At 44.1% G+C, this 563329-nt stretch overlaps 6 protein-coding genes and 1 long non-coding RNA gene across 16 annotated transcripts; 4 read left to right on the top strand and 3 right to left on the bottom strand.

The window, feature by feature from the left end:
• Window positions 1–5685: 5685 nt before the first annotated feature.
• LOC115402107 (uncharacterized) lies at window positions 5686–6680 on the bottom strand. The gene is made up of 3 exons (XR_003933083.1): window positions 6544–6680; window positions 6336–6437; window positions 5686–5969 (listed from the first exon to the last, which is right to left on the bottom strand). It is a non-coding gene; the product is annotated as an uncharacterized LOC115402107 (long non-coding RNA).
• A 77819-nt stretch (window positions 6681–84499) lies between these two features.
• On the top strand, window positions 84500–85774 carry LOC115401653 (5-hydroxytryptamine receptor 1B-like). The gene has a single exon (XM_030109930.1). It carries the CDS (start codon window positions 84591–84593, stop codon window positions 85752–85754), a length of 1164 nt encoding a protein of 387 aa, XP_029965790.1. The 5' UTR covers window positions 84500–84590; the 3' UTR covers window positions 85755–85774.
• Window positions 85775–206424: 120650 nt separating this feature from the next.
• Window positions 206425–315369, bottom strand: LOC115401391 (unconventional myosin-VI-like). 6 transcript variants are annotated; one of them, XM_030109535.1, is made up of 36 exons: window positions 315175–315369; window positions 297654–297788; window positions 293779–293848; window positions 293617–293690; window positions 291894–292023; window positions 291675–291780; window positions 291492–291547; window positions 290922–291019; window positions 289772–289936; window positions 284692–284772; window positions 279334–279514; window positions 272409–272553; window positions 252997–253154; window positions 252514–252605; window positions 251629–251701; window positions 248666–248793; window positions 247720–247815; window positions 246315–246485; window positions 241306–241344; window positions 240977–241070; window positions 236678–236808; window positions 236497–236574; window positions 234392–234521; window positions 230016–230106; window positions 227439–227589; window positions 226799–227007; window positions 223689–223767; window positions 223209–223369; window positions 222744–222782; window positions 221228–221263; window positions 220762–220800; window positions 219108–219211; window positions 215894–216025; window positions 214689–214715; window positions 208968–209186; window positions 206425–208248 (listed from the first exon to the last, which is right to left on the bottom strand). In XM_030109535.1, the coding sequence occupies exons 2-36, from the start codon at window positions 297768–297770 to the stop codon at window positions 208049–208051; spliced, it is 3900 nt and encodes a 1299-aa protein (XP_029965395.1). In that variant the 5' UTR covers window positions 297771–297788; window positions 315175–315369; the 3' UTR covers window positions 206425–208048. The 6 variants fall into 6 exon arrangements, with proteins under 6 accessions (XP_029965395.1, XP_029965396.1, XP_029965397.1 ...); XM_030109536.1 differs by lacking the exon at window positions 214689–214715; XM_030109537.1 differs by lacking the exon at window positions 220762–220800.
• A 2339-nt stretch (window positions 315370–317708) lies between these two features.
• On the bottom strand, window positions 317709–335857 carry senp6a (SUMO specific peptidase 6a). Of its 2 annotated transcripts, XM_030109542.1 has the most exons (23): window positions 335731–335857; window positions 330239–330332; window positions 328901–328964; window positions 328527–328633; window positions 326871–327023; window positions 326289–326359; window positions 324940–325031; window positions 324329–324704; window positions 323853–324157; window positions 323632–323772; window positions 323415–323448; window positions 323126–323314; window positions 322626–322819; window positions 322350–322516; window positions 321450–321566; window positions 321248–321370; window positions 321066–321158; window positions 320636–320970; window positions 320396–320484; window positions 320220–320302; window positions 320063–320131; window positions 319157–319307; window positions 317709–318269 (listed from the first exon to the last, which is right to left on the bottom strand). In XM_030109542.1, exons 1-23 carry the CDS (start codon window positions 335759–335761, stop codon window positions 318033–318035), a joined length of 3315 nt encoding a protein of 1104 aa, XP_029965402.1. In that variant the 5' UTR covers window positions 335762–335857; the 3' UTR covers window positions 317709–318032. The 2 variants fall into 2 exon arrangements, with proteins under 2 accessions (XP_029965402.1, XP_029965403.1); XM_030109543.1 differs by lacking the exon at window positions 330239–330332.
• Window positions 335858–341592: 5735 nt separating this feature from the next.
• Window positions 341593–374262, top strand: filip1b (filamin A interacting protein 1b). 2 transcript variants are annotated; one of them, XM_030110456.1, is made up of 7 exons: window positions 341593–341879; window positions 357226–357487; window positions 360235–360411; window positions 361780–361958; window positions 367206–369954; window positions 371436–371493; window positions 373398–374262. In XM_030110456.1, exons 2-7 carry the CDS (start codon window positions 357236–357238, stop codon window positions 373430–373432), a joined length of 3450 nt encoding a protein of 1149 aa, XP_029966316.1. In that variant the 5' UTR covers window positions 341593–341879; window positions 357226–357235; the 3' UTR covers window positions 373433–374262. The 2 variants fall into 2 exon arrangements, with proteins under 2 accessions (XP_029966316.1, XP_029966315.1); XM_030110455.1 differs by lacking the exon at window positions 373398–374262 and having other exon boundaries at window positions 371436–371931.
• Window positions 374263–375179: 917 nt separating this feature from the next.
• On the top strand, window positions 375180–379222 carry cox7a2b (cytochrome c oxidase subunit 7A2b). The gene is made up of 4 exons (XM_030110012.1): window positions 375180–375280; window positions 375580–375666; window positions 378787–378871; window positions 378959–379222. The coding sequence occupies exons 1-4, from the start codon at window positions 375263–375265 to the stop codon at window positions 379015–379017; spliced, it is 249 nt and encodes an 82-aa protein (XP_029965872.1). The 5' UTR covers window positions 375180–375262; the 3' UTR covers window positions 379018–379222.
• Window positions 379223–381838: 2616 nt separating this feature from the next.
• Window positions 381839–502574, top strand: col12a1b (collagen, type XII, alpha 1b). Of its 3 annotated transcripts, none has more exons than XM_030110009.1 (77): window positions 381839–382249; window positions 382967–383078; window positions 386741–386857; window positions 388792–388935; window positions 390065–390124; window positions 391384–391647; window positions 392375–392539; window positions 394522–394695; window positions 395348–395638; window positions 395834–396436; window positions 401221–401499; window positions 402136–402411; window positions 410410–410679; window positions 412498–412764; window positions 414158–414350; window positions 414612–414736; window positions 417503–417652; window positions 418095–418214; window positions 418736–418900; window positions 418983–419129; window positions 420934–421079; window positions 425380–425509; window positions 428143–428288; window positions 429968–430097; window positions 431287–431423; window positions 433388–433517; window positions 433979–434118; window positions 434202–434334; window positions 434462–434479; window positions 436251–436390; window positions 440299–440428; window positions 440532–440671; window positions 440994–441123; window positions 441906–442045; window positions 442134–442263; window positions 442343–442482; window positions 444710–444839; window positions 445122–445261; window positions 446622–446751; window positions 448035–448174; window positions 448270–448399; window positions 453071–453210; window positions 453695–453824; window positions 454145–454284; window positions 455702–455831; window positions 459049–459191; window positions 461667–461796; window positions 462289–462431; window positions 463679–463808; window positions 463981–464100; window positions 464380–464526; window positions 465759–465875; window positions 468511–468663; window positions 469539–469613; window positions 470773–470912; window positions 471627–471750; window positions 471836–471979; window positions 472433–472597; window positions 473406–473444; window positions 473644–473782; window positions 474798–474940; window positions 475135–475244; window positions 479321–479479; window positions 480414–480491; window positions 486320–486406; window positions 489988–490041; window positions 490160–490255; window positions 491533–491586; window positions 494369–494422; window positions 494499–494552; window positions 494643–494714; window positions 494801–494836; window positions 495982–496048; window positions 496170–496355; window positions 497574–497642; window positions 498512–498682; window positions 501630–502574. In XM_030110009.1, the coding sequence occupies exons 2-77, from the start codon at window positions 383003–383005 to the stop codon at window positions 501728–501730; spliced, it is 10656 nt and encodes a 3551-aa protein (XP_029965869.1). In that variant the 5' UTR covers window positions 381839–382249; window positions 382967–383002; the 3' UTR covers window positions 501731–502574. The 3 variants fall into 3 exon arrangements, with proteins under 3 accessions (XP_029965869.1, XP_029965871.1, XP_029965870.1); XM_030110011.1 differs by lacking the exon at window positions 501630–502574 and adding an exon at window positions 499485–499702; XM_030110010.1 differs by lacking the exon at window positions 434462–434479.
• The last annotated feature ends 60755 nt before the right edge of the window (window positions 502575–563329 follow it).

Below are 563329 nucleotides of genomic sequence, written 5' to 3'. Positions count from 1 at the left end.
GAGTCATGACACTCTGCCCTGTTTTCAGTTTTCATTGTGTTCCTCAGTTTATTTATCCATTTATTTTGTTAGTCATGTAAGTTACTGGAGGATGGAGGCGTTACTGAGTTAACCCTGTGCTCACCTTCTTTTTATTCTGTTTACAGACTTTTTGAGTTACTCAAGTTTGTATTGATTCTTCTATGACTGACTTTAAACAATATCCATGAACGTCTAAATCATTTCTTCAGTATACTGATAATTTAGATAATAGTAACATCTTTGTGCTCAGAGATTTGTTCATCTCGGTACCATTGCTCTTTCTGTGGCCTCTACTGTACACCGAGTTCATCTCTGACTGTCCTGACCTTCATCTGCTGCCATAGCGCTCCATCTCATTGACCTAATATGCTGATTTGGAGACCATGAATGCGCAGGACATGGAAATTAAATTTGTTGCTGTTCAGTATTTGCATGTTTCACACTTTGTGCTGCATTATATTTGGATAAGTGCTGCCAAAATGAAGACTGACTGATGTGTATTGTGCACGTTGATTATTGCAATAACGATAAATTAACAATGTATTTTGCAGGATTGCTTTCTGTCTTTCTGTCTAAGCTTTTTTTATTTGGAAATGCATATGAACAGAATACAACTTTGTGAACTTTTCCAGATAGCATCAGCAGAATGGATGAAAATTCTCAGGACCTCTTCGGTCCAGGAATCGCCGATCCCGAGCCAGACATGGACTCGGAGACCCCGGATCTGCAGCTGTCACAAGTCGCCGAGCCCGCTGCCACAACTTCACCGCCTCCGATCCCCGCCGATCACCCGGCGTCTGTTCGGGGCGACGCCCTGCTGCGCCACATGCACTTCCTGCAGTCGCTGGGCTCGCTGCAGTGGTTGAAGGGCTGCGGAGGTGTGGAGACCCTGTGGTTCGGCCCGTACGGGGACGGCGTGCCGGTGCTGGAGGACACCCTGAGCGAGCTCCTGGACTTCGTGGTGGAGGGCCGGGGCTCCGTCGTGCTGGGATCTCGCGACTTCGCCGTGGCGGCGTGCCAGGCCGCCGCCCGGGCCACCGACCTCCTCGGCTCGCAGCGGTCTGCGGAGTTCAGCGGCCGTGTGGAGGAGCGGCTGAAGGGTCTCACCGGGATGCTGCTGCACGGGGACCAGACCAGCGGGGTGAGTCTCGGCTCTGAATGGAGGCTTCAGCCGTTTCCTTTATCGCTTTGTAGACGCTGTGCGCAGCTGTAAAGGTCATAGAACAACCGGGAAACACAACCAGAGCTTTTCTTGTTTGAGTATATTTATATGAGGGTAGAAGAATAATTTACTACTCCCTTTCTTTCTTTTTTTTTTGTAAATAAGAAAACTAATCTAAACTAAACTTTTGGGGTCCTCAGTCAGGCCCCCTACTGGGAATCACATGTTTTTGCATTCACACTTCTTCATAGTTAAGTTGCTCACAATCTGCTCTGAGAGCCTTTCTGGTGCTCACACATGGACTTTTACTGTTTTAAGACATTAATTAAAGCCAGATCATTTTTACCAGCAGCTATTTGACAGTCTGATCACGGTCTGATTTTCCTCCACTGTCCATACCGACTGCTGCGCTGAGATTTCTCAATTATCCCACGCTCCAACCTTTTTCAGAGTGAAATCCGTCCTTAATGATGGACGCCGAATGTCCTCCGGCTCCCTCATTCATTATACGACAAATCTGTCCAGTTATCGAACGGGAATACTTGTACCAGCTCGCCTTTGTTACCGATTCACCGCTGGAACGGCGTACAGGCCAAACGGTTTTACTTCCTCTCAGAAGTAATCCATTAACCTTCTTTCAAAGCCAACTCCACGAAGGAAGTAGGGGGAAAAAGTGCCTCCAGAGCGGATTGTAAATGTCAGTCACCACCTCGCTTCATGCCACAGTCATGACAGAGCGCTGGCAGCTGGGGAGTGGAGATGAAAGTAAGCCCAAGCCGACGAGGATGAAGTTTTCCCATCTGGCTCCCACCGAACAGCTTTACCCGACGAAGATGGCTGCAGGCGATTTCCGCCGCGCATCCAGAGTCCCCGCCGTTTGCCAGCATTAATGCGGAGTCTTCCTCCGAGGTGGCGCAGAGACATTCGGAACACACCATTCAGTTCTGTTTAGTTTCATTCACATAGAGCCAAAAAAGACATCATTCATTTCATCTCAAGGAGAGTGAGTATCAGCGACAATGGAGAAGACTGGGAGGCGGAGACTTTAGATGATAGAAACAGAAAAGTAAAAGACGGAGACAGACGGCTACAAGCAGCAAGGAAAGATATACTCGGCGATTCAGAGTGCTCCACAGACTTACAGAGACATCACTGTGAAGCTCGGTGCAGTGAAACTCTTCCAATAGTCTAAACTTAAAGCAGCCCAACTAGAAAATGGTCCAGAGTGACTTAATCGAACCCACGATACTGGCGAGTGGAAGGAAAGCCTTTGTCATCGCTGAAATAAGAAGTTCTTCGTCTTAGAGGACAGTTTTAGTCAGATAACAGTTACAAAAACAGTGAATTAAAGTAGCAACAGAACAATCAGCTGGACTTGGTTTGTCGATGGAAGAAGATTATAGCATTTATGTCTATAAAGAGCAGGTATGCAGGCCCCTGTTTACACAGCGTTCTCCGTGGAAACGGGTAACAACTTGTTGAAAAGGCTCCAGATCCATCTCTGTGTAAACAGTGGAAAACGCAACTTTTCTGAAACACTTTCTGCACATTCTCACCACAGCTGTCCAACTTGCCATCTATATATATGAATGAAGATGTATTATTGTTCGTAGCATTTTGCTCTCTGTGCAAATGCGTGATTTCATTACAGAAACAAACAACGGCACCCTCAAGTGGTCCTACATGAGAACTACAGCCTTTTCAGCGTTTCGCTAATTCCGGACATCATTTTTAAAATGTTTATGTTATGTGAACCTGTAAATCTTTCTGAAAAAAACATGCCAAAAAATGTTTTACTTGAAAAATTGTATAACTGGGGCCTAAAATTAATGTCTGACTAGTTCCAAACCAAGAGAAACACACACACACACACACACACACACACGTGATCTGCTGTTAAGAATATCGTTTTGAGCAACCTTGCATGAAAGCCTTGCAGTTCTGCTCATCCCTTGTTGTTGTCGATGCATACGCTCGTTTGCAGAACGTTACTACATGCTTATGCAGGAGTACTAAGTGTTTCTGAAAGCTGTTCAGATGTGGATGGGACATGTTCCAGAAGCGTTGCCCTCTCGAAGTCCTTTCCAAATACGAGCTCAAAGGACCGTTGTTGTAATAACAAACAGCCGAAACCCAACCAAAGTTTACTGTGTGTACTTGGAAATGTGTGTGTAAACAGGGACATTCTCTCCGCCTGTGCGACTGTCTCTCTTTTACTCTCTCGGCATTTACAACACCCTCTTGAAGAATTGCCAAACGGGGGCGTGGGGAAAACATGTTCACCCGTTGAATTGCCGGTACAAAATCACATTGTCGTTCGGCACAAGCCTTCCGTCTGTAGTGGCTGCAATGTTACACTGAATTGCTTTTGGTTGTAATTTGTACGCACAATGCAAAATGTTTTGTGTTTACAACTTTTTTTTTTTTTTTTTCCCCCCAGACATCAATAGGGAAATAGAGTGTGTTACCTGAATGCTAACACACATCTTGGCTTGGGCCAGTTCTGCTTTTCTGAGTTTGACGAGGATCGGGAGTGTTTCCCCAGTAGAAAGTCAGAACTTTCTCATCTACTTAGGAACAAATATAAAAGTACAGCAGCTTATTGTCTGCAGAATACAATGGACAAGGCAGCATTTCAGATTCTCTGGAATGAACCTCCTTTTTTCTCAGTTTTCCTAGAATTGTAACCTTTTAGGCATGACTCTCAATCTGGATTCTTCTTGACTTGGTAGTTTTAGAGTTGACAGTCAGTATAACATGAGTCCAACTTGGTCGTCTGTCCATACGAATGCCCATTTTCTCCCATTGTTAAGGTTTTCTGGACACACATCCTTCATGCAAGCAATTATCCAAGCCAAATATTGAAGCTCCCGTCCCGTGTCAAGTGAGATCTGTTCATTTGTGCCGACAGATGAACTGCAGGTGGTTTTCATGGAGAGTTGAAAGGTATTGAGACGGCTGAGGTCCACCGACGATTCCCGTCTTTTATCGCGACATCAGTGATAAGAGCTTTTTGGGACGAGACTCTCCCGCGAGACGTGGCTCGGGATTCGTTCCTGTTGTTTCATCAGAACACCTCATAGCATCGGCTCTGTGTTTGCAGGGAGATAAAACTACCGTTTAGGCTTTGATATCTCCTCTGTTTGGTGACGCCGGATGCATGTGTAATTAGAGCTTTTGATGTCCTCGCTGGTATTTCGGGCTGCCTGTTGGTGTGTGTTTGTTTTTTTTTTGTGCTTTTTACAGGAAGTATTTTGACAGCAGCTCAGCGACAAACTCTGAACTTGTTTCTGTGTGGGCGTACGCGGGCAGAGGAATATCTTTTAAAATGTGATCACTCAGCTGCGGGTGATACAGGTCACTGATCTCAGCTGTGCCTGTTGCTTAAAATGCAACGCCCCGTGGCTGTGTTGCATTCGGGTCCATTGTTGCCGCCGTGCCTTGCAGAAATTGGTTTCCTTGCCTTTTCTATTATGGATGCCCTCCTCCGTGTAGGGTGAAATTCAGTCTAAAATAAGACAGCTTGGGGAGGAAGCTGTTCATTCGGAGGTCCTGGCACTCAAACCCAACGATTTGGCACTTTATTTATAGTTTACCACAGTTTGGCTCACTTTCTAACATCTATATGCTTTGACAGTCGCCCGATAAATTTGTACCTACCTGCAGGATCGAGGAACCAGATAGCCAATCCAACAAACTGTCACACCGCTGTGTGAAGGAATGTATCAGAAAGATAGAGCTCAGATTAAATACAGTAAAATAATGACAAAATGTACTGGATTATGTACTTATTCATGGATTATTCCATTAAAAATGACACCAACATATATGCCAAAATCATATATACACATGTTGGTGTTCCAGAAAGACTGAGGGGAAAGGTGCTGAATATTAAATACATATTCAGAACTGACAATACACTACTAATTTGAGTACTCTGGAATTTTACCAATATATTCACTAGTGAAGAGTCTTTGAGCAATTTAAAATAAATAAAAACACAAACCAATTATATATGTCATATTTATCTCTATATATATTTTACTCGATTAACACCACCATATTGGCTAATACATACTGGAAAAAAGTCTAAAATACTGAAACACATCAGGATTTGCCAAGTTGGACAGATTACATTTGTACATATGTACATACATACCACTACAAAATTCTGAATTACTTACTGATGCTTTAAGATGATAAAAATTTTTGTCTGTGCTTCGTTGAAGTGAACCTCAATAAACTTATTTTGAAGCGAAGTAGTCTTCTTAAGTTGTTACACACTGTTTTCAGTATGTGTTAAATCAACATTTTCCATGTTGGCATGAAATAACAGCATCCTTTTAAAACTTCTCAGGAAGGACGTTGCCGTCGACTTTGTGGATCCCCTCTGATGAACTCCTTTTATTTCTGCGAGCGCGCCGTCGCTCTGCCAGTCAAACTGATTGTTCGGGACAATCCAGACGGGGCGGGGGAGGTCAGAGATGAAGGGCAGGCGTAATTATCATAGTGAAAATGGCTCCTGACATGATCGGGGAAGGAGTGTCGGCGGAGGGAAAAAAAACCACCACCCGAGATACGACTCTAAAGCATCCTGACACCAGACTAATCTATTAAACACGCCGCTCAAACACAATTTCATATTTGCCCTGGGATAAGTTTGAGAGTTTGGAGCAGCTGTGTTTGGATGTGAAAACTCCACCTTCAGCTAAAACCGTGGAAATTACTCATCGTCGGTGTCCTCTGTGAGGCGGAAGCAAGGCGTTCTCGCCACGAATCAACTTTCCTGCAAACACAACAGCCACAATATGATGAAGTTAGATATTGTCAATGTGCTGTCATTCAGAATATCCATCCATCCATCCATCCATTCGTTCACTTACAGGGTTTAGACCAACCAACATATTGTACATATGTTTCTGTCTTAAATTTATATTTAATTTTCCTGTGTATTGTTAGACTTTTAAATTTAAACCTTCCTATTCTATTTGTTATTTCTTTTCTCTGTTTGTTATACTGCTGCTGGAACACTGTAGTTTCCCCCTGTGGGACAAATAAAGGACTTTCAGTTCAAATTCAGTTCAATCCATCCATCCATCCATCCATTTACAGGGTTTAGAGCATCCATCCATCCATCCATTTGTTCACTCACAAGATTAGATCATCCATCCATCTATCCATCCATCTATCCATCCATCCGTCCACGAAACACTTTTTTTTTTAGATGTAGACAAACACCATCATCCTGCATCACCTGGAAAGAAAATAAAAAGATGAAACTGAAAGCATTTACCTTGAAACACCTGCAACAGTATCATGACAAACAACCCAACTGTAAGAATGTTTTTTAATGGAAATACCTCAGCTATGGATATTCCTACTGATTGATCGGTGCCATCCAGAAGTGACTATCGTTTCTTCAGCCCTCGGCTATAAAAAAAAAATAAATAAATAAAAGAATTCTCCTCCTGAATTGGAGGAGTCCGTTGGAAGCGCCAGCTGAGTGCCTTCGCCCCGTCTCGAGGAGTAATGTCTGCAAAAAGCGCCTGCAATTTCCCCGCCGGTGGGTCCCCCAGCCCGTGATCCCTGAGAGCTCCCACTTCTGGCTCGCTTTCTTTTGGCGCACACCTGGAGCAGTTGTTACGCTCGCCGAGGGAGAGAGATCAGACAAGATGAAGAGCCCAAGCTGATGAAATCCCGAGTCCCGAGTGGCGTCATTCAAAATGTCACCCTCCCGCCCACATGTTTCATCTAATAACCTTTCAGACAGGAGCAGCGTTTAGCGGCGTGTCGGCCCCGTATAGCTTCATCTCAACCATGCCATTCTTCCACAGCTGAAAAACTCTTCATTACCTTCTTGGATATTGGATGGAGTTTTTTCCTTTTCGTGTTTCCACCCTAAACAAACCCCCCATATTGCTGTATTAATTTTTCAGCAGAGTGCAACCCGTCACTATTACGGCTGCAAAGCGTTCGTCTCTTAAGAGCAGAGGTTTATAAGTTATGGGGAAACAAAGCATTGTTTCTGTAAGCCGTTAGTTTGTGCTGCAGTGCTACAGAACTCAAACATGGCTGTATAATGAGTCACCACTTCCTTTGAAGAGATAAAAATACGCTATTTAAAGGGCAATGCAAAAAAAAAAAAAAAAGATAACACAAAGAGAGGAGATTTTGATGCACTACAGGAAAGAAAATGTCACAATAACCAAAACGGAAAGAGGCTGCCGCCCACTCACAGACATTGGTGAGCGGTGAAACCATTTCAAAGGGAGTGTGTTTGTAACGGATGGTGTCTGAATAGTCGGTAGAGCCCAGGCGGTGGGAAATGGGTGAAGATGCAAGGCCAAGTGGAGATTACTGAGGAGATTTCGGCTTCTGGCGGTGAAACGAGTCAACTGAGCGTTATGCTGACTCGCGTGGAAATTAAAAATGGTGGAAAGACGTTGTACACGTTGGGACGAAACCTCATCCTACATCTTTAGCAATAATTGGTCCTTGAAGGTTGTGATTGTTTTATGAAACTCAACCTGACTGACCTCTTCTTTTATTTTCACCAACATGCATCTGTCAGTTCAATCATTTGTTCCTCCGTCTGCTTGAATGTTGTGCAACTTACTTCAGAAAAAAAACTGTCAGAATTAAACACAGTTTTACATCGTTTGGTGGACATTTTTGCTTTTCTCATCGCTAAAACTATAGTATTTGTTCCATCATTATTCTTTTATATGCTGATAATTTGTGCTCCTTTTATTTTGGGCTCCTGTTGTGCGTCTTTGTTGTAGTTTTTCCTTTGTTGAAAATTGCTAAATTGTTTTTTTCATTCATTGAGTGTTCATGCTCTTCAAGTTCAAAACTTTGCAACTAATATAACTGTTGAATATGAGAAAACTGCACTCAGTCGTGATCATTCACTCTGCATTTGCTACCAAGTATTTAAAGATCATCCCTTTAAAAAGAGAGAGCATATCGTATCTCGTCTTTATTTTATATCATGCGTCCATCATTTCATGAGAAAGTTATTTTCTAATTGTTTAATGACCTTTCCATTAGGAATTATTCGTCAAACAGTCTTATAGATCTGTCAACCCTGATCAGTTAGATCGCCAATTTGAGTTTGAGATGTCACCTAACTGCGTCTCCTGGACTCGGCATCATAAAAACATGCTAATCTCTCCAGACTGATGAGGCTCAAGCCGGCTGAAGTGGAGGGAGAAAGGGTCCCCAATACCAATCTATTATCTTCAATTGTTCCCAATTAGAAATTAATCTCTTGATGAGATAATCATTTCAGACAATTTCACTGATGTCCTCGCCTCGCTCTGCACTCGGGGGTAATCTGCAGCACAGGCCGTGGAAGGCAAATTCAATTTGGGCTCCCATTTTTTATTCTGAGCGTCCCTCCTCTTTCAGCCGTCGTCAGTGTTTGAATCGCGGGGTCGCGCACGTCCGTCAGATCTGGCTTCAGACTCAGATGTTCACAGCTGTGCGAGGTTACGAGCCGAATTCCCCAGGTTGAACCGGGGGAAAAAAAGCAGCAGCGGTCACGCCGTCCAGCAGAGCCAAATATTGTCTGCCTCGCCGTCGCTGCTGCCTGCTGGCGCGGCTACTGAGGACGGTGTGGACGTGTCGGGCTGCTGCCGGTCAGATGCACCGGCAGCAGAGCGGACGTGAATCAGCAGCAGTTTACGGTGCGCCGCCTGCTCGAGGCGCACGGCTGTACGAGTCCGCCGGGGTGTGAGAAGCCGACCCAGCACTGCCCGTTGGTTCAGGCAAGAAAGTGCGGCATTAATGGGGTTTCCTACTTTATAGGGTTTGTTATTTCCCGAGTTCTTTGAATCAGGAATCATAAGTCTGACATCTTATTAACCTGGGCTCGTACGATGTTCAGGGCAGTGGACTCACCGAAATATGGCTGAATCACTGGAAACCTCGCATACTTTCTTTGTGTTTTTGAGGTCCGTTTACATGACAACGGTGTTCGGAACTTCTGGAAATGCAACTTTTCGAATATGTTCCAACTCCGTCTCCATGGAAACGGGGGGGAAAATGCAACTTTTCTGACACAAAAAAAACAAAACCATGCATTTTCACTTGAAATGTTGTGTAAACAACCTAAACGATCCGTTAAAAGAGCACCCCAGGCGACCAGCACCAGGGCTGAAACATGAAACATCACTTTCCGATACATTCGGCTTCCCAGAAGGAAGGCTCAACATATCTACAAACTATTTCGTGTGGACGCTTTGAGACGCGGCTCTTTTGCATGTGAACAATGTTGCAGGAGGCATTTCCATGCTGCAGCAGCTCCAGATCCAGATGTCGTAGTGTCTCGTTAAAGGATTTCTGGCTCTGACTGCTGCTGAATATTATTTCCCCGGAGCATCCCCTCATGAGTGTACCAGGGAGCCTCATCCCATGTCGGGCTGATCCCAGCTCTGGCACCTTGTATTACTGTGCCAATATATGCATTTATTCATTGGAGTTGGGTAATTGTTTGAGGAGGAATCCATCATACTGTCAGTTAGGAGAATATGTCCTTTCCCGGCCCATTTATTTCTAAATGCTGCTGCAGCAGCTGGTCGGTTATTTCATGTCAGAATTTTTGTGCAGTGCAATTTTTTTGAATAGACAAAAAAATTGTTTGCGCAGGAACTGGGTTTAATCGTACAGCACGCTCGGTTGCATCCATTTGTTTGTAAATAGGGTTTTTTTCTGGATTCAGGATGCTACATTAATCAATTAAGGTGGATTTTGTTGCCATAGCAAGTCAGTGTAACTTACAGCATAGGTTTGGTTTGTTTTACACTGAACCTGTCTGTACGTGTTGAGGCTAAAGAGTCAACGTATACAGAAAAAGAGAAAGTCTTGACATAAAAATAGTAGTATTTACAGAGCAGAGTTCAAGAGTGTGACGGTCACAGGAGGGAGAAGCTCTCCGGAGAGCAGTGTAGTAGTTCGACTCTCACCCACATTCAGCTGTGATCGGCTTCGGATACCCACAAACCCAAGGCCTCCTTTTAGATGGCGTTTCAACTGAAAAATTCATCCTTTCAGAAAAGTTTACCGGCAACGTTTTGAGATCCGTTTGTAATGAAGTGGGTAAAACGCTGAAAATGATGGAGGAAAGCATTAGCTGTGGTGACATGGACCAAAACTGATCTGATTAAATGCCAAACCAATTCAATTTTCACCGTATAAACACTTGAAAAAATAAGAATCACAAGCGGAATCATTAATAATTCCATTTAATTCCTCTTTTGATATTGCCGGGCTTCTGGATAAAGTGTGGTTGTGGGATTCTGTGCACATGTGCAAACCACAAACGTCACAGCGCAAAGCATTATGGGAATGATCCACTGAAATTCATCAGGTCACATCTTGGTTCATACAAACCGGCACAATATTCCTATGACTTTAATCGGTGTTCATGTGAACGGGACAATCCGATGTTCTAATCGGAAAGAATTCAGTCTGATTGACAGTAAAGTGCCGATTAGCTGCTGCTGCTGTTGTCCATCTACTGAGCATGTGTAGGCCGTGGTGCTCATGGCAATAGCAATATTTCAGGGGATAACGCCACATTATTCCTGCTCTGGATCAGCGAAACAGCAGCTGGCAGGAAAATCCTCCTGTACGTCTGTCTGTGCGCCGTTTCTGAAAGCCTCTGATCAACGCTCTGGCTGCCTGCTATCATTCACGATGGCATTGATTTCTTTTTTTTCTTTTTTTCCCGAGCCTTCGCTCTATTTGGAATCCGCAGTCTGTCGAATTGCACACAAACTCAGTGGAAATGTTTGCGATCGATGATAAACTGCTGCCTCAGATGTTTTCCGGACGACTCCTTCCATGTGGTGTTTATTTTTCCTTCTGAGGGATTCTGATTACATGTCATTAACAATGTCGGATTTTATTTGATTCGCAGGATTCTGGGTTGTGTCGGCTCCATGGGGGTGCGTTGGTTAAATTCGAATCGAGGCTTTGGGGGCCTTTCTGGCGTTTGTCTGTCCAAAAACATGTATCGAGGTTATCGCTCGCTGTAAAACTGCATCAGTATGAACGAATGAGTGATTGTTGGTCCTGTGATGGACAGCTAGGATCGATTCCCCACTACGATGGATAAAGTGGCAGATGAAACAGTTGTTAGGTTTATTTTTTGACCTGTACTTATAAAAACCTAGTTTTATTGCTTTTTTTTTTTTTTGGAGCTGAGAGGACAGGCGAGAGGAAAGTCACCAAATATCGAGACACACACGCTGTGGGTCTCTTGCCGTTGTTGTGGGATTTGTTCACAGTACAGATAATACAGAATGACTTTCTTGTAATCGATTTGGATTTACCCAAGCTGAAATCATTAATCTCAGTTTGTGTGGTATTGATTCTGGACGGGTCATGGGATTTACGGACCTGTGAAGAAGACGATAATGTCCTTGGTGGTCTTTTGGAGGTGGCCTGGTAGTCTGACAGCGCCGCTCTTTTGGTTCCTCTCCATTAACTCCTCCTGGATTTTAAGCCTTGCTGGCTGTTTTCTGTATGGCAAGCAGAGCTGTTTTTATTTATTTTTCTCAGACCAATTAGTGATGGTTGAAATTTTTGTTTGCTATCAATTCTCTGAAGAATGAAGACTTCTGTATTCATGGCGCATTGATAGAAACCGTCTTGTTTCTTTGTAGGTCTGTGGAGAGAGCAAAGTTATTTATAATGTTATGCAATCATAACACCACTCACCTGCTTAAAAAACACATACTGTTATTTTTTTTTAAGAGAGACCAGAGGCAGTTATTATCTCACACTGGTTTTAATGTCAGTGCCTTTAAATGTTTATCCTGAATACTCCCACTATATGTCTACAAATAAATATGCTCGTAAAGCTTTGATTGCAAAAGCTCCAGCAGAAAAAGGTTTGGTTCCGTCCCAAACTCAAGGACTGTGTCTACAGAGGTGTTTGAGTAAAAGACCGAAGGGTCAAATCCAACAGTAAAATATATATATAGAAGTCAACGTTTTGTAGAGAATTTAGAATTTTTTACAGCCTTTAGATTGGAGCGGCAGACAGTGTTGGGACTTAATGATCTGAAGAGAGGACACAGAAATATGGTGTCAGTCTTATGTGGGCCGTTGAGTGTGCTTGCAGTAATTCAGATTTTTGTAACAACTAATTGAGACTCTTGTTAATGGAACCAACCCAGTGTTTTGGTGTTAGATGAGATAAGATAAGAGGATAAAGAGGATAAAATCATCCTTTATTTGTCGCACAATGGGGGCATTTTCCTTGTTGCAGCAGCAAGTGTGCAGTAATAAGCATTTCAAAGAAAAGAAAATGATCTAGACAATAAGTATAAAAAACAACAGTGACAATAATGTGTAAACAATATAATTACTTCAATAAATAACCCAACTTTCAAACCCAACTAACCAAAGCCTCAGTTGTTACAACGAGCCTAAAGTGCTGTGACGACTAAAGTTTGAGTCCGTTTTGAGAACTAACTTGGTGCCCGGTTGTCTAAAATAACCCTGAATGCAGTTGTTAGAACTAATCCATTGTCATAACTAACAGAATTCACATAAACACAAATTTGAGCTGCTCGAACTAACCCAGATTCTAGTTACTTAACCAAGAATCTAACTGTGCGAACAAACCCATGAGATGTATTGACTCACCCAGACTCTACCTGCTGAAAGCAATCTCTTTTAGTTCTTACACTTACATAGATTATAGTTGTTCTAACTCTGATTCTTGCTGACAGGAAAAACCTCACCTTAGAGCTAACAGCATAATGATTAGCACCAATGGTAAACATAAAATCCATCTGAAGACATGCATTTGGATCTAATATCGAAAACACAACGAAATTTTGTGTTTTCACTTCAAAATGTTGTGTAAACGTGCGACAAAATGAGTCAACTTTTGTGCAAAGTCTTCACGATGGTGTTTCTGAGATACTGTGACAGAAGATACATGTTTACCCCTGAAATGGAAAAACAAAGTCATGTTTTTTTGATGTAGGACTAAAGATTTGTGGTAAATATGAGAAAATTAGGTTCCTTAAAGTGGCAACAAGACCGAGAATTAGGGAAATAAAAAGTGTGAGCCCTGACCTCTGAAATCCACATGCGCTTCAGCTTCAGTGATTCTTGTCAGATGTAAATGAAAATGACCCCGAGGCATTCAGACAAATAGGATCGCGGTGCGGTTTACCCGGAAAGTGAGCGTCTCTGGTCCCCGGCTGTAAAATGTCAAGATTGATCACCGAAGTATTAAAAAGTATCGATTGCATTCAGCAGACTTGCGGACCGGGCGACTCTTGAATCTCATATTTCTTCGACTGTCACTAAAAAGCTCCGGTTGGTGGACGAACACCGAGCCGGACGAGCACTGTCACTCACACTGGCGATCTGGTGAAGCTGTGGTTTTTGCACCTAAATTGTGAGGTCAGTCAGAAACAAGCCTGATTTCAACACTTCAAGTTGCATCTTGTGGTAGAATTGTGTAAATTTTTATGGTAAAAACGTTAATTTAAAGTTACTTCAAAAAGTTATCAATTTATTTGATGTTGTTTTAAATTAAAGGCTTTTTTTTTTCTTTCAACAATTTAGTTTCTGACTTAAAAACTCTGATTTAGGTTGATTTCTGCTCTGCGCTCTTTGTACTGACCAGTAGTTTTATCTGAAAAATAATAAAGTTCCGTGTGCTTGAGAGCGATTGTGCTCATGCAGGTTTTGTATCAATAACTTGTTTTAAGTTTCATACTTTAGAACATATCAGAATCTTTCAGAAACTTTCTTTTACTTGACAAAAGACTTTGAATCCGTACTTTAGTCAAGGTTTTTTTAATCAGATTGATTGTGCTTCCAGTGATGTTCAGAATCTGTTTTTTTTTTTTTTTTATCACCTCCAGATTGGGGGATGTTGATTTGAGCAGTTTGCTGCCTTCATTTATAACAGGACTAAAAGTTTTCTTGGATTTCTTGGAGATCCAGCAGTTAAGTGCGTTCACAGCTGGGTTTTTTTTTTTTTTTTTATCCCTCCTGTTTGTGATTTCCATTGACAAAAACTCAATTTTACGCCACGATTCACCACAGTTAGATTGTTCTTTGTGCCAGATTTTGACCTCGGGGCTATAAATCACGCTGTGACAGCCTCTAAAGGCGAAACGCATTCCGCCTCTCCTTTGTCATCGTCGGGACTGAATCCGAGGTTTTATTATTTTTTATTTATTTATTTTTTGCCCGTGTGCCTTTTTCCTTTTCTTCCAAATGAGCAGCAGAATGAATTTGCGGGTTCATTAATGACAACAATATGTGATGTTTCTTGTAAGTGCGAGGCGTCTGGAGGCTCAGGAGGAGCAGAGCGTCGGCGTGCGGAGGAGTTCCTTTGTGGCTGCCTTTAAAAACTAAGAGAAAACATGGCACACATAAGAGCTTTGGCCCTATCGCCCATAAATCCATTGATTAATGTTCCTCGGAACAGAGGAGGAATCGATTAAGGCTCCGATAAACTCCACTTATCGGGAAAGTAAAGGGAGGAATGCTTATCCTCGCCCCAGGCTTCAGCAACAGACTATCAGCATCATTGAATATTCATTTGGCAAATTATCTCCCATATAATGAGAGAACAAAAGACTGTTTGCTTTAGGTAACATGATCAACACGGCTTAAAGAATGAACTCTTCCCCCTGGCTTATCTGGACCCTTTTTCTTTTTTTTTTTGTTTTGTGAAGCAGTAAGATTTCTTTTAAAACAAATAAAAAAAAGAAAAAAAATCGTGTTTGTGTGTAAATGAAATATTCCTGCTGCAGTAAGATGCCTTCAGGGAAGGTTCACTGCAGCCAGAATTGGACTCATTGGTAATTGAATCAGCGGGAAACGATTCGGCCGTTGGTGTTCATGCATATAGAAACCGGGAGAGTGAAGATTCGAGAGCTCATCGGCTATACGTCTGTCCGAGGAAACCCGGAATATAGACGAAGAGCGGTGCTGACCGCCGTCTTGGAAGCACACTCAGGAAATCGAACATATAGTTCTGGCTTCATCAGGTGAACCCGGGACTGTATTGGTGAAATAGTGCCATAATGACCTTTAAATTGAGATATGTCTGTAAATATTTGGTGTTGCTCCACACAGAAGAGTAATTTGCAGTAAATAAATTAAAGATTCTATATATGTTAAAAGTAAACTGAATGTAAAACCTCCAGTTTTTAACAACAGAAGGTCTGTGCACGAAGTCAGCCGGTGAAGTGACAGTCGGCTGCGCCTGTAGGGGGGCTGATGGATGACAGATTTAATAACGCGGCCTAAACCTTCCACTAATTTAGATTTAGATTGCTCTATAAAATTAATCGCATCACAAGGGATTTTTTTTTTTTTTTTTTTTTTTGCTATTTAGTGCCGGGACGTACAGAAAAATCCGCCGTAATTGGCAAATCAGCGTCGCATCCCCGCTGGGTTTCCATCACACGTTCATACTGCAGGGTGTTAAATTGCATTTTAGTGGTATTAAGTAGGTGTTAAAAGCTGACACCCTTTAAATCTGTCATTAATCCCTGCAGCTCTGAGCTGTCAGAGGCTGTTTATACCAGAGAGGGTCTGATCAATACCTTTTTTAGCCATTGGATTTATTTAAACTATTCAGTACAGAGTGTGTTTTATTTTAGTTAATACAGTTCATAATGCGTCACACATGGTTGGCGTGATAGTTAAGAACAGTATATAAAGGTTTGATATAAATGAAGATGTGTTTAGTGTTTTTCAGTGTAAATTCTCATCGTTTCCTGTGTGTTTGTTGCACTTCAGCTGCAGACGACGAAGAACCTGAAGCGGTGCCTGGTGGTGCTGGGCGGCAGCGGCTTGCTGAAGACCCTCCTGGTCCGTCACGTCATGTCCGAGCTCAGCGCCCTGACCGACCGGCTGTGGCAGGTCATCCAGGTAAACACCGCCGCCGCTGCCGCTCTCCACGCCGATGTTGACCTTACCGTCCGTCCTCCTCTCCCTCCCTGTTTATTTCTCGCGCGCATTTTTAATTTCCCCTCGCCGCTCCCAGCCAGCTGGCCGGACGGCCTTTGTGCAGGAGGCTCAGGGTGCAAACGGTTTGCTCCATCGACTCGTTGCCACGCTCACCTGTGAACCGGCTGGATCGATGGCGCCTCCCCGCCGGCCTTCACGTCCGCGCCGCATTCAGACGTCTCCGTGGTCGAAGCCTGAGCCGCAGGCCGGGCCGGAGCGCGGCGTCCAGCCACCTGCGGTCCTCGGAAATGGAAATGCCTTTTAAAAGCCACGGGATCCAGATGGCCCCTCCCCTCCCCCCCCCGCCCCCGGTTCACCCCTCCTGCCGAGTTCCCCTCCCACTCAGCGGGGTCGGTCATGCTCACTTGCTCCCGGTTTTCTCCTTCTTTTCAAGAGCGAGCTGCTTGACTCAAGCTACGCCAGGAAAAGATTTTCTATCAACATTTGCTTTTTTTTTTTTTTCAAAATCCAACTTTCAGGACAAAAGCTGCAGGCTGAAGACAATGCAGAGCAGCCTTGAGCTGCAGTGGAGCCTTTTTCTCCAACACAGCAGCAATAAACAAGACGCTGAAGCAGTCAATACTTCGCTACACTGTAAAAACACTGTAGATTCAGCAACTAAAGCATCAGCAGCGCTTTCTTGTCCAGGAAGTGACAGGTCACTGTCATATATGCTTTTGTGCATATGAAGGTCCTGCAGTCGTTAATGCCACAAAAACAACTTGCTTCACTTGGTCTTTTCTTTTTACGGAGCAGTCTTGGTGCAGCTTTGGTGTCCGTGGATTCCGTGTTGCCGTTGCTGTAGGTCAGCTCCGCCTGACATACCCGACACTGAACTGTATTTCCACTGGAGGTTTTCTTGAAAAACTGCCACGCTGTGCTCCGCTTGCTCGCCGCCATCTCGTCCGCGAGTAAACAGGAAGTGACACGACACGAGCTGTGGCTACGTTTATAGCTAATGTTATTATCTGAAGCTTTCAGGCAACATGATCACCCCTAAAATACTGTACATATAGGTAAGACATGAACGAGGAGGAAGAAAAAATTGTGTACATGGTTATTGATTTTTCTAAACGCCTGTGATTTATTATGCGTGGACCCGCTTACACGTGTAGACATTGACTCGCCTACTTTCTTAAACATTTATTCACATCCTGCAAATTCCAGAGTTCCACTTGAGCAGATTTTGAATTTAGAGCATCTGCCGCATTTCTGCTTGTTTGTGTTGTCACAAATTGTCTGTTGTGAGTTCACAGCCACCCTGCACCCTGTTTGCTGTTGTATCGTCTCATTTTTCATTGGAAACACGGTAATCCTGCTGCACTCCCGCTCGTATCCCCTCGGTTCCCACCGCACATTTTTAATGGCCATTCCGGAATCCTACTATGCTTCGTTCCTGCACGGCGTCATTACAGATTCAGCGGCACATTTGTCAGGTGATTCATGATAACCCTGCCCCCGTGCCTCCAGTGTACTGTAAGGTGTACCATATATACCTCATCCCAGAGTTTGGCTGCTTCATTTTTTTTTTTTTTTTCATTGTGTGTCACAGTTTCAACTTGACCTTTGTTTCGGTGAATACGCGGCAATCCTGCTGCTTTCATGGCTTCCTGCAATATGAATTGCACATTTTTAAGTGGATATACGATAGTCTTGCAACACTTTTAGCAATAAAAGGTGCATCCACAGTTTCAATTGAGCATTTTTAGATGAAAATATACAAATATTTATTGTTACTCATGCACAGAATCCTACAAGTTTTACAGGTAGCGCAAACATTGAGGTTATGATACGAGACGGGGTTAGACTGAAGGAGGGGATAATTATCTTACCAGTGGATGGGGAGTGTATGAACCGGTAAGTGGAGGGAAATCCATGCAGATCTATATGAAATGTGTCGGTAGTTGCGATTTTGCTGACTTGTTGATCTATTGAAAGTGTGTGAGCGAGCAGGAAGCTGTACAAAGGTTTCGCTCTACTTTCAAGGTTCAGATAGAGACTGAAAATTCAAAAATCCATTACAAATGTTATTTATTTCATTGGGAAAATGCTGAAACGGCAAGGTGGCTGCTTCACTAACATGCTCCACAGTGTTGCAGGAAGAAAAGTCAGTTTAGTGCCGCAGTGTGCGCTTCACACAGCAGTGCTGCTCACTGCTTGAATAAAGAAGTGAAATCCTGAGAGGGAGGAACATTATTTCAGACATTTCTACCTTCAGACAACAATACATTTTAATCTGTGTTGCTCACTGCACTGCAAAATAACATATGAAAGTTTAATCAGCTCTTTTCAGGGAAAAAGGTGTTTCTTTGATTACTTTGGGCGAACGGCGGACTGTGAAAGTACCGTAGTGGAAAAGGTGTTATTGGACTGGCCTGTGTTTCATGTGGGCTGTGTAGTGCTTTTCTCTACATGGAAAGAAACACTTTGCATTTTTAAAATACGTTGTTTTTCTTCTGCGAGCTCCTCTAAGGCTGTTTGATTCACCCCCAGTAAGTTTGGGTCAAGGCAGAAAAACTCAGCAAGGAATAACTTTGAATTGTTAAAATGAAACTGAACGCTGGATGATCTGCACAACCTGATTTCACAAAGCCTTCGCCAAGAAAGTGTCGTTTCATCTGGGCTTGAGAACATGTAGAAAGTAAAACCTGAAGTCAGTGAGGCTGCAATAAAAAATACTGTAAAGAAAGATATTTGGTTCATTCAGATCAGTTGATTCAGTCTACCAACTCGAAACTTGTATTTCTACGTTTTCAAGCAGTTGAGGGTTAAAATGCTGGGGCTCAGGTTGGTGACCCATCAGCAGTGAGATTCCAAGCAAAAAAATGTGGAAATCAACTAAAAACAGCCTCAAGAATTGAAATTTCAAAAATGGGTGAAGTTAAAAAAAAAAAAAAAAAAAGCCAAAATGTCTCATATTTGCAAAAACCTCCTAAACTAAAATGTCTGAATTTTGTTGGGAAAAAAAAAATCAGACAGGAAAAAAGCTTAAAGATAAAATCATAAAAATGGGATGAAAAAATGAAAATGTCAAAAATTGATTAAAATGGTACAAAAGGAGAAAAAAAATAAAGATTTCCATGTGTAAAACTGGCTAAAGCAGCTAACTTTGCTAAAACAGTTAAATCAACTAGCAGAGCTAGTGTGGCTACAATTTCTAACAACAGCTTAATTAAAGTCAGTTTAAGCTCCAACAGCTGAGGCTGCAGCCCTGCATGCACAACACAGCTGATTGCAATGAGGCTCGTTATCGAGCTTTCTTCTGGACTTTGAATCTTCATGAGATTCAGGTGTGTTGAAGCAGGGAGACATGGGAAACATGCAGGACGTCCGCCCTTCAGTTGAAACATCTCGGATGACTGAAGTCATTTAATTAAAACTCATAAAAATGGTTGAAACAAGTCACGTACATCCAAATTTCATCTTAAGTGGGTAAAACAGTGTCTTCATATCATTTAAATTTAAATTAGGACTTTCTTTGTTGTGGTGCCGAGAATACGTGATGAAAATGTCAATATTTTCATCAAACCCTACAATTATTTCCCCAAATGGGCACAATCTTAGCATGAAGCCAATTCAAATGATGGCTGCCAGAGCAAAGCACAGAGAAATGGACTTTACTTTCAGGTTAGACCTGGTGCTTCGCTGGTTCCAGACTGACTGAAACCTAACTCGGGAGTGCAACGAGACGTCGAGTTTCTAGTTCAACTGGTTGTTTGCGAGCAGAAGACGTCCGGGGGAGTCTGGGTCTAATCAGACTGACACTGCTCATTAACAGTCGCTCCCCAGTGGCTGAAAATCCACAGAAGAGGCTTCAAGTGCTCCAGCGTTTGGACAAACATGCCTGCTGCTGCCTCGCAGCGCAGCTTCCCTTCCCCATTGTCGGGTCCCCAGATGAGTTCCTTTACATCCCATTCATCGGGCGACTTAAATGGAGCCGCTTGCGTCACAAGGTTGCCGTGCATTCCAGTCTCCTGCTGAGAAAAAGAGCGATTCCGGCCGGCAGCAGCGTGGAGCATTAGTCAGTGAGTTTTCACAGGAGTCCTTCGGGTGTTGGAGTGAAACCTTGTTTGGGCTGAGCGGCGCTCGCTCAGGGCTGTTAATTGTATCTGTTGGAATTAAAAAAATCTGGTATTCATTACAGCCCTTCCTCCACTCCTCTGGTTTTAACAGGCTGAGAGTTTCGGTTTGATCATTTTCGGCTCTGCTGTCATCCGGTTGAATATGAGACAGTGTTTGACTTCTTGACTTCTACTTCAATCTGAAGACGTGTCCTGATTGAATGATGCTGTTAAGCACAAGCTAATTGAACTTGACAGTTCTTGTAACTAATTTAGCAAACTATCATTGCAGGAATCCCAGTATTTGTAATATTGTGGTTAAAATGACCTTTTTTCCCATCACCTGTGACATCTGTGAGTTATTGACTTTTGGAACTTGGCTCACGGGCGGCGATGGATGGAGGTGCTTTTTATCGGTCGCGTCCTGCGAGCGGTCTCCTACCCAGGTCTGCTTTGGGCCGTAGGCTAATATCAGTATGGAACCCTGCTGGGTTTGGACTACCTTTAAATAGTGGTTACTCAGTCTTTGCAGGTTTTAGACTGATCTTGGTTTTGATTGGACACTGGCGCCCCTTTGAAATGTTTGTTCATTGCTTTTTTTTGGCCATTGACTTACAAACTGGTTTGGGTTGTGAATGAGTTTGGGGCGTCTCATGTTAGTTTTGTGCAAACTAATTTTGTTATCAACTCTGCTTCTTCATTTGAGGCTGTTTCCATCTCGTTTGAATGGTTTTGAAACAGATTCTAGATCAATGTCACACTTCATGTTGTTCTGGGGTCTAAAATTGTTTCAAAATGATTTCGGTCACTAGTTATTGGCAAGTACATTCCTTGTTATTGGACTTGTTTTGAACACATTGGAGATTGGCTTGGGTTTGTTTATGTTCTTTTTTTTTTTTTTTTTTGGTGTTGTATTATTTAATTCTTTGGTTGGATTGGTTTTTTTTTCATCTTGTTTATGGATTTTTATTACTTTTTTTATAGTACAGACTTCTATCGTCTTGGTTTTAGGGACTGTGCAGGTCTTTATTTTGTTTTAAAAGGGGGCATGCTGGTTTCGGACTCTGCTCTAGTTATAAACTGACTTTGGTTGAGGATGTGTCCCCATTGTTGGGTCTGAGTTCTGGTAGTTTCTGCTAGTTCTTTGGTTCTTTGCCAGTTTTCAGCTTATTCTGGACTTGATGTGAGTTGGTCCTCCTGTGTTCCTTCCTGTCAGGGAGTCTGAACAGTGCTGTATTTTTAGAGCGTGTCAGTGGGTGATAAATGTGGCCCTTCAGATTCGCCTCACTCCTCAGTCCTGCTGATAACAGAACTGTTGGGCTTGCTGCTCGGACTGTCCGTCCTCACTGCAGGGATTCCCCCCCTCAGGACAAACAATGACAGTGAATTTAAACATCTGCTGCTCAGCAGTCCTGCGACGCAAAGTACCGGCCCCCACATGACAAGAGGCGCAATTAATTGTTTTTCTTTCTTTTTTTTTTTCATGAATATTTCCAGAGAAACAGATTCCACTTGTTTCTGTTCCACTTTCAGTACAAACAATGCAGAGTTTTAGCCTTTGGTAGACATTTTTATATCGCACTACGATAAATGTCGTAATGTAGAACAGCTCTACTATAAGGTGTTGCTAAGCTATCATGAAGCAGTCTGGCACTAGTCAGGGCTGCAGTGCCGCTAGACAGTGATCCACTACGTGGGTAAACTGCAGTTTTAAAACGACAGGAAAAGATGGGATGGATTCTCACAAAGTCAGCGCAACTTTTCTGCACCTTTGTCAACAAAATGAAAACAAGCTGACGAGCAGGCTGCGTCAGAGAAACACTGGAATGTAATCTCTCCACTGGAACAACATGCTTACCTGGAGACACCGCGGTCCGTCCGCGTCTGAGGAAATAATGACTTTGACGAAAAGATTTGCTTCAATCTTTGCTGCAGGAAAAAGGTTCCGGAAGGTTAATGGGAATAGGCTGAGTCTGAGCCAAAATTTGACTTTCTTCTGGGAGTTTTCCTTTTCAGTTTAATCAATGAGTCCAAGAGTTTCTCTGCCAGGAACAACCGTAGAAGAACCGTTTCCACACAGGCCTTCGCTGTTCTCCCAGCCGGTTCTCCACACACACATAACAGATTGTTCCCATCTGTCTGGGGACGTTCTGCTGACTCAGGCCTTTTGTGTGGACAGGTGATGATCGCCGAAGGGCTGTGTGTCATGTTCGCACATCATCGACCTGATTTCCCTCGTTGACTTCCACATCGCGGTGTTAAAGAGCCGGATAGCTTGCTCGAGGGAAATTCCCTGGAAACTAGACAATGAGGCGATAAAGACATTACCAGCTCCCCAAAACTCAGGAGAACCGAATATGCTGAATATTCAGATTGCTGAGAAATAACTCCTGGTTATTTTCCAGTGACTGCAGTTATTTTGAATTATTTTAGTTGCAGCAGGTCCTCTTTTTTTCTTTCCTAATTACAGCAAGTTCTTCCTTGATATGTTCATCTGAATGCGTTGTGAAAACAGTATTTACTGTTCTTTTCAGAGACGAGTACTGAATGGTTTCTAAGTTTAGGCTCATTTTAAAAACTGGTTTCAGCAGTAGTTTCAGATTGTATCATTTCATTGATCTGTTCTGATGATCAGGTGATTTTGTGCAGAATGGTGGTGCCAGCTACTCATTCAGTGATTTTGTACGGATAAATCAATATTATCAGGAGGCTATACAGTCATGATCACCTTCGGCTGAGTGTATAATCAGCCGCAATTAACTACATTTCAGCCGTATGGAAGGCCTCGTCATATTCCTGTCGTTGAAAGTAAAGGGCAAAGCATGCAAAATATAGATTTTTTTAAATATCTTTCAGACCTCACCTGTCAAGAGAAAAATAATAATCAAACACTGATCAGTTTTGATCGTATTGTGTGTGGTTTGCGCCGATAATCTCAACTCACACAGTGATTCTGTCTCATCGCCCATCAAGAATCTGGTCCTTCAAACCAGAAATCTCACGTGATCAAACGTGATTTAACAAAAATAAAAAAAGAAGGGGCAAAAATAGCAACAACAGCGAAAGGAAACAAAGAGCGAGTCTCAGGCTTCCCCTCCATGGCTGAGGTCCACCTGACCTCTTTTTGTTTAGTAAAGAAAATTAAAGGTTAAACTTGGAGAACTGTTAGCTATCTGCCGAACTCCACTTCTTGAATAACCCCTTTAAACTAATACATCCGTTTTAAAAGCAGCACCGATACAGACATGCCAGCGCCGTGTTCATGAATTATCAAGATAAAGGGTGAGTCTTTGTGTCTTGGAGCTGAGGACAGAGCGAGTCTTGGGATTCACAGTTTCAAGGACAGGTTTTGGTGTGGAGCAGAGGTGTTGAAAGTCATGAGTAGCGGGGCGGCCGAGAGCGCCGCTCCTGCCTGACACACATCCTCCGAGACGGCGCAGCCCGCTGCCTCCGTCCTTGGAGCGGCGCCGCATACAGATCAGCCTCGCCATCTGGGTGCCGCTTCGCTCTGTCAGAGGGCGCGACACCAGGTGGCACACGGCAAACCCGACACCGCAGCCCCCCGGGACCCGCCATCATAAAGACCCCGCGCTCACAGCACAGGCCACTGCGGCGCTGCAGATGCCACTCCGACGCCATTGCTATGCACCCTCAGGTGTCACCGTTCTGCTGTTTGCATTTTTATGCCGACTGTAGGTGAGGCGTGGCGAGCAGCCTCATCCCGAGCACGGAGAGTCGGAGGCGGGTGGAAAGCAGAAGCGGGTACCAGCTCTCAGCTGGAGAGTGTTCAACAAGGAGGAAACAAGAAAATGTTGGTGTAATTAATTTACCTCTGAGCTGCACAGTGTGGCGAGAGCCTGAAAGTCGTTAAATTACAGCGAAACTAATGACTCCTGGTGTTACCGACTGTTGGTTTGACTGGCTGACAGTCCGCTGCTTGTTTCTACCTGTAACTCATTTATTACAGTGGAATAATTGTGTCAGTTGGCTCTTGTTATTCAGGAAGGTAGCGTTTTCCTCGCTTGTACTGCAGTGTTGCTGTTGCACATTGGCTGAACGGTTTATGCTGCGAAGGTCGGTCTAATCACGCTCATTTAGCTCAAACATCTGGATGGTTGTCCTTATTGAAATAAATGGATTCATGAACGAGTGATGACGAGAAGGAGTGGCGGCAAAAAAACAGCTGAATGAACTGCTACAAGCAGACAGTTCTGAAAGTTTAATTTGATACAGTGTTGAAAAAAAGATGAGGAAAATGCAGGATTAGATTTAACGAACAATAAAAAAGATTTCAGTCGCAATTTGTCTGGAAAACTGTTTTAATTGTAAAGTCGATTCGTGAGCTTAATGAGCTCATTTACTATTATAAAATGTAAAAAGTTTGAGATGCAGAGTTTTATACCTTCAAGTAAAAGCAGTAATTCACCAAAACACATGAAAAAAACCTGCAATTTGTTTCCCAAGAAGAGCCTGAGCTGATTTATTTCTTTGTTTCTAATAATTCACCAGAAAGGAAAGCAGGAAATCCTGACGTTTGAAGAGTTGGAACCAGACGAAGTGTCCCCAGACAGATTTCTGGCTCTGGCACTGAGATGTTCCACTTTCTTCTCCGTCTCACTGTGTCTGTCGGATGTTTGGTGCCGTGCAGGTGGCTCTGTCAGAGCTCGTTTCATCAGAACAGATCTCCTCACGCTCAGACCGAAGAAACTTTGCTTTGCAGAAGAACCAAAAGTTTTCACTGAAGCGTGCAATGGCCGACGGAAACGCCCCGACGTCCACGTCGGCACCTCATTTTGTCGTCTAAGGTTAATTGAAAACCCTCGGTTGTCCATTGGCGTCGAGTTGTGTCTGTGTCTCGCGTTGGCTTCTTTTCACCGGGAACACAAGCCGACGCCGGCGCCCTGCAGTGATCCTTGGGGCTGCTGTCACAGTGTGAAGCGAGAGCACAGCTGTAATGATCCAGAAAGCATGATGGAGGCTTTGACGAGGAGAGAAAGAGCCCCAGAGCAGGTTGAGTCTTCATCAAATCCCACGTCTGCCTCATTTGATTTATGCCTCATCCCCACAGTTATGCGTGTTTTTCCCCTTGAAGCCATCGCTGTCATTGTTATTCTTGTGATAACTTGCGATAACTTAATCATGCACACTTAAAATGCATTGAAATCCACCCCACACTTTCTGCCAGGGCTGCCATGCGCATATATCTTGCAGATGCTTCAAAATGCTTCAGTAACTGTATACATATATGTGTAGGGAGGCTTATACATAAAATATTTGACATTGTTGGACGTCTTGTTTTCTTGCGTTGTGGTGAATTATTTATTGCAATAATACTTCTTGCCAGTAAGTCTGAGGCTCCGTTCAGTTGAAACCAAAAACTTTCATTGCATTTTGGGTGTTCGGAGCAAAGGCAAACGCAACTTTTGATATCGGCTCTTAAGGTGGAACTTTTCGGAATTGCTTTGACTCTGTCGCTATGGAAACGGGGGAAAACGCAACTTTTTTCTATGCAAAAACAAACCTGACAGAGTGAAGCGCAGACTAACAGAAATGTAAATGATTTTCAAAATAAAACTTTTGTATTCTTTGGATATTCTAAATACACAATATAGCAATATCAATTCTAGTATCGAGATCAGAAATCAGAAAAAATGGGATTGTATCGTGGGTCAGAAAGTGTGATCACATCTGTAGTTTTCAGCGTTTCTGCTGTTTCCATGTAAACGGGACAGTTTTCTTGAATGAAAACCCAAGTTGGACATTATTTTATTTTCCTTCTGAAGGCTGTCAGACTTATAAGAAAGCTGCATTTCTGGGAAAAGGAGCAGCTTTAAGCGAGTCTGCCCGTGGCTGACTGGATGGAGGCCGTGTTGGCTCTTCAGCAGTTTTATTTGACGACCAAACAGGAGCAGTAATAACCGTCCACAGCCAGAACAGCCTGGTCCCTCCTCCTCAAGGTGTCCGCCGGCTTCCTCAAACACCAGAATGAGATGAAGATGCAGAAGCGGCATTTGGAGAGGAGATCCACGCCGCCGTGTGGCTCCACCGGCAGTATTAGTTCAGCATTATTTCTATTGACCTCAGCCAACGAATCCCTTTGCTCTGGAAATACATTTCTCGGAGTGTCGTCTTGTGTCCATTAGGTCAGCCATTTGTTAAAATGATCATTATTATTAATCGCTGGGCTTTCATTGGCAGTAATTGGACGTGTGTGGGTAGACTCTCGGCTCCCGTTTAACCTCCCTCGGCTGCTGCTTTTTGGACGAACGCGCGATAAAAGCTGTGTGTGTTCCGATCTCATCACACACTCCTGACGACTTTCCACAGCCAGCTCCAGCTGCTGTCTGGGATGATTGCCTCTAATGATATGAAGTTTGGCTTTTAGCTGGTGGTGCTGTTGGTGGTGGTGGTGGTGGGGGGGGGGGTGGGGGGGGGGGGGGTTTACATGTGGCTTTCAGGGCCACCGGGCGTCTGTGCTGGGGTGCAGGGTTCAGCCCGAGGAAATGAGCATGGCGGTGAGCCGCTGCCTCCAGAGGCCACAGCCAGCCCAATTTGCAGTGTTCGGCCGTGCACTCTCCCAGCCGTCGCTCTGGGAATATATAAACCGGTGCAGCACATCCCTACAGACCAGCCTAGCAGCAGGCCGGTCTCCGAGTTTCACATGCTCCTCTTCATCCTGCATCCTCCCTGAAGAGCGGAGCAGAGCCACCCAGTGTTTCCTGGTAATACCAATCTCAGATAAACGCGCTGTGAAAACTGTGAGCTTAAAGAGGGAGACAGTTGTTGTTGTTAAAATAATCTTCTTGAGGGGGAAAATCTTTGAGAGGGCTGATTGTCTGCTGGATGACTTTTCAAAATAAAGCTTCAGTTCGCAGGTGCAAAGATCACCGGGTGGCAAAACTGGGTGGACGGAAATCCTCGGAAATTGTGACCCTCTGGTGAAATGTGTTGTTAAAGACGGAGGTCTGGAGCAGTTTGGAGGCTGGAGGAAGGTGTGACGGACTGCAGTGTGGAGCTTTTTATAAGTAACGAGCGCCGCACAGCGCTCGCCCCCGCTGGGCGCGGTGCGGCGCGGCCACGCTGCGGTTTAACGGACCCCACGCTGAGAGCGTGATGAGCTCCGGTCCGCGCCGAGAGCTCGCAGGGCGAAAACCTGCTGAAGGAGCCTTTGATGCTGGAAAATGTTGCGTGGGTAAACACTGGAAGGTGCCATAACTCTCAACGTTACCGAGCCGACGCTGTAATCTGCCGCGTTCTTCCAGTCTGACAGATTAACGGTCGTTATGAGGGTTGATCAGCTCCAACGGAGAATCATCTCCAGGTGATTGGGATGATTTAAGTTTTATCAGGTCCTGTTTGCGTGTCGTCAGCAGAGAAGTTCACGGTTTACAAAATGGTACGAAAAGGCATGAAGGCTGAAAATGATGCCGTTAGCATGTTGGGGCACGCGACCATGTGTGTGTTTGAATCAGTGCTTGAAGGTATGATTCGCAGGGCTGTGAAATGCTCCTTTAATTCAGACGTTGTGTCGTCGTTAAAAACGCAGAGGGTTTAAATGCAAAGATGTTTTCGGCAAAGTGTGCCGGATGTGAGTCTGTTTTCCAGCGTTATTATGCCAGTCCGCTGAAAGATGTGACAGGATAACAGAATTAATCGAGCGCTGACTCTGGACCGTTGTGGCATTTCATTGTTGCGCCGCTCCCAAGATGGCATTTGTTATTTTAATGAATGAATTTGCTCTGCTCGTGTCCTGTTTTTTTTTTTTTTTTTTAATCTGTTCCAAAAGGATTAAAATACAGCATAGGAAATAGACACTCATTGCTACCCTTCTGATAATAGTACATTTTTTTTTCTGTAAAAGACACATTTGCATAATTGAAAGAATTAGCATAATTCACCAATACATTGTATTTTTTTACTAAAAGATACCGAAGATCACCAGATTATTAAAAACCAAAAACAGCTCTAATAGCTAATTTATTCAGAGGTTTCAGTCACCAGAATTCAGGTTTTTCTCCAGTGTGCAGCTCAGAGGAAACACACTCAGGCCCCGTTTACACAACGTCATAACATCGAAAATGGAAAACTTCTGTTGTGTTTCGGCTCTCCGTTTACACGACACAAACTTTTCAAAAACGCTCCAATTACATCTCTGTGTAGATGACGGAAACAATGTTTTCATTTGCTGGTGTGAACCTCTACTGGAAAGTAGGGCAGAGGTATCATCAGGCTGTTGGGCTGCTTTGCTTCCTCCGAACCTGGAGGCCTGAATTTAAGATTTAGATCCAGAGATTAGAAATGTATTGTAGGTAAAAGCAGTTTAGCCCAAATCATAAACATCTTACCGAACAGGTCAGGTTGAAGCTGATGTTAAATTACGGCGCAACATGCGATGATATCAAGCATCGCCATAACGATACGGTTTGAATCAAGGGCCTTGAATCCTCCAGCAAGCCGCCGTTCGTCCCTCTGCAGCTCCGGGCAGCAGCCTTTCAGAACCACTGTTCTTTCTTTCTTTCTTCCTTCATTTCTGTGTTCCTGACTTCTGCCCTGCGGCTACAAATCTTCCTTTACGTTCCTATTTAAAATTCAGTGTTTTCTTTTAAATCGCAGGCCCTTAGTCCACGGCTCATGGAAACCTAATTTATCGCTGTTCAGTTAGTCTTTTGCAATATTGATGCTGCACATGTTGATGTTGCAATCATAATAAATTTATGACACATCATGCAGCCCTGGTCTTGAACTCAATATCAACTGCAAACCTTTCGAGAGAACTGACATTTACAAGTAATTGAACACAGCTCATCGGAGAAATTAGCAGCGGACAGGTATGAGAAGCTTCCAGGCGAATACAAAGGATGTGTGAAGGCTGCCCCTGCAGACACAAGCTCGCTCACTCAGAAAAGCAAGGAAGTTCATAATTTATTACACACTGCTCTTTTGAAAGTAGTAAATTTATTGCTGGAAATAAAAAACTAATGTGCTGTTTGGGAAATAATCTGTGTTTAGCCTGCCTCCGTCTCAGTAATGTGCACAGTGTTGCTGTCAGCACAGTGTGGGTCAGTCTAATGGCCGCTTGACTCATTTCAGAGCTGCAGCGATTCAATTCAATTACAGAAAAAAAAAAGATTATTCTAAGTTTAAGTAATCACTAGCAGGTAAAAAAAAGGTGGAGAGAGAAATTTCTTTCATTCTCAGTACTATATTTTATTTTCATATCTAAAAATTTCAATAAATGAACATTTAACACCTTGTAAATTGTATTAAATACAGAATTTCTTGTATTTGTGTGATTTGACCATAGTGTGAAGCCAATAATTATATAAAGCTCTTTATATGACACTTAATTTTACTGCAATTTGCAGTTTAAAGCTGTTTCTTGATTATTTGGCGCTCCTCTAACCGCAGTACCCAGAGAGGCTTTCTGTCATCTTTCCTGTCACCTTCCTTTTTCTCTCGCTGTAGTTTCTTTCTTCTTTTTTTTTTTTTTTTTTCTCCTCACATCCTTTTGTGCTGGAGCTCGGGTGGCATCTGTGGGGACGGCTTAATTAATTAGCATTCTTTGGCTCTGTTGTCTTCATCTCTATCTGTCGTCGTCCTCCTCCCACAGCGCCCGCCTGCCTCAGCTGTCACCAAAATAATCCGCCGGTTCCCCCCCAACTCCGCTCCTCTGCCTCGTCGCCGCTATCGCCCGCATCTCGCCGAGAGCCACACAGAAGGGAGATCTGCGCCGATTTTTATTGAATTATGGTGTGAAACCTGGTCTCATGACGATGGCGCTTCCCCCTTCTCGTGATTATAGTCCCATCTCTACAGAGGAGGCTGAAAGCAGCGGGGATATCCATCTTCTTTATCCGGAATGTCACAACCAGTGTTATTTAGTGCCGCCGCCGTCTCTTTATCACGTAAATGCGGGCCATGCCTCTCTGCAGCGGCGTTCGCCATGCTTCACATTCGTTTTAGCTTTTTGGCATTTTAAGTTGAGCTACAATCTGACCGGCCTACAAATCTGCTGAGAGCCAGCTCATATCATCCCGGCCCCGTTCGGAGACTCGCTCGTCTGCAGAGCGGCTCCGCTTTGGCCGCCGTCGCCGGAGAAAATGTAAAATTAATTGAGCCAATATTTAGACCAGTGGCCACTGTTGCCAAGTACATTTAAAGAGCAGGAGTTTGGCCCAGAACAAAGTTAATTTCAATTTTTTTTTTTTTGCCAGAAACTCCTGCGCTCCAGTCCAAATTATATTTAAGAAAAGACAGAGCGAGTCTGTCTATCGGTTTCTTCCCCTCGTCCACTCATGGCTGTAAGCTTTGCAACCTTAGAAACCACAGCGTCGGAGCAAAAAGGAGAAAGCTCATCGACTAAGTGTCAGGGTTCAGGAGGGCTGCGGATCCTTCACACGGCTGCTAAAATGTCTTCAGGCAGCTTTGCGGAGAAATGCGTCTTTCAGAAATCAGGATGAAACGACTCCCTCCTCGCCTGCTTCAGTTCAGTCAATCGGATTCAATATTTATGTGAAAGAGAAAACAAAGCATTAAGATGTGAAAGAAGTGATTGAAAAGTTGCTATGTCGTGCTGTAATGGTTTTTAATGTCCCTTTGTTGAGTTATTTTGATTAATACAGGCGCAGCAGGAGCAGAACCAAAGACAGAATTTAGACTCCTGTCTTATCGTTTAGTTGATTTTACCGATACCGATATCATCGGCCGTGTATCGAGCATCCCTGTTTTTTTTTTGTTTTTTTTTTTTGCTGGTCATGTGAGAATTGTTTGCGCTTCCTCTACCTTCTCCTCTTCCTGTCACTTGTATACTCTACATGTACAGTCTGTGTCTAATTACCACCAAGTGTCCAACAAATCAACATAAATGAACTAAATAACCTGCCGGCGATGCGCATCGACGGCTGCTGTACGAACGCCTTCAGGTTTTGACTTTTCCAACATTAGTGCGATCTCCTGTCGTCACCATATTGTTCTTGTTTCTATAAAAAAAAAAAAAAAAAAACTTAACTCTTCTTCTTGATTTTGGCAATATCTGTCGTTTCAAGACAGCGCCCTCTGGTGGATTCAATTGGAAATGTTCATTTCAACACATTGCACACGTAGAAATGTAAAGGCAGTGACTTTTATCCTGTTTGAAGTCCACAGATCTGTTTTTGATCTTGGAGCAATCTCAGTTAGTGAAGGGATCTTCTCTCATAATTCATAGTTTGATGATTCCTATTTTCTGACATGTATTTGTCATCCTTCAGATTATTTCATTTCTTCTGGACCCGATTTTGCTTTCATAGAGAAAGTTATCATTTTTTTATCATAATAACTTTGTGATCAGCTTCTTCCTGGAAGTCTTCAACCCGTCATTAGGGAAACCAGCAGGTAGGATGGCCTGTTCTCTCTCTTTTCTGATGAACCGATAAGATCTAAAAACTATTGATTCCTTTTGAAGTATGTGGTAATTTCGAAAATGTGGCTTTTCTCATTAGAAAAATTAATTTCTACTCATTTTGATTAAAGCTGATGAGTGTTACACTCCCTCTCCATCACACTGCTGGAGTCGGCCGTCGTCTCACCGTGAAAAGCTCGTCGTTCCAGCGCTGCACGTGTGACAGGTTTGAAGAACGACCGGAATTAGGAAAAAAAAGAACACGAGAGAACGTGACGGACAATTAGCAGCGGATCAAAGCCGTCCTCCTTCCTCGGCGCTGGCTGCTCTCATTAGCGGACTGACCAAGCGGGCCGAGAGGAGCTGATCAAAGTTGCTCTTTTAAAAACCGAACCTGGGAGCCTCGGTGGAGCTCCTGTCAGACTCTCCGGCTCCCAGTCACACCTCCGCCGACAAGAACACAAAGTCAGCTCTTCATTCTCTGTCCGGTCACCTTCACCATCAGTAAACTAATGGGTGGAGCTAAACGGTTTCTAAGATCTGCTTAACAATGAATCGTTTCCTGCTCCAGTTCTGGTGATTGGCGAGTAGCCCATTGAGCCATCCCGTCGTGAGGCGTCGTTATAAGACTGTCTCCCTATTTCTGACACCGTCAGAAAGTTATACAAGGCTGAACTGTGACAATACCGCCGTGTCGAAGTCACGATGAAAGACACTGACTGGAGAATGGTTGGAGATGAGAAAGAGACCAGAGTAACTCAAGTAACCACTCTTGTCTATTCAGAGGATTCAGAATGTTCAGCCTTGAGAACCTCAGCGGACGTCACTGCCGCCAGATTAAAAACAAGACACTGAGGCTGCAGTTTACTCACCGACGCTGGACAATGGCAGATTGGAAAGATGTCAGCAGGGCTGATGAGTCTGGATTCCTGCTCCCACATCCAGATATCTGGGCTCAGGTTTTCCCGTCAGCGCCGTGACAGCCTGGACCCATCCTGCCCGGCGTCGGCGGTTTGCCCTGCTGCCTCTGTGTGGGGCGTGGAGCAGTTTTCTTCAGACACGCCGGACTCCTCTGTACCGGCTGAACACGGATTCAACACGGCCGGCCGACCCGAGCGATCACCGCTTATCACCCCCATCTCTTTATAACCGCAGTGTATCATCCCGCCGCTGTTCAGGCAGATAACACGCCGTGTCACCAACCATCTCAGATCGTGTTACTGAACAACAGGGAGTTCACCGGACTCCACAGTCAGCAGAGCCGGGTCCAGCAGACACACAGCATCAACCGCAGGGATCGACTGGCACGGCGTACTGACAGTTAGGTATTCAGCTTGTTCGACAGAGTTCTGCTCTGTTTTGCGATTTGATTTCGTTTTTTAAGTTCCACTAGAAAAAAAGGAGCCAATTGGATTGCATGGCATATTTTTGATCTGACTTTATGCAAAATGTTCCACTTGTTGGGGGGGGTTGGGAAACGGTTCGTGTAATTGATCTTAATACAAAATCAAGTCCACCCAGGTTCCACACCTTGACGGGGTTCTGGCTATTATTAGTTGGTAGTAGAGGTTGCGCTCCAAAAGGTCTGTCCTTTCTAATTATTCAGTCAAAATCACAGCACATAAGTGTTATTGAATGAGAAAGGTCAGTTTTTGCCTTTTTCATTTTGATATTTTGTTGCTTTTCTCTACAACTGGAAAAAGAATCAAAGCAAATATCATCATATCCAGAAAGATTCCATTAAAATGTAGTTTTAGAAAAGAGAACACATGAACCTGCAGTCATTTGGTCAAAGATAAAACCTCCTCCTCCTTCACCAGCATTATTGTTTAAATATTTCCAAATGGCTTCACAATCACTGCAGCTTTAATCCCGATCCCGGCTGTTATGAATATACGAATCTCTGATGCTACCACTTCAGACGAGGGTGTTCCCATGCATGACGGCCGTACACACAGCCTTTTTGAAAACGGGTATGTTTTCTTTTTCTCATTAACTTAATGGAGCCCGTCGTCATTCTGCGTTTGGTTGTTACAGGTGTGAAACTCTCTGTACCTCCTGAACCTCCCTGAACACCGGCTGTGGAAACACGTCACTCTGTTTAATTCAAAGAAAACTTTTCTTTTTTTTTTTTTTTACTTGCCATTTCGTCCAGAAACTAGAAACTGGATGAATTGACAACAAATTCCAAACAACGAACAATCGATTTTGGATCATGACTAAGCTCATGATTATTTAAACTCTTGGACTTAAAAACAAAAAAAATATTGTGAATTTATTGAATTCATTCATTAAACCAGTCGATCTCTTCGGTGGCTCTCTTGCTTTCACTCAGCATTTATGCAGCAACAAAAACATCCAACAATCCCGATTCCAGTATTGATCATAGGATCGTCACGACGTCTCTCTGGAGGATCGCGGCTGATCAGCCGCCTCCAGTCGTGGGATGCCACAGCGCTCTCGTCTTCCTGGGATCATTTCACAAAAGGGAGGATAATCACCTCACCCTGAGGAACTTGTTGGACTCCCAGAAGAAGAGATAAACTAAAAGAAAACAAGGTGATACGCTACTTTTTCCTTCCTCGGTATGTGTGTGTGAACCAGATGAACCTTCTGTTCTTTCCACCTCCCCGGACAGTCGAGATGTCAAGATATGAGCTCGGCGAACGCCGACTTGGATGAGATGGGATCGATTTTCTGTCAGTCGAATCAGCGGATTGTCAGCGGACCGCCATGAAAGAGACGGTCGGCTTGGAAAAAAAAAAAAAAAGAAAAAGAAAATACAACATTGTGTGAGGACGCTTCTACAAGACAGAGGCAGGAGTGAGGGGAGGAGGGGGAGGAGGGGGGAATCAATTCCTGGGAGTCGTGGTCGGCTGTGAGCTGAAAGGGTGGCGAAGGTTGTGTGTAGCTGTGTCGCTGTGTAAGGCCAAAGCTCGCCGTGGTGGCTTTCACTTCACTGCAGCTCCTCTGCCAATCAGCCACCACTGCTCGGTAAAGCAGTCCCATCACCGATACGAGTATGACTGTACGCCTTATTCCCGTCGACAGGAATCCAAAAGCAACCCAGCAGTTTGAAGGAATGTTTGTGTATAGAATTAGTTTTTCCTTAAAGGCCAAAGTTATCTATTTAATTGTTTGTTGTAAATAAGGGTTTGTTCGTTTTTTATTGCACAATGCTGTGAACAAATTACAGCTGCCCCACTAAATGCAATAGTGTGTAACTTTACTGTAGTTTTCAAATGGATGTGTCAATAGTAAATAGTGCTGTCTTGAGTATTTTCAGGTGGCACCAAGATCAGATTTTTTTGAACTGGAAAACAGAGTGACCAGTCATCATGAAAACGTGACGGTATGTTGGTTGATTTATGCCCACAGTGACCCAAACATCTGAATTGAGCTGTTCGACATCTTATTATTCCGGCCAGATGTGGACTCAGTCAAAGTGGCAAGTCAGAATATCGGTACCTTTTAATTACCACCGATGGGATCTGGAAAAGTGAAAGCCCTTCAGCACAGAGGTGGTCAAGGACCTGGACTGTGCCGAGGAGAAATCTTCTCCATCTGCCAGCAGAAAGAAAGCCTGGAGCGCCCGTGACCCAGATAGCATCGGCTGCCCTGAGATTAAAACGCTGCGCCTCGAGAGGGATTAAATCGTCCATTTGATTCAACCTAGAGCTCGTTACCTTTCTGCTGAGCCACGGGCAAACCCAGCGCCTGCAATCCAGGAAGAAACGGCCAGGCTGGGATGCTTCTGTAAGCTTTAAATAAAAAAAGAAGGTGGAATGTGGAAGAAGGAAGATAGCTTCAAGGGTAGGACAGAGAGTGTAAGAGATTAAAACAGACTGAGGTCACAGAAGACGATGATTTAATTATTAAAGATGCACTGATTTTTTTTTTTTTCTTTACTGATTGAGTACAGGTACTTCCTGTACTGGGTACTGATGTGACTACCATTCAAATTCTGAAAATACTCAGATGGTTTTATTTACCGACTGTAGGTCATCTGCATTGCCTCCAGTTTTTTTCAAGTGTAGCACATTTGATTAAATTATAACTACAGCGTCAAACTGCGCTTCTATGTTTCAGGTTTGATCAGCTTTCGGGACAATCCCCACTAAATATGGTGTGATTTTTCATGAACGAAATCCAACAGAACTCGCCTACGTGTGATATTTTATCATGACAAAATTATTTAGCATTTTTGTCCTGTAGCATTATTAACTCATTGGTATTTCATGAAGCCCCAGCCCTGGTCCCCACAACTCCGGTCCAGTTTCCACTGCCACCTACAGTTTCATAGCATCACTACACTAAATTCTCTGCTTACAACTCTGAAAACTATGGAAAAAAAAAGAAAAAAGAAATCTGTATTTGTTTCAAGCTGTCAGCTTTATTTATGTTACTGTTGTTTGACTCCAAAATAAAGGTTTCTGTACAGCTCGCATTACTCCTCCCTAGTGGTTGGCTGCTCTGTCAGCTGGTTAAGGTCAAGTTTTAGTATCAGGTCTGATGGATTTGAGACTCCTGGGGTCTGGCCTGATGCTTGTATCAGTTCAGCCCTTTGGCTTTTTGAATTTATACTTGCTGCCACTTTGGTGAGGTGTCCCTAAAATACAACTTCATCAGACTTCCTCGTAAAATATTTGTGTATTCAGATTTATTGTATTAAAAGAAGCAAATCTTTAATTATTTGAACGTAAATTGAATAAAGTGGCTGATGTAAATTGATGCACCTTGAAAAGTTTAAGCAAACCGATAAGACAAATTACTGACAACAGCACAGAGGCAGCTGGTTGGTAGATTTTCGTTGAATTTGCCTGAAGACACAAATAAATAACATGGAATAATTAGAGAATTCCAGGGTTTGCATCCTTCCTATTCATCAAACTTTCCCTCCCTGACACAAGAAAATACTTCAGAGGATGTTTAGGATTTTTCTGGCTTGACATCCTCGACTTGACCTCTTAAGCTCTTGTTGTTGGTCTGAAACCTCACCTATCAAAGTCCTAATTGCCAGAAGTCCTTAATGGCTGATAAATGCCGCTAATTAGCTTTCAAGCGCTCCGCGAGTCACCGCTCTGCCGCCGTTTGCAATACTGATGAAGCCGCCGAGCGCTGTTTTCCCCGCTTTGTGTTGTCACCTGCGCGTCTGCTAACAAGAGGGCAGGGACACTGGAGGCGGCAACGCAACAGCAGAGAAGAGGCGAGACGTCAAGGTAAACCGGAGGGAATAAAGACGACAGAGAGAAGGGCAGAGAAGAAAAGGGAGAGAAAAACATCAGGTGAGAGGAGGTGATGGATCAATAAAAGAAGAATAGGCATGAGAGGCAGAGTCACAAACACGGCAAGGCGGCGGAAGTGCAGGAGCTGACAAAGAAGTCTATAATGAAGCCGCGCCGGGCCGGCAGTGTGAAGGGCAGTAATTTACCCATCAAGGACGGGGAGTGATTTCTCTCCAGAGTGGAGCAGAGAGCCCACGGCGAGACTGAGAAGCTTCAGCCGCCTGACACAACAGGCGCTGACAGTTAGACGGCTACAGTGTGAGTGCACGGGGAGTTCAGCCTGCGCTGACCCCTTTTGGGAGGGAAGAGGACAAAATGTGGCAGCCGCACACTTTGAAGACACTTTTTATGCACAGTTCTCACTTTTGGACAGAGCAACTCGAGTGCTGTCGGGCGTGTCGGGCTGCAGTGAAGGCCTACTGTGGTCTTCCATACAAAGACAAGGCTTTAGGAGTTTCCATTACGTGTTGCTACCTGATAACAGATGCTTTTCTAGTACCTAGTTGGATGAAGAAAACTCAGCGTCTGCCACTGATCGACTAGATGAGTCAGGAGAGCTTCTGAACCAATAAGAATCTACCCCGCCGTTCTTAAAACCCAATCACAAGAGCGATCAGAAATCAGCCCCGTAGAGCAACGAGAGGATTCATCGAGAGCTCGATGGAGCAGGAGAACAAACGACGTTGCTCGGTATGACGACTCCACCCACGCACAGGTGATACTGTTATGACAGAAAATGACTGAAGCCGAGTCGAGGCGAGTGGAGTTGAGCCGTATCGTGCCAGAAAAGTGCCAAAACACACCTGGGAACCATTCAGAAGCTGATCTAGAACACACAAGAGTGGAGGCCAGGATATCCAGATTGTGATTTTACCCTCCATGTTCATCAGACGTGTGGCGGCAGTGGCTTGTCTCAAGGCTGCGGTGGACTCCCACAGCGGTTGATGTACAGGTAAAGCCTATTTTTTTTTAACCAAAGAACCCAGAGGAACATCTGGTCCAGCACAAAACCTTACCCATCCGAGAGCAGCTCCACTAGAAGAATGGGAAATAGGTATTTTAATCATCGCTTTATGCTTTGCTAGTGAGGTTCAGTTCATTAGTGTGAAAATTAAAGCTTGATCAGATTGATAAGTCATTTTTCTAAACTTTTTTCGTCCCCTGTTGTAATGGGAGCATATTTAAACTTCATGGATGTATTTATATGGGAGTAGAGGTAAAGCTGTCCGTCCACTCTCTGGGCTGTGATCTCCAGTGACAGAAGGGATAACTATATTTTCTTTCGGCTCCTTTCTTTCAGTGTTGCCGCGGCGGCTTGTGGGCCAGACGTTTGAGTGTTTTAACTTTTATGCTGGATGCTTTTTTCTGATGCAACCTTCGGCCATGATCTTGCTGCTGTAACCTCGCTGCCAGTGCTTCCCGGTCCTGATCTTCAAGGACCACTGTCCTGCATCTTTTACATGTTTCTCTGCTGCAGCACACTGCTCGAGGTAACCGCTGCTCAACAATCTTATTCTAGAAAAAAAGTTTCGGGGAACTTTCCAAAGTTTGTTGTTGTTTTCGAGGCAAAACAAAAACCAGAAGGTTTGTTTCTCCTTCCTAAGCTGGAAGCCGAGAACAGGCGCTGTGATCTGACTGTACGGCGTGAACGCCGACCACTGCGTTTACCTTTGATGCACTCGTTCTTGGGGTTTCTAATTATCACCTTTTTGAGGGCGCGGCGGCCTCGGCGTAGCGGCGGAAATCTCCTGCAGTCACTCAGACTCCCGCTGCTCCACTTCAAAGCCGAAGCTCAGGATCGAGCTCGCCCGGAAGGTCGATGATGGAGCGGCCCTCTCCTTCGCCTCAGGTCCGCGCCCGTCCAGGCTCGGGTCACTCGGCGGGCTGCGTGTCGATTTGCTCTGCGAGCGAAAACCTTTAGAGTTTATCAGGATTATTAAAAGGAAGCAGCAGATCCAGTCGGCGCTGGCCTGCAGCTGGACGGATCCCCGAGGAGCGCTAATGAGCTGCAGACGACTCGATCCGTCTGGCTCTCCCTCCGACCCGGCTTCGGGTTTACAGACACATTGAATATGTGACTTTAAATTCTGACACATCCACGGCGTCTTTACTCTCTCTATCCTGTTTGTTCTTCAGTTACCTTGATCAATATATTATACATGCAGCCAAGTGTTCACTCAGCTTCTTTATTCGATATTATTCCTCACAACTAAATTCATAAATAGCCCACGTGAAGAAAAACACATTTTTTAAAGTGGGTTTTCAACAGTTGCTGATTACCAGCACAAGCCAGCGGGTGCCGTCAATGATAAATGAATTTTAGTTATTTAGAGTATTTTCCTCCTGTAAGTTGCTCAGCATCCATTGGAAACAACTTCTGGCTTCAGTGTCTTGCTCACAGGCACTTCGACGTATCGACTTGGTGAGATGAGAAATTGAACCACCAACAAGGAAACAAAAATGCTTTGAGACAAAGATGAAGATGTGAAATATTTCAGGATGTGTTTTGAGGTCCGTTCACATGATAACGGTGCTCGGAATCACTGGAAATGCAACTTTTTTGAAAACAACTATCAAGTAGAACTTTAGTAATCCCTCCAGCTCCATCCCCATATAGACTGTACTTACATCTTAATAACTGTTAAATTAACTACATTTACCATGAAATATGTTTTCACATCTAACTCGCCGTCGTTGGTCGTCTCAGTTGTGCTGCATGAACACAAAAGTGGGTCAGAGATAAGTGGTTTTCTTCCGTTTTGCCTGGAGTGTTTTTTTTTTTTTTCTTATTCACCAGAAGAAGCACGTCATTTATTCCTGTGCGAGTGATTTATATAGATTTAGCTACATGGGAAGCAGGCCTCATTAAATTGCCTGGTGGATTACGAGGGAGAAACGTGACTCCCCGAGGGATTTTCATTGTCAGACCAACTGTGAGGAGCACGACCACCCACTGATCGCCTGGAAAATCCTCCGCCAACACCTCCTCTCTGAACAAGAAACCCAACCCAAAACCGACTGATATCTGTTTGCACTCTGGATTTCAAATGATACGGAGGAGGAAGTAAATAGACAGAAATAAAATCTTAAAGAGGCTTGTCTAAAACCTCCAATAAGCCTCGTATTTGGAGCAGAGCTGTAAAAGGTGAGAGTTTTTTGGACTGCAGCAGCTAGATACTTGAATAAAATTAGGTTATTTAAACAGTGCTTCTGCTCATGCTGATGTTTCAACAATATCATCCTCATGTTTTGCAAATTAACGTCTGATTCGTCTTGATTTCTGCTGCACGGAGTGACCTCTATCTAAACTCGTGATTTGTGTTTCAAAAGAACTCCGTGCTGTGATTTCAAAGGCAAAAGAAAGGAGCTTAAATGTTGAGAGGAGATTTGTAGAGACATTTTAATTAAGTGAGTCATTGTACTGAATTTAAAATGATACCGTCAAGCAACCAAAGACTTCAAATTAGAGCTGGACACATTAATCCTGCAGGCCAAATACCCTGGACCATATTATCCAGTAACAGACACACCAATCAGATTAACATTATAACTCCCGACGGGTGAAGAGAAAGTCACTGTACGTCTGTGTGTATTCTCATTTGTCCAGGTAGGAGGTTTCTCCAAACAATTGAATCAGGCCAACTGCACTTTATTGTGTACCCTGAGAAATGTTTCGGCCCTTTTTCCGGGTGGCTTCAAGTCAAGCTGTTCTTTCACTAGACTGGCTCATCTAACTAAATGTTCTGGTGGTTTAAAACCCCCATTTGTTTTAAACTGAGTGTAGGGCTTCAGCAGATCAGAGAATTATTGGGGAGCTTGACCATGTAAGGCTATAAAAAAACAATTTAAAAAAAAAATTTATTCTGAATTTACTCATACCCAATGAAATGAAGCCAAGACTGGAGAAAAGTGACGCACCTTCTTTTGATGCCTGTTAAATTTCTTTCCAACTCATTGTCTGTTCCAAGCAAGATTTGTTTAAACAAGTGAAAAATCATAGGAATAATCAAAGCGAGACGAGTGGATTAAACGAGTGGATTACTTTCATAATTAGCTGTTTGGAGTGATGCCCAAGTGACACCGAACTCTACAACAAATTTCTCAGACGAGATTTTTCTGAAGAGCTCAAAAAGCTGACGTGTTGTCTGATGTCTCGGATGGACTTGTCTGAAACTGTAATTACAGTTGCAGTTTTCTCATCTTGAAACCATTGATTGATTTCGATTGAGCAAATCTTTAAACAAGCCAAATTTGTTTAAAAAGTTAAAAACTTGAAAAAAACGTATACCTGGATGTCATCAACGTAATGATAAGAAAACGTACTGTGATCTTCAATAATTTGGCCAGGAAGGAATATGTACTACTGGAAGAGAACTGGACCCAGAACTGCTCCCTGGGGTATCCCACAGGGCAGCTTTACTGTATCAAACAATACCTTATTCAGGCAAACACTGCCAGACCTCTTAGATGAGATGTTGATCATTTTAAAACAGCAGTAATCCCAAACAAATCGTTAAGCCTTTCAACCACCATGCTGTGATCAGTCGTATCATGAGCAGAGAAGACCAGTAGAACCAGAACGGTATGCTCTCCAGAATCTTGATTGAGCGGTTTCTGTTGAGAGCAACCTGCAAAAACTGGAATAGAATCGTTAACTCTTTGATGTAAAAGGTAAATGATATCAGAGAAGAAAGAACAATGTTGATAATGGTCGCCTCACCCTCTTCTGTTTAGAGAAGGTTTTTTTCCACTTGGGTACAGACGGCTGTCTTCTTCAGAGAGCGGAGTGTGACTGCTTGTTAAGTTGTGAATGGACTGTCAAGTCTGGACATGAAGAGTGCTATGTTTTGTTGTTTCACCATGTGTTTGCTTGAGTTTCACCAATATGAAAGGACATTTCCCAGCCGGCTGCCTTGTATGGCAGATGCCAGGTTGAATGTGGTGTGTTGTAACAATATCGCAGTGTAGCACCAGTTGTCAATTGGGATTTTGGATCATTTGGTCCTTAACGGTGATGTTTGAAGATGAAAAACAGAAAAGAATGAGGGTTTGAGTGATTTTGACAATGACAATAGTAGGAATATCTACAAATTTACCGCTCTTATTGGGAGTTCCTGGCATGCGGCGGTCAGTATTGAGGATGGACCAATATTTGACAAGTACAGATATCGGATATTAATGATAGCCCATGTTCATTGATATCAAAACAAGTTTTTGTTGGTTTTATTTACTGAAAGCCTTGTAAATAAAGAATATGACCATTCTAACCCACATACGGTAACTGGATGGAAATAAATATTAGCTGTTGATATTGGGCCAGTTTTACTTGTTGGACTTATGCCAGTATGTAAAAAAAAAAATGACCAGTATCAACTTTGACATATTGTGCATCCCTAGTCAGTGTCATTGGAACGTTGTCTAACGGGAAAATGCGTTAAACTGCTGACCGGCTCCTGGAGAAAGTTGAAGGTAGAAAGCTGAGAGGATACACGGTGCAGCAGTTTGTGTCTGGAGCTGCATGCTGATGTCTGTCCCGTGGACGTCAGATCTGTATCACGGAGCAGTGGGTGGAGGCGTTCTGATGAATCCCGCTTCCTTTCACGTCACGGTGTGCGTGGTTACCCGGGCGACGCACGACGCCTCACGGGAAGAATGTTAACAGGTGGCGGCGGCGCTTTGGTCGGTGTTGTGCCGGGAACCCCGGAGTCCCGCCGTCAATGCGGACGTTTCCGTGGCTCGTTAAGCACGGTTACACACCACCCTCACCTTTCCATTGAGCGGCATTCTCTAATGGCCTCGATCAGCGGGACAAAGCATCCTGACACAAAGCGAAAATGCTTCAGGAAGGGTTCGAGTGGCTCTGCGATTCAAAGATCTGCATTCAGTAGGATAATGAGCGCCATATCTCTGCTCCAATTTTGAATGTATAGTTGTATTCTTCTTATACGTTTTAGTCTTTCCATTCTGTATCCGAGGGAAAACTGCATCGTTCTTGTCTTCCTGTCGTACAGTATTTCAGAGGAGAACAGCAGCTTCCTCTTGTCCTTCCCCAGATTTCCATCTCCAGTGTCCGGTCCAGCGCTCGCGCCGTCTTGCGTGCCATGCTCCATCACGGCTCCCGGTAGTTGTTGGTTCCAGTTATTGATTCCGTGCTGTCCGCTGAACCCTGCCTCATGGCTTCATAAATATGTGGGGCGTGCACTTCCTGACAGGTCTGAGATTGAAGTGGAATATGTTGGACTCGCTCTCGCCGACCTTTGCGGACATAAAGCGGCTCCGACGCCGATGCCGTTGCGCCGTTGTCAAGCGAAACTCATAGTGTTGCTGCTGTTCAGCGAGGTGAAGACGGGACGGCCCATAGATCTTCTGCCGGCAACATAACGCGATGGTTTGAACAACTCAGAGGAAAAGGGTTTGTTCTGGAGCCATGTTCCGCCTCCTGTGTGATTACGGTGTCGGGTTGATGGATCAGTGGCGAGACGATGGATGTGGGGACGTTTCTATAATGTATTATGTGGAAATGCAGGGCAGGTTGTTTTTTTTCGCAGCTGTTTACACAGAAATGACAGAAACCCTGAAAACTACGCCGTTAGCATGTCGGGCCACCAGTTGGTTACATTTTAAATGAAAGCGCTAACGCTGCTTTGCTAAGTTTTCATGTTGTTATACTTTGAGGCTTTTTTCTGGACACAATGGGGCGTTTAGGGACAGTTTAGTAAGCTGTGTGAAAGTACAACGTGCCATCAGAGGGAATCGGGCGGCCGTAAATCTTTCCAGCCTGGGAGTCTGGTGATGTGTAGAAAACCAAGGATCTTCAGAGAAATTAAATGCCAAAGTCTGTAAATAGGGTGTTGAGTAATTAATCAGTCAGACTGAGACCGTGTCTATAGATTATCTGTGGCGCTCTTGCTGTAAGTCGTCCGTAGAAAACGCTCAATGAGCTTTGATTCTTCCTGGTTTTATGTTTTTCTCAGTTTGTTGCGCCTCAGTCGGATCGTCTGGACATGTGGGAGATCCGCTCGAGTGGAAATAAAAGACCCCGCATCCTAATAATCTCGTGCATCCAGGACGGGCTGCGGATAATGGTTCCTTTAACAGTGATTTGTGGTCGCCGCGCAGCCTCCCGGCGCTCCGGTGGGAACTTGTCCTCTCCGTCTTGTTGACAGCTGCTGCGGCAGACACTGCGAGGATCTCCGTGACATGGCGGCGACTCGGTGCGCGCAATCACCGTGCTGTCAGTTCACACTCTAAACACACACCGCAACGCCGGCGCAACCTGTTTTCACACCCCCGGTGATTGACGTGCCTCTAAATACCCGGGCGGACACCAGGCAGTTGCATAAGACTCATCTCTTGGGTATTTTTACCTTGGAAAACCTGCAGGATTGTTCCTGGTCGCCACTTGTTGCAGAACTCCCAGAGGATTCCGGTGCTCCGTTATCTGTGGTTTGTGTTTGTGCAGATCAGCGACGGTTCGGGGCTCCGCCAGTTTCCCCTTCTCCAGTACCAGAACTCCCGCCACCTGTTCTGCGTCCTGGAGGAGCTCCTGCAGGAGCCGAACGCGGCGTGGCGGCTGGAGGCCGGGCCGGAGCTGAGGGACTTCCAGCGCTGCCTGGAGGAGCGAGTGTTCCCCCTGTCGGAGGAGTTTCACCTGTTCTCCCTCCGCATGTGGCGGCTGGGCGGGATCATCAAGGACCCGACGGCGCCGCTCAGCCTCCGCCACAAACACCGGAAGTGAGAGCGACACGAAAACGTTCCTTCTGTCAGCTACTTCCAGACTTCGTTGCAACCTTTTCTCCGATCTGGTCAAGGGATGCAGCTGAAAAGACCTGTTCTGGTTCATTAATACTAAATCTGAAATATGTGGAAGTTTCCCTGTTTAGGTTCAACTTTAATTAAAGATGAAAATAAAGGTTTCATTGGTGACAGGCGCCTTTGAATTTTTGGAGACGTGCCTGTAATTCACATATAGGAGCCTCCCTGTTCAACGTAACTGTTGTAATACACTGATGTATTGTTTTTAATAAAGCTAAAATGAAATCACAATTTCACTTTTTCATTTCAGTGTAATGTTGTTTTATTCTTAGTTTTTGTGATTTTCCATATATCTAAACTTTTTCCCCTTCATATAAACTCAATTGTTTTTTAATTTGTATGTTCTCCCCATTTTATCAAGATTTTTTGTTGAAAGTTTTACTTAAATCTTACTCTTTCATTTCTGTTGTAGCTGAATATTCAATTCCAGATCTTTCGAGCAATATTTTGAACATTTTCTTCATATTTCACTTAATTTTCATTCGGATGTCATTTCTCTCGTTTTATCGGTAAACTGTCTTGAAACATTTTTTTACTTTCTGAACAACCTCACACATACTCAACATCGAGTTGAGAATCGCTCTGGATTTACTCTTAAACAAGCCTAAAATAATGATCTGACTCCAGAGTGAAGTGTGACTGCTATTTTATTTTATTTTGTTTGAGCGCAGCGCAGGCTGCCGCTGGTGAGGCTTATTTCTCATTACACAGTCAACACGAGCGTTGACTCAGACGAGTGTGTCAACACGGCGATCCGCTGCCGCCTCTGTTCTGGATTAGCGCAGACTTAAGGAGGGAAAACGTTACAAAAATAGCAGTTTGTACTTTGAGAGCAGACAAACAGGAAACCACCAACTTTTATTCGAGCTAGGCTGGTTTTAAATGACGGGAAAAGTGAAGCAGCCGTTGACGTACGGCGGCCATCTTCCTGTCCCGAAGAGACCGAGCGACTCTGTCTCCGTCTTGTTTCCGCCGCTGCTCATCCGCCGTGTGCAATAACGATCCGGCCGTGAGCGCCGCTAAATAAGCTTCCTGGTACGTCACAAATTAGCGGCGGCGGCGGCCGGCGAGGCCCTGCAGCGCCGCGCCGATAGCCATCGCTCCCTTTGTGTTCCGCCTCGGGTTTCTGCCCCCGCCCGTCTGCCATCTCCTCATCTTTCATATCCTGTCGAGAGGCGAGCGGGGACGGGGGAAAATAAAAAAAACGGAGCGCTCAGACGTGCGCCGCCGGTTAATGTGAGCCTCGCTGCGAGGGAGGGGAGGCCGTGAGTCGTGGGATTGACTGGCGGACGGACGGGTGTCAGCAACCCCGGTGAACCCCCGCCGAGGGAGCCGGTGTGATGTACGGCAGCTCCATCCTCCGGCGTCTACCGCTTGATGAAAATCCAACCTCGCGGGTTTGTGTGAAGAAAACAAAGCTTAATCCAGGCTTCAGGGCTGCGCTCAACCTCCATGTGCCGTTTCTTCAAACAGCAGGAGGAAAAGGTTCAAACAAACAGCATATTGAACTGAGAACATCTTGAACTCATAACCAGAAAAAAAACATTGATTTCTCATATTTTCACTCAAACCAAAGAAAGCTGTTTAACTCTTTAGCAACCATTAATGTGATGATGACTTAAAAAATGCCAATAAATGGGATAATAACTGGACGTAATGATGATTAGCTGTTTCACTACATATATTTTTGATAAGAAAACATAATCAAACAAAATCGCTAAAAAACCTTTAATTTCCAAGAAATGAAAACCCATTTAAGTATAATCTCATCAATGGCAGATTATGGGTCAAATATCCTGTTACATTATCGGCAAGTTAAAATTTTACGGACTTCATTACATTGAAAAGTTCATAATCATGACGTTATTGCCCATCGTTATATTTTTTTGTGGTTACAACCCTTTCATTGAACTCATTGAATCATTTTTTTTTTACATTGACTGTTTTCAGCCTTGGTTGATTTTAGAAATAAACACCAAAGAATTGACTTTTGGAAAGTTCCCAAAATGATATATCTCACGACTTACAGTTAAAAAAAGAAGTTGGATTGTGTTAACTTTCTCAGTTAAATGTCTTTGAAATCGATGAACTACATGACTCAGGTCTCCTGCAGATAACGAATCATTTTAGTGAAACCTTCTGCTGTAAAATACAGTGAAATATCCAGAGCACTTCTGTCATGTTTTTAAAAACTCCCCCTGACAGCATGGCTTCGAGGCTAATGCTAGTGTGTTAGCTTTCATGACAGCATGGCTGACAGCTCAGCTCAGGTTTCGCTGTTGTGTTGTGTCTGCTACTCTTATTTGCAAAAAAAAATAGGAAAAGTGAATTCTTTGAAATGTTTACCATTGGAGGGCCGCATTGGAGCCTGTTGTGGGCCGCTTTTGGCCCACGTGATGTTATGTTTGACACCTTTGTGGTAGATGTTCACACCCTCTGCAGTTAGTGTCTCAGTCCGACTGTCAACTTGTTACAGCAAAATTAGCTTGACTGAGTTCGTAGAGTAATATTCTTGTCGTCCAGAATCGTCCACCGATCTGCTCCTCGGTCTGCCGGGAGTCACCGGGAAGCTTCTGTCACGGCTTGACAGGCAGGAGCATCGGGGGCTTTCCATGTCCGATACCCGTCAGGAAGCGTGTGATGCTCCTGCGGCAGGCCCAAACCTGCAGCCAGAGGCACAAAATAAACCCCTCAGCCTCAGAGGGGAAGCGCCTTCTTCCAACATGCTGAATAACCAACCTGCCAAATCACATGAAAAACTGTTTGCAGGTAGAGAGCCGCTTCCTCTCTCTTTCTCAGCACTTTTTTTTTTTTTTTTTTTTTGTTATGGAGAGAGTTATTACTTATATTTATACCTCCTCTGTCTCTGTGCGGTGGGGTCCAAAGTGTGCGGGCTCTCCAGGGAGCTCACATGATGAAGTGGGAGCTCGGTTTACCTGTGCCGTGAGTCTAGTATCGTAAAAGTCTCTCATTTTGAGAGATTATCCAGCGTATCGGGAGCTTATCTTGATAAATGTGCGAAAAGCAAAAGCAGGGTTCGCTTAAAGTACCATATTTTCACGATTTTTGTTCAATTACTTGACTGGTCATGTGACTTATGTATCAAAATAAAGCGGTACATCCCAACTGTGACCACAAGGTGTCACTGTGATGACAGGAAGCTGCTACGGTACCAGAGAAAAACCAGCATTATGACTGTATTTGACTGACAGAAAAAAGCTACACAGAAGAATTTAAAGTAAAAATCACCAAAAAATCAGGAGATACTTTAAGGTCTGAGTCATCATGTCCATTTACTAGCAAAGAGGAAAACATCTGGGCCACGAGGTGGTCAACCTCTGCATCCGTCTCCTATACAGCCAATATATATATAAACAGCTCTGTGTTTAACCTTCTGAACAAAGAAAAAGTTAAAAGAACAAAAACTCTGGAGACCTTTTGTAAAAAGTTGAATCAGTCAGAACGTCCGTTTCCCGGAGCTCCGCCGACGCCATCAGACCAGATAAGCATCGCAAACGGGGCACTTTTCATCACTCTGCGACCTTTATCCTCCACCTTCTCTCTCTAAAACAACAGCAGCAGTCGTCCCCCCTCCAAATGTTTCACCTCTCCTGGAATTACTCGGGACTTGAAACAGACTGAAAGTCTCTCCCCGTCACCGCCGATCCGTTCTCCAGGTCCCGCCGTGAAGTGACCCCGAACATCCCCTCATCCTGCGGATTACAGCTCAGCCTCAGCCTCGGCCTCAGCCGGGCGCCCGGTCCCACCTTTCGTCATCTCGATACTTTTCCACAGGTGTGAACTTCCTCTCTGATCCCATTATTTTGTCAGACTGAAACAATAATGGTGAAGAAAATGGGTGGATCTTCTCATCTACTGCAGCTTGACGGTCGATCAGAGCTGATTGAAGTCGATCAACAACAGATGGCCGTCTGGATTATTTCGGCCTGTTTCAGGTTGACTGACGTCGTCACAGTGGCTAATAGTGAGCTAGCGAGGTAGCAAACCCAGAAGCACAGCAGTGAACCACTAGATTTCCTTTCCGTTCTTCCATCACAGCATCTCGTTCCAGTCCGATTCCTCTGTTTACATGCTGAACTGGATCCACATCCAGTCCTATTATCTAGATTTTTTTAGTCCGACTTTCAAAACTTAAAAAAAAAAGATTTAATCTTTTCCTTCGCCAGAAGATCTTGACGTTTGCTTCTCTGAATCATTTTGCAGTGCATTTCCTTCTCACTTGTACGACTCTTTAAACTCCTCTCTGGTCGGAGCGACTTGAATTTATGAAGCATATTTCATGGAAAAAGGCTGAACTCCACCCATTTTAATCGCTTCGAGCTGACCTTTACGCTGCCGGACAGCCCTCAGAATCAGCCATAAAGAATCAAATCTTTGATCTACTGCACTGATTGAACATCTGGTAAACCATCTTTCTCTCCAATCAAGGGAGCGGCAGATTTACAGAGTCCGAGCGCCCATAAATCACCCGCTCCTGATGGGGTGGCGTGGATATGCCTTAGTGAGGCATTATTTACACAATCTGCTCCCAGTAACTGCAGCACTTTGCACACTGAGGCACTTTACGGCTGGCTGATTTATGCCTCCCTCCCTTAGTTTTGAGCTTTTCTTTCTTCCCCTTGTGGAGATGGGCATCGTGGTCTTCAGTGCTGTGGGAGGTTCGTATCTTTGTGGCTGAATTACTCAGAGAAAGAGCAATCAAAACACACAGTAACATGTCTTTTTCCTCTTTTATTTATTGACTGTAACAAACATTTACTGACCCCTGTGCTTAGGAGTGTTTGAAGTGAAAACGCAGTGATTTTGCAGTGGAAACAGCAGAAACGGTGAAAACTAAGGAGGCACGTTGTATCGGTATCGGCCATTTTTTAACATGTCGGCATCGGTACGATAAGTAAAACTGGTCTGACATTAACAGTTGATGTTTATTTCTGTCTAGTTACCATCATTTGTGTGGGTTTTGGGTTGATTTAAGTTAAGGAATGTGTAAAAACAAGTTGTAGGCCAGTCGTGGTTCTGGTATTTTTGATTTAGTAGTTTCATAGATATGAATTGACATGATATTAGCACTTAAAAAAAAAACAAAAAAACTAACTATTGTGCTTCCTCAAAACATGGTTTTCAGTTTACAAAGTCAAGATAGAAGCTTGCTTTTATATCAATGTCAGTAATCGGCAACAACTTTTGATATCGGTCCAATTTTTCATATCGCTGCATCTGAACTGAAAAATGTCGTTCGCACATCGGGCCACTAGAGGGTGCTCTTGTTTGTTGTTGTAATGAAGTCTCACACACACACACAGAGAACAGTGGTTTGTTCATCCATTGAAATCAGGATCAGCTGCGGAGTGAAATCAAACCCCATCAAAACGGTCAGTTGGCTCTTTTAAGGTCAATAATTGACTCGCAGTTTTGCCTTGAAAACATCTGAACTCCTGACGCGGCTGGCCAGTGCGGAAAGTGTTTCCTTATTTATATATTTCTTTACCCTGACCTCATTGACAACATGCATCCGTTGGCGTTTGTGCTCCTGATAAATGGAAGTCATTAAGGAGCGGCGGATAGCACCTGGTCCTGATGGCCGCAATCAGCCGCTGGAAGGCTGGAAGCGGAGCGGCGGCCAGCAGGAAGCCCCGGAGGACAGATGCCGCCTGTCAAATTAGTTTGAATTAAAGAGAAAATTGTCCGTTCAACAGGCGAGGATGGATTCATGTATGTAAATCTGACTCAGCAGCACAAATCCTTCCCTCACTCTGACGCTCGGGTTGAACCACTGCTGTCACAGTCAAGAAATTCTAGCTAATAGTCACGTAACTGTCCCGGAAATAATGATTTAATGATCCTCTTTTTCTTTTGTATTTTAGCGTTCATCTGCAAATCCGATAAATCTACTCCGAGCCTCTTTTCACTCACTTGGCTTTGAACCAAGACGACGTTCACACAGAACTGCTGCTTCTGCATCTGGTGTTCACGTTAAACAGATGCTCGCCGAAATGAGGCTGGTCGGATGTTAGAGGTGAAGCATTTGGAGATAAACGGCTGCGAGCGCCAAAAGGCCGCTCTTAAAACCACCGCAGAAGAAGAAAAGGTCTCAGTTATTACAGGAGTCAAGCCTCAGACGGAGGAATATGATGCTTCTTTTCATTTTTCCAGACTGAATACGTGAGAACGCATATTAAGTCGCATCTGCTCCACTCACAGCTGAGTCCTAATAAAAAAAAAAAAAAAGGAAGATTCGTTTTATTCCTGCTTTAACCAGCAGAAACACACCAGAAGTTTAGAATGAATACGTCACTGGTCAGAAGAAGGATTTTGTTCCGTTTTCTTTTAAGAAAAAGGAGAACCTGGTAGGAGGTGTTGGCTCTGTGCGGGGTGGAGTTTAGACAGACATTGAGACTGGAAACCAAAATAACCTGACCGACCTGCACTGCGTTAGTCTGGGTCGTCACTCTGCATCTTTACCGTCTGTCAGTCAGATGTTCAAATAACATCTTCAGTGGTGTGAAACAACAACCAGAAATCGCAGAGTTGGGGCAGTGGACTGCAGTTCAGTAAAAGCTGCTAACATTGCAAACTCAAGTGTTGATTGGTCAAACCTGCCGGTCGATGAGTGGAGCCTGCTTTTTTTACCAGTTGAACTTTACAGGATTCTTCCCTGAAGACATTGTGGGTTAACTAGAAACTCTAAACTAGATGGATGGAAGGAGTGGATGGACTTATGGATGGATTCACAGATGTCCAGTCGGACGGATGAATGGATGGACTGATGGACAGATAGATGGATGGGTGGAAAGATGGGTGGATGGAGTGTACAGATGGATGGATGGACGGAATTGAGTGGACGAATGGAAGTAGTGGACAGACTGATGGACAGATGGATGGTTTGGGCCAGGTTGGTTTACTATATAAGGACAAACCTAACTGAAAGTGGCCGTAAAACATGTGACTAACCAGATAAATATTTACCAGATAGGTTTTAAAAATTATTTACTTCTGTTTGAAGATGAAACTTTTGACTTGAATTCAGGTGAAGCTTATGAACAGCTTGACTTGATGAATAAATCAGCATCTTGATTGATTTGTGTGTGTGTGTGTGTGTGTGTGTGTGTGTGTGTGTGTTTTAAATGTGTTTACAACCTGTAAAGTATCCTCCTTTAAGTGCAAAACATCTTCACACTTCATAAAAAATAGAACATTTTGAGTTTTCAATTATTCATGAATTGTTAAAGTTTTTGTTTTAAAACTATTGCAGTATTTTTTTTTTCTTCATACAATTGATTCATTCTCTCAGTATTTACCCGTCTGTGCTTTTGAATATTTGATGATCATTTTGTTGATAAGCCCACATCCTTCAATAAGGCCCTGCTAATAAAAAAGTTGCTTTAAATGCACCCATAAAACCAAGTCGCTGTGTCTCCAGGGCTCCGATCTCGGTCCTTTTAAAACTGCTGATACACTCCACTGACAGCCGCATCAATAAAAGATTAAACCCTTTAAATGCATTTAAAAAGATGGAATAAAATGACAACGTTTGCGCTTTCAAAGCGATGTTTATTTTTCACCTGGTATTACAGTATAATATCTGACACCCTTGAGAAAATTCAGACTTTTCTTATGACTTGCAAGATTTATAAACTTGTCTTTCAGTTGATTGATTTTCTTAGCTTTTCATTTTCCCACCAGAACTCTTGAATGTTTGATGATTATTTCTTCTTCATTTTCACAGCATTTGTGATGAAAAGTTGCTTTTAATACACCTATAAACCGACTGGAGGCGTCCCTCAGGGTTCAGTCGTGCTTCTTTTAATTACTAATACGCTTTATTCAACGCTGCTTATACAAAACATTTGATTTTTGTCAGATCATAAAAGATAAAACGTTTGTTACATTTAACCTGATATTTCATGCCTTTGTGTTCATTCTTTGTTTGCAAAAACTTGTTCTTACAAAAAGAAAAGAAAAAAAAAGAATGTTGCATTGATTTCCTTTACCTAGATTTAAATGTGCTTTGGAGTTATTAAACATAAAGAGACATATTTAAAGGTTTTTTTGGATGTCGTTTTATTTTAACACTTAAAGGTGCTGTAGGCAGGATTTTGCGAGTCAATGCTAATTTTTCTGTGTTTCCTTTGGATTAAATGTTAGCGTATCCATTGATAATCCTTTAGGAGTGTAGCATAATTGCACTACCGCGAGGGCGCAGCATTTCCATCTGTCTCTGTTCTGAGCTGAAAAGGAATCTCGACAGCTCCAGGTATCTTTGACCAATCAGAAGAGCCCCTAGGGCTCAAACCATGATTGGTCGAGGGGCGTTCGTCGCACGTTCTTGTGGGAGGGGCTTAACTTGCGTGAGGGCGTGATGTCAGAGAAAACAGGACAGGATTGGCTGTGCTGGGTTTCAAATCGCCATCTTACATGGGTCAAATCGCCATCTTGCTTAGGTAACCCTAAGCAAGATGGCGGAGATGCTGAATCCTGCCTACAGCACCTTTAAAATACGAAAAGATCTCAAATTTAGATGTTTTTTTTAATTATTTATTTATTTTATCATAGGTTTTGAAAAATGAAGCATAATAAATCCTGGAAAAAGTTAAGTTATCCTGCTAGCCAACAGTAAAAACGTTTGCCTCTTGGCGGAGGTGATAAATGGGGCTTTGGGTTCAGGTCGGCAGCTCTATGTTCCATAGATCTATAATGCCAGATGACATCGTGCAGCTTCAGATCTGTTTATATGTAAATCACTTCAAACCCGAATGCAGGTTTATTTTCCAGCTGGCTGATCTTGTCCGTTGCGTTGCGCGTCGTCTCCGGTGGAGGTTCCTCGCCGAGCCAACGTGGAACGGCGAGGACCCTCGTTTCCTCGCGTTACGTTCGGGTTTGATCTGACTTCTGTCAGTTTCTCTTTAATTCTCCTCCCTCTCGCCGCGCAGCCCTCTGAAATATTCAGCAGATAGTAAAGCCGAGCTCCGGCGGCGGCGGAGGCCAGGTTCCCTCCCGCCGTCCGGACGCTGCTGAGCGTGCAGACGTCCGAACGGCCGCTCTCAGCCGGGCCTCTTTATGGTCTTTGTCGACTTCTGTTGATCCCCGCGGTTCTGGGTTTTGTCAGTGTTTATCGATCGGTTCCCACCTGAAGCGGAGGACGTGCAAACAGAGCAGAGCTGTGGAGGCAACTTATATAAGTAGGCAGTATAGAATATAGAGGTTATTCTATCTGCACTGGTATATTACTCTGGTTTTTTTGTTTGGTTTTTTTTGCTTTTCTAGGGTTGCCTCACGTCGATTCGCTGATGTTGTCTTCAGTCGTCTGGACTCAGATTCAGTTCATCCGTCCACACACGGCTCACAAATCCCGAGGAAAGGAGAGTTGAATTCAAATGTGACTCCGCTAGTGTCTGGCATTTCAGAAAGATCACGTGTCAAACTGTCGGAGAGCTTTGAGGAGACAGTGGCGGCACTTTTATTTCTGCCAAATGTCATTTAAACAGTTTTCGTCGTCATCGTGATCGAGCAGGATCGTCGAGCTTTTCTCATTCACGGCATCGAGCTGTTAAAAACCTTCATCAAGTTTCATTAGTCCTGTCAAAACATTGTGGCTTCTCAGGTTTCCCGAAGGCACTCTGAGGATATCTGAAATGCCAGCAGGCCGCGGGCCTCGGCCCCGGTGCGACTGGATGTCCAGCAGACCATCTCGCTTTACTGAGGCTGGACTTTACTTTCTCCCCTTTCACGTTTCTGGGAGTTGGACTCATCGAACCGCTGCCTTCAAAGCAGACGTGAGTGCAGAGATGAGAATCACTATCCGCAAGTTTCATGGTCCTGTAGAATCATGGGGATAGTAGATTATTCCTGTCGTGACAGGAAATGTCACTAAAGATCAGGTTTTCTTGATAGAAGAAGACTTTCGGCATGATCCTCCACAGTTAAGGTCAAAAACCAACTCCAAAGCTTGTTGAAAAAGCATCAATTTGAGTCAAAATAAAGGCTGAAGTGGCTCACCCAAAAAGTCTGAAAATCAGATTTGACTTTGTGAAAGTGCTTAAAATCCGGTGGTCTGACCCTCCGGCAAAGCTTGGTCCAACATCAAGTTTAAAGCTTGCTGAAAACCTCAACGGAATAAAGAGAAAACCCAAAGCACATCAGTATTTGTTCAAAATGAAACCTACAACCAGTGAAAAAAGTTTTAAACCAATTTTTTTTAAAAAATGTCATAACCACAGTGCTGAGACAAAAGCAGGAACACACCAACAGTCAAAAATGGCTTCAGATGTCAAAAATCCAACTTGGAAAACGTATTGATGCACTTTAAAGTTGAACTGTGACGATAAATCTCTCCCAGCATGATGTGTTGAGACCTTCTCTCACTAAGACAGACTTCATAACATTATACAGAAGCAGGAATTCAACTGGGACAGAAAGCCACAAAAATCTTTCCGCAGCTCAGGCAGAACTGTTTCCTTTCCTCCCAAACGGATGATTCCGTCGCTGTAACGTTCACGAATCCCAGCTGAAATCCACCGGGTGTGTTTTATTGACGGAATCCATCTTGGTTGAACTTTATCAAGATGCATGGATTCCGTTTGCTCTGCTTTGTGAAATTACCTCTAAATCTGCTCCATCGCCGCGCCGCCGTGCGTCACGCCGCGGCACCGCTGACAAAACAAACGAGCCGCTGAACACCGTCGACATCTGTCATACTTTACAGGTTTGTGTTTGCAATTATTGCCATATTGGATCCAGCGGAACTTGATTTGATAGTCGTCTGCACGCTGAGACGCTTCAGCTCTGGCGTTCCTCTGCGGCGTGAAGCCAGGACCTCGTGTGCGGCGCCGCTAATTGCTCCATTTTGGAGGGGGACTAATGGATGAGGAGGCTCCTGCCAGACCGAATCTGTGGAACGGGTTTGAATTAATTCGGCGCTTCACTGCAGTTCAGACACGACGAGCTTGTTTGCTGTTCCAGGTCAAGATGAGTTATTGTGTTTGTTTTTTTTACACCGGTTAACGTGACTATAGCCAAACCAAGCCAAAGTCCATCTACTATGAAGCGGGTTAAAAAAGACCGTTGCTCTGGTATTGAGCTGACTAGCTGTGCTGTGTATTGAATGCCAGGAGGGCTAATGCTAATGCTAAGCTAGCATTAGCGCACCTTCACACAGTTATCAGTAAACAATAAGACTGCTGGAGCCTTCAGTCATTCAGATCTTCTCCGTTTCTCCAACATCTAAAGGGCTGAGACAATAAAAGCCCCACAAAGGCTTTGCTCTTCCGCCTCTCGGGGGTAATCTCACTACTTCTAACGCCTGCTGCCGGACCCCTCGTCCAGAGGAATAAAACCCAACCCGACTGTTTGAAGTGTTTCACTGCACAGACGGCGACACAGCTGGAGGACTTCACCTCACCTGTCCTTTTTCCACATCAGCCTCAGACAGAAATGAAAGTTTCTGACAGGAAGTGAGAGTCTGGCTAAAAGTGCACAAATAGGAATTTGAACAACCTGTCCTCAACTCTGGAATAACAACAGAACTGTTCATCAGCTTCATTAGGAGAGAGGATTAGTGACACTAATCCCTTTTATTAAAGGAGGACCATGTAAACTCACTCTGGGAATCAAACAACCTCTTGTGGATATTCTACACCGCTGCCAAAAGGCCCGATGGAGTCTTTTTTATTTTGGAGAGAGAGAGAGAATGCTGAAAATAATCCGTCCTTTCTTATCTTGCCCTTCTCGGGAATAAAAGTTATTTCGATTCTTTCTGTTCCTATTTAATCTAGATGAAGGGAGTGTCTTCACGGAGTTAACAACTAGTTCAAACCCGAGTCCAAAAGGTGTTTGATTTATTTCCAAGACATGGTTCAAAGCCAGAGGCCCAGAAAATAGTCTAAAATCCAATCGAGTTTCAAAGAAACAGTTTCTTGATAACCAGTTCGACATTAATCCAAGAAATCAGTCGGCTAGAAAATACATTTCCAAATAATAACTGAGCAAAAACTGTGTGTGAAGCCAGTCCGGAGTCCAGAAGTAGCTTGAAACCAGCCCAAAATCAAGTGCTGCCAGTATTTAATGAGACTAAAATCAAACCAAACTTAAATCCTAAAGCAAACCCGATCTGCTACGAAAAGCCAACGACTGAATCTGAACCTCACGTGGAGTATAATCCAGGACTGGTCCACAACCGACAAACTCTTTCCAATGTCAACACTAACAAAGGGCGTCCAGTCAATTCTCTGTTGTTGTTGTTTTTTTTTTTTTACTTTACAGATCTGAATAATTCAAATCGTGTACATCACGCTGTGTCAGCTGCTGGTCAGTATTGATTTGAGAGTATCGACTAATTAATCTCATATAGTCAGGTATGAACCCTCTTCCGCTGCGTTGGCCAAGGTCAGCAGCCCCGCAGCCGGTCTGAGTCAGCACCGGGTGAACGCGCTGTCTCGTTTTAACCTTTAGCGTGACTGGAGTGGACGCCGCGGAGCCGGCACGCTGTTTTCCTCAGTCCCAGTCCTCCGCTGGACACTGAGGCGGCCGCCATCAGTCAGCCGCACGTTTCAAGAGATTTCACCGAGGGAGAAACCGCCCGCACAAGATCTCACTGCTTTGTTTCCTATTTAGAGGCGACTGAGCGTGTCTTTCAGGTTAACATACAAGAAGTGAAATCAGGATAGAAACAGAAAATCAAACAGTCTCATTGAAATAATTTTATTAAGGGCTAATTGTCCACATTGTCTACTTGAAATTTCCAAAGCCCATCCGTTCTCAAACATGGCCGCCATTTTGGACAAAGTTATTGTTAATTTGGACACAGAGTTTCATCTGTTGACGTGATTTTATAGATTCCACATCTCAATTGAGCTACATGTTGGGTTAAATGTTTTTAAAAAAATCAGAGTCTTCCTTACATTTTGAGATGTTTTCTTTCCATACTTCATAAGAGAGCCACCATTTTTGCCCAGACGATCGTTGGGTTTCACATATAAGGACCATTTTATTAATAAAGATCGATTTTATTAGGATAGGGACTCAAATTATTTTATTGAAAAGTATAAATGAAAGCCATTATTTAAAGTAAGAAAGAAAGCGCCTACTTGCCGCCAAAAATCACAAAATACTGTTGAGATTCCAAGATGGCTGCCACTTCAGTTCGATTCAATTCAGCTTTATTTATATCACGCCAGGTTCAACACAGTCATTTCTGTTACAATTAATGCCCAAATTATTGGAAATGTGATCACAGGGTTTCCTTCAATGGCAGAAGCAAAGTTCAATACCATTTTAACGAAACTCACTCTGGGTTATATATTTTTCGTTTTAAAGACTTTTCGACGCAAACGCTAATCAAATTAAACCACCACACTAAAAGTAATTAGAAATGATTAAGAATGATTGTTTCTATTAGAAATGTTCTGTCTTTGAGAATATCCTAATATTTCAAGTTACAGGCTGACTGTTTTCCCCGCCAGAGCTGCTTGAGCATCTTATTTCCGTTACATTATGAAAGATTTTTCTGTCACAGACGAGAAAGAACACGATGCGGAGACAAGCATTAGGTATTTTTATGCCTCATCGGCGAGCGCAGCTGAAGCCTCTCACTCTCCGTCACTCTCACATATCTCAGGAACACCTTGAGAGAATTAATTTCAATAAGGCTCATTTCTAAGGACTCAAGGACACACTGATTGGATGGCGTGAAGATCAATGTTCTCTCCACGTCGTCACTTTTGTGGCTATTAGGATGTCTTTACCCTCTGAGAACAAGTTACAGGATTAGGAGTCGGCTTTAAAGATCAAAACATAGTGATGCTACGTATCGAGCTGCGAGAATATATCAGATATTTTTACATGCTCCAAAGAAATCAACACCATTAAATGAAGTCCATGAACCATGGATCCGTGCGAGCAAACCGTCGTCAAGGCCATGCTGTCAGGGTGACTTTGTAAAAACACCCATAATGCAACAAGTCTACTGGAAACTTTCTGGACGTTTCATTATATTTTGCACCAGAAGGTTTCATTCAAGTTGGCTTCATGTTGAAATTGGAGTAATTATCAGTCATAATTGATTAGTTTCTATGAAAATATCAGGATTTTCCTCACGTATACTCTGCACCACAGCAAAAAGGAAAAAAAAAAAAACCCTTGTCAGGACTCATACTTTCAGCTCTGACCTCGTAAAAGGGATGATTTTGATCTGTGCTGATCATCCACAGTCGTTCACAACATCAGTCACCCGAAGACCTGTTTTCACGACTCTCAGAGCGTCGTGTGTCTTCTGTCTTCGAGCTCGCCTGTTCCCGTCGTCGTCTTCCTCGGTGGCCTCACGTGGGCTTTCACTGACGGAGGAGGCGGGGCTCCGCCCTCGAGCTACAGCCGGAGGGAGCAGGGAATAAACAATGTCTAATTAAAAGGATTTGCATGATGTTAGTATTCCACCACATAGCATGCAGTGACCCTGGAGGCTGACGGAGCTCCTACAGATCCATAAATTAGACGTGGAGAAGTCAGACAGCTGCCTGGGAGAGCAGCTCCAGGATAAATGTGTTCCTGATGGAGGGTCGCAGGCCACGTCGGTTTTGAAATGCAAAGACGTAGAAATGGTTTTCTGGTATTTTATCTCAACACGAGCCACAACAGGTGATTTGAACATAGTCTGAGCGGTCTTTTTATGCTCTGATTGCACAAAAATGTGCAAAACTGACAGCTCCTGCATGCAGAATGACAAAAAAAAAAGAAGCCTTTTCCAAAAAAGCTGGGATGACAAAATTGTGATGCGAACTGTTTAACTGGCTTAATGGAACATGAATATTTTAAAATTAATCTAAAATAAAAAATTGCACTTGATTTTATTGTTGAAAAAGCTCAAAATCATCCAAATGAAACTATTGATTTCAATAAGTGCAAAATGTAGAAATATGCAGCAATCTGTGGAAAAAAATCCTCCAAAATCTAGTTTCCATTTGTTATATAATGAACAACAGATTATTCCAATTAATTTGATGAATATTTATATTTTCTAAATGGATTAAATATCAAAAAAGTGTCAGATTTATGATTTCTTTCATTGCAGATTCGGCCCCTAATCAGGTGAGACACAACTTGTACCAATAAACAAGACAGTAAGGTCCGACTGTACACACAAAATATTCAAATATTTATTTCTTTTCAGTAGATGCTTTAAATCTAAATAATATGCAATGTCACAACAGGAAAACTGTATCGTTCGCCGTGTAAATGTAAAACTTCTCTGTCGCAAAAAACACAAAAGCGATGCGTTTTCACTTGAAACGTTGTCGCGTGAACGGGGCGTCTAACGGGAATCACTCGGCTGTGTTCTGTGTTCTGCGGCTGCAGGCGTGGACATTGTGAAGGCTGTAAAATGTTCATCAGCCTCTGAGTAAAGCTGGGCCGTGAATCACCCGACGGCGTCGAGGTGCTCCGTGGCCGTCGGCCCTCCGACATGTTTAGAGTGAGGAACATGAGCGGGTGATAATTCACGGAGCGAGCCGCCGTGGATCTCGCCAGGCGCTGCTTCCTGACTTTCATCAATCACGCGAGCACTAAAGCAGAAGAAAGGTTTGTTATGGGAGGAATTACCAGTGTTGGAGGATAACGCTCCATTAAAGTAACGCCGCTGTTACCACCACAGAGGAAGAATAAAAACAAGTCCAACGGCTGCTGCTAGTGAAATGACCAAACGAGGATCTGGACGTCTTGATCTCCTGGAAACTGTTTCCTTCTATTTCTCAACCAGGTAGCTCATAAATCAAATACAGTCGCCAAAAACAGGGCAGAACGAAAAAGAGCTGAAAGGGAAACGATGCAAAATACCAAAGATCACCGCCTGCCATGACCGAGAAGCGAGTCTGGAGGGGAGCAGCGGCTTCCTCGGTGTGCAGCCGTCGTGAGATGGAAGATAACTCAGCGGGTAGCGGGAGCATGTAACAACACTAATTTAGGCAAAAACACACCAGCAACTGATTACTATTGTCTTTAAAATGTCTTTTCAGCAAAACATCGTTTCCCTTGGCAAGAAGTGGCCCATCCGTCTTCAGCTATCTCGGTCCTCCCGACAGCGGCTTGAATGGATGGTATTCCCTTCTCTAACGGCTGTCTGTGGGTTGGTAGTTTATCTCAACGGCTTTGTTGCTGTTTCTTGATTGGATTGTGAGAGGACGAAGAAAACTTGACAAAGGGGATGCCTACCTCCCCACCGCAAAGCCCCGCCCTGCACCCTGCACCCATGACCGTCTCACAAGGAATCCCCCAACCCTCAGTATGTCTTAGACCCCGTTTACATGACGTTGCATGTGAAAAGACATGTTTGAAATTTATATCTGTTTCCATGGAAATGACACAAACATTGAAAATAGTGTAGTTTTCATCTATGGCCACTAGTGGGAGCTATTGTTTGTATTTGCAACAACACATCATCAGTAGGGTAAAACTAACCTGTCTCTGAACAATCCAACGCTTGGTGAATTCTGCTTCACAATGATAGGAAGAGCCGACATCGGAGGATCAAAAAGCGACGTCGCTATGAACCTTTGGCCGCCACAAGCCAGTTCTCCCTGTGGTAACTTTTCTCACGACTCCTGCTTAACGCCCAAAAAGTCAGAAGGATCGTGAGGCCCTGCTTTCACGGTCTGTATTCGAAATCGAGATCAAACGAGCTTTTGCCCTTCTGCTCTCTCAATATATAAAATATTGGTTTATATTGGTATAAAAACAAGTTGCTATGATGATTTTGTTTGCTGAAAACTGAATATGAATATATCGGCTGTTAGTGTCAGGCTGATTTTTCTTATCGGATTGATTCTGATATTAAAAAACCATGACCGATGTCGGTCAGTACCAATATCAGCGTGCATCCCCACCACCAAGTGCCAGGATGTGGACGGGGAGTCGTGACACTCTGGAGGCTGCCACTGGTGTTGTCTATCTACTGAGCATGTGCAGGACTATTTATATCTTTCGTGGTGTGCATGTAGCCTCGTAAACCAGCCCCGCCCACTCTTCATCCATGTTTGGATTTTGGAGTTGGGCTCAGTCTGGGTAGGAGCCCATAGAAGGGGATTCGACTTGGTTGTGAAACGGCCGAGCCAATCAGCGTTGTCGCTTGTTGTTATAAAATTTTTTTTGGCGAATTCCGGGGGCTAAACCAGAAGTGACGCCATCACTGCGCGTAGCGGAGATTATGGAGATAAACATTTTTTCATCGTCTGAAAGCTGCAATAAGTAAAGTTATAGCCAAAATACCAAGCATTACAACAATCAAGCAAGAGTCTGCGCTTGGTGAGTTTCTAACAGGAAAAGACGTTCTCGCGTGTCTTTGCGTGTAGCTAACCCCTAGAGAAGCGAACACATTTTGATGATGTATTTGTTTTGAAGCGCTGATTGGCTGAAGTGCGCTGTCAATCAAAGGAGTAACCGACGCCCCCTGCACGAAGTTTGTGTGGACTCTTGCCCAGATTGAGCCAGACTCCAAAATCCAAATGTGGATGAGGAGTGGGCGGGGCTGGTTTACGAGGCTAGTGTGCATGCGCATTTGCAGCAGTTCCAAAAAGTTACATTTCACCCGTTTCCGTGGAGACGGAGTTAAAGCGTTTTGGAAAAGTTCCACCTTGTCAGCCGTTTTAAAAAAGTTGTGGTTTCATCACTGTTGTCATGTAAACAGAACACTTCACTTAAAAGGATGTTCTGGAAATGGAGTCTTGAGCAGCTGATAAAGAAATCCTGAAGGAGCTCGAACCAGAGTTCTGGTGACGTGTCTGAGCATCAGGGATATGGCCGGGGTTATTTTCAGCATCCAGGCGGTGACGGCGGTGGGCCGCAGCGTTCCTGCTGGTGTCACATCAGCAGCAGCACCAGCAGGAGGACGGACCAAAAAAATGTCACCACACAAAATAATTGCAGTTTAGATATTTTTGAGTCTGGCGGAGGTTCCTGTGTCTTTGCTGTATTGATTTACACATCAATCAAAGTCAGGAAGTCGCCCACCACCTCCAGACTTCACCTCAAAGTGCTGCTGCTTCACACACTCCGACTCCGGCTCGAACTCCTCGGGTTCGGCCCCTCGGCTGTTGCGAGGAGCTGGAGGAGCTCGTCACGCCGTTCTCCTGCGCCCGGGGAAGATTGCATTGATTTTAGTATCTGCAGTGAGAGAAAGAAGCTGAGTCTGAAATGATGATCGCTTCAAATCTGGATTTTTATGGTCTGTTTTTTTTTTTTTTTTTTTTTTTATAGAGAAAAGTGTAAGCTAATCTCTTTTTTTGAGAACACTAAAGTAGCTGCAATCAAAAAAAACATGTGGCGCACTGCTTTTTGTGCAGAGTTCTGTATTACAAGATGACAGGATCCTCAGAGACGCGAGCTGGAGAGGTGATGTGCTGAAACCCTGAAACCCTGAAACCCTTTGAGACCACAGGTTGACCTGAATCCTTTATTTCACCTGAGGCTAAAAAATGAACAGAGAAATACACTCTGAAACAATTTTCACCAAAAGATAAAGACTCATCTCTCAACTTTTCATGCATGAGGCTCTGCTTCGCCTCAAACGGCAGCACGACTCTTCTGTTTTGTTTTTTTTTTTTGGTGTTGTTTTCATGAATCCAGGCTCGATTACAGAAAACCATGGCAACATGGGAGTTATTTCGGAGCAGTCAGCAGCAGACCGTCAGGGTCAAGCTGCGCGGGCCGGCCTCACTAATTGATCACACGCACCAGTGGTATTAAAAAGTGTTTATCCAGAAGTTAACTGCACCGGCAGCACGCTCCGACCTCGTGAGCCTCTTTTAACAAAGAGAAACGCTTTCTCCGCAGCGACCTCCTGACCTCCCTTAATTTGTCTTGGCTTTTGGTAAATCTCTGAATTATCAGAAGTGTTTTACTCCTACTCAAGTCCTCCACTGCTGAGCAGATGAAAATCTGGGCTGGCGGGCAGAATCGGTATTTAATTTTTTGTCTTTCTCTCCTCACACTTTGAGTGGTGGTATCACAAACTGCCGCAGTGAGAAAAAATAGAAAAGCTCGTCCGAAATCAATTCTCAATGAGTTCGGAGTTCTAAGAAAAATACAGTCCAGAAAACTTAATTAATTCACACCTTCTCCAAAATATGTCTGAAACTGTTGTAAATATGCTCAAATCCATTCAGATTAGATAAAAACCAGTCTTTTTTTAAACTTAATTTTTATCAGATTTTTCATCCAAACGATACAGTATATGCTGCATTTCAACATTACAATACAATTCAGTAAATCTCTTTTCCTTATTCTCAGTTGTATAAACTTACAATCCTACAAAAACAACATAAGATATATATAAAAAAAAAAACAGTAACCAGTCATATAAAATGAAGGATGCCCACTCCACACCACAGACAGATCCCAGTCAGATGAAAGATGGCAGTATTTTGATGTAAAGCAGGTGGGTCCCTGCGTCAGAAGTAAATTTAAATTAAGTCTTCGTGAGAATGCGATCTGCTCCATTTGGTAAATTTCCCAGACTTTTTGAATCCATATACTGTCTGAGGGAGGTTCTGGTTTCAGCCATCTCATGGTCGTACACTCCAAGGCAGCAGTAGTTAGAATATTTAGGAGCTTTTTATCTGCCCTCTTATCCAAACCTTCAAGTATTACTCCCAGTATTGCCGTTGCACAGTATTTAAAAAAAACCTCTTTCAGGACATCGAAGACCTCCCTCTAAATCATGGTTAACTTTGGACGCAGCCAGAATATGTGGATGTGATTGGCTACACGGGCCTCGCAGTTCCTCCAGCATGACCTGGGGTGTTGTTGGCCTATCTTTGATGTTATTATCGGTGTTCTGAAGTATCTAATGATTATCTTCCATTTGAATTCCCCTTCCAGTTTTACAACAAGTAGCCAGGTGTGTCTCGGTAATTGCATTCTGCCAATCCTCCTGAGAAACGTCCATATTTGCCTCTGCCTCTCATCTCCCCCTGATTTCTGATGAGTCATGCTGAATCATAGATAAGAGTAGATTATATAGTTTGAAGATCATTTTCTTTCCTTCATCTCCAGCCACTCAAACGTTTTAAGTATACCACAATCAACACTAAACTGTTAACAATCTATTCATAGCCGGACGAGAAGCTTTTCAGTTCTGTTCTGAAATGAGTTTCTTATCATCCAGCTCGGTGAAATGTTGGCGCTGATCCCAGGTAAAGTCTGAGTGAAGTCAGGTCACACCTGGTCAGGTCACGTGACGGACATCAGATGCGTGAGGAAACCTGGAAATCCCTCTGCAAACACCACTCGAGAGTAAAAGTCCTGAAACATTTATTCCACAAACTGAATAATTCAGTATGAACATGGGCTAATGGCAATAAAGTGCCTCCAGATGAGCATAAATGAACTCGCATGTCTTTCAACAAACTCATGTTCCCTCCGTCACTTCATCCTCCTCACTGGATGCGATCAGAGATCCTCAGTTCCCTGATGTGCTGAAGTCTGCTTGTGGTGCAAGGTCAGATCGAGCCGCAGCCCCCAATGAAAAACCAACTTCGACACCAAACAGGTAGAAAAATGCAGGATTTAAGTACAGGTATCATCCCTAAAGCTGGAGATATTCTCACTCTGTGGCTCATCTACTAACTGTTGCGTCCATTTGTAGCGCACTTAAAAACAAATTCTTGGCTCCACTTACGGCGTCGTCCTCAGATTTCACCTCGTTTTGTCTGCTCAGAAAACATTTTAAACCTTCAGCTTCCTGCCACGCCTGACAAGATAAAAGCTTTAAACTTTAAGGAGCTGAAACCATCAATTATCACAGTTTTCTTTCGGGAAAAAAAAAAAAAAAAAAATCAACTCCGATCATATTGACTGACCCCTGAGCTCCAGCGGACGTGAATAATGAAGCCAAGGTGGTTTTCAGGAGGCCCGGGTTTCACTCAGCTCCATTAAACGTCTCCCGCAGAGCGCAGAACGAAGCACCGCGGCGCTCGCTCTCCAGGAGGCTTTAAACACTAAACCATGTGAGGGCGGGCTGCCGTTTCCCCCCGCCCTGACGGCCGCAGACATCTGAACGCCGAGGTGACCATGTGCGGCGTTCGAACCCCGCCGAGGGCTCTCCCGGCTGCGAGCCGGCGGTCCTCAGGCACGCAGCTCGCCTCATTACAGCGCAGCGGCTTCGTGTGTGTGACAGGACTAATGAGGGACGGGAGGGGAAGACACCCGGCTCTCCACCTCCCGGGGGGGTGGAGGGGGAGGGCAACGCAAGAAAGCTGCAGAGCAACAGGAGATAAAAAGCAGGAGGAGGCAAGGAGCGCATGCGCTGCAAACGCTGGAAGTGATGGAGACGGTTTCCTACGTGATGGGAGGGTTTTCTTGGCTTCTGGCAAAAATTTAAGCAACCGCTTTCAATCAACACTCCGTTTACATGGTCACCATTTTCGACTGAAAACCAGTTTTGGTGACCAAAAATCACAAAGGGATCCAAATCCCAGTTTTAGCTGCAAATAACTGTGGTGAGCCGTGAATCATGAAGTCTTCATGTCTTCAGGACTCCGTGTTCACTCTGGTCCTGGACCAATAAAATGCTGTGATCAAGTCCGACTGGTCAAGTTGATCGTGCTGCAGACACTACTGATGCTATTTGGTTTAATCAGGCCAGATCCTTTCTGTTGTGCTGGTTTACGACTGTGCACGCTCCGTGTCTTCTTCTCTGGTGTTGGTGCCACCTAAAGGCCTGGCATACGCACTACATGTCCTTCTTATGTAGGTGGAAAACTTTTTAACAACAGGTGTGGCTAGGTTTGACCTTTTAGGACATTTAGTTTTAGGTTATAATGTTAATTCCAAATAGCTTCATTAAAGCTACAGGGGGCTCCAGAGGGAGAGAAGAGTGACATGTAGATCCAGAGCTGCGGGTTATTGAACCCTGATCTAAACCCAGGACCGTCTGACTTTGACTGTTGATGAGAAATGGGAGGCTGAACGTGCATGCGTAATGAGCATGCATGTTCATTAGCATTGCTCTGGAGTCATCGGTGAGTTACGATCGACGAAACCTGGTTTCGTCATTCAGTTTCGTCAGTGTGAACAGCTGAACGAGCGACTTCCTTTTTCCATTCAAACTGCAGAGGCGAGAGGAGGGTCTATTTATCTCCGAGGCAACCGGCAGCTCCCGTGTGTGTGCGTGTGTGCGTGCGTGTGAGTGTGTGTGTGTGTGTGTATGAGATCTGCACAAAAACGAAGCTGCTGCAGACTTTCCCTTTGTAAAAATCGGGCGTGCATGTGTGTGTGTGCGTGCGTGCGCGTGCGTGCGCTTTCAAATCAAACTCATTAATTTTGCTGGTAATTGGAACAAATTATCCCAATTGAGATTTCCTCTGTTTTTCTCAAAGAGCAGAGGGAAAACGCAATAAATTCAACACAAAAGTTGGAATTAAAGTAATTTTCTGTCTGTGCTTTTTTCTATTTAATTTGCCGCCACTGAAACAAAAAGGGAACTGATGGAAACTCGGCGTCTTCCTCAAGGACCCTTCTGCAGGGAGGAAACTTGATTAAAATTTCAACTCAGGAGATTTTCTATCCAATCAGAACGTATTCTTCTGGCTTATTGTCTATTCATTGTTTCGCTCTTTCACAGTGCTTTTGTATTAAGTGTCACTTTATTAGGAGAAAAGGCCAAAAAAAAAACAAAAAAAAACCCCACCTCTGATTAAAGCCTACCAACAGGAAAGTAAGCCACACTTCAAGCTCCGAACTACATGATATGCACACATATCACAGCGTGCACAATGGAGAAATGATGGCCGAGAAGACGTGACGGAATAAAAGTATCTGCAGCGGCAGGCTGGGACATTTTCAGAGCACTGAAATCTTGCAATTATTATTTTCTGTTTACTTATTGGAAAAAGGCTGAGCGTTTGGCTCAGCCTGTTTGTGAGCACACTTTACTCCTAACAACTGTTAAAAACTGAATCTGAAACAAAGATTTGGAAGTACAATCAAAGAAATAGAAGTTTTTTTTTAGGCTACATGACTGAATATGAATATCTTTTTAAACTAAAAATGGTTTTATGGGGCTATTTTTAAGACACTTGTATCAATGTGGATTCATAGAGGATGTTTCGTGTGACATAAAGTGCTTCACACTTCACCACCCCTCCATCAAAGCATCCTCCACAGATCTCATAAACTCGGAGCATTATGGTGGAAAGACTGTCTCTCATCAGGTTTTGCTTTTTGTTTTTTGTTTTTTTGTTTTTTTGTCCCCACCCATCTGGGAAAATACATGATTCCAATCAGGAAATAATTTTTGTTCATTTTAAACCATATTTTATGTGAAATGACTTGACAAAAATGTTTTAAAAATACTAACAAGAAAAGTCCTCATAAATATTAGAGAATTATTATTAGAGACTAATGGGTGGATGTATGGATTGATAAATGCTCTGATAGATGGATGTGTGGATAGATAGATAAATAGTTGGCTGCACTGATGGGTAGGTGGTTGGGTGCATTAGGTAGGTGAATGGATGGAGAGATGATAGATCGATGCATGACTGGATGGATGGATTATGGATGGATAGATGATGAATGGATAGATCCAGGACGGATCGATCTATGATGGAAGGATGAATGATGGATGCGTGCAGGATGCATGGATGGAAGGCTCTGGCGGATGGATGAATGATGATGGATGGATCTATGATAGATGGCTGCAAGATGGATGGGTGGATGTATTAACGGATAGATGGATGGATGATGGATAGAATCATGCAAGATGGATGGATAAATGATAGATGGATGGACGGATGGACAGATGGATGGACAATGAACAGATGGATGGATGATGGATAGATGGATGGATGAATAGAGGATGGATGAATGTATGGATAAAGGATGAATGAATGGATGATTGGTGGGCGGATGGATGGATGGATGATGAATGGATGGATGGATGATTAATGGAGGATAGACGGATGGAGGATGGATGAATGAATGGATGGATGAATGGATGGATGGATGGATGATGAATGGAGGATAGATGGACGGAGGATGGATGAATGGATGGATGGATGAATGGATGATTAATGGAGGTTAGATGGATGAATGGATGGATGGATGGATGGATGATTAATGGAGGATAGATGGACAGAGGATGGATGAATGGATGGATGGATGGATGAATGAATGGATAGATGGATGAATGGATGGATGATTAATGGAGTATAGATGGACGGAGGATGGATGAATGGATGGATGGATGAATGGATGCATGGATGATTAATGGAGGATAGATGGACGGAGGATGGATGAATGGATGGATGGATGAATGAATGGATAGATGGATGAATGGATGGATGACAGACGTGCCGTCCTCTCCCTCCTCTGACGCTCTGTTCCCTCCAGTCCCTCTCAGTCCTTGCAGGCCTTGGTTGTGGGTGCAGCGCTGCGGCAGCGTTGCTCATCAGCTCCCCGTCAGACGCTGACAGCCTCTTGTTTACCTGCGCCGCGTCCATCTGGACCCTCCTCCAGCCCCGTTCCGGCCCGCCGCTCCCGATGAGCCCATCATCGTCGGGGCGGCGCCCGTCTCTCCGGCTGCTGATTGACACAAATACCCGCCGAGCCCGGGCGCAGAGAGACGGGGCCGGCGCAGCCGGCAAGCCGGGAAATTGCCGTCAATCGGAGCGTGGCTGCGGCGCTGATCCTAATGAGCGCAGGACTGTCACTTCAGCGCCGAGGAGCCGGCTTCCCCTGACTTATCCTGCTGTCAGCAGCCGAGGAGACAGACAGGAAGCCGGTCTCGGAGGTGGAGGGAGGAGGTAACGGCAGCTCGCGTCTGACGCTCCGGCTCTTTTATTCCCCAGCCGTTTGTGATTATAGTGTTCAATAAGTGTTCAAGCCCGATTAATCCAAAACATGAAAGCCTGCCGGCATAACAAACTGACATCTTGTTTGATTTGTCTCAACAAAAACATCCATTTGTGGGTTATTTTCTGGAGGGCAGAAGCATTTCTCTATTGTTATAATTAGTTAAAAAGATATTCCGCATTACTTTTTTGCTTGCTCCTGTCAACAGTGACGCTCGGTTCCTGACAATAGAACAATAATGCAGCAGTTCTCAAAGTGTGGCGCAGGGCGTGCGTGAAAAATCTGAAAGTCATCATCAAAATTTATAAGTGGAGAGTAAATGTATTGTTTTAGAACCTTTTTCCCATAAATTTGGTTATGTATTAAGCTTGAATACTGGAGTGTATAAGTGCTCATAAGATTTCAAAACCATGTTGTCTACGGATCCCAACAGTTCTTAGATATAACATATTATAAAGTCTTTGCTGACGTTACATTTTCAAGTGAAAACGGAAGCTTTTGGTGCATTTTGTGTGTCTGTTTACGCGACAAAGGTGCTCGGAGCCGCTAAAAAAGGTAACTTTTTGAAAATGATGGAACTTTTTGAAGATATTACGCCTTGGTCTCCATGGAAACGGTGAAAAACGTGACTTACTTTGTGTGTAAATGTGAGGAAATGCACCACAGCCACAGTGAATAATTCTTCTGCAGTCATACAGTTTTGTACATAATTAGCACGGGCCTCACTGACTTAGACTCAATTGTTCACAACTTTTAGTGTAAACATTCAGATGAAACCTTCTGACAACCACATTAACACCTCTTGTCTTTATGATGTTTTTTTTAAGTATCTACGATAGATTTTCTGCCTGAAATATCCTCCAATATTGCTCTCATTATCAGCATAATAAGGTTGTGTCGTGTTATTTTATAATTCTTTTCTTAAATCCTGCAACTTTAAACTGTATTTTAAACTTATTTACAAGTACAAATGAGTGATTACACAACTTTATGCTTAAAAAAGTGAAAGTTGTACACAGAAGTCTCTTTTCCTCTTCCTTCTGTATCCATGTTTGAGTCTTTTTTTTTAATGGGAAGCATTTTGACTACAGTGTACCTGTGTCTGCTACACAGATATTTGAAGTTTTGAGTTCTTGCATTATGAGCTTGTTTCCCGCCTTTTTTCCTGCCTTGTTTCATGCTAATTTTAGCTGCTTCAGCTACATATTGAAATAGGAAATTAAATGAGTGGTATTATTTTTTCATGATGTTGAATTCATATTTACAAGTATTGGAAATACTAACAATTTCTCTGAGCCTGAAGGTCCTCAAAAAAGCACCTCAAAACACCTTCCGTTGTGTTTATGTTCCATTTATTGCGTTTTTCTTTATTGAATTCTTTCTCCCGGTTTGACCATTCTGACCTTCTACTGATTTATTTGCTAGTTTATTAAACTAAACAATAAACGACATTTTACGTGCCTCGGTAGATATTGGCCATATTTTCTTATCTAGAGGAAATAATTTAACTTAATGTCATCTAATTGATTCCCATCACGCTGCCACCTGGAGGCAATAATAAATACGATTATTATGTTGGCGAATTAATTATGAAAACCAACTCGAATCCACTCCGGCGAGCTCATCGCTGATTGAAGCTCAATGACTTCTGGATTGTTTTCTGTTCAGTTTGAAGATGTCCGCGGCTCGTGTTAAGAAACTCTCAGCTCGGTGAATCAGCCTCTTGGTATTCCGCCGGCGTCGCCCCGGCTGAAGAGGCGGCCGATCAGCAGGGCAGCGCCGGCTCTGTGATGAACGTCTAAATGGTGAAATGTGGGCTAAGCCCGCGGCCTCGTGGGCGAGTCGTCCCCCCGGCCGGCAGCAGAGGGGAGCGCAGCTGCCCGCCGGAGGAAGGAGGAGACTTTTGAAGTTGACGTCGGGCCTTTTGAGAAGCGCTGAAAGAGGTGTAGGAGGAGGAGCGGCGTGGAGGGAAGGAGCTTCTGGCTTTGTGTCCTCGTCAGACTCCATCTCAACCCAGCGACCCGCGGCTTTATGGGAGTTCACGGTCGTCCTCGGGGACCTCGCAGGCAGCGGGCGCAGGGCTTCTGAATCACTCTGCGCCGAAAGAGTCTGGGTTTCACCCACAGACTGCATTTATCCCGGTGTCCTCACCTGTGAAGCCTGTTTGAAGTGTTTATGAAATGTCACTGGGTTTGTTTTGAACCCAAAATTGAAGGTTTTTCACTTCTTAGTCAGAGGTAGAAAAAGTGAAAAGTGAACACTTCAAAAGCTCTGAATGCGATCAGCCCAACTGAAGGACGTGTGCTTATCCGTCCCTTCGCTCTGGAGTAGTAAGACACACCTTCACTTTATTTTGTTCCTCGTTTCATTTCAAAAATAAACCTCCGGAGATCAGAATCATTACTTCTTGATCAGTCTGCTGGATGCTGCCAGCTCTGAATCTTTTCAGTACAATAGACTGACTGTTGGATTTGTTGTCAAGGACATGTCTGCCTCCAGAGCCTCTTTGAGTTGGTACGTGCACTCCTCTGACATATTCTCACTAAACAGCTTTACAGCTTGTCTCACTATTATATTAACGACTCAAACCGTCCTGTTACCCGCTTGCAGCGGCCAAACGCTGTGAACTACTTGTTCTTGTTAACTCAACAAGGTTCATCAGAATAATAGTCACAAATGGTAGAATTGCAGAAACATGAATTGATGGAGCACAGCACTCCTCATGCTGTCACAGTGAGGAATTAATATTCCAACCCAAACTGTGCTCACACTCGGAGCTGAGCCTCAAAGAACTGAATAGAAAATCTAAACTAAAGGAAGAACAGTGAGGAGGCTCTGCTCCAAACGTCTGTGCTGGAATAAAGTGAAACTGAGTTATCCCAGTGCCGTCCGTTTATTTTGCACAATGGTTTAACTTTGTAAAATCTCATAAAGTTCCTTTTTGGCTGTTGCTGAGGCGGCAGTGTTGCTTTTACACAACATTTCCAAGTAAAAAAACGAAAAACTTTCATGGAGTTTTGGGTTTCCATTTACACGACGACGGCGCTCGGAGACACTTGAAAGGCAACTTTTTGACGACAGCCTGCAAGGGAGCCTGTGGAAACGGGAAAGCACAACTTCTTGAAAGCACCCAGACCCTGTCTCCATGGAAACGCTGCTACTGTACATGTGCACCACGACCTAAGTAAATAGCTCTTCGTCATGAGGTTCGCTTTACCTAAATATGTTATTTGGCATTCTGAAATAGTTTCCTTGAGTCAGACTGAATCTCATCCGTCAGTCTTTGTCGCTCTACCGGTCCACTCCGGGCCTTGGCCCTCACCGGTGGTCTCCGACTCCCTCAGAGAAGGTTCTGGACTCCAGGTAAGAAATCACTCCTGCAGAAGATTTATGGATGGTTTATTTTACCGGCCTTAGTTTTTCTGTGGAAAAGGTGAAGAGACTAATTATCAGAAGGAGCTGAAAGTGATGAAGAGGAAGAGAGTCCTGGTTTGTCAGCAGTGAGCACGCTCCAGTCTTAACTGAATAGCTGATATTACACCGATGTTTTTTTTTTTCATGTGACAGTCGGTGACTCCACAGGTATCTGAACGTTACCGGTTCCTAATTATTACTCCTGGAATCCAGCAGTCGACTCTCGGAGCCTTTACAGTACGCTGATGCTCATGAATCACGGCTCTGCCAGCAGAGAGTAGCCAGGGTGCTAATTAGCCTTCTCTCATACTTAATTTTGATTTATTTCAATTTTTTTTTTTTTTTTTTTGGTCTCTTCCAAGAAAAGTTTTCTCTGAAAATTTGAGTATGATGATTCTGAGACGGAGGCTGTGATTTTCAGTAAAATGAGTTGGTGCTGATTTCGCGCTTCAGGTGAAAAGTTTCACATCAGTGTTTCCAGAAGTCTCGAATAGCAGGAGTAAAGTAGCTGGAGTTACAAAATGATTTTCATAGAAATCTTAAAATATAATGTTACATATGTTTTAGTAATATATATATATATACCATGATATAGTTATACTCGTATCAGTGAAATAGAAAGTTTGGTCATATATTAAGAAACTTGACAGGACTATTATTAATACTACAATATATAATGTTTACAATTATACTGTATCTCATATAACAATATTATGTATTGAACAGGATTATGCTGCCTATGATTATATATTTTATAATGCCATTCTATATTTCACTGAACCATTACATATTTTAAAGGACTTCACTATCTACTATTATATTTTTCACAATATCATTATGGTTTGCATATATTTCATAATATATCTTTTTTTACATTACCATTCTATATTTCACTCTACCATGATGACTGTACCATTAAATATTTGATAGATCTGTATTGTCCATCATGATATATTTGACTCTTTCATACAGTTTATCATGATATATGTCATAAATACTCGACAATACCAGTATTCTATACTGTGGTATGTTTAACAACATCATACTTAGTAGCACTAAACTGTCTACCTGTCAGTACAATGATATATTTCACAGTTCTACACTGTAATAACTGACAGATTTGATGGTAGATGCTTTAAATATTGGCGGCTGTCATGAATTTCTTCATGCAATATTTGACTCTTAGTACAATGTAAAAAAAAAAAAAACTTGCTAAAGCTTATAATTCTGTTGGTTCTTTGTCTTTTTAGAAGCATGAGAACATTTTTTTTAACAGATTAAAACCCTGATACTGAAAACTATGAATTACAGGAGGTTAAAACAAGCATGGAAAGGAAAAGTCAGCCATGGTGTTATAAGACTTCTGCTGCCTGCAGAGTGAAATAAACATCTTTTTAACAGTCTCACACTGAATAGAGATTCTTCTTTAAAATAGATTTTTTTTTTTTTTAAAGTTGTCTTTTTTTTTTGTTATCTTTAAGGCCTTTTGTTGTGGCCTCCCCCGCAGCCGCGTTGCCAGGCAACCGGGCAAACACGTCGCCTGTTCGGAGCGGCGCTGAAGCTCCCAACTCGGCGGCATCAAACGAGACAAATCTCCTCGGCCGTCCGGATTCAAGCAGAGAAGAGAGGAAAACACAGACGCTTCCTCGGGTTTGATCTGACCTCAGAAGCCGCCACTTTACTTCTGGATGTATGAATTATATTTTGGGATGTGTTCACAACATTGGGAGCTGCGAGCGTGTGCAGGAGTGCGTTTGGCACATTACTGTAGGCAGAGCAAGCGTCAATACGATACAGCAAAACAGAAAATATAACAGACGAGACGATAACTTTGTTGATCCTTCACAGGGAATTCAGTACGATTGATAACTGATTCAATTTGATCAAATCTATAAAAGTCATAGAATGTTGTTTAATTAATGAAAACTGCTTGTTTGGTAGGAACACACAAGTAAGTGATTACTGCTACAGATTAGCTACCACATTAGTCTGATCGGTTACTATTTCACTGAACTTCTAATGACTGGTAAAAGACTGAAATCTGGGTATTTGATCATCCAGACTATAGAACGTCTTCCTCCCATTAACATCCAAGTAATAGAGCATCTTCCTCCACTAACATCCAGATTATAGAGCATCTTCCTTCCTCTAACATCCAGATTATATAGCATCTTCCTCCCATTAACATCCAGATTATAGAGCATCTTCCTTCCACTAACATCCAGATTATAGAGCATCTTCCTTCCACTAACATCCAGATTATAGAGCATCTTCCTCCACTAACATCCAGATTATATAGCATCTTCCTCCCATTAACATCCAGATTATAGAGCATCTTCCTCCCTCTAGCATCCAGATTATAGAGCATCTTATTTCTGCCATCTGATTTAACTTTTTCATATTTATCACTATCACTATTGAAACCCAATGAACTTCTTGACATGTTTATGAACTGGGGTTTTTTTTTCCGTTGTAATAATGAGGCTGTTTTTGTGTTGCAAATGACTTCATTCATATTTTCTACCTCCTCCATATGTTGATCGTTCAGTCTGAAACATTTGAGCATTATCTTCCAGCATTTTAAGGACGGAGCAATTGGCGGATTAGTGCAGAAAACAGACGGCAGTAATCAGATCTCAGCTCTCTGATCAGACCTTTTATGTCTGCGCCGCTTTTCATTAGCGCCGAACAATGTTCATGTTAATTTCCGTTCATTAATCGTGCGCTGACCTTCGCTGCGGCCAGTTTTAAAAGGACAAACATCACCTGCGGCAGATTACATTAGAGCGTATTAGCCTGTAATTAGCGGGAGCTCTGTGACGGAGAGCATGAAAAGGTAACGAGAGGGAGAAGAGTGGCTAGCAGGAGCATGTCGGCTAAACGTCTGTGACGAAACATTTTCAAAGCACCGTAGGATAAAATCTCAGCAGATCAAGACTTTTAGATGGTGCAGCAGTAAATGGTTGTCCTTATCCCTAAAGTAAAAACACAGAAATTCGGTTAATAATTGTCTAACATGAACTTTACAAACTGTGAAACGTTTGCTTCGGGACTTGGTTTACACTCCAACGAACACTGAAAACGCAGCTTTTTGAAAAAAAAAGCTCTGAATCCATCTCCATGGAAACTAGGAGATGGATTCACTGGTTCCACTCCTACCTCACTGGCCGCATTCAGTTCATCCAGCTCAAGTCCGTCACCTCTCAGCCCTCCCCTGTCACTTCTGGCGTGCCCCAGGGCTCCGTCCTGGGGCCCCTCCTCTTCATCATATACCTCCTTCCCCTCGGCAACATTTTCCGGGAACACGGCATTAATTTTCACTGCTACGCGGACGACACCCAACTCTCTCTCTCCAGTAAACCAAACTCCACTCTCCCACCCTCCTCCCTCACCCTCTGTGTCTCTGAAATCAAATCCTGGTTTGCCTCAAATTTCCTGAAATTGAACAGTGATAAAACAGAACTTCTTCTTGTTGGCACCAAGTCCTCACTGTCCAAATCTAACTGGTTTTCCCTCACTTTTGACAGCTCCACAGTGTCCCCCTCCCCTCAAGTTAAGAGTCTGGGTGTCGTCCTCGACAGCTCACTTTCTTTCCACTCCCACATTAATAACATCACTCAGTCTGCTTACTTCCGCCGAAGTAATATAAACCGTCTCCGCCCCTCTCTCACCCCTCAGACCACTGCCATCCTGGTCCACAGTCTCGTCACCTCTCGCCTCGACTACTGCAGCTCACTCCTCTCTGGTGTCCCCCACAAATCCCTCCATCAGCTCCAACTGGTCCAGAACTCAGCAGCTCGCATCATCACCAAAACCCCTTCCTCTCACCACTTCACCCCCGTCCTCCAGCAGCTCCATTGGCTCCCTGTAAAAGTCTGGATCATTTTCAAAATACTTCTGTTTACATTTAAAGCCATCCACAACCTCGCGCCCCCCCACGCCCCCCTCCCTACCTATCTAATCTCATACATGTTGCCACCCCCAGTGGTGGGGCAAGGTTCCTTGGGGGCTCCAAGCAAGGAATTCATCGGGCCTCCACCCCATCCGTGCACACCAAAAAAAAAAATAGCTTTTTTGCACACAATTTGCACCTAGCGGGGGGGCCCCTAAAAGCCGGGGCCCCAGGGAAATGCCTGGTTTGCCTGTTGGCATGCCCTGCCTCTGGCCACCCCCTCTCGTTCCCTCAGGTCTTCCTCCTCTCTCCACCTCCGCCTGCCTCAGCACCATGGGCACCAGAGCTTCCAGCCACTCTGCCCCCCAACTCTGGAACTCTCTCCCACCTGACATCCACAACATTGACTCTCTACCTCCATTCAAATCCAGACTCAAAACTCATCTGTTTCAATCGGCTTACCATCTGTAACCTCACTCGTTCTTTTTAGTTTGCTATGTTATGTTGTCTGTTGTTGTATTTATTTGTAATGTGTTTTCAATCTTTATTGTAAAGCGTCATTGAGTGCCCAGAAAGGTGCTGTGAAATTAAATGTATTATTATTATTAGGATAAAAGACAACTTCTCTGAAGTGCTGCTGCTGTGCCTGCACACCGCGGCTCTACTAAACTGTTATTCTGCCCATGTTCAGCTGATAGACAATCAGAACAAAGCTTTCCTCCAGACTCTCCTGGTCCTGGTTGTCGTGTCAACATGAAACATTTCTGAACCAAAAACGTAAAACCGGTGCCTCAATATGAAGCCGTTCGTTCCTCTGCTCATCTTGCATCATTTAATTATCAATCATAATTAACTGTAGCATAGCTTCATTATGCTAATGAGCCGAAAAACAAATGAAACGTCACTGAAGCCAAACAGAGAGATCACTCATATTCGCATCAACAGGAAGTTCAGAATCACCGGTTGACATCTGCATTCAGAAAGTCCCCCAAACCCTGAACCGATGGGGCCAGGGTCTGTGAGGGTTTCCCTCCAGCGTCACTCCCGGAAAGTCATTTTTTTGACAGTTTGAGTTTCTTTCTCAGATCTCGACTTCCGGCAGCTCTTTGATTGTTGCTCTGGATCCGAGCGCGGCGAACCTCCCTCCCACTCGGTCCCCTGTAATTAAACCACTTCGCTGCTCCCCCCCCCCCATCCGTCCCCCGTGATTATTTTTGAAGCCTGCTTTTAACCGCAGGGTTATTAATCACGTCGTGGTTGAAGGACCGCCGGGTCTGGGAGCATGCTGGGAGGTCTGTTCTCCGGAAGGAAAAAAATCCACTTCTCAGTCTAAAACCTGGAGCTTTTGTTGGAAGATCAAGTCTGCATTGTGGAGGCCAGTGACGTTACATGTCAGATTACACAGAGAACAGGATTATAGACGTCAGTCTGAGACTCTCGAAGTTCACGTCCAAAACGCCATCGCGTCATTTCCCCTCTCCTCCCTTCTTACAATCACAAGATTTTTTTTTTTTTTTTTTTTTTTTAATTTTTGGGAGCAGACTGAAACAAGTTCTCCTGCTCCTGCTGTAAGCGTCTGCTGTCGTTCGCAGCGAAGCCTCCAGGTTAGAAAAGTGGGCGAGCCGGGTGGCAAATGGCTGGCTCTCACTTCCAGACCATCTGGGAGAGAATATGGGTGAAGGGAATGAATGAATAATGTTCCTCTTCTCCTTCCTCCCACCTCCCACCTCCTCCTCCTCTCTCGCAAACGAAATGTTGTTCCAGGTCAATGTTCTGATGTCTGCATGTCTCTGAAAACAGACTCAAAGATTTTCTGATGTATTAACATCTCACATTTAGGGAAGGTTGGTGAAAGCTCTGGCCACAAACAGACGAATAAATTAGCTTTTCTAAGTTGTTTAGTCGAGAAAGAGAGAGATTCAACCTGAGGACTGTGGGCAAAATTCTCAAACACACAGAGGGAACATGCAAACTTCACACAGAACAGTCCCAAGCTTTGAAAACTCGTCACTAAATCCAGGTCGAAAGAGTTATGGATACTTTTTTCGATAAGTCTGAAAAATTGCCTGAAACCAGTTCAAAAGCACATGAAAGTAGTCAAATTGGGATTAATAGCATAATTTCCACAGTTAATTGCTATTAAATTCAGTTGATTTGCATTTCAAGGCCGTTTTAAGCCTTTATAGTGAAGCATTCATCAGTCCCTCCAGGAAGATTTTCACCTTCAACCAATGAATCCTGCGCCGCCTTGCAGTTTTATTTGATCACCGCAACTTGACAAAATTGCAAAGTCGTGCAGAATTCACAGATTGGTTTGTTATGAATCAATCACTGAAACTGCAGCGTCGAAACTTCCTGTTTGGACTGATTTATCACCAGAGTCTCAGGAATCAAATAAACACAAAGAATTTTCTTTTTTTTTTTTCCATGTCGAATACATTTTTCCAATTGGAAAAAAAAAATACTTAACCTAATTGTGTGAATAATTGCAATTTAGAAATTAATCTTTTGACAATCGAATTAGTATTTATAATTCATGATAATTAATAGTTATTATAATATAATATTATAGTGAATATTGTAATCAAGATTAATGCGATTAACTCAAACAACCGAAGTCAAACAAAACAAGTTTCAAAACTGATCTGAATTAAGTCCAAAATATTAATTGAAGTCTGAAAGCGGTCCGACATAAAGATGATTCCAGAGGCCTCAAAGGAGTTTTAATCTGAAGCAACAATTCATTCAAACCTGGTTGAAAAATCTCCCAAACCTACAATGTAAACAAAAGTGATGATGAATCTGCCTGAGAACTCAGGAAAACAGACGTAAAACTAAAACCAAACTAAAATTCAAAAAGCAGCTCGTGAAATTGGTTTCTAAGGAACCGTTTCTAAGAGTTCCTGTCCACTTCCTGTCTTCAATCAGTCTTAGATTAGAAACATCCTGTTGGACTCTATAGAACCTGGAAGCTCCACACCAAAAAGTGAGAATCCTGAAATGAGAGCGGGGCGTGAGCGCCTCTCCTCTGCTCTGGCCTCCGCTCCAGACACTGCAGTGTGTCGGAGTTCTGCTGCGATGTGATGGAAAAGTGGGCAGTTTGTCCTCCACGGATCCCCATCCTGCTTTAATACCTGTTTGATGGCTGCTATAACCGTGAGGCGGTCATTAAGCAATCTGTCGAGCCGTGCAGAAACTCTGCTCTCAGAACTGGGCCCGTCTTCTCCCATCGTGGACATGACTCCAAATTAAAAACGCTAATTTCGCCCTCGCACGACGTGGCTGTTTCCGCCAGAGTAATGATCGTCTCTGATAAGATAATAACTTCGGCTGCGGCTCCAGTTCCACGAGGCTCCGGCAGCGGAAAGCGAAAACATCAAGGCTCCGGAGTTTAATGAAGCCGGCTGAAGAACGAAAAGGAAGTCGAGCAAACGTGACGGGGCGCCTGGTCCAGAGTACAGGCTGTTTAACGTCTCCCGTCCAACGTCCAACGTCCAACGTCCAACGTCCCCTCAGATCTCACATTTAATCCGTCTGATTTATGCAGCAGATGCTTCTATTGTTTGTCTTTTTTTAATTGTCCTCCCTGATCTGGCAAATGAGAGAAGTGTTGATGAAAATATGAAGCTAAAATGGAAAAAGGGAGGGTGTGTGTGTGTGTGTGTGTGTGTGTGTGTGTGTGCGTGCGTGCGTGCGTGCGTGCGTGCGTGCGTGCGTGCGTGCACACTGCCACACAGTCAGGAGCTGTTCTGGGTGCCTTGACCCTCCAGAGGTAATAAAAAACCTGGTTAGCGCCATACCACACTAAAATACTGCTTAGGCTCCGCCCCTTTCCTCTAACTGCCAATCACAGCACAGCACAGCTGGCACCGTTTTGGTATTGGAGTTATGGCCGATAGCCGAGATTTACAGATATCAATATTGGTATAAAAACAAGTTTCTATTATTATTTTGTTTACTGAAAACTAAATAATTACAGAATATGAAAAAGTAATTTAATCAACAAAAATATATTGACGACGTTTGTGTGTAAACACGCATTGTTTTCAAAACGTTTTCTGAAGCGAAGACACAAAACGACGCATTTTCCCTTGAAACGTCGTGTAAACGGGTATTCACACGCAGATTTCCTCACGAACACACACATTCCCTCTCAGTGTGTGTGTCGGTGAAGCCCCCCCCCCCCCCCCCCCCCCCCCCCCCCCGATCCCTCCAGGGTTCTGACGCACCCCGCAGTCCTCGGCCGGCTTTGAGACGGATCGCGCCTCATCATTGGGCCTCTTCCTCGCCGTGGGAGGCGCCGGCGCCGGCCAAAGCGACGCTGACGCAGACGGCGGCGCGGCGGTGTGGCGGCTGCGTGGGCGGGGTGGAGACACGGATCCAGACCTGAACTCCGGGTTTTCTCAGGTCATGATGATGTTTCAGCTCACAGAGGAAGAATTCATCTCCGACCAGGTTTTCATGTGACAACAGGAAGTGAAACTGGTCAAACTAACCAGTGACAAACCTCAGGTTCCTGTTAACGACCATTAGCATCATCTGCTCACTTTAATTATACAAGTAAACACATGAGTTTAGTTTTTATTTGTTTCTGACTTCATTTTCTATTTGAGATATTTTGTCTCAAACTTGTTTACGGTTTTATTTTATTGTAAAATAAAAAAATTATTGTAAAATAAAATAAAACCAATCAATTTCTAATTCATGTTTTTTTTTTTACATCGGTTTTTGACCTTTTTTTTTTCCAATATTGTGGAGCCGATACCAAACACTGATGGAGGTACTTAGGTACTTACTAAACGTCATTTTCCCCGATCCATACTCTGTACACAAATGATCTCAAAGGAGTCCTATTACGAAAAATGGACTTTTACGAGCTTTTAACATTGTTAGTTTGTGATTACCTCATAAAGACTACATTTAAATCGCTATTCCTCTTCATTCATGCATATTAGATTAATCTATATAATTCTTCAGTCCAAGCTCCCTTCAAACCACTTAACTGACTGCTGATCTCCATCGATCAGTGGCACCGATCATAAAGAACCAAATTTGTGTTTGTAGCATCGTAGCACAGACCGTAGATCCACAGTCAACATGTGGTCTATGTGCTGTATATCTTAAGTGGTCACTGAGTCCACTGAGTACATTACATGTTTTAACTGTATTAGTTAATGCTATTGTCTCTTCAGTCATATTTACATTTATTTAATTTCAGTTCAGTTTCTGACACGAGTTGCATTTGTTGTGTTAATATTACTTCTTAGTTTTGCTCTTTAAAGAAGTTATGAATGGTTTTTTTCTTTCCATTTGAAACTTAATTCCCTTCTTTATGAACTGTATTTACTTTACTTGACTCACAGCTCATTTCAGTTCAGTTTGCTGTTTTATTATTATCGTAGTTCTCTGAACTAATTTATTTCGCTTTAATTAACTTCATAGATAATTCCTCCGTTGTTTCAGCCGTCCGTCTGTTTTTCTGGTTTTTTGAGAGGAGAAACCTGTTAAAGTCCCTGGAGGACCGGCGGCGTCCGGCCGGCTGACGCGTCCTTCAGGACGACTTTCAATTCCCAGCTGCTCCCGGGAGCCGAGCTGGGCGACGCTGACCCCTGACCTCCCCGCTCGGGGATCGGCGGAGTCGTGCCGAGCCGCCGCCGGCCGATCGGCTCATTGTCGCCAGGATCATTAGAAGGTCGGCGTGCCGAAGAGGAACGATCATTGATTGGGGAAAATGTTGGTCCGGTGTGTGTCGGAGGACAGTCCTCACAGGGTTCACCTCCAGAGGACCTCTGAGCAAGGCATTAAACTGCTCTCCCCTGTTTATTTAACTTTTAAATACTTCAGTACCTCAGTTTGTGTGGCTGTGATTTAAAAGTCTGCGCTCAGAGTTAAAGCAAAGTCCAGACAATCCTTTAATTATCTCACAGCTGTGATTTTTTAAAGTTGTTGAGTTGCTCCAACTTATTTTTTGTTGCAGTCAAAAACGATGCTAGGCTAAGCTAAACCGAGGGTTTCATATTCAGTTCACTAGAGTGTGTCAGACCGGTCTAATATTGTCATAATAACCTTTCAATTTAAACCTTAAGTTGTTGTTTTTTTTCATCTCTTTGTTGTGTTGCAGAATAAGCATGGTGAAAATGTCGATATTTTCAAAAAAGCAAATACTTAAAAATATATATATTTTTTTTAAAAAAAAGGCTATAATTTCAACATAAAGCAAATTTTAAAGAAACTTTCTGATTCAAAATATCGTGAAACATCACCAAAGCTGCTGAATTCTGCACATTTTTTACAAACTCTCCTGACAGCCTGACTTCGAGACTAATGCTAATTAGCTAGCTATAACGGCAGCATTGCCGATTTCTCAGCTGGAGTCTCAGGGTTGTGTTGTTTCTGCTTCTCATAAGAAATGTGTTAAAATAAAAACAAGAAAATCAACATTTTCTTTGAAATTTTTACAGTATGCTCTGTGGTTTAGTGGACCGGATTGGAACCTGTTGTGGACCGGTTTTATCCCACAGGCCTTATGTTTGACACCACTAATGTACACCATATTAATAAGAAAAAATAATTTAAATGATTGTAATAAAACAAAGAAAAATAAAAACATTATAGTGTCAATAATTCAAATTAATTACATTAAGATTATTTTGAAAATAATGGGTAGAAATTTTTAAATCTAGACGAGAAAAAAATTAAATGTACCCTCTGGAAAGACCTTTTTAAATAGTCTTTATCTGATCTTTTGTGCTGCAGATATACAACCTTTTAACAGACAATTCAGTGATACAGAAATAATTGATTAAAAACAGAAAAGATCCAAATTGATTAAAAAAAAACAAGCATCCAAAACAATATGAAAATGGCAAAGCTGCTTAAAAATACCAAATACCAATTAAACTCAAGTACATTTTTTTTTTTTAAACAGATGCACAGGGAGAACGTGTAAACTCAGCACAGGAAGCTCCAGAAGTTTGGTCCTGAGTGTTAAAATCACTATAAACCAGTGAGTTCTCCCATTTTCTCTCCTGAAGGATTAAATCTATCCACAGGGAGAACATGCAGACTGAAAGACAGGCTGGAATCGAACATTCTGTGAAGAGGGAGAGCTTTCCACTGCACCAACCTGCATGCGCGTTTGGGTTTTATACGTGCGTAAAAACGCGTCGGGGTCCTTTAACGAAAACAGAGAGAGAGAGACTGTGTGTGTGTGAGAGAGAGAGAGAGAGAGAGAGAGAGAGAGAGAGTGAGACTGTGTGTGAGAGAGAGGGGGAGTTGTCGGTATAAAACCAGGAGTCCGACTCCAGCAGCTCTGAACTTGTGGAGACGCTCATAGCGGATTAAAACCAGAAGAAGGACATTTAAAGAAGAACCTTTTTTTTTTCCTGTAAAATTCTTCTTTTCTCCGGAGCGCGTGCGTCCGGGACGATGCGGGTGCGCTCCCCTCTCCTCCCCGGGATGTTTGCCCCACAGCGCTGAAGGAGTTCGGGGGGGTTGGGATGATGGTGAGAGTGATGGTGATGATGCCGGTGCTGCGGGCGCAGTGAGGATGAAGAAGAGGAGGCAGAAATGCGTCTTGGTCTGATGATGCAGCGCCGCACGTGGAGACGCCAGCGGCGGACGCGCGCAGCGGCGGTCCGGGGCTGATCAGCAGGCTGTCCTTCGAGCTCCATGACCGCGGGGTCCGACCGGGGAAGGCGGAGGGATGGAGAGCGTCAGCCGGCTCAAGCCGACGCCGGCCATCTACGGGGAGCTGCTCAACATCTCCGCCAACGACACGCGCGCCAACCTGAGCTCCGCCGGGGCGGAGGAGCGCGAGCAGCACGCTAACCTGGCTTTCCAGGCGGGTCTCGCGGTGACCTTAGCCCTCATCACCCTGGCCACCACGCTGTCCAACGCCTTCGTCATCGTCACCATTTACCAGTCGCGCAAGCTGCACACGCCCGCCAACTTTCTGATCGCGTCGCTCGCGCTCACGGACCTGCTGGTGTCCATCCTCGTGATGCCCATCAGCGCGCTCTACACCGTCAGCCAGACGTGGACGCTCGGCCAGGTGGTGTGCGACATCTGGCTGTCCTCGGACATCACCTGTTGCACCGCGTCCATCCTCCACCTGTGCGTCATCGCGCTGGACCGCTACTGGGCCATCACGGACGCGGTGGAGTACTCCAAGAAGCGCACGCCGGCGCGCGCGGCGGGCATGATCGCCACCGCCTGGGTGATCGCCATCTCCATCTCCCTGCCGCCCTTCTTCTGGCGCCAGGTGAAGGCGGAGGAGGTGACGAGCTGCAACGTGAACACGGACCACATCTTCTACACCATCTACTCCACCTTCGGCGCGTTCTACATCCCCACGCTGCTGCTCATCGCGCTCTACGGGAGGATCTACGTGGAGGCGCGCAAGCGCATCCTCAAGCAGGCGCACAACAAGCCGGGGAAGAGGCTCACCTCGGCGCACCTGATCACCAACTCCCCCGGCTCGGTGGCGTCCACCACCTCCCTCAACTACGGGACGAACGACGCCTCCTCCACCTGCGACACTACCTCGTGCGCCAACGTGAGCCAAGTGAAAGTCACTGTGTCCGACGCGCTGCTGGAGAAGAAGCGCATCTCCGCCGCGCGGGAGAGGAAAGCCACCAAAACTTTGGGAATAATCCTCGGAGCCTACATCATATGCTGGCTGCCGTTTTTCATCTACACCCTTCTAGTGCCTGTCTGCGAGTCCTGCTTCCACCCGGAGCTGTTCGACATCTTCACCTGGCTCGGTTACCTCAACTCCCTCATCAACCCCATCATCTACACCATGTCCAACGAGGACTTCAAGCAGGCGTTCCACAAACTGATACGGTTCCGATGCTGCAGGGCGTGAACGGTGATTACCAGCCATAATTACACACACACACACACATACACACATACACACACACACCACTTTCCCCCTTTCCCTCCTTTAACAGGAAAAAAAACAAACAAAAACAAAACAAAAAAAACTAATCATGTGCGTGTCGAGGCCATTTCAGCCCCCCCTGAGGGCGCAGTCTGCACTACATCCAACATTGTTCCTGCTGGTGAGGCTGCAGAGGACCGTGGAAATGCTTCGACGTGCCATCATCTGACGGCGCTGCGTAAATTCAAGCCTCGCAGCCACGAGACCAGAGAGGAGATGCAGATTGACGCGTGGAGCAAGGAGTGGAAACCACAGTAGTTGAAATGACTGGGAGAACCCCCCCCGCCCCCCCACCCCGCCCCCCTGCAGGAGCTGCACTGGACTGCAGCCTTGCAGACTCAGTTTTTTTGCCATAAAGAGTTTGACAGCCGACGTCAGGTCGGCCTGTAAGCACAAACAAGCTTAGGACTTAAGCTACCGTGAGCCCCAAGGGCAAAAAATAAAGATTTGTGTTTTCATTTTCCTGACTCAATAAGGGGAAAATATACTGGTGCCTACTACAAGTTTCGTTTCGTTCCTCAGACGTGCCTGGCCCAGACGGAGAGAAAAGCATGTTTAATTTTCATTTGATTTTTCTGAATCTGGTTTGTTTCCCCTGGCCAGTGTATGTGCTTGTTCTCTTTTTGTTTTTACATTTTTCTTGCTGTGGCTGATGTTTGTTTTATAACCAGGCTGTAAATGTGGTTTTCACCTTGTTTGTTTTGGGTTTTTTTCTGGGTTTTTTTTTTTGTGAATGGGATCCATACTGTAAAATAGAGCTCAACAGCATCACATCCCGTCAGGTTAATATTCAGCTTTCGATGTACCATTTCTTATCAGGCGTCACACTTATTCCAGTCCAGAGGCTGATATTCAGTGCAGGGCTCCCTCGGGCTTCTCTTGGCATTTGTGTTCCTCCACCAACCTAAAAAAAAAAAAAAAGTTGTGGAAGATCTGCAAAATATAGATATATTTTTTAAAAAAGCGGATGGGAAATGTCACGGGACTGTGATCAGAATCATCCCCCCTTTTTTTCACACGGTAAATGTCAGACTGGAGCCGTCGCCGCCGTTGATCTCTTGAAAGAACGTTTCTGATACGTTGAATAAACCGAAAAAGGAGTCAAAAAGATTTGAAAGTGATAGAAAACATGCAGCGACGTGTCCGGGGCAGTAGAGACCCTCAGAATCACCAAGGGCTCGTCTGTGGGGACGTGTTTTCAGACATCAGTTTTTGAAGGAAATCTGATACGAATCTCCCAAAAGTTGTAAAGAAATATCTGGAAATGCTGAATTTCCTAACTTTTACCCCAAATGATAGCACTGGCCTTTCCAGGCCGAGCTTTCCTTTAGAAAAGTCGTCTGGAATCAGTTCAAGGTGCAGTTTGATCCACTCTCATGTCTGCTGGGCGCCACATTACCCACAATGCACCTGCCTGTCTGCTTTGTCATGAAAGGAGGCGCAGCCGCAGGCGCCTGGTGAGGTTCCTTCTCTCCGGGTTTTGGTTTTTATCGGCTCAGAGGATGATTTCAGGTGGAAACTGCAGCCCGGTTTAACTGGAAGACGCTGGTTGCGTTTTGTGCTGAAGCAGCTTTCTTGAGGCGTCTTGAGTTCAGAAACACCTGAGAGGCTTTAGAGCTCAGCAGGCAGAGTCTGAGCACACAGTGGAATGCAAAACTGCTCAAGTTTCTTGTTTTTACACGAGTTTGTGCAGATTTTTTATTTTAATTTTTTTTTTTTTTTTTTTTTTTTTTTTGCGTTTTGGATTTGATTTGAGGAAACTGGCCATTTGGGGTTTTTGTGCAAAGGGCTGCTGGGAAACTGGGATAAATCTGGCTTTTTTTCTGCAATAATGTACTAAAATGTATCAGGGCATTTCTTTTTATTTATTTATTTTTTTTTTTGAAGTGTGGGACCAGTGAGCTTCAGGGAGGCAGCGGCAGAGAACAGTGGAGGGTCAGGGGGACGCCTTGTCCCAAAAACACCATTAAAATAAAACAAATAAGTCATAAGACAAATTATTATTATTTTTAATTAGACAAGATATTTTATTGTGAATGGAAATTTAGAAACAAACAGGAAGAGCTTGCACATAGAAAGACTTACATAATTAGATTTTTTTTTTTTTTTTTACCAGCCTCAAATGATATCTTTTATTGTGGAGAACAGTCTGACTTGTTGGCATTCAAAGAAAATGACTGCACACAGTTTAAGATAATTATGGGATTTGTTGAACAGCGTGCAGCGAGGTTTAAACTCCCACAGCGGTCAGCTCATCAGCATCGAACCGAGAATCATTAAATGTCAGTAAATTACGCCAGAAAAACAGAGTTTTTCTGTCATATCCAGCAGCAAAAACAATTTGAAGCGTGGCATGTGTTCATGTTTATGTGGCCTTTCGGAGTTACCATGCCGACGGGGTACCGTGCATGAAGCCGCCGTGTGGTGGACGTTGGTATTGCAGACTGAACTCACTCAGGATGCAAAAACTTCACATTTTTATCACGTATTTAGTCCTACCATTGAAACTCAGAATGTTTTTAATAATGGTGTGGAGAAACAGTGAGAGGTCAACAATTAAGTTAGAAAAAAATAACAATTGGGATGTTTGATATTTGTTTTGCTCTAATATGAAGCTGATTTTTAGACTTTCTTTGAGCTTTTCTAGGTTTTTTTGTGTGTACTTAGAACAATAGCACACCGAGCCAAAAACACAGATTAAGTACATTTATGCCTCCTTGTGCAAAAATATAAATTATCTTCAAGTAAAACCAAAGCTGGTCTTTCTGATCCTTCATATAGATACTTTAGGGATTTGGATTATGGCACTAAAACGTTCTTAATTTTCAAAATCTACCTTTCAATGGCCACTAATGACTCTTGATTTTCACATATTATCATTGTTTTCATTCTCAGACCCCAAAAAAGTTTGACATTCATCAACGAACAAGATAAATAGACCCTGAAACAGACATATTGGTTCTTTTTTAGTCTTTTATGAAGCCATTTACCACCGACAAATGTATCACCGTAAACATAAAGAAAAATGTGCAGTAAAATATGGAGCACACCAATAACACCAATTCACCAATGTTATTGGATTTCTGTAAATCTACTGAAAAATGTGCATTTATGTTTTTTTCCATCATAGACTTGTACATAACTAATGTAAAAGTTAAACACTTAAAGGGCTGTTACATTACTATCAACCTCATCAAAACATGGATAGCTGAAATTGCTACTTATCCTGCTTCACCAGCAAGACTGTTGGATTACCATAAACTATATAAAAAATGCACAGTTAAATTCGTATCACATTTTATTCTAACAATATTGGGGAAAAAAAAGTCTAAATTATGGAGGTCAAACCACAGGACACTGGTCACAGCTAGCATTGCTAAAGAATTTCCGTAAACATCATTAAAAACTGTTCTGTCCTCTACTAATTCTGCAGGATTACAGTCAGTCTGCTACTGAGTCTGCACCTGTTGTTGACCAGTTTGTATTAGATTAGATTTAATATTAGATTATCACAAACGCAGTTTTAAAAATGCGGGTGAACGTGTAATACCAAATACCACCATCAGTGTTATTGTGGATTACAGTTAATCCACTAAAAGAAGACTGTTTCCGCAGTCAATATGTTAAAAGAGCCTCGGTCCTGACTGTCAGCCATTTCTGCTTCGTTCTGTGTCTGGACCTTCGAATGCTCATCAACTGAACCTTTCCACTCTTCCTCCGCCACATGTTGCCAGGTTTGGCAGGTTTCCTCGGAGCTTGGTTTTGTATTTAGTGCAGTTATGTATTTATCAAGTGTTCCTTTTATACGATGATAACATTTGAAGCTGAGTTTAAACTTTGTTTCTGCAGAGGTCGATATTTGGCGGGTTTTACGTTGTGTTTGGTTTGGAAACATTTGGCAACCCACGTTATGGCTGTGGCTCGTTGAAAAGGTGCTGTTCAACCAGTCTGAACCAGAATCTTTAGTCTAAAATATTGTGTGTCTGAATGTACTAGACTGTCTTCCCTTCTGGGGGCTCGTAACACACTATAGGGAAAGTGAATTTTGTGTAATGTGGGGCCTTTAAATAAACCAATAAAAGCACACTATTGATAAAACGGTTAAAAAAAACAACCTAGACTTCTAAAAAGTGTTACTCCATTATTGTAAACCTTGTTAAGCTGTTGAGCGGCTGCAGCAGAAACAAGCTGTAACTAAAACTAGATGATGCTGCAGAAATGGTTCAGTGTTACCATATAGTGTTTAGTAAATGGGAAAATAAAACTGTGGAGCTTAACGAATGCTGTAGAAATACCAGTAAATTACCATAAATCTTATAAAAAAATGCGCAGGTTGGTTAGGACATTCACGGCTCAGAATATTAAATCACAGTAAAAGAAACAGAAACACTAAAAGACGATCATAAAAGCTTTAACAGGTAATGATGCTGTAGCACAGCTGTAGAAGTTCAGGTGAAACTGTAAGACGCTCTGCACCACTGACGTTCATGTGAGATTATCATAAACTCCATAAAAACGTGAATCGTAAACTGCTGGATGTCCTGTAACTGTGAGGATATTTACAGGAGACACAGGAAAGTTGAACTCTGTCGGCTCGGAACGAATTAAAAACAGATTCTGCTGTTAAGATACAGTGAAAAACCATGAAAAAACATAAAGGAGCAATGATAAATGAAAACTGTTATCATTTCTGGTAGAATAAATACTTTAAACATGCAATTCAGCTCACACGCGCTATTAAAATGTTTTAAAATTGAGCAGAAATGAAGATTTTCATCATATCTTTGGTTTTTTATGTTGCCTTTTCCACGTTTGATGTGTTGTTTCTTGCTTCACGCTCACATTGCAGACATGAGAGTGGGATCAATCCTTTGTGTAGGAGTTTTTAAAAAAAATCCAGATTCTGCACTTGTTTATCAGTTCAGAGAGGAAATTCTGACTACATTTTCATTTCCTGCAGCAGTTGAAGAGGGGAGAATTAAAAAAAGTGGGGTTTGATTTTTTTTGATTTCCTTCACAGCATCAAAGATGGCCGCCAGAGGCTCACACTTTGTCCTGTAAAAAAAAAAAAAAAAAAAAAAGATTAAAAAAGCAGGGGCGGCCTTTTCTTTTGTGTGTGTTTGAGCGAGATTGGACACGCTGTAGCCGTCCCCGCTCCGCTCCGTCTCGTCTCCGTGACGATGAATAGCCTCTTTGTGTACAGTATTGATCAGCTCCGTGTGAAACTCATGTGGTGGCTCCGTCCGTCCAATGGAAGTCGCATTCCATCCAGGTCCGCTTCCCGCTGTACAACGCTTCCGCACACATAACGGCGACGCACTGTAACCGAAGTCCGACCTTCACCTGGAGCGCGTTCAAAAAAAAAAGAAAAAAAAGAAAAAAAAAACACTGCTGCTGTTGTGAAAACTGGAAAAAAAAAAGAGAGAGAAACTACAATAAAGAAATAAAAAGGTCTCTGGAGTCATGAGGTTACACGTTCCGCTGCCATGTGTTCATTGTGTCTGATCAAACATGTTTTAATGTGATTGTGAGGTTGGAGAGCGCTGACCTTTCCTCCATCGCCGCCGGGATCCGCCGCCGTATTTCAGGACGATAACGCCGATGTGAGGAAGGACGGATGGCGCCGACGGCAGCGGCGGCGGCGGCTTTAACTAATCGTCGGGGAAAAAGCCGTCGCTGCCAGGAAAATGTCAGAGCTGCTCTCTGCTTTAAGAGCTTCACCCAGAACCGGAGCCGGATCCTCCAGAACAGCCCGGGAAGCCGTCCTGAGCCGGGAGGAGTGTGGCGCTGGGCGAGTCGGCCGGAGTTTGGCTTCACAGGAACCAACTATCGACAGCATCAGAGCGGTGGAAGCCGTATCAGGGAAGGAGAACCGGAGGCTCCGTTTACAGGAGACTTGGGGGGGAAGATGGAAAAGTTTTGGGTCTCTGTTCACAAAGCGATGGGCCCTGAAAACGCAACTTTTGGAAAATGGCTGAAAATGCTCTGTCTCCATGGAAACACGGGAAAACACGACCGTTCTGGAACGCTGCCACTGTGTGTGCTCAGCGGACGGACTGTAAAGGCCCGTCCGTGCTTCACTTGTCCGCTGCACCGCCACGCGCTCGCTCCCGTGCTACACTTCTGATCTAATGACGATACACGTTCCATGCATGCGCCCTGATACCCGCGCCCTCTCAGAGAAAACAAGCTACACGCATGTGCACTTACGCCCACGCCCAGTTGAAAACAAGCTGACCGTGCCGACAGTGTCTGCGATTTCCGCTCACGACTTCTTGGCCATTTTAATGCCCTTATTTTCTCTCAGTGCCGGGTTGTATAAATGCGGGTTTACCCGGATGGCTTCACGCAGTCGCTCTTCGAAGTTTGCCTCCATCTTCTTCCTGGACCGGTGTGGTGGTACTGGAGAACACTCTGGCTGGCGCATGCGCGACAGATAAAGCCACCCGGCGCATGCAACTACTACCGCATGTATGCGCAGCACGGTCCCAAAAAGTGGGTGCAGCGCGGACGTCCTCGAATCGGTCTTGGCGGACCCTAGCGGGCAGGAATCCATGAGGATTTTTACGTCACTACATGTGAAGCATGGACGGGCCTTGAGAACAATGTTTTCCTCCAGAGAGTCAGGACTCCCAGTCCAGACTCTCCTGGTCCTGGTCCCAGTCCAGATCTCCTGGTTCTGGTCTTGGTCCCAGTTGAGATTTTCCTGGTCCTCGTCCAGATCTCCTGGGTCTAGTCATGGTCCCAGTCCATATTGTCCTGGCCTTGGTCTCAGTCCATATTCTCCAGGTCCTAGTCCTGGTGCTGAGTCAGGTCTCCCAGTACTGGTCCTGGTCTCAGTCCTGGTCCTGGTCCTAATCAAGATTTTCCCGGTACTAGTCCTGGTCCTGGTCCAGATTCTCTTGATCCATGTCCAGGTCCTGGTCCCAGTCCATTTTGTCCTGGTCCTAGTCCCAGTCGAGATTTTCCCGGTACTAGTACTGGTCCCAGATCCCCTGGTCTTAGTGCGGGTCCTGGTCCTAGTCCTTGTCCTAGTTCTGGTCCCGGTCCAGATTCTCCTGGTCCTGGTAGTTTTAGAGTTGACAGTCTCTGTAATAACAGTCCCTCTTGTTGGTCTGTCCATCCTAATATCCCTCCTCTCCCATTCTTCCCCTTGTTAATGTTTATAGCTTGTTGTGTACGTCTGTATCGATCGATTCTTTATGAAGTTGAATATCGCCGGAATACTTCAGTGATTAATGGATTAATCAGAGAACACACACATTGCGCCACATTCTGCTTTGTGATCCCAAAAGAGACATATTTCTTGCCTCTCTCCGCTATCGGCCACAGCGCCAACTTTTTAACTCAGAGTCTTGCGCGTCACTGTTTACAGTCAGTATTTTAATCAAATCGGTGATTTCTGGAAAACTTCTTGGTAAAGTTCCTGGAACAGATCATTCGTTTTCAGTAGTTTGGTCAGAACTCCAGCTTCTCTCAGACCTGATTAAAGACCTTCTGCTGAATTCATCTGGTTCGTTTTGACCTTTTAACTGAAGCGGTCTTATCTCCCGACCGTCCCCAGAGTCAATAAAAACAACATCTCAGCGCATTTTAATTAGTCTTATCAGTGGATCTTGTGGACGGCGGCGTGGAGTTCGAGTCTTCTGGGTTGTAAAATCCGGCAGACGAGAGAAGAACCGAGACGGGATCAATTCATCCGAGCTGGAACTCTGCAGACGGTACAGGGGTGTCAAACATGAGGCAAGTGGACCAAAACCGGCCTGCTCAAGAGACTCCAGTCCGGCCTGATAAAACACAAAGCTCGTTGTAAAAAATTCCAATGAAAGTTTGATTAAAAAAAAAAACTAAACTAAACATTTTAAGGCATGCACTCTGCACCAGAACAAAGAAAAACTGGTAAAGTTTAAATTTAAAGGTCATTCTGGCTCTTTTTTCCCAGTGCAGCCCACTCAAGATGAAATTGTTCTGAACTAAAATGTTTTGACACCACTGGGTTAAAATGAAGCAGCTAAATTGAATTTGTGCTGAATTCAACTCAGAGGTCCAAAGGAAGAAGTACGAAAGGCCAAGTATGAGAAATTATTAAGACCGAGTGAAATAAAACTGAATAAAACCTGATTTTAAAATGAGACATAAGCTGAAATGACAAAGAGATGTCATGTTTAGTGGAAATCATCTGAAAAATGAAGCTTCCAAGAAGGCTGCGACAATGAAATAGTGAATAAATCAATGCATCAATGCTGGAGGTTTGACAGTAAAACTGTATATTAATCAAGAGAGTTGTAAGTAATTTATAAAGAAAAAGAATAAAAAAAAAAATGATCCTGAGAGGAAATAAAAAATGACAAATCTTATAAATTAACATAGAATATATAAATGCAAATAAATAATATATAAAATAGTGACTAAAAGAGGTATGGGGCATTCAAATGTTTAATAAAAATGTCTATGCGATGTAAACACTATTTTCTTATTTACTCCAACAAACAAAAAACATTGGGACTGAGCTTTAACCACTTCAGATTTGATTTTACACATTTGAAAGAATAATTTTATTTAAATAAATGTTTTTTTTGCAGAATCTTCCCATTTTATGTGAAACAGATAAAGTAGCCCATCAATATGAAGCTGTTAGGACGAAATAACAGATATCTCTCATAAAGAGTCTCATCTTGGTGTGAGTGTGGGTGAAAATGCTCCTTCTTTCTGTTTCTGGGGTTTCTGGCCGTTCGGTGAATGAATGAATGAATGAATCGCTGCTCGGCTCACAAACGACGTGTTCAGGTTCTCTGGAAATGGGACAGATGTGCATGAGCAGGATACTGTACGTCTGCCCTAAATAATTCATGGCGACACTTCATCGCAGAACAAAACTCATGCAAAATTCAAGGCAGAGGGCGCACACATACACTCACACACTCACACACACACTCACACACACTGATTTCTTCCTCCTTGTCATGTTTTCCTCGTGCTCTGCGTTGAGCGGTCGAATCCTGTGGAGGTTTTTTGTTCTTCTTCTTGTTTTGTTTGTTTGGCAGTGGGTTGCTTCACTGAGCTTTACCTCGCCTACACACACACACACACACACCATCACACACACACCATCACACACACACCATCACACACCATCACTTCGCTCTTCTCTTCACTTCCTCCTGCATTTTGGTCATTTAGCTTCTCTGTAATATAAGTCAGTGTCTGCATTCATGTTAATGAAGCTCTCAGAAAGTCCCCTGGTTCGATTCCATAGACAGGTACAATGTGGATGAACTTCCTGTCTGTAGCTTTTTTTTTTTTTCCCCTCTTGGTATTAATGCTCTGGAGGCTTTAAGAGTAACCAGTCCAGCTTGAGTAGAATTACTGGACCAGAATATGAAGATTAAACAACAGGAAGAACATGCAAACCTCTAGTCAAGGATTTGAACAGTTTTCGCCGTGAAGTCAGGATGCTAATCAATGCATGTTTGAGCCATTCCCCTGACCAAACACCTTCATTTAGTCAGGAAAGCTTTGCACCTTGAGAGCAGTCAGGCCCAAGTGAAAACACACCGTTTTTATGTTTTCATTTTCGAAAAGTTTTGCATTTGCACAGCGATGTTTTGAAAACGATACAGACAGAAACTCTGAATATTATGTAGTTGGCATGTTGGACCTCAGTGTTATCCTCCAGAGTGACATGATTCCCAGTCTCCGCTTTTAGTGAGGTAAGGGATTACATTGACAAATATATCAGTTCAATCAGTTACTTTCCTGGAAGCAGACTCTGATTTTGATTCGTGAGGCTGTCTTGTGCCGATGACGTTCGAGTGGCGTGATGTCTGTGGTAGAGAACGGACGCCGTGGGACAGGAAGTACTGACGTTCCTCTGAATTTGAGTCAGAAAAGAAAGCATTAGTGCCTGCCGTTCGCTCTGTGTGAGAAGAAAGATTTTATATACGGCGGAAAAGTGTACCTCAGACCTGAGGCGGCACACCGGGCGAACCTCCGAGGACCCTTCTCTTGAGAAACAGGCGAAATTAGACTGAAGAGCAGCAGGATTGAACTGAAGATCATCACCGCCGATACTGTTGAGGACGAGTTTCCCATTTCCACTGGAGAATCCGAAACTTCCCCTTATTTTATTTCTATATTTCAGTGTGTGGATACTGAAAGGATAAAAACCATTATTTATTTTATTTTGTTCGGATTAAAGAGTATATACACAAAAATTTGCATTTTATATGTTGAAATATGCAGAAATATAAGTTACTGAATAACATATCTATTTTATTAGAATGTGGTGGATGCAATATGCATTAAGTTAAACGATTAACACTAGTAAAAAGCTTAATAAGGACACTTTCTTTTAATTTACGTATTGTGTATTCAGGTTGTGCATCATGTTTTTGAAAAGTAATAAAGTAACTTTTGAAAATAATCAGTAAAGTAACTGGAACACTGTCTTGGAGAAGTAATCAGTAACTAATTGTTAAATTCCATGTGACTTGATGAACACTGGTCCCAGTCCAGATCCTCCTGGTCCTGGTCCTGGTCCTGGTCCCAGTCCAGACCCTCCGGTATTTGGCAGTTTTACAGTTGCCAGTCGGTGCTCTATCAGTCCCGCCGGCTGGTCATACGTCAGGCACTCGTCAGGCTTTCCGGAGCGAAGGCTCTGTTCTTGCGTAACCGTTCATTATGATGCTCTCCGGTGTTGAGCCGCTGCTCAGGACCTTTTATCATTTGGTTTTGTGGAGGTGCAGCAGCAGTTTCTCATGTCGTGCTTATTTTGGAAAAAAAAAAAAAGAAAAAAAAATGTCAGGGACTATCAGGCCTTCAGTAGAAGATGATTCAGAGACAAACAAGCTCCAAACCTGTTTGCATAACGGTCTCTGGAGCGAGGAGGAGGAGGAGGAGGACGAAGAGGAGGAGGAGGAGGAGGAGGCAGTGTGTGAGACAGACCACTGGCCTGGCGGGGCGGTAACTGGATCTCTCCTCAGGATCCTCGCTCTCCAGAAGCGCCTGTTGGCGGCGAGGCTGCTGCGAGTGGGTGTAATGATACCCACATCGCAGGAAAACATGTCGGTCCTGACGGCAAACAGCAGCTCGCAGCGAGCCGAGCGCCTGCCAGACCGCGCTCTGGGGCGGGAAATAGACCGGGGTGAGCCCAGGACACCTCCATGGTGAAGATCCTCCTCAGCACAGACAAGCCACATTACTCATGTTTATGTTTCTCTGATTAGCTTCGTCTAATTGCTCCCACAAGGCAAAATTATCCATATTAGCAAACAAGCCGCAAAATGCTCATTTGTTCCTACGCAGACAGGACCAGGCTCCTTTTCCCCACCGCTTCCATTCACAGAATATCAATTTCATTATTTATTAGACCTCTGACAGATTTTTTTTGCTCCTGCCTGATAACTGCTACACATTTACCCTACTTGCAGATGAACACATGACCACATGGGGGCAGTGTAACCTGCTCTCAACCAAACCAAGAGTACCGATATGAGTTCTTCCACGCTGGGTCGTCTTGTATTGTACGTTTGCGTGTACGAGTTCTCCATCGGTCCGGACGCCCGATAACTGCTATCTATGTATTTCTTCCAGAAATGGCTCATTATGCCTCAAAGGTACGTCGTATTGTTATTTAGCCTTATTGAAGTTTTTCTTGCTGCTAATGCTCATGAACAGCACCAGTGCGGGAAGGGGGGTGCTGCCGGGGCTGCAGCCCCCCCGGTGGCGGCTTCAAGCTGTAGAACCGTGTATGTGTGGAATGGATTTATACAGAGCTGTGGGGATGTGTGGAAAAATCTATTTTAAAATAAATTAAATGTAAATTGTTTGTAGAGGAGACTCCTCTCTTCACCCGGAAGCAGCTTCTTCGCAATCAAACAACAACGATGGCAGACAGCAAGCAGAAGAGAATATCAGATTTTTTCACAGGCAATACTTCCTAAAAATCAAAATCGAATGTTCCTGAGGATGACAAAGGTAAAAACAACAACATTGTGGCAGCTAGTGAGTTTTGGAGTATAGACCCTCCTGACTGCTTTTTTTTGCATCTTCAGCACCAAGGACAGCGCTTGAAATGGCAGTGATTTACTGCAGTGAACGTGTTTCTGTTCTCGTCTGTTCGTGTCATGTGGTGAATTGCTGCCGACCTCCTTATGAAGAAAAAAATGTAATAAAATGTGAATTTTGTTAGAACTTCCTAATGTTTATTTGTGTGTATCATTTGGCTTCCAGCTGTACAGCAGGGAAAAAAATGCAACGACGTCACTCCTTCATTCATTCAGTTGCCAGCAGCCCCCTCTACTGAAAACACCTTCCTGTGTGCCTGATGAACAGAGTACTGAAGCTGCATGATATTAGTTCAGCATTCGATAATATGTTAACACAATAATTAACATTAAAGGTGCATTAAGGATTTTTACAACCTTAAAAATACTTATTTTCCACCATAAATATGTTACACATTTTTAATGATGTGTACAATGTGCCCTGACATATTCATTGCAAGAACCTCTAACAGCGCTAAATTGTCACTTAAAAGTTGCAGTGCCGGTCCGGCACCAGCATTTTTTTGGGGAGAATTTGAAAGGAATGATGTAATGCACGCTCCGGCTGGTTAGGTTTCGTTATGTCCGCCATTACTCCGCCAGATGCTTAGTGAGCAACAACTGAGCAGGATCTTCCAGAAAGTAAGAAAAGACTGGCTTCTAGCACTGCCACAGCTCCAGCACAGACTCCACCAGGTAAAAGAAACTTACATTTTACTTGAGTGCTTCTAAACGAACGAAGACGGAGTCCCCCTCTTCCGTGCACGCGAGCCGCAGGGACGAGTTTTTCACTAAGCTGCATTACGCCCAAGGCCTGCAGGGGGCGCTGTTTCGCATAAAACGTGCAAACTCCTTAAGGCACCTTTAAATACCAGTACTTATGTCAATTAGGTCAAAGTCTTCGTTCTTTCATGTCACTGTGCTTTCTCTGTTGTCCCTTATTTACTCCACCTGTTCCGGGGATGTCTTGACTTTGTCCTTCACTTGTGCATCTGCAGTTCTGCATCTGATTGCTGTGATATGACAGGGCTAACCTCTTCTCCACTGTGCCACGTCTCAGCACACATATGAATGTTGGAAACTTTAACTGAACTGTTCTGTGATTTTTAGGCCATCCAAACATCAGATCATTGCTCTCCTGGTGTCAGATGGTAAAAACACTGAAGAATCAGCTTCTTTGGGCAGATTTCAAAGTAAAGCTTCAGGTTTTTGCCAGACCTCTGTTTAAGACTTAGTTCTCAGAGTGCTGCTTACTGTAGGTTTCTTCCTGAGAAAAAGGACTTTTTTCTTTCCTCCTTTATCCTTTGTGTTACTAATAATGCTCGCTCATGAATAGTTGGTGCAGAAAAAAAAAAGGATTTCATTGATATTTGCTAGAATAATCATTCTTGGTTTGTACACACTTTCTCCAGACTCGAGTCATGAGATGTTGGAGGTCTTTGGGATGTAGATCTTTGCAATGTTGGAAATCTTTGAAATGTTGGATGTCTTTGGAGTACTTGATGCATTTGGGGTGTTGGAGGTCTTTGGGTGGAAGCTCTTTGGGCTGGAGGTATTTGGGGTGGAGTCTTTGGGGTGGAGGTCTATCAGGTGGAGTCTTTGGTATTTTCAGTAGTCCCACCAGCCGAAATGGGACTAAAGACTAATTTTGAATCTCATTTTCACTGATGAAAACAGACATTTTACAAATCTGCTGAGTCAGAATGAAGCTGCACAAAAACCTTCACCAAAGAAATGAACGCTAATGGGAAATGTCTATTTTTTTATTTTCCGTAATTATTTTCAATTTGAACTGTGTCTATCTGCCAAGGCTTGAAATCAACACAGGATTTGGGGTTGTTTTGATTGAACGTTTCTAAATATCGAACCGCATCCGGAGGATTATGTGTGTTCTCTCTTCTTTGTTTGGATTTCTGTGTTTCTGAGGCAGAAAGCATTGAGGAGACCGCCGGGTCGGCTTTCGCTGCCTCACACCAGTAACCTCTCTGGCTTTCAACACCTCGACTCCGCGGTCGCTGTATCGATCGCAGCTCGAGGGGCAAAACAAGGCTGGAAATCCAAAAATCCCCTCCAAGGATTCAGCAGCACACAAACCAGGATCAAAGCTCAGTACTTCATTTTACAGGAGATCAGTTTTGGGAATGATTTGTTGTCTGTTTTTCAAAACTCAAATCAAAGCCGTTTCAGGGTTGTGGAGGGATGAGAAACAGAAAAATGTCTGAAAAACTGTTCTTCATGGGTCATCCAAGGTGAGGTGGAACGTATGAATGGAAGGAACCCTTTGAGAGAAAGTTTGGTGATGATAATTTGGAATGTTAGCAGTTAGGAAATTCCCACTAATGAATCAGGAACATAAATAAATGGCATCCAAGGAGGAAAAATCCCACTTTTAAATTGAATCATTTTAAGTGGAAGATTAAAATTTTAGATGTGTCTCAGTGTCTGTTTAAACGGTAACGGCGTTCAGAGCAACAGGAAGCTTTTTGAAAATGGCTCCCAAGGTGGAACTTTTTGAGAAAACTAGACAAAAACACAAATTTTTGAAAATGCTGCTGCTGCACTTACACCAACAGAATCTGCCACTGGCCCAACATGTAAACTACAGCTTTTTAAAAAATAGTTTCTGCCATTTCCACATCATTTCCAAAGTGTTGCTGTGTGAATGTGAAACTTTTCTGAAACTAAAATGCAACAACGATGCGTTTTCACTTCACATTGTTCATGTACACGGGACCAAAGCCTGAGGACTCCTCTGTGATCGGTTCCTGAAGGGGCCTCAGACCTCAGATCAGGAACAGCTGACTTGAAAAGTTGTTTTGTTTGGTGTAGAAAATCTTGGCTTTTAGCTGCTATCAACATTTTATCAACCCTCGTAGTTTTAGGAATAAAGTCCACTAAATTTCAGTGCTTATTATGGATGTTGATCTCAAGATGTCTGCTCATCGAGCTCCTTTTTCATTTGGATTGAGCAACGTCTGAATGTTTTCAGGATGATTGGTGATATCAGATCGATTGTAATTAAACGATGGATCGGTAGAGTGTGTTTTGTTGGTAGACGCCTGTAACTTGCGAAGAAACTATCTGGAAAATACTGCCAGAGTGATCGGTCTGGTAAATGAGCAGCTAAAGAACTTGAAGTGCCCGTCGTTTTGTTTTCTCCCTCTTTTGTCAATGCTGCAGACAGACACACTTGATTAAGCGTTCACACTCGGGGAAACTGTGTTCAGTGGCTCAGCGGCGGCCGTTTGAGTCGATACCGAGTTTTGAAGGAGCCGGGTAATGGCGGGGGGGACGGGGAGCGTTTGGGACGGGAGCTAATCCGTGAGATCGAAGTCTGGGAGTCTGTCGTCACCGAGGACGTCAGCAGGCATTTTCACAATAATCCCGGTCAATACAACAAAGCCATGCATTGATAATCTTTCCCAGTTTCTTGGGAGCGCTCGTTTAAAGTAACAGGCCGTAACAGGCGGGTGGAGACAACATTTATGCAACATTTCAAGTGAAAATGAAAAACCTTAATTTATGCTTAGGGTGTCCGTTTCCACGACAACGGTGCAAACTGCAACTCGAACTTTTTGGAAATGCCCCAACTTTGTCTTCATGGAAACGGGTTCAACCGAACTTCTCTGATTGACTGCTGAAGCACATGTCCATAGATCTTCTGCACATGCTCAGAAGATGGGCAATAACAACAATGGCAGCTTCCAATATGTTTGGCAATAACATACTTTAGAATATATGTTTCTGGGACTGCGTTTTCCTTCAGTATATTAGATTTTTGCCTTCTATTTTTTGTTGTTGTTTTTTCATTGTCTTCCTCTTATTTTCTTTTTATTTTACTGAAAAAAATATTTATCATGGTTTCCAGTACAGTAACAGTCATGTCAAATATATTACATACTGCAATTTATGCTGCCATTTACAGTTTGTCACTATCAAATATATCAAAACACAGTAGAGTATACTGTAGTTCACTATATGGTTCTGTGAAAATATGCAGCGGACTGTCATTTTACTACCATTGGTGCTGTGGAATATATTGTGATAATGCCAAATACATGTATGTTTACAGTATGGTCATATAGAAAAGATATGGTATTTGGAAATATCCAGTAGTTTTCAGTATATTAATGTGAAATTTACTGCATTAACATCAAATACAGCAAGGCACCTTCAATCAACTGTATGGCACAGTTCAAAAACAACGCCAAATATTCCCCTGCCCATATCCTCCAACACAGTTTGAACTGTAACAACCCACAGTTGTTTATAGTTGACAGTGTTATTATTACATTTCCAAATGTAGCATGGTTTTACAGGACGGTTCCCTCAATTGTACCAATGTACTGTCAAATGTAGAATGGTCTTATTTATGCCACAGTGTCGGGAATGGTACTGTCAAATATGAAGCAAAAACAGTGAAAAAAGGCGTCTGCTGCTCCACTTGACTGACAAATAAAATATACAATAAATATATATATCCCCAACAGGAGCGCTCTGGGAATGTGAGGTTGGTTGACTGGATTCGATGTCAGACTGCAGGTTAATGATTTGCTGAAACCGAGCGTCAAACTTCTGCCGTCTGCCTCTTCCCTCTCACGGTTCCACAAAACTTTGAAACATTTAAAGAAATTTGATTCAGCGGATATGCCAGCGATCCCTCTCCACAACACCTCATCTTGGAATATTTATCCACAATTAATTTAAAGTGGAAAGAAGGTATGCATGGTCAAGGAATTATTTAATTTGGCTTTAAAATCAGAATAAACGAGCCAGTTACTCTGGATTCAAGTTTAATTTGGAAGAATCATTTTCATATGGAATTAGATGTTAACAAAGTCATTTTTAATGTTTTTTATGGAGGATTTGTCAGCCAATCAGAATCCTGGGAAAAGAACACACTTTGAAATATTAAGGTTTTTTGCCTTTAAAAACGAAATCGTGCAAGTGCCTTTTGATCGTTGGGCTGCAGGCCGAAGCCTGAAGCCTCTGATCATCAGAACCTGGAAACAGAGGGAGGAACTGCAACCCAGTCAGGTACAGTGAAAATGTATATTGGTTTAAGGAAAAGTTTTGTCACATATAGGCAGGAACTGTTAATTTCTGTCAAATATATCTTGTTAAAGGGAATACATGAGGCGCTGTAGTAAAGCTGCCATCGCTCTGCGGTGCCATGAAACCACTTTGTCATACGGCATCCTATATTTAATTATGACCTTGTTACAGTTCATGGTGGAAAAGCGAGTTCTTAACAAGTGAACCTTGAATGTAACCTAGTCATGAGGAGGGGGTGTGAGTTCACAGTCGGCCGGGTTTATCGGCTTCCTGTCCGCTCTCATCATTTTCCGGTCAGTGTTTCGCTATTGATGTTATTATGTGGCGCTTTAGGAGGACTCAGCTTAAACTTCAAACTTTTTTTTTCCGTCACTAAATGACTCCTCAGTGTTACGTGTTTTTTTTTTGTTTTTTTTTAAATGTTGAACGGAGCGAGATGAGGACTGAAGGGGAGAAAAACGCTGCTGCGGCAGGAAACTTCCCATCGTGCCGAAGATGAAAATCGCCAAATTGGTTTTGACAGTTCGCATCATGGAGCCCTCGCCGAGCTCGCTGAGTGAGAATGAAAGGTCACGTCCCGCCGCTTGTTTTACCTCCGCTCCTGCCAGGCTGATTATTCCACCCTATGTGTATCACTGCCGTCTTAATGCCGCTCGTTCAACATTTGCGGAGGGAAGTCGGATACAGTCGGCGGAGTCTCTCTCATGCATACAGATTCCTCATTTCCATCCCCAGTCAGTCCCGCTGTGCTAAATAATTCTGCACCTGGAGAGGGAAACTACCAACCTCCACTCATGTTTGTGTCCGCTGGATGGAGTTTTGCATATTTTTGCAATTATTGTGCAGCTATTTGTTTTTGGTAAAGTCACTATTTTTCATTTCAGAGCTGCTCAAAGTTTTGATTGGAGTCATTTTGCACCTCTCAAAGGTCATTTTGCATCAAATAAACCGAAGGAGGGAAGCATACATTTAAATGTGGGTTTGAACCTTGACCCTGAGGTCGGTTAAGTGATCCCCCCGCGCCTCGACGTGGCGAAACGCTCCAACACAGCTTGATCACTCAATCTGCATCCGAGGTGGGATCCACAGCGCGCCCCGCCTCGGATCCCGGCATCTGATTGGCGCTCTGCCAGCACGCTGAGTGCATCTCGCTGAAACATTCAGCGGCAGTGTTTACTCAGCGCTGCTCCTCAGATGAGGAAACATTTGCCGAGGATTGGCGGCGGCGCGTTGCGTGTCAGATGGGCCCTCGGCGGCGCCGCGCGTCCCCGATCCTACGTGATCATTCCAGCCGCCACACATTTCACATTTCACCCTGAAACTCCATTTCAGTCATTGCACGGAGGAGGGAGGGGACGAGAAGAAGAAGAAGAAGAAAAAAAAATCAATTGCATATTGGCTTTTTCCAACCATCACTCTTCAAATCGAGCATTTTTTCTCTCTCTCTCTCTCTCCCTTTGCAGCTTCAGAGAGCAATTTCCTCAGCTGTTTGAGCTACAGATATCTCCTGGGTGATTCAGCAAGGCTCCACAATGGCAGCGGCCCAGTCCTTCACAGCTCTTGGCCGGGGATAAAGACCCGCTCAGCCGCCGCGTCTCCGCCGGCTTATCAGCCCGGCTCCACTCAGGAGCGGGCCCGTCGTGTGATTGCGCCGCCTCCGAGATGCCGGACAGTAAATGTCAAGATATTGCGGCGGCGAGCCTCCGTCTGAGAACACGCCTTGATGGAGACACTTTTATCTGGGAGCCGTGTTATTTGATGTGCTAAACGGCTGCCTGAGTCGAGGTGTGGCTGAGCAGAGACAGATAGAGAAGCCGAGGGAGCAGGAAAAACATACGAGCGGGGTAAACACTCCACACTCTCATTAGCACCCATCAAAACCCTACTCTTTTTTCAACTTAATGATGTACATGCTCTCTACATCCATGTGCTTTTACCTTGACCAAGATCCAGAATCAAAGCAAATCTGCATCCAGACAGTTGAAAGCATTTCTGCAGATCCTGGCACAGTGTTGGAACGTCTCACCTTAAAGCTATAGCGCATAACTTTAAAATGTCTATGAATGTCTGTTTTAGCCAAGCCACCACTAGCGGAGATGACAAAATGCAGATTAAGCCGATCGGCTCCTCTATCATCTCGCTGGATTTTTCAACATATATAATTCTTGCTTTGACCGGAGACATTCCCGCGCTGGTGCGCAGGAAATTACGCATTTTACGTCACAACAAGAAGGGAGGGGGAGGACGCACGGAGGGTCTCATAGCAGCAGGCCTAGCTCAGGCAGACCGAGGAAGCGACATGGCAGAGAACACAAAGAAATGGCCGAGAAAGACTCCTGAAGTGGATCCTACCACCAAAAAAAAAGGCCTGGACGGTCGGCAGAAGGATTGCTGGCGAATAAGGAATGTGACCGACGGAGAAGGCAAACGAGGATTTGTATTGGCGTGGCTTTTCCTCGGTGGAGAGCGTTGAAAGCAGAAAAAAGAAAACAATAATTACCTCTTCGGAAGAGGCCATCTTTTTTTTCACCAGCTGTCCTTATTCACACAGAATAAAAACCGTTTCCAACGGTGATTCGCGCTGTGGAAACGCGTACGTCATGTGGAAGCGCCGGCTTTATTGTTGTAAGAATGCAGAATTCCGCTAGAGGGCGACCGAAGTTACGCACTATAGCTTTGAAGATCTAAAACCGTCATTAGATAGTTACAAAAACATTTCAACCTTTTCAAACGATCCAGAAAAACATCCAAAACCACTCAAACAACCATCAACAGCCAAGCCAAAGCACAAAGCCAGTGTGTCAAGTGATCATAAACGTGTTGAACTCCTTCTAACAACAATCTGAATCCAAACAACATGAAGTATCCGCTTAAAGGTGCTGCAGGCAGGATTCTGCATCTCCGCCATCTTGCTTAGGGTTACCTAAGCAAGATGGCGATTTGACTCATCTAAGATGGCGATTTGAAACCCAGCACAGCCAATCCTGTCCTGTTTTCTCTGACATCACGCCCTTACGCAAGTTAAGCCCCTCCCACAAGAACGTGAGACGAATGCCCCTCGACCAATCACGGTTAAAGCCTCAGGGGCTCTTCTGATTGGTCAAAGATACCTGGAGCTGTCGAGATTCCTTTTCAGCTCAGAACAAAGTCAGATGGAAACGCTGCGCCCTCGCAGTAGTGCAATTATGCTACACTCCTAAAGGATTATCAATGGATACTCTAACATTTAATCCAAAGAAAACACAGAAAAATTAGCATTGACTAGCAAAATCCTGCCTACAGCACCTTTAATGTTATTAAAAAAAATCAAGAAAAAAAATCCCCGCCCAAAAAAACAAAAAACAAAAAGAAAAGTGGAAACAGAAGGAAATTTGTCCAAAAGCACTTACAAGTCCGAACACCATAGGTCTCCACATCAAGACCTTTACTAACAAAATGAGTCCAATACACGACTCCAGATTCTAAAATGAGTTCAATAATGTGCCCAGATTCCAAAACGAGTCCAAAAAAATCAGCCTAGGTTCCAAAAGCAAGTTCTGATTCCAAAATGAGTGCAAAAATTAGTCCAGATTCCAACAATGAGTCCAGGTTTCAAAAGCAAGTCCAGATTCTAAAAGCGAATCCTGATTCCAACAATGAGTCAGATTCCTAAAGCAAGTACTGATTCCAGAATGAGTCCAGATTCCAAAAGCAAGCCTGGATTCCAAAGTGGGTCCAGATTCCAAAACGAGTCCAAAGATGAGTCGAGATTCCAAGTTAGGTCCAGATTCCAAAGCCCAGTGTAAAAATATGTTTAAACACAGTTCACAAAACAAACTCAAACCAGGTTCAAATCCAGACCTAAACCAGTTCCTTCCCAGTTAATCAAAAACAACCTGCTAACTGCATGGTTTTCAGTGTTCCTGCTGTTTCCATGGAAACAGACGTCACTTCCAAAGCGTCGTGTGTTAACCTGAAACTGAAAGGTGTCTTCAGCTGAAACGTTGTGGTGTAAACACGGCGAGCGGTCGAGAGTTCAACACGAACTGTGAACCACAGTTGGATTTTATTGTAGTTTAGAATTCCTGCAGCGAGCAGATCTTCCTGCCGCCGCCTGGACCGTTTCTCCACTGAGAGACAGGAAGCTGAGGACGGAGGCGTGTCGAGGCATTAATGCGGTCCGAAGGCCTCCAGCCGTCAGCCGGCCGCCGGCCGGGCGTCTCCTGGTCGAGTGGAACCTTGAGAGCCCTCGACATAAAAGAAAGAGAAATGTTTTGTGTGATTAGAGGAGCGTCGAGAAGAATGGCGCCGTCTCTTTGAAGAAAGTCGAGTTGCGGGAAAACGTCAGCGCTCGTGTTGCTCAAGTTTTGCAGCTTTCAGATCTGATCCCCTTCACAGCGACGCTCTCTGCTGCGATTCATCCAGTTCTCTTCAGCTGAGAGTAAACAGGAGGCAGAAAAAAGGACAAATAAATGTCTTTCCTAATAAACATGTCACTCCAATACGAGCACTTAATTGCCAAATATCCTGAAAAACCCATTTCTCTAATCTGCGTATCATAAAAGCTGAATATTACGAGACCTTTGAGGTGAACAAATTTCTGCGCCGGTGCGTTTGTTTCTCATCAAAGACAACAAAATCAGAGCCGGAGGACGAGTTAAAAACGAGGCCGCCGCTCTGGCTGGCAGAATACAGAGGAAGATGTGACGGCTGCTGCGGGAAGGAGGCAGAAAATGTAATTTTCCTTTTTTTATTTTGGTATTATTAGACGTTGGTGTCTGCGTTTGTTTAGGATTAAATGCAATCTGCCCGAGCGGAGGGATATGCTGGCTAACCGAATCACACCGAGGCTGTTTGTGTCACACTGATTCGACTGAACGTGGAAACTCACAGCTCAGATTTGATATTTCAGACGCATTCCTTCTTATTTGATCCGAGTCGTTTGCATTCTGTGCAGGAGAGGCTGAATCAGATCTGTTATTCTCCTCATCTTTAATAACGCTGGGCCTGCGGGATATTCGCTAAATAAATATGCTAAATTGAGAATTATTGCGATAACCATGTAAGTAGTGATGAATCCAAACAGCATTTGTTTTTTTTTCTTTTCTTTTTGTTTGGTGCGCTTCTTGTTTTGTCAAAGGAAGGTCAGGCCCTTGAAAGATCTTGAACAATCTTTTCATCCAACTTTTGCAATTTATTTGCACTTATTTGCTTTTTTTTTTCTTTCAAATTTAAAACAAATTATGCACAGACAAAGCCAGAGTGCATCTAAAGTTGTTTTTTTTTTCACTCCAGACATGTCAAAGGCATACAAAACCAGAACCGCAAAGCAACACTGCGTTCGAAAATGGATGGATTAAGATTTGAGATTCTTTTTATGCCAATTATTCTTGTTGATTGAACACATCCTGGTAGTCCTTCACATCAAAACAGAGAAAATAAGTGCCTATTTAGCTGAAGGCAAACGAACCACCCAACAGCTACTGAGAACATGTTTTCTATTAATGAAGAAATATCAGGTGAAATGGAAGAAATTTCTAAAGGTCGTTCCTATTTCCCTCCCTGATTACATTCTCTGAAGAATTGTCTTGAAAAGTGATATTTTCACGACCTCTGAGCTGAAGGATCGGTGTGGGCTGAATGGCTCTTTGAGGACTGCGTTAAGTTTCATTTCTAAAGGTAAATTCAAGACGTACCGTTAAAGCCTGGCTTTGAATTAACCTGATGTTATTTGGCCTTTTTGTTTTTCATTCATCTGTATGTATTTGTATTCTATAGTTCTATTTACCTATAAACCCAATCGACTCCTTCAGCACACGTGATTCTATTAATGTATTTATTGATGGCTTTAAAACTATTTTCTATTCTTTATTTTTTCTGACGTCTTCTTTTTTGTCGGCCTCACACTAATGTGTGTTTTTCGTGCGTTTATGTGTCACTTCTACTCGAATTCTGTTGTGTGTTGTGTTGCCTTTTAAATAAAATCTGACAGGTTGGTATCGACTTGAATGGGAAACGTTTGTCTGTCGTTGCATTAAATCCTTAAAATGGCCGGGATTTAACTCTCAGGGATAATTAAAGGTATAACAATTTGCTAAATAATTAAAAAATAAAATTAAAAAAATAGTGTTTTTTGGGGTTTTATCTCAAAAATAAGCTTTTTTTTTTTAAGAGAGGACAGATGGTTTGGATAAATTCAGATGTTATGAGTATTGGGAAACAAGATATTATAAAAACATATTGAGTTTCAACACCAAACAGTTAATGATTTATTCAGTAAGTGAGAGAAAGGTTGATGGAAAATGTCAGAAATCCACAGACATCGATTAAGGTCTTTTAGGCTGCGTATGATGTCTGATCGCCACGTCTGCCGAGCCAAGTGCTTCTTTTTGTGATTTCATCCACGTCAACAGCAGCGTGGAGAGCGGAGGAACTTCAATTATTCCATCTTGAGCGTCCTGCGGCACTAATTTGGCGGGCGAGCGTGGGGACTTGCCAGGATTGGGCTCGGACCGAAGCACCAGAGGCTCTCACGACTTTGCAATTTGCAGGCATAATTTGTGTCATTATCCTCTGACCCCCCCCCCTCTTCTCCTCCCCTCCCCTCTCTACTTTTCAGGATTACAAATAACCTGTTATGAATCTGTTGAGTGTATTTTAATAGGGGAGCAATACAGTGTTCCCAAGGGCAACAGAAGAAAAAAAAAATCAATGTTATTGTTGAGGGAAAAGCAGTTCTCAGCTGAAGAGTCCAACAATTGATCACAGATTTGATATATTATTGTTTTAAAGCTTCAGCAGAAATAAATTGTTTTTACAGTTGACGGTAATTTTATTTTATATAGTCCTTTAGGATGAGATTTCTAAATGTAAATGTATGAAGGATCCTGCTGGGCGGCCGGTACACTGGATTGTCCTCCCATTGCACGGTTGGTGGTTTTATCCCTGATCGTTCACACGTCAGAGTGTCCTTGGGAAAGGCGCTGAACCCAAGTTGCTCCTAATGGAGGTCAGGCGCCTTTCATACAGCTGCCGTCGATATCGATGTGTCAGCTCGACTTCAATGAGACTGCTGAAGCGGTGAAAAGACGCCATAGACAAGTGAAGAGCATTTACCGCCATGGACGCTGCCATAGCGGCTGTAAAGGAGACCACAGGGTGATCATCAGCTCATGTTTCTATGTTGTGAGCAATTTTGGTGCACAGCCATGCTAGTGTGAATTTGAAAGTTGAGTCTTTCTCTTTGGAGTTTGCATGTTCTTCATAGTTTCCCTTGGTGTTTTCCTCCCACAATCCACAAATATGTGAAGTTGATCGGTAAATTGAGACATTTCCATTTTCCCTGAAATTCAGTCCATCATAAAATGCACTGACATTTCCTTTTCTTCCATTAGCTTATTTTAAACACTGTGCGTTATAGATAATGATATACTGACTGTACCTTTTAAAGAGAGAATGTGAAGTGGACAGAAAACACTCTGACATGCTAAGAACGTCTGTAAATTACACACATTTTGGTCTGGATCCTCCCTCTGCATGCAGACCTAACGTGCTCCACGCTGCAGGACGACTCTCTTATTAGAGATGCTGATGAACGAGGTGGAAGATCTCTGCTTCGATTGCAGTCAAAAGGCACAATAAGCACATTAACTCTGACCTTTTCTAAAGCTCAGAGACTCATTTATCTGCAACGAGATAGAGTCCAACCACAGTAAGGAGGTTTCAAGTAAGTAGTGTGAGGGGGAAAAAAAAGCAAGTCATGTGGTTTGAAGATAAAGAAATAAAGACACAGATGGCACACATTTAAAAGGTCAGTGAGATTAGTAATATCTCTCATTTTTTGTTGTTTGATTATGTTTAAATTAGAACATTAAGGTTCACTGTACAGTGTTCTTCATTTTATATCAAAGCAATTTTAACATTTTAAATAAAAATTGTGCTGAAGTTTTGAAAAGTGTTTTAATATGAAAAGCTATGACTACACTCAGTGGTGTGCAGTCAGGGGCAGGAGGGTTAAAATGATGTTTTATTTTTACTTCATAATTAAAATGTCATTCTGAAATGTGCCTGGAGTTAGTTACTTGTTCAGTTTGCAACTTTATCCAGAAAGCCATTGGTTATGTTTTGTCGAGCTCAAATGTCCTATGTCCGGCAAACGCATCGCAGCTCCCTCTGCTGGGGCAGCCGTAGTTTCGTCGCTGGATCCGAGCTGAACCTAGCTATGTTGAGTGAGCCAATCAGACTTCGACATGTTCTTGAATCAGCTTCACTGATTGGTTCTTGGGCAGCTGCGTGATGACGTAGCCGCAGCGTCTGTTTTTCTGAAAGATGGCGGCTGATTTGACAGAAGGACTGTCCGGCAGATGCGACTGCGGACCCGTTTACAGAAAAAAATGGAAATTATAAGTAGATGGATATCCTAAAATGGATGTACTGACTAAAAACAGCAAGGATTTGTGCGGAATTTTACAAGGACGTAAAAAGATTGACCAGGAAGGATCATATTTCATCTACAAGTGATGGGTGAGTGCTACGTTGTGTTGTTTTAACTCATGGTCAGATTGGTGCTGCTGTTGGGCTGGTGCATGCTTTTGGTGTTGCTCTTGGTCAAAACTCTCTTTCTACAGTTGTTATTGTCACATGTTTTTTTTGTACATTGTAAAGTGGGAAGTGACCTGAGGGAAGATGATCTTGGCCTGTTGCACAAAACCAAGCTAAGCGATTAATCCAGGATATCTTGGTTATCCTGGATGAACTAATCCATAATCCGGCTGCACTAAAGTAGGATAGGGTAATGTGAGATATATTAGGACATAAGTTACCATGGAGATTTATTCTGTGGAGCCAGCCTGCTCCAGACCAGGATAAGTTCCAGGATTTATTCAGTCTCACCCCCTTTATAGTGTTTAGTCCCACAATTCATTGGTAACCAGTATTGATTCTCCTGCTCACTGTACATTGTTTGCACAATGTTGTGCACATTGCACATTCAACCAGACCCACTGCCAGGGTTTAAACATTTGTGATCAGTAATTCAATTTTCGACATATTATGATCTTAGATCAGTTAGGCTGCATGGTGGTGCAGTGACAGGCTCTCTTGCCTCACAGCAAGAAGATCCTGGGTTGAAATAGTGGCTGGGGTGGTGTGTGGAGTTTGCATGTTCTCCCCGTGTGTGCACGGTAAGAGTTATCCATAGACCATGGAGTGGGGGCCGGGGGGGACTGGACAGCTCCGGGCTCCTCATCTGCCTCCATGAGAACCTCTGTTCCACTGGTGAGAAGGACGCCCCTAGTTGTTACGCTGAATCTGTGATTCTGTGACTGATCGCCGGAGTCTGTTTAGGAAATCGCGTGTGCATGCTGATCCTGGATTGGTTTCACCTGGATTCAATCAATGAATCTTCACTGAAGAATGAACCTGGCTTGATGAATAGGATTGATTGATGGATGGATGGATGGATGGATGAGGTGACTGATTGTTGAATAATGGATGGATGGATGGATGCATGGAGGCACTGTGCTTTCAGGTTGTGGAAATTCAAAATGCCAGAACTTTAAATAGAAAGGAAAGGGATAATTAATTCACTGAATTTGCATGAATTAATACATTTTAATTGACTGACAGCCCAGTCAGAAGCAAAACCAAAAATATAACAAAGTCGACAAATTGTTCTGCTTCTAATGAAAACTACAGACAGACGTGGATGTAATGTAAATCATGCCGTTATCGCCGTTCACAAAGACATTACTGCATGTTTAACTAATATTGCGAATCCCAAATTATTATTTTCATTTAGTTCCATTGTAATTAGACATGTCCCTGGGTGAAACATATGTTTTTGACAAATAATATAGTATACAAAGGTTAATTCTTAGTAAACAAATGTAGCTACACAGCAGATATTTTCTCTGTTATATGAATACACTTATTAAGTTACATGGTGTAAATTATGCTTGAATACACTCACTTCAAAATATCGATCAGTTAAGAAAATGCCAATATTTGGATTTCATTACTGAAAACTATTTGTATATGTATACTTTTTTAATGTGGTAATATGTTTAAAGTGTTTAATTAGCCTTTTACACAATGGCTTTAAATGTAAAGTTCTCAATAAATCTAATAGGAATAATAATAATACTGTTGGGACGATTGTTCCTACTCATAAGTAAGAAAAGCCCTCTATATGTTTGCAGCTGTAGTTTTTGCAGGGCGATGAAGGTTCCTGGATTCCTCAGTCTGTTTTTCTGTGTCCTCGTCCTCATTGTTCGATAACAACGGCCTCGCAGTGACAGAAGCAAAAGCTCTCAGAGGCTCCTGATAGACAGCGAAATGGAAAATCTCTCAGTGTCATCAGTGTTTTGTGTTTCTCGTTGCCTCTGTCCATCTGGACTCGTGTTTTTCTCTGAGTCATCCTTGACTCACTTGACTGTGTTTTGGAGTTGTGCTATCTAAGCTGGCTGCTGTGCAGGTACGTGGGATCGAAGCGCGTCAGGTTACAGCTCCGAGTCTTAACAGAGGTGGGAAACCTATTTACCACATGTGAAGCTGCGTTAAGTAACTCAGCTCTGGGGAATGGGGCCTGTTTCTGTGGCGTTCGGCATCAAGTCAGGTTGTTTTTTAAACATGGGCTTCCGAACACTCTGCCACTGAAGCCCTCCCAGACTGAAGGAACCTTTCCTTCACTTAAAAGTAGGAAACATTTCTTCAAGCCCCGTTTAACGGGTTTATCAGTCCATTAAATATAATGTAGTGATGCCCGGCTGTTCTAGTCTGTGCAGGTGGTAGACTGGGTTCTTTTCCGGCCCTGGTATTGGAAGTTCTGCCCGTTGACTCACCTGGTCCCTGCGTCCAAGTGTCTTTGGGTTGAGATAGTGAACTACAGTGAGTGTGACTGATCATGTGAAATACAGTAAGACTGCTGGAGGAGAAAGTAGAGTGCTGTAGAATTAAAGCCCATTTGACAAAGATATGGCGTAATAAGACCTGGATAAACCAGTCTTAAAACCTCAACATCATTTCAAGTGAAAATGCATGGTTTTCCAAAAGTTTTGCATGAGCAGAACTTAGATCTGGTGCACATGTGCAGTGGCAGCATTTCAGAAAAGGTGCGTTTCCTTCCGTTCATGTGGGGATCGGGTTGTGGCGTTTTTGAAAAGTTCCACATTTGGAGCCGTTTTCAAAAAATTCTGTTTTCAGAATTTTGTCATATAAAATGACAAAGCCCACTGACGATGCACCATTGTTGTATAAATGGACACTCAAAATGTTATGAAAGTTCCCTATTTTCACTTAAAAATGTTTTTGCGTACTCAGGCACTCGGTGTTCTTAGACTCTTTGCAAGCCGAGTTTTGACAAAGAGCGTAAAGAAAATAGCTGGATGGAGAAGTGACTGAACCAAAACGAGTTCAGCATCTCTGTCAGATAAAGTAACGGGAAAAAGAAACAGTCAAGTGAAATCCAAACACTTCAGAGTGGTATAATACTTGAGTAACGTAGCTTCCAGGACGTTCGTCCTTCCATTTCCCTCAGATTTACTTTTCCCCGTTGTGAGCTCAAATCCACACAGTTTGACGGCTCCTCTTTCCAAATTGGTTCTCCCAGCGAGCCTCCTCCTGTCCTGCGAATGAAAGATGGCCACGCTCACAAATCTATTTCCCACGCTTGTCACCGGCGGATCAACACCTAATTATCCCTTTTACCTCCCGGATAAGAAACTGTTTCCTTGTTCTTATGACTTCATTAACCAATTTTCTCAATAACAGCAGCTCGTGACTTATTTCATTATCCCCGCTGTTCCGGCGCCGTGATGAAATCGATTTCGATGAGGCGTGTCGGACACAAACCTCCGGACGAGACTCAAAGATGGAGCGGGGGGAGAAAAGTTTCAGCAACACCGGGAATAAGTAACTGGAAGTTTTATATGCTGGAGCAGCAACTGGGTTGTAAAGCACGTTCGGTGAATGGTGTGACACCAGGCGCTCTCGACGGGGTTTAGTTTATCAGCGTGTTAATTTCTCTTCTTCCCAGAATACCTTCTTGTTTTACAAACTGCCCTGTGGATGATTTGGTAATTTTACCCCATTGGGAACAGAATTGGTTTGTCTGTTTCACGTCGGCCTGATGGGGCTTCTCTGTGTCTGACTGTTCAGAAAGGGCTTAAGAAAAGGAGAGATGAGGCCAAAACTGTTTGCGTGTGAGATCAGGGAAACATTTATTTGTCCTAATAGTCTGCTGAAACGGGGATTTATTTCCTCTGCTGTTCTGGAGGATCGCATTTTTGCATAGATATTTAAAATAATACCGAAATCCATCAGCCGAATTCAAGCAGTCAGATAATTTACTCAACATGCAAATTTTGTGTACACAACCCTGCGAGAAGCATAAATCCACTTTCACAGAGTGCCTGTAAAATAAAGCAAAAAAAACAAACAAAAAACATGTTTATTCATTTATTTATTTTTAATATATCAAAGCTTGAGGCGAGGTTACTGGGGGGCAGCTGTTAGTGCGAAGCAGAAAATGTTGGTTTTCATGTGCTGTGATCAATACAGCCTCAGATCCCAAACCGCAGAGATTCACTTAGAGGTTAGAAAACCAATAACACGACATGAGGCTGATTTAGTTCTCTCTCTCTCTCTTTTTTGTTTTGCTGCTGTTTTACCAGCTTGGGGAAACGATGGTGGCTGCCACACGACCTCCACTGTCACCTGAAAGTGACGCTTCATGATGAAATACACTTTGGGTATCAGGAAGTTTAAAAAAAAAAACAAAAACTGCCAGAATGTGTTGTAACTAACACTGTAATATGACTGGACTCACGTCCTGCTGCATTGTGGGTAAATGCTCGTAGCTGGTAGCAGCAGTCACAGTGTGAGACGGAGCGTGTGGGACGTCCCTAAACCGTTTTAAACTGTGAGATTATTTCAGGCTGTCTTGGAGTGATAAGCGTCTGCTCCCCGGTTCTCTGTGCTCGGTTTGTGTTTTCAGCGCTCTGGGGGTGTGGGGCAGTGACCGGCCGGCCTGTGTCTGTTTCCAACCTGTGAAGGTTGATTGATCGCGTGATTGACTGATCTGCGGTCAGAAGGCTGCGACACCTGTGAGTCCCACTCCGTGAAGTCTGTGGTCAAAATGCAAGGAAAGCGTTTTGTTCTCGCCAAAACGTGCTGTGTGACCGGAGCCTGAGCAGCGGGAGTGATTGATGGGTGTGGATGTTGTTTTTCGTGTCGAGGTACTCCAGATCTATGAGCTACAATTAGCCGTCAAGGAAACACGACTCGGTAGCAAAGCTCATACCGAGAACATCGAGCCCGAAGGCGCAGTGTGTGTAGCCTTCCTTTAGAATTCACCAACAGCATATGAGATGGATCGAGGTGTCAGGGCGGAGCAGGAATTCCTCTATTGTGCACATCAGTTATGATCTGCTGTAAAAAGAAAAAAAAAAGAAAAGCTTCTGAAGTGTTTCACTCCCGTCAGAGCTCTTCGCTCTGAGCTGCAGCCAGACTTCAATGGAGCTCCAGTCAGACGGCAGCAGAGTGTGTTTGGAAGCAGACGGCAGAGTCCCGCGTCTCAAACACACTCGCTTGATCCTCATCAGGTGTGTTCAGCCCAAACCGTCGAGGGACGGCAGCGCCAGAAACACGTCGGCTCGGCAGGAGGTGCAACTGTGATTGATTTGCATGAAAAAGAGGGAAAAAAAAATGTTACCAAGACAAGAAGGCAGCTAAAGAACGGCTGGAAGGTAAAACAAAACGCTGAACTCTCCACCTGAATCTCAGAGCGTAAGCTCTCAGCAGAAACACCCGAGCTCACCGCTCTGTGGAATTATAACGCTTAACTATGTGGATTTATCAGTTTAAGTTGGAATTTTGATTATTGACCGAACCAATCCTGACCTGAGTGCCTGGAATCTGAAATGAAGCTACAGAGTCTTTTACTGGATGATCAGATCTGGAAAATGTCACATTTCTTCCCATACTTTTAAAACTCCTGATGCCCGGTTCGTGCTGGACGTTGAAATACGTATCGCATAGCTGGATCGAAATGATGAAATTATATGAAGCTTCTGCTCTGAAGTTTCTCTCTTCGATGTAATATTATGCACTTAAAACAAGACCAACCAACAGGACCGCCTCACTTTTTCTGGTTGTTAGGCTGCTAATTAGATTTATGTTAAATAGCGACACATACAGAAATACATTGGTATGTAATGTCTGGGAATACCGTGTGATAAGAGAACACTGCTACAGCACCTCCTGAAACACCTCCATTACCTTAGTATTGCCTTGTTAATTTCTTTTGAATTTACGCCGTCTTCTTTTCGGAAGCAGAGCAGTTTGTAACCTTATCGTTTTCAGTCATTTATAGTTTCTTTGTGCTTCTTGTGTTTCTGACTTCTGGCCTGTTGTCGCCTCTATGACGTAAAGTTGAAATAGTGTAGTGAAACAGGTCGCTACAGTTATCGCGGTTCAGTCAGTCTTTGTGAGCTGTCTGTCATGATACATCATCATTTTTCTGAAGTTTTCACCTTCAACACAGGATCAACTTCCTTAGGAAGAAAACATTTTCTCAGTTGTGCGTCTTAAGATCGTAAGATTCTGAATTGTAAATTTCTCCGTGGCGAGACAAATAAAGTCCATTCTAATCGCTTCATTTCAGTGTTTCCTACATGCTACATTTGTTTTCTCTTTTTCACTGAAAGTCCTGATGAAGTCCGTCTCTCCTGCGTCCCACTGCGGCCTGAAACTGCAGCAACGCCACCGGGAGTCTACTGTCTGCCGTCTGATGGCTCTGCCGCTCCGAACGGACGCCCGGCGGTTAATACACTGTTTGGTTTTAGCCGACCAATATTTCAGGTGCAGACGAGCGACTATTTGCCCACATTCCTGCCGTCCGGGGAATGCTGGGAAGTGGTGGGTTTTATTGCCTGGCTGTAGCAGCCGTGCTTCAGTCTGTTGAAGTTCTGAAAAGTCTGTATTTCCCTGCAGAACTGAGCGCTGAGAACATTTGACAGGAGACGGATGCCGGGGAGCCGTCCTAACACTCACAGAAATGCTCTGCAGTGACACAGCAATCATCACACGGCTGCGGGATTTCTACAGAATGAGATCGTATTATTGTCGAAATGGTAACAGGAAGCGGAATTCGCTTTAAAGGCGCCGCGGGCAAAGGTTTAATTATTACCTAGTTATCTTTCTGTTCAGTTTCAAAGAGTTTCTGTAAGAATTTACCAATAGCTCCCCCTCTTTGCTGCTTCCTACTAGATGCTAGCATGAGGCCTGGAGACGATGGAGCTAGCTTTGTTAGCTTGCTAAATAAATTCCTCACCATGACGTCTGGACTCTGAACATTTTTCGACTCTGTTTTTGTGAGTCAGAACCTACAGGCCGTACTTTAGAATACTAAAGGAAAGATAGAATCACCCCCAGTTACATAAGCATCATAGGAAACAAACCACGGTGGGATTGGATGGAATATGACTCAGCAAAAAAAAAAGTTTCATCCAATTATCTTTTCATTTATTGTAACTTTGGATTACTTTTTAATCTTCATCTGTTTATAATTACTCTCCAAACATGTTGCAGCCAAAGGAAGATTGTTCGATCAGTGGGAGGAATGCTGAGCTGTTGGAGGCCCCGCTAATTCTATCTCCCACTTATTAATTAATAATCATTTTAATTTGGTGTTTCTGTCTATAAGATTTGAAAGAGTCAGAGGAGTTATCCGCCGCCTCTCTCCTGGCGCTGTGCTGTAATAATACAGCTGCTGTCACCAGTACGCAGGCAGCTATTTGTCTCCAGCCTGATGGTGTTTACAAGCCCCCAATGCACACTTAAACCCTTTTTTTAAATCATTTTTTAATTGGCCCGTTCTCAGTCTTTAGCCGTTTGGTACCTTATTATGTTTTCCCCCGTCTCTCTGTTTAGCAGCGCTCCGGAGGGATCGCCGCACCGAGCAATTTCTTCCAAATAACACAGGGGAGCTTTGCTATTATTAAAGCGCCTATCTGTGTGTCCACCACCACCTCCTCCTCCTCCACCACCTCCTCTCCGTCCGTCCGTCTGAGCTCGTATCGGCCTCAGATCCTCCTCATATATTTAAGGTCGCGCGTCTGTCAGTCACCCCTGAGCAAATTGACTTCCTGTAAGTGGCGTCTCCATCGCCTGTCCTCAGCAGACCTTCCTCTCCACGAGTAGACGAGGCCGGAGTCTCTCCACCCATCCCGCCATGAGCAGGTCCAGCGTCGTCCTCGCTACATGCGTCTAGAAGTACCGTCATTGGTGAGATGGTGTCAGTTATGCAGACGCCTGAGGCATCCGAGGCGCGATCGGGTCGCCAGTTGATACAAACTCGTCTCGTGTGATTGAAAACACTCCTGAATTAACCCCTCGGGACTTGTTGAAATAATCGATAGAACTCTTTAGTGGGAGAGGAACGGTGACAGAGCGGCCGCGAGTTACTGATGCTCCCCGTGACAGGTGGTTGGACTGTGTGGCAGTTTGCAGCTGCATAGAAATATATTTTTTAATCTTATTTGTTGTTTCTTTCTGTTTGTCGTTGCATCGGCACGTTTGCCAGGAAAAAAAAAAAAAAAAAAGACACAGATGTTCTCATTAGCTACACATTTGTTTCTCCACATTCTTAATTCATGGCCTTCCACTGCGTGTGTCTGATGTATAATTATGATTAACATAAACATTTTATTCTGTTGGCAAACAGCTACTTATTGTGTGACACAGTGAAACTTTGTAGAACTGTCTCTTTCAGTGGAAGAGTTGAGACTAAAGTAGAGTCAGAAACAGAGCTGAAATCCTGATGAAGACAGCATGGCATATTCTATTTCATTTTCCTGTGCAAATGGACATCATTTTTGAAAAACTGCCGGATGAAATGAAAATGCAGTGGTGGGGACGTGCAAAAAAAAAAAAAAAAAAAAAACATTACAGAATGTGAAACACTTTTGCAAAGTGTGAGACAAATTCATATTTTGGAAAACATTTTTACGTATAAAACAAAATCACATTTCCAGAACACTTTACAAAAACACATTTCAGAAAACAAATCAACAAGTTTCAAAACGCTAAGCGTCGATACAAATCTACAGAAACAATCCACCGGATAGGGAGCTCCCTGAACCCCGGCTGACCTGGAAGGGATAACAGGAGTGGGGAAACCTGGAGCATAATGGACAGCCATCAAGTCGCGTTCTGCCCATTTTGTGCACGACATATGAGCCGATTAGCACGGTCTTGTTTGTTTTTCATGTGATCAGTTCCTATAATGTCTTAGCAGCATGGACCAGACTGGTGAAACAGATATATTACTGCATTACCTACATTACTTTAATGGTGATTTAGTGATCCTGGACATCGTGTCAGGTTTGTACGACGTACACATCAGCGTGAGGTCACTGAGAGGTAAACGGAGTGAGGCCGGGCTGCATCGCACACAGGATTACTCCTCTACATACGTGATTATCCGGGCCATCTGACTGGAACTCGCCGGGCCTGGACAGCTGCTTGGCTCCTGCTTGATGTGGCAGGTACTCAAACAAAAGTGCAATCTGAGAGTTAAGAGGGATCGTGCGATGAATTTGCCACGGGAGCTTAATCCTGGAGGGTGTGAGAGGAGAGCAGGCACAAGGTTTATCAGAACGTCCCACTCCAGGAGACCCAGCTACATGTTGAAGACGGGTGGCTCTGATAAACTCAGACCATTCGGTTTGGCCCTTTCAGGCTACGTTGTTGGATTTTCACACAAAGCTTGCCAGCAAATACTGATACGTCAGTGATTGCTCGCTGTTTCCCGTCATGCATGTGACACCATCCCCATCAGGCTGAGGACCGATCGTGGCCGCCGCCACATTGACTCTGGAGCATCCAGCCACATGTTTGGCTCCTCCAACCAGAGGATCGAGTCCTGATGGTCCATATTCAGAAAAGGGTCTTTTCACTTTATTAACCTTTGATTTCATTCTTCAAACTTCTGTACCGGTATATGTTTAGAAATTATAGTTCTGTGAACTTCTTTACGTCTCAGTTATCTAATGAGTAATGTTTATTGCTTTACTTTTTTTGCATAATAGAAAGCAGGATCTCTTGAAATAGTTTGACAGGATGAAATGTCTTCGCATTATAAAACTTCTTGTTCTAAATTTACCCAAGAATTTAAAACTGACCAAAGGAAAACTGAATAGATATGCTATTCCAGAGTGCAATCACAAAGTGCAACTAACTCAACAACTGACAATTGAACAGCTTACACAGAAAAGGCAAAAGCATGAGGCTGTTAGATTAACAGGTTTTTGGCCAGAAACACCAATATTTTCAGGCTTGAGAGACGAGTGAAGGCAGGTCGCTTTTCCCCCAGTGCCGGTGGGCAGAGTCTCTGATGCTCCTTCCACCAGTCCAGAAGGTTCTCTTCACCGTCAAGGCCTCTGTATTTTCTTCTCTCGACATGACTCGCTCTCATCCGTCCTCGAGTTTCATGAGGCTGCCGCTGCAGGGTGCGCTTGTTATTTAGGCAGCTTAATGAAGCCTTAACCGTGCGTTCGCCCCCTGGTGGTTGGCTGACTACTGGTTGAGAAAATGCTTGATAAGATAGGCTTTGAAGCCGGCATTTTAAATATCGCAAAATCGTGATCATGATTAAAATTTGATTAATTGTGCAGCCCTACAAACACACTGTACTGTAAATTCCCACCAAAATAGTTTGACACGTGTTTGCCGTCGGGAATGGAGAGTCATCGAGAAGCTTATCCGTGGCGATGGTTCCACGTGAGAAGGGGGAAGTGATCTCAGCCCAGTCGCAAACATCAGAACATCCTCCGCAGACACAGCAGCTTGGAAGAAATGCTGAGATACAAAATGACTCGAAGGCTGTTAAGATGTTTCCTGTCCTTCCGTCTGGACGGAGACATTTCCGAAAAACGAAACCGCTTTAATTGGCTCGAGTTCATTTGCAGCAAAACGGGCAAAACATGACTCAGTGGGTTTCCATCTCGGTCCGTTAAACCGGGCTGTGACTCACAGGGCTGCAGGGAGTCGGGGATAGCATGAAGAGACCAGCGATCAGCACCGTGACAGAAATCCTCCATATCTTTCTATTAGCATGAGTTTGTCCACGTGGCCTGATCCCCGGCTGGGCGGTGTTGTACCTTGTGGACCAGGCCGTGTGATCGCAGTAGATTTGGATGTCATGTGTCGGCATCAAACCCTTTGAGTGTAGGAGTCCTGGAACAAAGTGAAATTTAAACCACGCAAGGTTATCTTAAAGCTTCTCTGATCCACCTGAGGCTCATTTTGAATTCCAGCGATTCGTATCTATTAAAAGGAGGGAGGAAAAAAAAGAGAAGAGAAACGGGTCTGGATTTCATTAGTTGTCAGTTTGATTAAATTCTCCTGCCGCAGCAGCTGTGGGATTTTCTCAGGCGATGCAGACTGACAGAGAAATGAAGGGATTAATTTAAGGCTCTGCTGTTGTGTCTGAAATTATAACTCGGCTTCATTTGCATGATATTTTAATCGTTAATCACAATTATTAACATCGGTGTTTCAGTCTCAGAGAGACATCAACCACTTTTTATACTTTTTTTGGGGCGGATAATGTGTCGTTGTTTTGATAAAGGAAGATGACGAGTTGGAAAAATATGTTTTTCCAGTCTTTTGTGGCGTTGATTGTAATCACATGTGGTTACGGCGTTTTTAGTTGTTTTGTTTTCATTAAAATAAGTTGGTGTACCACTGAAATGAAGAAATAAGAAAGAAATGGTTTATTCATGCTGCAGTTTACCGCTGATCGTGGTTAGAGAGTATTCAGACAGAAGTTTAATGATGACTCATGTGGAGCTGGAGAAGTGTCGTCTGACAAAACCACGGCCGAACTTTAATTCAAAACATAACAATTTCATCTTGAAGGGAAAAAAGCCCTGAAGCCCTGAAGTCCAAATGTCAGATTTTCGTATTGAAATTAATAATGGAGTATCCAGGCCAACTAGTCTGTTTTGTTACCAGTTGAGATTTGAGAGAATGATTTTTCTGCAAAAATGTATATGAATGAACTTCTGAAATGTTCATTTTATCATTTCATTCAAATTACAAAATTGACAAAATATTAATAATGATGATGATGATATTGCATTGGTTTTATATTAGCGCTTCTTTCAGTGAAGTCAAATTAGCTTACAACTGCATTGTTCAATCACTTCTTACTCAATGGATTAATGTGTAAATTTTCTGCTGTAATAAGAGTAAATACCCTTTAAATAATGTAACTGGGTAAAATGCTAGTCAGTCCACTCGATTGGGCTTATTGGGAAAAGTCCTCTCTTGTTCCTTGTTGAAGTGCCTGATTTATTTATTTTTGAAAACATGACACGTGTACATATTTTCTGTGTATAAATATAAACAAATAATTCGCAATAAGGACAAGTCTGACATTTTGTGACTTTGAAAAGTATTGAGTAAACTCTGACTATTGAAATATCTTTCAACAGTTTTAGAGAGTGATCTTTAAACACTTATGAGGGTTTAAATCCTAGTTGTGTCTTAAAGGTTAGGAAAGATCGAATGATTTGTAACTTCTGTAAACAGGAGTTAATTTCATTAAGAAACTTAGTAACTAGTTATTTTACCACATTTTCAGTCATGTAGGCTTGGCTACCATGTTGGGTGAAGTATTTGTTTCCAGTTGGTTACTTAGGGTTTTTTTCTTTTTCCTTTTTTTTTTTTTTTATTTTGAAATATGGGTTTAATCAGGGTGGATTTAAATAAATGATTAGTGCTTTCTGTTTTTTTTTTGGTTTTTTTTGCTGTCTTACCTTTGTTACAATGAATAGCGATTTTAGAGTTTTGTTCAGTTAAGCAAGGAATGATGTTTAAATGATTTTTCTTCTAAAGTTCTTGTGGTTCACGTTTAGTTTTAGGAAAAAAAAACATCCCTTCGCTTAGTTTAGTTCCTCTGACGGCTCCTTCTGACTCAAACACGCCTGTGTTGGTTTTTCTTTTCTTTGTGGTTGGATTGAACTCCCTGCCACCTCCACTTTCCTGCAGGATAACGCTGCTCGTGTGAATGAACCCTTCTCGGCCGGCAACTGTAAGAATAGAAGCCTAAAACTCCCGCAGCAAGTATTTATCCCGCCGTCGGCCTGTTTTGGATGTTCGCCGCAGCTTGAAGGTTTCTCAGAGACAAGAGGAAGTTTGTAGCCAGAGGCGAAAGACTTTGAACGCGAAGCTGCGCCTCAACTGTTTTCCACTGCAGGGAACAGGCGGCCGGATACAGCGGGGAAGTTTTTACAGTGTACGTCAACCTTTGTTTGTGGTTGCTGGAAGATGAAATCACAGAAAGAGTCTGATTCATCCTGCTGTAGAAAATACCAGCATCACGAAACAAGGAGCAGAAGAAGTGATTTAACTGATAACTGATTACTTTTCTGAAATCAGCTGAGTCGTATCTGAAGTCTCTGAGCTGATTCTTGGAGACGGTTTACGCGACATTTCGAGTGGAAAGTATCGGTCGTGAATGGAAACGGGCGGAGCGGCCACAAAGCTGTCTGTTAGCAGTAGCTACATTAGCAGTTACTGTTTTCTTCAACACCCATTTTCTGTCTCTTTAGGCTTTTTGGCTCAGTTCTCTGTAAACCTGAAAGACGTCCAACTGTAATAATTAGCATTAACCTGTATCTACAGTGCTGATTAGCATTATCTGATGGTCATTAGCTTAATTTAGCCAGAGAGCCTCAGTTCATCTCAGCTGTTTTCCCGCTGTTTTTGTTTTGTTTGTTTTTTTGTTTTTTTTTGGTCTTACATTCAGAAAATCTTTGAAGAGGATCCAGATTATAGAGCATCTTCCTCCCACTGACAGATGTAACTTCAAGAATAACAGCCTTGTGAACATTATTGCAGAAATGTGACAGAATTACTTCCTCAAGTAACTATATGCTTTTAATTTCCAGTATCTAGTAACTAAAAGTTTTATTTAAAAACATTTTTTTAGGTTGCTCAGCAATTCAAATAACCCCCCCCCCCCCCACACACACACACACACACACACACACACACACACACACACACACACACACTGGATGTTTCTAAATGTGGCATGTCAGAAGGTGAATCATCTTCCTCTGGGCTCTGTTTTTTTCATACTCGTAGCAAAAACAAAAGGAAGAAACGCCACTTGAGCTTCAAGAAAAAACTCCTATTCTCCCTGAGGAAAAAAAAGGAAATAGCTTGTCTCCGTCTAACAAAAGGAAATCACAGTCCTTGAAAAGCCATTATACGGGCCATGGTGTGATTACGCGGCGGGTCCATGGCGGGCGGCGTGGCGCATTCAGATGGGAGGTAAAGCCGGGGCTTCTCGGCCATCAGTTGTCAGTCTGAGTCGTCCGTGCCGCGGCGCCGCGTCTGTCTGTCACCGCGCTGATCGAGGTCAACGCCGCGATCAAAAGAGAAATGACAAAGTGACAAACGCCTGGCGTCACCTCCTGTTGATCCGCGACGTCGGTGAATAAACAAGCCGACCCCGCCGCTGCTTCACGGCCTGAAACCACTTCTCCACTCTCTGATGATATTCATCATTTCAACCTAAACAAGCCAAAGCAAAATCTATTACTCGGCGAGCGGCATGAATAATAACCGAGCTCGCGCCTCTGTCACAAATGTGCAGGATTGCCGTCGATTGTGACGTCCGTCCCTCTTCTGCACCACTTCATCCAGCTCGGTCTCACTGAAGCTGATTCCAGCTAATCATGGATGATGTCTTTGGCCTTTTAATGGTCTGCAGACATGTTTCGGGTGGCATCTCACCTCATGCGTACTGTCAATCACATTGATTTATGGAAATGTAAGTTGAGAAACATTCAGCTGAAGTCAAAAATGTCTGGATGTGAGACGATTGCACGTATTGATTATGCCAGGGTTGCGCAATATGTTGCAAGTTGAGCTCAAATGAACTCTGATGAATTTTTCGATGCACTTTGCTTTCATGCTCTGCATGTCAACGCATTGGCCGGACATTCTGCCCAAAATACAGTTCACTAAAGTGTGTTTAACCAGTGGCAATAGAAATAGCACTGTTGTCTGGAAGAGCGACTCTCAACGGCCAAAGACATTAATGTCATCTACGTAAGTGTTTAGCGTTGTTTACCTTTAAATGAGAAAGAGGATAAAAGCCTTCGGTTCGCATGTGAATTCAAATAAACACCAACGCTACGCTGCTGTTCAAAAAGTGCAGCACTAATGGCGTCGTTCATCTCTCCCGCTGCATCACCTCCGTCGGTGCAGGCGCCGCTGCTGGGCCATCTGTTTACGTCAGTGTTTTACTGACTGCTGCACTCCGGACGGAAGTCTTTTGGGTTCCAGACACTGTAAGTTCCAGACAAAGTTGAAATGTTTTCTTACTCATAATTTACAATGCTTGGATGGGAATGCTGATTAACAAGAAAAAGAAAAAAAAAAATCTTCCGAGCCACAGGATATGTCATGCAAAATCGTGTCCCCTCAGAAGAGAATGTCAGAGGTAGAGAGCGTTCTCTGTGCTGATGGAGTCAGCTGAAGTTCAAGAAATGGATTACTGAAAAATTCAGATGAAATAGGAGCAGGAAGTTGATGCAGCGCGCTCTGAACGATGGAGCGAGTGATTAGACTTCTCCTGACTGAAACCACAGCTGCTCTCTGTTTATTGTCTGAGCCACAATAAAGCAAGTGGTAAAAAAAAAAAAGTCAATATACAACTCTTGAAAAGAACAACCGTACGTCACATTCTCATCTGTCGTCAGTTTTAAAGCTTTCCTACCCTAGTTGTGACCTTATTAGAAGTATCATTCCAATTTTGAGACAGGATGAGTTTAAAACCCGTGATGTTTGAGGACAAGGAGGCTGCAGAGAAGGCAGGAGGAGCCACTGTGGAGGACGTTGCTTCAGGAAGACATACAGACTGGGCAGGAGGGAGGCAGAAGCCCCCCTGGGGGTGGGACAGGTGTCCTGCCATGAAGGTGAAGACCCTGAGGAGGGCGAGCAGGTGGCTGCAGACGACAACAAAGTCCTTCAGGAGGACAGGCCAGCTGACAGGATGTCCGCTAAAGCCTCTTTAAAGGTGCCTTAAGGAGTTTGCACGTTTTATGCGAAACAGCGCCCCCTGCAGGCCTTGGGCGTAATGCAACTTAGTGAAAAACACGTCCCTGCGGCTCGCGTGCACGGAAGAGGGGGACTCCGTCTTCGCTCGTTTAGAAGTACTCAAGTAAGATTTAAGTTTCTTTTACCTGGTGGAGTCTGTGCTGGAGCTGTGGCAGTGCTAGAAGCCAGTCTTTTCTTACTTTCTGGAAGATCCTGCTCAGTTGTGGCTCACTAAGCATCTGGCGGAGTAATGGCGGACATAACGAAACCTAACCAGCCGGAGCGTGCATTACGTCATTCCTTTCAAATTCTCCCCCAAAAAATTGTGGTGCCGGACCGGCACTGCACCTTTCAAGTGACAATTTAGCGCTGTTAGAGGTACTTGTAATGAATATGTCAGGGCACATTGTACACAGCATTAAAAATGTGTAACATATTTATGGTGGAAAATAAGTATTTTTAAGTTTGTAAAACTCCTTAATGCACCTTTAAGGGCTTTATTTTCATACAATGCTAACATTTATCTGACACCACTGTACCAGGCGTGTTGCAAGATCAAGACTGACACTCAGCAGAGAGCTGAAATATCTAAACCATACTTCACCATTTTACCAGTCGCCGGTTTATTTCACGTCTCTCTGCAACACATTTTTTAGTTCTTGAGCGACTCATCGCCATTCCTTACACTTCAACATTCAACTGCGTGTTTCTCAGTCAAACCGCGCATTCTGGATTCAGCACGGCCAGCAATATAGATCATCGCAGTGTCAACACGACACTGGCAGAACAACTGGCTCGACCGTCCGCCCGCCGCTGCACCGCCGACAGCCTTCTGCACCCAGAGCATCTGGAAAGCAGCAGACCGGAGCCCGGCCATCATGGCTTTAATCATGTTTTATCACGTCGTTATCCCCGAGCGCAACATGATCGGAGGTCTGAGGAATTCCCCAGGTCTTAATCCGTCTCATGAAGCACACCTGTGAAACTGTTTAGCATGTAGCACGGCCCGCTGTAAAATCCTCCCGGATCCACTGAGCGCTTAAACCGGTGAGTTGACGTCTCTGGTGAAGCTTACGGCCGGAGTACCCCCTGCAGCAGACTACAGATGTGCCCTTTCACCCACGCTGTGAAGGTCGTGATTAGTGGTAAACACCAACAAAATGAGCTATATGTGGGATTCATCACATGGACGGATTGATTCTCAGTCCGCGGCCGTCCACTTTCTGAGGCTTTGTTTTCAGTCTCCACTCACTCCCGAGGGAAATATCAGGCAGCTTCATGCGATTTGAAACGTATTTGTGTTTGCTTCTGGTTTATCGTGGATGGATGGATGGATGGATTGAACACAAGCCTCATGGTCTTATTCCCATCATGCATCTGAGCCATCTCTTTTCTCTTCGGACTACTTCTCCTACCTCCTCTTCAATATTTGACCCATCATTTCAAGCCGAATGTTATGATTATCCTGATGAAGTTGTTTGTGTTTATTCTTAAACACTATTAATGTGACATTTCCAGTGAAAATGTATCTAAATGTGTGTGTTTACACAGAAATGGCAGGAAGGCTGCAAACTATGTAGTCCTCATGGACGGCCACTAGTGGGTGCTCTTTATTTTTACATTTATTTCACAGAAAACAATACACTATAAGAGAACAATACACTACAAACTAACGATAGAGTGTACACGGACATTCGTATGGACAGACGGTGAAGTTGGATTGCTGTTTGTAATCTCAGGAGTAGTGAACTGGGAGTCATGACACTCTGGAGAAACATTGTTATTATTGATTTTGTTGACAGTGACAAAAAATAACCCGTCATAACATTTTCGTGTCGGTTATATGTCGCCACAGCGTCTGTCTTCTGACTTCTTATTTCGTTTTTATTAAGTTTTTGTCCATGAAAAGTTTTGCTGACAAATATTCATCGTCGTCTTCACTAATGAAGTTTACGCTGGTCGTTATTGTCCAATCAACTGAGCGTGTGCAGAAGAAATATTTACATGGAGATGAAGTGTTTACCAAAAGTTGCATTTTCCCTTTCTACACAGAGACAGAATCAGAGTGTTCTCAAAAGTTGCGTTTTCAGTGACTCCAAGCAGCACTGTCATTTAAACAAGACTCCTACAACCCAACAGGCGCTTTGCGTTTTCACTCGCGAACGTTGTGCAGACGGCGCCTCAGCGTGCAAAGCATTTTCTCGATCCTATCAGCGTGTGTGGTTTAAACAGCTTCTCCAGACATGCGCCACACAGCATAAAAACACCCACACCTCATTTTCGGCTGTGTCTTTAATCCTTTAAAATATCAAATTGAAGGAGTTGCTGTGCCCACAGTTCTAATTCTCTAATCATAAAACCCCGACGTAAAGAAAGAAAAGAAAAAGCGAGAGAGGAAAATTAGAGAACCAGCTTGTTCCCAAAGTGGAATAAAAATGACTTTGCCTCCCTGAAGCTTTGTTTTAGTTTTGCAATTTGAAGCGAACAGTAACAACAAAAACAAGCCCCGGGGATAATTGTTTTCTGTGGATTATTTCAATGGCGTGACACGCATGTAAATCCTCTCACACGTGGTGAAAGGAGTCCGCTGCAGGCCTATAAATAAACCCACTTGACACGCCGCATTACAGTATTTAACTGTATTTTTCTGACTTCATTAGCAGTCAGTTTGGTAATTGCACATCAGCCAGAGCTTAATGTTCTGTCTGTCGGAGGATCGACTGTGAAGGAGGCAGTGGGAATAATTAATGTGTCAGTCGATAATGCGTGTGCGCTAATTGTCGGGCCGCTCCTCTGCAGGGAGAAGGACACTCCGCGTCCGCTGCGTGGCGTGGGCGGCCGGTCCCGGCCGGTCGGGCGGCCAGCCGGGCGGGAGGGAGGGAGGGAGGTCACTCTGTCCCACACAGCGGTGAATCATGCGCCGTCTGTCACGCAGAAGAAACGAACACGTGGACGCGTTGTCGGGGTTGTGCCCACGTTTTACTACTCCGTCAACAGACGGCTCAATATTGCATCATTCAACAAGACTGAAGTCCGTCAGATCCTCACGAAAATGAGAGCCTAAATCTTAATTGACTGCCTACGGCAACTTATACGTTTTCGGCTCAATTAATTGTCTGCAGTCAGAATTTATCGGCGCCGTGAGTCTGGTCCTTCTGCACCTTCTGTCGCCAGGAGGGAAGATTTATAGTGTCTTAGAGATGCTGCGGTTGCTTTGTTGAAGGGTCAGAGCGAGGTTACATAAACACAACTATTTGTGTAAATAACATTTTTATGAATTTTTTATGAGCTTGTCGAACATGTGGCCTTATCGGGCTCACAGGACTCGACGTCCAGGCTGCGTGAGATGTGAACATACGATAACCTCATCAGCCTGGCATTCTAGCAGCTGAACTAAGACAATGGTTTTGGATGACCTGAGTCAACCCAACCTAATAAATATTGCCAAGCAGTGGATTATGTGAACAATATGTTCGATTTGACGCAAAACCTGGGACCAAACAGGCTTCAGACCTGAGCTGAAAGTTGTGAGGAGCCCAACAGCTGAGGTCTTTGTTTCTCATTCGACTTTTAAGAAGCAGAGGAACGTCTTGAGAACAAAGTGTTCCGCAAACACAGTCCTCTGTAAGATGTGAGGCAGCCTGGTCGTTTAGAGATTCACGTATAAAGAGATTTTACATTTCATCCTGGATTGTGTTCTTTGTGAAAGGAAATTTAAATCACTGCTGATTTGCATGCGTTTTTGTGAACCACGGGTGGCTCCCAAGCCTCTTGTCGCAGAGCCCTGGATGAACACCAAAAGATGGCGGGTGGTCTTCTAAAGAGGTGGAGATGTGACCCACAAAGCCACAGCAGTCGGCTGAATGGGAGATCCAGCAGACTGTGAGTCCCAGATCTCATTTTCCAGATTTCAGAGGTTTTTCAAAGCCTTTTAAACGTCTGGCGAACCGGCCGTCTGTTCCCCCTTCCTGTTAGCCTGTCGCCGCGTTAGTCACGCTAACTTTTACATAATTGCCTGTCGCCTTTTGTCATCCGACTGTAAAATGGTGTCGATTGATAACTTTGAAATGGAAACGGGCGTGAAGGGAGACTGAGAGCAACAGTGCGACGGCCGCTGCATGAGTAATGCCAGAGACTCCACATCAAAGTAAAGCCATTTCCCCCCCCGCCCCGTTTCCACACTCCCACATTTCATCACACAAACACTCGGCGGTTCCCTCTCGTCCGTGCCCGAGTGCATAATTTGAGTCATCGACGGAAATATCAACGTTTTCCCGGCATCCAGAGCCGCCGAGGAAAATCTAAATAGAAATTCCAAGCAACTGTCCGCCTGATGAAATCTGTCAGAGTCACAGTCAGAACGGACATTTCCCTCTCTCTCTCTCTCTCTCTCTCTCTCTCTCTCTGGTGCGGCTCTTAATCAGCTTATTAGATATTTGGCGTTATCTGACCCGGTGCTGACCGGGGAAGATTAAAAGCAGATGCACGCACAAAGCAGGAGTACGCCTTGTTGAATTTCCAGAGCATCATTGTCATGCACCACATTGCTCTTCAGACCACCCGTTGCCTAGGGGATGTACTGCATACATAAATGAGAGAAAGGACTATTCCTCCACATCTGCCGCCTTCCTTTCATCTCTACTTTTACAATCTGTGGGAATCAGAATCTCCTCATTTCATCTTTCCTCACGAGCGTAACGCACCTCGCGCGTTTACTCCAGACGGCCGTAATCTGCTCGACGACACGCCGCCGAGATATTCCCGGTGACGCACGAGCCTTTTCACCCAGACCTCTTCCGGCGATGCATTATTCACCCGCGCACGAAACGGCCTCCGCCTTTCCTGCACGCCGCGCGGCTGAGCGGCGCCGTCAAGCCGAGTCGCTGAGGGTGCAGCAGCTCCGCCCTGGACACCGGGGTCACGTCTGTGGAGGCGTGAGGACTCGCTGCTCCTCCTAACCTGGTTCTCATGATCGTTTGGTGAAGAACACAAACAAGTTACTGGAAATTAATACTTGATTTGAGTTTTTTTTTTTTTTTTTTCTCTCTCTTAGATTTGCCTCAACTGAGCCTAACAGCTGAAACCTGAAGGTCAGATTCATGATGAGGGGGCATTAAACACATTTTAGTTCAGGGCTCAATTTCATTTTAAGTGGGCTGGACCTGTAAAACGGTGCCAGAATAAACTATAAATCTATACTGTAATGTTTTTGTTTGTTCTGGTCCAGAGTATACGTGATGGAAATGTCTATTTTACTACAGAAAACGACCCCAGTGTCAACATAAAGCCAGTTTTAATGAAACCTTCTGGTGCAAAATACAGTGAAATGTCACAAAAACACCTCCTACAGCTGCTGCATTCTGCACTTTTTTTTTTTTACAAACCGAGGCTATCGCTAGTTAACTAGCTCTCATAGCAGCATCACTGATATCTCAGCTCGAGTCGCAGTGTTGTGTTGTGCCCGCTATTCTGAAGAAAAACTGTTATTGTCTTGGTGCTTTGGCAGGATTGGAGCCTCTTGGGGGCCATTTTTAGCCCATTGGGCCTTTTGTTTGCCACTCCTGATGGAGTGGTCGTTGTAATCATGGCTCTAATTGTGAAAAGCAGTGTGAATTTCTCTGGTTTTCTGAATGGTTTTGGTGCTAATCAGTGAGTGGGGGGGGGGGGGGAGATGCTCTGTAATCTGGATCTTATTGCTCGTGAGAAGATTGAAATAATGAAATATTGAAATAATGGTGATGAGAACAAGTAACAGAGAAACAGCAGTAATATTCAATCCTGGTAATGCTCCTGTGGATAGAGGCTAATGCTAATGCGGCTGACGGCGGGACATGTTTCATGTAGCGAGGACTGAGTTAGCGCACGAGTAATGAAGCGCGATCAATAACCTTTTCCCCCCACGACGAACAAAAGCATACATCATTGATCCCCTTGGGGAAATGATTTCTCTGCATTTCATCCTCCCCATTCTCAGTTAATCATAACCGCACATCCTGGAGGCAGTGGTGTCGCTCGGGGGCGCTTCGTATCTCCACCCTCCAGACCACCTCGTCTTTGTTTCATGTCACAATTTAATTAACCACAAGTTTAGATGCCAGAGAGAATTACTACAGTGCATCGATCCATCCCATTTGACTCGCTTACAAAATTCAAGATTTCATGAAGAAATGGCGGAACACAATTCACAACGTTCATTAAAAGAAGTGGTCACGAATTAAACACTGAAAGCAGTTTGGTTGAATTTTGGGTTTGGACCAGGATGATTTTTTTTAATTGTCACCTTTATTTTGAATGTATATATGTTGTAAATAAAAAAAAAACAAAACAAAAAAAAAACCAAAAAGCCAGGTTGACCAAAACTGGCTAGCAAGAGGCTCTAATCAATCCTGCTAAACCACTGAGCAAACTATAAAACAAATTCAAAGAACACGTTGATTTTTTACAAATATTTCTCAAGAGTAGTAAAACTGACTCTTGAGCTGAGATATCAGTGACGCTGCCATGAAGGCGAGCAAACTAGCATTAGCCTGAAAGCCTTGCTGTCAGGGGGAGTTTTCAAAATCACCCATAATGCAACAGCGAGAGTAGATGTTTTTGTAGACATTTCACTGTGTTTTCCACCAGGTTTCATGAAATTTGGCTTTGTTTTGAGATTTAATTCATTTTCCATAGTAGCAATGCATTTTTCAAAATAACATTTTCAACATGTCTACTCTGCACCATAACAAACAAAAACTTCTAAAATTTAAGGCTTATTCTAGCAGCATTTTACCGGTTCAGTCCTCTAAAACTGAAATTGGCCTGTATGTGTCGACTGCGGAAAAATAGGTCTGACATCCCAGATGTAAAGAAAACTCCAAAATTCCAAAATTAATTAAAAAAAAAAAAATCCTATCATTTTATATCACTTGAAAAATATCAGTCATTGTGATCTCAATGAACCATTTCCTTAATGGGACATGAGGGTTGAGCCGGTTAAAGAAGTGACGGAAAGCAGAGAAGCTTCACTGTGAGCGATGTCCTCATTCTTGGCTGTGATCCTGATAAACACACTCTCGCACACACACACACACACACACAGGGAGTCAGTGGCAGCAGGTTGCAGCTGTGTGTGCGTGTGTGTGTGTGTGTGTGTGGGTGCATAAGTGACTGTGGAGTAGAGCTGTTAACGGCCACTACAGCTCCTGCTTACCAACCAGGCTACAGAGGCTCCTCAGTCATCTCATAATAGGATTTATTCAAATTGCCACTGATTGCTGTGGGAAGTTTTCTTTTTTTAGGGGTGGGGGGTGGGGGGGTTTAAATGGTACTCAGTTTAATAATTCAATTACAAAAACATACTGGGGAGAGTTTACTCCAGCCCCAGGCGTATTGCTGAAATCTATTTTTATTGCTTCATTGCAGTTTTATTAGATAGCAGGGTGGGCGGCGGAGAGGGAGAAGCAGGAAATTACTGCAGAAGACACAAAAAGGTCAGTGACAAGATTTCAAGGTGTGGCATCAAGAATAGCCGCGGGGCAAAGCGCACATTTATGTTTCTCCGGATCAACTCCATGTTTGTCTTGCATACGCACTCCTTTTTATACAGTCATGTTCATGTATTAAGGTGACAAGAGGATTATTTTCTTTCCCTAAATCCGAAATGCGATCATGGATTTAAACCCACATTTCTCACTCCCAACATTTCTTCCTGTGATACAGCAAACAAAAGATAAACTAGTATAATTTGTTTAGAGCTGGAAATCCAGGTAAAGATGTCATCCTGGGAAAAGGCACATACTGATATGTTCGGTATTAATTATAGAAATAAATTGAAAAGTAGTCAGAGTTTGATGTGGGTTCATTTGCTGAACTAAAGTGCAAGGACAGATACTGACTTATTATATCTTCAGCCTATGGTATCATAAAATTCTACCATGGGAGGGATAACTGGCTTGTGGCGGCCAAGCGTTCATGGCGACGTCGCTTTTTGATCCTTCGATGTCGGCTCTTGCTGTCATTGTGAAGCAGAATTCACCAAGCGTTGGATTGTTCACCCACTAATAGGGAACGTGAGCTGGGATTAGACCGTCGTGAGACAAGTTAGTTTTACCCTACTGATGATGTGTTGTGGCAATAGTAATCCAAAGAAATGGAAGGATTTTTAGTCTCACTCTACCTCTTAAAGCCTGATCTGAGATTTGAGGCTGGATCGTTTGTACTTTCAGATGTTGTGGAGACAGTTGAAGGCACCGCTGGCTTTCTTAAGAAGGGCCCTGATCATCTTCGTAGGCGCCAATGTCACTCCTTAAAAGGCTTCTGACGTATAGGGCTTGTCCCGAATATCTGAATATTCGGTCGCTATGACGACATTCGGTGAATAATTTTGAGATCAAATATTGCCCCCCCCCCACGGTGCGGGTTTCATGCATGCACGGAATCACGCGTACTCAAGGAGTAATTCCGTTGCTCCAGATAGTTTATCTGCCCCTTCATTACAAATTATTTACAGCAAATGTGGCACACACATTGTTAGTCTGTTACCATTTAGTATCATTTTTATTTAGCCTTTTTTTTTTCTGTTTCTGAATCGCGGGGATGGCGCCCGAGCGATTAGTTACTTTCACTTTCACTTCTGTCGGCAGACCTTCTCATTCCTCCAGACAGAGTCTGCTCCCTCCTCCATCCACCAGTTTTTCACTCTCTGGAAGTCTTGTAGATGGAGTTTCGGCCTGATAGCTTCACACAGTCACTGTTCAGAGTAGCGTCCGATGTGTTTTGTTTGCTGCGGCACTCTGGCGCATGCGTATACCGGTGGCGCCCCTCGGTTGCACGCCGAATATTTGGATTAGGGATCGACCAATTATTGGCCTGGGCGATAATATCGGCCGATATTGGGTATTTTTCTAACAATCGGCATTGGCCTTTTTTTCCACCAATGGCCGATAAAATAAATTTATTTAAAAACGCGCTCTTTGGATCATATATACAGCCATCTCTCTCTCTCTGCCTGAAGTCACTACTCTGGGCTGTGTAACAATGTCCCACCCACAGCTAAATTTTGACGCCAAAATGTTCATTTTTACTGCAAATGAATATCGGTTCAACATATCAGTTATCAGTTTCCATAAGAACCAATAATTGGCATCACGATCGGCCCTAAAAAAAGCCATATTGGTCGATCCTTAATTCAGATATTCCTCATTACTTGGGCCCGAATATTCGGAGGGCAAAAACAGCTATTCGGACCAGCCCCGCTGACGTATGTGAAATTGCAGTTCCTCTACATCGATGGTGATTGACGGTGCTGTTGGGGCATCGACAATCATTACTTTACATGAATTTTCAAAAGAAATTTTAACTTAACTTAATTGTTTCTTGTTCAAACATCAGTGTGGGGTGAGACTTTCACATGCTAACAATTTTTATGCATTTAATTGCAGTTTTATTTCCGAGCAAGGCAGAACGTTTCCTGAGACACTGATTACATGGATGCACATATCACAGCTTGGCTAACAATTAGAACTTAGAGGTGCTGTAGGCAGGATTCTGCATCTCCGCCATCTTGCTTAGGTTTACCTAAGCAAGATGGCGATTTGACCCAGCTAAGATGGCGATTTGAAACCCAGCACAGCCAATCCTGTCCTGTTTTCTCTGACATCATGCCCTTACGCAAGTTAAGCCCCTCCCACAAGAACGTGCGACGAACGCCCCTCGACCAATCACCGTTAGAGCCTCATGGGCTCTTCTGATTGGTCAAAGATACCTGGAGCTATAGAGATTCCTTTTCAGCTCAGAACAGAGACAGATGGAAACGCTGCGCCTTCGCGGTAGTGCAATTATGCTACACTCCTAAAGGATTATCAATGGATACTCTAACATTTAATCCAAAGAAAACACAGAAAAATTAGTATTGACTAGCAAAATCCTGCCTACAGCACCTTTAAGCAAAAGTAAATTTAATTAAAAAAAAGATACCTGATTGAGACCTTGATAAAACACTGGTTTTGTGCAAATAGTGCGAAACTTTTTTTTTTATTTCAGTTTACTTTTGTTCTATTTTCTATTTCTGTTTTATTTTCACAATATGTATAAATTTATATTTCTGACGGCAACAGAACTGAGAAGGTCCATGTTCGTCGAGCAGATGGGGCTAAGAGCAGGGCTTTGTTGAAATGCCATGTCAAATCAAGCGGAAATACGAGGAGCCATATTGTCATAGTAAACAGGCTTTGTTTACCTTCGGCATGCATAATGCTCATATTTGACTGTTTTCTGAATAATCCTGCTTTAATTGCTGCAGTTAAGCAGAGTAATTAGAAGCATTACGGTAAGATATACAGCGACCTTGTGTTTTATGTTCATTACAGTTATGACATCAAAGTAGGGAGAAAGGATCGGGAACATGAAGAGGATGAATGTCTGTTTTAGGGTTATGTGGTTGCAAGGACACTGTTTGGATCCCATGTTGAACTAATATAAGGCCCTGTTTATGCGAGAATGTAAGTGAGAACTCTTCATTTTTGCTTTTTAGTTTCATAAAACATTCAAGTTTACAAGATGATATTTAAAGAAAGTGACGCCTGCTTACATGAAAATGACACTGAAAATGATGTAGTTGTCATATGGGTCCACCAGTGGGTGCTGTTGGTTGTTTTTGTAATGAAACTACACTCACATGTGCACAGAGAACAATACCCTGTAAACATTATTATTGATATTAGGTTGACTGTTAACTCTAAACCGACCAAGTCAGACGGAATATGTTTTGCTTTGTCGCCGTGAGGAAAATCAGCGGTTCTTTACAAAACAGTGAGAGATGTTGCCAAACTGTTGCCATGGCAAAGAAAAGACAGGACTTCCTGAAGTAGTAGCTACTAACAGCGCGTTTATGCACCAAGACACATGTTTGAGCTTCGAATGATGCAAATGTTACTGACTTTACGGCTCCATGTATCCAATCTGCTGGAATCAGTGTTTGGCCATCAGTCCAGTTTAAGGCGCTGCTCAAAACTGGCTTCCAAACCAATTTCCAAGAAGAAGTTCAGTGTTAGGTTTGGGCAGAAGGTAGAACTGTTGTTGGTGATGAATAGAATAAACAGTGAGAGATCCTGTTGCAGGTATCGGTGCTTTATGAGAAACATGTCGAGGCTTCACTCGACTCCTCTTCAAACACTTTGAATATTCATTGATGTTGTCAGATTGAGGATTATTCTCCTAGTTTTTCCACCCATGCCTAGCAGGTCAGAGGGTGGAGACCAGACGATGGGTGATCCCTGGTCCTCCAGGTTGGGGGTTGGGCGGAGGGCTAATAATCCACTCCCGTAAAGCCCGTGTATTACAGACACCGGATCTAGCGATGCCACTGCGTCCCACTGTGGGGAACCAGAGGTAAAGATGCTCACTGCCTCGTTGAACTTCCAGGAGATGGACAGAAATACGGACGAAATGAACATCTTGTATGGATGCATGATTGAGCGTAAATAAGACTTTACTGCACTCAGACACACTTCCACTGATCCACATGTCCGCGGAAACTGGACGAAACCATACGAGGCGGACGTGATACAGGACATACTGCTTTTCAAGTTACAACCAAATCTTTCTGTGTCTTAGATGTTTTCAGTGTGTATTTTTATATAGTTACCTTCATGTAGTTTCCTCAAAGCATGTATTTGTTTGACCAATTCACAGTTTTTTTTCCCAAGGAAAGACTGATTTGCGTCTCTTGGTTTAAGTAGTAAAGTGGCTGTTAGTGTTTGTTTGGCAGAGCTGTTTAAATGTAAGTGCCAGCGTGGCGTCTCTGAAACGAGTGGAGAACATCGGTAATAAATCCCACCACATTACATGACCATTTATGAAGTTCCCTGAAAAGCTGTTAGGCTTAATTTGCTGATGGAAAAGAAATCTTTATCAAACTGTGCGTGGCTGCTTGGGGACTGAAACCCGTCTTTTCTGCTCAGAAGTAGCACACTGGGCGCCTCCCGGGCCTCGACATGCGAGCGTTCATCAGTAATGCGTTGGTTTTACTTCCTCCATGAATCCCCTCCTCAGGTGATCGAGCCGAAGACCTTTATTCACGGAGCGCCGCAGAGTTGAGAAACCGCAGTAAAAGTTGAGGAGATGTTCCAGGCGATGGGGGAAAGTGGGCTGAAACGCGGCCGGAGGTCATGTCTACATTTACCTCTTGTATCTCACCCCGAGGAGCCGCCATTCGTCTCTTGGACAGGTTCAGAGTGTGAGAAATGAATCATAGAGCGCTCGACGAATTCCCAAGAGGGGAAGACTCATTAACAGCTAGAAGAAACTGCTCGTCGGCTGCCGACGGAGCCGAGAATATTTCCTGTGGATCTCAACCAGAACAGACGTCATCAGGGTAATAATGTGATCTGAGAAATGGATGTTGGGGGGGAAATGGATGAGCTGAAGTGGCTCCTACTGCTAATGCCGTGATTAGTGATCATTTTGTGCTCCTGCATATGTAGACCTATTCTTACACCATTTGCAAGTTATTATGGTATGGCACTAAAAGACTCTCATCATTCATGAGTAAAGGATGAATGGTCCAAGGTGAATTGGCTACAAATTATGTTTGCAGCCTTTACTAAACGCGATTCTTTTTATAGTGAACATATTAAATCAGGCCTTTGACATTATTATACTTAAAGTTTTGCCTTATGTTGCAAGAACCACATAGTGTCTTTTTTTATCAGCATACCGGGGAGGTTAAGGGTCTTGAGGAGGTCGGATGTTCACGTGTGCAACACGTCCCACGTCCTGTAAAGGCACACTGCCCCGGCGCCATCGGTTAACCCAGTTTGCAGGGAGGGAATCAGTCATTAGTGGACAGAGAAGGTGCTTCCAGCCGCACAGAGGAGAAAACCCGGAGCCGGAGCGGCCAATGACGGCGTGACCCAGTTCAAAACTCCCCTCGCTTAAAAAACACACTTCCCTTCAGAGAGACGCCGCTTCTCAGCCGCCTTTCATCCGTTTGGATGGAAGCAGCGGCTTGAAGAAGGGGAGGAAGACGGCGCGGCTCCCAGAGCAGAGTCTGGCTCTCCCCTGGGGGTCTTTGATAGGGTCCCACAGCAGCGGAGTCCCGGCGCACAACGTGGAGCGGTTTCATGTCAGCGTTTTCTCATTTACTGCCAAACTATCTTTGCGCTAATCTAACGGGACCTGTGTGTGGATGGAGGAGCCCGTGGAGAGTGAGGCATAACGATCGGCTCCCGGCTGCCGGCGCGACTCGCTGGGCCCCGTCGAGCTCGGGCTGCCTGTAAACACCTGAACGCAGCGAAGGAGTCGAGCTGAGCAATGACCTACAAATCCACAGCTCCAGACAGTGTCCTCAATGAGGATGGATGTGGCAGGAAGGAGGAAATTAATGACTATCTCTGCTCCGTGCAGTAGAAACGGTGTGTACAGTTTTTTACTTGAGGAATTTTCCATGTAAGTGGTGAAAGAGCAGCTTTCCTGTACGGCGCAGTGCTGCCCATGTTCAGTCAGTAGCTTCTCTACACCAGCGAGAGTGAAGGATTCCAGAGTGCTTGTCTAATAACGCTTCTGGAACAAACTGTGCATTTCAGGGATGTTACAAATTATGATAGGATTAGTTTCCTACATTTTAAATCAAATCACAAAATAATTTTCCAGACAAATTGTGACTGAAATCTTTTTATTGTCGCTATTAAACCCAGTACTGTTTGTTCTCTCCTTCTTTTCAAGACCGAATCAAAATTAAACTTCTTTTTATTTCCGAGGTAGGTCCAGTAACTGACTGTAAAGCTCCAACCAAGGCACGTTTACTTTTCTCTGCAAAAGAATAACTTGAAATAGATTTTGTCCGAACACAGATAAAAAATAAAGTAACGGAATTTTGTAACAAATCTCACATAAGATAAACTGAAGATATTCTCTTCATGAGACAATCAAAGGCCAATTGCAATTTTTGCAGATTGATTTGTTATTTTCTCACGATTTTCTTTTTCAGACCTTGGAAAACCAAAATAAAATATCAGCATTCATCAAGGAAGGAGCGCTTATAGACGAGATTGCGCCCTCTTGCTACCTCCCAGTCGGTCTTCCACCAGTTAAAACACTTCATACACATAAGTGTTTAATACTAAGTTCACTAAAAGAGAAAAGCTGCGTCTAACGGAGAGATCAAACACACTAATCTGAGGTTCAGTGAGCACTTTGCTTCCACATTTCATTTTTAGACAGAACTATAATGAAAGCCCAAATCTTCAAGATCTTTGATACTGTTTTTTTTTCTACATGACTTCTTAGTGAAATAATGTTGGAGATGAAACAGTCACAGTAATGAAATCCATGAAGAATCCATTCCGCTTCAGAAATGAATAGTTTTGAAAGTGTGATGACTGGCTGTAATCTAACATGGGGACTCCCGCTGTGCCAGCATCAGCCTCTGAATGCAAACAACCTGCGGATTTGAATAAAAATCACAGTGATTGTGAAGTATAATTTCAGCGTGACTGTTCAGAGAGGCGGCGAGAGATCATGAGAAGTGTTCTCATATCGGATCAGGCCCCGGCGATCTTTCAGGGCGCCGATTGGACGATGTGACAAACGGCAGGATTTCCAGAAGAGCCGTTCCTCAGCTAGAAACCAGCGCTGGAAGTGAGCCGAACATCACTGCAGCGGCCCTTTAGATATGGACAACGCAACCTTTTAATAGATCAGAGCCGATATACTCAGATTCAAAGGAAACGGGTTCGGCCTTCAGACCTCAACAGCCGCTGTCAGTTACATTTTATGATGAGCAGATGAGTGGATCTGACGAGGAAACATAAATCACCGCTTTTGAGACTCGTAATTCAAGCTCTGCCATCCAAGTTCTCAAACTTGGATCGATTTAGAACAATCAGAGAAAAGTATCAGCCTCTGTATTTGAGTATTGATGAATTGGATTTACTGAGTTTAAATGTATTTATCCTAAAGTATTTTATTCCCGCTCCCATATATGAGAGCTGCTCAGTCGTTTTACTGAAATAAATCTCCGACTAATCTGAACCTCAGTGTTTTTTCAGAAAGTAACAGAGGTGTTTCTGATTTTCAGAGGTTATTTATTTATTTATTTTTTGTGCCCTTCAGTTTCTCCTGGCTTCACACCTCTCCACAGCCTGGTTTCGATCTGTCGTCTTTCGACCGCAGCAGCCACTGAGTTTTGGGAGGACTCGCAGTGTAACGGTAGCGCCTATCGTTATCCCCCCACGCACACACCCACTGTCAAAAAAGTCATTATTATTCAGCGATGCGATGCCCAAAAAAATCCATACTGACGTTTTCTTTTTTTTTTTTTTATTCCCTCCACAGCCCGATGCATATTTACACCCGAATCGCAGTTATGCAGGAATAATTAAGAATAAGAGGCAATTTAACCCAGCGAGGAGCTCAAAACTGAGAAATGTAATATGTCCACGGCTCACTGCGTTTAATCCAAATTTGACACGCCAGGTGAATGGAAGAGGGAAGTGGAAACTGGAATAGTGCCGCTCTCAGCTTTCACCCGCTCTTAAGTTACAGGACAAAGTAGGATTAAAGCAACACTTTATATATCCACTCTGCTGCATATCGCAGGACATCACACATTTTGAATATGGTTGTTTAGTAAACTCCGACAAAAGTCCACGGAACTTTAGCCAATAAAAGATAAAGTTTAGTTGTTTGATTGGCCATAAGACTCAAATCAAAAAGTGACTTTTGACTCAAGATAGGATGCTATGAAAGCTGCTGCTGTACCACAGAAAAGACTCCATGTCTGGCCATGGAAAAGCACACAGGACTCTTCTGTTTCATGATTCCTGTCTGATTACACCGTTTTTTGATTTTCCCATCCCCTTTGATTATCAGCATCTCCGTTTTTTGGTTCGTCACCAGTGAAGGTTTCTGCTTTAATTTTGCGTCCTGAAACCTTTTTTGTACCCCGTAAACATTGTATTTACCTTCTGTCCATATTGAATTCATCTGTTGTTTTAGATCGCCAAATAATAAAAGACTTTTATGCGATTGTTTCACCCATCGCCTCTGATTGATAAGAGCTCAGTGAACGTTTATTGCCCGACAAAACGGAAAATCTGGAGATGGCTGCCCCTTTAAAGCTACAGGGAGCTGCGGGTTTTTAAAAATAAATCAGTATCGTGGTTGTACTTGAGTATTGAAAGAGCATAAAAGATTGTAAAAAAAAAAAAAAACGTGAAATATTGATGAAAAAGTGTGAATCATCCATATTCATGTCATAGTAACCATCCTGACGTCCTCTCCAGCATGTCAGCGCTGCCGTGTGATCAGCTAATCGGTGTGATTAATAGGTGGAGGAGGGTTGTACCAGCTCATATTCATGGCAGAAAGTGGATTTTCTGACGGCGTGGATGCATTCAGAGACGGAATCTGTATGATAACTACTGATGAAAACTGGTCGATTTGAATTTCTTTGGACTAATTTCCTGAAAATTGACGTGAGTGCGTGCCGCCGGGCTGCGTGAATGCGAGCCGACTTTCTCTTTGACATCCCGTCTTTATTCCCGCAGTTTCACTTGAATCCATCAGAAGTAAACATTTATTGTGCGGATGAATGCCGGCGGATAACAGCCTTCACCTGCTGTTCCAGGTGTGAATGAGCTCCGATTAGCCGCCTGCATTGAAACCCGGCGCTGCGGCGCCGGCTCTTTCACGGCCTCCCCTCCGGGCCTTATATAAGCCGTGGTGTGTTATATAACGGCTCCGCCGCACCTGCATGAGAATGACCGTGTGGTCCCCCGGTTCCCCCCCCGACTCCTCCACCCCCGCCTGAAGATTTAGAGTCTTTATATCGGATCAGTCTGGTGTCACATACCAGTCTTATTGTTCTCCTGAAACTTTAAACAGCTGTTTGTGGCTGCTGGAGGCACTCGAGGAAAAATCCAATAAGAGGCCGGCCGTGGAGCAGAGCCTGTAACCCCGCCGGAGCAGCACCCAAAACATCCCAGGGAACCTTTAATGTCCACTCACTGGCCACATGGTGTTTTAATTTGGAATTAATTATTCAGGATTACATGATTTGGAATCATTCTTCGTGTTGCTCCCATCCATCCACTCTTTCTATCCATTTCTTTTAAGGCTCCTGCCAAATAAATAATCTCAGATCAAACCCAGTGGTCGCTTTGGGCGGCCATCTTGGAATGTGTCAGTCGTCAGTGTCAGAACATGTGAGCGACTGGAATTAGCTCAAAGCCGTGGCTCAGTTGGCAGAGCGGTCGTCTCACCATGGGAAGGGGAAGGTTGTTGGTTCGATTCTCCAGTCCCACTGTTCATGTGCCAAAGTGTCCATGAGCAAGACACTGCTCCCAGTGGACGGGTTGAGCTCCTGTTTAAGTGCAGCCAATTACCATGATCATGGAATTATTCAGTTGGGCTTTAACACCAGAACAAAGCAGCCACTTTAAGTTTAATGAGGTAATTTCAGTCTGTTCAGAGAGGATTTCGTTTTCATTCTGGATTAAAGAGGAATTTAAACTCTCATGTAAACGTAGCTATTGAGCCCACGAGAGGCGCTGTGTTCACCCCCCCCCATCCTCACATCAAGCAAACAGCTCCAGCCGTGAAGCGGCGCTACATGTTCTCCAACGCGGGAAAATCTGTAGCTGAAGATACATATGAAGCTTAATGAAAGTCACCTTCATGCAATGTTTTCAAATGAAAACAGAATACCTTCAGTATGTCTTGGGTGTCCGTTTCCATGACAACAGCATTCAGAAAGGCAGCTTTCTGAAAAACGGATCTCAAAAGTGGAACTTTTGGAAGAGGTTCTGATTATGTGGAAACAGGAAAAGTGCATCTTTCCTGAAATGCTGCCACTGTTCATGTGCACATAGTTAATGGCTCGACTGGACAGCTACATGGTTTTTACTGTTTCTTCCAAACTTCTCTGAAACATAAAACAGAAATGTGTAAAACACTCTTCTCAGTTTGGATTGGATGCAGTGCTTTGGATTTTTTGTTTTTTTACGGTGTATTGCTTTTCTTAAAAAAAAAAAAAATATATATATATATATCTATATATATATATATCAATATATACATATGTACATATATATATAACACATTTTAATTTCTGGATGAGCAATGTTAATGTTTACCTCATTTAGTTTGAACAATATTCTGTTCTTTGGTTATTTAAAATAAATTCAGGCAGTCTTCATTAGTTCATCTTCTCTATTAACATGCAACTCACTGACAGTGTTTTTCTTTCAGTAGCCTTTCCATTATTCCTTTATTTTGGAAGATTATTTATTTCTGCCTTTTGTTGCTGTGAAGCACCGAGTTGGGCTTATATTTTTTTTCAACATGGTCTTAAAATCTTTATTAAGTCTGGAGTTTATGTTCAGGTGATTCATTTGATAGTTTCATGCTAAGGCTTTATTTTTTCCATATTTAAATTCATTGATATTTATATTTATCCATTTAAAGTCCCACTCTCAGGTTGATTACCGTTAAAAAAAAAAAAAAAAGTAATATTTTAGTGATTAAGCTGTGCTCACAGTAAACATTTTCTTTGAATGCTAATAGAAAATAAATAAAATCAACATCTCTCTAGGTGGTGAAGAAAAGTGCAAAAAGGGGACAAGGTGAGGAGGACAGCTCTGCTGCTCGCCTCCTAAAGATAGTTTGCTCCTGATCTATTTTCTATCTCACATGTGGGTTGGCAGGAGTACAAACTCACCGCCAGCGCAAAAAAAAAAAAAAAAAAAAATCTGCTTCGCGTTTCTGGAAAAGTGTCACAACTGAAGGAAGATGCTGGAAAGCCACAGTTTCTGTGACCTCGACCATCAGAACCAAAATACGGAGAGACGACGTTACTCTGAATAAATCCAACAGAAACTTTTTTCTTTTTCTTTTTTTTTTTTTCTCACAAATACAAGCTGCTTTTTATTCCCACCTGAAGCTGCTCTGCATAAATTAAAGTAATGGTGATGATTTGTTTCACAATGAATATTAATGTTCTAACACACTTCAACAGAGACACTTCAGCCAAACAGTGACTCACTGAAGCCTCCATAACATGGCGCAAATGTAATCTGATTACACACCCAGTTCCATTAGAAACACTTCAGTCTGATGAGCTCGCTAAAGAGACACATGTTCTCTATTAATCCCAGCTTGGAGGGAAAGCAGCAGTGTTTACTGTTCAGTGTAGGACTCCATATCGCTGTAAATAAATAATCCTGTTCAGTGTGCGTGTGGCTCATGCGAGTGTTAGTTCAGATTCCATTTAAATCACAATCAAGAGTGGTGGTGGTGAGTTGAGGTGGTTTACGATCAGATCAGTCCATTCCAGCAGCAGCACTGGATTTGTTCACTCTGTCCGTCCATCCATCCATCCATCCATCCATCCATCCACTGGTTGTTCTTTACTGACATCGAATCACTCCATTAAAATTTCACAACATCGCGGATTACAGTATAACTGAATTATGTATAAAGCTCATAAACAGACTTTGCCGGTCAATATTCAGAACAACCTTGCAAAAAGAGAAAACATCTATAATTGAAAAGGAACAGAGATCAATTGATGGAACGATGACTCTAAACAAGCAAATTCACACAATATTTAGATAAATAATTAAAACCAGCATGTTGTACAAATGTAAAGAAATAAAGTCATAGCAGTATAGTGTGGTCACAGTAGGAATACCCTTATAAAAGTGACAGTTCGGACTCTACAATCAGTGTTTATCTGACGAATGTTGTGTGATTGTGGGAACTAAAAGGGGCGATCATGAGTTTCATTCTGCTTCTTTTCATTCATAACTTTACAAAGTTCTGCTTTGTTTTGTTCATAATATATTACTGTGTTTCTATTGGATTTAATTATTTTTTTCTTTTGTCAATGAACTAAATAAATAAGAACAACCTTCATCCATTGTTTATGTTAACAGAACAATCAGATTTCGTATTCAGAAGGAATTTAATCCAACTGCAACGATTGACCACACAAACAGAGCCAATGATAGAGTGAGCCCTGATTGTCTTCTTTTTAAATCTCTGTTCTCTCTTAATAGTAGTGCTTTGCCAGTTTGATCATAATCCCCATAATTATGCTCCGTTCCACCATTATAAAGAGACCAAACCTTCATTCTTTCAAATGATTGCCGCGCTGGTCTCCGACTCTCCCTCATGCGGCTCTACCTCTGCGAGTCCCGCTCCTCGATAATGTCTTATTACATTTCCTTCCCACAGCTTGGCTTTATAATTACTGTGGGCAAACATTGACCCAAATTGGCGGCCCCCCCCCTCCTGGGCGGGACAGAGTCTAACTGGAACATTGATCTCCTCCCGCTCCGTAATTCTTCGGCCCTTTGAATTCCGACGACCCCGGTGGCTGCGAAAAGGCTGATTAGCTGTATTTCGTGTGTGTGTGTGTGTGTGTGTGCGGACAGGAATCTGCTCTACGAGAGTGACACAGCTTCAGAAACGGAGTAGTTTTTGCATTCGAGGGAAAGTAATGCGCTGCGGTAATGTAAAAATCCGGCCTTTTGCATGCATTAATCTTTTCAGACTGGGTTTTTTTTTCTAACAGCTGGAGGTGCTTCAGTTGTAAAGTTGGTTCAGATTTTCTCATTTGAAAATGTTTCATGCTCTCGGGAGCGAGCGTGTAATACGTGTGAAGCACATTCGGCCTGGCGGGTGGCGTTTTTTTGGGAACTTCAAATCGCACAAAAAAAAAGAACCGATCTGGACCCGACTGCATCCACTGGAACCAGGAGTCGAGCTTTATGGTTTCATTCCATTCTTTAATATTGTTGAATCAAATAGCTGTAAACAACTTTTCAGTTTCCTCGTGCAGCAGTAGCAGGGCACAACTCTGCCTAATTATTTATTAATGAAGAAAAAATTCAGGCTGGATTCAGTCCTCCAGGAATGTTTCCATCCTGGAAGGGTAAAATAATTCTAGAGAGAAGTTCGGTCCGGTCCAGGCTGCAGGTATAAAGCTTTTTATTGAAGGCTTAAAATCAAGTATTTCTTACTGAAGTACAGAGAGAAGAGAGGAGAAGGATCTGTGTTTTTAACCAGGTCTCCCTGCAGTCTAAACCTAAAGCAGCGGAACTCAGAAAATGCTTGATTGTGGCCTGAAGCGATCTCAACTTAAACCATGATGAACCTGGTTATTTCTGTCTCCCCGACATAATTTAGCTTGCACACTTACACTACAGCGCTTCAAGTGAATACATGTTGTTTCTGCATTTATAGTCACTGCATCCAGCTTTGTGAATGGACTTCGGTTTAAAAACTCTGCCGTGAAAATTCCAAACTTTTCTGAAACTATAACCCAAAATTGCTGTTTTCACTGGAAACGCCATGTAAACCGGTCCTGAGAAGAGACAAGGAAAATCAAGTGGAAGAATAGAGAAACTGAAGCAGTCAACCAATGTCCATTTTTTTAACGATTCTACAGCCATAAAATCCAAATAAATCCAGTAGATACAGTCAAGAAATGCTTAAAAACCGAAATGTCTTAGAAGTGGAGAACGTCTTTGTCTTTTTAAACTGTTTGGATCAGAGAAGATAACCCAAGAATCTGGAATAAAACTCATGCAAGCGTAAAGCCTTCTATCTAAACCCCGTGTGCTATCTCACTCCTCCCACCCATGGAAAGGGTGAGATCAGGCTGGGATCCATACTTAGACCAACAGTTGAAAGTAAACTCATCCATCCAAGGTTAATTTTTGGAGGAAACACACTTTTTCTAATTTACAAAACTTCATCAGAGGTCAAACTTCCACCACTTAAACCAGAAAGGAAAATCAAATTTAGCCCCTGTGTTTTTCCAGCGTTAATGTTTCACACCCAGGCTTCACCTCCGTGCCCTCTGCTCTGCCTTCATTAAATTTCCCAGACACCATCATTTGTATTCCGCTGTATTACTTTTAAATTAGTAATGTCACCTCTTTGCAATTACCGGCGATGAGGCGGCGCCCGCAGAGAAGCTGGAGATTTGTGTGAAGCTGGAATGGAGGGCTGGCTGTTAACCATGTTTCATCCGCGACATATAAATAAGCTTTCATTAATGACTTATTTTTTTTCTTGTGCGCAGAGAAATTAAACGCCAACTCCTCTCTCTCTCTCTCTTTTTTTTTTTTAAAGCGGCTGTTGCTCTTCTTTCATTGGCGCTTGTAAAAAGAAATGTCACCTGAAAGACACAGCTGGTGAAAATGTGTTGCTGCTGGAATCTCTTCACTTTGGGCCTGAATGCAGCAAATCCCATGTGTTTTTTTTTTTTTTTTAAGAAATAACCAGTCCAGTCTCTTCAGACTGATTCAGCAGGGCGTTCTGAGCAGCGGCCGGTGAAGTGAAGAACTCTCATCATCTGTTTTGTCGTCCTTTATTAATCCAGGCGTGAGATTCACACAGCAGGAATTTACAAAGTGTTAGAATAAAACATTCAATAAGTATACGTGAAATGTTCTTGACAGTAAATTAATAGAATGCAGATGGAGAAAAGAAACGGAGTGAAATAAGAAGTTTAAAGTTTGAAGGTTCGAGCATTTCCAAAGTGACTCCTGTCAGATCAGCACTGAACTTCAAATAATGAAAGGGTTATTAAAGAGTGTGTCCAAGGTAAAGAGATCCTGACGGGTCATCCAGAAGGTGAGTCCAACACACACAAGCAGTCTCCAGAAACCAGAGAGATCCACAAACACGGGTCGGATCAATACGATGACGATGTGGCTACAGACACGAGAGATCAGAGGGATTTTACACACTACAGAGGGCGAGATGCAGCCGACACACACGGAGGGAGGGAGGACGGGAAGGATGGGTGCATGGAGACGAGACAGCCGAGTGTCGCAGTCTTTCAAAACCTAATTCGTATCACCTCAGGACCAATGGTGATTTGTAATATTTATAGAGGATGTGACCTTAATCCCGTGTCTAATTTGTGAAGTAAAAATTCCACCGTGAGTTTCTCCAAACACCGATGCCCTGTCTTGATACTCGTCCCGTTCGACTCTGCTCCTCAGTGATTGGGGGATATTTTAGTCGTTTGTTTGTCATGAAAATTACTGACTGCATTTTAGACCGATGCACAACAGATCGATGAGCCTCTCTCAGAAACAGTGAAACGAGACCAAGAAGGAGAGCTATTTCTGAGGTTATTGGTAAGGATTGTATACGTCTCCCCGGCGGTCTGTTATCCTCACAGTGCTGCTCTCAGACCACGTTGCTGCTTTGACACGTTGACACCACATGATGGTCATTTTACAGCCCGAGAACGAGGCCTGAAACGACACTTCCTGCTTCGGAAACACACCTTTTTAGACTTTCTAACGACTCGGTCTGTCGAGCTACGACATGTTTCTGACTGTAGAAACCGGAGGTCTTCCAAAGCCTCTCGTCTCTCTTCCACCTCTCCCCGTCCTCATTATTACCCAACAGAAGGCAGGAAGTCGAGGCGAGCACACCTGTCACTTCATAACAGCCGTATTCTCTGACGGTTACATGGCCGTATCTCCGGAAGACCTCTGATTGGGTGGTAATGTACGCCGACTCATTAGCAGGTCGTGGGGTCGCTCGCTGCCGTAATCACCCTCATTGATGAACGTGAAAGGGACGCAAGACTTCCCCATTAAAGACTTCATCATTTTGTAGCCGCTTTGCATGATAATAGAGGGGCTCTGGTCCTATTTTTGGGTATTTTTTTGCTCAAACCAGATTTGATATATAACATTGTTTTTCTCGTCTCAGCTTAAGGACACCATTGCACTTTTATTTTGTCGGCTTGAATGAGTTCCATCTGAAGATAGACGGCCTCGTGTGGGTAGAAGTTACTCAGAATTCAGCAGATTTCATGACAAAAGTCCAACTCATTTTCGTCATGTTGATTGTCGGTTGATGTAATTTCGCCAGACATAACCAACAACAGGCATCGAGCCTATTTGTTCTCGTTTCTTTTTAAGATATGGAAGCCGCTTGAAACGCCGGCCCTGTTTTTCCAGTGAAAGAAATCTCCAGTGTGTCCGTCCTTTTCCTGTGCTTTTGTAATGCAAAGCTCAAAATCAGGAGCTGAAATCTGATCCCATGACCCCATATTTTTCACACTTTTCACCAGGAAAAAAAATAGAGGTAAGGTAAAACAGTGCTGAGATTGAGCCATTATCCAGAAACTGGCAGATGTTCACACACAAGGCAATTCAAAGTGCTTCACAAAGGCAGAGAAATACGTAAAATTACATTCAATTCATAGACATACAGCAAGATTTTCAAAGAAAAGCGTTTAAAAGACAAAAGGCATCTAAAACAGTAGAATGGATGGTTAAGAAATTTAGAATGAAGCTACTATTAAGTATTTAGAAAAAGTTGACTTTTCCCATGTGTAGTATTTAGCATCTCAAAGATTACAGACTCGCTCTAAAGATCCGACGCAGAAACAGCAGGAACTTAAGCTCATCAAAACCGCTCATACAAATGTGGATCTTAACGCATAACTCCACTCTGCACGTGCAAACATTCGGACTCGTCTTGGTCCGAGGGCCGATCGGCCGGGTTATAGCACAGCACGCACATCCGAACAGCTCCCAGCGTGCTGTTAAGGCCCCCAGGGCAATTTATAGTCAAGTTAATCACTTTAAAGTGTAAATACGCGGTGTATAAATGCCACATTATGTGCTAATGACGGAGCGCTCCGTCTCAATTACATCTTAATTGGGTTGATGTGACAACACTTTGCAGTTTCACAGTGTTTATCGCCAACTTAGTGCGAGCAGGATTTACCGAGCTTCGCTCTGTTTACATCCACTGTGTCAAGAGCCAAGTTTACAGGCTGCTCAGATGAATGGATTCTGATTGGTGAATAGATTCTTGATTACATTTCAGAGCTGAAACCAACCAATATTTCGTTCCCCGATGTGCAGAATGTGCAGACTGACTCTCTCAAATCATTCAGAAAAATATATGAACGACCTCCACTGTCGCTAACGATTCACAGAGTTTCGCAGATTCATTGCGATGTCAACATGCAGTATATATATTGAATGCACAAGCATTCAATATTCAAGCTACAGCAACTCATTTTATTAGATTTTGGGTTTTGCAGTGTACTACAGTCTGTATCTAAGGTCCTTTTTAAGCAACAGCATTTTCAAGTGAGAATGGAAAACTTTGGTTGGGTTTTGAGTGTTTAACGGTGCTCGGAGCGACTGAAAACATTTTGAGAAGGGTGTAACATTTTCAAAACACTCCGGCTCTGTGTGAACGGTGGAAAATGCAACTTTTCTGGAACGCCACTTCTGCTTCTGCGTCCAGAGAAAGTAGTTCTTCTGCACATGCTCAGTCGATGGGAGGGATCATTTGCCAGATCATTCCCTGACATGTGAGCTACATAATTTTCAGCAAAAACAATGCATTTTTTTCTTGAAACATTATATAAACAAAACTGATCAGATTAACAAACTTGATCATTTTCTGGGTCACAAACATTTTCTACTCACTGTTAACGGGCAAAACCATGACTGAGTACCTTTGCCACGAGAACATATCAGAAGCGTGGTGGCAACATTCAGACACATTTTAATGTGGTTTATAATTTAATGCTTTTCTTTTGAATTATTTACCCATCAGTGTCTCATCCAAAGCCCGATTTGGTGAAAAACCTCCCCTGAAACTGAACGGTTGTGTGTCATATGGAGTGGACTGGTTTCTCTTGTGATTTCCGCGCACACTGATGGACCTCCCGTCATTAATATGGAACAGCTTCACTCCACTCCTGACATCTTCTTCCGAGTCGAACTGGAACGGTTTGTTGTTCTGCTGTCAGCCGCTCTGACATACATGACACATGCTTGTGTTGCGTCATGGGAGGAAGAGTGGTTGACGTCTTCAAAGTGGAGCTGAACGTTGGCTTCACTCCTGTAAAGACCTTGAGAGAGCGCGAGACCACATGAGGGATGAAGCTGCTTCTGATCGTCGTCCTCCTGAAGGTCCCTCGGCTCCAGGAGGAAACGGCGTTCTAAAATCTGATGGTGGAACGTCACTCGGCGGGCCGTGCAGAGCCAACGAGTCAATGGATAAAGGCAGAGCGGGGCCTTAGAAAGGGTGAGGCAGCGAGAAGGGGGCGCGCTTCTCCCAGCATGCTTTTCCCTTGCATGTTGTGAAATAAAAGTCAGAAAAAGAGAATAAAGTGGAGTTTAAAAGAAACAACTTCATAGAAATTCTATTGAATTTATTTCACTAGGTCCAAATCCAACGCAGTCATTTATAACTGCCTTTTAACAGGAAGAGACCTGCAGATCCAGACTCAGAGGAAGAGATTTTCAGAACCAGATTCATCAGTTCAGACTTACAGAAGTGGGCTGGAGGTTCAGACCACGAACGCACAGGCAGCAGCAGCGTTTCCACCTCCTCCGTGGAGACGTTTCCGTGGTGTTGTTCAAGAATTTTTGTCTTTTCACTCGAAGTGCTGTCCTCTAAACAGAACCTTTGACAATAGGCTCTGTGCTCCAGCCCGGTGACGTACCTCCGGCAAAATAGTTTCCGGTCCCCTTCCTGCTCCATTCTTTACGGGCGGCGATATGAATCAGCATCCACACATGAACGCTTTCACTATGAAATATAATGTCAAGGATGCTTTTAAGTTTCAGAAAACGATGGGCGGTGTTACTGAGCCCATGTGGAATTTTATGCTGTTTCAAGTCGGTATAAACGTGGAAGTACGTCACCGGGCGTGTGCACAGACTCTATTTAACTGAATGCTTAAGGTTATTTTCACTTTCGATAGCATGTAACTAGCCTATAGCTAGTAATTGTAATGAAGTATGAATTTACTTGTAGTTCAGCTTTACTGTAAGTTATCGGGGATGAACTTGGACGTCTGCGTAAGGCTTAAAGGCAGCTTTTTTTTCCAGAATCTGTCTAGTAGGATGATTGTTCTGCTGGATCCCCTGGTGCTGATGTTGTTGTTGTTGTTGTCGTCGTCGGCTGCAGGGGTGTCGGCAGGGTTATTTTTAGCGTGGAAAGGTCATAAGAGGGCGTGTCGGCGGACTAAATTAACAGGATTATCCTGCGTTCGCGTCTGGTTTTCGCCATTGCGGGATTGACCAGGAGAAACAGCCGCCGGAGACCAGCTGACACCAGATCCTCCCACTCCGGGTCCTCCACTCGTCTGACTGCGCTGCCCTCCGGCAACGCATTAAAGACACAAATCAGACAGAAGCGCGTCTCTTTCCAGCAGTTATCGTAGAAGAGCTCCATTTGAATGCTGTATTGCTTTCACCCGTTTTCTTCATTTGCCTGTAACCTCAAACAGATTCCCCGCTTATCGCTTCCTATTAATACAAGAGCTGAATATCAGAGTTGTGAATTTATTTCATCGAATGTCAAAGTGTTGCGCTCAAAATCACAGAGTGGATTTTTAAAAAAAAAAAAGAACTAAAAATTTAATGTGATAAGCAGAGCTGCATTTTTTTAAATGTTTGAAGTGAAAGTTTTATTAGCAGCTCCCCGAGAGGTCTACAGCTCTATTAGATGAAGCTGCCGAAGGGCAAAGAGGACAGATTAGCACACAGAGTTGCATGTAAAAGTATTATCAGGAAGAACAAAGACTTCCATCCACTTACTAAAGTAAAAACATAACTCTGAAAAAGTCTCAGAAAGTCCTTCACAAAAGGCCCGCAGTATAAAAACTATAGTAAAAAAGTTGCCTCTTTATTTAAGTGACACGTTTTTTTTATGAGCAAAAGTTTTCTTTGAGTCTTGTTTGTAACAAATTGTAATATTCTGTCAGATAACGCGGAAGACCACAAGGTTGTAAGAAGACCTTTAAAATTGAAAGAAAGTAACACAAAGCTCTTTACAGAGGCAGAAGAAAGTATTACAAAGAAAAAAAAAAAGATTAAAAAAAAAAACCTCTATGAAGGCTAAAAATGAGAAAATGGTGTAGAAACTAAACAAAGTGCCACAGAGGTCTTTAAGAAGAGTCCCAGAGAATACCATAAATACCTTTTTAAAAAGTTTTTTACTGAGTGCCACAACTGCAAACACTCGTCTGAGTACATTTCGTACTGTTATTACTATTATCACTACTATGCACTCCTCAGACGATTACTGATACTGTTACTGATTATTTCTAGTGCATTTTAAATCCCAGCAATCTCAAGGTGCTACAGAGCAGGAGATGGAAAAAGTATAAAAAAATTATCCAGACAAAAGAATGATTGAAGGAGATTGGTTCGAGTTGAAGGTGTTGTTTAGATCTGAGATATTATCCATGCAAAGAATTTTCACACCTTCATTTGGTTCGGCTTGCTTTCACACTGAAAGCAGACCAAACACATGGACAACGTCATGCAATTACAACAGCTGCTCGTTTGGAGGCGCTGTCCAGAGAGACAGTAAAGCCTGACGAAAGAGAAACCCGGCTCAGTGATTGGTCCAGACCGAAAGCAGAAGTCCCGCCTCAGTAGCCAGCTAGTGGCTAGCCACAAGCAACCGCGATATACAGTCTTCTGAGCATCTGTCAATGAGCGCCTCCACTTCCTCACCCCTCCACGTCTGCCAGAGTTCACTTGTTTGATCTGAATCTGGGGAATCATGGGAACTTTCACACATGACAGGGTCCATTTTAACACCCCATACTATGACTATTATTAGACCCTCCAGAAAAACGCGATTATGCGATCGCATGAATTCACGCATAAATCACCCTTTTGCCGCTGATTATGCAGGGGCCACATATTTTCCAAAACGGCGCATAATTCCTGCAATAATCTCACATTTACCGCGAAAAAAAGAGAAATGGTCTCGCTTGAAGTGCTGTGACGTTCAATGAACGAGACGTTTGTTTGAACGGCTCTTTTAAGTGAATGAGGAGAGCCGTTCCTTTGTGCAAATTGTCCACGTTTACTTTACGTGTCTCCTGAGTGTCTCCTGAGTCCAGCTGTCACCGCTGCCTTCATGTGAACGACCGAGTTTCAGTTTTCCGCAGCTCGCTCCAGGCACCTGAACGCAGCAGCTAACTAGCGGAGGAGAAGTGTCCAGAAACCGGAGAGGAGCCGGTGTTTTGGAAGAACTGGTTTCCCTATTAACTGGCGACTGGGTTTCTTTCACGTCGCTTGTTGCTGATAGATGTTAAAAACCAGACAAAAAGCCGTTCAGACCTTTAATGAGTCTGATTTCAACATCCGCTGCTACTAGCAGCAGCAGCAGGAAGCGCTAAAGGAAGTCAGTCACCAGTTAACAAGGAAACCAGTTCATTTGAAACACCGTATTGACCGCTTTCTCACAGGTTTTAGCAATTGCACACACACAATTGCTAAAACCTGTGATTGTGTGTGTGTGTGTGTGTGTGTGTGTGTGTGTGTGTGTGTGTGTGTGTGTATTTCTATCCTTGTTGGGGCCAAATGTCCCCACAAGGATAGCAAAACGTGGAACGACGTGCCTTGTGGGACCTTTTTCCGGTCCTAAGTAGGAGAAACAGTGTTTTCTTGACCATGTTGTTGTTACTGAAAAAAGTAAAAGTGCAAAAACATTTCTTTAGGGTTAGGCTTTGTTGTGGTGTGGGTTAGGGTTAGGGTAAGGGTCAGGGTTAGGGGCTAGACATGAGTGGGAGTCAATGGACGGTCCCCACGAGGATAGAAATACGAGACTGTGCGTGTGTGTGTGTGTGTGTGTGTGTGTGTGTGTGTGTGTGTGTGTGTGTGTGTGTGTGTTCCATTGATGAGCATTGGTGAGTAACAATTTAAGATAAATAACGAACTAATATAAAATGAATGTGATTTAGTGGTGTGTGTGTGCGTGCGCGTGGGTAACCTACATATCTGGCATCCTTTCGCATATTTCACAGCATACTTCCCAACTGTCTGCAATTTTACCACATAAAATGGCATAAAAACCCTGCATATTCATTTGCATAATCAAGCATTTTAGCTCGCATAATCTGGGATTTAAGTACGCATAATCAAGAATTTTTGCTCGCGTTTTTCTGGAGGGTCTATATTATTACTGTTACTGCTACTTTTATTACGACTCCAACTTGTACTTTTGCTGCTGCTGCTACATGCACCATCACGGGTAGGTCTGCTGCTGATCTGAAGCGTAGCACTGCCAGTATTCCAGCTGCTGCTATCGTTCCCGTCTTCCGGAGCGGCTGCTGCTTCCTGGCGTCCGTCCAGCCAACGGGACGAAGCTGGACAGTCAAACAGCCACCGGATTACAGATTAAAACCAATTTCTAATCTCCTTTTGCCCTGCTCCTCAGATGTGGTATGACTCGATGATGTCTGAGCTTCAGCTGACCCACAATGAGTTTCCCCCCGTGGTTAACTTTCCCCCACTTCTGCACGCCAACCAGGTCACCTGGAAAACTGCAGGGAGCGATGCAATTTTTCTGTTCCGAGATCGTAGAGTGCAAAAAGGGGGAGGAGCCTAATGATTAAATCCACTCCTTTTATTTGTTTGACTTTAAATCCTCAATAAGATACGATCACCCCTCCCCCCCTCCCTCCCTGCTACTTTAACCCAGCAGCCTCCTTCTATGATTGACTCTCATCATCATCCTCGGGGAATCAGGTCAGGTCAGTAAAAAGGGGCACGATAAGGATGTTGATGGTGACCCATTTTTTTTTCCCAGTCAGCTCAAGAGAATTTACTTCCTGCAGTCGACTCGTCTAAGGCCTTGTTTACGTGACACTGTAAAGCTTCCGTTGTGTTTTTGGTGTTCATTTACACGACAACGGTGCTCGGGGTCACTAAAAATGCAACTTTTTAAGAATGGCTTCCAAGGTTTAACTTTTAGGAAAAGCTCCGACTTCGTCTCAATGCAAATGTGGGAAAACGCTGCTGCCTCTCGTGCGCACCGTGTCCGTAGTGAATAGTTAAAGAAATCATTTTGTAGTCACAGATGTTACCTTACCAACAGCTGGAAGACTTCTCGCCTAAATGGAGACTGTCACGTTTTTAACATATCAAACAGAGATGGAGATTGTAAACAAAGTTTGTTTTTTATTTGTGGAGCAAGCATCACTTTTATAAATGGGAGGACTTAAAGCCTGAGATGGCATAAGCTTGTGGACTTATGGGATTTGTAACAAAAGCATCAAAACATGCTGGCCGAACAGAGGATTTAAGTATTCGTTTATCCCTCAGAGGCAGACTGCAGCGTCACGGTTTGAGTTGCAATCTTTGTTCAGCCCGTAGAAAGGGAAACACTGAAGGCCACGGACTCAAATGAAGTGCAACAAGAAAATAACCAGCCTGAACGGAGAGAAAAGAGCATAAGCGGGTGTTTCAGTGCCGCGTTCACCTTCAGTCTGACACGTTTCTGCTTCACGATGACCTGTAGATAAAGATCACTCACAATACTGATGTGAAGGTATTATTTCACATGAGAAGAGTCGTCGTGCAAGTTCCCAGAAATTTGCAATGGATTTAAAAGGTTGGGGAGTTACGCCCTGAGTTACAGCTAATAAAACATCACAGGTCTCTAGAGAGCATAACTCTTCTGTACCTTCTGATTGAGTGGGAGGAAGATGCTCTATAATATGGAAGACAGTGGTTTTTGGGACGGAATTGATTCATAAGCTCATGAAAAAGAGAAGAAAGTTGAAAAAAAAAAAGCAACATCTACTCAACCCTTAGAAAGGAAAGCTAAGTGCTATATGGATGCTAATAGCAGCAACTGTGGATACATTCTAAAGATAATGTCACTGACTGAGACATGTTTTATGTACTTATCAGGATTTGGCTCTAATAAGGTGTTCTTACTCTGGTCAACAGGAGTTTTCTGAAATAGTAACAGGTAGGAAAACAGCCAAAGCTAGCAGTTAGCATGGTGAGAACCATCCAATCGAGGGACAGCCCTCTGTGTAGACTGAGCCATAGCTGATCCGACTATGGGCCATCCTTTGCGTGGGTACTCAAACTTTAATAAAATATATATAAAACTGCTCTGATGCATCACTTCCAATGTCCAAAGTTCCTTAAGAAGTTTTTTACTCAATTTGTAAATGGCGTTTAGATATTTACAGAGGGTAAAGGGGAATAGAACCTGCAACCTTGCAATCGAAAGGCGATCCAGAAGAATACGATAGAGATCGAGGGGTTACGCGTTACCAGTCAGCTGACTTTGGTCTTTTTGAGCTGAACCTGAACATTTTCCACACGAGTTGTTGGACATATTAAAACGTTTTGTATAAAATCTGAAGGGAGGGGGCATCGGGTTGGGTCTGGACCGTGAGTGTGGGGGATCAGAGTTTTAATCCCTGCTGTGTGAACGCAATCTGCTGAATAAACACAACGACGAAAATCTTTGAAATTTGGTGGCGTGATTGTCCTGAAACCTTGTGATCTGACCCCCCCGGAGGAGGGGGGGCACGTGGGTGACGGGGTAAACCAGGAGGGGGTGTGCTGCACAAACTGGTAGCTGTGGTTGACAGATGCCCCCAGAAAGCCACTAACAGGATGACGCCTGCGCTGCGAGGGCCACGGGGTAAAGACGGCTTATGTCTGAGCAGTAGATAAACAGATTATTCCCGAAACGGTGCCTGCTTTTTTAACCTTGTCACTCTTGCCACACTTCCAGCTCCCGCTGTCCCACAGCTCGGTCCTGCCGGGGGGGCGGGGTGGAGTGGACTTTTACGCATCCCTCACATGCACACCGCGGAGATCACCGGGAGCATCGCAGCAGCAGCACCGGCAGCTTGTGGAGCCCCTGAATAATCTTCTGCAGCCATGGCCTCCACCTGAGCCTCGGGGACCCTTCCTCCTCCTCCTCCTCCTCCTCCTCCTCCCACCTCCCCCTCACCCCGCCGGATTTACTTTTTTGCTGTTTTTTTGCGGACCTTCCACGATGCTCTGGCTGCTCGGACTCCCGCTCCTGCTTGCCGTCACTCCGCAAGCCGCAGGAATTAAAGGTAAGCTTCAATTTACTCTCAAAGCTTCAATCTCCCTGAGCCTCTGACACGCCCGAGACCTTCGCAACTTAGGTGAGAAAGTCACACGCAAATGAAAAATGACAGCAGCCTTTGGAAGTTGGTTGATGAGAGCCGTTTGATATGAGTATTTAAAGAGAAAGACTATCTATACACATACTAAACTTGGTCACATTGTGCAGCAAAGCCTATTACAGTTGCGTAAGTACTTGGCTGTGAAATCGTCAAGGTGTTGGACTGTCACACTCTCACCTGGAGATGCGGAGAGTCCCTGCAAACGTACACGCAACAGCCAAAAAAAGTGACAGAGATTCTTGTTTCTAGCCTCAAGCCCATGCCCAAAGTGTCACGAGCATCAGCAGTCAGGCTACATGTGTACGTGAAAACACGTCCGAGGTGCAAATAAATCGTTCGGTTGAGTGGATTCATCAACGCCTCCCTGACAGCTTGACAGTTTGAATTACAGCTCTGTCCACACTGGTTTCAGGAGGAAGGACCAAACAGACAGACGTTGGGTCTGCGATTCCTCAGTCGTCTTGGCTCGCGTGTTACGAGTAATTCAAGCATCTTAGCGGTGCCGGGAAATCACCCCAGCCTCACCCGCCCCTCCTAAACTGCTGCTGTTCATTAGAGAGTGCAGCCTGGTGCATTACAAGCGTCCATCCGTCCGTCTGTCCGTCCATCCATCCATCCATCCATCCATCCAAGTCAGGGTTGAGGTGCTGGAGCAAGAAGGGCATTAGTGAAGGCAGGCTGCATACAGGACAGATCACCAGTCCATCACAGAACAAACACACACTCACATTCAAACCTCCAGTCAGTTCAGACCCCAATTAGAACAACCCCATTTCTAGTTAAACGCTTCGTTTTTGCATTTTCGTTCCCGAAACATTTTGCGCTTACATGGCAGCGATGGAAACGATGCTTGTTTAAACAGAAATGACAGAAACACTGAAATCGATGTTTGAGCCACTAGTGACTGCTGTTGATCGTTTTTGTAATGAAACCACACACAGAAATACACTATAAACAACATTGTTGTTACTGTCCGTCCACTGAACCTGTGCAGAAGTATTCACTACAGCCATGGTGCACAGCAGATGATGCCTAAACTCTTAATAAAATTAGATTTCCTCCATTTGCATGGATTTGGAGCATTTTTGAAAAAGTTCCACCTTGGGAGACGTTTTCAGTGTCTCTGTCACCATTTTTGTGTAAACAGACAAGGTTTTGAGTTTTCACTCACAGATTTTGTTGCGTAAACCGGGCTTTAGTGTCACCAGTAGGCCTGCAGTGCATGGAAACCCAAACAGAACTGGTCCGGACTCAAACACACTGACTTGTTCCTCTGAGGTCAGAGTGCTAACCACCTCCCCCAGAGGACCATGGCAGAAAATATATTGACCAATTCAGTTTCAAGCAGTCCAGGAGACTCCTTTCTGTTCTGAATGTAGTTTTTGTTGTGGTTATATTTTAATTCATGACACAGAATGATGCTAAAGTTTATGTAAAATCTACAAACACAAAACTGCTGTTGGATTTTGGGTGTCATTTTACACGACAGTGGTGACTTTGTGAAAATGTGCTCAGATGGGGCACCTGGAATCAAGCAGTTGTTCTGCACATGCTCAGTAGACAGACATTCACGTTTCCCTCCAGGGTGTCAGGATTCTCTATCCAACGTGATCGTCCGTCCATACGATTGTCCGTGTTCTGCCGTTGTTCATGTTTATCTGTGTACTCATGTGTGTGTAGTTTCATTACGGAAACAGCAGCACCAACTAGTGGTCCAACAAGCTAAGTTTTTTCAGTGATTTACTATCATTTTCAATAAGATGCTCTATAATCTGGATCTTACTTTGGATGGCAGTTTAGGTGAAATGGAAGTTTTTACATCATATTTTTTAACTTGATAAAGTATGGAAGAAATTGCTTTCCAAGATGCAGATGAAACTTACTGGCCTCATGTTGTTCCACCGCAGGACCGAGGAATCATTAGAAATGTGAGAAAGTCCCCTTCACGATGCAGACGGGCTCATTTGGTTCATATTAATAGTGTTTAATTTCTGGTGTTTCACACTCGTGTGTTCCCCCCCCCCCCACTGAGGATGCAAATGAATTGTGATTGAACACGTGTACGTACGTGTTGTTTAGCAGCTGCTTTTGATCTCAAGCACCCTTCAAGAGCAGCGAGAGCTTTTATTTTTAGTGCGAGTGGGCACGAGGAGGGAGGGAGGGCCCCCCCCTCCTCCCCTCCTCCCCCCGAAGCCCGGCCAGGCACAGAGATAACACCACAGTCCACCCAGTCAGCAGCAGAAAACACGAACATGGCCTCATTTCCATTCAGCTAATTAATGTTTTTGATGTTTTTCACCCCGTGGGTGGGAAACTCCATATACGTCTCCATACGTTTACAGGAAGAGAACTCGGAACGAGCTTCTACTAATGAGAAAGTCTGGTGGCATGAATCAGAAGTAAAGGTCAGAAACAGTTAAGGACTGAACGAGGCCGTGAGAACAGAGTCTCTCTTTAGACCTGAGATTTGGCTGGAGTTTGAAGATCACGTATAATCGCCACTGCCAGTAAAAGACAGCAAAAAATAAAACATTCCCTGGTGTTGTGGAGGACTCGGCGTTAAGTAGAAATAAAAATCATATCATAATAAATACAGAATAAATTTATTCAGAAACGGAAAAAAAAAACAATTATAGGCTACATATGGAACTCCTTAATTAAGATACATAATACATTTAATAATTTATGTTATTATTTGTAATTTATCTCAATTAATTCAGTTTAATGGTATCTCACTAGTAGACGCATGTAGCAACATTTTTCAATTCAAACTCATTTGGAAGATGAATGAATCAATACATCCTCACACAACAAAATCTCATTCATTTCTTGACTTTTTTATTGTTTCACGTCTGTTTTGAATGTATGAATAGCCAGTCTGACATGAATAAATGAATAATAACCTGTACAGAGACCTGAGACGCTACGCCGTGTTACTGAATTGATGCACTGATTGTCTGTGTGTCGGATGAATGAAAGACCGAGTCCGACCTTACAATTAAGCACCTCGCGCTTTTGTCAACATTCAGAACCGACAGAGTCCGCTCGTCTTTTCAATACATTCGTATGTGTACCTGCCAATTACCCTGAACGCAGCGTGTAACAGAGATGAATAAATGTACATTCAGCTCCCGCTTAACCCTTAGTGAAATGTTGAAAGAGCAGAGAGGTTGTGTTTTTTTCTTTAGGCTTCACACCTCTTGTTTCTGTAAAGAAAAACCTCTGTTTTCACAGAATAGCATACAGGTTAAATCAGAATTCTTTGGTAGGTGTACTTTACCGTACATGGCTTATAAACCAGAATCTACCGCTACAGTAATCCCTCTGCATCCTCAGTTTATGTAACTGAGTATTTTCATTCAGGGACGTTATCATCATAAATAATGAATATAAGCGCTGTTTTAACTGGGCGGCCTTGAAATGCGCCTATAAATAAAACGCACCTTCATAGATAATGAATAAAGAAAAAAAAAATCAAGAAAAAGTCCGTAAAGAGTGAAGTGATTTAAACGAAAAGCACTGAACGGGAGAGTTTTATTTCCCAAAAGAGAGGCGCTTTAACGTGTCTGTGAGTAAAATATCAGACTGTCAGATAACTTCATCACGACATTTAAAGGATTCTATTATGCAGATAAATGTTCGGCCTCAAAATGCAGTTTGTAGAGAAAAATAAATGAGGAGGAGTCGTCCTGCTTGGCTGCACACTCAGAGTAGTAGAATTTGTAATTTGTTATTTTCCAGTTTGTTTTAAAATACTGTTTGTACCAGACGGGCGGAGTTTCACCGCACACAGCGTCATTTTCTGTGACGCGAGTCTGACCTCCATCTTTGCTGCAGATGTTGTGCTTGCCTGTGTTCTCAGCGTGCGTCTCCCTGTGTCTTCCAGAGAGCGGCGTGCGGCCGGCGGCCGGCGGCCCGCTGCGTCTGATGGACCTGCTGAGGATGTCCGCGCAGGACAAAGGTTCAGGGTTTGAGCTGGTCCCACGTCGGTCCAGGAGGTCGGTGTTCTTACACACTGGAGTGAGGATCTGTCCTCAGGAGACCGTCAGTGAAGTGCTGGCCAGCCACCAGGCCTACTACCAGCTCAGAGGTACTCTTCTGTCCGAGTGTAATCTGCTGGATGTGAGGGGATCCGTCTGGACAGGAAGATGTGGGAGGAAGATGCTCTATAATCTGGATGTTGCCAAATTTACAATAATGTTGCTAATTTAACCAAAAAAGTTCCTCTGTTCAGTCATTTTTGCAGCATCTCCTTTAACTGAGGAAAACGCTAATATTAAATGAAAACCCTGGGATTTCTGACTCCTTTCTGTCGATCACATCGTGAGAAAGTCGCTCTGTCGTCTCTTCCTGCCGCTTCCGTTCTGGCCTGATGCTACTTGTTAAACTTTGACGGATTAAATCATAAAACTTTCCCTTATTAAAAAGTTAATGAAACACCTTCGTGTGCGAGACTCCTGCTGCGGCTCATCCTCGCCGCGCCAACAACGTATTTACGAACCGATGAAAGTTAGTTCTGTGCTGTAAATGTCAGACATCTGCTGGATGATAACACAGACGTGAACTCGATTTGACAGATTAATCCCCCCCCCCCTACTTCTTATCTATTCTGATTCCTGTTTTATGCAAATACGTCCCTTTAATCTTTCTCATCTCCTCGTCTATTATCTTCCGTCCTGTTTAATCGTTTTTGATCTGTTTTACTTGTCCAACACAAACTTTACTGTCTGATCGACCGAGAGTAAACAGCTTGGAAGAAAACACTGTTATTTTTCAGCTTCGTTTTTAGCACCACACTTAATAAACGAATCAATAAATGAAATAAAGTGATTTAAAATGAAGTTTTTATAACCGGATTTACCGAGATTCTATGAAATAAGCATGATACGTTTCACACTCATGCTAATAGGTGGAGCTTCCAGTTCGGATGTGTTTTGCAGGTGATTGACATGAGAGGTTTACAAGCTTTAGACGCTGTTCTCATAAAAACAACATGCTGGAAACCGAGGTCTCATTTATACAACAACATTTTCAAGTGAAAACTCACCCGACGATGGCACTTGGATCAGTCGAAACCGCAGTTTTTTGAAAATGGCTTCTAAGGTGGAACTTTTCGAAAAAAGAATCCGACTCTGTCTCCGTGGAAACGGAGAAAACACAACTTTTCCTTGGCACGACTGCCTTCCATTCAAATGCACCTTAACCAGCATCTGACTGCGTCCTGTTATTATTTTCAACCCACTTCACTTTAACTGTGTTGTACATGCATGTACACACAGGTTTTCTACTCATTTTATTGCACCTTTTCCTCCTCATTGATTTGCACACTCGTGTGTATTCTATGTTCTTACTTGTATTACTGCTCTGTGTACCTCGAATTCAACTTAGAGGATACATTTTATGTTGTTGCTGTCCATCTACTGATCATGTGTTAAAAAAAAAAAAACAAAACTACTCACTCTAGCTCAGGTATAAATGGGCATTAGCTATGTTTCAGAAAAGTGGAAGCATTTTCAGAAAGTCCCATCATATTGTTTCCGGTGGCTCTGAGCACCGTCGTCGTATAAACAATTAGTTCACCGTTCCTCTGTGAATAAATGAAGAAAATACTGGAAGGCTGAAATGTTCCACTGACTGCTAATGATTGGAGTTTTATATTTTAAGATAACGAAGCTAGAAGGAAGTGATCTCAGGTTTTCTAGAGATATGAAGAGGAGAAACAAAGAGCACAGAGAGAATAAAACCTCAGACGTTCGGTCCTTCCACCCGGCAGGCTGTCGGTGTGTCGGTGAGGACCTCCTGGTGAATCCGTCTTCCTTCCCCGTTTGTCCGTTTCTCAGTTTGTCAGGAGGCCGTGTGGGAGGCGTTCAGGATCTTCTTCGACAGGATCCCCGGCACGGTGGAGTACCAGCACTGGGTCCGCACCTGTCAGCAGGAGTCGCTCTGCATCTCCGACCTGGCCAAGAACTTCAGCGCCTCCGAGGAGCACCTGAGCCTGGTCCACAGGGTGAGAGGACAGGTTTTCACCAGGGAGCTGAGACTCAGACTGGCTGGGGAAAGGTTGACACTGCCTGGCCTCCTGCCAGGAGGTCGAGGGTTCAGGTCCGTCCTCTGTGGCTATCTGTTGTGGACTGGTGACCACATTGTTAGCGAGGATTGACTGGCAGAGGAAAATGGACGGCGAGTGTAGCGAAGACATAAATACTGAAAATATGGCAGAAAATAAGCAGAGAAGATAACATCAGGACATCTCAATGGCTTAGGTCTCCTGGCAGCTTTATAAAATATATTAAAGCTCCTAAAAATGCATTTCTTATTGATTCTTAATTCTACATTTCATTTTTTGGGGGGTAAAAATGCCTCAAACTGAACAGTCTGTCTGTCTGGTTCCCTCGATTCTCATCTTAAGGATTAGTTGACTTCATAAGCATCACTCTCAAATGAAGACAGGAGAGGACTGCCACAAGCTACCTCAAAACGCAAGAATATTAAGGTTATCCTGGATCTCATCGGTGGTGACCAGTGAGGACCGACGGCTCACACGTCACTGGGAACAGTTTGGGATTCAGTGTGTTTTCCAGAGACATTTGGCTCATGGACAGTGAGGGTAAGATCAAACCTCCTCCCTTGGTGAGCTGGAAGAATCCAGTGCATTGAAGTAAAGGTATGTCTTGGAGAATTCAGAGAGAGGAGAACTACACCGAGGGCTCGCTATCCCTGTCCTGAGGAGCCAGCCTTCAGGGAGATTTCTGAAGAGGATGAAAACAGGAGGAATTGAGAAGAAGATGTTCCTGTCTGTCCCACTGAAGGAGCTGAAGAAGTTATTCTGAGGGACGGGGGTTGTTTGAAGGGACTGTCTCCCCCCCCCATGGAGCAATCTGTCTGTTTTCTGTTGGACTGACTGCATCTGGTTCAAAGGTTTTGGAGACGAGACTGAGGGCAGAAGAGCTGAGACGTGGTTTTTTTATGGTTCTCACTTGATTTTGAAAGAGATCCTCCAGATACCTACCGACCCATCTGATTCGATGCCTTCAGCTGCTCTTTTACCAACATTTAGCTTCTGCTCTTTGTGCCAGTGAGGCTAATCCAGTGGCTAGCTTGCTAGCTAAAGGCTACGGCAGCTTTGGAGAGCCGGTGATCTGACGGAAGCAGACAGCGTTCAATAAAAAGAAGAATAAAAAGCATCGATTCCACCTGCTGTGTGCACTTAGCTGGAAATATTACCACTTTCACAAATGGACCGTGCCGGTGTGGCCGACGTAGCGGAGCAGATGTAACCGTGCAAACACAGCGGCGTGTGAGCTGCAGAGTAAATGTTTCTGCTGTAAATCCTACAGAATCCCCTGTTTCGCTTCAGACTCGACTCGTCCTGTAACAGCCACATTGGATAGCTCTTCTAGATTAATAATGATAAATTGAATTTAAATACAGGGGGAAATGTGGTGTTACTTATTCTGAAAGGATGCGCCTCACAGTGTTTGGCCTCTGATTGATTACTGAGACGGTATTCCAAGCATTCACCCAATAAGTGGAGTAAATCATGTTTAGTGTTATTTTCTTTGGAGATAACGCATTGTATTGTAGGAGAGTGATGATAAATCACGGAGTGGGCTGCTTCATGAGGATTTAAGCACATTTACAGATGTGATTTCAGTCTGTTGTTAAAGGGCTTGCACTGCGTAGTTTTCATGTTCTAAATGAGGGAAAACAAATATGACTGAAAAGTCTTTTGTGTAGCTGAAAGTATAAAAATGTATTTCATGTGTAAACTGTAAAATATAATGTATATTTGTGAATAATATATAGTATCATGTTCATTAATGATTACTAATTATATGATGTATTAGTTAATAACTTTGGATTAACATATAAATCAAAATATACAATTTTTTTTTTTTTTTTTTCAAAAAAGTCTTTTTGGGACATGAAAAGTTTTGTGCTTTGGACTCGAAAATATTTTTTATCTATAAATTCATTTTTTAGTAAAGAATCTTCCAATTATTTTACCAGCTGAAAATGCTACAATTAAATAAATACATACAAGTGTGTGTCTCCGTACTGACTTCAAAGCCTTTGAGTTTTGAAAACCGAAAAAAACCCTTCGATGACTTCAGGGCTAAAACTCTGTTTCTTCTAAAGAGTGAAAGCTCTTCCCGCCAGCCGCCAGGCCGTGTCCAGTGAAGCGCTCTGAAGATGTGGGAGTGACCGTTGTCTTCAGCAGCAGCAGCCGGTTAGAGGAGATTTCAGTGACCTTCCAGTCACGAATCCTCTCCTCCGAACTGCAGCAGCATCCAGCTGCCGCTCGCCCGGCGTTATTTCACTCTGCGGGCCGACAGTCGCGCCGTAAATCCGTCAGTAAACATTCATCAGCGCGGCATCTGTCCTGTCGCTGAAGTCGCCACATGGGCTCCTTCTATAGAGAAATATTGTCAATCTCATCTAAAGATTTACATCAGACCAGCCCGTCCGAGAGCAGAGGAGGAACAAGCTGCTTTAACGCCGCATCTAAATTCTGGAGCTGTCAGATAGAAAACAATAAAACCACCACGCCTGTAGATAAACCTCTTTTATGAACTGTCACGACTGTTTTTTTCAAGTGTTTATCTCCTAATTTTCAGAAAAGGAATTATACATTCGCTTCGCCTTCACAGTTTCTGTGCGGCTTCACTCCCAACTGTCTGCAGCAGAGTCTCAATTCATGATGCACAGATTCACTCTGCTAAAGAAGTGAAGCTCGTGCGTTTCGTTTGATTAATGGAAACAAAGTAAACTCCCAAAAAGCAATCAGTGACGTTGATGGACTGATGTTCTCCCTCAGTATGCAGACGTGAGTGAGAATTACTGGGAGAAATGGATCCGGACCTCCAGTACGTCAACTCTGATCCGTCAGCACTGGGCTGTCACGACCACCATCAATCTGTCACAGCATGAATATATCACATGTCCAGAAAGGAATGAAATATCAACAGAGCCATCAAAGACAGCTGAGTTGGAATGAAAGTCAAGAAAGAAACAAGAATGTACAGAAACATGAAGAACTAGCGGAAGGGAAACAAATGAGTCGGTGAACGGGAAAGAAATGACTGAACTAATGGGAATGGAAGGACTGACCTCAGGGAAATGAAGCAAATGAACGAGAAACGGAGGTTACGAGCAGAACCACAACACAATTAGAACAAAATAGAACCTGACAAACTGGCATGAACTCAAGAAGATGAACAAACAGGAAAATAATTAACAGGAATTAACAGGAAACATGAGGAATTGGAATGGAAACCATGGGCAGAGAAACAGGAACGAAACGGATGAACAAGCAGGAACCGTTGAAACAAACAGGAACGTTAGGACTGAACAGAAACTGAACGAGCCGGAACCGTCAAACAAACAGAAATGAATCAAGCAATCAGGACTGAGATGATCACCAACGCAAAGAAGTAAATGGAATCTAACCTGAACTGGAGCAGTGAGGATCAGTCATGGTCCAGAGGTTAGAGGCATGACCCTGTGCTCAGAGATTCACAAGTTCAGCTGACTGAAGACCACTGAGCAAAACCTTTGACCCCAAACTGTTTCCTGCCTGTTGCTTCCTCTGAATGGAGGAAATGACATTTTCCTGTGTATTTGTGATAATATATCTGACTAATATAGCATTTAGCTTCTTAAATGAACCAGAAGGAACCTTTAGAAACTGAATCAACGGGGGAAAAAAGTGAACTTTCAATCTGCGTTATGTCCTTTAGTTAGCTAGTTCAACCCTGTAGTACCACGTTTTGCCAGTAGATGGTACAGTGAACACTGTGGTTGTCTTTAGTAAGGAGCCTCGTGGCCACTTCAGACTTCATGCTAAATATCCTCACTACTCTCATGGTAATAAGTGTTAAAACAGTTTCAACAGTCGCCACAGGCTGTGTCACCTTCATATTTTCAGTGTATTTTGTTGTCTGTAATAAAGCCTGAAAGCTACATTAAACCTTTATTTCGAGCTATTTCCACATATTTCCCTTCACACAATCTCCTGCATTGTGAATAAAAACCCCTTGAAAGATTGAAACCAACAGTCAGTGCCAGTAAAAACCAAAGTTCCTGCGCCGACGGCGGCATCGGCGGCTGACACGCGACATCATTATCACAAACAAAATCACTCCGCCGCCAATTACAGCACAAGTGTTAAAATGATGTGGACCGACAGTGTGTGCAACTCGGTGATTGTTCCGCTGTGTGTTATTCTTTTTTTTTTTTCCCCAGAGGATGAGCCGGCTGAGAGACAGGAGGCCTCCTCCGACGAGGTAAGAGGTGGCGGATAATCGCGCTCGCGCCGCGTCTCTATGGCTACGTGCGTGCAGATAACAAACAGCATGTAAACAAGGCGAAGCAGGCAGAGGCCGTGCGACGCCCGCTGTTATTGTTGCCGGAGTCACCGCGAGTTCACGGATGTTACCGATTTAGAAAAACACCCGGCGACTGTGCTGCAGCTCAGCGAGGGGAAAATATCATGGTATAGAATCAAAGTACGAACAACTCTGGCTGCAAGTGATTACTATAATGAGATTAATTATCCAAAAAGTGACTGAAGTTGCTGCCCTCACAGTTGCTATTCGCCTTAACTCCTGTTTACCGGGAGCAAAGTGGGAAAAGCTGTCTGAGGATTATGTGAAAACAGTGAGATTACCCAGCAAACTACACAGAAGTTAAAAGATCCCATGTTCATATCAAACTCCAACAAATGAATACAAAAACTCATTTCAGACACGATGTAGCAGGGGTGTCAAACATGAGGCATGTGGCCCCAAACCGGCCCAGTAAACATAAAAAAAAAAAAAAAAAGTTGTAAAAATTTCAAAGAAATCATAATTTATAACAAATTTCCTAATATTAGCAGACACAGCACAGAGAATGTTGTAAGTAAACTAGCTTCAGCCTCAAAGCTATGTGGACACGGTGAGTTTGTAGAAACACCCAGAATGCATCAGCTGTAAATTAAGTTTTTTTGTAACGGTTATTGTATCACGATTTCACCAGTCCAGTCCACTAGAGATGTAAAAAAACATCCTGAACATCCTGAACCGATTGTTTTCGACACCCCTGCCCTATAGAACACCAGGATTGATGGTTTCTGACCTGGAAAACATCTCGGTTTCAGAGGATAATAATTGGTAATCAGGATTACAGACACATCTGGGAAGAAAGTTCAGTTTTAGAGTCAGAAAAGTCCTGATCTCAGATCATTTTACCCTTCTTCTGCTTCTTCTGCTGAACCTACAACACATGTGAGATTATTGCTCAAGGGCTGGGATCAGGGCCCGAGGGGGGTGGAGGGGTTATTGAAGGGTGAGTCTATAATGAAGTCATCAATATGTAGAGTGGCTCATCTTTCAATCCAAAGGTTGACAGTTCGATTCTCCCATCTTGACCTTTTCTTAAGTGTCAAGGCATTGAACCCCGAGTGGCCTCTCATAGTGTGACAGTGTGTGAGCATGAATTCAATGATTTAATGAATCATGTCATATATGGTAGTTCATTATTTATCTAAATTAGTGGTTTCGAACACATAGGATTCAGATGTCCTTTTTTTCTTTACTTTTTTCACAGTCAACTGAAGCAATGAGTTATGAAGCATTTATAACATTTCAAGTGGTTAATTGTAAAATTTGCCATGATTTAAGCATGAAAGCTAGCCATTTTCTTATTTAAAAATTCTGCAACGCATAAATATAGATTGCAATTTAACAATTTATCACAGCTTGTGCATTTTGTTTGTTTGCAACTTGTTTATTGCACTTTTTTATCATGATAAACTTGTAAATATTACTTCTCGATGTAATTTGGGTAAATGTTTCCTCTAAGAAACACAAATTTATGGTTTGGAAAATGTCATTCCTGAACTGACACTAGCTGTTTATTATCTTAGAATCTAATTAGACTTTTATTTGCCATATTTTCCAGAGTATAAGTCCCATCTGCCCAAAAAATATGTAATGAAGAGGATAAAAAAACACTTATAAGTTGAGCTAGTGCATAAGATACTTTTATAGTTTGATTTCTGATGTGTTGATTTTTCTTTTTATGACATTTTTCTTGCACTGTTGGTCAAATCCAGTAATTCTGCCGGTTTCTCTGTGGTTCTGTAGCAGCGTTCTGCTGTCGTACAGTGACATCTAGTGGTCACAGTCAGTACATTTTGATATTCACCGATATCTTCTTATGATAAGTGGCATAAAAAAGAAAATAGGACAATTAGCATATTGTTCTGTTTGAACAGCTTCTCTGTGGTTTTCACAGTCAGTCGTATTGACAGTTTATCATGCAGCAGTGGTTTCTGCTGACGTGCAACATGCTCGAATGTCATCGGAGGGAAATATCAGAGTCAGAGAAAGATGGAGAACTGAAGCAGTAACCTTGGAACTGGAAGGTGATCTACCTACTTGAGTCAAAGGAGATGAAGTGACTCCATCTCACGATCTTCAAAGACTCCTATTGATTATTAATCCTTCAGTGAATCTTCCTGTATGGATATTGTCACCTGTCACGGCTCCTTTTCATCCAGTCTTCCTCCTCTCCTCCCCTGCAGGGCGCCGACTCCTGCGCCGACGCAGACGCTCCCCGAGACGCCAGGTAGAGCACCGAGCGTGTTAATGGAGATGTGCTGCGACGCTAACGGTGTCATTGTGCCTCCACGTTGTTGGTATTGGATTCCGGTTGTCTGCGGCTCGAGGATGTAGCTCGGGTCGTCTGATCGGGTGAAGAAAGCGAGACTGCGTATTGATCCCCGTGTATGTAGAGAGTCATTACGGCTTCGGGTCTTGGTGTGTCCACCTGATTGATTACCGTAGCGGTTTTCTGTCCGCGGGCGTCTCTTGTGTCGTAACAGACTCCTTAAATCTCCCCGGCGTCCGCGATTGAAGTCGATCCGTTTGGTTCCAGGTCAGGACGCTCGGACGGCGGCCTCGCCGGTGACCCAGCCGCTCGAAGACGTGACCCCGCCCACGAGCGCCCCTCCAGGCCCCGTCGTCGACCGGACCCAGACGCCCGGAGAAGAGGAGGAGGACGCTGAAGAGGTGCCCGCTCGCTCGTATTTACATTTTTAGGAGCTGCAGCTCTTATCTGCAGGAGCTCAAGGAGGCGGCAAATGTCACACTCGAGCACTCGTCCTTCTGAAATTAGTTCTCAGTTTACCCAAGTGAAAGAGAGCAAATCATGCATCCTGTCTCGCCGCTTTATCTGATAAACGCCAGTGTGTGAATCCCATTATTGCTTTTTAACCCATCAAGCAGGCTGCACCATATTATGGCCGTCCGGGCCTCGGCGGGGGGGATTTCTGTGGATGTGCTGCTCTCACATCCTCATAACAGAGGCGGCGTCTGGCGAATATGATCCTCCTGCTTCACCGAATCAATAGCTTTAATGTTGTTTGTCCACCATTTAGTCTTCTGCGTATTTTACAGCAGCTGCTGAAAGATCGGAGGAGGAATTTTGGCATTTTTCAGTGCAGCTGTTTGAGGCTTCCAGCCATGTTTTTTTTTTTTTTTTTTTTTTTTTTTTCCCGTCTTTACCTGCTTCATCCACATCAGCAAGCCGGGAGGTTTTACCGATCGAAGAACCGCCAGCGCATAGCAAATCAGAGAGGCGCTCACGTTCACACCTGCAGGCAAATTACAGTCACCGATTAGCCATAAAAAGCATGTCTTCGGATTGTGGGAGTAGAAGGACTCTGTCTTGAGCTTTACAGCCTTCATACCAATAAATAATTCCAGGCAGCATTCGAGCAACCAGCCACCTGACTGAGGCGCCTTTAACACCACATTGCAAGTGCAAATGCATCGTGTGTGTTTCAAAACAAGGTTTTGAAAGCGATTTTGTATTCTCAGTGGCGCTGAGCACAGCTGTCGTGTGAAAGATGCTTTAGTGAGGAATTTTACACGTGTACCAATTTTATTATATGTCCATTTATAAAGATACACAAATACTACAATACATGTACACATTATGGATACTCTGCCAACTGCTAGTGACCAGTGAAATAAAGAAAAACACTCAGAAAAACAGTCAAATTCATTGAATTGATCAGATTTTAACACATTCTGATCAGTTCTTGAAGCTTTTACCTTCAGATGAGTCGACTGGAAGCAGATCTTGAGAGGTTATTGTTCCGTTATCTTCTCGAATCCTTCAGGAATCTCTGGTGATTGGTGTTAAACTGGCCCCAGTGTGTTTAGCACCGCTGTCATTCTGTGAAGGTTAATATAAAATACTTGATTTGAATGTGGTTGTACAGTGTTCCTGTAAACATTTGCGTGTCTTTTTCTTTCTGACGCTGCTGCCAGTTTTAGATTTTTCTCATGGAAAGAACTGATGCCACACCTTTTAACTCTTTATAGGCCACTCAAATTAAAAACCTGGAAACTGAGCATTTACATCCTGGCTTCTTGTTTCAAGATTTATCAAGACACAAGTTAGTCATCTCTTATTCCACAACTAGAATAAATAACTAGAATCCACACACATTCTATAATCCTGGCATTTAAGGGAATGATCTGCTGCAGTCACACATTCTGGAATTCTGACAGAACACACACACATTATGGATCTACTCTGGAACTTTCAGCGCTCAGAATTGAGCACACCTTTTCCCACTCATTCAGTTAGTTAATGGTAGAACTGGGAAGAAAGGAGGGACTTACTAGATATGGTCAATAACCTCATGAAGCATTAAAACCAGAGTTTACTGGAGCTGTTTTCCACAGGAGGACTAATGTCCTGGCAGCTGGCCACGTCCTGTTTAAGCAGCCTTGTACAGTGAAACGTTAATTGGTTTAAAGTGACTAATATTGCGGTGAGGGGGCAGCAGACCTTTGATCATTCAGTTGACTAATTGTTCCCTGACACGAGGAGATATCTGGAAACACCTGCTGTAATAACCTCACCGTGGAGGCGCTCAGATTTAGTGGGTCGGTGTTAATCATCCCTTCATCGTCGTGCTTCATCCACCTCACTGTGTCTGAACGCTTCTTTTTCAGTCCAATCCCCCATGATGCACCATTCGGGAGTATTTACAAGCCGGATTGCTTTTCTTTTTTTTTTTTTTTTTATGTCTCATGGATGATGAAGCCGTGACCGGCTCTGCTCTGCCTCTGATTGGCCAGCACTCGCTGCGTTCGCTGATTTGATCGGTTAAAAGGAGGCAGATGAAAGTACGGGGAAAAAATAAAAAATCAAACTCCACAAATGAAGGCTCCTGAAAACAAACCGGATTCAAACTGGGTGTATTGAGCCTGGAGTTCTGTCCACTGTTCAGCTGTTCAGCTTATTTCATTAAACTCATGTGGAGACTCCTTCCTATACTTTACTTTACTTCTCTGCAGGTGGAACTTTATGTAAATCTGCAGCGTCAGAGAGCTGCTGTGTTCTTCATCAAGCGGTGAAGAACGAACTCAGCGAAACGGACGAGGGGCTGCTGCTCTGTGAGCGTGGCGGCGAGGACGGCGTCGTACCCGCTGCACTCGGCCGGCTCCCCTGCCTTCCGGCTGCGTGCGGCTCAGGCCGGGCCGCCTCGTCCTGTTTGTTCTGTTCCTGCAGCAGCAGCAGCGGCGCCAGCCGCGTCCGCCTGCAGATAATTGCTGCTTTCCGCCGTTTGCAGCGCCGAGAGTCGGACGTGTGCTGCAGAGATGCGGTTCAGCCTGGGTGAGCAGCCTCACCTGACAGCTTCACGGCGGATTCCTCCAGAGATGAAAGACCGATGCACATTCTGAGGCACAACCAGAGTCTGAGAGGGTTTTTTTTGTACATCATCTTTTGCATCTTGGATTTATGTTTTTTGAAGGAAACAGTAAAGTAACAGTTGCTACCGGTCTGTTTGTGGCTTCCACTGCTGTAAACAGGAGCAGCTTCAGTGTTTCTTGACTCGTCCTCCTCTCAGCAGCGTGGCCTGCTCCGCCCTGCACCGCCTGTGTGGGTGGATGTGCTGACGGCGAGCCGTTCCCCCGGCCACCGGAGGCACTGCGGCGGACATAAATCACACCCCGATACTAATTTTATAACAAAAAACTAGCTAGTTAGTTGGTGAAGTTCCCTGCGACGTTCTCCCTCGACGTGTCCTCTCTTAATAATGTGCGGAGAACTTTCTTCGTCCTGAGCCGTCAGCACTGCGGGTCAGTCTGACCGCCGCTTCGCTAATGAAGTTCAGCTGAAGTTACGAGGAAAGGTCAAGCGGTGGTGCACCTCTTTTTTCTGAGAGCTTACGAAAGCCATGTAGACCTTTTTTTTGGTAACATTTTGACTTAGCAATATATATAAACTCAGTCATACCTCACACCAAAGGAAGAAGCTCATCTTCGTCTGAATCCCTCCTTTCTATTTAATATGTTCCTGAATCCTCAAAGCTTTTTGCAGGACCGTTTCTGAGGCAGTAATCTGCTCACAGTCTGTTTATCCAGACTGATTGTCTGTGTCGTTGATATTTTCTCCAGCCGTCGGGTCGGTCTTCTCACCGCCGTGGTCTTGGACAGAGGAGTGAGGGCTCAGTGACTCACCTGGTTTCAGCAGGGAAATAAAACTTCAAGAGATCATTTCGGGTTGGATCTCAGGCTTCGGGCGACTCTTTGCTCTCTGGATAGATGGATTATTGTTTGGATGGATTCATGAATGATTGATAAAGGAGATGATTGAAGGTCTTTGGACCGATCGTCAGTTTATTCTCAAATTTTTTTGAAATCTTTTTTTTTTTTTTTAATTAAAACATCAAGAGATCTTGTGTGAGTTTTCACCACATCATGTCGGTAGGACAGTGGTTAGTGCTGATGTCCCACAGTGTGAGGGGTCTGGGTTTGAATCCTGACTGGGCTTTTATTTTTGGGTGTGTTTCCTTGATTCTTTTCCCCAGTGACGGTAACGGATGGCCCTGAGGTGTGAGTTTGTGTGTGTTTGTCTTTCTCTGTGTTGGACTGCTGATCTGGATGGATGGATGGATGGATGGATGAGAATCGTCATTTACAACATGAATGACTTGATAAGTGATCCTCTAACCACCGGTCTGGATCCGGATGTGGACGCTTGATGAACTGAAGCATGAACCGTACGATGGAAGGATACATTCAAACATGAATGATGGATAAATGTATGGATGGACGGGCGATTGGATGTTTGGGTAAATTGCTAATTACACGCATGGACGGCTGGTTGATTAAATGAGTGGCTGAACGGATGGATGCCGACGTGCACGGGTGGATGAGCGGGTCGTTGATTTGATGGATGACTGAATGAACTGATGGATGAATTCGGAGATGAGATGATGGATGAATCGTCAGGCGAGTTGAGCTGGTGGATATTCTAATGAGGAACAGCTGGTCTTCGTTTCAGTGCGGCTCTTTCTGAAAAGTCAACAGCGCCTCTGTTTGCTCTCCACGTTAACACGATGAAGCCGTCCCAGAGGACTGGAAACGTCCTCCTCATTCTATTAAACAAGGTGACTTTGGAGGACGCAGAAATCCTCCGTGCTCGCCGTGACTCGAGCATTATCGCCGCGGCAGCTGTAATTAGACGACACTGAGCCGCGACGGTTAACAGATGCCTCCAGTCTCCAGTCTTAACGCCGATTGTTCTCCTGAAGGACTCGGAGCTCCCCAACGTGGTCCCAGAGAGTCCGGTGGAGCAGGTGGTGGAGTTCAGCATAGACCTGGTGGATCCGGGTTACCGAGAGCTGCTGGACGCCCCCGAGTCCCCTCAGTACGTGGACCTGGCTCACCACCTGCAGGACCAGGTGAGTCCTCCTCTCTGGATCTTCTCTGTCGTTAGTTTCCCAGCTAACTGACTGGCAGCGCCGCCGACTGGTCTGGAACTGTAAAGAAATGTTAGGTCAGATCCCTAAACAGTAGATTTTTTTTTTTTTCTTTTTTCTTTTTTTGTACTCCCCATAACAGTTATGTAAACTCTGGTCAGAATAGAGGAAACGAGTCCTGGAGCCACGTGTTTATTGAGGATTAACGACTCACGTTCGCCGCCACCAGTAGCAGTTTGGTGAGTCGGCGCCGCCCAGGAAGTAATTAGGGGGTGAATACGAGGCTGATCATGAAGACACGTCCCGCGCCACAGGAACATCGGACATGGCGTCGTTTATACAGATTCGACAATCAGGCCTTTGCTGTCTAGAGGGGGAGATCGGATCAAACTTCAGCCCGGTTTTCCTGTAGTGTGTACCGGTCTTAAAACCAACCAGAAAACCAGCCATAGCGCAGGAGGATCCTAGAAACAAAACTGGACCGAAATGGGCGTAAGAAAAGACACGATTCAAGACCAGCTTGACGACAAAACCTCTGTATCCACGTAGAGTCTGACTGTAGAGGTGAAAGTAGTCAAACTAAGGAGGGTTTAGGAGCCTGAACCAGGACGTGGCTCTGTAATCTACAGGACCTCTGACCGCTCTGCTGAAAGCCTGGAGACCCCGGGCAGGTGAGCGTGTGAAGGCGCTGGCGGTAAAGAAGCTTACGGCACGGAGCAGGAGGTCAGGGCCGCAGAAACGGAGACGATCACCCTCAGTCCTCCCTCTGCACTCTTAAAGTCACAGAGAAACCAGGCCCGCCCGCGTCGGTTCCTCCACGAAAGCGTCTTCTAAATCATCCGGAGCCGCGCGCCGCGACTCGCAGCGGGACGTTACATGTTGCGGCGCGTAAAGGCGATTATGCCAGAAGAGCGTAGAGGTGCTTAGCTCTCCCAAAGATAGATATCAATGGGGGTTTCCCATTCACGCGCTCCGCTTTTATAGCTGATTAGCACGCTGCCGCCTGACGGCTCAGGGTTAATTCCGCCGGCCTCTGAGCGGGAAACGCGCCGCCACCGGGACGTCCCGCACTCTAAAAGGTGGCCTCTCTTCTGCAGATGCAGCATGCTTTTGACAAACTTCCCGGGTTCAAAGCCATCGACGTGCTGGGAATCAGGTAAGTCCTCACTGTGAAATCTAAATGTGAATGGAGAGAAAGGATTGGAGCGGGGCAGGCGGGGGTAATCAAATCTGCGGCGCGGCGGCGGTGAGAGCGGGGAGACGTTCCACTCAGCCGCCGTGATTTTATTAGATTTTAAATGAGCAGGTCGCCCGGCGCGGACGGCAGTTTGAATAGATAAGAGGGTTTGGGATCGTGTCAGATACGGCTGCAGGCAAATGTTTGGTAACCAAGACTGACTCCGGCGCAGACAGGTTCACTCCGCTCCGCTGTTCAGCCTGGATGCAGTCATTGTTTGTATTTATTGATATTGATTCAGGGCTGCAGCAGCCAAAACAATGCGGTAATGGACTATGATGCATTAGCTACTAATACCAATAACTGTGTGCCAATAATTAATGAGACGCATTAAGAAAATGCTTCACTTGACATAAACGTGTTTAGCGGACGGCGGAGTCGTATTCATTCATCAGGGTTACATTCATATGGCGCATTCAATATCAATTATGGTCGCAGTTTTCAAATCCATTAAGACTTTAATGAAGTTGTTCTGTGTAAAATGGGCAGTATAATACTACCGAAATGTCAGGTTTTACAGTTTAGGCTGGAAAAAAGTTACATCTTAATACAATTTACATAATGACCTGACTTATTACAGAAAAGTTAAAAAAGATAAACTATTTATCTGGAACTGTTGCACTAATGGTGCAGTAATGAGCACATAGAATAATGAGTGTTTAGCATTAGGCTAGCTGTTAGCACTGTGGGGGTCACTCTAACGTCTCACATGTCAAGTTCGACGCTCTGTAATCTGAAGTTACATTTTCACTTGAAAACTTTGTGTCAACGGATCTGACGTGTTGGAGCTTAGTCAGATCACACCGAGGCCAGACTATCATATTTTCAGTCGCACTGTTTTGCTGATTTATTTTTAAAAAATGACCTTTTTAACAAACTGGAACCACTAGATGTTGCTGCATGAAAACAGGATGCTGCGGCGAACGGCGAACACTTTCATCAGAAACAGCAGCATTTCACTAAATGTACGAGCAGTACAAGAATATTTTACAGTTTCAAAGTAAACGTGACCAAAAGTGCAGTGTGGGCTGGTAGCATCAAGAGATTGTCTTTAGAGATTGTTATTTTTGTTTTATTGCAGAAAATCATTGAAAAACAGTTAAAATCATCAGTTGGTCAAATAGAGCTTCTGTGACTCTCAGTTCTAAATCATGTAAAGTACATTTGACTCATAATAACTGACGGAGTGTCGTCGTTCAGCTGCTTCTATTCAGTCGTTGACTTAACGAGGCCTCGGCGGCGGCGGCGGCGGCGGCGGCGGCGGCAGCACGCTACTCCAAACGAAGTATGAAATAATTCCTCCGTCACAAGCGGAGCGCAGATGGCAGTCGGATTTTTAAAGAGTTTACAGCGAGTGAACGAAGGATCACCGGGACTCAGGAGGTTATTGTTTCCTGAGGGGAAGTAACATAAATCACAAAAACAAACGAGGCGAGTCACAAACGGATATAAAGTTTCAGTTATACAGAGAATCATTTCCACTGATGACACTGCACCGTCCTGGTGGCCTGGAGGACTTTCTGAAGATTACACCAGGAGAGAACAGTTATGTTTAGTTTGACATTTCCAGTGTGTTCTGGGAATAATCGGGTATTTCTCTTAAAAGGCAAAGTAGCACATTGTGAAATAGTTACACCACAACTGTCAGGAAAGATAAGCATTATGGGAAGAACGTTAAGGCTACGACAGTAGAAAGCTGCTCTACCTCAGTGACTACACCACTCCGCTGTGTATACCAAAGGAATCTGGGGATATTTAGGAACTACTGCAGCAGGGAACAGCTTTTCTGTAGTACAGTATGAAAACGATGACTGGAAAATTTTGGGCGACAACAGTGAAAAACTGCTTTACTGTAATGTATGAAAAATATCCTGATTGATACAGAGTGTCGAACACGTTTTAGTTCAGGGGCCACAAACAGCCCGACTTGATCTTGAGTGGCCCAGAGAGGTAAAACAGTGTAGGGCTAAACTTAAAATTTAAACTTTAAAGATTTTCTTTGTTGCGGCGCACAGTTTACGTGACGACAAAGTCTGCAGTTTCACGAATACCAAACTATTACGACCAACAATGACCCCAATCCCAACACGAAGGAAATGTTCATGAAGCCTTCTGGTGTGAAATACGGTGAACTGTTCAACAAACGTCTGCATGACGTTGAGGCTAATGCTGATTAGCTATCGCTTTCACAGCAGCATCTATCAGCTCAGGTCCCAGTGTTATGTTGTGTCCGTTACACTGAAGCAGTTTGTGAAAAAAAAAAAATCAATTTTGTCTCGCAGCTTGTTTGGCCAAATTTGAGCCTTTTACGTCCCAGTTTTGGCCCATTGGCCTCATGTTTGACACCCTTGCTATAGGCACAGTATTGCTCTGGATAGATAAGGATGGTGGGGTAAAGCAGTGCACTGCTGCTGCTGTGAAAAGCTTTTATGTCTTAATGTTGCAGCTCATCACTGTAAACAGCAGATGTTAGTAGATGAGCGGCTCGGCCGCGCTGCAGCAGGCATGAGAGGGAAGAACCGACACACTGTAGCTGCTCTTTCTACAGTCGGCACAGTGAATTAAATATGTTGTGTGGAGAAACCTAATTATTGATTTAGATGCTAACAGAATGAGCACGTTCACTAGATTTAAAGTGATGCCTTCGGTTTTCGTTTTGTTTTATTTTTTTCCTCACCTCCATTTTTCTTCCTGAGTCCTCTGTTCCTTTCATTTCAGCTCTAATACTTTGTTTTCTCTCCAACACAAGCGAGACGCAGGACCCGGACGGGTAAGTGAGACATCCTGTTCTGTGTGTGTGTGTGTGTGCCGCCTGAAGCTCAGCACTTATCTGTGTCCCAGTCAGAAGCACCGAGGAGATTATTACACCAGAAACTGTCCACGCAGTTCGATCCCAGCGTCTGAGAACGGACCGAATAAGTGCTGAGATATTTCCCCTCTGAGTCACGACCCTGTTTACGGCGCTTTATAGCAGCACTTCACAGAAATAACCAGCTTCTTTGGTTTGTTTTGTCAGATTCCAACAAAGAAAACAAGAAAAACAAAATGTCCAGGATGAGATTTATTTTCAGAAATACAACTTTATTGTCAAGTTACTTCGAATTTCAATTTCATTTTGAAAATTTTGATGCTTTTCTCTAAGTTTCATCCTTATTCTCAAATGATTTAAGCTTCAGACCACATTTGCACGACAACTTCTTTTGCATTTCTGGGAGTCTGTTCATGCGACGCCGATGCTTGGAGACATTTGGAATGCAAATTTTTGAGATCGTCCTGTCTCCGTGGAAACCGGGAAAAACGCAACTTTTCTGAAACGCTCCAACCGAAGCAATTAGCTGTTGTGCACGCGCTCAGTAGATGGACGGCAATGATGTTTGCCTCCAGAGCGTCATGAGTCCCAGTTCATATTCTTAGAAAACAGAAGGAAACACACACACGCACATACACACACACACACACACACACACACACACACACACACACACACACACACACAAAAAGAATCCATTTTATCCCTGGATAATAAAACAAACGGCTCTGATCCACATCAGGACATGAGCGTACAGTAAAACTGTCTCCGGCTGAACGGTGAGATGTGGAGTGTTTGCAGGTGAGCAGTGAATCAGGGAACACTTGTGTGTACAGTAATTGCCCCCCTCTCCCTTCATCACACACTTTGATTCTCCCCCCGTGGAGTTTGGCCGCCGTCACGGCCAATAAGACGGAGACGAGGACGCAGCAGGAGCTCGGTCTCTAATCTGAAGAAAAGACCCGCAGCTAGTCCTGCTTTTTATCTGCTGCACTCGACTCTCACACTCATTTTACCTTCTACTGTCCTCTAATGCCTTTATGTTATGACAGAAGTTAACAAGATTTGCATTTTGACACAAGCCTTTAATTTGAAATATTTTCTAGACTATAAACATTTTTGTAGTTGTTTACCTGATCATAGTAGTTACATATTAAAATATATTGCTATATTCCATCTGTAACCACTAGACGTCACTGTTTGGCAACAGAAAGCTGCTGCAGAACCACAGATAACTCCATGGCTTACGAGTTTGACCGAAATAAAAGAAAAAAGTGAAACTCAGTTAATAGTAACGGAGCTCCAGAAAGAGTTCAGAATGTGTGAGAAGCTTGTGACACACTGAAGAAAAGCAGAGAAACTGTTGTGATGAAACAAAGAAGGCTGTAGAGAACCATGGCGGCATTTCAGCTACGCTACGTTTTCCGTTTTCCAAAATTTATTCTTTCTGACTGCGAACACTGTCGTCGTGTGATCAGACATCAAAACCACAAAGAAAGTTTTTTTACATGAGAATGTCTGCCTTCCCTCTTGGCGCATTTTTCATCAGATGCGAGCCATAATTCATGAAATTCCCGTGTATTTTTTTTCTTTCTCCTGTTCGAGAGACAATTTTAAGACGTTAAATGTGTAATTTATCAAATATAAATGGCATTTGAACCTGTTTGTTTTTTCCTGACCTTATATTCATTCAAGTATATAGGCTTTAAATGTATGACAATAAGAGGATAAATTCCCTGTGAAGTCAGCAAAATAAATGACAGTTTCCAGAATCTGAAGCAGAATCGCTGGTTGCTCCCGTTTGTCCGCCAGTGTTTGTCTTCACTGTAATATTTTGTCGAATTGAAGCCTGGAAAAGATTCTTTCAGCTTTTTCAATAAAACAAACTTACCCAGAGTAAAAAGTTTGGATCTCAGCCAGATGAGTTCAGGCTGACGCTGAAATGTGCTGTAAAAGCGGAACGGTGACCTACGAGAAGTTCCAAACTCTTGTCTTCACGACGAGCGGCCGCCCTCTCCTTTGATAGATTCTCTGTGTATCTTAGTTAAGCTTTAATCCGACACCGTGTCGGGAAGGGAGGACAAAACCTCACGTAGAAGCAGAAGTTGATAAAGCTGCACGCCAGATAAAGACGGAGAGAGAAGCCTTTGAGGCGGAGGTGTGCGGCGGGAAGAAGAAAGCCGATTGTCTGGTGTTCGTGAAGCAGAAAAGTTCAAGGCTGGAGAAGTGGGAACAAAAGGCTTTAATGTGTGGGCCGCGCCCGCATCGACTACATCACAGCAAATCACGGGAAGAAAGCAGGATTGTGGGATTAGGTGACGACACCGGCGGTAACAGGTGTGGCGTGCTGAGCCGCGGGGAGAAGGCGCTCACTTCAGACGTGCCTCTGCTCCGCGCTGTCGTCGCCTGTTCTGTCCGTTTACCCCAGTTTTTAAAAGTCAGAAACGTCAAAATTTCCGCAGCACTTTCCTGGCTTTTAATGGGATCCGGTGGCCGCAGATAAACTGCCGCCGTGGATGTTTTTGAGAAGCGTCTCCGCCTCCGCGGCTTTAATGGGAGCGTGCTTCCACTCCGCCCACGTCCGGGGAAATTCGCAGTAACGCGATTCTAATCAGACGCATCCAGCAAATCAGCTTATTCTCACTCCACGACAACAGCTGTGCAGAATATTGATGAAGTTGTGATGCTGCCTCCTCAAGTGTATCGATGCATATTCACGCCTGGCATTTTAAAAGCGCTGCTCCTCATCGAAGCGCCGCGCCACGCCGCCTCTGATTGGCCCCGTCGGTCGGCTGCAGCCTCTTAATTTAAGCTGAGGGTTAGACTTCTTTTACTCTTTTTTCAGAATGTTTCCAAGCACCTTAGTTTATAAACAAACCCAATGTAATGAAAGTTTTTCATTGTGTGAATGGACCTCAGTGTTAGCCAACTCTCAGCTAATGCTATCTGAAGCTATCGTCAAGTTCATAGTTCAGATTATTTTATTCAACTCCTGTTGACTGATGGGAATTTGCCTCATTAAGCTGGCGCTAAGTCCTCAAGCAGCACAGAAGGTGGTCCACTGTCAATCACGTTAGCATTAGCCTGTATCCACATTAGCAGTGATTAGCAGTAGCTCTATTTTTTACAAGAGCATCTTCTTCTGACTGAATTCAGCTGCATCAATCAAATTTTATTGTGAAGGAAATGAGAAAAAGTAACCAAATGAATGACTTTCAACTTTTTTGAAAGTTAGCCATCTAGTCGCTAACTAGCTACCATTAGCATCAAAGCCGTGAAGGTAATTGTTTTGCATGAAGGCCGCAGGATTAGCATCAAATTGAACAAAAGGTGTAGTTCGAACAGCCTTGAGTTGAAATTGCTCTTTTGATTCCTACAAATGTTCAGGTTTTTTTTTTCACCAAGATGAAAAGGCTGCAGAATGTGATCATATTTCTGTACGAGGCTTCATATCTGGACTGAAGTGAACCTGCTGCTGCAGCGCGTCCCTGCATCACCCTGACGTGACTCACAGAAAGCAGACACATGTACTTCTTGCTGCAGCGTATGGATTTCAGCCTGAACAATCAGACATGCTGTCCTTACCTGCAGACCCGGAGGAATCACAGTGCATTACTCTCTGGTCTTCGAGATCAATTCGCCTCAGATGAACTCGGAGAGCTCGGAGACGGCGAGCGGGGCGCCCGAGGCCTCGCCTGACTCCGGGCTCAGGGAGATGGTGACCAAGGCTTTGCGAGAAGACGCCTCGCTGCCCATCGACCTGAACTCACTGAGCTTTGAACCAGGTATGATCGATTAGCGGAGAGCGAGCGTCAACCTGAAAATCCATGATTTGTTTATATTCATAACAACCGTTGATTCACCAGTGTTAGTTTCCTAGCTTTCAACTTAAAAAAATAAAGACAAACACAGGAGAAAATGGGTAGACTTTTCCCTGTAGAGCAGGATGAAGACTCAACATCACTGTTTCTCTCGGATTCACAAAAAAGGAATAGCATTTTTTTTTTCTGTACATGTCTTATTTGATATTTGATCCGTCTCACGGTATCCGAATTGTCTTGACAGAAGCCGAGCCCCTGCCTGCGCCGACGTCCACCTCTTCAGTGGAAATCGTGGACGAGGTAGGACAGCTTCATTTATCTTTCATGTATTTGTTTATTCGACAGGGACAGAACTGATCAGTGAATAGAATGGCGGGAAAAACTGAAAAAGAGTCAGATTTTGGCAAAACTGGTGACATGAAAAGTGAACCGAAATGAATTTATAAGACAAAGGCAACATTTCCACATTTTCAAGAGAACATTTAAAACTTTAAAACTTTCATTACCTTGTCTATTTGTTTGTTGTTGACATTGTCTTTAGAAGGGTCCTGGACCTCAGGTTGAGAACCAGTACAAAATGAAAGTGTCGTGTCGTTTTGGCGGTCGCTCCATACTGTCACACTCTGTCTTCCCACAGTCCAGCGAGCCCGATTCACACAACGAGTTTGAAGTTTTTACGGCCGAGCCGGAGATGGATAAGCCCCGGGTGGTGATTCCCCTCACACCCTTGGAGAAGGAAAACGCCCTTGTGACGCTGCTCGACCCCACCGCCGTCCCGGACGGTGACGGAGCGACGGCGGTCGTGTTGACGGGTCCGGTGGCGGAAAGCGGCGATCAGCCCCCGGCCTCGGAGGAGATTACCAAAGACTCCGAGGCGGTTGATGTGAGCGAGCCCGAGCAGACAGATGAAGGAGGCGAGGAAGAGGAAGTGCCGATCATTACACACGAGATTGAAACCATACATCACGAGGAAACTGGGGAACTTGTGCGAGACTTCTTTCCTACGGACGCCTCAATCACCAGTCTGTCTCCGAACGTGATACCAGAGGACGAGACGAGTCCGCCGGGGCCAGATGTTCAGTTCAGCCCCACCGCTCAGCCTCTGTTCACTGCGGCTCCAGCTGAGGGGGACTTGCTGGACGTGGGACTGCCCGTCACGACTCTCTCAGCCATCACGGGCCAGCCCCCCACGGAGGCGGCGGCAGACCTTCACGAGGACGAGGAGGTCAACGCCATTCCAGATGAAACGGAGACAGAGCTGGATGCCCCAGAACCTCATGACGCTTCGGATGTTTTAGAACCGGAGGATGTTTCAGAGGCGGAAACTGAAGTGGAACTGCTGGAACCAGACAGCGAGTTAGTTGTTGAACCTGGTGGAGAGGAGCTGGAGGCTCTGCAGCCGGCACCAGAGGAAATTGAAATCATTGAACCAGAAAAGGAAGTGGAAGTAGCTGAAACGTCGGAGCAAGACGAAGACGTAGCTGAAGTTTCAGAGACTTCTGACGTAGAAACGGTTGAAACGTCAGAAACGTTTACTGAAGACGTAGTTGAAGATTTTGTGCCCGAGGAGGAAGTAGCTGAGATTTCAGATCCAGAAACGGGTGGAGCAGAAGTTTCAGAAGCAGGAGAAGAAACCGCTGACGTTTCAGATCTCGATGAGGAGGTCGCTGTTGTGTCCGTTCCCGAGGTGGAAACGGCTGAAATGCTGGAGCCAGAGGAAGCGGAACGGTCACAAGCAGACGACGAGTCAGCCGCAGTTCCTGAACCAGAGGATGAGTTGCAGATAGAAACAGATGAAGAGGTGGTCGTTCTGGACGAGGAAGAGATCATAGTTAACCTTCCAGAATACGAAGACAAAGAGGAGGAGGCCGTAGAAGACGAAGAACAAGGTGTGAAAGATCCAACTCCAGAGCTTGACGAAGACGTAGTGAAGTTTTTAACTCCAGAGGAAGAGGCAGAACTCGGTGGAGGGATTGTAGATGGAGGCATTTCAGCACAAGAGGAAGAGAAGATTGAAGCTGCAGCAGCAGACGAATTAGTGCCAGAAGCTCCTGAGCCTGAAATCATTGAAGAGGCAGAGTCTCTGATTCCATCAGCCGAAGACACAGTCGTGGGGGTTTCAGAAGTAGGAGGAGATGAGGAGTTAGAGACGGCAGAGGAAGGTGTTGCTGATTCGGCTGGACTGGAAGAGGAGAGCCACGTCATTGAAGTGATGGGAACAAGCACCGAGGAGACGGAGCAGGAAGTGGCTGCGGGACCAGGGGAAGAGGTGGTGGAGGACGTCGCGGTCGCTCCAGAGCCAGAAGTTACTGAAACGTCACAGCCAGGTGAGGAAGAACCCATCTCAGAGTCGGTACCAATCGAGGAGCCGGAGGACCAGAGTCCGGGACCAGAGGAGGAACCCGTCGATGCTTCAGTACCACTTGTGGTTCCAGAGACCGAATTACACGAAGAGGTTCTCACTGAGGTCATGGAACCAGTAGAGGAAACCGTTGATACTCTAGAGCCAGAACCAGAGGACGGGATCCCGGAACCAGAACCAAAGGGAGACGTCACAGAACCGCCAGCCGAATCCATAAAGATCTTGCGACCTTTGGACGGGAGGGTGCACCTTCACTTAGAAGAGGACGACATTCAGGTTGTCGACGAGTATCTCCATCCCGACACTCATCACCCACTTGAGGAGGATAATTTACCCATCATCCCCGTCGGCGTTCAACCTTCAGAGGAAGGCGAACCTGAAGCTGAGCTCCCCGCCATTGATGACTTCTTCCCCGAGGAGGACTCCGACAGTCCCGACGCTGAGATGGAAAGTGACATCGGCGCCGAGGAGGCGGCAGAAACGACAGCGGGCGATGCCGACACAGACACCGACACAGAAACGACTGAAAGCGACACCGGTCCATCTGAGACCGACGCCAGTCCCCCAGCGGTGACAGAAACCTCCATCAGCGATGCCGCTGTCCCGGGTGAGAGTGACGGCGGCCCCGACACAGAATCCCAAACAGCCAAAAGTGACGCCGGACTGGAAGTGGTGACCGAAACGCCCCAGATCGATGGAGACGTCGGCGTAGCAGTGGAAATCCCAGGTGAGCTGTCTCCAGTAGTGTCCAGAGCTTGAAATGTCTTTTACTAGAGACAGGCAGTCGTGGTAGGAGAGAGGAGTTTAGGACTGCATGTCTGTTTGAATGCGATTCCCCTCATTTGTTTTTGAAAAAAGAAAAAAAAAAACATCTACAAAGCAACAAACACCAATAAACAATCCACTTTCATCTGTTTGAAGGAGCCGACGCTTAAAATCCAAAAACTATGACGAAATCAGTCAAATCAAAAAATCTGAGAATTGTGAAAAAAGATATGTGAACTTTACAATCATATCACATCTCATAGCAGCGCACACTGGTTTAAAAAAAACAAAACAAAAAAACCCCAAATATCAGCTAATAAAGTAATAATAATTTGCTGAGACGCGTCTTCATTACTGGAAAAAGATTCTCAAGAGAAAAATGTTTCATTTACAAAGAGAAAACGTGCTTTCATTGATTTCTGATGAACAAAGAAAATGTAAAAATAAACAAAAAAAACAAGATTTGATCTTTGTTTTGTTCAGGATTTAAAACATCGACCTTTGGCTGTGAATGTTTTCTCTGTAATCAAGTGTTTTGAATCAGAATTAATTTTCACTACAGAGCGGCATCAAAACCTCCAAAACATGTTAAAGAAGAAGAAAACGTCTTTCAAGTGTCGTTCAGAGAGTTTCAGCTGGTGTTTTTAACAAACTGTTGATGAGTACGTTTGTTGGAGAAGTTACGAAAACTTCTGCTACCACGGCGTAGCTTAATATCCGAGGGCAGAAATGAGGATTCAGATCTGATATTTTGGAACTGATCTGTGCGTTTATCATCTGTTATCATGAGCATTGATTCTGTTTAGTAGAAATGATTCAGCTTGCGCTCTTTTGTTCCTTCTGCCTGAATTGCTGACAGCTCCGGGTGATGAAGACACATTAGAAGGAGTCGTAGCGGCGCCGCCAGAGGAGACGGGAGGGAGCGATCTATCGGCAGAGAGAGACGTCAGTGGGACGGAGACGGTCCCCGTCCCCGACTCTGTCCCGACGCCTCCGGCGGCCCCGGCGGCCGATCCCGGCCCCACGATAGACTCTGGGCTCTTTCAGGTGGCCGAAGAGTCCGACATCCCCCCTGCCGCTGAGCCGCCGGGGGCGGAGTCTGAGCCGAGCGAACCCGCCGTCGTCGTCATCGACGAGGATTTGGAGGTGCTGCAGGACGGAGCCGAGGGCCGGACCGGCGTGGCGCCCGCGGCTCCGGAGGAGGTGGAGGCGGTGCAGGACCTCACGGTGGAGCTGGACCACACCGACGTGCCGGCCGGAGACCAAACCCCGCCCCCGGAGGAGGAGGAGGAGGAGGAGGAGGGGAGCGCCTTCCCGCCCGTCTGGGAGGAGCCCCACACGGTCACGGCCCCGCCCCCGCTCCGGTACCTGACCACGCCCACCGCCACCACGGCCAGCCACGGCCGGGAGCTGGTGGTCTTCTTCAGCCTACGCGTCACCAACATGGACTTCTCGGAAGACCTCTTCAACAAGACCTCGTCCGAGTACCGATCCCTGGAGAACACCTTCATGGACCTGGTGAGTGCTCGGCTCCTTCAGCCAATCAGCATCCAGACGTGTCGTTTCCACTGACGGTGTGGTGAATAGTATCTGTCTCTGTCGTGAATGAGTGAATGAACCAGTCCGAGCTGGGATCTGGATGTGTAGATCTGTTTGATTATCACTGAAGACTCGTTTCTGGCACACAGAACACGAAGTGAAGCTTAACCTTGACAAGAAAAGAAATGATGCAAATGCACTGATTGCGTTTGCTCCTCTGGAGAGTCGAATCCCACCGTGCCTCGGCTTTACATCCCTCCTAATGAGGATTGTTACATTCCTGACCTCCTTATCGAGCTTTCTGACATTGAGGAGAAGTGTGACGAGCACCTGACAGCCGCCCGACCCCCCCCCCCCCCCCCCTCCACCTCCCGCTCTGACGGGTTTCATCAGCAGCTGACGGCTGAAGCAGAAAGCTGATTAACGAACACGAGCGGCTTGTTTTCCCCGCGAGCGAAGCCCTCAGAGTCACACCTGCAGGCTGTTGTGCTGCCTGAATGGAAATGTTTGGATGTTTCAGGCCAGCAGAGGAGGCGGGAGGCTCATCCGGAGCTCAGGCAGGTACGGTGACGCAGCGTTTATTCACTGCGAACAATGACTCGGCTGAATTGGCGAGGCAGGGGGAAGGTTGGCAGGGAAACGCCGGGCGGAGAACAGACGACGAGCTGTGAATCATTTTGAGAGCTGCGGACGGCCTCCTCGATGGGCCGTGTCTTCTTTAGCATCGGCAGCGTGGCCGGCGACATGGAACTCATGCAGTTAGAGGGATTTCACATCAGGACAGTCCAGGATCGACCGGGGGAGTCGGGGGACTCGGTTCGATTGGAGGGGTCGTCACAGAAAAACCTCCACACCTTCATTTGTTGTGGCTCCGATCCAGACTGTCAGCCTCATTCAGCGCCGCGGCGTCCTCTCTGCATGACTGTAAACCGCTGGTTGCTGGTTACAGGAACGCAGTGTCTCTGTATTATCAGTAATGTTTCATAGCTTATTTTTCCTAAATTGATTCATTTTGACTTAAACACTCAACTCAACTTTACTGATTTGGCACTTTAAAAAAACAGCTGCAGCTGAACCCGAGCGCTACACTGAAACATTAAAACCATGAACCATGAAGATACAATTCCATAAGAACAATAAAAAATAAATAAATAAATAAATACAGTCATTAAAAACAATAAAGACTGTAGCAGAGTCTCAAAAGCCAGGCGATAAAGATGGGTTTTAATATTTTTTTAGTATTTTTTAGTATTTTAGTATTAGCTGTGCAGAAGTGGAGCGTCGGGGCCTTTCTGATGAGCAGTTATCGCTCGCTCCGTAGCTGTGGCTCCGCCCCCTCCGAGCCTCCGTCTGGACCTCGGTACCTCCACCAAACACATTTCATTAGTAAATTCCAAACTCTCTGTTTGGAGTTTGCATGTTTTCTCATGGCGTGTGTGATCGTGATGGTGTGTGTCTGTTTGTGTGACGGACGGCTGATCCGACCAGGTTTCTAACCTGACTTCATCTCCAGTCAATCTGAGATTGAGCCATCGAGAAAATCAATGGTTTTAACCTCATGTTTCATCAGTTCTTCTCAATAAACACAAGGAGGAGCGGCATGCTGGGAAAATGCATCCCATCCTCCTTGAATAATGGCAGTTTGCTCTGGCTTCATTAGCAGCCCCCAGCGGTCTGTTAAACGGAGGCCGGCCCGTATTTCTGTCACTGCTATCAGAGGCGTTCATCAACCTGAGTCCTCGGCGGGACGCTCGCCTCGCCGCGCTCTCACCGCCGGCTGTTCTCCGGAGGGTTCAGCTCTGATTAGTAATTCTGCCTTAACAAGTCAGGAAATCCCTTCATTTAGCAGCCAGGCTGCACCTCAGCTCACATTCCCCCTTTTGGCTGCCCGCGTTAAACTTTCTCTGTTTTAAAGAAATAAAAAAACAAAACAAAACAAAAAAAATTTTGTGATGAAAATACGCAAGAAAATAATAATGGATCTTTTTTCTAATGCATTAAAAAAATCACTTATAAGTATTGTTTTAATTGAGCAGAAAACATAAAAGATGAAAAATACGTGAATTAAATGCTACAGAACTCTGCACCAAGGGAAATATACCATCAACACCCCTGACTGTAATAACACCTCTATATAGTGTCCGTTCTGATCACACTGACACATTAATAATGAAAATATATGGAAAAATAAACTGTAATGGAAAATAGAATTGTTTTACAAAATATAAGAGGAAACAGGAAAAAATAAGAAATAAAAAACTGAAGTAGGTTGGTAAATAAATTAAATGTATTGAAGTGAAATGAAACAACATTACAGAAGTCAAGATTAAGCCGTTTTTGTATCGACGATGGCAGCTTATAAAATGTCTTTAAGTTATGAAATGACAGTTTTATGTGTATAACTGTTTCATGTGCTTTTTAAGACGGAACGGATTATCAAAATGTCGCTATTATTCATCTCTCCTTTTACAACACAAGACAAACCTGAAACTTGAATTAAAAACAAAAAAAGAAAACTGCAATTTCAACAATATTCTTCCTCAGTTCAGCGTTCCAGATCACATTTTATTACAGTTTACCATCGACGCCATCGATATCCGTCATTCTGGCAACACAGCGGTGTCGCTCCGATTAGTCAAACCAGGCTGATATTAACAGCCGGTGTTTATTTCCATCTAGTTACCGTTAAACGTGCGATGTTCAGTCGTGGTTCTGATGTTTGTGATTCAGCAGCTTCATCGATGTGACTTGATTCATCCTGTTTCACTGATTTGAGCTGAAACTGATTCAAGTTATTAAAACCTTGTCAAATTATTTTAATTTAGGATTAAAAACTTTTCAATTTGAACTGAACATGGAGGAACTTGACTCAAGTTTTAAAGTTGGTCTAAAACTAGTTATTTAATTAAATGTGTTTTGTGTTTTGTATTGAAGTTTGGGAAACAAATCACTTTTTCATATTCAGTGTTTACATGGCTTCAGTTGCTATTGAGAGCCGGATTTAAAAGGATCACACTGTATTTTATCTTATTTTAAATCTGTTCATGAAGTGAAAGCTTGGTTTGATTCCGCCGCACACCTCCAGGACGCTCAAATTAGTTTTCTCCGACAGCCGAGGATCCGTTTCTGTGGACTGAGCATGTTTCTCCGAATGGCTCTGGTTCATCAGTCGCCCCGGAGCCGCTCCCAGCGGCCGCCATTAGAGGGCCGCGCCGCGGCGAGGAGGCTCCCCGGGGCCCGGCGGTGCGGCGTCCCCACCTCCAGTATAAATCGGAGGCAGTAAGAATCAATCGGCGCCTTCGGCTTGATGAAGCCGGCCGCATGCAGGCGAAGGTCAGACCTGCAGGGACGGGACGGAGGTACGGGCCGCTGGCCTCCGAGCCGCCGCCGCCGCAGAAAACACTCGAGTCCTGCTGGTTGGAAAAACGCTCCGCTGAAGGACGCTTCTGTCCGTATTCAAACCGCACAGCAGGCGAACTCCTGTGACATATAAAGATCGTCCTCGTTGGAATAAACAGCTGGTGGCGAGTGACGGTCATTTTCTGAGAATCCAGCCTTGTGTTTCACTCCAGCGGCTCCCGGCAGGTTCCTCCTCCAGCCTCCAGCTCATTTCCTCTGATGGGAAGGTTGAGGGGAAACGAGGTGAAAGGTGAGACCCTGCCAGGGGAAGCGTCGACTCTATTGACGACCTTTGACCCCAGACCGTCACGTCTCCAGTCCCTCGTTTCCACAACGAAAGACAGCAGTGGTGGAAACAACACCGAGACCTGAGATCATCGCTATCGCACTGGCATCAGTTTGTAAAAAAAACACCCAGAATGCAACAGTTCTTTGGACATTTCACTGTATTTTGCACCAGGGTTTCATTAAAATTGACCTTATGTTGCAATTTTAGTTTCATTCTCAAAGCAATCGTTTGGTTTTGTGAAAATATCAACGTTTTCATCACATGTCCTGAGCATCACAACACAGAAAATCTGTAAACTTTAAATTTAACTGTGATTCCGACTCTGTTTCACGCAAACTGAGGTTTTGATCGTAATTTTATTTTCGATCATCATTTATTCTATACTGTAATAGCCAGTGCGTTAACAAGTTTTTTTTTTTTTTTTAACTTATTTATTTAAATGTGGGTCATGGAGGGGCGGCGGCGGGACGAGGCGGACGGAGACGCGAGACACTCCTGAAGAGTTCCCTCTAGTAGATGTTTGGTTTGATCCTCATGTGGTCAGAAAACTAACTGGGACCCTCTGAAAGCAACCGGATTACGGATTACATTTAGGTGTGTGTGTGTGTGCGTGTGCGTGCGTGTGTGTGTGTGTCAGAATGACTAAGTGGAGGAAACTGATGACTGAAACGAAGCTCGGCTGCTTTGCTGCGTCCGCTCAGTAAACAACGTAATCACATCAGAGGCGGCCGCTGCCAGGATCACTTAGAGACGTATTTATCATTTCAACACACACACACACACACACACACACCCTCTCTCAGCCACGTGGAAGCTGAAAACGAATAAATGCCCTGTCTGTGTTTTTATGCCAGATCGACTGTAAATGTGAAAACCAGACGGTGTTTGATCAGTTTGACTTTCCTGAGATTTAACTGAATATTTAAGGGATTTTTTTTTTTCTGTTCTAAAAGTTTCATTTCACTTTGCGCTGGACAGACGGAGGACTGTGCTGATCGTCCTGTCGTCAGGCTCTCGGCCGACCCGTCGGTCAGATTTGGGAGCGTCTGGACTCGGTTTCCCTCCCGGACCGCCTGACGCTCCCTCCTCGCCCCGAGACGGAGCTCAGCCTGGAATTATGGCTTCAATCTCCCGTCAGACGCCCCTCTCCGCTCGAGACGTTTCTGTGGTTCAGCAGACCGGACGTCGGCTCCAGTGGGTCTTCAGAGCGTGAATGGGAGGCGATGTGAATGGGGAGGTTTTCTGTACGCATTGAGGAGCAGAAAGGCTGCGTTTTACCGGCGGTCTGCAGCTCGGCTCTTTAGATGGCTCCAGAAGTGAAAAGTTGACCGTGGTGTAATTTCCCGGGAATGTATTCCTCGCGCGAGCGTCTTCTGCAGCCTCTCATGTGTAACGGATGAGGCCGTTTGATGAATGAGTCAAAACGTTTGGCCGTTAATATCAGACTAACTGTCGAGCGTTGGGAGAGCCTCCTGCCTCTGAGGAGCAGCCCCAGGAGGAGCGGGGGCTTTTCCAGACAGACGGCGATCTGACCCCCCCCTCCCTCTCCCCTCCCCTCCCCCGTCTCTCTGCAGCTCATGCCGTACCTGCAGGCCAACCTGACGGGCTTCAAGAAGCTGGAGATCCTGAACTTCAGGAAGGGCAGCGTGGTGGTCAACAGCAAGATGAAGTTCTCCCGGTCGGTGCCGTACAACATCACCGAGGCCGTCCAGTGCGTCCTGGAGGAGTTCTGCTCCGACACCGCCAAGAACCTGCACATCCACATCGACACGCGCTCGCTGGACGTGGAGCCAGGTGAGCCACGCTGAATGTTTATGGTTAATTACAGTTAAATCGAGCGTGTCTTTGGTTCCTGGCAGTGAGAGAGTCCGGCTGAGTTTGGCTTCACTGGAATGTTTGATGAAACCAGAGCGAGCAGGTCGGCTTCCCCCGGGACTTTTCAGTCCGTTAACTTGTTCTGTGGAACATTGAGGCCTCGTTTACGCGGCGGCGTTTGCAAATGAAATCGGTAAACTTCCACTGTGTTTCGGATGTTCTTTGACACGACAAGGGAACCACTTTTTGAAAACAGTTTGACTCCATTTCCATGGCAACAGGGGGGAAAACACTACTGCTACTTTGCTCCACGGTCATAATAATTATTTGTTCTGCACACGCTCAGTAGATGAACAGTAAGAACGGAGTGGCATGACTCCCAGTCCAGGTCCTGATCCTGGTCCTGGTCCTGGTCCTGGTCCTGGTCCTGGTCCACATTCTCCTGGACTTGGTGGCTTTAGAGTTGACAGTCACCATAACAACAGTCTGAAGCCGCGTTCACACCGGACGCGATTTCACGTCAAAAATCGCGTCAACGCGAGAAGCTGAACGCGCGTCAATTCTGAGGTCCGACGCTGAACAACGCGGGGCCAAAAGCCGCGTTCACACCCGACGCGTCAAACGCGTCGCGTCTGGTGGGAAGGCGGGGCTTCCGGCCGTATTTCCTGTGTTAGCTTAGCATCATGACCTGTTGAGCGGGTGGCTTGGCTTTATTTGCTTAATAAAGCCAGACAACAACGCGGTCAGCGGACAGTACGCCGTGCCTGGGTGCACGATATGATCCACAGACGGTCAGAGTTTGGCGAGTTTCACTATTCGCTCCAGGAGCTGCGCCAGGACGAGTGTCGCTTTCACCGGTCCCCGGTCCCTGACCTACGTCACCATGGAGACGCTCTCTGATTGGTTTGTCGCAAAATCGCGACGCGTCAAAGTTCAGATTTAACAACTTAAGGGTCGGACGCAAAATTGTGACATGTCGCAAAATCGCGCCGCAAAAACGCGTCTCGTCGCGGCTGGAACGCGCGTTCCCATTTGTTTTCAATTGTATTTTGACGCAAAATCGCGGAAAGCATTTGGCGGTGTGAACGCAGCTTAACTCGGTTGTCTGTCCATAGGAAGGTCTGTGTTCTCCTCATGTTTAAAGTTTATTGTTCTCTGCCCGCATGTTTCGTTACAAAACAGCCAACAGCGCCATCTAGTGGTCCAACATGAATACTGCATCGTTTTCAGCGTTTCCGATGTTTCAGTGCAAACAGACATCGTTTTCAAAACCATGCAAAGTTTTTATGGAACGAAAATGGAAAAAAAAAAAGTTTTCACTTTAAACACACATTTCCTCGGAAGCGGCATGAACTCTGAAAGCGACGTAGTTTTCATGTTGGGCCACTAGTTGCTGCTATTTTTTGATTCTTGTAATGAAACCATACATTCTGCAGACAACAATACGATGTAAAGAGACTCCAGGAGGATTTGAACAGAGTCGAGACACTCGGGAGGGAAACGGCGTCATTGTTCATCAACTCACACGTGCAGAACTATTTACTATGACCATAGAGCCAATGAACCGCTGTTTCTATGGAGTCACAGAGTTTGTTTTTTTTCCTGTAAACCGGCCTGAGTCGCTCTCAGTTGCGTCGTTGGAGGAAGTAGAAACAGAAACTCCGCGTCCCGTTTGGTTTCCTCTGATTCATTGAAGTCCCAGCCGTAGATGGAGGACTGGAACCAGGCCTGGAACGAGTCTCGTTTCGCCTCGGCGCAGGTCTGTTTCCCGATGCCTTTTTATTCATGAGCTGAAGCACAAAGCGGCGCCCGGGCTCGGCGGCGGCCCGGCTCCTTTGTATGCGTCTCAGACGGGACGGGCTTTGTGCCGTAATGTTCTCCACAGATGAGTTTGAGGCGGGGAGCAGAGATCACAAACACATTCCCAGAGACTCGGTAATTAGGTCTATATGTCAGCCACGCCAATACACGCCGGGATTGTTCCCAGCATTACAGGGCCGGAGAGATATTGATGAAGATGAAGAGCGAGCTGCAGGGAGGAGGAGGAGGAGGAGGGAACAGAGTGCTGCCGCAACATCTTTAGTCTCTGAGGCCCGACTCCTGACTCGGGGAGACGGTTTGTGCTGAAACAGTCATGTTGAACAAGAGGCCATTTGTCCTCAAATATGCAGAATGCTCAATATTATGTTGTGCGCCCCGGCGTTTGTGCATCGACCTCGAAGAGGAAGAAGTGTTTCCATTAGTGGGATGAAGGCTGCAGCGCCATTGTTTCAAAAGCTTTTCTGCAGCAGTCAGAGCAGTTTTAATGAACATAATTGCTCTGTTTCTACAAACCGTATGTGTGCCTTTTGGGGCATTTCATCACCGTTCGGCCTGTTTTTCACACTCGGGATGTGAGGACTGTGAAACCATGTGACTTTCAGTTGGAACGAAATCTGTTCAGACCACAAAAAAATCCTGAACTCACAACACAAACTGCATTGATGGAACAACCGGTTATACATTTTGGATGTCGAGCAAATCTGATCAATGTCTCATCAACAGAAGTGACACAGAAGAGGACGGTGAGGGGAAGGAAGATGCTCTGTAATCTGAAATAATGAAATTAGTGAACTGATGACAGACGTACAGCTCATATTACAATGCTAACGGTACATTTGCTAATGCTAAGATGTTTTTAAATATTTAACTCAATAAATCTTCCATGTCCTACTTTTAAAGTCAAATATTTATAAACGTACTAATATTAAAAATATAGATCATATTTGGCGCTGGATAGCGGTTTAGAACGACGTGTCGGGATGAAATGGAGCCGCTCGGAGGAATGAATTAAAACTCTGGCTTCCTCTTTAACTTAAACAAGTCAGATCCACCTGGGAAATATCGATCCGATGGCGTGAGTGATGAGAGGAATGAGGAACGTGAGTCCCCAGCTGCAGCGAGTGTCTCTGCGTCCAGCAGACATCAGGGTGTGTCGGTGGAAACGGTGCTAATACCGACCTCTCCTGTCCCCGCAGCCGACCAGGCCGACCCCTGTAAGTTCCTGGCGTGCGACGCGTCGTCGCGCTGCGTGCTGGACGGCTGGACCCGGGAGGCTCGCTGCCTGTGCCAGCCGGGCTTCGCCTCGACGGACGGGCTGCCCTGCCAGAGCGTCTGCGTCCTGCAGCCGGACTTCTGCCCGGCCGGGGAGTGCCACGTCGTCCCGGGACTCGGCGCCGTCTGCAGGTAAACCGCTACACTGGAAACCCAACAGGAACGCACCTGTCTTCTTCTGTCTGACAGCTGTCCGCAGTGCCGTTGAGCTTTTAGCTTAGCCTGTTAGCACGACTAGAAAGAAACAGATCGATTAGCTTAAGATAATAAATGAAAGTAGCAACAGTGATAAACCACGCGCACACTGAGAGAAAATTTAAGTGAAAATGCATCATCTTGTGTTTTTGTTTGAGAAGAGGTTTACACGGCGATGGCAGAAAAACTGAAAAGCGCTGCAGTTAGCATGCTGGGCTGTTGGCTGTTCTTGGAATAAAACCAAGAGCTACTTCCTGATTAATGAGGAATGATTCCAATTTTAGCTAATGCTAACTGTTAGCTTGGTGAGCAGGACAGAGTGAGATAATTAAAGTACAAAAAATAAATTAATCCTCATAAATGTCAGTAGTTGTCACTGTGTTGCTAAGTCCGTAGATTACTGTCAAATCAGTGTGTTACTGTGTAATCTGGAGTTTAGTGAAATAATCACGTGTTTCTGCATCAAAGACAACAGCCAGAGGTCATGCTAATGCTAAAAGTTAGCATAATGAGCAAGAAGAAAACTGAACATTTCAACATTTCCACTGTCCTCTAAATCAGCCATATTTTTTATTTTCAAATTTAGCTTCAAATAATGCGAATGCTAACGCTAACGTGAATTCTGGGCTCAGGAAGCAGGAAGGAAAAGCAGCAGGTATCTGAATAATTTCTTCTTCATGAAAATTATTTAGGCTTCAGTAACTGTAACTGTGTGCCTAATTAAATGGATTAATGATAAAGTCAGTGAATTACTTGCTAACATTAACATGATGAAACAGGAGTTTTAGCTACTGCTACTGCTAATGCTAATCGTTAGCTCAGTGATAAGAACGAGAGATAAAGATTGAAATTGATGTTGCTGTTTCCACCTCCAGTTAAAGTAACGAGCGATAAAACTCCCCGATACTGATTTGATATTGATTTCTGCATTTTCAAAGCGATGCTAAAGCTAAATTCCAACTGTTTTCAATGCCAACAGAAAATATTGAATAACTGAAGCTGCTACTGTCAAAATAACGATCTGTTCACAACGCCGCTGACTCCTCATGATTAAAAAGCAGCATTTGAATAATTTCATGCTAATTAAAGCAGGTGTGTCGCTGGGACTTCCTTCTCTATAGATTCACCGCGTTGGAATGGAAATAGAAAATAATGACAATATGTTCCACTTCCTTCACTGTCGCCCGCACAGGTTTGGTTTCTGCCTAATTGCAAAGAGAAATCAAGTGAAATTCAAGTTTTATGATAATCAGCAGGTCTTTTAGTGACGCGGTGGTGGAAGCAGAAGGCACTCAGGAACTATTTCCTCCGGTTTTATTCAGAAATTCACTCAACACTTTCACGCAAACTCAATCTTCACTCCTGTTTAATGACGACAGGACTGTTCATGTCATCCAGATGGTGATATTTTAATTCAGATGTGTTACTGGTTGATTTTTAGTGCCAAGAATTAAAGAGTGCCAAAAATATTTTTAGATTGTAATGTTGAAATATCTCTTTTTAGCTTTCAGTGTAAGAGTTAATTGGATGTTAAAAAGTTATCTAGACTAAAGTTTATTCAGGAAAGTGACATTAAATAAACAGTTGAATGAAATCTTTACAGGTTTTGGATTCAAACTTCATCTTATTCATTTTAAGAATTACCTCATGTTGCTTTAAACACTTTATAAAACTTCATTAGCGGCAGAGATTTGATTATAAAACAAGGTTTTAGCTGAATTAAAGCCTTTCTGGAGCTGCTGCTGAGGCGCGGTGCTCGTAAGCGGACGACGGCGCCGTATCCATCAACCCGACAGAGTCGTTTCCTCGGCTGATGATCCGACGCTCTCCACTGGGCTCCTCTCCGTTTCCTGACGAGTCCGCGTTATCCGCCGCTCCTGCGAGGATCTGGGTTCAGCGGGACGCGGCGCGTGGGCGCGAACGGCGCTCGTGAAGGAACACGTCAGCCGGCGCAGCAGCGTGAAACCTTCATGAGTTTTCTCCGAGTTTCTGGAAACAACCGTGGAGCTTTGACTCACCGGGACAAAGTGCTTCCAGCAGCTCTTCTCCGTGTTTTTATCAGGTTTCGGTTCAATAGGAGGAAAGTTTCTGTTTATGTGGCTTAAAATTCTGTTGGAAATCTGGATTTGTTCCCCTGAAAGCCTTCAGAAAGCTTAAACAATCCAGATGTTTCATCTGAATCACCGCATGGTAAAAAACTTGTTGTTGTTTGAAAGGTTAAAAAACTGTATAAAGCTTCTCTAGTGCTTGACTTTGTTTGCAGCGGCTCAGCGTTGAGGTTTGGTTTGATTCTGCAGTCTGATCCGTCTCTCTCTCTCTCTCTCTCTCTCTCTCTCTCTCCAGTCACGCTCACCGCTGTGAATCGATGCTAAAGTTGATTTTTAACGGGGAAAAGAGCCGTTCTCTCTTTTATTAACCGCCTCTCAACGGGCAGAAAAATGTAATTTCAACCCTGTTAAGGCTGGCGCGCCTCGGCTCCTGACACGGCGCGCCGCCCAGGTTTTTCTATCGAAACCTTAATTTCCCATCAGCTGCTCCGTTCGCCACTCTGTTCTGGGGTTAAGTTCTCTTTCATCTGCGCCGGAGAGCCGCCGAGTCCGAGAGGCTGCGGAGGAAACAAACACGGACGAAGGTCCGGTCAGAACCGGCCGAAATATTCACGCTGTGAGAGATCGGGACATTAACTGTAATGTAATTATCTGACCACTAGGGGCGCACTTCAGCCTGTTTTAGGTAGTAGATCAGTTCAGACGATCAGGATCGCGACACAGATGTAGAAATGTGTCGACATTCAAGATAATTTTCATAATTTGCCCAGTTATTCCGGTCATAATATGAACTAACAGGCTGTATTTTTTAGTTCCGGCTTTTTGTTGACAAATTGTTTTCAGCTTTTGGAGGCTTAAATAGTGAAATAAAAATCTGTGAGTTGGTGAACTGAATCAGTATATCGTCGAAGTTTGTTCTTTTACTAAAATCTCCGACTTACCAAGTGAAGTGAAAGGATAATTCAGTAATTATGAACTCAGTTGCACTAAAACAGACAGAGATTGAGAGCTCCAGTCATTATGTTGTTATTATTTACTGCGCCGATCCACTTCAGATCAAATGGTTGTGTCTGTGAGGTGAAATGAGTTTGAGCATTCGGATGTGCAATATGATGTTTGTTCACTAAAAATTTAAACGTCCATCAGTCCTGATTGACATTTTCATGTAACTGATGTTAATTGTTTCTGGTGTTCTTGGAAGATAAACAAGCAGAAAAGCGGACTTCAAAAAGCCCGCCAGGACTCGGCTTCAGACGCTTCTGGACGTTTTGAATCAGCGGTTCAGACACAGGTCGACTCTGGACGAACTGAACCCGACGCTCCTCATCTGGAACATTCCAGAGCTGCTTTCTACACCAGAGGCTCATCAAACATTCATGAGGAACGAAAAAAAAAAAAAAAAAATTCCTGGAGCGAGTCCTTGGCTTCTCGTGCGAATCGGCAGGATGTCGGGGAAATGAGTTTCCTTTAGCCTCGGGTCGGTGGAAATCATGACTCGTGGCCGTTCGTGAAAACCTGCTGAGTTCCAGCTGCATTTCCTGATTTACCTGGCTCTGAACACTAGTTCCTGTTCTGTGGGAGGAAACTGGATCCAAACCAACACACACCCAGAGAGAACATGCAAACTCAAAACAGATCTCCAACCAGGGTTATTTTTTATTTTATTAAGCAGCTGGCGGTTCTGTATTGTGTCGTACCCGACACAGTAGAGAACTCGGTAAGATCAGGTTCTGCAGCTCCACTGACTGTTTTGTTTATACTTTTCAAACTCCGCTCGCTTGACGTTCCAGTTTCGTCCCGCCGGCCTTATGTTTAAGTTCGTCTGACTTTCTGCAGGAGGTTTGGATTTCTGTTAACTGGGCAAAGTGCAGCTGCAGGATTCCTGCGTTTGGTTTGGCGCTCAGAGAGTTTGTGGCGCTGCAGACGGAGCGTTTAGCTGCCTGTAACCTGCAGCCCCGTATTAAAAACAAACACACTGCCGAGCATAAATCCGTAAACAAGACGGCGACAGCTTTCTGCTCCTCGCTGCCTTTTATCGCACCTGAAGGGAATCTGAGAGTGTAAATAAGAAATTAGGAAACTCATTAAGTCTTAAACGTCAAATGAAGGGTCGGAATGAACGAAGCAATTAAAGATTAAAGAGCCGGAAGGGATGAGGAAAGTCAGAGTTAAAGGATGGAGATGGACGGACGGACGGACGGACGGTTGATGGTTGGATGGATGGAAGGATAATGGATGATTGTTAGATGGAGGGACGGACGACGGGTGTTGGATGGATAAATGTTGGATGATGGATGAATGGATGCTTTCAGACGGGCGACTTCATTCCCACATTAGCACACGGCTGCTTCTGTTCTCCGCTGTTCCCAGATGAAAACAGCTGCAGAGTTTCTGAGCTGTTGGCCGAGTCTGTTCTCTTAACAGTTACTATTTCCACAAACTGCTGTTTACTGTTTGCTAACAGTTACTGTTCCACCTGAACTGAGTGCAGACAGACTGCTTCACTGACTCCACCCTACATTAGCATTAGCATTAGCCGCTGGGACTAGCACCAGCAGCTTTCAGGCCCCGTTTCCACGGCAACGGCGCTGAAAATGCAACTTTTAGAAAACGCCTCGACTCGCGACCTGGCCAGCTTGACAGAAATTTTCATCATTTCTGTCAATTAAGCGTAGTAAACACTCGACTTCAGAGTAAAATCCTGACATAACCCTGGAAGACCTCCAGCCTTTTCGTGACCTTTGATCCCGTGCAGATAAATTCAGATCAACAGCTTTTCCCCGGCCGGGTCGAGCTCTCAGCCCCCGAAGACGCCGGTGGAATCTGCTGACGGCGGTTTTTAATGCTCCTCCAGGCTTCTTTGTGTTTGCTCACATTTGCAGTATTTGCAGATCCTCTCCCGATACCCGCGACTCTCCGACACAAAGACGATTCCAGCCGTCGTTCCCCGCGATGACTCACTTCTCTCTCCTCTTCCAGGCAGCCAGGCGGCTCCTTCCTGCCGGGCCTGGTCAGCTAGGAGGACCGCCCCCCCGCCCCCCTGCAGAAGGTACCGGAGGCTCACATCCCGCCGAAAACACACACTCTGGGCTGATCAGCTGATTTGGACAAAATGTAATCCGTCCTGCCAGTCTGAGCCCAGGCTGGACCAGTGTGTGTGTGTGTGTGTGTGTGTGTGTGTGTGTGTGTGTGTGTGTGTGTGTGTGTGTTTAAGTAATTAAACCTCCCGGAGGACGGAGGAGGACCGGCTAACTGCCCGGCCCACGTCCAACTTCAGGGGGCGATAAGTCGGCTCCTCTGCTGCGCTCTGATTGGCCGGCGGGGCTGCGAGGGAGGTTCAGCTGCTTCTTGGTTAAAATCCACAGGAATTAAAAACACACACACACAGCTCCTCCACACCAAAACACTCTGTGGACGTCCAGTGAAGGAAAACTGCTCACACCGACTCTCATCAACCATTCAGTAAAAAGTGTCTCATTTTGTTCTCAGCTTTATGTTACTGCTGTGAGCACTTGTTCGTCAGTATAAAGTACACTGCAGATTAAATGCATTTTAAAAAAGCAAAGACATTAAAGACATGACAGAAAAATCTGATTTGCAGACAGAAATGCTGTAAAAGACTAGTCTCAAAGTTCCACCTTAATAAAAGTCACACAGCATCTTGAATTGGAAAAAAATAACATTTTTTTTAAATGTAATATTTCACTATTTGTAGCTTAAAATTCCCAAAATTTAAATCCATTTCCATAAAAGATAATTGAACAAGGTTCAACTAATTATAAATTCCAGATTAAAAGTCACATCTTTCAAAAAATATTTAAGTATTTTGAGCATCAAAAGTCTGTAAATTGGATAAATTTGAATTAGAAAATGACAAAAGTCTCAACATAATGCTAATTTTAATTACATTTTCTGGTGCAAGATCCAGTGAAATGTCCAGATAGCGTCTCCTGCCACCGTTGCATTCTGGGTGTTTTTATGAACTCCCCCTGACAGCACGGCTTTGACAGCACTGACCTCAGGTCTGTGTCGCGTTGTCGGCTGCTGTCAAATTATTTTTTGTACTTAATGATTTCTTTGAAATTTTACCCGGTTTGGAGCCTCTTGCGGCCCAGTTTTGTCCCTCGTGCCTTATGTTTGACACCTGACGTAATTAGCGGGCTACTTGAATCTAATTTCTGACATCGGGCTTCACCTCTCAGACTGGGTTTTCATCGTCTTTCATGTTTTTGGCCTCTTTTCTTCTCGTCACTGTTCCTCCCTGTGAGAGCGTTTCTCCCAGGAGTGTTGCATCATGGGAAATGCGGTCTATTCTCAGTTCCAGCAGTAACACGTCCTCGTCTCTCCGCAGACTCTCTGAATCTGGACGCAGCAGCAGGAACCCGGGACTCCTCCAGGCCTCAAGTAATCAGATTACAGCATAAACAACAACAACAACAAACCTCTTCAGAGCTTAAACACCCACCTGTGGAGGAGAAACGACACATTTAGCCACACGAGGGGCTGCGGGAGCGTCTGCAGCCGGCGAGGAGCCGCCGGGGTCAGAGGTCAGGAGGAAGGGATCGGATCAGCTGTTCTTTATTTGTTCTTGTTAGATGAATCTAGAGGCTCCTGTGACTTGTCGTGCACCTGAACCTTACACCTCCACGCAGAGTGAAGATGCAGTAGAGACGCTGAGCAGGAAACGCACTCCTCCAGTGACAGCCACCACATTCACACACACACACACTCTCACACACACACTCATCTCACTTCAATAATTCCTTTAAAGTGTGTTTGACGATCTGGAGTCGGGCTGAGGAGCTGTGACGGACAGAAAACGTGACGGAGTCCAGAAGGAAAACATGGCTGCTACTTTACGTTTTCATCTAATCTCATCATTACGGTGTTGATTTTTCAAATGATGTTTGATTGTAGTGAAAGTGTTTTTGTTTTTCCTTCTGATAACCTGTTATGTTTTTTTTTGTTTTTTTTTTTGCTGAAATACCCATCGACTTTTCTTACGTGTTCAAGATTATTTTGTGTCCAGTTTCACAAACAGTAGCTGAAATACAAACTGTGGTCTGAAAGAAGGACGTGTGTTTTCATCCTTTCTTTAACGAACCAGCCGGCCAGTCCTTTCTGTCAAACTCAGAATTATTCAAATGAATCAATGAGTTGTGGAGTTTGTTCAGGTTCTGGATCAGAGATCTACGCAGTTACTGAGCTCCAGAACGTCTGTTCTGTTACGGGTGAGCGTTCTACACGACGTTCTGAAAGGTGGAATAAGGACAGCAGCAGGTGAGTGAAACATGGAACGCATTTATTCATCAGTTAGATCATCAGCGTTAGAAAAAAGTGAGCGTGGAGAAAGGCAGTGCTTCCCGAGGAATGATTGTGACGAGTGGAGGAGAACCGGATCAACGCCGCACCTCTTCTTCTTCTTCTTCTGGACTCACAACTCTTTCATTCCTCCAGTCAGGCGGGGCTGACGTCAATTATCATTTCATTTTCAACCAGATTCAAACACGCAGGTCAGGAGGCGGCGACTCTGAGCCGCCTGGGAGCTTCGGACGACGTGATTCTTCGTCATGCGGAACAACGGAGGGAACGAAAAGCTCAGGAGCGCAGCGGGACGCCTCAACAGATTGTCCTTCGTTGTTGGATTTTATTTACACGACAAAACAGGCCTGTTGCTTTTGTTGGTCTTTAACTTATTGCTTCTCGTTGCGCGGCCTCCGTCGCCAGAGCAGAAACTGTCCTTTCAAAATAAGATACGACTTTTACACTCCAGTGGGAACACGAGCGACGTACCGAAAGTCTTCAGTGTGTTTTGAAGGTTCCAGTTAAAGGTTGAGGATCAGCGTTTCAAGAAGGATCAGACTGGAATCAGGCGACTCCTTCAACCAGACAGACCTTTTTTTTTTTTTTTATATATATATCTGGTGAAAAATGCGTGAAACGACTTTAAGACTCAGTTGGCAAAGTTAGGAAAAAGCTCGGAGACGTCATGGCTGAAGGTTTTTCTGTTTTTTTTTTTTTTTTGCAGCGCTGATCTGATCCTAAACAGCAGCAACGTGTGGACTCACATCCCAGCAGTTGCATAATTATTTCACATTTTCTGCCTCAGAAAAGTAAATCACCAAGCTTTAAAAAAAACAAAACAAAACAAAAACAAAACAGGAAAGGAAAGTAGAAACCCGAGCGGGGCTTGGAGCGACGTTTGGTCTCAGACTCATTAGCTTCAGCAGAAATCACACACGAGGAATCAGGAGGTGGAGTTACATTCGACTGGAAGAACAAAAGAACCTGGAATGACGGACGGTGCAGCAGCGCCGCCGCCGCCTGCTGAAAACTCCCCGCTTCTCCCCGAGAGAATCGGACGCAGACGGAAACAGCAGGTCGGAGGTCGGAGCGGGATCGCCGGCGAAGCTAGCTGTCACCATGGAAGCTACACAGAATCATCAGGAATGCATAATATCTGAGGAATTGGAGATTTTCTGGTTTGGAGGAGGCAGCTTCCAACAAAAAAGAAGAAAAAAAAAAGAGCTAAAGAAAAGAGAAGTCCTACTTTTTGGCGATTAAACCCTGTTAAAGTAGCGTTAAGGCCTCGGAGTTAGACTCGTACAAGTGTTACGGAGAGCTGAGACGACCGGACGCCGCGGTTTAGTTTGGATTTTCCTGCATAGGGGTTCAACACGAAGCTCCGCCCCCTCGCACCGCGGAGGAGCCGACAGCCGGCGCCAAACGGAAACTCAGCGACCGAAAGACAGAAATCAAAAGGAAAGTGGAGAGAAACCAAACGGCCCGCGGTCACACCCTGGAGCGGCGCCGCAGCGCCACGCCGAGGCGCCGCCGGCGGCAGGTAGCTGGTGCTGGTCCCTTTGTTTGCAGCGCTGGGCCCCGCCCCCTCCTCCTCCTCCTCCTCACTTGAACATGCTCTGCAGCATGGCGGTGGCGTAGGTGGGCCGCGCCTGCCGGCTCTCGATGGCGCTGCGGAGGTACGTGACGCCGCCGCAGCGCTCCCAGATCTCCTCGAACTGCCGCGGGAGGATCTCGGCGCCGCGCTTCCTGGACAGACCCGTCTCCTCCAGGCTCAGCTCGCACATCTCCATGTCGTCTTTCCCTGAGCGGAGAAAACAGCACAACAGCTGCCGGTGGGCAAGGGCTCGTTGACACAACGGTTCAGCTGGAAACGCGGCGTTTTGGTGTTTTTGTTACACGACGATGTTCCTGCCGTCTTACTGAGCGTGTGCAGAACTACTGCTTGGTGCACATGTGCAGCAGCAGCAATTCGGAAATATTACATTTCGCCCGTTCCCATAGAGACAGAGTGTTTGGAATAAAAAAAGTGACTTGGAACACCGTCGTCATGGAAACGGATGCGTAAACGCAACAAAATTTTAAAGACCTCGAGGCTTTAGAAGCTTGACTGTATCTAAATTCATGGATTGGGTCATTTATCAGAGTGGTGATGTCATCACGTTGGTGACACTGTCACCATGGCAACAGGCCACAGGTGAGTGAAGACAGATACTGATGGGTTTGGTTTTGACTGTCAAAATGTGACAATATATTAGATAGAATATTAGAATGTACTATAGATTATAATGTAGCACAGAAATATATTTTAAAACACTTTTTATAATAAAGTAAATCAAATCAAAGCTTCACTGAAATTTACTTATTTTGAATGGAGATAAATTTAGAAATTTCAAAAGTAAAGCGACCAACATTGTTTTTAAACCGTGGAATGAATGTAAACAGGGCCTAAACCTCCTCCCCCCCAGGTGCCCTTCACAGCCCCCCCCCCCCCCCCCCCCCCCTCCTGTGTGAAGGGCCCACCTGCCACCAGCAGGATGGGCTGCTTGTCCGGGTGCAGCTCCATCTGCCGGGCGATCCAGGGCCCGTCGAAGTGGGCGTACCACCAGCCCTTCTTCTTGCCCTGGGGGTCTTTGTACTGGTCGCCCGGCCGGATGAACGGGATGCGGAAGTAGCGCTGCTGCCGGTTCATGGCCACGTCGTACTGCCGGGCCGGGATGGGCGGCGCCGTGTGCTGCTGGGCTGTTGATTGGACACAGACAGACGTCAGAGGCCTTCCGGTGGGTGGCGGCGGCGGCCGGTCGGGAGCCGGGCTGACGTGCGGCGTGGAGGGAGAGGTGGTTGATGGGAAACGTGCTGGACTGCAGACCCGCTCCTGTCGGCAAACCTGTGAAGCAACTTCTAGAAGCACTGCTGTGAGGCATTCCAGGACGGGGCGGGACCGTCGGAGAGCCCAGTTTTCTCTGTCTGAGTTCCTTTATTGAAGAAACATGAAAATTTATAGAAATAAACTAATTTCCAAACAGCTTCAGAGAGGAATCAACGGATGGCTCGATCTGAGAAGGTTAGAACTTTACCATGAAAACTAAAATATTAGTTTCTCAGTTTATAGTTGTGAATTCTGTTTGTGCTTCAAATTTAGGGAATATCACATTCATAAATACCATTTGTCATTTGTTAAATTAAAAGTCAAAGTAACATTTTTTTGGGAGTCTTAAATATTTAAATGTTTTTCTGTGTATTTTTTCTTGTCTGTACACGAACGTCACAGTATGTCAGTCTGAAGGTCTTTTGATGGAAAAAAATAACACTTATAATTTATATTTAATGAGGGTTTTTATCTTAAAAATGAAAAATGTTGATTAGATACACTGATAAACAGTATCAGAAGGCTTAATTTTATACATATATATATATACATATATATATATATATATATACATATATATACATATACACATATACATATATACATATATACATATAAACACATATATACATATATACATATATATATACACATATATATATATATACACATATATATATACATACATATATACATATATATACATATACATACATATATACATATATACATATATACACACATATACATATATACACACATATATACATATATATACACACATATATACATATATACACACATATATATATATATATATATATATATATACACATATATATATAAATATATATAAAATTAATATTTAGTTTATATGTGACAATCTGGGAAATTATTTATTTTTTTCAGTATTTATCAGAATATTGTTGTTTTACCTTTATAAGAATACTCATATTTTTTTTAAATAATGTACAACGTTTTCAATGTTTTTTATTTATTTAAAGTTGAAAATATTTGAGAAATTGTTTTTGTAACTTTTTTCAGCAACTTTGAACTTTTTTTTAACTTTTTTTTTATAATTTTGTTTATTGTAATTCTCACCACATTGCAAATTATTAAAAATTTCATTTTTCTGATCTTCATTTTGTATCAGTGATATATCGCCTGGTTCGAATTTTGTAGCTTTTTTTGTGTTTTTTTTTTTTAAGGTAAAAAAACACATTCTAAACATTCTCTTAAAAAAGGAAGACCTCACATTCTTCTTATAGAAATATTTAAAACATAAAAGTGGAACGAAAATGGATTTAAATCTAGTAAAAAATTGGTTTTGTTTCATTTCTGCAATTATAAAAGCTATTTTTTTTAACATATTCTCTCATCTAAACAACAAAAAAGTGCATAACTGATCTCATCCTGTACGTCAATAAACTCAGGTTTACTGTTTAAACTCCCCAGACTGAAGCTGAACTCTGGAGTTTTAGTGAGAGCACGACGCCGCCGCCGCCGCCGCCTCACGGTGAAGTGAAGTAAAATGTGGGGAATGTGGGAGAAACATCGGGCTGGGAGGAACGTTGGACCAGCAGAACCTCGGAGCTTCTGCTTCCTGAGGACGGAGCTGCTTTCTCCTGCGCGAATCCAATGAGTGACGCTGAAGGGAAAATCACAAAACCTCCAAATCCAATTCATCAGCTTCCTTCAGGAAACCTTTTACTCACGTGATTCAAATGAGGAATGTTTTAAAGTTTGCACCAAATTATGATCGAGAGCAAGAAGTCAATACATGTTTGATTAACCCTGAATAAATCTGTGGAAGAGCCCACAGTCGGTTTTTCTTTTTTAGGTTTTATGAGGCTTTTTTTGGATTGAAACTAAACAACATTACACGTGGGACTCTGGATGCAGCGATACTTTAACCTACAGCACAGCTGTAAAATCCCCCCAGAGTCACTTTAAAGGGTTTAGATGTGAAGAGATCTGCAGAAGCTTCCGGAGCAGGAAGCTCAAAAATTCTAGTTTTATGGCGGCTGACAGGTTTCTCCGTTGGAGGGTTGAGATTTCAGATATCTGTTTTTATCACTCCATACATCAGAAAACTCTGCCGAGCCAGCTGAAAAAGTCCATTTGTCATCGTGTTTTCAGGATGAAAACGTCGTCTCCGCTCCAGCTGCTCTCATAAACGTCACTCTTTTCATCCCGGGAGGTTTTTACAGGAAGCTTTACTGAGACAAATACAACATTTAAATCAGTGTTTCAGGATTAATACGGCTCCACAGGGTGGAAGGAGGGATCTGTGAAGTTACCGGCTGGGAATTACCACGTTTGATTTATGAGGAAAAAGAATCATCTGATATTAAACTGGTTGTTGAGTTGTTATTGATTACAAGTGATTAATTCAAACACAGCAAATTTTAGTAGCTACCAAACGATGCACGCTAGGCCAACAGCAACACAGCAGCAGGATTAATAAGGCAGGTTCTCCACTTCGGCAAGTTTTTGAAATCGACATTATGAAGAATAACAAACACGTCGATTCTTTAGCTGGGAGCAGATTTTGTTACAATGAATGAAAAGTCAACAGGAAGTCTTTTGAAATTATGGCGGGAAATAAAATAACAGAAGTTTGTATTTCAGATTTAATTCTAAATTAAACAGTGGAAGAATGTGGTTTATATACATAAATTGTAATTAAATTTTATCATTGATTAAAATATTTGCCTTAATGAAGATTGTCAAAGTTAAAATATTGTTGTTAAGTTGTTAAAATATTTTCTACTGACACAATTTAGTTCATGAGAGAGTCAAGAGTTAAAGACTCTCACAAAAATTCTACATTAATAAACCGTAACATGTTATTTAAATTCGATTTACACATCAGAGTCAAAAGACTCTTCTCTCTTGGCTAAAAAGTGCTTTTCAAAAAAGGCCCAGCTAAAATGGGCAAAATTAAAAAAAAAAGCTTAAAAAAGACAAAATGATGAGAATCTATAAAACAAAAACAATTCATAAAGAGCAAAAATACAATAAAATGAAAACCTGCTTACAGAGGAGCCAAAATGGTTAAAACTATTAAAATGTTGAAATCTTAAAAATGCTGACTAATGAGGGATGAAACCGCTGGAAATGAAATATTCCATGCTGAAAAAATCTTTAGAAGCTCCGTTAGCCTCATTTTAAACTTTTTTTTTCTGCTTCTCCAGGTGAATTTGATTTCATTTTCAAGGGTTCTCTGCTGCCCCCGGGGGGAAAACCCCGGTACTGCAGTCAAACTGCCACTGATCTGTTCCAGTGGAAGCAGCTGAGGATCTCTGCTGCCTGCAGGTTTTAGCCTCTGAATGATGATTTCAGCCACATTAACACTGATCTACAGTCAAAACCGTCTCCTGCGTCTCGTTATGTTACATTCAGGTGGGTTTCCAGGAAGGGTAGGTGGAGCCACCGACGGGCGGCGCCGAGAACACCCATCAACCCGCTGCTGAGCGTGAGCGCCGGCTCCGCTCCGCCGGGCCGAAGCGGACCGGAACCCCGGACTTTCCGGAGCTGCAGGAGGGTCGGAGCAGACCGGCGGGGGCGAGCCGGCGAGGCGTGAGGCACGGCAGATGTTCATGGAGGGCTCCCGGTGACACGTCAAACATTTGCTTCGTTCTGCCAGAAGTGGCGACATAAGGAGCGACAGACTCTACAAATACCAGCACCAGGGTGAATCAGCACGCTGCGGAAAAAAGAAATAAATCACTCCGGCCAGACGGCGCGTCGTGTTTTCAAGTTTTAAATTGAGGAAATGTGTGAGAAGAAGCTTGAATTCTCCTTCTGAGGGACTCGTGTGTCAGAATCCAGTTTGAAAAGCCAGTCCAGAACCAAACGCCGTGTTAAAAAGAGCTTTTTTCCGCAGCGTCTTGTGACCATCTGCTTGGAGAAGCGACGCGTCGCTCTGCCGTCACCCGCCAAACGGCACCTCCGACCACCGAGAGAGAGGCGAGAAACCGAGGAAGAGCCACGCCAGGAAACTCAACCTCCGACAAGCAGCAGCTACCAGAAGGAAACCCGGAGGACAGCCAAGAGAAAGTCCAAAAACTAAACCAGCACTGCCTGTTCAGAGCAGGAGGCAGAAACTTAGAGACGTTCCTTGGAAATGAGTGACTGGCAGGATACGCCGATAGCCGCTGGTCGTGTTTAGAGGCGAGCTGGGGTGTTTAGGGGTCGAGAGCGGAGTGAGGACTGGTGGAGCCGCCATCTTGATCAATCAGTTTAGAAAACAAAACCAGCAATTGAAGCCGACGCCCCGAGGGGATCGATCTGAAGGAGCTTCATGACACCGACGGCACGAGTTTCCTTCAGACGGACGGGAAAAGCTTTGGACTTATGGATCCAGAACAATTCATAAAAAACTGTTCTCGATCCTGGATCCTCAGCTTCTCGTCTCTCAAAGGAACTTTGTTCCGTTCTCAAAGAAGTAACGCCGATAAAGTGTAATTTTTCCATGACCATTTTTCCATCAGCGTTAATATTTTTGTTGTCTTCATCAATTAACCTTTTTTCCTGGAAGAAAACTTAATAAAAACTAAATAAATAGAAATGGAGACGAAGACTGTGATGAAAAATTGCTGAAAATTAAGTAAACGATTTAAAACGAGACCTCAGCGCGAATCTCGTTTTTTACATTTGTAACGACAAAAATCAGGAAAATGTGCAGGACGACTAGAGGAGAATCTCAACATCTCCCCCTCGTTTTAATCTCATCCCAGTCCTAAAGTTTATCCGTCGTCGTCTCGGCCGACGGTGGTTTCGACAGCTGTGATCCCGCCGGTGGTCATAATGTTGTGGCTGGCGGCGGCTGCTCTGTTTGCCGACGGCCGCTCATCAGTCAGACTCCAGTGAGAATTTAATATGTGTGCAGCGGAGCCTGACGCTGCTGTGTATCTAAAATCTTCATTAAACCGGGACTGAACAGAGCGCCGCTCCACCAGCAAACACCTTTTTTTATCCCCCTTTCTTCCTTTTTCAACCCCCGTCTGCCAATCGGCGAGCGCGGCGGCCCCCCTCCCCCCGTCACGCTCCTATGAACGTGACGCCGTCGTCCAAAACGGCCCCGGCAAATTGCCCTGAACCCCCCCCCCCTGCCCCCGCCCTGCATGAGAACCCCTCAGTAGCAGACTGTTGGAATGACCTCCAGGTGGAGGGTCGGTGTCGAGCGCAGCAGCTGAAAGCAGCAGCGACCCCAGAGAGCAGCGGACGGCGGCCATGTTGGAAGGGCTGGCTGGGTGGTGGGTGGCGGTGGTGGTGGTGGGTGAGGGGGGGGGGGAGTTAATACAGGAAAAAAAAGGGGGGTGTTGCGGCTCTGCTGGTTAGTAGCGTTACACACTGAAAAGAGCACTTACATGCTTTTCTCACGGGAGGCGCATGATCTGAAAGTAAACATGCCAGGTTACACAGACTGCAGACAGTGATGCAACACAGCAGCAACACGCAACACAGTGAGGCGACGCCGCGGCAGCGCGGCTGTTCTCGTTCTGGACAGACGTGAAAACACGATGGAGACGCCATAAACGCTGCTGACACACAGAGATATGATCCGCCGTTTAGTCTGGGTGAGGAGAGACGAGCTCACACACACACACACACACACACATGAGGACGACACACACACAAAACACGGTGAAATGACTTGATTCTTTAGAAACTTCTCGGGCGATGTGAGGCTCGGCGCCGGAGAGGACGGAACCGGACCGACGCTTTGCCCACAAAAAACAGACTTGGTGAAAAGGTTCAGGCTGAGCTGGTCCAGAACTCTCTGGTCTTTCAGACTCTGCTCCGGGTTTCTGTCTCCGGGCGTCTCGGCTGGAGCTGAATGTCTAGAAAACACACTCAGACCTGAGAGTCTCGGTCCATCGCAGCGCTGGACGCACAATCATCCCCCCCCCCCCCGATGGGCTCCGTGGAGGTCGCGGTTCACCTGAACGACCTCTGACGAGACGAGCTCCACGCCGAGTTCCCATCGGGACAAAGAGCCGACTCACGTGGAAGATGAAAGCCTGTGTGTGTGTGTGTGAGTGTGTGTGTCCACGGTCCAATCAGTAGTCTGAGCAGAGCGCACAATAGGCCGCTCTGAATGAGGGCTCTTTGTCGCCATGACAACCCGACGTGCGGCAGAAGGAGACGATGAGGCGGCGGCGTGGAGAGGTGAGAGACGGAGCAAGGTTTGCCCGTCGTCCCGTTGTCGACGTACGCCTTGGTTTTTTTGTTTTCACACACAGAATGAGGTGCGAGACGGTGCCAGCCGCCTCAACCTTCAACCGGTGACGCTGCAGTAACTAGTTACTCCGATGTAGTCAGTAACTCGGTAACGTTCAGAGACGGCCCGGCGGGCTGGTCACTCCAAACGGCTGCAGAGCTGCTGTCTCTCCGCCCGCCGTGAGCTTCACTGAAGTCCAGGAGACTCGAGGAAGATCAACCCAATTTCAGCCGACATCCAGATCATTGAGACCCCCCACCCGCCCCCCCCTCAGTCCTCCCCCCCACCAGAACCAGCTGCAGCTGCACGTTACACCTCGGACACACAGACGGACAGACCGGTGGGCCGTACCGTAGTCGGTGATGGACTTGGGCGCCCGCTGATCGGCGTCGGTGTTCCTCTTCTTGTTCTTTGACTTCCAGGCGTGGTAGACCTTGAGGCGGCGGTGGAACTCCTCCCGACAGGCGGCCAGCAGCTCGATGTCTGCGGGGGGGGGGGGGGGGGGGGGGGGGGGGGGGGGGAATTCAGAGAACCAGAGAGGCGCCGTCAGGTCGTTCGTCTTTATGGACCGGCCGGCTTTAAAGAGGAACTTTCAGTCTCGCTTCAAGGTGTTTTTATCATTCCGGAGCTCCACTAAAATCGCCAGTTTTCATGCACTTGCAGTTTAAAAAGCCGGTTTCCAGATGAAACATTAATTCTTTATTGATCTTCTAGGGTCGCGTAACATTGTGTAATCTTCCTTTGTTCTTCTGAAACCAGAACAAACCGACATAAACACTTTACTGAGAGTCACAGCTTTGTTATCTTTGATCCTAGCGTGAGCCGCACATGCGGCCGCATGCTAACGCTCAGGAGGCGTTCAGGTACAGGCAGAGCGCACACCATGTCGGATCACAACCTGAGCAACTGCCGAAGTGGAGAGAAAAATTGCAATTTGTTGGCTTTATAATCCAGTGGGAAAGTTTCACGTTATCTCCAGCCGCACAAATTACTCATTTCCACAAAATGTGACAGCTGAGGTTCATGTGTAAACTATACGTCTTTTCTCGACATAGATTTGTGTTTCAGTTCTTTCAGAGGAAGTTTTTGGAACTAAATGTTCCGTTTTCAAGCAAAATTTGCCAAAAAAGTTAAGTTTGTGCAACACAAGTTTGATCTCTCTGAAGTTTTTAAAGCAATCAGCCCCAGACAGGGATCCTCCCACCGGTCGGGGCTCAGCTGCTTCGCCCCGTCCCACACAGATATTAGCTTTTGTTCATTTTCGGGTCGCGGAGCAGATGTTCAATGATATCTCGACACAATTAACATGGCCGACAAAAAAAAAAAACGACCGGAAGACGAGGATTCCTGCGTGATGATAACATCAGAATCTTTGTCAGGAGGATTCAGATAAATGTCTTCTGCTGGGGGGGGGGGGGGGGGGGGGACACTTTCAATTTGGCTTTCAAAAGAGCGGCGGGCTAACGGCGAGCCGCTGAACGCAGCGCCGAGCGCTCAGGTAACCCGGACCGGACAGACAGCCGGTGAGGCAGGACGACGTGACGGGCGTCACCGTTCATCCCGCCGCTCAGCCGGGAGCGTGATCGCATCGGTATTCCACACCGCTGCTCCGCCTGCCAGCCGTTAACAGCTAACCGCCTCATTTCTGCACGTGTGTGTGTGTGTGTGTGTGTGTGTGTGTGTGTGTGTGTGTGTGTGTGTGTGTGAGACACTCTTCACACGTCTTATTTACAAGTGGTCTGCGGGTGGTCCGCAGGTGCCCCCCCCTCCTCCCCCTCCTGTCCTCTGAGCTCCCGCGGCGTGCGCGAGGACAGGTTAAACTCTGCATTATGAGGGAAGTGGAGGAGGAGCTTCTGTTTTTCTTCCTCCTTCCCTCCTCGAGGCCGTTTTTCTCACGTTTAACCTTCCTGAATCTGACGAAAGGACGAATGTTTGCTCCACACGCTGCTGTTCGGATGATACGTGTGTGATTATTGTGTTTGTTTCATTAGAGGAGGAAGAGAAACAGACTGAAGACGACAAAAAGTCACATGACGGTTATTGATCTGCGGCGGAATGTGGACGGTTGTGCATGAGCGTCACAATACGTGCACACGCACAATGATTTGTGTGTGCACTGATCTGTGTGTGTGTGTTGGCATTTTGTATGGAAGTTTACTTGATTCGTATTTCTGCCCTGCAGCTGTGTATACAGACGTGTGTGTGCGCTTTGATTTGTGCACGCATCAATTGTGTGTGTGTGTGTGTGTGTAATTGAATTTATGAGCTCATGCAGCTATATACGTGCTAATCGCACACATAAAATGTTCCTGCGCTTATTGAGGTGTGTGTGTGTCTGACGCTGTGTGTGTGCTCTCAAACAGATTTGCATGTGTGTGTACACTAGTCGGTCTGTGCGTTCGCATCTTAGCGAGTAAGTGATGACATTTGGGTGTGGAGTGTGACGCCACTAGTGTGTGTCGTAAAATATGTAGCGCAATAATCAATTTCTGAGCCTGTAATCGTCATTTGTGACGGTTTCAATCTTGTATGTTGGTTTAGACATTAAATATAAAGTGTATTGATACAAACACTCTGCTTTGAGCATAAACCTGTGTGTGTGTGTGTGTGTGTGTGTGTGAGTGTGTGTGTGCGCTGACATCTACTTCAAACTCATACTAGCAGACGAACATTTCGGGGAGAAATTTGAGAAAAAGGAAAAACGAATCACCTCGCTTCGGCTTTCGATACACAAACATCACTTTAGTTTTCGGGTGTGTCTTTAATTCGAGGCGTCCGATCGGATCGCCGGCCGCGTTCTGAACGTCGGGGCGAAAGGCTAAGTGGATTTCAGCACGGCGATAAAGACCGCTGTTGTGATTTAACAGCGGTCCGCGGTATCAACGCGCCGGGCTTTGTTTGGAACGGCCGCCGCGCTCGACCGGCGGTTCACTCCCACATGAGACAAGTGGTCATCCAGCGAGGCGAAGCGGCGCTCGCTGAAATAAAAGGGAAGCGGTGCGGCGAGCGAGTGGAAACCAGACGAGTGAAAAAACACACGCACACACACACCGCTGTTTCTATTTATGGTCTGAAGCTGTGAGGCTGAGGACAACACAGCTTTTCTCTAATATCTGTTTAAAAATCCTCCTGAGTTTGACACAAAACACTTTAATAAATGTAAAAGTAAACATATCTAACTTAAGTTTGGGGCTCAAAAATATAATTTTAATTTTACTGTTGATATCCATAAAAAGACTTGCTGTTTTAATGTTAGCATTCGCTAAAAAAATTAATTAAACCTGAGCAAACCTCACGGTAGCATTAGCATTAGCCTGTACTGAGCGGCTGCTGCTAGCATTAGCATTAGAGTTTGGTGGTTTATCTTTCAGCAGAAATGATATTGAGACAATTCTTCAGTCAGCCCATAAAATATCAACCATGTTGTTCCTCACATTTGTACGTCCTGACCAAACATCTCATATTTTGGGAGTTTTTTCTGGGTTAAATTGAAATATGCTAGCTTGTTGTCATGGTAACAGATCCAGAGTAACCACAGGGTGTTGGGTGGGAATCGGAAACTCACCACACGAGGTATTGATGGCGTCCCGCAGCTCGGCGTACTTCCACTTGCTCAGCTCGTACTTCTTGGCGCCGACGGCAGCCTTGGTGGCCTGAACCTGCGGACCTCTGATTACAAGAAGAAGAAGGAGGAGAAGAAGAAGAAGAAGAAGAAGGAGAAGAAGAAGGAGGAGGAGGAGGAGGAGGAGGTGGTGAGTGACTCTAATAAAGAGCGGGGAGCTGAGGGGAACGCCCTCTCACTGATCTGGAAGCAGCTGATCACCACGGTGGAGTTTACCGACCAAGATTTAGTATTTATGGAAATTAGTGGAAAGCATCTGAAATGTGCTCCATAACCAGGAAAAGTCTGATCCACTTCGGCTGCACCGTTTTTCACTGATGTTCTGTCAATATTTTATCTCTGTATGTTGAATGAGGATTTGGAGTTCATAATTTATGGAAATGTATTGATATTTGACAGAAACTTTGTAGTATGGAGTCGTCCAAAAAGCCGTCCGAGGGCTGAAAGGCCACATTGTCACTTGTTGGATCAGACTGAAGTCTGGTTCCAGACTTCATGGACCCTGCGGTGAGGCGCAGGTGACGGGGGCAGAAGGGGCTTCCGGTAAACTCCACCCAGGTGACGCCGTCAGGCGGGACGGAGTTGGAGACGTGGAGGTGGGAGCTGGGGAGGCTCGCCGGGGGGTCGGCAGCGTCGTCGTGACGAGGGAGGAGAGAGAGCCTGCGGAGGGCTGGAGAGGCGTTAGGACGCATGCTGCTGCAGTCTGCAGGAGAACGAGGAGGCGCCGTCCACTCCCCATGTAATCCCTGACCGGGAGTTGAACTTTTTAAGTGCACTTACGGGACCTGCCGCTCCGCTAATCCCAGCGGGCGGCGGACCCGGGAACGCCGCACGCCGCCTCGGCCACAATGCTCATTCACGCCAGCGCCAAAAGGAAAACCAGGGGAAAGAAAGTTCAGAGCGGCCGCAGCAGGTTTTACTGGCATCAGGGTGACTTTCGCCCGCTGAGCTCGGTTCTAATCTCACAGAGAGGAGCACAATTAGATCAGAGCGGGAAAAAATTAGCTTCGACCGCTAACAGCGCAAGAGCTTTGACCAGAAGTTTCCAAATAAAAGGCAGCTTCAACCAAACGTGTGGAGTTTAAAACAGAGATGGAGCCGGGAGCTAACAGCTGGAGTGACATTTAACAAGCTGCACTTCGCCGGGAAAGGTCAGCGAGGGGTCGTCGTTCGGCCAAACCGACACTTCAGAGATGAAACACGTTCGACACCACGGTGAAAAGGTGAAACCAGCAGCAGACGGCGACACCAAAACCTCAACGGACTCCGAACGGGGATAAAGCCCCACCAGACAGTGGAGAAGAATCGGGGTGGATCATCGACGAACGGTTTGATTTGATTAATGAAAAGATTTTAGATGTCAATTAATTTTTTTATTGTTTCATTGGCAAATAACTAAAAAAAATTGGAATTTTTTTTTTTTTAAATGATCAAATTAAAACAATGATCAAAAGACAAAATCATCAAATTTTTAAAATACATGAAATTTCAGAGAATTGATCGATTTCAAATGATTATTTGAATGATCATTTTCCTCCATTCATGGAATTCAGTCGATTGTGTTGATTTTTCATCTGTCCGGACGGTTTCCACCCACCTAGCCAGAAGCTCGGTCATTTCCTTCGCCATTTCCTCCCTAAAAAGCACCACGAGCCCCATAAACACAAGTTAGCACACGGCAACTGGTGATACTTTATGTAAAAACACAAACTTGTGTGGTTTTTAAACTCAAAGCACTTGAAATGTTCACCTGAACGTTCTCCTAATAATAAACCTGCGGTTTGGTTTCCTCTCGAGAACCGGTTTGACAAGTTAATAACAAATGTGTGTGGAAAAACTAAGAAATTAATCTATCTACATTATTAATCCATCCACTGACATCACACATCCATCTATGTACATCCATTAATCCATCCGTTCTTAGGATATAAGAACGAGCCGTGGTCTGGAACCGTGGTCAAAGTGCTGAGAAGCGTCCTGACGGCGCAGAGCTTCCGTCTACTGGTCTGAACTGAGGTCGGCGTTAAGCATGTGTGTTTGTGGTGCGACAGAAGGAAACCTACATGGTCATGCTCTTGAGCCTAGGGGTAGCAGCAGTGCTGTAAAACAGAGGATTAGAGGATTAGGAGACGGAGCAGCGCAGCACAATGGAGGCAACCAATCGTCTTCCACTGGACCCAGATCGCAGGACGGACTTCAATCCACCAAACTGCTGGGGCTTGATTCAGCTCATCCCACCTGAGTCCAGACTTTACACATGCACTTGATTCTTTTCAGAGTTCACTTAGATTCTAACTGAAAAGTGAGCTGAAGCTACGATTATCATTATGTTTATTATGTTTATTATGTTTTTCTTATTGTTAACAGTTTGATTTGTGAAGAAAGCAGGAAGGGTCTGAGTGTGTTTATATATATATATAAAAAAAAACTTTAAAGAAATGTAAGGCGAAAATGATTTACTTTCTGAATTAAAGTTACATAAAGCTATAGCAGGTCTGGTGGTTACAGGATACCAATAAAAAAACAAAATGACTGAAAAAAAACTCTGTAAACTGCTAAAACATAAAATTATTTTAAAATTTTACTTTGAATGTGACTTTTGCTAAACAGTGACCCCTGTGGCCACATGTGGTAACTGCAGGGGAAACCCAAACGCACCTTAATGATTGATCGAAAATGATCTTTTTCTGAAGAATTTTAATCTGGAAATTATCAGAAATAATCCGACTATTTGATTGAAGAGATAATGTAAAAGATCCTTCAAAACTGGAACCACTGATATATATATTAAAAAAAAAAACATTTCTAAAATGTGTTGCTTTTAAAGTTCTTGTGAATAACTTCAGTAAATGTATTTACTTTCCTTCATTTATAAATCCTCAGTAAAGCACTGGACTGTATGTGTTGATTACTGTTCATAGACTTGAAACTTTTAACAAATAGGCAATTTTTAAAAAAATGAAATTCTTCAAACTTTTTCAGGTTTTCACTTCAGAATATTTGGATTTATCTAAGGAAGAGTCTCCACCAGCAGGTTAAAGCTGTGGCCTGTGAGAACTAAACGGAGCTTTCTATTGCAATAATAACTCACTTTTTTCCCCCCTTTATTTATCTGTGAGAGGAAGATTTTAATTCAAAGGAGGGACGGAGGATAAATCCCTCTGCCTATAAATTCAGCTAAAAGTGGCAGAGTTCATTTTCAGAGACCCGAGCTGTGAGTTAGAGGTGGTTTTTTGATAAATGTAGGGGGGGGGGGACGGGGGTTGCTACGGTGTTTAACAAAAATTTACGCCTCCATTCTGAGAGGTTTGATAAATCCGAGCCCGGCTCAGGTGTTAGCAGTCAGAGCGATCGATGAAATCTGGACGGCGTCGGTAAATACGGCAGTAAAAGTGTCCATTTGGAAAAGTGGTGGCAGTTAGTTGGAATCAGAGGAGGTCGGAGGGAGGAGGGGGGGGTGTTAGGCTGGCAGATTGTAACAGCATGCAGGGGAGGCTGTTGTTCGGAGGGTCAGGTGTCAAGTGGGATTGAGGATTAGGGGATTAAATCAGAGGGGTGAGAATGGTGCAGGAGTCTTACGCTGCTCTCTCTGGGGACGACGGAACGGAGGAGCCGTTACTGGAAAGTCAAAGAAAAACAAGAAGACATGAAGGACAAACTGGAAGGATCCAACACTGGATCAAACGGCGAGACCGTGAGCGTTTGGCTCCGAGGCACGTCGGCGGCAGCGGAGGGTCTGGAGGTCGACGGCTGCGGGAGCGAAGAGTCAGCGCTTCCGGAGAAAAACTTCAAGGACATCGTTTCACTCCACATGGCAACATCCACATTCCACTGGACCGTTAGCGTTAGCATTAGCATGAATCCACAGCAGCTCAACATATGGAGGTTTTTGGTTTTCGTTCATTAAAACAGAGTTTTAGCTAGCTGTTAGCTTCCTCCAACAAAAAATATATAACTTCAGCTAATGTCCACAATTTAGAGCATCTTCCTCCTCTAACATCCAGATCATAGAGCATCTTCCTCCCGCACGCGAGCGCCGGTTACCTGCGCAGGCCTGCGTCGTTGGGCGCCTCCTCGGGGATGAGCTCGGCCTCGCTCTGGGCGATCCTCAGCGCCAGCTCGCGGTCCCTCCTCTCCTGCTCCAGGACGGCCTGTCGCGCCGCCTCCTCCTCCCGCTCCGCCTGCATCTGCACCTCCATCTCCATCTGCACAGCGGCCGTGGAGAACGGTTCACCGCGGCGCCACGCGGCAAATAAAGGAACACCCACGAAACTTAACTGTAGCTCATCACAACCAGTAGCGGGATAATTGTCGCCAATCCAGATGTAATGAAGATTACATGTCAAACAACGCAGCATCATAATCAGAATAATGAGGGCTGCACTGTGTTTCCTTAATGAATCAATACGGTGATCAGATCACTCATGACACTTGCTGTTGATGAGCAACGGCACATAATAAATGATCTCTTCGAAATGCGGCTGCAGTTATGTAGTTTTAAACAAACGTCCGCGGGACACTCACCTGAATGCGCCTCTCTTCCTCCTCCCTCTTCTTCCTCTCTTCCTCTTCATGCTTCCTCTTCAGCTCCATCTCGGCTTTCCTGGACGACGGAAAACAAACCGGAGTCAGACGCACAGAGAAACATGTCGAATAACGAGACGAGTGAGAAATGAAAAAGAAAACACACAGTAAATCTAAAATTCGTTTTCACTCATCCCTACTGATTCCTCTGGACGTTCGGATTCAGTTTTCAATCAGTTCACTTGCACTCTTCTGAGTTATCTGCTACAAAACCACTGAACAAACCTTTATAATTTCAATTTCAATAAACAATTTCCTGATCAGAACACGGATTTTTCAGGATACAAGGTGATTTAAGACGTAAAACATAAAGTCATCTTCCAACAGATTTTCATTCCATATAAATAAGAAGAGTTTTTCCGTCATGACTTAAATAAAGACAGAAATACGAAAGAGTAGCTTCTGTAATGTTCTTTAACAACACTGAAGGGTTAATCGCAGTTTTCCATCATATTTGAAATTCTGTCATTTTGAATTTGCAGAGTAGAAAAAGCACCGTGGAGCCGCTAAACTGCAAACAGATGGTGCCTGGAGAGAAGCACAAACCGCAGGATAATTCAATATTTTTTGGTGAATAGAAGCAGAAAATCACATTTTCTGTCCAGGATTCAGAAATGCATGAAGGTCATGATCCATTTAAACAACTTAACCAATTTTAAAATCTGTTCTGAAACTGACAAACAGCCAAAACAACAATTAGAGGAAAAAAAAAAAAAAAAAATAGAGCTTCAGATTTTTGCAGCAGTTGTCGGCTGTGAAATGAAGTTTTGGATACTCTGGTGAATAAATCATTAAAATGGTCTGAATCACATTCATGAATATTAAAACATGTTGTCTCATCCAGGCAGTCACACAGCATTAAATTAAGAAAAAAGATTATAAAAAAAAGAAAGAAAAAAACGGATCCATCTGATCAGCTGCTTTAAGGGACATCTCAGTTTTCACATTAAAGGGATCAAACAGCCACACTGTCCCGCCTCATTTCATACACTGACCTGCTCGGTCTTTAGATCAGATTTAGACCAGTTTTCAGAAAGAATGAAAGAACATCTTGCTACTATGATTTGGTCCCCATCGTTCCTGCTGAAGAGTCGATCCGGAGATTCGGCTCGTTCTCTAAAAACACCAAATATACTCTGAGGCGTCATAGATCGAATTCGAGATGGAAAGGTAAATTATTTCAACTTAAATACTGTCTTCTAGAATATTGTGCAAGGCTTCTTTTGCCTCCGATGTGTCCATTTACTGCAGCTTCTGTTCTCCCAGAAGAAAAGAGAAAAAAAAATCCAGCAAATCCTTTCAAGAGCTGAAAACGGAAGCTCCTCCGGGTTTGTTTCAGCGGCTCTTTGCTTCCTATTTCTGCTGTGCGCTCGCAGAGAGCCGGCGGGAGCGCTGACCTCTGACCCCCGCCGGCTCCTCTGGGCCGGGACTCTCTGCCCGGGGAGGATTCTGCGCTCTCTCTGAATAGAAACGTCGAGGAGCGATCCGCGGCGGAACCGGGGACGGAAACGTCCCCGACCTTCAGCCTGCGACCTTCAGGTGCATCGTGGGAAACTTTCCCCCCCCGAGGAGGAGAAAGAAGCGGGAGAGGAGAGCGAGCCGTAAAATGTAGCCCGTCGCCTCTAATGTCTGACATTAGCAGGTAGTGGCTCGTGACGGACGCCATGGCCCCCATCAGGTTTCTCCCCCGCAGCCAGAAGAGCAGCGTCGTCCTGATGGCTTCAAAACTCAACCGTCCAGCGCCTCATTCAGGAGAGAGAAGGACTCCGGTTTACACGAAGCGACGAGGCGGGAGAAGGAAATGGGCGCTGGAATGACGCTGTTTTCAAATGAATTATTCCGGACTATAAATCACATTTTTTAAAAATTGTAAATTAATGTAAATGCTAAAGGCTAAAGTTCTGCAGTGTGACCCCGGCAAGGCTGAACGGTGTTGATTTATTCACGTTGAGGGCCAAAAAAAGCCAGATGTTCGGCCACATGTGGCCCACGAACCACCAGTTTCCCACATCTGATCGAGCTGATATCAAACATCCAGATAAACATATTGAAGTTAATGAGTCAGCGACCAAACTGGTACGAAAACTACACAAGACAACGCAAGAAATTTACCAGAGTTAGGAAACGAGCCGAAAGTAGAGCGAGATAAGAGACCGAAAGGACCAAAACCAACAAGTCCACAAAGGAAAAACCGCTTAATGCAAGAAATCTGACAGAGGAGTCAGAAAACCTCTAAAAGTAGAGCAAGACGACAGGACGAAACCCCAACGGGACCAAAAATGGGTCCAAAGCTAACAAGCACATTAATATTCCTCCCGAGAGTCGAAGACGTGGAATAAAACCGGAGCTTCAAGACAAAAGAGGAGCCGCTAAATACTGAAGAGGAGCAGGCGTCTGGGATGGAAACAAGACGCAGAAAACTCCGGCGGGACCAGAGAGGATCCAACAGCAACCTTTAAACACAGCAAATTAAAAGCTCTTTGAAGACTTTCAGACGTTACTGTAAATTAAAAAGTCTTCATGTTTTAATGTATCTTTCTGCTCTCAGGTGAAAACAGCAGGAAGCGTTTCATCTGTTCGAAAGGGAGGAAAATACCAACGCTTCCCAGGTTGAGGTTCCTGTGGTGGAATTCCATCCCTCACAGTTGTGACCTGATTTCTTTCTGGAGGTTTCCTTTTTGCTAACCGTGACCTCTGACCTCCCCGGGCCATTGTTCCCCACTAATGGTGGCCTCTGGGGGAACGGGGCCCGGTTCTGCTGCCGCTGCACCTTCTGTAAATCAGCCCGGACAAGAGGAGCGTCAGCTACATTAAACAAAAAAAAAAAATAATAAGAAACCCACTGCGGAGCATCAGTTAGGAGCAAATCCTTTGTGGAGCAGCGTCTCATTATGTAAATCCCTGCCGCTCCTCCTTCAAACTGACTGGATTCCACCACCGCAGCACCTTTCTCTGGAAACACTGGTCCCAACTTCCTCCTGGTGTGTGTGTATGTGTGTGTGTGTGTGTGTGTGTGTGTGTGTGTGTGTGTGTGTGAGAGAGCCACTCACAGGCGGCGGTCCTCCTCGTCCTGCTTGCGGCGCTGCTCCTCCTCCTGCCTCCTCTTCTTCTCGCGCTCCATGTCCTCCTGGATGCGGCGCAGGCGCTCGCGCTCCTCCTCCTCCTTCTTCTTGTTCTGCATGGCGGTCAGCAGCTTCTCCGACCGCTTCACCAGCGCCTGGTACTCGTGGTCGATGTCGATGCGGGTCATCATGGTGCTCTGCGGAATGATGGGAAATCGGGAACGAGTGTTGGAGAAGTTGGAATTTACAAAGAACGGAAGGTTTACTGATCACTGATCCAGCTGCACTTAATGAATGAATGACCCCACTGGCTTAAAGGGGAGAAACCTCAGTGTCAAACTGCCTCCAAATGTTTCTTTACGGAGTGAAAGGCGACAGTTAAAAAGCAGCACATTGCAGACTTCACTGTTCCAATATTTAAAAAAAAAAAAAAAAAAAACCCATCCTGATCCAATCTGTTCCCGTTTCAGCAGGCAGGCAGAGGCTTACTGCACCACCTGTCAGTCAGGCCGGCTGCAGGTTGCTTCAACCTGCCAGGTGTGTGTGTGTGTGTGTGTGTGTGTGTGTGTGTGTGTGTGTGTGTGTGTGTGTGTGTGTGAGAGACAGACGGAGCGGCGGCGCGGCCCACCTTGATTTTGACCACCAGGGCGTTGATGGCGGCGTCCAGCTCCTGCACCTGCTTGCTCATCTCCTTCTTGCCCTCCTTCAGGCCGCCCACCACCTCGTTGAAGCGGTCCATCCTCTTCTTCAGGGTGCGCACTTTGACCAGCCCGTCGATGCTGAGACACGCAAAACACTTCTTCAGTATGTGTGTGTTTTTTTTCTCCAGGTCAGCTAACAAAGGGCAAAGGTCAGGATCCATCGTGAAAGGATCGCCAGGCCATCACAGAGACACGAACCAGCTGACCTCTGAAGGCAGGAAGCAAGTTAGGAAGCTCAGAAAACTGAAACTGGCACCAGAGAACGCTTCCAAAACCAAAACCCATCTGTCTATAAAGGTGCAGTATCAGGCATGAACTCTGAACTCTGTCACCTGCTCTGAGAAATCCACATTTTCATAATACACTCGCCAACCAGGGGAAAATACACACTTATTCTGATGAGACAGTGCAACAATAAAAAGAAAAAAGAAAAAGATGAGGCTTATTTAAAGCGAACGTTTCTGACAGCGGCGCCTCCATAAAGCAGAATAGCAGTAAAGGAGCGTGAGGTTTGAGTCCAAATCAAACCGTCTCTGCATCATTACCGGGACGGCGGGCTGCGGCGGGCTGCGGCGGGCGGCTGCTGATCGTGTCTGCTGCCGTAATAAGTGCAGCCACCAGTCATTCTGGCAGCTAATAACGCTTCATCTCCTCCGACGGCTCCGCCGCGGCGCCGACTAATTACTCGCACAATAATCTCAATCACCGTTTGGGCTGCGACACTTGATTCGCCGTAATTAGTTGTGATGATGACACTGTGTTTAAAGCTCCGAACGGAGCGTCGACGACGCGCCCGAAATAACCGCTGACGGATCTCAGCGGGGCGCGGCGCCGCATTTCCAAATGAAATTTTTTTCAGGTTTCTCAGAAATGTGCCGCTTGTGGATTAAAAAGTCAAATTAAATGTTAGACTGTGGGCGGCTCCACTTTGAGGGTCTCGGGGACGGAGGAGCGGATCAGTCCATCATGAAGGCTGAAGCCCCGGAAACATGATTCACTTCAGAGCTCAGCTGATCACCAACTCTAAACCACGGCAGGAGTCACTACTGGACTGCTCCCTCTCTCTCCCTCTCTCTCTCTCTCTCTCGTCTGTGTTCTCACTTTCCATCTAATCTGTTCTCTCCCTCCATCTCTCTCAAGTCTGTTCTCTCTCTCTCACTCCTCTGCACTCTCGCTCTTTTGCTCTCGTTAATCTGTGCTCTCTCGCTCTCTCTCTAGTCTGTGCCGTCACTCCGTCTCTCCCTCTCCTGAGTCTGTTCTCTCGCTCTTTCATCTTTTCTCTCACTCGCTCTCCTTCTCTCTAGTCAGTTTTCTTGCTCTCTCCCTCTTTTGTCTGTGCTCTCTCTCTAATCTGTTCTCTTGCTCTCTCGCCTTCTCGAGTCTGTTCTCTCGCTTTCTCTAATCTTTTCTCTCGCTCTCTTGCACTCTCTCGCTCTCATTGGTTCTCGTTCTCTCGTCTGTCCTCTCGCTCCTTGCTCTCTCTCCTCTCTAGTCAGTTCTCTCACTCTCTCACATCTGTGCTTTCTCTCTAATCTGTTCTCTCGCTCTCTCTCCTCTCTTGTCTGTCCTGTCACTCCTTGCTCGCTCTCTCTCTCCTGTCTCTAATCTGTGCTGTCACTCCCTCTCGCCTGTGCTCTCTCTCTCTCTCTCTGGCTCTCTGTAATCTGTGCTCTCTCTCTCTCTCACTGTTTAGCTTGAGCTCTGATGTCAACATGTCTGTTCACTTGTTGCTCTTTCTGCCCTCTCCTTTTCGCTTTTCATATCCAGAAGTTTGAACAGGACACAAAACAATTTCCAGGAACAAACGACATCTTGATAAAAAAAACAGTTCTGACTGTATTTGAGGAATCTAACCGGCCTCCGCCGCCGTGGCCTCTGCTCTTGTCATGTGCCACTCTCCTGCTCGCTCCATGCTCGTCGTGTCGCGCCGCTCAATCTCGATTTTGGATCGGGCGCTCCGCCCGGCTCATTACCGCTGCACCACAGCCGCAGGGCACACCTTAACACGATCACGCAGCCTGTTAGCAGGAGGAGGTCTGCCAAATCCTCCTGCTGCTGCTGCTGCTGCCCTCCCCACCCCTCCTCTCTGCCCCCGCGGGGTCTCAGATGTTTATCGTGAAAATATGGGAGGGTAATAAGCAGAGCGGTGTGTTTGTGCGAGTGTGTGAGCCAGGCGGAGTGACACCGCCGAGCTGTGAAAGTGGCAGATAATGAAGAAGCAGAGGAAGAGGAGGAGGAAGAGGAGATGAATGTAATGAGGAAGCTGAGAGGAGAGGGAGGAGGCGGGATGGAAATAGGTAGAGAGAAGGAAGTGAGGGGCGAGGGAGGATGGAGGGGGGGAAACTGAACGTGATAAAAGAAAAAAAAAGGTGGGGAGGAAAATCGATGGATGAAAACAAAGACGGTAAAAAAAAGGAGCAGAGTGAGGATGAAGCGATAAAAGGACGGATGGAAGGAAGCGGGGAAATAAATCAAGGGAGACAGAGAGGACGGACGATGCCCACCGAGGCTTGTGCTTCTTCTTGCAGAGCCACATGCGAACCGTCTTCTGCATCTTGATGCAGGCGCCGGTCCGGTACAGGATCTTGTTCTTCACTGCGGGAGACGGAGGGAGAGACGGTTAATTCCCATCTGGAGGCGAACCGTTAAACGAGCGAGAGGCCGAGGTCTGTGAAGCGGAGGGAACCGGCGGCCCGAGATTGTTTCCTTCTACCAATCAGCACCTCATGATGGGGTCTGCCGGCACAGGAAGAGCCGCTCGACACCTTTTAATCCCAGGTCACCAAGAGAGACGACAACGAGCCGACGCGAATTCAAGAAGCACAGGTCAACGAGCGAGAGCAACACTGATCCCTGACCTGCAAGTCGTTCCTCATATGCAGACTTTATTGGTGCATTAGGTCCAGTCTTGGCTTTGGCTATGGAGAACCTGGCTTTGAATCCCAGTTCCATCAACTGACACCAAACAGCATTGTGAAAACACACAAAGACTTTAGGAAATCGTCACGTTTTTAGAGATTTGTGCCAAGTCTGAAGTAAATTCACGAAGCTATTCCACACGAGTGGAACGACACAGTCTGCAACTATAAAAATTACACATTTTTACATTTAACTGAACCAAATATCCAAATAAAGACGCTTCTCAGATCATGGGAGGAAGATCGTTTTAGAAAAGCGGCACTTGGTATAAATAGTGCTGAAGTTTTCCATTTCTGAGTTGTTGACTCATCTCGCCGCGGGGTGAAAAGCCCCTGACGAGATGGCGGCCCTTGACTGCCGGCTCGTCTTCCAGGACTTCCCATGTTCTGCCCGTTCTGCGGGAAGCTCTTCAATCACCCCTCTGCCTCTTCATCTGCAGCGACTTCCACTCGTCCGTTTTACACGTGGCAGAGTATTTCTGATTTCTCTATTAGCTCTTTTCCATTTGACTCTTTTCTATCTCGTCCTGTCGGTGAAGCAAAGCTGGAATTGAATCGAAGTGAGAAAATTAGAGCCGGGGAGAGGGGGGAGAAGGAAAAAAAAAAAAAAAAAAGGAATGAAAAAGAGATGAACTGTGAAAGATAAATAGAGACAGAGATCGATAACGTCGCCGCTCGCTGCCAATTTCATTTCATCTTGTTATGACATCAGAATATGTAACTCGCACTCCGTCGATAACGGGATGATGAATTAATGTAATGACTCGTGCGTTTACGGAGCGGAGGCTGCAAAGTGCGCTTCTGAAAATCAAAGCATCATCTCGAGCAGCTGCACCGCTGCACGCGGCGTCGGCTGGACATGCGTATTTATTTTTCATGAGATATGATGATATGCTTTAGCAACGCTTGCTCCAGTCCTCCTTTCCCCCATTACATTTCACCCTTTTCAGACCTCGTTAGATTATAAATGAGGTCTGGTGGAGCCGTTCTGCTCATGCATCTCATTTGTGGACGAGCGAAGGCTGGCAGGTTCCTCTGAGTTATTTGCAATCTTGCTCCTGGTATTTTTACCCGTCTTGGCCGCCGGAGGTTCTCCGGCATTACGAGTTTCCCCTGAAGTCGGAATTCTGAGTTGTTCAGAACTGGTTTGAGTTTGGTCCTCTTCCACCACAACGCTTTAAGATAAAAACATATCTTTTCCAGAAAAGTCCTGCGTTTACACAGCAACGTTTCGAAAACAACGTCCGTTTACATGGAAACAGCAGAGAAGCTGAAAACAATACAGTTACACTACAAAAACTGCAAAATCTTTTCAAGTTCATTAGTCTTGTTTTCAGCCAAAACGTCTCATCCCTCTCGATTTAAGATAAATTTAAGATAAAGAGCCTCATTTCTTGATTTAAAATTCTTACATCAAGATCTCTTTTAAGTAAAATTTACTTGCTGCATGGACAGGTGATTTCACGAGTTTTAAGAGTAGTTTTCTTTGATTTAGTGTTGATACCTTGTATTTGGGCTACACTCTTTTGCAGCGTATCATGTTGGGCCACGAAGTCCCCCAGTTAATGGACATTCTTTTGGACAGACGAGTGTTACATTGCGTCTTCAGTGACTCCAAGCACCGTTGTCGTGTTAACAGACACTCAAAATGCGATTAATATTTCCATGTTCACTTAAAAACGTCCTTAAAATGCATTCCAATAGTCCTAAAATAAAAAAAAAATAAAAAATAAAAATGCTGCCATCTCCCCTGTGAATTGAGATGCAGACCTTGTGTAACGCCTGCTTTTTTTTTTCTTCTGAGTTTTGTTTTGGCTCTCTCAGGCACTTTAATGCGTTCCAGCCGTCCTCGGAATTCAAAACTCTTGTTTTGAATGGCGGAGTTGTTTTCAGAGGTCGTCCACCCTCCTGAGACCCGGCCAGTCATTTCTGAGTCTCTGTGGGGGAAACGAGTGCGAGCTCTCCGAGTCAAGCACCATCGACGCTCTCCACTCGAGTCCCACCGTACGGTCAACAGGACGCCGCGCGGCTCCAAACGTCCGTGGATTTCCTTTCAGAAACGGCAGGAGTCACAGCTGCCGCGTCCGACAGCACCAGAGGGGAGAAGCCATCATGTTTAGCAGATATTCTGTTTCTGTTGATAATAATCGAAATGTTTCTTTAGCGTGACACTTCCAACCTCAACTTAGTCAGGCTTTTAGAGCCGTATGGCGAATTTAACCCTTTAAAAACTGTCTGTAGCGGAACGGGGGACTGACTGAGGCATATTCAGTTATTTTTCTATACAGCAGGAAGCAGAGGGCAACGCGAGGCGGGAAGACATTTGCTGAGAATTGTGGAAGGAGGTTCAGAGTCAGAACCGTCCATAGATGACGTAGAGGGAGGTCAAACGGCGGAGAAACGTGGAGGTCAGCGTCAGGATGGGGGGGAATCGGCAGGGACAAAAGAGGGCCACCGTCACGTCTGAGCTGGGAAAGATTGGAGTTTTACAAGAAAATAGACCGTGGAGAAATGAGGAGAGGTGACCAAACCGCCGTTTCATGATGTGATGCCCACTTCAAAGGACAGACGATTTAAAAAAAAAAAAAAAAAAAATCCACCCCATTCTTCGCCGTTTCCATGGAGACGGAGTCAGAGCGTTTTCTTCGGGGCTTTGAGCACCGCCGCCGTGCTAACACTCAAAACACAACGAGCTTTTCTGTTTTCGCTGGAAACGTGGTGCAAACTGGGCCTCAGTGGAAAACAGAACAGCTTTTTTTTCTCCTGAGCCTCAGGAGTCGTGAACGCTTTGAAAACAAAACATATTTTCACGCCCACCAGGTTCTCTCCGTGGAATTCTGCACTGTTTTCCAATTAGGGGGAAAGCTTGTATCAAAATTTCAAGGTTGAACTGAAAACAAAATGTCTGAGAGATGGTGGCGCCGCAGCTTCTCTCCGCTGTCCTCCAGACTCAAACTCTGAGCTGTTTGATGGTTTAGGGAACAAAAGTCGTATAGAACCAGCGTCATTACGTGGGTAATTCTGAGTTTAAACTTTGAAATTGTTCTTTTCCAGCGAGTTTTGTGGCCGCCATAGGTTCTCTCACTTTAATGGTGCATTCAAGGTACAATTGAAATTCAAAGGGTTTTTTTTCCCTCTCCAATGCGATTTATTGCAGTCTGCAATGTTCCAGATTAAACCCCCCCAAAAAAGTTATTTTTTGGCAATTACAAAGCTAAACTGAAAACGGCGAATGTTTCTAATTTAAGAGACACATATTTTGTTGTACTTTATTCTCTATTTATTTAAATGACCATATTTTCTTCACTGTAAGTCTTACTTTTTCTCTTATTTTTTTGCCTGATCAATTATATGACGAGATTTATAAATGAAAACAGACTGGCACTGTCTGGGTGGTACTATATGATGATTTAAACAAAAAACAAAAAAATATATATATATATAAATATAAAATATATATATATATATATATATACACACACATGTTTAAAAACTTAAAACAGAGTATCAGAAATTAGTTCAGAGTCCATGAGAAAAGGACTAACGTGAAGCAGAGACACTTTCACAGATATGAAGGAAACTAATGGAGGGATTAAATGTTTTGTTTCCTCATGATGAATTTTTTGGACAGGTGTGATTCTACTCCAGAAAATACGGCAGCTGGGAACAATGACTAGACTGAAAACGAAACAAAGGCCGCAGTGTGGTGCACACAAAAATCAAAGTATTGCCTGTAACAGCTGTGAAATTAGGCATTGTGTCGGGGAGACAAAGCGTCTTCATTTTTAATGGGACGTGATGATATGCTTTGGCAACACTTGCATCTTTTCAATTTCTGCCACTGAGGCTCATTTCTGAATCGATCGACGCGGAAAACCAGACGGCGAGGACGGACAACACGCGGGGAGGGAAACACAGGATGAGAGAGGACAGGTGGAGGCCGGCCGGCCGGACGTGCTTACGTTTGATGACGGACAGAGCGCACCACTGCACTTTCTTCCAGCGGCTGTGGATGAGCCACCTGTTGACCTTCTTCACCAGCTCCGCCAGGTGCTCCGGGTCCGACTTCATGATCTGGTCGAACTCTGCAAACTGGACCACAGCCAGAGAAACGCCGTCAGAGACGCCAAACCCGCGTTTCCCGGAGTCCGAGCTCTGAATCTGCATGACTGAACTCAGGGACGAGTGCGGTGGAAATCCACGGCACGTGTCTGTCGCGCTAACGTTCAGAATCGTGCCGTGCCTTCTGTATTCCTCCCTTGTTGCAGCTTTTGTATTCACGTCGTTGCTTTTTGTATTCATGGTGAATCTTCCCTGCCACCAGAAAAAAACCCAAAACTGAAGGCTTTTTCTTTTTTAGGCTACTGCCTCTCTGGATCAAACTAATCAATAACAGCCTTCCTCATTGCCAGTAAGCAGCCGCTCTCCAGCAACAATCCCTGCATTACAACTGGATAAATCCACTGGAGGTAAACTCTGCGACACACTTTTATTTCCCCATCATATATCTCAGCGCTGCACCAAATCCCCGTCGTCATAAAAAAGTGAATAGCCTCGTTTAAAATTTAGCTTCTGATATTCAGCCGCTGTCAGAGATTAATATCCTTCATATTTCACTGGAGCACGGCCAGAAGCTGGGAAGTGTATATTTATTTAAGCGACGGCGAATTGAGTTTTCCCCTCTCTTCATTCATGCATGTTTTATAAGTGAGTCGAGGATCTCGGCAGTGCCGCCGAATGCTTTCCAACACTTAGCGTGCTCCATCTGAAAGTCAGCCGAGAGCTGCTCCGTGAGCGCGCAGCCGATCCTCCGACTTCCACAACCCGGAGAGTCGCGAGCGAAGCCGCCGCTGCTTTATTTTCTGGAACGTCTGTGTCTCTTTATTGTAAAGTTCTCCAGACGAAGCGATCAGAGTCTCATAGTTCAATGATCCAGATGAAGAGAGACGAACTAGACGCTTCTTTAATACCGAAAACCCCAAATTTAACATCTGAAGTGACTGATTTCCAGCTACCATGTGATGATGCTGGTGCTACATTAGAGCGAAGTGCAGCTATAAAATCCAGTTCAGCCAACAGAGGAATTAAGTATTTATTTATTCCTGGGAGCTAAATCTACAGAGTCAGAGTTACAGTTCGTCCTGCACGCTGTGTACCGACATTCTCTGCAAACCGGGGCATGCATTTTAACCGAGTCCCCCTCAGACGCCGCGTGTCGAACCCAAATATGATGAATTATTCATCCAGCGGGGGAATAAAACCCCCATCTGTTGGCTTTGGAAAGCTCACCTCATCTCGGCTGAAAAACTGACGTACAGTACGAGCTTCCTCCCCGAGCGCCGTCACTTTCACCCTTCAGTGAACTCAGGCGCTAACGCCCACATTTTCAGTCGCTTCGTTAAAAGACAAACCGATGGGTTGATCACAGAGAGTTAATTATTCCGAACTGGAACAGGCATGTGAAGGCGGGCCGTGAGAGGAAAACTGCAAGAAGTTCATGAAGGCTTTTCAATTTGGCTTTTTGGAACCGAGTTTGGAAATACTAAGAATTCTGTAAAGTTACTTGAACTGAGCCATTAAACTTGAAGTCGGTTTCCTGTTGATAGATGTGACATTCAAATGATGTCAAGCTGCACTTTGTGACTGAGAAACACACTTCAGTGACACACTTGAAAATTATGGGACTTTATGAGGACTCAAAACAACATTTTAGCTAAACTATAACAACAACAACAACATCATGATCATGTTGAAAAGACAAGCATGTTCATTTAACTTTTGTGCATCTACTTCAATAATATTCCAGGGAAATTCATCTCGGTTCCTGTTTGCGAAACATTTTCAAGTAAAAACTCAAAACTTCTGTTGCATTCTGGGATGTGGCTGTTTTGGAACCACTGAAAACGCAACTTTTTCAAAGCAGTCCCAAAAAAATGCAGCGACTCCATGGAAAATGAAAGTTATCAACAAAACCTCTGAATTGAAATATTAAATCCCCCGGTATTCAAACACTGAGCAGTTCCTGCATTTCCTGCGTCAAGTGATTCAGATTTTCAAGAATTTTTACCTTCCCGGGCCGGAAAAACACTTTGGTCAGACCGAACTTGTAGTCCTTCTCATCCAGTCCCAGGGCCATAAACAAAGCCTGCGGAACACACAGGAGCATGAATACGAGAGTGCATGAACAAAAAAAAAACAAAAGATGAAGGAGGTAGGAGTGAGAGCGGAGAGCGGAGACGAGGCTGGACCTTGCAGAAGAGGCGCGGGTCGAGCCGGGTGAGTTTGGGAGGCATGTACTGCTGGTACATGTTGTAGAGCTCGTGGAAGGGCGCTCTGGACGGGAAGCCGCCCTGCATCAGGTCCAGCACAGACACCATGCCTGCAGAGACAGAGGGAAACACGGGGCGGGTTCAGCTGCTTCAGCGGACTCCTCCACCCAGATTCATTCAGTTCGGATTTTCACCACAGAATTTGATTTCATTTGCCGCCGGTTTTGGTTTGAATGAGTCATTTTGTGTTGAAGAGACTTTCAACCGATAAGGAGACACTCTGCTAGCCGCGGGCTATTTTTCAAATTAAAATGATTCATTAAACAAGCCGTGTCTCAAAAATGACACACACTGCCATCGGAGGGTTGCAATGTGAATTAGCGGTTAGCACTTTCCTCACAGTGACAGTATTTCTTCCCTTTCTCTGCACGTTCTCCCTAAAATAAAGCATCCGAGGTTAATTGGCGATTGGAAATTGCCAGTGATCTGTGCATTTAGGAGGAAACCTTGTAAAAAAAAGGACAGAGTTCAGACGAAAGAAATCCCGGCGTCTCATCTGAGCTGGGTGCCGCCTTGTGTTTATGTTGTGGTGACTTTCCGCGCTCTTCAGCCAGCCACGTCGCATTAAGTTGCTTATCAAGACGCCCTTTTAAACGCGGATGATCGCCCAGCTTTGAAGCGCCGTTAGTCACCTCGCTTTGCCTCGAAAGCTCATATCAAAGGGCGCAATTTCAAACCTGCTTCGCAGCAGCCAGATGCCGCTAATTAGCATTCAGTGCAGATGAGGCGGCGGCGCTTCAACCCGAGCGCCGGGTTGATTCAGAGCTCTCTCAGCCTGACGTCAGTTCGTCCTACATTCTCGGTGTTTTCGCCAAAACTCAAGAATTCTTCTGGAGGATGAAAAGAAATGTTTGCAAGAATGAGGTCGGAAACACAATGCTTCCTCGCTTCAATGTCAGCGGCGAATGAAACCCAAATGTGAGAGTGTGTGAGCCTGCAAACACCAAGAGAATGAGATTCCACTCCTTTGTGTGACGTTTTTTTTCTTTCTTCTGTCACTGAGTTTCTTGTGTATTGTGATAAGGCTAAAACTCATATGAACTCCTGTAATTGATGTACGGTCTCCCAAAGGGAAGTGTGACAGAGAAAGAAATCTTGATAAATTAAATTAACACCCCAGCCTTCACTCGCCATGTCGAAACACTCTGATAAAAATATTCTTATTGAAGTCATTTTCACGAGTCAAAACGCAAATGAAGTAGGAAAATGTGTGTATTTCCTTGTAGTAGGGAATCATTTCTCTTTTTAATCGTGAAACATGATAAAAAAAAAATAATTGTATTTTCATTTCAGAAAAGTTTCGCGCCGATGCAGCATTTTAAAAACACTGCAGTTATCAGGCTGAGCCACTAGTGGGAGCTGTCGGCTGCCTGCAGACGAGGACAGGCTCGGCAGCGACACCACCAACAATCTGATGAACAGTAAGTCGAAGATAAAACGTCTTTAAAAAAAAAAAATTATAACTCCACCACAGAGCGTCGTCCGTGGCAACAGGCGTCCGTTCGTCTGCATCGTCACAAAGAAGATCTAATCCAGCAAACGCATATTTAAGACATGTTTTTGTCTGACTCTCATTAAAAGCCGACGACACCTGCTCTGGGTTTTAAACGGTCACACGAGCTCCTGAACATTTCCTCCCGGTGTTAGTCTCCCTCCGCTGGCTCCTTGTAAAGTCACTCATGGTTATTAAATCCTGCCTCCACCTCACAAGGTATTACTCACTTTCAATATGTGGCTGATTTACTTAAGCTGTCTGAGCCTTTCTGTACTTTCTGCTCACGGGTCTGAGAACAAGGCTCCGTCAGATCAGAAGGATTACATCCACATCTTGTTTTTTTTCTTCCTTTCGTTTTAAAGTGTGATTCAAGCCACAACAGGCGTCTTGGACGCAGCTGAAGGTTCTGACTGTGTCCTGGAGGGACACCCAGGACTCCCGTGTCTACTCCAAACCATCATCGCCTCCTTTCCCGGTCCAATAACAGTGATAAAGAGCTGAGGCCTGGCGCCGTATCTGAACATCGGGTCTGTGTGAAAGAAAGCTAAATCCAAATCTCAGAGGATATTAAAAGTCACACTTGTATTTTTTTTTTTTTTTCCCTCTCTTCGTGACCTGAAGGAAGGGATGGAGGGGAGGATCTGTCAGAGTTCTGGGTTTTGGGGGCGCAGCAGAAATCAGGAAGTTGAAGATAAATGGCATCCGAGACTCAAAGTACAAGAAAATCTGAATGTATGCAGGAATTTTATGAAATCTCTTGCTCTGTGTCGTCCAAATCAAACGGACGTTCGATCCCCTTCCTGTCATGTTCGTGCACGGAAGTTTCTCAGGCCCCGTTCACACAACAACGTTTTCAGTGAAAACGGACTGTTTCGCTGCATTCCGGGTGTCCGTTTACATGAGAACAGTGCTTGGAAATCCAACTCTTGGAAAATGGCTCCAAGGGTGGGACTTCTCAAAAACGCTCCCATTGTCTCCATGGAAACGAGGGAAAACAACAATCACACCAAAGCAGACAGCGATTTGCTCTAACACAAAGTTAAAAACACACAGGTGTTTAATGGCCACACCCAGACTGGAGCCGTCCCTCGGCCCCTCAGGCCTTTCGTTGTCCCTGCTCCAGCGTGGCTCTGCTGTCGGTGCGACTCTGGCTTTTCTTTTGGACACAGTCTGTGCACCGACATGCCAGCTGCACATTTGCATTTGTGTGAACCGTGAAGCTTGGATGTTATAAACTGACAAGTCAAGAAGAGAAAAGCTTGTTCCCAAAGTTTTTTTTGTTTTTTTTTTGCCCCTAAAGGCAGCCCGTCTCCTCAGCTTTTCTCTGCAAGATGTCCGCTGATTTGCATCCAGGGCTATTTTAAGGTCGGTGGATGTGAACGTGAGCGCCTTCGTCCTTGGGTGAAGTGGTGCAGAGATTCATCGCGTGAAGGACGCAGACGACTCCTCTGTTCTCTCGGACATGGAAGCCACAATCGCAGGGCTTTTCACTGTCAGCCGTCCCTCATGGAGGGTCAGGCCCGGCTTTCCTCCAGCCTCACCGGAGACGGGAAGACTGAGTTCATCCTGCGGTGGACTGGAGGTCTGTCTGCGTGAACTACACTGTGAAAAGTCAGACAGCTGTAGAGATATGCTTCACTTCGATTGAGTGTCTTGACTGAACAGTTTTCAGTCGCCATGACAAAAAAAAAAATGTAGAGACGCTTGATTTAGGATTGAATTAACAGCTGCTTCACTGAATTTTGGCACATGCTGAAGTCTATGATAGAACAGGGAGACGGCGCTAATGAATTTCAAGCCGTGCATCACTTTCACAGTGAAATCCATCCTGAAACGAAATATCATTCATCACTCACTACAAAGGCTTTCAGATATCTGGATGCGAGTTTTCGACCCCCTTCTGTCAGCATCACTGTGTTGGACCGTTACTTCCACGCAGGTGCATTTTCCAAACGTGCCACCGGTTCGGTGTGAACGGTTCGGCCAGTCACGGCTCTGCAGCTTCCTGCTCAGGTTTCCTCACACTGTGCACCAGTTCGCTGCTTTGTTTTGGTGTCTGTGTGGCAGATTTATTTATTTTTGGGCTGTTTTCTCATACTTTAAGTGGGATAAACAGGATCTGCTGACAGCAGATTCACCAAGGAACGACAGAAACAGAGAGAAGGTATATATGAGCGCAGAAGCAGGAGGGCTTGTTTGGTATCAACAAGTCAGCCTGGATAAATCATACGGACGGGAATCTTTTAGGAAAGCTGGAAGCCAAAAAGAAAAATACAAAGCATTTTGTACACATGATGGTATTTTAAAGTTTGACCAGTAAATACATACAAAAAAAAGTGGACTGATCAGCTCCTGAACACCCAGATTAATGATTCCAATCTTTCCAATCTGACTTCTGTTAAAGGACTCATGATGAGTACTATAGACTTGGATGATTCGGCTGAAACAGTCCAGTGACTCGATTTACTAAAGTCTCACTCAAAACACGGATTCAGTTCACTGACTGAACTCCAGTGAACAAATCTGAGCGCCTGGTTAAATGAAGCCATAAACCAGTCAAACTCACTGGTGTTTACTGCGAAGCTGCTGCAGTTTATGAGAGCGCCGTTATGTTAACAACTCACTGTCACTGGCAATACTTAAACTACTTACTTCTAATTGTGTATCACTGTAGGAACAATTTCACAGATGGAAAAATGATTAAAGTGCGGGGAGTGACTGACCGGAGCACTGCAGCTGGGAGAGGATCTGAGCGCCTTCGAACTGGTGGCTGACCATCTTCAGGTTGGGCTTAATGCAGCGGATGAAGCTGGAGCCCTGGAGTGACGCACAGAGACGGAAAAAAATAGAATGAAATAAAAGAAAACAGCGGGGACGGCATCAGGAATTCATGACATTCATCGCATCGGAGTGAGAACACGAGATACGTGCAGCCCGGGGAGGCAGAGCGTGAACCTGTTCACCTCTCGGGAGGCACGCAGCCGGAAAACGGCGCGGCTGCTGCGTTACATGAAATCATCACGAGGCTACATGAGCAGGACGAAACACTGACCGTGCTGCGGAGCTTTTCCAGGAGGATGTTCAGCTGGGTCTGCACGAGGAAGAGAACAGAGGGGGAAATCAACGATTCAGCAGCGATAATCTGCCTGAATGAAAACAACATGGCTAAGGTTAAAAATAAACACACTGCATACATAATATACACACATAAACACCATATATAAATATTATAGAGCATCTTTCTCCTGTAACATCAGATTGTAGAGCATCTTCCTCCCGCTAACTGATGGTTAAGCTGACTAACTGAACCAAAGTCTCACAGCTTTGTGCACATTATTAAGAAAACCCTTAATGAACGATAGTTTAATATGACACAACTGACTCTTGCAAGCAACTCATTGCTTTTAATTTGCAGTAAGAAACTGCTGCTTTTTAAACCAGAGTCCACTTTAATCACTTATTTACTTCCTGTAAAGGGCGCATAATTGGTAACAAAGAGGAAAACCTTTTAATCTGATGAGAAAATATTAGCTGACAGAGACTAACAAAAGTAACACAAACACAGAGCGGATTCCTCTGTGGCAGCCAGCAGCAGCGAGAAAAGTCAGCTTGTTTTCAACACCTTGTAAACTTTAAATGTCCTTTTAAGTGCTTTGAAACTACCTGGTGTAGAAATGGAAATGTGCATCTTTGAAAAATGTGGTAAAAAGCTGCAGTCTGGCTGCATAACGCTGGAGGTGCTGAATTATCAGCGGTGTCTTTGGATGAGGACACCCTTGTTATGATGTATTCGCTGTGTGAGCAGAGACAAAGCCGTGCTGTCTGGATGTAATAAAAAGCTGCGTTCCCTCCGCAGATTCCTGTCGTCTCCCTCACATCCGTCCCCGCTCGCTTCCGTGCGACTGTCCTCCTCCACCTCTACACCTATTCAGCCTCAATCAGAGCCGGGACGGAGAGGAGGAGGAGGAGAGGTGGCGGGGTGAGGAAAACACTGCAGGTAATCAGACGTCAGTCGGGCTCCGATTCAGCGCCGACGTCCCCTTGAATAACTTCAAAGAGTTGTCTGAGTTCACTCCAGAGAAAACAGCATTCAGACACACCGATATTATCAGCGTTTCATGGAAATGTGTGGAGCTGTTCAGCTGTATTCATCCCAGCATCGACTCTTTCTAACCTTAAAGCAAATATTTCTATTTGTGGGTTGAATTCTAAATGCTAGTGTAGATTTTTTGGACACTTTTCCCATCAAAAAAGTAACAATTAAATATTTAATCCGTGTCAATAATAGTTCAGTTGGCTTCATGATGCCTTGTAATAATTGTCACAGTAGCAAAAAAAGAGAAAAAACACATTTATATGATTATTCAGTAAAGCTACATTAAATGCAAAACGCTTGTGAAGCTAGGCGTTTAAGTTAAATACGCAATTAACGTATGTTACAGAAGCAAAAACACGGTGTTCCATACATTTAAAAAAAGGTGTCAAAACCATGAAAAAGTAACCTTAACCAATCATTAAGTTTAATTGTAAAATTAACCAAGAAAAATCAATAAAACTCACAATTGTTTTAAATATTGACAGTCTAAAGAACTATAGCTCACACTGAATTAATGAAATGGATAATTTTCTGTGATCTAAAATATCGAAATATGTGCATTTCCATTGTTTACATCACTTTAAACTAACATCTGATGCAGCTTTATATATATATATATATATATATATATATATATATATATATATATATATATATATATATATATATATATGTAACCTTGCAAAACAGTGTTAAACTGTAAATTCTCTCAGGAAACAAACTGCTTTCACAGCACAACCAGTCATGTAATTCCAATTGAGACCACAAGGTGGAACAGTGAGTCATCACTCATTTCTTCAGTTGCAGACAACAAAAAAAAGTCACTCCAACTAAATGAGGCCTTTGAAAATTTTGAGACGAGAGAAAATACTGCCATCCAGTGTGCAAAAACAGCATCACTCAAACAAAAAAAAGTGTTCAATTATTCACTTCTTCTACAAAAATAGCACAAAAATTGTGCTTCCCTGGTTTCAGATGTCAATATCTTCCTGCTTCTCAGTTTTCTCCACTGTTAAAATACAACGCACACCTCGGCAATGTCTGAGCAGTCCTGTATTACCGGTCTGTGCCACTAGGTGGAACAGTGAGTCCCTCACACTCTGTCTATAAGAAGCAGCAGATCTAAGAAAGGAGAATCTTGGTGTTGGAAACAGCGCCACGTGCTCCAGGCTGTTTGAATTCCACATGTTAGCCACACTGTACCTGCAGCACGAGCGCGGAGATAAAAAGATGTTCTCATGAAAGCCGAGCGGACGCGCTCCGGGATCTGACACGCCGGAGACGGGCGGCGATCGGACGTTCTCAGAGAGCATCCGTGATGTATCGCGCATATGACTCAAGGTGATGAAATGTTTGTACATCAAAGCCTGCGACGTTCTGCTCTCTCCTTGTGCCGTCCGCTCGGCCGCTCTCCGGCTCGGACACCACTCCCTCAGGAAATGTGCTTCTTTTCTTTTTTTTATAAAACAAACCTAATGATTTTTAGTGATTGAGTGGATCCGCGCGCTGCGGTTTTTGGCTAACCTTGGTCCTGGTTGGATGACGCATCTGTGGGTGTGTAAAGGTGAGTTGGGTAATAAGGATAAAACAGAGGACCCCAAACAAAAGCAGCAGTGAAACTATATGAATGCCGACAGCTCTGATTCAGATGTGCTGTGACTTCCACCCGACGTGTTTCCAGCCTCATGCATCACTGAGATGAAGCGGTGCTTCCAGGCTTCAGACGCCGACTCTGCATTCTGGATAAGTTGGTGTCTCCCGCGGGTTTGGCACCGGTACGCCCTGACTCTCTGTCCCGAGCTCTGGTTTGCTGATCCAGCAGTTTTTTTCGTTTTTTTTTTTTTTTATATCCAGCTTGACCGCACACATTGTTTATGGAGCCAAACTCTGCATTTTAGTCCCCTCTGAATCTGATAACCAGATTTTTACTGCTGCACACGATGTTATTTATGAGAACTACGATAAAAACTATTTTAAAAAACTGAGCATTCTTACTTTCACAGTCAAAAATACCAAGTCATTGTCAAAAAGTTGAGTTTTCAGTAGCTCTGAGTACCGTTGTCGTGTAAACAGACGCCCAAAGCACAATCAAATCCTGCATTTAACTTTAAAGAGGACATACTTTTGTTTCTCAGACTTTTAACAGTTTCATACGGTCATTAACTGTCATGTACTTGTTTCCCTGATCCCATCCCGTCTTTTCTTCAGCACTAAGCGATCAATTTAGTGATTTATAGACAAAGTACTGTTTCAGGTGTGTGTATACACACACACACACACACACACACACACACACACACACACACACACACACACACACACACACACACACACACACACACACACACACAAAGTTTGTTGCACTCTTTCATCAAACCGTTCCATCGGTTCTACGTGTTTGATTTTTCGATCTTTCATCGGCGTTCTAAAATGTATGAAGGCAGAACCTCACAGCCAATTACCGATTGCCAATTATCGACCGGCCCTGCCCCGTTATTGACGAGCCGCCCGCATGGCAAGCTATAACCAATATCGACTGGCTCAGGAAGGAAGCCAATAGCTTTACAGTAGTAGTCCGATGATTAAAAAGAGGGAGAGGGTGCAAATCCACATCATTTCAGAGGCGAGGACAATAGAAAACGCAATATTGAGCCCAACAATGCAGGTTCTCAGTTTGGTTAGAAATACTTTGAGCGTGGACAAAAGCTGATTGATCCTTCCTTGGCTGGATCTGAAGGTCCCATTTAAACCAGGATTAAAACCCCGTCTTCGTCCTGGACTTGCTTGGTTCTCTCAAACGTTTCTCCACTGAGGAGCAAAACTCCTCAGAACTGAGAAGTTTCTCCAGACTCTGCCAATTAGGAGCTGGCGTTGGCCTCGGGGTGTTCAGTGAATACGGCTCCAGGACTGGAGCAGTGCACTCTGGGAGAGCCGAGGCTGAAGGAGCAGCGGCGTTTCCTTAGGAGACCGGCGCGAACCGGCTGACCCGAGGTTTTAGCCGCCGCCGGAACGACGAGCCGGCGGAGTCACGCCGACTCCGAGCGCGAAGCAACATCTCGTCTAATAAGGCGAGGCGGCGAGTGTTTTGACAGACGGCACGTCTTCATCAGTCAGACGAGGCGGCGGCGGCAGCGGGGGCTCTTAATTAGCCGGCGCTCGGCTAATAGCCGCACAGTTTGCAGAGCGCCATTTACCCCAGAGGCAGCTGGATGGCGGTGAGCAGCAGCGATCCTCACATCACAATACTGAAACTGGATTCAGAGGCACCTCAAAATTCACTGCTTACACATCGGCAGAACGCGTTTCAGAAACCTCTCATGGATTTACAGGAAGTTCCCAACAAGTCTGCTCCAGGAAGGAGAACGTCTGCGAGGAGGAGGAGCCGACAGCCCAGCTCCACGAGGGTCTGTTTACAGAGCTCACTGCCAGGCCATTCAGCTCAAATTTTAGCAAGAAAGAGACAAAACGGCATTTCAAGAGGGACATGTACCAGCACTTTATAGAAGAGTGCTGAGAAAACCTTGAAACTGTCAAAACCATGAGGTTCATTTTAGATTCTTGTGTCAGAATTTCAAAACAAAGATGGATTTATGTGAAAAATCTTGAGAAGGTGAGAAAAAAGTTAAGCTGTTCATTAAAAATGAAAGGTGCCGGTTAATATCCAGATATTTCGAATGGATGAGGTCGTTCACTGTTCCAGTAGGGTGATATCACAGTGTCTTTGTTTCCACCTTTAGATAAAATCTGTCGATCATCCGTCAAATTTTTGTCTGAAGGCTCTGCAGCTCCGACTAGTGGTGGACGGCTGCATGACAGCTAAGCTAACGGTAATCAGCTAAAACATCTAGTCAAGTCCAGTGAGGCGGCAGGCGTTCATCATTTACCCAACGAGTCCCAGCATTCAAACAAAACCTCTGACGTGAGGAAAAAGAAACGGTGACAGACTAAACGTAGAAGTTTCCGACCTTGAACTTGTTCCCGACGCTGATGAAGCTGAGCTTCCCGGCCTTCTGCTTGACGTCTCTGCTGTTGTTGGAGTTTTCGAAGAGCTCGCGGATGAAGCGGTCCTTGGACTCGCTGATCAGAGACTGCAGGGACATGTGCAGAGCGTCGTTGTTCTTCTCCACGAACTGGGTCTGAGGGGAAAACGAGCCGTCGACACACAGTTCACATGCCACGTCTCTAAATGGTAACAAGCTAACGTCAACATCTCCAAAATAAAGTTTAAACAAGAGTAAAGCTTGAATGGGAAGCTGAAACAGACTGTGTAAAAAAGAGAAAATAAAAGGAGTCAACAGTGGAGTCAAAAAGTGAAGAAAGATGTTCTTGAAGGATGACGTGATTTCTTTTAGATTAATGCCCAGACAAAGTTGCAACACAGCGAACTGAGCTGAAAAATGAGACACTTCAGCTCCGCCTATATGACAACAAACAGAAGATTGTTGTTTTCTGTTTTCTAAGGGTGGCAAAAGATTAATTTTCTTGATTGTGATTAATCACAGGATTTCCAGACTTCATCGCAATTAATCACATTTTAAATTGTGTGTTTAAAATTCTGATGTTTTGCATTTGAATGCAGTTTTAAGATGACAACGTAAAGGATTCATCAGTCCAAACAGGAAGCTGCGATTCTGCAATTTTAGATACAGTCGACCTCCATTGAAACTGCAGCATCGCCTCTTAGTTAGGGAACAAATGAACATAAAGAATTTCCTTTTTGACCTTTTTGGACATTCTTTCAAAATGAAGTGGCATGTAGACCAGTTGAATACAATATCTATGCCGAATACAGCTTTCAATTAAAAAAAAAAAAAAAAGCCCAAACCCTACTTTACTTCTGTGATTAATAAATCAATTAATTAAACTAAATTAATCAAAAAATTAGCTTAAAATTAGCAACCTTGCATTAATTAATTGCGATTAAAGCGATAAACTCTGACAGCTTTACTGATTACACAGCGGTGATGTAAAAAGACATTTTCAAAATGCTGCCGGTTAAATGTAAAGTTTTTTTTCTGAACCTAAAAGCAGAAACGGCTTTTAAAGAAACACGGTAAAGAGGATGATTGATGTTCCAGCTCAGCCTCTGCGCTCTGGTCCGTTCGGGCAGCTTGTTTACTGTACAAACATGAGTACACAGGAAGCGTCGCCATCATTTAGAATCTCCTCACGGCTCCCTTGTTTGTTTGTTTGTTTTTTTCAGGATCCAACAGGACCCGAATGGTCACTCCCTTTCATGTTAAAAACGCTCTGATCGCCGGTGTTTTCCGCAGCCCGGCGATCAAAGAGAAGAAGTGGGGAAGAAATTATTTTTGGAAGGAAAAAAAAAAAAAAAAAAAAAAAAACCAAAGTGGAAGCTGAGAAACGCACCGTCTCGTAGCACACGGCTCCTGCAAAGTGTCTGATAATGAATCCTTCATCGTCCCTCACGTTCCTGTGGATGGCCAGCTTAGACTTCCTGGGCACCTGAGGGACACACACACACACGTAGGTGAACACACACACACACACACACACACACACACACACTCTCTCCAGCTGTCAGACTCAGCAGAGTTCCTGCATGTTTTCCATTTACAGCAGCGAGTTAATTCCCGCTGCCGTCAATCATCCTCTGCAGGAAATGAAGATTAAAGATTCGGTGTCAGCAGTTAGAAGCGACGTCCTTCACCCAAAACCCACTGAACTGGCATCGGTCGCCACGGCAACGCCGACACTTTAAAGCCAATCCGACAGAGCGCTTCACCACCGAGGGTTTTAAATCAGCTGTTTGCAGAGATTTTTTTTTTTTTTTTTTTTTAACATTTTCACAGTAATCTCGACACATTCTCACGACGTACAGGAAGTTATGAAGCAGATCTGGTTTTTCTGTTTCAGAAATCTTCCAGAAGTAGTCCTCACGCGGTTAACTGGCTAGTTTAATCAATACTGCAATAATTTTTAAAGAAGGAGCTGAAACAAGGGAGAAATATGTGGAATTCTATGTGTCCGTCGAAGATATATATATATATATATATAATTAAATACGTTGATTTCAATGACTCCTTTTATTGTTTTGGTGCTTTAAATTATTTAGCTGGTGCAGCACAACTTCATCATTTGAAGAAATCAAGAGATTGGAGCAGGTTTAATGATGAATTAAACATATTGTCAGAATTCTATATCATAGAATAGTTCAATTCTGTTTTATTTAAACCGGATTAAATGTGTGTCCGACATGTCAGTTTGGTATCATCCAAACTGATTTTCTCTGCCTAAACTGAGCCCCTCTTGCTGGATTTCGCTTCCCGGGCCGCTCGGTCGCTCCTGGACTCACGGTGAGGCGGAAGTGGTTCTTGTGCTTGTTGTGCACGGTGTCGGTGAAGTGCTGGTCGCTGGGCTGAGGTAGCCGGTTCTCTTCGTCCAGGATGTCCAGGATGCCCACCAGCTTGGCCTCCACCAGGTCTGCATGGGAAGGGGGAGGAGGGGGGGAGACGGGAGGGGGAGGGGTGAGCAGTGAGTGAGGGATCAATTAGAGCCGATCGGATCAGAGGAGGCCGATATGGAGACGGTTCAAAACTCAAATAAAGTCTGAGTGGAAGAAAAGACGAGATCTTCCCACAATCTTCACGACCTGACTAGAAACATGACAGCTAGTTCAGTTTTACTAAATTACTACCATCACTTATACTAATACTAATAATCCATCTGTTCCAGTATTAGTACTAGTATGAGTAATAGCAAAAACATTAGTAACTACTACCAGTATTAGTAATAATAGTAGTAACAGTCATACTACGAGTAGTCTTAGCATTAGTAGTAGTTGTTGTCATTGTCGTACTAGTAGTACCAAGAGTAGATCATAGAAGTAACAGTACTAATAGTAATATCACTACTAGTATTAGTATAATAAGTAATAGTCGTAATAGTAGTACTAGCAGTAGTAATGGTGGTATCACTACTAGCATTAGTAGAATGAGTAGCAGTGATAATGATATTGGTAGTAGTAGGAGTAACAGTTGTATACTAGTGTAGTAAGAGCAGTAACAGTAGTAATATTACTAGTAATAGTGCCGTAATACTACAAATGTCATTGGCATTACTAGTAGTAGTCATAATAGTAGTATTACTACTAGTGTTACTATGAGTAGTTGTCATAATAGTAGCAACAGTAATGGTAGTGATACTAGCAGTAGTAGTTTCCATGTGTGCAGCTGTCATTTTTAATATGCTGCTGTTATCGAATGCAAAAGTTTGCTGAAACAAAAACTAAGTCTTCAGTCGACCGTTATGTTAACAAATTTTTATAGTGCAGGAAAATAAGCTAAACTGTTACCCGCAGACGCTGAGTACTTGTTGAACATGAGCCACTTTTTGAAATGTCTGAGTTAAGCAGTAAAAGCGTAAAAAAGAACAACAGGATGTGATGGAGGACGACCCAGTATCCCCACGCCGTACGGAGGTCTCTGTCATGCTTCCTGACCTGAATCAACTAGTGGAGGCTGCTTTACTAGTCCTTACGGAGGCCAGAGGAGGCCCGAGCGCCGAGCGGCAGCCACGTTTCACTCCAGGAAAACAGAAACTAAACCTGTGCAGACTCTCCGCCATGCAGCTCCTCTGCTCAACAATCAGAAGTTTCCACTCTGGCGAGCTGCCGCGGATCCTCTGTTTATACAGAATTCATTTTCTGCCACATTAAGTGTGATTTTTATGCTCTCTGATGCCGCGCAAACAAAGACGAGCTTCCGGCTTTCGCCGCGCCCGCCGAGAAGCCAAACAGATCAAAGTGTTTGAGCGATCGGGGAGCGAGCGGCGCCGTGCGCGAGCTGCCCGACTCCCTCCGTCAGCAGAAAGCCGCCATTAACCTCCGTCACCGCCGATCACCTCACATCCATCCCCCGCGGTAATGAAGACACGTTTGGAGGACAGGAGGGGGATTCACGTGCTCCGGGGGGCGCCGTCACTCACACGCCGCGAGGAGGTCGAACTGCGGAGGCGGGGCGGGTGTGAGGAGATGATGGCGGGCAGACGGCGGCGGTGATGAGCAGCACGAGGCTGTGGAAACACCTGCCTCCCTGACCTCGCAGAGCCATAACCAGATCGACTGATGCCTCATTCACGCCACAATATTCCCATTTACATGGCTATAAAAATCCTTCTCATAATCGGATTGTGAGGTCAAACGGATTGTAAATGTCTCAAATAAAGTCAAAATCAATTTTTTTGTGCAGGGGGGATTACATATCACTTATTTCCCAGTGTTCTATTGATTTAGCAGCCCCCAGATGTGCTTTACATTCTCACACGCCAGTGCAGGAACTCAATGGGAGCGATTCTGTGGTCCAACACGTGGACAGACGGGCGATCGAATCGGAAATTCCAATTGAGGGACGACCCGGTCTGTTAACTTGACTGTCGGAGGCTCTGACTCCCGTGAGAGGGGGGGGGGGGGAGGGGAGAGGGGGGGGGGGGGGGGGGGGGGGGGGGGGGGGTTCGTCCTGAAGCGTCAGCATGTTCCTGTTAGCAGCGGATTAACCCGCTCACTCAGTGGAACAGAACAACCCGACGGAGCTTCTCGGAACACAGACAAAATGTCTTCAAAGGCCAAATGACCAAGTTCAGGCCATCTGATCCAACTCCAACCTGGACCACGGAGAACGGGAAGGTACCTGCTGCTGCTGCTGGGATCCAGGGAGTTCAGGACAACGGGGCCTGAAAACACCCTGCCAGTGTGAAAACCTGCTGCCGTACGTCTGTTTACACGACAACGGTGCTCGGAGACACTGAAAACTTTTCCGTCTCTATAGGAACGGAGAAAAAAACTCTTTTGAAACTATGCAACTGCATTACACAGTCCTAGTAAATATTCCTTCATTGCATGCTCAGTAGATGGTGTATAGAGAGTAGTTTTCTATACACACAGGTGCGTGTGGGGTTTCATTACAAAAACTAACAACAGCACCAACTAGTGGCCCAACATGCTAAATACACCCTTTTTAGTGTTTCTGCCATTTCTTAAAATCATTTTCAACACGTTGAAAAATGGAAAAAAAAAAGGAACATTTTCACTCAGAAACGCTCTTGTCTGAGCTGAAGTCTGATTGCAGGGGCTGTAAATCTCTGGTAGCCGTCAGCGTGAGTGCATTTGTCCGCTGACTGACGTGCACGGCGACGACGTGCTGCCAGTTCAAACCCAAAGTCGTGTCTTTCCATTCCGAGCGTGTAACCCGCCGCTCGGCCTCCGGAGGAACTCGCTGAACTCGAGCGAGGAGCCGCTGAACGCGGGGCGGCGAGACGCACCTATGCAGTCCTGATTGTCCACGTAGTGCACCTCGTTGACTCCCAGCCCCTCCCGCTGGTACAGCTCTTGCTCCTGGAAAACAGAGGCCAGGCGGTTCTAATGAGAACCTGCAGGAGCGTTCGCGCCGCACTCGTCTAATGAGGACGGGCGCGAGCGGCGATGGCAGGATGAAGGTGTTAGCACTGAAACCCTGCTCATACATGCAGTACTGACACTTTGAATGAAAATTTGTGCTTATTTTTTTTGGTAGACTGACTCATTAAACATATATACAATGAAACTGAATGAATTAAAATGTGTTTCATAACCCTAAGCTAGAAGTAAGCACTTAACTCAAAACTAACTTATTTAAGTTTTCAGCACAATGATAACAGATCTCAGGGTCAACACCTTTCTTTTGATCATTTCTTTTGCCAGAAATAACTCTAAATGACAGTAACACATTAGGCATCATTATTTATACATCCGTACTCAGAATCAACTTTCACAGAGGGTTATTTACGTATCTCCAGAGTTGCATCTGGAAACTGCACGATCAAAGGAAGACCCAAACAGAAAACTTCACCTACGTGTTGCAAAATTGCAAATAAAGTGAATATCGGGAAACTTCTTGACATAAACAGCACTCAACCCAAAAGCAGGCTCAGAGGGGTTTGATCTTCAGAAAAAATATCACTTTCATTTGAAAAATACGAAACCCACAATTTAAAAAAGCGACGTCTACTCATGGAAAATAACCGTCTGCAGGGATTAAAGCACTTAAATCTATAAATCCTGAGTCGTCTGTACGCCCTTGTCCCCGTTTGTGTTTCCTGATGCGTCCCTCTCTGTCCCCGAATGGAACAAAATGACAATGATTAGAAAACGGCGGGTTGGGCTCTCACCTCCTTCAGGATGCGCTCGTTGAAGAACTGCTGCAGCTTCTCGTTACAGTAGTTGATGCAGAACTGCTCGAAGCTGTTGTGCTCAAAGTACTCTGCCAAGTGGAAGTGAGAGGAAGAGGGTCAGTCTGACGCGGCGGCGGCGGCGAATTAAGAAATCATGCAAATGCCTGCTGTGATTGCAACGCGACATACGTTGAGAATAAACTGTGAAGAGCTGAGTGTGTTTGTGGCTTCCAGAGAAGCAGCTGCAGCTTCAGCGGTTTTACAATAGAACACAGGACTGCATGTTTTCAATAGCTACAGTTACAGCAGACTTGCAGTAATCTGATCGTAAATCTTCCAGCATGTAAACACTTGGATCTGATTGGATTGGTCCAAAATGAAAGGAACCAATCTGATCACTTAATATAGTTTTCATGTAAATTATAGATTATAAAAAGTGTTTTTCTCCTCTGTTTTCAAGAACTGTGGTTCGAGACAAACCGAAGCCAGCGATGTCCAGCACGCCGATGAAGTTGGCGGAGGAGTCGAAGGGGAAGCACTGGTTGACCCGGGTGACCACGTGGTCGAAGAGGCGGCTGTAGACGGCCTTCGCCAGGGCGTCCCGGGCATTGTTGGCCTGCTCCACTTTGAGCGGCACCCTGACGACGACACAAAGGAGGAGAAAACGGCGGGTCAGAACCAGACGAAACAGACGGAAGCTAGAAGGGTCAAGAAAACAAATTCAGGACGCTCCATCAATGTTTTCTTCATCTTTTTCAAAAGCACAAAAAAATCACAGAAGACTTCCACAAACTGCTGGTGTAGAACGAAGCCACAGCTGGAGAAAATACAGACTAAACACAACAAGAAACAACAAAACAACAAGAAAAACTGAAGAATTGCACAGTTGTTCAGCAGATCTGCAGTGGAAGCTCCGTCTGAAGCGTTAGACTTCTTTGGAATCCACTCTCTTTAAAATGTTGCTGCGTGAGCGCAAAACTTTCCTCAAACTCGAAACATTTGGGTCTTATTCTGTCAGTAACTAAGTAAACACGCAGCTAAGTCAGTAACTTGGTACATCGATCGATATGTAATTGTGGAACTAAATAAGTAAACTTTATCAGCGGCAGGAGAGAAAGATGCCGTCCCCTCCTGGTAAATTCCCCCCTGGGGGGGGAGACCCGGAGTTTATCTGCTGCCGAGCACTTTGGAGCTAATTGCTTAAAAAGTGAGGTTATAAATCTGCCGGCGGAGGATGAACCGAGTCTTCCTGCTCACCTGAGCACTAACCTCTGAGTGAACTGCTCTCACCTGCCTCTCCAAGCGGATAATTATGTTAGTGACAGCTGGAGAAAGCGAGCTGGAGCGCGAGGCGGCGGCGGCGGCCATAAAGCCGGCGCGGCGGCAGGGAGCTCTGAGGAGGTGTTGTAATTGCTTGCGACCGTGAGCCGTGCCCAGCCGCCGCAGACAAAAAGAAAATGACCTGATGGCAGAGATAAAAATTTACCGCGTTAATCTGCCGCGGGGCTGAGAGTTCCCGAGCTGGATCTGCCTTCAGACTCTCCCCCGGCTCGACTCGCAGGGCACTCCAGGACACGGCGGGAAGTAAGTCCACACTTTCCAAATCCATCTCCATCCTCCTCCTACTCCTACTCCTGTCCTGGAGGCAAATTATCTCCTCTGCACACACCTTGTTAAGCTCTGGGCCATATCGGGGGGAAGGGGTGGCGTCGGGTGCCTCTCTGGGGTTTCTCCCAACACATTACGCTGTGTTAGCATGACCCGCTCGCCAAGGGAAAGCCACACGACGCCGCAGTCGTTAATTCACTCCGGTGCCTGCACTCGCTCGGCATTTTCCCAGCAGAACTCGCCGCCGTGCAAAACTTCACACATTTCGATTCTTATCTGTCACACACATAAATCAGGGAGGTGTCAGGTTTATTCTGCGGGGCTGAGCAGAAGGAGGAACAGGGAGACCTCCGAAAAGACGGCAGCGGCTCCAGCAGAGTCACGATCTCAGCCTCTCAAAGACTCTTCCAACGCCGAGCACGAAGGAGACTGGGAGAAAAATATAAAACTTTAAAACTTTTGCAAACAACTAATTATGCTATTCTCAGAGCGAGCTGACTCCAACCAACCCAGCATTGCTGCCATTTGCCAACCAGTAAAAAGCAACATGTCCACACGAATGAATCCATACATCCATTCACATATACACGTTATTCAAGCTGGAGTTAATCCCATTGCTGCAGCAAGGATACTTCTTTTGACACATGTAAAGGGTGAAATGGGGGATAATTTGCTTTTCCAATAAAGGGAGCTTCTCATGGTGTTTTCCCGAGCTCCCATAATAATAAATTCTTCAGTCTCCTGTTGGAAGGCCGGAGGCCTGAACTGAGCAGATTGATATTTGTGCTCCATTGTCCCCGACCTTTCACTCAATGCAGATCCAACATCTGTACAATAGTGCAACACATGAAAAATTCAAAAACACAAGTATTTGGCTTCTGCGCCAGATGTCTCAGATGCCTTGTTGGATATTCCCACATCCCCTTACTGTTGTTCAGGGGTCATCGGTTTTCTCCACCACAGAGGTCACGACCCCCCCCCGGTTCCCCCTCCGTGATTTCAGCTCCTGGCCGTAGCTCCACCAACGCCAAACAGCAAAATAAAAACAGGAGGCGTTTGGTCGTTTCCACAAAGTTACGAGCGCCAAGTGGGCCTTAAAATTGAACCCGTCACCTGTGAACACTCCCGGCGCTCCTCACCTTCACTCCTGCCCTTGTCCCCGCTACCCGCCATGTTTAATTCATGCGGCGGGCCGGAGCGCCTCGGCCAGAGGTTTTTACCGCTGCGGTGAGGCGCTCTCATTTATAAACCAAGAGGTCTAAATGCCAGGGCAGCATAATGTCAGAACACTAATCATACAAGAGGTCTAATACCAATTCCCCCCGAGCCTCGGCGCTGTTTTCTGCAGCTTTCTTCCTCTCTGTGTGTAATTACTGTTGTCACCTCGTGTAGAAACTGAACTCGGCGCCGCGCTGCAGCTGCTGCTCGGCTCCGTCCTCAAAAGATGCAACATGAGGGGGAAATGGACTTCAAATGGGACTTTTTTTCTCCTTTTTTTTTTACCATTAAAGGAAGCGTTCTGATGTTCCAGCCTGGACTCACATCTCTTCTGACTCCACAGCGTTAGACTACATTTAGAAGCAGCTCATTTAAAGACATTTACAGCTCATCCACAGGTTCCGGCTGAACGCACGCTGAGCCAGTTAAGCAAAGATAACATCTCTCTTTCTCTGTGCTTTGGCCATTTGGACACAGTTTCAACGGTCACCGGGACACACAAAAACACTTTTAAATATATTCAGAGTGGATTATTCACATTTCAGCACATTAAAGGAAAAAAAACAAGTTGTTAGATGTGATTTCCTTTACTTCATCTGCAGCTGCATGTGACTCCAGCAGAGATGTTAAACCCAAATCATCCACAGCAACTTTTTAAATGCATGTATCAAATCTTAAGACAAGAAAAACCCATGTTTTCACTGAAACTTTAAAATTCAAAAAGCAGGAATAAATAACTACATATAAACAAAGTTCCACCTAAAGCTTGTTGACATACGAATTCAGTGGAGTTTGTTTCACAGACTGTACTTGAGTTGCAGATTTCATACTTTGTAGCGTTTGTGTTTGTGTTGTGACATCTGTATTTGTGTTGTAGGCCTTGTTCTCCATGTGTGAAATGTATTTGTATTTGTGTTGTGATATTAATTGCCTTGTTTTGTGATATTTACGTTTTGTTTTGTAGCTGTTGTCCTTGTGTTGTGATAATCGTTTGTGCTGCAGTGTTTGCATTTGTGTTGTTTTTTGTGTTGTGGCTTTTTTATTCATGTTGTGGCTTTTGTTTGGTTTCTGACATTTGTGTTGAAATATCTGTTTTTGTGTTGTGGCATTCGTGTTTGATTTGTGACATTTATTTTGTTATTTTGTTGTCGCTTTTGTCGTGATATTTGATATTTGTGTTTGTGTTGAGATATTTATTTGTTTGTGTTATAGCTTTTGTTTTTGTCTTGTAACTTCTGCATTTGTCTTGTGATATTTCGTATTATGACATTTGCTATTTGTCATGACTTGTTTCTTTTGTTATTTTGTTGTTGTGACTTTTCTTGTGTTGTGGCTCATGTACTTGGGTCTTTGCTTTTGTACTTATGTTTATCTTTGTGTTATGCTTTCCTGTTTGCAATGTGTGTCTTGTATTTGTGTTGTAGCTTTTATATTTGCTTTTGTGTGCTGTAGCTTCTGTATCTGTGTAGCAACTTTAGTCTTTGTGCTGTACACTGTGTTTACTGGCATTGAGCCTTACCTATTTGTACTGTAGCTTTTGTATTTGTGTCGCAACTTTTGCATTTGCACTGTAGCTTTTGTACTTAAGTTGCACCTTTTGTATTTGTGCTGTGGATTGTGCGTTGCTCTGGCATTTCGTGCCTACCATACAGGTTTTGCTATGGATCACCATCTTCATGCAACATTTTTGCATATTCATATGACTTTTTTTTTTTTGTACACCAGAAAAATTTGTCCTGCGACACTTTCGACTCATCCCACAACTGCTCTGAGGGCTCCCAGATGGGCAGCTTCAACTTTCTGTGAAAACAAACCACTTCAGAGGAAATATGTTGCTAATTTTGCTCTGCAATAACCAGCAAGGCTACATCTGGTGCGAAGCTCAGGCTGTTTTCCACTTTAAAACAGTCCCAACTTCATTGTGCTATAAAGCGAGTGAAAAGGCACCACTCAAAGCTTTAAGGTAGAAAACCCTCCAGCTCCTCAGTGTTGAACTGAGAAATGTGGATGGATGTGCCAGAGTCGTAAACGTTTCGACGGGTTTGTTTAAGGCTGAAAACACTCGTGCTCCTCCACTTCCACACGCTGTATCCTGTCGACCTCATCTGGCAGGGTCACTGTGATTGGCATCTCTCATTATCCCTTTGCATCCTGTGAAATTACGCCTCCGTTAGATGTTCTCCGTGCAGAGTCGGGTGCCGCCCTGCCCGTCTGCTACTCGAATCTCTCTCGCCACCTTTTCCTTCTTTATCTCACCGACCGTCCGCCGTCAGTCTCTCGCTCGACTCGTCTAAACTCGATTATCTCCTCAGTGTCTCGCTCCAACTTTCTGTCCGACCCCAGAATCACTTTACCTCACTTTCAGCCTCTCACCTGCTTTCACGCTCATTATTTTAACCTTCTCGGTCGAGCCGGCTAAAGACATAAAATATAGTTCTAGTGAGTGCAGAGGCCCAGAAAGACCCATCCAAGGATAATCTGATCAAGGCTGACGATTAGCTTTTGGTTCAACGCTCGGTCCAATTTCAAGACAGACGAGTTAGGGCTCTTGTACTCCACACTTGTTCAAGTCCAGATGGAGCTCTTTCTGCATGTTCTACCTGAGAGTGCATCGGTGTTCCTCACACAGTCAAAGCGTGCATTTGAGGTCAGGATATCCTGACTGGGGCATTAGCTCCCAAACGAAGCAATATACACCCACACTCGGTGTATTCACCTGTAGTTACGCTGTTCAGCGCTGGTCCGGTGGTGTTTTACTGAAAAATGCCACGACAGGAGCAATGAGACTGAGAGAAGGAGCTTACAGAGGAAACTCTGCAGAGCTGGGGGCAGACGAGGAGACAGTGGGATTTACTCAGAGCAACAAATTTCAAATTAAATAGAGTTGTTGATCCATCCACCACCCTGACCGCCTCCCTGGAGGGGGGCTGTGTTGCTCTTCAACACTATCAGCACCACATGGTGCTCTCAATAATTCCTGGCACAGCTAGAAATCATTGTGTTGTGACTGTGTTTCATGACATTCAGCTTTAGCAGCGAACACTCTCGTGTCCTTACAGAGTTTTACTATTGCCTCAATTTCTCCTGTTAAAAAAAAAAAAGTCAGACAAGACTTGAAGTCACTTGGACATGACATGTAAATAAGGTCTTACATGAAAAATACAACCACGACTCAAATTTTAATTTCAAATCTTGACTTTGAGTATTTATCAGTCTGACCGGCTGCCTTTAAAATGATGTTCAGAAAAAAAAAACACAGACAGTCCTAAGTGTTCGCGTCTGCACAGCCTCCACCAACAGCAGCTGTCACGGTTCTCTTGAGGGTGGTTGCCACGAAACAACAGCACAAGCACCAGCCGAGTGCGCCGCTAATGACCGTTTGACTGCGAACGGTGTAACCTTGTATGTTCTCGACTGCCACGGAGGGAAATGAATTATCTTGTTAACACGGGGAGAAAATGTCTTCTGACTTCTTTACAGCAGCTTTAAAAGCATCAAAAGGTCGCTGACAGCGCTGGTGGCACAATGAGTCACTTTGTTGACTTGTAATTAGTCGACTCAGGTCAGAGCGCTGCTACAAGTTCATTACGCAGTTAGTGTGCTGTTTGTTTCAATTATCCTGTCATCATGCGCTTATGTTCCTCCAGACCTGACATTTCTCTCTGACCAGAGACTGAGACACTTTGTATTTATTTAAAAACCCTCTGAATAATGAGCACAAATGTCCCTGAGTTGTCAGATTAGCAGCAGGTGAAAGTGAGTTAGTTTTGCAGACTTTAAAAGAAACTTTCCTCCGGCTGAGATGAGCTGTGACCTTTTTCTGTAACGACTCTGAACGGACTGTCAGGAGATTAGAACAGTTGTTTTTTATGGTGTCAATCCAACCATTTGAAGCACTGTTGTTGACATGTGTTGGTCCCCCTGATAAAGTTAGAAATGCCCTCTTACATCTTTACATTCACCCAGTAGAATGTTATCAAGCACAAGTGTTCGATTCAATTAAAGCAGTTTTAGGCCTGGTTTTAGTTTTATCTCTACTTTGAACTGTTTTGGGGGGGTTTTCCCAGTCTGTGTTTGGTCTGATTTCTTCGGGGGAATGGGTTTTTGACCACAGTTTAGCCTGGTTTGGTCCAGGTTTTAATTAGTTTTCAACATTGGTCTATTGCTTTCAAACGGTTTCCAAAGGTCTTTTGACCTGTTAGTGGTCTAGTTGTTATTTAGCTACAGTCTGGTTTCCATTGAATTATTGAACAGTGTTTGTTCAGGTTTCTATATAGCTTCAGGCTAGTTTTTAACAGGTTTTGACCTGGGTTTCAACCAGTTTTATTATTGATTAAGGCTAGAATCTGAATTCTGGACTGGGTTTACTGTTTATATATTGCTGTTATTAAAACAGTTGTTGACCTGAGTTTGGAGTGGTTTCTAAACAATTTTAGGTTTGTTCCTAACAGATTGTTGAACTGGATTCAGCTTGGTTTCTGCATAGTTTACAGTAGTTTCCTAAAGATTTTCAGTCTAAATTTCGAGTTGACCTTAACTAGTCTTTGGTCGTGGTTTAGCCTGGTTAACAAACTGCACCTCAGACCAAATCAGGACCTTCTGAGAAAATCCTCATCACTTCTGCACGTGTGAAAGCTCCACTGATCTCAGATCCAGATCTTCCAGGCGATCTCTCCCCTCCCTAAATCCTGAGTGTCAACTTGGACTTTCCAGGACTATCCAACAGCTGCGGTGAGAGGACGTTATGTGGAGCACAATGCATCTGGACAGCAGAATAAGGAAAGCGAGTCAGAAGAAGCACAGAGAAAGAGTTGGAAACTGTCTCTTGGGCAGACGTGGGGAAACACAGGCGCTCATCGATAGATGGTCAGAAGACTGTAAATCGCGGTTGCTTGTGGTTAGTTGTCAGCCGCTGGCCGGCTACTGGGGCGGGACTTCTAGTTTCGATCCACACCAATCAAGTGAGCCGGATTTCTTCCTCTGCCAGTCTGGTCAGTGTCTGTTTCGGCCGACAGCGCCCCCAAAAGAGCAGCTGTTGTAATTACATGACCTTGCCCATGTGTTTGGTCTGCTCTCGAGTGTAGTGTGCAGCAAGCCAAACCAAGAGGGGTTGTGAAAATTCTGGCCTTCCTGAGAGAACCGAGTCCTGAACTTTCCTGGTGTCAAAGCAGCCTAAGAGTTTTCAACCTAATATTAGATGGGGTTATAACCAGTTTCTACCATTTCTCTGACTTGAGGTTGGCTTGGTATCCAGTCAGCTTGTGGTCACTGCTACCAAATTGGCCTTACATTTAGTGCCTTGATGTTTTAAGATAATATAGTGCTTTATGATAAAACAAATTAAATATCTCGAGACTCTGAAGGTATCCACATGGACTGACTCCATATTGGCCGCATGTACAGACATGTAGGACTTATGTTTCGGCTTCAGAATGTCCACTTGTCAACTATTATTTCATATATTTGAAACACAGCCGAACTACTGCATTGCATCTCAATCCCAGCCTTCTCCTCATCCTCTCCTCTCTGCTTTGACAAACACATCTCCAACAACACACTACCTTCCCTGTACACATGCTCATTTATTTAGTTTGCTTCACTGTCACGGCAAAAAAATAATTAGATTCCTGTTGCTAAAGCGAACAGAGCAGAAAATAATACAAAGAGAGCGAGAGAGAGAGAGAGAGAAAAACACAAATGTGTGGTTTAATTTTGACGCTCTTTAAATCTCATCCCCCTCCCACACTTGCTCTTCCTCTTGTCTTTCGTTCTCCCCCTCTCCCTGGCTGTCTCTCCCACTCTCTCAGCCGTCTGCACTCCTTCCTTACGTAACCTAAATAAATAACCAGCTTAGGGGTGAAGCAGCCGGCTGGCGGGCGTCCAGCCCGCTGCCTCACAGGGATTCACCCACTGTTTGTCATTTTATCCACTTTCGCCAACTGTGAAATTACAGCAATAATCCTGTGAAATTTTCATATAAATCAGCAACAGTATGGATTCAACACGGGCAGAGTATAACGCAAGAGCGAGCCAACCTTTAAATAGTCCGGCAACGCTTCGGCGCCCTGAATACTCCCGAGCGCAACTTTCAGTACCTTGGTTTGACGTACATTTCAGAGGTTAGTGAAGTCCGTGTATATAGCGAATTTCAGGACATTTATCTTACAGGTTTCTCTACTTTTTAGAAAAACCCATTCAATAAAACAAATGTGAGAATCCCAACACCACTGGAAACACACACGTCAGTGGTGAAGGTTCCTATGCAAGGTGCTTGCAAACCAGAGAAAGACACTTGGGTTTCAGTGTCTTGCCCAGAGAGACTCGGGAAAGCTGAGATGGGGATTAATTGGCCAACGCTGGCACTGAAAAATGATCCACTCCACCACCTGAGCCACAGCTCTGCCCTAAAGACACGGGCAGATCGAGCTGCCACGTCTCTGGACAGCTCCACCCGCAGTCGTGCCAAGGATATTCAAGAATCAGACAATGACGGAATATAATCCACAGGTTTTGAAGAATTTGTTCATCTATATTTTATCACTGCTTTTTTCAAAACGGGATGAAAAGATATGGCAACCGCTACTCGAGATAACTGCTCATTATTTGAAGCGACTTGGGTTCATTGTCTGAGATGGGGATTGAACTGCTGACTCTTCCAATGAAAGATGACCCACTGCACCACAGCGACGGAAAACTTTGTCTGAAATCAAGGCAAAGCTAATCAAGCGTCTGGCACAGGCACGGAATAAAATTCTCCAGTTTTAAGTGTTTGTTTACAGGCCAACTTCATCGTTATGGTTGCTGAATGCAGAGTGAGCCAGCCCGGTGGACCTCTGCATACCAACAAGACAGAAAGAATGAGGCTTTTAATTGGCCTGATAGCATTTAGAGTCGCTGGTTGCAGCCCGGGCGGAGGCTCAGTGGCGTCGCGGTTAGCATTGAGATCAGTGTGGCGAGGTGAGTAGATGATCCTGGTGGTGGCCTCCCCATTTCTCCTTGTCCATCTGGTTAAGTGCTCCTGGGCAAGACACTGAGCCCCAAGGTGCTCCCAGTGGTGGACGAATTGAGTGTTGTGGGAAATGATTTGAAGTCAAAAAGTACGACTTAAGCGAAATTCCAACAAGTATTTACTGCAACTGGGTTCCAGTTTTGAGTTTTCTGGGGAAAATGGGCATTTCAGATGATTGGTGAACTGGCAACTCCAGATTGCCTCTATATGTCTGCGTGGTGATTGGGGAAGTGCTTTGCCCAATGTGAAGAGGGGATACGGTGTTTTATATGTTAACCGTTCTGAAATTCTGAGCACTTGCAAAGCCAGACCATGCTGAGCATGATTAATGATGAAGAGCGCATTTCTTACAATATTAATTGTTTCCTGTGTAGCTGCCCAGTGGTCTCACTCATCCCTGAGGGGGACAAAGATGCTAGAAACTAGTCTTTTTGTCTCCAACCCCCTCAAACCATCTGCCACCACCAGAAAGTCTGTCGCCTCCTTGTGCTCAGAGGATCCTTTGCTTTCTTCTCAGTCAAAAGGTTTTTTTCTTTTTTTTTTTTTTCTTCAGGGGCTTTAATGGAGAGAATAAAACATGTTGGAAGTGATTTTTTTCCCCATCAGCTTTTCATTCTTCCCACCATCTGCCGCCAGCACAGACTCCAGGAGCTCAATGCTCATCCACTCCGTTCTCCACGAGGCAATCCAGCAGATTTTATAGGTATAAACTGGTGGTGTAACAGGATCTCGAGGGGCACTTCTCAGCTCGGCTTTCTGTTTGTACTTACACCAAAAAGGTCAATCCATCAATGATACCCGCAGGAGACAAGCTGCACTCTGAATTTATTTCCTTCTGTTTACATTGTAGAGGTTGGGAGAGGCAGACGGGCCTCGCCGTGTTTGTTTACGCTCGACTTTAGCGGCGATATCAAAGCCCCGACCGTGACGCGCAGACGCAGAACATTTGATCCACTTTAAAAGTCCAATCCGTCCGTTCGCCGGGGACGGGACGTAAATGACATGCAGACGTGGCGTCGAACGGCACCTCGAGAGACGCACGGCGACGGGAAGCAGCTTTTAATTCTTCGGGGCCGGCTCTTCTCTCGCCGCGGATGAAAGAGTAGAAACAAACGTTAGCGTGGGAGGTTAGAAATCGAGGCGAGTGTCTTGGCATTGGGCGGGCGAGCGCTGGGGTCGAGCTGCCAGCACAACAATCGCTGGACTTTCGAGTGACTGAGCTCAGGCTGAATGCAAACAGGGGCTTGGCTGCAGCAGGCTGCCTCCATGTCTGTGTTTCTATATCGAACCGCTGCTCTCTGACAGAACACGCCGACAATGAATCTGTCAACTTTCGGGATAATGCAGCAATCAAGCGAGAAACAGGACGATTCAAGGACAATGGAAATGCTTTGAGCTGCGACCGAGGAGGCAAAGTATTTCTTGATGACTTCTAAGTATTTGTTCAGTATTGAAAATGTCAGTAATTTACCAGAGATAAAAGGTGGGAAAGACAGTGTCGATGAGAAAGTGCTGCTTTTCCAAAGGAGATCCCATAGGGGGCGCCAAAGGACCTCAGCATCAGTAGAAATATTTTACCAATTCAAATGGAAAATTGAGCAATGGGTAAAAATGTATTCTTTTCAAAAGTACTTCTATTAAACCGAGTTTCTTTACATGTTGTAGAAAGATGTTTCAGTTGTTAAATCGAGGGTGGCGCAGTATATTGCAAATTTATAATTTATAAAGATTAAGATGAGCGATAGCCATGGCTTCGTCATTGTAGGGATAAAAATAGGAAGTGTGACTGGCAGCAGGGTGTTGCATCGTGGGTGATTTGGAAGAGAATGTTGATAATTCTGACTAAAAAATAAGCAGATATATGGACTAGTGCTTAACAGTAGCTGCTGAGAAAGAGCACTTCATCACAACTAAGAAAAAGGAAAAAAAAACTTAAAATCTCGTCAAACAGAGCAAAAAAATGAAATAGAAACAAATCAATTGAATATAATAACTAATCGCAAACAAAATATGTAATATATGAAATCATAATAGCGAGTCACGTCAAGACTTAACAGAAAAATAAGGACAAAGTAGCAAACCTTTCATGTTTACATCGATACACTCCCTTGTGTATTTCTATCTCATCTCTGTTCCTCTCTGTATTTTCACTGCTGTGCATCTGAACCTCTTCCAGCCGCAGGTGTCCCGGTTTGAACCCCTCGTCTGGGTTAAAAGGAGCTGGGAGAACCGGCGTGCTGCGCGGCGAGGACGCGAGCGGCGTGCTGTTTTCTGCAGCCTGTCTGGTGGCAGATGGGAGCGTCTCTGCCCGCCGGTCTCATCGTCTCCATCGCTCCCAGGATTCAGTCATTAAACGCTTTTCGAAGCCTCGGCGAAAGAGCAGCGCGGCCTGCTGGGAGGGACGAGGGCTGCTCGGCTGTCTGCAGAGCTCCGGGCAGGCCCGAGGTCGGCTGGAATCCTGGGAGCTCTCGCTCGGCGCTGAGCGGCGAGCCGGAAAAACGGCATAATGCTGGAGCTGCCTCGCCGCTTATCTGGCTACGCTGGAGCCGATTCTCCGAGCCGTCAGCGGTCCGGGCCGGCGCGTCTGCTCCGAGACGCTCCGCTTCCCGCCTCGGAGTCTGTTCGGGGCCTTATCTGTCGCGCCGAGTCACGCCGGTGTCCAAACGGACCTTCGCAGGGAATCACCTCACGCCTGCCGCAGCCGCCCGACCGAAGCACAGCGAACGCTTCAGAAGGCACAACAACAACTCTCCGATACAGCAGATCACACCATTTTTAGTGAAGGAAAATACACCACGAGACAGAAAAAACACAGACAAGACGTCAACAGGAAGCAGCAATAGTCGTCTAAATCGGAGCTTTTAATTTCTGAATAGGTAACTTTGATTCATTCATGTTTCAACTTGATTATCACCCAGGAAAAGGCTCCAGATCAAGAGTGTCAGATGTATTTCAGTTCAAGGGCCGCACGCAGCACAGCTTCATCTTGAGTGCGTAAAATCCAGCCATGATAACCTTGAAATATCAACTTTAGAGTTTTCCTTTGCTGTGGCGCAGTGTGTGGGTGGTAAAACAGTCTTTCATGCATTTTCACAAAAAAAAAAACAATTACTATAGAAAGTGAATACAATTCCAACAAAAACTCAATTAATGAAACCTTGTGGTTCAAAATACAGTGAAATGTTAAAAAAACTGCAGCTCTGCTGTAGTATATGTGCACTTCCATATGTGCATGTTGCTTAATGTACACTTGCAATTATTATTAGTTGTACAAGTGTAAATCTTACACAATGTATATGCATACTTACAGTGTTATATGTGTACTTACTATATAGTATGCATTATTGTATTTGTATAGTTTAGCTATAACTTGTGATTTAAATGTGCCAACTGTGAAGCGGTGCTTTCCTGCTGCTGTGTAGATGCAGCACTGCACTGCTGGTAAGAAGGGAGAATATATACCTTAAACACAGTACATGAGTCCTCCACACCCATGTGGGTTTTTCCAATTTGTGTTTAATCATTTCAATAAATGTGGTGAATTCCATCGTTTAATGTAGTATAATGTATGCAGCACCTGAAACATCAGATATTACTCTGAGGGATTCGATAAAGGAGTTTGATTAGAAGCGTTTTTTTTTTTGTTTTTTTTTAATTTAGCTGAATGTTATATGTTGCGGCACGCATGACTGATACTTCTGAAATTCTCACCTCCAGGAGGAATTCTCCACTGTAAGTCTACGATTCGATCCACACTGAGAAAAGGCTGTTAAGAAATGTTTTTCAGCAAAGTCAGAGTCTGGAAAATCAAATTATCGTACATAGGAGAACATGGAGATCTCGGTGTGTTTGCTGATTGTTCCATATGTGCCGTTCCATCCACAGGAGGCGTCTCGCACTTCGCCGTGTGATGATATGAGCCAGAGGAGATCATTTCAATGCGGTTCCGGTTTATCAATATCACTTCATGTAAAGTGGAGTAAATAGAGAGCGAGCTGGACCCAATCGATTGGTCAGCCGGCGGCCGCGGCACTTCAATGATCCTCCCGGGTGAAGTGTGTGAAGCGTAGCTCCGAGCTGTTTGCAGGACCGCTCGGCGCCCGGGGCGGTGTGACGGCGGCCGGCCACCGAGTGAATCTGAGGCCGTTCGGAAGGGTCATTCGAGGCGCCGCGTGACGGATGAGAGTCCTAACAGCGGCACTGGTGCACAGTGATGAAGGAACAAGCCCGTTCATGTTTGTAAGACTGTGAGCTTTCTCCAATTCTAATTCCGCTCATGTTGAGTTGCACAGGCTGCAAAGCAACAACTGGAATTTTCCTCTATAAGACCTGAATTATCTAAATAATACAACCAACCAGCCTTGAGACTTGAAGACTTTCCTTCCGTTTTGGGCGTCAGTCTAAGGGCCAATCCCAATTCTACCCCTTCCCCCTACCCCTATGATATGCGCGTACACGAGGCTTAAGGGCTATCCCAATTCTACTTTTTGAATAGGGGTAGGGGTAAGGGGAAGGGCTATTTCACCCCTTTCGGCGAAGTCTGCATCGATCCTCCCTATTCTCAATAGGGGTAGGCGGAGTTTCACATTGGCCAGAAAAAAACAACATGGCGCCCACCACGGAGTCGCACAAATGTTCGCTTGCTTTCTGTATACTATTTAAAAAGCTATAAAAAGTGTATTTGCTTCACTGAATTTATAGATATACTAGTGTGACAGTGTCCCAGTCATGGATTAACATTTTAGCGCCGCGTAGCTCCGTTTCCAATCGTAAATTTGTAACTTCGGAAGAGCACTAATCGCTGTATTAACATCATCTTTTATCACGTTTTTAACGTAATATGTTTGACACAGGGACCTCCGATGAAACCCGACTTCTGATTCAGTTTAGAGGTGACAATGAAGAAAAGTTTTTGAAATCAAAATACAGCGCCAAAACACAATGGGAGTAAATTATATTATTCGTCTAAGCTATAATATGTTAGTAATAAAACGTGTTTATATAAACATATATGTATTACTTTAGGAAATTCATAAAAGAAAATGGCTTGGAAGGGGAAGTTACAGCCCAGCAAGCTTCAAAAAAGTGGGAGAACCTCAAAAATAAATATAAGGTAAATAATAATACCATTATTAAAAAATAAAAGTAATTTCTAAAGTAATTTCTATCATTTCTAATATCCATAATTTTTTGTTGTTATAGGAGCGCGGCGGGGCTTAAAGGGCCAAGGGGTATCCCAATTCATAGTGCTGCAAAGATAGCCCTAGCCCTCAGCCCTATTCTAAAAGGGGGAGGAGAGTGATAGGGATAGGGCCAAGGGCTGAGGGGTAGGGGAAAGGGGTAGAATTGGGATTGGCCCTAAATAACGATAGCGGTTGGAAGCACTCAAAACGCAACGGTTTGAAAATGGCTTCGAAGGTGAAACTTTTGGTCAATTCCATCTCCGTGGAAATGGGGGAGAACACGAGTTTTTGGAAACGGTTCGACACCGTCTCCACCAAACCAAGAAAGCAACTGTTTAAAAATGCTCCGACTGTCTCCGGGCAGACGGCGGAAATGCTGCTCAAGTGGGGCTGAATCGTGACCCATTTGTAGGATACATGCATTTGTAGGATGAGCAGCAGAGCTGATCTCAATGTGGAATCCATTCAAACTGCGGTACTGAGGTCAGTCACTGGCTTGTTCGGTTGATAAGTTGTAACAACACACATTGGCTTTATGTGCTCTACTTCTTTTTTGTTTTTCTTAAAGATGACAAGTGTGAATATAAGATGCATTTGTGGGATGAGCAACGGACCTGAAAATGTGGGCTGGATCTGTCATGTTTAAATATCTATGTGAGAATACTGTTGTGAAGATTTACTCTAGCAGGCTGTTTTTGTTGGTTGTTTTTTTTTTAGATTTCTCATTTAGTTCTCGATGCTTGATAGGAAAGCTATAAAATACTAACTTATACCAATAATCCTATTATTTGTGCCATTTTAGGAAAAAGTTGGGAATGTGTTGAATGGAAATGAATCAATCTGGAACTTAATAAGTTCATTTACAAATCTCAAAACGTGCAGCACAAATTTACTGCTATCGTAACATCTATACGTTGATGACTCATGATTACTACATCAGACACAAAAACAATCAGGTCAGCTACAGAAGCGCTGAACACTATTTTCCATTTCAGGAAGACAGCTTCTGTCAAACATCAGGACTGTAACTCAAACAAGCCACGGCGGTGAGCATCTCCATGATTACAGCCCTGAACGTCCTCTGTTCGCTGGGAAAAAGCAGCTTTAACTCACCTCGCCGGGACAATGGGGGCCATTAATAACATTAGACGAGCATGTTTTGGCTCAGCAGAATTTGTGGTCCCATTCAAGCTGTGGCAAACCGGAAAGGTCACCTTCATTTGGCGCGCCTCCCAGCAGGAATCCCCGCTAGGAGAGGCTCCGAGGAGAGCGCTACAGGAAAAAATAAAAAAGTGCCTCGAAGTCTAAAAATTAAAGATGTAGTGAATATGTACTGGGCTGCACTGCAAAAACATTTCCAAACAGTGATAAATGCTGTATTTTAGAGTCATTCTTCAGTGTTTGTTTTGGCTTACAACCCAAACGGAGAGGTCAAAGTCATACAAAAAGGTTAACAGCAAATTTCACATTTCAAGAAAAAAAAATTAGGCAACTGGGAGCTGAAAAGCAAATCTCTTCAAATCTGATGTTTGCAAAGCTGCTGCTGATATCTGGGAGTACAGTAGAAACTCCTCATCAGGCAGACAAATAACTCAACCATGAAGAAACTTCTCACAGGTAATCCTCACAATAAACGAAGCTGACGTCTGCCTGCCGCTAGCATCAACATTTCCCTGAGCAGCTTTCTCTTTCACAGTGCTAAACTGGGCGGAACTTGTAAATCGACACTGTTTTCAGAAATTTGCTGTGTAAATGCAAAAGTTCTCTGAAACAAAAAAGACAAAAACAAAGCACTTTAACCTGAGCATCCTTTCTCCTGAGAGCAAAGTGAAAGACGTCTCTCTGGAAGCAGCGTCAGCATTAGCCTGTTCACTCGCTTCATGCTACTTTTATTAGCAATACATTTGTTGAGCGTCTCAGCTACATTATAATAACACGTCTACTAGGAGGGTAACGGTATTTGCATTCGTCGGTACGGGGGTCACGGGTCGGTACACACAATCACACGAAGAATACAAGAGTGAGTAAAAAAAAAAAAAAAAAGAAGAAAGCGAGTTCTGATTCCAACATTAGGTGGCGGTAATGAGCCTAAAAGCTGCCGGCAACCACCATTACCACAGAAGAAGAATAAGAAGAAGAAGGAGCAGGTCCAAACATGAACAAACGAAGAAGAAAGTACAAGCGGAATGAGAGATGTAGCGTGTGGCGGAGCGGATTAAACGGGGGAGTATTTGTTCCGCGCATGCGTTCCCTCATACGTAGTGACGTGTGACGTGCCAGTAAACGGGAAGCAGCACAGTCAAAAAACCAGCAGAAGAACACCACTGTGGTTGAAAAACACTTTTTTTTTTTTTATAAAAAACCCCGACAGAAAAAACATTGGAGAGGCGAGATGGAACCAAATCGCGCAATAGCGAATTGTATAAAGAGCTCTATAGCAGAATACGAGCGATCGCCGGCTGGTGTTATGGATTAACTGGTTCCCGTGTTAACGAATGACGGCGGAGGTCTGTGTAAACACATGCCGATTATAGCAGTGGTAAAGTAAGACTCACAAAAGACTTTAAACGTATACACTCACTGTAACTGTCGATAGCCGACGTTCGCCAGAACGACTACATGTTTCAGTCGTGTACTGGTCACAAGTTAACACGGGCACCAGTTAATTCGAAACATCGGCATGCGACCACAGCTCACACCGAGACGTGCTGCTCGGCGCGGCGGTGCTCCAGCCAGGGGAGCAGCCGCTCCTTCAGCAGCGTATCATGGAGATTTTGGGACATTATTTGAGCAGATATCAGCAGACAAAAACACTCTGCTCGGCGCTGAGGACTGCTGCTGCGGAGCTAAAGACCTGCAAGTTCCTCGTGAGACTTTGTGCGCATGTCACAGGACGCTGTATAATCCGCTTCACCCAGGGTCCTTGTAAACGAGGATTCATCGTGGATGCTTTGTATGCTGTACATGAATACACTCGCGTTTAATACGATTGTTTACAATCGGATTGAAAAAAACACCCATGTTAACTGGGCCAATAATGTGTCGCGTGGGAAAGCTTGGGAAAAATGTTCTGGTACATTTGTGAGCTTTTGTTACTTTTTCCCTACTGTACCGAAAAACGTACCGAACCGTGACCCTTACACCGAGGTACGTACCGTACCGTGGCTTTTGTGTACCGTTACACCCCTAACGTCTTCTAGTATTTAAACAAACCTTGAAGACAAAGCAACCCCAAGACTTTTAAGGAATATGTGATACCTGTTACTTCTCTATGTATCAGCCTGAATGCATATGAGCTGTGATTAGCATTGGCAGCCTAACACTGTGAAAAGCTGTTTATTTCAGCCATTTTGTTGTCATAAATTTCTAAATTCTTTCCCTTGAAGAAGGTCTAACTTCTACATTATTGAGCTTCCTCCCAGCAACTCATCAAGACTTTTAAAAGTAACGTAAGGTTTGGTTTCCCAGGGAACTAGTACAACTTGTAAAAATGACTATCGCTTCTAAATTAATGACTAGTAAGTGGCTTTAGAGAAGAATCTTCATAACTTCAAAGTAATTTTTTTTTTTTTTTTTGGATGTGATAGTTAAAAGATCAAAACACATTTAGATCCGTTACGCAAGCAAAAATAACTTGCTGAATAAGAGGGTTGTGAAAACTTTCATTCAAAACATTCGCCCGAAAGTCACAGATTGAAGCGGGAGTCGCTCGCGCCAAAAAACTGTCCGATCCAAACGTGGGCAGCGACCTTCCAGCCACCTCTCCGACCTCTCCTAATCAGAATCTGCATCGGGACGCGGCCCCAACAACGCCCAGATGGCGCCCCAGTATACCCCTAACAAGTGCTGGCAAAAGGCAGCGGCATCAGATTCGGCGTGGATCGGCCCAGTTCGGGACGACGGGGCGGCCAGCTGCTCGTGGCTCCTCTCCGAACCTCGTTTCAGTTTGCCCTACGCTCGAGCGACGGGAGCTCGCCCATCTCTCCGGACGCCAACGACAAGACGTCAACCATCTGCCGTGTGAGTCGGCTCAGTCGTTCACACCTGGCGCCAACGTGTCTCCGGTGATGGGATCACGCGTGGCGAAGCCCAGAAGACACGTGTGGACAGGTAAGAGCACTGTCACTAAAAACCACTTCCAGAGCTGGTCTGGGTTACGCCTGAACACAGCGGCTCTTAGTGTGAACAGTCAGGCCTTGGCTGAAATGGCTGTTCGAACCTCAGAGAGCTCAAATCATTACCATGCTAACGCATTAAAAACTAGCTTAATGCTACACAACAAAATCCTCAACTTGGATAGCCTTTCTTATCATGACAAAACTTTACACAGTACTGTGTTTTAACGTGAGCCACTCTGTGGTTTTTATCTATGAAAAGTGCCATATAAATAAATTGGTGCCATATAAATAAATGAGTGCAATAGAAATAATGGCCGTTATGTAAATCAAAGTGATTTGCCTCATTTAAATTGATCTGTGAGGGGAAGCAGGTCCACCAGCTTCCGCCGTATCGACACAGATAGCTGGTTTCCTTTGTAGTCCCCGATGTAAAACCAGGTACGTGCAGGTTTTGATTCCAGAATTAAAAGCTTAACGGTTTTCATTGATTGAATCCGAGTTAAAAGCTGGAAAATTGAGCTCTGATCACCTCTCTCCTCTGAAGACACGGCTGTTAATCTTCACGAGCTTGTTTCGATCACACGCGCCGCCTCCTGATAGACTCCGTCACGGTGAGCCTGGTCCTGGGCTACATTAATGTAAATCCTCCAATATGAAGTCTTGCTTTAACGTTCTCCTTTAAGCGACGGCTTACGGTTGTGTGAAGTCCGCAGAAAATGAAAGGGAGTCATTGGACTGTCCTCTGACATGTCTTACTTGATGACTGTTCCTTTGGCGCCCCCTGCTGTGGTGAGCATGACCCTGGAGGTGAGGCTGCTCCTCAGGTCCTCCTGAACCAGGCCCAGCAGCTCGGCGCAGTGCTCCAGCGTCTTGCTCGACTGGTTCCGGATGTTGCAGCCGCCTGCCGGGGACAGAGCAGAGAGACGGGCAGAGGGTGAACGCGGAGCGGCGGTGAATGAAGCCAAAACAAGACGGTCATCCGAAATCTGTATTCAACTCCACGTTTATTTCTTTAATATTCACACAGATATCCTGTTTTCTCTGCTTTCTGTCTCTCTCGAATGCACAGGATTTTAAATTTTTTATTAGAATAGCAGTTTCTGTTTTTGTCCTTGAGCCTCTGACTTAATGTGAAGTGACCCACAACAAGAATAGTCAAATTCTCATCCCGAGGCTAAACGGGGGTCGAAGGAAGAAGCAAACAGGCGGAGCTTTTGACCACTGGGGTCACCTGTTTTTTTAAAGTTGATGTAATGATGGCCTCGGGAGATCTCTCCTCTGCGTTTGACCCGTCTGATTCATCGTTCAACACATACACGTGGAGCGCCGGGCCGCTGTAGCCGAGGCTGCTTCACTCCCTCAAACAGGAGCCACAGAGCTGCTTCCTCTTCTTTATACGATAACTGACTTCTATTAGGAAACATTTACACATTCACAGTGCTCAGAGACACTGAAAACGAAACTTTTTGAGAACAACCCGACTCTGTGGGAAAGTGAAACTTCTGCACTCTCCGTTGTTTTTGATTTTAACCGAAAATCAATCAATCGAATCTCATTGCTTTGCCTTTCGACTCAGCCGTTTTACTGTGACTGGACATTTAAACGGCATCCGAGCCCATAACTCCATCTCACTCTGGCTCTTTCTGAGAGAAGCCACCGCCACGTCTCTGTGGAGAAGGTGAGCTGATTTGTATTCACATTTGGCCGCGGGCTCTGCGTTGTGGTTGTCTGCCTGCAGCTCAAAGGTTTTAACAGGTCGGTGAAGGCTACATGTTTTCTCAGAGTGATGGTGGGTTGGTGGGTTTTTTTTCCTTCTCTCCCCACAAGTATTTCAGTTAAAAGAAAAACAAAAAAAGCAGCCTCTGAATAGATATTTGGGACACATGGCGGGGTCCTGCGGGTAAAACCGCTCTCACAGGGGCGGTTGTAGACATCACAGACGTGACAACTTACTTTGTGTTTCACAAATAAACTATTTCCAAACAAGCCGCGCGAGGCAAACCGGGGGAATACTCTATTATTGATGGAAAAAAATAAGCCTGAACTGTTCTTTCCAGACAGCACTTTTATGAACCACTGTTATGAAAAGCTTGATGTGTTGAAATCAGCAGATTTTAGCTCGTTACCATTGCAACGCCACTAATTTAGGTGGGAACTGGTCACTTTTACCAAGTTGGAACAACAGTGGAGCTCACTGAAGCTGTATTGTGGAAGGTAAACATTGTCTTGCACGGAAACCATTGTAAAGGTGCGGCCTTTCACCCTCCTGCTAGCTTTAGGTCACGTTCACGTGGCGAGGTTTCTAAAGCAAATCTGGAAAACCTTTTTGAAAAATGCTATAAATTCCATGTGAAAAGAGGAAGACACTGTTTGTCTTCATTTATACACAGCCGTGGTATGTAGCTCATGTGTAAAGAGATTCTCAAACATCGCGTGAACGAGGCAACGAGGTCTGCTGTTTTAATGGTTACTATTTCACTAAATCCCTGTTTGTACTGGAGAGGGAGCAGCTCGATCATTTTAAACTAACTCATTCCCTGAGATCAACATGAAGGACGTTACACTGTAAATGAGGTTTAAGGTTTAGCCCGTTTCCATACTAGATGTGATTAGCATTAGCATGCTAGGATAAAGGTTAGCCTCCATTTCAAAGAGCTTCAGTTTTCATATCAGTCGATTGTCTCAGCTGTTTTAAAGCAGCTGTTTCTGGTGGCTATTACTTCACGAACCCATCAAGAGGCGCCAACGTCCAGATTATAGAGCATCTTCCTCCCACTAGCCGATTTAACTGCTGCTGAAACTAATGAGTCAGGCAGGAAACTTTTTCAAGTAGCTTTTCTGAACATTTTTTTTTCAGCCTGACTATATAAGTGCGAGCTCCACTTCAGGACCTTTGTTCCATTCTGAGTCTGAAGCCTTTTCATCGGGAGCTTGCATGTTCTACCTGGGCCCGCATGTGCGCTTCCTCCTCCATCGACCGATGACGGAGATTTAAAATGACCTGTGTGTGACTCTGCTGTTCGTATCTGAACCCACTGCTCGCTCCAAACCCGATCGGTTAAAGTGTGACAGACGGACGGCTTCCTCTCCTCCGATCGACCTTTTCGGAAGCGTTTTCCGTTTGCAAAGTGCTGTTAGCAGTATGCTAAAATCAGCCTTTAACAGGTGTGATGCATCTGCGACGGAGCAGCCGCTCGACCCCGCCGTCCCCGGAGAATCCGGCCTCTGTCTAAAAAAAGCACGGAGTGGGCGTCACGTATGAATGAAGCAATGCGCCGAATCCCCCCGCACTCCTGCGGCGACGGCGGCGATGGCGGCAGCGTTCCGGCCCACGCACGACCCCGGCTTAAAGCCCCGGACGCGCTCCGGCTGAGCCGCGGGGCCTCGACTCCGGACGACTCGAGGTGAGTCAGTCCGCGGGGGAACGGAGGAAGCGGTGGGCGAGCTGCGGGAGCGAGGAGCGGAGCTGTCGGAGAGGAGGAGCGGCCATCGCGTCCCGAAGGTGGGTCGCGGTGATGAAAGGCGACATTGACGACTGGATCAGCGTTCGTGCCTCTACGCCCACGGTGCTGGTGGAAGACGAGCCTTCAAGCATCATGAGAAGGGCCTTTTCCGATCAATGCCGGGAATCAATAGTGCCTGAAAACTGAGCTGGGCTAATATTAAATCGATAAGTGGCTGCTGAGCGGGGAGCCCTGCAGAAGGAAGTGCTTTTACAATAGAGCCAAGGACTCACACATAATTCCCAGTTAATTAAAATTCATTATTTTCAGCCGCCCCTTGACAGACTTCTCAGTTTACTCTGACATACACTGAGTCCTGGGAAGGATCGAGTTTCGACTGTCGTGAAAACGCACCAAAGCACCACATAATCAAGGAAAATAGTCGAGCAACCTGCCAGTAAATGAAGATGAGAGCGACAGGAGTCAATCGGGACAGGGTGTCCTGAGCTGTTGCCTCGGTGTGTTTATCGTATTTTATGGACTTTAAGTCACGCTACTTTTAGTTGTTTAGCTGATCAAATTAGAGCCACAGATACCAGTTCGGACCAACATTACAACTGTCTTTGACTGGAAGTGCAAGAAATCCAAGTGTGCCAGAAACCGACTGGATATATACTTTCTGGAACGCAGATGAGACTTACAGTCCAGAAAATACGGTACCTAAAGAATCTTGTGGTGAATGGCTGGACCTTCATCCCAGGAGTACCCACAACGAAACAATCATTGACGCAACTGAACAAGGTTTGGACTGTTTGGACGAACTTTAAGCAAACTCAGACCAATCTGCAAATGTGACGAAGAAAAGACGAAGAACTGGAAACAAACCCAGGTCTTCTTAGTGTGAGGTGAGAGTGCAAACCACTGCACAGGTAGTGTGCACAGCGCTGCACACTTTGGGTCACTGATGAGCCACACAGTCTTGTTTTCAGACTCAGGAAACCCCGTTACAAACCACGAACTGCATTTAAAATAAAAAAAATAAAAGTAAATATTTGAAGTTCTGAATCCATTTTTGGAAGTCTTGACATTAAAAAAAAGAAAAAAAAATCAAAACAGTTGCTCGAGTTCTTTTACAATTATTCTCTCATGAGCTTTTTAAAAACCAGCGGAAGCCGTTCGGTCTTCTGAAAGCATAAATAAACAGTGAGCTTCCCAAAGCCGTCCCTCCGGGGTCCTCTGCTCAAACCGAGAGCTGAGCTGCTCTCAAACCTGGATGATCCCCCCCCCCGCTCCTTCCCTCACCCCCCCCCCCCCCCCCCACCCCCACCCCAGCTCAGCGCTCACCCTGCTCACTGTTAAACATGTGGCATGATAGCCTCCCGCTGCGAGAACCAGCCTCTTTAATAGGCGTCCCGTCGCGCTTCTTCTCCTTCTCCTTCCTCCCGGCAGAGTGGGGAGGGTGGGGGGTGGGGGGGTGGCGGAACTTCACTGCCCGAGTTCAAAGGACACGTTGATTTTCACGGAAACTGAGCGTCTCTGGAGGGGGACCACTTGAACGGGTGTGAAATATGAGGCGTGAGGCAGAGCGCCGCCCCCCCATCCCCTCCTGTTCCCCCCCACCCAAAAAAACCCCCACTGCCGCAACGTGCCTCTTGTAATGCAGAGAGCGAGGCACTCCGAGTGTTGGCTCGGATAATTACGGCACGGCTTTCTGGACCCGTGTAATTAACGAATTCCCCCCTCAGCGCCGCAGAAGAACTCCACACATCAGAAGTTGCCCGTCATGATTCCTTTGGGTCTTAATTACATGAGAGAAACGGGTGGCGGTGGTGGGGTGGCGGGGCGTCCGCTCGCCACGTTTTCACGAAAGCATTTATCACCGATCACCATGACGCCTGAGCCGAGGCGGAGCCGGAATATTGCAGCCATCAATCACAGCGCGGGGCGTCTGGAGGGACGGCGTCGCAAAATAAAAAATAAATAAATAAATAAAAATAAATAAGGGTCCTGCCTCTCAGGAGCCGAGCGAGCGCTGGTGAAGGAGTGCAGACGCTCCAGAGATGGATGGTTTCTGATAGCGGGCCAAACGCGATCGGGGAGCGGCGCCTCGGGGGGGGCGAACGCCGCGGACTCCTCCTGCGCCGTCAGTCAGAGCCGCCCGGGAATCAAACTCTTTGCCTCCATCTGGAGCATCCATCTCCTGTCAGCTTTCAATTACTCTTCATGCAACGGATGCATCGTCACCTCCAGACAAGTCAATCGCTTCAAATAATTGAAATCATTGGAGCACTGAAACTCTAAGTGTCAGAGGTCAAAGGTCAGGGCAAACTCAGATATACCAAAGAGAACTTCTTACAGAACGAAGAAATGACAGACAAACGAAAAAGCAAATAAATCAAACTTCAAAAGAGGAAACAAAGGGATAGATGGGAGAACGGAGGGACCGACGAGCTAACAGGTAAACCAGCGACCAAATAAATCAACAGGCGACCGATCAACCAAACAAAAACAAGAAAAACAGACAAGTCAACAACCAATAAACAAACAAATAACCAAACAAAGTGCCAAAGCAAACAAGAATGAAACGGAAAAAACTTTCTCCAACTTATTTTCAGGAGGGTGTGTTGCAGTGTTAATGAAGGACACAGACATTAAACGTGGAGGCCGACACACCTGAAGCCGAGTGACTCGGCTCGTTAAACTGCAACCCGTTAAATGAAATATTTTGGAGATGTTCCCGGTCGCCGGTTTACAGGAATCCGGAGGCAGAACCCGACTCTGTGGAGTCGTTAAAGCGGCTGCAGAACATTAGGACCTCTTTAATATTCCGCAAACAAAACGGCCTCGGAGGACCGTCGTCCTTGGAAGAACGTGGACTCGTCAGTCACTGCGTCTGAAACGACGCTTTCATGTCTGATTACACTGACAATGCTGTTTTTGACCCGCTCGGCTTCTAGCGCTCCTTGCAAAAAAAACCCTCAAAACTTCATATCAACCCTCGCGACTGAATTAAAGGCCTTCGTCAACACATCAGACTGCGACACAGCGAGGTCGTCTCTGTCACTTCATCCAGCTTGGGGTTGCGTGGAGCTGAAGCTGAACTAAATTTATGGACCGTAGAGGGAAACTGGAGAAAAACCCTCATATATGCACAAGGAAGAACATGCAAACTCCACACTGTGGCTGCATTTACATTGAAACATCAGGTTTTTGCATTATTGGGAAAGGTTTTGTGTTTACACAGTGACGTTTTGTTACATTTTCACATTTGACAGCTAAACAACTACAAAATGTGGGACTCATCTTTTCTGGAAAATACTTCAATGTCCTCTGACTGACAGTGCAATGTAAACTCAAGCCTCTTTCTTCACTTTGATAACGGCCATCTACTTCCACCTCAATGTCCAATTTAGAGCACAAATCAATCATCACCTCCACCACCAAACTTCAGGCAAAAAAAATATGTATACATTTTAGATAAGAGCTGCAGAAGCTGAACTTCGTCTTGGTTTTCCTTCAGTGAGAGCTCAGGCTGGACGCCCGTCTCTTATTTTTTTTAATACCTGCTCACATTAATCAGGTCTGAAATATTAATTGCGGCTCCTTCTATTGGGGAAGCGATTGTGAGGAAAACAAACACCTCAGACAGACGTGTCTGCCCTCACACTTTTTATTAGTTCATCTCAGAGTGAAATTTGACATTTGGATGAAAAATGGAGGGAGTCGAAAACAAACCGAGACGGAGCCGAAAAATAGGAATCAATCAGAAGAATCCACAAAAACTGGACCTGCGCCTGGAACATCTTTGAGTTCAGGTCTTCGGAGCCATTTCCAAAAAGCGGACATCCAAAACACCAGGAAAGTTTTTCGTTTTCACTCGAAAACGACGTCTTAAATAAGGCAGACGGTTCCCGCGCACTCGGCAAACAGAGGGTAGCTGCAGTGGATCTTTCTCCATGCTGCGGTCTCGTACAGTCGCTCAGGTTTGTCGAGGGTGTTTTCGAGCGATTCTGCTGCATAATTTAACCCCACCCTCCAGTCTGTTGGTATTTTCAAGGCTGAGAGAAGCACAGCAGCAGAAACAAGAGCAAACCTCAGGAGGGAGTTAATAAAACAGCAATAAAACATTTTCAGGAAAGTTTGGCCGGTGATAAATTCTTTTTTTTTTCCCCCCCTGCATTCTAACAACACGTTCTGGATACTCTCTCCTTCCCGCGATCCGCCGCGCGGCGTCTCACCTGAGGTGCTCCCGGCCTCCTCGAAGTCGATGTTCCCGAGGTGCAGCACGCCGGCCACCACCCTGAACAGGTCCAGCTTCTCCGTGTCGTCCAGGCCGATCTTCTTCATGGCCACGCTCATCCTCTTGAAGTCGCCGTGGTCGTCCAGCAGCGGGTCCTTCAGCGGGCCCGACTTGCCGTGCTGGGGGGAGCCGGACAGAGCGCACGGGTCAGCGGCGCCGCGGTTCCACGAGCGCTAACTCCAACGCTTCTCAGGAAGCGGAGCTGCACTTCCTGCAGCCGCTATTCACTGAAGGTGTACAGATATTTAGTTCAGGGGTGTCGAACACAGTTCAGCGGCCAAATTTCATCTTCTGGTAAAAGAAAAATGTCGCAGTAACTTTTACAGGTTCTCTTTGTTGTGAAGCATATGTGATGAAAATGTCTGTATTTTAACAAAAACCAATTACCACTGAAAATGACCACAACTGCAGCATAAGGTCAGTTTTAATGAAACCTTGTGGTGCAAAATACAGTGGAATGTACAAATTTTATGAAAGAGGCTGGACTGGAGCCTCTTGCGGGCCAGTTTTGGCCCACGGGCCTTATGTTTGACACCCCTGATTTAGTTCATCAGCATAAACGTGAAAGAGTTCTTTCTCACAATACGTAAAAGGTTAGACGGGAAAACTTGACTGCATCTCAAAACCAAACCAGTCGAAGACAGTTGTACCACCAAGAGTATTTCTTTTCAAATTTTAAGTGATAAGTACGATCACTTGCACAGAAAAAGATCAGATCTTACCAAAAAAATGCAATTAATTTAAGATTGAGTATTTTCTTTTTTAAAGATTTCTTAAACCAGAATTTTGAGAAATTCTAGAAATTTTAACCTTACATATATTTACAGATATTTGAAAGCCAATTTTCTCAGTGCGTTCTCATTTTTTGAGACACACCATATGAAATTTTCTTTACTGCAGATATGAGAGATCTAAAAAGGAAGTGTGCACATTTCTTGTTACAAACTTAAACCTTTGTCACTGGTGTTTACATTACTGTTACTGTAATCTATTTGAAGTGTTGTGTGTGGTGTTTGCTCAAAGCTCCTGCAACAAGAATCACCAAACGAAAAAGTAGAAAGTTGAAAAGATGAAAAATCACCATCATCAGCAAAGAAACACAGCAACGATAGAGAAGGTGGAAAAACAGAGAAACCAACTCCAGAATGTCACAGTCTGGCCAGAAACTCATTCGCCTCTCGTGCTCCGCTGGTTCCAGTATTCAATCAGCCTCTTACTGGATTTCAGAGGTGTTACTTTCTTTTTAATTGAAGTCAATTTTAAGGATCTGTGGATCGAACTGTGTTTAATGACTCATTGAGAGACGTCTTTAATGGGCAAACAAAGTGAAGTGGGAAGCCTCAGTCAGTAAAACTAAAGTCAGCTGACAGTGACGACAGTCCTTCTGCTTCGATATCGCAGGATAAGATATGATTAAGAGAATTTGGACTTTCTTTTTGCAAATTAGATTTCGGTTTGACTGTATTTGATCACATACGGCAGCATTTTAAAATTGAAACATTAAATGACAGAAATAAAACTATTTTAGGAAGAAATCTGATTAAAGACGGGCTTAAAAACACTGGTATGCTACGGGTCATTTCATTATTATGAAAAAAAAACAGAAAAAGATTTGTGGTCTGGTGCTTTCATTTTCAAAATAGCACAATTTTATCATCATATAATATGAAAACTAAAGTCACATTTTCACATTCAATTATTTGTTAAAACTTAAATCACATTAGAAGAAATAAGCCACTCATGTAAAAACTTGTTCCAAAGTGAAATCTGGAGCTTCTGCATTTACGTCGCAGCTTTCACATTCGATCTGACGTTTTCCCTTTGTGATGCAGCTTATACGTTCATTAAACTTTCAGTTTTCACTTGCAGCTTTTGCCTTCGTATTAAAGCTTTTGCGTGGATGTTGCTGCTGCTGCTCCATTTGTATTGTGGTTTATACATTTGGGCTGAAGCCTTGCATCAACAGTGCAGCTTCTGCATTTGTGTTGAAGACTTGCATGAATGATGCAACTTTTATATGTGTTGCGGCTTCTGCTTTTCTATTTAAGATTTTGAATTCATGCTGCAGGATTTGAATTTATGTGGAAGACTTGCATTTACAATGCAGCTTTCGCATTTACACTACAGTATTTACCTCTTGCCTTTATGTTGTGGCTTTTGTTTTCATATTGCAGCTTTTACATCCATGTTGAAGCTTTGAATTTCACATTGTAACTTCGATATTTGTGTGTCTCTGTTTGCGGTAACAGTGTGTTTGCTGGTGAGAGACTGAGTCTCTCTGGCAGTGGGGATGTGGAGCTCGGACTGGTCTAAAAGAGGCTCCTGTGCTCCTGACTGGGACAAAGCAGTTATAAAAGATGGATGAAGGGATGGACTTGTGGGCCTCACGGCCTCCGGGAGTTTGAAAACGGCAAAGGTAATTTAAATTCTGGAAAATTAAAACAAAATCTTCCTCTTGCATATTTCATTGCTTCTATTCCGCCAGTGCAATCTGAGCAATCCTGCAGACTTCGGGCAGTGATGGGACCCGCTCGCTTGAACCGAGAAGAAATTGAAAATGTGGACCTGGAGGTGGACAAAAAACAAGTCCGCTGTGACATTCTGAGGCACAGAAGCAGCTCCGAGTCGCCCCTCGTTCCCTATGCAGCAGAGGAGAAGTCCAGAAACTGCAAGAAGCAATCGGAAAGATAAAAGGAATCTGCATGCGTTGACCCCCGCCGAGCCCGAGAGGCCGTGACCCCCACACAGCGAGACAGAGGGAAGGCAGCGAGTCACCTTGTGGTCCTGTGCGACAGGAGGCGGAGCAGTGAGGAGACATACAGTACATCATTCATCAGAGATCACAGCGCGGCTTCTCTGGACTTTCCCCACATCGAAAATACATCGTGACAGAACAAGATCTCCGGCTCAGGCCATTTGTGGGTTTTTTTTTTTTTTTTTTTTTTTAATATACACAGCAGAAAAGACAACAAAAGCCAGGCAGTGGGACTCTGCTGCTGAGGTCCTGTTTGGAGGTTGTTTCTTTGTCTGTTTTCTGAAGGTTTCCACGCTCTGACACGTCTTCGATTTCACCTTCACGCTGAAAGAGTTAAGAAAGTGTCCAAACTTTTTAACTTCTCATGTAAATCTTGGTGTCCGAAAACCTGGCTTTTATGCCGGTGACAAAGGACTCGGAGCATCTGCAAGTGTTGGGCTTCGGAGGACGTTTCTTTCAACGTTTCTTTCAGGTTTAGAAAGCTCAGATGGCAGTAATGACGGTTTGCTGTAGCGTCCAGTCTGTCCAACACCGTCTCTCCATTCAGAAAGTTTCAACTTTTATAGAAGAGATAACTGTCTTAGCTTAGCTGATTTCACAAACAAAACGTTTCAAGTGAAAACGGCTTTAAATAAATGACCAATATCAGCTGAAATATCGTGCATCCCTCATGGAAACGTCTGATTTTTGCAGTTTTGTTTCAAAAACATTTACCTTGGATACATGAAAATCATAATGCATAATCTTGAATCCTTTCTGAGCTTTACAGGGAGATGAGAAGACCAAGTTTACTCGGTGTTGCAGAGATTTAAATGATCTTATGTGGAGTTTGACCGGGTAGCATGAAAAAGCATGAGTAGCTGCACGACTTCACTGGTTCCACATTACTTTGTCCAACTTTCTTTTTTTTTTTTCTTAATCTCGTGTCTTTCAACTCGATTCAAGTTCAATACTCACGGCCTGAGTTTTGCATTATGCATCTTAAAATGATAATTAAAAGAATTGGGGGGAACCCGCGGGTGCGGATCATGAATTCCTGCTGTGAATCATTAATTTACAGGAGAAACGAGAAGATATGAAGTGCAGTTTTTGGATGGAAAAAAAAAAAATAAAAATCCACCCCTGATATTTTATTTATGCTCGAACTAAATGCAAAGAATGGAGAAGCCTCCAATTGAATTGCGGATTGAGGGGATTTGTGCGCTCTGCTGATGCAGAGTCGGCAGCGCTGCAGCCTATTGTCCACGTCCCTCCTTAATGCTCCTAATAACCAACGACGCCGCGGCGCTGAGCGGAGGGGAGGGGAGGCAGGGAGCGCCACATGCAGCCGCAGCAGTAATGGAGGACTTGTGCATAATTAATCAAAGGCCGAAGGCAGAAAAGGGAAGGAGTTCATTTCACATGATGAGGTTTTTTTTTTTTTTTTTTTTTTTAATTTTAGGAGAAGTCTTTGTGAGGCTCGGAGTGAGGACGCTAATTAAAATGTTTGCTCTGTGAAAACTCTCAAAGCGAAGAACGCCGGGCGAACGAAATATCTGTGTTGCCGGGAAACACACAGCAGGTGAGGAGATTCACTCTCAAATCTTCTAAATCAGGAGTGATCGACACATTTCAGTTCGGGGGGGGGGGGCGTACAATCCAGTTCCATCCTGTGTGGGCCGGAGGGGTAAAACAGCGCCAGAGTAACCTTTAAATTTAAACTTGGCGCAGACTTTACAGGAAGAAAATGTCTGTATTTTCCAAAAAGTTAATAATTACTAGACGAAATGACAACAATCTCAACAAAAATCTCATTTTAATAAAACTGTCTCATGCAAAATACAGTGAAATGTCTAAAAATGCTGTTGCATTATGGGTGTTTTACATGCCAGTGAGGCTAATGCTAGCTTGCTAGCTTACGTGCCAGCATTATAGATATCCCGGCGTGGGTCTCAGTGTTGCGTTGTGTCTGTGATTCTGAAGAAATCATTTTTTTCTTCGAAATGTTTCGTAATTTCCCTGATTGGAGCCTCTTTGGGCCGGTTTTGGCCCACGGGACTTATGTTTGACAACCTTGGTTTAAATCAAATAAACAGTATTATTAAATGTCAAATACTTCAGTAATTTATTAGTATTTTGATAGTATATTGACTACATTTACATTCAACTTTCTGCTTCTTTATTTTCTTCACCAACATCATTACTTCTCCATTAACTGGAATATCTGATCAATAATCTGTATTTTATGTTGACGGTGCAGGTTCTGTGTTCTTTCATTACTTTCCTCCTGGCAGTGTTTCCAGCAGTGGACAAAGAGTGAAAGAGATGTGGGGCGATAACGCCGGGGGTCTGGATCCGTCTGCTGACTCAGCGTTAATCAGGAGCCGCCGTTTCCTTTGTTCGGCCCGGCGGCGCCACGAGACGCTCCCTTTAACTCTCCGTTCGCTATCCACGGCCAAACGCCGCGACCGAAGCCGGCGTGTTTGACATCCGAACCCCGAAATGGAAGCGAGCGACAGTGAAATGAGGCGAGGCGGCGGGACCGGGCGTTGTGTACCGTACCTCCTTGCTCTTTCGGTTCTGCATGATCTGTTTGTCTGTGTCTTTGGAGGCGAAGAAGCGTGTGCATCCTCGGTTCAGGTACTGCGAAAGACAAAGAGAGCGAGAGAGCGTCAGCAACAGCTTCAGGGAGCACAGAGACACCACATGATTCTCACTGCATTAAAAACTGCTGGAAACTACAGGTTTTCCTTCATTTGTCACTCAAACCGACGTAAACCGGAACTTTTTAATGCACAATTTTGCACTTTCGTTGATTTCAGTTCAATCTGAACGCCACAAGGCGGGAACATCCGACATTCTCAGCTTTTCTCCTGGTATGAGGAGTAAAAATGTGGAGACCATCCACAGCTCATCCCACATTAAAGTGTGTCTCAAGAGGCGGAAAGTGGCAGAAACGGCTGGAGTACAAACGCACGCAAACGTACACACGCAACAGTGGCTTAACACAGCAGCTAGCATCATTGGTGGTGAAGAAACAGAGAGCATGACATTTTCTGGATGAACAAATGAGTTTTTTGCCAAACTTAGGACCAAAAAAATAACGAAAGAGCAACTACGCTTATGTAAGCATGTTTTCCTGCTGAGACGCAACGAGCCAGGAATCCCAAAGAACCACGGATATCGCTAAACGTGGGTAGGCGGCCATACAGGGACTCCAGATTTTAAAAAGGAGAGTAAAATGTACATAAACTTTAGTCTACAGGTGTAAAAGAGCTTTTTATGTGGAGAGTGAACATCTTGAGCTGTCTGGTTTATTGAGGAGACTCTTGTTTTTCGGTGCTTCTATTCACGCCGCCGCCGTTCGCGTCTCTCTCGTCTGGATGATTACATTAGCATTAGCAGAAAGCGCCTGTGCGGCCCTCGAGTGGCAGGTTCAGTGGCGGTTTTAATGGCCGTGCACCAGCTGGCCCGGCCCGTCGAACGCCGAGGAACCGGGTAACGAGGACGTGAATCTCCCCGGCGTCTCCGGCGCAGACTGGATCCGGCGCTCGTCCCGTTGGCAGGGCAGCGGTTCTTTATCTTATCGCCGTGTTGGACGAACAGATGGGCGTAAACAGAAAGCTTCATTATGGGAAATCTGCACAGTCGTTCAGCGCCGGCGGAGTACAGACGGGCCGCGCCCGGCAGCTCTGGACCTCTGGTTTACCTCCTCAAGGTCTCCCACGGCTCCTGAACGCAGCACGGAGGGAGAAGCCACTTCACATAATTACTGCACTACATTCATCACTGAGGGGTTTTATGCAACGTCAGCAAAGAAACGCCTTTGTTTCAATATTTCCATAAAAACAGCTCAGTTGGAAGCAACTCCACCTGTAAAGCCTTCATGAAAGCCTGTATTTCAGAATGCGTGCTGAACTGGAAACAAACGATTTGTAGAACTGTGATTTCTAAATGACTACAGAGGCGATTTTACGCCTATTTAAACGATGATACGTTCGAGTGACTTCGGAAAACTTTCAACGCGTTTTGGTTGTCTGTTTACATGTCAGCAGTGCTTTTATTAAAATGGCTTCTAAGGTGGAACTTTTTGAAAACACTATGACTCCGTCTAAATAGAAAAGAAAACAAAACTTTTGACGTTTTGACTCCATCTTCATGGAAATGGAGAAAAGCACAACTTTTTGAAAATGCTCTGACTCCATCTTTGTTGAAACAGGAAAACAACTTTATGAAAACAGTCTTACTCCACGTAGATGGGGAAAATGTTACTTTTTGAAAATCTTTTCAGCATTTCTGGCATTTCCACTGAAACGGATATCATTTTCAAAATGTTGCCGTGTGAACGCAAAACTGTTCAGATTTTCATCTGAAACGTGCAAACGGGGCCCCGTGTTACGTTTCTATTGAGGCGAAGACGAAGTTTCTCACATGAAGGCTGGAGGAACGAACCCCTCTGAGTTTTTCAGACTCTGTGATTCGTTCCTTGAGCATTTCCATTCTTCTGATTAAAAAAAAAAACATAGAAAAAGTCTCTGCTGGACGAAACAAATTCGCTTCAAGCTGCAGACTTGTTCTTGCACCGCGCTGTATTGGATTTAAACTTGTAAAAAGATCGAAGCGCTCCGACAGCTGAATAAAACTCAACTCTGAGAAACTCAGCCTTTGGGGTTGTTTTAATACGCATATATTTTTCTTAAAAAGCCCATTGAGATCGCGGCTCACTTCCTGCCACTGCTGTTTATGCTCCCATTACGCCACTGGATCTTCTCTCTCTTATGCAGGGAACACTGTGGATCTATGAAGCCATTAGCAGCAGCTGGAGTCGGGGCAGGAGGGGGGGCGGGGGCACTCTGAGTCCGGGAATGACGCAGGTGAGGGAAGACTATTGAATTGAGAAGATGAAGCGACGCTGTTACAAAACTCAAGAGGTTTTTTTTTTTGTTCTTTCTCCAATAACAGCGGAAACGAGGGAGTCATTTCTACTCTGAGAGAAAAGAAAAGTCAGGTCAGGGCAGCCGATGGCTGAATGAGTGAAGTGCGTGGGAGCAGACGGCGAGTCACACACTCTGTGACCTTCGACGCTCACGCCGACAGAGTCTCTGTTACAGCACGGCCACGTCTGATCGGATGATTGGACGAATACGTACGAAGCGTGAAGACAACTCTTTGACTTATCACAGTATTCCGTGATGGGTATGACGCGAAAACTAAATCGATAAATTAGCGATGTATCGTCAGCTTGACTAAAGCGTTGATTTCGCTGACGAAGACTAAGAGGAAAAATATTCATCAAAAAACCTTTTTATTACAGACGAAAACTTAATGAAAATTAAATAAAATGTCAGAAATGAAGAGGGAGACTGTGACGAAATACAATGACACCTCGACGAAACAAAACACGATGAAAATGTTAGGGCGAGATTCTCTTTCTCCACCCGTCCCAACAAAAAGTGCATGAAACAAGTTTGTCGACGGATATTTTTCATCTTCGTCAGCTAAATTAACACTGCTCTACTGACATCTTCTGGTCAAAACTGGTACTGCTAGCCTAAAAGAAGTCAATTAGCTTGCTATCGCTTGTAGCTCCAACAAAACTAAAGCAATATTTCTCAAAAGACAACTATTTTTCATTTCACTTGCTCTGAATATCACACGCCGTACTTTAGGAGTGTTCCAGAATAACTTAAAAGTCATTGAAGACATGTGGTAAATTAATTAGCAGTGGTGAGGTCTTGCCATGTAGTATGAAAGGACAGACAATGCTAAAAAAGTTAGCTAGCTTTCTATCTTTACCCAGTATACTAACACCAAAGGTTCCTGAGGATTATTTTTGTTCCATTTAGGCTGACAGTGAACTGACATTTACCACACATCCTATCTTTGGCAATCAAAAACAGCCTAAACTTCACATAATGTCAACAACTTTCCTACTAGCTTTGCTCTTGGCTGCTTTTAAAAAGTAAATTACATATTGTACCTGTCAAATGGGTAGGAAACTCCGGGCCTCGGGTACCAACGCCCTGCATGGTTTTACCCCTGCTTCAGCACAACTGCCACCTGATACTGAAGTCTCTTATCAAGCCCATAAAGAAGCCCAGTAACGAGGCCCTAATTGTAATCAGGTGTGCTTCAGCTGGGAGACACCTAAACCATGCAGGACAGTAGCGCTGGAGGACCAGGGCTGCCAACGCATAATGTCTTGAACATGTAATTTCAGGCTTTACCACCAGATGGTGTCTTGAGCTACTTCAGCATTGACTGTATTCTATATGCACAACAGTAACTTTAGCCGAATAAGTTGCTCTCCAGCTGTAATTTAAATGTGACGTCTGTTACAACGTATTTCCTAAGTACAACGTAAATAATTGTGTGTACCATCAATGCTTTCAGGAAGTAAAGAAATAAAGCTAACGGTGAAATCGAACCGTTGTTTCAGTTACAACTCTCTCTATCAAAGAGAAAAGTAACAAAACCTAATGGAGATTCTCTCACTCCTCAAATTTCAAACCATTACCAAAGATACTGTCCTGATAGCTGATCTTCTGTTAGCTTCCAGAGCTAGCAAACTAGCGGTAATATTCTGGAGTGTTGTGACAGAATGTAATTTCTCTCTCCTACCATCCTAACATCTTTTTATTGCTTGATTTGCTTTGCTCCCTTCTTTTCTTCACCCTGTATCGTCTTTTCTGTGCTATATTTTCATCCATTTTTCCGCTGGAGCTTTCTCTACATGTGAAATCTTTTTCCCACATCAGTTATATCTGAGCTTTTGTCCATTCAAAGCCTGCAAGGACGTGCTGGACGGGGCTATAAATGATGAAGAAAAACATTTTTCAGGTCTTATTATCATGTGAAGGCCATTGCAGGCTGGGTATGTGGTGATTCTGGTGCACGTCTGACTTCACCACATGTTGGTTTGTAAAGGGAATAATGCTTGAGGGTGGAGTTCTACAAAATTCGAGGATCCCTGAACTTCTCTGGCCAACGATCGATACTCAAATCCTCACTTTTTATTGAGCGACAGCAGCTGCTGCATTGTGCCGGTCATTATGGAAGCATTAGTCTCCTGGACTGCAGCTGTGACTGTAGATTTGTGCGGAAGCCACGGACTGATTGGAAGGTAAACCCTCCGCCTTGAATTGTTGTCTGCTGCCCTCTGGTGTCGATGCAGAGGGACTGCATCGGAACGGTTCGGTGTTTCCTCTCACAGGATGAGGAGGGCTTCCGAGTGTGTGTGGAGATGACGGCTACCTCCTACAGTGAAACTGATGGCAGGTGTGAATGTGAGTGATTAGCAGTGTGTTTGTTCTGTGACGGAGGTTTGACCTTCGGCGGCAGCAGCTGGTATCAGAACCGGAGCTGCAGAACAGCAACACACCCGTCAGTCTGGGGTTTCTCAAAACGCCGCTGACATTCATGTTCTAGAACTTCTACAGCGATTCAGATGTTTTTGTCTGTGGACGCCCCTCCCTCAGCACTGTGATCGATACTCCAGCCAGCTCAGACCATCTGTCACCCTCACCCCCATGCATCCGTCTCTGTCTGTTTGACTCACACACTCCCGTCAGCCTGCACAGCTCCTTCATACATCAGATCAAATAAAAGCGAAGGCGGCGATGAAGCCGTGAGCCTCGCTCACCCTGAATGTGTCCGGAGAGCTGAGGTGGAACTTCTGTCGGATGTCTTCGGGCGCCCCGGCGCACAGGCGGTAGAAGATGTGGTAGTTCCGCTCCTCGGGGCTCTGCCGGCAGATCCTGGACTTCTCCAGCAGGTAGTGGGACACGAAGCCGCCCACCACGGCGTTCTGAGCGGGGATGAGACAACGCGTCAGCTGCTGTCCACAAACAACTGCCAGTTAAAGCTAAACGTCATTAAAACAACCAGAAGTTCAGCTTTAATGAGCTCTAAAGAGGGAAAGTTCACAGAGGACAAAACGAGGTAACTGATAATAAGTAGAGGAGAAAAAAGTGGGGTTTTTTGCCGTTTCAGCACTGTTACTGTATTAATGAACAAGATCAACACACAGATTATAATGCTGAGTCAATGTTACTCTGGCATCATTTTTCTTCTGCGATGGTTCGTACAAACTCTGCAGGAAAGCAGCTTAGTGCTTTAAATACTGAATTATTCAATGCTGGGATGTCGTTTATGGATGTTTAGAAACTAACTTTTATAGTTGGTTTTATATAAAAAAAAAACTGCAACACAATAAAGATCTGCTGAAGAACACAAAAACTGACCTAACACCCTATTTATCAGATTTTTCTTGAGATTCTCATTAAAACTGTGGTAGCAACCAAATACTGTTTATTTTTTATCCTCATGCAGTCTTTTAATCGAGTATCATGATAATACAGCTGAATGTTATCATCAGTTAAAATCTGTGTAAAGTTTGTTCATAAAATGTGTAAAACAGGTATGATGCGTTTAAAATGAAACTTAAGTGGCCCAAGGAAGACGCCTTGAGGAACTCCACAAAGAAACACAGATGTTTTGAATTTTTTTTCTTTTTTTGTTTTTGCCAAAATGTTCAAGGTAATTATCTCAAGCTACAGCACAACCGTGTTTGCCTGATAATTTTTCCAATTTCTAGAAATCCTCTAACTCAGTATTAAGCAGCACAACTATTAAATCACTCTCCAGCCTTCTTTGAACTCCCGTTCGGGTTGGTTTGAATCTCATCCGGGGAAATTTACAAATAAACAGAAATGGACACTTTCTGGGTAAGACACCTAACGTTTTTTTTTTTTTTTTTTTAAAAAAAGAAAGAAACAAAGATATTTTAGCACCTTCTCGTTGAAGTGGATCTCCACAAACTTCCCGAAGCGACTGCTGTTGTTGTTGCGGACAGTTTTGGCATTTCCAAAAGCTTCCAGCAGGGGGTTCGCTGCAGGAGGGAAAAACAAAATACAAACACGTCAGTTTGGTCTGATAATACATCTGTAGATGTGCTACAGGTGTAGAGGTGAGTGAGGCTGACAGATAACATCAACATTACAGTCATTTCTTCATGGTGTTGGTTTATATAAGCGATTTTCAGACTTTGATTTTGTAGTTGACTTTCTAGACATTTCCTTGCAAATATTAACCAACAACTGCAAGCATACCGAATCCTCATTTACATGACGTTTCTGTGGAAACAAGAATTTCTGCCGTTTCCGTGTGAACAAATATCATTTTCAAAACATTGCAGTGTAGCCGTGAAACTTTCACAACAATGTGTTTTTACTGGAAACGTGGTTGAAAAGGGGCTTCAACCCAGACAGGCTTTAATAACGATCATCTTTAAATCTGAAGAAGCCAAAATCCTGTTTAAGATCCGTTTTGTGTTAAATTCACTGAGAAGTGCCGTTAGTTACCCTCCACGATCCGCTCGTCGATGTCCTGACCCGTGCCGTACGAGGTCGTCAGGTATCTGTGGAGCAGCAGAAACAGAGAAGCTACATTTACATACAACAAAAAGAGACAACGTCTTAACACGCTAAATTAAGATTCAGTCGACAATAAGCCTCGGCAGACTTCACCTACTCGGATTTGCTCACCTGAGTACAAACTTGGTGTTTTCCGTCTTTCCGGCTCCGGATTCTCCCGAGACGATGATGGACTGGCTCATCTTCAGCACCTTCATGTCCCTGTACGCCTTATCAGCTACACACACACACACAGAAAAACACACAAAAATTGCATGATGTTCCATGAAACTTTAAAAAAAAAAGCTCCAGATTGACTTTATTGTGGGCGAATGCCTCTGCCAAGCTCACCGATGGCGTAGACGTGCGGCGGCAGCGTGCCCAGAGACCGGCCCCGGTATTTCTTGATGGTGTCTGGCGAGTAGAGCTTTGGGATGTCATAGTATGGGTTGACGGCGATCAGGATGTTCGCTACAAAGGTCTGGAAAAGAAAGAAAATAAGGCAAGAAATGACTTAACGGAGAATAAAACCACTGTTTAAAACTTAATCTGCAGATTCCCTCAGGTTCAGATTTTATTGAGACTCATTATATTGTGAATCAAGATCTTCTGTAGTTCTCTGCTCAGCCACTAGATGGCAGCGTGCACCAGGCGGGCTCATCCGCAGGAGTTCAGAAGGAGTTCAGCAGAGTGTTCTTAGCTGATGGAGCAGACTATTCAAACCCTCTGTAACACGTGCTTCTGTTTGACAGTGGCAGAAATAAGCAGGAGACGTCGTTTTGACCTCCTGATGTTCCTCCAAGAGCTCCAACCACAAGTCTGTCTATTCTGGAGTCGTGCATGGTTTCAGATCTGAGCGGAGAATCACAAAATCTATTTATGTTCCCAAACAAGTCCAGAGTGAGTGGAGTCATCTGATCATGTTTGGTAACTTATTACATCTTTTTCATGCCTTCTTCCATAAATAAAACAACAATAATAATAATGCAATAATAATAAGAAACTTGATTATAAGCTAAAAATAGTCATATTTTTGGAGAACTGTTATTTTTGTAGTTTATCTTTTGAGAAAAGGAACGAGGCAAGTTTATTTACATTGCACCATTCATGCAACAGGCAAGTGAAAGTGCTTCACAAAGGCAAATAAATACATAAAATTGCAATTAAACTCATGGAAGGAAAACATATCCAAAAAACAAAAGCATATTTAAAAGTCAAAAGGCAATTACAACAGGTGAATATATAGTTAAGAATTTAAAATGAAGACTAGGGAAAAATTAGAATGATTGAAAGGAGTGAATGATATAAAATCAAGGGAACGCCACAGTGAACAAAGTTTTCAGCTCTCTTTTAAATAAGCCGACAGTTGGAATAAGTACTCGAGATGCACCGATACAGACACCAGTATCGAGGCTTACAAATGTGGCAAACTACCTCAAGTAAGAGTATTTCTATTTTAAAAACACACCTAAATCAGCATAATAAGTCATAGTCATGGCATAAAAATGTTTTGTAATGTAAAATCAATCTTTCAAGGCTGCAAAATTACATTTATACCTGTTTTTTTTTTGTTTGTTTTTTTTAATCAGGAAATGTGTTTTAAGCCAGTCTTTAACAGATTCGATTGAATAGTTGTCATGTGATGATAAATATAGAAAAGAAAGGAGTGAATCATGTCTATTGGGTCCTGAAAAATCATCAAAATATGCATTCCTGCAATTTTCTGTGGATTGAAGTAAAGAATCAAAGACGGCAGGGTGGAGCAGTGGTTCGCACTGTCCCTCAACAGTAAGTAAACAAAGGTTTCGATTTCAGTCCAGAACCCTGCTGGAGTTTGCGTGTTCTTTCTAAGTTCAAGTGGATTTTCTTCACGTTCTTCCTCCCACAGGCTAAAACATGCTCATTATAGCGCCTACAGCAGAGAAGTGGTTAGGACTGTCGCATCACAGCAGCAAAACCCAGGTTTGATTCTGGACCAGGGATATTTTCTATACTCAAATCTGTAAAGCTGAATGTCCTCGTTGACATTTTGGAAGTGTGTGTAACTTGTGTCAGATCTCATTTGGATACTCACATAAATTTTGTCTTTGCTGTATCTCACTCGGACGTTGTTGAGCAGAGTGGCCTCGTTCAAGTACATCAATGAACCTGAGAGACAAAAAGAACAGACAGGAAGTTAAAGACAGTACACCGACTCCTGAAAAATGAGGACTCAGGATGAGACACAACAGCTCACAGTTGTCCTCCACATGTTTGTTGACGTCGTCCTCTGCGGGGAAGACTTGGTTGATGGGAGCCAGAAAGGTCTGGAAGAGAATCATTGGAGACGTCATTAGATTTCACCATGTGGAAAAGTGAGGATAAAGACATTCACTCAGGAATTAGTCAGTATGTAACCTGTTTATCATGAACGAAAGAAAATGTTGTGATGCACTACGCAACATGTGACCATATCAAAGTCTCACCCACCAGGCAGATATGATTGGCTAAGTGTAAAGAAAAAAAAAAAACTTGAAATACATAGACAGTAACATCATCTGCGTAGAGTTTGTATTTATCACAAAACCTGACAGCATCCGGCTCAAAAAGAAATCCTACTTGTGGAGACATGTAGTGTTTTCCTCACGTAAGGAAGAAAGAAAAAACTGGGTAAAAAGAGGGGATAGAAAAAGAAAAAAGGAAAAATATAAAGGACAAAACGGGGGAAGGGAAAAAAAGACATACAGTGATTTCTTGGCAAAATGAGAAAAGAAAGGGGGAAAATTGTGCTCGAATACTATGATTTTCCTCCAACTCTGACTAAAATACGATGCTATAAACACAAACACGTGTCATACATGGCTTTCACTGTGAGCATTAGAGAACCGGTGTGTGCCTGATTAAAAAGTCATAGCGCTGTTCTTCAGTCTCAGCTAAGTTTAGTGGCGTATGATAAATAATAAAGCCGCTCCAGTGAGAAATGTGCTGCGCTTCGCAACTGCTGGGCGAGGTAAAGTCAGTGAGTCCTAAAACCAGCATCAGAGGAACATGAAGTCTCCCCATCCAAGATCAGACAGAGAAAAAAGTGATGCAATGAGGCTAAATTCAAAATTAAACTGATGTTTAACGGTCAGTAACTGCAGCTGAAACAGTCACTTTCACATGTCTGCCGGCACACTTCAGTCTGAGCTGTCCAACTCAAGTTCTCCACACACTGAGCAGCTTTACACCACCTTGAAGCCTTTCCTACATCTAATCATTTCACAGTGTTGCTGGTAAAGTCCTCCTGAATGTTGCTATAAACGCTGAACAGCTGCTGCTGCGGCGCCCGATGAATTATTTGGAGGCAGCAGGTAACATTACCGGAGCGAAGGGAGGCTGGATGATGACTGAGGGCCACAGCAGGCAGCTGCTCACCTGCATTATTCAACATCCATCACCCGACCGGCCACTAATCCGACCAGCGCTTTAGATCGACTGACACGCAGCAGAACCGAACACATCAACCATCAATGAGGCAACCGCTAAGCTAATCTGCAGGATCCATTAATATGACGTTTTTCAAGTGAAAACGGAAAATTTCATTGAATTGTAAGTGTCCATTGCCACTGAAAACACAACTTTTCAGAGGTGGAACTTTACAAAAATATTCATCATCTATCTATGTGTAGATGGAGGAAAACACAACTCTTCTGTTTCTGTGCATGTACACTATGGCCGCAGTCAGTAGTCACAAAATCAAACAACAGCACCCATTAGTGGCCGCACATGCTAACTACAGCATTTCAGCATTTTCAAATTGTTGCCATGTAAAATCCAAAGTTGTCTGAAACAAAAAACGATGCATTTTACGAGAAACTTTGTAATGTAAACGGGCCACCGGCCAGAAGAAAAGAGAGTGATGGGTTTAGATTTTTACAGCTTTTCTCGAGATATATGGAGCAGAAAAAGTATGATGTGCCTTTTAAAGAGAAAAAAAGAGGCCTGAAGTAGCAGCAAATACAGGGAAAATAAGTGATGCAGTGCCTCAACTCAAACAGAGTCTGAAGTTTTTCACAATCTGAAATCTAATGTGATGAATTCAAAAATTTAGTTCACTGAAACTATAACATTACACTTTTACACTTGGATAAGGGGCAAAATATATATATATATATATAAATATGAACAAGCCTGGCTGAACCGATATAATTTCTTTGACATGCAGCAGTAACTCTAAAAAGCTGTGAACAAAAGTGACTCGGTGCTGCCCCCTGATGGGCAAGACTGAAATTATTTAGATTTCGCACACTTGCACCTTTAAAGTTCATCATAAAACAAAAAGCTTGTCTTGAGGAGAAGTCATGATGAACGAGAGCTCAGTGTAAAAGGTCGAAAAGTTATTTTACTACAAGTTTTAGCCGTAGCGTCGTGAAGCAGAGCCACATTCTTTTAGCTAAACTTCCAGCATGCAGAACTAATGCAGACGGGTTTATGGGGACACATGTGACCCGTGTGTCCTGCAGAGTGTGTGTTGTGTTTCTGTGATCGCTGCCGGCTCCTGCAGGCTCCAGTCGTTCTGCTGCTAATCCGCCTCTTAAAAGGAGGCGGCGCCGCGGCCTCCGGCAGCACCCAGGCCGCAGCGCCCGCCGGCCGTACAGTCGGCTCATTCTTTCCAGCGGTGGCTTCTTCCACATTCTCCGTCCGAATTGGATGGATTCCAGAATGCGGCGCCGCGTGAGGAGAACAGAGGAGGTGGTGACAGGGGCGATAATCTGTTCACCCTTTCATCACCGCTGAGGTGCTGACCGGTCAAAAACTGTAGAAACGAAGGGGTGATTTTTGTCTTTGTTTTCCTACAGTGACATCTAGTGGTCCCAGATGGTATGTACCAGTATATTATCATATATAATGCAACTTACTGTAGGTCCAGAAGCGTAGGACCAACAAAAACAACCATAACTGATCAAAAAAGTTGGCGCACCTCATCTCCTTCAAACCAAATCTTCTCCGCCTCCTCTGTGATCACACTGCAGGCTTCAGCAGGACAAAGGGTCAGTGAGCCTTTGTGGCTGAGAGGATGACAGGGTATCACGCTGCCCGTCTCTCTCCTGACGTCCATCTCAGGACGTCTGCCAGCCAGTGAACGCATCGTCAGACACTGGCACAAGCCAGCCGCAGGAGGACAGGCGCCGCATTGTTCTGGTGCCGACTGTTACGGGCCTCCTCTGAGGCCCGGAAACTCCCTCCGGCTGGCTCACCTACTGTAAAGCCGCGGTGCTTTTTACGAGCTGCCAGAACCAAAACGAGGGATTTTTGTGCCTTGAACCCGGCGTCCGAGGGAACCCTCTCCGACTAACTCCACCTATGGAATGATTTAGGCCGCAGACTCTCGGAGTCTGGGGTCAAAAGTCGGCGCATCCTTGGAGACAAAAGTCAGGGTAACAGAATCCCATCCAGCAGCTAACAAATGGCTGCAAGTAATTAGATCTTTAAACATTTAAAGGGCCGCGGAGGACGACTTCTGACAGCTTTTTAATGGAAGTTTCAGTTAACGGTGCTGATGAGGTTTGTGAATCCACAATGCTTTAGAGATCAAACTCTCACAGTAATTCTCATATTTTTACATCCTGACGTTAAAAACACTTTCAGCAAGGAAGCTCTTTGACAAGGGAACACTCAGTCATCCAGGTCTTTCCGCCAACCATCAGGGGTTGCCGCGGCGACGGGCTCTCGGTGACATTAAAAGCTTCGCCCGGGGTTGACGAGGAGCATCATCCCGCGGAAAAGTGAATTAGCATGAAAGGAGGCTTGTTTGTGGTGCGGTGGAGAGCCACTTCACTTCAGACCGGCGCTGATTAATCTGCTACTTGAGGGCATTAACGCCCGAATCAAACAGCGGCGTCCGGAAACGAATCGATCACAGAGCGGCGTTTTACGGCCACCAGACACGAGAGCTCGTCCGCGGGAGATAAAGCAGCTCGTTAAATCATTAACACAAGGAGCAGGTGGAGGCACGTCGGAGGGAGGTGGACCAGGTGGGAAACAAGGACCGCAACACGAGGAAATGGGAATCAGGAACGTTCCGATTGCCCGGAACCGCAGTTCCCATGAGTCCTTGCAGCAGTAAGACAGAGAAAGAGTGCAGCTCACCTTTCCCTTCTGCTTGAGGGGTTCGATGGTCAAGCTGTCGGCGCCGATGTCCACGATGGTTCCCAGCTGGAACCCGTCCACTGGGTGGGGCGCCCACACCGGCTTCCCATCCTCCATCGCGGCGCTCTGAAGGCTCTGGAAAACATGAGGGCGACAGTCAGACGGACGCCAACACCACGGAGTGTTTCACAGCAAGGCTTGAGAAATAGCAGTTTAACTCTTTAATATTTTTGCTCTTTTTTCCATGACCCAACATGAAAACTTCATCATTTCCAGTATTTCGGCCATTTCCGTGTAAATGAACATCATTTTCAGAACATTATTGTGATTCTGATTGATTTTTTTTTCAAAAATATTTTAAGTCTGTACGTTTTCTGTCTGTATGTCTGCTTTAAAACATGAAGGCGAGCCATAAACAACTGAGAATAAACACACTCTTAAAGGATATTGAAACTTTTTAGAAACTTTTAAATGTCTTTGATAGCTCGTTTATTAGCACGTGTTAAAAATTACGTTGATTCAGTTGTCCTGCAGGCGTGTGAAAGTTCAAAGGCGGATCAAATGCAGCGGTTTCATTAGAAATGTATGGAAGCTAACGGGAACACGAAGCGCACCATGTGACCCGAGCTCTCCGCAGCTTTGCGGTCACCAACAAGCCAATTAAGAGTTTATTGAGTCGAAGCGACGGCTGATCATGTTACTGCAACAAAAAGACGGTTGTTCCCCGTGAGACCGGCCTCCTCCGCTCGGCCAAAGAACAACAAAACCAACGAAAACGCCATCAGGTTCCAACTACTGTCAAACGACAAGCGCATGGACGGCGTCAACGACAGCTGCGTCAATACGAGGATAAGATGGATTACATGTCTGATACTGAATATGTGATTATATAAACCAGATATATGGAGTTACAGATAAGATAGACTGTATTTATCAGACAGTGGGCAAAAAACTGTTGCAACAAGGTACCTGTTTAGACATGAATGTATCACAGTGAAAACAGAAAGCTTTCATTGCGTTTTTGGTGTGGAGTAATCGGAAAATACACACACTGGACAATTAGTTTTATTTTTTTAAGTTATAGGAGATCCCAAACTCTTGGAATTTTTTTTTGTCTTTTTGTTCGTAACTCTGACTCATGTGCGTCACTGTTTACAGTCCGTGTAGAACATGATCCACAGGGCGCAACACAAGTGATTACCTCTACAAACACTGGAGGGGAAAGGAAACTGCCGGGAGTATTTGAATTGTTTTGAATGGAATTACTCAACTTCCCTGAGGAATTGCCACAGTTCTACGATGTCTGTTTACACGCAAACAAAAAACACTGAAAATGACGTAGTTTTGACGTAGTTTTCCTGGAGGGCCACCAGAGGGTGCTGCTCCTTGTTTTTCTCAGCCATAGAGAACAACATGACAAAAGCTGCGTTTCCCTGACTTTACAAGGAGACAGAGTTCAAACATTTTCAAAAAAGCTCCACCTTGAGAGCATTTTCAGTAGTTCTGCAAATACCCAAAATGAAACAAACATTCTTTTTTCCCATTGCTGCATAAACTGAAATGCATTTATCTTTTGACATTTTGTTTCACCGCCTGGAAGCTGGTCAATGGAGGCAGCGCTGACTGTAAACCGAGTCTCTGCTGCAGCAGTTCTAATTCAATGACTCAATACTCCCACACCAATAAAACCGAGGCGGAACAAAGTCCTAATGTCGCACGATGCAAAAGGTGCTCATAAAAGTCGGAGGAGCTGCAGTTTTATGGCGTCCCTCCTCCGTTGTTTCTCTGAACGCAGGCAGCCGAAGGCAGCAGCCAGCCGCACTCCAGCACTGGTGTGTGAGCGAACTGGGAAAACAAGAGGACCGCGGTGTGTTGACGTGCACACAGGCCTCACAGCAGGGGGGCTTCTTGTTCAGTTTGGGGTTAAAAGCCTGACATTAGTGTGTCAAGTATTGATCCAGACACCATCTCTGCTTTAATGCATTAAAGGGAAATCAGGTCTAAAGGCAAAAGCTGCCCCACAAAGCAAGATGACTACACACTAAATACCACAAGACATTAACAATACATGTCCCCAGTGTTTCTTATTCGGAATGTTTCCATGGAATATTTTAGTTTTCTTACAACCTAAACGTAATCTTCATGATGTGGATCTACTCAAGTTACCAGCATAACCCAGCTAACTAGGATTAAAATCAGGAATCCCTTATATAGTCACATTTTCAGAACAATCTAAACTCTCCTCTTGTATGAGGTTAATGGTTCTGGCTCTTTCAGGTCCAAATGAAACATTTACTTAGTTCTGCTGCTGTAAGTTTCGATTATGCAGATGATCTTTAATCTTATTTTTTTCCCCTCTTTCTTTATCTTTAAATCTTTTTCTTGTATCTTTACAATCTTTTCCAATCTTTCTTTTTAAGACTGGGCCTAAAACTCTCTTATTTTATCAGGCTTCACTCTAACCCTGTATTCAGGAACCATTTCTTAGTTCTGCTGCTACAGGTTTGGCTCGGTCGGGGGTTGTTTGAGGTTTCTAGCTTGTGAGACAAGCCTTTCAGCCGCTGCTTCTTCACTTCGCTCTCAGTTTTAGTTCATGAAGCTTGTCTTTAGGATGAAGCTAAAAAAAAGTTGGGGCTCATATAATGATAATCATTAGTCATTTTCTTAGTTCCAATGCTGTGATGGGATCTTATTACCCTACAGATCTTTTAAGGACTGACGCTACTACTGATATCATTACAAAAGTGTTTATTCCGTTAGTTACGATGAAAAACCAAATAAACCAGAAGAATCACAATTTCTGAAGAAAACAAAAAGCATAAACTACTACTTAAGCTGTTGTTTACACATCCACTAATTAATTACAGTTGCAGAATACTGGAAAAAGAATGTACATGTACAGTTTTTCCTTTTAGAAATTACTTATTATGGCTCATTAAGATCAGTGAACTGTGACTCGGCCTCCTGCCAAACTGTAAACTCGACAGCGGCTTTCCAATGTGGGAACGTGAAATTATTACCCTCAGTAATTCGGCACTGAGAGGCCATCAAAGTCAATTAGGTAAATTAAACCCTCATCATGTGAACACAATGGCTCATTGTTGAGAGAGCAGCCCGACGACCCCTGGAACTGGAGGAAGCAGCGTTCTAAGCCTACATGGCCGTGTGAGCACAAAATGTGAAAAAGGACTACATATATGTGAAATATCGACATAATATGCATAGAATACAGTGACGGCAAATTTTAAGTATTAAAAACAATAAGGAATATGTGAATTTTTAGTCTGGGATCACACTACATAAGATTTTTTTTGTATACAAAATGATAAAAAGGTAAAACACTGTCCTGAAACACAAGTATGAAAGTATAAAGTATATATAAAGTATGTATATATAATATAAAGTATATACGTATAAAGGACAATTAAAAAATAAAAAAATCTAAAATTAAATAATCCTTCAAAAAAAATTCAAAAAATATAATTATCAAATTATGGTGGAGGAGAACAAATAAACAAGAAAAATTATTCTAAAATACATTGTGGTTTATGAATAATTAAAATTAAAGTAAGAATATAAAGAGGTTTATTGATAAAAACAAATATGTTTCCAGTCAACACAAATAATAAAAAACAATATAGCATCCTGTTTGCAAACGTTTAACATATTGTAAATTAAATGAAGATTTACAATTATTAAAAAAATGTCACATTTAAGTCTAGTTTGCTTTATATTCACAATGAATATAATAAAAAATAAATAAATTGGAAAACAACCCTCAAAATTATGTTTATACACACAATAAAATATAAAGAAATAAAAAAAAAAGATGTTACAAAAAGTCATATTTGTAATTGTATTGTTAACATGATGAATATAATGAAAACATTAATACTTTAGAACTTCTACAAACAAACTTGTGAAGCTAATTTTAGATATTTAAATCATCAAAATCAATGAGAAAAACGTCATGCTAATGTTTTCTTTCTAAAGAAAGTCAGTTTGTTTTAAAAGAAAGCAGAACCTACTGAAAATGAAAGATGACTACTGAGTTGTAAAACAGCTCACACTATAGTGTTCTGCTGAATGAAACAATTTCTCTCTTTGAATTGTGTTGAAGAAATACTGTGAAGCAGCAAATGCTGGAAATACTTCGAGCTTGAGTAAATATCTTCTCTGGCTTCTCCTAGAGTTACACAGCAGGTTAAAAGCATTAAATAATTCAGTATATCATGTAAAAACATAGTGATGTTATTTATGTTACATGCTCCAAAACACAAATCCAACACCAACTAAATCAATGTCCAAACATCAAAAATCCATGTAGCATCATTTTTCAACTCCACTTCAATGCACACACACAACCCATACAAACAAAGCTCAGTTTGAAAAGGTTCAAGGCTTTATTGACATTCTGCGTCTGCAGACCACGCTCCTCCTCGACCTCCGCCTGATCGATACGATAATCTCCAAACCTGAACACGACTGCTGCACAGCGGTTACGCAAACTGGGAGTTCGGCTCAGTCTGAACGCAGCCAGATATGAAAGAACGAGATGAGACCTGCTGCCGCGGCCTGACTTCGCCTCCGGAGACGATCAGCAGCGCTGAGTCAGCGAGCCAGACCACTGAAACGGCAGCATAATAACCCTAAAATACAAAATCCTGCAACGTCAAGATAAACTAATGCTACTTCACCGCTATTCAGTGTCCTACTGTAATTCTTACTCAAACACTGTCATTCGCAGTAAATAAATCTAAATCTTAACATTTTAATTTAATGAACTGAGGAAATGTTGGTTTTTGATTTTCTCTAGCTGGTTGTTTTCAGGGTGGAAACAACATTTGTGTGTCTTCATTTCAGAATTTGTGTCCATTTTGCCTGTTTGCGCACACCGTCTTTTGGTAATTATGTATCATTTTAACTGGTTTTAAAACTTTCTGTTATACCTATCTTCAAAAATGTTGCCTTTTTTGTTAGTTTTCAATTTTTCCAGCTTATATTTTTTTTCCTTCTATGCATAATGAATATTTTTATGTGCGTGATGAAGGTAATAAAAGGAAATGTCAGGGACTCAAGTGAAGCACAGATACCTGAAACATCTACTCAAGTGTTATTTACCACCTCTGCAGCCAAATTTAGGCCGTGATCGTCTCACCCAATAATTTTGGGAATCACCGACAATCCTCAGCTCACAAACAACTAAACCACACGTTTAAACCCGATGATCAACAGACCACAGGGTTAAAGAAGCAAGACTCAACAGCAGTGCCTGCTGGCATATTAATGCCTTTTTCCCCCCTAAAAAAAAAAAAAAAAAAAAAAGAAGCAAAAACAGAGTGCCATCTATTTCTGGCCTCTGCCCTACATATTAAAAATCCAGCTTGCAGTTTGGAGCTTCACGGCTAAAAAGCTGGAGCATCGGTTCCATTAACGTCCTCAGTGAAGGGAGAAATTAAAGATGTAAACTGAGCTGCTGGTGTTTCCCCGAGTGGGAATCGGCGCCGGACATCGGCGTCATGCAGGAGGGATTTTAGAGAGGGGAGAGAGAGAGGGACAGAGACACCAGGAAAAAGAGAGAGAGAGAGAAATCATAATGAATGTCAACGTATCTCATCAAGAAAGAAAAAAGCTGGAAAGAGAAAAGGACAATTAAACGTAGGTTGTTGTTTTTTTCAGTCACTAATTTACAAAAAACAAACAAACTGCCTCTGTGGCCCATTAGAGTGAAGAAACTGTAAGTAGCTGTTGTGCGACACTCCAGCTTCTCCATCCGCTCAGACTCTCAGGCTATGAACCGATCGCCTCTCACACTTTATTCAACCGGGGAGCCGCTGAAACAGCCAGCGACTCTTCGTTCTGCCGTGACACTGGAGCTGTCTCTGACTGAAAGCAGATGAAGGCGCCGTTCCTCTGCAGGTAAACAGGCTGGCGGAGGGAAACACGGCGAGCTTCAGTTACTCATGCATCAAGATACGTTGTCAAAACTCAACTGTCCAGTCTGCGGCTGCCTGAAGCCAAACAGACCGGTCCTGGGGATCTCCATGTGCAGCTCATCCAACAGCATCTTCCATTTCTGCTCCACTGCTTCCTGTTTCATTGAGTGCACTCTGCTCAGTCTCACAGAGCGACTGGGAGGCATTTACTGAATGCAGCAAATACGCCACTAGGTTAGTAGCCGTTTGTAAAGTTACTAGAGCAAACATCTGCTGCTGTTCTTTTCTTCTTTCACCATGTTTGATCAACCTATCCGAGCCTTTTCAGCTCAAACTTGCAGAGACAGGATGGCTGTCGGTGCTCGGCGTGGTCACGTGGCGCACACTCACAGTTGACACATGTCATTAAGGGCTGTTCCAGAAACACATATGATCAAACATGGCGGATCAAACTTTGGCCAATTAACGTCTTATGGGCTATGCACAGCTCCATTACTTCCTGAAGTTCAGACAGCACCTGTATATCCTGTCTTTCATGACAGGATGAACCGATTAATCCAGGTGTGTCTTTTCCATTCACTGAGGTCAGACACACCTGGATTAATCAGTTCATCCTATCACGAAACGCAGGAAATAAAGGTGCTGTCTGAACTTCAGGAAGTAATGGAGCTGTGCATATAGCCCGTTAACATTTGGTCCCATAACTTGTACGCCTGTTGGAGGATATGTAAATGTCATGTTCAGTTGTCATGGCAACATGAAGTTTCTACACATCATCAGGTTCCATGATCATGGAAGCAGAATGCTCTTCATGTTGTCAGGGAATATGATGATCTCATGTCATCATGCTTAGTCGTCATGGAAACACGAAACTTCTTCACATCGTCATGCTCAGTTGTCATGGAAACGTGAAGCTTGTTCATATCATATTCAGTAGTCATGGAGGCGTGACGCTCTTCACATTGTCATGAAAACATGATTTTCTATATGATCAGTTGTCATGGAAACATGATGCTCTTCATGTCGTCATGCCCAGTCGTCATGGAAACACGAGAAACTGACTCAACTAACTACACGGTATCAAAGTCAGATTTCGGCCTGCGCTGAAAGCGCTCTCATAAGTGAAACACTTACAGTGACACCAGCGGACAGAGCAGCTTTGAACCAGGATCCCTCTCAGTGACAGCAGTTCAAACCACTGCACCACACATATGGTTGATATGAGTGTCTGCAGAGCGCTGACGCCAGGACAGACCGCTCAGCTGGAGCCGCAGCAGCTGCTACTTTGTGTGCTGTGAGAGGACAGGACGGCAGCAGAGGAAGCTCAGCCTGAAACGGCCTGCAGTTATCTTCCTCCTCCTCGTCCTCCTCCTGCGGCTGACAAACAGCTGATTGTTTGCTGGATGTGTGCCGCCGCGGTCGAGTTGCGAGCGCTCGGTCAGGTCACGTGGTGAACACAGAGGCTGCGATGTGTGCAGAGACAAAGGGAAAACCTCCCCGGGGGAATAACAGAGCAGCAGGGCCGAAACACAAACCGCAGCGGCTCGCGCTTCTCTCTGCTGAGTCGGAAAACTTCCTCAGAAACTCCTGGAAGTAAATGTTACATCCTGGACCGCAGGAAAAAAAACATGTCACCTTTCACACCTCAACGAAACCATGATGACTCAGATAAACAGCGAGATTTGATGTGAACAAGAAAAAAAAAAAATAACAGCTTTATCCAAGCAGCAGAAGCCATCATAGGAGTTTGGTTCATTTAGATCACTGGAAACAGGTTCTCAGGTTCAGTTGTTTTTTAATTACATAGACCTGTGCATGATTTTGCCATTTGCGACTAAAAACCAAGTTTTGCCAAACCAAAAATGAAAAAAGAAATTGCCAAACATTCTGTTTAGGGTTCATGGTATGGCGACAATACAGTGTCAAAATTCATAAACACAAAAATCCTAATCATGCACAGCTCGGTCTCTCTATGTGCTCACTGCCTCACTTTTTCTTTTGCACACTCTACATCTGGCACACACTGACTTTATACACAGAATTTATATTTTTGGCTACTAAAAAATGTCTAAATTACTGTTGGTGGCACGAAGAAAAAAAAAAAAAACAATTTGGGACACCGGAACATCAATCTCCACACATCATTCTTCTTGCGATGTGAAACTGGGTAACAGTAGTTTAGTTATTACCCGGATCACTGAGAGTTAATTGCCTTCACCTAACAGACTGAGGCTGATTGGTCGGATCATTTCTCCTCTAACCGTGCAGAAAATGGCACTTTGCTTCAGCCTCTCGCAGCGCTGATGAACTTTGCGCGCGGTCCAGTTATCTTTACATGACAATCGTCGCGACCCACTTTCACGTTAACGTGCCGCACGTCGCCGCGTGGGAGTTTGAACGGGATGGAGAGGGACGTGGAGGCAGAGCACGAATAAAAACCGAGCAGATGATCATGACTGGAAGCTCGGGATCATCGGACTGTTGGAGGGAATTCAAACTGTTGAACAAACTGACCCAATACAATAGTTAATGTTTTCAATTCCAGACTCTTTTGTGCTTCATTTCAAACAGGGTTTGTTTCCCGGAGAGAAAAGAAAAAAGGGCTGCCCCATTGCGTAATAACTCAAGCAGACGGCTTTGAAGAGCTTCAGCGAGTTGAGCCGCACCCACAAGACAGACCGGCCCGGACAGGGCGTGGTCGCCGGCCGCAGGTATGGCTCCTTTCACTGAGGCAGACATCGACCTGACCCTCCCTACACACACACACACACACACACACACACACACGCACCGCTCTTCCCTGGGATCGAACATAAAGCGATCCTCGATCCCAGACTGCCCGTTCTCGGGGGAAACCAGATGAACCTGCTTTTCAACTGGTCATCGCAGAAAATAAACCCTAAAGTAGCCCTGAAGCAGACACAATCCTTCATCTTGAATGAATTAGAATCCTATCTCGGTCATATTTATGTCTCGTGTATGAATCGTCACCTAATGACCCCATATAACGACGCTCCGTCAGTAAACCTCAGCTTAAACGTTTCCCACGCATCACATTGGAACGAGATTCTTTCAGGTCAAAAGCATTGCCGTGAGCTTCGGAGACGATATCCGTCCTCTCCATGACGGGCCTGGAGCTTCGACTGCACGGCTCCAGCCGACGTCAGGACTCTCCCAGGAAGTGCTGATCTTTCACAAACTCCCTGTGATCGTGTTTAAAGATTGACAGGAGTCATCTTCCTCCAGTCGAAGTCTAACCACAGTAAAAAAAAAAAACGTCACAAGCAGCTGAAAGGTCGTTCATTCCACTGAGAGTCAGGGGGCTGCAGGCCAATGGATCCCAGTCCTCACTCCTTGCTTCTTCCTCTCAGATAATCCCTGATAATCTGCAAGCGGACGAGCAGCAGGAAGGTCAAGGTGTGTCACCAAGGTCACCTGCTAAACTCTAGTAAATCATCCCGGCACCGCTCTGAAACTCCTCAGAAGTACCAAGTATCCCCCCCTGTGCTCGCGTCTGGTCATTAAATCCCGGCGGAATCCAATGCAGAAATTAAGATCTTCTTCAAATCGTGTAAAGCTCTAAAGGCTCAAGCTTCACGGTGGCTTACAGAATATTAATCCAACAGAACGTCGTTCTCAAAGTGCAGCTTACTGGACGTTCCTACAGTCAACGCATGAAGATCAATCACAGCAGATATTCACATCAGAAACCTTCATCCTCAGACTACCGCTTTATTACTGATTCCAGGAGTTTCCAAACGCAGAACGTGAGGCAGAGCCTTCAACCATCAGGCTCTCCTCACGTGGAAACAGCTTCAGGAGGCTCTGCACTCTCAGAGTTTCATATTTTAATAAACCGTGTGGCCCGGGGTGGTTCGGGTCTCTCTGAGCTCCAGCAGTCTCTAGCAAGCTGGGGGGTCACTGTGGGAACTGTTATTAGCTCTACAAATGCACTTTTACTTCTAAAAATGTCTTCTACTAGTTGAAATTGTATATAATAACATTAAAGTGCTGATCGCTTTCTTCAACCTAAACTGTCTTTTTACATCTTTTGGCCAGACACGTGCTAGCAGTGACGCTTTGGCGTCTTTTTTTATGTATATTCAGCTTCTATCATAATGTTCAGATAATTACATGACAAATGATTACTTTATTCAAGGAGTGAGAAAAATCAAATAAAGCAAACCAATTCTAAAAAGTCTCAAATTCATTATTGTGAATAAACTTGTGATTCTATATATACATGGAAAAAGACTGATTGATATTCACCAAACACTGGAAATTCTAAAGGAAAGTGAGAAAAGTGTGATTAATACATAAAAGTTGTGCAAATAACTAAAAATTACTGGCAACAAAAGTTTTAGAAAAAGTCAAACCACAAAAACAGTTCCTAAACAACGCATTGGGGTTGGATTGGGGCTTTTTTCGAGTTCAGTTGTTGTCATGCAAACGGACACCCAAAACGCCACACAGCTGTCATGTAAACAGTGACTCCTGCTGGAAACCATTTTCCGGGTTGAGCTGCTTTACGTTTACAGAGTTGAAGAACCTCTATTTTCTCTCTCCGTCGCCACTACAGGTCACAAAGTTCGCTTCGATCCTGCGTCTCGTCATTCCACTTGAGAGACCCTTCAAGATAAAACTTTGTTTCCTGACACTGTGCAGTGACTTTCCCATGATCCTGGCAATCTGTCCTCTGTTGGGTCACTTCCTTGGACTGAGAGGAAGCGTCAGGCCTGGCGTCTGCGCCACAGAAACAGATCAAAAGAGGCGAGCGATGCCTCCTTTATCGGCCCCAGAGCATCCTGGCTAATGAACACTCGTCTTTCTGCGGTAGTTTCTCCCCTGTCCATGTCCAGTGCCGTTGCATAACCGATCTCATAGCAACTGAGCATGTGGAGACCCTGCAGAGAGCTGGATGTGCACCAGTAACGGCTAAATATAACAATCAGAAGCTGAGGAGTCGGTGCCGCCGCTGTGTGAGGAAGTGACGCCTCAGGAAGCTCCACATGAATCATCCGCAGCGACGCCGATGTGATCAGACTGATAATCTATAGGTGGGAATCCGCTCTCACCCTGCTGAACACTGAAAAATCCTCCATCCTCACTGCTGTCCTTTGTAGCCTCAGAAACTCGCTACATTTTGAAAACCATGCTGATTTACAAGGAAACGGTGGAAGGGATGTATCTAGCATTCCTGAGGTAGGTCCAGTTACTGACTACGAGGCAAAATATAAAGCACAATGTACTTTTCTGTGCCAAAGAATAACTCAAAATATCTACTGTTCCCCAAAAACTTTATTAGAACAGGTCACAAGTGCCGCTCGCCACTCTGCGTTTCACGCAATACATCAGTACAACTTTATTTGGGAAGAGAAGCGTTCATAAACTGGATTGCGCCCTCTGCTGTTTCCTTTGTGATGCATTGTTTCTAATTTAATTTGCCACATTTGTATCGATTTTTTACTAAAGAAGCTTAATTGTCCCCAGAGGTGAAGACAGAAACCAGTCATTCAGTGCTGCTAAAGAGGAAATCACCACTGCAAAATGTCTTACTCATTGCAGGAATTTGAAGCAACACAGTTAATCATTAAAAAGAAGCAGTTCCACATATAAAGGCGGATTCAAATCTCTTAAAATCAGCAATATTACAGGAGAGCTGTGGGCAGCAGTACAAGGTTCAGAGCTGTAAACGCCTGGCAGCGGCTGAAACAAGTATTCCTTATGTCATCTGAATATTTAAGAGAAGCACTAAAGCGAGCCGGATTAACAGGGGTCAAAGTCCTGCTGGAGCGCGGCCACGGAAAAGCACAGTGTGACGGCAGAGAGCCGGCACGCCGCGCTCGTGAGGAGGAAACTGCAAACGCCATGGCGTCCCAAGGCCTCGGTCAACACGGACAGATCCCTGGATTTCTTTTCTAGCCCGCACATTTTCTCTCGTGTCAAAACTGGCCGCCACCCGGAAACGACAGCCCACAACTCAAACACGTGACGGCGTCTTTTTTTACCCATCAGCCTTTGGGTTTCAAAGGTCATCAGAGGCACCCTGATGCCCACACCACCTTAACGACATAATGATGGCTTGCATGTTGACTCAATGTGATTCGTGTCGGGAATAACTCCTGTATGTTTGGTAGTAAAAGATTACTGATTTAAAATCAATAATCCAGCTCCTGTTGAGGAAGACCTCATTTAAAAGAGTTGCACAGCTGCTGTCTCGCTTTCCTTTTTTTTTTTTTTTTTTTTTTTGTACTGGAAGCAACAAGAAAGACATCCTACTGCAGACAGTATTAGCATGAAGCTGTGATTAGCATTAGCATTAGCAGCCTTAAGCATAAGTTTCATGCAAACAATCTACTAGTTACAGTTACTAGTACTGCAGCAACAGTGCATGTTAGTAGGTGTAGCAACATCCAGATTGTAGAGCATCTTCCTTCACTGAAGGTGACTCGCTTTGTCAAGTAACTCGTTACTTTTCTGAGTAACTCCATGATTCTTCAAGGTAACTAGTAATTGCAACTTGCACAACCAAGATCAGAGCGTCTGCATGTTTGGAAAATGGCAATCGGTATTCATATTGGCGTTAATTCTGGAAAAAGTAGCACAGTAGCTATGTTCGTAGTAACTAAAGAGGCATTGTTAATATTCCTGGAGAGACAAAGGAAAATGTGGAGGAAGGAGGTGAAAATCGGTGATTAAAGTGGACGAGCTGACAATAACTGGCACACTTGCGGCTAAAAATAAACAAAGCGAAGGCTAAAATTAGCTGGGCTCAAACACAAAGGCACCTGAACACGCCGAGCGTGCACCGTCAGACACTCCCGATCTGATGGTTTTGAAGCAGATTCACTGTGTTTTTCCTGTCCCCGGAACAGCTTCAGCCGCGATGAGCTCAGTTCATTCAGAGGTGAGAACTGGGTCCAGACTACAGGCGTAAAGATTAGGTGTCACCGAGCGGGACATCGATACCCTGCGGGGCTTCACCTGCCGCCAGCTGCTGAGAGGACAGACCACGGACTCCATTAGGAGCTCGGATCACTCCCGCTGAGCAGAAGGTCTCGTGAACGCCGCCACACATCAAAAGCATCGTGCGGCCCTTTAAAGAATGCACTTAGAGGTGCGACGCGGCTAACAATAGTGTGTTCGACCCACATTAGGTGAACGCAGACAGCTGAGCGATGTTATTTCCGTCCACAGCTCAGGATGTTTTAATCCAGCTGTGCATCATTTTAAACGGCGGGAAAATCCTACGACCGGAACGTAGCAGCACCCAACTGCAGTCAGAGGGTGGGAATTATGTCAGCCGGACCTCAGCAACAGAAGGAGGGAGAATAGTAAGAGGAAGACGACCAAAGGAAAGTCTGAGGCCTCGTTTCCATGACAACACTTTTAAAACTTACAACTTTGGACAAGCCAGTGAAAATGCAACTTTTTGGAAAAAGCTCAGGACACGTTTTTGCGTGTGAAAGCAGTCTCGTCATGGCGTTCGGTGAACTGACATGCTCACAAACTTCCGTATGAAAACCCAGAGCTCACCACTCCCTCTGATCCAATCAAAAATTCAATCAGACGGTACAAACACGATCGGATTGAAGTGTTTATATGGTGCAAATTTAATGGGATTAATTTTGGTCCAGGTTACCACAGCTGATGTTTTCCTCCATAGTGTAATGACTCCCAGTCTATATTTTCCTCGGCTTGTTTGTTTTGCAGATGAAAATCATTGCTACTCAATAGAAATTTCTGTGAACTTTCCATTTTTTATACAACAACAATGAAAACTCCTGGTTTCTGCATTTTTGTTTCATTTTGCACGACGTTTTGAAAGCTACGTAGTTCTCAATACAGCATGAACAGTAACAATGGAGCCATAAACGTATCCTAAGATATTTATTAGTATGATACTTTGTTACATCTTACAGTGGAAATACTGTTAAACTTGAGAAAAACAGCTACAGGGCACATCAAACAGTGCTGACTGATGGTAAATATGCAGATTGTGATTTGGAACGAGCCGGAGGGACTCCCTCTTGAGCTGTACAGGTTTATGGGATGTCTAGAGACAGGTGTTGACATCCAATAGTCAACGGTTTGAACTCAAGCTGCAAAAAGTGTCACAATGACAAGAAACATCTTTTTTTTTTCCCCCAATTTCACCAGGGTTGAAAAACCTACAACGGCGTGCGGAGTTCCCTCTTTAAAACATCTGCTTGTGACTCCACGAGACTTTTGTTTACTAGCTCGGTTGTGGCCACATGTTTTGGCTGCTCTGCTGCAGAGAGGGAGGGAGGAGCGGATGAGGAGGCCGGCCGGCGTGTAAGTCGACACTCTTCATCGCCGTCACCGACGACGTGAGGAGAGGCGGCGGCCCGCTCAGCGAGGCGCGACTAATACGGCTCACATTCCCCTGATTACAAAGGCTGATGAAGGCGGAGGAGGAGGGAGGAGGAGGAGGAGGAGGAACTGCCACCTCCATCGGATACGCGATACGTCTCAACTCGGCCGCTCCGCCAGCGGCAGCCAGGAGAGAGTTGATGCTGCTGCTGCTGTCGGGGCTTCATCCTGGTTCAGGACCTCTACAGCAGCGAGCCAACACCAATTTGAGGCGCCGTTCACACATTCTCAAGTGAAAATGCAAAGCTTTCTTTGCATTTTGGGTGTCGGTTTACACGATGACAACGCTTGGAGACAAAAAAAAAGGAAACTTTGTCAAAACGGTCGTGGTCAATGTTACTTATTGCGCCGTTCATATTTTAGCATATTGTTCTTGCACCAATCTTTGTGTGGCGTTAATACGAAAACATAATTCAGCACCCACTAGTGGCACAAAATGAAAACTACATGGTTGTCAGTGTTTCTGTCGTCGTTTTAACACAAAACTTTTCTGGAAGGAAAACGCAAAAACAAAGTGCAACGGGGACAAAGGTAAACAATGAGCTCTTCCACTAAAAATACCTTTTCATGGCACCATAAACCAGAAGAGCTGAATTTATTTTAGTTCCCATACAACCTAAGTTATCCTCCGAACCAGCAAAATAATACCAAAATATCCCTCAAACAGCAAAAATTTACAGTTTTCTGTTTGTTTTAAAGCAAATAGATGCGAAATGTTGCAAATTATATCCATAAAATTATGAGGCAAATGTACCTGAACCCTTTAACAACTGCAATTATTCCTAAGTACTGCAAAGATAAATGCTTTTCGAGGTTGGAATTATCAAATGCAGGCATTTTAATTCCACCTTACAGAAGGATCACTAGAGGCCGGGAATGACCGATGGTGGACCGCATCCTGAATAGGTCAGCAGTACAAATGTAGGGACCTTAAGGGAATTTTAAGGCCACCAATTCACTAGAAACACCAAAGTATTTAGAAAACCTCATGTATGGGCAGGAAGAACATGCAAACTGGACGCAGAGAAGCTCCAATTAGACTCCAACCAGGGATATTCTTGCAGAAACTTGCCTCATACATTGTGAGATAATCCATTACAAATCAGCCCTTCAGTAAAGATTACGTTTTTGAGGACCCCTCATAAAAACCTAATTTATGACAGATGGTTCTTTTGTGACAAGTAAATTGTACATACAGCCGTAACAACTGACCAGTCTACACACTGGATAGGTTAAAACTTCCATCATAAGTCCATCAAACACACACATATACATACAGCCAAGTTACAATCTCAAATTACCCAGACAGGCATATCTTAGGAAAGTAAAAGCTCACATGTCCACAGGAAGAAGATGCAAATTTTACAGAATTTTACAGAAAGCACAGAATTTAAGAAACCTTTCGGCTCCATCACTAACCGGGACAGCCCCCCCCCCCCCCCCCGTCCCATATCTCCACTCTAACTCTGCACTTCCAGGATATTCCAGGAATTGGCCGAGCTGAGACTTCCCCTCTCCCATCTCCATCTGCTTCCTCCAGGAAAGCACCACACACACATGCCACTTCACTCCCGGCTGTGCAGCGCCCACAAGCTTCTCTAAAGCCCCGTCGGATATTTTAACTGGATAAAGAAGGTTATAAACTGCTTATCCAGTATAAGACACTTGGAGAGGGGCCTTTACCGGGGATTCTTTCACTGATCACATCTCTGTGGCCTTCTCCCCTACAACCTGTTAAGTTTTACAACCCATTAAAATAAAATAAAATAAAACCTTGAAGGTGCATGGTCATGCATTTCCTGAAAGAAGGTAAATGCAGCCATAAATCTGGGATGAAGTGAGGAAGGAGCAAAAGTCAAAGTCCCAGCAGACAGAGGCCTCCACCCAAGAGAAAGACTGTACGCCCATGCCACAAATGCACAGGAATATCTCCAAAAAGGGTTATGTATGGTGCAACGAAACACACTGTAATGCAGGATTTGCACAGTTTGTGCAGGCTTGAGGGGAGTGAAAGTACCAGAGTGGTCACTGAAGCTCAAGAACAAGCTCAGAACAAACACAATAAGCACTGAGAGCTCTTATATAATCATGCAACACAGACAAACCCACAGCAAGCAGCATTTGTGGAGCTGCCTCTCTGCATCCACACTTCCTTCTGAAGATGCACCATTGTCTTGCTTTTTTTTTTAATCAAGGCAATAATATCACAAAACCGCCAATAATATCACAAAACCACCACCCACTGAAGCCTTTTCTTTTTTCTCATGCAAAGCATGTCTGTCCATTGATTGTGCTTCCCAGGCTGTGTGCTGGGCTGGGTGTGCAGGCCGCAGCCGTCGCTCCCGTTGTGAGCTTTGACATATTGGTGCTGCTGCTGTACAACCACGCAGCCTCCCGTGTCATGTACGCACCACTGAACCCTCATCGCTCCTGCCAAGCCATGTCCCCTTTCCTTGCGTCCTCTAATGCAATCATGCTCCTGCTATAAACGCTCATCCCGGAGGGGCTCCAGCTCACACGCCGATCCGGACTCCATTCAGAAGCCGTGGGATTTTCTAGGCTCGCCTCGCTTGTCATAAACTAACGCAAGCGACGAAGCATGATTCATCGTTTTTTTCAATGTAATTGACTCTTCTTCTATTCGGCTTGAGTGAAACATTGAAACACATAGTCCTTATTTTAAAAAATCGTACATTATATCACGGTTTGCCGGCTGTTTCCCCGACGTTCTCCCATTTAAATCCTCCCTTGGGTAGCAATAGCGTTGTTCAAAAGTTATGGCTGTAATTTACGAAAACGAAAGATAATATGCAAGCCGACATTTAGAAGAATTGCCAGTACTTCTACGTATGTATTGTAACACAAAATTCCCTTGTGTAAATGAATAGTATGGCCAGAAAAGCATAAATTCCCTGTTTGTTGAAGGGAGGTCTGGCGTCAAGTCTTCTAACAAAGCTAGTCAAATCCAAGTGCGATATTATTGCTAAAAAAAACACTAAAAAGTTAAAAAATTAAGGTGAGTAATATCAATGTGTAACAGACTGTCGTGTCAGTGACTGTTCCCTGATTTTCCAGGTTTCCCTGCGCTGCTAGCACCGGGATGCCGCCGTGCGCCGTAGCCCGTCAGCTAGCTCCACATCCCGGCTGTTGTTGCGGTAAATTGTCGGCGGTGCACGCCGGTAAACACCCACCTGCTTTCAGTGGAAAGTCCGCCGGCTGCTTGGTGCGAAATAATGACGCTGGTAGTGGAAAAAGAAAAATATCCCAGAAACAAAGCGCGACGTCCTGTCCGAGCCTGCGCCGTTGCCGGTCGGTCGGTCTCCTCCAGAAGGTGGGTGTTCGCTCCGGCAGCCTGGGCCACACTCTCCCCGCCCTGAAGGCTCCGACTCCCGCAGCAATCCTGGGAATCTGCCCCCGTGACGTCACGGCCCGGCTGGACAGCGTCCTGCAGGGAGCGGGGAGGCCTGCAGGGGACGCTGTGCGCTGCTTCTCATATCCGGACGCAAACTAACCTGCGTTTTCTCCTGAATAAAAATCAATCACATCTCCATGTTTGGCATGAAAAAACATTATTTGTTGTTCAGATTACAAAATTGTCTTACATATTTCCACAAAATATGTTTACTTCTTTATTCATTTTTCTTTTTCTGATTTCTTTTAATAAATAAATAAATCCATCATTCCAAATGCATTTTTATTAGCTTCGTTTTATTTTTATTTTATTTTTTTGTTTTGTTTTGTCTGGCCTCCTGTGTTTTTTTTCCTATGATTGTGAAGTTATTTTATTTTTCTTTCTCTTTCTGAGGCAAATTGTGTACAAATGGTGCCATACAAATAAACTGCCTTTGCTGTTCTCTCAATATAAAACGAGGAGAGTAGTGTTCAAGAAAAAAAAGTGGGATATTTTGAACTAAACTTGTTGGGTACTTCGATCGTGGAGATATCACTTAAGTAAGCATCCAGATATTTACATAATAAAGATTTTTATTCTGTTCACAATGTTAACGGTTTCAAGAATTTCCCCTCTGGCATTAATGTTGGTGTTAGTTTGGAAGAAATATGAAGAAATTGGGACTTCACCAAACATTTCCCCTGAAAAAATGCTAAACTAGTATCTATGTAAATATTGAGGTTTTTGCACCATTGTTTAATGCATGCAGATATTTTATAGATAAACATATTTTTATATAGAGACAGGATGAAACGTGGAAAAAATAAATAAATACATCATTAAATAAATAAATGCAACAAAAACCGATTGCTTAATATATCATTACATATACTCTCACACACGTTATATAACCTGTGGCCTCTTTTATTGAAGTTGGTCTCCCACTCATGCACAAAGTGTGGTTTAAGGCCATTGGGTAACAGATCTTTACTGGAAATCCAACTTCAAGGGAAAAAAAAAACTGTTTTTGTAACTTTTTAATGGAAATATCTATCAGTACATTATTTTCAGGAATCCCAAAGCTGAACATTAAAAACCTTTTATTAAAGAAACTGAGTAGGATGAGCCCGTCACAGCCCAACTTCAACCTGCAGGACGCCCCCAGTGAGAATCATTGCTGTATTGAATGATCGTTTCAGGGACAAATGTTTGATAGAGCTCCGTCTTCGTCCCACAATGAGACTGTGGATGTTGACTGGGCTGCAGAGGACGCTCTGAGGAGTTTATGGTTGTGTACTCTTGGCTGGTTTAAAGTGCTCAGACACAGCTTCTTCTTGTCCCCCCTCCTCTGCTGAGCGTCGCTGAGCTCCAGGAAGGTCGCAGATTAGCGGGGATAATGTCAAAGACGACAATAGTGGTGCTAATCTGTCTGCCACCGCCTCACAAGGAGCCCTCAAACCTCCACAATCATTCACCAGGAAGTGCGACCTGTATACGGTCCAGTTTCATCTGGACCCGACCCAGCCGGACTGGTCAAACAGCAGAGTAACAATGTTCAGGTCCAAATTCAGGCCCCGTTAACACACTGCACATGACAATCCAACTTTTTCTCAAGGAAAGTTGCGCATTTACATGCCAGTGTTTTAAAAATGACATCCGTTTCCATGAAAACAGCAGAAATGCTAAAAACGATGATTCGTCGGAGAGTTTTGAAAAAGCTGTGTTTTCCCACGTTTCCCCTGCGGCGGAGTTTTTCACACTGGTATCCACAGAGGAGTCAGCATTTTTGAAAAGATGAACACTACCCCCCACATTTTCAGAAAGACACAGCTGGATCATTTTCAAAAAGTTGCGTTTTCAGTGGTTCCGAGCACCGTTGTCATGGAAACGGATCCTGGAAAACACAAATAGTTTCCAATTTAAAACATTGAAATCTAGTCTCCATCACCTGAAGCCTCCACAGCTTTTCTGGAGATATGAGGAGAAGAACATCGTGCACCCCCAGAGTAAATGTCTCCTGTCAGCAAATGAGGGAAGGAGAAAGCATCAGGAGCCGAACGAAAAGTGCCTTAATTATGCAAGGAGCATGAATGAGAATATGAAAGAGGAGCGGAGGCTGAGGAGGTGCTCTTGCATTTCACGTTGCTTTTATTGTTGAAAGTTGATCCACTCCACATCGAAGAGACACAACAAGCACTGAACTACGTATGTGACTCATGATCCGACCGTTTTTCCTCCGGATCTGTAGAGCATTACCTTTAAAAAAAAAAAAAAAAAAAAAAGAAAAGAAAAGAAAGAAAGATAACTGCTCTCTCGTCTGTTTTTCTTCTTGTCTTATTATTATTATCATCGTTAAACTTTGTTTTTTTTTTTGTCTTCCTCTACATGAGTGGAAAGCTTGAAAAATAATGAAGCAAGAGCGAGACAGTATCTTCTGCACGGTTCTCCCCGGAGAGAACATCTATGAAAACATAAGTTAACGGGCCACTCCATGGATGAGTCAGAAAACGGTAAATTACAAAGGCAGCGGGAAAACTCCGGCATCTATTTACAGTGAATCCATAGAAATTTTAAAGGTCTGATGTCCGAGAGGGAGGCCGGCGGCAAGCGGTGCGGCCCGGAGTGAAGTGGGGGGGGGGAGGACCGGAGGACGGGGTCTCAGGTGCCCACGGGGAACCCCGGCGGTCCGCCCGTGGACCCGGACGTCTCCTCGATCTCGGGCTCCTCCGGGGAGCCCGGCGGCGCCTCCTCCTCCTCCGGCTCCTTCTTGTCCAGCTGCTGCTGCTCCTGCAGCTTCAGGATCAGCTCCCGGATCTCCTCGCGCTTCGTCTTCATCCTCTGCTGGGGAAACCACTCCGACAGGTTGAGGGGCAGCTGGAAGCTCCTGATGGGGCTCTGCGGGAGCAGCGGGGCGATTCAGCCAGCTTCACTTCTCGATCCTCCACCCATTCACCGCTCACTCCTTCAATTCTGCCTGATCTACCACACAGTACTTTCCCCTCTCACTCCTCTATTCACTCCCATCTCACTCCCCCCTCATTCCTCTAATTCACCCATCTCACTCCCTTAGCTACTCCTCTAATTCACTCCATTCTTACTCAAGTCACTCCCCTCTCTTTCCCCCCCACTCCTCGTGTCACTCGCCCTCACTCATCTAGTCACTCTCCATCTCACTCCTTGCATCACTCCCCTAGTTGTCCCCCCTCATTCCCCGGGTCACTCTCCATCTCACTCCTCGCGTCACTCCCATCACGTCCCCCAATTACTCCTCTATTCACTTCTTTCCCACCACTCCTCGTGTCACTCTCCATCTCGTCACTCCCTCTCACTCCTCTATTCACTCCATCTCACTCCTCTATTCACCCCCATCTCACTACCCCTCTCAGTCCTCTAATTCCCTCCATCTCACTTCCTGAGCTACTCCCAATTCACTCCACTAACTCAAGTCACTCCCCTCTTTCCCCCCCACTCCTCGTGTCACTCGCCCTCACTCATCTAGTCACTCTCCATCTCACTCCTTGCATCACTCCCCTAGTTGTCCCCCCTCATTCCCCTGGTCACTCTCCATCTCACTCCTTGCGTCACTCCCCATCTCACTCCTCGCATCACATCCCCCAATTACTCCTCTAATTCACTCCCCTCTTTCCCACCACTCCTCGTGTCACTCTCCATCTCGTCACGCCCCCTCAGTCCTCTAGTCACTTTCCATCTCACTCCTCGCCACACTCCCACTCGCTCCCCTAGTCACTCCCTCATCTCACTCCCCTGGGATGTTTCCTCACCTCGAAGAAGCTCTCCACGTACTGCAGGATGTAAACTCCACAGTCGCTGAAGTTGTCCTGCTGAGGGACTCGAGGGCTGGAGCCCCTCATCACGTCCTTCCCGAAGCTGCGCTGGATTCCTTTGCGGACCTCCCACTCCACCTCCAGGTACCTGAGGCAAACGCACACATGAGGGCAGGAAGCCGCCCGCCGCTCGTCTCCACTGACAACGGGAGCTGAAACGAGTCGCTCCGGAACCATCAGGGCTGATAAACACAACTGACACAGCCTGAAAGCAGGACCTGCCTGCTGAGGTTCATCGAGGACGTACAGAAACTGAAGCCTCGTCTCCATGACAACACTTCAGGTGAAACGCATCATTTCTGCGTTTCCGTTTTAGAAAAGTTTTGCCGTTAACACAGCAACATTTTGGAAACCATGCAAGTTTACACGGAAAGGGCAGAAACACTGAAAACAATGCAGTTTTCCTGTGGGACCACTAGTGGGTGCTGTCATTTTATTTTTTGGTAACAGAGTCATAGCATTTGCAAATAGCTGCATTTTTTCCCCGTTTCCACGGAGACAGAGCCGGAAAGATGTTCAACACACTGAAAAGTTGCTGTGTGAACGGGACCTGAGCGATTCGGGAAACCTGGTAGAGACTGAAGCAGGACCGGTGTTCAGGTTAAAGCCTGGAAACACTCCTGAGTTACATCACAGCGTTATGAATAATAAGTCCCCTTTGGCCTCAACGGCTATCGGCAGTTTATTGCTGGAGGGTCCAAAGGTGGCCGGCTGCTCTTCTTTGTGGCCGACACTCGCTTTGCAGACGAGCTGCCTTTGGTCAAATGGATGCATTCACCTTGGTTGAGTCAGTTCGTGTGTGTGTGTGTGTGTGTGTGTGTGTGTTACAGGTGCAGCACTCACTCTCTCAGAGTTTTCACCACGGTGGATCGCGCCGGACCCCGCAGGGAGTCCATGATGAGAATACAAGGCCTGAAACAGACAGACAGGTCAGACAGTGTGTCTCCAGCGGGGCTGCAGCTCCCCCTGCAGGCACACACACGGCACTGCATCCACTCACTGTCTGCAGAGGGTCGGTTTGGACGCCAGGGCCGAGGGGTCGGAGCTGAGGGCGTCTTCAGCACCGTCGTCACTGCACTCGTCCTGCAGGCACGCACACAAACACACGAAAAGAAGCGTGAAGCCCTGGCGCAGCCGTGACTCCTCAGAACGACGCCCTGGGACGAGAGTGAATACCTGACAGGAGCTTTGGTCGTCTGAGAAGGTGTACGTGTCGTCGTCTTCTTTATTTGAGCCGTAACACAGGCTGATTCTCTGCAGCTCGCCTAAACAACACACGAGTCTTTGTTTACCACCAGGGATTACTCTGAATTACTCTGACCTATAAGCCACGTTTTGTTTTTCAGTTACATCAGTTAGGAATCTCAATGTCGATCCGAGTAAAGACCGGACTACTCTACTGGAGCGTCCACTCACTAGTGTACTGCTGCTCGCTGTCTGGCTGGGCGTTCCCAGACGTGGTCGACCGCTCTGCCCCCGCGTCCTTGAAGGCCGGTGGTTCAGCCGGAGGGTCTCCGCTGGCGTTAGTGTCTGAGGAGCCCTCAGGGGCTTCGGGGGACGGGGGCCCCGTGGGGCTGTCCAGGCCGTCTCTGTCCGGGGACAGGGGGCGGCAGTGCTCCGGGATGGCCTCGTCCGACTGGAGTTCGGCGGACGGAGCGGGCGTGGGAATCGCACCGTGGTACAGCGGGTTCTGCTCGAACACCGGACCCTCCAGGCCCGGGAAGCAGATCACTGCCAAGTACCAGTGAGCCCTGAGGAGAGAAGAGAGACGAGGAGTCAAACCAAAATCAGAGGAAAGACTCTGGAAATGTGAGGAGGAGATGTGGAGAAGGGATCCATCACTCACGACTCGTTGATGGGAACAAAGATGAAGTCCTTCTGGAAGAGATCGACGTGCCGGGTCCACGTCTTTACCCTGTTGTGCTTCCTCTTCTGGATCCTGCCGAGCACAAACACACACACGGGGTGAGGCCGAGGCCGCGAAGCCGCCGGCGGTCCGAGCCGGGCGCCTCGCCGCTGGACACTCACGGAAGGTTGGTGGTGTCCGGGACGGTCCGGCGCTCGCGCTGGTTCAGCCTCTTGTAGAAGAAGGAGCTGAAGATGTGGATTCTTTGTGCGTCTTCTTTTTTTAATTTTTCTAAAACTAAATATCTGAAACACGAGAAGAGGAAACATTTTGGAGATCGGAGCCGCGGGTTTCTGTGGATGCAATGCATTGTGGGACACTCACTTTAAATAAAAGTCTATGATAACGTCGTTGAGGAATTCCCCATCGTTAAGGCAGTGGAGGTCTTCGTTGGTGACTGATATACCACCTTTGGCGGGGGGAGGAGGGTACACCATCAACCTGAGGCACACGGGAGCGGGTTAGCGGTTAGCGTGATTACTGTGACGACGGCGACTGAGGCGCCGCCAACACGGCAAAGTTTCCAGCGTCAACGCAACATCTCTGCTTTTTGTTTTCAGGAAAGGTTTACATTTTACACGGCAACATTTTAAAAACGGATGCTTGGTTAGCCGTTTGTTACTGCACTGAAAGCACAGAGATGGAGCTGGAGCACTTTTAAAAAAAAGTTGCGTTTCCCCTTGTTGCCATGGAGACACAGTATTTATAAAAATAATGCTTTCCCCTCTTTTCATAAAGGAGTACTTTCAAAAATGTCCACCCCCAATTTCCACGGACTTGGAGCATTAACCAACAACTTCCACCTTGGGAACCATTTTGAAAACGTTGCCTTTTCAGTGGCTCCAAGCACCGTTGTCATGTAAACGGATATTGGAAATTCAACGCAAAGTTTGTTTTCACTTGAAAACATTGCCGAGAACAGGAGAGTTGTGCTGATTGAACTTTCTGAAACAGGAAATTCTGCGGCCGTGATCAATATACTCTGTCGTCTGAACATCAAACTGTTCTGAAACAAAACCACGACACCGTTTCCAGTCAATTGTTGTCGTGTGAAGATGTCATAAAAGTTTATCACCGGTTGCACTTGGAAACACGCCATCATAACTTCACACAGCCTCTCAATTTAAAAGAAATTCAAAGCCCCAAAGTTCCTCTCTTTCCTGATTTCTTGGCAGAGGAGCGCCGACGGCCTCCTGAGCGGACCGGTGAACAGACGCCACTCACTTCACGATTGGTCCCGAGAAAGTGGGCTGGAGGTCGGTCATGTCCTCGTCCTCGTCTTCAAAGTAGTTGACGGCCTGTTGGCGGGTGGCCATCCGCGTGCGTACCGGCATGGTGACGGGCGTGACCTTCACCGGGGTCAGTCTGGGAGGAGTCTGCGCCGCTTTCACCTGCAGGGAGAAGAAATCGACGGTCATGGAGCCATGAAACGGCAAACCTACAGCCCAATCGGGCTCCAGCTCTCAGGATGAGGCTGCTGACCGAGACAAAGTCTCTCACCTTCTCCTCCTTCTGCGCCGTGGCCTTGTTGTAGTTGACCAGCCGGATGTTGGCCTCGTCAAACTGCAGCTTGGCGGGGAAGCTGCTGAGGTTGTTGGTCCTGCCGATCTCGGTCAGGATGTCCTCCAGGATCATCTGCTCCTTCATGGCCAGGCCGTTCTCGAAGATCAGGACGATGTACTTCTCATCCGACTCTGCGGGAAGGAGCCGCAGTGTCCGATTTAAATCGCTAGCCTTGACTGAATTGATAGCTTAGCTAAACGGCAAAGATAGACAGTAACCAGATAGCCTAATTGGATGGCTCAATATATGTGTAACGAAATGTCCTTAAACATCAACATTTTAAAATAAAGACGACTAAATAAGAGCATTAGTGGTGGATGTGGGCAGCAGTTATTATGCATCTCGTGTAACTTCAAAAATCTCTTGACGAAATAACCACTAACGAAAGACACTGTTCATCGTGAAGTGAAACCACGGCAGCAGTGATCTGTACTCACGGTCTCCGACGCAGTCGTACCACTGGCCTCCCTTCTCTTTGGACATGTTGAGCTGCGTGCGCAGGCGGAGGCACTCGGCCGGCGTCGTCTGGAAGAACAAGACGGGAAGCTTCCGGACGCTGCACCACTCGCAGCTGATGAGCTCCGACGCCTGAAGACAGACCTTCTCCACACTGTCCTTGTCTGGACCTGAGGGGGGAAAAAAACACAGCGTTCAGCTTCAACACCACTTTACACCGACTTTCCTCGTGAATTCAGTCATATCGAGTGTTAGATGGTCCATTCATACCTTCAGTCTCTAGCTGGATGTTGTCGATGGAAAACTGACAAAACAAAAGAAAAAAGTTAAATTTGCATTTTTAGAAATGTCCAGTTTTGCGGGATTGTAATCATTTTCTGATTCAATTCGTTGAAATACAGACTCAATCTGAACACTTTGTGTCGTTTCCATGACAACATTAAAGAAAAACTGCAGAGGTCGAATGAAGGGAGTTTGACAGACTGACCACGACGGGCTTGGTCACCATCCGGCGCAGCGTGCCCACCCGGACGCTCCGGCACTCCAGGATGATGCTGTCACATTTGCTGGACATGTATTTGGGTTTCTTCAGCTTCGGGGAGAACTGCTCCGGAGGCTGGTTCCCAAACTTCACCAAAGAACAAGAGTCAGCGGTTAGCGGACTGTTCTCTGCCGAGTGAAGGCGGGCGCGAGGCGCCGGCGTCCCACCTGATCCTTCATGCGGGCCCTTCGAGGTATGCTGATCTTCATGTTGATGTCTTCAAAGAATTCGGAGACGGCCTCCGGCTCCTCCTGCTGCTGCTGCGGCGGCGGCGGCGGCTGCAGCTGCTGATGCTGCTGCTGCTGCTCGCCCCCGGCGCTCTTCACCGCCGCCTCCACCCGGCCCCCGGAGGGCGCCGGGGACGAGTGGGCGGAGTCGGCGGGCCGGGGGGAGACGCTGTCCAGCCGGTTGACGCTTCCCGTGCTGGCGTTGTCGGCGTCCTCGTCCTCCTCGTCGTCGCTGGACAGGACGACTGAGGGGAGACGTGGGAGGAGACGTCGATTTCAACAGTTCTACCAGAATATTTACAGAATTACTGATCTTTAGCTACAAAGCACCATCCTGAATAAAGAGTGTAATAAAAATGAGTCTCTTTCGACAAACAGGAAGCAGTGAGAGCCATAAGGACTGTGTGGCGACTCACTGGGGTCGTTGAGCTCGCACTGCTGCGCCGCCGTCTTCCTCCCCTTGGCGCCGCAGCAGCTGGACGTCCCGGCGGGCGGCAGGCTGTTGAGCGGCGGCAGGGCGCCCCTGATGTTGGTGATGCGTATGGGGAAGGCCACGCCGCGGGGGGGCGGCCTGGCCGGCGTGGCGGGCTTGAAGAAGCTCTGCTGCGGGGCGTTCGGTCCCGGCGGGGGCTGCGCCCGGATGGGGGGCCGCGGCGTCGGCGACGACAGCGAGTCCTGCTGCTGGCGCGGCAGCACCACCGCCGTGCCCACGCAGCTCCGGCACTTCCCGGCCTCGTCCGTCGGCTTGTTGCACTTCACGCACAGCGCCTGGCAGACGTTGGCACGGACGGGCTGCCGGGGGAGAGCGCAGGAAAACCGCCATGTGACTTCTACACCAAGATAAACATACATACCATCTGGAACCTCTAGGTGTCACTATGTGACAACAGAAAACCTCCGAAAAAAATCTAAAGAATCTCCATGAGTACTGCATTTCACCGACAGCTTTGACCTTGAGAAGTGCTGGAAATGGGCAACAACTTGTAACCAGAGGATTCCCGAGTCCAAACCTCCGGACTTCACTCACCTCGACTGCTTTGACCTGTGCTGGCAAACTGCAGCAGCCCTCCAGTGGCTTCTTCTTCTGCTGGTAGCGGCGCTTTATGTTCAGGGAGTCTTCTGTGTGGACGACATCAGAAAAAAACGGGAAAGAATTCAGTCGAAGTGGCTCGTTTACTCGGTAAATAATTCACTTGAAGGGATTCCTTGAAAAGACAAGATCCTTCTGAAGAGAAGTGAAAGAAAAAAGACAAACAACTGAACAGGTTGGCGAAGCACAGCAGAGGGACCATCATGCTAACAGGCTGCAGTTCTGCCACCAAGTTTGAATTGAATCTTGTGGGAATTTTCCAATAAACTGGCTATTGACTGAAACCTAACAAGAAAACCTCATTAGAAAACCAAAGAAAACTTTGAAGTTTTCTCATTTCACTTCAGCGCCAAGTTGAATCACGATCTGTAACAGTGCTAATGATTAAAATGTGGACATAACATTTATTACAACATGTGCACACATGTATGACTATATGTACTTGAGAACCTGAAGTTTAATACGTTCACTTAAAAAGTTAAATCAGTACTTAAAAACAGAAATCTTTTCTTCCTGTATTTAAAAACATGCAAGCTCTTAATAGCTAACGGTCCACTCAGAGATCATGAAACCGTCCCATGAGAGAACAAGCTGTTCCAGCCATGCTCTGTGTTTTCAAGCTTGCTCAGCCCTTTTCTTTTTTGCTTTGCAAATACTCCCTGCTCGCCCTCATAACCTTTGAGTTGTTTGGGTTTGTGAGCCTGCATGCCTCCTGCTGCACCTCCAGCAGCAGCAGATCTGCATCCCTACATGAACACAGTGTGCCCATCGACATGTGTTCACCCTGTAATCAGCCGCTCCGCTCCACACCACCGCTGCCGCCACTGTCTCTGCCTTTAAACCGCTTCAGACCGAAGACACAGGCAAACTGCTGCTAGGGCATTTATATTCAGAGCTTCATGAGGTAAAATGAAATGATAACACTGAAATGGAATTCAAACAAAACGTTACGTCAAATTAATTAAAACTACTCAATTTTTTTTAAAAAAGGTTATTAGAATATATCAGACTTTTTTTAGTAAAATCAATTAATCCTAATAATGAAGATAAAAATTCAATAAATTTTTTTTTTTTACATCTTTGAACGTTGAAAAATTAACAGGAAAACTGCTAAATAAAATCTGTGTTGAGAAAAAAAATCTGAATTAAAAAAATTAAAATAAAATCACACTTAAAAAACATTTAATAAAAAAATTCAAATTCGTTACTTGAATTTAAATAGAACGTATGAGCTAAATCAAAAGAACATTTAACTGTAAGTAAGATTAGAAGTGGAGTGGTGGTACCTGGGATCTCTGGACAGGTGAGGACGATGCTGTCCACTTCTACCGCTTGTTGAGTGGGCGAGAATTCACTTCTGTGGGGAAAAAACAAAGAAGCACTCAAGTTTCTTCAAACCGACTGGTGTGTGTGTGTGTGTGTGTGTGTGTGTGTGTGTGTGTGTGTGTGTGTGTGTGTGTGTGTGTGTGTGTGTGTGTGTGTGTGTGTGTTCGTCTGTCTCCGTTTGTCCTGTAATGGACAAACACTGGTCACAGGATGGATCCTGCCTGGGATTGGCTCCGACACCCTGCAGCCCTCAACAAGACAGATCTTCCCATCTGTTCATCCTCAGTTTAAAGTGAAAAGCAGCAGTAATCAGCATCTTTATTCATTTCGCCCTCCAGCTTGAACGCGCCTGACTTCAGCATCCTTCAGGAAGCTCCGCCCTGACTGGGCTGATGGGCCAGTTGGTACAGGTAACGGCTGGGAATCAGCGGTCCACGTAGACCGCCCCGTGTGTTGAGGAAAAAGGAGTGGAATGCGGCCGCAGCCGTCCCGCGGTCACATGAGGAACCCCCTCTTCACTGAAGATAAAGCCCGTTTCTTACCTTTGGACTGGCTTCTTTACTGCCGACGGCACGTGCGCGTGCTGGAAGTGGCGTCCCTGTAACACCAGTCCTTGCGAAGGCGCGGGACTGATGATGAAATAGTTGGTTCTGTTGGGCATGGGGGACGACGTGGCTACAGTGAGGGAGCCCTCGCTGCACGGGGAAACAGAGGAGACGGCAGGATGAGCTGGCGGAGCAGCAGATCGCTGGGGTGACAGAAAACTACTGAAACATTATGAGCGGACTCGTCACACTCAATTACAAGTTTAACTGTCTCATGAAAACAAGAGACTGAGAAATGTCAGAGATATAGAAATCGGGAATAAACTTCATCTAAGTCAGCAGGCTACAAATGGCTTGAATTTTCACTGAAGGCTGTGAAACTCCTCAACCTGACAACCTGCGAGAACCAGGATTCACACCACTACGTTCACATGCAGTCAATATTCGGGTTAAGGTCAATATTCTGAAACATTTGGAATAACACGTTTAAATGCTTAGACAGACAGAGTTACTCCTGTTTACATGATCAGGGAGATCCTCATTCAAACCACGGCGCACAGATGACGCCATGACTGCATTTGCACTTCATGCTTTGCACCTTTTTCCCAGTAAAAGAGAAGAACTGAACGATCGTTGTGCGCAGCCGGGTTATTGCGAATATTCCGGTTAAAAAAGGGTGACTGCCTGCATGCAAACGTACTGGCTGTGGGGCCACATCTAAGACCACAGCACCAGTGATGAACCCTGACAGTGAGCCTGACCCCCATCCCACCCAGAATGCACCTGGACAGTTTGTGAAGAATCTGGGAGTTTTTTGTAGCACAAAACTGAAGACTGCCAAACTACACAAGAAATATTTACTATTTTTTTTTCAATATATGTATTTTATTGCCACAGAACTTTATTCATCACAATTTCTCTTCAGCTTTAAGAGTATCTAAATCAAATGCCAGGTTTACGTCCATGATATAAAGAAACGTCTGTGATGATCACAGTTTATCATATTAATCAAGCTTTTAAGTTTATCAAACTGTAAGTGGACTTCATTTAGTTACTGGACAGAAATCAAACCACGACTGAGATCAGCTGAAAAGAAAGTGTTAATATTTAAATACTATAATAATATTATAAGTATGCTGATCTTTGTAAATTGTGAATTAGTGCACGGTGCGCAGATGTACCCTTCTGCAGAGAAGCATCCAGTGACCTTTCAGAAATGCACAAATTGTACATAAAAAGGGTTTCACTGAAATGTTGAATACAATAGTTTGTTTCTTTTTTATGTCATAAAATCAAACATCCATTTAAAATGAAATATCTGAATTAGTTCTTTTCCTCTTTTTGGTGGGGAGATTTTCATCTACATGAACAATAATAAGATATGTGGAAAATATATTGAAATACTTGAGCAAATCTGATGTTTCTCCTTTTAAAATTGTTGAGATAGGCGTTTAGACAACTGCAAAAAACTGAATTCAACTTGAACATCGCTCTAGATCTAATCGGATTATTGTGTCTATAACGAACAACATATTTGAAATAATTTGTAAACAAAGCAGGACGTTCAATCCTGCGCCATGTGAAAACAACCGTTTTCTCCTTTTCTGAATCATATTTCTGTTTCGGATAAATCTGTAAATAAAGAACGCGTACCTGAGCCGTTTGGGCGCCAGCTTGTTGAGAGGCCTCATGTGATTATTGGACCGGTTTTCGTACGTTCTCAGGGGATCGGAGGAGGTGAAGTGCCTCAGCGAAGGGGACTGGAGACGAGAAAAACAAAGCAGAGGGATAATCTGAAGCAGCAGCAACACGCTGCGCAAACCTCAGGGCCAGTCTGTGGGATTCAGTGGCCTCTGGTGGTCAAAACCGTGAACTACAGAGTCTGAAAAACCAACAAATCTTAGCAAAGGCAGTTTGACGGATTTATGATATTTTTGATTTAACACTTTTCCGAGACGTGAGTTGGCCTGACTCGTTTTATCATCATGCAGCCATGCTGGGAGGTGAACGAAGAGAAACGTATCTACCTTTTTCTCCTCGGTGGAGGCGGACGGCTGCCGGTCCATCTCGTCCACGCTCAACACGCCTGAACTGAGACAGGGAGAGAAAACTCCGCTCAGTTTTTACTGCGTTTCACTCGGGTTGTTTTTCAGCGAGCCGGTGCAGAAGGTAACATGCAGGAAGCATCACGTGACGTGATGCATCAGACGGCTGAAGGTGTCAATTTTTCAGTAATTTAAGGTGAGGGCAAAACATTAAACAGTTTAGAACATGTGCAAATGAATGCAAGCGCCTAGTGCTGTTTATTAAGTATTTTTCTGTAACGTGCTAAAAAACAAAACAAAAAAAAACACAAAAAAAGAGTACTAAATAAAGTAAATAAAATCTGAAATTGGTTAAATAACCAATTGGGGGAAAAAAACTGTAAAACAAAAGTAAAAAAGCAAAAAATGCATTGAAATTAATGGAATACAAGGAAAAAGAGAAAAGTAAAGGTGACTGAAGACAGAAAAAAACAGTAAAAGCAAAAACACAGTTCAAAAAATGTGAATGGAAAAAAAAAGTTGAAAAAGAATTCCAGGATCTGCTGAGCAGGTGAACTGATGACAGACATCGAGCAAACTCTGCTGCTCTAAATATCTATCACACGGTACCAGTACCGCTATCAATTAAACTGATTTAAAACATTCATTTCCTGATGTAAGACACAAAACATAATGCAAGAAATACATTATTATTTCAATGTTTTCATCTCTTTTCTGTGCAAAAAATTCCTTCAAATTGTGGCTAATGAAATATTTGTAGTCTTATTTTTAATTCATGACAGTAATATTGGTGCAGCTTATTAAAATAAGTGCACAGAATGATAGAAATACATTTACATAAAGGAAAAAAAACACAAAAATAGGTCAATACATAAATGTGGAAATAATTTTAAAGCTAAATAGAATCAATTTAAGAATCCAAAACAGCTGTTTGTTATTTGTCTTCTGTAAATGGTGCTGGACCATGATTTACAACCACTAATGAACGTTATCTGTTCAACTTCATCTCCTTAAATGTGCTGCTTTTTCCACCTGAACTCATTATTTGTCATTTAGTTGTTAACGTTGGTCTGAATTCATTTCACTAATTCATCGCTACATAAACTACAAGCACTGAATGTAAGAAGGCATATAAAATATTTTGGTCTGCATTGTGGTTTGTATTTGCACACAGCACTAGTTTGATGTGCGGAAGTGTTTACGGAGATCTGTGTGCTGTGTGTGTGGTCAGAGAGAGAGAGAGAGAGAGAGAGAGAGAGAGAGAGAGAGAGGGAGGGAGAGAGAGGCAGTGCTCAGAAGGAGGGCTGGAGAAGTGCTTACTCATGTCTCCTCTCCTCTTCACTGTCATCAGAGAGAGAGAAGCTCCAGTTGTTCTTGTACCCTCCATCTGGCCTGGTCTCTGATCTATCCAGGGCTTGAATTGGATAATAAACCAGACTGGTGTCAGTGCACATAAACACAAACACACACAGGGCTGAAATGACCCGTTAAACATTTCAGCTGCAGGATATGAGCAGAGAAAACACCACCACAGGAACACTCAATGCAACAAGCCGACTTCACGGCCAGTGGCAAAGTGAGGTGGTGTCTGGTTAACGCCAATATCCGGCTGGAAATTAACGTAATCCGACCAATGATTTGTGACGTGAGAGTAGGCGAGCAAAACGTTTCAGCACATTGCTTCAGATCGTCAGAGAAAATAAAAAGTTCTGGGAGAGAATCAGGTTTCAATGTTTTGAAATTGTTTCTAATCTGTGGTTGAAAAACTCATCTTTCTGTAGCTGGCTCTCACTCCGTCTCCATAGAAACGGGGGGAAAGTGCCACTATTTGAAAACACTCTGACTCCACCTCCATGTGGAAAACACAACTCTTCTGAAATGCTCCGACTCCGTTTGCATGTAGCTGGAGGAAAACAGCTTTTCTGAAACGCCAACATGGACAACTGAAGCGGCGGCCTGTTTCAGGAGCAGAGCTGCTTCTGATGCTGCATCCAGAACTTCTTTTTTATTCTTTTGTTTTTTTTTTTTTAATTTGGATTTGTTAGACTTCTGGCATCTTTCCTTGTGTTTGGCCCTCTCAGGAGTCTGCGTTCAGCTCCATGTGTGGATTGATTAAAGCCTGCCGATGCATTCATGTGCATAACGACGCCCCCTGAAGCGTCGGATGATAAAATACCTATTATCTCCAAACTTTGTTTTGTTTTGTTTTTTTTTCCTTTCCCCAGCCTCCCCTCACTACGGAAATATAATGGCCTCAATCATTCTGTCTGGCAGAATTACCCTGCGCTGCGCCAGCGGTGACCAAACAGCACAGGAGAAAAAGCCAATCAGAGTCACATAATGAAGTCGGCTCCTTTCCGCCAGCTGATAGCTGGTCTTTACGGAGGATCAGTCCATTTCCTTGCAGAGTAAACAAAACCAGCGTTAAGACCGGGGATAAAATGGCTAATTTAAAGTAAAACCATGATACTACTGAAGGACAATTATCTTTAAGGTAGACTAATGTTGGTTATTTCACAGTCAAAGCAGCACAGTCCTATCATTTCAGAAAAGTTGCATTTTACTCCATATTTGTACAGAATCTAAACATTACCGCTCAAAAACACAACAAAAGTTCTCCTTTTTCACTTTCAAAAGTGTAAATGGAGCGACGCCTCAGATGTCTGCTCTGTAGCCATCATGTAAAGGGGGAAAAAAAAAAATCAGGGCTGTAAATAGATTTGAAAATCCCACAAATTTAGAAAAATAATCACTATTAAATGCGTTCTTAAAACTCTGTCGTTGAGTTTTAAGAGCACAGAAACACTTATTTCAATCGGTTTCTTGCATCTGAACATCACAATGAAGATACATTTGCTCAACATTGTGCCTGATTTAAAGTATCTACACCTCAGACATAAAGTAACACAGTCTATAGAGGCCTGTTGTCGCCATGAGGGAAAAGATTGTTTTTGATACACGGCTTTTTCCTGAGGAAGTAACGTTTATCCAGGTTTTGATTTATAGGTTCTAAAACAACTGAAAGGCAGCAGCAGAGTTGCTTTTGGAGTTCAGGATGTTCTTCATAACCTGTTTACTTAAGGTCAGAATCCTGAGTTCTGAACGCAGACTTCTAAGATAAAACAATCATTTTAATCAATATTTCATGACTCTACATGCTCCTCTTCCGCATTTCTCTTCCAGTTTTTTTTTTTTTTTTAAACAATCTTCCGTCCATTTGAAAGCAACCTTGTGCCACTCTGTTGCCTTTTCCTCTTCGTGGGCTTAAAAGAAAATGGCCCCAAACACTCGTCTCACATGCAACGCCGAGTCACAAAACCACAAATGACGAACACAAATCCACCTGCAGCCGGTTGCTCCTCTGTTTCTGCTTCGCTTCCAAAAATCTACTGAATCTCTTTCAAACCAACAGTCGGCGGCAGAGAAATCAGACGTGGGAACGAAAGATGGGGGGGGAAAACAGTTCTGATAGCGAATAAAAACAGTATATTTCTGGCCGGGCTGAGGCCGGCGGCGTCGCGAAGCTCCCAGTCATGATCACACAGGCTGAGCGCCTGGCTGCAGGCCCAGCAGGTAAACAGTCCTTCAACCAGCATCCTGCAAGAGGCAGCTCCCTTCGGTTCACGCATGTGGTGAAAAACCTCTCCGTTCAGCCACGGGAAAGTAGGTCTAGGTCTGTTTTCCTCCCGTCCTGCCTCATGACGCTCGTGCCCAGCGTGTGCAGCTGCAGCAGTGGATTAACAGGCAATGAAAACACGCTGTGGACGCTGAGGGGAGCTGGCCGTTCCAAACCCAATCCTCTGGTTTCTCTCTTTCAAAAAGACATGACAAATCATCTTCTAAATTTTAGGAACACGTATTGGATCACACTCCCGGAGCTGTTCTGCCCTGGCTCGTTTTCAGTTCTAATCCAATGGAGGCGGTTTCCGTCTCGTCCGGGCTGGTCGCCGCAGTCGGCCCCACGCTCTGCAAAACCTCACATTTCGCTCCAGTTTCCCACCTTCACCAATCACAACAGACGCTTCGAATTACACCGAGGGCGACATTCAGATTCCAGCTGAGCTGAGGCACACTCATTAACTCGGGCATAACGACGCATTTCCTGCTCTGCACATTAGCGTCGATCTCTGTCGCACGCCATGCCAACAGTTCAGCTGCTGATGGAGAGCCTCCACTGCAATCCCGAAAACTAACGGCACCCAGCCACTCGTGTGTGCAGTGGACTTCCTGTGGAGCTCACGCGAAAGGATGTAAAGATATGCATCGTGAGGCAGTTAAAAGTCAACTAACGTTTGAGTTTATATTTTTGGAATAAACAAATACGTCGCGAAAGGCACCCCTTGGCAGTTTCTTAAATCATCTCATGATGTAGTAGAGAGGACCAATCACAGCCTTCATGGTCTGCACACTTCCCCTTCGGTTCCCTTATCTTCAAGTTGCACCTGAATGAGCAAATTTAACAAAAAAAAAAAAAAGCATCATTAAGAGGAAAAAAATACTTCAGTCACACTGGCATGTAGACACAGGGAGATTTCATGACAACGCGGCTCATCGCGACATCTAAATGATTTGAATGTAGCAGCTTCAGGATCATTAAGTAAATTTGGCCGAAATACACCGACGAATTTCTGCATCGAATGGCAAATGGAACACTCCCACAATGAACAACTGGGCTCAGCCCGGCTGCAATCATTCACGCATTCAAAAAGCATCCGCCCACCAAACGATCCCCGCTCGGTCTGAGGGTTGAATTATCTCCCAGTGAACAGAGGGCAAACAGCAAAGTGCAGCCTGACTGCAGGCTGCCAGTCCATTACGGAGCTAGCACGGAGACACAAAACAACACATTTTGGAATCAACAATGAAGCTAATGAGGAGAAAATCAATGCACTCATGCACTGGGAGAACATGCAGACTTCACATGGTAGGTCCTCCATTGACCAGGAGGGGCAGGTTCTGCTTTGTGACTGAGGGTTGTTGATCAACGACACCTCCTCAGACTGATCATGATCATTCATTACACGTGAGAAAAACTGCTGCAGAACCACAATGACATGACACTTTTTACTGAAGCCATTCAGATAATAAACATGAACCTACATCAAATTCTGGGGTGTCAAACACATTTTAGAACAGGGGCCACATCCAGTGAAGATTCACCATAGAGTGGGCCCAAACTCACTCTAACAGCAGGGCTTCGAGGCTAAAGCTAGTACCAGCTTTCATGGCAACATTAGCTCAGTTCTGAAAGTTGTGTTCGCAATGGTTAAGGAATCTCTCTTTAAAAAAAAAATTGTTTTCCAGGAAATTATTAGAATTTACTCAAGGGTTAAGCCAAATTAGAGCCTCTTGCGGGCTAGTTTTAGCCAACGAGCCTCATGTTTGACACCCCTACTCCAAACAGAAGAAAAGGTGGTTGAGACTCACTATGCTATGCATTTTTGAGCCAAAATGACCCCAAAAAAAAAAAAGTCAAAACAGGTATTTGTTTGGGACTGCTTTCAGGAGCGGATGTATCTGTGTGTGTGGCAGCTGAGCTGAGATGGATTTCAGATTTTCATGTTTTGGCTTGAAATGGCATGCGATGTGATGTGGCGCTCTTTGCCGTGTTTGGGATCTGATTAGGAGAGGTGAAATATCAGTAAAGTTTGGAAGTGAAAGGTGCTGGTGGTGGTACTCAGCTGTCGAGGGTTACTGATCAGCAACAGCAGTCTTGGATCAATCATCATGAAGACCACAAACTGCTTTAAGAGATGGTTATAAAGCAGCTTTCATTGTCTTCATTGAAGATAATCTGAGGAATTGCAGGATGTGTCACAGTTGACATGTTTACTGATGACATGGGAATTGTTGTTATGAAGAAAGATAATACAAAATATATTTCTCCATATATTCATTGACATTTATCTCAGGAGCAGATTGCTTCAGATTAGATTGGTATGCATTAAGTATTTAAGATTTGTCTGAGAGGTAAGACTGTTACAATCCTTCAACTGTAGAGGGTTTTGAGGGATCACTGACATTTCTATTTTAGAGTTTTAATGTCTTTATGAAGGTCATTGATCAGCAACATCTAAAAATAACTATTGATAGCCTTCATCGTGCAGCTGTGCTTCACATTGTCTCCAGGAAAGGCAGGATTAAACCGATTTCACGAGTTAGATTGAATGAAATCAGCCTTTTCACAACGTGCTGACAAGAAAGGAGGCTGAATGGGTTTTATTAAACAAGCAACAACAATAATACAAAGCTATGTTTACTATCCCTGCTAGCCAGCTAACATTGTGGATGTTGGCGTTCTGGATTTGGAGGCTGTGTGTGTTTCATTTAAACGCGTCTTTTTTCGATTGCAGCTACACTGTGTGTTTTTTGTGCGTTGTATAAACGTGTTGTGGAAGCTAACAGATCCTGCAAACACAGGAAGGCCTGTCTCCAGATCCACACAGCCAAAAAAAAAAAAAAGAAAAAGCAGCAGCTAGCGCCACTGCTAAAGGCTAACTTCTGGCTTCAAGGAACAAAAAGCCACAAAAACGAGCCAAACGGAGGCGAACCGAACTCAACCGGATCAGGCCGAGCTAAACCGAGGCGGGGGAGGCTTTAACTCCAGGCCCGATGGATGCAGCTTCACCCCTGGCACCACAGTTCACCCCAGCCTGGGGATGTAGCAGCTACGTGAGGCTAGCTACCGTTAGCCAGTCAACACGTAATTAAGGAGCGGAAAATCCGCCGCTGCTGGCCGGGCTCGGGACGCTGCGGGCGGGCACGGGGGCCGTCGGCCCGCCGGAGCAGCGGAGCGCAGTGTCACGGCTTACCTTCAAAGAAAAAGCTCCTATTGTGGGCCATGTTTATTCCATGATCCTCCTCAGATGACAGAGGCGCTCCTCGGGTTGTCTACAGCAGCTTAGCGGCTGTAATGTGGCCGTTGCTGATCCTCCAGCAGTGAAGCGCCCGACACAAACCGGAAGTACCGCCATTTCTCTGTCCGCCTTCACAATAAGAGCGCATTGACGCTGAATCAACACATTGGACGTTTACTTTCTGTCAAAAAAAAAAAAAACAAAAAAAAAAAGAAATTAAACTGCGGTGTTGTTGTTAAGACCACCTAACCTGAGACCGAGAACATCCCAAGACTTTAAAGAGCAGAGACTGAGTCAAGACCAAGTCAGACCAACGCATCCCAAAATCAAACCAAGACCAAGACCAGAGTGTCCCAAGACCAACACCAGAGCATCCCAAGATCCAAACCCAGACCAAGACTAGCACATTCCAACACAAAAGCAAGATCAAGACCAGAGCATGGCAAGACCATGGCTTTAAGGGGCCGAGGCAGGGTCAAGACCAAGAGCAGAGGATCCCAAGATGAAGACTTCGATGACCCGAGACATGAAAACCATAGCATCCCAGGAGCAAGACAACATCAAGACTTTAAGGGACTGAGGCTAAGTCAAGATCAAGACCAAAACATCCCAACACCAAGAAAAGAAATAGACTTCAAGTGACCAAATCCTAGTCAAGATCAAGACCAGGACATCCCAAGAACAAGGCAACAAAGAAAAACAAAGACCGTATGGGTCAAGTAAGCCCAAGATGAGAGCATCCTAAGATCTTGAATTTTGATACTGTAGTTTTTCAGTTTTTCCTGATATTCTGAAGCTTAAACTTATCTTATTGAAACATAATGAAATCTTGTGGTTTTTCAAATACACAAACGCCTCTTAAGTCATAATTTGTTTTTTTCATTTGGAACTAAAGTTAAAGACTGCGGGAACCTTCTGTGGAACAGTTTCAGTAAGTTTTATCCTGAAAATTATTTAAGGAAGTTGTAAAGTTACATTTGGTGGTTTTGATAACCCTGAAAAGCTGCACAGATCTTCACAAGAGCTGGAGTTTTGGAGCTTAATTTAACCCTTCACCCCAGTTCTGTATATATTTTTATACATATGACCTATTTCTTGTCAGAGAATTACTAAAATGAAAAACAGCATAGATGAGGACTGAAATATTAAAGATATTGTAAAAATGTCTCTCAATGTAAAAATAAATAAATAAAACACACTCTCCTTATCTCTATAAATACATTCTAACATCCCAAAGGATGCTATTACTTATACATATTTTAAAAAAAATGCAAGCGGTGCTCTGTGTGTTCCTCCTTTACATTTTCCACTGTCCTGATAAGAGCTAGATGGCGATGTTTCTCCCTAAACTGAAAAGAAATACACTGTCATGATCTCGATTCTGGGTGTACTGACACTGAAACTGACATACTGACAATTTACCAGAAATAAATGATTGTAGTAACCAACCTGCCCCCTGCAGGGACATTACCAATAGAAAATCACTGTGTGACAGCTTCAAATAAAACTATTATTAATAGCATTATTTTTGATTGTCTTAGGTGTGCCTGTGAGTGACAAAGCAGATATGTCAGTGTCAGTTTGCTTCAGAAGCTTTTCACTTGCGATAGTTGCCACATGTCTGTGGTAGTGGGGCTCCTCTCCAGCTCTTAGTCGGTTCAGAAGGACGTTTTGTATCAAATGTGTCTGTATGGTTCTCAGTGTGAGAGCAGCACCCACTACTCAACTGTGCAGACTGTGATTATTAATATTACTGTTACTGCTATTACTACTATTGTTACTGATGTGTACGGTGAAGGACTGGGAGTGGATATTAAAAGGCTTCATAATGGCCATAATGGCTTTCATCTGTAGGATATTTATCAAAGTACGATGACACATCTGAAAGGAGAAAAATTGGAGTTTATGAACTCTCAGAGGTGCCAGTGTTGGGAACCATCGACACAGCAAAATAGTTTATCCTCGTAAATGAAATAACAAGAGGGTAATTTAGAGCAAAAAAAAAAAAAAAAAAAAAAAACCCCTGTGTTGTGTGTCTGCGCCAAAGAAAATGGACTTGTGAGAACCACATGTGTGTGAATGGTCCAGAAAGTCTTTGACTTCTTGGATGGATTGGAGTGATGTGTGTGTGTGTGTGTGTGTGTGTGTGTGTGCGTGTGTGTGTGTGTGCGTGTGTGTGCGTGTGTGCGTGCGTGCGTGCGTGCGTGTGTGTGTGTGTGTGTGTGTGTTTTGACCCTCACAAAACACGTTTTGCAAGACATCTTGGCTTCAATATTGTTTCGTGACATGATTTGCTTATTTTTCAAGCACTGACATGATTTCAAGTGTAGAAGCTTGAATCACTGTGTTGAATCACGAAATATATTTGCAAAAGCCTCTAATGACAGAAAATGAATTGGGGATCAGGGTCAAGAGAAAGACTTGAGCAACAGGAAATGATGAGGCCAAGTTGATCAAAAGTGCGAGTGACTGAAGTCAATCTACTGCTTCTAACGCTGAAGCATTACTTGCCTACATGTGGCATTTGGAAACATAATTCAGGAGTTTGATTTCATGACTAAATCAGAGGCCCGTAATATTGCTCTGCTTTCTGGGTTGATTTACCCAGACATTCCCAATCACGATGAATGGTACTTCCAAAGCAGGTAATTCAGCCCAGGCTTTTCTAATGAGGATCAGTTCACATAAAAGGGGGGGGGGGAGTTTGCAGCGTCTGACCAATCGCAAGCCCTCAGAGCAGCTTACGTCACGATGGATTAGAAAACAGATTCTTCAAGTATATGAGGAATCATCATCCAGTTTAAAAGCAACACGGTCAGAGAAAAAGCCAGGAAGAAATGCTGGGAGAAAACTGGCAACTCTGTTCATCTGATTTTGAGAGATTATACAATAATAATTTATCAGACAATATGAACTGAGGTAGAGCTTTTATACAAGTCAATCTCTTATTCAGACCATCAAGTGCTTCAAAGAAGTTTAGCTATTCAGTGTAAATTGCCATTGTGATTTTCTCTGTTAAGAAGTGAACCAGTGTCGCAGTACAGAAAACCCACAGATAATCCAGGACACATCTGCATCCAGTGGCTCCATCAGGTAGACGAGGGATCTGGTGAGCAGATGGAGGATCTATCGTGATGAAATATTTCCATACGAATGTGGCAAGTTATCATTGTACTAGTTGGGTCAAGATGGTGACACTTCTTCCTTTACTGGCCGCTGAAACCTCCTGTCTGATCTGAGCTGAAACATGAAGCCGCTGTGGAAGAAGGCAGTGGACAGTTTTTCCAGGTCTGCTCTAGAGTTGAAATCTCATTGGGTGCGTCTGCACAGGACTTTTAATTCCTCTTTAAATCCCAATAAAAGTTAATTCTGCTCTAAAATGACCATGTAAACACCTGGAATCTTGATTCAGCATTAAATTTAATTACATTAAAAAAAAAAAAAAAAAGAAAACCCACAGATAACCTTAACGTTATCTTGATGATGGAAAAAACAGATCCAAGGTAGAGGACTGTACAAGGTTATCCACAAGCTTGGATTTCCACCAACTCTTCATGTCCTTCTATTTAGTATGAAAGCTACAGTTTAATTCAATAGTTTCCTGTCAGACAGCTCTGAGATCGGTCGCGAAGATAAACAAGGTTGTGTCCAGGCATCTGCCATCTGCTGAATTCCTTATCGGTTTTATACACCTCAAAACCAAAACTGAGCTCAAACCAACCCAGGAAAGGCGCTGATGTTTATTCTAACAACCAACAGGACAGCAACAGCCAGTGGCCTTGGGTAATGATAATGGTGTGATCAGTGGTCATGCTAATGCTTGTACTCAAAATTTGATTATTGAGCAAATCCAAAATGTACAAGTTGAGATAATGCAAATGTAAAACATTAGCTTCAGGTGTTAAATACTGCACATGCACCAGTGTAGAGAATGGCGGTCCTGCCATCGTTTAACAACACACCGCGATTAAACGAGGCTTCGAACTCGGCTGTGTTGTGTCTGCTGAAGCTGGCTGTCACACTTTGTTTCGGGTGCGCAGCTGAGATTTCTCCCCCCCGCCCCCCCAATCGGGAACAAATGTTCCTGTATTTACAGACGTGAATAAATCACAACGTGTTTGAAAAGACTCCCCCGGTCCAGCCTCGGGAAAAACTGCTGAGACAGTTCGGGGAGCGCGTCCAAACTCACAGCAATGAATAAAGAAGAAATAAGTGAGCGGCTCGTTTCTACTAATCTGAGCCAAACCCACACTGACACTAAAAAACAAACATTTACAAGCCGGTTAATGACTAGAATAAACCTCAACATGATTAATGATATCACTTAACTGCTGCATGTGCAACACTGTTCTCCTGCATTTGTTTGAATGAAGAAATAATGTGAAGACTTAATCACGAACAGCTGCTCAGTATTTATGTTAAAGCAATTTTACATTTGTCGGTTCAATTATAAAGATTTGTTGTGCTCTTATAACTTCAAATGTTTTGTGTTGAAGTAAGTCTTTTTTTTAAAATCCAACAATATCATGAAAATGCTTGAAAACATTGAACTATCAATGTCCATATGTTGTAATAGTGTTTATAATATAATCAGTGCTACAAAAAATAAGTATTTGATTACATTTAAAGCCCTGGGATTGACTGGTGACCTTCACATACACTCAGCTGGGAATTTCTCCTTCCCAGCACAGCTGGTAGAACATATGGATGTGAGGATGTGCAACTTTTCTCTTTATAATTTTGCATTCTGTTTAAATGTTGCGTGTCAGCAGTGTGACCACAGGGCCGTGGCATCAACATCCCCCGTTATGCAGATGATACGCTGCTGTATATGAACATTCCTTCCAATGACACGGGTCAGTTTCTGATCTTTTCAACTGAATCTTACACATCAGTCTGCATGACAGAGAACTTTGTGCAGCTTGATCAGGATAACACTGAGGATTTATCTCTGTAGGAGATGAAACGAGTTCTTTTGTTAAACATGTAGAGCACTTCATGCTGTTTTTTTTTGTTGTATGAAAAGTGTATTAAAGTTTGTTAAATCAATGGATTGATTGATAATGTGCACACAGCTGTGGCACGTTAGCACTGTGTGGCTAATTTGTCTCATGACTGATTCTCAGCACTGTCTCCGCACGCTAATTAATGCTAATGCTATCATGTTCCATGTTTACAGCGGTCGGTCTTATTTTGTTCTGGATGTCCGTTTACACCACAACGGTGCTCGGGGCCACTGCAAACACAGCTTTTTGAAAACAACTGTCCAGGTAGGACCTATTGGGAAACACTGAGGATCCTCGTCTCTTTGTTAACGGCAGAAATGCTTTTACTGCGCGTGCGCACTGCTGTCGTGGTAAATAGTTATTGCATGTCAACTACATCGTTTTCAGTGTCTTTGCCGTTGCCGTGTCAACTGATATCATGTTCAGACAACAGCCTGGGATGACGCTAACAACACAACAGCAGAAAGAGACAACGGTGTTGGGCGATGCCAGTGCTAATGCTAACAGCTCAGGAAGCAGGACAGAAGGTGAGCGTCGCTGTGAAGCTCTTCAACTCAACGGAAGTTCTTTAAGTCTCAAGTTGAAGCTAAAAAAAAATCTGAAGCGTTATAAATGACAGGAAGTGGCCTGCTAAACTGAGCGAAACCAAATCTTATCTGAAGAATCTGAAGTTACTGTATAGAGGAAGAGAAGGAGGAGGAAGAGAGAGAGGAGGAGGAGGAGGAGGAGGAGGAGGAGGAGGAGTGGTCAGCCTGCTGATACTTCAGCTGTTGGGGGGTTTGGAAAAGCCTCAGTCAGTCAGCCAGGCAGTTAGTTGAGCCGCTGCACTCAGACTGAGAACACGGGTTAAATATAGAGCAGAGTCTCACTCCCGATGAGCGAACAGGCCGAAGAGGAGCCGCACCGACAGAAAGGGGGAAGAGTCTGTTTATCCTCGCCGCTCCGAGAGGAGGAAGAAGCCTCGACACGCCGCGCAGCTCAGGCGGAACAGCCTCAGCGGGGAAGGTTGGATTTAGGAGGAGAGGACTCTGTGATGCTGTGAGTGAGGTCAACTCATCAATAAGGACATCAACAAGTGACTGAAGGGCCTGACACAAGGTGAGTCGGCTCAATACTGCCTCAAAGAGGCCAGAAACTTAAACCAGACTGAGAAATATCAGTGACAACACACTTTTTACAGCAACATGTGGGATGATCCAACCATTAAAAACTAGTGTGGAAATACTACAGCTATGTTAAGCATCTAAAAGTAAAATGTTTCTAGTTTTAATGAAATCTTCTTTAGTTCTTTGGTTTCATGAACACACAAATAAATCAACTTTGAGTGGCAGTGTCGCATTATAATTATATTCAATAAAATGAGGACAAAACTTTGCATACATTTTACAAAAAGTTTTATATAAATAAAATTACATGAATATAGGATACCAAAGGTCAATAAAGTAAACATAAGCAGCCTTGCTTTGAGGATCAGTTTTTGCACAAATAAGATTTCCGTATAGAAAAAGAGCATAGGCCTACATCTTTTTCTTACATACAGAAGTATTCAGTCTTAAACAAAACAGATTAACTTTAAATCAATATTTACATTGTTCCTTGTTTTCTCTACATCTGTGTGTGGTTTCTTTATAAAAACTTGAACGTTTTCTTCACCCACTAGTGTCTGAACATGAAAACTACATCATTTTCAGCATGTCTGCCATGATAGCGTTAACAGACATCTTTTACAAAAACAAAATATTTTCAATTCAAATGTTTTTGTGTAAGCTGGGCCTCAGGAAAGTGGAAAATAAGAATGATAATTCAACACTGGATGTTACAAACGTCTCATATATTCGATGTTCAAAGGAGACATTTGAGTTATACCTTTTTACTTTCTTCTCCACTGATTTCTTTTTTACTTGCTGGCCAATTTATTCCCACTTAATTGGACTAAAACTTAAACTTTTTGCAAGTTTCTCCTCTTGGTTTAGAAGTTAACATCAATTGATTGGTTGTAATGTGGAACTCCACCACTAGATGGCATTAAATCCCTCAAACATCTCTGCTCTTTCTTATCTGTTTTCTTTCTCAGCATTTATATTCTTATTCTATCTCAAATTCAATTGTAAGATTTTCTGGGGGGTGGGGGGGGCAAATTTCGTGGCCACCGTAGGTTCTCATCCTTGCTTTGAAAGCGGTAGATACGATTTGTTAAATTGATTTAACTTGATCTAGTCTTGTTTCGCTAGCTTATGGATGGTTTAAATATATTTTATGTCAAAGATCTTTCAAGATTTTATCAATTTATACCATCGAAACATTATTATGATGAGAAGTGCATATTTAGGACCTTAAAAAAAAGGAATTTTTTTTAATTATATCTGGAGAAGTTTCTAAATCTTCTTTTTCAGGCAACATGTGTTAGTGACCACAAATTTTCATATTAAAAAATATTGCAAACTTATAATATTATGAAGTAAGAAAATTAAGGAGGCATAATTTGGCATTAAAAACACTCTTTTCTGAGGTTTTTCTGTTAAGATTCCACCTCAAAATGTCACAAAATGTATCAGTTACTTGATATTTACACCTGAATCTACATCAAGTGGTCGTTGCTTACAGATTTTAATGGTATAAGTTTATTCCCTGATGCCTCCGATGCCCGGGTGAGTTTTTAAAAGCATCAAATAGAAAGACACGAGGTGGAGTGAATGTAAAGGGTCCATCCTGACTCATGAGAGGAGCGTCTGTGAGTCAGTGAGTTACGGCCGCCTTCATTCACAGCCCAGTAAATGCTTGTTTCAGGAAGCAGTACATTAGAAGGCATTAATTTAATAGATCTTTTACCAGAGTACTAAAGCTCAGCCCTCGGGGGGGGGGAAACGACGAACCGCTCTCAGATGCAGTGAGGAGATGATGCAGCAGAAAAAAAGCACATTTCAGTCATCTGCGTCCGTGTGTGTGTGGCTTTATGGCACAAATTAACCAAGTACACACACTAGTGCCACATCCATACTTTTCAAAACCTAAATTTCAGCTAGTCGAGGGGTCGTTGCGGGGTTCTGGAGCTTTTTTCCAACAACACAGTGTGTGAGGCAGGAAACACCCTGGAAAGATCAGCTGTGGATGACAGACAGGCAGAGATCAGTCCAACACACACTCACACACACGAAATGAAAAAATAAGCTGTCTTAAATAAGTGGATTTAGTGCTTGAACCTTTTCATTGACAAGATTCCGGTCGGGAACGTGAGTTCACGACTCAGAAACAGTGGTGGATGAGGCAGTTCCGGAGTTCAGCTACAGGTGACCAGTTCGACCAGGCCGAGTTACCGGCAGGGAGATCCAAAAGGAGGGTTCGGGACCAGGTGAGGTCAGGAAACACTAGAAGAAAGACGCGAGACAAGAAGACGCAAAACCGCAATGATCAAACCATAAAGCAGAACATGGGAAGGTAACAATAAACAAAAAACCAGGAACCAGAAACACAAGGACCGAGGTTAAAGGTCAAAGAAAAGCAGAATTTCTAGAATCCTGAACTTTTTGAGGAGAGAACCAGACTCAGAGGAGACTTGGAAAAGGTTGTTTTCAAGGCTTTATACATGCAGTTTCAGGGGCATCCAAGAGAAAGCGTGTTGTTTGTGAAGAAACCAAAGTACCGTCAAACACGTTGGTCCCTTCAGAGACACACTCCTTTCTTCACAATGGCAGATTTCATCCAATCACAGTTCTAATTTAGATGAAAACTGTGCTGGAGAAGATCTATAAACCTTGGAGAAAAATGCATGAACCACTTCAATGGGACGTCGGAGAGGGGGGTCCGGCCCGCTACCCCTCTCTGAGACGTTCTGGGGGATTTCCTGCCGGGAATCGTGGGTAGGGAATGACTGCATGTGGCATAAAAATCACCACAATGCTTTTAATGACATATCCTACTTATTTGCGGGGATGAATGAACGGGATGCTTTCATGTGTCGGCCCTGCAGTGTGTCAGCGTTTTGGCAGGGTGTGTGTTGTCTGCTGCGGGGATCAGACGGCTCCCCTTTCCAGTTGGAAAATGTGCCCCATTTGATCCATGCAAAAAGCCAAAACATGAAACAGAGGCGCTGTTTGGCTGGCCCTCCTCCGTGTTATCGTACCCAGCAGGCTTCGCCCTGCGCCGATCCCCCGGGAGCTCGATCTGCATTAATAGATTTTCTTTCCGCTGTTTTCATTGCGACTTATTTTTAAAACTTTTGTCAGCAGAGTCTGGACGATAAATGGAAGGAATGGGAATACAGTAAAAAAACAAAAAACAAAACCTGTTTATCACAAAGATCTTTACATTCATTTAAAGTCAAAATGGGAAAATCTGCTTGATTATTTTGACTTGGCCTGACTTCCTGTGTATCGCCGAGATAATTTTTTTTTTATCATAAATCATCTGTAAAATTAGCCGGATGGACGGTTTCCTCAACTGGAAGCAGCGACTGATTGGGTTCTGGTGACGATCCAGATGTTGGATTTTTTTTTTTTTTTTTTCATCAGTCCTTCCAAATTCGAGCCAGCACGCCACTTTCACTCAACATGTGAGGCTGACAGAAAGCGACGTGTGTTTAGAGGGACGAGGGACATGGATTCACACACTCATCGGCACGAATGAGATGTTACTTTAACTCTGAACTCTGAGCACCGCTGTCGTGTAAACAAAGTAACAAATGTGACGAAAGTTTTCTGAATTCACTCAGAAACATGGTGCAAACGGGGACTTTTTGTTTGCTTTTAGTCCAGATTACATATCTTCAGTTATACTTCCTCTGCTTACAATACGATTTCAATCAAATCTGAGGGGAGGTTTATAAGCTGGAGCTGATCTGCTCATCGCTCGTCCCCAGACGTGATTAAGTCTTTCATATTTCTATTTTATTTCAAGAATTAAAAAGACAAGAGAGCCGACAGCACCGACATTCATCAGTTAGACTCACAAATGAACTACTTATCATGAAATTACCAATAAACTACAACAAAGAGTGAAAGAACAGTCATGCGGACACAGACTTACTGAAAAATGATTTTAACTTAGCACAAAGCCACCGTTTTGATCAAAAAAGGACAACAAATGACCACAAAGTAAAAAAGTGGAAAAGATGGGGAAAAAAAACCCTACTCTAAGATCATTTAGATGAACGACATCCATGAAGATTAAAACACACACACACACACACACATAATTCAAATAGATATTGAAACAAAAAAGGGCCTATAGCTTTTTCCAGAAGTGTTTATCAGTGTCAAAAATAAGGTTCATGGACCAAAACTGGCCTGCACAAGGCTCCAATCCGGTCCCAAAAAAAAAAAAAAAAAAACAAATTGTAAAAGTTTCAAAGAAAGCATCAATTTTTTTTTCAAGATTTCATATCAGTGACGCTGCTGCAGATGCCAGCTAACTAGCATTAGCCTCAAAGTCATGCTGTCAAAAGAAAACAGAAAAACAATGCACCATAAATGAGACCCGGGTATCGTTAAAGCTAGGGTCGGCAATCTTGGAAAACTAGCATGTAGCACGAATGTAGCATCTCCCAAGGCTCCGCCCAGCTCCCACCCGATTGGAGGAGCTCCCGCTGGGAGCGAACGCACTGGACGCGGAAGCGCCGCGGGAGCGCCACTCGCACGGAGTTTGTGATCGCCTCCAATGTTATTAACCTTTCTGACTGCCTGCACACAACGCGCATAGGAGCGCAGCGCGCCCGCTCCGCTTCGTTCTATTTTTCCCGCGAGCCGCGAGCGCCGAGAGCGCCTTGGCAACGCGCACGCGCAGTGAACCAGGGCCAGTGCACGCCATTGAAATGTACGAGCAGGGGGCTGGCGAAGGGATTGATTGGTTCCTGAAGAGCGGTCCGCGCCTTACGATTGGTCGGAGTTTTTACTGTCCTTTGGCCACTGCAGTTGTCAGATTTTTTCCGCACCTTTTTCCGTACACATAATGAATTGACTTCTCCCAGAGGGCAAGGAGCATTTCACTCAGTATGACTAAAAGTGCTTTTGGACAACATCGTCTACCCTAGCTTTGAGTGTAGTCCCAGCATGCATCTTTGACACGGAGTCAAAGAAAACACCTTTAGATAAAATCCACAAATTAAAATTGAGGTGATCGGGTTGAGGAAATGAGTTCCATCGCAATAATTCATCCAGAGAAATATCAACAGACTGGTCCTGAGTCTCTAAAATACAACATAAAGCAGGACAAATTGCACAATGACAAATAAAATTCAAATATAAATTTAGACGCAGATAGAAGTCAAGGTGAGTCAGCTGAGAAAATGTCTCTTTCGAGCAGGTTTGCCTTCATAAATTCATTCAAAACAGACGCAAACAATGCAAATGTTATCAGATTTACACCAATACACCTAATTAAATCCTCTAAATGTCATGTGCAATCCAGAAAAACCCCAGATATGCCATGTTGATGAAGAAAAACATGCTAAATGGAGAGTGTGTTTTGTTTTGTGAAGGATTTTAGACAGAAACAGAGCTCATTCATTTGTTTATATCAGGTTTAACAGACGTGCCTCTGTGGAGACGCTGTTCTCTGTCAGTTCGGACTCAAACAGTTCGCGTCGCCGTATCTGGCGCTGTTGGTTCGAGGCCGCTGATAAGCTCGGGAGCATGAGATCAGCCCGCTAATTCGGCCGCCTCGTGTCTCGGCGCGTCCCGTTTGGTTTCATAACAGCAGCTGCCGTTCCCATGACAGCAAAACAGGCGGCGGACGGGAGCGACGCTTTGTTTGGGTACGCTGCTCACAGTCGGGGGAGGCCGACGTCAATCGGCCGATAACCGCCGCACGCCGCGCGCTGGGAAAGAAGGTGATGGAGGAGATAAAGCCACTGAAGGTCAGACTCAGAACAGCTGGGTGAGAGTCGGAGGCACAAAACCGGTGTGAAGAGACACGAGACGAACACAAAGGGTCACAAAACTGATGGGAAACTATGTAAAAAAAGATAGGACGGAGTCAAAGTGCCTTAAAATTACCAAAATAAGAGGCTGGTTAGCTACAAGAAAGTGTAAAATAAGACTCAAGAGTACTTGGAGTGACAGAAAATACAACTTTTCAAAAACACTCCGTCTCCATAACCTGGCAAAAGCCATATTTACCTGTGCAGCAACGAACTGCTTCACATGTCAATCTGGGATTTCACTCGGCAAATCCGTTCGGGGAAGGAGGGACTTGCTGTAGAACTCTTTGCGTTCACTGGACAGAAGGACACAGCGCGCCCGCCTAACCGTGTTTGGTTTCAGCCATTGAGCCCGAGCGGTGCAAGATGGATTCTCGAGGTGTGTGTGAACAAATACCGCGAGAATTCAGCTTGCCGGCAAGGTTACCGTCTCCATGGAAACCAAAGCTCAACTTCAGTAAATTGTTCTTCTGGACAAACTTTCAAAAATGAAAAGTGTCACTTTATAAACCGTTTAAAGTTGCGTAAAGAGAGTTTTTAGAATCCTTTTAAAGATTCTCTAATCTGCTTTTACACCTGGTATTGCCCCGCCCTTCCTGCCCCGCCCATTCCCTGAGGATGGGTGATCAACCAGGATGAAGCTCAGAGGGAATCGAACTTTTTTACGGTCATAGGAGCGATCAACCACTGTACATCAGACAGACTCTTCGTTCATCTCTGTTTAAATCTTCCTCTCATTGTCAGCCTTTAACGCCATGAGAGAGGCTGATATTAACACTTTTTATTACTTTACGTCACCGCTCAAAAAATCCATCATGAAAAGGAAAAAAAAAAAAAACATGTGGCAAATTTAGTTCACAAAATCCAAGAGAGGACATTGAATTTGGAAAGGGAAGTTTTCCACTATATAATAACAGACAGAACAATGATCTGAATAGGTGTCTGGTGTGTACCATGACAACAGCGATACAGCATTAAAAACACACCTGTGAGGCTCAACAGGCAGGAGCGGACTAACGCTCAGCCTGGATTAATTAACCTCGTCCCTCATAAGTTTCTCACAAACTTGATTTCTGCTGCTCGATTCTGTTGTTACCTGCGGTTTGTAACGTGCAGAGTCACGTTTTTCTTTTTGGGCACACTTTGTTTGTGTTCAGCCTTTAAAGCCTGTAGCGCCCTCTGGTGGCTGGAGAAGTGTTTGTCCGTCAATCAGTACGAATTACACGTTAATTTCTATATAATTTGATGTATAACTCACAGGACTTTGAGAAAAAGTGCAATTTGAAGTCTTATTTTAGGTCTTATTTCCCCTTACAGCACATTAGGATGGTTGTTTTAAAGTTTTTTTTAATCAATAGAGATGGATTTGATTGGAGAAAACAAGAAAACAAACAGGAAAATTAGAAACAAAAGTTATGAAATGAATCCGGAGCATTTTGTTGGTGCCAGAAGCTTCATTCATACTTGATGAAGTGGTCTTTACCCCCGCTTGCTCGCCCCCCCCCACTCTAATACCTCTTTCCTCAGGAGGATGACATTGTGTTGACCACCACCGGCTTGTAAAAGTGACGTTAAAACAACCCAGCAGCCCCCCTCCCCCACCCGGTTCCTGTCCTGGCAGGGTTTATGGGGGGAAGTGAGCTCATGCTCCGTCCATCTCGGCTGCGTGTCGGCGGCTACGTCAGCTCTCCGGACCGATCGCAGCTGGTAGCTGGAAATCCGCCCCGTCCCCGGGAGGGAGCTTCACATCAGAAGACCTGACAGCATGGAAGGTGTCGCTCCGCCCCGTCGCAGCTTGGCTGACAAAAACTGAAAAGCATAACAAAGACGTGTGTGTCTGCTTCCAGATCAAACCCAGATCTCTGGATGTGAAACGAAAACTTCCTGAACCGGAAAAGGCTTCATGAGTTTATCTGTAGCGGTTTGTCTCAACTGCTTCCTACTCTGGTTTTGTGAATGTTTTATTTTTAATTTTACCTTCCTGGAAGAACCACTAACATTCATTTAACACTGTGAAGGTTTTCACAAATCAGTAAAACTCAGAGAGAAACACAATACTAACAAAAATCAGACCTGGAAAAGTGATTGCGTGATGAAGGCCGTGGCCCTGGGACTGTTGTTATGCTTCAAAATACATTAAATACACAAAGAGACAATAAACCAACCTTACAGGGTGCAAAGTGATCAGGGAAAACGTTATAAAATTGATAAAAACACTAAAGAAAATGACCCTAAATCATTGCAAATGAGCAGAATGTTCATAAAAAAAAGACACAAATATTGACATTCTGCTAAAAAAAAAAAAAAACTTCAAAACTTCCAAAGGACACAAATGGCTAAAACCAAAGAGTTTTAAAAAGAACATGTTTCAAAATGTTCACTAAAACACACAAACTGACCATAAAGTGACATGAAATAGCCACAAAAATATACGTAACTAATGTGAAATGAAAAGAATGTACTATAATGCAAAACGATCTCATTTACTTCAAAAAATTACTTTCTTAAATTACTTAAAAAAACACTTAAAAAAAACTCTCAAAACATCAGTAAAAACAATAAAATGACCACAGAGATGGAAAACTGCTCCCAAAAGGATTATAAAGAGATACAAAATTACTGTGAAAAGATGCAAAATGATCAGAAACAAAGAACAAAACATCACAAAAAGAAACCAAACCTCTTTAAAAAGACACAATATTTCCATAAAAAGACCTAAAACAACCTGAAACAAAACACAGAAGTGTAAATAAATTCAAATATCATTAAAAAAAAGAAAAAATGCTGAAAAAGCTGCAAAATGCTTTGAAGAGACATAAAACAACCACAAATACTGTGAAAAAGTGCTCAGAATTTTACAAAATAACCTGATATACATTGATAAGACCATAAATACATAAAAATACTGGATTTTAGTCAAAAGCAGCAAAATAATCACTAAAAGACTCATTAAACAACAAAAAAGTGATCACAAAATAACCTGTAAACCACAGAGAAGAGACACAAAACTACTGCGGAAAGATGCAAAATGATCCATAAAGTCCAGGAATAAAGAGAGGATCAGGATCTCGCTCTTAAACCTCAGAATAGACGCCGTTCTGGAGGCCGCGGTCGCAGCACGTGTTCCATCGCCGCACGTTCTGATTGTTCTATTTGTGAAATTGGCGGAACGTGAGCCCGGCTCCAAGTGTCACTATTTCAAGAAGCACAAGTGCTCGACGGTGCAAAGCTCTGTGTGTGTGTGTGTTTTGACATCAGCCTGCAGCAACAAGTGCTTTTCCATCGATTGATACGGGCTGATTTATTCAAGGCATCCTGTGATTTTTAGATGAGAGCAGATGTGGGTTTCAGAATGTTGCTGTGTAAACGTACGATCATAATTCAACTTGTAATCCATGTATTTTGAATGGTAACAAGTCCGAAAGTTAAATAAAATCAAAATTTTGCCACTGAGGAACTGAAAGGGCTCAATAAACGACAGTTTGCAGTATTTTCCATCCCTCTGAGCTCCAGGTATCTCCAAGCCGTCTCTTCTCTCCTGTTATGGAGCTTCACAGCCTCTATAACCTCTTTTTTCAACCCGCTCCAGAAGCCGCCGGTGTCCTTATATAGTCAAGGCCCAGTCTACATGCTTAAATCCTGCAGCATGTGAAAAATCCAGCCTGAAGGAGCCGAGGGGACGGAGGAGCTGCACCACTGCCAACATACAAAACAGCCGCTGTGCACCGTCTTATTCATGTCATCTTACCAAACATCACATGCACAAATATTATGTACGGTTATAAAACACCAGGAACATTATAAAGCCATCAAATAGAGGAACATTTGATAAATATGTGACAAAATCTGATATTTTTTGATTTTCTTGAATACAATGACTTCTTTCTGAAGCTTCTAATAACATGTATTTCAATGAATATTGACTTTTGGCATCTATTGCACCCTCTGGTGGTCATTGTAAGTATGAAAGAAGCTATGAGAACACATCCAGCAAAGAAAATAATGTTCATATTAGGCAAACTCGCTGTTTTGAAGAAAAAAGTATTTTAATATCACAGAGGACTAGAAAAACAAAAATTACTAACACCAAATTACAGCATCTTAACTCAGTCAAACAGGAGTTGAAGTTGAATGTTGATATTATTATAAAGTAACAAGAGGGGCCAGTTTGCATTAAAAAGTGAAATTCCCTCAAAGCAAACCAGTAAAAATATGGAATTAAGAATGACTCACACAGTATCTGTTTCAAGCACCAAAACAATCAATGAGTGATGTAAAAAAAAAGGTTTTTATTTTTAAAGTGGGCTGGGAAGTGAATTCCAGTAATGGATTTCTTTCATCAGTGACGTACGGAGGCTGTGATGTTTATACGATGAGGAGAGATGTTTTGCTCTTCAAGTTGTTGGAGGTGGGGGAGTCAAACTGGAGAAAATGGACACAGAGGTTGTTGAAAGCAGAAGAAAGTGGGAAGTCCTGACCACAGACGGTTGCAGTGGTTTAGGGGAAATGACCCGATCTGGGAGCTTTTCAAGCTAATGGCCTTTAGTGGCAGAAAGTTCTGGTTCGTCAATACATGTATGTCCTGAGTGTGGAGAGTGTTGGTGGGGACGAGGCGGACGGAGAAGCACTGAATGAATGACTTTTAGTTTTTCCATAGAATTGTGTATCATCAGCGTAGAGGTGGGCCAAACACTGAACCTAGAGGGACTCCACTGGTGACATTGTGAATGGAATTTAGAGCAAAACTACCACTTTTCTTGAAAAATTTGAGAATGATGAATTAAAAGTCAGTAGATTTAAGTTTTTATGCAAAAACGCAAAACTTCTGGTGTGTTTGGGAAAGGCTAGAACATGCAAACTCCATACAACAGGGCTGGGATTTGAACCTGAAGCATTTGCTGTGGTTCAACAGACAATATTGATTCATTCTGCTGTGAAGCACAAACCACTTTGACATATTTTAACTGTAAACGAAACCCAGAATTCACAGCACACGCTGCTGTTTTCACAGTATTTTCATCTCTTATGTAAAGGGCTTAGCCGTCGCTGGACCGTCTTTAATCATCCTCCAGCAGCAACACGTGCAACACGCTCCTATTACGGCCCAATCTAATCCAGATAATGAGGCAGGCGCTCTGCTCTGCAATTCGGCTTCAGTTCAGAATGAGGAAACAATCGCTGTCCGCTGGAGAAGACACGCTGCATCCATCTATATTTAAACGGGGGTGCATCTCCTATAAACTGATCCAGTGTTCGAGTCCGAGCGCGCTGACCGTGTGTGACCTGACTTTACTTCATCCACAACAAGGTTTGTTGTGGAGCTGCAGCTGTGAAGGAGTGAAAAGAAGGTTCAGGCATCCGTGGGATTGCTGATGGTTTATAAAGTGATAGCCCCGGAGTCCCCACCACCCCCAGCTCCCCATCCAGATCCTGGGCACCAGCGGGGGGACCCTAAAATTACCCCGTTAAGTCCCCCCAAAACAAACAGCTGCAAGAAGCCACAAGTTGTATTTACAGTGCAGAGCGAATCCGTTTTATTCAGAGGTGATTATTCCCAGTGCTCGTCTCAAGTCACTTCACATTTATTCTGGTGTGAATTTAGATCCCCAGATCTAAATTCACACCAGAAATGTGCACAAGTGGCCCCCTGCAGAGATGTACAGGAGAGGGGGTATTTAAAAGATGGACCAACGGGAATAAAATCACTTAAACAGAATCAAATAATGCAATTATAAAAAATTAATAGCCCAAAAAGAATAGAAAATAAAACTGCATTCCGAAAAAAACAAACGAAAATCAATTAAAAGGAAAAAAAATGATGAAATTAAAAAGAAAGGATTGTATCAGATATAAAAATGAAAGAGACTAAAACAGACATGAAAGAATCAAGGAAACTAATCTGAATAGAACAATTAATGGAAAAGAAATGAAATTATCATAAAATGAATGAAATCAAGAATTTATTACCATTTGGTCAAAACACTTGACCTATTTTAACAACTGGCTACGCATAACTTTTTTCTTTTACAAGCTTGGCAAATGAAAAAAAATGTTTTTTTTGTTTGTTTTTTTAAAATATAAGCAACATAAAACATCCAAGATAATCAACTTATAAAACTGGAAAAGAAAAAAAAAATTACCTTAAATTACTTGAAAAAAACTATTTGTACACAAATCAAATTAAAAAAAGACACGCATGAAATGAAACATTCAAAGAAAAAAATAATTAAAAGCAGAAAAATACACATTCATGAACACAGAAAAAGACTGGAACACCCAAGATGGTTTAAGTAAGCTAGTAAGTAAGTAAGTCAGCAATAAACAAATAAATAAATAAATAAGAGCTCTGTGGTTCCCAGGAGTCGAACTGGTGAACTTCTCCCCTGCTGCAGGTCTTGTGTGTCCCAGCTGTCCCAGTTCTTATCCACACTGTGAAGTGTAAATCAGCGGGATGCACACTCCATAAATATCTCCCCCGCGGAGAGTAGCAATGCCATGTTCCTCAGTTCACTCTCCAGCTTGTAGGTTTGATTTATTCACAGATAAAAAGACGCTCTGAGGCGACTTCAGCTTGAACTTTACACAGTGGTCAACATTCCTACAATGAAAAGACCACAGTGTAACAAGACTGTATTTTCATCATGCGAGGAAGTGGACCAAGCCCCAGGACTAAAGTGGGTCAAAAGATCAACTCAGATCAGTCCAGAGGTCAAAGGTCAATTGTCAATGCATGCAGGTCAAGTGCATCCAGACTGGGAAAGTCAAGTTTTAATCGACCTGTTTTTACAAAAAAGTCAATGTCATGATGAAGTGGAAAATGAAATTTTCACCTCAGAAGACTGTCTGTTTTTAGAAAGGAAGATGCTCTATAATCTGGATGTTAATGGATGTTAATGGAGGAAGATGTGGATCTTCGTGGAGGAAATTGCTTTAGAACATCTTCTATAAATCCATAACTGCAACTGTATTAGATGTGTAGTCTTTATTTTAAAGAAAAAAACTTACTTTGTGGCTCCAGGTGAGTTTTATTTAATGGAAAAAGTTCAAATCTTCTCTCTGATTCTTGAATGTATCTGTCCCTGGTTCAACTCTCAGGTCCAATTCGAAGGATAGATGTGTTGGTTGAGATTTCTGTGACACAGAGAAGGTCACAGTGTGAAATGAAATCTGGCCTCCCGCTGTGACGGCGAACGCTTTCCACAGATGAGTTTACTCAACGTCGGTGCATCTCGTTTGGCTTTGATGCAACACTTGGCAACCGGAACGAGAAGTGTCCGACCTGTAAACATCCGCTCTCTATTTACAGGCTTCACGCTCACTGTTTACTCTGTGATTCAAGCTTTAGGAATCATCTTTTATCAACAAGTCAACCGGCACGACGCTGCAGGAGCTTATTTTAAATGAAGTAATGTATGACTCTCCAGGATTAGACACATGTTGTGGTTAATGCTGCAAAAGCAAAATGAAACAATGAAAATATGAACATTGAGCGTTTCCCCAGTATTTAAACACACATGTTTATAATCTCCAAAGTTCACTATATGGGTTATAAACTGTGAAATATTTATTTTTAACACAAGGAATTTTGAGAAATACTCTTCATTTCTGGAATTAAATTGTGAATTTGGGTATTTTTCTGATTATTGTTGGTGTCACTTCACTTCTGCATTGTTTGGATTAAGGACAATTTACACCTTGTAATCTAAATTTTAGTACAAACTACTGTGGAGGACAACCACAAATTAGAATATTTAGTCTTTAATATCTACAGTTTTGCAACCAGTAAGTTTATTTTTTTAGCAGAGAAAATCCCTGATTTACATTTGAATCATTATAAAAAACATTTTTAATTTCCTGACTGTGGTTTATTTATTTGAGAAATGTGCTTGTGAATTTTGATGTTCGCCTGTTTGCTGATGACTATGTGATATTCAGGAGTAAGTGATACTCGTAGAACTTTGTAGCAGAAGCTTGTTTATTTGTATCTGAGTACTTTAGCTAGAGGATCTCATTGTTTTGTTTTGTTTTTTGACTCCAGAAAAAACTATTTGTCTTTTGCTTATGTGGCAATTTTTGTGATTGCATCATCTGTGTTTTCTGTAATTTGACAATGAAAACCACTTGAAGACAACTTCAAAACAAAGAGCAGTCGTTGTCATCAGACAGCAAAACATAACGGAATTTAAAATGTGTTCCCCTCCGTTTCCATGGAGACAATTTTTTTCAGAAAATTTTCAATTTCCAGAACAGCGTTGTCTTGTGAACAAACGGCCAAAGCGCGGCGAAGGCTTCCCAAAGAAGTGTAACTCTATCCACAACAACACTGACTGACGTCAGCGCAGTCGCCACAGAAGGTGAGGACGAGCACAGCTGCTGGGGGACCACTGGGCTAAACAACAGGTCAGAGGTCGCTGGATGAGAACGAGGCCAGAGGTCGCCGAGGCTGCTGGTCTGGGTTTAAAAATCCAGCCGTGACTCAGCCGCGGAGAATCCTGGCAGGCGGGCGGTAGCAACCCACGTTAGCACCGCAGGGTATTAATAGTCGTTTCGGGGTGGGGGGGTGACGAGGCGGGGGGGCAATGCCAACAACTCCCACGAGTTCCAACCTCAGAGCGGTGACAGAGGAGGGGAGGAGGATGGAGCCCGGAGCCAAGAAGAAGCTCCACGCCATTATTACACCTACTGCACACGTTCAGCAGCTATTTCCATCTGAAGAACGCCCCTCACATTATCTTCGGTTAGTTTTATGTACTTTTCCATGACCTCCCCGGCGTTACGGCTGCTTTTATTTTGGTAGATGTCGAACTGCCCAAGAAGGAGGGAACCATGAGGCAATAAACGGCGTTATCTCAGGGGCCTGCTCTGACGGAGAGGTCGGGTCTGATACACCGGCCAGCCAGTCGATCGAAAAGAAATTAAACACTCAAGTACCTTTAGCATGAGCCATTTACGATCAAATGTAGTTGTAATCTTGAGTCTAATTACATATTCTTCTTAATTTGTGCTTTTTAAAATGAAATATTACATTTAATCATCGTTTACACAATGTTTTCAAGTGAAAACAGGAAACTTTTGTTGCGTCTTGACAAAATGAAACAAAAAAGGCTGTAAAAATCCAAAAATCCGAAAATATAAACTAAACACACACAAGTCAGCATCTAAAAGAATTTCAGATTTCCAGGCAGCTGCTGTGTTATTGCTAAAAAGTTGCTTTGTTCTACCAGAAACTGAAAAATAAGTTGGGTAATCCATCATGGTGAACATTTTTTCAGTCTTAATGTTCTCGTTCTGCTGTCATCGCGTTCTAATGTTCCCTCTGTGGTGTGTCGAGAACCGCCAAGAATCAGGGATTAACAACAACTGTGTATTTCTGTTGGACTGATCTTCAAAATCAGACCTTCGGTGGCCCAAAACGGAGAAAAAAAAAGGTCTAAAACTCACAGTATGGAGAAAATGTTCTGCATAAGAAACACCTGTGTTTCTGGGTTGAGGGTTTTCGGTCAGTCGTGTCCATGTTCTTTTTCTTCGCAGCTCCGAAGAAATGCGATCCAGGAGCTGCACCGTGGAGAGTCCCGACGAGGGGCACATCCAGCCCGCCAAAGCTTTCATCAAACAGGAGGCCGTCGAGAACGCGCCCGAGCTGACGAAGAAGAAGATGAAGGACGCGAGGACGGCGTCGTCCGGGACGACCAAGAGACCTCAGAAACAGACGGAGGTCCGGAAAACCGCCACTCCGGACCTGTCCAAGAAGGACCTGCTCCACCTGCTGGGCATCATGGAGGGAGAAGTCCAGGTACCACACACACACACACACACACACACACACACACACACACACACACACACCCACACACACACACACACACACCAATGGAGGCAGCTGCAGTGCTCAGTCCATCTACTGGGACCAGTATGAGGTTCAGCGTCTTGCTGAATTACACTTTGACTTGCGGACTTATTGGGTCCAATATCTGGGGTGTCAAACATAAGGCCTGTGGGCCAAAACCAGCCCGCAAGAGGCTCGACGAACCACCAAGCAAACTGTAAAAATTTCAAAGAAGATTATGATTTTTTTGACAACACTGAGACCTGGTTGCAAATTAGCATTAGCCTCAAAGTCTTGAGTTTAAAAAATGTAAAAAAAAAAAAAAAAGTTATGAAGTCATGAGTCTGCAAAAACAAACCAACACCCATAATGCAACAGCTTTAGGACAAGTTTTTTGTTTTTTGTTTTGTTTTTTTTTTTACAAAAATGAAATTAAACCAACCAGCACTGTTTAATGGCTGCGGTTTTGGGTAAATTTAAGGTTGCCCATCGCTATCTGGTTTACACACTGAAACTAAAGAATGATGAAGCTAGAAGTTTACCACCAGCCGTGACTGTAGGTACTTAAATATTCTGAAAGAAGCTTTACATAGTAAAGATACTGTAATATTCATTTGGACTCCATCAGGCTCAGACTGGACCTTGGTTTTATTCAGTGACTTTGAAGATATTCGTCTTGTGGACAAGCGTCCCTGCAGCTGTGGAGACGATTAATGTCGATGTATTTGACCTTCGTTTTGAAGGAAGGGGTTGGGTTCAAGATGACGCCAAGAGTTCGGATGTGAGCAGAGGTGGAGAAAAGGTGGAGGCGTTGATGTTGATGAATTTACTGTCAGCTACTGACCAACATGGAAAACAGCATGAAACAAAGAAGAAGAGGCCCAGAAGTGAACCCTGGGGGACACCTCTAGAGAGAGAACCAGTTCTATTCTATTATTTAAAGCAGTGCAGAAAGACAGATGAGAGGATCTAAGTTTAGAGGAAGGCCTTCCTCAGAAGAGGGTCACAATCTTACATCTTTCCCCGACCGAGGACGCCATCGAGATGCTTTGGAAGACACACTGATGTCTCCCAGCGTGCGACGGCTCAGATTTTGAAAACAGGCTTGGCCTGTGGGGAAGAGGCTCGGCAGCTGCTGCCGGGCTCCGGGCTGATAATGATTTTCTAATGGAGCCACATTCATAAATTCATCTCCAGAGGGGCAGGATGCTGCTGCCTCTCCCTCGGTTTCCATCCTGCGTTTGGGGGCGTGTTGCATATTTTCCATTACAGAGTGACATTTTGCTCAGGAGGAGCCGCTTTTGTTCTGATCGGGCTTGAAAAAAAAAGGAAAACAGATGCTGCAGAGCAGGATTTCTAGCACAAAGATGATTTGATTTTTTTTTTTTCCTTTATGACATTAATCTTTTGAACAGAACAAGACGAAATTGAACATTTAAACAAAATGACAGAAATGGATGTCTTGCAGGACTCCTGAGTTGTGTCTGTCCCTCTGTTTGCTCTGAGAGGAATCCAGCGCCATCTGCTGGTTCACCTCCAGTGAATCCAGGCTCCACATTGTTTATGTTGAGATGTAATCTGCGTTATCATTGTGAGAGGACTCTCTGAGCTCATTTCCACCGGCCGGGTGGAGCTTCACATTCAGCTTCACATTCAGCTCATGTACGAAGACGTCATGGTGCAAATATTCAAGGACGTAAACCGCAAATAGAAAAAAGACTGACTGGAAACGACAAATCAGATTAAATAAAGTAGTATTGAAGTCTGCTGAACTTAATTCCTTCAGTGAATCGATATAAACACAAAAAGGCTTTTTACAGCTTCGGATCTGTAGTTTCTGATAATCAGAAATGAGTCATTTCAACAGTTTGAAAGAACAAATTAAACCTTTTTTGAACAGGTTTTCGAGAAACATCGCTGTATTATTTGTTCTGTGAAAACGTTTGTGTGCATTATGTTGAGTCAAAAGGGTGACACATAATTTTAGAAATATTTTAAACTGTATAAAAAAATAAATCATCCACAGTAACTTTATGCTAATATTTTTTGGTCTCATGTGATAATCTGTAAGTGATTTTCTTGCAATTGATATATATATATATAAAACTGATGAATTTTGTCATACAAAAAAAAACATTGTATGATATATTTTCCGGTTTTGTACTGAGTCTATGTCAATGATAATAGTTAAAATGACTATTTTAATTGATTTCTAATAATTTTTTCCCCGTTCAGGTGTAAATATGTTCTCGTTCTTGGTCGTTTAAAGTGAACAATATTTGGTGTTTGTAATTTTTTTCAAATACTGAAATATGAACCAACATTAAACATTAATTCATTCATTCAATTTAATAACAAATAATAGGATTTTTTTTTACCATTTATCATCACTGAAATTGGAGTCTTTTAGTTTTTATATTGTGTCCTTTTTTTTCTTTTTTTAAAGACACTTCAAAATGACATCAGAGCATTCTGACCTTATCACTTTTCTGTCAGTCTAAGAAAACATGATAACAATAGATTGAATTCAGCCATATTCCAGCCACTAAAACACTCACATTACAGCGGTTTCACATTTTATTGCCACCTGCAGAAACTATATGAAACCCAGAAACTCCTGCAGTGAGGAACCGTGAGGAGGGATCGCATCTCATCACATCCCCCCGTCTGGAGTCAGATGTGTTTTTAATGTGTTCCCGCTGTGCGTCCTTCAGGCCAGAGAGGACATCATCGGCCTGATGAAGACGCAGAGAACCCGACCGGAGACCCTGGAGGCCCACTACGGCTCGGCCGCGCCCGCCAAGCCCCTGCAGGCCCTGCAGAGAGACGGGATGCTCGTGCACGGCGGCGGCAGCGTCACAGAAGACGTCTACGAGAGGCCCATGGCCGAGGTGAGAGATGTGCAAACGTTTCCCACTTTATCTCATATAGTTTTTAAATTCACAGCAACCTTGACTCCATTTAGTGAAAATCCACTGACAGCGTTTACTCATTGTCACAAAATATCTGCTGCATGATCTCAGGGATGAATGAATGATCACATTAATGAAGCAATGCTTTCCCGTCGTCGTCTCCGTAGTCTGAGACAACGATGCATTGTGAGTGAATTATTCCTTCTTCCTGAGTCCATTCACAATATGGATGGACTCAGGAAGAAGGAATGACGGCTATCCTCTCACGGGTCCGCTCAATAGCTTCTTCTGTAAGCTCTCTTTAAACAGCTGATTTACAGCAGATCACATGGACCACATAGTTTTATTATAGAGTTAACATGAGTTGGAGCAGTTTGTAGGTATTACTGCTCACATGGGGCAGGCTGTGTGAAAATATATTCAATATGAGGTTAACGTGGTGTTTCAGGAATCTTTTGAATGTTGAGTTAAATGAAATACCTAAAATCTGAATCTGGCAGTATGTTCCTGTTCGTGTTTCACCGTAGATATAAAACTACGGAGGCCCAGAGAGGTCAATGTGACTACAGAAGCCACAAGGCAACAGTAAAACTCAAAACAACACTGCCACAGCAAAAGCCAAACCAACAGAGGAAGCCACAACGCAGCTGCAAAAGTCACAAAACACCAGCAAAAGTCACAACACAACAGCAAACGTCACGAAACAGCAGCAAAAGTCACAACACAGCTACAAACCATCAAAACACAGATGCAAAAATCACAACTGAATTGCGTAGCCGTCGGAAGAACAACCTTTGTTTCCAGAATATCATGTTTCCTGACTGACTATTTTGATCACGTCAACGTTTAATCAAACATTATGAAAATTTTTAACACAATGATCAACATTGTTGATTTGTGAAAAAAACACATTAACGGCATTAATCACAATCATCCTAGAGCCGCGTTTTACTTGCATTTCATGTGTTTATTGTCACAAATTCTACACCTGCCTCAGTATCCGGCCCTGCTATGCGATTTAGTCGTGCTGTAGGTTGTTTTTAAGTGAGTAACAGTCATGTGATTCAAACATTATTGACCAGTTCTAGATGAAAGCTGTACTTTCTGAGCGTGTGGAGAGTTTGGAATCCTGCTTGAGAACATAATTTTCATCAGGCACGCTGAACTGTGGTTTGCTGAAAAGGCCCAACAAGTGAGCACAGAGCGTGAAAACGTTTGGGACGGTGCAGAGAGCGCGTCTCCCACCAGAACAATATCAGCATGACCGAGGTTATTGTGTCCGAGGGGCAGATGTTGCAGTCTTAACACCCCCCCCTTCCTCCTCCTCCTCGTCCTCGTCTCCCCTAGTTGGACCGTCTGGAGGACAAACAGAAGGAGACGTACAGACGGATGCTGGAGCAGCTGCTGCTGGCCGAGAAGTGTCACCGGCGCACCGTGGTGGAGCTGGACAGCGAGAAGAGGAAGCACGCCGACTTCATGAACAAGAGCGACGACTTCACCAACCTGCTGGAGCAGGAGAGGGAGAGGTGAGACACCGGGGGAGGAGGGGGGGTCCACTGATGAACGCTGCTGGAGAATAACACAGAAACACCTTCAAGAGCTGAGTCTGTTCAAGTTATTCAACATCACATCATCACTTGCGAATGTATGAAGAAGCATAATTGAGAATTTCCAGCATCGATGAAACACTTCCGAAGTCCAGACTTGTGGAAAAGTATTCATCTAAATCAAGAGGGTCTTCAAAAGATCCTTTCTTTTGAAGTCCTTTCATTTTTGTCAGTTTCTTTGGACAGAATTGGAGTTCCAGCAGCTCCAGACACTCCTGTTCTGCAGTGGCGTGTTTGTTTTTTGCAGCAGCAGGCGCCAGATAAAGCCCGCAGCAGGGTTCTGGATGGTGGTCCCGATAGGGAAGGTGATGAATGGCGTCTTATCCAGCCATCAGAGACACATGACGTCATGGACAGCCCCCTGCGATACCAACGCTTTGAGGCTGTGACTTACAGGAAGAGTTTTATCCACCGCATGATGTTAGTCTGATACCCTCAGATTTCACTCAGTTTTCATCCTAATTCAGTCAAATCTGTACAGTGTTATTGTTTCTGTGGCACATCAGTTATTACTGTGAGAGTCTGTTTAATGCAGTGTTGTGGTATTTCTTAACAGTCTTGATCTAGAGACCACATTTTCAAAGTCTTGGTCTTGACTCGGTCTTGGCTATGTTAAAGTCTTGGTGTTGTCTTGGTCCTGGGGTGCCCTGGTCTGCGTCTTTATTTGAACACAGCCTCATTCAAGTCTTGATGTTGTCTTGGCTCTGTCTTGTCAGACGGTAGTCTTGGTCTTGATTCAGTCTCGGCTCCTTAAATTCTTGGTCTTGTCTTGGTCTTGTGATGCTCTGGTCTTGGTCTGGACTCCGTCTCACAACTTTAAAGTCTTAGTTTTGTGTTGGGCTTTGGACGCTCTAGTTTTGGTCTTGGCCCAGTTTCAGTCTTGACCATTAAAGTCTTCTTCTTGTCTTGGTCTCGTGATGCTCTATTCTTAGTCTTGTCTCTGTCTCACATCCTTAAAGTCTTGGTCTTGTCTTGGTCTTGTGATGCTCTAGTCTTGATCTTGGTCTTGGTTAGGTCTCGGGTTCGGTGGTGTTTACTCCATCACCAGCCTAATGACTGATTTACATGTTAAACTTAAAAGTTAAGTCTAAATCCGATAACAACAAGAACAAAACAGATGAGCTAAACTTCCAACATGCAGAATGCTCAGAGTTGTAGAGTTTACAGGAATCTTAGATTCACTTTCTAACACTTAGAAAACTGGGACTGCATTACCGATTTCATAAACGTGACCAGTCAATAGCTCATTAAAGCAAAGACATGCTGCAAGTTTTATTCCCGACGTTTCAGAGGACAAGTAAAATCTCTCATATCTGCTCCTCAAACACCATGAAACCTCAGATAAAGGCGCTGATGTGGAGCGACGCTTCACCGCACCTCATTTATTTCAGCCACGTCCGTCAAACCGTCTCCGAGTGTTTGAAGAGCACTCATCGAACCTGTGAGCAAATTACATCGTACACAACCCCGAATGCAGCGAGGTGAAAATACGCAACGATGTGTCGTATTCCTGAAGCTCTGCTTCGTGGGTTTCTGCTTCAGAGCTCCTCTCTCGCTCTGATAACACATTCCTGTGGGCTGCCGTCACCGCCGGTCAGGTCCTGAACGGGTCGACGCCGAGATCAGTGTGAAAAGTCAAAGTGACGTGAAATAAAAAAACTCCAGCGAAGGAAAAACACCACTAGACATTTACAGGAGCTTTTAATTTAATAATTCATTCCAAAGTTTCACTGAGAAAATTAACAATGTAACAACTGTTCCACATTTGTAGGATGTACAAATACTACATGTATGATGTAGTATGTACTGTATGACCAAGGTTGATTTGTAATCTGATCCTTTATAAGGCAAATACCTTCACATCTGAAATACTTTTCAATGTTTTGGGAATTGTTAAAGAGACTCTGAAGACTTGCTTTACTTTAGTTTTGTAACATTTTTGTTGCAAGTTAAGACAAATAATCACAAAATACATGCCCTTCATGTAGTATAAAATGTTTTCATCACTATAAAACTGAGCAAAATTACATAAAGATTCACAATGTAGTGTAAAAAAAGTTTCTTAATTGAATAAACTGACTCAAAATGTTTCATGTCCAGTTTTGTCATTGTAGCAATGCAGCAGGATCCTGCAAAAATATGAAAGACATTATGCAAAAAAAGCATAATTTCTTCAAATAGTTTGAAACCTAAGAGTTTTCTTGGAGATAGGGTTGAAAGAGAAGTCATAGCAGTATTAGACCCTCGGATTTTGACCTTGCGATTTTCAGAAAGATGAGTTTTCAGTTTTCATGTACGCTGACCACCAAAACGCAATTGTTGTTTTTTTTCTGTTTCCACTTGATAATGTTGTCTAAACAGGGTCTGAGTCTCCTGTTCGCTGCTGTTTTCAGAGTTTGAGTGAGTTAAAAAGTTTGGATTTACTCGATTAACTCGATGGACCTTCAGGAAAATGTCAGTTCGATTCTCTGTATTTTCACAGTGGTGAACAGTTCCAGTTTGAGTTGAAGGAAAAGCCTCTAAAGCATGAAAAAATTGAGACTTTTTCCCTCGGTTTGTCAGTTTTTCAACAGCAGATGTGCCTCGGTGGCGTAGCTCCTTTTGACCCGTCTGCTCCAAAAGTTAATAAGGAAGTTAATTATTCTGGATATGATTAGTTTGTGATCAGCATCTCCTGGCCTGACGTGTCTGCTGTGGGCTCGGCTCGGTCTTTATGAGTGTTTTGGGGTCTCTTCGCTCCCTCTGACAGGCTCCTGTCAGCACTGAGGCTATGAATAGAGCCAAACAGAGAGAGGCTTTCTGCCACCGAGGCTGTGATGAGAGACGCTCTGAGGGTAATGAGACGGAAAATCATCACAGAGAGAAAGGACATTCATGTTTGGGAGCTTATTTCTCTGTTGTAACAACACTTCTCGGGTGTCAATCACATTAAATAATTGAAATAAATTTCACAGCCACAGCAGATTCTCTTGTTTCCGCTCTTTCCAAATATCTGCTGTTATACTCACGACAACCAGCTGAGGGTATGTATGTAATGTCATTTCAAAAACAACCAACAGCGCCACCATGTGGTAGCTGCATACTAACTTTACTGATTTCAGTGTTTCTACCATTGCCGTGTAAACTCTTCTGAAACGGAAACTCTAAAACAAAGCGCCATGAACTGCAGTAGTTGAGGAAAAGAAAAGATAAGAGTAATAACAGTAACCTACTTGTCATGTTCAGTTACTCCTAATCAGCACTTCAGTTACCAGTAACAAAGTTTTTCCCCATCTGTAAGCAGACTCCGCCCCTTCCTGTGAAGGCCATGCCGCTCGGTGCCATATACGGCCGGCAGGCGTCATCATCAGGTTTTCATCCAATCACGGTTGAGGAAGGTGCAGGTGACTCCCTGCAGAGTCGAGGCTCCGCCCCCTTTCACTGCCTGAGCCTCTCAGCTGCAGCTGCAGCAGTTTGACTCCTGCTCAGCTTCAAAAACCAAAACACATCCGATATGGATCAACCTGTGAGGCATCGCCACTCAGCGGTAAGTCGAGAGCTGGACTCTTCATGCAGGCTGTGAGCGGTTCCTTTAGCTGGGAAAGCAGCAGGATGGCGCCGAGACCGGTTTGTGTTTTGAGGCAGGCTGATATACATGAAACTCACATGCATGCATGAAACTCGGACCCCCCCAGAGACTAGTTACACATCTACTAACAGCGGCAGGAGCCTTCCTCTCTTTCCTCACAGCTCTGCTTGTAGCTTTCTTTCTGTGGAACACTGCGTCGTTGAAAATTTGTAATAATTTCTCTGGAGATTCAGTGAAGTTGCATGTCAGAAAAGACATTTTTTTTTCTCTTTAGACATTTCTGTTTGACACTTTAGAACACTCATTTTAAGCAATTTGTCAATGTGAATAAGTTTCACATAGTTTTTCTACCAGTGATGAATTCCTGGAGATCATGTTAAAATAGTTCTCTGATGTGTTGACTTTTTGTCATTTTTGATAATAATTATGAAGAATGGCCTTTTTTTAAGTGATAAATCATAAAATAAGTGCAATTTTCATGAGTTTTACACTACTGCCATGAATTTAATTCTAAATGAATTGCACATAATCATGTTTTTGCGACTTTCAAGTCTCTCTTAAAAACTATTTGAAAAGTGAAGTTTGCTTAAGAGTTTCAATGAGAGCCAGATAAAGAGTTATTAAGTTAATAGGTGAGTAAAATTGACCAATAAAAGGTTAAAGGTTCAGAATGTAGGATTCAGTATGTTCTTTTAACAAAAAGTTAGTTAAAATATTCCCAAGTTGCCTCCTTCTGTGTATAATCACCAGAGTTTTATTGACTTCAGACTGAGATCTTCATGTGTAAACCACTAAACACTGAAACCATAGAGCTTTTTTTTGTGGTCAGACATGTTGTTTCAGTAGGACCACTGACAAGAAAAGCCAGTTGAAAGACGTGAGTGTGAACAATTAAATGTAAATTTCTGGAGACAATGCAAATGGAGGAGGAGACACAACCACACAAGACGATTTGCATTTGAAATAATTTACTTTGCAAACCTGCTGAGATGAAAAGGAAAATGGGTGTGGGTGAAAATGCCATGTTACTAAAGTCCTCCCTGTTGTAACTTCAGGAGATCATCAAATTCTGCAGATCTGAGGCCCTGTTTAGATGTTTTTTATTTGAAAACAGAAAACTGTTGCTGTGTTTGAAGCGTCCGTTTACACAGCATTGGTGCTCACAGTCACTGAAAGACAGTTTTTTGAAAATGCTCCAGCTTCATCTCCATCAAAATGGCAGGAAACACAACTGTTTTGAAACACTGGTTTTGCACTTGTGCAACATGGCGTTAGTAATTAGTTCTGGACATTTTCAATCGATGGACAATACCAACCGTGTAGGTGTAAACAGGAAACTTTTGGAAAACAGAAACACAAAAACAATATGGTGTCACTGGAAACGTTGTGTGAACGGGGTCTTGGAATGGTGGTAATTCACATCTAGGACTAGACAGCACTGCCATGAATAAGCTGATCAATTCATTATTTCTAAATCAGACACTGACTCCTTGTTAAACAGATTTTTGTAGAAACGTTCCTCCGTCTGCTTAGAGTTTAAAGTTTGGAGATATTTTTGAGTTTTCTGCTGACGTGTTGTACTGACTCTGTCTTTGTAGACTCAAGCGGCTGCTGGAGCAGGAGAAGGCCTACCAGGCCCGTAAGGACAAGGACCACAGCCGGCGGCTGGAGAAGGTCAGAGCAGAGCTGGTCAAGCTCAAGTCCTTCGCCCTGATGTTGGTAGACGAGCGGCAGCTGCACATCGAGCAGATCGACCAGCAGAGCCAGAAGATCCAGGACCTCACTCAGAAGCTGGACGAGAAAGAGCAGCGGCTGGAGGCGGTGAGCAGCGCCGCCAAGGACGACAGCCAGAAGGTCCTCAAGCTGGAGGCTGAGCTGGAGCACAAAGCCGCAATGTTCATGCAGGACCATGAGGAGATGACTTCCAAGCTGGCAAACCAGGAGTCCCAGAGCCGGCAGCTCAGGCTGAAGCTGACCGGACTGGCCAACAAGATTGAAGAGCTGGAGGAGAGCAACAAAACACTTCAGAAATCCGAGGAGGACCTGCAGGAGCTGCGGGAGAAGATCACCAGAGGGGAGTGCGGGAACTCTTCTCTCATGTCCGAGCTGGAGAATCTGCGAAAGAGGGTGCTGGAGATGGAGGGCAAAGACGAGGAGATCACCAAAACTGAGACTCAGTGCAAGGAGTTGAGGAAGAAGCTGCAAGACGAGGAGAACCACAGCAAGGAGCTGAGGCTGGAGGTGGACAAACTCCAGAAGAGGATGGTTGAGCTGGAGAAACTGGAGGGGGCGTTCAACAAGAGTAAAACGGAGTGCTCGCAGCTTCACGCCAACCTTGAAAAAGAGAAACGAGCGGTGAAGGATTTGGCCGGCGAGCTGGAGACCGTGAAGACCAGGCTGAAGGAGCTTGAGTCTTCAGAGTCCAAGTTCGAAAAGGCAGAGATGGTGCTCAAAGACGACCTGATGAAGATGAAGTCCTTCACGGTCATACTGGTGGACGAGAGGAAAAACATGGCGGAGAGACTGAAGCAGGAGGAGCAGAAAAGTGACGAGCTGAGTAAGATGTTCAAGGCAGAGCAGAGCAAGGTGACAGACGTGACGGAGAAGCTGATCGAGGAGAGCAAGAAGCTCCTCAAATTCAAATCAGAAATGGAGATCCAAGTGACGGGTCTCACGAAAGAGAAAGAAGAACTGAAAAACAAACTTGCAGGTGAAGAGGAAAAGTGTCGGGAGTTAAACAAGAAGATGAGTGGAATGAAAATGAGAATAGACGGACTCGAGGAGGCGGAGAGGGAGATGCAGAGGAAGTGGGCCGACAAGGAGAAAAACCCGGACGAAGACAACAAAGTGAAAGAGCTGACGTTGGAGATAGAAAGACTGAAGAGCAGGCTCAAACAGCTGGAGGTGGTGGAGGGAGACCTCATGAAAACCGAGGACGAGTACGACCTGCTGGAGAAGAAATTCAGAACAGAGCAGGAAAAAGCAAACACCCTCTCCAAGCTGCTGGAGGACATGAGAAGTCAGATCGCAAGGAACAAAGCCATCGAGAAGGGCGAGGTCACGAGTCCCGAGGCCGAGCTGAGAGTCCGCTGCAAAATGGAGGAGGCTAAATCCCGAGAGCTGCAGGTGGACGTGCAGGCGCTGAAGGAGAAAATCCATGAGCTGATGAACAAAGAGGACCAGCTGTCCCAGCTGCAGGTGGACTTCAGCGTCCTCCAGCAGAGGTTCATGGAGGAGGAGGAGAAGAAGAGGAACATGAGTCAAGAAGTGGAGAGCCTCACCAGAGAGCTGGAAGCCACCAAGCGCTACAGTCGCGCCCTGAGGCCCGGTACGAATGGTCGAAGGATGGTCGATATCCCGGTGACCTCCACAGCAGTCCAGACGGATGCGATGGCCAGCGAGGCAGCGGAAGACGACACAGCGGCAGGCTTCATCCGGAAATCGGTCCAGGAGGAGAACCACCTAATGAGCAACCTCAGACAGCGTGGGCTGAAGAAGCCCACGGTCCTCGACCGATACCCTCCGGCATCGGCTGATCTTGGGGCGAGAAAATCCTGGATCCCCTGGATGAAGAAGAAGGAAGACAGTCCAGAGAGGACCAACGGGTCGTTTCTGCTCCGTCCGCCAGAAATGAGCATGTCCCCAAAGCCGGGTCAGCCACTTCACATCCGAGTGACACCGGATCACGAGAACAGCACCGCCACTCTGGAGATCACCAGCCCCCGAGCTGAAGATTTCTTCTCCAGCACCACCATAATACCCACTCTCGGGGTTCAGAAACCTCGGATCACCATCGTCCCCAAGCCCACCACCGTCACCTCCAAGGCCAAGGCCTGCGATCTGATGGGAGGTCTCGACCGCGCCAAATCCCCCGTTACCATAACCACCATCTCCAGGGCAAAGAGTCCAGACAGGAGCGCCGGCGCTGGCAGCGGCCTTCAGTCGCCAGTGTCCATCATTACTGTGAGCACCACTCCTGTGGCGGAAGCATGCGCTTCGTCAGACCCTCATGAAATCCCCACGAGCCGCACAGTCATCAAGATGACGCCGGAGAAGCAGCCGGGGCCCGCGCCGGTCAGGAAATACAACGGCAACAGCAACATCATTACCACAGAGGACAACAAGATCCACATCCACTTGGGCGCACAGTTCAAGAGGCCCTCGGAGCGCTGCAGCAGCCCCATGCTGACACTCAGGCCCACCGGCGTGGGCTCGGACAGCAAGGAGACGCTGACGGGGACGGTGCTGCGATCGCCACGCCAAGCCTCCACCACCAAGAGCAAAATGACCAGCAGCATCATGATCACGCCCGTCACTTCTTCAGCCTCCAGGCCGACACAGTCAGTGGTGAGCACTTCACCAAATCTCATGTTTTCATACTGTAATCCACTACCTGTCTGAATTCTGTCTAATCTCTTACGTTGCAGTTACTTCTGAAATGTTTCAAAATGAAATCAGGTGGTGTGTGCTTCCTAGATAGCACTCTCTCCAGGTATCAAACATTTAATTCATGGTATCAACTAACACTGGACTGATCCATTAGATCATCCCCACTCTGCAGAGGAGTTTGCACGACGTTTGAAGTGAAAATGCAAAGTTTTGGAATTTTCATTTCAGGAAAGTTTCAAGTTTATACTTGGACATTTTGAAAATGTCGGTTCACACGTAAATGGAAGAAACAATGAAAACAATGTATTTAGCATGCCGAGGCCGAGTTGGTGGTGTTGGTTGTTTCTGTAATGAAACCACAGACACGCCATTTGTGAGGTTCCCATTGTTATTGTGCATTTACTCACACTGGGGTGACCAACTTGTCCAGTTCTGTCCAGATGCAGAGAGTTTTAGTCAATTTTGCACTGTCCTGGGAGATCGTGCCCCACCTAGTGACATTTAAGTTTGAACGAATCGTTGGCTAGCTAGTTAACCGGTGCAGCTGACTGATGTCAGGCTCACCTAGTGACCAGGTGATGAATACTGTCTGTTTTTAAGTCAATACGGAATGTTATATTGAGCGTTAAAGTTTTGCATAATCAGGGGGCGTGGCTACTTGATTGACAGTCTGGTCTGAAATGATTGACAGATCGACTGCGGTGATTAGAAGCCATGGTGGTATATAAGGTGGGCAGAGAGTCCTCAGCTCTAAGTCAGCCCCACCCATTGCTCTGTGGCCCCGCCCCCTTGCTGTCTCTTTTTCATCTCTGGCTCCAAAAATCCAAGATGGCAGCCTCCACCCTGGCTTCATTTTCTCAGTGCAGAAATCAACAGATGATGTTATAGAGGCCACCGCTGTCTTTATTATGGGCGTGGCGTGACCTCGGCCTGCAGGACGGTGGAAGAGAGATTAAAACGCTGTGCATCCCAAACAGAAAATTGGCAGAAGAACTATTTACTCCGGCTGTGTTGCACACGAGCAGTAGCAGCGTTTTCAAAAGGCTGCATATTCAGTGGCTTCGATCACCTGTGTTGGGTAAACGGACATCCATGAAGCCTCGGCCGGTTTGCCTTTTCACTTGACAAACGTCACGTAAACATTAATCTCATCCAAAAAAGCACCAACATTCACAGACTGACAAATTCACTGGTTTGGACTAAACGTCTGCAGGCAGTAAGCACTGAAGGCATTTCATGTTTGAATTCATGTTTAAATTCACGGTTGAACAACGTTGGTACAGAAATCTGTGTTTTCATTAATATGCAAGAAAGTCCACTCGACTTCGTCCCTCCATTTGTAATCTGTGATTTAATATGAAACAACAGATATGACGGCTGGACTGTGATCTGGATCTCTGTGTCTCATGTCAGTTGGTACATCTTCTGTGTTTTTCCAGCCCGGTTCGGAACTGCCGTCAGCTCGAAGCGCAGCCACACGGATCCCGATGTCAAAAGGTATGAAACCCGGCGGCAAGGCGCTGGTGGGCATGTCGACGGTGACCCGGTTAGAGTCGCGGGCCGATGGCCAGGCCATGAAAATCGAGCTGAGGAAGTCGACGGTGTGCAGCTCGGCGTCTGTGGCCTCAGACAAGAGCTGAGGGACGGCGGCAGGCGCGAGCGACCTCACCTCTTCGCCCAGGCATCACTGTCAGACACGACCGTCACTTCGCTTTTCCTTTGATATTCATGTGGACCGCTTTCGAGGTCCGTGCATGAGGAAGCACCGTGCGTTCTGGATTAACTCCATCCGGCTGAGTCGTGGTTGTAAACTTTTAATCCCATCATTCATAGTTTTGTTGTATCGCAGCATGTTTTTATTTTTTTCCATTTTCACAGCTTTTGGTTGGTTGTTTTTTTTTTTTTTTCCAGTTTCTGTGAATCCTTTAAACTGCCATCGTTTGTGACAACCATCTAAATAAAAGCTATTTATGTCTGAAACCAGGTTGTGGCTTCGCTTCGTAACTCCCATCCCTGTTTCTTCATGACATTAACCCACTGTGTGCTGACTGAAGCTGATCTGGCTGGAGACAGTGGCCACGGCGACATGATGGTTTCTGTAAACGCAGAACTAAAGACAGAGTTTGGAGCAGGTACCGGGTTCGGAAATCCATTAAACATGAAAACTGAGGAAGACACGAGAACTCAATGACACGGACAATCCGGCAGCAGACAGCCTGGGGAGACAGGACTAGATACACTCTGGAGGGAGGGAGCTGGAAGGGGGGGGTTAAGAGGAGACATGAGGCGAAGCAGACAGACGGGGGGCAGGACCACAGGTGGGGCTGAAGATGCAAACGGGGAACAGTGTGGATCAACAGAGGACCCTGACACAGATTTGAAAAGGTCTGCATGTTTATGCTACCATCTATCACTCTTTTCATTAAATCCATTTCTTCTAAGGCTCCTATTAAACAAACAGTCTCTGCTTCAGTCCAACGCTTGCTTCCGGCGGCCATCTTGGAAAATGTGCATCGTCGAATCAAAGTAAACCAGCCACTTTGTTCAGATTTAGGTTTAATTTGGAATGGTCATTTTCATTTGGAACTGGGTGTTCACAAGGCAGTTTTTAATCTTTTTTTAAAGTGGATTTAAGTTTCATTCTAAATTACAGGGGTATTAAAACTCAAGTAAATGTAGCCTCTGTAGAAAGTGAAAATATAAGAGTTTCCACTTCTGCCTCTTAGTTGGCTTAGTAAACTCTGACTAAATACATAAATGATAATTAGATCATTATATGTGAGGAAAGGCTCATAACATAACCCTTTCAATCAAACATTCAAACTTGGTTTAGTTGGAGAAAGGCCATTTTGATTTGGTGAAAAAAGGGCAAAAACTAAAGTCCACTGCAGTTTAAACTCATCAATAAACCACAAGCATCTCCAGAAAGAGGGGAGGTGGAGAGTGGATCAAATGCTCTTCCTTCTGGGAAGATCAGAGGCTGCTGAGCAGGTTTGTGAAAACCACCACGGAGAAACCAGCTCAGCAGCGACAGAAAGTCTCCTGCAGACGGAGCGAGGGTGGAAGCAAGGGTGGAAAACACCCTCAAAAAATGAAGCACCTGTGTAGCGTTCGATTAATTGAAGCAGCTCCAGTTCCATTCATCCGTTTTCTTCAGGTTGCCGCCGTCTGCGGATGAATCAGTGCGTTTCCTGGATCTCCAGTCCAGGCCACACACTCACACTCACACCTAAAAACCAGCTTGGACCGCATTTACGTGTTTTCAAGAGAAAATGGAAAACTTTAGTTGTGTTTTGGGGGTCTGTTTACAAGATGACGGTGCTCGGAGCCAATGGAAATGCACCTTTATTCAATTTTCAGTTTTCTTCAAATCAAAACCACATGCTTGTATTTCACTGCAGGTTCTCGACAGGATGCCGTGAACGGCCGGCGCTGAAGACAAATCAAGACGGCTGAAGATTCTCATGAATCCATCAACAGAAACAGATTCAAAAAAGCTCAAAATGCAGAAAATCAAGAGACTCAACATGAAATATTTTGCTGTGTTGTTTCAAAATTATGCTGAATTTGTTCTGATTCTTTTGTGTTTGGAGAATCTCCACTGATTGATATGAGGAAACACTGGTGGTTAACCTGCAGGAAATGGGAGAAATTCACTCCTTTTTCCTCTTTGTTAGCTCAAAATAGATGCCACAGCTGTAATTTGACCAGGAAATTATCAGTTTCTTAAAACCACTGGATATAAAGCTCCATCTGCTGATATTTTTGCAGGATCTATTTTATTCAAACCCAGTTTATAATAGATTCCCTCTAATTTTTATTCCGAAAAACACACTACATTGGTGCCACAGGTGAGTAAAACTGTATCATTACTGTGACACAATATTCTCGATCTGATTAGTTGTTATGACCAAAATAAAAAAACAGAGTACAGTTTGAAAAGTTAAATCATGATTAGAATACATATTGTAACGAAAGGTTTAAAAAAAGCCAAATTTGTGTGAAGATAATTCCACCACATGCAAATTTAAAGCATCCATGATATTAATAAACATTATAACATGTTGTGCTTTGTGTTCATTGAAACATTCAAATGCATAAATTTGCACCCTAAAGCTTCCTGTTGGTTCTGTTTGTGGGTTTTTGTGAAATTCAATGGAATTTCTTCTATTTGAATGATGTTGTCAGCTTTGGATAAAGGTCTATGGAAAAAGAGTGAATCTATATGTAAACACTGGATTCTTCTCAAAATGAAATGAACTTCAAGGATGCATTACCAGTTCATTACCTGTCGTTTTGTGTGTCTGTCTGTACAATTTATTCTTCTTGTTTATAAAGTTTGGATGCTTTGAAAAGTTGTGTACATCTCATAACACAAACTGAAATGCTTAGTTTTCTACATTTCATTTGTGACGGAACTTACTTGAAAAGATGGGAAACAGCACATTTTATGAAACATTCTGAAATTTTAGATATTGTGTGTAAATATCTGTGACTTGCAAGGTGAAATAATCACAGACAAAAATAATATCTTGAAATACTTCAGTTTGTCTACATACAGACAAACAGTTAAATTCAATGTACATTAAGTAAACTCTAAATAATAAGATAAAACCAGGTACAACTCCAGTAAGATCAGATATCATACAATTGGATGAGATAAGATTTGATACAACATATTCTTTACTTACACCACAACATGGAAAAAATTGCAATGTTGCGGCAGCAAGTGGACAGAAAAATATTAACAAAAATAGAAAAACAAGACAATAACTGTGACAATATTTTACATTCTGTCCTGTTAATGTTGGCAGTGAGTGGAAACATACCGTCGATTATTCCACAGAATAATTGAAAAATATGTAATGCACACAAGAGAACAGTGATTGGACAAGTTATATAACATGACACGCCTCCAAAATAATCAATGTGCAATAAGGAAATAGGATAAAATGTCTGATTAATCATGTGGAATGATGAAGGAAAATATGCATGAATTAGAACCGTTAAGTACTGTGTACATTCATATTTTAAGGTGCTTAATTTTCATTCTGTCCTGATATTTAATTTCATTTATTCTGTGTGGGGGAACGCTGTAAAGAATTTCCCTCTGATTAAAGCAGTCTGTAGTCTTTGTATAGTTTCGCCGTCTCTCCTGCAGAGGGCAGCACATCGTTGTAAAGGCTGCCATTAAAGCTGGTGTAGAAGAAGAAAGAAGCCGGAAGCGGAGTGCGGTGTCCTTGCGTGTGAATCCAGGAGAGAAATAATGTTTAGACACATGAATGTAAGTGTTTCTGCTGCCTCGACTTCCTCGCCCTTCTGTAGATTTATTAACTAACTGGCGTTGTTTTGTCAAAGCGGCGGCGTGAGTTGACGTAAAGCCGGTAAAGTGTCAGGTCGGGGTCACAGGAGGAAGGTTAGCATTAGCATAGCTGAGCTTCCTGTGCCGCTTTATTTTTCTGTCTCTCGGGTCTATTATGTTCTTTGTTAAAGCAGCGCTGGTCTTAATCCTCGTAAAAAGAGTGCAGGATGCTCTGTGTGTCCTTACGTGGGGGTCATATTCGTCATTTTTGTTGTTTTCAGGCGCTCCAGCAGGTGGCGCGGCGGAGCATTAGCAGCTCAGTCCGGAGGGAAGTGAACAAAGTCCCGGAGAAACAGAAGCTGTTCCAGGTAAAATCTCTACTTTAATACACATTTATACTATCTAAAGGCCCATGAGAACCGAGTAAACAAAGTCTGGGAAACAGAAACTGCTCCTGTTAAAATATCAATAAATGCACATGGATACATCATCAGTAAGCATAAGATTTTCTTGATGTGGAATAAAACTAAGATCAGAGTTAAAACTGACACCAGGATTATTTTGTCGATGTTTCTCTCTTTTCGTCTGAGGAAAAATGAACAAAAGGTTTGATTTAAAATCCCGGCATAACTTAAAGGGGGGGGGGGAAAGTAGATTCCACAGACAATACATATATTTCAACTCTCTGAATGACTTCAAATGAAATCCTCCACAAACTAATTTCTAAGATATTTCCTGCTTCAGTCCTGCTGTGATTCTATTTTATTTTTATCAATATTGGACAAATGACAATAAAGCAGAATTATTTGAACAGCTGTTAACCAACTTTCTATTACTTTATATTATTGACCACACCAAGAATCAGATTCGTCTGTTTTTAAATCTGTAATGGTTTCATCAGTAGCTGCTCTCTGAACGAATCTTGTTCCCCCTGGAAAGACAAACGGCTTTTGATCGCTGAAGCGAGGTTCGTGAGGGGACATGACAGTACCGCAAACTTGGACGTTAATTCAGGAGAAAGGTCTTCAGTTGGAAATCAGGACTGTGACTTTTCATTCAATACACTGAAAATCAGTGTAAGTATCCTGGTGTAGCATCTCAGCAGTTTGACCTCTAAAGTTAACCCTTTTAACAGGCTGCTCAGACATTTGGATCTTTGCTTTTATGAAAAAGAAAAAAAAATGTCAGTTGTCTGATAGAGATCAGGAGAAAATTCTGTGTGGTTACGTCCGATTAAAGAGTCCCAGCAGTGCAGTTTCAAAGTACAAAAAGTTCAAGGTTTGCTTCAAAGAGTCCAGAAGGAGTTTTAATAAATCTGTTTTAAACCGTTTAGTTTTGAGAGTCTGACTCATGTTGAAAGAATCCAGGTCAACTGAATTCTTTTTTAAAGAGTTCTACTCTGGTCTTAATAGTGAGTTTAGGTCTCAATTCAGGGTTTAGTTTGAAGAGTTAAAAATCCACAGACATTCAGGTGCAGCTGAAAAACTGCTAATCAAGTCGTTCGAAAGCTCATTTTAATTTAGACTCATTCAAACTGTCCCGGTCGGCGTCACTGAAGACAGTCCCAAGTTTAAATAACTGTTAAAAAGCTGTTTCTCCTTCCAGGTGGAAATCCTGCCAAACATTGTTTATTCTCCAGCTCTGTTGCAGTTTTGTGTTTTGCCTCTGATTTGTAGAAACCTTCATCTCTGTCCGGCGTCGCTCGCCCTCGTTTCTTTAGCTGAGATCCTCCGGTTTAGCCTCACAGATAAGTAGCCACATGTTGTCTAACGGAGTGCAGCACTAACTCCTGCATGGCGCCCGCTGACCTTTTAACCCGTGTTGGGCCGAGCAGCTGTTCGCCGCAGACCAAACAGGCCGGTTTCACGGCCGCTGTGTTCGTCCGTGCTTCACTGTCGTGTCAGACGGAGCAGCGGAGGAGTCGCTTCGCCGCGAGGCGCAGAAAGCAGGACGAGATGCTCAACGGAGTCTGGTGTGAACCCAGAGGAGTTCAAACCTCTCTTCGGTTACAGCCATATTTAAATGACGGCGTTTTCACGTGAAACAGGAACTCTCTTTGGGTGTTGGAGTGACTGGAAGCGCGCCGTCTCCATGAAAATGGGGGAAAAACAACCTTCCTGAAACGCTGCGACTGCGTAATATTTCCTCTGTGCGGTTTCATTTAAAAAACAGACCCTCAATTCGTGGCCCGACACACTAAGACGTTTTCAGCGTTTCTGCGTATTCCGTGAAAAAACACGCCGCTTTCAAAATGTTGTGTAAATGGTAGGGCTGGGCGGTGTCCAAATTTTGATACCGTCATACCGTCTCCACATTTTACCCCGGTATACGGTATTACCGTGACTATTTAAAAAAATATAACTCAAGGCTCAGACAGCATCACCAAACTGTCGGCTTGTCCCTACACCGCTCAGAAACTGAATCCCAAACACTAATAATGAAAGAACAACAACATAATGTGCAAAATATTAACTTTTATCAGCAACAGCTTATAAAGGGCAAATACAACAAATTAACATAACTATCCAAAACAGTTTTTGTGCAGAATGCGCGGCGCACACATCAATTAAATGAAAATCACAACCTGAACAAGTTTTATTTACAAAAAAGAGCAGCTTCTAAAAAGCTGTAAATGCAACAGTCAAACAATTAAATGAACCTGACCTTCCAGAACAGTTTTTGCACAGAGTGCGCCGCGCACACATCAATTAAATTCAATCAGCTTCGTATTGCACAATTTACAAACTGCCTCGTCAGTATACCGGCTCCCTCTTCTCGTTAGCTCAAAACCCGAAATACTGCCAGTCCGCTGCAGTCCTGTTCTTCTTTGGGACCAGGTCACTCGGTGCGTGACTCGCCATCTTTCTCCCGCTCTCTCTCCCTCTCTCCCTCTCTCTGTCTCTCTCTGACTGTCACGTGATGACGTCATGTTCATAAACTTCATCAAAAGTCTCCGAAATTAAACTACTGTGGAAGTAAAACTGAAAATTCAACCACATATAAGTGCTGCTGGACAAAGAATCATTTTTAGGCATTGAATAAATTATATTTTATATTTAATCCTTATCTTCTGTATAAGTTCTTTTTTTTTTTTAAGCAATTTTTTTCAATGACATATTGAAACTGATACCATTGCTTTGGAAAGACGCCGCCGGTATACCTTATTACCTTATTACCGCCCAACCCTAGTAAATGGGGCCTCACATGCTAGTTTAACTCCAGTATTTCAAACGGTAAAAATTTGAGGCCAAGTTCGAGTCGTCTTCATTGCAGCTGGTATAAAATCAACTATTTATCTTGTCCATTTATCTGATTGTTTCTAATGCATTGCCGTGTTTAGATTAGATTTTAACATCTGTTTTCTGGTTGGTGTGTTTGATTCGCTCTGCTGTGTGATGATAATATTGTTTTTCCCCTCTGATGACGCCGCGTCGAAGCCACCCGAACGAGACGCGGCGTTCAATCCGTGCCCTTTGCTTGCGTTGCAGGAGGACAACGGGATGCCGGTCCATCTAAAGGGAGGCGCCGCCGACGCCCTGCTGTACAGAACGACGATGGTGCTCACCATCCTGGGTGAGCGGTCCGGGACTGTCGGTCGGGGGATGGGAGCGAAGCCGTCCTGCAGTTTTAACCGCCTCATGGCTGTTTGTTCCCCTCCAGGAACCGGATACGTGGTGTACGAGCTGGTGAAAGCAGCGTTCCCTCAGAAGAAGGACTAACTCCTCCTCCTCCTCCTCCTCTTCCTCCTGCTTTACCTCCACTATGTACAAAAAGATGAAAATATTCCGTCTGCGCCCGGCCCGGCCCCAGCCGCCGGCCTCCCGTCACGGTGCGATATTGTTTCATGTTCATGGGATCAATATTTATTTCTTGTACTCTGAGGATCAATAAAAGATTTAAAATGCCTCTCATGACCCTCCAGAACAACCTCAGTCCTGTCTCCGGTCTGTTCAGTGTCACCGTCCTGCATGATGCTTTAAAATGATCCAGATTTTAAAACCTGTTCAGCGTCAAGCGGACGCAGCAAAGAAAGGTCGTTCTGGTTTTACAGATCAATTTCATGGTTCTTAATTGGTTGATTTCAGGTACTGATTACACTTAGAACTAATGATGCTTTGCCTTCTTTCACTTCATTCAATTAAATGTCGCTCCAGCGGCTCAAAGCGTTCTCCACACCGACTGGACTGGAAACCCTCGACTCGCCATCCTGTCGCCCCGGAACAGACCAGACGGTTTTTCCTCCTCAAAGCCTGATCCATTCCATCAGACTATGAAGATGTTTGTCTCTTCAGTTCCTCGTCTGGATGGTCTGGGCCTCACTGTCCGACAAATGAAATGTTTTAAAAGAAGTTCTACTTTAGTGTCACTTTGGACTTTTTGTTTTTTTAAGAATCTTATAACTGAGGAACAGTAAAGCAGCCAAAGTGGATAAAATTTGTAAGAACAGTTCAAAAAGCAGAAATGGCAAAAAAAAAAAAAAAAAATGCTGAAATGCCTCAAAGGTATATTAAAAATAAAACAAAAAATAGACCATTTCTAAAAAAGTGAAAATAGCTAAAACAAGTTAAAAAGAAGACAAAATAAGTTAAAACAGATGAATGAACATCACAAAACAGCTTCAAATGGAAATAAAGCAAAACGGCAGTGAAACAGAACAGTTGAAATGTCTTCAACAGTCTGATGTTCTAAATCGTAATCATGATACATCAGACGTGTTTTTTTTTCTCAAGTGAAAAACTGGTTTCAGACAATTAGGAAAGCTGCAGAAGTGTCTCTTTTAGTAATAAATAAACTAATGTAAAAAAACAACAACACAGGGCTGATCAGGTTGCATTGATAAAAGCTACACAAATGAATACAGAAATTTTGAAGAAAAATAATAGATGTTGAAATGCCAATAATTATGGAAAAACAAAAAAAACCAACGGAATATTAAAGAATCGTGATTTTGACAAGTCAAATCTAGTCTGGTCACACTTTTAAGTTTTCCATCATAGTTTGATGTTTCTACGAAGTTAAAATACTTGATTAAAAAGGAATAAACGGAAAGAAAACCGGTGAGTGAAATTAAATATTTCATATTTAAAACTGATTTTGAGGCTGCAGTTTTAACGGCTGCCGCTAGAGGGAGACATTTCCAAAGAAATGATCTGTTGAAAGCTTCCTTCTCCTGACAGGCTCAGCTTGGAACAGATCAGGAAGAAATACAGGAATGAAATCAATATTTGGTCAAAGTAAAAGTCTGAATTTTATATTTTTATGATGTTTTGCGTTCCTGAATAGTTAGAGCGCTGCCTTACGGATGAGAGAGAGGGAGAGAACAAAAATTGGCAGAACCGGTGTTTTATTTATTGAGACATAAAGGAATTGTTTTAGCATTTTGGAAACATTAATTTTTGAAAACCTGTACTTCCACATCTGGCCAACATCTTCAACACCTTCACATGAAAATTAGAATTTTAAATGATGGATTTTGGGCTGAAGCTGACAGAAATGAAACAAGTAACTTCTGGAGCTGCAACTTGCTTCGATTGTCAAGGTGTCAAACACGCTTCGTGTTTCACAAAATCAAGATCGTCCACACCTGGCTCGCTAAGTTAAAGCTAAGACTAACCTCAGAGCCTTGATATGAGGGAGCGTTTGTGAAAAAGGCTGCTAAAATCCGGCGTCAACATTACTATGAATAAAAACATTGTGGTGAGGATTAAAGGTGAGAACAAGCTTTCTGGTGTTTGTTTTAGATTTAGCAGAATCTACTCATATTTCTGAGAGAATTTTTTTTTATATAGTTACAGGCTATTAAATCATAATTTAGATCAAACTGCACTGCATGTGGCCCCGGAACATGAATGGAGTCCCCCCCCCCCCTTCTGATTGTATTGTATGGTTTTTAAAAGTTTAAAGGTTCATGTGATTGATTGCAGTGGTGCGATCAGACCACCAGGGGCGCTATGATCCGTCCAGGTGGAGGAAAAGAAAAGAAAATCTAAACCAAAATTCAAATAATTAATAAAAAGTGAACTCTTTTGGGGCAAAATTTACAATCTATGATTATTTCGTTGGCTCTGATTCATCAGATGAACAATGAACTCCTAATTTGTTTGATTAAAACTGAATTGCGTGGTCAAACAATCCAAATCAAGAACCTTTTTCAGGCACGTAATGCCAATTTTGTCGGTGAAATGCTTGATTTTACAAGGATATTTAATTGCGATGATAGATTTTACGATTTTAAAAGGAAAAAAAAATCACGATGGAAAAACTCTCCATGGCATGGACATTCCCGCACGTGTACTACAAAGATATTCCTGAAGTTGTGAGTAATTTTAATGGTTATAAGTCGCATGTGGAGCAGCTGTTGGAGCCCAGAAACATCTGTTCCGGCGCTGCGCACCACGGAGGCGCGTTCTGCGGGGAAGGAGACAGACTTCGGGTTTTAGTTTACTAGACTGTGTAATATTTTCCTCGTTGATTCACAAAATGAGAAGGGAGTTAAAAAAGAAAAAAAAAAAAAGACAAGTTTTCCTCCACTCATCATCATCATCATCCCCTCCTCCTCCTCCTCCTGATTCCCGTCCCGCTGCGGCCGCGGCGCACAGAAGCCCTTCATCAGCGGAAAGGAATGCAGAGAACTATGTAAAAGTTTCCGAGTGTCTTTCAGGGGTTACGCATCACTTTTCTGGCCCGGCTGGATGTCGTAAGAGCTGGCGGCGGGGCAGGCAGAGCTGGGAGCAGCCCCCCTGTTAAGTAGCTGATTGTGTGGAGACTCTTCCCACTTGGAAAAGCGGCTCGCCGACGCGTCTGGGAGCCCAAAAAACCCGACTCCACCGGACCACTTCACCTTCTCCCGATAGTTTTTCCATCCTGGGGGTTTACAACAAAGGCTTACATCTCTCTTTTTTTATTTTTAATATTTGGAATCAAAGAAAACCCATCAGTCTTCTCTTGTAGGTCAGTCCTGCATGGTTTCTTCGCCTTTTTTTCCCTTCTTTTAATTTTTTTTGAGTGAATTATTGAAGTCCTAATTTGATTTACAGGTTGCTTTATTTCTGATGCTTCTATGCTTTAATATTATGGTCACACTTGCACTGATTTGGGATTATGTGGAGAATCCGGTGGAATAATTCTCGGCGGTGCGGTGCGTAATTGCGCACGGCTCCCGGTGCGCGACGCTCCAAGATCCCGGACAATGGAAATATAATATCTGATCGAAGGCATCTTTATCTGAGCAGATGAAAGGATTATCAGAGTTTGAGTGGGCTATTTAAAGAGTAAAATTTCCAGAATTTGATCAGAAATGGGAAAGAGAAGATATTTGCTTTTGGCGCTGAATTGAATGAAATCCGGTTTACTTGTTGCGTAAAGCTGATATGTTGCGCATTTGGGAGCTTTTTGGATATTTGCACGTTTAAAATGTCACGTGTTTTTAATGGAGTCACAAGTTTGTTCTTTTTTTGCCATGAAAAAGTTGAGATTTAATTTGATTTGTTTGTGCCATGAAGCGGCGATGTACAGATTGAAGCGACGTTATATATTTCATTGGGGAGTCACGTTCGTGACGCTTTGGTGGGATGAGGGAGGTCTTGTGGAGCCCTGAGGCTCCTGCGGAGCTCCGAGTCTATCCACCTCCTCCTCCTCATCCTCATCCTCCTCTTCCTCCTCCTGCAGCTTCATTCATGCGCTGCTGATCCAGAGGAGCTGAAGATGAAGAGCAGGCTGTTTCTGGTGGCAGCTGCCCTCCTGGCGCTGCTGCTGTCCTCCACTCAGGCCCAGAACCGAGGTAAAGCCGCTCCTCCTGCCCCTCATCCTCCTCCTCTTCCTCCTCTTTTCTCTCTTCACTCCATAGCTGCATATTTACTCTCAATAAAACAACTCATTGCTGAAAGAAATGTGCGTTTCGTTGATTTGTTTGCACTCATTTGCCCTTTTTGCTCCCCTCCAGCCTCACTGTTGACTCCTGATTGATTGCTCCTCACTGCAATAATGTGCTTTTTTTCCCCCAGCAGGAATTTGCAAGATTTCCTCTCGAGGAGTTTCAGCTCCAGTAATCTGGTTTGAATTCTGCATTTTGAAGCCAGTAGCAGTTTTGTAATCATTTTAAGCCACGGATGTGAGTGAGATGTGAGTGGAACTTCAATATTTAGGAGAAAATATGCCTCCAATTAGGGAGAAGTAAATCCATTAAAGGGAAGGAAGGGAAAAAATGAGAGAAATCTGGCTCTCTTTTTTCAGTTTTAAACTTTAAAGTCTGAAAGAAACCAGAAAAAAACAACTATTTGAGGATCTGCTGCATCCAATTTAGGAAAAGTAGGACGTTTTTTTTCCCTGCCCTCAGACAGATGCAGTTTGATCTTTATAACACCAGGAGGGGCCCTTGCTCATAATCTTTAACAGTCTTTTGTAAAAGCTTATATTTCACCAGATTCAGGGAAAAAAAAAAAAAAAAAAGAGAGAGAGAGAGAGAGAAAGAAAGAAGTCCAGGCGGCACACGGCCAAGTTTCCTCCCTCCGTTCTCTCTCCTGATGGAACGGAAAGACAAAATATGAGTTTCACATTATTTTCCAGAGACGCTTTGAGAAGGAGAAGAAGAGCGAATTGGCTCCACCGCCGCTCTGGATTCTCTCAGAATCCAACAGAGGAGAGAAGAAAGTGCAAGTGGGGAGGAATCCTCTCCTCTCTCTGACCTCCCCTGACCCCCGCCGGCCTTTCCCAGGGGTCACGACCCCGCGACGGTCCCGGTCGGAGACATTCTGCCGGGTGGAATAGTTTGACATGCAGGGGCCAAAGTTAGCACCTCAAACACCTTGAAGGTTAAAAGACAGAAAAGCTCCACGTCTCCAGATTAAACGAGTGAGAGTTTGAGTGAGAGATTGTGGAGTTTGCGGTTTTTGCGGGTTTGGTTTTTTTTTTTTTCAATTCGTCAGCGATTTTCCCGTTTGGAAACAGAAGCTGGTGGCTCCGGTTGGAAGGATTCACCAGGTTGGTGGCTCCTCCATTTGGTGTGTTTTTTTTGTGTTTTTTTTTAAACTTCCCGGTCAAGTCTGGACCAGGTCTGCTGTTCTGACCTGCGTCCCGACTTCACGACAATATTTCACTGTGATATTCTTCACTTCCTCTCAGACTGGTTGGTGGTTTCAGGCTAGTCTGGACTCTTCAGCAAGGTTTTACTCTTCAATTTTTAGTTTAGTTTAAGTTTAGATGAAGCTCTGTTGCGTTTCATAGGAAGCATCCCGAATGTTCCCGTTTATTTTGTGACAAGAAATGTTGACGGATTGAGGATATAGAAGCAATAAATTCCACAAAACAAGCCAGACTCATCTGCGGTGGCGTGCAAGTTGCTCTAATCAGGTCGTTGAATAGAAGTTTAGCTAATTTATTAGCAACTAAAGCTACAAAGTAACTAGTTACTGTTGGTTCAGAACTCATTCCCTCCTTCATTTTGATGTTTCTGAGGTTTTTTTTTTTTTACTCCACAGCGACGCTCGGAGTCACTGAAAGTGCAACTTTTTGAAAGTGGCTCTGTGGAAACAGGGAATAACGCAACTTTTGTGAAACGCCGCCACTGCGAATGCGCACCATGGGTGCAGCAAATTCTGCACCTTTAAATATTCACAAAAACATGAAATTGACATTAAAAAGTCCCAAATGGACTTTTTCACTTCAATGGATTAGCCAAAAAAAAAAAAAAACTTTCTGGAGCTTTTCTGTGGAATTTATTCACAATAAGGAAAACCAATTGTTTCCTGCTCATTTCTCAGGAGAGAACTTGTTCAGCAGTGAAGTTGCAGATTCAGTCAGATGATTATTTTTGGCGCTTCAGCTCTTGTAGCAGTCGCTCTGTAAGCCGTTTAGTTTTAAGTATTCTGAATCTCGGCGAGATAAAAACGAACGTATTTCCTCCGGACAGCGAGCTAGGCCGCCAGGCGCTTCTCCACCCCAACCTGAAGAGCATCACGGTGAAATATTCCCAGAGGCAGAAAAACCACCTGTGTACATGGAAACGTTCTCTCCTCTCTTTCTGCTCCAAGTTGTTGCATCAAACAACTTTTCATGTACACATGCATGAACCGTGTTGCTCGTCACGTTTGTGCAGAGGGATTTTTTTTTTTTTTTTTTTGGGAAGGGGGGGTGGAATGTGAGCAGAAAAGACGTGCACGTCTCCTCACGGACGCCGTGTCGACTTTTGTGAGGTTTGCAATGGAGGCGACGCTCCGGTCTTCATCCATTGTATAATCAACAGCAGCCGGTGTCGCGTTTTCACTGTCAATTCGGCACCAGTCGGATTGAGGTCATGGACGGTCTGCTGGAGGTCGGAACGTCCATGTTTGTTGTAGTTTGTTGACGGGGAGAGGGATTTTTCTTTTAAAGTAAAAAAAAAAAAAAAAAAAAAAGTAAAAAACTGGGATCTTACCAGGTATAGTGACGTGCATGGAAGCAAAGACAAGTCAAATAAATATCGACAGCTGAGGTCCAGACACCAAAGTGGAAAAATATCTCGAGTAGTGTTACAACTAGAGTCAAATATCAATAAAGGTATGACAAATACAGGGGATTTTTCAAATAAGTGCAATAGAAAAATAATTAAAAATTAGTAAAATCGATGTTCTAAAGTCCCACAGTCTCAGAAAAAGTCAAAGAATGATGAACAGTGCTGCTCAATATTGCGATAATATTACAAAAATGTTCAAATTCAAGTTAAATTAGTTTGGATTCAACTTTATTAAGTTATATTATGAAAAATAAAAGAAAGATTAGTCTGATGAACAGCTGAAGCTCATTAAAAATGCTGCAGTACTGATGTATCGTTAGCTGTAGGGGGCAGTGTTGAGATTAAAAGCCAATAACAAATAGCAAAAGTTCTCAAAAGGTGTCGGTGTGGCACCTTGAGGTGAAAACAGCCTCACGGATCGCAATCCGATTTTATTTTATTTTTAGTTTAGTTCTTGGTGAAGACCGGAGCCTCAAACGTCGGTTTGCAGCTGATGTTTTGGTTCTCGCTGAGTTCTGCGTCTTGACTCTGACAAGAACAAGCTTCAATAAAGAAGCGATCCTTTCTTTGCTTCCATCGACTCGCCCCTCAGACCCCCCCCCCCCCACCCCACACACACTCGACCCCCGTCCTGACCCATAGGGCGGCAGTGTTGTGTTCTGTCATGTTTGTCGTCTCGTTTGTCGGTTGAGTCGAGCTCAAACGGAGGTCATTTTGTTTTTCCTCCCTCAAATGTCCAAAAATGGCTTTCCTCACATCTGTGATCTGGTGTGTATGTGTGTCTCCTCTCTGTTGTTGTTGTTGTCATTGTTTTTCTCCAACAGTGAACTTGTGCTACTTCATCCTGGAAGTGTTGACTGTTGGCCTTCAGTTATAAATCTAATTTTTATTCCACCTTTACGGGACCTTCTTAAAGCCGGAGGATTAACCGTGCCGATGCTCTCTCCCCACAGTGAACCCGCCGTCAGATTTGAGGTTTAAGATTTTAAATGAGAACACGGTGCAGATGATCTGGAGCCGACCGCAGTCCACGATACAGGGCTACAGAATACAAGTGACCTCCGACACAGGTGGGTGCTTCGCTCGGTACTAAAAAAAATAAATAAAAAAAATCCAAGCGAGTCATTACAAGTGTCCTGAAAGCTCTGCCGGGTAAATCTCAGCACTCCCCGTAATTACGCGGAGATTTCTGCAGACACATGTTCAGCTCCTGCAGCTCCAGATCATCTCAGAGACGTTACGTGTGGATGAGCGCGATCGTCAGCCGGCTGGCAGGCTGTCAAGGCCGCTTCGGCTCACGAGCAAAACAGAGAACGCTGGAGTCGCTCAACCAGACAGCAGACCGACAGGGTCCGCTCCAATCAGCTGTTTCACAAATCACGGAGTCCATCAACGCCCTCAGGAGGCTTCAAGTAAAAATAGTGATTCATTAAAATACTGGGATTGCAGACGTTTGTGGTTCTGATGACAAAGTTTCATCAAAACTTGATGCAAACAAAAAAGCGGTCACTCTATTTCACTTGGAGTTCGGTGGAGTATTTTACTTAATTTCTCCTCCCTTCAGCTCAGGTATAGCAAAACTCACTCCATACCCTCAGCAGACTGTTCAAAACGTCCAAAATAAATGGAATTTTAACTTGAAGGAAAAATCTGACAACAGAAAAACACACAAAAAAATTGGTAATTGATGACCATTTTTCTTTCTAGATTAGTTGGGAAATGTGCTTCACAAAAAGGAAAAAAAAACAAAACAAAATTCACTCTGGCGTATAAGATTCTTTTGGTATATCAATAACCTCCTAATATAAGTCACATGACAAGCGAAACAACAACTAAAAAAAGTGAATTTTACTCCACAATATACGGTACTTAAACTGTAATTTATAAATGAATTTAAAACCGTTATTCCTAATGTGTCCACTAGGGGAATAACATTAGATAAGCTACTTTTCCGGGAGATTAAATATACACAATTAAATAATTTTTAAATCAAAGTGTTTTAGGATGAGTACAGAAAAAAAAACAAGACAGCAACGTTAGCTAATTACCACATTTTCTGTACAAGGAGGCAAATCTGATAACATTTTTTAAAAAAGCCTCAAGAAGAGTAAAAACTTCCACAGGTGTACAACATGCTTTTACATTTTGATATATCAATTACTTCCCAATATAAGTCACATGAGCAACCAAGTGACTAAAAACAGTAGGCTATAACCTATACTCCAGTAAATACGGTATTTTAAGTTTAAATTTTAAATGAAAATTAAACTGTTATCCCAAATTTATCCACTAGGGGAAGAGTTGGAGACAAACTACTCTTCTACACAGTTAAATAGGGCTTGAAACAAAGTGCTGCAGGTTGAGCACATGTTATATTTAGACGTCAAAGAACTCATTAATTAAAAAAAAAAAAAAATTGAAGGTATTTCAGTCTATGACGCCTCGTACTCAATGTAACACAAAGCATGTGTGGAAAGCTCATTTCATGGCTGGAATTTGTGAGTTACATGGTTTTAAAAACACTTAAACATGTTATTTTAGCAATTTGACACTGATCTTATAATTACTTTGAAATACCACGCAGAAATAAAGTAACCATCGTATTGTGGTTATTTCTAAAACAGATGCTCAGTGTTAATGCTGTAAGCCTGTATGAAATACATGGAATTATGTTGGTTATTTAGCTCTAATTCCTGATATCTCTTAGTATTTCTTCCATATGGGGCTAAAGCCCTCATGAGCGACTATTTCCCTTTATTCAAAGGAAGATTTGAGGGTATAAAAGAGTTAGGATAATGTGTTTAGGTGTATAGTTACAGGGAAAGTGTTCATTAAAGCCAGAGGTAGCGTTGTTGTGTGTTTACGCGGCTCCTCCAGGCCTCGGGGTCACCAGTCAGAATTTTTGACTCTGGGAGAAATGAAGTAATGTAATAGTTTCTTAATGGTTTCCCTCTGACTTTCTGCTTTTTTTTTTTCCCCCTCTCTCGTTTTCAAATTCTCGTAGGAGAGCTAACGAAAGAATTTACTCTGCCTGCGTCTTCGACGAAGACCTCCATCTCGGACCTGAGTCCAGACGTGGATTACGAAGTGACGATCTCGGCGTACGCCGGATCGCAGGAGAGTCTGCCCATCTCCGGCCGGATCACCAGTGAGTCTCCGGTGAAGTCTGCTTGGTTTTGGATCTGCTTCGATCTGACAGAGTGGACGAAATACCACAAAAAAGAAGAAGAAGAAAAAAAAAATCCTCAGAATACAGACTTGATGATCAGTTAGTGGCTGTTTCGATTTGTGGTCCACAGTTTGGATCAACTGCAGGTATTTCCGCTCCGGTCTGAAAGCCTGAGTGAGCAGATCTCAGAGATACTGCAGCACAGGGAGCCAGTCAGCTGTCAAACAGCCACAAACTCCCAACCAACACCCTGCGAGCAAGGCCAAAAGCTCCGAAAGCTCCACCTGCTCAGTGGTTCTGGTTCATCTGGCAGGTTAGTTAGAGAGAACTGACAGATTGGCTTCATGCTTGAAGACACAAATTCAAAGACAAGGCTTTATCCTTTATGGTGCACTGTTCTGTTAAACTAACCTGAGCCACGAAAGCTCACTGATGTGAAACCATTCTGTTTGCATGGGCGTGCTGTTGATCGCTCTTCATGCGGGGTCTTAGTAAATGAGATCATAACGAACATCTGTAGTTGGCGTTTTGAAAAGATAAATTAGTTTAAGATGAATAATGATTTGAAACAGAAAACAAAAAGAGCATCATCTCGGTTCTCCGTCACGTTCAAAGCGATGCTCTTCCATTGGCTCCGTTGAACCTGCAGCTGCAGGGCGACGTCCTCCGCAGTGTTGAGCTTAGCATGTGTCGGACTCTTCAATCCGTGTTCAAGCGTTGGGTATTTCCTGGTGCAGACACAAAGGGCTGACCCAGCTTCTTTTGGTGGGGACGCCCAGAAACCCCCCAAGCTTCGGAGACTCCCTGGAAGCCGTACAGCTGCGATGACATCCAGCCGTTTTCACCGTCTGGCAGCTTCGTTCTTCTGCATTTCCGCTGCGATCATGAGAAAAGAAACACTGTTTCTTGCATCACTGGACGGGATACTGAGTCTCACGTATGGGAAGGGATGACGGATCGGCTCCAGTGATGACAGTTTGGGGAAAAGGCAGCGACACTTACTGACAGGAAATGTCTCAATAACATGACATCAAATGAGGATATTGGTTGTTCTTGGACGCGACACAATGGTGGACGTGATTTGTTTGATTGTTCTGTTGTCTTGCAGTTGAGTCAAGTGGCAGCTCCAGAGAACCTTCCAGGAAACCCGACCCTTCGGAATCAGTCAGTAAGTCATTGCTTTACTCGATGAGGGGTTTGGCCTTCATACCCCCCGGGTTTTCTTCTGGGCGGCGTCCATCTGCGTGATCTCAGCAGCAGCAGCGGCGGCGGCGGCAGCAGAGGGAGGCTCCCGCCACACAACATCCCATTGTATAGAAATAATCAGAATTAAGGCCCCCGTAAATCTCCCAAGGATTCCATCATGGGTTTTGGTTCCCTGCCGGCTCATTGTGCCAGCGGCGGAGGAAGCCGCACATGCTCAGTGCGGGGGTCGGACCCGGCCCTCGAGTGCTGAGAGGAGTGGAAACCATTACAGGGGCTGATTTACAAGAGCAGCGCTGCCGCCGCTGCTACTCCTGCTGCTGGATGTGTGTGTGGATGACGGCGAGCTGATTTTCACGAGAGGAAAGTCACGAGGGTTGAATCGGCGTGCCGCGTTACCCAACAGTTGTTGAGGGGATCCTAAACCACGGAAAACAATGAATAGAGAGCAGAAAAAGACATTTATTTTCACTAAAACAGCCCAAACTTGTTCTCCCAGAGGAATCAAAGTTATGACGAGTTTTACTCACTGTAGAAAACATTCATCGATCCTACTAGATCCTACTTTCAACTGAATTTTTGTAATAGTTCAAATTCAACTATAACATAAAACAATTTTCGTCAAGAACCACAAACATTTTGCATAATTTTTTTGTTTGTTTTTTTGTCCCTCATGTATTCATACAGATGGCAGTTGTATGGAATTGTTTTATTTTTCTCCCCCGATGTATTCTGATTGAACGGATCAGCAAAATCATTGAGGTTTTCATTTTAAAGCTTAGTGCAAAGCATTCTGCTGCTGCAAACAGTTGGGAACATGTGGGAGGTCTCGTAAACAGCGCGGGAAACCTACAGCACGCACATAAAAACGCACACGTGCTGGAAAACAACACGCTTCTGCTGCTGACGGCGTTCTATACACACAGAGTTCTGACCAGGATGGTGAACAGGAAGGATCCTCTATCAAGGAAACTCATGTTCAGGCCTGGCATTGATTTTACATCCATGCAATCCTAGAAACAAACTTTAAATCCTTTCTAATTCCTCAAGTGTATAAAATCTATCCAAGTTTTACTGGAACTGACCCAACAATCCTAATATATATATTAATTATAATGGGAACAACCTAATAAATCACATTTATTACCATTAAAATGTAAAATAACCTAATATCTTCATGTCTGATACTCTTACTCAATCATTTACATTCTTTTTTTTCCCCAGAGTGCTCTGCGAGCGCCGTGGCCGACGTGATGTTCCTGGTGGACGGCTCCTGGAGCGTCGGCAGGCCCAACTTCAAGTACGTCCGCAGCTTCCTGTCGGCGGCCGCCGGAGCCTTTCAGATCGGCGAGGACAGGACGCGGGTGGGCGTGGTCCAGTACGGCGACGACGCCTCCACCGAGTTCCGGCTGGACCAGCACCTGACGCGCCCCGCGCTGCTGCGCGCCATCAGCTCGCTGCCCTACAAGGGCGGCAACAGCAGGACAGGTGAGGGACGCATGTCCTCCTGGACCGCTTCTCCAAGGATGTTAGAAAAATTGAGATTCATCAAACAGGATTGCACTGAATAATTTTCAGTTTATTCAATGTAAGTATATTTATTTTAAAGTGAGAAGAATCTCTCATGCAGTACTACAGATGACCTCAAGGGGCAGTGATATCAGTGATAAACAGTGGTGACCTTAAGTCACACGTAAGAAACTAAACTTCAAATACATTTTTTGGATAAAAATGACTCTATTTATACCTGTTTATGCAAAAAATATCCAATGATGCCCAAAAATCACTGAAATAACAAGTACTGTATTTTATTTATTTATTTTTGGGGGGCATGTTACAAACCTCTGCATTGAAGATGGGATATTCAAAAGTTGAATCCTAGAAAGCAAGAGGTGAAATAATGTCCAATCATACACCACAGGGAATCCTTACAATTATAGCAGCTAATACAATAAAAGAGGCTAAATTTTATGAAACCCAGTAGAAAAATCCTCATTTTAGTCATTTCACTTGGTTCAAATGTGCTTCAAAACATGTGAAACCAATAATTTATTCATGTGAGGACTGGGATCTCCAGCTGCCCATCAGCCTCCACCTGACTCTCTAAAGTAAATTCCCTCAGATCGGAGCTCTTTCTTTCCATTGTTGACTTTTTGTTCTTCTTTCCAGTGCAATCCCAATGGATTAAGAAACCTTTTGTGTCTCGTTGGTGCAGGCAACGCCCTGGACTACCTCCTGAAAACTGCTCTCACCGAGGAGGCCGGCGCCAGGAAGGGTTTTCCCAAAGCGCTGGTGATCATCACCGACGGCAAATCCGAGGATCCGGTGGAGGGCTACGCCAGGCAGCTCCGGAGCAAGGGGGTGGAGATCTTTGTGCTCGGTACGAAGCCAGAACACGTCGACTGCCCCTCCACGTCCCGCATTTTTCCACCACCCGCTTTCATTCTGCAACTAAAAAGGCGGCGGCGTCATAACGGAGCGAGGCTGAATTCCTGCGTCGTTCACGTTTCGAGCGAGTGATAGCAGGTTTCGAGCATGCTCATGCTCCGGCTTGGCTCAGACTTTCCACAGATCGGGCCTGTTTCTATGGTGTCAGGGAGACCCGCCGCTTAAATATTATCCACAACAAATATGGCTCACTGGGGCATTCCCAGCGATAAGGCGCAGGAGTCACGCTGTGAACTTCCTCCGCTGCCCCTGCAGGCCTCTTATCAGTCTGGACATCCAGTTTCTGGAGGCTTTCCAGATTTTAAGAGGCTTTTTAAAGGGTGAGTTGGAGGGTGGCGGAGTTTTCCTGAAGCGTGGAGACGGCTTGGCCGGGTTTCAGACTGCTTGTAAAGCTGCGTTTGGATCACAGTTTAAAATTTTATAGCGTGACACTGATGATGGCGATGAAAACACATAAAGTAAACGCTAGAGATAGAAAGTGCTGATCAGAAATACCTCATTAAATAAACATTACTTCTTTTATGGGCAGCAAGGGGATTAGAGGTTAGAGAAGCAAATGCAGCAGGTTTGAATCCCACTACTAACAGCAAACTGAGCAAGACCTTTGACCCCGACTGCTTCTCCAGGCGCCACACTGTTCCAGCAATCTGCTGCTAGCATGGCGAGTCATTTCCCCAAGGGATCAACAAAGTATTTCTGAAGTCTTGCTCTCCCCAAAACTAGAATAAATAATTGTGTGAAATCAATTTCTTGATAGAAAGCTAGTTACTAACTCACTGCTACCAAAAACACTTCTCAACAGCAGAGCAAGTAAGTACGTGAATCAAATGTTATCAACTTAAAAAAGGATGAAAAGAGGATGAAATTTTGTCGAAAAGAACTGTACAGGACAGAAAATTAAAGAAATATATCAGAAAAAATATGAGAGCATCTTAATTGTTAAATATCGAGCACCAATATGTAGCAGATCAGCAGCATTTGAGTGGAAATACTCTGTTAAACCTGTTTTCTACTTCAGTGAAGTACAGCAGTTGGAAAAAGTTTAGAGATCAAACCTTAAACTTTATTTTTAAAGAGGAAACATGATTAAAAAAATTGAATTTATCAGCATTTCCATCTGAAATGTTGTCAGCAAACAGAAAGTCTACCTGCTACCTTTGACCTCCGCTGATCACAGAGGTCTCCCAACACAACATTTGGAGTTGAACTTTGAATAAACCGTGAAGGATTACAGCTCTTCCAGCAGCGCGCAGAGCAATACCGGACTGTAAACTTTAAAAGGAAGTCTGGCTGGTTTCATATTTACCGCATGTTGCCGTCAGACTTTCCATCCAAAGCGGGATAGAAAATAACCTTTAATGCGCTAACTTGGATCGCAGAGTTTCACTCATCTTGGTTGGAAATTGCTCACAGCGTCCAGTATTTACAGACCCGGAGTGAAAACACCAGTTAACCTCCGACACACTAATCCCGGTGACCACGGCAACGACTTCACAAGGGCCGCATTAACTCCGCTAATGCGACCTTGAAACAGGAAACGACAGCACATTTCCCCACCTGGCGTTCGCCCCAACTTCCATCCATCCACCTTCTGTACAGGCTGCGAGACTTTCTCTTACAAGTTTAATAGCTGCTGTGATGGAGATTTCTTAAACTTAAGTATGACTTTGGTCAGAAGGGAAGGCCACAACGATTTTCCTGTCGTTCATCCATAAATACCACCAATGCATTCATGAAGTAAATACACAAAGCTAAAAGACAACTGAGTTGTTGTTCCAGGAGAATTTACGTACAGAATGAAGGCTTGGTTTAGAAATACATACCGAATTCGGACCTGGTCCCACATTTTATCCCCTGCGGTATTTTTGCTGCAGCGTTTGCCTGAACTCTACTCTCCTCTACTGTTATGTTCAGGTGTCCAACAGGCCGATGAGGAAGAGATGAAGCAGATGGCCTCCACCCCTCACAGAACCCACGTCTACAGCGTCGCCAACTTCGACCAGATCAGGAACGTGCAGAAGGAGCTCATCACACAGATGTGCGGAGGCGTTGAAGATCAGCTCAACTCCCTCGTCAGCGGAGAAGAAGGTGAGACATGTTTTGAATTGAGGTCCTACTGAAAAAAAAAACAACAGTGGGTTCAGCTTCCCAATGGCTAAATCAGGAGGCTAAAGGAGCTAGCTTTGAAGCTAACTCAAGTCCGCACTGATTCTTAGTTATTTCATACTGCGGCTACTTGCCAAGCAGAACTGCACGTGAGCCATTTTTCTCATGTCATTTATTCTCCTTATATCTATAGAAAAGCTGTGAACACATAAACTGTGCTGTTCTCTAATTAAAATTGCAGCTAAAAGTAACTTGTTGTAACATTTTAGACGGGTGTTTTTATTTTTACAAAGCTAATTACAAGTTAACAACCACAAAAACAACAGAATTTCTTAATTTTGTCATGCTCAGTATAATGGCAATAAAGAATTCTATTCTATTGTAAAAGTTGTATGTGCTATAACAGCACCACCTGGAGTTAAATGGGGATATTTATTAAAAAAATAAGAAATGATTTATGTACTTTAACCATTTCTTGAATGGCAGTTCCCCATGATTGCATTTGAGGTCTTATGTGATCACCGTGTCTTTTAGCAATGGTGTTAAAATCCAACATTACGTCAACTCTTGCAGAGAGAATGTGTCTATGTCTGTATTTCAAGTTGAAAACTCCTGTTTTTGCTTCTTCTTGCAGTCATCGAGCCCGCCTCCAACCTTCAAGTCCTGGAGGTGGCCTCAAAGTCCATGCGGGTGACATGGGATCCCTCCATCGGAGAAGTTTCCGGATACAAGGTCCAGATGGTTCCCATGATGGCCGGCAGCAGGAGGCAGGACCTGTACGTGGGCGCGGGCCAGACCTCGGTGGTGGTCAGAGATCTTTCACCAGACACTCAGTATGAGATCAGTCTGTATGCTCTGAAGGGTCTGATGCCCAGTGACCCTGTCACGGTCATGCAGAAGACTCAGCCAGTTAAAGTCTCAGTGGGTGAGTATGAAGTAATTAGGGCTCATGTCTTTTTACAAGTTCATTTAGGGCTTTCAGTCAATTTTGCCTTAAGAAAATGAGAACCAAGGGAAACTTCAACAGTCTCAAGAATGTTGAATATCGTCACTCTCAGGAGAACAGCGGTGGATTATTTCCACAAACACATTCTGAGAAGTTTTTTCTTTTCTTATCCAGAGTGCTCTCTTGGTGTGGACGTACAGGCTGACGTGGTCCTCCTGGTGGACGGATCCTACAGCATTGGTCTGGCCAATTTTGCCAAAGTCAGAGCTTTCCTGGAGGTGCTGGTGAACTCTTTTGACATCGGACGAGACAAGGTTCAGATCAGTTTGGTCCAGTACAGCAGGGACCCTCACACCGAATTCTACCTGAACACTCACCACGACCTGAACGCAGTGGTCAAAGCGGTCAGGACTTTCCCATACCGTGGTGGCTCCACTAACACCGGCAAGGCCATGACCTACGTGAGGGAGAAGATCTTCCAGACCATCAGAGGGGCGCGTGCCAATGTTCCCCGAGTCACTATCCTCATCACTGATGGCAAGTCGTCCGACGCCTTCCAGGATCCGGCCACCCGGCTGAGGAACGCCGACGTGGAGATCTTCGCCGTGGGTGTTAAGGACGCCGTAAGAAGTGAGCTTGAGGCCATTGCCAACACTCCAGTGGAGACCCACGTGTACACAGTGGAGGATTTTGATGCCTTCCAGAGGATTTCCAAAGAGCTCACACAGTCCATCTGCCTGAGAATCGAGCAGGAGGTTCAGAAGATCTTCCAAAGACGTAAGTGACGTTTAAACCACTATGCAGATGATACAACTCTATTTGACTTCTTTTGAGCCAGAAGGTTTATTGAATAATTGGTTGAATTTGGTTTGGTTACATATGTTAGTTATTTTGACAACAAAACCTTTAATTTTCTACAGATTCAATGAGAAAATAATGGCGTTTGATTCTCACTTCAACAGCAGAGATTTAGTTAACAACTCAACTTTATGATTTCAAAAGTTCAAAGGAATTCCATAAAAACAATTACTTTTTTTTATTTAAAAGGCTTAACATGAATGTTTTGGATTAAGCTTGGCAGAATGGATTTGGGGCAGCTTTTCAGTTTGGTATGCTTGTAGCTCAGTTTAACCCTTCTCTGGCATTTGGCAAAGTCTGTGATCTCTAAGAGCTTTTCTATTTTACTTTGTTGTTGTGCCACTTGCTTGGGATGCTAAGCAAGAGTCCTGAACATTGTTTAAGATGACCGAAGCAATTCTTAAATAGTAAACTGATGAAAACAGACTGCAAAACAGAGTTTTTTTATACTTTAAAAAGCAGATTGATCAGTATTATAAAATACCTTAAAGTGGGATGCACTGATACTGATACCACTAGAGTATCAGATTCCAGAGTGTACAGTGAAGGGAAATGTGAGGGGAGTAAGCAGACCATGAGGGCTGTGATTGTCTGCTCTACAATGTCAAATGATAGGAGTGTAAATTACTGTTGATGCAGAGGCTGTGCTTATTATCATTGAAGTGACATTTAATCAGTATTCCTGTCTGTTCTGGGTATCGGAAAGTAGCCGAAAGTTCATACTTGTACTCATTCTTTACAGAACTGCTATTGGTGCATCCCTAACCATTAGCAAACTGTAGTTAGACAGAAAAATGCAATGGTTGACTAGCTTTATGAGAAAGAGCTCTCAACTCCTAATTACAGACTTCTCAGTCACATACTAATACCTTTGAGCAATCTGTCAGCTAGTTCAGTAGTTACCTCTATAACTACCTCTATGATGAATATAAAGAGTATTACACTGGTAATTACAGATTTGACAGCATTATGCCAATACCTTTCGCTCCCTGTCAGCAATTTTATTCCTTCACGCTCGAAACTCTTGTTATCTTTATGCTTACTTGTGGGTTGACTCAGCCAGGCATGCAGTTGTTGCAGCACTTAGTTGGTAATCTGAGTTTTAGCATTTGTCCCTCCATTATGCTGACTACAGCTCGTTTTAAGTTGTTAAATGGTGTGAATAACTAACTATTAACAGGTTATTTCCCAGTATTATACTAATACCTCCAACCATTTGTAAGCCATTCAGTTTATTAGCACTCTGAGTATTTCTAATGCCTTTACAGAGTAATTAAAAGAAAGTTATAGTGATTTCCTGATTCACGCATGATGATACACATTCACCAGGTGATCGGTATTATTTGCCACATTTGCTGTGATCAAAACAAAATTCATTCGATTTAATTACAAAAAGCACCCAGATATAACTCTACCACCTATTTTTATTTTTAAATGGAGAACACACAATAGTACCAAAAGCCGTCCATATGCACACAATTACTTTCGTGTCACTTCTCCAAGCGTGTCTTTTTCAGCTGAACCTTCTTTTTTGGCCACAATGTGTAAAACACATGTCCACCTTTTTGATCTTTCAAGGGCAGGGAGAGTTCCTGCATGTGGAAATTGTAGAAGTAGGTCAAATCGTGGTTGCACAGTTGTGCTTTTATTTTGTTTAAAAATGACCGGCAGCTCCAGATGAATTGTCATCACCACGTTGGGACAAAAGCAGACCGTCAGGTGTGCCGCCTGTCATGTAAACAATGCAGCACTTTAAAACGCATTCTTTGCACTGAAGTCATCAGGCAGACCCCCCCACTCAAACATCTGGTGGTCCAGCTTAAACAAGCAGGAAGAGTTGGACAGAAACTGGAAAGCCATACAAATAAGAATCAAAAGCGTTTACCAGTGAGAGATTCCTGTTGAAGTGTGACTCACACTGGTTTTCATTGATGTGACATAACAATTATATAATTGTTATATAATAAAAACTTCATGTCAACACAGTGAGGTGTGCAGGAGCTTAAATGAGCTGCACAGTCACACCTTCTACACTGCAAAACTCAACAAGCTGCGGTTTCACTGGTTCAAATGGCAAGCAAGGCAAGAAAAGCCAGATCAGTTCGTACTTACTGGTCTCAATACAAGTCAGGTGTTTGCTTTTCTCTTGACATCAGTCTTAAAAGACAGGACTGTCTTATATGCACGGCCTAATATCAATCTCCCTGTGTTACGCCAAGTTCTGCAGAGTCAAAGCATGCAGGCTTCAGAAACAAGAGTTGGATATTGGACATGTGGCTCTGAGTCAGGATTTCATTCATTTATGTCACAAAACTATAAAGTGTTGGTTTTTACATTAGCGTTACAAATGTATTATTTATTTGAAAGTATCAAACAATGAATTACTATGCCATACGGTGGACGGCAGATTGGTGACCTGTCCGGAGTGAATCTCACTTTCGACTATAGGTAGCTTGTATTGGTTCCTACGTCAAAGTTTTAAAATATTGAAAGGATATTGACTTGTTGAACATCAACATCCGATGTGCAGCATAAGCAAAAGGTGAGCTAGGAAAGTTAGCAGCGAGGGAACAAATGGCAGGCTGAAGAGAAAGATGGCTTCGTCCAAAAGAACAAAGGATGTACGATGAGGGTTGCATTGAATACGGCTTCATTGACGCAATGGACAAAATTAGAGCTGAAAGCATCGTAGCCTTTTACTTGAACTAAGCTAGTCAGTTTTTAAAGTGTATCTCACAGCAGCGTCCACCCTCCTGGCCATCTTTAAATGATGAAATTATCAGAGAAGTTGTTGTTCGATCATCTTTAAGTTAACCTTCATTTGCAGTCAATCAATTTTTTTCTGTTTTTCTTGAATAAAGTCGTGCGTTTTTATTTTTTTATTCTACCGTTCAAAACTAAACTATTAATCAAAATAAAAGTTTTGGCTTAGTTAGTTTCATGCTCATTTATTTGTATTTTTCTGCCATCTGCAGTTAATGTTCTGTGGATAACTACCTAAAAGACATTCAGGAATAGAATTTGTAGAGCAGTTTTACTTTTTTCCACTAGAACGACCTCGCTGATTGATGATGCAAGTCCCGGCCTGCTGGCCAACTGCTTAAGGTAACATGTTCATCGTGTCTGACAAATCAGCTGCAGACTTCACTGATTTCATTAGTCAGGGTTGGGCTGAGAAGAGTCCTTGAAGGAAAAAACATCTTTAGCAGCTCGCTGTGGGTGGACCATTAAATCTCCTACAGCAAGACCCCAAATGGGACCTTTTGGGGTTTTTTTCCCCCTATGGCGGAGAGGTCAAACTTAGATTTCACATCTGGCGTCGGTTTCATGTTGACACACTGTGACTGTGCATCAGATTTATCAAACTTCACATCACCCTCAAGAATTCCTCAACGGAACAAAAACTTCAAGTTCAGGTCATCGATGCTGAAGTACTTTGTCACATTCCTTAGATTTAGATGTTAAGGTTAGACTAATGTCATCAACAAGTTATGAAGTCAGAGCCAGTTGCTCTTTCAGCATCTTTCTAACTCCTTTCCCCCCTCTCAATTTAGTGCAAAACCTGGAATTATCTTTGGGATTAGTGGAAACTGCAAAACTGAAAGGGTTGACAAATAGTAGTCATATAACCTTGAAATTAGCATCCATGTTGCCCTCTTAACTCAGTGCTTCCACTCACTCACTCAGTCATTGCTTTGTCTTCCCAAGGTACCCTCAGCCAAATGGAATACAACCTAACCCAACCCAATATAATCCAACTCATCCCCATATAATCCAACTCAACATCACTCCATCTAACCTAACCCATTACATCTCAATGCCACTGAACACCATGCAACCCCACTCAATGCCACTCAAACCAAGCTAATCCTACTCAATGCCACTCCACCTAACCTAATACAACCCAACCCAACACAACCCAACTCAATCTGACCTAATCCAACCCAATGCCACTCAACCCAACCTGACCAATTCAACGCTACTCCACCCAACCAAACCTAACCCAATACAACCCAACTCAACCCAATGCAACCCAACACCACTCAATACACCCAAACTCAACCCAACATCACTCAAACCCACCAAACCCAACCCAATGCCACTCAACCCAGTCTAATAAAACCCAACCTAACTCAACCCAACACACCCAAACCCAACCCAACGTCACTTGACCCAATTCCTCCCCACCTCTCTCACTGTTGGTTTCATCATGTTGCTGGAATGCCATTGCTTTCAATCCATGTTTATTTTACGGTTCTGAGTTAATCTGAGGGAAAATTACCACACAAACGAGGGTCAACTCTTTCTATGGCATGGAAATAGAAAATTTCTTTAAAGTTTCTTTTTCTTACAGTAATTTTGCTTCATCCCATACATGGGTACTACTCTCTTATGGTGTCATGAATTATTTACAAAAAAATCTATCCTTTGTATGATTTTCTGTATTTCTCACCAGCTTGATTGTTCTTTATGGATTGGGTTGAGATGAAACATTCATCAGTATTTTCTAGAATTTGGATGATCAATTTGGATGTCATAGACCTCTTGTTCTGCTAAGAAGGAATTGAAAGAAACATGTAATATGTTGTTTTCCAATGTTTATACCAATGCTGCCTCTGCTTACCCTTGTTAAAAATTTGTGTAAAAATATGAGCTGCTGCCACATATACTGTAAAACTCAAAATTTCTCTCTTGTTTCATAGAACTGACACAGCCGAGAGATCTGACCTTCTCCGAGATCAGCTCCAGGAGCTTAAGGGCCTTGTGGGGGATCGACGCAAACAACGTGCAGTCCTTTCTGGTTCATTTCAAGCCGGCCGACGACGTGGACGGACACTTCGTGTCCATGTCCGTTCCCGGGAATGACCTCACCGCATTGTTGCCCCACCTCAACCCCCTCACCCGCTACGAAGTCAAAGTCTACGCCCAGTACGAGAAAGGGGACAGTCTACCTGTGACCGGCTATGAAACCACTCTGGAAGGTATTTATTTGTATACATGGTCATTTTTTTTTAAACATCTAGGGAAACCAATGTTGTAAGAATAATACTGCAGACCACTGTAAGGACAAATGTTAAGACAAGAGCATTGGCAAACGCTAATGCTAAATGCTGTTTGGTGTTATAAGTAGAGAGAGACAGCAGCTGTCTGTTGTCTGAATCTTTAATAATTGCAATTGTGTCACAACCCCCCCCAAAAACGTTGCATTATTACTAGATATGTCACAATTGATAGATCAATGCATCATCCTGATTAATCTGATGAAAAAATGTAATGCAGTCAACCCATCTTCAGTGCAGAATGACTCAAAATCCCTGAAACATGTCTGGCAGTGCATTTCAACGAGGTTATCAACTAAACATTGCTCATGCCGCCGTGCATGCTCTAATAAAACGCATTATTATTGCACCCGTAACAACTGTAAATTTTATAAATGGAGCTCAAAACAGTCAAACAGTGTGATGACTGACCGCTAACTAATAGCTGTATTTTTTTAATACAAGTAAAATCAGAAAGATGTAGAGATCCTGTGTTAACGGTATCAATCCAGCAACAAAACCAAGAAGGAACCAAGCCACAAAATGTTTGGAGAAATGAATCAATAACTTGTGTTGCAGAAATGGGCTCCGTTCGCAACCTGCGAGTGTCTCAAGAGACGACCAACAGCTTCAGGGTGTCGTGGCAGCCGGCTCCGGGAGCCGTCATCCTCTACCGCCTGACCTACGCACCTGTCGGGGATGAGAGCTCTGTGATGGAGACCACCACCGGCGGCTCGGAGACCACCACCGTGCTGCAGCGGCTGCAGCCCGAAACCACCTACCGGGTCACCGTCACCCCCGACTACAACTCTCGCCCCGGCGTGCCGCTGCAGACCGACGGCACCACCAAACAAGGTGAGAGCCACAGGACGCCACTCAGTCAAACTCTTGAGGCGAGCTGCGTCATAAATGAAGAGGAATCAATTCAAAAAAGTTAAAAGTCAGACGTCATCGTCTGGCTTTAGTGTGTTTTCCCTGAATTGCCAGGGAGAGCCGGGAGTCGGCACATTTTTGACCCCAGAGGAGGGTGAACTCCCCGCCTGGCGGCGTGAGCGTGAGCTGCCACCCATGGAGCTCCTCCTCAGATCTGTGCGGCCTTAAAGGGAAAGGAATGAAAAACAGGCAGGAGCTCGGAGACGGAAGAGGGTCGACATGTACTCAGAGATGATAAACAGTGAGGAAGGAGAAGCATATTGGAGATTTTTCACCTCCTCAGACTAAATTCCTTTAAGTATCTGTGGAAGATTCTTCACTTCATTGTCAGACCTTTTGTATAAAAAAAAAAATTCCCACCAAAAATACATAGCCTACAGTTTTGTAGGGTATGTATTAAGTTTTGCACAAATTACTCAACATTAGCACGAGAGATTTACCGATGTCACTTTTTAAAGGACAAGTACAAGTATGAGTATTATCCTTTAGCCACTTACCGATACCAAATACCGTTACTAGTACTCATTAAATGTCTTAATGCCTTCATACTCTATACGCAAACGATATGCGACGGCTATACATTAAAGCCAAACACATACAACAGCCTTGAAGGTTCCAGTATACGACTGCATCTACAGTACACAGCCTTCGCAGACCCTGTAGACTGAAGGACTGAGCTTGTATCACAGTGAATCAATCACATTTTAACCATGTTTAGCCTGTGGCATTGTTCATGTGTGAGCTCTGAAGCTCTTTAGCATGTAGCACGTTGCGCGGCTCAGAGTAATCAACACCATTTGAGAAAGACAGCTAAAACACATTCTTCTTTTCTTGTAAAGTAACTTGGTGTTGTACTACCAAAAGTAGTGAGGCTACAGTGTGCTACCCAACAGTGGTTGTAGAAAGAGCCTTTCTCGCCATGCTGATGACGTGTACGGTTTACCTCCAGCCTGCAGCTGCATGTCGTCCGAGCTGTTTTTTTTTTTTTTTTTTTGGGTGGGGGGTGTACTTTTGACGGTTTACACGAAGAGACAGCATTAATCCCAGCTTGCATGTGTTTGACAAGAACCACGCAGCTGTCTCTCATATGGATTTATGCTTTTCTCCTTCCTTCTCGTATGGCGGGCAGTATTGTTCCGATTATGACTTTATCTGTAAACTATGAAGCGTCTCTGAAAGGCCTTGGGGTTTTCTGCATGTTGCATGTTGGACTCTTCACGAGTGCGGACTTACCGTTTGGGTCTACATGCAGGATTCTGCAGCAATAAAGCAGCAAGTGTTAATATCAGGCAGTTAAACAGGCACATTACTTCATTTTGATAATTATTCTTGAAAGGAGGAAATGCTTAAACACACTTCAGGCTTGGTTTTGTTCTTGGTGGCAGCCCAGTACAAACACCTCTTTTTTTCCCCCCTTTTTCCTGCTGCTATGATGTGACTGAGAGTTCAACGTCTCAGTCAAGGACGTATGAAAAAGACTGTTTCTCTCCCAGTTTTTTTTTTTAATTATTATTCCTACTCAAGGACGTGGTGCATGATTATTAAGCCATGAAGCTGCTCTGAAACCTTTCCTGTCTCAACAGAAAAAACATCTCACACAAGCTTTTTATTATATATGTTGTATTTTCAGTGATATAAGTTAATTTCCTACAGATTAACACAAACCTCAACCTTAGGGAAAAAGAATTGCAACTTTTCTTAAGCTTTTATAAAGTATTATATACACAAAGCAATGACACTAAGCTTGAACCATAAATCCAAAATAGTAATGGGCTTTGAAATGGGCTAAATAGCTAGATCTGTCACTTTAAATGACACCATATGGCAGTTTAAATCGAAAAGCGCTGTGCGTTGAATAGGAAACAAATGCACAATATCAGTAAAATTCAAAGCAAGAATTTAAACATTCTCAAGAGCTTCGCATTGCTGCTTATCCTGGAGCTGATTCTTGAAGATTCTGTCTCTCTACAGGGGACCATTTATGAAAGACTCAATACAAAAGTATGAATAGCTGAAAAATAAATATACTATTATCCGAAACAGCCGAAAACTTCCTGCGAATTGGAAACAATAGTCGAATGCAGGCTAAACTGCCGAAATCCCAAAGCTAAATCTCTGTGACCGTGTCTCTGTTAATTACCATATGAATTGCTAAATAAAGAAAGTATAGTATTTTGGCCCTGAATAGAAAATAACAAAGCATTTACTGATAATGCTGCCATAAATATAGTTGTGTCTGTTCATTAGTGCCCCTGTTGTTTGCTAGGCGGAAACAGGGCTGTGTGCTAAACAGGAAGTAGAGACACACAGGAGACAGAGGGAGACGAGCATGAAAGAAGGTTATTATTGTTCTACAGCTGGCCAAGCGAGCACACGGTAAATATCTCTTCGTAACTTTTGTTTGATTAAAGAAGTCTTTTGTGGAGTGAAACACTAATTAGCATAACATGGACTGAATGGTTGCTTGAATCCAAAACAATAATTCACAACATGCTAACTAGCTTAGCATTATTGCTAACCATGGAGCTTCTCCTTTGTTGGTTTTTTTCAATGATACTTTATGTGTGGTGAATACGAGAGGCAGTGATTAGTAAAATATTTGAATTTGAATCAACTTTTTGACAGCTGATATGTAGAAAGCTTCTGGAAGCTGTATTTCCATTGCACTCATAGCCCCCCGATTCACTCAGATTGAGCCATTATGTCTTTTTTCTTCCGTTATTTTGACTGTGATGCTCATGTTGTTTGAGGTTTTTACTGTACTCACTGTTACTGAACCCAGAAAAATGACCAGAGCGCTCCGAAAACAAACATTTCTTCTGAACATTTCATAATGCGGCTTCTTTTTGGGCCAGAGCGATGCGTTCGAGGTGTTTCGTTATTCCAACACCCGCGGAGGCTTCAGAGGATGGGCTTGTTGTTACTGGGGAGTATAATAAACTTTCAAAGATGTGAGAAAGGGAGAGAGATCAAGGCTAATAGCTTTACTGCTATGCTGAAAATTAGCACTTTGCCATATTTTCATAACTTGTACAGTCAGTTAGGATAACACTTCCCACACTTAGTTACGTATAAAACAATCTAAAGCCCAAACAGCTGAGTTACATCAGGGGTGCCAAACATAAAGCCCGTGTGCCATAATTAGCCTGCACAAGGCTCCGTCCAGCCTGCCAAACCACCAAGCAAATTTTCACAATTTCAAAGAAAAGATATATTTATATTTTTTATTTTGATTTCTTAACAATAGTGGGCACAATCTGACACTGAGTTATTGGGATCTTGCCATGAAAACTAGAAAACTAGCATTATCCTCAAAGCCATGCTATCAGGGGGAGTTTGTAAAAACATAGAATACAACAGCTTGTTTTTAAAATTTAGCTGTATTTTGCTGTCATTAAAATTGGCTTTATGTTGTGACTTCAGCCACTTTCAGTAGTAATTTTTTTATACTCTGCACCACTACAAATAAAAAATTTGAAGTTTAGACTTGTTGGTTTTTATTTCTCTAGTTTAGTGGTTCAGCTTTACTTTTCCTTAACAGATGGGTGTAGATTTACTTTTCTGTAGTCACTTTGTGTGACACTGAACCAAACTGAATGTAACATGTAAACTGTGCAAAAAAAAGGGTGGGGTCGGGGGGGCAGTGAGAAAACCAGAGGCTTTGCAGGCCAAAACACGGAGACTACGGACAACGCCGTTAAATTCCAAGCAAGCTGCCACAGGGCGGAAAGAAGTAACGAGAGCAACGAAGTCAAGGCGAAGAAAAAGTAAATAACACAAGGAGAGCCGGAGAAAGAGAAGCGAGGGAGACGGAGGAGTGAGTCAGTCTTCCCTGCTCCTCCTAACCTTCCAGCCTTTGCTCTCAGCTGACTTTACATTCCTGTTCGGTCTTGCCGCTTCGCATCTTCACCTCTCAGCTGTGTGGCAGCAGGCTGCTCCGTCCACTGCATCCAACCCCCGGACACAGAACGGGGATCAAACGCAATCACCTTTCCCAAATCCACCTCAGCGAGGACTCCACTAACTCATTTTCATTTTTCCTCGTGCGACATGCGTTTCATCCGTAGATTTTTGCCCAGGTCGTCTGCAACACAAGCCAAAATTTATGTTTCGGACCGTTTGAACGTGCACGAGCATGTCTTTAAACGCATGTCTTTAAATGCTGTGCAAACAGAGCTGCATGCAAGCCTTACAAAAAAAAAAGGCTCAACTGTTTGTTGATTAAATGAAAGCATTTGTTTTTTCAGGTGCAGCTACAAAAAGTTTGAAAAAACATGCAGATTTTTTTTAAGGAAAACATGGCAAGGAGATTGTGCACAATATACATGCAGAAAAAATATATACGTAACTTAATGGGGTGACAAGAAAGATTCCAGTATTTGGTAGTTATGTCAGTTCCAGATCATCCAACAGCCAAAGCATGACATACATATTGTACAGTTTTACTCTCAAATGTTTTAGCACATGCAAAACTGGTCACCCTCGCTCCGACTCGGTTTGACGGACTGGTTTTTAGCCTCTTGCGGGCCAGTTCTGGCCCACGGGACTTATGTTTGACAGCGCTGTATTAGAGGAAGGGGTGTTCTTCACTGCACTGCTGCAGCTGGCAGGACGGATGTTCCACATTACCTTCGCGTTAAACCCTGTGAACCCAAACTCTCTCGCCGTAAACCCTCTTATTGTACAGTAAATGCTTTGTCAGGCATTCGTTTGCATGCAGGATTTTTTTTTCCCACTCACGACCACGTCCGAGCTAAAATGGAAAAGTCCTCTTTATGCCAAAGTTGACGAGTTACAGTGTTCTGAATGTGACTGGTTATCGCCCAAACGCTGCAGAAACATGTTGGTTTGACTCATGCCAACCCGTCCAGCGACACAAAGGGTAACATGTGCAACTCCAGCGCTGATATTTAAGAGTAGATACTTTGGTCTGATTTGGAAAAACCCTAAATCTTCAGCTTGATGCATCAGGCAGTTGTGGGATGGAAAACTCCAACAATCTCAAGGACCGTTTTCAAGAAGTCAAAGACTGAAGACTGTATCTCTGAAATTACATAATTACTGTAGCTTTGAATGCCTCCTTCTCGCTTTCCTAACCATTAAAATCAAATGACAATAAAACCTTGAAATGTGCAGCAAATTGGAGTGACGAGGTGTGTTCGGAGGGCTTTTCCAGACAAGTTTTATCATGATAATGAGCTTTGAGTGCTTTCCTTTATGTTTAAATGACACAGATGTTCATTAAATTCAAATTTTAGCCTCATGAAGTTAAAAATACATTGGCAGGCTCTCGATGCATCTGTTTTCTGTGGGTTACATCAGTCCTGGACACCAGACCTCTCTCAACCTGTAGGAATAATTTCCAGCTCAGAGCAGCTGGTTTGTTTCTGGATAACCTTTTCTAGCTGGTGTGCTGTCGGCGAGGCGATAATGAGCTTTGATAGTAATGTGCCGTATTTTCAACATGTAAGTCCAAACAACTGGACTTCACGTTACCCTGGAACCAGCATGACAGCATGGCCATGACGAGCACAGACATATGATACATAGATACACGCTGATGGTAGATGGGTGTGCCTACAAGTCTATATTGTACGGTGCTTATGTGCCACCATCTTCTGGGAGTTGTTGGTGAAGCAGCAGTGCATGAAAGTCTCCACACTAGCGGGGGCATCGCGGTTGAGTTGCACATGCGCGTCTCAGAATGGAAACACACAATAATCGTTTTTCCTCGCTTGTATGAGTTTTTATATCATTTGGAGCCAAAATTATAATCACAATACAAATTTGATTAATTGAGTCGTCCTAATCATGAAATTTCATGTTTCCATGACGACCGACCATGATGCCATTGGAGAGTGTCATGTTTCCATGATGACCTCACCTAGATGTTTCTGTGACTGCTAAGCTTAAAGATATGGAGTAATGTTTTCAGGGTGACATATCACGTTTCCATGACTACGGAAGATAACAGCATGAGGAGCATCGTGCTTCAACCTACATGGGGATCATCACCGGTTCCGTATCGACTGATCAGTGGAAGGATCATGTTTCTATGGCTATTGAGCATGATGACATCTTGTGCGTGACTCACATCTTGTGTCTCATTCATAAAAAACACTTCAAATGGAAACTCACTCATGGAGTTATGCAGACGTTTATCCTGCGATATGCATCAGCACCAACAACAACGCTGCTTTTATTTCCCCTCTCCAGCCGAGCAACCGCGCAAACACTCGTGTCACTCCGTGCACTTCAAGAAGCTTTAAATGGCCGGCAGTAGTTGGAACATGTCAAGCAGCCAAGTTTGAACGGAGCAATCGGTGGGGAGAGACTTTTCCACAGGGACTGAACCTCCAGCAGCAGGAGTCCCGGTCTGAGATGGTCCCAGACAGTACGGAATCTGTCAGAGAGCTTAAAACAGGCTGCTCTGACCCGACTGAACCCGATCATGTGCTCTTCACCTGCCCAGACATCTGGCTGATTGTCCTCTACAGTTAGCATTAGCCTTAGCGAGAGCCGAATTTTTGACTTCTGGTGAAAAGAAGCTCTGTGAAAATTTCCCAAGCTCCTATTAAATTGAAGTTGAGCACGTCACCAATTCTGAACTGACTCAGTCCTTCTGACAGCAACATGAAAGATCCCATTGTGAGCGACACCAGCCTGTGTCCGCAGGAGCCCTCGGCTCCATCCGCCTGGACGCTGGTGGTTCAGACAGATAGATGGAAATATCTCCAAACATGCATTGGATTCTTGCTTTCTTGTGTTTCGTCTGGACCTTCTTGGTGATGGATTGTGGAAAAACCGTTGTGAGTGTGTGTGTGTGTGTCAGGGGGTCAGATATTCCACACTCCATCTGATGGCTGTTAGCTTTAGAGAGCCTGCAGTTTTCCCATCCAGCTTTTAGACAGAGAGCTCCATAAAGCAGACAGATAAAGGTATTAGCTCACGGCCGACCGGCACAAAAACACCGTGTAATTTAAACAATTTGAGGCGCTTTGAAATCAAAAACGACACAAGTGAAATCCACTCAAATACTTGACTTGCCTAACACTAAACTTCATCTACCACTAAACACGATATTATCTCAAAATTTAAAGATTAAAGCATTTTATATGAGGTTACTGAATCTCTTCAAGCTTCTGAATGATGACACAAGAAGATTTTTGAAGAAAAGCTGTTAGAATTTGAGCCATTTTACAGATTTCTTTTAATTTCAAGTTATATGAAAACAGTATTTTCTTTTTCAGTTTGACACATTATAACAAAGTGGAACTTTTCAAACACGCCCTGACTCAGTCTCCATGAAAACGGGAGGTACTCACAATGTCAGTAAAGCATGCACACACGTCAACATTTTATCTGTCCATCTATCTGTTGGTGTGCACAAGACCTTACTTTAACGATATTTGGCTGCTTGAAAGCCGACCAGGAACAATTTTTCTGCCTATAAATATTTGGAGGGGCTGATGTTTGTCTTTCCCTCCAAAGATCTGTATCTTTTGGTGAAATCCTGAGTGAGATTTATTCAACACTCGCGCTCTGGGTCTTAGATTCTCTGATAATTATGCTGCTGTGGAAACTTGGCTCCTCCACGCACGCTGTCGCTCAGTCTGCCCTGAAGAAGGATAATTAGATACTGACCGTACCCTCTTCCTTATTTCCATCACTCAGGATTATTTCCAGTCTGTATATTAACACGATCGTATGTCTGCGTGCGGCAGCTCGCGTCTCCAGTGGCTTTCATTTTATTTTCTCTGACTGAATTGGATTTGGGGTTACATGTATGTGGGTTTTGGCGTCAGACAGTTGAGTTGAGGTCGTGAAATCACAGAAAAACACTTGAGTGCCGTCTCTAACGTGTGCACGTGATGCTGGTTTGTCATTTTTAAAAGCATGTCTTCGCCCGGTGGTTTTCAGATGTTGGCCCTCCGAAAAACCTGGTCACCAGCGACGTGACGGACACCAGCTTCGCGGCGTCGTGGACGGCGGCGCCCGGGAACGTGAAGATGTACCGCGTCCGGTGGAAGTCGCTGTACACCGAGGAGGCCGGAGAGAAAACGGTGCCCGGCGGCACGACCAGCACCGTGCTGGACGGCCTGACTCCGGAGACGCTCTACCAGGTGTCGGTGGTCGCCGCATCCGACCGCAGAGAGAGCGAGCCGCTCACCGGGCAGGAGACCACTGATGGTGAGTTAAAGTGACTGACCGGATTCAAACCCTCACAGTCTTGAGTTACCCAGACAAGTAATAAATATTCTTTTTCAAAGAGGTCCTTTCATCTGGTCAAACTCTGCAAATCAAACAAAACTCATTTTCCCTGTTATAAAGCACAGAAGCACGGTGGAGGCAGCATCATGCTCCTCCTGGGAAATGTGTTGAAAATTATTTTTTCCTTTGAAATTTTAAAAATTGGCTTAATGGTTTGGAAGGTCTGGTCTCTAGAAGCCTCAGTTTTGGCCCACGGGCTTTAAAGTCTGACACCCCTGATTTATACTGACAATTGATCTTCCGAACCAGGCAGTCCTGGGTTGATGAAGTGTTTTGCTCCAGGCTGGTTAGGCTCAGTCCAGGTGTTTAAAAGTCATAAACAGGTGTTTTTATCAATCAGGGGGGAAATTAAAGACACTCCTACTACGTCCAGTGTCGGATCTTTGGCAGAAAACAATTTAGTCTGATTGTTATTCAGCGTGCCACATGAAAACCAGCCACACCAGATTCAACGCTTCCTGTTTGTCAGAGCGAAATTTATTCCGTGCAGTATTTGTATTGCTGGCAGTCTCCAAAAGGATTCCGCGTTCTGGACCGTGGACGTCGTCCATCTTTAAATTAAGACTTTCATCTTCAATTCCGACAGCAGCGCGGCGACAGGTCTGTTGCGTTCTGCTCTCGGCGGGGAGTGCCAGCGCAGCGTGGGTGTCCCGCAAACCACGTCGAGTTCAAACCCTAAAAACGTCAACACCTTCCCCGGTCCTGTATGCACGGCATGAGAAATAAAATCCAGATCACCCAAAACAAACCATGAGCCGACACGTCTCTGCACACAATGTTTTCTCAATGAGTCTTTACCGCAAAACATCGCACGTTCACCAACTCGCCGGAAAGTCGGTCGCTCCCCCCCTTTTTCCCCCCATCAATAAAAACCCATAAAACTCAAATGAAGTAGCTTGAAAACTTTCCTCTGGACCATTAAATGCATTTCTTTATTCCCTCGCCTGAAGAATTGATATAACTGTTAATTATACTTTACTGGGCTTCGCCTGTTTTTGAGTGTGAAAGGAAAATGTGGCGAGCATTTCCTCCCAGTTGATCACCTCTGGGTGAGAGCCTAATTCATAAACAAGTGGATTTGGCTCGAAGCGGACGGCGTTACTCAACACAGTGTATTAAGTTATGAAAAAAACAACAGTTACTGATGGAATACAGAATGGCACGACACTCGGGCTGAGGACAGAAAGGGAGAGTTTGAAATGATGAAATGTTTTACTTGTTCTAACATGTTTGACACTGAAGACATTAGAAAATCATTTAGGTGTAATTTTCACTGTCATTTGAAAAAAAAAAAGAAGAAAGATTTGTTTTGGTTAAAGTTCAAGTAGGGGAATCAGATACACAAATGATTTCACTCCCTAACTGGGACTTCTCACTCCTGTTCTGCTTGACTCTGGAGATCGCCTCCATTTTTCAGTTTTCACCAGTGGCTGTTTCACGTCTGTTTTTGAAGCCTTTAAAATGTCGATTGGCTTCATCAAAAAACCCAGTTCCTGTCTCGTCAAGTATGTTTGCTGCATCTAACCGCAGGATCATTGTTCAACTGAAAGGAAAACAGTTCACAGCTTCCATTTGTGGTTCTCTCCTCTGCTAATTAGGATGAATCGCTGAAACCTCAGAATGAGGCAACTGAGCAAATATATCTGTAATGGAGCAACACAAATTAGCAATAAACCACAAGTTACTAGGTTTACTTCTCTTTTTTTTTGGAAGATATTGAATCTTTGTCCTTTTCAGCCTCCGCTGCCGCTAAAAGCTTGACGGTATCGGACGAGACGGAGCGAACCATGAGAGTGACCTGGATGAAGGCGCCGGGCAAGGTGGTCAACTACCGGCTGAAGTACGTCCCCACGGGCGGAGGCAAAGAGATGGTGCTGAAGATCCCCGCCACGGCCACCTCCACCGTCCTGAAGCGCCTGCAGCCCCGGACCACGTACCGCGTGGCCGTTCTACCCATCTACAAGCGCGGGGAAGGAAAAGCAAGGCAAGGAGTAGGAACGACACGTACGTTGGTCCATAATTCAACCCTCCGAGAGACGGTACACTGCAGACACATCTTAACCAAGACAACTCAGCTTGGGCTCAGTCCGGAATTGTTTGGTGGGACTGGAGGTAGAGCGGACTTTAGCTTTTCGTAGACATTTATTGTATCCCCTGTGTGTTTGTGATTGAGTAGATTCAGCCAGCTTAGCTCAGTTTCAGTGTTTATTGGGGTTAGGGTTGGGTTAACTCTAACGATTCACACTTTTGTGAATTTCTTTACTTCAGGCACCACATGCAGTGCAATTTGATCTCAAGCTACATAATTACATCATAATCTATGAATTCTAAAACACTGAATTCATATTTAATAAACTGTCCTTTTACAAGCCTGAAATTTGAATAAAGGAACTGCAATTTCGACATTATTATGCTTCGGTTCACCATGTGCTTTACAGATCAGTGGATTTTTATTACACTATTCACGTCTCCAAAGCTGTAAAACTTTTGTCCACATGTAGCTGGAATTCAAAGGCATGGCAGGCTAGTTCGTATTATGATCAGAAGAGCTTGTCAAAATCCAGAAATAATCTTGAATTTTGACATATGGCTGCATCTGTGCAGTTATCTTGATCACTTGGACTGACTCACCACAGATTGCAGACTAAAGTGCGCCTCTGGTGGTCGAATAAATATTGTGGAGTAAATGGATATGTGAATCTCCGTGTTTAACAAAGAAAATAACTGTAATCCAAAGAGTATTTCTTAAATGAGCCAGCACAAAGGATGGGAAAACAAACAACAGTGAGTGAATCACAGTTTGAAGAAAAGAATGATTTCCTTTAATCCGCTCTGTCCCTTGAAAGTTCAGTGCGCCGGAGCGTGGACCGTTATCTCTGACCGTGCGCTCCCCCCTGAGTTCTCGGGATTGCAAAAGAAATAGGGGGGAAAAAAAAACCTGGCTTGTTTGACAGTTTTGTCATTCACTTCACGAGAGACAACAGCACAAGTCGTTCTGCGTTGGAAACAAGCGAGATCCTTCAGTCCAAGTTTCAGATTTTTTTTTTTTCTCTAGTCCCACCAAAACAACAATTTTGGGACTGACGTCAAGGCCAAACGACCTGTGAGGAAGAGATTTTCTCACACTGAAAGGCGCTGCTACACCTACTCCACACTGAAGTCACGGCTGCTGAGTCCCACGCTAGCATTACTAACACACGGCATGACACTGGGCTTCTGATTGGGCGGCACCAGGTTGAAGGAATTGTATTATGGACTAATGACAAACTGGCTTGAATGTGGTTTGGCGTTTCCTAAAAAAAAAAAAAAAAACTTTGCCAAAAGTCACAGTTCTGTCAGTTTTGGTTCCTAAAAGGTTTTTATCTTTAACTTCCTGATATTTATTTTTCGATTACAGTGTCGCCTTACAAGTCTCCCAGGAACCTGCAGACCTCAGAGCCAAGGAAGAACAGCTTCAGAGTGTCCTGGGATCCGGCGCCGGGCAACGTTAAGGGATACAAAGTGACCTTTCACCCCGTAGAGGATGACGTGGATCTGGGGGAGCTCCTGGTTGGGCCTTATGACAACACGGTGGTTCTGGAGGAACTCAGGTAAGCTTCAGATTCCTTCATCATTTACTACAGTTTATGTGAGAGAATTTGAAAAAAGGTATTTGGCGAGAAATGGAACTGCAACAAGATTTATTAACTCAGAGATGAAGTGTAGTTCTTGAACTTGATAGAAGTATTGGGCAGCGTTTTCGAAAAATTCCACTTTTCGACTGTCCTCCTGACGAGGCTTCAGCTCCGACCGGCTGTGGCAGAGATCTGCTGATAATGAAGTCTCTCTCGGTTTCCCTCTCTTCACCTCAGGGCGGGAACCAAGTACTCTGTTGCGGTGTTTGGGATGTTTGATGGAGGGGAGAGTTTGCCCCTGGCGGGGGAGGAAAAGACGACCCTGGTGGAGGATCCCGAGTCTCCCGCCATCGCTCCTTCGGGTAAACGCCGACAGCTCTCGTCACGCCGCCGCCGTTACAGGCTTTCAAAGAGCAGGCCTGCAGACCAGACGCTGGCTTCTCCGGGCCCTTCGGGACTGGCTGGGCTTTAAAAGGCGTTGCCCGTATCAACGCCAGCATGTTGCATTTTTTAATCGTGGAAAGATCTTACCATCTTGTTGGCCAAAAATAGATTTGATACTTTTTCTGGGGGATTGGCGAAAACACACGAGTTAACATCTACATATATGAACCGCCTTCCTTCGACGACACTGGGGCACGCACAACCCTCCTGATTTTGGTGTCTGCTGACCAAATGTGTCTCTAGTCATGCGAAGGTGGATATTTTCTCCTCTCTACGCTGTCTGAAGTGTGGACCGAGGGTCTGTTTGTAATTATGGATCTCGATCTGGAAGGCCGGCCGCCCCTGGCGTGTACGCAGCTTGGAAAAATGTCACGGTTCTCATACACCCCCGAGGAGGGGCTGACCCCGGGGCAGGAATTCCTGCCCTAATGGGGATCTGACACGGTGACCGACTGCCCACCGGGGGGGGTGGGAGGGGGGCAGACCTGGGAGGTTCCTCTCTGAGATCCCCATGGCAGTGGGCTTCATGAGAAGGCTCTCATCCAGACTCTGACGGGTCCATATGGTCTGGCAGAGCTGCTCCAGGATGTCCTTCATATGCTGGAAAAATCTGATTTCTCTGCAGCCTGTTAAGTCCTGGATTCCTTTTTAAAAACGCTCTCCTTTAGGCAAAATGTGAAAGACTTGTCAGAGGAAGGGAACAGCCTGTTGTGATTTACATTTTCATATCGCTATAAATCGACGTCACTATATAGACTCCAGTAAAAATGAGGCCCGTATGAGGCCCATACGACACCAGCACTATATATTTTCCTCATTTGTAAGAAAAGGACTTACCAAGCCGCGTTTTTCACTCACTGAGCCAAGACTGCCAAACATAAGCCCCGTGGGCCAAAACCGGGCCATGGAAGCTAAAATCTGGTCAAACAAATCATCAAGAAAACTATGAAAATTTCAAAGAAAAAACTTATTTTTAAAACAAATTTCTTAATTTCCTAGATGTGGAATTGAAAGCTTTTAAACTAGCATTAACCTCAAAGCCCTGCTGTCAGGGCGAGTATGTAAAAACACCCATAATGCAACAGCTTAATGTTGGGATTAACGTAATTTTTGGCCGTAATTGTTTGGTTTTGGCAACAATATCAATATTTTAATCACCAGCACTCCAAACCAAAACAAAGAAAAACTGTCAAGTTTAAATTTAAAGACTGTCACTGCAATGTTTTACCAGTTCGGCCCACGTAAGATGGAACTGGAACATATCGGACCAAACTTTTGGCAGTAATACATTACAAACTGATTACTGTTTTTGAGCTAGAAGTTTGCTCTCAGAGTGAAATGTGAAGAGTTGCAAAACTGCAGGTTTCTCTCTCCATCCTTATTGAGAAACAGCTCTGTTACCATTTCACTTGACTCCAGAGAAGTACCTCATCAATCTGGCCCAGTCCTCCTGACAGCAGCACGTCCCACTGTGAGCAGCAGAAGCGTCGGCTGGTCCCAGTATAACGGGCAATATAACTGTCAAAATAAAAACTCCAGGCTGAAATAACTCACAGGTGGCAAAAAGGAGAATGAAAAGTAAATCAATCAGGGCAGAAACTCCCAAACTCACCCCCCCCCCCCCCCCCGAGTGTTTTCAGAAATAACAAAAGCGCACAGAAAAGTATCAGAAATCTCGGCTGCACTGATTTTCACATTCAGCAAGCTGACGGGAGTCGGAGACCAAAAGACTATTGCTCGCCAAAATATATTTGAGACATCTGTTTTGCTGGAGTGTCAGATTTCCTTAAAAATTGAATTTTGGTTGAAATAGCAGAGATTCGGCGATCATATTTTCCGATCGTCAGGGCTTGGAGGCTTCGCCGGCTGCTGATCCACACAGCGAAAACATCGAGGCGCGAGCTTCGATTTGCACCTCGCGCTCAGACCGAGCCGCGCATCGACTCCCCGGATCCAGCGGTGGTCTGCAGCCGATTAGCAGGCCGTGTTTACGACATCTGTTTTTATTGATGGACGTCGGAGAGACACATGAGCTCGTTGCTTACAGCGCAGACTGCTGGCGTCTGTTTCTGCAGCCTTTGAAAAAAAAAAAAAAATGAGCAAAATGATTGTCTGATTGTCTCATAATGTGTTTGCAATTACCCATCAAGGGCTCCATTTTTAAAAAAAAAAAATTGATTTATTTTTATTAAACCTCTGGGCGTGTCGTCCTAAAAATGAGGACACGCGTCCGTCTTTCACTCCTACAGGTGCCTGGAGCAGGAATGTGCGCGGTAACAGTGCGGCGCGGGAGGCGTCGTATATCACAGTGCCGCGGTGGCGGAGGGTCGGCCCGGAGAGACCACAGGGCCGATCCGCTGATGGATTATAAACAACACTCAAAAAAAAAAAAAAAAAAAAAGTCTGGCTGAGCTTGGAAGAGAGGAACTCCGGAGAGAGCAGTCAATCCAGATGTGACAGCTGTTACACAATGTGTTGCCAGTGTGAATTATTTGTGTTACATAATGCTGTGTAAAGCTCTCCGCTCTGTAAACGTCTTGTGATTGTTCTGCGGTGTTCTCCTGCCTCCTCCTCCTCCTCTGCTTTCCCTCTCACACTGTTTTTTTTCCCCTCCAAACGCCGTTCGCCACGCTAGCTGCCTCCGCCAGGCTAACCTCCGGCGTTTCTCCCCCCCCCTGCTGCAGACACTCAGTGTAAGACCACGGCCAAGGCCGACATCGTGCTGCTGGTGGACGGCTCCTGGAGCATCGGCCGCATCAACTTCAAGACCATCCGCAACTTCATCGGACGCATGGTCAGCGTGTTCAACATCGGGCCCGACAAAGTCCAGATCGGTAACAGTCCCTCCGCATGGTGACGACAACAAAAACAACAACAACAGCAGCAGCAGCAGCAGCAGCAGCAGCAGCTGTCCCTTTCTGTTGTATTACTGCTGGATCGCTAAGCTTGTTCGAGGGTTTTTTCCTCAAAAGAATCAATAAACTATGCACAATTCAATCTAATCTAGACTAGTGTATTATAGTTTAATTCATTTTAATCTAAGTTAACCAAATCTAGTCTTGTTCGTCTAATCTAGTGTATTCTAGTTTAGGCTAGTCTAATCTAATGCAATGTAATTCAGTTTAATCTACAGAGATAATTATAACAATGAAATAATACAATGTAAGCTCTCTGAAGTGTTATTCTCCTTTACGTCTTCCTGATTTATACTTGATGTGTTTCTTCGGCAGATCTTCTTGGATTAATTAAATAAGCCCTTTTCTGACTGGTCTGCAGGTCTGGCTCAGTACAGCGGAGACCCGAAGACAGAATGGCACCTGAACGCTCACCCCACCAAAGAGTCGCTGTTGGACGCCGTCGCTAACCTGCCCTATAAAGGAGGGAACACCATGACAGGTGACCAACAGCTGATCTGTGTCTCTGTGTGTGACTCAGATCTGTTTATTCCTGAATAAGTAAGCTTAATGCAAGATGAAAAACAATTGGTGGGTCATTAAAACTTATTTGTAGAATAAAAGGTTTAATCTACTAGAGGATCTCAAGGTCTTTTCACTTCTTTTGTTCTTTATGAAGTGTACTCCACAATTTATACTCTTTTTAATTGCTGTAAAAATGTACAATAAGTAAGTTTTTATGTGAATTTTTGTTCTAAAATTATTTCAACCTTCAAAATCTGGCAGTTATTAAATATTTGAGAAGCTCATGTACTGGTCAATCTTGTCCGGTACTGGATGGTCGTACTTTACTGACTGGAATTATTATGTTATGAATCCAATCTAGATTTCTGCTATTTTTGGTAGTTTTTGAATTTCCTTGGTATCAAATGTGGTCTGGGGGTGAAGGCTCGGAGTATGCAAGCCAAATCTTATCATCAAAGCATCAAGCGTTGTGTAACCGCTTCCCTCGGATGTGTGCAGGAATGGCTCTGAACTACATCCTCCAGAACAACTTCAGGGAAAACGTGGGGATGCGTCCGGACTCCCGTAAAATCGGTGTCCTGATCACTGACGGAAAGTCGCAGGATGAAGTCATCTTCAACTCTCAGAACCTGAGAAACAACGACATCGAGCTGTACGCCATCGGTGAGCGGCGTTCGAAGAGAGGAACCCGAACTCCGATCGGCAGACCTCGCCACCCGTGTCAAACGTTGCTTTCACCCCTCAGGTGTGAAGAACGCCGACGAGAACGAGCTGAGGTCCATCGCCACCGACCCCGACGAAATCCACATGTACAACGTCAACGACTTCCAGTTCCTGCTGGACATCGTGGACGACCTCACGGTCAACCTGTGCAACAGCGTCAAGGGTTCAGGTAAGAGGAGAGGATCCCGGTCAAACTGGCTGGAGACTCAGCTCGGAGAATTCAAACTGGTCAATTAGTTCGGTTAAAATGAATCCTGGTGCAATTAGATTCCATTCATATTGTCAATTTAGGGTCGCCAAAAAAATCAATGCAAGCAGAGGAAGAACATGTAAACTCCTAACTGAACTGGTACCAGAATCAGACCAGTTATCCAGTGAACCAGAAATTTCCAAGATTTAGAGTCTTCAGTAAGCTAAACAAGTGGGTCTTTCAACTGTGGGGGGGGGGGGGGGGGGGGGGGTAAACAGAGCAAAAAATCCAGAGAGGAACATGCAAACTCCTCAGAAACCACAACCATGATCAAACACAAGCTTTAGTTGTGAGATGACTGTGCTAATGTGTGCAGTTCACTTGTTTAACCAATCAAACCCGACATGGATAACTCTAAACTCGCCATATGGGAGCTTTTTGAAGTCTAATATCGAGTCATTAATTGAACCAACAGATTAGAGATGCGCGGATTGCGGTTGCACCCGCGGAGCCCGCGGATAACCGCGGATTGGGCGGATGACGCGTCGAACAATTAAGATTTTAATTACATTCGTGCGGGTTGCGGTTGAAGCACTCAAAAAAAAGCAACATTTTAATAGCCAAAACACTATTCTGCGGGCGGGTTCGGTTTTGAAAATTGATAAAAAAATCTTTCGTGCGGGCGGATAGCGGGTGGATGGAGATTTTAAGAAGTGGTTGCGGATGGAAAAATGAGCCATCCGCGCACCTCTACAACAGATGCAAACAAAATCAAACACAACTCTTTTTTGAAATTCAAGTGTCTGAACCACCATTTTACTGTTCTTTCTTCAAGTCACTAGTTAACCAATCCATCACCTCTTTGGTTGATCTGATAAAGTTTGGCATGCCAAGCGAAAGTCTATGGAAGCGCAGGATTATGCAACCCTCCACTCCCAGGTCTTCTTACAGCGAGGACACTGTACTGACTTACCCCGACAACATCTGCAAGTGTGGACACACCCTAAAATCTCCTCAGCGTTACGACTCCTCATTCCCAAATATCGGCGATGGAGCTCGGTTTCTGCTCGCAGCCGTCATGTACAGCACGCTCTTTAAATTCCAGCGAGTCACATTCGCACCTCGCGGCAGTCGGCCGTGCTGGAGGTCAAACACAAACTTTGTAGCTTCACAAAGGCTTGCTTTTCCGGAATTTTCAAAACCACAGTTTTTAAAAGAGTGACGACCGTAAATTTCTTGGAATTTTACTACCGGCATTCAGAGGGTTTTACAGGTGCTGCGGGGCGTGGACGGTGCCCTACTTATGAAAGACAGCAAAAAGCTTCACTTAGAAAATATGAGGAAAGTCACACTTGTGCCCAGTTCGCCTGATGAAACTAATGATTTCTGACAAGTAGAAGGTTTGAAATGAGGCTGAATGTTTTATGACTTATACTGAAAGAAAGTCAAAAAAGCAGACGATGAGCGCGAGCCGGCAACAAAAGATAAAAGCGAGATGGATTTGCAGTCATATTTGACGCAGCTCTCCCTGACAATCTCGATTATGTCAGATCATCAAAGGATGCTCTCGTGGAAACTTTCGTCTTGGAAGTTCTCTCCATCTATAAATCAGTCTTGAAAGGAAATCCAAAAATGGATTTACAGCACGCTCTGAGAAAAACAGACTTTAAGTGAAGCCTTTCAGATAGCAGCCGGGGCAGATTTGTGGCGTCAGGGTTCAGCGTGTGAAACGCTCGACGTGTCGGATCGTATTCAGGGTCCGTCCTGTTTGTCGCCTTCGCAGATGACGGTGAACTGGAGGCGCCGACCGGACTGGTGACCTCGGAGGTGACCCACCGCTCCTTCCGCGCCACCTGGACGGCGCCTGGCGGTCCCGTGGAGAAATACCGCGTCACGTACATGGTGGCTTCCGGAGGACCCACCCAGGAGGTGAGACTGGAGCTTCTCTTAAAACTAAGCCGGGCAAAACGTGAGCATTTCTCTCTCATCAAACAGAAAAAGCAGATCAGTTTTGGATTTTAGTCAAGTTGTCATCATCTGGGTGAGATTGGCGTGCCGGAAACAGTGTGATACTTCGTGACACGTTCTGCAGAGAAACATTGGTTTCTGCCATCAGAGTGGGAAAATGCACCTACTTAAGCACTGTACAGTTTCATGGAAACAGTATTCAAAGATGACCTCTTTCAGCCGGATAACGATTCCTGACAAAAAAGCCAAAATGGTTCAGAAATGGTTTGAGAAAACCAGTTCGATGAATTGGCCTTTTCGCCAAATTCTCCGGATCCCTGTGAGATGTGGCAGACAGACACGTCTGATCTATGGAGGCAGCGCCTCACCAGCTCAGCTTCCTTAAAGGATCTGCCGCTCATGCCTCGGTGCCAGACGCCGCAGTGGTCTCCACGCCGAGTCGAGGCGGCTCTGCCAACCGAAGGCCTACGTAATGCCAGGCACCTCGCCACAGCGCCATGGCTGATTCATGCAGTTCACAGAGTTTACTCAGCTCCGCCTTAAAGACAGCGGTGTCCAGTCACGGTCCTGTTGAGTCTTAGGCCTGCGTGGTTTTGACACCAAATGTCAAACCTCTTCAGAGCGTCACTCATTACAGTCGAACGAGCGGAGAGACACCGAATTCACGCAGCTGAATTTTGACCACATTTCCCATCTTTGTTCAGCAAGGGATTTTTATAAACCGGTTAAATTCCTGAGGTCAGTAAAGAAAAGCCAGAGTTGCTACTTATTCATCCTGTAAATATGCAATAAAATATCTGCAATCTGCCCCATTTGAATACATTATTGAGCTTTATTTTTTTTAAACAATGGAGCAAAATGAGTCTGGTTTCTATGAAGTGCTGGTTTGATCATTGAGGTCTGAGATCTGTATTCGTTTGTGGTTCCAAGTTTAAGTAGTCCAGAGACTCTTAGAACATAATTGGTCCATTTCACCAAATGTTAACCATGTGTCAGTGTTGGATATGACCCTGAATATTAAACAACGTCTCCCTTCGCCTCTTCATTCACTCAGAACAGTGGTTTCCAAACGCTGGCCTCTCTGAGAGAGTGCAGACCCCCACCCTGTCCGATCACTGATCCTGCCAAAACATTGCAGTGAAGCCAAACTCTGGTGGCCCTTCTCGCCAACATACGAAAGCAGTGGCTTTCAAGGCAGCTCACCAGCATGGCGCCGTCATGGACCCAAAGTTGGGAGCTGATGCCTTGGATCGCCGTCCAAAGCTAAACAGACGAGCCCTTTGTTTGTTTGTATTTGTGGGATGTGAGATCTACATCTTAGTCACGCTAAAACAGACCTGAGTCTCCCACCTGTTGTGTAATTTGTCCGTTCTGTTAAACCTCACACACAAAAAACTGGCGCGAGTGTTTCCAGATCTCAGACTTTTTGGCCTGTGTTCAAAACGCTAGTCTGCCTGGACCTTCAGGATCTGAAATGGGGATGGTTCAGTTTAGCTTATATTTAGCCTACTGACAGTACCCTCTTCAGAACTGGAGCGCAGGTTCTTTTCCATCCTTTGTGCTTTTATTGGCCCTTGTCATGCGCAGACTGTGTGATTATAATCCAGCCTGAATGAAATCAGGCATAGTTTCCACTGTGATCCTCTTAATTTAGACCTCACACTAGGCTGAGACACAGCACAGCTTCTTCTTCTTCTTCTTTTTGGCGTTTACATTAGTCTGCAGATCCTCCATGAGACATAGGAACCAGAGATATATGATATTTACGTCCTGAGTGTGCAGTGCAGCTCTTACCTACTGCGATTTACAGGATGTGCAACAAGTGAAAAAAGCAGACTTGAGGACAATGAATAGTTCCAAAAAATATATATGTATATTTTTGTATAGTTAATGCAAAGTTTTGCTCTTTGAATCCTCTGGTACCTTCTGTTTCTATTACACTGAATTAAAAACAGCTTTCACCAAGCACTGACCTGTCCATCTATTCATTGTGCTGGCAGATTAAGCATCATACTCTAAATGTGGTTTCTATGGAGGTTTTGTTGGTCTTACTCCCAAACCACTCTGCAGCTCATCTATCTCCGTTAAGTCCATAAAAACAGTTTAGATTAGATGACAGTGTTTATGTATTGTATGTCTGGAGGCTCTTTGTCAGAGTGACGCTTTAAGGTGATTCTTCACTTCAAAGTTCCTCTACTGTGTCCTCAGGTTGCCTCTTTGCTTTAATTTAGAGAGAAACATGAAGGATGAGAAGCTTCTCAAGTCTTGCGTGTAAAATCCTCCACTTTGTGTTTTTAATTCAAAACAAGTTTTTACGTCCCTGAGTCGTTAGATGTTCCAGTGTTTTCAAATTTTCAACAAAGTAAATGTACAGAAACGAATTACTTCCACATGTATTTTTAAACCTGCAGTCTTCTCATTTCAGTTCAGTACACTGAGGTTGGAACTCTTTTGTAATTGTTGAAAAAAAATATCATCTGAAACATGGTCTTATATTTTCAGCATGTTCACTTTAGAAATTTTTTTGGTGTTTTTTAATGTGGTGTGCATAGTTGAGTGCACAAGGGTCACACTTAGTACTTTAATTGTTGCTTGGCTGGTTTTGAATGTCGGGTCAGATAACGTTTCATTCATACCTTTCCATAATTAAGAAATCTTTTTATCTCCCTTGCTTGTACATGTGGGAGTTTTTGAAGGTTTTCTGGCATTTCCATGTAAACCTGCACAGTGTTTAACCCTTAAACAACCACATATTATCACTTCCATCTTTTTTCTTGTTTCTTTTGTGAAAACAATTCAAATCAAATCCTGATTGACAAAAAAGAAAACTTTGTAGCGCATTGGTACCATGTTCTGGATCCAGAAATAGTTTTCAATTTAAGCTTTAAAATTTTCGAGTCTTCAAATTTTAAGGAGTGCCCTCGAAAAGGGTTGAACCTGTGAGATGAATGTTTTACATTTGGCACTGTATTAAAACTCTGACATATCACTACCAAGCAGTAGTGAAAGTGACAGCTGGCAGTGGATTGCAACAAAAAGGCTTGAACTGAGCAGAAATGGGAAAAAAAAAAAAATCCTTGAAAAGAGGACAAAACAGTGTGTTACCTTCATCATTCAACTATTTTCTGTGCCTGCTTCAATGAAACTTGGAGCTCAGATTGGACAGAAGTCCTCGACAGGCTTCAGTATTTTCTGAAAAATGTAGAGGTATTTCTCTGATGGTTTGCGTCTCAGTGCAGCAAATCTTATGCCAGGAATCATGATTAACTAAATACCATTTCTGAACAGACTTTAAACATCTTAATTTCTACTGGATGAAGGTTCAACTTAATTGGATGCAGACACTGAGTTGATAAGAGGAAGATTCTCTTTTTTTAAATCCAGATCTCAAAACTGAAAAAAAAGCCTATTTATTTGTTTGTCATTTCTGTGCTGGCTGAGATTTTCCAGCACAATACTGCAAGAATTTGACACCATTCAGAGGGCCAACTTGGACGTCCGTGAACATTCCCACCGGTCCACGAACGCAGCACAACAGTTTTAACTTAACAGACTGTAATCAGCTGAAGGTGAAAATTTGAGAGCTGGAGCGCTCCCAAACTAAAGTTATGTATTCAGCTAAAATCCTCTAAACAAACACCTCATTTGTCTGTGTATGTGTCCAGCTTTTGATATTGTTTTTGTTCCCTTTTTTTTAACTCTGTTATTTTGTCCAGTGAAACTGGAGCCTGGAAAGACTTGAGCACAAGGTTTCGTTTTTAAAACAGAAAACACCTGTCTTCACTTCTACTCCTCTCCGTTTCTTTCTTTGAGATCAGCTCAGTCATTTGCCAAGTTGTTGAACAGTGGCAGTACTACAAGCATAAACATCCACAACGTCCACTTTTGTCACGTCATTTGTCTTGTTACCTTTGCGCAAGGTAAAATCTGTTCAGGAGTTCACTTAAAACTTTGTGCAAACGAGGCCTAAATACTTTTTATTTGCAGGAACGTGCAAAGCTACTTCAGTATTTCTTGAAAACCTTTAAAAAATGAACCAATTTCGCACAACACTGGCAAAAATCCAGCCTTCAGTCGCATGTATTTGTGCGAAGTGGCTCTCTGACCTGTAGACGACGTAGTCATCATGAATTCTCAGACGTCCGCAGCATCAGCGGGTGGTGTGGCTTCTTCACAGAAACTCTGTAATGTGCAGAAAGCTTTGCGATCTCAGACCTAAAGATTGATAAACTGATCGATGACCTTCCCTCTGTCGTTCCAGCTGCTGGTTGACGGGACGGTGACGAGCGTGGTGCTGGAGAACCTGACTCCCCTGACCGAGTACCTGGTCAACGTCTACTCCGTGGTGGGCGAGCAGAGCAGCGAGCCCCTGAAGGGCACAGAGACCACCTGTAAGTCTTCCCTTCTTGGGCCTGTTGAGGTTTAGAGCAGCTGCTATCAGAGGTAGCATCGTTGCTGTTGTGGGACCGAGCACTCCCCCGTGAGATAAACAAGATGATTCCTCAGCTCAGTTATCCGGTTTCACTCACGCCGATGTAGCTTGTTTACCCGCCTCCCTTTCCATCTGCTCCAGCGGGACTGTTTACACAGCGTGAGCTTCACATCTGATCCCAGGCAGAAAAGCTCTTAACACAAACAAACTGCTCGCGATGCAGCGCTGTGCGGTGACGTCAGGCTGTTGTGAATAGAGTTACGATCACAGCGAGTCGCAGAGGCAACGGCCCGAGATCAGTTCGCCCAGAAATAAATAGAGCAAAAAAGTACAACACGCGAAAATAATCATGATGAATAAATAAAAATAGATTTATTTGATCTCATGATGCTTCTAGGCAATGAATGTTTGGTATTTTTTCTTCCAAGTAGAATCACTGAATACCCATATACAGCCAGTGGATGGTGCAGTACTGTTTATTGGGGGTGTTGTGGCTCATTTGGTGGAGTGGGTCACCATTCAACCTCAAACTTGGTGGTTAAATCCCCAAACTCACGCTGTTTATACCTCTGTTTCCCCACAGTCGGGCACAGTGGCAGCGCTATTTTCAGTTTTCGCAGAATGTTTCTTTACAAGTCATCAGCTCACAGTCCAACTCGCAACCCGGAGGATGAGGGGTTCACTCTTTATCCGGTCTCCACCCTTCAAAACCTAAGCTCGAGGAGTCCTAGAGGCACAAACTATCCCACCACAGTGAGATAGTGACTCCACAGGGATAGTCTTGAGTAAGAGACTCAACCCTAAAATTGCTCCCAATAGATGTTGGAAGTTTGCAAATTATAAATGGATTTCACCTATACAGCTCTTTTTCACAGTTTCAATGACCCCGAAAGCCCTTTATACTGTTCACCCATTCACACACACCAATGGAGTCAGCTGCCATGCAAGGTGCCGAATCCATCCGTTGGGAGCAGTTTGGGGTTCAGTGTCGTGCTCAAGGACACGGAACCGAGCGAAATTGAAACTGCAACCTTCCGATTGAGCAACGACCACAACTGAAGCACCGCGGACCGCAATGAGCGAACATTTCCAGCAGCAACAATCTCCTTCCCCAGTCTGTTCATCAGCTTTGTTTGGATTTGTTTATTTCAGTCGGGCTTTTGGATTTCTCGTTTGGACACAGAAATCCAGTATTCTCTCTTCTTTCATCATGCACCCAGTAAAAAGAAAAACAATCCTCCATCGCAATGTCCAAGACATCTAATCTTTCTTTGAGAACCTAGATTGTCTTAATCCCCCGAAGACCCCATTAAGGAGAGAAATCAAACAAACAAACCCAAACCCAGGTTTAAAAACCAGAAGCCTGACCCAGACATGTGATACTCTGCCCATCAGAAACACTTAACTTTATGATCGCTTCAAGTCAACCTTGGACCATGTGGATGTTGCACGTCTGCTTGTTCCATTGAGATTTATTCTAACCAAGCTTTCTCCACAAATGATCAAAAGCACTGACGTCAGTTCAGCAGAACCTGGGACCGTCACTGCTCTTATATTTTAGACGTTCGGTGTTTCTGTCAGTGTTTGGCTTCACATGAAGAACCACAATAAAAACTACAGAATGGAGAAATCTCTGTATTGTAGTTTACACAATGCTTCTCTGGAAACACATTTACACTTTATCTTCATAGTTTCCACTCGGTTTATGGATGTGAGCTGCAGTTTTTTCATTTCTACAAGCATCCTAAATGCTTTCTCTGCAGGGCTGTCGCTTCGCTGGTTGCTAAGCTGGTTGCTAAGGGCTCTGACCTTTGACCCGGAAAGAAGTTGATCCGCATCACGGACTGGATTTCTTTTCTTCCTTAAAGACGAAGTTTTTGCTCTTTAACTCATAATATTTGTCCACTAATACTCTTCTATGCATTAAATAACAAGTTCTGTTTTTATTTTCCAAATAATAATCATTTATCATTTGCTTTTGATTCAGTAGTGTATTCATACTGTTGGAACAATTCTGTTCTTCTTCTGTTGCAAATCAATCAATAAATCAGTCAATCTGTTTGAGCAATCAATCAGTCTGTCTGCATTTATATACGATAACACAAAACTAAGATCAAACCGAATGTTTTCATTGTATTTCTGAAGACTAATAAGTATCGATGTAACAACAACAAATAAAATTAAGGATGATTTATCAAATCAGTTATTTAAAAAACTTAAAGAAATAAGGCAGCAGCCCTCATAGCTTTGTTTTCAATTTATACAATAATGAGTGTGTGTGAGGACATGTGGGTAGGTGTATATGTGCGTGTGTGTACCTGTGTGTTTGTCCCTATACGAACCTCCGGCTTTGTGGTCTTGATAAAATATTCCAGAACACAAAGCCTCTTTTTTTCAAATCAAACCTGTTTATAAAATCAGAATCTGGTGAAGTAATTCCATCAGCTCCTCCTAAACAGGAAGTAGCTTCAGGAAGGAGGCGGGGTTTCCAAATTCTCTGTATGAGTTTCTGCCAGACGTGTGAACACAAATCTCACCTTATTTGGAGCAAATTTGACCAAACGTTGACGCTTCCTTCCGTTTCCCCATCAGTGCCGCTGCCGGCCGCGACCAACATGAACGTTTACGACGAGACCATGAGCACCATGAGGGTGAGCTGGGACGCGGCGCCCGGCGCGACGGGCTACATGCTGCTGTACAGACCCCTGAACGGCACCGCCGACCCGCAGGACAAAGAGGTACGCTCAACACAACATCGTACGGTAGCCTGAAAATTTTTACCCACAGGCCTTATGTTTGACAGTCCAGATCTAATTCCCTAATTTTTTTTTTTTTAGCTTAGCATTCAGTCTCCACAGCCCTCATAGGAAAACTGTTACTATCATGGTGCTAACTTGATTGATTCATGCCAATGTTAACTCTCTCAGCTCTGCTTGTGGTCTTCTTCAAAGTCTATCCATGCCCAGTTTCTATCTTTGTAGCTCTATCTTAGGTCTCCACCACCTTCTGACGAAATATTTAGCTTTTTGCCTACTAACTCAGTGTTTCCAATACTTAAACTAATACGTCTCCCTGCTGCTAAGTATTTATCCACTTCTATGCTAACCAGAACTGTTCAGTTTCGATTGCTAAGTAGCTCGGTGTTATCGTGGGCGAGTGGCTGAACCGACTGTAACCCCCATTAGAAACACTCAAACCCTTCTGGATTTGCCTGCTCAGCACTTCCACTCTTGCTGTAAAGGAGCGAGCCTCCGTCTCACTGCTTCCAGATGTTGGCGACGAGCTGGCCACAGAGCAGGAAGCGGGCCCGGCTCGGGCTCGGATCAGGCTCGGGCCTGACCTACTAAAAGCGGGGCCGTCAGACTCGCTGGGTAATGGGAAGGATTAGCTCACAGTCTGATGTCATGGGGATGATATAAACAGAACAGATGCTGCGCGGACTCCAACGCCTCCGAGGTGTCAACCTACATGTGGAATTACACAGCGCAGGAAAATCTCAGGCATGATTTAATGCACAGCAAGGTGGTCCGCGCTGGAAAATGCAGGTGCCTCCAGTGTGAATCAGAACTCCAGAATCGAAGGGGAAGCTTAATTTTATGTTGCAGCGGAAATTATCCGACATAAAGCTATAGTAAAGGCTTTACGCTGGAGCTTTGGCAGTTGTACTTTCCACTTATAAAACGGGCTTGTTTTTGCACATTTTACCTGCGACTGGAAAAACACATGTAAAGGTTTAACAAAGTACATTAAACAAGAGAAGGCTTTAAAATATGGAAGTTTTGGCATACTTTTGGTTTTATACGCAGCGGTGTGGGTCGGGTTTGGGTGCTTGGTTGTTGGAAGTTGCTCCTCTTTAAGCTGAGAAGCGCCGATGCTCGATGTTCAGGCCGAGCAGCAGCGTGGAGCAACGAGCCCTCGTGCACCTGGCTTCGTGCACTGCAGCACTGTTACACTGAGACAAGGGAATGGACAAAACGCACACTGCTGACAGAAAGTTGGAAAAAGTGAGAAACACACACACACACCGGGGGAAAACAATCCCACTCCAGCATATGCACGCATGTTCACCATATAGACAGCTGCAGCAGTCTCAAAGCTGCTTTCCTTCTTCTTCTTCTTGCACAAAGATTACAAAACTGCAACACTTCATAAGACAATCCAGCAGGCTTTATGTCTGAGAACCCGGGCTAGCTTAACGATCAGCCTGTGAAAGTCCTGTCATCCCCGCTGCTCTGTCATTACTTCACCCATTACTCTGCACGTGTTCGGTTTACGAAGCACTGAAAGTCCCATCAGCGGCATGGGAGCTGTCCGGTTTGCACACCAAGGAGAAAGTGTGTGTTTTCCAGACGTTACAGGGAACGAGACAAACACCTCCTGTTTTCTGTGCCCTGCCCACCCTCCGCCCCTTCTGTAGGTGCGCGTTGGGGGAGACGTAACCAACACCCAGCTGGTGCAGCTGACTCCCAACACGGCGTACAGCATCAAAATCTACGCGATGCACGGAGAAGCTGTCAGCGAGCCTCTGGAGGGGAGAGGAGTCACCTGTACGTACCCAAACATCATCACCATCACAGTCTTTCCACTTGTTGCATTTTAACGCTACCGTAGACATAAGCAGGACGAGCCTTGAGTCTGTGTGGTAACTGATCGCCAGAGGAGCTTTATCAGTCACCTTCAGGGCGGCTCAGTTGGGAGAGTTGGTTGTTTTCTAGTCCCAAAACTGGTGCATCGAACCCCCATCTCACCGTGTCCGTATGCTAAAGTAGCTTTAGGCAAGAGAAGGTCGAACCCTTTGCACCAGTGGCCCCACTGAGTGTCTGGTGTTCGGAACCTTTGACGCTCAATAGGACCCATTGGTGAATGTGACTATTCATGCAACACTGTGAAAATGTGCTCTATAAGTAAGTTAACATATATGAGTTACCATTTTCAGCACTATAAAGGCGATAAAGGCCACTTCACCAGCAAACTGGACAACATCTGGTAAATGTCTTTAAAAACCAAAGTACAGCAGAGTGAGTGAAACTTAATGATCAACTCCAAACTCATCAGTAAATTTGGTTAATTTAACACTTTTATTGCACTTTTTCTTTGTTTTGCAGACTTTAGTCTGCTTTATTGTATGTATTATTGAAACATGAAATTGTGAAGCTTTCATTTTCATGATTATTGTTTTTACAATTGATTTCCTACTGTTTTATATAAGTTATGTTTAATATAAACCCCCAAATCAACAAAAGATACTCCTGCTTTTATCAGAAATCATATCCTGCATACAGTGATATCAGAGTCATGCTGGATTACATAAATTGAAATTGCACATACATTGCATGCATTTTCTAAAACGACCGTGTTCTTTGTCCATTTCCTGGATATTTCTTTTCTTAGAACCGTTTTTAGGAAAGGTAAGAGCTTTAGTAGCATTTAGCTGAGTTTTATTTGCATGTCAGCCATTGTTTTATAAGAGCTGGATCACGTCGTTCACATGCTGCAGTTTATATTCTGGATTGAGGACTTGGGGATAAAAAACAGATGCACTGCAGAAGCTGCAGCAAAAACAAGCCGCCGTCTGTTTTTCAGCTCTTCAGTAAAACTCTTGGCTCGGCCGCCTCAGACTTTTTAAAGCCTTCGCAGAAACACTGAGGGTGATGTCGGAATCAGATATGTTTTTGTGCGTCGGGACGGATGGAGATTTTAACGGATCTCCGTCTCCCCCCCCCCCTCCCCCCGCAGTGCCCATGCCAGCCGCCGGCGCCCTGAGGATCTCCGACGTTACTCACAGCACCATGAGGCTTAACTGGGACGCCGCGCCCGGCGCCGTCCTCAAATACATCATCACCTACAAACCGGACGAAGGAGACCTGAAGGAGGTGAGCCCACGCCGCGGTTTGATCCCTGATGCGCAGGAATATACTGAATGCAGCCGCCTGATGTATGACTGTGAAACTCTCGAAACATCAATCTTTGATGAAGACTCTGAGTTTGATTTATTTACACAGCAGCAGTTACAGCGTAGCCATCTCGCGGCTTCTTGTCTTTACAGAGAAACACCCGACGATCCCACATGAGCAATGATAGATGAGGGTTGTGAGGAAAAACCTCCATTAACCAGGAAGAAAACTGCAGGATGTAACTTTGATGGTTTCTGTGGACAAGAAACAAACTGAGAAGTTCCAGTCCAGTCCAATTTTATTTGTAGGATCTGTTTAAAAACAAAGTTCTTGCCCTGTAGTCCCTCCGGGACACTAAAGTTGATGTCAGGCTCTGGGTTTTGTTTCATTTGTGAATCTGACACAACAGTGGAAGCAGAAGTCTCTGTCATGATCTGCATTATCTTCTCAGAGTGGGCAGGATCGCAGCGTCTCTCAGTAAATGATATCAGCTTTGCCCTGTTTACACGGCAACACTTCAAGTGAAAGCATAATTTTTACATTCTAATTTCAGGAAAGATTTATATTCAAACGGCAAGGTTTTGAAAATGATGCCTGGCTGCATGGAAACGGCCGAAATGCTGGTAACACTCCGTGGAGTCGGATCTGGTTGATGTACGCCACCTTTTTCCTGCCTTAGTTTCATTTCTTGGATGAAAGATCAGATTCGGTGCTGTCCGCGGTGATTTTGCGACTAGACATTTCCTTGATTTGTACTTGAGGACTGTTGTAGGAAAGCAAACCGCTCTCTCATGGCTCCGTAGTTCCAACAAACGGTGGGGAGCCGTATGGCCGTAAATCGCTGAATTCTACATGAATAAAACTGTAAAATAACTACAAACGTTTGGTGCCAACTGGCCATGGGTTGGACACTCTTTTTCCTCTGATGCAAAAAGTCGTAAAGCGATTTGTTTGAGAATCCTCCACTCAGAGCCACCTTTGAACGGTAAAAACCTTTACATAAAGGGCTTCGTCACCAAGCAGGGACCTGGTCGAGCCACTTCAGTTGGCCGGGCTTCACGGGGAAATGAAGAAAGCAGACTGCTGGCCGAGGAGCTTCTGTCTCTGCTCGGTTCTCTTAATTCCTCACTTGGATGTCAGAAAAGGACAAACAGTCTGGGATGAGTCAGCGGCGAAAGGACACACAGACATTTCCAGAAAGTTCAGATGGATGAGCGGCTCAGTTCCTCTTAAGGATTAACAGTGAAGGCTTCCTGTCTCCTTAGAAGAAGCCCGTGTTTTGGATATTCTCCCAACAGGTTTTAAAACCTCCAGAAATGGCAAATAAATGTAGAATTTGGACTGAAACCCTGTACTTAAGTAGTATTGTCCAGCTGTCTTCACACGATACTTTTTACTTTTCCTCTCTGTATGTGACGGTAAATATCTTTCTCCTCATTAAGTTCTTCAAATTGGCTCGTTCGTTGTTTCAGCGTGTGTGACGGAGATTCGCAGTGACAGTGAGAGGATCCCAGCCGCTGATGGCAAACAGTTGACCGCAGTGAAGCTGCAGATTGTGACCACTTTGAGAGTGACGGCGTTACCTCACCGGTGTCTAAATGCCAGGACTTCCTGTGTTTGCTCCAAAAATACGTCCTTCCAAAACAAAGATTTGACATAAAGTTCAGCCAGGTTATTAGCAGTGTGTTTTATTTGGGGAATTGTTTAGTGTCTGACTCAAAAGTGGAGTCATCATCTGGTTCACTACTAGTGATTAAGCTGGTTGATTCATGCTGACAAAGACGGCACCACTATAATAATATTTATAATGCCTGTGGACATGTACACAGATATTTGTGCATATTTCAACTCAAGCGTTTATTATTTTAATTCTACATATAAACTCTCTGGATACATGTGCATTAGGTGGATTTCCTCGTTGGTTACCGTTTCACTTTTTCCAGGTTGAAGTTGATGGCGGTACCACCACCACGGTCCTGACCAACCTCATCTCCCAGACCGAGTACGACGTGGCCGTCACCCCAGTTTACGAGGAGGGACCGGCGGTCCCAATGCTCGGAACCGCCATCACCGGTGAGAAAGAGCGTTTCCTTTGGAGCTTTTCTCCGACAAGTTTATTTCCCTGCCGATCCAGACAAAGATCAAGTCGTGAAAACCGAGGACTGCTATAAAGCAAATGTGCATCGACTTCCAAAACTCAAAAAATGAGCCAGTCCGTCTTCCAGATTAAGAATCCAATATAAATAAAAAATCAAAATCCCTCAAGCTGGGATGTTTTTTTTTTCTCCCACTTTTGTCCCAAACTGCACCTCAAACATAACCTGCATAGCTACAGATGCAGCATTAATTATCGCCTCTATGCTGATGATGCACCACTAAGTTTTTCTTAGAATTTCAGTTGGCAGCCATCAGGTTAAGTCTTTACCTTGATAGGGGACCCAGTTTAAAAGTCTTCATGTGATGCTGCTTCATCTCTCTGAACTTCCTGGAAACGTCCATCCGTCCTCATACTTCCTTCCTGTCTGTGCGAGCAGACGTCGTTCCCGCCCCCAAGAACCTGCAGTTCTCCGAGGTCACCCAGAACTCCTTCAGAGCCACCTGGGAGCACGGGGCCCCGGACGTGGCCCTGTACCGCATCGGCTGGACCAGGAGAGGGGAGGTCGACGATTTCTCTGTAAGTTCAGCAGTTCACAGCTGCTCCAGAGAAGTCGAGAGCAGAAACGAGCGTGCGGCTAAATGAACTCTCTCCTCCTCCAGGCCATCCTGAGTAGCGAGGAGACCTCGCATGTTCTGGAGAACCTGGACCCGGACACGGACTACACCGTCACCGTCACGGCCATCTACCCGGACGAGTCGGAGAGCGAGGACCTGATGGGGAACGAGCGCACACGTAAGCAGACCCCCTAAAACTCCACCGCCTGCTCAGCTCTAAAGCAAAGCTCCATGATTATCATCCATGACGCAGTGAGATGTGTCTCACACCCAAATAACAATGTCTTCTCAACGTTTCTTTCTAGTGTTGAAGGCTCCAGACGGTATGTGTCACACTGAGAAGGACAGCTTTTTGTGTGGATTTGTAACGAGGACGATGTTAACGGGAACACACTTTAAAAAAAAAAAAAAAAAAAGAAAATCATTTACTGCATGTGTGGGCATTTCAGAGCTTCACTGCGAGTTCACCCCACAACCGACTCCAGATCCTAACTGACAAAATATTATCATGTATTTTCAAGCTTATTGGCATATTTTAATGATTTATTAATACAAAGTAAAAAAAAAAAAAGAAAAGAAAAAAAAATCAGCACTTTGCTGAAAAATAAGAGGAAAAAAAATCTAAATTGTACATTTTTGGAAAAAAAATCCAAAGTTCTTTTGAATGAAAATGTTATAAACTCCTGACAAAGATATAGAGACATTATTTTGAGAACAATTACTTAAAAAAAAAAAAAAACAGTTACATTTATATTATTAAAAACAAGAAAGGTAACGATCAGGCCTGTGCTCATCTTTACACTTGACTGGATTTGGACTTGAACTTGCCAGATGTTTTCCCCCCTATGAGTCTTACACTCGATTGCGGTGTGAACGTAGATTTGAAGCCGTAAATGTAGGAAGTGTGTCCGTTGACTCGACCTCGTCCTGCACACAGTGTGTGTTTTCGATCCCATCCTCCCACCTCGTTGTCATGGTAACACGTCCTTTTGTCCCAGTCACCTCCCATCGTCACGTCATGTTGTCATCGTCTGATCAGTTCGATCGCATGTTGTCGTCTCATCGATCGGCGGCTCAGACACAGTGCCGGCGTCCAGCGTTCTCAACCCGTCAGAATTCATCCAGACATTTCAATCATTTCTTGTTCATAACTTAAATTAGTCTATAAATTCGATTATTTTCAGAAAAAATTCCAAAGTTTCTACAACTACCAGAAATGTTTATTAACTCAGAAATTAATGTCATTTAGTTAAGATCCCAGACAGCCTCATAAACCTAGACCTGGTTGGTTATTTTTTTGTTTAATTCACGATTTCCACAAAAAAGGAATTATGCAAATCTTTTGGATTTGATTTCAAATTTTGTGAAAATTTGTCCTTGATTAAATAATGAACAAAAATTAATTGCTTTGTACATTTTTTTTTTTAAAAAAAAATCCTTAGATTTATTTAATTTTCAAATAAGTAATACATATTGTCCCAAATCTGTCATTTTTGCTCATTGCCATAATTCCAGTTTTCAGTTTGTAATTTTACATTTTAATCTTTCCCTCCAATTTCATGTTATTTACTTCTTTCTTTAAATGTAAACAACACATTTGACAGAGACAGAGACAGTGATTACAGGGCGAAAAAGTTTTTCATCATTTTCCCTTCAGATGCTTGTTTTAACACTGAAGTTTATTGTTATGATCACTCAAATTAGTTGAAGTTGTCAAAATTGATATAAACCTCCACATTGCTTTTTATAAATAAAAATGTCATTTTAATTGAAATTTTACCTCAAATTAATAAGATTCAAACCAATATTTTTCTTGAATATTATCTAAAATGCTCTCAAAAGCCCTGAAACGTTGTGTTACTGAGAGTTCACTGAACTCCGGCTGTGCTGACCTGCTTCATCACCACCTCATCCTAAAACCATCCCGTTTAGCTCCCTGACCCACCGGACTGTGGGGAGCATCATCATCATCATCTTCATCCTCCTCTTTACCTCCATAATCATCATCATCTTCATCAGTTTAACTGCTCGTCACACACAGGCTGCTCCTGGAGTGCAGCTCGGCTCACTTTGTGCTCGTCTGTGTGTCTCCAGTTCCTCCTCAGCCTCCGCGGAACCTGAGAGTCTTCAACGCCACCACGTCCTCGCTGGCCGTCAAGTGGGACCACGCCCCCGGACCCGTGCAGAGCTACAGGGTCACCTACAGCCCCACCGCTGGAGGAGAGCCGCTACTGGTCAGAGCGAGCATCCATCCAGCCATTTGTTCATTCAGTCATCCGTTAATTCCATCCATCGGTTCATTCAATCATCCATTCACCATCCATGTGTTCATTCAATCATCCATCTACACAACCACAGATCCATCCATTTGTTCAGTCATCCATCAATCCATTCATCCATTCATCAGTTCATCCATCCATCACCCATCCATGTGATCTTTGAATCATCCATCAATTCCATTCATCCATCCATCCATTAGTTCATCCATCCACCCATCCATCAGTTCATTCATCCATCCATCCATCCACCCATCCATGTGTTCATTCAATCATTCGTCCATACATACATCCATTTGTTCAATCATCCATCAATCCATTCATCCATTCATTCAATCAATCATCCATCCAGCTGTTCATCCAATCATTCATTCACCCATCCATCGGTTCATCCATCCATCCATCCATCATCTACCCACCTGTCCAGCCATTCATCCACCCACCCATCCATCCATTCATCCATCCATCCATCACTTTGTCCAACCACCCACCCAGCCAGCCATCTGTTCATTCATGCACCCATCCATCAGTTCACTCATCCATCCATCCATCCATCCATCCATCCATCAGTCCATCCATCAAGTCATCCCTACATCATCTGTCCATCGATCAGTCTGTCAGCCATTAGCATTGCAGGCTAATGCTAACGCATCTAGTCCTTGTTCTCCATCACAGCCGGAGTTACTTAAAGGTAAAACTGCTGTAAATCTGAAGTATTTCAGTGTTTAAGTCCTGTTAATGTGCTGCTGTCAGAGCAGCCTCTCTGAAAACACACATACGAACACTTGGCTCTTTGTTTCGTCCAGAGACAATAGCTGGAGCTGCTCCACCGACTCTGAACAATAGAGCAATTTCAGAGATCGACACCATGTTTTCTTAAGTTTTTTTCAACACCCTGAACAGCTTCACTTAAACATTCAATTTACTGAATAATGAGTCCCTGTCTCCGTTCTCGTGGACCCACTCTGCGCATCCTTGTGTTTGTTCGACGTTCTGAACAACAATAGCTGTAAATTCCTTCCCGGGGTGCATTTCCCTGCCCGCTCCGGTCTCTCTCTGCTCTTGTCGGGGTGCGGAGACTTCCAGCTGTGCTGCTTTTCGACCTCTGGGATCGTCTCCGCTCCATTTCAGCTGCTCAATGACTGATCCGTGAATCCCTGAAGCCATAAATCAGTGAGAAGAGTCCCTGGACACTCGTAAAAAAACATCAAACTGATGGGACGTTTTACTTCTTCGCTGCCTCAGATGTGATTTCAACCCTGAAATGATGTTAAAAATGTAAAACTCTACAAGAAGAGATGATTATAGCAGCAAAGTGTAAGAAATCCCTCAGTTTTTCTTAGATATCTGACAAATTTAAACCAAATAGTGCTTAAACATGGTGTTTCTTGTAAATAAGTGCAGTAGAAGACACAGGAAAATCCTTTACTGAAATGCAAACATATCATTGTTGCTGAACTTTCAGACAGTTGCCATCAAATTCTAAAACGTGACAAAGAAATCCTGAAACTCTTCAGCATAAATTTGGTTTTTCATATTCTTTCACGATGTCAAAACAAGTTTTAGCTTTCACATTAACATGTTCACTTATTTAGTTAGTAGGAGTATTTTTGTAACCAAGATTGCTTCTTAAAAACACTGAATGGTTTGGGTGTTATTTAATTCAACCTACTGAAAACAAATTTCTTAATTATGATTAAGTTATTCAAAGGATACAGCTGGACCCTTAAACTGTATAGTATATTGTAGTGGAATATGGAAATAATGCGAAAAATAGCAGCTTTACGTTACCTTTACAAGGTTTTTGTAGAAAGAGTCGAAGTTGTCGTGCTGTCACGTTATGCTAAGACATGCTACTTGTTTAAAAAATTACCAGAACGTAATTGGAATCAGATTGAATCAGGTTCAGATTGCTGCTACTCTTGTTGTTTTTCCCCTCACGGTTCCTCAGTTGGATTCTTTTCCCGAACAGAAGAAACTCTGCTCATCGACTTTGATATCTGAATATTTTTAACATCGCAGCCCGCCGATTGCGTAGCCTTAGATCAGATGTTCCTGCTTGTTTTGGATCGCTTGAAGAGAAGCTGAGCTCATCCGCAAAACAAACAAGCATATCGAATGATATGACGGCAGGCCTGCGGCACACACCGCCAGATGCTCCCGGTCCTCCGGCGCGCACACGTGTGACGCAGGATCGGGCATCTTTCAGACGGACCGACATCCTGCTGCGACCCTGACGCGCTGTTTGGGGAAATACTGTCATAACATCTCAGAGACACAATGAGGAATCCCTCTGGAATCCCCTCGGGACCGCCTGCAGCGCCCTTTCATCTCCTTTTCAAGGCCGATCGCTGTGTGGAGTCACCGCGCAAGAATGCGATCCAGCGCTGGACACCTCAGAATCCGCATTCAATATGCAGGAAGGAGGAGGACGGACATTTATCACCCAGGTTTTTTTTTTTTTTTTTTTTTTTTCTTGGCTACGCATCTCCACTGAATGGAGTGGGAAGAACACGAATGCTGCCATCACAATCTATTGGAGCATCAGCTGTATGTTGACTGTTAGCATTAGCATTATCTAAAGCTGTTCTCCTCAGTGTAGAGACGTTTCTCTAAACTCGTGTTTACTGAACGATTAACTTTATTAACCCAAAACTCACTCTGCTATCCTGCAGGTGTATTAAAGAAGTTCCACTGTAAGTCACGTTAGCATTAGCCTCTGCCCACGATAGCTGTGATTAGCATTAGCAGCCTATAAAAAAACAATATAACAGTAAACAAGAATGTTTTATCAAACATTGAAATAGTTCACTGACACAAAAGAGCAATAACTGAGCTACAAATTAGAGTAAAAATACCAAGGCAGTGGCTCATAAACCGTGAGCATTAGCATTTACTAACCTTCTGTTAAACGTAGGGGTGTCTCTTTAGTCTGAACTGACTCAATTCTCCTGGTAGCAACACTGAAAATGAGGCGGTTGTATCTTCCTCCCACTTACATAAAACTCTTGCTTTGTATTTGTTGCCAACATTGGCGCTAACAGAAATGACCTGTATTTGACATTGAGAAGAGCAGGCTGTCCTGACAGGTGTGTCACCTCCAGGTCCTCATCACCATCGTTTCATCCTGCTGTGAAAACCTCACATGATGGAAACGACGGGCTGAATTCTTCATGAAAACAACCATAAGTGTGTTTGTCAGAGCTGTAAACACACCGGCCGACCCCCCCCCCCACCAGCTTTTGATTCAGAATTGAACTGCTCCATTCAGGTCTCTCATCCATTCATGTCCTCATTTGCCCAATAAGCACTTTCACTCATGCTGCGGCTCAGTCGGCCGCTGCTCCTCGGGACAAAGCCTGCAAACTGTTACGATTATTTACACAGGAGTGAATAAAGCATTCCCCTAGAGGAGAGTCCAAGTAGGCCTGTGGGAAGACCTGAGCAAACAACCGGGCAGTACATCATGAAATGGATACGACGCAGTAAACACGTCCGCACGGGGGATAAACAGTTTGCGTGGTAGCTAAGAGATCAACGACAGAGCCATTTATCTCAAAGTCACATTTACATCACTATTTCAGGTATTTGGCTCATCCGGGGAGGCCAGAGTGAAGTCAGAGTTAGTGGGATTGTTTTCTAGTGAGGGAACTCAGCTTCTCCTATTAATCTATAATGATTATGTAACAGTCGTTTCTCACAGTTAAACAAGGACTTCATCATTTCTGAGCGTTAGGAAATAAGGAAGGTGCTCTAAATCAGGCTCCTGGCAGGTAGGCCTGGATGAGCTCCAGAGTCTGCATGTTCTCCCTGTGTACACACAAATCCAAAGATGTTTTTCTTCTCTCTTTGATTTCCCCAAACAGGTGGAGGTCGGAGGGAAGAAGTCGACCACCACCCTGCAGAAGCTGCAGCCCGACACGCCGTACTCCATCAGCGTCGCCGCCTCGTACTCCACCGGGATCAGCAAGGCCATCTCCGGAGACGGCAAAACCAGTGAGCGCTCCAAACCTCATCAAAACACCAGGAGACTTGCTACTGAGATGTGTGTGTGTTGTTTTTAACCAGTTGAACTGTATGCCTTTGTGTTTTCCTGCAGAGCCTCTGGGTGGAGTGAGGAACCTGCAGGTTCTGAACCCCACCATGACCACCCTCAACGTCCGCTGGGAGCCCGCCGAGGGCCGCGTCAAGGAGTACAAGGTCGTCTACGCTCCCGCCGCAGGAGGCCCCGAGAGCATGGTAGGACTGGTAGGCGCCTGTGTGTGCGTCTGTGTGATGGCCTTTCGTGTCATCTTCAATCCTCACTTTGACAAACGCAGGAAATCAGCCAACCAATTTTTTGAGGTTGATACACTGTCTTCCAGTTATGTTTTAGCATTTTCTAGTAAACTCTAGAACCGAATGTCTAAAAATAAAATTCCTTGAAATAATTGCTTCTTCAAAATTCTCAATTTCGGAGTTTAGTTGCAGCTCAAGTCAACCTGATTGTCATTTTTGTGTTCAGTGTTGATTTCTGGGCTTTTTTTTTCCACCAACAATTGGGATTTGTTGTTAATTCTAGGAAACGGTGTCACCGGGAACCACGGCCACTGTCCTGCGGGGTTTGCAGCCCGACACGCTCTACACCGTCTCCCTGGTGCCCGTCTACGCCGAAGGAGACGGGAAGGTCATGTCTGAAAACGGAAAGACGAGTAAGACTCGACACCAAACACGTACACTGAAGACTGAACCTCATGCACTGCACAGCTGAAATCCACTCAGATTGCGAGTTACGTTGATCGAAAACATGCTATTGTGCTTGTAACATAATGAAAATGAACAGCCGGAAAAGCATCAAGAGGGCCAACTCAAATGATCGACAACACCTCGGTTTTATAGCTTCGTAACGAGCAAAGTCAATCCCATCAGCTTGTCCAGGAGAAACACGATTAAACCATGATGCAACCACAACAGGCTGAAGCCATTTATGTACGTCCAGAAACACTGACGCTGGGTGTGAGTGATGTATGGTGGATCACAGGTCGTAAAAATCATTACCAGCTGAGCAGAAGCAGATGGGTGACAGGTGGGTGTAGCTTTACATCGATAATTAGAGGAAATGCGAAGGGAATTCTTTAGAATCTGAGCATTTCTGAAGGCTGTTACTGGAGTGGACTTCCATTGTTCCACATGTGAGGTGATATAAGGACTCTTCAGCCCCGTTTACACAAACTTTCAGGTGGAAACACGTTTTTGCATTTTCCATACAGAAATGCTTCGTGAAAAGATCCTCATCTAGTCAAGCAATTGCCAAATACAACAGAGTCACTTCAAGGGATTTTAACAGAGACAGAGGAAAGGAAAAACTCCCCTTAAAGGAGAAGAAACCTTTAGAGCTAGACTCAGGCTCTATGGTGTTAGCATTCCAACCCTGGTTCTGGTGGGGGTCAGAGTTTGTTACTGGTCCATAAACTCGACCCGCTGTGTCTTTCAGGGCCTCTGGGAGGAGTGAAGAACCTGCGTGTGACCGACCCCACCATGACCTCCCTGACCGTGAACTGGGAACCAGCTGACGGAGCGGTCCGCCTCTACAAAGTCTTCTACGTGCCGAAAGCCGGCGGGCAGGAGCAGATGGTGAGACTCCCCACCGCTCAGACGATGCCGGAGAGGCAGGCGGAGAGAAAAACCTTCCCCTCACTCCCACTTCCTGTCCGTTGAACAGGAGCAAGTTCCTGCTGGAACCACAACCATCATCCTCAGGAACCTGATGCCCGACACGCCGTACACGGTGTCGGTGCTGCCCGTGTATCCCGCCCGGGAAGGAAAACGCCAGTCCGAAGACGGAAAAACACGTGAGTTCCGACAACGTTTTCTGTAAATTTCTAAAAGAAAAATGAATTCCAACGGTGTTTTTTTGAAAAATGTTCTCAGTGCCTTTGAGTGGCGTTGGCGACATGAGGGTGACCAATCCCACCATCACCACGCTCACCGTCAACTGGAACGCCGCCGACGGCAACGTGCAGGGATACAAGGTCATCTACTCGCCTGTCGATGGAGGCTTGGAGATCGTGGTGAGATTCTTCTACAAGTTGCAAAGACGCTGAAAACACGACGAGAGAGATTACAGTGAGAGGAGTGAAGTTCACTCAGATTAAAAAGCCTACTTTGAGCTGCACTGACTTGATTGCACCAAGTAAATTTAGGCCTCATCTGCACAGCATTTCAAGTGAAAAAGAATTTTTTTTTTGATTTTTAGTTTCAGAAAAGTTTCACGTTTACATGACGATGTTTTGAAAACGTCCGTTTCCATGGAAACAGCAGATATGCTCAAAACAGTGTAGCCAGCACTCCGTGTCGGGCTGCAGCTGTTAATTCTTTTTGAAGTTTAGAATTCTACCAAATATTTCAGCGATTATTTGAGTAATCGGATAATATACAAACTGCACAACCTTCTCTTTTCTTTGAAGTTGGATGTGATTCCAAAATTTAGACTTTTTGTTGTCTTTTGCTGACGCTCTTTCCCGTCTTCCCTTTGCTCTCAGCTACAGTGCCAGCTTGATTTAAAAAAAAAATACATTTTTACTACATTAATCAACTTGATTGCCTTAAGAATCTGGAATTCTCTGTAAACAGACATTGGTTTCAAAACGTTGCTGTGTAAATGCAAAACTTTTCAGAAACAAAAATGCAAAAATGATTCATTTTCAATTGAAACACTGTCATGTAAACGAGGCCTCGATGATCTGCTCACAGCCACATCGTTCAATACCCGACTGCATTAATTGAGCAATAAAATTAAATAGTGAAGTGGCTCTCTCAGGTGGGCCCACACATTGTGGAAAGTCTGGAAACTTGTTGCAGAAACTGTGAAACAACACAGAGAGTAAATAACTGAGTCTGGAAAGCAGCACGGGTTTGACACCTTCCACATCCTTCAGCAGAAGTTCGTAAAAAGGAAACCTGTGGGACTCAGTTCGAACCTCCAGAAGAAAGGAGACGATCAAAGGTGTCAGCGGGGCTTTATTACTGATGTAATGCTTTTTGAGAAGCTAATCCCACCGAGCGCCAGCACACAACAGCTAATCCTCGTTTTGGCGTCATTGTTGCGCGGCTCGTTTTCCGGGTTTGTTCTTGGAAGTGCGGCTCGGCCAGAGGTGTAAATCCTGCAGCTCGGCGAGGAGCTCCGAGGCCGTCTGACCGATGACGTGGCTCCTCGGGTCCGTCTGTTCACGAGCGGTTTCAGCCGATTACACAACTTTTAACCCGCCAATTAGTATGTCAGAGCACATTTTACACAAGGATTTTTCTTTTTTTTTAAATGCGCTGCCAGAGGAATGTGGCTGCGCTGTCGCTGTGGTTTCACATGTCGCCTTTCAGTTAGAGGACAAACAGGACACACTTCCCTCAAGTAATGTCAGGAATTAACAGAATTTGCAGCTTTTATGAAAATTAAGAAGAGCTACACAACAACATTTCGAAATAATTTTAAGCAGGAACAACCTCACAAAAGTTGGGATTTGAAACAGATTCGAGAGATCTGCCGCTGAACTCAAAATGAGCTCATATTTTCCACGAAATAATAAAATGTCTCATTTTTTAGCATCTGCTGTGATGTTGATGTTCTATTGGGAACAAAATATTACTCTTTATTTCTATTTGCATTCTTTTTATTCGTTTTATCATTAATATTTAACACAGTGTCCCAACTGTTTCAGGAAGGGGCCTGGAATTCGTAGACAAACAAACTCAGTTAAAAACCACAAAGTTTAAAGGGTGCAGCTCAGTTGAACACAATCAGAGCAGTGGAGAAGAGCTAAAATAGGAAGTGCAACACAAAAGTAAAGGAATTTAGCAAAAAATACTGAGAATAAAGTTGATAATTTTACTGGATTAATATGGTCAGCAAAAATATCGGTGCTATAAAATCCACTTAATATATGACGTGATTGTTTTTATTGTTTGTAAGGGTCTTTTGTAGATTTGTGTAGATCTGGATGTCAAATGGTTTTCAGTTCAGGGGTCACATACAGCCCAATTTGATCCTGAGAGAGCCAAACCAGTAAAATGCTACAATAACATTTAAATTTAAAGTTTAAAGCTTTTCCTTTGTTGTGATGCACAATATATGTGATGGAAATGTGTATATTTTCACAAAAACTAAATTACTGTGGAAATTTACTGCTATCTCAACATAAAGCCACTTTTAATGAAACCTTCTGGTCCAAAATGTAGTGAAATGTTCAGATATTTGCCTTCTTGGTGAGAGTTCTGATTTTCCCTGCGTGTGTCTTCTGTCAGGAGGAAGTTTCAGAGAGCACCACATCAATCGTCCTGCAGAAACTGCTTCCCGACACGCGCTACAAAGTGATGGTGGTCCCCGTCTACGCAGAAGGCGACGGACCCAGTCTGTCCGACGTGGGAAAAACCCGTGAGTGTCTGAGAAAGAAACGCGTCTCCTGCCACTGACATACGTCGATCCACAGAACTTCTACAGAGACACTATACAACTCTGGGTTTGTGATTTACCAGCTGAGAACTCACCAAAAACAGTTTTGTTGAACCCGTAAAACACAGATTCTCGACGTATTCTTGGCAACCGGCTTTCAGACAAACAGACCCCCGGACAGCAGTAACCTCCGACTCAGAAAGCAGCTGTGTGAGCCTCGCGTCCCAGCTCTGACTCTCTTCTGTTTTGTATTTCGGCGCTCAGGCCCGCTGGGCTCCGTGAGGAACCTGCAGGTCACCGATCCCACCACCAGCACGCTCAACGTTCGCTGGGAGCCGCCCGAGGGGAACGTTCGCGAGTACATCGTGATCTGGGCGCCGACTGCCGGAGGAGACCCCGACAACGTAAGACCTCACCTGCACCCGCCATCGCCATCACCAAAATCGCGTTCACCCAACTCCTGCGTCCTAATTCCACATGAAATGCTGTATGTTGCCTTTTGAGTAACATTAGCATTAGCATGGTTAGCTTCACCTCATAAAAGACCTAGCTAGCTAACCTCCGTTTTGTTGTGCTCCTCCATGTTGTTTAATAAATCAGTTTTTTACAAGAAGTGCGACCATCCAGATGATCGATCGTCTTCCTGAAGGAACAGTTTAATTATTTCAAGTAAAGCTGGTCCGATTCTTTGTAAAGGAGCTGAAAAATATCTGCTGTCAGCTCCTAGTTTTAGTGTCTTCATGACATGCCAGAAGTTCTGTGTTTTCCGTTCAGACCAGAGACAGTGAGTCAGATTCACTGCTGCGATTTGACATGTTTTATTTATTGAAACATTTGAACTTCGGGCATTCAGAAGCTGGTACATTCACCCATGATAACAGAATACATTTAAATAGCTTTCACTTTGTTTCATGAGCTATAAGCTCCCTTCAGACTTGACCAAAAATCTGTCTTTGTAAGTTCCTCTCTCCCGTGCTGGTGATGGAGGAGCAGTGTTATCGGTGTCGTCCTCCCTCACTAAAGACAAGAGCAGCGAACGTGCAGTGTGAGCACTTTCAGGTTTGGCTTGGAGCTCAGTTCAAGTGGAGACATGCCAGTCACATAAAATGATTTCCAGGGAACTTACAAGCAAGAACATTTATTTTCTTGTCTTGGATTAGTTGCCGTATCAAAATATGAAGGGCTAAATGAAGTTCAACTCATCCGTGACGCAAGTTCAGCCCTTTACTATGAAGCTGTGAGAAAATCTGGAACGATTCCATTTCTTTTAATTAATTTGTTCCAGGCATGTCAAAACATACACAGAATACAGATACATCCAATAAAGGCAAAAAAAAAAGGAAATTTCACCTGATATGAGAAATGTGAAGACATGAGATGATTCAATTTGATTTGAAAACAGGTGGAATCATCTCAGCATGTTGGCAGTTGTTAGGAGACCCACGATAAATTAAAGAGGACCAAGAAGAAATTTATATTTGGCCCAGAGCAGCACACACCGACCGTGTCCCAGGAGGGCTTTAAAGTGGTAGCTCTATACCAAAATCCATCCTCATCCCCGACCTTTCATCATCCGATCCACACGGAGGCAGTTACCGACTGAATCCAAGAAAACTGGGCTCACGACACATTAAACTGCAACATCGCTCAGTCTGAGCGTTCCTCTGCCAAATCCCCCGTCTCCTCTTCTGGGACTTCTCCAATACTTCCTCGAATCTTCCCAAGTTCACCGGGTTCAGAGATGTTTCTCTGCCTCCCGATCAGGATCAGGTTTCCGGGACCACCACGTCCACCGTCCTGAAGAACCTGGACCCGGACACCGAGTACACCGTCACCCTGGTGCCCGTCTACCACGAGATGGAGGGGAAGCCGCAGTCCGAGAAAGGGAGGACGAGTGAGTTTTGCGGCCTTGACTTTCGAAGGAGGGATTTCACTCTGCGTTTTTCTTATTTATATGGAAAAATAATAGAGTAGCATAAAACTCTTTATTGGCCTCGTGGGCTCCATTCTGAATAAAGACACAAAGACATATGACTCAGACTGTCATTGTACCGTAAACCAGTGAAACAGCAGTTAAAAAATGAAAAAGAAACTAAAGAAAAAAAAAGGTAATCTGCAAAACATCTGTCATTAATGTGCTACAAAAACCTACACTGATGTTGCTTCACTAACCAGCTGGTAAGTCCATCATGACCAACAACACTAAGTCAATTGACTGGATTGGGAAAAATTTAAACCAAATGAAAAACTTAAGGAAAATATTTAAAAGCAAGCAGATTGTAAAACATTAATGCAGACTGTTCATCAAAGACGGAACAGAATATGTCAAAACTATGTTTAAATCCACCTAAAATACTATTATTTAACTGAATTAAACCAAGTTTAATCAAACATCAATCTGACTGATACAAGATGCCAACCTACCTAACATAAATGGAAACCTTTCTGAATGAACCACCCTACCAGGAGACTTATATCAACTCCTTATCATTATTTTAGCTACCTGCCTGTCTCAATAACAGGTTACCTCCCTGCTGCCACACAAACAAGGATATCTACCTCAGTTTCTAATCCCTACATACTGACCAACCGACTGACCAATCAACCAAGCCAACTACCCACCTACCAACTTGCCAATTTGTCTACCAACCTAATCCTTACCTTATTAATCTTCACCTACCTTCCAACCTGCCTATATTTGCTTATCTCCTCACCTATCTCAATACCTAGCCTCTGGATAGCAAGCTAACACCCTATTGACCAACCTACCTGTCTACTTTGTGATTTCCTATATATCAGCAAAGGCACCAATCTCAAATTCTAATCTCTATCGGCCTACACACTCATGTCCTAACTTGCCCGTCTGTCAGCCTACAGCCATTAATCTCTACCAGCTCAACCATCTTGCTAACTACCTACCTTCTCACCTGTCTAATGATCCACCAGAACAGTCTGAAAATTTTGTGCATGGGTATATATGACCACAAAATCCCCCTCACAACTTTTCTTGGTTAAAGTATTAATAATCAGTAAAGGCCAGAAACCCAAATGTCTGTTGGTTGTGGTTGTCTTCACATCTGCCCTTGCCGGTTGTTACCTTAGATACCAGGCACAAACATCAAATTGAATCAATAATCATTCAAGCACCGATTGAGATCTTTTCTACATCATCCTCAGATCCTTTGGGTGGTGTAAAGAACTTGCAGGTCATTGACCCGACCTTCAACACCCTGACGGTCCGCTGGGACCCGGCGGTGGGCAACGTCCGGAGCTACAAGGTCTTTTACGCTTCTGAACCAGGAGGAGAAGAGAAAGTGGTAAGAACTGTATATATTTTTTTAAATGTCAATTATGGCCTCATCATGTCCTATTGTCAGTGTGTTGATGGGGATTTTAACCTTCTGCTGAACAGGAGGAGGTCACAGGCGGCACCACCACAACCATCCTGAGGAACCTAGAATCCGACACGCCCTACAACGTGGCCGTTGTTCCCATCTACCCTGACACGGAAGGCATCAGGCAGGCCGAAAAGGGGAGGACAAGTGAGTGAATCTGCTCCCGTGTACAAGGATGGGACTCACATTCCTGCTGGCTCGTCGCTGTGTATTGTTCCAGAGACCGTCAAATAATCAAATCTCAAATAATCTGCAGACTCTGTGTTGGACTGTTCAGCACAGAGGAATGTATCCCAGAGTATCTGCTCAAAACACTGTCCATGTGATGCACCCTGCTGGATCCACACAGTATTTACTGACACTACAACGTTCAGTCCCAGTCTGATACAGGGTTTAGACGTTACAGGACCTCGAAAAGGAGAGCTCGGGTCTGCAACAGTCCCTGCATAAATTGAGTCTACTTTGAACACAAAATTGACTCATACACTACCTACATGCATCAGCACAAGCCCGTGTGAAAAGAGATGTGTAATGCAGATGAAAATTGAAAAAAACTGAATCAAACAGGTCATAAAGTTGAAATTAAGATGAAAAATTTTAAATGTTCAGTGTGCAGCCAAAGAAAATATCGGGAGCTGTATCAAATGTTTGGAAATGAGACAGAATGTTGGTAGTAAAATCAAAACAAACATCCATAATGAGATTAAAAATGCAACAAAAATGTAATTGAACATTAGATATGTTGAGGTCATAAACAGAAGATGTCAAAGTTGAAAGAAAACAACGATATGGGTTGAATTATAATATGATCGAAGCCAAAATATGAACAACAGAGTCAAAGTGTTACCAGTAAAGCTCAAACATGAATGATTAAGTTAAACTCTTGACAATTCAGTGACCAAACATCAATCCTAAAGTCAGTAACAGACCAGTGCATCAGTCGCAAATGTTTCCAGGAGTTACCAATGAAGCGTTTGGATGGGATAGGAGTAAACACGTCTGCTACAACATCAATCAGGTCCAGAGAGAGACAGTAGCTCCAATTGTCTGATTCAACACAGCTGTCTGTGTCTGAACAGGCAGAATCGCTGAGTCACCGTTAATCACAGGCTGCATGTTACCATGGAGATGGAAATAACAGCAGAGGACAGAGAGATAAGAGCGACCGAGTGACGAGAAATGGAGACAGCGAGAAGAAAACGGCTCTAACAACAGTAAATAATTAAAAAATTAAAGAAGGCAGAGGAAAGAAGCGTCAGACATCTGTCACGTCTCTGTGATGTGGTGCGCTGGCGGGTTGAGTGGAGAAAGACACTTCTGGTTTTCACTGAAAAACTCACTCATCAGAACAGATGTCAGTCAGTGAGAGGGCAGGAGGGCAAACTAAGCCGTCAGAGCTGACATGAGGGTCACACTGACTGAAACAAAAATGCTTTTGTGAGCACATTAAGGCCCAGTCACACTGCGTTTCCATGTGGAAATGGAAAACTGTTGTTGTGATTAGCTGTTTGACGTGTACAGTCGTAGGAAACGGAACTTTTCTGAATTCCTGCGTTCATATCCAACAATATCTGCACAAGTAGATCGGAAATAGCAATAGAGGAAACCATAAAACTGATCGTGTCAAGTCTCCATTTACCAACATTTACTACACCATCGTCTGCATATGTGGAGAATATTTCTCATATACAGCAGACTGAGTAGAACTATATGACAGAGAAAGATGGTTTTAAAGAGATTGAAAGTTTACTGTTTTCTGCATGCATTTGCGTGGTTGTATTAAAAAAAACACGGCACCCAGCAGTGGCATGACATGGCAACATTTCTTAAATGAAAATGCAAATGCCACACTATTTTAACTCGATTGCTGTCGTGTGAGATGATTTACAACTTAAAAATTTGATGCATTTTACTTAATAGAATAAACTTAAAATTAGAGCATCATTATAATTAAGTAAAACTTTCTCCTCACTTTCACCAGTTGCCAGTTGTTCTGTACATTTCACTTAACTATGAGAAGTTACTGTTACTTGAAATATTGAAATAAATTCACCTAAATATTCTGCGTGCAAATTGTTACTCGACTTTTGTTTAAGTCAATTATTAGTCATTTTATTTCCAGTGTAGTTTAACCCTTTCTTCAGTCAAGTGACCATATCTGGTAACTTCCGCTTTCTTCAAAACCAACAATAATAGCTATGAGTTAATGACGATCACACAAGACATCGGAAGTGCTGCTGCATGTGAACGAATTGAGAAATGTTTCCGATTTGGACACATTTTTTACACCAGAAATCATGTAACTACTTTTCTTTTCATTTAGGGCCTATTTTGTGAAGTGACGATTCCAATTTTTACTAGATTTCTTTTAGTGACAGAAAAGTTGAAAGCAGTGTGAAATCTAATTAAACAATGAATCTCAATATTGTAAAAACCATTAAGGATATTACAATGGATGAAGGGCTACAAAGCGTTTCATTACATTTTTGACACTTACCTAATCACTCTGGATTGGACTTCTATAGTTTTAGTGGAAGCCGTGCGACAGGTCGCTAATAAAAGTCATTCCAGAACGAGCGCCACGCTTTGATATAACTTTCATGGGAGTTGTTGAATTCATTTCAACACTGTCTCTCATCCCTACCAAACATTCTGCAAATATAGTTCTTGTTGTTTTCTGCATTATTTCCAACCTCGCAGGGGAATTGATTCAATCATTCCATGTTTGGCGAGTTTTGAAAATCTCTCTCATAATGCATTGGAGAAACCCCGAAGAGAGCACGTTTTATTACAACTATAAAAGACCCATTATTCTTTTTTCATGCTATTGTTTATGAGATTTATTTATTTGCTGGAACTCTGTTTTGGTTTGAGCTGCTCTTTTATTTCTACGCGGCCCACAATAGAGGAGGTCATTTTTAAATTGATTGAAAACAACAGTTGCCGATACGGTGCATTAAAGTGCAAGAAATCTTCCCGAACGTCTCGGTTTTCATACATTTTCACCTTGTTTATACCGATGGGGTTTTCGAGTTGCACCTGCAGCGGTATCCACATTTCAAGCCCCATTAATGCAGCTTTCTTCACCCTCACCACTGCACAACAAAGCAGCAAATGGAGCGTGGCCAACGAAAGCCCGGGATGACAGTTTAAACCCTCACAAGACCTCTAAATGCGTGGTTTCTTAGAAGCTTAACAGCTTGTAAATCACAGCTCATAAAAACAGAATCCTTTGTTTGGATGGGAGCGTCATCGCCGCAGAGCTACGGCGATCCGAACCAGCTCAACTCTCTCTGTTGGTTGGTCAGTGATTACAGAATCGGCTTCAACCAGGAGACTGAACGGATCAGCGGTCGGGCGGTACGGTGCTGGGAGGAGAAAGCATCGTAAAGGATTTATTTTTCTCCGTGATATGAAGCTGATTGAATATTTTCGTTTGATTTGCAGCTTGTTGATGTTGAACAAGGCTTCATTTTACACTGTGCTTTTAAGTGAAAATGGAAAACTTTTGCGTTTTGCGTGTCTGTTCAAAATGATAGTCAGAGTCAGTGACACTGTGACTTTTTGAAAGCTTTCTGACTCCGTCTCCATGGCAACGGGGTGAAATGAAACTTTTTGAAAATGTTATGATTCCATGAAAACAGCCAAGAAAATAACTTTTTTCAAAATGTTGGTCTCTGGAAACAGGGAAACACGAAAGTTTCGAAAATGCTCCGTATCCATGGAAACGGCAGAAAACGTAACTTCTTTGGAAAAGCTGCTACTCTGCCCACGGGGAATAGTCCTTCTACACACGCTCAGTAGATGTAGAGGCATGACTTCGTATTCTCCATATTCTCATGGATCTGGCGGTTTTAGAGTTGACAGTCAGCATAATAACAGTCCCACTTGGTCGTCTGTCCATATGACTTGGTCGTCTTCTCCCATTGTTAATATTCAGAGCGTATTGCTCTCTGCAGTATGTGTGTGTGGTTCCATTATAAAAAAAAAACAGCGCCAACATGATTTCTACGTTGTTCTCTGTTGCTTCCTTGTGAACGGATGTCATTTTCAAATTGACGCCGTGTTAAAGTTTCTCTAGAAACGTATTGGTGTAAACATGGCCTCATTCACATAGCTGTAAGTAATTTCACCCAAACACAGTGTGAGTCCTAGAGCACCATCCCCAACCACCGGGAGAACACAGGGTCTCGCTTCAAGATGGTGAACCTGATCGTCTTTCCACCAGCTGGGTGCCGCTTTTATGCACTCTTCCAAAGTTGCGGCTTTTAAACGCTGTTTCCCCTCAAAGAAAAAGAGAAGAAGAAGAAGCGGAGTTTATATGCATGAGGTTAAACCACTGGCTGCCTGTGAAAAACCAGCTGAAAGGTAATCCTCCGGGACAGACAGTGAGGAGAAGACGACTCGTGTGTTTAATGTTTGCGGTTGGAGTAAGAATGCAATGAATGCCAGAACGTTTAGGCAACTTCCCGCGACTCCGACACATCTGGACACCCCTGATGTGGTGAACCCACCCATCTGGAGCACCCTGCAGGACAAAACAAACGCCAAGGACTGTTTGCAGCGGCTATTCAAATGTTATTTCCTGAGAAGAATCCCTCTAAAAGCTAAGAACAGTTTAATGGGGGTGTTTTTTGAGGACAGCGGAAAGTTTCAGAAAGACTCCTTTCTTTGATTGACAGCCTTTTTGACGTTGAGACATCTGGTCCTTGCTGATGAGTGGAACCCCACCCGCCCGCTCCGCGCACTCCGCGTGGTGGGCCAAACGGCGGGGGTGGAGTCGGGAGCAGCTTTGACGGGCGTCTCCGTCTCTTTCAGGGCCCCTGGGCGGAGTGAAGAATCTCCAGGTGACCGACCCCACCGTCAACTCGCTGAGGGTGCGCTGGGAGCCGGCCGAGGGCGACGTCAGGCAGTACCAAATCATCTACGTCCCCGCCGCCGGAGGCTCCGAGAGCACGGTCAGTCTGCTGCCGAGGGTTTTATCACCGCTTCAGACCACAGATCACACACCGAGTTTGGATCGGAGCAAATTAAATCTCAAGATTTCACAATGTTTTACACAAACTTCCTCCACTTTACCGCATTTCATTCACTCCTTGACAACCAGGGTGCAAATTTCCTGTGTTGATCTGCAAAAAAAGCCTCTGCTCTTTACTTTTTCACTGACAATTTAATTTCACTTTTGAAGCCTTTTCTTGCTTTCTAACTCTCCAAAGTCTGTTGACCAGAGGTGTCAAACTCATTTTAGTTCGGAGCCACATACAGTCCAATTTCATCTTAAGTGGGCCGGACCATTAAAATAGAGCCATAATGACATTTAAACTGAAACTTTAAAGCTTTTCTTTGCTTATTATACAAAATGAAAATGTCTATATTTCCCATCATTTGATTACTTTCCCAGTGATGTGAAGTTTGAGGGACTGATCTCTGGGCCTTTCACAGACTCCGGTGTCAGGGATGACGACCAACACGATGCTGCGGGAGCTGCGTCCGGACACCGAGTACAAAGTGACGGTGGTGCCCATTTACAGCGACACGGAGGGAAAACGCATGTCGGAGAACGGAAAGACGAGTGAGTGTGACTCCAGCTGATCCCATTTTTTGTGCATAACACAGGACAGAAAACCAAAAATAAATAAGAAAAACTAATATGATATTTGATGCTGGAGCCATACCTAACAAGGGGATTACATCAGAAGAAGGTATTTTCAGGTCAGCAGATGTCATTTTTCCAGTGACTGACACTCGACGGCAGACTCCATGAACTCGTGAAGCTCTGACGCCAACAAAAACAAACCCTCAGAGTGATTTACCGCCGCCGGCGTGACCCGAGTCAAAGCCTGTAACTCAAACAGGAAACTGACAAAGGCTGTGATGTCTGTGTGCCGGCAGAGGCTCTGGGCGGCGTGAAGAACCTGCAGGTGACCGAGCCCACCACCAGCTCCCTCAAGGTGCGCTGGGAGCCGGCGGAGGGCAACGTCCGGCAGTACCGCATCTTCTACGTGCCGGCGACCGGAGGCGCCGAGGACATGGTGGGACGTCACGCCCACTCACACTGTCACACACTCACTGCACTGCAGCTTTAGGTGGGAATCAAGTTGTAACACAGAGTGAAGGTGCTGCAGTTCAGCTCAGAGGCGTTCAGGGTGTTCGCACCAGCTCCGTTCAGCGGAGGCAGAAATAGATGCTTCTTTTCTATTAAGTGTCACTTACACAATGTCAGTTATAGCTTACACTTTTCCAGAGAGAAACAATGGCTGGAAGTAAAACGCAGAATCAAAGATGAAGACTTTTACTCTAAAATCCCATCTTAACTGGACTGTGGGACCATTACAACCTTCAAAGTTTGAATTTTATCTTTGTTGTGGCGCAGCGCAAAATCAGACTGCTACTGAAAATGACTACAGCCTCAACATAAAACCAATTTTAATGAAACTTTCTGGTACTAAATACAGTGAAATGTACAAAAAGAAGTCCTCATAGACTTTGCTTCATGCATGTTTTTACAAACCCCCCCTGACAGCATGGCTTTGACGCTAATGCTAGTTAGCTAGCTTTCATGGGAGCATCTCTGGTATCCCAGCTGGAGTCTCAGTCTTGTGTTATCTGGGTTACTCTTAAAAAGAAAAAAAAAAAAAAAAACTTAAAAAAAAACTTTTCTTTGAAATGTTTGTGGTTTGGCGGCCAGATTCGAGCCTCTTGTGAACTGGTTTTGGTCCACGGGCTGTATGTTTGACATCTCTGGGTGAGAGGATCATAATAAGCGCACATGCAATATCCCATCCTTAGTGCAGTGAAGTGTCGTCAAATCTGTCTCATAGGAAGATGAACAACATACAAATTACATTTTGTGACTGATCCCTATTCACTAATGTTCTCGGCAAACAGATGATACTGTTTTTATGCAGATTATTTTTTCAAGAATCATAAAGTAGTATTTAAATTTCAAGACCTTGTTTAAGTGAGAAAGATGCATTGATGTTTGCTTGCGTTTACTGTGGAATGATCGACTTCAGTGCTGAGGCTCAGCAAACACCCAGAATATCAGAGTTAAACAAAATAAATCTAAAAAACAAAATAATAATAAATAAAATATGCCAGATGACAGATAGTAAAGTCTGTAAACAAAAGTCGCGGGAAGCCAGTTGATGCAAACGTCTCCACACAGCTCTGCTGAACGCTGAGCTAGCGTACATCACATGTTTATCAACAATTTCATTAACAAATCAAATGTTTACAGACATCGTAATTCATATTGAATTCTAAATGAATGTAAAAGCATAAAGATGTTTTTATACACGCCACCCTTCACCAGGCTCAGTATCTGCTAATTTTCAACACAAGGAGCTTTCTGTTCATAATGTTGTGAAGGAAGGAACATAGGAAAACACTCACACCCTGATCTGACTGCTGTGTGTGTGTGTGTGTGTGTGTGTGTGTGTTGTTCAGGAGCAGGTTTCGGGCGGCACCACCAACACGGTCCTGAGGAACCTGCTGTCGGACACTCCGTACACCGTGACCGTGGTTCCCGTTTACCCCGAAGGAGAAGGTCTGCGCCAGTCCGACAACGGAAAGACACGTAAGTCTGAAAACGACACAGCTGGAATCTGTAAGTCTAAGGAACCGCTTACTCCAAGTGAAAACAGAAAACCTTAATATAAGATGACTGGAGCAAACTAGCATTAGCTACCACTACCTCAGACATCGTCTAGTTTCCCAAACGCTCCTGTACTTTTCCAGCGTTTCCATGCCACTGCCTCGATGGTATGATATGGTCGTGGAGTCGAGTAAAGTTGGAACTGAGTCGTGGAAAAGCACCAGTGAATTTAAAAAAGTGATCTGGGAAAAGTTCAGCAGGTTTACCAAGAGGAGTGAATTGCTCAGATTTTTATCTTAAAAGCTGTAACTGCAGTTGAGATCGGGTCTGTTGAGCTTCCCTCGAGCCAAGCTTTTATTCACCTCCTCCAGCAAGCGGGTCAGAGGTTAAAGGTCAAGGTGCAGCTGCCAGAGGAAGTGACTCTTGTGGAGGTAAAGAAACAGAACGGAATGGTTTTGTAGTTCCACAAACGGGGCACGGCGCATCCGTCGTCCTGAAGTGAACCCGGTTCTTTAAGTCCGCCGCTTCGTTTGACATCTTTATCTGGAGATATGAAAGCTGGAAACGGAGAAAGAACTGTAATCTGTTCAGAACCAGTAAATCACGGAGCGGCGTTAAAGAGCCCCCTCAGGTCGAGGACGGGACCCGCTGTCAGAGTGATTGATCACCGAGGATAAAAAACAAAGATAACTCTGGGAGAACCGAGGAGTCCGTACGGCGAGGCGCTCCCACTGGCCTGAAGGACCGCCGAGCGGCTGCGGCGCTCGCTGTGGTCGCGCTACGCCACATCGGCAGGAAGAACACATACAGACATTTCACGTCTCGTCAGGATCGTCTTTCTGCCGTGAGAGCTTGAAGGGAGTTGTTCATTTTGTTGTTGGTTAAAACTGATGCTGTTACTCACAATGGATTTGTGTGTGTGTGTGTGTGTGTGTGTGTGTGTGTGTGTGTGTTGGAATTGTGAAGTTTTTCCTCCCGCCATCGCCCTCTGTGGTCGGATTATTGTGGTCATTCGTCACACAGCTGCTGTTTTCGTTTGGGAATACACAGCTAAACTCCAACAAAGCATATTCCTCTGCTCCTCTGTCTTCTGCTGTCAGTGGTCCAACATAATGCCTCCTGGATCCACAAAAAACTCATTCCACACCTCGTTTTTTCAAGCGGCTGCGTTAAGAAAAACAGTCACCTGCAGGCCGCATCGGCTTGTCCCAGTTAATAATGGTAACTAAAGGGGGCGGGGCTTAACCAAAGGTTCATTGTCGAGGTCCACAGATAGTAAAATGTGATAGTTGTTGTATTAATTTGCTTAAAAAAAAAACCAAAATCTTCATTTAAATGCTTCTTTTGCAAATGTTGCGACTCGTCGTGTTATTTTTAGTAAATAAATCCCTGAAACCACATTTTTCACTTGAAATGTTGCGGCGTAAACACAGCCTTATAGAACTGATTGTAATAAATTGCTGATTTTGAATAGCTGTCACAAACATTGCAGAGAGTGAGTTCGCATATTACTGGTAACAAACTCTGTACTTCATGGTTTTTTACAAGAGATTACTGTGGCTTCAGTTTTTCCAGTGAATGTTCCACGCTCGTGGCCCCAGTATTTCTTCAAACAACATTATTTTTGGTTTGAATCCTCAATGATCAACCCACAGAGGCTTTCAGTGTTCTCTGAAACACGAGACTGTGAAACACAAGCTGAATGGCACGGCGGCAAGAAAAGCTTTTGTTTGTGGGATTATTGACAGCTGGAGGTACGGCGCTGGTTTTCAAAACGTTTCTGCGTAAAAGCAAAAACTTTTGTGGAACAAAAAAATTAAAAAACGCTGCGTTTTTACCTGAAACGCTGCGATGTAAACAGATGGTCAGAGTACTCCAGGACACACAGTGAGTCAGTCTAATGAGAGAGGAAGAGGTTTGACTCCCATCATGAGGAAGAGGCTCCTCTTACTCCTGCTTCGACTTTTCCTTTTATTGGGTAAAAGCTGCAGATACCAGGGCTCGATGCACATCTGGTTTGGTTTAAAAGGGAAGTTTAAGGCTTTTGCATAAACCCAAATTCGAGCTATGTCCCTCTGCGCCCGCTCAGAGAAAAAAGCTGTAAAATGACTTTACATGCAGGAGGACAGCCTTTCTGCAGTTTGATTGTGAAGAACGGAGTTATGAAGTGGTGAAGTTGGACATTCGGCCCTTTTGAAACCTACAGTATTTATATTTTACTACAGATGGAACAAAATGATGATCGAGAGCCGCCTGAAGAATTTGTCAAACACATTTCGGTTCAGGGGCCACGAGCAGCCCAGTTTCTTCTAGGGTGGGCCGGAATGCTAAAATAATGCAACAATAACATTTAGACAAAGTTTTCTTTACTGTCACACAGAGTAAAGTTGATGAAATGTTTATATTTTCACAACATGAAAAAAATACTGGTGAAAATTTTAATGAGCCAATTTTAATGAAACCTTCTGGTGCAAATTACAGTGAAGTGTCCAACAAACCTCTCCTTCAGCTGTTGCATTATGGGTGTTTTTTACAAAATCACCACGACAGCATGGCTTTGAGGCTAATGCTACTTTCTTTTTCATGGCAGCGTCGCTGATCTCTCAGTATCTCAGCGTTGTGTCTGCTGCTCTAAAGAAAACAAAAATAAAATACTTAGTTTGAAGTATTTGCAATTTATTTGGTTTGATGTCCCTGTAAAAGCCACACAAAACTGATATTTACAGTCAAAAACCTTAAAAATGCAAAGGTTAGTTTCCCGGCCTGGCCCCCTCAAAATTTAAATTTTGATGGTTCTGCTTTGATCATTTTTTTAATCCTGATAACCTTTTAAACTTTTGCTGTTCTGTTCTGTAGCACCTTGCTGAAATGTAAGGTGCATTACAAATAAAATCTATTATTATTATTGTTAAAATCGGACTCCATGAGGACGTCTGAACTGAATCGTGTCTTTAAAGTGTAAAAACCCTGCGATGCTGGGCTCCGTGCAGCCCTTCACGTAGCTCCGTTGTCAGGAATGTAATCACTTGTGTTTGTAAATCTGTCAGTTGTTGGCACTTCGTTCGGTCGGAGCTCCGGGTTTTTAATGTGTTTTGTTGCTAAGTGAAGAAAAGTTAACACTCCCTCCTTGCCTGGCTCCATGTCCTCCTCCTCCTCCTCCTCCTCCTCATCTCTCCGGCCTCTTTTCTCGCCTCTGCAGTGCCGCGTACGCCACCCAGGAACATCCAGGTGTACAACCCCACCCCCAACAGCCTGAACGTCCGCTGGGAGCCCGCCTCGGGCCAGGTTCAGCAGTATCGGGTGGCTTATTCCCCCCTGACCGGGACCAGACCCGCGGGCTCGGTGAGTTCAGACTGTTAAAACACAAACTGTCATTAGCGGCGGGGACGAGCCCTCGGGGCAGCAGGGTGTCGGGGGGGGTGGAGGTCCCTCCCTCCAACATCACTCCGCTGCCAGCTCGCATGAGGATTAGAGAAAAATAAACTCTGGTATGCTATTCTGCTTTTAAACTGTTACAAAAGCTGCCTGCCGATGAAGTTCAGGTAATCGTTTCTTTGGTTTTTCCAGAGCCAATCGGCTTGAGCGAAGGCTGCGGGTCAGAACTTGCAGGTCGTCATGAGCCTCCAGGAAATGTTTCAGATTAGTGAAATGACAAAAGCTGGGGGGGAAAAAAAAAGATGATCTCATCCAAGTCTGGATCCAAAAGTAAAAATGCCTCTACCACAAATAATTACTCTTCTATCATGTTAGCTTTTATCAACTTTAGAATGTAGAAAATATAGACATAAGGCCTGATTTCTCCGAGATCACTGTCCTTTCTGGATTATCGGTCGCATCTGAGTACCAGGACCCGTTTGCACGATGTATTCGGAAAACTCGTGTTTCAGGTGCCTGTTTATGGGTCTCTGAAGTTTTCGAAAATGCATGGTTTCATTACAAATACAACCAACAGTATCAGTTCGTGGCCCAACATGCCAAATGCATCGTTTTCAGCATTTCTGCTGTTTCAGTGTGAACATCATTTTCAAAACGTTGCCTTGTAAACGCAAAACTTTTCAGAAACGGAAATGCCAAAAATGACACTCGTTCACTTGAAAGGTTGTCGTGTCAACAGAACTTCGGATGCCAAGATCAGACTTTTGAATTTTCATGATTTTTATCATTGGGAAACTCTGTGTTTCTTCTACACTTTGACATTTTGTTGGTTTGTTTGGGTCTTTCCTGTCTTTAATTTAATTTGAAAGCTTTATTTCGAGCATGTAAAAGGAAAAAAAGGATAGAAAGAAAAATAGAAAACAGACATCCAATGATGTCAATAACAGAGTCATCCCCATATGAGGCTTTTATATGACCAAAAAGAAGTAGGAACAAGAAAACTTATTTAAACCTACCTCTTCATATTATCCTAATGTACAAAAAACAAATCTTTATAATTATCTTCATTATTCTTAATATTATGGTTCATTTTCAGCATATGAAACACTCACATACTGAATGTTTACCTTCGGTTTCCTCGCAGTAACAGGTGTTCCCCTTTCGTCGACGACACACAGATGTTCGCACAGATCACACCAGCGGTCTCAGATATGACCGTCGTGACATCAGGGTTTAATTCGTCTCCATCGGCGCTGATTTCATGCTCCGGTGCTGATGTTTGAACCTCAGGGTGAGAAAACGGGGCTTTATTTCCCTCATAAAAAGTTATTAAATCTGTGACGGAGTTTGGAGAGGAGACACACCGGATACATCTGCGATTGACATCAGTGAGAGCTCCTACGGCCGAAGTTTCCGGGCCGTTAGGCCATAATGTAACGACGCTGTTTTGATTCGATTCTGTTTTGATCGTATTCATCAAAGCTCGGAGTGTTATACGCTCTAATATCCCGTTTAATCACCACACTGGGTGGTTTATCAGTCCTGCAGTGACCCGGTTCTTTAACTAGTTTCACAAGCTGATTTGGCAAAGAAAAAGAGGTGAGAAGTGCAGATATTCAATTCTTGGGATGAAGTCAGGCGTTCATTCAGTCATATTTCTAAGAGCTTCTGAAGTGTGACATTCAGGGGTGAAAGGAGAAGCCTTCACGGCCGATCGATTTACCTCGAACAATGAGGCCCATCTCAGCCCTCAAGGAAATGACTGCATGACTCAACCTTCAGTTGAACGTAATTCATTGTGTTTTGGAAGGACGGCAGCCAGTCCAGCGGTCTCATTGTTCGGTCTGCCACTGGGATTTCACCCCGGGCCAGCAAGTAGGCGTATATTGTGCTTCCCGTTGTGGGATCTCGGCCTCTACATCGTCAGCGCGGAGCCCGCTTCGTGCGCCGACCTGCCAACACTTCGAGGTTTCAAACCCTTTCAGCTATTTGTTTTTAAACCAAAGTAAACCAAAAGAAAAAAAGCATGCTGGGATGAGGGAGGACTCCAGCAGATAGATTTCCCATGATGTAACGGTGCAGATCGGTCACGGACCGTGAGCAGGTTTAGGAGACACCCGTTGAAAAACCTCAGTGTCAAAAGATGGCATGTCGCTCAGGAGAGAGTGTTTATCTGCAGAGCTGTCTATCTTCTTGCCGAACAAATGATGTGTTGGGCATCTCAGCGCCAGACCTTTGTTAGTGTTTGAGGGAAGCTCTGGCAGCTGGATGGCGAAGGTCGTCACTCCGTGTGGGACGAGCGGTGAACTCACTCTTCAACAGTACTGCTGCCAGATATTTACGTAACGTTTGAAAAGGGGCACGGCGCGGTTCTCCGCGGCTACAGCAGTGATTATGTGGTTTTTTTTCTTTTTCTCCTTTCCCAACATTAAAAAAAAAAAGGTCCTCGTACCGGGAAGCGTCACCAACGCCTTCCTGGACAACCTGGTCCCGGATACTCCCTACTCCATCAGCGTCTCGGCCATGTACGCCGACGCCGAGGGACCGCCGGTCGACGGCAAAGGCAAAACATGTAAGCACAACCATGGCAGCGATGGCAACCACCGCCACGTGTTAGCAAGTGTGCACTGAGGAGAAACACCTACAGCAGGTACTACAGCGCAACATTTATCGAAGGCTGCTAATGCTAATCACAGTTACTGTGGACACATGCTAATGCTAGTGTCAGGGGGACTGTGCTAGTTCCAAATCAATGAGGATTATCTCTTTCAGGAATCAAAAGTTTGGTGAAATAGCAACAAAGCTATGGCTAATGCTATTGCTAACAGCTGGCTCAGTGAGACATCAGCTGCGAAGCTCCTCAATTACAATAAAACGAAAGTAGTTCCAGTCAAACCTGCCACTGTTGCAACGTGAAAAAATACTCCTACTATTTTTTAACCACTCACAACAATTTCAATTCAGTTCAGCTTTATTTAAATAGTGTCAGATACAACGCAGCCGTTTCTCAGCAGCACTGGTGAATAGAAACAGGCTGACCGTGTCTCCTGTGTTTTCGTGGCAGTACCCCGAGCCGGGCCCAGGAACATGCGCGTGTACGACGCCACCACCAGCACGCTGACCATCGGCTGGGACCACGCCGAGGGCCCGGTGAGGCAGTACAGGATCTCCTACGCCCCCATGACCGGAGACCCCATCACTGAATTTGTGAGTACATCGAATTCAGACATCTGAAGCCGAGACCTGGGGCTGTTTTCATCTTGAGAAGATTTCTGGTGATTACAGATGTGTTATGTCTGAGAAGAACCGTCTCTCTACGCTCTTTCTGGCGCGACTTTCTCTCACTATGAAGTCAGATCTCAGGATTCCCTCGCCTCATTTGGATTATTAATCACTGATTAGTGAGACTAATTGTGGTCCCTGTTGTGCAGAAATGGTGTAATTTGGGGTGTAATGGTATTATGAAGAGTGGGCGGAGGAGTCCCAGCTGTGCTTGTTATTGAAGCACCTGCTCTGAACGAGTCTGCAGGGGAAAAGGACGTCTGCACAGTTTGACCCACCAGGAAACTCAGAATCCTTCTCTTTGTTATTACTACTCAACATCTGTGAAGAGTAGAGGAGGCTGGAGAAGTGTTTAATCTAATTATAGGGTTCAGTAAGAATGATTTATGCTCATTTATTCGAGATGTCACATGGATTGAACTTTGTGTTGCAACGAGAACTCATACAATTTCAATTTTCCTTCTTTTGAAGGGACAAATACTGGATCTGTTTCTAAAAATAAAGCTTGTCATTTCAGTCCGAAGGCCATAGTTAATATTTATTCTGCTCACACTAAATAGATGGACAATATGAACAATGTTTTTCCTTCAGAGAGTCATGACTTCTCCTGGTCCTGGTAGTTTTTGTGTTGACAGTCACCCTAATTTCAATCCAACTACATTATTTTAAGCACTTTTTTTGTAGTTTGCCTGTAAATGGTCATTATTTTAGAATATTGCAGTGTAAATACAAAACTTTTCTGAAACGATAAAGGAAAATGATGAGTTTTCCTGAGTGACTGATCACACTCGAAAGTTTTGGCAAATAACCCGCTGGTCAGAGGAACTGCTGGAGTTATTTCCAAATGGAAAGTAACTGATTACTTGAGTTACTGAGGAAGATGCTCTGAAATCTGGATGTTAGCATTTCAGCCAACACAGGAATCAAAATCAAAACAGCTGAGATGAAGCTCACAGAAACTTCACGAACTTTTTGATAATTGCATGAAGTAAAGTAATTCCAGTTATCAGTTCCTAAATTGTTTTTGCGAGTCTGTATTTCTTCTCTTGCAGCTTAAATCAGCCGAGTTTGTTAGAAAGTGGCCTTTTTGATGTTGAGCTTGTGTGTCCCGGGTGCCGTCTGTGTGGCCGTGCGGCTCGTCTCCTCTGACTCTGCTCTGTTTGGGCCCTCAGACCGTGGTACCAGGGAACAGGAACAACGCCCAGCTGCAGAATCTCCTGCCGGACACCCCGTACAACATCACCGTGGAGGCCGTGTACGCCGAGGGGCCCGGAGGGTCGCTCAACGGGAACGGACGCACAGGTGAGGGACTGCCATCTGAGCTAAGACTACGCAATGACGGAGAAGATTCCCCGTAAAACTTTTAAGTCTCTGAGTTTTTATTCAGTTTAATTCCGATCATTCTTCAGTGTCATAGAATCATCAGCAGGTTCGGATTCCTGAATGACTTTGAGTTTCCTCGTCTCTCTCGCAGTCGGCATGTTGAGTCCCAGAAACCTGCGGGTGTCGGACGAGTGGTACACCCGCTTCAGGGTGGCCTGGGACCCCGTTTCTGCCCCCGTGCAGGGCTACAGGCTCATCTACACCCCTCACGGTGAGCTTCTCTCAGGCTTTTTCCCCCACATCGCAGCTCTTTCCGGGCCCGCCGGAACAGATCGTGGAATTTAACTCCAGTTGTAGAACAGATGCTGAGGATCCTGCAGCTCATGCAGCGTTTGGATTTCCAGTAACAAGCCACAACAGCGGTTTGTCAAGACGCTCTGCACGGACCTGTCAGGCTTTGATTAATTCACATCGGGTTTGCTGGAGACGACGTGCAGCTGCGGGGAACTTGATCCTCATCCAGTAAATGTTTGTCCGCTCGTCTTTCCAGGCAAAAACCAGCCGATCGATTTCTTCGTGGGCGACGTGTCCTCGTACACGCTGCACAACCTGCAGCCTGGAACCACCTACGACCTCAAGGTGCTGGCTCAGTACCCCAACGGCATCAGCGCCCCCCTGCCGGGCCAGGGAACCACACGTACGTACCGGAGATACCGCTGGAAGCAGAACTATACCCTCACTGCCAGATGAGAAGCTGCGAAACATGAGTTATTGCTCTTAATTTGCTGGAAAATAAAGGTGTGTCTCAAAACAAAAGCAACACTGTGTGCACACACGGGATGAGAAGGTTGATTAATGTGCAACATCAGAAAACATGTTTGAGTCTGTTTTTAAAAGGTTTATAAAAGGTGAAAACCAGCTTGAGGGTCATGTCCTCTACTGGCTCCCCATGGCTTTTATTTGTGGACAGCTTTGATTTCAAATTATCTTCTTGATAGTTTTCCTCTTTTGTTCGTCAACATTGCATTCGTTTGCTGTAACACTATTGAACAATGTCTCCACCAACATGTCCAGATCCACATTTTTCGTGCTTGTGGGAGGTCAGTACATTCAATCAAACCATTGTGGATGCAAGAAAATGAATAACGATGATTTCAGTTTTTTTTGTTTGTGATTTTCCACCAGATATAATTTGTCTAAAGCCAAAAAAAAATGTTAATTTTTTTGAGATTCAGATAAAAGCACATACGAAAACCCCTTTGTATTCTAAAAAGTAAAAAATTTAATATATCTGAATATATTTTCTTTGCTTTTGTCGTCAGTTTAGAAGTTTCTCCTCTTTTTTTCATGGATTTTGACCATTTTTTGTATTTTAGCCATTTGAGGTTTTTATGGCCACTATGCATTTCATAGTGGTTAGAATGATTTTAGCAATATTACCAATATTAACCTTTTTTGAGTGTTATTAATTGCCTGATAGATATTTTCATTTCGAACATGTGCCAAAAAAGAATGTACATATAGAATAAAAGCAAAAGAAGAAACATTGGAGTGAACAAAAGCACAAAGAACAGCTGAAGTTCCTCGACAGCAGTGTTTCTCATGTGGCCCTTTGGGAAAGTTATTTGCCGACGCTGCTGTGGTTGCATCCTGTGTGTGATTCTTCCTACAGATTCGCCCACAATGTGATCATATTTCAAGAGATTATGTCATTTTCAAGACAATGAACAAGAGTCCAGTGGGTGTGACGGAATTTACCCGTTCTGTCTGTTCAGTCCTCTGAATTGTGTTTTTTTTTGTTTTTACTGGATTCAGCTGCATGGGACTTGTAAATCTTTAACCTTTAGATGTACAGTTAAATAAAAAGGTCTGCAGGATTTTAACTCTGTCCATCCCTAATGAGAAACTCTGTCTGCCTGCCTGCTGCAGTCTACCTGAACGTGACCGGCATCGAGACCTACAACGTCGGCCACGACCAATTCTGCATCAAGTGGACCCCTCACCGGGCGGCCACGTCCTACCGCATCAAGCTGAACCCCGTGGACCGTAAGTCCGGCCCCCGAATCGCCGCATGACGCACCGTCAGCTCGTTTCACATCCATCCAACCTTTAAAATGAGGTGAAGCTTCTGCTGAAACACGTTGTGAATGTGAATGATTCCTGGACTGACTGTTTCAGCGATTAAACAAATATGAAAGTAGAACAATTCGTGAAAATTTCAGCACAGTATAAAAATTACAACCTTCTGATCAGCATTTAAAAGCCAATCTCTTCAATTACCTTTTTATAAAGCAAGGATGTCAAACATGAGGCCCGTTGTCCAAAACCGGCCCACAAGAGGCTCAAACCTGGGTTTGGTCGCCCAAAACGCCACCCAGCAGATGTTGAATATAGCAAAGTGAACAGATTTTTAAACAAACCTCTTCAGAACAGTGGGCACAACACAATACTGAGACCTGAGCTGTATCGCTATATTTTAAACCTACAGGTTTCATTAGAATTCTTGAAATTGTCGTGATTTTTGATTCTTATTGTTCAGATTTGGAAAACCAAAAAAAATATTTGGAATGGAAAAAGTGAAACTATACCTTAAAATCACCATTTATTCATTAAATCCTGCTGCTCACCTGAGATTTTGAATATTAAGATGAAAGATAAGATCCAACTTTATTCCTCCCATGTGGGGAAATTCAGTCATGATGATAAAATCAGATCATTAGAAGGTGATAAATGTAGGCAAGAATAAGAATTTAGAATAAAAGATGCATGCCCATGTTTAAAGTACTGGAGTGAAGTTTAGACTAATCAAACTATTATCAGGAACCAAACCACCAAAAACGGAACCAGACAAAACTGAGAGAAATCAGCTTTCACTTCACAACAAGTTGTGGACAGAAACTCACGACAAAATCTCAAGTTGAAAGCCAAACCAACAAGCTCTAAGAAAATATACAAAAATAAAGCTTTTGTTTTCACAAAAGGAGAAAAACTGAACCCGATTCAACATAAACAGGAGGAAGAAAACTGGTTTGTAAGAAAACAAAAGAATTACCTAAACGAATGATTTCCAGTCTCAAATCCAAAAAGCTCAAAATATAAACTAGTTGAGAGTTTTTTTGGGGGGGATGAAGGATGGAGATGTTCTGGGATCGGGTCTATTTATAGAGCGAACACACTAAACACTTGAAACAAGCTACACGGCCAAAACCTTGGAGAAATGTCCTCCATCCTCATTTTTCAAGTGGCTGGAGTGCATCAAGTATATTGGAAGCAGCCAGTTTATATCTTTTCTTGCTTCTTTAAGTATGAATTATCTGTTTACAGCCTGAACTCTGCTGGAGCAGAGAAGGGAGTCTTTACGCTCTTCGTCTGTGTGGTGGCGGCGGACGCTGCAGCTTGGTTTACTAAACCACGCTGACTCAGATTCTGTCTGGACTTCTATTTTTATTCTGTGATGACTAAGAGGCTGTTTGGACCTCCACCTCCGAGACGGAAGGACCACCGACCTGTAATCACATATTACCTTCTTTTCAATTACTTCAGGCTCTTTCAGCCATCGGCTTCGTACTCACACGAGTTAGAAGGAAAATCCAGACAGGGATCATCAATATTTACATATAGAGGTCTAAATACATGGTAGTCGTTATTAATTTGAGCCGCCAGAACAAACAGGGGTCGACGGAGGAGCTGTTCACCCGAGAGCCGACGCTCCAGTCAAAAAAAATCACTCGACTGTTTGTTCTGCAGTGGAAACACAAAGAGGTCGGAGGCGGTGGTGAGGTGAGCAAGTGGAAAAAACGGCCAGAAGAAGAAGAAGAAGAAGGAGGAGAGTCCATATGGACTGAAATATTTTCACACATCGTAACTCGCCACCATCTCTCCACTCAAACTGAAGAGACGTGACACCAGCCTCATCCTCTTTCTGACTGCAACTAAACCTGCAGCCGAGGTCCACTGAATCAAGAATTCATGACAGTCTGGACTTTTCTCTGTGAGCGCCCTGATCAATGTGTTAGAAAATACGCAAAAAGCACATCGAGTCCCGTTAAAATATGAAAAACATGTTTTTTCTGCCAAATCTGAGATTTCTTGTTCACTTTTTGTTCGGTTGAGTCGTGAGTTTTGGTTGGGTGTGATCTTTGTGCTGGTTTCAAAAATCCTGCAGGTGTTTTTTTTTTTTCCACTCTCTCCCAAACACTAGTTGCAGATGTGAGGCCACGCTGTCGCATTAAAACGTGCAAACGCAGACGTGCCAGAGCTAAATCCTGCACAACGAAGCGTCTTTGTCGTGGATGCAGCTGCAGAATACCAGCGCCATGAGCCAGCAGGACCCGCCGTTACCTTTAAAAAAGCCAGTAATGGGCACATGCATGAGGAAGCAATTTTTGAGCCATTAGCAATAACAGTTAATGCTATCATACCCCCAGGAGATGCATGTAATGAGATTGGAGCACGTGTCTCAGCCTTTCATGATGATTCAGAGCTCAGAAAATTACATAAAACTCCCTCAGCGTTTTACAAGGCTACAACTTTGCAGCTTTTTAGGAGAAAAACCATCAGCGTGAGTCACCGTGTTTGGATTATACATCCGACGTCGACGCATCAGGATAGAAAAACTGTTTAAAACTGACGCGATCCGGTCAGCCGTGCAGTTTATGCAACGCTTGTCTTTCCTCTGCAGCCTCCAGCCTCGGACAGCATGAAGTCACCATCCCCGCCGGCCTGCCTCAGTACTGCTTCGACGGACTGTCGCCCGAAGCCCTGTACACCGCCACCGTCTTCGTCCAGACGCCCAACCTGGAAGGACCGGGGGTCAGCGTCAACGAGAGGACCCGTGAGTGCCGCCTTGAGTGCCGATGTAAAAACGATGCATCATTTTCACACTTGAAACGTTGTATAACTGCGGCCTTGAGGTTCAGGCAGTCTGCCTGCGACTGTCCGTTCAGTGGTGTGGATTCTGCTGACGGATGTCATCAGTATTGACTCATTTCCCTTTTTGGAGGTAAACAGAAATAGTCTCCACTCTACAAAAGATTTCACCAAAAAAATTTCACTTTGATAAACCAAGATGAGGCCGTATGTGATGGGAACAAGCCACAACTTTTGAGTCACAAACCTACAAATTCCATGGAAAAATGACCAAAAACGACATTGATCGATTGCTTTATTTGTAGCTGAACTTCCCATTGTGCTCACATAACATCAAGTTTCCAAATGCAGACTCCAGCAGATCCGGCGGTCGTAATCAGGGGTTCCTGTCTCGGTGCATCTGCATCTCTGTGCTCTGTTTTGCATTGTTGTGGCTTTTGGAGTTTGTGTGTTTCACTGGTTTGGCCCTCGCTGACACAGCTGCCACATGCGACCGGGAGTAAACGGACTAAATTGCGAGTTTGGCCCGACCACGCTGGCGACGCCACCGACGCGAGAGAGCTGCTCTTGGTTTCCTCAAAGTTGGACCAGATCCCACTTGAACCTGTTTGGGATTTAGTCTTCCACAAATAACGCACTGAGATAATTTGTGTTTTGTGTTTTTCGCTGCTCGCCACAAACCAAAAGCAGACGTGAAAACACTTGTCGGAATCTGTCGCCTCGCATTAATAAGAGCGAGCAAGACGGCGGTAATGAGCTGGCAGCGCGAAGCGTCTGAGACGTGAACTTAAATCGTGTCGGGTCCATCACAAACGTTTTTTTTGTCTGTCTTTCCGTCAGTGGTGAAGCCGACTCCGGTTCCAACGCTGCCACCGACTCCTGCGCCTCCACCCACCATCCCCCCTGCATGGGCAGGTGAGTCGCCACCCCCCGACACCGTATCGGCTCATATCAATCGCATCTTGTTATTGCCTATGTAAGGGGAAGATAACACCAGAAGTCTTCAACTTCAGCCCATCCTGTTCTACTGTTGTTTACCGACCAACTCCAACAAAAACAGACTCATCAGGATTACTCCTCAAGTCCACAGTACTGGAATTCACTCGCTTAAAGTGAACGAAAGAGCCTTTACCACTCATCGTCCGCTCATCAGTCAATGACTTTGTGAATTTCAGGGTGTCACTAATATCATGTGAGTGACCAGTCTTTGAGTTAGGGGAAGAAAGAAGCTTCTGAGGCTACTAGTAAACCAGTTTGAACCACTGGATACGTTTTAAAACGTACTTTTAAATGGGTGTACCGACCCACCAACTCAGTACATACAATTTCCATCCCTTCTGCCTCCCAGTCACCTAGTTCAACATCCAATACCCTACCCATCTACTTACCTACCTATTTAGACTAGCTAGCTTGGAAGTGAAACTAAAAACAAACTCAACATATATACATTTCTCAACTTTCACTCACAATAAAGAATAGTTAACGTTAGCAATGAAATAGGTTATCGGCTTTTCCGTGCTCCATGTTGGGAGCGCAGCAGCTGCAGGGTAAACAACCCGGCCGAACGATGCATGTTCGCCATTAAAACCAGATCTTTTCGCTCAGGTTTTAAATGGAAACTTCCCGGTTTGAGAGGAGACTCCCTGGATCGTGCCAGCGGTGGATTAATCCCCCATTAGATTTTTCAGAGAGAAACACGTGTGTTTTCAAACCCACAACATTAGGTGTTGAAAAGGGAAGACGGACGAGTTTGTTTGTGTGAAACGTGTCCATAAACGGGATCAGCGGGAGAACTAAGAGGATTACGCCACGCCATGGGCAGAGCGTTTGAAGCCCAGTCTATCTTCTGAGAGGAGCCCATTAACAACCTTCTGCTGACCAAATGTTTCCCGCTTTGTTTTTGCCAGTGTTTTTCTTTATTAATCAGTCGAGCCTATAATTACTGATACGATGGCAGCGTGGCGTCGTTCCCGCCAGACGACTGGAATGACGGCGGCGTCTCCTCTGCTGGCACGCGTGTGGCGTGGGACGCTGACCCCTTTTGCTCTTCCCATTTCTTGAACCTCGCCTCCAGTTTGCAAAGGGGCCAAGGCGGACGTGGTGTTCCTGATCGACGGCTCGTGGAGCATCGGCGAGGAGAGCTTCAACAAGGTCGTCAACTTCGTGTCCGACATGATCGCCGCCTTCGACGTCATCGGACCCTCGGGGATGCAGGTGTGTGCCGGGAGCGTTTTCATAGGAAGATTAAAATGAACCCGCCACAGCAGGGGTGTCAAACCTAAGGTCTGTGGGCCAAAACTGGCCCGCGAGAGGCTCCAATTCAGACCAGCAAACCAGCAAATAAAATTTCAAAGAAAACATTGAACAGATTTCTTAAAATTTCAGTAATCTTCTGTAGAAATGGTTTGGTTTTCTTAAAATATAGATATGTTCCTTATTATCTAACTTCATACACGTTCAGTCACTTTTGCAGATTACTGAGGTTCTGTAGCCACACAGGACAAACTAAAATTCAACTTAGTTTTCAGGAGCCGATCCAACCATGTGTTTCTCCTGAAGAGTGATTTCATTAGCTTCATATTCGCTTCACGCCCCTGAAGGGCAAGTTGGACAATGAGATTTTATCCTAATCCAAAAAAGCTGGCGAGCACACGCTGCTTGGTTTACCTCTATCAGAGGGCATTTAATCGTTTTATTTGTGTTGTTTGGCGTCTCAGAGCACCGGTGGATGTTTTGTTGCTATTGATTTTAATGTTGGGTTGTTAAACGTGGCTGTTAGCAGGGTGTCCCTTTCAAGCCGGTTTATGGAAGAACATGAAGCTGGAGCCATGAAGCTGGAGCCAGATATATTTGCCAGAGGACCAAATTCAGTCCTCCAGCCAGGATTTTCCAGAACAGTGTGTCTGACTTCTCGGCTCCGCCCCTCAGGTGTCGTTCGTTCAGTACAGCGACGACGCAAAGACGGAGTTCAGACTCAACGCCTACCAGGACAAAGGCGTGGCCATGTCGGCGTGCCACCAGGTCCGCTACAAAGGAGGGAACACCAAGACAGGTGAGACGGCGGCGAGCCGGCGGCGGGCCGCGCCACAGACCCGCCGGGCGGAATCTGAACGGTTTTCCTCGTCTGCGTTGGGCAGGAGTGGCGCTGAAGCACACGTACGAGAAGGCCTTCTCCGTGGAGAACGGCATGAGGAGGAACGTCCCCAAGGTGGTGGTGACCATCACCGACGGGCGCTCGCAGGACGAGGTGAAGAAGAACGCCGCCAAGCTGCAGCACGCAGGTAACAAGCAGGAAGTCCGTCAGTTTCATATCGTCTTCAGGAAGTGAATGGATCATTTCCAGCAGCTCATGAATGTGCTTACTTTCAATTTAGCATTGAATGAATGAATAAGTAAGTTACTAAGTTAGTAAGAAGGTGAATAAGTCAATAGGTAAGTTAATAAGACAATATATAAATTACTTAATAAGCATGTTAATATGCAAGTAAATATGTAATATCTAATATTAAAAAGTATATAATAAAGATTGTTATATATATTTATTGGTTAATTGATTGGATAATGATTATATTCAAAGATATTAAAAATGGAGCAGACAAAAATGAATAATTTATTGTAATAAAAAAGAGGAATATGCTCAGTGACATTTGTTTATAACAGTTATTTATAACTGAACATGTCGTCCATCGCAGCTCTTAAATGACCATTTTTTTGGTTTTTGGCGTCGCCTACAGGCTACAGCGTTTTCTCCATCGGCGTGGCCGACGTGGACTTCGTGGAGCTGCAGGAGATCGGCAGCAAACCCAGCGAGAGACACGTGTTCGTGGTGGACGACTTCGACGCCTTCAACACCATCAAGGAAAACCTGGTCACCTTCATCTGCGAGACGGCCAGCTCCTGTGAGTGGCTCCACGGTTTGTTGTGTCTGGTGCAGGACGGCAGCGCTGAGAGAAATAACGGGAATTTGTGCATCTTCCAGGGAGAGAAAGAGGGGGCTTTGATTGGTTGGTTGATTATGTGACTGCAGACATTTCTTCCTTTATATTTTTCATTGATAGTAAATCACAAAGCACAAGTAAAGCGTAGTGAGATGGTTATTAGATAAAGAAGAGCCACTCTTTATTAGTTTCACTCATTTATTGTGCAGCAAATAGGATTTAAAAAGGGTTTTTTTAACCTTAACTAGCCTCACATTTAATGTATTTGTAGCTTATTTGTGTTTCATGTCTGAACGTAGCTTATTTATTCTGTTTATTAAATTTGATGAGATTGATAGCAGAATGTCTAATTTAGTGGAATTAATATTCAAACATACACAAATAATTCACATGATTTAATATGAGTTTGCATGAATTCAGTTAAATTATTTTTCAAATAACTTAGGTTGGTTTAATCTGTTAAAAAGGTTGACATGTAATCAGAGAAAATCTCAGTAAAATGTAACTAAATTCAATTAATTGATTTTAATCTTGTTTGAATAACGTATTTTATAAAGTGTGATTTACAGTGCTCTTGTTAAAAATAGTCTAAGCATCATTAACAAATAAATATATTTAATATGAATTTGGAATAACTTCAATCTGACTTCACATCTTTAGGTCACAATTTTGGTGATTTTCAGCTGAAAACAGAAGATCTGGAGTCTGATTAAACTGATTATGTTGAAAACCAAAATAATTCACACACTGTGCCTCTTCTTGTCCACAGCCTGTCCCTTGATTTACCTGAACGGCTTCACCTCACCTGGTGAGTATACAGATAAACTCCACACACACACACACACACACACACACACACACACACACACACACACACACACACACACACACACACACACACACACACACACACACACACACACACACACACACACACACACACACACACACACACACACAGAGTGTTGTTTGGAGTTAAAGACGAACGTCTGGGTGTGGCGTTTCAGGCTTCAGGATGCTGGAGGCGTTCAACCTGACGGAGAAGACGTACAGCTACATGAAGGGCGTCTCCATGGAGCCCGGCTCCTTCAACAGCTACACGGCGTACAGACTCCACAAGGACGCCTTCCTGACGCAGCCCACCACGTAAGGATCCAGAAAACACACTTCACTGAGTTAAAAAAAAAAAAAAAAAAAAAAAGACTGTTGATGGGTTTGTTTTCTGATATAAAAGCTGGAGATGTTGCTTGAAAAATCAGACGTGCAAAATAGCACGTGGTGGTTTATTTGCTCAAATGCTTGAATGTAGTAATTACCTTCCAACATGTTGAAGCCCACATTTATATACAGTAGTTTATTTTGTATACTAAGCAATCAATTCTGTCACTCTATAGTGACCACACTCATCTTCTTATACTCATTAAATCACATGCACAGTGTATTTGCTTGGTTTTAGTATTCATCAGTTTAGAACGCTTTCTACAGGACCTGAGCTACTATTTCAAAATAAAACCTTGTGAACCGATAACTAACCCGACTCTACACTGTTATGACAGTATTATAAATTGTTTCTCTACCTTAAAAGTTCTGATTAACATGACATTTTTCAAAGGGAAAATCCTGTCTCCACTTATGAGAGAAAACTATATTTTTGTCTGGAATGAACTTTGAACGAGACAACAGAGCTCTGCTTGTCTTACAGTGAAGAGAATAAGATCGTCAGCATATTGAGTTACTCTGAGATTTGTCCTGATGAACCTCGACCACTGTGTTCGATTCTTATTGTCTGAACTCTGCCGTTGGTTTGCACCAAACCAAATGGCTGCATCTGTTCGATAAGCAGCCTCCACACCGACTCTGGTGGTCCAACTGAATAAAGAAACAAATTGTGCATAATGCTGAAAACGGTTCTGTGGCTTTGACACTTTAATTTATCTCAAAGCTCTTAGCTGGTAAAACTCCCGCTGCAATAACCCAACATGCATTGTGCTGCGGCAGATTACATGTGGGAGCATCTGTCCGGCATGTGTTCGGTCCACATGTTTGTTCCAGACCAGGAAACCGCACGAAGTGTGAAAACTTGTGAAGACTCAAGTCTGCTCTCACTCAGAATGTTACCGCCACAGCCTCTTCATGTTTTCCGTCTCGTCTGTCTGGACAGAGAGATCCACCCCAACGGCCTCCCCCACGCCTACACCATCATCCTGATGTTCCGCCTCCTGCCCGACACCCCCGCCGAGCCCTTCGACATCTGGCAGATCTCCAGCAGCGACCACAAGCCGGAGACCGGCGTCACCATTGACCGTGAGTCTGACACTCCTGGTTCGGACGATCGCTGCGTCTCATGATGACTCAGCTAGAGCTCTACAGCATGTGGAGCAAAAGTAACATGTCCGCCACATGTTCGTTCATTTCAACTGTTACTTCCTTGAACTGAAGTAGGGTCTGCATCATTCTTGAACCCGCCGACATGAGAAACATGTCTCCTCTCTGATCAGCCTCCAGCCAAACGGTGTCGTTCTACAACAAAGACGAACGTGGAGAGACCCAGAGGGTCACGTTCGACAACAGCCAAGTGAAGAGGATGTTCCACGGCAGTTTCCACAAGGTAAGCGGACAGCGAGAGAGCGAGCTCTAAGACAGGCTTCCTGCCATCCATCAGCGCTGGTTGAAGGCCTGGAAGAAAAACCGAACAAAAACCCGCCGTGACGCCGAAGGCTGGGAGATGCAGTTCTCCACGTGTGAGCTCTGGCTTCCCTCACATTTAAGTTGCAATGTGTCTTTAATGGTGGAATTATGCAACATGTTCTGGAGCGAGGCGCAAACCGAGGCACGACACATCAATCGACTCGCCGGGCTTTGTTCTCGCTGGACGTCCCGGGGTCATGCGGATACCGCGGATGCCTGAGATTCCAAATGTGTTGTACATTACAGGCGCTGCACCTCACACGCCACCACAGACGTGCTCGCAGATGGTCGTCTGCAGGTTATGAAGGGGCGTGCTGCAGCGCGAGGCCTTCTCTTTAGTGTGAGCGATCAGTTCCAGTCGTGGACTGAAGGGGGCGACAGCAGTACGACTGGCATGTGTCCAGGTTTGGTTTGGATTACTGAGGAGGACAGTGCTGCAGATCTGCAGGGCATGGTGCTTTAATATTGTGATGTAACCATCGCTTAAGGTTTGAAACTACCTGCAGCTTGTTGCATGTGTTCATAAGGAGCTTTTGGAAGTTCCTCATCTCAAACCAGTGACAGGTTTTAGACATAAAAAAGACACATTGCACATCCAGCTGGTGCGTCAATAATTACAAAAATGAGTAAATAAGTAAACTAGTAGGCTAATCTATCAATAAGTAATTTAGAAAGTTGAGTTAATAAGGTAGTGAGTTGTCATTTTACTAAGTAAGTCAAGGAGTAAATAAACAAGTCAGTAAGTTACTGAGGCAATAAGTGGGTAAGTTACGAAGACAGAAAGAACACACATCAGTAAATGAATCTTTAAGTTAGTACGTCAATGAGAAAGCAAGTTAGTTGCTCAATAGCTTAGTAAATAAGTAAGTCAGTAAGCTAGTTGGAAAGGAAATAGGTTTGCACTTTAAATAAATAAGACAGTAACTTATTGACTCAGTAAGTAGGTGAGTTAGTAAGTAAACATGCTAAGTCGATGTGTGAGTCAGAAAGTAAACAAGTTAGTAAATAAGCCATAGATTGGTTATGTTTAGAAGTAAATATGACCTGGTGAGTCTGTAAATATGTGTTAGAAGGTAAACAATGAAATAATTGAACTTTTCAAACGAATTCTCTTGTTGACACGCCAAGACAGCCAATCAGTGTCCTCCTGATAGCCTCCTCCAGGGCTTGGAGTGACGTGATGCCGCGGTGAGCGGCGAGGGTTTTTTGCATTTGTTCCAGCGATAACACTCGAGCGTCTAGTGCAGTGGGATTTCATCTGTCGTGCGAATGAATTCGCGTTCACCGCTTCTGGTGGAAGCAGCATAAGAGTCAGCCCAGGAAGACAGACAGCAGTTTGAGACATTCGTCTACAAGACGTCCCACCAACTGGAAAATCTTCCTGCTGTTCAGGAACGCTATCGGCTCCAGCAGGACCTCCTCCTCCTCCTCCCCCTTCTGTCCTCCTCAGCACTCGCTCTCCGGTAGCCGACCACCGAGGAATCCCGCGGTTTTACCTCCCAGCATGCATCTGCACGCCGCGTCTGCAGGCCGGCTCGTAATGACAGAGTTTCAGAGATTTAGTCTCCAGGTTTCCCCGACACCTCGGCACACCACTCTGGTGTGCTGGCAGGGCTTACTGTCATTCATGTTGAGGATAAAATTCCTGTTTTCACCTCCAGAAATCACTTTTTTTTTATTCTGACGCAGAAAAATTCAACCCAGTTGAAGACCTCCAGAGAGCTCAGTTCTCACATTGCTGAAACTGAACAGAGTTGCTGCTCAGGTGTGGAATGACGCCGCCCCTGAGCTGATATAACGCAAAACATTGTGGCTTGAACCTGCACTGATCAGTTTGTGTCCAGATGGTGCGACATGCAGGACTCATTGAGTCAGGATCAGCATTAATACCTCCGTTTCATTTTCGGCTGATTTTATGGAATTTGTTATTTCCTGATTTCATTTATTCTCCAAGCGGACTGGATCCGTGTCTATGTACAGGGAAAACTCAGACTCTACGCTTCGGTTTTGGTGAATAGAATAAAAGATGTGTGGCGGCTTCATTCTGTCTCAGCAGCACCTCTGGAGTTTTTGAAAAGGCAGCTTTCTGAGCCGGGATGAGTGTGGTTAACACCGCAGCTCTGTGCTCGACCCCGGGATGCTTCTCAGAGGCGCGTGGGCTCCGTCAAAACCAGCTCCTGAGAAGTTTTTCCTCTCCGTCAGACAGAGAGTGTCTTCTTTCAGGATGTTCGGGTTCATTCATCTTGTATTCATTTACGTTAAGTGGGGGTTACGGATGGAGCCAAGTCTCACTGGCTTTGGGGTTAATGGCAGAGAAGAGCCTGGAAAATCCACAGACACACACAATCCTACCTATGGGCAACTTTAGAGTCAGCAATAATTCTATTTAGCATCGAAACGAGGCCGTGTTGACATGAAGAGAGTAAACAGTTGAAAAGTGACCTGAAGCACCGCGAACAGCAGCCAGAACAGCAGGAGCTGCAGCTCAGCATCACATTGTTTGCTGCGGATTCTGCGCTTTTCCCCTCCCTCAACTCCCGACGACCGCAGGCGTCGTTAAAGGCCACGTTTCTCCCCCAGCTGCTGCCGAAGGCAGCGATCAGGCCCTCGCCACAGGATGACGACACGAAATGAATGATGTGAGCGGCAGAAATGTAAATTGTGGCGTGCGGTGGCTCGTGTATGTGCGAGGCTTCAGTTATCTACAGTCGTGAGATGTCCGTCGGTGAGGAGGAGGGAAGGAATTCTGGGCAGACTGAGAAATGTGCATGTGCCGCTGAAAGAGGAGGAATCTCTGAGATGTGGACTAAATATCAGAGGACATGAAAAGCAAATGGAGGAGTCGATGGAAAATAAACTCAGACCGCAGATTGATTCTCTGAAACAACATCTCCAGATGCAAGAAAGTAAAAGTAAACATCGATCGTGACACTCATGAGGCATGAGTCAACATGTGAAGCCACAGAGTTTCCCCAGAGGAACTCTGAGACCCACAGAGCGCCACAAAAAGACGAAAAACTCTGGGTGACTGACTGAGAACTACAAACACTCAAGACTAGTTTAAGAAGAGGAAAGCGTCACAACAGAGTCAGAGTTGTAACTTGACTTCAACTGCCTAAAATAACACAGAAACAATGGTTCAGTGGGGGATTGTGTATTGGTTTGCAGCAGAACGTGCAGTGGGAAATCTTAAGTGGCTGAATCAGATCAGCTGGCCTTAGAAGACGTTTCACATCTCATCCCTGTGGTTTCATGAGTTCCCATGAGGAGGCTGCTTTGAGATTTGGACCAGAACTGGAAGCACCAACAGTCTATGGAGGAAAAGTCCTTTGTGAGACTCATTTAAGCCTTGTTTTGTTCATGTTTGACACACTTTTCTGTTTCATTCAGAGTTGTTGGTGCATGTTCTCGGTCTGAACGTTTGGTTTGTTGAGTATTAGAGTTGGAATTCCCATTTACCCAGCAGCCCCCGCGCTATTTCCCAAAACTCAACTGGATCGACCCCAGCCCCACTGGTGCCTGTCTGCTGCCGACATGTCATGAAGCAACCCCTGAAAAATGTGCCGCTGTCCTGAAAATAGCAGCGGTCTTGCTGAAAGTTGTATTCTTGGCACGAGAATCCTCGTTTGAAACGGTGTACATGACGACAGAGAAAATGAAAGAGCTGAGGTTTCACTTTGAATTACTCAGATTATTGGAGCTTTAATGTCCGGATCTGATCAACTACCTCGTCTTTATGAATGAACGGAGGGGAAGTGCTGGTTTTCCTCTCGCTTATTACAGTTTCAACAAACAGAACTACAGTGGAGGCGACTCGGCGCATCCGCCCCTCGCCTTGGCCTCCGCCGCCAGACCCCCCGACAAAACCTAATAATTTACAGGCCATGAGGATGAAAACCAGACGCAGGCGCTTGGTCACAGAACAAAGGACATGCCAATAAAATCTCTATTCTTCCTCTTTTTCTTTGTTTTCCCTTCTCTTCTGTCCCCCCGAAGCTCCATATCCTCGTTTCATCCACCGGTGTCAAACTCAACATCGACTGCCAAGAAGTGGCGGAGAAGGAGATTAAGGCGGCTGGAAACACGTCCAGCGACGGCTACCAAGTCCTGGGCAAGATGTCCAAGTCCATCGGCTCCAGAGGAGAATCGGCAACTGTAAGTGAGCTCATGCAACAACTGGACGGGCGAACGCCAGCGTTACGCAAGGCTGCGCGAATGGGGATTTGATTACACTGATTAAGGGCGCTAATTTGCAACGTTGCGGAGCTGCTTTGTTAGCGCAAATAAAAAGAACAAGGAGTTACTGGGAAAGGAGCTAAAACTGCAGTCACCGCTGTATTACTGTAGTGTTACCGTGATGTGCGAGCTGAGGTGTTTGGGCTTCGCTAATGACTGATTCAACCGTTAAATCGGATCAGTGGCGGGAAGATGCGCTGTCATCTGGATAATTGCACTGTTCAAAAGAAACGAGACGAGAAGCAGCGACAAAATGCTTGATATGAACTACAGATACGCAGAGACCGTCAGATATCTCTCAGAAAGAGAGGCTTGCTGCTCCTGCTACTGTGGCTACAGGCTAATTCTAATGTCCCGTACAGTTGGCTTTACTTCTGATTGGGATTTGACAGTTTTTGACTCTTAAAGTTTGTTTTCATGACCTTCATAGTTTCCTGGTTGAATGTGAAACGTTAAACAGGGTTTCCATTATAATTTTAACTTTTAAAAGTGATTTTCAGATGGCATTAGGTCGGCATGACTCCAGTGTAAATACTTATTTTTGCATTTCAAATGTTGAACTGATATCACGCAGTCCTGGTTAAAAGCCATTTTCAAAAAAAGAGTTTTAGAACAATTTGTCTTCAACATTTGGAGTAATAAGCTTGAATGAGACAACAGCTCTCAAGAGACATTTGCAGTGAATTAGACTGGACATTCAAATGAGGGTATTCTCCAGCAGAGCGCTGTAGGCGGGGGTCTGATGGGAGGTGGGGGGGATCAGATACACATGTAGCACAACAGCGTCTCCATGTTTTGACTTTCCTCCTCTTCTTCCCCCCTTCCTCCACTTCCTCCTCCTCGTCCGCTACAGTTCCAGCTCCAGATGTTCGACATTATCTGCAGCTTGGGCTGGACCAGCAAGGACAGATGTTGCGACCTCCCGTCAATGGTAAGGGAAGCGCTGCTGCCGCGAGGCCTCTGAGCTTGACATGCTTACTGTGTTTGAACTGCGCTCCCAGCGCCCCGTCAACTCTCTGACCGGCAGCGGTAAAGATGGATCCACTCACTCAGCAGAGTTTCTCTGCAGGAACCACTTAAAAGTGGAGTGGTTGTCTTTTAATTGGAATGTTGCAGGTTCGATTTCCCCATTACCCCCTCTCCATGTGTCCTTGAGCAAGACATTGAACCCCAAGCTTCGTCCAATGGATGGATTGAGCCTTTCTGTCTGGAGTTTGCATGTTCTCCCTGTTGCATGAGTGATGTTTTGCTGGCTTCCATAAGGTAAATGGTGACTCCAAATTGCTACAGAAGAGGATATAAACTGTTGTGTTTAAAGAAAAAGTTCCATCGCTAGAGGGAGAAATGATGCTCTAAATCTGGGTATTATTATGTCTATTTATCAGGAACTACAAAGGAATAAAAAAGCATTTTAGACCAAACATGGAAAGGTAAAGGAAAGACCAAACATATTTGGGCTGCTAATGCTAATCACACCGGAGGCTCGACTTTTCCAGTCAAAAGAGAAGACTTCCGTCCCGTTTTGGATACGTTTATTTTACAATAATACATCAAGCAACTGAAAATGCTGCTTTACTGAAATAAAAATGCAAAACCAATGTATTTTCACATGAAACACTGTCGCGTAGAGGAGGACTTAAGCTAACGCTAACAGTCAGGTCAGTAGCACAGCTGAGAGAGACAGCGGCTCTGCAACACACTTCATGTACAGGACTTCAGTTACTGATTTTTTAATGACTTAAAGTTTATTGTTTAGACAACAGGTTCAGATGAAGCTAATGCTAAAGCTAACTGTGTTTAGAGACAGAAACATGACTGTAACTATAAGTAAATTACTACTCTCAGAGTAATCAGTTGTTAGCTCTGCTGAAAGTGGTAGCTTCCCGGTGTTACTTTTCAGAGCGCCATCGCTGATGGCGTTTCCAAGTTTTAGGCCCGAGTTGACGGGAAGTCGTACACAGTGATGCTCCAGTGTTGGCGAATGATTGCAGACTAAATCATTGAGCGTTTCAGGTTTATTAATGGGGCTGATTGGACATATTCTTCCAATGCTAGCTAGTTTTGTTTTTTTGTTGTTTTTTTTTCGTTTCGGTCGGCGGCGGCGACAGTGAGATCATCCCAAGTGGAGAAGCTCAAAGAGAAAGAGCCGTTTAACAGACACTGTCTTGAGATTATCCCTCAAACTCGCACATCTGCTGGTGTGTAAGTGCATATTTGTTTGTTTTTACATCTGCGCCGCATCTTGGAGATGTTCATCATCCTCTCTCTTGAAGAGTAGAAAAACCTGCGAGGCCACCTGGTTGTTGTTTGAGAGGAAAACATCCAGACCAAAGGGAAACCTAAAGAAACTTTTAACGGCGTGTCAGTTTGCGCGGTGATGTCCGGAAAACGCAGATGCGTTTCTGCCGATTAGCCCGGCTGTTGGCGTGACCTTCATTTTCCTCTCTGGGAGACACTTTTTTTTTTTAGTAGGAGATCAAAGCTCAGGACTCGTAATCAGAATCAGAACTGGCTCAAATTGCTGAAAAATAAACAGGGTATATGTGATATGCGGCAGCGGTGCGAGCCAGCTGAAACATCTGCATTACAAATCTCACGAGAGGCTTTCAGGACGCAGAAAGATGCTCCGATTCATAACTATGAACATGTTCTGGCTGTCATTTTTTTTCTAAGCTGTTGGCTCTTATGTCTCTCAATTACTACAATACTACAGTTCATCCTCCAACATCAGGGATTTATTACTCCTTCCTTAAAGAAAAAGTTCAGCACTTTGGCGCCTGCACTCTGCTGGAGCTGGTGAAAGATACTGTACACATTGGACGGGTTTCCAGTCCCTCACAGGATCAACAGAGTCACACACAGACACACATAGGACTGATTTACAGGCACCAATTATCCTCACGAGCCTTCAAATTATGGGATAATCAGAGGAGCCGCCGACCAGGGAACAAATAAAGTACCCAGTGTGGAGTGAAACCTTGTTTAGAAGTGCTCAATCACGGAAATTTACCCAGCAGAACGGGATTATTTCTCCCATGTAGAGCGAGCATCCCCATCCTGAGACTTAAAGGCTGTAACTGATGCCAGGAGAGGAACTTTAAGGTGATTCGGCAACTCATTTTATTGTATTTTTAAGCGAAATACTTTGATGTGGTTGATATCTAACAAACACAATACAAATTTACTATGAAATCAAGGGTAAATCTGGCAGTTTAAGTCTCGTTTATCTCCATTTTTGGCCACCAGCTCCCCTTAATGCTGCAGAGCCGTGTTTTCCTGCAGCCACGCTGCTGGTTTGGTTCTTCCGATGTGCGAGGATTAAGTCCTGAAGATGAATTTACTGCGGCGGTTCATGATCTGGCGCGTGTGAGCGCAGACAGGCTGCAGCTTCTAGGAAACTCAGGGAAAAGAGAGTGCCGATTCAGGCCCGGGTGAACTCTGGAGTCCGTCAGGATCTCCGGGGATGTTTTGAGGGAAGCTCATTTCTGGCCATCAGCAGCAGCTACAGGGTCAGGGTTTTTTTGGGGTTTTTTTGGTTTAAATCCTGCGCCGCTCAGACTCTGGGCTTTCTCATTACGAAGCCGTTTCGCCGGAGTCCCGGCAGAGATCTCCAGAGACGGCAGCAACAAACAAAGCTTTGTGTGAGGGGGAGCACGTCTGCAGCCGGGCCGTCCAGGAACATTTGGAGAGGCGTTTTCAGCTCCGGTGGGTGATTATCTGCAGCCGCCGCCGCTGCAGAAGAACGGGGACAGCTGCGTGATTGGCCGGTTTTACCCACAATTATGAAATCAACCCAAAACTGAAGCCATTCAGCGAGAACTCAAAGCAAAACTCAGGAAAAACAAACCGTGCATGTGTTTATTAATCAATACTTGACTTTACAGCCAGGGTATTAGTTACTTCACCTGCTAGATTACTCCTTTTTATTCCATGTGTTGAGAAAAAGTAAAAAAAAAGAAAAAGACAATTATACCCAGTATTTCAGCCAGAAAGCTTTCTTTTTAGTCATGGTAAAGAATTCATTAATAGACTGATTCCTGGCATCAAGTCCAGAAAACAAGTGTGTGTGTCTGCAGGGAGTTAGAGTAATATGGTGAGAAGATCAAAAACACTCCCATGTCTGTGTTTCTTTATTAGAGCGAAGGTTAGCTCAGCTCTCACACACACACACACTGTACGCTGGGGGAAGCCGTTCGCGTCTCCGAGCTTCACGTCAGGTCAGATCTTTAAACCGACGCGCATTCAGGAGCTCCTCATATGGAAATGAGGACGACCGTGTTTCCAGTTATTGGTTCAAGCTACAAAATTGTCTCAAGTAGTTTCCAGTGGTCAACATCAGGTCTTGAAATGATTTATAACGCTGGAGGAGTCCTGAATAAATGACAGGCCCAAGTGAAATTCTCAAATGCTTCGCTTCCTGTTGTTTGATGCTCAATAAAAAGCTGGAACGGGGCGAGTCCAGTTCAGTTTTCTGAGAAAACATGACTGATTTAAAGACGGTAAAAAAATGGAAATCTGCAGCTCCCCTGCCTCACGGGAGGGAAAAAAAAAAAAGAATTTAGCCTGAACTGCTTTTAGAGTGTGTTTAGACTGGTTTGAGGCCAAATTACTGGTGGAAGAGGAAAAGTTTAGTCTGCTCTGGACAAAACCCAGACTGGTTCTGACTAAATTCCAACCAGTTTTAGATCAACTTCAAGTTCCAGCTGCTTCGGGATAAATCCGAAATATTCGAGACCAAATAAACGGCCAACTGGTTTAGACTGAATTTCGACTTGTATCGACGAAGTTCTAACTGGAATATTCCAAACTCCTTCGACTTAAAATCCAACTCCTTTAGACTTAATTTCAAACTAGTTTCGGTTAAATTCCAACTAGTTTAGATAAAAACGCAAATTCCAACAGCTTTAGACCGACTTCCAAACAGGCTAGGCGGAATAACTGGCTTTACACTAAACGCTGAATAGTTTTAAATGAAAACCAACTTGATTTTAGACTCAATTTAAGCAGTTTTTGGCTTACAGCAGAAACTCCCGGGACTATATTCATTTTCAATTCGTTTTTGGACATTTTTATATTAAATTTGGACAGGATTTGAGCTATTATGCCTTCACTACTATAAAGAAACCTATTATTCATCTGATCACTGCTGCTCCCACAAACACTGTGACTTTTAGAAAGTCGCCCTCCCACCGAGTGTCGGCTCTCCAAAACCAGAAGTTATTAACTTTGTTATGTAATATGGCAGAAATGCTGACTTTGTGACTGGATCAGTTCATGACTGCAGCTCTGGAATCCAACGTCTCCTGGCCGTTTTCACAGCTCGGTCCAGGGGTCAGTTTAGGCTGCCGAGCCTTTTGTTGTGAGAGTTTTTTAAAAAAAAAAAAAAAGGAGGAGAAAGAAGCCTGGCTTCCTCCGGGTGCTGCCGCCTCCCGTTCGCTCTGGTTTCCTCCGCCGGTGGAGCGGCTCCAGCAGACGTCACCGCGGGGCGCAGCAGAGCCCCGTCCTGGCTCCGCTCGGCGCCTTGTGCAAGGCTTTCACCTCCACAAACATCCAGAGGGGCGAAGCGCAGCCCTGTGAAGTGTTTCCAGGGAGGACATGTGGGGACGGAGCCCCTCCGAGCTGAGGATACTGTGGATACTCACTCTTCCTCTGCTCAGTATAAGAACGTCTGCTGCTTATTTCTGCTCCACATCTGTCCACTCCTCTTCAATCTTTGTTTTTCACACAGAGAAAGGTAGAGTCATAATATGTAAACTTAGAACAGTGAGGTAATAAAGCTGCACAGCGTCCACTTTTAGGCCTCGTTTCAAGTGAAAACGCATCGTTTTAGTGTTTACTGTTTACTACGGCGATGGTGCAGCCGAAGCTCTGCATGAAAGTCGAGTTTATCTTGTTTCCATGGAGCTTGAGGGTTTTCAAAAAGTTGCGTTTTCACTGGCGCCGAGCACTGCAGTCGTGAAAGTTTTCTACTCTCACTTAAAAACACTGGAGCCATCATGGAGTCAGCGGTGTTCAACCTGTGGCTCTTGCGCCACATGTGGCTCTTCAGTCCCTCCGTAGTGGCTCCACGACGCTTTTACAACACGAAAAGTGAATAAACATTTAACTTTTTTTTTTTTATCATAGTGACGAACCACAGTCCCGTTTAGAATGGTTTCCGGTAGTCAGTCTTGGTTCAAAAAGGATAAAAGTAAAAATTAAAATTAAAGCAAAATTAGGACAAATAAAAGCTAAAACCACAAGAAGTGGGAAGCAAACAGCTTAAAAAACCTAAAATATCTAGAATTTCTAAAAGAAGAAAATTAAATATGGTAGGAAAAAGCATGTAAACTGAATAAAAAGAGGTGAAATTGCTCAAACTTCAAAATTGTCAATAAAAAGGCTTGAAAAGAGCAAAGGTGTTAAAACCAGATACAAAAACAGGTTAAATGTAATGAAATGTTCACTACTCTGAATTGCTCCTGAACATAAATGCCTGACAAGATACAGTTTTTCTCTGAGCGTCGATGAAACTTTGTGAGCCTCATTTTAAAAGTTAAATGTGTTTTTTGTGGCTCCAGACCAGCTTGACCTGGCAGAAAGTCATAAAAATGTCTCTTGTGGTCATAAAGGCTGCGGAGCCCTGATGGGTTCGTATCATTTAGTTGTTTCCTCATTGAGACCGCTGACAGATCGCTCTTCACCTGCTGCTGCTTCTTCGTGTCTCTCTCATGTTTTTGACACTTGGATTTTCTTCTGTTTTTGGTTTTTTCCCACCAGAGGGACGAGCTGAAGTGTCCCGCGCTTCCAAACTCCTGCACCTGCATCTCAGAGTCTAACGGGCAGCCGGGCCCTCAGGGGCCAGTGGTAAGAACGGCTCCTCCACTCTTTGTTTGAACAGATAACATATGACTTATTCAGAGTGTAATATGGAGTGAAACGGTCCTTCACAGCTCATCAATTGTTCATTTTGATGCTTTTTATTGGCAAGAGCTCATTTCAATCTGTCCTTTTCCCTTTGAGAGCTTTTATTAAAATAATAGAATATACAGCCTGTTATGGATGTAAATATAAACACGGGTCCAAATATGAGATGACCAACCGTCCTCACTTCTTTATAAGGCTCATATCGGCAAAAAGGACCAACGGTTTATAAAAAACATGTGAAACCGAACAGCTCAGAGTCAACACAGGGATTTTAAACACGAGGTCCAAGGGTCCTCCATGAGGATCCAGTCGGGCAAAATAAACATTTTTAGCATTGACTTTTTTAACAAATGTCTTAAGAGACTGGAGCTGGGATATCGGTGATGCTGAGATTAAAGATAAATTAGCATCCCCGTCACAGTCAAGCTGTCAGGGGGAGTTTGACTTGATTTGGAACATGTAGGGGAAAAAAATACCTGAACAAGCAGAAAATAAAAATTAAAGATTTAAATGAAAAAGTCCATGTAGAAGAGACATTATAATCTGTCTTCAGTCTATGCTAATCTGGATTTTCTGTAGTAATTGTTTGGTTTTGTGAAAATAGAGACATTTCCATCACATATCCTCTGTGATACAATAAAGAACAACTTGAGAGTTTGGATCTAAAGGTTATGATGGCTCTATTTTACCAGTCCTGAACCAAACTGTGATTGACACTGTTGTGTAAACAGCGCCACCTTGCAGAAGCTCTCCGATGTTTCCCGGTTCCGTACAGTTTTATAAACACTCCTCAGTGCTGATCTCCTGCTCCGCTGGTTTCCCTCTTTTTACTGTTGTTCCGCCTGCTCCTCCATCCTCTTCCTCGCCCCAAAATCCAAATCCAGAACACTTCAGATGCAGCGTTTTAACACCTTCTTCACAACAACATCCAGCTCCTTCAGCTTCCTCCACTTCCCTCCGCTGCCAACGCAAAGAAATGAGACAGAAAAACATGCATTCATCCTTACATCAGAGGAGGAGGAGGAGGATGAGGAGGAGGGACGTCACCCATCAGCTGTCAGACAGGCACCGCGCTTTACCTTCTCCCCTCTCTTAAAACGTTTTATGAGGCATTGCAAAGAGGCTTCCCGTGGTTAATGTGCTTCAGGGCGCCGTATTCCGCCTTGTACAACATCGAGAGTATAAATAACCGTAAATAACCGGACGGGGTCGGCGTTTCACTCGTCTGCGCTGCGAATAGTAGCAACCTGCGAAGGGGAGGAATGCTCCATTAGAGATGGGACGTCGGGGGGGGGGGGGGGGGGGGGGGGGGGGGGGGAACGGGAGAACACGTGTGGTCTCTCAGGTCCGTGACAAATCCGCGATTAAATGCTGCTCCGCTCGGTTCAGCCGCCGTGTCAACAGCTTCACTCTCGCACTTTCTTTTATGGCTGCAGAGATGAGCGAACACTCGTTCAGAGGCAGGTTGGGACCCGTTTTACTCACCGGCAATAAAAAGAAGCGGACCGGAGGAGTAAATGTTGAGGTTTAGATCAGATCAGGATTTCAGTTCAGAGGCCGCATTCAGCTCCATTTCATCTTTAAACATCAAAATAACCGTTAAAGTTAAACTTGAAAGTTAAACTTCTTTTTGTGGCGCAGAATGAATGAATGAATATGATGAAAATGTCTGTATTTTCACCAAGCCAAACAACAGTCTCCGCGTCAAGTCAATTTTAGTTCAACTTTCTGGTGCAACACTGTGAAATGTTCAAAAAACCTATTGCATTATGGGTGTTTTTACAACCTCCCCCCTGACAGCAACAGCTATGAGGCTAATGCTAGTCAGCTAGCTTTCATGACAGCGTTACCGTTGGAAATGTTCGCAGTAAAAGGCATAATGTTTTCTAAAAATCTACAAAGATGCATTTAAGCTAATTCAAGCAACAATTTGGTTTAAGAAACATGACTGGCACTCTGAAATGAATGAAATCGAGTGAAATCTCCTCAAAGACGTCTTCAAAAGAGACCAAAGTGATTTTTTTCTAATAATCTGATTACGTTTGAAAGCCTGAAAGTCAGATTTTGAGTTTTAGACTATTTCAAAGCTTTCAGAATCCCTGACATGTCTGCTGAACAACAACTGCATCAGATTTGTTTTCTGACCGTATCTGAGGCCGGACCGCACTGCATTAGCCTCCGAAGATGAGATGTAGATACGATAAAGGGGGGGGGGGGGGGGGGGGGGGGGGGTGAAACAACAGTCCCAGGAGGAGAAAGTGGAAAGGAAACCTCCCTTTGAACAGGAACGAAACCTCCAGCAAACAGATGCAGACAGTGGGAGAACATCTGGCTCCGCTGGACGGGATTAGGGGACAACGGAGGAAGAAAGAAGAAAAAAGAACAGGACAGACAACAAACAGCCGAACGGTCGGCATGTTGCAGGATGACGGAGCAAAGAGAACAGGAGGGTTTAGCATTGAAAGAGTTTCTGCAGCAGATAAGACACAAATGAACTGTTACTGATATGCATATGTTCTGTAAATATATAACTATCAATGCATTAAAACCTTGGGGATAATTTTTCTTTGCGTCTTTCACCCTTCTGAATCTGGAGGAGAAAATAATAGTGATACAACTGAATCTAGACAACAGTGTTGTTCTAGTAATGCTGCGAAAAAGCAGCGACAGATTTCAACAGAAATACACTCAGTGTAAATAAATCTGCTTTTAAAAGCAAACTCAAAGCAATCTTTATGAAGGAAGATGAATATGAGCAGAAGAAACCACAGTAGCTGCAGACGGGGGTATATAAGGCCGCTCCTGCTCCGCCACAGCTCATATTTCTTTCCGGCTTTTGTTGAATGTTGGCAATTCAAATGTTAAACTTTCACAGCAGTGAACTTGTGTAACGATATAAACCAACTTCGAACTCCAAAGCTCACGTACACCGATCGCCGGATGGATATTGTTGCTCTTCAACTGCTGCTTCTGAAGTTTCCCTCTTCTGTCAGCTGACAGAAAGCGAGAGCATGAACGGTTTGAGGAGCCGAGGAAGACACCGTGACGCCACAGAGCCTCAGTCAGACACAGCATATTTCAAAATGAGGTTTCTGAAGGTGGCGGCTCTCTGCAGCTCCGCTTCATCACACTGATTTTGCCCATATTCTGTGTGACCCTCTTTACACACACTTTTTTTTTTCTTCCTGCTCAGCAGATCCATCTTTCTCATGCGCCTGACGCTTCACCACTTGTTCTCTTGCTGTTTCTTCTAATCTCTTCAATGAGTTCAATTTTGACTCATCTATTTTTAAACCATTAAAAAATGTTGTAGCGCTTAAAATCAAGAGGGTCTTTGGGGTCCTCTTCTTGAGAATGGCTTTAGTAGAGTATAAAGTTATCAGGACCTTTTTTTGGGGATTTTTAATAAGATTTAGCACCCAAAAAAAATAAAGTGCAGAAGGGATTATGGATTTTTCAGTTTAATTCCTGCAGTTACTGTTCTCGTATTGAAGGATGTCCCTCCGTCTGTCCCTCCTCAGGGAGCCCCCGGCAGCAAAGGTCCCCGAGGGGAGAGAGGAGAGGCGGGCCCTGCGGTGAGTCCCCTCCTAAACCCCGACCCGGTCCCCGTTCTGACCTCACGTCTCAGCTTGGATCGACGACAAACTCTTCAAACGTTAAACCTGATCTGAGCTCCCCGTCCCCGTTTCTCAGGGACCCCTCGGCCCGAGAGGAGACAACGGACCGCCCGGGCCCATGGGCCTGCCCGGCCCCCAGGGGCCCATCGGCCTGTCCATTCCAGGAGAAGCCGTACGTCTGGAAGCACACACACACACACACACACACACACAGCACGCAGCGATTCATCATCAGGGGGAATTTACTGGCTGCCGGGAGTTTCTGTGGCAGAGACTCACATTCTAACATGTCTGGGAGAAGAAGAGGAGATGCGAAAATCCCCCGTATCTCTGAGCGTTAATAAATCCCCGCCTGGATTTCCGCCTCGGAGACGAGATGTACCCGGATTAACGTGAAATGTTCCCTCAGTCCCGCGACACCGACACCGACGAGGGAACTGGAAGGTTTTTAAACCTGTTTACCAGGAGATCCTGGAGGGAGGAGATTTAGACGTGACCAGGAAGTCTGACGATCTCAAACACAAATCTGGAAAGTCTGACACTCACACGACTCCGTCTTTAAGAAGCTACATAGAAGCAGGTTTAGGAATTTTAGGCAGACATCGTCTTTCATTGCAAACTGCATCAAGTTCAACCGGTTTTTTTTTGGGTATAAATTGATAAATATTTGGGTTTTTCAGGTACAGATTACAGAATTTGGACTGAAACCAATCATTCAGTTGCAGCTCATGCTGTAAACTCCAGATGTCGGTGAATTTAGAACAAAGATCATCTGAATCTGGATTAATCCCAGGTGTTCAGGCTCGTCTTTTTCTCATCATCTGCTCATTTATGTTATGGTTGGGGTTTTTTTTTTTTTTCATCCAAGTGAAAGAAAAGTTTAGTATTTTTCAGGTATGTAGTTTTTTTCTCTCAGGAATAAATAGAAACGACTGGCTTTGACAGGTGAATGTGTATGAAAGTTTGGGTTTTTCTAGCAAGCAGAGCATGAATTTGGCTTTTTTTGAGCAGAATATTGACGTTTATTACAAGCACAGCATTTTTATAAGGACCAACTGCAGAAAAATTGGGGTTTTCCAGCAAGCACAATATTAATTTAGCATTTTTTTAAAGCATAAAATGAAAAAAGTTCAGTTTTCTTTAAGCAGGGATGCCATAAATGATCAAAACGTTTCAGGTTTTCAGGGTCATAATGTTTTGCTTTTCAAGCAGACATAAAGGAAAGTCTCTTTTTAAAAACTTTGGGGGATGGAAATGGCAACAGCTGAGGAGTTTCCAGACATATATTTGAAAGAATTTGAGTTTTTTTCTTGTGGTATTGACTGAATGTTTGGTTTTAAGATGCATTGTGGCTCCAGGACGACGGTGTGTCTGATGGTGGCCGATCGGATGAAGACTTGAGGACGACCGCTCGTCTTTTTAACACGTTCATCTCTGCTCTGCTTCCAGGGCCGTCCCGGACCCAAGGGAGACCCCGGTGACTCTGGTCTACCTGGACAGAAAGTAAGTGCGGCTCTGGCTGTTTGTGGTGAACTGATGATTCATGCTTCGTCTGTTTGGTTTTTTTTTTGGTTTTAACCACCGCTCTGGTGAACGTCCAGACGCTCTTCCAGCTGGGAGGGATTCAGCTGCTTTTCACCGAATTCTACTTTAAATTAAATTCTGCGTGTGCGCGAGCCAAGAACGAGTCGCGTTGATTAATAGGGTTTAGTGAGTGGTTGAACCCCCCCCCCCCCCCCCCCCCCGGGGAACTGAGCCGGTTTTGTGTGGGAATCCACATGAAGCGACACTTCTGTGACGTGACGTGACGGCGAGCGAGAGACCGTTGGAAATCGGAGGAGATGTTATAAAGTGCCGCGGCGCCCTCGGCTGACCCGCACGGCATCTTGTTTACTTCTTCCCCTCCAGGGAATATCACGAGTTCCAGTCTGTAGCCAGAGTGAGGTTCGGGTTTTAACTGCTGGAGCTGCAGACGCTCAAACGGGAGGACGATTAAAGTCGCGTCGGAGGAAACCCGGCCCGAAGCGCTGGATTTCTGCAGCGTGGCGTTCCACGGTCCCCCTCGTTCCCCCACGTTCCCCCCCCTCCGCCTCAGCTGGAGACGTTTGTGGGAACGGAAAGTTTGTTTTCAGTGGGATTCAAAGTAAACACGGTGATTGTCAGAATTAGCGGCACGTTGCAGCTGTTTGGTGAATTTCTTAAATAAATAATTCATAATTCAACCTGCTTTTGGATGGTTTGAGGGGTTTTTTGGGTTTTCCAGCGAAAGAAATACACAGAGTTGAAGTTTCTCAGCCAGTTTTTCAAAGGGTTGTGTTTTTCCGGTAGGAATTAAATGTAAATTTTCATTTTTTTCACTCTTAAATTGCTCAGATTTTATTGATTTCTGGAGCAGAGAATGGCAGAAAGTTTAGTTTGTTGGTAAACTGGAGCCTTCCACTGAACTCTTCTGGTTTCTCTGTGAATTGTGTGTTGGCCGTAAGAGGACAGCCTTATAAAGAGAAATTTAGATTTCACTCCAAATGAGGGCTGCGGGTTCGACTCCAACCAGCGTTTCCTCCAGATCCTCACAGTGCCACACATTTCCTGGAGAAACTGAGTTAACCTTCAGCAGATGGCTTCAATTCAAGAGTTTTCCTCCTGATAAGATGATTTTAAGACTGTTTGGGCTTTTTTTTTGTTGTTCTTGTTCTGGCTGGAATTACATTTTAAAACAGAAATAACTAAACTGAAAGTGTCTGATTTTCAACCCAGCTGGAAGACGGTTGAGTTATTTTAGGCAGAAGCAGCAAAAAGTCTGAATTCTTCAAGCAGAAATGGAATAGATTGGAGATGGAATAGGTTTTTCAAGCAGAAAGATGGTTTGGTGACTTGGTTTGGTGAATCAGAGGTTGGTTTGTTTTTTTTTTTAGCCAGAATTGAATTATGGTTTGGATTTTTTGGCAGAAATTGCATGATGGTTTAGTTTGTTTAGGCAGAAATAGAAAGACAGTAGGGTGTCTGAGGCAGTAACTGGGGTTTGGTTTGGTTTTTCAAGCAGAAATTGAAGAATGTTAGGGTTTTTTTTTTTTTAGGCAGAAATGGAAATATGCTTGGGTCTTTTGGCAGAAATCGGTTGGTGGGTTTTTTTTCCCCCAGACATCACATTGAATATGGTTAGTATTTTTAGGCAGAGATTAGAGGGTGGTTTTTGTTTATTAGCCAGAAATTGAAGGATGGTTTGATTTTTCTGACAGAAACCGAAGGATGGATTGGCATTTTTAGACAGAAATTGCATAATGGTTTGGGTTTTTATTCCAAAATTGGAGGATCGATTGGGTTTTTAGATGGAAATTGCAGGATGGATTGGTTTTTGTTAGGCAGACATTGTAGGGCAGTTGACTTTTTCAGTTAGACATTGGAGGTAGGTTGAATTTTTTTAGGCAGAAATTGAAGCATGGCAGAGCTTTTCTCAGCAAAAAATTGGACTATCAGGGTCTTGCTGCAAAGCTTAAAAGAGTTCTTCGCAAATAAATTGAAGTATATTTTTTCCACCAAATATAAAAGGAACGGTTGGGTTTTCCAGGCAGAAAGTGAAGGGTGGTTTGGCTTTTCTGGCAGCGATTGAAGAATAATTCTGTTTTTCAAGCCGGAGCAGGAAAAGCCTTTGGGTGTTAGAGCCGAATGAATTGCAGACATGTTTGGTTTTACTGTTTACCTTTTCCAGGCCGAAACTGCAAAGTAGTGACATTTTTCAGACAGTTTCTCAAGCTGACGTTGCCACTTTGGTATATTTGGAGTTTCCCACTGAGGGTTACCTCAACGAGTCCCTCTATAAATGGGTCAGAACCGTTTGAGGACAGACCGAAGCGTTTCACCTGAAACGGGACCTGCTGGTGGGAATCTAACCCGCAGCTTTCATCAGGATCCCCGCGGTCATGAGTCGGGCTGATTAATCGCCACGTGGACGCCGCTGACGGAGCGACAGGCCGCAGGTGACCGTGTTGCTGCAGACGCTATAGCAACATGCATTTAATGACTTGCAGACGGACGCGGCCTCGCTGCATAATGGCCTATAAAACGGATCTGGAATATATTATGTTGCTTGTAAATCTTATGCCAAGGCATCAAAGACGAGAGAGAAACTGACTATAAAAAGCGGTGCGCCGGGTTTCTGAGCAAACCAGCGCGAAAAGATGATTTACCCTCCAACGGCGTGCCGAGTTGAACCGCTTCGGAGCCGAGGTGACCTTCCGACCTCCAAAAACAACAACAAGAATCCGATTTGTGTTGTGTTTGTCTGCAGGGCTCACCTGGCCCTGCGGGACCCTCCGGCCCCATCGGACCAGCTGGAGTGAGGGTGAGTGCCTTTAATGGCGATCTGGGTTCAGCCAGCATGAACAGGATCACTTTAAAGTCTCCTTTCTGGTTCCCAGGGTCCTCAAGGAAAGGAAGGACCAGCTGGACCCAGAGGCCCCGCAGGGCCCATGGTAAGACTGACTGGAATCACATGTGGACACCCGGTGCAGCCTGATCCACCATGTTTTGATGTTTCACTGGACTCGTCTGTTCTTCTACAGGGACCGCCAGGTTCTCCTGGAATACCGGGATCTGCCGGAAAACCGGGAAACCCCGGAGACACGGGTTCACCCGTGAGTGTCCTCGTTTCAGCAGCAGTTTCATTCAGCCCCCCTGACGCCGGACCAGTTTCATATCGTTCCATTTTTCTGTTTTTCAGGGTGCTGCTGGTCCCAAAGGAGACAAGGGAGAGAGAGTGAGTGAAGCTTCTCCATCTCGTTCAGTCCGGAAGACACATTTCAGCTGAACTCTACTGAAATTAATGAAGGAATTCTGTGAAAAAGATAAAAAACCAAGACTTCTTGACAACCAGAATGCATTCAGTTGTTACAGTTAGTCAAAGGTTTATATCAGTCCTGGCTGTGGAGTCCATGATGTTCACTGGCTGCCTGCAAAACTCCATCAACTCGAGAGCCGTTAAAATACATAGAAACATCCGTTATTGCGAAATGCATAAAGAAGTCCCTCGATCAAGGGTGTCAAACATGAGGCACGTGGGCCAAAGCCGGCCAGAACGCCAAGCGAACTGTAAAAATTTTAACAATTCCTGAAACGAATTCTTCACAGTAGCGACAAAATAACCCTGAGACGCGAGCTGAGAGATCAGAGACACTGCCATGAACGCTAGCTAGCTAGCTAGCATTAGCCTCACGCCATGCTGGCAGGTGGAGTTTGTAAAAACATGCAAAATTCAATAACTGCAGATGTTTTCTGGGGATTTCCCTGAGATTGTGGTAATTTCTGGCTGTCACTGTTTGGTTTTGCAAAAAAATAGACTTTTATATCACAACATATAGAAAAACGTCAAAATTTAAAGTTTAAGCTTTTTAATGGCACTATTTTAAAAGTCTGGCCTGCTCAAAATGAAAGTGAGGCCCAACACGTGGCCCCTGAACTGAAATGAGTTTGACACCACTAATCTAAATAAAACAACCCAGGGCAACTTGTTTTTGCAACAACACAAAAACAAAGTGACGTTTATAGTGTTTATAGTTTATAGTGACGTTATAACGTCTTGTTTTAAAGTCAAGGCCAAAAGTCACTCGGTGAACCGAGCAGAGAGAGACAGCAGCTCTCCTACTGTTAATGCGTGACAGAGTCTACTCCTAATTCCACTTCATGACCCGTCAGTGTCAAAGGTCGCAGCGTTACAGTAACACATGACTCCACAGTGCAGGAATCAGACCGGCGTTCCTCAGGCCAAGCCGCTCTGGTGCTTTTCCCCCGGGAAGTACAGCTTCCACGCTGGGCTAAAACGGTGCAGGACGAGAGTTTCCTGACGAGCTCCAGACGGCGTTTTCTCCTCCGTATTTACTCAGAGTCCCGTCTCTGTGCTCGCAGGGCGACTTCGCTCCTCAGAACATGATGCGATCCATCGCCAGACAGGTTTGCGTGCAGCTCGTCAGCGGTGAGTAGCTCCTAACTTTTTCCTGCCAGCCACATTTGGAAGTGTTTCCAGCAGCTGGAAGCACGAGCCGCCTCACAAACTCTGACACTTCAGCTTTTTTTTTTTTTTTTTCCCTCCCCAGACCAAATGTCTCGCGTCAACTCCTTACTGAACCAGATCCCCAACGGCATGTACCGCAGCGCCACGCCGGGCCCCCCGGGGCCTCCCGGACCCCCCGGCAGTCAGGGGCCCCGCGGAGAGCCCGGCGCCGCCGGCAGGAACGGCTTCCCCGGGAGTCCCGGCTTACCCGGCCAGCAGGGAGAGCCAGGTAGGAGATCGCGCCATCGTCAACGCGACAGGTTACCAAAACAAACAGAGCGCAGGAGGCCGAGCGCTGATTATTTGTTTACTTAAAATGCACCAAACCATCACAGCATCCCGAAGACTTCTGATAAGTTCCGGTTTAAGAAGAAAAGAAAAACAGTGAAACAGGTTTTCTTCCTTTTGATCTCGTTACTTTAAGCACATCAGGAAAATACATCAGATTAAACAAACACATCGCAGCTGCTGGTTTTCATTCTGAAACAACTGGAGGATAATCGGTTTATTTTCCCAAAGGATTAAAGGTGGCAGTACCTCTTCTGCTCATTAGGTGGCAGTGTAATCAGGAAAACACATGAGAAGACCAAAAAAACCCCAGAGATTCCCTGGAGGGTTAAAGGTGAACCGTGTCAGGTGACTGTAATGCCACTGTTGGCCATGGGGTGTCACTGTTGAGTCCAAATCAAGTCTAACACCTATTTCTTTCTGTTTTAGCCATTTTTTCTTTAGTTCAAGCTAAAAAAAACTGCCTTTGATCTGTCAGTTTCATTCTTTCTAGAAATTGTTAAACCTTATATAAACAAATATTTATTGTGTGACTCTCCGCACCACCTTCTGGTTGAAAGTGGAATTGCAAGAATGAATAGCCTGAATCACAAGATAAATGCTTTCCTGGAAATGATCAACCACTGCGACACTACTTCAATAAAATAATATGAATAAAATAACTTGTATGCTTCCTTTGACAGAAAAAGGAAAAATTGCTAAAGACCTTCTTTAATTCGTTCAAGCAAAAATTCAGATTTCTGAAGAAGCTTGTGTGGTTCAAACCTCCCCGAGGGCCAATTATTAAGATTTCAACACTGCAATGAAAACACATAGTAGAAATAAGACTTTTGTAATGCGTAACATTAAAATGATGAATGGTAAATAGTTAAAACATGTAGGCACGCTCTTTACACTTGGCTGCTGGATACACAGCAGTGGACGGTGAGTCATCTGGAGGAGCAACAGGCTGCACAGAACTGCTGCTTCACATTTAGATTCTATAACTCTGAACAATGTGGACATTGTCTAAATTTTTCTTGATGGAACTTTCAAATTTCTGGATATTTTGCATTTTTGCTGGATGATAAAGGTATGGAGTGAAGTGTCTTCAGTCGGCCACCCGTCACACTTCCAGCTGCACGGGTGTTGAGATTTCTGGACTCTTTAATTCTTTCAGGTCAAGCAGGAGAAAAAGGTGAACGAGGAGTTTCCAGTGTCGGACCCAAGGGACCGAGAGGACCTCCAGGTACGTCTGAAAACACTGGAACACATCTTAGTTCAGACGCCGCATACAGCCCAATTCCATCTTGAGCGAGACGGACCTTAAATGGACGGATCTTAAAATTTAAATTTCAAAGCTTGGACCTACTGTTGGGAGAGTTGGAGAGAAATCCCCCTTTAACTCTCATAAATCCAGCACATAATATCCTGAGTGGGCACTTTCACCCACCAAGATAAAGCTGGAAGCCCGGAGTGATCCGGACCCGTCCGATCGCACATCATCCACTCCTGCTGGAAGCCTCCAGCCTGTCAGACCGAGGACAGATAAGACGGAGGCGAATTGACGACTCGTCTCGAGGAAGAGGAGACGCTCGGTCAGGAAACTTTCCAAGCAGGCTTTGACTCCAGTCTAGACGTAAGGCAGAGGAGGAAAAAGGATCAGCCAGTCGCACTTTTTTCACTCTGTAATTTCTATGTTCCAAACGCCGCGTCCGAGACCGTCGGCGGCAACTGAACAGGTTTTTTTTTTTTTTCAAAGACAAAATTTATCGTCTTTCCAGCTGGAGCTCAACGCTCAACGCGAGCTCAATGCCGAGCCGTAATTATCTGTTCGCTTCAAAGATCATAAAACTCAGGCCGGGAGGGCTCAGCTCGCTGCTGTTTAATAGCTTTTAAAATCATCCCTGAATCTGAAACAAGAGACAGGAACATGTTCAAACACAAGCAGCCACTTCTGATCCCAGTGTTTCCCAGAACCCGAGATTTAAAGGGAGACTTCATGGAAGCTCCTGGGATTCATAAAACCCAACAGGAGTTCAGTGAAAACCAGCCCACATCAGCGCCTCATCCTTTCCTGTCAAATACTGGAAAATCTTTTGTTTTCTGACGCACCAGGTCCACCAGGAGAATCCAGGACGGGCCCTCCGGGACCGCCGGGGTCTGCCGGACCCCGCGGACCCCCGGGACGTCCGGGCCAGGCTGGAATCCGAGGGCCTCCCGGACCCGCCGGATACTGCGACTCCTCTCAGTGCGTCGGTATTCCTTACAACGGGCAGGGATATGCAGGTACGTGACGGCAGCTGCTCGTTTCGTTCATTAAATTTAACCCTAATCTGGGCTGAAACATCCGGCACACCAACGTTTTGGGGAAGACACTTTAATTTCTGCCAGCAGAGTCAGGTGAGGAGAGCGGACTGACAGCCGTTCTCAATCTGTTCTCTAGATACTTCACTTTGATCAAGCCTAAATTCCTCCAGATAAACCCAAGATAGTCTTCATTTACTGGACCAGGAGCCAGAACTAGTTCACCTCGTTGTTACCAGTCTATGGAGTCTGGGTTTCGTAGGTCCTCAGTCAGTTGGACTAGTCTTGGACTCTCTAGGCTGGTTTTAATCGACCTGGACAGGCCTTAATTACCAGAACCATTCTGGTTTAAATCTAACTAGAAAGCTTTAACTCTCCTCATTAACATGGCAGATGGTCCAAACTTATAATTCCTCACCATTAATATATTTGGGATCATTTGCTTGGCAGGTCTTGGTCTAATTGAGGAGGTCTAAGTTCACCTCTGTTTATAATCTGCCCAATTAATCAAAGACTTTAATGTACATGGATGGTCTTAATTCACTGGGGTTCTTCTGGATCCACCAACAAACCTGAATCCCCTCTTCTCACCTGACCCTGCCCGTCGCAGAAACCCGTGTCTTTCCTCCAAAAAACGTTGCAGCAAATTTAGCAGTAGTATTAATATTAGTATTAGTATTAATGCATGAGACTAATCAGCAGAGACAATGAGAAGTGTGTTGATTCGCTGTCTCGCGCCCCGACCTGACTGACACCTTCTTCCCTCCTCTCTGGCCTGTTCCAGGTTAAATTTCAGGTTAGACTACTTTCTATGCCGCCTGTGCTGCTTTCACTGACACCCTGAACACAAAACAAGTCCTGTAACTGAAACACTCGCTCGTACGCTGTAGAAGGGATAACCGCCAGAGGAAAACAAACAAACAACATTAACAAACAAAAAAAAAAAACAAAAAGAAGCAGCAAAAGAAGGGAAGGAGTACTAACATCGACTCACAGTAGAAACAGAGCAGCACCTGCAGCGGCACCGACCTCTCTTAACGGCCTGTTTGCATCTCGGACACCGAACAAAGAAACCGTGTGTTCAGAGGAGGAGCATGCACCAAACAACAACAGCAACAACAACAACAAACCACCCAAACAAATACTAACACAGGTGGATGTGTAGCGGAGAGCAGCCTCCTCAGCATCACCAGCAACTCCAACCACCGACCCGGCAGCAGCAGCATTTCCTCTCCGTATCATCTGTACATTAACTCGTCTGTGCCTTGTAAATGATTTCTGAACCACATTCAGCATTTTAACAGCTGTGCATTCTAAAAGCTTGAGCCTTGCAAACAACAATCCGCTGCTTTGCTGAATGCCAATAAAACCAAAAAAGCGCCTCTTTTGTTGTTTTTGGACAATGTTTCTGTAGCTGTTTGAAGCTGCTCAGGGCCAAACTGAACCACTTCTGCATTTGTACAAAAACAATCCAGCTTTTACCCCTTTTTTTTTTTTTTTTTCATATTGATTTTGTGTGATCCCCTCCGCAAACCACATCCACTGTATCTCTGCATCGTAACTACTAACAGTGTAACCCCGAATGAGTAGAAAAGTTAATTTTCTGTGATAAAGTTTCCTTGTTTTTTTTCCATTTGTGAAAGTGATGGAGAAACAACAGCGTTGTGATGAGCTGACACCCGAACTAACGCCTGAACTTCTAAAGGCCAGGTTCTCAAGTGAAAATGCAAAACTTCCATTGCGTTTTGAGTGTCTGTTTACACGATAACGGCGCTCCGAGTCACTGAAAATGCAACTTTGTATCGACGGCGGAATCCGCTGCCGCTGTAAATACTTCTTCTGCACATGCTCAGTAAATGGAAAACAACAACGGACATGGTTTTCAAAATGTTGTAGTGTGAATATGAAATGTTTCTAAAACAAAAACGCAAAAGCAATGCATTTTCACTTGAAACCTTGGCATGTAAACTCATAGAAATGTTAAGCAGGGGCGTGTCCAACTGGGTGCCATCGGGTGGCCCAGTCCCAACAAAGGAAAAAAAATTAAAACAAATCCTAAAGGACCATCTGTGATTTGATTTATACTCATCATAAACGATCTCAATGTTTCCAAAAGAAGTGACTCTGCCAATTGTATTTATTTAGCAGCTGTTAGCTTGCCTGTAAGAAATTAGAACATTCCATGTTATTTGGCAATGAAGGTGAAAATAAAAAGGTGGTTTTAATGACTATATTCCCAAAGGCTTCCATTAGACAGACGCGTTTTAATAACGCTTCACCCAATATCATGCTGCTGTCTTTAATTATCCCAGTTTAACGGTATGAAACCAGACAGGCAGCGCAACATGAATTGAATGGAAGTCCTAAGAACAAGTAAACCTTGATTTTTCAAGTGTCCAAATTCAAATTCCTTTTTTGTGAAACTGCAAAAAAAAATGCTTCACCTTATTTGGCTAAAGTGAGTTTGCATGATGACTGACTGGATCTTTTTCAGTCTGCTGGCTTGAACTCAGACATTGCTGGCACTTTAAAATTATTTTAGCTTATATCAGCTTAATTGCATCCACGTACTTTGGCTTTGGAGATTTTATGATATTTCTATGCCTTTTTACCACTGATGTGTTTTATTGATCATCCAATTCTATTCATATGGGTCAGGTTTTGTGTACATATATCTCGATTTCACATAAATTCCTCAATGACTGCCTCCTGGCCCGCCGTGGCCACGCCCCCGCTCCTCACTAACCAGTCGGTGCTCCAGCTCACAGAAACAAACCTTGTAAACCTGCCTTTTCATTTTTTTTTTTTTTTTTTTTTTTTTTTTTTGTGGGAGCCTTGTGCATGCTGTGAAACGAAACAAAACAAAACAACAAAACTGAGGGAAACTTTGTTGCTCAAACTGGCCCAAACAATGACTATCTCTGAGCAGGCACCCGAGTCGTCCCGGTCCCAGCGGAGGAAGACCGCTCACAAAACCAGCGCCGAAAGAGATCGCTATCAAGAAAGGCGTCCGACAGGCTAACGTCATAAAAACAACCCATCTCCCCACTTCTCTGTTTCTCTTAGTTCAACCTGTGTCCGTTCTTGGGTTTAATGCGCAGAAATAAAAAATGGGGTTTGACACCTCAGCTTTATTGGAAAGTACCTTCAAATGCTTAAAATGTATGTGAATATAGTTCTCTGTGTGGCAGGTGAAGGGTCTGGACGGACGGACGGACGGAGGGTGGGAGGGTCTTATTTTGTTGGGCAGAATTTATTTTAAATGGAAGAAAGAAAAACGTGCCTGTGAGCTTTCCTTTCCCACCTGTGTCTTTTTTTTTGCTTGTAACATATTTGCATTGAGTTTGTGTTGATGGGCAGTGTTGAACAGTGCACTCATTGTAACCGAGCTAGCGATGGTAGCGCCGATAAGAAAACGTTCACAGCGTCCAGACATCAGAAGAGGAACAATATCTGTTTTATTTTTCTCCCTGTCACAGTTCACCCAGTATGTTGAATATATCCGCTGTCACTCGGCTCCGTGTCGTTCGGAAGGAGGTTCAGCTTCAGATAAACACCGCTTTCATTTTGTATCTCTAGGCTTAGTATTTATCAGTTTTCCTTTACTCCGTCACAGCTAACTTTACCAAAGGTGGAATTGCATGTCTGTGGTGTATATTTAGTACATGTTTGTGTTACATTTCAAATTTTTTTTTTTTTTTAACCAGAATATAGTTGTTGTCATTCTTGTCATTTTCTCAGTATCGAAAGCGGTCGAAACCCTGCGTGCAAGACTATGGAAATGGTGTTGCTGCTTCATGTTTTCACCGCAGATTGTGAATTCCACAGCCTTATTTTCTTATTTATTTCTGAAAACAGAAGAGGCATTTTTCAATAAAACTACTGAAAATCTACACGGGAGTGAAGTTTGTTTTGTGAGAGACGGACAAAGAGACAGAGGCGAAACCAGAACAAGCCACAATGGATCGGGCAGATGACTGTTTAATAGACTTTGTGTTGTCGATTTTAGACACTCGACAGCAGGAAACATTTGATTCCAGTACTTACTATGCACTTACGTTCAAACTAACTTGGGTTTAACCTCAAAGTCATGGTTTTCCTTTGGTGGCATTGGATGGAAGTTGCAGGAAAAACAAACAAATCAGAGCAGCCCGGGAGGCTTTTGACCAGATTGTGTAGGGCGTCCATGTAGACAGGCATACAAAAGGCACAAAATGGCCCAATCAAGAAGTATGTAATCAACCAGTCAATCTCTTTTTCCATATTTTACCCATCCCTTTTCTAGAACGTGGAGGTGCAGCCACACTACGGCGCTCCAGGGAGCTGAAGGGAGTCAATGGGCTTGCTTAGATAAATGCAGTCCTCTATTGTCCACCACGGGGTTCAAACCTGCCAACTCTCAATCCCAAGTCTACCATGAGGCTACACAAGTCTTTGGCTCCTTAGCTGGATTGAGAAAACTTGGCCCTATTTGCCCCACCAAACATGTGAAGCAGGTTTCTTCGAGCCTGGAAGGAAACTTTCCCCATGCCAGCCAGTTCCCCTCCCAAATAGGACAGGGCTGAACACAGTCACCACAGACTGGTACTTTTGAAGGTTAACTAGAGCTGCGTTTGATGGCAGTATGAACTAGAAAGGGATGTTTACTGGCAGGACTAACGGCTATGGTGAGGTAACTCGCCACAACTACAGAAAAACCTCCACAACAACCAAAAGGTTGATTGGGGGAAAATATGGCCTGGCTGTAGCGGAGCTCGCCAGCATTAAATTGACCCCAATCTGGAATAAAGGACGATGACTTATTAGAAATGGATCTGATGACACTGTGGTTCGGAAAAACAAGGAAGCCACAAGAAAAGCTGATAAGTTTAAATCTACAGCAAGAAGACTCGACCAGGATATAGAAAACTTAAGTTCACTAGTCGGCTGCAAGTGATCTGACCAATGGGAAGCTCTGTGTGGACAACTATCAGGCTGAACCAGAGATTCGCCAGAAGGTCGTTCAGACTATAAAGAGCTGGATGGGATAACGAGAGGTGCGCCTACACCGACAGGAGAAGGAGTTCTGTTCACTTACAGAGCAGAGGGTAAGGAAGAGGGCTCAGAGATCGACTTGAAAAACAAAGTGAAGGGAAATAAAGTTCAGGCTTCTGACACAAAAGGGGCTACCTGTGGTGGCAAGTCGCAATTCGAAGGAAAACGCAAACATAAAATGTGGATGAAGACATGGTATTCATACCAACTATGAAAGTTTTAACCATCTAGAGAAGCACCTCAGCAACTGGTTTGAATGACGAAGGTTAGTTAGCTCACATTTAGCCCCAGAGTCTACAGCGGCCCAAAGAAACAATTGGGTTCATTGATGGGTTCATGCAGAGGTAAATTACTGGAACGACTGGTGGAAGGCCAACTGGATTCCCCAGACGGTCACTCGGGCTGATTGCAAACATTTGCACTCACAACACTGGGTGAACAGAGCAACGTTTGGCCCAAACCTGGGGTAACTTAGTGGAGGCTATGGTAAACTGGGAACACTCAGGAAGACTACAGAGGGAAAAAAAACCCGCTGTAACAACCTTCCAAATCTGAATTAGTGGTGAAATGAGGCTTTTACTAGAATAAATAGACCACAGTTAAGCTAAAGTTTTCTTACAAAAGGCTCAGCACTCAGAGGCGGATTATCGCCTACGTCCCAGAGCTGATCCACACATTTGCACCGTTTTATTCCTCTCAGGGAAAGCCCTTCCTCCTGCAGTGGAAACTTGGAGAAGCAGGCAGAAATACGGCAGTAAGGAAATGAGGAAAGTGTCTTAAAGTTCTTTTCTTCTCTTCCTCTCTGTCTCTCTCAGTGCTGAAGCCAGGACTGTCTTTGAGTGGACAGTGATCACCAGTCTGATGTTTGCGCTGCTGATTGTGTCCACAGATATTTTCCTCGTGAATCACTGCCACAAACATAAAGCCGGATCGCTGAGCCCATGAGCTAGACACACTAATCATCAGTAAACATCACATCTCCGCCATGGAAACACTTGATCACAAGTTCTCTGCCGTTCAGATGAGTTCACTTCAACTGGAGAGTGACTCATTTGGAGCTACCAGCAATCCTGAATCCACAGTTTAGATTATTGGAGGGGGAAAGTGAAAAGTGCCCGCTGGCCTCCACGATACAGCTGCTCTCAGGCTTCTTCAGTCTGACGTTCCTTCACTGATTTTACAACTCATTTCATCCATCAAGTCATGAATTAAGGCCTGGAAAGTGGAGCCGTAAGACGACTACTGGCTCCGGCGAATCACAGCCCGGGTAACGTTGATCGGAAATTGGAAAATAAAACTCAAATAAATTTACTCCATGCATGGACTGAAACAGAAAAGCTTTGAGTATGTATGTGCTACATGTGTTCCACTTTGACCAATGCACGTGCACTTTTACCTTGACTGTGTGTCTAGAAATGTCTGCACATGCTGAAAAAAAAAAAATTAATGGAAATGTTTTAACAATGTTTTTGAACAAAACATGAACCGCTAATCATTCTTTTAGAGAAGTCGGAGGTAAAGCTGTGTGTTCAGTTTTCTTGCGAGCAGATTGCTGTTTGAGGACAACTTGAATTGCCAATATGAGACAAAATACTACTCGAATGAAAATGGGAGAGTTGACGGCTAAACTGCAAAAGGTTTTTTTCAGGAAATACAATACATCCAAGACTAGCTGTGTGATATTTTTCATTCAAATAAAATCTGTAGCATGTGGAGTTAATGCTCCAATGTAGAAAGCCTGAGTGTGTTTTTCTGTACAGTATGAGACGGTAGGATCAGACCCAACCAGACCGTGATATCAGTATTGAAGCATCTCAAACTCTACACATTAAAAACATTCTGGAGCAGTTACGCTGATTGCTATGATCATTTAATAACAGCATCTCCAGCAGTGGTTTTCCAGAGTATGAAGGCCTGCAGGTTTTCTGGAGAACGATCAGAACAAAGGATGTTTCCTCCTTTCAAAGCAGCAGCTTGAATATTTCCCTCAACTATTAAGGCTGACAACAAAAAGCAGTAACCGCAGCGCGCCAATAAAGTTTCTCTGAGGAGGAAGGGGAAGGAGAACAAGCTGCAGAAAATGTAAGTTTGTGCTGCTTCTAATCAGCGGCCTCCTGCAGTCTGAGTGGAACCGGATGAGGGTGAAGCTTTGACCTCCGTCCCTCCAGAGTCGGGCTTATCAGCAGCTTTCATGTCGCTCCGTGAACCTCGCAGATCCAACCCCTGATGGTGGCAGGAGGCCAAACGTGTCCAAGAGAAGGTCTTTAACTCTGAAGGCCGTCGGGACAGAAGTCCAAACACAATAACTTCCACTCCCGTTTGTTTTCCCAGCAGGAAATCGGATTAAAGCCACTTCAAGGAAAAAAGAGGCAGAGATGTTTGATATCAGTTTGGTTTTCATGAATGAACTTCACCTTCATGTCCAGTTTCACTGGATACACTTTATCTTTACACCGTGTGCCTGATTTAAAACGCTTTAATCCTAAATATCTGATGACATAAATGTATGCTTCATTTCCCAACTCGGAAACCAGTCATTCATTTCGATGCCACTTCCTGGAGCAGGAGTTTGGCCGTGACTGATTTCCAGTATGATTTTAGATATAGTTGCAAAAATGTAACTTTTTTGTCGATGAGCTGCAGAGCCGCTGTCTCTCTCTGCTTCACTCACCAAGCTGTTCAGTGGCTTTGGCATTCTAAAAAAACACGTCTGACGACTCTTCAGTGAAAGTCACACTGCTCCAGACATTCGGTCCAGATTCCAGCTGATCGTTCTCATATAAACAGACTTAAAACACATTAAAACTCTCATCTGAATCCTCGTGTCTGCACATGATTTCACTCATGGCGTTTTTCTTAGTAAACTACCCATAAATCACTAGCAAAGTGCATTTGAACATTCTTTTAGCAGGACGGTAATGAATCAGGCATGAAATCTCTTCATAACAGTAAATATGTCAAACTTCACAGAATAATAAACACTTTTTACCACATTTCTCTCGTAAACCGTGTGTAGACTGTCAAAGTCTTGTGTTTTTCCATTTTTCCCTCAGTTCTCTGATGCCTCACACAAGACTCCAGTTTGAGATCGCATGAAACAACAAACTCCAGTAATAATATAGTAAATCATTAAGTTTGATTAATGGCCTTTAAAAAGAAACTGCTGAGAGTTAACGCACACATTAACATGAGGCGCTACCATAGCAACATAAACATGACGTGTTCAGCGAAGCCCACATTTATATTAGGCGCTCATTTCAATAAATGTAAATATGGCTTTTTACGAAGTTATTCGGTAGTTTTATATGAGTTCATTTAACTTCCCAGATGGAACCCATGGAGATATTTCCACCATGCAGCTGCAGATCAATCAAAGTCAGCCACAGTCGTCTCTTAAACTAATGTAAACATGATCTCATGGCCGCAGACTCCTGTTCAGAACCGTTAGCTCAGTCTTCTCTCTCCGTCTGTTCCTCTCTTATCAGACGACGAGTCAACGCCGTGTTTATCCGGAGCCGTGAAGCGCAGTAAAGAACTCATCCTGCAGTCCGATTCGGGCGCTCTTAGCAGAACCATAAAGCGGAGGGGCGGTGGGAGAGCCAGCGCTGACCTCATGGAAAGTCTCAGCCGTCCCAGCAGCTGCCACCATTCACAGCCCGACCCGCGCCGCGCCGCTCCAGCCGGGCCGGATTTATGAGAGGAGCCCGTCTGAGAGCCCGGCGAGGAATCCGCCGAGGTTTAAATCGGCCGCTGAGATCATTTATTCTGGAGACTTTACAACCGTTTCCGTCAGAGGTTACTGGATGAGGCAGAAAGAGTCTCGCTTCACCGATAAACATTAATTGTGGCCTGCATAAATTGAAATAAAATGAATTCTGTGAATAGTAAAGTGTAAATGGACTTCACTGGCACGGAGAGATTCTATCAGATTTAACACACACAGACACAGACACACACAGCAGCAGGTTGCAGCACAAAGCCACAATTTCCGCGGGTATTGTCTAGTTGTTTCTTATTTGGAGAAAGATAATATTTTTTCATTTAATACTGCAGTAATTTTTTTTTTATCTTAAAGCGACACTAAGGAACTTTCAGTTTTGGTTGATTTTGGCGGCGCCAGTGGACAAAAGCGGTAGTGTTTTGCCTGACCGAATACTGCAGTTCCCATGAGGACTAGCGCGTGGCGTCTTAAAATGCTGCTCCCGGTGGCGTGCTGTCGGACTGAACTCGCCTTCATTTGTTTCCAGTGGCTGTGTGAAGGACAGATAGAGACGAGGTAATGAATCTAATGGTGGCTAACGATGTTCTATCATGATGCTGAAAATAAACGTTTAACTTGGGTAAACGTAACTTTGCTTTTGGACCGCTTTTCCCCCCTCGGAGACCACAGACGTAAAGCAGTACGCACATTTGGAGTTTTTTAGTGTGCAGGGTTCCTACCACCCTCCTCACATGCTTAGTCCAAGTGAAAGCAATACTGACGCCCTCAGGCCGTGACAGAGGGGTCATTCAACCAGTTTTAAGTCAATGTATCATCACAAAAGATATTAAAATGTTTTATTAAGGTTGAAAAGTTCCTTAGTGTCGGTTTAACTTTAGTCTTAATCGTTTCTGGGGTTAATGAAGTACATTATATTTTATTCTAAACACTGACCCTGGCAGAGCTGATCGTTACAGGCAACTAGTAATATCTTCTGCCCCATGAAATGCATACGCTGAGTAGTACATTTATATTGTTCTCAAATGTATTGTACTAACATTCAATTACTTAAGATGAGAATAAATGCAACTGAAACAGATGCATCTGAGATTTTTCAACATTGATACTTTGATATGACATTATCGCCTTTGTTATAACAACACCCATGAAACTAAACAGAGAGTTTTATTTTTATATCTCACAGAAACTGAGACCCATTGATGAACTTCTACTGTTCCTGATGTACCTGTCGGTGGGTTTTCCTTTCAGCAACCTTGCAATGAGGTTCAGCATTCATCATTCCACTGCAAGTCGGATCGGATCCACATGGACTCATCTTCTGTACTGGTTGCTGGGAAGCAAACACCTCTGGATTCCTCCTCAGACAGTGAGAGCTCACCTGCCACCTGAGCTTGCAGCCTTTTCTGACACACAGGTGATACTTGATCGTACAGAGATACACTGTCAGACACCATCCTCTCTGCTCCTTCAGAGTGACGTTTTCTCTACATACAAATGTGGCCTGCTTCCTGGTAAACTATCAGAATGGACCATCAGTGAAGGCATGGGCAACCCAGCAATGAATTAAAGATGGATGTTGTTTCCTAAAAATCACACTTTGTGTCATTGTCATCATTACCTTAGCTTTTGGTTTTTGACTGACTGGAAATGAAAAATAAAGGGATTGAGAGATGAGATTATAACAGGTAGAATTTATTAAGGGAGTATGATATATTACACTACATTAACTTAAATTACAGCTTTGCTGCTTTTACTCAACTCAAATGAATTTAAAATAACTGCTGAATACATTTTAAACTTTCCATCACGTATAGAAAAGATGAGTAGGCATTTGACAGTGTAGAATTGTTATAATGTGCTCATTTCAGTAATACTGAGCAAATAAATATGAATTTCTCAGTCAACCTATTAAAATAAAAGCTTTTAACAACAAAACTGTGAATGTGAGGTCATTTTGTCATAATAATACATGACACCAGTCTTTAATGACCATATAGTTAAAACTAGTAAAGCAAATCAGACAAAACCAGCGTGTCCTCCATCCAGGACTGGACTGATGACAGTCAGGTGAGCTTACCTTTGCGGTCACGACTGTGTTGTTCCAGCCCTTCGGTCGAGACGCGAACACATCCAGCACCCAGCCATTCGTCAAATGTCCGTGCGCTTCCACAGATTTTTAATTTCCGAACTGCTCACATGTGTAGGCGCTGACACCGTAAACCAGGCAGTTTGTGATGTCCGGCGCCGAAGTCCGAGGCAGCAATGCGGTCTCGGAGCTCCAGTCTCTGGTTTTCAGGTCATATGGATCGATTTTTTTAATCGTGGACAATTTAGCCACACACCGGTCCCTGGCCTCCTTAATGAGTTTGTCTCTGTACCGTTTCCTCTCGTTGCTCTTATTCTTCTCCATATGGGAAAATGCCAAAAAGAAATAATGAAATCACTGTGGTGCGGCTCACTGCTCTGTTGTTTTCGTATACCATGCCCCTCCAAAATGGCGCATGGGGGGGCGTGTCGCCGGTTTGGTCACGTGTCTGCAAAAGACCGATACACCCTTAATAATTGCGGCATCACCTTGTGATATTTCCATAAACACACTCATTGGAACAGGTGGAGACTAGCTTACCAAGGGAGTTTTCACAGGAGAAACGCGGCCGAAAAGTGCTTCATCTACGGTTCTCCTCCCTCTCAAACGTGGCATCATGAAATACATCATTCCTCAGTTTGACTGTGAAATATTAAGTTTTCATACTTTTTTTTTTCTTTTCGTTTTGCACTCTCATGGAAGCGGGCTCTGTCTACGATTTCCGCTTTCACAGAAAATAAACTTCCGGTTTTTCAAAATAAACCCCAAAATACTTAAACATAAGAAATAACAATTAAATAATGATCAGGAATGAATGAATTGAATTTATTAACCCTTCTGGAGGTGGGTGAGAACTTTAGAGTTGGATCTCAGAATTAAATCGCTGGAGGAGGCTTATGTCTTCCCACAAGAGCAAATGCTGAAGGATAGAAGGAAAAAGGATACAAGGAAAGCTAAACTTGAACTGAATGAAATTCTAAATTTAAAAAAATAAGACAACACACAATTCTTGATGCAACGACTCCGTTTAGAGAACTTCGAACAGAGCAACAAATATCGAAGATTCCTGGCCAATAAGTTAAAAACAAATAAGGATTAAAAAACACAATTTAAAGTTCAGAAGGAAATATCAGCCATGACCCAGACAAGATCAATAACATCTTTAGAGATTTCTATCAAAGATTATACCAATGACAAATAGACACCACAGATGAGGAAATTAATTCTTTCTGTAATGACATCAATAACCAACCAGTAACAAAGCTCCAGGTCCAGATGGCTATCCAGCAGGATTCTCTAAAGGATTCTGGACCATGCTGGCACCCACTTTTCATAAAATGGTAATGGAAATAAAAAATAAATGAACCATACCCTCAAATATAAACCTAGCCAAAATAAAGTTATTACTAAAACCAGGGAAGAGTAAATCAGTATCACATTTGGGCTTTTAAATCTCATATTTTTTTGTCAGTCATCTTTCGGTCACTGGTTACAAGTAAAGCTTTACCAGGCTGGTGCATGGTGAATGTTCTCCTCCATAAGGAGGATGGATAATGGCCTGTCATGGAAATATGGAGTGAAAAATGAATTCTGGGTTACAGAGCAGTGCACTGAATGAATCTTGTTCACCCATCTGGGTAAGTGTGCCAGCCACCTGACCGCTGAACAGAGGTTTCTGCTCTAGTTTGGTTCTCTGTGCTGTCAGTGGTCAGGGATTCCCTGCAGTCTGGTCAAACTGTGTCGAGCTCTTTCTACTGTAAATCATTCTCACTCAAACTCCTCCTGAAACCACAAGAGCTGTAAAACCAACAGGAGTTGAAAATATCTACAGAGTGCCCTTAAACCAGCTTCACAGTCTGTGTCCCTTTTGTACTTCAGCGAGAGAGAAAAAAGTCCTTCATCTAATGAGAGCTGTATTGCCACAGGTGCTGAAGGCTTTTAGGTGACCTGATCCAAGGTTTTGGCTCCATCTCCAGCTGCGAGAACATAGAAACACCAGATGAGTGTAGGGACCACAGAAACATTTCCAAGGAGGTCAGTCAGGCATCCCTCAGAGATCCCTTTAATATTACGTTTTCTGACAGGACATCAGTCTTATTTGACCTTCAGGCTGGTGACAGTGCTGGTCAAGTTAATTAACTACTGATTACTTCCCAAAAAAAGTAATCCTGTTACTTTACTGACTACTTATATTCAAAGTAATAATTCTTTATTACTTTACTTACTATTCATAAACATGATGCACAACCTGAATTCACTTTAAAGCAATCACAATGATTCTATTTGTTCTGCATGTTCCATCATATCAAAAAAATCAAATCACATTGTTCTTAATAAACTATTTATTAGTTTAGATCTTTTAACTTTACGTACATTACAGACACCATATTTTAATTTCTTCATTTCAGCAGAACCAAATCCTGCTGCTCTTCTGTCTAATTTCACCTCTTTATCAGCAGAGGGGTCCTCGGAGGTTCTACTGGTGTGGGGAGTTTGTAATAGGAGTGAATGGGAGAGGGCTGGAGCGGGAGAATGGCACTTGGTTGGAAACTTGATTAAAACGAAAAAAAAAAAAAAAAAAGTTTTGTGTCGCGTTCCCACAGCCACATTTCTGGGTCAATCCTAATGAACTGTACATCAAATCGTAGGCATTTTCCTTGTGATTCTTAAAATGCTTCTGTTTCTTTTCTGTCTCAAACGGATCTCTCTGCCGACACACACATTTGAGAGTGCACAAATTTCTCTCATCCAATTCAGTCCATTTTTGAGAGAGATTTTCTCGCTGAAATACAAACATTCACACATTTTTGTAAACTGATTCCTGCTATATGGATGATCACACAGACATGAAAACTTCAGGAAAAATCTACTAAAGGATTCTGTTACAGTGATTTTTGTTTTTTCTCAATTTCACCTCTGGGTTCTTGAAAAACATTTCTTCAACCATTCAAACTGGATGACAAAGTGCTGATTCACTGTCATGGCTGCTGGGTGCAGCTGGTCTCCATGGCAACACACATACCTGCCGACTCTGTCATGGCTGATCTCAGCTCAGAGCTCAGCACATTTTGTCAATGAATGAGCCCGAATGAGAGTTAATATGGAAATGAGGACAACTTTTTACCACAATAACAACACAGATTTGAATAGACTGACAAAATGTTTGCGTCACATACAAAGTGTGCAGATTTGGTCTGATTTATTTCTTTACAAGCCCAAAACTATTTGGAAGAAGGCTCCATCTTCTACCTCCCTGCATTTTGCTTATTATTAGTGGTGAATTTATCAATGAATTTGATTTATGAATGAGTTTATTCATTTCACACAAAAGCAAAACTCAATGGCAGAACTGTGAATGACATCAAAGCCAGTAGTGTGGGATGTTGTCATGACAACAAAGGCAGACGAACTCGGAATGACATGAAAGCCAGTAGTGTGGGATGTTGTCATGACAACAAAGGCAGACGAACTCGGAATGACATGAAAGCCAGTAGTGTGGGATGTTGTCATGACAACAAAGGCAGAAGAATTCGGAATGACATGAAAGCCAGTAGTGCACTTTGATCTAATCTAATAAAGCCCAGCCTCTGCAAGTACAGCCTCACTGTCTCCAGAGACTTCAGGGAGGCAGTCACATCAGACAGCAGTCTGTCAGGCAAGCGATTTTCTTGGACAGCTACATTTCAGAACATTACGGGAAGCTTCACTCAAGCCAACACTGAGCAAACACAAGTCGGTCAGAAGATATTTCAGAACATTACGAGAAGCATGACTCAAGCAAACACTGAGCAAACACAAGTCAGTCAGAAGACCAAAATGGATTCAAGTACCAACTCATACACGGAGATGCTGGAGACCATGCAGGGACTGCAGCTTGAGGTAGAACTTAAGAAGATCAGGAAAGAAAAGGAGCTTCAGCTATACAATAATATCATTGTGGCAAACGAAGTCACAATGACTAAAGACAGTGTAACACGGATGTTAGCTGACATACAACATAGACTACAAAGACAGAGAGACTTAAAATCTGAGTACCAGATCATGGAGACCCACCTGAACAAACTGAGTAGCAATGCATTCAAACAGAGCAAAGAGCTGGACATCAAACTGGAACTGCAGAAGGAGCAGATCAAACAGCTGGTGAAAATCCTGATTCCAGACACATGGACACCTGAAGATGGTGCTTCTAATGTACAAGCTCCTACAGAAAAAGAAAAGAGAGAACCTTGTACATGTACAGAAGTCAGTGAATGGAAAGTGAAATATTTTGCAGAAAAGCTGCAGCATGAATGTACAAAAGTCCTCATGCTTGAGAAACAGATAGACATGTTTCAAAACATGGTGATGCACTTTCCCATACATTATGTGCGCGACATTGTCAGTGATGGGCTGAACAAATTAGTGGCCATACTTGCTGACAATGATGACCAGAAGCAAAAAATGACACGGCTGCAGAGCGAACTGGAGGAGCAACTGCGTGAAAACCGCATAAAGGCTGCTGAGGTGGAGCGTAACCAGGTCATGTTCAACAACTTCAAAAAGGCATTGAAGGCAAACATCGAGATGACAAGCTCTTCTCAGGCTCAGTGCATGCCTTCAATAGACACATCTGCTACAGACATGTGTTCCACATGTACATCTTCAAGTGACAACCCGGACACAGAAGAAAGACTTTCTCCATCCAGAAATGTTGCTGCAAAGCGTAACACCAGTTGGGGGGAGGTTCAAACACACTTTGTAGAGCCATTTTCATCATCCACAGATTATTCTGACTCAGAATCTGACGTTTCCAAAAGAGCTGCTGAAGATCTCGGTGAATCTGACAACCAGGAAATACATAATTCTGACTCAGAATCTGATGTTTCCGAGACGGGCGCTGAAGATCTCAGTGAAGCCGACAACCAGGAAATACATTATTCTGAATTAGAATTCGACGTTTCCAAAACGGATGCTGAAGATCTCAGTGAAGCCGACAACCAGGAAATACATTATTCTGACTCAGAATCTGACATTTCCGAAACGGACGCTGAAGATCTCAGTGAAGCCGACTACCCGGAAACAGACTATTCTGACTCATATTCTGACATTTCCGAAACGGCTTCTGAAGATCTCAATGAATCCGACAACCAGGAAACAAAAGATGACTCGGACTCAGAATCTGACGTTTACTTCATGGCGAAAGAACAACTGAGTGAATCCGACAACCAGGAAACAAAAGATGACTCGGACTCAGAATCTGAAGTTTACTTCATGGCCAAAGAACAACTGAGTGAATCCGACAACCAGGAAACCAAAGATGACTCGGACTCAGAATCTGACGTTTACTTCATGGCGAAAGAACAACTGAGTGAATCCGACAACCAGGAAACAAAAGATGACTCGGACTCAGAATCTGACGTTTACTTCATGGCCAAAGAACAACTGAGTGAATCCGACAACCAGGAAACAAAAGATGACTCGGACTCAGAATCTGAAGTTTACTTCATGGCCAAAGAACAACTGAGTGAATCCGACAACCAGGAAACCAAAGATGACTCGGACTCAGAATCTGATGTTTACTTCATGGCGAAAGAACAACTGAGTGAATCCGACAACCAGGAAACAAAAGATGACTCGGACTCAGAATCTGACGTTTACTTCATGGCCAAAGAACAACTGAGTGAATCCGACAACCAGGAAACAAAAGATGACTCGGACTCAGAATCTGACGTTTACTTCATGGCGAAAGAACAACTGAGTGAATCCGACAACCAGGAAACAAAAGATGACTCGGATTCAGAATCTGAGGTTTACTTCATGGCGAAAGAAGAATTGACAGTTGATGAACCGAAGAAACCCAGACCACAAAACCAACCGACGTACTGGAGATATCTGTGGATCATTTTCAAAGGGATATGGCCCGAAGCAGGGCCGGCTCTGGGGCACAAGGAGCAGCACAGAACTGCGTTGTTTGGGTTTCCTCCAGTTGCTCTGGTTTCCTCCAACGATCCCAAAAAAAACATGAGAGGGGAGAGTCCCTGAGCCAGACCCTCAAGCTCCCCAGAACACCATCCTCAGTCTGCTCTTCGATGGATCAACACAAAATCAAAAAAATATTTGAAATGGATGGAGTAAGATGGAGGGAACAGAAGACAGGTAAACATCATGTGGGAAGAACAAGAATAGGATAAAGAGATGAGAAGGTAAAGAAACACATGAAAGATAAAAAAAGAAAGGAGGATAGAGGGAAAAGACAGAAATGAATTATTAGGGAGGTGTGAGGGACCGAGCGGTCACCCCAACTCGGGACCAGCTCGCCTGGATCGCGTTGTAAGAGGATTGGTGGAAAAATAAGGTGGAGGTTCACTGGTTCTTTGCAAATTCTCTTGTTTATTTGCAGGTTTAAAGTCACACACCCTCACAACAGGCTGTTGACAGAGGCTTCGCCAGACTGTCAGCATCACAGGGTCTCTCCCTGACTTCCCCATGATCCTCCTTAAATAACTCCAGCCCAGACCTAATCAACCAATCCCTGGGCTCGATCAAACCAAAATTCTAGGAGGGGTTTCGGTCATCTTATTAATGTTTACAAAAAGATTTCTACAAAATCCCCAGCGTATATCAAAAATAGATGAAAATATGAATTCAATTATACACCAAAGATGACCTTCCCCACAAATCAATTCCCCAGAACATAAATATTTACAATAAATACACAATTGTGCTCCCCCTGACACAATGGACTGCTCCTCCCTGCATCAGCCAGGTGAAATGCAGCTTCTCCAGCAGGCGTTCTCCTAGTATCAGCTGGGCAGAGAGAGGAGAAGGAAGTGTGCATGGTGAGTAGGTCTGTGGCGTTTCTTATGTGTCCTCAGGGGGTAGTGGGTACCTCACCACTGTCACACATGTGAGAGAGTCTCAGTTTTGAATGAGAAGGGGCTGCTACCTTCTCACTATCATCTCTCAAGATGGAGGGAACAGAAGACAGGTAAACATCATGTGGGGAAGAACAAGAATAGGATAAAGAGATGAGAAGGTAAAGAAACACATGAAAGATAAAAAAAGAAAGGAGGGTAGCGGGAAAAGACAGAAATGAATTATTAGGGAGGTAAGAAGAGGATGGAGAGAGGAGAAGACAGGAATAAATAAATAGACAGGAATGAATTACTAGGGAGGGAAAAAGAGGATGGAGAGAGGAGAAGACAGGAATAAATAAATAGACAGGAATGAATTACTAGGGAGGGAAGAAGAGGATGGAGAGAGGAGAAGACAGGAATAAATAAATAGACAGAGGGCCCCAATAAAATAAGAAAAAATAAAACAAATAAAATGAAACTTCCAATGAAAATGTTCCTTGTTTGTTTTGGATTCAATCAGTCAAAGTCACAAGACATGAGTTTGTCAATAGTCAGGGATATCCAATGTAGACTCTTGTTGGTGTCGGTCAGTGGGACTGACACAATCCTACCGCAGAATCCGGTGAGTGGTGTGGTGGAATTCAAAGTTCTGCTGGAAGCCGCGAAGGTCCACTGGGAGGCTCGCCATCAATTGGAACTCTCATCAGCTTCGTTGGACAAGAGAACTGTAGCTTCACTTTTTCCAGGCATCAAAAAAACTGGCCTGTATTCAGAAAACAGGTTTACAGCCCAATTCCTAATACATCAGCATCTATAGAACTTCTTCATAGTGTTCACCAAAGTGTTCAAAGCATTGTACATTAACATATCTTCATCAATCAGGAAATCACAATACTAAAGTTTACATGCTGATAACCATAGCTAATCTAGACAATCAAGGTTTTGTTATGTCAAAATATATCATTTTAACTAATTGTAATTATCATGAAGGCTAGTTTTAAGATTACATTCAACCAGTGAATTCAACTTTTTAAATGAAGGCATAACATGTGTTTTCCCATGTGTATTTTCTCTCATTTTAACCTTGTTTTAACATCACAGTTGAGATTTTAAATAATTAATTGAAATACCTTGTTTCTGATTACAACACAGAGTTTCCCCTACATAAACTTTACTTGGACGGCCCGCCCAAGTAGATTGACAGCCGCCAAAGAAGATGAATTAAAAAAACAAACAAACAAAAAAAAAAAACGCGCGGTCTGTCTCTCACACTGGGTGTCAGGCGCGCACGCACCAACACGCTCGCGCGCCCCGTGTATTCCGCCAGCCGGTTTATAGTTCCCACGCCCCCTCGGGGCGGTCGGGGCCGAGGTGATCGGGGGCCGACTTGGCTTGGGTCCGGCGAAGTCAGTGACGACTTGAATTGGGGCCGTGGCAACTAGTTACCGGTAAATTCGGTATTTTAAAAAAAAGTCCGCTTTGGCTGTGTAGGTGGGCTGTGTTCATGTCCCTTTAAGACGCTGCACTACGCGACTCCACCAACTCCTGTTTAAAATCACAGCAGCCAGCAGAAGAAGCTGTCAGCAGAGCAGACAGACGCCGTTCGACCCTCTGAACATCTGAACCAGCAGACGTGATCTCTGGACACATAGCATGGCGACATGCTAGTTTAGCCGCTACCGGCTACAGGCTAACAGCCTGCAGGGCTGCAGATTAATGCTGGTCGACCATCCCGGACAGTAAAACTCCTCAACAGCTGATTGGCTGATTTTTCCTGCAGAAGCTCCTCGTGCTGTTTTATTGAACAGGCCGCATGTTCTGGTGTTGTGTCTGTTTATATCACGCTGCATGTGCAGCCCCGAGTCCGTGCTCTGTGTCTTCTTTTCCATTTTGGAGTTGCTGTGTCAGAGTGACAGCGCCATCTGAAGGCCTGGCGGGTGAACTACATCGTTTTGAGTCCTTGTTATGTTGTGTGGAAGTAAATATTTCCTGAAGCGATGCTGTGTGGACAGGAAACTGAGAAGGAGATTGTAAACAAATAAGTTGGGCTCATTTGTAATTCAGGGACAGTTAGACATCCAGTTGTGTCCAATTCTCAGCTGCACATAACACCACACATCACACTGGAAACATCTGGAACCACGTAACATTAATAATTTTCCATGGTCTTCCAGTCATCGGATTTTCCCTAAAGCCCACAGAGAAGACATTTACATTAACAGCAGAGTTCTGTCGGATTTGGACGTCTGTTGCTGTGAAAGTTAGGATACATAGATATGTTTTGTACCCTAATCTTGATAAATGTAATAGCATTTCAAGAAAATTGACCCCATATAACGAGAAATAAAATAATAATAATGTTTGCACCACCTGAGCCCACAGTAAACTGTCATAACTTTAATCCAGTACAATAGAAAGCTGTGATTAAATGCCCCCCCCCCCCCCAGTAGACAATTATCGTCCATTTATCGTTATCGAGGTGAACTGCTTAATATTATCGTGATATTGATTTGAGGCCATATCGCCCAGCTCTAGTAAGTGATTTAAACCATAATGCATAAGAGCACAATGTGAATAATTTCAGTTAATTTTCTTGTGCTCTTTGCATTATGGTTAAGCAAGTTTTTTTTTCTCTCTTTTAGATCAAAACTGAACTGAGGAACAGGCTGCAAGGGGAGCATCTTGCTGCATGCATGCGCATCAGCATAAACTGACCTGACCCCCGATCCTTTCCGTACCGAAAGGCATTGGAGATCTTTTTACTAAACCAAGAAAAATACACTGCTCTGACACAAACTGTCAGCTTTGCAACTAGCTTTGCAAGTAGCTTTAAATGGCTATTTTTCCTTCATTTTTTTTTCGTTTTTCTTTTGGGTTCTGTTTATGTTAAAGCAGGCTTAAGTTGTATCGAGAATAAATAACACATGGTTCATAAACCATTTTGACAAGATTATTGTGAATACACTTATCAAACACTGCAATGTCCTCCTACACCGCCCGGCCCACCACCACAAGTAAATTCTCAACCTAGGGGAAAAACTGCATAGAATATCTCTAAAGTGGCTGATTTTTTCCAGCCCCAGCAGATACATTCATTTCGTTCTTGTAAGTGACTGACAGATGTCATGTCCCGCCCCCCCGTGGTTAACTGAAGTTAGCCCACAGGCCACACAGCAGTGCTGCTGTTTGTGACAGAGTGGGGAAGGAGGGAAAAAAAGGTCAGCTATGGCGGGCGTCGGGATGAACGAGGTGGATTATTTGCTGTCTTGTCCATTTTCCTCAATGTCTTTGGAGGAAAAGCTGGAAGTTAAGAGACTGGGATCACATCGGCCAAACGATGTTCAAATAACTCAACGGGACAAACGACAAAATTGTAAGTTTTTGCGTTTCTTGGTTTGAAAGACAGGACTGGCTAACGGCAAGTGTAGCTAAGAATTCACTTCTCTGTTTCCCACGTTTACTTTTTGGAGGAGATACTGCATGGACTCAACAAGGAATTGTGGATTTTAAGCATTTATCGGACAAAATTAGAAAACATGAATGCAGCACAAGTCACATCGGAAACAGCGTCAAGCTGTCCATGTTAGGAAAAGTTAACGTCTCCTGTCAGCTGGATGAGGGCCACTGCATTGCTGTACAGAGGCACAACAAGCTGGTGAAAAAAAATAGACATGTACTATCAAGGATTATGGACTGTATTAAATTTTGTGGAGCACACGAGCTAGCTTTGCGTGGGTCTGACGAATCCCCTACTTCAACCCAACGTGGCGTTTTCCTGGACCTGGTTGAGCAATTTTCTTTTTAGACAGCCAGTTAGCAGATCACCTGTCAAACACACAAGTTGCAAAGTACATGTCCAAGACTAGACAAAACGAGTTGCTTGATTCTCCCGCTTCCACTAGTGGGAGAATAGCGCCAAAACCTGTATAAATCAGCTGACAAGATACGTCACAACAACATCACATGACACTCTGAAGAAGACAGCTGACAGCTGCCGAAACCTTCAGGTAAATAACAAAATACCACTCTGGTCTTTGGAAAAGAACCTTTGGTTTGGATTAATACTTGGAAGACCAATGAACATTTTTGGACTATTGCTTGATTGTATGTTAGCTGTTTATGAACAAAAAGTGACTGATGAAATATCGCAGACAGCATTTGTGGCTGTGCTAGCTAATAAGACAGCTGATGTGGCATGTGTGAGCCAGTGCGTAACTGTGCTCAGGTGCATCACTGAAGGCTCTGTTGTGGAAAGGTTTCTTGGATTCTCACCTTTAGAGGACAGAACCGCAGAGGAACTTGAAAAACTACTGAAGGAAAAGCTCCAGCCACATAAACTGGAAAACAAACTGATTGCACAGACTTACGATGGCGAAGCTGTGATGAGCGGCGCATCATCAGGCCTGCAGGCCAGATTAAAGGAAAACGTACCCTTTGTGCACTGTTACACCCACCAGTTAAACCTGGTCATGCAACAGGCTTGCTCATCAATCACAGCGGTCAGAATATTCTTTGCCAACATCTCAGCGTTTGCAACATTTTTCACCAAGTCACCAAAAAGAACTGCAGTCCTGGATGAAGTGTGCGGCAGGAGGATCCCAGCCTCAGGACAAACAAGGTGGAACTTTAAAAGTCGCACTGCCCACACCGTGTTTGAACATCAGGACACTTTGAAACTGTTTTGAAACAATCTGGGACGATGAATCATGGGCAGCAAGCCCGCGGAGGAGGCGGCGGTCCGAGAATATTTCAGTGGCTGCACAGTGCTGTGAAATAATGATGGAGCAGTCAAAGGCTGGCTTTGGAAAGGCCAGACACTTACAGTCTTTTGAACTTATTGACCCTGAACCGTTTCCGTTGTTTAAGACCGACTTCCCACAGAAGAAGCTGAACATCGCAAGTGAACATTTTCCAATGATCTGCAAAGAGAAACTGAAAGGTGAGCTGACTGATGGATTAAAGTCAGCTTTGTCACTTTTGAGGATGCTAACGGAGAACAACCTTCAGTGCACTTTTTCTGAGACACTGAAATTAACACAAATAGCCATCACAACTCCGATAACGTAATCTTTTAAAATATTTTGGTGATGCTTCTCATGCTTTCTCATTTACTTGTAACAAACAGCCCTGACATTAACCCTCCCCGCAGGGTCTCTGTTTGACACTGTGGAACTTCAACATCAGTCCTGGAATGTTAGACAAGACATACTGTACCTATTTTCAACACGCTAAAAATAATTTTTCAAATCTTAAACCTGTGCAGGACAACTAACCTAAAAGTTAGCTTCATTGCTACCGCTAGCTTAGCGTTAGCACAGTGTTGTCTTGCTCAAACTTACCTTCATAATCGTCAATAAAACTTGACAGGTGCATCTTGCACCTTTTCTCCCGTTTATTCCGGGGGTAGAGCATTCCTTTCGATCAGTCGGTGGACATCTGCTCTCTCTCTCTCTCTCACTACAGAGCATCTTTCTCCCTCTAATATCCTGATTATACAGCATCTTCCTCCTAACATCCAGATTATAGAGTCTATATTACTGTCAACACTTCGTGGAGTTTGAGCCTAAAGGTTTGATGTAAATGCTGTATTCAAAGTGATAAACTCTTCCTATGGGAAAGTTTAAAGGGACATTTAGAAAAATTACCTCAGAAAACTAAACCCTGGTCATAATTTATTACAGTTCATTTTATGATTAAATGAGTGAAACTCTGTTCACATGTTGACAGAAACACATAAAGCAAATTTCTCTGCCTTCGATCCACAGGGAGTTCCGTCGGCAGCCGGCTGAGCTGCATCCAACAGAAGTTGGTTTCCCCGGGAAAACACCAGCCTGGGCGACTCACGCCGAACTGCAGGGTCAGTCAGAGGTGGGACACCAAGTGGAGCGTAAGTTCAACGCAGACGTGCGAGTCGCTGCCATAAAACAGGGACAGACGCTTCTCCGAGAGCACCTGGGGGGGGTCTACGAGGAATCTTTTAAATCTGTCTCATCGTGACACACACTCTGACCATACACTTGATTTATGTTCACTATTCGCTGCCACGCCGGTGAAATCATAGTGTGAGACCCTCTGAAGAATTTTCTGCCTTTTCTCAAACTCCAAGCGACCAAAAAGCCGTCAGGAGATCAGGAGTGTTGAACAAACGGGCTGATTTCAACTGGAGCAGCTTCAAACAGGAGGACGTGATCCAAACGGGACAGAAGTGAATCTCCAGTCGATTCAGACGAAGCGTCGAACCGTCACTCTTTCCCCGGAAACGTCGGCACTTCCACAAGACACAACACGGGTCCCGAGAGGAGGGTAAACCTCACCCGGGGTCCTCCACACACCCACATCTGCTGCGGCAGATGTTCAGCAGCTGCACGACGCCAGTTTGTGATACGACGATTAGTCTGCTTCCACATCAGTGTTTTGGCTTGTCCGTTCAACACCAACATATCTCAGAGACACTTTATTAGGCAAGGGGCTAAACTTAGTCACTTCCACATTTCTTCCAAATTAATAGATCTGGATAAATGATCAGCCTGTAGACGGACACATTTAGGGATTTTTTTTTTGTTTTCCTCAATAGTGCATCATATAGTAGGACAGAGGTATTGAACTGTACATAGTCTTTAATTGAAAATAAAAAGAAACTTATCAAATTTAGGAATTTATATTATGTTAAAATAGTGAATTGTTCGTCATTTTGATCCGTTTAAGGTTTAAGGTTCAACAGATTTTATTTTGTATAAACTGCATCTAAGGATGTGTTTTCACACTTCAGTCTTAAAGTCTTGAAATATTCTTTCATCTGAATCAAATTTAAAATCCTCAAGTTCTTTATTGAGTGCCCTTTAAAGGGTTTAAGGTTTGAACTTATTTTGATTTCTTGTGTTTTGTCATTCTTGTTTCGGTTCCATCCTATTCATGATTCCATCATTCCTGAATCGAGTCAAAGATGAAACTTCACTGTTTGGTCCTGTTTGTGTCGACACAAACTCTGAACATCACCTGGAAGGAAGTTATTGAAATTTTCCACAAATTGTCATATAGATTCAAAGAAGTCGCGATGGGGATTCACACAACAGCGTTTCAAATGAAAGTGCATTGTTTGCGTTTTTGAGTTTTTTTATTCAGTGGTGTGCATGTGCTGCAGCACCATACTCACAAAGTGGCTCTTTCTCCTGTTTCCATGGAGATGGAGTCAGAGTGTTTTCCAAAAAGTTCCATCTTGGCCTTTTGTTTTCGAAAAGTTGTCTTTTTAGTGGCTCCGAGCACCGTCATCGTGTAAACGGACATCCAAAATACTGGGAGTGAGTCCTGAACGTCTTGCAGCAGAATTTAGAAGGTGGCTCATGGTGACCTCGGACAACTTTATGGATGATCTGAAGTCTGATATTTTCTGCTGGTTCCACGAGACGAGCTCATAAACTGCCCTGAACAGCGTGTTCTACTGGGATTACACGGCACTAAACACCCTCTAAGATGTGGCTAAGCTTGGTGATTCACGGCTTTGTAGGTTGAAAGAAGTCGTTTAAGCTGCGACATCATGTTTGTCCCACTCAGGAAACAGGATGTCTGAGAGATGCCTTCACCTCTATCAACAGACATCTTCAGCTGCGATCGGTCGTGAATCTGGTTCAGCAGTCCCAGTCGTCACCACGAATCCAGACAGACGGAAATGAGCTGAAGTGTGATTGGCTGATGAGAGAGAGGGAAGCGACACGGCAGGACTGTTGCTCCACTCTGATTGGACGTCGGTCACTTTCTGTCATATTTTGACTTCACTTCTGGGAAACTAAGTTCACTCTCATATGACCGCGTACATAAAGTCTCAGCCTGGGTTTCATTGGCGATGACGCTCTCCTGATCCTGCTTGTTAAATACAAACAAAAGTGGGAAGAGTGGAAATGTCGTCAGGCGCAGTGTCCTCATTTATGAAGCAGTGTTCAATAAAACGGGCAGATCAACGTTCCTGCTGTTGAGCGACTGTCAGAAAGGTCTGATGTGACGCTCGTTCCACGGCGCCGTTTATCCGATTGCTTCACATTATTCCTGCAGAGTCCTGATCAGCCGGAGCGACTCGGCGAGCGTTAAAGGTGTAATACAACATTTTGATTTCCGGGTGGATCACCTAAATAATTGGTGGGTCTGTTTGTCAATCATTCTGACGAGCTGCTTTCGTAAGGCGGTTCTCCGTGCTTGCGCCCAATCAGCTTCTCCCTTTTGCGCATGCGCATTCAGAGTGTTTATGTAGCCAGTGAGCTTCTGAGCTAGTACTTACCAATGGCGAGTCTGACATAATGAAACTGTAGCTGTTTCGGAAAAAAAAAGCTTTATTTATGAGCGAGGTGGATCGCAGAAACTGTACAGAGCCGTGCACGCCGGAGAAGAGGAGATTGCGTTCGTACACTTCCGCGTTTTCTGGGAGAAGCAGGAGAGCTGGGCGGATGGTGTGGCGCATGCGCGTTGTTCAAAAAGTGAGTAACAGAAGTGGGGCTTCGTCTTTTCGAGAAAATGTTGTATTATACCTTTAAATAATCTTCACCACATGCCGTTCCCTCTGCGTTATTTACCGAGGAGTCCAGGCAGCCGAAAGCTTCCTCTGTTAAACGATTGAGTAATAAAAGTTCCCGAGTCTCGACCCAAAGAAAATGTCTGCTGGCGTTTTATTCTTTCTGTACTGAGCAGTTAATGAACTTTCACTCGATGGGCCGAATCGAAGGCCTCGGTTCATCCAAAGTAAAGTTAAATGATCTCCAGAGGAAATTTAATGAGTTTGGTTCAATGTTGACTTTGATTTTAAGGCAACAACATCAACTTCATTCACATCTGATAAGGAGGCGTCTCTGTCACTTCATATCCAGCTTCACTGCAGATAAACACTGAACGTCTGTCAGTTCAAGGAAAAAGGAAATAAATCCATCTCAACTCTGAGAAACCAAATCATGACCATGAATAAAGAGAAGTCTTTCCATCCATGTTGGACAACCATTTTTGTTTTTTACCAGTCAGGCTCTGATCCAAGCCGACTGTGGTGTAAAGACAGAACCGTCCTGGACGAGACGACGGTTTATCACAGAGATGAAATGCTACGCATACAATCAACATTTCAGCCAATTACAACATTAAAATGAGAAATAACAACATGTTGATGGTATTGATATTGGTATTATCCACAACTTCTGCCATGGAGACTCATGCAAACCCGAACTGCACCGGCACAAAAGATGCAGAGTTCAGGAAGTGACTTTCGGGAGTTGCTTTGGGTTTTCTGGTTTGATTCCAAGTGGAAAAACATTTCGGGGTATCAGACGGCCTCCCTCACAGAGTCGAAGATCATATCTTAATTTGCATCAGGACTGGTGTGACGCATTTCAGATTGATTTGAGGTTTTGTGTTCTCATTGGAAACCCGAGAGCAGAAGCAGGTGTGAGATAGAGTCTCTGACGTGATTCGTGGAAAAGTGTCATGAGTGAAACCCGGAGGAGATGTGAGAGTTCGTCTGTGTTTCTGAGAGGAGGGTCGACTCAGGTAACATCTGAAGCGTCGCATGAGGACGGCCTTCTTTTCAAACAGACCGGGAAATTATAGTTTCTAATGAAATGAAGTGATAGTCTGAATTTCTGCCAAGTTTGGACTGTCTGAAAAAGAATCAGTCGCTCAAAATGATTCATAACGGAAGAAAAAAAAAAAACACATCAGACACACTAATTGGAGTTCTGGAGCTTTAAGAAAGGAGTGAAAAACAGAAAGAAGACGTCATAAATATTGAATGTATGAATAAACTGAATAACTTCTTCAATGAAAGGAATGTTTTCTGAGTCGTAAACTCCAGCTGAGACTCATCTGACTGTGAAATGTCAGGGATTAGCAGTAAATCCCAAAGCAGACCTCGGAGAGACGCCTGTCGGGGAATCTGGAAGAAATAAGAGCAGTGACTGACAGGAGCGCTCAGGTTAGACCACTTTAAAGAGTTTATACTGGCTTCCTGTGGCTTTACCTGGTTATTTTTCACACTTAGGGCTCACATCTAGACTCATGTCTTCACTAAGTACTGATTGATGCTAATTCAATTCTCACTCTTCCTCCAGCTCTCCGGTCTAAAGGAGCCTCTGTGGATGTTTTTCAGACTGGGGTTAGATTTAAATGTGAATGCAGCCATGCAGACAGACGTCCTGGAGGACAATGAAGTGACAGTTCATCCTTCAATGGGACAATTTTCACTCAGACTCAGAAGAAACAGTGAAGACCGACACTTATACCGATTCTTCTGATTCTCAGTGAAAACTTAACAACAAAACTCGTTCTGTCTTCTCACTACTTGTTGCTTCTCCTCCTCTGTGCATTGAAGCTCCTGACTTTCCTTTCCTGCTCCTGTGTTTACGAGTCGTAGTTTACTGGTCGTCAACGCTCCAATCTGCACAGGTATTAAACCAACAGTCCCGACTTAACGGCTTAACGCTGTCTGCTCCATTATCCTTTACAGTCCCCTCGTCACGGAGACGCCGCTCATTCCTGCCTGATCACGGCACAGACCGAGCTGACAGACTGCACTTAAACTCGGCTTCACTCTCCAGTCATCAGGAAATGTCCCCGTTCCAGAAGCACAACTGGCAGGTCGAACCGCTGCTCTAAAACTTCAAAAACTCTGCAGCTTCATTGAATTTTACTTTTTTCATCTTAATGGTTTTAACTGAAAGTCTTCAAGAGGATCTGTGAAAATAGAGCATTTTATTTATCGTGGCTGACTGCAGACAGTGGAAAGCTGCATCGTCATGTTACTGTGCGAGTCCCTGCTGGGGTCAAGTGGGTCAAGCCTGGGAGGTCAACACTTCCAGCTCGTCTCACAGGGACACGGTTCGAGTCTGTCGAGTTATTATGACTCGCAACAGACGCTTATCCTGATCTGGCTGAGGCAGACTGGACCTCGGCCTCATGGAGGACGTTCAGGAACAAGGCGGGACACTTAGGTGATGTTTACACAACATTTTCAAGTGAAAACTCAAAACTTCCGTTGTATTTTGTAATCGCTGTAAAATGGTGGGACTTCTTCAGCCTTAAATGTATGAGGTGAAAGAGATAAGCACTGGAACATTTTGCAGCCCACATAAAAAAAGTAGTTTTAATATGTCTCTCACTTGGAAAGTTTTTCTTTCATTTTTGAGACTTGCATTTTTCATTATTTTCAAATAACATACTACAATTATACATACATATTAATTAATTGAACATTTAGCACCCAACCCCTTTCCCACGGAAACAAAGGGAGACCATTAACTCAAGTTTTTTTTAACAAGCTTATTTTTAAATGAGGATTTCTTCCCAAAATCCCCTGTCAAAGGCAGTACTGTTGGGCACTCAAAAGATGAAAATACAGGACATGTGAGCAAGTAGCACAATAAAAGCAGACCTGGCCTTTACTTTTTCTGAAGGACCCAGGAAGAACTGAAACCTGTTCCTGCTCCCGGTTCCAGCTTGTTTTCCTCCTGTAGCTCTGCTTTCAGTTAAGCTCCAGCCTGGTCACCAGCTCCTCCAGGGTGTCGATACACTCATCCAGAGGAGCCGCTCTCCGTGATTAATGAGCTTCTCTTCCTCCTCCTCCTCATCAGTGGTGACTCACTAACCTGGTAGATATTATCTCAAAGGATCAGGATGTGCAGCGGAGCTTCGGCTCGCCGCCGCTCTTGTGTGTGTGTGTGTGTGTGTGTGTGTGTTTGTGTGTGTGTGGCTGTCGCAGTGTGGTTTCCTGTGCTCAACCTCCCATGTGGACCTCCCAAGGAGGATCCGGCTGCAGAGGGAGCTGCAATCTGACACGGAGCAGCTGCTCCAAGCACCGGCAATCAAGTACAAAGAGTTTACTGCACTGGAAACATTCAGTTATACGTAGATTACAACCTCATCTGCAGGTAAGGCTGACATAGGGAAGCACAAGTTAAAAAGACTGAAGACTGTTTCAACAATTCTGACGAAATCTGAGAGTCATTTCAGGTTAAGCCTGTACAAATAGGTTCAAAGTAGCTTCATATGAGTGTTATTATGTAGCGGAGCTACATCACAGCACCATTCACTATAAAACACAAGGTAATCAGAATACTGCCAAAAACGTGTTTAAGCATGTAAACACATTTTAAGGGAATAAAACTGAACAAGGTGTCCAGCAGATTGAACCCAGTGAAGGTCCAGCAGCTGGACCGGGATTATCAACACTGGTCGATCAACGTTGGTGACCTCTGAGTCCGTTTCCCAAAAAATTCAAATCACTGGTTTTTCCTGTATTGGTAGGACGACGGACCATCTCAAGCATATCTGGACTAGATATTAGATGAAAATTTCCAAAGTATTTTACTGTCAAAAACAAGTGTCAAATATATTCGGACTAAAATGAGAGAGGGAAAATGAATCCCTTTCAATAAATGAGTGAATATCTTTTCTATTAGTCTTTGTTGTTGATGTTCTTGGTTCACAAAGTTACTGATTCCTGAGTTTATTTGAAATGCGACTCTCTAAAAGGAGTGTAGTTCTGTGCTGTGGGTGTTACTAAACATGCCACAAATAAATCATTGAATGCAACATTATATCAGGCATGTATAGAAACGCAGGTAAAGAGTCCCAAGATAGGACGATGGAGAAATCCAAGAAATGGAACAAAACAGAAACATGAATCAGCAGCCATCAGAATAATCCAGCAGGAAGAACTAAAGCACAATCAAGCAATAAAAAGGTGCCATATTTTTCTGACCTACATTCCAATGTAGTTCACGAATTGGAAATTTCCGATCCAGGAGCCGTGTCCCTGCGCTAATGCTCTCCTCTGAAGTTACTCCCGAGCCTTTCCTAGTAATTCCCTGGCAGTTGCTCTGCTCGCTGGCCGCAAACAGTGGAATAGATGAGCACAATTCAAGAATTTACAACTCGCACAGTCTCGCTTGTAGCATGAAATGCAAGGTGCAGGAACGTCGACCACCTGAACTCGTCTGGTTCAAGGTGTTCAAACAAGATGGGAAAACTCCTTTTGTACAATCAAGAGCCTTCTGAAAGAGAAGTGAGCTCTTCGTGAGCATGCCGACACAGCAACTTGACAGCAACGCTGCAGCCAACGAGTGGCGTTTGCTGGAAAAACAGCAACCTTCGAGGAGTTGACCAGGAAACCCTCTTCAGCCCACATCATCTCAGGCGTCACCATTTCAAAAGGCCTGCTCACCGCGGAGGACAGTACTGACAGCGGCATCAAATCAATGAAAAAGCACACTCTTCCAAGCTGTTCCAGCTCTTCCACGTTTTTAATAATGCCCACTTTATTAATGGTGGCTGAGTTTCCTGCTGAAAAAAAAAACTACATTTTGATATATTCCTAGTTTTAAAGGAGCCGTATCATGTTTTTAAGTCAGTTACAGGCAATTATCGGCCATTTTAGCACCCGTGGCACTATGGAGTACTTTTATATTATGAAATATTAGTATTCTCTAAGCTGTGTTTTCCAGGCAGCTGAAGTCCAAACAACTGGACTTCACTTTACCACACTTCTCCCCATACTCCTTCAGCTCCTCCTCAACAACTCCCTCATCCGATGCCATGGTTGAGAAGAGGAATCGTCTCACAGCAGCAAGAGCAGAACTGCTCATATTCCTCAAACTCAGATTTGCTTGAGATTCGCTGAACACTAGATCACCCTCTCACTGTTAGCTTTTCATTGTTTCCTTTGGAAGAACAGATCCAGACTCTGGCGTTCAGCTTCACCTTTAATGCCAAACCTACTGTACTTGATTCCTGCTGTTCAGATACACACCGTTTTACTGTGTGTGTGTGTGTGTGTGTGTGTGTGTGAGAGAGAGAAATGTTTACATTAATTGCACTTTAACTTAAAAAAAAATTGATTTGTTGCTGCTACATGAGAATGTACCCAGTTTATGCTGTTCAGATGTGGCAGTCCTTATCTTATTTGGAGATGGGTCGTATTCGAATTTTACCCTTCATGTGTTTCTGTTTTGGATTTAATGAATAAAGACAGTGGCATTCTTCCTGTTAAAGTGAATTTCTTCTTTTTTTTCTGACCTTAAACTTACCTCAAGTTGCCTTATGGGATATATATTCATACATTTGCCCATTTCATACTTTTATGGCGGACATTATTACAGCCACACAAAATAAAAAAATATAAAAATAAAGGATAATATTAAAGCAAACAGATCTTTGGTATTGAAATAGTATCACTATTGGCCGGAATCCAAATTCAGATATAGATATTAAATCAGTGTATCCATACATACAGCAGCTCAGAGTCACTTTATTCAACAGCACACAGACAAACCATGTGTGCACGCTCATGCATGAAATCAGTGGCACATTATACACACAAACTATCATATGCAAACACTGAAAACTGACAGCAGAACAACAGCTGCACCTCAAGGCTGGGTGCTTCAACACAAACGAGCATGAGAAGAATAAATAACCAGGTCCTACCTTTAGTCGTCACACATCAGCTCTGAATGTCTTTTACCTGCTGGTTCTTGGCTGTCCGAAGGTTCTCAGGTTCTCATGTTTCCAAGATATCCAGAATACCTCATGTTGTTTCATTTCAATTCTCCTAAATCCAAAGCTGGTGATGTCTGATCCACCCTGAACACACCATCAGAGGAAATTAATGCTCCAAATCTGCAAAAGAAAAGAAAAAACCTAAGCATTAATTATAGTATTAGTAGAATCAAGATAAATTACAATATCACAAAAACTGTGTCATTTGAAGCCATTTTCAGTCTTTCTCAACATGTTCAATCATCTTACCTGGTAGTTCAAGAAACTTGTTTCAGACAAAACCTCCACTTGAGTTTTCAATAATAATCAAATCACAATATTACAGTGTTCTGGAATCAGTTCTTTAAAATACAGTTGAGCTTTCCACTTTTCACTGTAAGGACATTTGTTTGAGTTGCTGGAGTTTTGTGCGTATTGATCCAGAGAAACTAGTCCTCAACAGTCACCATTCTGATGTTACAGGATCGATTCTACCGATTAAATCAAGTTTTACATGGAAGATAATTATTCTGAAGAGACATGCATCTTTTTCTACTCAAGAAGTCACATATGACATAACTTAACAGACGTTTTCTGCTGTAGTTCCTGATGGAACTACTGCTTCTTCCGCCTGTAGCTGTGAAGGTGTACTCCGGCTCATTAAAGACAGGTGTGCCAATTGACCGCCATGGTGCATTCATGAAAACTGGGAAAAATGAAAACTCTAAATTTCTGGACTTGTGAGGAAAACAAATGACATCTCTCAACAAAACAGAATAGTTCAAAGATCCTTTTTGCCTGAATCTCCACCGCATTTAGCTGTAAGGGAAAAGATCTTCCACAAAAAAAAAAAAAAAAAAAAAAACACCCACTGGTTTGCTGTTTGTGTGAACTCTGACAGTGAACCAAACTCTTTGTTGCACCGCACGATTTTTGTTTGTTTGAAACAAGGATTAGTGCTTGATTTTTATTCGGAGTCTTTTTTATATATAAATTAAAATTTGGGACAAAATATACATCAATAATAACTTTATGTTTAGGTTGGTATTGTGCAAAACAGGTTAGTTTTACCTGATATAATTCATGCAAGTTTCCTTATTCAAGAAGCTGCGAGACTATGTCATTTTAATTGAGAGTTTCAGGATGGTTTATCTAAATGAAAACCCATAAATTTACCAGTTTTGAAGGTATATTTGGATATATAAATGTCTTCTTAATGTAACTGACACTATTATCATTTTATCAATATTTTTCTTGTTCTTTCAAAATCGGTAGTAACAGAGGTTTTTCTGTGTACTGTAGCAGCTCTCTGTTGTCATACAGATAAGTCCAGTGTTACCAGACGCTGTGCTGCTATATTTTGATATATAAGTGACATAACCAGCTCAACAACAATCACAAAAGTGTGACTACATCCTGTCATGTGGAAGGACTGTACTGAGCATGTTCAGAATGGATCAATTTTATAAGTGTTACAACAGAGCCGAGCATCCCCTAAAATATTATCAAAAGAGAAAACAATGTCTGATTGTACATTATTGATTAGGACATGCTGTGTTGGTCCTCTCATTGTTAACTTGGAGAGAAACTTGCAATTTCGCTGTAAATCCTTGATACATGAAAGCTTTGTGAATGAAGATTCATCGCAGAGCCGCGGGCGAGCATGTTGATACCATCTGACACTAAATACAGAGCTCTGCCTGACAGATCTGCGGGAGTGCTTGTTATTATTTGTCATGTTTAGCAGAAATCTCCGTGATGGATTGCGTTGATGTTTTTCCGCAGCTCCAGCTGCGCCGGTAACCCTTCCGCTCGCCATTCGCTGACAGGAGCCAGCACGCCTCCTCCTCACAACCATCACCTCCACACTGTTTATCGTATTCAGGAAACTCCAAAACAAGCAGATGGGCGAGAAACAGAGCTTCTTTTGTCCATATATGAGTCATGACAGAGACTTCCAGCTGAGATCCACCAGCTTGTCACACATCATCTTCTCAACTCAGGAAAAAGTAAATAAATTAAACTTTAAAGGTTTTCTTGGTTGTTGTATCGATTATAGATTTTGAAAAAGTTTGTTTTGCCAAATCGAAATGATTGCTACCAAAAATGACTAAACTTGTGATCTCTGGTCCGACTTGCTTTGGAGTAAATCCCAGGTATAAACACACCGACCGGGGCTCATCGGACGGCGTGTATGAGCGCCTGTGTGACGGCTCTCACGTACGCAACGACACAAAACAACATGTCAGCTTCGGACAAATCAGATAAACAAACCGTCCTCCTCCCCGTGACGGGAAGCGGGCTCGCCGAGGGCCGAGCCGGGCTTTCCTGCAACTCCCAGACGGAGACCCGATGAGTCATCTGCAGCTGGGAACTGGGATCATTACCGGTTGGGACGCTGCCATTTCCCAGCTTACAGTGTCGACAGTAACAAATATCAGCAAGCAGCAGATCAACATCGCATCCATCAACTGAACGACTGACGAAACAAACCTCCAGGAGTTCAAGCTGGCCATGAAGATTCCCATTATTTTTAAAGGACAAGTACAATTTTTGCTTTTGATTTGAGGCCTGAACTCTCAGTATTAGACCTTCTTCAGAAATTCATCGGTGACCATTCACTGGGTTTAGAAAGCCTGAACCGCGGCCTGCAGGCTGGGTCATTAATGGTCGGCTCCGGGTGACATTTGTGAGGCTTCATGTTGCTTTATAAGCTGCGTCTGTGACTTTTACAGCTCCGGAATGAAAAAGAGGACTTGAGCATGTATGTACAGTATACCGTGTGTGTGTGTGTGTGTGTGTGTGTGTGTGTGTGTGTGTGTGTGTGTGTGTGTGTGTGTGTGTGTGTGTTTGCTTTGAGCAGCTCGAGGGTCGGCTGAAGTGAACCTGAAATGCTCTGCTGTGGCTGACTGACTTTGCTTCAGCAGCAGCTTGAAGTTCGGCTCCACTGCAGAGGATCTTCCGGGAAGACGACCCAAAGCGCCGCGTTCTGAGACGACAGGATTCACCACACAAAGTATTTTCCTGTGTGTACTTTTCTATCAAAACTCCAGCTAAAGGCTACTGACTGAAAACGAAGCCAAATCCTGTTCATGTTTATTTAAAACAAGAGTTAAAGTTACTTTGGAACACGCACTGATGTTATCTGAATTCTTCACTAACAAATGTAACAGTTATTGCTTTTATCAGCTGCACTCTGCCGTAATCTGACACTTAAAACAAATTATAGTTGTATTGTTAGAAATTGCTATTAATTTGTTTTATTGATCCTGCTTTTTGATGTGAAATACAGCATCGTTTCAGAGGAGGATCATGTTTCCATGGCAACATCTTCAATGAGGTTGATACGAGGACGTCAGAAACACTGAAAACAATGCAGTTTTCATGTTGAGCCAAAGAACAAGTCACTATTAACATTAATAATGGGATCCGTTTTGTTATTACGGTGAAGGGGTCTGCAAATGGAAATTAGCCGAAGGCTATAATCTGGCATATTTACATTTTTTTAAATGTTCTTGAATATGCATTGTTCCCGTTTTCTCTTAAACAAAATAAATAAATAAATAAATAAATAAATAAATAAATACTGTCAACTCTAAAACCACCAAGTCCAGGAGGATCAGGACTGGAACCAGGAGCAGGACTAGGATGAGGACCAGGAACAGGAGAATCTAGACTGGGGGTCATCATGACACTCTGGAGGAAAACATGCTTATTGTCCATCTACTGATCATGTGCAGAGAAACTATTCACTACTACGGCCGTGGTGAGTTTCAGAAAAGTTGACTTTTCCCGCCGTGTTCATGGAGACGGAATCAGAGCGTTTTCATGAAGTTCCACGTCGGGACACATTTTCAAAAAGGTGCATTTTTTCGTAGCTCTGAACGCCATTGTACAATAAGCGGACACCCAAAACACGATGGAAGTTTTCTGTTTTTACTTGAAAATGTCGTTGCGTGTTCTTCTTTAAAGCAAATCTTTCTGCGATTCATACTGGTTTTAGTTGATGTACAGTTTCTGGAATTTTTTCACACTATGACAACACCGTAAAAATGGCGTTAATGAGGTTTTCTCAGAGTTTCCTATGAAACGGTTTACCGGAGCCATCTGTCACGCCATGCGGTGGCGGCGGCGGCGGCGGTGGGATCTATGGCGTCCGTTGGACTCAGTCAGACCTCTGAGATCATTGTGCCGAGAGCTGCGGCGGACCGGTTAGAGGATGGACGTATGGAGGGAAGCATCCAGCTGCCGGCGAAGCTGCAGCTGCTTCGAATTGAGCCGCTACAGTGATGCTGATCAAAGGCGATGGCGGCGCCACGGAGCGGGAGCAAGATCCTCTCACTTCAGGCCGCGTGCTTCCACGACGGACGTCACGTCAGTGGAAACTTCCATTTTAACGAACGATCTCTTCAAAGAGGAGACATTTCCCCCTCCTGATGAAGAGAGGTAAAAAAAACTTGCAGATGTCGGGTTGTTGAAGTAAAAATGTCGCACAAGTTAAAGTCTGTAGAAGATTTTACAGAAGGTCCAGAAGAAGGGGCACAACACAAATCTTCAACTCTCACTGCTAGAATGTTAGAAATGCTGGAACTGAGGAATCTCCACACAGGCAATAAGGTTACATTAAACTTCACAAACATTTCAAATACTGACAATGAAAAAGAAGCGTGGGGAGGTGTAACTTTAAAAACGTCTGGTTAGAGAAAGGCTCTTACTCCACCTGGTTGACACCAGCGGACGGGAAGGTGTTTGTTGCATCATGTGCAAGAAAATAATTCAACTGGGAATCAGGGTGTTGGATCCTACAGTAACTGATCACATGTCCTACGATGCCAACGATGGACTCACCAACCTGTGACTGCATGTTCTCTGACTCAGAAACAGCTGAAAAACAGCTCACATCTCTGAATCTGGATTGGCACTGTACATCAAAACAGCTGATTTCCAAAAATGATCAACGGGCCTTTGGTCTTGATGCTTGATGAAAGTTTGAACACTTTTGCACGTCTGTTTCTGGGAAAAGGGACAAGTTCAGCCCAGGTACCTTGGGTCCCAAATCATAGGGAAAAAAATTCCCTCTAATCCTAAAATGTCAACAATTGAAGGTCCTTTAGCTCCAAATCAGGTAAATATGTAATCCGTTACTGGCAATGGGTCTTCAACTATTAATTTATGATAGGCTTGATGATATATTTGTTGGGTCAGATGCTTTCTGTCCTATACTGTGCCTTTGCTGCTAATTTAGACTATTTCTCTCTATTTTCTACTCATCCAGCATCTTGTGACACCACCGTAGAAGCCTTGAGGGATCTATTCATGGAGTTTTACATGCTGTAGAAACAGGACCTTCACTCCCTTTCTGCAGAAATGTCAAACAGATGAGCCTGTGATGCCTTTCATCTCCATAGGCTTTCTGTCTTGATTGAGGTAATTCATGTTATATGGATAGATCTGTACATATCATTACTGTCACTACTGCATAGGTCCAGTCGATCTTCATCAGTTTTTATCATAATGATCATGATGAATAGGATACAGATGTCTGCATTCATGGATGACTACTTGGACGCTTCACCGAGAAACAAGAGCTCCGGACTGGAAGTCACAGACAACAACTGGCTCTGGCTGCAACATATTGACATAGACTTGGCTGCTGAGTTAATCCTGAAGGTATTATGGTAATATGATATGGTCATGTTACAAAAATGGTCATTATACAAGCAGCAAAGGTCATTGTTGAGACTATGCTCTGCAGAAAGGTGCAGAGTTCAAGGTCCTTGAATTTAAGAGAGACTGCATGCAGGGTCTGCCAGATACAGTCAAGAGAGTGCAGGAGAGCCCTGTCAAGAGTCCGGCTGGAAGGCAGCAGCTTGTTTGGATCCTTCAGTCATGTTCAGAGACCCAGACAGTTGGAAGAGGCGGATGAAAGGCCTTGTTTATGCAGGCCTTGTTTATGCAGGACAAACAGCTGGATGGTGTTTCTGCTGGCAGCAATAGAAACAGGCAAATCATAGGCTACATCTTCTACACATTATGTTATTCATCTTCATAATCAGTATCATTATTGCACTTTAAGCCTAATCATTTGTCAATAAAGTTTCCCTTAACTTTTCTTTTTCGTCTGTTTTGTAACGTGATGTAATCCTCCAACCACTTGATGTTTTACTGCCACATTCGAGCAGAAGAGAGGAGTTCCTCTCCTTCTCTCTCATGCAAATCAAGACTTCTTGTGCCACGTCCTCAGCAAGCCCCATCCTGAGCCCTGAGTTGATTACATGAGGACGCAGTTGTTGTTCAGAGGCTTGTATGTGGCCGTCAGTCTATGTGGAGGCATTTCCCCAAGAGACAGTTTATCAGAGTTCAACAGAATGCAAGAAAAAGTGTTTGTCAAATTATATGTGGTGCTATGACATGTCAAATATTGAAGATATTCGGTTCAAGAAAGATTTGATTTTGAGGGAGAATCAGCAAAAAACATTTGTAAAGCTTATAGATCCCTGAACTCGGAAGAAAAAAAAAAAGTTGCTGGCACTGAGCAGCAAGGGAGTCTGGAAAGGTAACGATACCACAAGGAGCAGGTAGCAGGGAGAGGTTAAAATAGGCAGGCAGAGTGGCAGTCCCCAGGTGAATGCAATCAGCAATCAGCAGGACCCAGGGAGACTGAGACTGCCCGCTGCCTGCCTGAACAGAATCCTGACACAGACACACACCGAACCAGATTGAAAGAGTCAAAAAGTGTTAGAAACTCCTCAACAAGAAGCTTATCAGGACAGCATTCATGGATGTTAAAGTCCCCAAGAATAAGGACACGATCATGTCTGGGCATGATCCCCGCCAGGAAGTCAGAAACTTCATTGATGAAGTGCTTGTTGTATTTGGACCATCTGTAGACGACGGCACACAGCACCAGGTCGGAGCAACCCACCTCCAATGAGGTCAGTTCGACGGAGGAAAAGGACGATAAAGCGCTAAAGCGCACTCCTTACAGTTAAAGCTAGAATTATAAAATCGGATTTGTACACTTGTATTAAGGATGTATGAACGTGAAGTTTTGTGTTGTATTTATGAAGGGAAAAAAAGTACACAACTGAAGATACGCAATTACAAATATTGGTTTACAAGTGCTCAAAATTTGTTAAAAAAATATACAAAACTACAGGTGCTACAACCTTTTTCACCAAACATACCTCCATGGAGGAGATACCAGCCAGATCCTGTAGAATCACGACTCACTGGTAGTGTGTGGATAAGGGACATGATGAAGAGAATTGACTGTTAAATATGAGATAAAACTTCCGCTCTGTGTCCAGTTTCTACATTATTAGGTTCCAACAATATGTCACATGCGACGCAGCTGCTTCCTGGTGAAATAACTTATTTGAGACTTTATTTGACCAAAATGCATTAAATTAGGGATGTGCGATACCACTTTTTTCAGACCGATACCAAGTACGAGTACTTCATCTTCAGTACTCACCGATACCGATACTTGCATACCGATACTTTATACACATAAAATTTAAAATAATGCAATGAGATTATTTTTGAAAATGAATTTTATTTCCAATAAAAAGGCAGCCCAGCCACTATGTTTAAGTCCAAAATAGAAGTCTGAAAAATAAAACAAGCAACTGAGTTTGCACTTATTTAAATGAAATTAAGTGCAAGATAAAACAATTTCTCTGAGTTTTACACTTTACATAAACTAAGGTTTTTAAATGTACTAATTTGAATGATTTTTTTATGAACTAAAGTCAAAGATAGAAAAACCCCTGAGTTGAAAGAGTTGCTCGTGTTCTTTGTGCTGCTCTCGGATCTCTGCTCTTCAGTTTCTCGGTCTTCTGCAGAGTTTGCCGTCGAGTTGCTGCTGGAGTTTTCTTTTTTTCCAGCACAACAGCGTCAGACTCTCGTCCACAAGCTTCGCTCTGAGGTGTTTAAACAAATTACTAGTGGTAAATGAACAACATCGCGCACCTCCTTTAGCAATTTTAGCATTGCAGAGTTTGCATTCTGCAAAGCTCGGCTCGTTTTCACTTATATAACAGAATGTCCACACCGGCGAAGTTTTGGTGAGACGAGCAGCCGTTCTGGATTCATCCTGTTGTCTCTGCTCTGGATGAGACTCATGGAGAAGTCAGCCTACTGCAGTGTAGCCCTGCGCCTGTCAGCGACTCCCAGAGAGGAGTTTCTTCCTCTTTCATGTTTGTCGGCAGCTTGCATCCCATTTGGCTGCACTACCGCCAACTGCTGGTGAGGAGGGCTTACTACGTGTGGGGTTTTCTTGCTGTGAGTATCGGCGGCTGGCATCGGTAGCCTTCACGAGTACCCGATACCTTGAAATAAGGCCAGTATCGGCCCGATACCGATACCTGGTATCGGTACTCGCACATCCCTACATTAAATACATTAATTGCTTTCGTCCTACTGACTATGTTTTGTAACAAACTTGAATATGATTTGGACATCAATCATTTTATGATGAGATTTATGGTGAAAATATTCCCCATTCGCTACGAGAGAGAGGGAGTGCGCTACCGCAGGTCCTTCACCCCCACAAGCTGTCAGACTGTACAACTCTACTGTATAGAATATTACAATAACCCTGGACATTATATTATCCTGCAGTCATGGTCACTTTTTAATCAACACAAGAAATCAATGACACTTTATAAGCCATTCACCCTGCTGCACTAAAAACATATTTCTAGATATTTGTATATTTGGATCTGTTGGGTTCTCACTGTAATAAATCTGAATTGAATTGAATGAAATAATAAAAACATAAAATGGAAAAAAAAGTGACTGTACAGTCTGTACATCCTCAATTAAGCAGTTTTTCTTACTTCTTAGGAGTTACTCATCTTTGTTGGTATGTCTGTGAAATGGTTATTGAGTTCTGTTCTAAGTAATCCTAAAAAGGCCTTAAAAAAAAACCTTAAATTTAACTGGGAGAGACCTGTGGGAACCCTCTGAGTGTGGAGTTCGAGCACTCTAAACACATATCTATGTGTGTGTGAATGTAAATCAACATTCTGACCAAGGATAGCAGGGTTTAAATCCTACGTGAAGCAAAAATAACAGAGAACTGTTGGTCGGCTTCATTCTGTTGGGTGTTGTCTTTCTATTGGAGGGTGTGGATCGCTGCAAGTTCTAATAACCGTCTGGAACAAACTGGACTCGACTTGTCGTATAACTGGGTGAAGTTCAATCGCCTTGTTGACTGGTTGTGTGTGTGTGTGTGTGTGTGTGTGCGTGTGTTTTTTTTTTTTTACCTTGTAAACCATATTTTTTCGCTTTTCAACCCATGTGCGGACTCGGTAAAACCTCCTCCCTCTCCCATGAATCTCCATCTAATGAAGCTCTGGCTTCTGGGCTTTATTTAAAACATTCATCCTGGGTCAAGGCAGCGGCACTCTTAATGACGGCTGAATTAAACGCACTGCCAGACACTTTAATACCGGCTTTTATTGAGCCTGCAGAGTTTTTATCCCACTTTAGAGGAAATTATAATTCAGCCTAATGTCGTTTGGATCGTGCTGATCCTCATAAAACTCACGTCTCACAGTCGGCAGTGTGAAATCTCATCATCTGAAATAAGCAACAGGAATAATGTAAGCCATGCAGACTACAGGGGTGTGTTACGCAGACTCACCGGAGTTTGCGTGTTCTCCTGATGTGTGCTTCCTCCTTCACTTTGCTTCCACAACCCAAAGCATAATTTTCTGAAAACCGCTCTTAAGGTGGAACTTTTTGAAAACGCTCCAACTCTGTTGTCATGTAAACGGGTGAAACTGAAACTTTTTGGAAACTATGCTCCTGCTCATGAGCACCACATTTCCAGTTGAACATTTTCTTTCACAGTCACAAAACAAAACAAAAATCTTCACACATACTAACCTGCCGCCATGCCTTATAAACATGGCGCCGTGCCTTATAAACATGGTTTGATTAATTGATTCACACTCAAGTTGTGATTGGAAAGAAGCTGGTCAGCATTAATGAATCCAGCAGTGGAAACCCTGGATGTTGTTGGAGCTGCAGTTCTCTGCAGATCCTCCCCGGAGGATCATAAGTGAGCCTCATCAGATCAATCACTGCTCCCGCTCAGCGTGCTGTCGCCGCGTGAGTCTGAGCACGCGGCTCTGAAACACAGCGTTTGTGGAAAGATCACATCCAGACTCGGTGGTCATCCCCTGGAAAAGTCATAAAACCCATCAAAAGGATATTTTTAACCCAGTTTTTCAGTGACAGCGTCATTACTCACGGCGTCGACATTTCAGCGCGCCGCCGTCGGGAACACAGACAGGACTGAAAGTTGGATTTCACTGCCACATACAACGTATGAGATAAACTGGAGGAGGCTCTTTTAAAAGAAAGAGTCTGGACAGCAGTGTGACCTGGATTCAAGCAAAATTGTTGTTTTTACAAATGCAATTACATGTAATGAAGCTCACGGTGGTGACTTTAACATGCTTATAAACAACCGTCAGGCTTCTAGTTTACCTCAACAAGTTTAGTCGCACCTAATCCAACAATGAGAAAGCTTTATGTTGTCTAAAATATCTACTGTAAAACTGAATACATGCATTTTTATCAATTAGATTTACCATCACATGTAAGGTTACTGTTCAATATTCACCATAAAGAATTTATAGAATTTGAAATTGGAGTTTTCCATCATGTGTTATAAGTTGTGTTGCACAAGTCATTAGAGTAACAAGGTCCTTATTTATTTGTGAATCTAGGAGTTATGAGCACATGGCTCAATAGTCGAAGTGAAAAAAAAAAGGCAATGAAAGAGCTGAGAAAAAGTAAAAAAAAAGAACTTTTATTGAACACTGCTGAGGCTACGTACACAGAAATAAAGTTTAAGATAAATCTCAGGGACAAACCACATTCCTTCGATTCGGTCTTGAGCTGAAAAAAGTTTGGGCACTTCTGATTTATGGGGAAAAGTGTTTAAGATTGAAGAAAAGCCACCGAACAACCAAGACCATACGTCACCTTTCAGAATAAAACGCCAGTCCTACTGAAGCTCCGTGATGGGTTAAATACCACCAATCACGTGGAATCCAGTTCCAATTATGATGGGGAGTTTTTGCTGTTTTTGGATTTTCGGCTCCTGAGGACAGGTTAACAACACTAGTCCAGTATTAGTCTATATTGTTACAGTGTTTTACAACTGAAGCAGCTAAGCACAGTTTTCCAAATCGAGCTCAAAATAACCGAGATAATATCAAAAGCCGGAGGGCGGTCTGGTTTAAATTAGCTCTGGAAACAAAAGGAAACTAAAAGCCAAATCTATCATGTTTCTCTGGAATGAAGAGGATGCAGCTGGTGAAAGAATGTCATCCATGGTGGACGCGCTTCCATATATCACAGTCCGACGGACCCAGAATGAAACACCATGTCTTCATTTTTCAGCCGATTTCAAACACTGTGGAGACAATAAAGCAGTGATCAGAGGGAGGAGACGTCTCGGCACAGCCTCCGCTCACTACAACCAGCTTTGACTTCATTTACTTATAACTTAAAGGTGGAATACAACATTTTCTCGAAAAGACGAAGCCCCACGTCTGTTACTCACTTTTTGAACAACGCGCATGCGCCAGACCGTCCTCCCGGCTCTCCTGCTTCTCCCAGAAAACGCGGAAGTGTACGAGCGCGATCTCCTCTTCTCCGGCGTGCACGGCTCTGTACAGTTTCTGCGATCCGCCTCGCTCATAAATAAAGCTTTTTTTCCCGAAACAGCTACAGTTTCATTATGTCAGACTCGCTATCGGTAAGTACGAGCTCAGAAGCTCACCGGCTACATAAACACTCTGAATGCGCATGCGCAAAAGGGAGAAGCTGATTGGGCGCAAGCACGGAGAACCGCCTTACGAAAGCAGCTCGTCAGAATGATTGACAAACAGACCCACCAATTATTTAGGTGATCCACCCGGTCGTCGGCTGCGGGCTTCGGCCTTCCTGATGGCGTCCACCATTCACCTTTTGGTTATGTTAATGGATCTTTTGTTTACTTTATTTCATTAAATCTTCCTTTTACGCACAGTCCCCAGTCTCTGTCTCCCTCGTTTTGTTGCGGCTTTGAGCCGGCCGTAACAACATGGAAGAAGAAAAACCAGATTAAAAAAAAAAAAAAAAGGTTTACAAATTGACATGAAATTAACATGAAATCAGAGCAGATGTGACAAAAGTAACGGCCACAGCTGGAAGGGAAGGCTGATTTCTGGGTCGTCACTGCAGTTACTTTAATATTTATGACAAATACAGAGGTAAACCGCCTGTGTGACTTTTGTTTCCTCACTTTGGTCCATCATGGAAAATGTGTTGATATTTGTGTTGTTGTAGTGTTCAAATCTACTGGGATTTGACAAAGATCAACGAGCATCGAGTTATCACTTCGTTTTTCAAGCTTCGGCGTTGCCGTCTGTCAGGTTCTAATGGAGTTTGGAAAAACATCAAGGTCAGTACATTTCAGGTTTTTTCCTACTCAAATACAGTTGTATTTCTATCAAATTACTTTGTGTCAACTGCTGATTCACCTGTCTTTAAACTATATTTTCTGGGTTTAATGACTCCTTCTCCTCTTCGCAGTTGCTTTTCTCGTCGTAGTAAATTTTCCCTCCCAAAAATGTATCAACTTACCCAGATCTAACCCAGATCTGTCGGTTTTCAGGAAGAATTCAATAATACATAATTTCAATCTGATCATAAGTTCAAACGGCTCCTCTGCTAACGGGCCGCCGACTCGCCGGTGAACCGCCATCTGAGTTCTCGCTAATTCCCACCAGGTGCGACGCAGGTGCAGCACACGGAGCCGAAATGACAAACGAGCTCAAGTTTCTGAGGCTGGCGAAGCTCAGATGTTTGTTTGAATTCAGATTAAGGGTTACGATAAAAGATCTGAAGGAGCTCAGTGAAAATCTTGGTTAATACGAAGAAAGAAGTCGGAACGAAAGCAGCTGGAGGAGGAGCGGGAAACGTCTCGGCCGTGTGTGTGTGTGTGTGTGTGTGTGTCTGGTTGTGTGTCGGCAGCAGCGACCTCTGGGATCCCGCTGCCTTTAGTTGATGTAGTTTTTAGTACGTTTTAGTGGAAAAAATCCTCGCAGTGTTGAGTTTTTAAGTTACACAGCTTCAAAACTGCAGAGACAGTGTCTCCATCTGCTGCCTCCAGACGACCGCTCCGAGCCGATCGCACTTTAAACGCTTCCTGCCGCGTTCATCAGCGTCTCACTGCGACCGCCGCTCCGCTCCACATCACACGCCGATCTGTTGCCGTTTTATGAGATTATTTCAGCGGCGTTGGAGACGGCCTGACAGCTGTGTTTATTTCTCTTTACTCTCTGATGTTTTAACATTTGTTTGGAACAGTTCAGTTTATTTTTTTTCCTTTGTTGTTGTTTGAATGCAACACCATTTTTTTCCGTTTCCCTGTCCTTGATGTAGCTTGGGTGCTGTAGCATCCCAATCTTTCTTTCTTTCTTCCTTCATTTCATGGAACATGCAGAATGTGTAACTGATCATGAGTCCATTTCCTGTCCTGCTGTGTTCGGTTCACTGTTACAGAGCGATCGCAGCTTAACCCATAACCCAAACCGGTCATACTCACAGCTGAACTTACAACCGAAGTGCATGTTTTTGGACTGTGAGATGAAACTGGAGTCTTCTACCAGCCTGTTTATATGACAGGTTTTTGAGTGAAAAATGCAAAATTCTTGTGTTTTTGTTACAGAAAAGTTTCATTTTTACACGGTAACGGTTTGAAAGCGATGTTCGTTCACACTGAAACTGCCGAGATGCTGAAAACGATGTCGTCACCATGTTGATTCACGAGTTGGTGCTGTTGGTTGATCTTCTAATCAAACCACACACACACACACACACACACACACACACACACACACACACACACACACACACACACACACACACTGCAAACTTGACTAATGGAAGAACTCCGACATCCCACCGTTTCCATGGAAACTAACTCAAACCTTTTCAAAGACTTCCCTCTCCAGTGGACACCCAACATTCGGCAAACGTTTTCCATTTTCACTTGAAAATATGCAAACAGCTCGTAAACGCTAAAATAGATAAAACAGCTTTAAATATTGACTAAAAGTAGCCTGAACTGGTGAAAAATACCAACCGCAGCCTCAAAATATGCAAAATAACTAAAAGAGTCAAAACAGCTAAGAGAAAAATAACTAATCATAGAAAAGACAAGAACAAATACAAGTAAAACAAATGAAAGAGTCAAAGCTGTGCAAATGGTTATTCATCATCTTTCTACCTTACAGCTCGCAAAACCTGGAAATCAAACTTTTTTGGAGTCCCTCATACTCTAAAGCAGGGGTGTCAAACATAAGGAGCAAGGGTCCAAAAGTGGCTACGGTCCGGCCCACCAAACCAAAGAAGTTAGAAAAATCTCAATACAACTGTTTTTTGGGACATTTCACTGAGTTTTTCACTAGAATATATCATTAAAATTGTCTTCATTATTTTCTTTCACTTCAAAGTTTAAAGTTTCAAGGTTTTTACGGCTCTGTTTTGCCGTTCCGGCCCCCTCCAGACGGATTTAGGCTTCATGTGGAACCTAAACTAAAATGCGTTCGATGGCGGAGGTCTGGGCATCAGGGGCAAATGAGTGGAGTTACACAACCTGAGAAGTAATCCTGCTTTCCAAGGAAATTCTAATGAGCTCGTAAATGTGGGCATCTGGTGTCAAAATGGCCCGTGGAGGAGCCGCATCCCGCCATGGTCTCAGCCTTAAACAACCTCCAGGCAGACAGTGAGAGCAGACGCGGGGTTACTTATGGCCAGATATTCACGCAACATGTTCGCTTCCTTTCATGCTTCGCGCCAGACGGTCCGTCGCTGCATTCTTCAGCCGTTCGGTCAAACCTTTGATTCCCTAATGGCGACCAAACACGAGGCAGAGCCACAGCATGGGACACACATGAAGCTGCAAACAGCACCAGCGGTGACAGCGCTGATCTGGAGTCAGTTCAACACAGCGGGAGGGGGGCGAGGAGTTTCTTTGAAACAATTGCTTTTGTTTAGAAATTACCACTTTTATGTGACGGCCTATGAAAACACCACAACAAGTATCAGATCATTCAATCACATGGCAGCAGCCCAAAGCGTGTCGACACATGGACGGAGTTATAGTTTAATGATTTGAGTATTGAAGGAATTTCAGTCTGAGATCAATAAGTATTTATTTTATAATCTATTCTATTGATGGGGAAAAAAGAGATAAAATATCTGCCAGCATGGTCAGCAGGAGCAGTGAAGAAAATCCAAATAAAAAGAAAGAATTCTCAGTCCAGCAGCGAATAACGTGCTGATCAGCACATTTTTCTCACATTGATCTTTTTATTTGTTTTAACTAATAACTAAAACATTCGTCTGATGTTTAATGATGAATCTACTCGTGAGTTTGGTCAATTTTACAGCAGTTTCTAAAACTTCATAGCACTGTAGAAGAACATCCATCTGTCCATCTTCTGCTGCTTATCAGGGACCGGGTCGCGGGGGCAGCGGTCTAGGGACAGGTGTCCAGACTTCCATGTCCCCAGACTCTTCCTCCAGCCGGCCGGCCGACAGACGCAGTCTCTCCAGCGTGTCCTGGGTCCTCCCTACGGTCTCCCCCCGGTGGGACATGACCGGAACACCTCCCCAGGGAGGCATCCAGCCTCAAGAGGTGCTTGAGCCTCCTCGGCTGATTCCTCTCGATGTGGAGGAGTCGCGGCTCTACTCCGAGCTCCTCCCTGGTGACTGAGCTCCTCACCCTATCCCTCAGGGAGCGCCCAGCCACCCTACGGAGGAAGCTCATTTCAGCACCTTGTATCCAGGATCTTGTCCTTTCAGTCATGACCCAAAGTTCATGACCATAGGTGAGGGTGTGAACATAGATTGACCGGTAAATCAAGAGCTTCGCCTTTTGGCTCAGTTTAAACTCTCGCTCTATCCGTCCCTCACTCGTGAACAAAACCCCAAGATACCTAAACTCCTCCACTTGGGCCAGAGTCTCTCCACTGACCTGGAGGGGACCGGCCACTTTCTTGCGGTGGAGGTCCATGGGCTCGGATTTGGAGGCTGCAAACTGCCCCAGTGCATGATGGTCCAGGTTTGACGAAGCCAACAGGACAACATCATCTGCATAAAGCAGAGGAGAAATCCTGTGGTTACCGAACTGGACCCCTTAATTATGAAAAAAATGATGTCTCTGTGTCCGGGGATCGGCTTGCTGGGCACCCTGCTGTCGGCTGCCATCGTGCAAACTCTATTTAGGCATTATTTGATTTTAATACACTAGTCTGATGTATACAATAACAAAATTATTTTTTTTCATTTGTATTTTACAACTGTATATAAACTCCATGTATGTGTGTACAGCATATCATAATTTGCATGTTGTTTACTGGGACTGATTTCACAATGAAACCAATAATGCGGTTTCATAACAACAAATTGAAGTTTAGGTTTTTTATGACTGGGTCTGTTTTGAGTCAGTCTTAGAAAACAAAAAGCATGACTGCATATTTCTGTGTTATAAAAATCAGTTGGAAAGTGAAAAATTGTCAAAATTTGCATTGTATTTCGCAACTTGTCTCTACATTCTCACCTGATATCTTCAAGAAAATAATCACCGCCTGTTATTTTACTACACTCCTGCAAGATAATGTGAGTTTATCAGTTTTATTTGATTGAACAAAAAAGCTGAAAGTGAATCCATGTGGTTAATTGGCACATGCAGGGTTAATCTCTCACTATTATTAGAGCCTTTTACAAGCTAATCGTAAACCATTTAGCACTTAAAGCTATGACTTCTAACGGCTCCTTTGATCTAACCCGACTTTCAACTGCTTATTGTACTCATCTGAGTACAATCAGCTATTTTTAAGCTCCTCTTTATTTCCTTAAACTCAACATAAACCATCCACCCCTTTATATTGACAAGGATGGAAAATTATCTCACCCTTGATAGTTTTCAGATGAACACATTTTCCTCATTTGGACATCGTTCATTGCCTTGAAACGCCGTGTCGTGGTCTGCAAAACCGTGATGCACAAACTCAAAAAACTGGAAACGTCAGATTACTGGGAGATGAAGACACTAAAATAAACCTGTGACAAGACATTGAAAGGGGATAATAGAGATTTAAACAGTCTAAGACCTCATTTTTGCTTATTTTCTTCCATTTTACTCCAAAATTATCCCCCAAAAAATAATGTTTCGAAGCTCTTCTTAGCCATCTAGTTAAAATACAAGCGGTTTCTGTGGCAAAGATTAACGGCCGCGCTGCCTTTGTGTCGGCCTTTTATACAACCACAATGGTGTCTGAACATCATCTTTTCTCTGCTGTTCGATTAAGCGTGGGGTGATGAGCGGAAAACAGAGCATCTGGTAGCAAACAAATAAACAAACAGACAAACAAAAGGAGAAGGAGAAGAAGAAGAAGGAGAAGGGGCTGCAGCGAATGAAGCAGCTGCCGCCTGCCGCTGGTTTTATGAAGGAGTGATTCAGTTCGTCACAGCGGTGGAGCGGATCCAGGCCGGCTGTGATCGCCGCTGACATCCGATAGAAACAAACAGTTAAAGGGGTGGAGGGGGTGGAGCGGGAAGTCTTCTGGATTAATTACACTTTGTGTGCCACGTGTGTGATATTCCTGGGTAAACAGTGGGGCTGACTGCATGATCTGTTTTCCCATCAGGGAAGTTTATTCCTCTTGTGAGGGGGAAGGGCGGGTGAATTTCCATCCACCAGGTTTTGAACGCATTGCCACTTTGGGTTGGTTTTTCATAAATATGAATCATCCATTTAACTTTTTCATGTCTTTTTTTTATTATTTTGGTTGCTAAACACGAAAATGTCAGAGGAAAACTTGACAGTAAAGCTGAGTCGTGGCAAAATACACCTTTCAGATAAAATACACAACTCTTATGTCTCCTTGAAGCTCCATCATTTCTTCGTGGTTCAGATCTGATGCTCAGTGAACAGAGTTGGACAGATTTCAGTGTTGGTATCGCCTCTAAAAGCAGAGAGAATGTCTGCAACAGTCTGGCCTTCAGTAGCTTTTCTGTTGAACTGGACCATGCAGGCCAACCTTCACTCCAAACATACATCACTGAGCTTTGGTTGAACATGAATTTGTTTGTTGGTTTACTTGACCGCTGCAGACAGAGAACAACCCATAAAAGCTGTTTGAAAATACTCTGAAACAGCTGCTGTAAAAGACTAAAGCTTTGTACAGTTTATCTTCTCCCGCTTGAAGGCAAATTCAAGCTAAACACAGAGAAAGGAGCTGCGTGTTACATGCTGTGTACTTACAAACGATGTCCGCTGTGCTTTCTGTAACAAACGTACAGGTGGAGGAACACAAGGAGCTCACGGCGCTGCTTCGCTGAACAATATGCCTGAAAACTTCACTACGGCTAATCAGAAGGTCAAATCTCAAACATCACCTGAGGCAGTACACAAAATCACCACTAGGGTGGAAACATCTAGCTGATAAGATCAGCACATTCAGATTTGTGCTTAGTTCAGATCTATTTTAAACAGGTGTGGGACAAATGACAAGTGTTGCACTGGTTTTGGACATATTCTGAAGTCGTTGTAGATCAGAGGTCTGCAACTTCATGACCAAAGGAGCCGTTTCTGTCAATTCTACCACATCAGATTCAGTCGGAGCCACAAAAGACATTCAGCCACAAGGCTACCACAACTTCCAAAGCCTCAAATATACAGTAGTTTTCAAACACGTACAAGAACTGTATCTTTTAATTAACAACTTAGGATGGCGAACATTTCACTGTATTTCCAGCTGTTTTTGTACCTGATTTTAGAAGAGTCAAAGAAGGGTCAACGAGCCGCATCAGGCTCCAGAGCTGCAGGCTGCAGACCCATGCATCAGTGGAATGAGACCAGTCTCTCCCAAAGACCACACTGCAGTTTTAGGACATTTTTACAGACAAAAACAAAAGGTTCCAGCAATGACAAGCAGGAGAGATGGTGGAAGGTAAGATTCCCTTTTAAGAAGAAGAAACCTGCAGAACCAGACTCAGAGGTGGAGACTCTCTGCTGCTCTGGTTGCTGTTGGGGAATTGAAGGTGATAAAAGAATCGGAGTTTCATTTATTGAGACTCCACGGCACCTCACGACCTCCAGGACTTCAAGACTCGGTGCCTTGAAGAGTCAAGCCTGTTTTAGCAGGAAAAGAAGCATTAATCCCATATTTTTGTTATGTCTGAGCTGTGTATCAGCTTTTACAAATCAATAGTTATTTTAAGATAAAAGGTACACGAGGCTGGATACGAGAATGAAAAAAGATGCAAATTGAAATTATTTTAGGAACTTTCCTAACATAACTCGCAAAATGAACAAAAACTAAACTTTTAAGACAAACTTCAGACGTATTTCTAATAAAATTCATGGAACACTTTCTTTTAACACTAATCAGTCTTATTTCAAGCATTTGTGAGCTCAGATGAAGAGACATGGAGCCACATTATTTACCTTTGATAGGTTTAAATGATTCTATTTTCCTGTGTTTGCTGTTTTGCAGCTTCACTGCCCCCTAAAGGGCTCCACCATACTCTCTTCTGCCTTTTCAAAAGGAAAAAGACAATTTTTTTTTTAATGCTAATCCCCACGTTTCCCTTGTTTGGAAACAGATTTATGGTGTTTTGCAACAGAATCCATCAGGGAACACCTGCCACATTTGTTCTCCTCTATCCGGAGCGTGCCTCAGAGGACAATAATCCGATCCCTCGCTGCATGATCACTCTGTAAACTTTCATCTCCGTGTCATAAGCGTTTGTTATGGAGCAGAGATCCCACAGGTGCTCGGCGGGCCGCTCACGTGTCCGCACGTTTACCGCCACATCTGCGCGGAGGAGAGACGACAGATCCCAACAAAGGCGGCGCCGCAGAGGTCGCAGCCCGTCACTCTGCCCCCATTCGGCAGGTAGAGAGTCTCAACAGGACACAAGCTGTTGTGCAAACGGCGCTTTCACAACGACACACAGCTGCAGGGACGACACAGAGAGGGAGGACCGGCCGCCCGGCCTCCATCTTTAAGCAATATTTCACTGGGATTTATCTCGAACGACTCGCCGCGGGACGCCTGGATTCTTGTTTGCAGTCTGCGCCGCAGACCGGTTCCTGCAGAGGAGACACACAGAGTTTGAAGCTCCCAATTATTGAGAGAGGAAAGTGGTAAAAAAAAACGGCCCGATCCCAGACAAACCGCCACAGTGCATGCAACACACATTCCTCCTCTTTTTATTTCACCAACAACACATAAGTAGAAAAGAATTCATGGAAAGAGTGAGGACAAAGCAACACAGTCTGTGCTGTAGGTTTAGTTTTACATCAGCACGTTTGCCTTTTTAGGGAATTTGTCACATTCATTAGTACTTAATGATGGAGTGTAAATAAGGGCACATAGTCATTTAATTTATTACGATAAGAATCAAGCTGTCAGAAGACACTTTAAAGTGTTTAAAAAATGAGGTCTCAATGTGCAGTTTTCAGGGATTCGATATAAATTCATCAATCTTTCGGGCAGTTTTAGTCCAATGTCGGGTCCCTGGAGAAGATCCCAGCTGAAGTCAGGAGTCGTTACCAGTCCAAACACAGAGATCCACACTTAAAGGCCGCAGTTAAACTCAGGCTCTGTTTGCATAACAATGTTCAGAATGAAAACACAATTTTTGTAGGTTTCCTTTAAGCAGAAATGGCAGAAATGCTGAAAAACAAGGTTCTCTCCCTGTGTCTTCATCTGTCCCTCCATGTCTGGCTTCGCCGGAATTTTTTTCCCAGATCACGGTCAGAGATATCAAAGAGAAAATCTGACTACTAACCAAACTGTGCAGAACAGAAAACAAACAAACAAAAAAAAACCCAGACAGGGCAAGAACAACAAGTCAAGAAACGAAAAGAACCAGGAGGGAATCCGGGGAAACAAACCGAATCAGAGAAAATACCAGAGCTGTGACGACATGACAACCCGACCCGGGTGTGTCCCGACACCACATCACAGAGCGCCGGGAAGAGCACCTGCAGCTATTTAAGGAGTTAAAAGAAGAGACAGTTTGGCCGTGCTTAATAGAGGCGTCTGCCGAGAGCCGGCCCGAAGCCTTCCCGACGGTCTGAAGTGGTCTGTCAGTCATCCCGACGGCTCGATTAAACACGGATTATAAATGTAAACTCCTAAAAAGTTTTATCTGATGCACTGTCGGTCAGCTGTCGCTCCAAGAAATTACCTTGTCAAATTAAAGTGCTGGCAGCAGGACGACACGTCCGCCGGCGTTTACACATATTTTCTCTGTAAACGGCGGAGGGCAGGCCGGCCGACAAACCCTCACAACGATTCATACGCAGAGTTTTTAATTCACAGCGAGTCACAGTTTCTCAGATTACATCTAATTTTATATATTCCTGCAGTTTTTGTTTTGTTTCCAAAGCAAAGAGATCAGTGGCAATGCAGTTGTTTTATTTTGCCACAAGTTTAGACTTGTAAGCTAAACCCTTTCGGCCTCGGCCCTGCCTGGATCTCACAGACGAACCGGAACAAGGAGGGAAATGAAGGAGCCTGAAACAAGAGAAGCAGCAACACTTTAAAATAAGACCGGAAACAGACGAGGCGCCATGGCATGATGTTATACATGTCATCAAATCGATCTGCTGCAGAGCCACTAACGTATATGAACAACATATTGTCAGACACTTAAAACATAGCGAGCCTGCCAGTCTACACAGAGGGTAAAGAACGTCCAGATCAAAATCAGACTTCTGTTGCTTTGAGAGGAAAATGCTCTTGTTTAAAGACTTCAGAGAGAAAGAAGTGGGAAATTTACAAGTCATCAGAGGCACAAACCAACTGAAATATGCTACATAAATTCACAGCTGTGCCATGCACTTCTAAATGTGATTACATATGTACAACTCTCGTGTAGGCCTGAAGGGTTTCCCTGTAATTTAATGGTGTGGCTGTGTGTGGGGGTGTTGGTGTGGTTAATGCTGCAGGTTTCCTGCAAATTTGTGAGCCGGTGCATCTGAACCAGGGGCAAAGAAAACCCAGACATTGGAAGAAAATCCATTTGAACATAAACTGATCAGAGGTGAAGATAAAAACAGAGTGACTGACAGAGGGTTGTACGTTAGATTAGGCTTAATTTACCCTTAGTCTTGACTTGCTGGTTCAATGCGTTTGCTCTATCCAAGTTCTGCACAGTCATGCTTGTAATCACTGTATTATACTACTACTTACTAATAGATCTAATGAGGAAGTGGAGATTGGAGTCAGTCTAAAACAAGGGCGAAAACTCTTCAAGAACTTGTGACGCTTGTATTTTTACACAGAGATGTTTTGTTTTCTAGTTTGAAACTGACTTTGCCCAAAAGGAGTTGAAGAGAGAATCACACTGGACTGTTATTTCCTGCTGAGGCTCCCATGACCACCTGTGACCGAGACGTAACGGCTGAGAAATGAGTGAAATAACGACTGGAGACAAGAATTACCAAGACGAAAACGTGACGTCTGAGATCTGGAAAAGAATAAGGAAGCACAAAGGATATTTTCCAAGAAAAGAAACACACACACACACACACACACACACACACACACACACACACACACACACACACACACACACACACACACACACACACACACCGGTGTGATAAAAACAAAACGCGCCTTATTCCTGAGAGGGTTAGCTCATCACTTTCCTCCTTCTGATGTTCAGATTTCCAGCGACGCCCTCTGAAGCCGCCCGATGCCAACAGCACCTGCGCAGAAATATGCTAATTTGATAATCGCCTTTACTTCTTCGTGAGAAAACATTTGTCCGTCTGGTTTTCTCTGCTTCGTGTCAAGATGGTAAGCATCCCCGCTATCTTTAATAAAGCGTCTCGCTCTGAGCGATTTAACGCAGATGTCACGATGGGAGGACGGGTTTGTGAAGTAGCTGCTTGTTTTGTTTCAGGTGTCGTGATTTCCTCGTCAGGCCCAACACGACGGGACACCGTCACACCAAACGGCCTGACGCTAATTGTTACATCGTGCTGCAGGAAATGTTTGTTGACTGTAATTTCCAGCAGTGGTGATTTATCTGGTGAACACCTGGAGCCTCAGAGCTGAGAAAACACTTTCCCACACACACACTTTCTAACTATAGCAGTTTATACACATAAAACATTCAAAGATGGGTTTTTTTTTAACCTGAAAGCGGGCGAATCCACCAGAACTTGAGTTCTCTGTGATCTTTCGTTAATACGCACCTCAAAGCAGTGCGATAGAAGTGATGATCTTGGCTCCACAGAGAATTTCTCTGTTCATAAATTCTTCCTACAGATTTGTAAATCAGTCAGACGTCCAGCCTCCAGGTGTGTAACACATGTTCCAGAGGAGGACCTGAGCAGACGTAGTGTTTACCTTTCCAGCGGTCGCCGCCTCTCCTGCCTGGACGCCGGCCATCGGCGTCCAGTCGGCCCGGCGTGTGTCTTTGCACCTGCCTCAGTGAAGAGCCGCCAGCCGAACCGAGCCGGCGCAGGCAGGAATTACCGCCGTCAGGTTCCCCGCCAACATGGCTGCAGATGAATCGAGCCGCTAATCCGCCGGCCGACCTTTCACCTCTCCGTACCGGCTGCTGCATCTGTCCTCAGCGGACGACTCGGCAGCAGGAAACCAGGAAAAGAGTGAAAGTTTTCTTCACTTCATCTGAACGTAGTGAAGACGGGCTGTCAGCTTTGTGAAGAGGGTTCAGCAGGTCGAGTGCAGCTCATGTAAGAACATAAGATCCTGTTCGAAGGAGGAGCCGAACTCTAGAAGAACCTTCAGACAGGCCTGTCAGACCAGGAAACCCAGAGTACCAACTCCTGTCAGGGAGTGAGGCTGTATGTGAATCAGAACAACGAGCTTCCTCAAAGAAACTACAACACTAATACAATACAGAGCGTCACCTAATGATGAGCCACACTGGCGTGGTGTAAAGCACAGCATTATAACATATATTCATACTTACTGTAAAGGATTTACAAGAGTTGCTTTGGGAACTGTGCATCATAACATTATTTGTTAAGTACTGCTGAGCCAGGATCTGATTACCTTTATGAAATTATTAACATAGATAACATTTCAAAATGAAGAATCATGCGCATTAGATAATAGAAATAATAATAATAACAATACATTTTATTTCAAAGCACCTTTCTTGACACTCAAGGACATCACACAAACATATTCATATGTACACAATAAACAATAAAAGCTGTTAAAACAGTGGAAGACACCGCATAATATTTATTATGTATTTTATTTTTTTTCCTTATTATATTACTGATTTTAAACTAGTTTTTTTAAACTCATGACATAATGATTTTGCATATTATCCTTTTCTATTTCAGTTTTCATTTGTTTTAGTCTACTTCTAAACATTTCTATCTTTCAGTGTTTAACTGGTTTTAATAAATACATCATTGGAATGTAAATACTGATCAACAATTTTCATAACAACAACAACAACAACAATAATAATAATAATAGAATAGAAGTTTTGATAATGCATCTGGATCTTTTGCTCTTGGCAAGAAAAACACGGCGACCCTTCTAGAAGGTCATGACGTTGAGTACCGATGTGTCGTCTAATCCTTTCGATTAAAGTAATGGTACGTATCAACAGTCTGAAAGCCGATGTGAGGGAACAGGAGAACGGTCTCACTGATGAGACGTTTCATCTTCATCGTTTAATCTCAACCCCACGCTGACAAAACAAAGTGTTACAAAGTCACTGCCAGTCATCAAACTTCAGGATAATTTCACCGAATGAAGCGGGAAGCACAACTCATGTTTCCCTCCGTCAGGCGTATTTCATCTGGGCACAGATCCAGGAATGTCGAGTCAAACGTGCAGAGAAACGAGGCAGTCGTCAAGAAAATTACATCCATTAGGTTGAGATTTTGACTTTATCCGACTCCCTCAGGGGCCGAACGTAAAAGCCTCCATTAATCTCAATCTTTTTTTTCTTCCAGTCGGTAATAATAAGCTGCGACTCTGAATTTGTTTCCCGCTGCGTCTTCTTGAGGTGAACGAGATCATTTATACGGCAAGTGAACTTTTCCCCTCACTGTTCGAGTCTGGGATACACCTGTGCATAATTCACACTCATATAGAAATAAAAGGAAACCCTCCACATATTTAGTACAGTGTGCATTAAAATAGCCAGAATATGTAAAACCTTATGCTGATGATATAACGTCACTGCAGCATGAAGCTTTTACATTTCCCATCAAGTTCACCCCAAAGCCAAATATCATTTTGTGAGTGGTGTATTGCTGAAAAGAGAAAAAACCAAAACCAAACCAAACCCTGATGTATTTATCCACAGTCACGGTTCCAGTTCAACGCAATGAGGGAAGCAACCTGAAACCGTCTGTGTGTATGTTTCCAGGTCACAATAAATCCCAGAAAGATGTTGAAAACAGCTCTGCAGCTGAGAGAGAGCTCCCTCTGGCCATGTTTTGGTGGGTTTTTTTTTTCAGGGATGAGGAGGAGTGAGAGGTGATCTCAAAGTCCCAGATGTGGCGGTGGAACAGCTGGGTCGGCACGCTCCGAGCTCCAGCACACCTGACGGAGTGTGTTGTTCCCTCTGGTGGCACGTTTCCCTCCAGCTGCGGGAGAACGAGGCCGATGTGATCCGAAGCGGCGGCGGCGGCCATGACAGTCGGAACGGTTGGCTCCCTGGGGAAACTCAGGGTCAACACAGCGTGGACCGCCTCAGTGTTTGTTGATGCTGGATGTCAGGAGGTTGAGCTTCTTCAGCGGAGCTCGTAGACCCGACAGGCGTTTAGCTTTCTCTCCCAACAGTGTATGGAAACTACAAACCGATGTTTATCAGGCCTGGATTGTTGGTCCAATATGCCAGTAGTCCAACGAGTGTAAAGATGATGATGACAGGAACGATGACAATATGTTTATTTGCAGCCGATTAACCGCAGGGATGGAACTGCCAGGCTGGCAGACACAAGCTGAAAATATGATTTCTCATGTAGACGCAATTTTGAACTTGAAAACTTTGTGTTTTCAAAAGCTAAATGTAAACAACATCACCTAAAACACAATGAACTTTGTCTGTTTTCACTGGAAGTCAGTGTCTCATCAGTGAACCAAATTAAACAGAAGATGGGAAGAAGTATCCGGTTGATGGATTAATCGGGGTGGGGGGAGACGAGGACAGACCACCGAACAATCTCCGTCCAACAGGAAAGAAGAGAGAATGATGGATTTGATTTTGTGTGCAAACATGAGTAAACTGATCTACTGATGGGACACACTGAGGATTCCATCCAGCGGACACACAGCCCCTCCGCGAAATCAATCACCGTAATGAATTAGTGGGCTAATCGATCAATCAGCAGCGCAGCATCTGTTTTAAAAGTCTAATCACTTCCTCTTTTTCTGAGCATGTGATCTCTGATAGTGAATCTGGACCTTCGACGGCAGACATTGATGGAATGGAAAAGTACTGGGACGAATGGCGGCGGAGTTTATGGAAACATGACTAGACGGCATTACCCAGAATTAAACAGAAAACACGAGCTGAGTGACAAAAAAATGAGACAACAACACCTAAACACAAGTGGGAACAATAAAACATAAATAAATAAATTTCTTTTTTTGTTTTTTTTTTACTGGATAAACATTTCCACACACTGATACGATTTGACTCGCTGCTGCTGAACTTTCCATCTGTGTGTTAAAAACCGTTTCTGATGTTTCCTGCTGCCTTTCTGACCTTTAAAAGTCGATTTGACGCGATGCAACGCAAACCTGTGTGTGATTTCTGCTCTGTCTCCTCGTCTCACGTCCTCTGAGTCCATCTTTTTTGTTTTTTGATGAGCTCGTCATTTTATTCCAGCTCGGTGATCTTTGACCCCCACAGCTGTGGAGGATAAAGATAAAGAGTTTCATTTGTCAGAATGGAGGGAGATCGGCGCAGGTAACACTCTGGTGAGGAGCGTAACGCTGTGAGCGCGTCATGTTTCATGAGGAAGGTGGAAGTCGAGGTGTGTTCCGTGCAGCTTCATGAAATCAAGAAAAAGCAATAAACAGTGAGGGGAAATTATTCATCTGCTCCCCTTTCATTCCACCACAGGAAGTTGAAGCTTCTTAAACTGTTGCACTTGGCTTTAGCGTGGTTTATGCAGGTCGCCGTTTCAGTCTGTATGCATTTTGCAGGTGATTTTCTAAGAATAGCAACATTACATGCAGATGGAAGCATTCAAACAAGGATTTTTTTTTTCTTTTTTCGCATATTAGGCTTTGTTTCTTGCTGGAAAACGGAACTGCTTTCACATTCATTTGCTCGGAGTGATTGGATTGAGAGCTGAGGACTGAGTGTTCTCGGTGGATCCGCTCCCAACATTTGTGTGTGCAATGTCATGTTTACTCCTGTTTTAAAGCTGCAGTCGATCATCCGGGGAGGAGGGGAGGGGGTTACCCTCCCACATCCAAGAGGCAAAACTGCACAAGTCACAGCTGATTTTCACTTATAAAGATAAACAAATAAAATTTTAGGGGTAATAAATAAGTGTCTCCTGGTGTGATTAAATTCTTGTTTTTTTAACAACTGTCAGCCGTAACGTAAAGACTGCATGCCCAATACTGTGTAGGTCTCCCTCTTGCTGTTTATTGACTCTGCTTGACTTTTGAGAAGGGCTGGGAAACATAAGGCCCGTGGCCCACAAAGGGTTCCAATCCGGCCTCACAGATTATGGAAATTTCAAATGAAACATGGACTTTAACACAGTTTTCTTTAGACTGGAGCTGAGATATTGGCCTGGATGTCAGCCACCTGGTTGCTCTATTTGCCACTATTTTCTCCCCCTCTGCTTCATTGTCCTGAACTGAGGACTAAATGTTCTCTTATTGCCGGTTACAGATTGGCAGTCATCGCCCCTCAGTAAACTGGACTGAGATCAGTAGCTCTGATTATTGGCGATATTCTTTATTCGTTCGGTTTGTCGCTCCGCTCTCTGGCAGCTGTCCCGGTGTGTAACATCTGTACCGCTGTCATGTTTTTTCTTGATGGAAAACACACCCGGACCGAAGCCGGCGTTCAGAGAAAACCGTCTGGTTTGGTTCTGCAGCCGCTCGCCGAATGCCGGGAATTCTGGGACGCAGCTCCGGGCTCGAATCCGCAGACCAGTGACGCATTCGCATTTTCATCCTGACGACCGAGAGAAACACTGATCCGTCCGGGGAGTCTGACAGTAGGACTTTTGTGTGTGTCAGTGTTTGGACGCGGAGGACGATTTCATCAGCGATCAGCGATTTGTGGTTATGTAACGACCTGCCGATGCGGGACGCCGCGGAGCACAGCGGCGGGAGGCTCGTCTGAGCGTCCACCTTCGCTCCCCGCAGGACCAAACGTGCATGTTGTGAGACGCTCTCCAGACAGGAATCACTGGCACTCTGAACGCCGCTCGCTGTGACTGATGAACTCTTTTTCTGGAGATATTGTCTTTCCAGACGCGGTCGCCCGGAGGTGAAATGTGGTAGTGGAAAAACCTCCTCCTCGCCCCCCTCCTCCCCCTCCTCCTCCTCCTCCTCCTCCTCCTCCTCCTCCTCCCCTCATCTGTTCTGCGGCTGCTGCTGCTGCCTGTCGCGTGGAGGTAGAGGAGCCGATGGAAAATGAAATCACGGTGGACCACCAGCCCTTCCACCTCCACCTCCACCTCCACCTCTCTTCACACGAGGCCTTCCAGAGATCTCTGCTGACCCCTAAAGGCAGGAAACCAAACGGTGGCTTCAGTCCACCCAACCTGACCTCATTCTGAGAGGCTGAACAATGGAAAAAGAGGCAAACGGAGGCCGCTCCAAACAGCAGAGGCAATAAAAGGACTTTCTGGCTCCTGTGAATCTCAAACACAGCTACACAGGACTCTATCAGGACGTGTGACGGACGCATGAAAACCTTGTTACCTCGAGGTTTTAATGAAAGAGGCCGTGGGTCAGTTGGCGGAGAAGGTTGTCTTTCAGTCCGAAAAATGCTGGTGAAAGTACCTGACGTGGTGAGATCCATGAGTTCAGAATGAAAAATCCACTTCCATTCATTTATTTTCAAAAAGGAGGTTTGATCTTGCCCCCATTTCACCTCATTAGTTCCTTCACTTACTGAAACTTCAGATGTTCACTCCTGTCTGAGGACTCAGAGCTTTCACAAGTTCCACCTTGGATGCCATTTTCAAAATGCTGCGTCGTCAGTGACCCCGAGCGCCGCTCTTATGTAATCACCCCCCACAAAGCCAACAAAAGTTTCCCGTCTCCGCTTGAAGGTGCCGTCTGAGATGTGACTTAGCGGTTCATTTCTTCACAGCGAAACGAGAGTTTTTGAACAAAGGCGCCCGCCCCTGTGACTGCGTGACCTTGATAATGGAGAGACAACCCGGCGGCTGTGATTGATCACTTCTCTGCAACAGGCTTCGAGTCTCTGCAAGTCGTCCCGGTTGGAGAGGAGCTGAGGCCGACGGAGGCCCCGGAGGGAGGAATCCATCTGAGCTCAGATGAGACGTCTGGGTAGAAACGACGGCCTGGATTCATAACTGCTCTGACTCATCGCTGTCAAAACGTAAAGATTACAGGCTCCAAATGTAACGGACAGAAAACGAGCCGAGTTTCCACTGCGGTTCAGAGGAGGGGGAGAAACCGAGCGCAGCATGTTTGCCTGCAGGCTGCTGGGCTGGATGGACCCAACGGGTCGCATTTCCACCTTCAAACGTCCTTGAAGGTGAACTCAAGTTCACATTTTTGTAATTTTCTCATTTTTTAATTTTTTGGGAAAAAAATTCAGAGACACCAAATTAATTAAACAAGTAATTTTGTGATTATACGACTTTGTTCATCTTCATTCCATAAAAACACGATAAACATTATTTTATTCAGGCTGTTCACAGTGTATTTAACTGAAAGTTAATTAAAAAAATCAAATTAAAGGGATTTACCTATATATTTAGATATAGAAAAGCTTACATTTTTCACAATTTGAAAAGTTACACTTTTTTTTCTTCAACGGCAGACAATTAGTATATATGAGTCAACAAACACATTATGACCAGTATAAATGAATATTTTTTATAATTATATTTGAATCAAATCACTTTGGTTAAACTTTCTGAAAGGAAAATAAACAGGAAAGTCAAATTCAAAACTGTTCTTATGACGCCACAAATAACTTTTACTACTTTCAAATACAAACATTTTGAATAATTTTTGTTTTTATATTTCTTGTTATGAATGTCAGTCTGCATGTATATAATGGGCCATTATTTATATTTCTGTGAAATATGTTCTACTTTTTTCAGCCACGCATACAAACACAAAGGGAAAGACAAAAATCTATGAATTACAACAAATGAAAGGTGACAGAACAAGAAGCATTTCAGTCTCTAAAGCAAATAGGTGCCGTATTGTTGGGATAAACAAGTTGGCTGCATGTATTTCCAGGTTGTGGGAAAATGCATGCTGGGTAAATTGAGACTTCCATCAACACCAAACCCCATAAAAGGCGAAGCAGTGACTGAACGTGACGCCGCCGGTTCACCTCACGGTTTCCCAGCGTTCCCTGAATTCCTCCTCCTCCTCCTCCTCCTCGACCACGTCGCTGATTCAGACTCAGCTGAGTTTATTACTAAACCACAAACCAAAACTGTTTCCATCACTGAGAAAGCCTGGCGCTCCTCTTCCTCCTCCTCCTCCTCCTCCTAGCGGAGGGGTTCACCTCGGCGGGTAACCCCGCTCCGTCTGACCTGTGACGAATCTCAAACCGAAGAACCAGCAGTCAGCAGTCCGTCCGTCTCAGAAACTCAGCATATCTGGAGGAGACTCGCTGATCCGGAGCCCGTCAGAGCTGGGTACCAACACTTCAGCATCCTGCAGCAGCTCAACCAGAACAACAGCTTATGTTCATCTTGGAACTCAGAAAGTTACCAGCTGGCAGAATCCCATCAAAAGTCTTTCTCATAATCTTCAGGAAACTGACCGATTTCATGGCAACTCTGCAGTTTATATTAGTCTCTTTACAGTCTGATGAGAGAGGTGGAGAAAAAAGGAATTTCATTGTACTTTCAAATAATCTCATCCACTTAGCTACAAGGTGATTCGGTATACTGCCACAAGAGGCTCAAGAACCAACTGGAAAAGCTGCCAGTGTGTAACAGAAATTAGTTTGAGCCCAAAGAATAACTTGAGTTAGACTGAAAACTGCCCAGATGTTAGCGACTGCAGGCAGCTCGTTCAGTCTCGCAGTGCAAGTTCACACCACTAGATGGTGCATTGAGACAATCTAAAAGAAAGTAACAGGAAGAATCGCTACCATGGAGTTGTAAAGTTTACATGATAAACACGAAAGAGAAAACAGACTCTGAGACACTGCTGTCTGATGCACGACGAGGCATGACATTTTCCCATAATCCCCCTTTGAAGACACGACCAACAGATTTCCAATTACAATTCAAAATCCCAAACACTTTCGTTTTGTTCCAGTGTCCAACAAAAGTCACTGTTAATTAAAAGTATTTAAAAAAAAAAATTACACCACAAAAATCAAATAAAGCATAAAACTGCGGATTAATGAACTAAAGCTCTCAAAGCCAGTGAGGCTGTTTGGAATCGATCGCTACAATCGGACTGCGGTTCATTCAGTTTAACCTCCCGCCATGAAGCTCCAAAGTGGCCGATGGTTCCTGGAGGACGTCCCTCATCCTCCTGTCAGGCACGAGGACCGGAGGGCAGGAATTCCATCTGCTGTGATTCAGAAATGTTTCAAATTGATTCAGCAACATTTTGAAAACAATGTCCTTTTACACATAAATGACATAAACAATAAAAACGATGGGTGTCATGCCACTTAGATGAATCCCAGTTCTACGAATGTGGAGTTTTCCCACTAAGAACTAAGACGCCTGCCAGATAGACGCCTCCATTGCTAAAATCATCATTTCGGGACAAATCCTGCTCAAAATATTGCGATGTAACATTTTTATGACCCAGAACTCTCAGATATTTAGGCCTATTGCAACAGAAGCCCTAAAAGGACATGATTAAATGCTTTTTAGAAAAATACAAAATTGGAAACTGGAATGGGGCTGCACGGTGGCGTGGTGGTTAGCGCTCTTGCCTCACAGCAAGAAGGTCCTGGGTTCAAATACCGGCCGGGGCTCGGGGCCTTTCTGTGTGGAGTTTGCATGTTCTCCCCGTGTGTGCGTGGGTTCCCTCCGGGTACTTCCGGCTTCCTCCCACGGTCCAAAAACATGCATGGTAGGTTAATTGGTCACCCTAAATTGCCCCTAGGTATGAATGCGTGAGTGAATGGTTGTCTGTCTCTATATGTCAGCCCTGCGACAGACTGGCGACCTGTCCAGGGTGTACCCCGCC

The sequence above is a fragment of the Salarias fasciatus genome, chromosome 15, assembly GCF_902148845.1.
Source record: "Salarias fasciatus chromosome 15, fSalaFa1.1, whole genome shotgun sequence".
Taxonomy (NCBI): Eukaryota; Metazoa; Chordata; class Actinopteri; order Blenniiformes; family Blenniidae; genus Salarias; species Salarias fasciatus.
Note: the sequence above shows the minus strand (reverse complement) of the source record. Positions and strands in the feature narration are given on the sequence as shown.

Coding starts and splice junctions, on each gene's coding strand:
- LOC115401391 (XM_030109535.1), bottom strand. CDS start 297,770: ATGGAGGATGGGAAGCCGGTGTGGGCGCCCCACCCAGTGGACGGGTTC. Junction 253,155..272,408: donor GCCAAAGGAACAGTCATCAA/GTAAGACATGTC, acceptor TGTCGTCGTCAG/GGTGCCGCTCAAAGTGGAGC. Junction 208,249..208,967: donor GCCCATCCTGCTGGTGGCAG/GTGGGCCCTTCA, acceptor TTCTCCGCTCAG/GGAAAGACGACATGGAGATG.
- filip1b (XM_030110455.1), top strand. CDS start 357,236: ATGCGATCCAGGAGCTGCACCGTGGAGAGTCCCGACGAGGGGCACATC. Junction 360,412..361,779: donor ACGAGAGGCCCATGGCCGAG/GTGAGAGATGTG, acceptor CGTCTCCCCTAG/TTGGACCGTCTGGAGGACAA. Junction 361,959..367,205: donor CTGGAGCAGGAGAGGGAGAG/GTGAGACACCGG, acceptor CTGTCTTTGTAG/ACTCAAGCGGCTGCTGGAGC.
- col12a1b (XM_030110009.1), top strand. CDS start 383,003: ATGAAGAGCAGGCTGTTTCTGGTGGCAGCTGCCCTCCTGGCGCTGCTG. Junction 441,124..441,905: donor GTCTGAAAACGGAAAGACGA/GTAAGACTCGAC, acceptor TGTGTCTTTCAG/GGCCTCTGGGAGGAGTGAAG. Junction 496,356..497,573: donor CGGCCAGCAGGGAGAGCCAG/GTAGGAGATCGC, acceptor TAATTCTTTCAG/GTCAAGCAGGAGAAAAAGGT.
- senp6a (XM_030109542.1), bottom strand. CDS start 335,761: ATGGCCCACAATAGGAGCTTTTTCTTTGAAG. Junction 321,567..322,349: donor TTCTCGGGACCAATCGTGAA/GTGAGTGGCGTC, acceptor CGTGTGCCTCAG/GTTGATGGTGTACCCTCCTC. Junction 321,159..321,247: donor CCGGACACCACCAACCTTCC/GTGAGTGTCCAG, acceptor TGTGCTCGGCAG/GATCCAGAAGAGGAAGCACA.
- LOC115401653 (XM_030109930.1), top strand. CDS start 84,591: ATGGAGAGCGTCAGCCGGCTCAAGCCGACGCCGGCCATCTACGGGGAG.
- cox7a2b (XM_030110012.1), top strand. Junction 375,667..378,786: donor AGAAACAGAAGCTGTTCCAG/GTAAAATCTCTA, acceptor CTTGCGTTGCAG/GAGGACAACGGGATGCCGGT. Junction 378,872..378,958: donor GATGGTGCTCACCATCCTGG/GTGAGCGGTCCG, acceptor GTTCCCCTCCAG/GAACCGGATACGTGGTGTAC.